This window comes from Oncorhynchus masou, chromosome 11 (assembly GCF_036934945.1).
Source record: "Oncorhynchus masou masou isolate Uvic2021 chromosome 11, UVic_Omas_1.1, whole genome shotgun sequence".
NCBI lineage: Eukaryota > Metazoa > Chordata > Actinopteri > Salmoniformes > Salmonidae > Oncorhynchus > Oncorhynchus masou.
Window position 1 is genome coordinate 56,589,767 of NC_088222.1, and position 576,716 is coordinate 57,166,482.

At 42.2% G+C, this 576,716-nt stretch overlaps 1 protein-coding gene across 1 annotated transcript; it reads left to right on the forward strand.

Annotated features, from left to right (window-relative positions):
• Window positions 1-43,135: 43,135 nt before the first annotated feature.
• LOC135548868 (transmembrane protein 132E-like) lies at window positions 43,136-403,546 on the forward strand. The gene is made up of 9 exons (XM_064978919.1): window positions 43,136-44,455; window positions 301,443-302,370; window positions 346,962-347,102; window positions 361,514-361,706; window positions 366,305-366,448; window positions 373,394-373,599; window positions 375,954-376,233; window positions 385,891-386,085; window positions 399,295-403,546. Exons 1-9 carry the CDS (start codon window positions 44,395-44,397, stop codon window positions 400,360-400,362), a joined length of 3,216 nt encoding a protein of 1,071 aa, XP_064834991.1. The 5' UTR covers window positions 43,136-44,394; the 3' UTR covers window positions 400,363-403,546.
• The last annotated feature ends 173,170 nt before the right edge of the window (window positions 403,547-576,716 follow it).

Genomic DNA, 576,716 nt, shown 5'->3' on the forward strand with positions numbered 1-576,716 from the left:
CCTTCAGACAGCAGAACTATATCACCATTTGAACGTGATCCATTAACCTGCCCCAAAACATTTGATTATTTTCACAGTTCCATGAATGTCCCTCAAAATCGTTCCCTTGTCCCTCATTTGGGCTTTTTATATGTGTTCACCCTAATTCCACCGATGGAGATATTGCTACTGCAACATGTTAACACCATCTTTTCATTTGTGAGGACATTAACATTATTTCAACCCCATATGTAATAGTGAGATTTTCACAGTTGGAGTTTTCTTACATGTCAAACTGCAAATTGGATTGTAACTTTCACATGTGGAATTGCAAGTTCAAATGTTAGAAACAATCACATGTAAAAAAAATCGAATTTGAAGTTATATAATTGAAACATGCTTTTCACATATGAAACTGCAAATGTGAATTTCACATGAATGTTTTCCACACATGAATATGCAATTACACATGTGAAAGTGAGATTTTCACATGTACAGTTTTTTTCACAACCTGCAAATTAGATTTAAACATGGTTGATTTTCACATGTGAACTTGCAATTACAGTGCCTTCGGAATGTATTCAGACCCTTTGACTTGTTTCACATTTTGTTAGGTTACAGCCTTTTCCTCATCAATCTACAGTACACACAATACCCCATAATGACAAAGCAAAAAATAACTGAAATATCACATTTACATAAGTATTCAGACCCTTTGGCAGCAATTACAGCTTAGAGTCGTATTGGGTATGACTCTACAAGCTTGGCACACCTGTACTTGGGGAGTTTCTCCCATTCTTCTCTGTGGATCCTTTCAAGCTGTCAGGTTGAATGGGGTGTGTTTCAGGTCTCAACAGAGACGTTTGATTGGGTTCAAGTCCGGGCTCTGGGTGGGCCACTCAAGGATATTCAGAGACTGGTCCCAAAGACACTCCTGCATTGTCTTCACTGTGTGCTTAGGGCCATTGTCCTTATGGAAGGTGAACCTTTGCCCCAGTCTCAGGTTCTGAGTGCTCTGGGGCAGGTTTTCATCAAGGATTCTTTCTGTACTTTTCTCCATTCATCTTTGCCTCGATCATGACTAGTCTCCCAGTCCCTGTCGCTGAAAAGCACCCCCACAGCATGATGCTGCCACCACCATGCTTCACCGTAGGGATGGTGGCAGGTTTCCTCCAGACGTGACGCTTGGCATTCAGGCCAAAGAGTTTAATCGTTGGTTTCATCAGACCAGAGATTGTTGTTTCTCTTGACGCTACAAACTTAGGTGCATTTTGACAAACTCCAAGTGGACTGTCATGTGCCTTTTACTGAGGAGTGGCTTCCGTCTGGCCTCCCTACCATAAAGGCCTGATTGGTGGAGTGCTGCAGAGATGGGTGTCCTTCTGGAAGGTCTCCACAGAGGAAATCTAGAACTCTGTTAGTGACCACCAGGTTCTTGGTCACCTCCCTGACCAAGGCCCTTCTTCCCCGATTGCTCAGTTTGGCTGGGCGGCCAGCTCTATGAATAGTCTTGGTGAATCCAAACTTCTTCCATTTAAGAATGATGGAGTCCACTGTGTTCTTGGGACCCTTCGATACTGCAGACATTCTTTGGTACCCTTCCCCAGATCTGTGTCTTGACACTATCCTGTCTCGGAGCTCTCCGGACAGTTTCTTCAACCTCATGGCTTTGTTTTTGTTCTGAAATGCACTGTAAACTGTGGGACCTTATATAGACTGGTGTGTGCCTTTCCAAATCATGTCCAATCAATTGAATTCACCACAGGTGGACTCCAATCAAGTTGTAGAAACATCTCAAGGATGATGAATGGAAACAGGATGCACCTGAGTACAATTTTGAGTCTTATAGCAAAGGGTCTGAATTCTTATGAAAAAAGGTATTTATGTTTTTTTTTTTTTTATGAATTTGCAAACATTTCTAAAAGGATGTTTCGCTTTGTTATTATGAGGAATTGTGTGTAGATTGCTGAGGATTTTTTTAAAATGTAATCCATTTTAGAATAAGGCTGTAACGTAACAAAATGTGTAAAAAGTCAATGGGTCTGAATACTTTCCGAAGGCATTGTATACATATGAAAGTGAGATTCTCACATGTGAATGTTTTTCACATGTGAAACTGCATATCCGATTTTCACATGTAAAAGTTAACAAGTGAATCAGTAAATTTCACATGTGAAACTGACATTCACATGTGAGATGAAAACATGTTATTCTCCTCACATGTGAAATGATGTAGTTGACATGTGAACTCTGATTTGATACATGTGAAAATACAGGTTTCATGTGTGAACCTTAAGCTTATCATGTGAAAATACAAATTGTACATTTTTTAATCCTCACGATTAAAGAGAAGTGCTGCTCTCATCGGCAGTCATGCATATTGGTTATTGACAGCTCTGTCGGACATCACAGCCCGATCCAATGGAATGATTACAGTCCAAACGAATTATCTCATCCATGAGAAGAACAAGGGTCCAGTTCAAATACTAATTCAGATTTCCTCTTTAGAGCGAGTAAGAGGTGCGTCCATAATGGCATACTATTCCCTAACATATTGCATTACTTTTCACCAGAGCCCAATGTGTCATGGTCAGAAGTAAGGCACTATATAGGGAATAGGGTGACATTTGGGAAGCAATCTGAGAAGCTGGGGCTCCTCTCAGCAGTGAGAGGTAACAAATGGCTCAAATGACATTGCCAAGGTCACAGCTAGTGCCAGCCAGCCAGGTTATTTAATCATGAAACCATGCATCTTCTGGCTCATGGCCATACCTCAGCTCACCTTCTCTCATCAACTCTCCCAAGATCTTTGTGTCAGGCGATCAAAGATTTTGGCAACTGCCATTGGGATAAATCCACCAATTTCATTATAAAGACACTTTTTCATACAAGATTGATAATGCCCCATCACCTTGTGAACATTTCAGTGTTATTGTAGCTGTGTAGAGAGAACTTCTTGCCTCTGTAGTGTGTACATGTTTTGTTTTCCCCAAGGCCTGCAAGCGATCTCACCTCACCTTTCACTGTAAAGTTACACTCCTCCAACCCACTCTCATATCCTCCACATGGCTTGTTTAAGAAACACATCATGTCCAGGGGCGATTCGTCCTTTTCTGAAGTCTGCAGTTGTTCACAACATCCTATTTCAGATATTCAAAGTAATGAAAGACTATTCAGGCAGAATATCAAAAATAATGATAAAAAAAAACAATTGGGATAAAAGATATATATTTAACACTAATAGTGTGTGATGGAGAGGTTTGTGAAATGTTTATGAAATAGGTTCCAAGCATCGAATACATTCTGGCTTGCGCAGGTCCTTCAGCAGTAGATATCATGGCAATAGATGGCGTGCGTTTGAACAGTGTGCGATAAAGAAAAGGATGGTTGTGCTGGTTGCTGTCCATATCCCAGATGTTTTTCACTGTGTTCATTTTGAATCACCGTGTGAAGTGAGAGGGCCTTTTGTGTGCAGTGTGGCTTTCCAACACCAAATACATCACATTGCCCTAAACATACCACAAGCTTCACTGTCCCAGCAATCTATATTCATAATTTAGATGTTACCTTCTTGGTTACAATTTGCACACACCACCCAGGGACAGTTAACTGACAGTGACGATGATAGAGCAACCTGAGGCGAGTTGAGTCGCATTTTTTGTCAGGCCAGGAGTCCGAGCCGTCACCTCCTAATTATATCATTTAAATAATGACTCCACCTTGAGGGTAGGACTTTGGGATGTATCAGGGCTCATTCTTCATTTCAACCTCTATGTCAGATATGGGGATTTTTGGAAGCGCACACTCATCAGTTTTACAGCTACTCACAATTGAGTCATAATGAGCAAGAGCATCAAGGGAGTAAGCGAGTTCATTTGGTTCAGAATCAGCACGCCTCATAAATGATTTGTTTTAAGCAGCGCAATCAAGATTTGTGTAATTATCCTCCCTTTAATGGAAGGTAATGTTTCGACTTTTTCTATGAAAAATAATTGTTTGACATTGATACGTTTATATGTTTATAAAGGGCAGTACATTCATTATAAACTCTTCATTGAATTATTATAAGAGATTGTGCCCTAGAAAATCAACAAATGAATTCAAACTGTTTGTAATTAAATTATTCAGTCACCCCTGTTCTAGTTTAACAAAGCAAACATATTCCAGTTTAGTCACAAGCATTTGACAAAAGTAGAAACTACTGTGCGGTATACAAATCTCTAATTTTATGAGAAAGTGAGTTTGGGACTGGAAGCACAATCAAACGTTAGATCGATGCAATGTGAGATTGCTGACCATGACCAACTGTGTACAGTAAGGGATAAAATAGTAAATCCAGTCACCTAAATCACACCTGGTAATGTGATAATATATCACTGTATCTGGAGTTGAATTGTGTGGCAGTACAGGCTTATAGCTTTAGCACTAAGAGATTATATGGTCCCTATAGTCTTTAGACATATTGGAGCCTTTAGTATCTTATTTGTTATGTCCAAACCACCTGCATTTAATTCATTATCAATGCATATACAGTACCATTCAAATGTTTGGACACACCTACTCATTCCAGGTTTTTTTTTATTTTTATTTTTTACAAATTTCTAAATTGTAGAACAATAGTGAAGTCATCAAAACTATGAAATAACACAAATATTACCCCAAAAACTGTTAACCAAATCAAAGTTTTATATTTTAGGTTCTTCAAAGTATCCACCATTTGCCGTGATGACAGCTTTGCACACTCTTGGCATTCTCTCTTCCAGCTTCATGAGGTAGTCACTTGGAATGAATTTCAATTAATTAAAACTTCTTATGGCTTAGATCCCGCTACCGAGATCGATATGACAACAGCCAGTGAAAGTGCAGGGCGCCAAATTCAAACAACAGAAATCTCATAATTAAAATTCCTCAAACATTCAAGTATTTTACACCATTTCAAAGATAAACTTGTTGTTAATCCCACAACTTGTTGTTAATATTCACAAATCCAAATTCATGAGGCGTGATCACTAGGTCCAGACGAAAAGTCAAAAAGTTCCGTTAAAGTCCGTAGAAACATGTCAAACGATGTATAGAATCAATCTTTAGGATGCTTTTAACATAAATCTTCAATAATGTTCCAACCGGAGAATTCCTTTGTCTTTAGAAATGAAAAGGAACGCAGCTACCTACACGGGAGCGTGCATGATCAGCTTATGGCAGACACCTGATTGAAAGAGCTCTCATTCCCTCCTCCTACACTGTAGAAGCCTGAAACAAGGTTCTAAAGACTGTTGACATCTAGTGGAAGCCTTAGGAATATGAGTTCATATGAGTTCTGTTATACTCACAGACATCATTCAAACAGTTTTAGAAACGTCAGAGTGTTTTCTATCCAAATCTACTAATAATATGCATATCTTAGCTTCTGGGCCTGAGTAGCAGGCAGTTTACTCTGGGCACCGTATTCATCCAAGCTACTCAATACTGCCCCCCAGCCATAAGGAGTTTTAACAGGTGTGCCTTGTTAAAAGTTAAGTTGTATCATTTCTTTCCTTCTTAATGCGTTTGAGCCAAACAGTTGTGTTTTGACAAGGTAGAGGTGGTATACAGAAGATAGAACTATTTGATAAAAGACCAAGTCCATATTATGACAAGAACAGCTCAAATAAGCAACGAGAATTGACAGTCCATCATAACTTTAAGACATGAAGGTCAGTCAATAGGGAAAATTTCAAAAGCTTTTCAAAATTTCAAAAACAAATGTATAGTCTCAAAAACCAACAAGCACCTCAGATTGCAGCCCAAATAAATTCTTCACAGAGTTCAAGTAAGAGACACAACTCATCAGCTGTTCAGAGGAGACTGCGTGAATCAGGCCTTCATGGTTGAATTGCTGCAACGACACCACTACTAAAGGACACCAATAAAAATGATAGACTTGCTTGGTCCAAGAAACACGAGCAATGGTCTAACGAGTCCAAATTTGAGATTTTTGGCTCCAATCGGCATGTCTTTGTGAGACGCAGAGTTGGTGAACGGACGATCTCCACATGTGTTGTTCCCACCATGAAGCATGGAGGAGATGGTGTGGGTATAATTTTCTGGTGATATTCAATGTTCTTTATTCTTCCCACTCAACTCAACAGCCAGAGGTTGTCATCTCTCTTGATGCTGAAAAGGCTTTCAACCTGGTTGAGTGGGAATATCTATTTACAGTACTAGAGAGATTTGGATTTGGCACTTCTTTCCTTTCTTGGATTTTCTACTCATCCCCAGAGGCTTCTGTTCGCACCAACAATGTTACCTTCCTCTTCACAGGGGGGCCAGGCAGGGTTGCTGTTTATCCATTATCCTATTTCCTATATGATATGGCTATTGATTCTCTTGCTATCGCTCTGTGGGCAGAGGATAGGATTAAGGGAATACTAAGAGGCGACATAACTCACAAGGTGTCCTTATTTTCAAACAATCTTCCTTTATACATCTCCAACCATGTGTCTATACTCTATCTCTTGGACATGCTACAAGGTTTTGGGACATTCTCTGGTTATAAGTTAAACCTCACAAAATGTCTGCTCCTCCCCATTAGTCAGTTAGCAGAAGGTATTGGGAATGCCAACTTCCCATTTAAGGTGGAGCATCAGGTCTTTACTTATTTGGAGATAAGCTCATTATAGGCTCTGTTTAAACATAACTCGAAACACTCCTGGATCGCAGTAAGCAGGATTTCATAAGGTGGTCATCTCTTCCCATTTCATTAGCAGGTTGCATTAAATCTGTTAAGAATTACCTAGGTTTTTGTACTTATTCCAAATGATTCCCATTCTTCTGCCAAAGACGATGTTCAAACAACTGGACAGCTACATTTCCAACTTCATTTGGAATTGGGACCAGATTTTAAGGGAGTTCATGACAATGGGATTCAAAACATGGGTGCCAAGGTTCATGGGCAGTGGGGAGCACAGGAGTGAGACAGGAGAAGTTGGAAGGCTTGACTGTAGCTTCATGATGTCCAAAGTTGGGCCATCCATTTTTCCATTGTTTTTGTTTATATTGCTGCAGTTCTGTTTGTTTCTGTCCTATTTAATGTACTTTATTAGTATATCATTGCATGGTGCCTTGGTTGATGAGTGGGTGTTTTGGAGGGAGGAGGGAGGGAGGGAGGGAGGGGGGAGGGAGGGAGGGAGGGAGGGAGGGAGGGAGGGAGGGAGGGAGGGAGGGAGGGAGGGAGGGAGGGAGGGAGGGAGGGAGGGAGGGAGGGAGGGAGGGAGGGAGGGAGGGAGGGAGGGGTTTGGGTTGTACTGTTTTTGTTCTCATATTTGAAAATCTATAAATAAAGTTGAAACAATAATAATAAAAAGAAAAGGTCCCTCAAGACAGTCGAAAGCCTTTTTGGCATCAACAGCCATTATTGATACATCTACATCTTGTTTTATATTACACTGAAACAAGTTTTTGTATTTGTTTGTAAATGTCTATTTTTAATAATATTTATACTATGTTGGCATATGGAACAAACGAAATGATCGTGGACTTCAGGAAAGAGCAGGATTCGTTTTTCCCACAGCTTTTCCTTTATGGGGTTTAATTCCCTGCATTTCAGGTAGAGGTCTCTGCTCATGTCGGCATTGATGAAGATCTGATTACCCTGATTTGATTATAGATCTGATTATATAAAAGGTCCGACTCCTGACTATTTGGCTAGGATGGCCAGTCGTAGAAACTTTATCTTTGTCCCTATTGTTAACATTTTGGGATGATGCCCCTTGGTTTGATCCCGTGTAATCTTTCAGTAAGTCCCATAATTCTGTATTTTTATTCATCCATGGCTTTCTGGAGCTTTTCTGGTGTGATTTTCAACAGGGTAACCCAGTTTCGGCGTCCTCCATGCATTTGCCCAGTTCTTGTAGTCAAACAGAAACTATAAGTGCTGTGGATGGTTAAACTGACGACTACAGTAAGCATATACATTCCTACTTTAGTCCCTAGTAACGCTAATCATAAAATCAGAGGTCCAGAATATCAACCTCATTTTCTATCACAAGGATCAGATGCAAACCACATACAGTACGTGCTTGGTATGCAGTAAAAACTAAACTGTCATTTAACTCTATTTCGCACGTTGGGATTAGCAAAGCAAATAAGTGCGCTGTCGGAGGCCGACCGGGCTTCTGTAATAAGGTCTTGACTAACAGATGAGCAGGGGACTTGGTTTTATGACAGCCACTAATGAAGAACAATAGAAGTTTACTTATTCTAAGTGATGTTAATACATCACGTGTGACGTCACACATTTTAGAAGTTGTCTAAATTGGATGGGGGGAAATCATGATAACTGCACAACGTTGAAAAAGCAGAGTAAGTGAGATAATACATGGGCCAATAGTGTGCCAACTCAAGTTAGTGATACTGAAAGTTGGAGAGAAATCAAAAAAAAATCATAGAGTGTTTTAGTTCATAGATGGCCCCAACGCCTTTGTGTTTTCTGGCTCTTGAACAAATTCTGCATTGAAACCTCCCATGTGTATAGAAACAGTAATACAATAAATGGGAGGAAAATGGAAATGTAACTTACATCTCCACCTCTAATTTTCCTCCTCTCTGCTTATAGCTCTGGGTCGAAAAGGATTATTCATCTCGGTTATTATTTCTCTAAGCTTTTGTCTTACAACGTGGAAGTACAGTATGTGGATTGGAATAGAACTGGTATCGAACAGTACCTCACAAAAAAGATTGTGGCAAATTCAAGTAAAATCACATTTCCCCTCATAGAGTGAAGGATGTCATATATTTTGGTGTCAGTGTGATCGATTTGACTGTCTTGCTCAAGTAGCCCAAATAATCAATTACCCAGTCACATTCAGGGCTCCAGTAAAGTACCTCTCAGGTTGAGGTGGGTGTTTTTATAACTACATTACTCTATGTTAGTGCCGAAAGTGCTAGCACCCACATAGTTTATAGATTCTTCTCTCTGTGTTTCCCTCAAATTAGCTTTGAAGATCTAATCCCTCCATTGCATATATGTGACCTTTCTCCTTATATTCCCATCACATTCAGAAATGTACTGTCTGTCTTCATCAGATTAGGCCTTGACTGGCACCTGTTACGTTCGCCAGCAAGAAAGTCAAATAATGTTGCTCAAACAGAAGGGGGAAGTAACAAAGAAAGAGCCACTTATCACAACCAAACTAAATGGGTGGAGTTGTAGTAGGGGTCTGAAAGACTCTGACTAGCAACAACAACTGGAACCTAAAAGACACCTACCATGAGCACCCACTAAATTTGCCCAAGAAGAGGCAAACAAAATTATAACCCACACCAAACTTAGACAGGAAAGGAACCAAAAACTGGAGCAAAATGAAAACAGAGAAGATCAAATAAAGGATTGTTTTTCTAGAAATCAAATAGGGAGAGCCAACTAAAGGTGTTAACCCTGCACATCTCTCAAGACAACTGGAGTACTGGGCCAGCCACTCTTAAAAATCACCTGGGCCAGCACAGGTAAAACACCTAATGACTAATGAGATGGACAAGCCAGCACAGGTGTAACACATACTTAACGAGGCGACACCAATCGGTGCGCCCCACATGCTAACGTGGTAAAGTCCAACCTGAAAATATAATTGGAAACACCAAAACCTGCAACACACCCAACTCTACTGTTCTCTCTCTCTCCTGCTCTATCTCATTCCCCCCACAACATGATTCTGGTTATAAACTCAGCAAAAAAAGAAACATCCTCACTGTCAAGTGCGTTTCTTTTCAGCAAACTTAACATGTGTAAATATTTGTATGAACATAACAAGATTCAACAACTGAGACATAAACTGAAAAGGTTCCACAGACATGTGACTAACAGAAATGGAATAATGTGTTCCTGAACAAAGGGGGGGTCAAAATCAAAAGTAACAGTCAGTATCTGGTGTGGCCACCAGCTGCATTAAGTACTGCAGTGCATCTCCTCCTCATGGACTGCACCAGATTTGCCAGTTCTTGCTGTGAGATGTTACCCTACTCATCCACCAAGGTACCTGCAAGATCCCGGACATTTTTGTGGAGAATGGCCCTAACCCTCACCCTCCGATCCAACAGGTCCCAGACATGCTCAATGGGATTGAGATCTGGGCTCTTCACGGGCCATGGTGGAACTCTGACATTCCTGTCTTGCTGGAAATCATGTACAGAACGAGCAGTATGGCTGGTGGCATTGTCATGCTGGAGGGTCATGTCAGGATGAGCCTACAGGAAGGGTATCACATGAGGGAGGAGGATTTCTTCCTTGTAACGCACAGCGTTGAGATTTTTATTTTTTTATTTTACCTTTATTTAACCAGGCAAGTCAGTTAAGAACAAATTCTTATTTTCAATGTTGCCATCCTGTACCTGTCCCTCAGGTATGATGTTCGAATGTACTGATTCTGTACGGGTGTTGTTACACGTGGTCTGCCACAGCAAGGGCGATCGGATGTCTGTCCTGTCTCCCTGTAGCGCTGTCTTAGGCGTCTCACAGTACGGACGCTGCAATTTATTGCCCTGGCCACATCTGCAGTCCTCATGCCTCCTTGCAGCATGCTCAAGGCACGTTCAGGCAGATGAGCAGGGACCCTGGGCATCTTTCTTTTTGTGTTTTTCAGAGTCAGTAGAAAGGCCTCTTTAGTGTCCTAAGTTTTCATAACTGTGACCTTAATTTCCTACCATCTGTAAGCTGTTAGTGTCTTAACGACCGTTCCACAGGTGCATGTTCATTAATTGTTTATGGTTCATTGAACAAGCATGAGAAACAATGATTTAACCCTTTACAATGAAGATCTGTGAAGTTATTTGGATTTTTACAAATTATCTTAGAAAGACGATCCTGAAAAATGGACGTTTCTTTTTTTGCTGAGTTTGTATCCGGGGCCGTATTGTCCCAACATACTGCAACAACACCAATGTACTTCCTGTGACCTTTGAGTGGTAACAAGTCAGCCTCCCACTGTGGTGAGCTGGAGATACATTTTTCAAAGTGCTTCATGTGTTATTAAAAGCAAAAGGGAATGCACAAAATATTAAGTACGGATATTGGCGGTAGTGTATTAGACATTAAGAATACATTCTGTTAAATGTTTTAGTGATCAAATTAATGGAACATGGAGTGGTTGGTTGTCAACGATGCTAAAAGAGCATGGGATTTTGACTTGTACCGCAATCTGCCTCACACAGGCAGTCCTTACATACAGATTTAACTCTTGGAGATGGCTTCTGGTTCTACCCTAGCTATAGGACTGGACTGGTCTCTTTATTTATTTATCATAAGAATGAAGTGGCTCTGATGAAAATTTTATCCGTTGACTGTCATTTGACTTGGCTGTCCCAGCAGAATTCAAAATGCTCCAACTGCATGTGTTAGTTAGAAACTATCCGTACAAGACAAGTAACCAGCTATATCGAGTTGGCCAGGCACCACAGGCTGAAATTAAAAGGCTGCATCTACCATTCTTTGGTATTTATGTCAATTAGTATGAGTGCTTTCCAACAGTAAATATAAAAATGTCAAAAACATTATGTAAATGTATATTTTCTTTAGTTTTCCATACTACTGTCACCAAGATTTAATTTATTGTAACCCTTTTTAAATGGACATACATACATACATACATCATTTCAAAGCTCACTACATTGAATTGCACATCATTTAAAAGCCCATTTCATAGAGAATGTTATACATTGGACTAAATATAGTAAATACTTTGAAGAGTTGGTGATTGGGTCTAAATAGACGTTTGGCGATTGGTTGGCTAAATTCTGTGTATTTGTCTTTAATGTCAATTTTCTGAAAGTCAGACTCTTCCCACAAGCCAACTGATTCTTCTCAGCTTCAGAAGCAACATTCACCAAAGTGTGTGTGGTTATCCTTAGATATAGGCTCCAGACTTTTACAAAGGTTTTTGATATTGTCATTTTTTTATTCGATAAAAAAAAAAAATTGGTAAAATGTGCCAAAAATGCTTTTTACATACATGTCTTTAGTATTTTAGAGAGAGAAATATTTTTTACATATTTATCCATAATCTGCTCACAAAAGAAGAAGAATTGTTGTCAGAGAATATATTTCATGTGATCTAGAATGCTCTAAATATATTCATGTGATCTAGAATAAGAAAGCTCTAAACCCACCTACTGCGCCTATTCTTGCATGATCAGAATATTTGTATTTTAAACATAGAGGCCACCAGCACTTTGCCCATGGCCAAGAATAGCATGTCAACATAATGTCCCGATCTCAAAGCTTTTATTTTTATGGATGTCACTGCATGTATGCACTTTAAAACCATCACAGATGCATCTACCTAAATAGTACTCTCCATGCTAAAAGACTGCTTCCCATGGATATACAGTATTTATAGATTATTCAAAAATCAGACACTACACTATTTGTATGGACAAGTTACTCATAGAATAATTGACTTCATATACTGTGCTCTTCCAATTAACGATGCTCTACCCTTTAAACTTAATCAATGTCAAAGGTAAGAGTTACACATTGATACACAAATCAACATGGGGAAAGGGTAAGGAAAAGTAATGCATTACATACAGATTAGGGTGTCATTTGGGACGCACCCAGAGTCCCATCTCAAGTCAGTGTTCTCCTTATTGATGATAAACAAATCAACATGGGGAAAGGGTAAGGAAAAGTAATGCCTTACATACAGATTAGGGTGTCATTTGGGATGCAGCCAGAGTCCCATCTCAAGTCAGTGTTCTCCTTATTGATGTCCCTGGCTGTTTACAGCTGAGTGTGTACTGTAAGTCATAGATCAATGAGGGAAAGGAAAGGCAGCCCTCCTGTAGAAAGAGAGGAAGATAAATGTTCTGTTCCTTTTCCCTTGTCCACCTTTTTCGCAAATATTGAGTGTAGTTTCTGCCAATCCCATATACTTTACTATTTTAAACATTGCTGGAAATGGTGGTGGCTTGGTGGTCGCAGCCTCATGCTGTGGGGAGGTATTTCAGCGGCAGGGACTGGGAGAGTTTTTTAAAATTCGTAATATATTTGCAACACAATGTGGAAAACGTTATGGGGTCTGAATACTTTCCGATTGCACTGTATATCCCATGTGCCTTTACGCTGCATGTACAAAACATTGGGAACACTTTCCTAATATTGAGTTGCAGCCCTTTTACTCTCAGAACAGCCTCAGTTTGTCAGGGCATTGGACTCTACAAGGTGTTAAAAGCATTCCACAGGGATGCTGGCCCAATGCTTCTCACAGTTGTGTCAAGTTGGCTGGATGTCCTTTAGGTGGTGGGCCATTCTTGATACACATAGGAAACTGTTGAGCATGAAAAACCCTGCAGCATTACAGTTCTTGACACAAACTGGTGTGCCTGGCATCTACTACCATACCCAATTCACTTAAATCTTATGTCTTGCCCATTCACCCTCTAAACATTAAACAATACATTAAGTGCACTATACCGGTGACAAACTATGCCCACAAACGGTTAGGGCCTACATAAAGATGTCCGAGATTTCTTTTCCGCACCATGGAGTGAATCCATACCACTGCTACACCTGGCTATCAGCAGAGCCTTGTTTGGCAGGCCTGCTTTTTTTAAACATACCTGATATGGCTGACTTGCTTAATAAACAAATGTGGTTTGTACTGACAATTGAGATGTACAAACTATGGCATAAGGGCACGATGAGCAGATATGAGGCAATCTGTAATTTCGATTAAGACATTAATGAGTGAACTAAGACGTACTTAATCAATATAACTATTTGCTGGATTTTTTTTTCTAATTTTGTCTGTAATAGTTGAAGTGTACCTATGATGAAAATTATAGGCCTCTCTCATCTTTTTAAGTTGGAGAACTTGCACAATTGGTGGCTGACAATACTTTTTTGCACCACTGTATCTCCTTGACATATTGCATAATTTATGTAGTAGCATACAATACATTTTTGGACTCATCCTGTTGTGCTGTGCTCACTTGAACAGGAAGGTGGCTCAGAAGTCCTTTGTCATCAAAGTCTAGCAATCTCTGGATTTATGGTGCTTTCAAGGCAACTTGGAACTCTGAAGAAAACAAGGTAGAATCATGACATCCGTGATCTAAAGGGTCGAAGCTCTAGAAAGAGGCCCCAGTTCCCAACTAGCAGTTAGCCACTGATTCCTTCCGAACCAGTCGTTGGTGAATTTGCAATTTCCAACTTGTTGTGTAATGTTTATGTCAATACACGAGGAGCCCTGATACGTTTTATCTATTTCTCTAAATAATTTCTGTGCATATGACAACGATTAAAAAGGATTTGCCACTAGATTGTCGACTTGATTTATGATGCCTTAAAGTATCATGTTGACATGATCAGTCCAATCAAAGCTACGGTAGATATGACGTGATTTGACATCATTGTATCTGTGGCCAATGCCCTTGAGCCTTCTTGGATGGGCACTTCTAATGTAACTCTATGGCAGAACCCAAGGGGCTTGAATTGTGTAGCTCTACCCATAACGTTTGTGGTGACTTAGTGTCCCCAAGAGTGACAGAACACTGAGCCAATCACGACGCAGCTTGAGAACATTACCAACCCCTACGCTCTATATTTTCCTCTGGCAGACCCACCACCACAGAAAGCACTGCGCTAGGTTGCAAACGGATACAGTATGTGACACGTATTAATACAAAAATAAAAAACAAAACATGTTTATTTGTGTTATTTTTTAGCTAAACATTTTGGACTCAAAAGCCTGAATGACGGTCTCCACTGTAGGCTGCCAAACTGCAGTACGATTAAAAACGAATCTTCAGTTGACTGTCATTTCAGTTACAAGTCAAATTTCCACAACCATCAATTGCATGAGGAGAGTCATAAATCGACATGTGACGTGAGGGAGCAAAATTGTGTCAAAATTGTGTTACAAATAGGAAAATCTAAATTGAGAGTGATACCAAAATGACTGAATGTCTGTACAACTGAAAAGGAGGAGATGAAAATTATGATTTATTGCACGTATAGATGACTGGACACAACCCTCTGACATGGGGTGCTGAGAGCTCAAATAGATCACACTGGACCCACTCCATAATCATTTGTGTCATCTCCGAGTTTCATCTCCGTGTTCTTTGATAAATATTAATGTTGCCGGCACTCTAATTGGCTCCCTGCTTATGTTAAAACAAGACCTCTTTCAATGCAACTGATGTGATAATCATGATGTGGTTACAAAATATTAGGAACACCTTCAATGCTTCCCATAGTTGAGTTAACTTGGCTGGATGTCATTTGGGTGGTGGACCATTCTTGATGCACAAGGGAAACTGTTGAGCATGAAAAACCCAGCAGCGTTGCAGTTCTTGACACACTCCAACTGGTGCGCCTGGCACCTATTACCATACCATTCAAAGGCACTTCAGTCTTGTCTTGCTCATTCACCCTCTGAATGGTACACAATCCATGTCTCAAGGCTTTAACAAATCCATCTGTCTCCTCCACTTCATCTACACTGACTGAAGTGGAATGAATAAGGGATCATAGCTTTCCCCTTGATTCAACTGGTCAGTCTAGGTAATGATAGAGCAGTGTTTAGTACCCTCAGTGAATATCCATTGTTTAGCTTGAATGGAATGATCGTATCCTGCATATTTGACTGTGATATGTGGTTGTCTCTCATCTAGCAATATTACAATTATATTTAACCTTTATTTTGACATGGAGTCAATGCTAAGACCAAGGTCTCCATATGAGCCCTGTATAGTACGACGATACACATCAAAATACAATAAACATATTAAACTACACATTCATATACACAATAAAATACACGTTATTATACACAACACACAAAAAAGCAAAAAACAGACACATTATTTAATAAAATGTTCCCTTAACAACCATCTGAAATTCTCTAGAGGCACCAGTTCCTCTCATTTTAAGGAAGGAAATTAAAAGATGGTCTCTCTAGGCACCAAAGGAGTTCACAGAGTTAATCAATCCTGTGAACGGGTTTGATATCTTGTCATTTTAAATCTTAACAGTGATGTTAGGTCGGAAGATTGTGGAGCTAGGCTTTGTAAACAAAAAGAGCTTAATGATGTGATCTAAGTGACTTCAAAGAGGTCCAGCCAACCTTTTGGTAAAGAATACAATGAGTAATTAATAACGTCCTCTGTGATAAAACAAAGGGTGCTATGAAAAACAGCATCCAAGGGTTTAAAGAGAAGAGGCCCAAGTCTATGGATTTCACATAACTGGAAATACAGATATGCATCTGTTGGTCACCAATAATTTAGGGCGTGGATTGGAAATCCAGTCAGTATCTGGCGTGACCAGCATTTTCCGTCATGCAACCCGACACATATATTTTGCATAGACTTGATCAGGATGTTGATTGTGGCCTGTGGAATGTTGTCCCACTCCGCTTCAATGGCTGTGAGAAGTTAATGGATATTTGCGGGAACTGGAACACACTGTCGTACACGTCGATAAAGAGCATCCCAAGAATGCTCAATGGGTGACATGTCTGGTGAGTATGCAGGCCATGGAAGAACTGGGACATTTTCAGCTTACAGGAATTGTGTGCAGATCCTTGCGACATGTGGCCGTGTATTATCATGCTGATGTCGATTTCCATATTTGGAATATTTCCTGATAAATGTTTTTAAAAGTGGGTTATTGAGCCAACAATGAATGTGCACTTACTGTAAGTTGCTCTGGATAAGAGCATCTGCAAAATGACTAATGTGTTAAGTAGGTATCTCATTACTGTATATGATTTGTTATGTTTTTATACTGATTTCACAAATGTATAATTTGTAAATTTCTTTATAAAAAGGTAGTTATTTGTTACATTTGATAGTGTAAAACCTAGTAGAACTGCTTAGTTCTGAGAATAAGGCGGATATATAGCATTTATCAAAAAATATATAATTGTCTCTGAAATGAAAACATCAACTGATAGATTTTAAACAAATACATGTCTGTCATTGAACAACCCTATGCCATGATTACATAGTGAAAAAACACACCAATCTCATAATTTCTTTAAAGGAAAAAAGCAAATTTTATCAAGGCAAGACCCAGACACAGGAGGCAGATGGTTGGAGTCTTACAATGTTTATTAATCCAAAGGGGTAGGCAAGAGAATGGTCGTGGACAGGCAAACAAGATCAGAGTCCAGGAGGTACAGAGAGGCAGATAGGCTCGTGGTCAAGGCAGGCAGACTGGTCAGTCAGGCGGGTACAAAGTACAGAAACAGGCAAGGGTCAAAACCGGGAGGACTAGAAAAAGGAGAATGCAAAAAAGCAGGAGAACGGGGAAAACGCTGGTTGACTAGATCACATAAAATATATTCTCCGACAACAATTCTTCTTCTTTTGTGAGCAGATTATGGAAACATACAAGACTAACTGGCCCAGAGAGACAGGAAACACAGGGATAAATTCACTGTGGAAAACAAGCGACACCTAGAGGGGGTGGAGACAATAACGACGACAGCTGAAACTGATCAGGGCGTGACAGTACCACCCCTAGGGATGCCACCAGGCGTCCTACCTGGGCACATACCTGGTTGACCGGGGTATTGGCGGTGGAAGTCCGTGATGAGGGCTGGATCCAGGAGGTCTCTAGCGGAAACCCTGCCCCGTGGTCGAATACCCATGAGACGTTTTACTGTGTAGGTCGGATGACCATCAATGACACGGAAGGGCTAGGGACAAAGAATAGTGAGACATGGGCTTAATCTTAGACACATGAAAGCTAAGGTGAATACGAAGGGTTCAGGGTAACACAAGACAGACAGCAGTGGAACTCTGAACTCTGGAGATAGGAAAAGGACCAATGAAACAAGGGGACAGTTTGCGGGACTCTACCCGAAGGGGCAGGTCCCGTGTGGACAGTCATACCTTCTGCCCAATGCGGTAGCGAGGAGCTGGGTTCCGGCGATGGTTCGCTTGTCGATGATACCTGGATTTGGTCTTGACAATAATAGCTGCCTTGGCTCTTCTCCAGGTACGTCGACAGTGGCGGACAAACTTCTGGGCCGAGGGTACGCTGACCTCCTGCTCTTGTTCAGGGAAGAGTGGAGGATGATACCCCATGGAGCACTCGAAAGGGTAGAGTCCCGTGGCAGAACTGGGAAGAGTGTTCCGGGCATACTCCACCCAGACCAGTTGACGGCTCCAGGTAGTGGGGTTGGTTGAGACCAGGCACCTTAAGGTGGTCTCCAGGTCTTGGTTGGTTCGCTCCGACTGACCGTTAGCTTAGGGATGGAATCCAGATGACAGGCTGTCCAATGACCCAATAAGGGTGCAGAATGCCTTCCAGAACTGAGACGAGAACCCCGATGGGAGACCATGTCTACTGTGAGTCCATGGATCTGGAAGACATGCTGCACCATAAGCTGGGCCATCTCCTTGGCAGAAGGTAGTTTGGGGAGAGGGATGAAATGGGCGGCCTTGGAGAACAGGTCGACTACCGTCAGAATGACAGTGTTGCTATCAGATGGATGGAGCCCAGTGAGAATGTCTAGAGATATGAGACCAGGGACGATTAGGAACCGGTAGTGGCTGCAGGAGGCAAGAAGGAGCTTGCCGTGGAGTCTTGTTTTGAGCACACACAGTGCATGCGGTGACGAAGACAGAGACGTCAGGAACTATTGTGGGCCACCAGAAACGCTGTTGAAGGAAGGCTAGTGTACGACGGGACCCTGGATGAAAAGTCAGCCTGGAGGAATGTAAGTAAGTAAGTATGCATACTGTATACAGGGAATATTTAAGAAGTCAGATCCACTACCATATTTACATATGCAGGGATACTGGAGTGATGGAGATAGATATGTATAGGGGTAAGGACTAAGCAACAGGATATCAGATAAATAGAGTAGCAGCAGTTGGCATGTGAGTGGATGTGCGGGTGTGTAGTCAGTATAAATGTATCTGCATATTATATGTGAGTGATCAAATTATGAAGTGAGTGTTTGTGTGTTGGAGTGTTTGTGTGTGGTTGTGTAGGGCACTGTAAGTGTGCATAGAGACAGAGGAAATATTGAAATAAAAGTTCAATAAAAATACAAGGTAAACTCTGTCCATGTAGTTATTTTCTTAGCTATTTATCATTCGTAATGCTTGAGGATGGAAGCTGTTCAAGAGCCTGTTGGTGTCATACTTGATGCACCGGTACCTCTTGCCGTGCGGAAGCAGTAAAATAGTCCATGACTTTGGTGGTTGGGGTCTTTTACGATTTTTCAGGCCTTCTTTTCACACCACCTGATATAGTCCTGGATGGCAGGGAGCTCAGCCCCAGTGATGTACTGGGCTGTCCGCAGAACCCTCTGTAGCGCCATGCAATCGATAGTGGTGCTGTTGTCATACCAAGCACAGATTCAACCACAAAGACCAGGGAGGGTTTTCAATGCCTCACAAAGAAGGGCACCGATTGGTAGGTGTGTAAAAATGTAAAATAAGACGCTGAATATCCCTTTGAGCATGGTGATGTTATTAATTACACTTAGGTGGTGTATCAATAAACCCAGTCACTACAAAGATACAGACTTCCTTCCTAACTCAGTTACCAGAGAGGAAGGAAACTGCTCAGGGATTTCGCCATTAGGACAAACAGTGATTTTAAAACCATTACAGGATTTAATGGTTGGATATAAGAAAACTGAGGAGTTTTGTAGTTACTCCACAATACTAACTTAAATGAGGAATCCTGTACAGAATACAAATACCAAAAAAAAGCATGCTGTTTGCAAAAAGGCACTTAAGTACTAATGCAAAATATGTGGCAAAGAAATTAACTTTTTATCCTGAATACAATCCAACACAACACATCACTGAGTACCACTCTTCATATTTTCAAGCATGGTGGTGACTGCATCATTAGGGTATGCTTGTCGGAAAGGACTATAGAGTTTTTTTAGGATAAAAAGAAACAGAATACAGCCATAATCCCAGAGGAATTCTGAAGGAAAACCTGGTTCAGTCTGCTTTCCTACAGACACTGGGAGACGAATTCACCTTGCAGCAGGTAAATAACATAAAACCCAAGGCCAAATATACACTGGAGTTGCTTAACAAGACAACATTGAATGTTCTTGAGTGGCCTCGTTACAGTTTTGACTTAAATGGGCTTAAAATGGATGTCTAGCAATGATCAACAATCAACTTGACAGAGCTTGAAGAACTTTGAAAAGAATAATGGACAAATATTGTACAATCCAGGTGTCAAAAGCTCTTAGAGACTTACCCAAAAAGACTGCCACCAAAGGTCCTTCTTTAAAGTGTTGACACAAGGGTGTGAAAACTTATGTAAATTAAATATTTCTGCAACATTTCACTTCGTCATTATCTGGTAATGTGTGTAGATTAGTGAGAGAAACAATCAATTTAATCAATTTTGAATTCAGGCTATAACACAACAAAATGTGGAATAATTCAAGGAGTATGAATACTTTCTGAAGGTTCTGTACACTGTCTACCAGTGTGAGAGCTAGCTACACTGCATGACCAGAAGTATGTGGACACCTGCTCGTCGAACATCTCATTCTGAAATGATGGGCATTAATATGGAGCTGGTCCCCCCTTTCCTGCTAGAACAACCTCCACTCCTCTGGGAAGGCTTTACACTAGATGTTGGAACATTGCTGTTCGATGAGGTTGAGGTCAGGGCTCTGTGCAGGCCAGTCAAGTTCTTCCACACTGATCTTGACAAAACCATTTCTGTATCGACCTCGCTTTGTGCTTGGGGGCATTGTCTTGCTGGAACAGGAAAAGGCCTTTGATAAGGGAATTTATATGTTTAAAGTAATAATAAGAGAATCTGAATGACATTAAGAGTAATGACTAAATTATTTCACCCTAATAGTTACAGAAGCTTAGATAATGTATTTAGACATAATACTAGAATATTGTGAGACAGTGGGAACATTGTGTTTGTGTGTGATAAAGAGGAGCTGACAACAGACATGTTTTGGTACTATGAGACCAAGGACAGGAGATAAAGTTCCTCCATCCAGGGAGGAACAGATGCGCTTGTAGACTTGTAGGCGCTTGTAGGAGTTATATAAAATATTTTGCGTATTATATGATTTTTAGAGCTCTCATGAATAAACTACAACAAACCTTTTGCAGAATCTGAGTCTTTGCCTAATTCTTATTAAGCCTAGCTTTACAACCTAGGGGGAATTGGTCAAAGCTATAGTGATTGTTATCATCATTGGGATCGAAAATTCTCGTGACAGCCTTCCCCAAAATGTTGCAACAAAGTTGGAAGCACATAATTATCTAGAATGTCATTGTATGCTGTAGTGTTAAGATTTCCCTTCACTGGAACTAAAGGGCCGAGCCTGAACCATGAAAAACAGCCCCAGACCATTATTCCTCCTCCCCCAAACGTTAGATTTGGCACTATGCATTCAGGCAGGTAGCATTCTCCTGACAAATTCATCCATTAGACTGCCAGATGGTGAAGTATGATTTTTAATTTATTTGACCTTTATTTAACTAGGCAAGTCAGTTAAGAACAAATTGAATCTTGCAACCTTCCAGTTTCTAGTCCAACGCTCTAATCACTAGGCTACCTGCCGCCCCAAAGTTGGAAACATCCCTCCAGAGAACCCATTTCCACTGCTCCATTATTAAATGGCGTCAAGCTTTACACCACTCCAGATCTTAGGCTTATATGCGGCTGCTCGGCCATGGAAACCCATTTCATGAAGCTCCCAACGAACAGTTTGTGTGTTGACGCTGCTTCCAGAGGCAGTTTGGAACTCTGTAGTGAGTGTTGCATCCAAGGAAAGATGACTTTTACGCACTACGTGCTTCAGCACTCCCATTCTGTGAGCTTGTGTGGTCTACCATTTGCGGCTGAGCCATTGTTGCTCCTAGACATTTCCACTTCACAATAACAGCATTTACAGTTGACTGGGGCAGCTCTAGCAGGACAGATGTTTGACCAACTGACTTGTTGGAAAGGTGAAAAGTTGGAAAGATGACAGGTTGAACTTCACTGTGCTCTTCAGTAAGGACATTCTATTGCCAATGTTTGGCTATGGAGATGGCATGGTTGTGTGCTCGATTTTATACACTTGTCAGCAACCTGTTTGAAGGGTATCTACATACTTTTGGATATATAGCGTACCAAAATCACAAACTATACACTAATGATGCACTAATTATCCTGAGAACATGCTCAGAACATCATTAAAAGGGCAACAAGAGGACAACCCAGAACCTTCAACCATCAATCAATTAAACTATTCAAAACTAATCGTATACTATAATATGATATTGTCAGTGGAAAAAAAGTACTCAATTGTCATACTTGAGTAAAAGTAAAGATACGTTAATAGAAAATGCCTCAAGTAAAAGTCACCCATTAAAACACTGAAAGTATTTGGTTTTAAATATACTTAAGTATCAAAAGGAAATGGAATTGCTCAAATTTAAATTCCTTATATTATTAAGCAAATCAGAAGGCACAATATGCTATTTTTTTATTTATGAATAGCCAGGGGCACACTCCAACACTCAGACCTAATTTACAAATGAAGCATTTGTGTTTAGTGAGTCCTTCAGATCAGAGGCAGTAGGGATGAGCAGGGATGTTCTCTTGATAAGTGTGTGAATTGGACCATTTTCCTGTCAAAATGTAACAAGTACATTTGGGTGTCAGGGAAAATTTATGTAAGTAAAAACTATATTCTTTTCTTTAGGAATGTAGTGAAGTAAAAGTAAAAGTTGGCAAAAATATAAATAGTAAAGTAATATATGGATAAGTAGTACTTTAATGTATTTTTACTTTACACCACTGGATATTATAGTATTAATATATTATTCCCGCAGCGATCACATAACAGCGTACGCACTTACTGTACCGCAAGTCACTTTGGATAAAAGTGCCTGCACACCTTGAACATTTTCAATGCAAAAGGGTAGAGTTGAAACTGTATCCTATATCTCTTCATAAATCCATGTTCATACAATATTTAAATATATTTTGATGACAATATAACCTAAGTAAATATGTTAACACTCTCATCCTCTTCATAATGCATTATGAGTTCATTTATAACACCTTATTGGCTATGCATAATTCAGACATAGGCCTAATGCTAGAACATTGTATGTGTTCATCAAGGAATATATTATTCTCATTCCTCTGATGCACATAACTCTTTGTCTTGCAAACCATCTACAATTTCCCAGCATTTCCTAAAAAGGCATAATGCTGCCTATTCATGATTTATTAATTTAGTTATAAGTAACTATGTTGTGCATTATAATGCATGCTATCGTAACAAAAATAGTCACATTTGCATTTTTTATTATAATAGTTGATAGCATTAGTAACTAATATCAATCCCATATTTCCACATATTGTTGCTATTGCGGTTGCTAACCTTTCATGTTTGGCAGTTGTTGGTGTCCAAGATGCTCAGTACTTTCATGGCTCGGTAACTGAGGAAAAATAAATAATGGTAATTAGTCAGTCACTGTCACAAACCCTCACATTAGCGCTGATTAAGGGGGATGGCCGAATCTGTATTCATTTGAGTTTTCTCCTGCCAATGTTAATTAACCTCTACTAAACAAAGGCAAGTTTAAAAACACACTTTTAATTGTGAGTACAAGTGAGGCATTGTGTGTTAAATTATTTACATCCAATACTACTGTTTACTTGCTCCTCCCGCCTAATGGAGACAATGGTTGTGTTACGGTTTTCTTACATCGAAGGAGAGGCGGACCAAAATGCAGCGTGGTTATTTTGATACATGTTTAATAAAAGATAAACACGAACAATACAAAACAATAACGTGAAAACCTAAACAGCCATATCTTTTTTTATTTTTTATAAAAAATAATTTATTACCTTCAATACCATTCATTCTTTACAACTCATAATTTTCATACATACTCCAATAATGGTATTTTAATTTTAACAAAACAAAAACCCCAAACAAAACCTCAGGGGAGCATCTTCCCTCCCCGTCACCCTACAAAATACCTTTCCCTATCTCCACGTCCCTAATCCATCCCCTTACAAATCTAAATGACACCCAGCCCTAAACCCCCCTTCCACCTCTCCCGAGCAGCATGCTGCCCCCACTTCCTCTCCTCCCTCTTCATCCTGCCCCTCAAATCTCCTTCCACCCTCCTCACTATCCCTTCCACCCCCCAATCTCTCCCTGTCTTCATCATGTTCTGCCTGGCTTCCCACAGCCCCCATTTAAAGAGACTCATGAGAAGCCAGAGCAGAAACCTGTCCCTATCCGTCCCTCTCGCTCTCCCTACACCTCTCTCTAACCTGGCCCATGTCAATACAAAATCCCCCCTTACCAAACCTAACAACACCCGTGCCTTAGCCCATACTACTCCGGCAAAGGCACAGTCTCCTCCCTGCCACAAGAGGATCTTGGACAGGTGGGGGATTGCACCAAACTATACCGGTACATGATGGAACATACCGGCAAACACTTATGGAGGCTCAACCAATTCAGGTCCTTGAGCCTGTTGTCCAGACCCCGCGCCTGCACTCCCTCCCTGACCACACCCGAGATGCCCACTACAGGCGCCGGACTCCCTGCCTTTCTGACCTCCTCGTACAGGTGCCTGTGATCTAAACCTACTCGGGCAACTTCAACCTCAGGGTGCGCACGCAGCCACTTGGCCGCATGACCAAAGTGCCACGGCAGCTGTTCCGCCCGAGGACCCGTGTTAGACCACACCATTACGCTTCTCGCCTGATACGAGAAGAACACCCGCAGGAGGTAACTGGACGGGTGTATCACTGGATGAGCAAGCTCCGTTAACTTCTTGATACTCCCCATCCCGGATCCGGGATCGTGAATAAAGCCTCAGGCTCATTAGCATAACGCAACGTTAACTTAATTTAACGTTAACGTTAAATCCTTTCTACCGCGCCATCTTCCGAAAAACTTGACAGAAGACTTTGCATGGTTCAGAACCGCTCCCGACGCTCGGGTGAAATCCCCAAAGATGGCAAGGGACCTTGTCAGGCACGAGTCCTTGCACAGCAGCAAGGAAGTGTCGTCGGCGTACTGCGTCATCTTAACATGCAGCCCACCACTTCCAGGGATCAACAAGCCTTCCACCCCTGTGTCTGCCCTAATGGCAGCCCCCAGAGGCTCCATGTACAGAACGAAGAGGAGAGCCGAGAGTGGGCACCCCTGCCTGACCCCAGACGAGAGGTCAAAAACATCACCCAAGTGACTATTTACACGAACTCGGCACCCCGCTCCGACATATAATGTACGAATCCATCCTATGAACTTCTCCCCAAATCCTAATCGACCTAACACTCTGAATAAAAAGGATCTATTCACGCGATCAAAGGCTTTCGCCTGATCTAGCGCTGCTACCATTAAAGGCAGTCCTCTATCTTCAACCCAAGCGATGGAGTCCCTGATTAACTGTAGGTTCCATCTAATAGAGCGGCCCTCTACCCCGCATGTCTGATCCTCATGGACGACGTAGGGAAGGGCTGTGCGCAACCGGTCTGCTAAAACCTTTGCAAGTAGCTTGTAATCTACACACAGCATGGTCAACGGCCGCCAGTTTCCAAGGTCTGTTACTTCCCCCTTCTTATATAAAAGTGACAGCACACCAACAGCCATTGATCCCCCCGGGACCCCCGTCTCAAGGATGGCCTTCAAGACTTCGAGGACCACCGGTCCAAGTATACCCCAAAACTTGAGATAAAACTCAGCTGGCAGCCCATCCATCCCAGGCACCTTCCCTTTTCCCATCCTCCTAAGAGCGCTCTCAACCTCTTCTAGTGAAATCTGAGCCTCCATCACTTCCCTAATGTCCTCCGGCAACCGCCTGGACAAGTGTTCTAAAAACACATTTCCCTGCTCTACATCTATTTCCCTTTCCTTAAATAAACCTTGGAAATGATCAGTTGTCACCCTGACCATATCCTCTGGTTCTCTAACTATACTACCATTTTCTTCCCTAACGCCATGCATTACCTTCCTACTCTGTCTGGCCCTAACCAACTTAAAGAACATAGCAGAACAAGTCTCATTATGTTCTAAAAAGCCACTATGCGCACGCTCCAGGAAAGCTCAACTCCCCAGTCAAACGACCCGCCGAGGTTGCCTGCCTCGTATTCAAGTTCAATTAACCTTTGGATACGATCCACCTCCCTCCTCTACTCCCTTTTTTTCCTCTTGCAATATCCTATTATAAAAGCCCTAATCCTCACCTTAACTAATTCCCACCACTCTAACACCCCCTCGCACATGGACCGGAGGCCTTCAAGCCTCCAAAAGAAACCATAAAACCCGTCAACAAAAGCCTGCTCCTCCAACACATCCCAATCTAACTTCCAGTACCCCCTACCAAAGAGGCAGACTGGCGACCCCACCTGCAGGAGCACCCCGTCGTGATCCGAAAAGAAAACAGGCAACAGCCGCCCAGACAACTTACCCAAAGACCTGGGTACAAAAATATAGTCGAGCCTCCGCTCAACCCCCCTGGAGTTGCGCCATGTAGGACCAGCCATTTTCGGAGTAGTGTGCAGACCACTAATCTAAATTTACAATACCTTATCGTGACATCCACCCCTATAACCCTCCCCTGCATTACCACAAAAGAATCCTCCACTTTTACCTCCCTGTGCCCACACAAAATCCTTACCCCCTATGAGTGCACCCCCCCAATACCCCAAACCGACTCCCCCTTGTCCCACTCCCTCTTAAACCTACTAACATCCCCTCCATCCCTCAGGTGAACCTCCTGTAAAAAAACTAAAATCAAACCCCACACCCTCCAAATAACTAAAAACCGCCCTCCTCTTAACAAAATCCCTTAAACCTCTTACATTTAAACTAACAAAAGTAAAATTAGACCCTATGAAAGAATAAAATAAAAACATGTAATACACTCAAATTCTAAACCCAGAGAGAAAAAACAAAAACAGGAGACTTACCCGATGCTCCCCTGCTCCATCTCTACCGGTGAGAACACCATCCGTCCTCCCGACATATCCCCCTCTTCCTCCATCTCACCAACCCAGGATGCAGGAATAGTGTTTGGCTCCGGGGTGCCCTGCATCCTGGGTCTACCCCCACAATCCTCCCCCTCCCCAGTACTGCAGCTGGATTGGAAAAAAAAAAATTCGGGAGGCTGAGTCCCCAAACAAAAAACTCCCCACCTCCTCCTGTACCCAGTCCTGAGACTTGTTAGGTGTGTCCCCACCCAACAGAAGTTGAGGGCCTGGGGAAACCAACAGCAACCCAGAGGTTTCTCCCACCCCCATCACTCTCTTGGCCATCCCCTCCCTCTCACTGTCGGCCAATCGCACCCTCCTCTTCATTCTCTTCTTTGGTGATAGCGGCAGTGGAGAGATACCACCCTCCCCCCCACCAGCTCCTCCACCATACCCCTCATCTCTTCCACCAATGCACTTTCCCCCCAGTCCACTTGCTCTTCCACCGTCTCCTTCTCCAACACTCCTCCCTCGCTTTCTTCTCTCTCATGCTCCTCCACTCGGTTGCCTTCTTCCGCCACTTTTCCTATTTCTCCTACTCCCGTGCCTTCCGTTTCCTTCTCTCTTCCATCCGCCGCTTCTTGCTCTTCCTCCTTCCTTGCGGCCTTCCCCTCTGGACCTGTACTCTGGTCATGAGGCGTGCTTCCTTCCCTTCCTCTTCTTCCCCCATCCCCCGCTCCTGCTCCCCCCCCCAGCCGCAGCCACATATGACCTCCAACGAGCCGGGCACCCCCGCCACAGGTGTGCTGACGAGCCACACCCGTGGCACGCCTTAGGCTTGTCACAATCCCTCGCCTCGTGTTCCTCAGATCCACAAAATCTGCATTTTCTCATGCTACACGAGGCGAAAATGTGGCCGTAGGCCATACAGCGCCTGCAAAATGGGGGCTGACGTGCATAAAACAACGTCCCCCTGTCAGCCCCTAGGGAGAACATAGCAGGAGGATGGAGGTAGCCACCATGTCCCTTTGGGTCCTCCCTGAGGAGGGCCTAGGAGCCTCTCCTCGGATTCCAAAACCCAAGGGAGTCTTTGAGTTGCCTTGCTGAGGAGACGTTATCCATATATCTCCCCAGAAAGGCCCTCACCTCTTCGTCCTTAACGTATGGGTTGTAAATGTTGACAGTTACAACCCTAAAGTTGTTCTTCGCCAGGCTTGTTATTTCATAGTGGCTCATCGGCCTCTCACCTCCCACTGCTCTTGCCCTTCTCAGGATATCATCGTGTTTCTCCTCTGTATATAGTGCCACGTCGTATGGTCCCTCCAACGAGTTGCCTTGGAAACAAAACACGTCCTTCACCGTCAGCTTTTGAATCCCCATCAATATTATCCTTCCAAAAGTTTCCCGTCCTAAAGGCTCCAACTCCTTTTCCTTCCAAGCAAACCGAATCGTGTTGGCCAGCCCAATCCCAGGGATCGACCGTGTTGATGAATTTTGCACCATCTCCGCAAGGAGAATGGTGCACCCGTCTCACGTTCTCTTCTCTTCTCTTCCAAAACAAGGAAAAATAAAATCCAAAGTGACTGAGCCTATACTGGTGCAACGTAACACAGAGACAGGAACAATCATCCACAAAACACTCAAAGAATATGGCTGCCTAAATATGGTTCCCAATCAGAGACAACGATAAACACCTGCCTCTGATTGAGAACCACTCCAGGCAACCATAGACTTTTCTAGACAACCCCACTATACCACAATCCCAATACCTACAAAAACCCCAAGACAAAACACACCACATAATTAACCCATGTCACACCCTGGCCTGACCAAAATAATAAAGAAAACACAGAATACTAAGACCAGGGCGTGACAGGTTGTTCTTATACGGACATCAACGTGCATGTAAGTAAATGTTGAACTTAATTATATTCATGTCTTCTATGTCTCCCTTATTCAGTTAATGTAATGGCTAATCTGTCACTGGTGATGTACGGGGTTCCTCTGATATACATCGTCCAACGAAATGCTTACATGCAGGTTCCTTTTCGACAATGCATCAACAATAATAAATAATAAAATATAAGAATTTGAACATCATGTAAATGGCAGTAGAATAGAATAAACATTTTAGTACAAGTATAATACAGGTCCAAAATTTGCCCCTGCATTGAGGAAGGGAGGATGGGGGGGGCAAGGGTATAAATTGAGCAGCATAATAAGAGTCTGGTAGCAGCATTTATGATTTTGTGTGTGTGTGTGTGTGTGTGTGTGTGTGTGTGTGTGTGTGTGTGTGTGTGTGTGTGTGTGTGTGTGTGTGTGTGTGTGTGTGTGTGTGTGTGTGTGTCTGTGTGTGTGCACGTGTGCTAAGGTGTGGGGAATAAGAGCAGGCGGTCAGTCCAGTTCAAGCGTTACGCAGTCTGATGGCGTGTAGATAGGAACTGTTTCTAAGCCTGTTGGTATTAGACCAATATGTTCCGATACTGTCTGGCCAACGCTAAGGGAGAGAACAGCTCGTGGCTGGGGTGTGTGGGGTCCTTGATGAAGCTGTGTACCTTCCTCAGGCATCGTTTCGAGTAAATTTCCTGGATGGGTGGGAGCACTGACTCAGTGATGTACTGGGCCATCTTCATCACCCGCTGAAGGGCCTTGTGGTTGTGGATGGGGCAATTCCTGTACCAAGCTCTGACGCAACCGATCAGGACGCTCTTGATGGTGCAGCGATAGACCGTCTGATATGCAAATGTAGTTTTAAGTTGTATTTATTTGCACACAAAAAAGACAATTGAAAGACAAACCGTGCAGATTAAACAAGGTAAAAAGTTGGTCAGGTGAGTTTGGAAATGCAAGAGGGCGTGAAATCCACACCAAATAAAATAACAATATATACAGATGTGGTATTTTAATTGCTGCCAGTTTGCTACTGCAGGAAAATAATCCTGCAGCAAGAGAAAATGTGAATTATTATGTGGATTATAATTAATGGTCATTTTGGTAGGGATTTATACATTTTTCATAAAGGAAAATCAAGTTTCAAAGTGGAAATTGCAAACTTCAGAAGCCTTTATAAACCTAACAAAACAAGTTTTAAATGGCCTGCATTGCAAGAAAGTTTTCCTGCAACAGAGTGATCAAATTAAGATCCTACATATGTACAGTCGTGGCCAAAAGTTTTGAGAATGACATACAGTGCCTTGCGAAAGTATTCGGCCCCCTTGAACTTTGCGACCTTTTGCCACATTTCAGGCTTCAAACATAAAGATATAAAACTGTATTTTTTTGTGAAGAATCAACAACAAGTGGGACACAATCATGAAGTGGAACGACATTTATTGGATATTTCAAACTTTTTTAACAAATCAAAAACTGAAAAATTGGGCGTGCAAAATTATTCAGCCCCTTTACTTTCAGTGCAGCAAACTCTCTCCAGAAGTTCAGTGAGGATCTCTGAATGATCCAATGTTGACATAAATGACTAATGATGATAAATACAATCCACCTGTGTGTAATCAAGTCTCCGTATAAATGCACCTGCATTGTGATAGTCTCAGAGGTCCGTTAAAAATAAAGATTAATTTTCACAAAGTCTGCTACCTCAGTTTGTATGATGGCAATATGCATATACTCCAGAATGTTATGAAGAGTGATCAGGGGGAATTGCAATTAATTGCAAAGTCCATCTTTGCTATGCAAATGAACTGAATCCCCCAAAAACATTTCCACTGCATTTCAGCCCTGCCACAAAAGGACCAGCTGACATCATGTCAGTGATTCTCTTGTTAACACAGGTGTGAATGTTGACGAGGACAAGGCTGGAGATCTCTCTGTGATCTGAGGGTGGTGCTGGTAATCATTGTTCTTCCTCTGTCAACCATGGTTACCTGCAAGGAAACACGTGCCGTCATCATTGCTTTGCACAAAAAGGGCTTCACAGGCAAGGATATTGCTGCCAGTAAGATTGCACCTAAATCAACCATTTATCGGGTAATCAAGAATTTCAAGGAGAGTAGTTCAATTGTTGTGAAGAAGGCTTCAGGGTGCCCAAGAAAGTCCAGCAAGAGTCAAGACTGTCTCCTAAAGTTGATTCTGCTGCGGGATCGGGGCACTACCAGTACAGAGCTTGCTCAGGAATAGCAGCAGGCTGGTGTGAGTTCATCTGCACGCACAGTGAGGCAAAGAATTTTGGAGGATGGCCTGGTGTCAAGAAGGGCAGCAAAGAAGCCACTTCTCTCCAGGAAAAACATCAGGGACAGACTGATATTCTGCAAAAGGTACAGAGATTGGACTGCTGAGGACTGGGGTAAAGTAATTGTCTCTGATGAATCCCCTTTCCGATTGTTTGGGGCATCCGGAGAAAAGCTTGCCCGGAGAAGACAAGGTGAGCGCTATCATCAGTCCTGTGTCATGCCAATAGTAAAGGATCCTGAGACCATTCGTGTGTGGGGTAGCTTCTCAGCCAAGGGAGTGGGCTCACTCACAATTTTGCCTAAGAACACAACACATCCTCCGAGAGCAACTTCTCCCGGACCATCCTGGAACAGTTTGGTGATGAACAATGCCTTTTCCAGCATGATGGAGTACCTTGCCATAAGGCAAAGGTGATACCTAAGTGGCTTGGGGAACAAAACATTGATATTTTGGGTCCATGGCCAGGAAACTCCCCAGACCTTAATCCCATTGAGAACTTGCGGTCAATCCTCAAGAGGCGGGTGGGCAAACTAGAAAACCAACAAATTCTGACAAACTCCAAGCATTGATTATGCAAGAATGGGCTGCCATCAGTCAGGATGTGGCCCAGAAGTTATTTGACAGCATACCAGGGCGGATTGCAGAGGTCTTGAACAAGAAGGGTCAACACTGCAAATATTGCCTCTTTTCATCAACTACATGTAATTATCAATAAAAGCCTTTGAAACCTGTTGAGGAGAGGCGTACCCCGAGGGAACACCACTCCCCCGCTAAGCAGAAAAGGTGGCGCAGGGAATGCAAAAATATTCTTTAGAAATATTTAACTTTCACACATTAACAAGTCCAATACCTCAAATGAAAGATAAACACCTTGTTCATCTACCCATCGTGTCAGATTTTAAAAATGTTTTACAGCGAAAACACAACATATATTTATGTTAGACCACCACCAAAGCAAAGAAAAAAGGTAGCCATTTTTTCCAGCCAAAGATAAAATCACAAAAGCAGGATTAAAAATAAAATCAATCACTCACCTCTTGAAAATCTTCATCAGATGACAGTCATATGACATGTTACACAGTACATTTATGTTTTGTTCGATAATATGCATTTTATATCCATAAATCTCAGTTTACATTGACGCCATGTTCAGAAATTCCTCCAAAATATCCGGAGGAATTATAGAAAGCTACGCCAGATAGCAGAAATACTCATCATAAACTTTGACTAAACATACATGTTCTACATATAATTAAAGATACACTGGTTCTTTTTTTAAACGTTACGGAAAAAGCCTAACATTGCAATAATCTGAGACGGCGCTCAGACGTAACAATATTTCTCCGCCATGTTGGAGTCAACAGAAATACAAAATTACAACATAAATATTCCCTTACCTTTGATGATCTTTCATCAGAATGTAGTGCAAGGAGTCCTAGTTCCACAATAAATCGTTTTGTTCCATAATGTCCATTACTAGTGTCCAAGTAGCAGCATTTAATATCACTTTCAGCTCACATGCCCAAAACCTGACTTCTGGTCCAGGATAACTTGCATGAAAACTTCCAAAAGACATATTCCAGGTTGAAAAAACTAGTCAAACTAAGTGCAGAATCAATCTTCAGGATGTTATAATCATATATATCCAACAACATTCCAACTGGATAATTCGTTTTCATCTGGGGCTGATTGGAACAGCCGTAGCACTCACAGAGAAATGTGCCACAACAAAATGGTATTCTCTTGCGACACCTACCATTTTCCCTCCCATTAGGTCAAAGTTCACAGCAAATGCTCCATCACTTTCTACTGAATGAGGACATCTAGTGGAAGACATAGGAAGTGTTTCCAGATCCATAACTTGTTGGGAAGGGAGGGGCCGATGACGTCAAAGTTGCCCCAACTTTCAGGATTTCAAAACTTGTTTGGAAGATTGCCTGCCCTGTGAGTTCTGTTATACTCACAGACATAATTCAAACGGTTTTAGAAAATTCAGAGTGTTTTGTATCCAATAGTAATAATAATATGCATATATTAGCAATTTAGGACAGATTTTGATGCAGTTCACTATGGGCACGCAATTCATCCAAAGTGAAAATACTGCCCCCTATCCCCAACAGGTTTAGTAATGCTTGTAATTATACTTCAGTATTCCATAGTAACATCTGACAAAAATATCTAAAGACACTAAAGCAGAAAACTTTGTTGAAATTAATATTTGTCATTCTCAAACTTTTGACCACGACTGTATGTACAAAAAAAATCAATCAATTTAACAAAGCATACTAATCCAAATTGAGCATGATGAACTCAGTGCTCAGTGCTCAAAAAAACATGTTTGTATGTGAGTGTGTGTGAGTGTGTGTGAGTGAGAGAGTGAGAGAGTGAGTGAGTGAGAGAGTGAGTGAGTGAGTGAGTGAGTGAGTGAGTGAGTGAGTGAGTGAGTAAGTGAGTGAGTGAGTGAGTGAGTGAGTGTGTTTAAATGTTAGGCTACATGGAGGCGAGTAATGGGTAGTTTGGTTCATCAGGCTGACTACATTTGAAATTATTAAGGGATGTTGATATTTTCGCAATGTGAAGATAAGAATTACAAAGTGCATGTCACGGACGTCATCAGGATGGAAATGCCCGGACCAAGGTGCAGCGTGGTGTGCGTACATTATCCTTTATTAAGATTGTCGCCAACAAAAACAGGACCAACAAAAACTAACGTGAAGCTGACGAGGGCTATACAGGCGACTAACACAGACAACTACCCAGCCAAAACAGGCTGCCTCAGGATGATTCCCAATCAGAGACAACGATAGACATTTGTCCCTGATTGAGAACCATACCCGGACAAAACACAGAAACAGAAATCATAGAAATAAAGAAACTAGAATGCTCACCCTAGTCACACCCTGGCCTAACCAAAATAGAGAATTAAAGCCTCTCTATGGCCAGGGCGTGACAGTACCGCCCCCCAAAGTTGCGGACTGCGGCCGCAAAAACTTTTTTTTTACATTTATTTAACCAGGCAAGTCAGTTAAGAACAAATTCTTATTTTCAATGACGGCCTAGGAACAGTGGGTTAACTGCCTGTTCAGGGGCAGAATGACAGATTTGTACCTTGTCAGCTCAGGGATTTGAATTCGCAACCTTCCGCAAACTTCCGGTTGCTAGTCCAACGCTCTAACCACTAGGCTACCCTGCCGCCCCAAACCTGACTCTATAGGGGAGGGTCCGAGTGGGCATCTACTTCGGTTGCGGCTCCGGTGCGGGACGCAGATCCCGCTCCACCTCTGGCTCCCCACATTTTGGTGGCACCTCTGGACTGGGGACCCTCGCTGCAGGCCCCGGACTGGGGACCCTTGTTGCAGGTCCCGGACTGGGGGCCCTCGCTGCAGGCCCCGGAATGGGGACCCTTGTTGCAGGTCCCGTACTGGGGGCCCTCGCTGCAGGCCCCGGACTGGGGACCCTTGTTGCAGGTCCCGGACTGGGGACCCTCGCTGCAAGCCCCGGACTGGGGTCCCTCGCTGCAGGCCCCGGACTGGGGACCCTCGCTGCAGGTCCCGGACTGGAGACCCTCGCTGCGGGCCCCGGACTGGGGACCCTCGCTGCAGGCACCGGACTGGGGACCCTTGTTGCAGGCCCCGGACTGGGGACCCTCGCTGCAGGCCCCGGACTGGGGACCCTCGCTGCAGGCCCCGGACTGGGGACCCTCGCTGCAGGCACCGGACTGGGGACCCTCGCTGCAGGCACCGGACTGGGGACCGTCGCTGTAGGCCCCTGACTGGTGACCCTCGCTGGCGGCTTCTTACCATGGATCATCACCGGAGGCTTCGTGCCATGGATCATCACTGGAGGCTTCGTGCCATGGATCACCACTGGATGCTTCGTGCCATGGATCATCACTGGAGGCTTCGTGCCATGGATCATCACTGGAGGCTTCGTGCCATGGATCATCACTGGAGGCATCGTGCCATGGATCATCACTGGAGGCTTTGTGCCACGGATCATCACTGGAGGCTTCGTGCCATGGATCATCAATGGAGACTTTGTGCCATGGATCATCACTGGAGTGAGGAGACGTATAGGCAGCCTGGTGCGTGGAGCTGTCACAGGGCTTACCAGGCTGGGGAGACATACAGGAGGCCTGGTTCTGGGAACAGGCACAGGACTCACCAGGCTGGGGAGACATACTGGAGGCCTGGTTCTGGGAACAGGCACAGGACTCACCAGGCTGGGGAGACATACTGGAGGCCTGGTTCTGGGAACAGGCACAGGACTCACCAGGCTGGGGAGACATACTGGAGGCTTGGTTCTTGGAGTAGGCACCGGATACACTGGGTCATGGAGGCGCACTGGAGGTCTCGAGTGTAGAGCCTGCACAACCCGTCCTGGCTGGATGGTTACCTTCACAAGGCAAATGCGGAGAGCTGGCACAGGACGCACTGGGTTGTGCAGATTCACCGGAGACACAGTGCGCAAAGCCAGCGCAGGTTATCCTGGGCCGAAGAGACGCACTGGAGGCCAGGCGCACTGATCCGGCACCATCAGTCCTGGCTGGATGCCCACTCTAGCTCGTCCAATGCAGGGAGCTGGAATGTAGAGGACCAGGCTGTGAACAAGCACTGGAGACACCTTGCGCTCCACCGCATCACACGGTGCCTGACCAGTACCACGCTCCTTACGGTAAGCACGAGGAGTTGGCTCAGGTCTGAGTCCTGACTCTGCCACACTCCTCATGTGCCCCCTCCAATTTTTTGGAGGGGAGTGGCCTCCCAGTCTTTCGTGCCAGCCGTGACCCTGTCTAATCCTGGGCCCCTTTTCTCGCTGCCTCTGCCTTCCTCGCCGCTTCCACCTGCTCCCACAGCAGGCGATCCTTTCCCTCCAGGATCTCCTCCCACGTCCAGGATCCTTTCCCATTCAGGATGTCCTCCCATGTCCATTCCTCCAGAAAACGCTGCTCCTCCCAGCCACGCCGCTTTCTCCGTTTGTGGTGGGTTGTTCTGTCACAGATCTCATCGTAATGAGGATCGGACCAAAATGCAGGGTGGTAAGTGTTCATGATTCTTTATTAACCAAAAACACAAAATAACAAAGTGGAAAAACCGAAACAGTTCTGTAAGGTGCATAAACAATACAGAAAACAGAAAATAACTTCCCACCTGTGTGGGTACTTCTGTATCTGGTATTGACTGGGTAAGTGTAAGTGTACACATGAGCAAGTGCACAGAATGACTGTCTTTCTGTTCCTTTAAGAAAGGTGGTTACATTGAGGATATTTTGCTAGACCAATTTGCTAGACCTTTTGTTTGCTATCTTAAAGCTACTGTATCTATCGTTGGTCCATTTTAAAAGTAACTAGGGTTCAGATGTCATCACTCTCACTTACTGCCCTGGACAACAGCTAAAGAATATCAGACATCAGTCATGGATAATGATTGGGGATGAACTTACACCAGCTGCTGAAAGAGAGATAGGAGGTGTTGTGTCATGACTATCATTAATGTGATTGCTATTTATCGAATAATTGACTTACTAGATTTAATTATTACTTGATTAACTTAACCATGTAACAATTAACTGATTAGGAATTTGGGGCACTGTGGGAAAAGTTTGTTTAATAGGTTACCATCTCCCAAATTAACTCAAGAATATATAGATATCATACCAGTCACTAAATAATAATTTCCTCATATCAGTCTCATTCTGAATGTCGTTGACTCCTTTAATCTGCACAAACCCTGGTCTCACTGTACCACACAAATTGACTTGATTATTTATTTACTAACAAGCTACGTGATAACATAAGATACACACACAAGGTATAGGTTATTGATTAGAAACTTAATACGATGACAACAAGTCCTAATCGGACTAACACAATATGACACTTGTTACACAAGATGGAGAGTTAAAGAGAGAGAGTAAACGAGAAAGAGAGAGAAGCAACACTTGAATACATTTTGGAACTACACTCGCAATAACCCCAATACCTTTCCCCGAACTGCCGCTCTTATGGGTCTTCGTCGGGTATCCCTGTTGGGCCAAGGCCTTCGTGGGCCGGGTTCCTCTTGGTGAGGAGGGTTCGATTGAGCCTTCTTATTTCCGATGGCCTTCTCCTTCGTTCTCTGGTATAAGTCTCTGATTGTCCACAGGATGTCACACTGTCCTTCTTAGTTGTCTGTTTACTTGCACTCATTCTGGAAGAGTGGTCTCCTGAGAATGGCTAATCATCCGTGTCGATGATCCCAGAGTGGTGATATAAGCAGAGTGTAGGACACAATGATTTGAAGAGAATAACCGGATGGTCCTACTTAAATTCACCTTCTTAGAACAGCTAATCATCCATAGCAATGATTGTTAAAAGGTTCTTTTGTCTCCTTCAACGTCGTGTTGCGTTTCGGGATAGTGACTAACCATAGACCTTAGCTGCAGCTTGTGGTCATTCTAGTCTGATATGTTAATTCATACTCAAACGCTCAGGTAGAAAAGGGCGTTTACATCATGCTGACACGCTCCCTTGGGCGTGGCTAGTTACGAGGCAAGGTATCACAATTTACTATGATCTCGTTAGACAACTAAAATCACAATATTATCGTCACAAAAACATTATCTTTATTCTGGATATTTTATATACAATGTAAAGTATGTAAACCTGATATACCCAGTGTAAAAGCTATTGCGGTTGCCAGCAGCCTATAACTCTGTCCTACTGCTGGCTTGCTTCTAAAGCTATGGCAGGGTTGGTCATGGTCACTCCCTGGATGGGAGACCAGATGCTGCTGGAAGTAGCATTAAAGGGCCAGTAGGAGGCACTCTTTCCTCTGGTCTAAAAAAATATCCCAAAGCAGTGATTGGGGACACTGCCCTGTGTAGGGTGTGGTCTTTTGGGTGGCATGTTAAACGGGTGTCCTGACTGTCTGTGGTCACTAAAGATCCCATGGCACTTATTGTAAGAGTAGGGGTGTTAACCCCGGTGTCCTGGCTAAACTCCCAATCTGGCCTTCATGCCATCATGGCCACCTAATCATCCCCAGCTTACAATTGGCTCCATTCCCCTGTAACTATTCCCCAGGTTGTTGCTGTAAATGAGAATGTGTTCTCAGTCAACTTACCTGGTAAAATAAGGGTTACAAAAAAATTGAAAGATGTTATAACAAAAACATTGTATAACAATTTTAATGACATCACAAATAGACATTACTTTTCCATATTCCATCTTTCATCATTCCCAACATTCGGATGTTGAAATATATTGTCCCAGTGGCCATTGTTTGATGTTGTAGTTTTTGGGCAACAAACTCTTCATAAGGCACACAGATATTCCAATCACCCAAACTAGACCCCAAAAGGAATGGTCTGCTGCCTATTGTTTACGATCGACATGAGGTGTCAAAAAACATCTGTCAGAAGAATCCTGTCAAAACATAGTCGGTTCATTCTATTGTAGTTGTTTGAAACCATGCAGTAAGTCCATTTAGATGAATACAATAGGCAATAAAGTGGTGGATTCACCTTGTGTGAATAGTGTTCACTGACCCTCCTAGGTCTGTAATTATGTCTTTAAAGTGGCAATCAACAGTTGAAACAATAAAGCGTAAACCCCACCCCTGTTTCGGTAAAAAGCTGAGGGATGGGGCTGGAGAAATGTAACCACTGTCATATTCATAGACACAGCTATGGGTGCAAGGACGAACCAAAAATGTACAGAGTATGGCAACTGCAGATTGCTCCTTTAAGTGAACCACATCATTTGGGGTGAATGCCCTGTGGGTTTTGGCAAAAGTAAAACGTTGGTGTTACACAGAAAGTATGCCCTGTACCAAAGATGTCATTGTAATTGTGATAATCTTGGGATACAGTACAAACACACTTGTATGTCATTAAAAGGCCACGTGACTCCTTTCAAACAAAAGTAATGCTAGATAATAGAGGCAAACCATTCACCCACAAGCAGAGAAATTGTGCAAGTGTGTGTGTGAGTAAAAGAGAATAATCTGTGAATCATCAAAGGGTGTTTTTCAACATTAAAAACTGTGTTGTGAAGCCACCTGTGGAAGTCCTTTGGTCCCTATATACTGTGGCAAAGAAGGGGGTTGAGTGATAATTAGCAGAACTAATAAACGGGCTCTGCCCGATCACTAAAATGGCCACCCCTGTCAGAACTACAGATCACAAAATGGTTGACCGCCAAAACTACAAGTCCCAGAAGCAAGGGGAACCCTCAGATGGTGGAGCCGACCCACAGATAAAGGGTCAAGAAAAACCAGGAAGAGAGGGCTGGAAGGATCTATGAACAATAGAGAAAGAGACAATAGAGATTGGCTGGATTTACTGTGTATGAGCTGGATTGTTTTGGATTTACCTGTTGGCGTTTGGACCTGGACCTACCGAGAACCCGATTCGTGTACCGGACCCTACTATCCTTGACCTCGCCTACGGCCTGGGTGGACCAGGACGGAGAAACAAACACACAGGTACTGTCCTGTTCGAAAGAACTCTCATTCTTGGGTGATTTGGTGACAGTTTTCCACTTAATTTGTGACAAACACTCCAAACCTTGAAGAGGTTTGCCACAATACATTTCAGTTTTGCCATTGGCATTCTTATCGTGATTACACACGCTAGCTACCATTGTACTTGATTTAGTTTCATAATTGATTTTTGGTGTGGGAATTCTGTTGAAATATGCAGGACATGCCATCACTTTGCATTTGACATCTTATATAACACGACATCGGGCAGGCAATATCAGATAGAAATCAGTATGATTCAACAGTGTATCCTCAATTTGGAGGAAATTATGATATTGCAATATGATCAATATTGTCCATGTTGTGTTAAAATGCCAAACTGCGTAAGGGTTTTTTCTGAGATGTCATTTGAGGTAAGTTTCTGTGTCTAAAGTGGTCTGCGTTAACCCACTCTTCTCAAGAAGGAAAACACTTTTTTATACCATCATTTGCTTGGTAAAATATTAGTTGTTTAGAAATAATATAATTTCTTATGAAGTAAATATACATCCTACTCATTAGTGGAGCGGAATTTCAACAAGCCCTTAGAAAAACAAGAACTCCGTCCTATTGTTGAAGTCAGTAGTTTGTTCTTCTGTTGGACAGAATAGTCAAAATGATGAACTAAACATGTATGACAGCAGCACAAAGCAAATCAAATTATGAATGTACTTCTGCCTCCAGATCAAAGGAAACAGGCTATATGGACACAATGACGCTGACTTCTGGACACAAGTGACTAACACAACAGTTCATACACTACATATACAAAAGTATGTGGACATACCCTCAAATTAATGTAATCGGCTATTTCAGCCACACCCATTGCTGACAGGTGTCTAAAATCGAGTACACAGCCATGCAATCTCCATAGACAAACAATGGCAGTAGAAAAGCCTTACTAAAGAGCTCAGTGACTTTCAACGTGGCACCCTCATAGGATGTCAGATTTCAAACTAGCCAGTGTGTCAAATTTCTGCCCTGGTAGGGCTGCCCCGGTCAACTGTAAATGCTGTTAATGTGAAGTGAAAACGTCTAGGAGCAACCACGGCTCAGCCACGAAGTGGTAGGTCTCACAGAACGAGACCACTGAGTGCTGAAGAGCGTAGTATGTATAAAATGTCTGTCCTCGGTTGCAACACTCACTACCAGGTTCCACATAGCCTCTGGAAGCAACGTCAGCACAAGAACAGATCACCATGAGCAATGCCAAGCGTCAACTGGAGTGGTGAAAAGCTCGCCGCCATTGGACTCTGGAGCAGTGGAAACGCGTTCTCTGGAGTGATGAATCACGCTTCACCATCTGGTAGTCTGATGGACAAATCTGGGTTTGACAGATGTCAGGAGAATGCTAACTGCCCGAATGCATATTGTCAACTGTAAGGTTTGGTGGAGGATGTATAATGATCTGGGGCTGCTTTTGATGGTTTTGATGGTTTTGGCTATGCCCCTTAGTTCCAGTGAAGGGAACATTAATGCTACAGCCTACAATGACATTCTAGATGATTCTGAGCTTCCAACTTTGTGGCAACAGTTTGCAAAAGGCCTTATCCTCTTTCAGCATGACAATGCCCCCGTGCACAAAGCGAGGTCCATACAGAAATGGTTTGTCAAGATTGGTGTGGAAGAACTTGACTGGCCTGTACAGAGCCCTGAACTCAATCCCATCGACCACCTTTGAAACCTTTGACTGCGAGCCAGGCCTAAGTGCCCAACATCAATGCCCTATCTGAACGGAAGCAAGTCCAAGCAGCAATGTTCCAACATCTAGTGGAAAGCCTTCTCATAAGAGTGGAGGCTGTTATAGCAGCAAAGGGGGGACCAACTCCATATTAATGCCCATGGTTTTGGAATTAGATGTTCGACAAGCAGGTTTCCACATACTTTTGGTCATGTAGTGTATATAGAAGTATCTTGCTCTGGTAGAGACTAGATAAATGACTGTAAAAGGGAGAGACTTTGCTTACTTCATAAAATTAAGGCACCCAAATCTACATGAGCGTTAAGCCTATTGTTGTTTTACAGTATATTTAGCTGTTGTTTCAGCACTGATGCACAATGCAGTTTGGAATATTCACTACATTTGGATAATATCCCATGCCCCAAAGTATGTACTTTGAGACTGACAACATTGGTGGCCTAAAATGGAGTGCAGGCATGTCAGTGTGTCAATCCAAAAGGGTACCAAACCCTTATACTATGCTGCATGATAATATGCCCCTTCATTCTCTCATGCTGGAAGACCAAAGCGGCTTCACCTAACATTATAGAACAAGACAGGCCGAAGAGATGCAATATTTTAGGACAAGGCATTCATATTCCCAGCAGACCTTTGTGAGCTGACAATAACGAATGTTGTTCAATGCTACCACAAGTGAGATATGTGGTGTAGGCTTCTACATTTGGAGGTGAAAGATACTCTGTGATTATCAGTGGCAATATTATTGTGGGCCTGGGGACCGTGTGAAGCACATCACTCAAAGATTTGGAAGCCTATGACCTGAGGATGACACAGCTTTCCCCAGAAGGGGAATGGGTCACTGCTATCTGCAATCCTAATAATGTAAAGTGTACTGTATAAAGATGGTTCATTGCTGTGATATAATTATTTGAACCCTTATGATAGCGATCATTACCTCTGGCCTATGGGTGAATTGTTGGAGCCTAGACAAATCTTAGAATGGAGCCAAATGATATGCATGAAGTGGCATGTTCAATGAGAAAACAAATTGGAGTCCCCATTTGCACATCGAAACTTTCTCTCCACTTGGAAGTGAATGGAGCAGCTGTGCTGTGAGGACATCTGCTTAGCCAACTGTGGCCAATAGTGGTTGTTTATATGCTATGGTGTTTTGAATTATGCTATTTTTAGGCTGCATAAGATTTCTTTCCTGTAATGTTACATTAAATATCTTATTAACAAACAGAAAACAATTGGAACCAGATAGCCTAACCTTTTCAGTAAATCTCTTTGCAACTGGAGTAAGGCTCATTCATGTTTAAGTGATGTTTAGCATATCAGAGCTCACTAGATAATACTGTACCAGATAAGAGACAGTGTTGAAACAGAAATTACAATAATATACTTATGAAATAGTGTATTATCTAACATTAAACATCATGTTTGGACCCCAAGATGAGTAATTGCAGCAGCTAATGGGGATCCTAATAAATACTAAACATTACGATGGAAATTATTGCATTTAGCTCTGATCATAAAGTTGATCCCTAACGGTTATGAACCACCGAACTAGTAATGGTCATTCAAAATAAATAAAACTACCTCTTCGTATCATCGGCATCTTATGATCGTTTTGATAAATGTTTATTTATTGAAATTAAGACCTTTACATATTGCTCACCTTGAATTTCGGATTTAAAAGCAATTTCATTCGTTATAGAACAACGAATTCATAGGCTTCATGCAACATGTTGTACAAATTGTACACACGCACACTGTCCACCTCATTGGATAAAGTATGCATCGCACGCGCGTCAGGCCGGAGGGTACCACGTGATTAAGATTTGGTTGATTGATGCGGCGTTCAGCATTTTGTTGAATTCTGAGAGTGAGGGAGAAGGATCTTGGTAGCAACTGTCTTTGAGAAAGTAGCTTTATGGGACACAACACATACGAGAACGAATGAGCATTTTTTATTTATTTCTTTCATTAGAGGAGTGCCAAAGAATGGTCAACACAAAGCAGACTATTGCGAAACAGTCCGTGAGTTTGGAACCACAGCTAGGGGATGGATCTGGACTACTAACGTTACTGCGGATTGAGTGAAAATCGTCAACATTGTGACTCGGGACTTCTAGAATATAAAGGCGATGAGAATTAAGGGAGCCTAACATCGAAATGTGGTAGGCATATTATGTGGACTGCCGTTTTCAATCTGGGAACTAGATGAACTATCAAATCACCGCATGAAACGCATTCAGTGACTTGGGTTGGGAATCGCGGAATTACCCGAGATTAGTCGAGTGTTTCTTTCGTATACATTGTTACGTGTGGAATAGCCTTTTTTTGCTTACTGGAGGTTCCTCTCGCTTGTGCACGGGAACTTTAATAAAGGCATGAGACACCCGGCAAAAGGCACGCGTTGTTGAACCCGAGCCCGTGTTCCCTACCGCGCAGTAAAAACCGACGGATGGTCTCCATTGTCAGTTGGCTACATTGTTGCATCGGGGCTTGGTTAAATGTTCTGTTTAATTGGCTCCGTATCATGGAAAACTACACCCACTGTCCAGTTGTAGGTTTCAGGACCTTTTGGATAACACGTATATCAATTTTAGGCGCTGCAGTTTATAGCCTACCAGCATCAAATACCTCCGCATTTAGCGTAGTCAACTGAACGGCGAGGAATTCCACATCAATAGTTATTTTTATTGCAATGTGTGAGTACAATTGCGCATGTGTTGAATTATTTAACCCGTGGACTTGGCTACATATTTGGAACATGCATGGAGGACTATTTAATTGAGGGCACAATTGGAAACAGACGCGTGGGAGTCTCGAGCCACTTGATCCTGATACCTGTAACTTTCTGATCCGGCTTGGAGCCCCTTTTATAAAAATACGTTCGTTCATCGTGCCTTACATTTTGTTTTCATTAAGCCAGTCAGACATTTGTAGGACTTGACACCGACCTATTCAGCAGCCTAGTCTACAGCCCCACATCTTGTAAACAATTCAACGTTAGACTCTTGAAGAACCTGTCGTAGACCTAACACCGGTCGGAAGCTATATTTGAAGACTCCTGTATTCAAGACTGCTTACTGGATTTACTGAGCTCTACGATGTCAATTTCACCATACCGCAGAGGAACTCTTCTGCTCTGTGTGGCGCTCATTTCTAATGGTAAGTGCCTAACCAAGTGACACACAGTATACTTCAGAATGATGATTAGCTGGGTGTCTGAACTCCATGATGTGTAGGCCTACATCTCGGTGAAGTTGGGTTGCGACGACTGTGGGCGGCGCCTGTTTGATTGTTATAGGTAGGCAATTTCAAGTGAGATGCGATTTTGAGATTTCAGAGTAGAAAACACTGTTGCAGTGTCGCTTAAGCGCAACTGCCCCTACGAACCAACTTCTCATTTAGAAAACGGCTTATATGGCATCGATATGAGTCAAACATTTGATTATACAGTCAAAATTGACTACAGAGTGTAAATTGGATGACACTATAGTTTTGTAGGCAACCTGAGTATATCACTACATAAATCGGGGATTGGCAACTCCAGTCCTCGGGGCCTGATTGCTGTCAGTTTTTCCCCCAGCCCCAACTAACACATCTGACTCCAATAATCAACTAATCATGATCTTCAGTTTAGAATGTGAGGGGGCTCATTTCATCCTGCCCTCAGCTGGCAGCACACATGTAGTAATCAGTTCTGAGCCGCATGCAACCTGATAGTAATGCCCATGGTAAATGTGGTTTGACTCCGGATGTCCATATGGGACTAGTTAGAGACCATCTGTAAATTGCACAATGGACATGGGACAATGTTAAAAATCCAATACCTCCGAATGTCAGTGACGCAAACCAACTATACATTAAAATAGAAAAATGTAAGGCATTTGAGAACTAAAATGTGTGCAACATCAAAATATTGTCTCATTTACGTTGTGTAATTTATTGATGGCCCTAACTAGCCCCAGAGAGACTATCCAAAGTCAAACCATATTTGCCACAGTCGCACACCAGCCGGCTGAAGAGAGAATATTTGTCTTAGTCTTCCCACCTGCGAACACACACACACACACACACACGACACTCACATCAAACCACACCCAGAATCCAACTCTCATTTGAATTCGGTAATGGCCGCTAGCATTTCTTTTAATGAATCAAATCCAAAATGAGGCCAAAGCAGGAAGTTCAGCTTCTCTTTAAATTTGGATTTGTTATTCTGCACACACAAAGTGTAATATAGGAGCTAATAGATGCAGGTAAGGATTAAGTTATTAATGCAAGTGAGGTATACAACCAGTTGAATGCTTTCATTTGCAATGAATGGTCCTGGGAAAGTACAATTGAGGGTCCACAAACAGCATCTCTCCACAAGGTGGGAGCAGGGCTGTGTAGCTTGCCACACTTTAATAGCAGGTTTTTGTAGCCCATGTTTTTAGGAGCTCTCAATTTCACTAGTCTGTATTTTCTGAACCGATTAGGGGATTTTTAAATACCGTATAAATATTTCTGGTGTGCTCTCCCATTCAGGTTTAGGATGCCCCGTTTGCAGTAATGCACTACAACACACTGAAATAAGGCTTTTATTGGTCTGCAACGTCACTAGTTTGCAATCTATTCCTTACATGAGGGACCCCCCCAAAGACAGTGGTCAGTATTGCATCACATCGCTAAGGACATTTTTGGACTCACATTGTTGTGCTGTGCTCACTTGAACAGGAAGATGACGCGGTGGTCCTCCCAAGTTAAATTGTTTTGAACGAGGCACAAATCCTCCATTGACAGCATGGCCAATGTTGAATGTTTATCATTTTAAACCTGGAAAATAACCCCTTAATCCCAGATTTGGGACAACACAGCCACTGTCACTGGTCCAAACCACTCGTTGTTGAATTTGTGATTTCTAACTTGTGTAATGTTTATGGCTGAGCACCGATACATTTTAACTATACTTCTCCATTATTTCTCTCCATATGTAGGTTTGCACATTTTGGGGAATATTCAGAGGTGGAAACGTTCCGTGGGAATTAATGGAAATGCATGAAAATTAATACTATTTTAATGTAATGTTTTTTGCATTAGATACATTTATCATATGGAGACAATACCCTTGTTTTGGTCAGCCTGTTGTGTGCTTTGGTGTGTGTGAGAATTGCGTCAATTCGAATCTGGTATCAGGATAAATAGGACACTGAGTCACCGATTGTATACTATGTATTTTTTATTAGCTAAGCAATAAGTGGTAAATGCAATTTTCGTTTATACGGGCTCTCTGTCCCACCTCACAGGGCAAAAAACAGAGAACTGACTTGTTCCTGACAAAGATATTATAATATACCCTGATGACAGTAGTAGTTCCGGCTTCTGAGCCGGCCTGTCAGAGTAGAGACTGGGCGTGGTTTAAACTTGCTCAGCCTATTGCAGGCGCTCAGGCGGGTCCCCGCCTCTTGGCACTTCTGTTGATAGATGTAACTGTTGCTGTGAAGAACATCCATGCGCTGGATACTGTTCTCTCGCACCTGGCTCCTGTTACCTAACAAAAGACCGATTGTTCTGCAACCCCACGCTCTGAATGTGCCCCCCCAACTCATTGCACAGTGCCTGTCTTCTGTATTTTTCCATCATGAGAAAGGCCCATGGCCTTAACTTTTAACAATGTTTCAAGTCAGCTATGTTGCATAACACATACATACATCCACACAAGCCAACAGCAGATAATATTCAATCATATATATGGTAATGGCTATAATGTAAAACACAGAATCCAACAATCCCCCCTTTTCACACCAAGGTTGTGAACAAAAATTCAGCAATGAATCATATAACAGTTACAAAGTTTAAAATACCTTCATGTCCTCCATTCGATCCCACTATGTACTAGATTGGCTACCAGCCACTTAGGAACTTAAAACCCTCATATCAAAAGAGAACAGCTCATTTAAAAACAGAAAAGAAAATGGTGTGAAATTTAAGTTCCCCTTTTGACACCCACTAGGGTGTCACTCATTATCCTTTATTTCAGCAGTCCCAACATAGTAATATGTTAATAGCATTTCATGAAAATAATAAAACGTTTATTAAAACATTATTTTTACATGTATTTTTTTTACAGAAAAACAGAAAAAAATCAACCAAGAAAAATAGAAAAAAAAAATTGACAAGTGATATATGCTTTTGACACCCATAAGGGTGTCACTTAGCAAGAACAGGATAAAACTTAATTGTTTATTGACATGTAAGATATAGGATAACTTTGGTCATGGAAAACAGAGTAAAGCAAAGCATTATTATAAACCATCTGGTCCTCTCAGCTACTCCTATCCTGCACCAGGTGGGCTCCTTGCCACCCAGGGACTCTGAACCTTCACATAAGAGAGGACAAGTTATATCGTACACGTTATGTATTTAAGAAGTTATCATTCCAAAACCTCACCCACAGCAAACCAGGGGTCATCCTCAGTCAGCCCCATCCTCCCCTGAAAGCTTGATTCAGCATCTCCAACTGGAGCATCAAGCAAAGGCATCATACCTGAAGCCTTCACCACATCTGTAACAGACTTCTTAAAACACGTGCTGCTTGCATCATACCAACACATCAATAACAAAAATACAAGAATTAGGGTCAGAAATCCAGTAACCACCATACCAGTGTACTTACCAAACCAGGCTCCCAACCAAGAGAACAGTTCAGACTCCTCCACCCCCACCATGGTCCTCATCTCAGCAGATAGTGCATCAAGCCCATTAAGGGCCTTAGATATACTACCATCTGGACTGGTGTTATTAGGAATATACATGCAACATTGTTCACCGAACATCTTGCAGACACCCCCTGACTGGCAAGAAGCATATCCAAAGCAAGTCTATTCTGGAAACCCTAGATGTGGCCTCAAGCTGTTCAGAAATACCAGTGAGTGCATCACGGGAGTAATTCACAAAATGCTGTTGATTTATAGTAGATATAATTAATCCATGCAGTCTGTCTTGCATCCACTATGGCTGGACCTATAATAGGTAGTAAGTGCCAGAGTCAGTCATTCCTACCCAATGCCTGAAATTCATGAGGAACCCCAACAGGCACCCCCAACAGATTAGTGTGTATGTCAACTACATCCTCTGTCCATGGAGCTCTATGTCTCCCATGGGATGGAATGTTTTCAGGTCCCCTGGATACAGAACCCAACAGCTGCTCAGCAGTAACATCAACAATGGTCAGTGGAATTATCAAACTGGTCAGAGCACAAGTACCTTGCCAGTCTCCTCTAAGAATGGGTCTCAGCACTCTTTTGGGTCCACAGATCCAACACACATCAGCCAGACCCACTATTTTGGTTTAGGCCTGTAACTGGCCAAGTGGAATTAATGGTTATGTTACTACTGCAAGCAGCTTCAGGCAATCTCCCATAATCAATGCCATTACCTGTACCCGTGATGCAACTGTAATTGTCCCCATATGCCTTAACACCCCAAGGGGCCCGATGAGGAGGTACTGTAGGAAACACAAGGCTCAAAGAGGAACAGAGAGTTGAATTGGGCTGAACCTGGTAAAAAACTCTCAGAATACACAACCACCCCTCCTTCTCCTATAGCAAATGGGTGTGTAGCCAGAACAGGTCTAGCATGACCACATAATGCAGTCCTTTCTTTTCAGGGTCTTTGCTGTATATCTCATATAAGACAGCCACAAATTGTCCCTACCATCAAAACCAGTCTGTGCCTCATTGATCAATAGCTGAATAGTCTCTAACGTTAGTTACCTGAATGGGATTTGACACAGGGGTGGCAGGCTCGGTCCAGGGGTGGTAGAGGAGTGTGTCTGGCTCTGGTTCGTCTGGGACCTCTGTGGTTTTGGCAGCACCTTAATAGAAAACACACCCATCGTGTCTGTCCTGTTCCTTTGTAGTTCGAGGGTGTAAGTGCCTGCATCAGAGAGCTTAATATTTTTGATGGTTAGTAGGATTTCATCGCCTTTACAGAGTTCAACAGTGCTCCCAGGTTTCCCCCATATCATGGAAAATCTATCCACCTTTGTGGGATTCCCTATGCTATAAGGATACCCTCTTCTCCAATCCCAGAACTGTCCCAAGTTGGTTATCATGTAATCCCCATACGGACACCCTCCCCCATTTGATACCTGGCTCTGAACAGTGTTCACAAACAAGGACCAGTTGCGGTCTGAGGAGGCTGATGTTGGTGGGATTTGGAGGATGATGGAGGCAACAGGGGAAAGAGCCTCTGATCCACAAAGTCCCTTCCACCGGGAGGCTGATGAGATGCAGTGGGGCAAAAAAGTATTTAGTCAGCCACCAATTGTGCAAGTTCTCTCACTTAAAAAGAAAAATCCTACAAATGTGATTTTCTGGATTTTAAATGAATTTATTTGGAAATTATGGTGGAAAATAAGTATTTGGTCAATAACCAGTTTATCTCAATACTTTGTTATATACCCTTTGTTGGCAATGACAGAGGTTAAATGTTTTCTGTAAGTCTTCACAAGGTTTTCACACACTTGCTGGTATTTTGGCCCATTCCTCCATGCAGATCTCCTCTAGAGCAGTGATGTTTTGGGGCTGTTGCTGGGCAACATGGACTTTCAACTCCCTCCAAAGATTTTTCTATGGGGTTGAGATCTGGATACTGGTTGGGCCACTCCAGGACCTTGAAATGCTTCTTACGAAGCCACTCCTTCGTTGCCAGGGCAGTGAGTTTGGGATCATTGTCATGCTGAAAGACCCAGCCACGTTTCATCTTCAATGCCCTTGCTGATGGAAGGAGATTTTCACTCAATCTCACAATACATGGCCCCATTCATTCTTTCCTTTACACGGATCACTCGTCCTGGTCCCTTTGCAGAAAAACAGCCCCAAAGCATGATGTTTCCACCCCCATGCTTCACAGTAGGGATGGTGTTCTTTGGATGCAACTCAGCATTCTTTGTCCTCCAAACACGATGAGATGAGTTTTTACCAAAAAGTTCTATTTTGGTTTCATCTGACCATATGACATTCTCCCAGTCTTCTTCTGGATCATCCAAATACTCTCTAGCAAACTTCAGACGGGCCTGGACATGTATTGGCTTAAGCAGGGGGACACGTCTGGCACTGCAGGATTTCAGTCCCTGGCGGCGTAGTGTTACTGATGGTAGGCTTTGTTACTTTGGTCCCAGCTCTCTGCAGGTCATTCACTAGGTCCCCCCCAGAAATACCTTCTGTGGTCCATTGATGACTGCCTTCAGCTCATCTGCAATGTAGGGACCCGTGTCTCTCTCGTCTGTGCTTTTGTAGAATACTGGTTGAGGGGTGGAGATTAAGTTAATTATTCATTGCCCACAAACATTCGACCACCCATCAGAGATGCTTCAATACAGTCTGCTTTCTCTATGATTGGCTTGACTTTCACTTGAACTCTGTTGAACTCTGCATCCAGCAAATTAGTAGATAAAGCATGTCTGGTTGGAGGGGTGTATGTTGGGCAAAGAACATTCAGAAATCCCTTCCAATACACATTGGCCAGATGATTCTGGATCTTCACATGATTTGGCACAGTATTTACAAATGCACACAGCTTTTCCTTCGACATTCGCTGCAGTGAAAGGTTTCCACACATTAGAGTGCCCGTGGCATTTTCCTGTAAAGATTAGGGGAAAAAATGAGTAAAAAAAACACACTACAATTCCATGTACAGCTAAAGTTAGATTAAACATTTCCTTTGTAAGATAAATGTTTTAAAATGAATTATGTATGGAAACAGGTGAATTAACACTCAGTTAGCAGGTTCAAGCAAACTAAAACCCACATGGTAGCAAAAACGAACTAGCCGAAATTAACGAGTTTTAAATAATTTAAACACTTTGCTGTAGGCTACTGTTTACAAGTTAACAAAAAAATTGTATGTCATGAAATATATTCATCCCACCCAGTATTGTAATCAAAACTTACCAGAAAGCATGTAGTCCTTGGCTCAGACAGTGTAGTAGAGCTCAATAGCATCTTATTAGTGTGCAAGATCTTGAGAATCAGCTGTACATTTGAAGAGTGGACTGCACATGTGATGGAAGAATGCACTGTGCATGCAAGGGTTGCAATTCCATTGATCTGGGGATAGTTTAACCAAACTATGCTTGAAGACCTATAATTGCCTTGTCCATCACACAAAGGTTCACTGTTATAAGCTAGCTTAATTTTCTTTTTGTTTTTAATGAATTTAAGCAAAATTCCCAGGCTTATCTTCCCAAAGAGATTTTCCTGTAAAGTTTGAACCTTTGCAACCCTATTCATATAACAAGGATTAAAAAGGATTTTCCAGTAGATTGTCAACTTGATTAATGATTGCTAGCTAAGATTTTGAAAGTAAGATGTTGACATGACTAGGCCAATCAAAGCTACATATGTGATTTGACTTCATTTTATCTGTGGCCAATGACCTTGAGCCTTCTTGGATGGGCACTTCTATGGCAGCAGCCGAAGGGCTAGAATTTTCATGTCTCCTCTTACACTTGTCAGTGAGGAAGTCCCCATGAGTGACAGAACACTGAGCCAATCATGGCGTAACACTCTGTATTGTCTGCTGGCTTGCCCCACCACGACAGGAAACAGTGCTAGGCCTGATCAACGACGAGACGGCCTATAGTGAGGAAGCCAGACAACTGGCCGGGTGGTGCCAGAATAACAACCTATCCCTCAGTGTAACCAAGACTAAGGAGATGATTGTGGACTACAGAAAAAGGAGAACCGAGCACGCCCCCATTTTTTGTGTGTGTATGGAACAGTTCTGGGACCTTTTATTTCAGCTTATGAGCGTTTTATTTTTGTTCAGTATATTTACCCACTTTGTTTTCCTGTCTGGTGTGGTTTGTAAACAACTTGTACACAAATGTCTCTGAAGAACTCCAGTGAATTTGAGGGATTTCATTTTGCTACAGTAAATCCTTTGTCAGTAAAATAAAATGTGATCTTGTGGTGTATAAGATACGCCCAAAATAGATGTGGCATGTTTAAAATAGTTTATTCTTTATTTTCATGCTGCACCTCAGTGTAAGAACATACCTATGACGCAGGCAATGAGTATTAAATCAATTGGATTGGTCTATCAGTTTTATTTATCACAATATATTGATATTCTAATGCAGGCTTATTTAGGTAGGGGTGATTCAAAAGAACGATAGTCACCCTTTTCTCTCTGTCATAGTACGTTTTTAAAATGAGTCTAATCAACTTTGCATTTTTTGAATACACATTGTCTTGGATGGGATCAGGCTACCTGTTTTGTCGGACAACTATTCATTGTGACGGTGGAAGTGTGGCATTTTCCAACAGCAAGTTTTCTTTTTTTTTATTGTGCCGAAATGTGTCAGTACACATCCAAAGAACACCAGTATAAAAGCCATGTTATGACAGATGCCAGGTTGTCTCCCTAAATCCTCAGGACGGCCCTCATCTGTCAGTGGCTGAAAGTAATGTTAGGAGACATTAAAAGGAAGTCTCCGGAACATGCATGCACTGCCATCAGTTTGTTAAAATAATGGTGGGCAGCAACCGGAAGATCATGACAATGGATATTTGGTTAACACTGAATCTAAAGTGTATAGTGCCGTCCTGGAACCTATTAACACCATCCCATAGGTTGGCCATACTTTCTGGCTCATCTTCAACTGTTTTAACTGCCCATTTTACTCCATAGTTCCCACACAAACACCCCTATCCAGTCAACCAATGGTGTTGTCTACTTAGCCACAAGGTATGACTTATTGTTATTTGCTATTCAATTGATTGGTGTAGTATTATTAAAATAAATTGCACACTGCATTTCCATAATTTGCTGTAATGTATGCATTCACATGAAACGTCCAATGTGTCAAAGTAATCTGCTTGCCACTTCACAGAAATATGATTATACAGTAAGGCCTAGTCGTTAATGCTTGAAGACTGTTCTACTGTTTTCTGAATGCCGTAAAGCATGTCTTAAAAAAAGCATCAGTTAGGCATGAATGTGTAGCACTTACCATGTTTACTGGTGTTGTGTATCTGAGTTGTCCTTTCCCTGTGGATCGATTTGTCTGAGACCTCTTTCACTCTGTGCTGCATAACATGCCTGAGGTGAAAGTGTTAGCAAAGTCATGTTTGGTTGGCATACCTCCCGCCACAAGCCCATTTACACACAGCATACAGACACTGGATATGGACAATAGCTACTACACTGCAGTCTCAGTCCAGGGGCCTAATTTTATAACTGTACGTGTGCAGAAGACTCCCCAAAATATTGATTTAGAATCTTGGCGCACGCCTTGCATGCACATGTTTCCCGTTTATAAATTAGACCTTTTGTAAAACTGCGTGCGTGAACAAACACCTTCACCCCTAGCCTCGAGCAATCCCGTATCCGGGAGCGTAATCATAGCCTCAAGCTCATTAGAATAACGCAACGTTAACTATTCATGAAAATCGCAAATGAAATAAATATATTGGCTCACAAGCTTAGCCTTTTGTTAACAACACTGTCATCTCAGATTTTCAAAATATGCTTTTCAACCATAGCTACACAAGCATTTGTGTAAGAGTATTGATAGCTAGCATAGCATTAAGCCTAGCATTCAGCAGGCAACATTTTCACAAAAACAAGAAAATCATTCAAATAAAATAATTTACCTTTGAAGAACTTTGGATGTTTTCAATGAGGAGACTCTCAGATAGCAAATGTTCAGTTTTTCCAAAAAGATTATTTGTGTAGGAGAAATCGCTCCGTTTTGTTCATCACGTTTGGCTAAGAAAACCCCCCGAAAATTCAGTCATTACAACGCCTAACTTTTTTCCAAATTAACTCCATAATATCGACAAACATGGCAAACGTTGTTTAGAATCAATCCTCAAGGTGTTTTTCACATCTATTCGATAATAAAATCATTCGTGGCAGTTGCCTTTCTCCTCTGAACCAAATGGAAAAGTGCACGCAGCTGGAGAAACGACAGTGTAGGCTCATTCCTGGCGCATTCACAGCCATATAAGGAGACATTGGAACACAGCGCATTTAAAATCTGGGGCATTTCCTGTATGAAATTTCATCTTGGTTTCGCCTGTAGCATTAGTTCTGGGGCACCCACAGACAATATCTTTGCAGTTTTGGAAACGTCAGTGTTTTCTTTCCAAAGCTGTCAATTATATGCATAGTCGAGCATCTTTTCGTGACAAAATAGCTCTTTTAAAACGGGAACGTTTTTTATCCAAAAATTAAGTGCCCCCTACATCGAAGTTAAAAGGAACCATAAGCTTTCATATGTTTTGAGCAAAGAACTTTAGATTTTTTACATGGCACATATTGATTGCACTTTTACTTTCTTCTCCAACACTGTTTGTGCATTATTTAAACCAAATTGAATTTTTTTTTAGACTAAATTGATTTTATTGATGTATTATATTAAGTTAAAATAAGTGTTCTTTCAGTATTGTTGTAATTGTCATTAATTTTTACATGTTTTTTTTTAAATCTGCCGATTTAATCGGTATCCACTTTTTTTTTGGTCCTCCGGTTTAAAATCATAATCGGTCGACCTCTAAGTTCTATGGTGACAATAACGCCCTTATTTTCTGTAGGTCTTATACTTCGGTAGTATTGGAATTAGGCCATCTAAAGGAAGTAATATATTAATGGTGAACTTGATCAAATGTTAACCCCAACCAAAAAACTAATCTTGGTCATCTGGGAATTTAAAAAAATATATATTTTTCCATTTATAGACACAATTGTCATTTAAAAAATAAATAAAATCAACTATATACATTCAGCTTCGCTGATGCTTTAAATGCTCTGTTTGATTAAATAAGACTCAAATGACTCGGGAGCCAGAGGGGAGAGAAACTGACCTGACCCCCCCCTCCTGCTGGCTTTTGCAGATCCTCCCATTACGCTCTGAAATTTGCTGGTAATAGGCAACACGAGAATTCGGCAACCTTTCATGTGGAATGCCAATTTCTTACCATGTCTACAGATCTGCGTGCCAGTTATGGTTTTCGTATACACATTTTCATGGAACAGTTTTATAATACCATATCTCAATCATTGTAATGTGATTAATCAAACTTCTATCCAAATTAAACAAACCTAACAAGTAACTTTTGCCATTGCCAACTATGTAGGAATAGTCTACATTAAGTCAACAAACTTTTTTAAAATATCTTATGAATCACATGGCCTGTAACTTGAAACATTGTACAACTATCAACTGATGTTTTTGGCCTGAAACTTGCAACATTGTATAAAATATTCTGGGCCCTCAATTTCCTGTTCCAGTGAGCTCGGGACAGACACAGTAAGGGATAGAGATCGACAGATTTATGATTGTCCAACGCCGATACCGATTTTTGGAGGACATAAAAAAATATATAAAAAATACGTATTTGTAATAATGGCAGTTACAGCAATACTGAATGAACACTTATTTTAACTTAATATAATACATCAATAAAATCAATTTAGCCTCAAATAAATAATGAAATACGTTCAATTTGGTTTAAATAATGCAAAAAAAGTGTTGGAGAAGAAAGTAAAAGTGCAATATGTGCTAACGTTTCAGTTCCTTGCTCAGAACATGAGAACATATGAGCGCTGGTGGTTCCTTTTAACATGAGTCTTCAATATTACCAGGTAAGAAGTTTTAGGTTGTAGTTATTATAGGAATAATAGGACTATTTCTCTCTCTACCATTTGTATTTCATATACCTTTGACTATTGGATGTTCTTATAGGCACTTTAGTATTGCCAGGTTAACAGTATAGCTTTCGTACCTCTCCTCGTTCCCACCTGGGCTCGAACCAGGAACACAACGACAACAGCCACCCTCGAAGCAGCGTTACCCATGCAGAGCAAGGGGAACAACTCCTCTAAGTCTCAGAGCGAGTGACGTTTGAAACGCTATAAGCGCGCACCCCGCTAACTAGCTAGCCATTTCACATCACATCGTTACACCAGCCTAATCTCGGGTGTTGATAGGCTTGAAGTCATAAACAGCAGAGCTGCTGGCAAAACGCACACAAGTGCTGTTTGAATGAATGCTTATGAGCCTGCTGTTGCCTACCATCGCTCAGACTGCTCTATCAAATCATAGACTTAATTATAACATAACACACAGAAATGAGAGCCTTAGGTCATTGATATGGTCGAATACGGAAACTATCATCTCGAAAACAAGACGTTTATTCTTTCAGTGAAATACAGAACCATTTCGTATTTTATCTAACGGGTTGCATCCATCAGTCTAAATATCGCTGTTAGATTACACAACCTTCAATGTTATGTCATAATTACGTAAAATTCTGGCAAATTAGTTCGCAATGAGCCAGGCGGCCCAAACTGTTGCATATACCCTGACTTTGCGTGCAATGAACGCAAGAGAAGTGACAATTTCACCTGGTTAATATTGCCTGCTAACCTGGATTTCTTTTAGCTAAATATGGAGGTTTAAAAATATATACTTGTGTATCGATTTTAAGAAAGGCATTGGTGTTTATGGTTAGGTTTATGTTGGAGCAACGACGGTCCTTTTTCACGAATGCACACTGCATCGATTATATGCAATGCAGGACACGCTAGGTAAACTAGTAATATCATCAACCATGTGTAGTTATAACTAGTGATTATGATTGATTAAGTTTAATGTTTCACGGAAACATAGCTGTCTCGGGATATGGCTGTCCCCCAGCACAGCCACTGCAATTCTTTGTGTATATTGCCGACAGGAACACAACATCTCTCTGTGAAGAAGGCCGGGGGTGTATGTTTCATGATGAACAACTGATGGTGTAATTGTAACATACAGGAACTCAAGTCCTTTTGTTCAATCGACCTAGAATTCCTCACAATCAAATGCTGACCGTATTATCTTTAGGGAATTCTCCTCGGTTTTTGTCACAGCCGTGTATATCCCCCACAACGGCCCTCAAGGAACTTCACTGGACTTTATGCAAACTAGAAACCATATATCCTGAGGCTGCATTTATTGTAGCTGGGGATTTTAACAAAGCAAATTTGAGAACAAGGCTACCTAAATTCTATCAGCAAATTTACTGTAGCACTGGTAAAACACTAGATCACTGCTACTCTAACTTCCGCATTGCATACAAGGCCCTCCCCCGCCCTCCCTTCGGCAAACCCGACCACAACTCCATTTTGCTATTACCATCCTATAGGCAGAAACTCAAACAGGATGTACCCGTGCTAAGGACTATTCAACGCTGGTCTGACTAATCGGAATCCACGCTTCAAGATTGTTTTGATCATGTGGACTGAAACATGTTCCGGGTAGCCTCAAAGAATACATTTCACGTATATGCTGAGTCGATGAGTGAGTTAAGGAAATGTATAGGAGATGTTTTAACTACTGTGACAAATCTACCCTAACGAGAAACTGTAGTTTGATGGCGGTATTCGCTCAACTGAAAGTGCAAACCACCACATTTTAACCATGGAAAGGTGACTGGGAATATGGCGTAATACAATGTATTCACTGCTTATTAGTTATTGTAGTTATTCTCCAAGGCAATCAAACAAGCAAATGTCAGTATAGAGAGAAATTGGAGTCTCCAACACGTGATGTATGTGGCAGGGTCTACAGACAATCACACACGACAAAAAGAGAATCAAACCACGTCGCGGATACCGTCTAAACACCTTCTTTGCCCGCTTTGAGGATAATATAGTGCCACCAACGCGGTCCGCGTGAGGTGTAGCTGCGTTCCTAAAGACATTGCATTTCTAAAGTCAAAGGAATTCTCCGGTTGGAACATTATTGAAGATTTGTTAACATCCTAAAGATTGATTCTATACATTGTTTGATATGTTTCTACAAACTGTAATATAACTTTTTTGACATTTCGTCTGAAAAAGTGATCGCTCATTATGCATTTGGATTACTGGGCTAAACGTGCGAACTAAAAGGAGGTATTTGGACACAAATTATGGACTTTATCGAAACAAAACTAACATTTATTGTGGAACTGGGAGTGCATTCCGAACAAGATCATCAAAGGTAAGTGAATATTTATAACGCTATTTCTGACTTTTCTGACACCTCTCCTTCTTTGGAAAATGGCTGGATGTTTTTCTGTGACTAGCTCTGACCTAACATAATTGCAAGGTGTGCTTTTGCCGTAAGGCCAGTTTGAAATCTGACATGGTGTTTGCATTAAGGAGAGGTTTATCTATATTGCCATGCATCACACTTGTATCTTTTATCAATGTTTATTATGAGTATTTCTGTAATTTGATGTGGCTCTACACTTTCACCAGATGTTTATTTGAGACAATGCATTTCTGATCATAACACCAATTTCAAATGAGGTTTTTGGACATAAATATTTTTATCGAACAATACACACATTTATTGTGTAACATGAAGTCCTGTGAGTGCCATCTGATGAACATCATCAAAGGTTGGTGATGAATTTAATTGCTATTTCTGATTTTAGTGAGCCCTCTCATTGGCTGAAATATGGCTATTGTTTTCTGTAACTAGGTGCTGACCTAACATAATCGCAAGGTGTGCTTTTGCCGTAAAGCATATTTGAAATCGGACACTGGCTGGATTTACAAGAAGTTTATCTTTAAAATGGTGTAAAATACTTGTATGTTTGATTAATTGTAATTATGGGTTTTCTGTTTTGAATTTGGCGCCCTGCAGTTTCACTGGCTGTTGGCGAGGTGGGACGCTACCATCCCGCATATCCCAGAGAAGTTAACTCTCGCAAGGTGGCCGCCCAGACTGCATCCCTAGCCACATACTCAGAGCATGCGTAGACCAGCTTGCTGGTATGTTTACGGACATGTTCAATCTCTCCCTATACCAGTCTGCTGTCTCCACATGCTTCAAGATGGCCACCATTGTCCCTGAACCCAAGAGGGCAAAGGTAACTGAACTAAATGACTATCGCCCTGTAGCACTCAGTTCTGTCATCATTAAGTGATTTGAGAGGCTACTCAAGGATCATATCGCACCCCATAGACTGTCTGATGTGCTACAGGCCTACATATATCCACAGACATCATTAAAAGGGCTTGGGAACAAGAACTTGGTTCAGAAATCTCAGATGAGGACTGGGTAGAAGCTCTCAGGAATATAAACCACATTTCAGTGAATACCAGACACAACCTTGTACAGTTTAAGGTGATACACAGGTTACATTACTCAAAAGTAAAACTGCATAAAATATTCCCGGACACCTCACCACTGTGTGAGAGGTGCAAGCAGGACGAGGGGACGTTGACCCACTTATTCTGGACATGTCCTAAGTTACATTTTTACTGGGCTCTCATTTTTGATTACTTATCTAGAGCCTTTGATAGAGTTCTAGCCCCAGACCCATTGATCGCTCTGTTTGGTACAGTTGATGGGAATAACCAGGAAGGGTAAGCTGTCCCTCTTTGTACTCTATTAGCCAAAAGGCTCATTTTGGAGACTGTACCTACCTTTGAAATGCGGTTACGGGATTTAGTGAAAAGAGTCGATACAATACTTCCAATAGAAGTCCAATGTTTTACTAAATATGTCAGCCGATACTGGATAAATGGTCTAGTCCCGCTTCATAACTGGGTTGATGATCTGCTGCTACTCTGTGCTGTACTCCACTCAATATTTATTTTTGCCTTAACTACACTGCTTGTCAAATCAAATCAAATCAAATGTATTTATATAGCCCTTCGTACATCAGCTGATATCTCAAAGTGCTGTACAGAAACCCAGCCTAAAACCCCAAACAGCAAGCAATGCAGGTGTAGAAGCACGGTGGCTAGGAAAAACTCCCTAGAAAAGCCAAAACCTAGGAAGAAACCTAGAGAGGAACCAGGCTATGTGGGGTGGCCAGTCCTCTTCTGGCTGTGCCGGGTAGAGATTATAACAGAACATGGCCAAGATGTTCAAATGTTCATAAATGACCAGCATGGTCGAATAATAATAAGGCAGAACAGTTGAAACTGGAGCAGCAGCACGGCCAGGTGGACTGGGGACAGCAAGGAGTCATCATGTCAAGTAGTCCTGGGGCATGGTCCTAGGGCCGCGGTTCAGTTGAAACTGGAGCAGCAGCACGGCCAGGTGGACTGGGGACAGCAAGGAGTCATCATGTCAGGTAGTCCTGGGGCATGGTCCTAGGGCTCAGGTCCTCCGAGAGAGAGAAGGAGAGAATTAGAGAACGCACACTTAGATTCACACAGGACACCGAATTGGACAGGAGAAGTACTCCAGATATAACAAACTGACCCCAGCCCCCCGACACATAAACTACTGCAGCATAAATACTGAAGGCTGAGACAGGAGGGGTCAGGAGACACTGTGGCCCCACCCGAGGACACCCCCGGACAGGGCCAAACAGTAATGACTGTCTTCTTATACATGTACCACCTAATAGGATTTTGTTCTATTTTGTGTATGTGTGAGTTAAGTTTTGTTTTGTCCTCTAAATTGGCCATCCCATTCAACAGTACAATGAATGTCATTGTTAGTATTGCGGTCTTTTTTTATTTGATTTCTTATTATAAAATAATAAACATATTATTTAAAAAAAACTATGAGACCGCCTACAGGGAGGAGGTGAGGACTCTGAGTATGGTGTCAGGAAAATAACCTCACTCAACGTCGACAAAACAAAGGAGATGATCTTCAGGAAACAGCAGAGGGAGCACCCCCCCTATCCACATCAACAGGACCACAGGAGAAGGTGGAAAGCTTCAAATTCCTCGGCGTACACATCAATGGCAAACTGAAATGGTCCACCCACACACAGTGTGGTGAAGGCTCAACAGTGCCTCTTCAACCACAGGACGCTGAAGAAATTTGGCTTGTCACCTAAAACACTCCAACTTTTAGAGATGAACAATTGATAGCATCCTGTCGGGCTGTATCACCACCTGGTACGGCAACTGCACACCCCCACAACCAACGGGTTCTCCAGAGGGTGGTGAGGTCTGCGCAACGCATCACTGGTTGGCAGACTACCTGTCCTCCACGACACTACAGCACCCGATGTCACAGGAAGGACAAAAAGATCAAGGACAACAACCACCCGAGCCACTGCCTGTTCACCCTGCTACCATCCAGAAGGCGAGGTCAGCACAGGTGCATCAAAGCTGGGACCGAGAGACTGAAAAACAGCTTCTATCTCAAGGCCATCAGACTGTTAAACAGCCATCACTAGCACAGAGGCTGCTGCCTACATAGACTTGAAATAATTGGCCACTTAAATAAATGGATCACTAGTCACTTTAATGCCATTTTAATAATGCTTTCATATCTTGCATTACTCTCCTCGTGTGTATATGTATTTTATACCATCTATTGCATCTTGCTTATGCCTCTCTGTCATTGCTCATCCATATATTTATATGTATAAGTTCTTATTCTATTCCTTTACTGAGATTTGTGTGTATTAGGTAGTTGTTGTGGAATTGTTAGATGTTGCTCCACTGTCGGAACTAGAAGCACAAGCATTTCGCTACACTCGCAATAACATCTGTGTGCATGTGATGTGATTTGAAGCGTGCTACATGGCAGATCAGCACATCCATTATCTCAGCCAATCATGGCTAGTGGGAAAGTTTTTGTATTTTTCTGTAGTTAAACCAACTAATTTAAAGTGTTTATTCCTATTTAGATGGCATACAAGTTTAAGGCACATGCAAACTCACATGTTCCACAAGATATTTCTGCCTTAAAAAAGTTTTTTCTTTAACTTTGTTCTTATTGTAGGAACACAAAGTCACAAAAAAAAGATCTGGCAGTTACAGTGCACTTCCTACCTTAATCATGTCAATGTAACTAATATGATTGTCTTTGAATTAGTCCTTTTCCAACTACGAAACCCATTTTTCCCAGTGTTCTTGATCTCTCACCTGTTGAGTTCTTAAAGCAAAGGTCATACGCTCCGTGTGGTGTATTTCTTCTAAAATGTCTATCCATTGTCACTGTGGGAGGGTCTTTTTGTAGCCATTTCCTAGTGATAGCCTTTTTACTGGCTGCCAGTAGGACCTTCAAGAGGTACTTTTCTCTATTGTGTAAGTCATCAGGTCACCCATGTACAAAGAAATCAATGTTCGTTCTATGTCAAATCCCATTATTTTTCCAATGTTAGATCTTATTTCTCCCCAGCAAGTTTCAATTGCAGGGCAAGTCCAAAGGATATGAGTGGTCCGCCCTCAATTGACCACATTCTATCCAACAAGGGTGTAGTGAGCCCGTCTGTTTTTGATTTCAGTTTAGGTGTTATGAAGAAACATATTACATTCTTCCAACAGAATTCTCTCCATGACCTTGAGTTGGTGGAGCTTTGAGTCTCTATGTTCAGCCATGTTTCATCAGTTATTACAATGTTAAGTTCCTCCTCCCATGTTTCTTTGAGGATTGAATACCCAAGTAGAGATTTGAAATAGTTTTTTTTGTTACTCCCCAAGTTGTATGTGTTAGTGAATACTTGGATTAATTTTGGAGGTGCTCGGGGGTCAGTCACTTATCTCCCTTTAAGAAATAGTGTCGAACTTGTAGGCATCTGTAAAAATCTTGTTTATCCAAGCCATGTTTTTTACTTAGGTCCTGGAAGTTCTCTAGGTTCCCATTCCTTATAATTGTACTGAATGATGTGATGCCTTTCTGCGTCCATTGTTTAAACCTGCTGTCCTGAGTTGCAGGGATGAAGCTGGGGTTGTATGTGGGCCAACTCAGCAGTTTGATCACCCTGTCTAAATTATTTTGCTTAACTACCCTAAACCATGTCTTCAGAGAGAAATCCACTGATTTTTGTCTATTGTATATTTATTTTACCATCTCCTTATTTCCCAGTACTGACTGTATGGGTATCTCTGTCAGTAGTCTCGATGTCTTTCCATTTGGTTTCGTATTATGAATTGCACCAACACACCAGGGGTCTCAATTGGGCTGACACATAATCATCTTTTAGGTTTGGTAAGGCCATACCCCCACAGTTGTTTGGTAAGTGTAATGTTGTATATCTAGTTCTTGGTCTCTTACTGTTCCAGATGAACCTTTATCTGTTAATCCCATTCCCTAAACTGTTTAGGTGGGATTTCTATGGGCAGTGATTGGAACAAATACAGTAACCTTAGCAGGATGTTCATTTTGATTGTTTCAATTATACTACAAAGATCTAAGGGAAGTGAATTCCACCTGTCTAGGTCATCTTATATTTTCTTGTTAATGTGATCATAATTCATGCAATGAAGTTTGGGTAGATCTTTTGGTAAATTTACTCCCAGATATTTAATGGATGAAGAGGTCCAGGTGAAGTTATACCTACGTTAACAGGTTTTTTTCCAGGTTACATGTGAGACTTTCTCTTTGACTGAGAATTTTAGGAACCGTACTACTATGGATCTTGGTGGGGTGCTGCTGGGGGGTTTTGAGGCCAGAGCTCGGTGTGTACTCTCGATGGTCAGTGTCGTCTTCAAGTATGCCCTTGAATAGACCCTCCACGAAGTTGGCCATAGTCTTTTTCTGCGTCCTCTACTACGTTATAAAGTCTGTTTCGACGTGAGAAACCTTAGAGTTCTGTCACTTTTGTCTGTAGTGCATGTTGGCTTTTCAGTGACTGTTCAAGTATTTCTTTGACTACGGAGATCCATGTGTCTGTTTCCCCAATGCGCTGTTCTGCGTCTCCCATTCTTGTAGATATGCTGTGAATTTCTAATTTGTTTTCTTCCAGTTTCTGGTTAATGTCCTTCTTGAACTCATTTAGGTATTGTCTTACATCTTCTCGAAGTTCCTCTTGTAAGCCTGTGAGCGCCTTGTGCAATTCCTCCTTCATCACCTCACGAAATGAGGGTTCTTTTGCTGATGTTATCTTATTTGCGTTAATATTAGCCATTTCGGGTTCATCGACTATTACGGGCTGTTGTTGTAGCACATTTTCCCCTTTTCCATTTTGCACAAGTTATTATAATGCTCAGAGTAAATACTTGAATTGAGGGGGGGAAATACCCAACCGATGTGCAGTACGAAAAACATTTTCCTAAGTTGCGTCACAGGAAGCCAAAAAAGCATTTTGATTTCTTTGTACATTCGAATTATTCTCGAAGTAGTGATGCGCGACTTACACATGGTTTCCTGAAACGGTCAAGTTTTTCCCTTTAATGCAGAGTGGTTATCAAAAGAGGGCTGGAAAGATTATGTACATTGAACTACTGTCATTCTCAATAGATGTAAAAACAGACTTTGTTTGCTTGCTGTTTTGAGGTGAAAGCATTACTTTGAGAAGCTCAACAGCTTATTGGTGGTGGTGCGTTAAGCCAATCAGAAATACTATCAGCTCCCCAAATGGGCACATTGATATGACTATATTTGCCCGCAGGCCAGGTAGCCTACAGGCCTACTTCCATGTGTAATCAGGTGTGCTTCTTACTCAACATTGACAGGAGCGCTCCAAACAAAGAAAAAATGACTAAACTGACAACTTGTAAATATAATGAAATAAACCGAAACTTGTGAGGAACAAGTGTAGCACAGGTTGTGTGCTCTGCAAAAAAGTGTCCACTCTGACAATGAGAACTGTAAGAGACTGAAACAATACTATATTGAATGATTTAACGAAACCAGTCATTGTAGATTAGGAATTATTGGTAAATGTACTACTGGGGAACTGATAGACACTAACAATCAAAATGCAAACAATTCACACATTGACCAGATGAAATAATGAATGTGCACAAATTGGCGTGAGTGTATACTGGAGAGAGACGTGCATCTTAGCCACACTCCCCTTCTTGGACTGTGCCCTCCCCGTGGCTCCTGCAATGAATTAGATGGGTGCGAATCAGTGTCTTGAGTGCAATAAAATGTATACATTACCAGTCAAAAGTTTGGACACTTACTCATTCAAGAGTTTTTCTTTTTACTATTTTCTACGTTGTAGAATACTAGTTAAATAAAATCTATGAAATTACACATGGCGTCATGTAGTAACCAAAAAACAAATCAATATATTTTATAATTGAGATTATTTAAAGTAGCCACCCTTTGCCTTGACAGCTTTGCACCTTGTACCGGGGACAATAAATTGGCACTCAATGTGCAGTTTTGTCACAACACAATGCCACAGATGTTTTGAGGGAGCGTTCAATTGGCATGTTAATTTCTCTACCATAAGATGCCTCCAATGTCATTTTAGAGAATTTGGCAGTATGCCTAACTGCAGAACTGTACTCAGTTCTTTTGAAATTGTTGCTTATTGAGTTTATTTTTATTCAGTATAATTTACACTGCTGTTTGCCAGTGGGAGATTTTCAGTATTTTAGACCCTAGTTTCTTTCCCTGACAAACAATTTCACAGTTCTAATTTTAAGCCTTTTAAAGTGGAAATCGGCAGTTTAAACAATAACAAAGCGTTGTTTTGCTAATAGACTAATCTATGGAAGGAAGAACTGACCATCTGAAATGATGGTTGAAACTATGTTTTAATGCTGGCTGTACTGAATTTACTTTGTTTACAAACATTGGATTAAAACAAGCTTATTTTGGGTTCTGATGGGGTGTGACAGTTGAACTAAGCTTGAGGTATTCTTTACGATTCAATGTGTATATTAAATTAAAAGTTGAATGCAGATACCGCAACTTGCCCCTTTTTCTAAATTTGATAGGTCAGTGACGGTCTGTGCTTCTAATTTGGTCAGATTTGTTACTTTATCAGCACCATTATTACTCTTTTCCAGATGGGTTTAAATTCGGTTTGATCCGAAATTGTCTGAAATCTCAAATGCTAATGGTTCCAACAGACTAAACCTGAGGTTTTATTGTGAAAACGTCCTCCTTTGAAAGCCTGCCAATGACATGCGTTAAAGGCACATTACAGATATTTTCATGTCAAGGTGGATAGTTGCGAGCCACCCGCTGACATGCCAGCACTTTGAAATTGCTAAGTAGTATTGTGACAGCATTAGGGGCTAGTCATTGGAATTCTCAGGAGTACTGTTGCCTTCATATGTGGTGTGACACTGGACCCCCAACCATGAACTTGAGGGCTTAATGGCCTTTTTTCCTGAAAGAAGCACACGGTGGTTTACATGCATTGCACATTACCCGTTGCATGATAGACCTCTAGCAATCATTTTAATCTACAAGTGTCCCAAGAATGAATGCATTTTCTGACGTGTTCTTTTATGCCAGCTGAGGTGGTCCTCATGGCAATCCACAGGGGCCTTCCTCCATATTGAAAACGTCTTTCTGCTTTAAGTCGTATTTTATATAATGCAAAAGAACACCGTGCAAATGTTGAGTTGCACCCCCCCAGTCCACAGGGACTCCAATGTATCCCGCAGTTGTCAAGTTGGCAGCAGGTCCAATGGGTGGTGGACCCTTCTTGATACACATGGTAAACTGTTGAGCGTAAAGGGAAAAACCCAGCAGCGTTGCAGTTCTTTACTCAAGTGCGCTTGTCACCTACTACCATACCCATTTCAAAGGCACTTAAATCTTGTCTTCCACATTCAGCTTCTGAACGGCACGCACACACACAATCCATGTCTCAATGCTTAAAAGTCCTTCTTTAACATGTCTCCTTTTCTTCATCTACACTGATTCGAAGTGGATTTAAGCAACATCAGAAAGGCATCCGAGCTTTCAGCTGAATTCACCAGGTCAGTCTGTCATGGAAAGAGCAGATGTCCTTTAATATTATTTACACTCAGTGGAAAATAATCCTCCGCCAGGCAAGATGTCTTGGCTGTCTGTTTAACCAGCATAGAAAACAAAGTTGACATGGTCTACTTTCTTAAGCTTTTACCTGCAGCGAGCTGTTCACTATTTGGCCATGAGCCTAACTGTAAGATCATGTAACTACTTTCTAGGATTTGCAGATGTAATCAAGTATCATGCTGCATTTGCATAACATGGAGCAGTAGTCCTATTTCGATAATTGGGCACACAGACATGAGAGCTGCTGGCAGATGATTTTGTGGGCAATACAAGAAATTAACATTCTGTTAGAATACAGTAGAAGAATGGATGTCTGACTTCTAAGACTGTAACCTTCATTCACTGCACCAGTTTAGCTCAACCACTCTGACATCCAGATCATTGGGATTTTCATCTTGACAAGAGATGCTTATTTTGGGGAAAATAAGATAAATAATTGGGCTTTTGCTGCAGCAAAATGATAAGCGAATATGAAATGGCTGTTTGTGAAAGGCTGTGAAATGGCAGTAAGGGCAATAATTAAGACTACTGGAGTGGAACACAGATTAATGTGGAAAACTGTATAACCTCCCGTTAGTGTAGACCTTTTATCCAATGACTTAAAAGGAGCAATTGGTTGAGTGTTTCCATTAAACTGCACCATTTGACTATTTATCTTGTAGGGAACTGGATCTTCCCTCTCCCAGTACATCACAACAAAACCACATACAATCTAGGGATATTTTATCTGCTGCACTGCAGTGGGCCTTGCTGGTTTGTGCAGAGTTCACCAACCTAAGACTTCTTCTCATTTAACTTGGTAGATTGGAAAGGCTTGCAGTATGAGAATTGGGCTAGACCAGCTCTGCAGAATAAGAGTGGGTAGATGAGACCACTCTTTGGTGGTCTGCTTGGTTACCATCCTCCTAATCTCTTTATGACTAAGCGTGACGGCGACCTGGGCTTAGTGCGCCAGTGTAGTCTCAGCATGATTCACAATCCTAAAAGCCTTACTCCAAGGCTGGTGCTGCTGCCTGAGAAATCCGCTGCGCTGGGTCTTGGTTGACACCACTAAATGCATAACTTTTATTTAAATGTGAGACCTTGTCTACGATAATGACATTGTATTTCAATAATAGGTGGAAGGTATTTAGTTCACTGTAGATGTTACATGCTGTCATTTCATCTTTTATCCTCTCTTTTCCCCCCCCCCCCCACTGAATTACGTTAGTTCTTGTACTGCCTAATGATGGACTCATCACATATACAGTAAGTCACACCCCAGGCATAATGCTTTGGGGAATATATTCCAGAAAGATGAACTGCACTTCCATATAGTTGAATATCAACTTAAATGTTGCCAAAGCGCTTTAAATCATGCAAAACTTACATCGCAACCCTTTAGTGAAATCTATGAGACTGAAATAATGAGGTGAGCGTTTTAAATTTAATTTAATCTCTTTCTGCTGAGATACCACTAATGGGATCGATATGACAACAGCCAGTGAAAGTGTAGGGCGCCAAATTCAAAACAGAAATCCCATAATTAAAATTCCTCAAACATAGAAGTATTTTACACCATTTTAAAGATACACTTCTTGTTAATCCCGCCACAGTGTCCGATTTCAAAAGGCTTTACGACAAAAGCAAACCAAATGATTATGTTAGGTGAGTGCCTAGTCACAGAAAAACAGACATGTTTCCAGCCAAAGATAGGAGTCACAAAATGCATGAAATGGAGAGATTCATCACTAACCTTTGATCTTCATCAGATGACACTCATAGGACTTCATGTTACACAATACATGTATTTTTGTTCGATAAAGTTCATATTTATATCAATCTCAGTATACATTGGCGCATTACTTTCAGTAGTTCCAAAACATCCAGTGATTTTTCAGAGAGCCACATCAATTTACAGTAATACTCATAATAAACATTAAGTCAGATTTCAAAAAAGTTTTACAGAAAAAACACACCATGCTATAATCTGAGTACAGCTCTGAGACCAAAACAACCCAAACAGATATCCGCCATGTTGTGTAGTCAACAGAAGTCAGACATGGCATTATAAATATTCACTTAACTTTGCTCTTCTTCAGAATGCACTCCCAGGAATCCCATTTTCACAAATGTCTTTTTTTCTTTCGATAATGTCCATTTATGTCCAAATACCTCCTTTTTGTTTGCGTTTTTGGCCCAATAATTCGAGGCGCGATTACTAGATGCAGTCAAAGTTCAGTTAGTCTGTAGAAACATGTCAAACGATGTATAGAATCAATATTTAGGATGTTTTTAACAAATCTTCAGTGTTGCAACTGGAGAATTCCTTAGTCTGTAGAAATGCAATGGAACTCAAGGTAACTCTCACGTGAACGCGCGTGGCCAGCTCGTGGCTCTCTGGCAGACTTCTGACATTTAGTGGAAGCCTTAGGAAGTGCAATTTGACCCCATAGACACTGCATTCGTTAGGGAATGAGTTGAAAAAGTACAAACCTCAGATTTCCCACTTCCTGGTTGTTGTTTTTTCTCAGGTTTTTGCCTGCCATATATGAGTTCTGTTGTTATACTCAGACATCATTCAAACAGTTTTAGAAACGTCAGTGTTTTCTATCCAGATCTACTAATAATATGCATATAGTAGCTACTGGGCCTGAGTAGCAGATAGTTTACTCTGGGCACCTTATTCATCTAAGCTACTCAATACTGCCCCCAGCCATAAATTAAAGGAAAGATTTACAGATTCTTGATATACATCTACTGTGGTTCAAGTTCACACTGAAAAGTAGCAGTTACTGGCTTTTTACTTTCCCAAAGGTTATAGACACTTACTTTGTGGTGTGCGGCTGGGTCTACTTTTGTTTGAAGTAGTTTGATCAGTCTGTGTACTCTTTATACTGCATAGTTTATATGTGCATATTCAGACAGCACAAATGTGCATGTGTTGTCAAAGCAAAGCACGGATTACAGGGGATACTGTTCTTTAGGTAAAGCTGGGTGACATAGTTATCACTAATCTGAATCATAACAATACATGCATTGTGTTTAGCTTTGCGCTAGTGTTGAAGTCTTGAAATCAGTGAAACCTCTTTCAATGAGTTTCATTGGTAGGTGTCTTTATGGCTTTCACATTTGCATAATGTTTTCTGTGCCTTTCTGAGAAGTTAGTCTGCCAGAAATGGGGATAACGGTTGTAGACTGAACAGTATAGATCAGAAGAAACATTTGAGACCCTGAGTTTGGGTCCTTCGAACATCCTGTCTTAGCATGTGTTCAGTCCACAGCAATAAAAATGACACATCAAAGCAAATAATCAAATTAGTTTGTGCTTTCTTTGTATCTGACCATCTGTGTGCGAACGTGGATGCAAATATGGCAGGTTGGCTGAGGACTGCCAATAATACAGTGTAAGTGTTTTTTGTGCCTGTCTTCAAATTGTTTTTAATTTGGTTGATGGCAATTAAATTCCCCAACTCCAGTACCCGGTAGACGCTTGTGGCACTGTAAATTTAAGTAGCTGCATGGTAGCGTGAGCAAGAGATGCTCTTCTTGGAAACAGGAAGCTTAATTTGTTCATAAATTAATACCCCCCCCCCCTCACCGGACTGGCATTCTCCTTAGTTTCATGCAGTCTTTCTAAAGATTTCTCTTAAATGTTAAAGCTACCTTTTTTATCCCCAACCCCACAGTTGTCTTAAGAGTTGATTTTCTTTTAGAGATTATTTTCCCACATTGCTCTATGTAGGCCTATAGTCAGACTTACGAAGGTTTTCCATCTTGCCTCTTGTTCTCTATTGTTCCTCAAGCAAGGAGTGAGGCTGTTGACATCAGATTCCCATCAGACCAACTTCTTCTTGAATGCCCTACTACTTGAAGTTTGCTGTTTGTCAAAATGTTAAAAAAAAAATGTTTGCCTTTATTGTACTGTACATACTTGATATCGCTTTTCAACAGTTAAAGTTAAAAAGAATCGCTGGAGGATGTCTGACATCTTTCTCAGTGTACCATATTGATGGCACTTGAAAAAGCAGTCAGATCTGGCATGGGTGTCTAGGGAACTAACTTCCCTTATTTTAGAGATGCAATTTAATCGTCCTCTCCCTAGGAAGCATGTTCAGCTTGAAATGTGGGGTTGCCGCAAAAGTGATGGGTGGCATTCCGAAAATTCCTTCTGGTTTGGATGTCTTTAATCGACAAAGATTGTTCTCAATGAATACCCACCAGGTGTCCCATATTAAAGACGCATCTCCCTCTGAGCTTGTTGTTTGTTTATTTAATGTTGAGGTGTCGGTCTGCCTTCTGCTCCACAACATGCTCCAAAGAAAAACTGCAGGGGAGGCTGGCAAATGTCTGTCTGTGATGTGTGGACTTCTGTCAGAAGGCAAATTGTTCCCTGTACCAAAATAACTGCATTTTGGCCATGTGCTGAATACAGTCTCAATGACTCCAAATCCACAATACCACATAAGAACAATCGTCCAAACTCCTAATGTATATCTTACCCCCCTCAAGTGTGCTTTGGGAGTTGTTGATGTCTGCAGAGAGAATGACTGACTTGTACTGCTATAGCCTGCAGTTCCCTGGCCAGCTGGGAGCAAGATGGGACTACCTGACCGAAAAATAGATTTCTGGGAAGGACAGGCCACATTATGAGCCATTTTTATAGTTGAGTAGAGATTTGGCAGTGTTGAGATTCTGACACTTCCCCGGTAGAAACAAATTGACCCGAGAAAAGCGTGTTTCCAAATGAAAGATGAGCACTCCATTCCTGAAATAAGCACTTTCACCCCTGGGAAATCAATCTCTGAGGCAACTAGGAGGGCAACATGCGTCGGACTCCAAATTACAGTAGATCACACATCCCATACTCTGGAAGGACTCATTTTTCATGAACCCCTTCCCTCGTGCATGCACGTGTGCGCACACGTGCCTACGCATGCATAAACACACACTAGGTCAACGCTTCCCAAACTCAGGCATCAGGTCCCCAAGGGGTGCACTTTTGGCTTTTGTCGTAGCTCTACATAGCTGATTCAAATAATCAACTCATGAAGCTTTGATTATTTGAATCGGCTCCTGTAGTGCTAGGACAAAAAACAAAATGTGCACCTTTTGAGATCCCCAGGACTGAGTTTGGGAAACGCTGCACTAAGTGGTGCTGTAGAGTAAATTTTTCGTCCCAGAATCTACGGTTATCACAGCCATGAAAGAGTATTAAAACAAATCCAAGATGCTTTTGGTTCTACAGTTGCCATTTCCTTCTTAGCCTGAGGGCATGTAGTTGTGCTTTTTAATTTGGTAATTAGTGGGTTTTTAGATAAGACTGGACAGCAATGTTCAAATGCTGTTTCATGCAACAAATGTGCATTGACTTGTTTTCTTCCATTTGTCATTTGCTAGAGGAAATCTGATGGTGAAACATCGAGCCAAATATTCTGCTCATTTGTGCATGGTCTGACCTTTTTCTTGGGATGGCTTTAAAATAAACGATGTAAGCACTTAACGTTTGATTACAACACATACAATCTCGGCATTAACCGGCCTAAGCTCCAAGTCCTTAGAATCTTAATATATCTTGATGTGCAGAAATGCATCTGACTTTCTCTGAAGTTATTGAACCAATCTGGCAACCTCGGTTAATTCACTTTTAATATATGCATGGGCCTTGGTGCAATAGCATTGAATCGGCGTACTCACATCTTGCTCAGCACGGGAGAGCGATTGTCTTCCTATGTGCTCTGACCTTTTTGGTTTATATATTCATGAACATTTCTAAAGACTTTGGCTCACCTACCCTGTTCAGAGCCGCAAACTGAAGTTGATCTCACTTGTGTACAACAACGCAACCTGCTTAAAAGGCTAGTCAAATATATTTTTCTGATGTTATACCCTTCGTCCATTGACAAGATCCATTCAGCTCCAGGAATGTGTAGGTCACATTTTAATATAGACCTTTCCAATGAATTGGGAAAGGCCCTTCAGTAACTAGATTTATTGAGAGCAGTTTCCCCCAATAAACTCAACTGGATCAACTCGACTCAAACCTTGCTGGTTATTTCTCGATATCCAGACAATTTCAACTCAGTCTGGAAAAGGAATCCAAAACATCTGCTACCTGCTAATCTGGAGAGTATGTTTCGGAAGTTAGGAGTCTCAATGCTAGCCAGCACATCTAACCCACTTGCTTACATCTGCACTAGGGTCAGACATCATTCATGTGTAGATTAAGACACTGCGGAGCTCGGCGTGGTATGGCTTGGTAAACGCACTTCAATCCAGGGGTGAGGGATGCAGTGTACTCAGTTGTCTCGTTACACCGATAAGATTAAATGACTGCTACTTACCAAGAAGATTCAACGACTGCTAGTTGTTACATTTGGGATCAGGGGACAATTCAGAGTACAACACATTTTTCATCCCTGAATTTGAGGTACTTTTTCCAAGCCAAGTTTCGCGGTGTCTTAATATACACAGGAATGTTGTTCGACCCTAGTGCAGCTGTAAGCAAGCGGGTCGGATCTACTGGCTATCTCGAGGCCTTCCTATTGTCAAGGTGGCTGTTCCAACTTTCATTTGATGTGTGGCTTTGTCAACCGCAGAGGATGGGTTTGCTGCTTGCATGTGGGGCTTTGCTCTCACACCACTGCCAAGCGCCATCACTGATGATTGGACTCCATCGACACAAGGTTCTGTTGGCCATGTAAAAATTAAGTGGTTGTGAATTTGTAACGAAGCCTTGGTCAAGAGGAAGCCAAGGCAGGAGGAGCCACTTTTTAAAATGTTGCAGTGTTTTCAAAATATGTTCAGATATTTTCATTAGTCCTCATGTCAAGGAGTAATAACAAGTTGGTAGCTAATTTATGATTTTTGTCTACGGTCATACCGAAATGATGTAGGTGATGTAAATCTACAAAACCGCCGTTTCAGTCCGAGGAAAACACCTTGACCAAACCGGCTCCACATGCATCTGCCAACATGGCATGTTGATTTTTTTTTGTCTATCACCATCCAACACGTTCATGACATGCAGGTTAAAATACCAAAACAAACTATATTAATTTGGGGACAGGTCACAAGATTCATGGACATTTAGCTAGCTTGCTGTTGCTAGATAATTTGTCAGTGAGAAAGTGGGTTGTTTTACCTGAAATTGCATATGGTCTTTTTTTTCTTGCTGGATCTTTTAGAATTTTGACTAATTTTGAGTCAAAGAAAATTGTATGTTCTCTACTCTAACAATTAATCCACAGATAAAAGTGGAAACCTAGTTATTTTTCTTGGATGAATGAGGAGAGGAGTCATTCTTCTGGTTGTTGAAAGAGGTGTTGGTCCCATGTTTCCTGAGCTGAAATAAAAGATCCCAGAAATGTTCCATACACACGTTTTTCTCTCATTTGGTGCACACATTTCACATTTGCCAAGACAATCCATCCACCTGACAGGTATGGCATATCAAGAAGCTGATTAAACAGCATGATCATTACACAGGTGCACCTGCTTGGGACAAAAGGCCACTCAAAAAATGTGCAGTTTTGTCAACACAGTTACCCGCAAAACACTAGTCTCAACAGTAAAGAGGTGACTCTGGGATGCTGGCCTTCTCGGCAGCGTTCCTCTCCTCTGTCCAGTGTCTGTTCTTTTGCCCAACTTAATCTTTTCTTTTTATTGGCCAGTCTGAGAGATGGCTTTTCTTTGCAACTCTGCCTAGAAGGCCAGCAGCCCAGAGTCACTTCTTCACTGTTGACGTTGAGAATGGTGTTTGCAGGTACTATTTAACGAAGCTGACATTTTAAGGACTTGTGAGGTGTGTTTCTCAAACTAGACACTCAAATGTGCTTATCCTCTTGCTCAGTTGTACACCAGTTCCCACTCTTTATATTCTGGTTAGGGCCAGTTCTGTGTAGGGAGTAGTACACAGCGTTGTACGAGATCTTCAGTTTCTTGGCAATTTCTCACATAGAATGGCCTTCGTTTCTCAGAACAAGAATAGACTGATGAATTTCAGAGTAAAGGTCTGTTTCTGGCCATTTTGAGCCTGTAATCGAACCCACAAATGCTGATGCTCCAGATACTCAACTAGTCTAAAGAATATTATTTTATCAGGACAACAGTTTTCAGCTGTGCTAATATATTTTCAAAAGGGGTTTCTAATGATCAATTAGCCTTTTAAAATGATAAACTTGGATTAGCTAACACAACGTGCCATTGGAACACAGAAGCGATGGTTGCTGATAATGATCAGCCGTTTCCAGCTACAATTGTCATTTACAACATTAACAATGTTTACACTTTCTGATCAATTGGATATTTTAATGGACAAAAAATGGGCTTTTCTTTCAAAGACAAGGACATTTCTAAGTGACCCCCCCAAACTTTAACAGTAGTGTACCTCTGCTGTAGAGGATATGTTCATTAGGGTAGCCAGCCTCAGAAATTGCAGCCCAAATGAATGCTTCAGAGCTCAAGTAACAGACACATCTTAACATTAACTGTTCAGAGGAGACTGTGTGAATCCGGCCTTCATGGTTGAATTGTTGCAAAGAAACCACTACCAAAGGACACCAATAAGAATAATAGACTTGCTTGGGCCAAGAAATACGAGCAATGGACACTGACCTGTGGAAGGCCGTCCTTTTGGGTCAGTGATTGCTTTGAAATCTAAATAAATCAACTAAATAACACTTAACCAGCATTGCTTTCACGGCATTCTGCAGCGATACGCCATCCCATCTGGTTTGCGCACATTTGTTTTCCCAACAAGACAATGACCCAACACACCTTCAGGCTGTGTTAGGGCTATTTGACCAAGAAGGAGAGTGATGGAGTGCTTCATCAGATCTGGGCTCCACAACCACCTGACCTTAACCCAATTGAGATAGTTTGGGACGAGTTGGACAAGCAGCCAAGTGCTCAGCATATGTGGGGAACTACTTCAAGACTGTTGGAAAAGCATTCCAGGTGAAGCTCTTTGAGAGAATGCCAAGAGTGTGCAAAGCTGTCATCAAGGCAAAGGGTGGCTACTTTCAAGAATCTCAAATATACTTTTTTTTTGGTTATGAAATGATTACATATGTGATTTTGCATAGTTTTCATATCTTCACTATTATTTTACAATGTGGAAAAGTTGAGTTTTTACCAAAAAGTTATATTTTGGTTTCATCTGACCATATGACATTCTCCCAGTCTTCTTCTGGATCATCCAAATGCTCTCTAGCAAACTTCAGACAGGCCTGGACATGTACTGGCTTAAGCAGGGGGACACGTCTGGCATTGCAGGATTTGAGTCCCTGGCGGCGTAGTGTGTTACTGATGATAGGCTTTGTTACTTTGATCCCAGCTCTCTGCAGGTCATTCACTAGGTCCCACCGTGTGGTTCTGGGATTTTTGCTCACCGTTCTTGTGATCATTTTGACCCCACGGGGTGAGATCTTGCGTGGAGCCCCAGATGGAGGGAGATTATCAGTGGTCTTGTATTCTTCCATTTCCCAATAATTGCTCCCACAGTTGATTTCTTCAAACCAAGCTGCTTACCTATTGCAGATTCAGTCTTCCCAGCCTGGTGCAGGTCTACAATTTTGTTTCTGGTGTCCTTTGGCAGCTCTTTGGTCTTGGCCATAATGGAGTTTGGAGTGTGACTGTTTGAGGTTGTGGACAGGTGTCTTTTTATACTGATAAGAAGTTCACAGGTGCCATTAATACAGGTAACGAGTGGAGGACAGAGGAGCCTCTTAAAGAAGTTACAGGTCTGTGAGAGCCAGAAATCTTGCTTGTTTGTAGGTGATCAAATACTTATTTTTCCACCATAATTTGCAAATCAATTCATTAAAAATACTATGATTTTCTGAATTGTTTATCTCTCACTTTGTCTGTCATAGTTGAAGTGTACCTATGATAAATTATAGGCCTCATCTTTTTAAGTGGGAGAACTTGTACAATTGGGGGATGACTAAATACTTTTTTGCCTCACTGTAAACTTAGGTTGGAGTCAATCGTTTTTCAACCACTCCACAAATTTCTTGTTTTCAAACTATAGTTTTGGTAAGTATGTTAGGATATCTACTTTGTGCATTACACAAGTAGTTTTTCCAACAATTGATTACAGACAGATTATTTAACTTAACTCACTATCACAATTCCAGTGGGTCAGAAGTTTACATGCTCTAAGGTGACTATGCCTTTAAACAACTTGGACAATTCCAGATAAAGCTTCTGATAGGCTAATTGACATCATTTGAGTCAATTGGAGGTGTATATGTCGATGTATTTCAATGACACTCAGTGCCTCTTTGCTTGACATCATGGGAAAATCAAAAGAAATCAGCCAAGACTGCAGAAAAACAATTGTAGACCTCCACAAGTCTGGTTCATCCTTGGGAGCAATTTTCAAATGCTTGAAGGTACCATGTTCATCTAAACAAACAATGGTACGCAAGTATAAACACCATGGGACCACGCAGCTGTCATACCGATCATGAAGGAGATGTGTTCTGTCTCCTAGAGATGAATGTACTTTGGTGTGAAAAGTGCAACTCAATCCCAGAACAACAGCAAAGGACCTTGTGGAGATGCTGGAGGAGACGGGTACAAAAGTATCCACAGTAAAAATGAGTCCTATGTCGACAACCTGAACGGCCGCTCAGCAAGGAAGAATCCACTGCTCCAAAACCGGCAATAAAAAAGCCGGACTATGGTTTGCAACTGCACATGGGGATGAATATTGTACTTTTTGGACAAATGTCCTCGCTTTGTGGATAAAGGGGAGGCTTGTAAGCGGAGGATCCCAACTGTGAAGAACGGGAGTGGCATCATGTTGTGGGGGTGCTTTGCTGCAAGAGGGACTGGTCCACTTCACAAAATAGATGGCATCATGAAGATGGAAAATTATGTGGATATATTGAAGCAACCTCAAATCAGTCAGCTTGGTCGCAAATGGCTCTTCCAAATGGACAATGACCCCAAGTAGACTTCCAAAGTTGTGGCAAAATGGCTAAAGGCACACGAAGTCAAGGTATTGGAGGGCCATCACAAAGTCCCGACCTCAATCGTATAGAGGATTTGTAGGCAGAACCAAAAAAGTGTGTGCGAGCAAAGAGGCCTACCAACCTGACTCTGTTACACCAGCTCTGTCAGCTCTGTCAGGAGAAAGTTGCCAAATTTCACCCAATTTATTGTGGGAAGCTTGTGGAAGGCTACCTGAAACGTTTGCACCAAGTTGAACAATTTTAAAAGCAATGCTACCAAATAATAATTGAGTGTAGAGGTCAACTGATTAATTGGCATGGCTGATTTAATTAGGGCCGATTTTAAGTTTTCATAACAATCGGTAATCTGTATTTTTGGATGCCGATTATGGCAGATTACATTGCATTCCACGAGGAACCTGCGTGACAGGCTTGACCACCTGTTACGCGAGTGCAGCAAGGAGCCAAGGTAAGTTGCTAGCTAGCAGTTAAACAGATTTTTTTTTTATAAGAAATCTTCACACAATTACTCGTTAACCTAGTAATATCATCAACAATGTATAGTTAACTAGCTTGTCCTGCGTTGCATATAATCAATGCGGTTCCTGTGATTTTTATTTTTTTTATTTTTTTTATCGAATCACTGCCTGTTTTGCCAAACGGGGGATGATTGAACAAAAGTGCATTCGTGAAAAAAGCACAATCATTGCAAGAATGTACCTAACCATTAATATCAATGCCTTTCTTAAAATCAATACACAAGTGTTTTTTAAGTTAACCTGCATTTTTAGTTAACTGCATGCTAACATGAATTTCTTTTAACTATGGAAATTGTCACTTCTCTTGCGTTCATTGTACGCAGAGTCAGGGTATATGCAACATTTTGGGCTGCCTGGCTCATTGAACTAAATTGACATTATGACAACGTTGAAGGTTTTGTAATGTAATATTTAGACTTAGGGTTGCCACCCATTTGATAAAGTAGAGAATTGTTCCGTATTTCACTGAAAAATAAACGTTTTGTTTTTGAAATGATAGTTTCTGGATTTAACCAATGGCAATACTGGCAATACTAAAGTGCATATAAGAACATCCAATAGTCAAAGGTATATGAAATACAAATGGTATAGAGTGAAATAGTCAACGGGTCATAATTCCTATAATAACTTTAACCTAAAACTTCTTAACTTCCCCCAGTGATGCGTTGTGAAGACCTCACTTCCCTCTGAAGAGCCTTACGGTTGTGGGTGGAGCAGTTGTCATACCAGGCGGTGATGCAGCCCGACAGGATGCTCTCGTTGTTGGTAATCAAGCCTACCACTGTAGTGTCGTCTGCAAACTTGATGATTGAGTTGGAGGCGTGCATGGCCACGCAGTCGTGGGTGAACAGGGAGTACACCATCTACACACAATTCCCCATTATGAAAAGTGAAAAGAAATGTAGACACTTGCAAAATATCTAATTAACGTATGTATTGACACCTCTTTGAAGCTCCAAATTCAACTCCGGTGCATCAAATTTCCTTTCATCATCCTTGATATCACAATTTCTAATGGAGTCCTGGTTGCCAATTCAATTGTTTTGACATGGTCTAGAAAGAAAAACATCTGTCTATATAAGGTCCCACAGTTTAAAAGTGCATGTCAGAGCAGAACCTATATCATGAAGCTAAAGGAACGGTCTTTAGCTCTGAGACTTGTGATGAATCATATATCTGGGGCAAGGTATAAAACATTTCTAGTTTAACATTTTTCTGTCTTTGGGAAATTGAGAAAAAAATTTGGAACTATCCAGACTCTACCTTGACTTGACCATCTGACCAAACTGGGCACGAATCTGACAGAATATCCAGTTCTGTCAGATTGGTCATTGTGTTCCTGGTCACCTCCCTGACCAAGGTCCCTTCTTGCCCAGTTGCTCAGTTTGGTCGGATGGCCAAGTCAAGGTAGAGTCTGGATAGTTCCATATTTTATTTTTTCCTTTTCTCAAAGATGGAAAAATTCCTTGGCTGTGATGTGAAAACCTGTCTGAAGGACAATGGTCTCTACAGCACTTCACAAATCTGGGCTCTAAGGGAGAGGTGGAAACCACTCCTGAGGAAAATGGCACTTGACCGCACACCTGGAGTTAGCAGAAAGGTCGAAGATTGTGGTCTGATGAGTCTCAAATTGTGCTCTTTGGCCTGAATGCAAAGCTCTGTCTGGAGAGAACCAGGCACAGCTAATCACCTGTCGATCACCATCCCAACCGTGAAGCATTGTGGTGGCAGCATGCTATGTGGATGCTTTTCAGCGGCAGGGACTGGAAGACAGGTAGAGGGAGCAATGAATGAAGCCAAATACAGGGATATCCTTGAACCTGCAAACAACATAAGACTGGCTTGAAGATTTACGTTCCAACAGGACAAAGACCCCAACTATACAGCCAAAGTAGTGCTGGAATGGCTTCCTTGAGTGACCCAGCCAAAGCCAAGACTTGAATCCCGTTGTAAGTCTTTGGTAAGACTCAAAGATTGCTGATCACCTCCGCTCCCTATTGAACTTCATCGAGCTTAAGAAAATAGGTGAATGGGAGAAAATCCAGATGTGCAAAGCTGATTCAGACATACCCAAGATGACTCTAAACTGTAATCACTGCCAAAGCTATTTCTACAAAGTATTAACTCAGGGTTTGTATACTTATCTAAAAGAGATGTGTATTTCATTTTCAATAAATTATGTATAAAAATCTTAGCAAATGTAACTGTCATTGTGGAGTATTCTTTGTAGATGAGTGATATTTATTTTATTTAATCCATTTTGAAATCTGGCTGTAACACAAAAAAATGCGGAATAAATCCAGGGGTATTTGTATTTCTGGTGCCTACAGAATCTATTCACACCTAGACTTTTCCACTTTTTTTTTACAACCTGCATTTTAAATGGATTCTATGTAGAGTTTGTATCACTGGCCTACACACATTACCTCAAAGTGGAATTACGTTTTACATTTTGACAGTGAAAAGCTGAAATGTTGAGTAAGTATTCATCACCTTTGTTATGAAAAGCCTAAATAAACAAGTTTAGTAGTAAAAATATGCTTAAGTCACAAGTTGCATGTATTCTGTGTGCAATAATAGTGTTTAACATTTTTTTAATGACTACCTGGTCTTTACCCCAACACACACAATTATCTGTAAGGTCCCTCAGTTGAGCAGTGAATTGAATTTCAACCACAGACCAGGGAGGTTTTCCAATGCCTTGAAAAAAAGGGCACCTATTGGTAGATGGGTTAACATGGAAAAAGCAGACATTGAATAGCATGGTGAAGTTATTAATTACACTTTGGATGGTGTATCAATACACCCAGTCACTACAAAGATGCAGGTGTCCTTCCTAATTTGGTTGTCAGAGAGGATGGGAACTGCTCAGGGATTTCACCATGCAACGACATTGTAGTTACTCCACAATACTAACCTAAATGACAGAGTGAAAGGGAAGCTTGTACAGAATACTTTTTTTACAACATGCATCCTGTGTGCATTAAGGGACTAAAGTAAAACTGCAAAGAAATGAACTTAATGTGCTCAATACAAAATGTGTATTTGTATTTATTATGGATCCCCATTATCTGCTGCCAAGGCATCAGCTACTCTTCCTGGGGTCCAGCAAAATTAAGACTGTTATGCTTTTTTTTAAACATTACAATACATCCACAACACATTGTGTGCTCTCAGGCCCCTATTCTACTACCACAAACCTACAACACAAAATACATGTTTACGTGTGTGTATAGTGCATATGTTATTGTGTGTTTTTGTATGTATGTTTGTTGCGTCACAGACTCCTCTGTTCCATAAGGTGTATTTTTATCTGTTTATTAAATCTAATTTTACTGCTTGAAGAGTTACTTGATGTGGAATAGAGTTCCATGGCTCTATGTAGTACTGTGTGCCTCCCATAGTCTGTTCTGGACTTGGACTGTGAAGAGACCTCTGGTGGCATGTCTTGCGTGGATGTCTGCGTTGTATGCCAGTTGTTCAAACACACAGCTCGGCACATTCAAAATCAGGGAGGCACTGGTACCATTTTAAGAATCTTTAGTAGAAGATATTTTGCCTGTAAAACTGATACAGAAAGGAGAAAATGTATTAGAAAAATCAATATACATTCACACAAATGAATACAAATAAGGAACTGCATTTGAATTAGCAAAAGCTTTTCCGGATAACTCAAAAGTACTTTGACTTATCTTTAACCAAGGCCCAGTAAGATGGAAAAGTACAGCTTGTTTGTCTGTTCCTCGGATTGTCCTGACAGGAAATAGCTCTGCACCGAGAGTTAGCAAATTAAAAGCTATAATTCCCAAATTCGCCACTAGATGACAATATAATACTTTGTTCTGTACAATGTCAATACCTCTCACAAATACAAGTAGTGATGAAGTTAATCTCTCCTCCACTTTGAGCCAGGAGAGTTTGACATGCATATTATTGTTGGCTCTGTGTACATCCAAGGGCCAGCTGTGCTTCCCTTTTCTGAGCCAATTCCAATTTTTTCTATCCCTCTTTTTGGCACCTGACCACACGACTGAACTGTAGTCCAGGTGGTACGACAACTAGGGCCTGTAGGACCTGCCTTGTTGGTAGTGCTGTTAAGAAGGCAGAGCAGAGCTTTATTATGGACCTACTTCTCCCCATCTTAGCTGCAGTTGTATCAACATGTTTTGACCATGACAGTTCAAAATTCAGGGTTACTCCAAACAGTTCAGTCACCTCAACTTGCTCATTTCCCACATTATTTATTACAAGATTAGTTCTGGTTTATGGTTTAGTTAGTGATTTGTCCCAAATAAAAGCTTTAAGGTTTTTAATTATTTAGGAGTAATTGATTCCTTGCTACCCACTCTGAAACTAACTGCAACTCTTAAGTGTTGCAGACATTTCAGTCGCTGTAGTAGCTTACATGTATAGTGTTGAGTCATCCGCTTTACTCAAAGCCAGTGGCGTGTCATTAGTAAATATTGAAAAAAGTATGGGGCCTTTACAGCTGCCCTGGGGAATTCCTGATTCGTGTTGGAGAGGCTTCCATTGAAGAAAACCCTCGGTCTTCTGTTAGACAGGTAACAATCTAGCAGGGGGTGTAAAACAATAACACAACACAAGTTCTTCCAGCAACAGACTATGATCAATAAAGTCAAGAGCCACACTGAAGTCTAACAAAAGAGCCTCCATAAGCTTTTCATCAATTTCTCAATTATCAATAATTTGTGTAAATGCTGTGCTTGTTGAATGACCTTCCCTATAAGCGTGCTGAAAGTCTGTCAATTTATTTACTGTAAAATAGTGTTGAATCTGGAAAACGCCATTTTTCCAAATGTTTACTAAGGGTTGCTAACAGGGTGATTTGGTTGGCTGTTTGAGCCAGTAAAGAGGGCTTTACTATTCTTAGGTAGCGGAATTACTTTTGCTTTCCCTCCATGTTGGAAGGCGCACATTTTTTTTGTAGGCTTAAGCTAAAGAAATATCAAATGGGAGTGTCAATATCGTCTGCTATTATCCTCAGTAATTTTCCATCCAAGTTGTCAGACCCTGGTGGCGTGTTACTTACTTACTTTTGTCACACTCACTTTACGGAATTCGAACTAACAATGCTGGTCTTTTAATAATTTGAGCAGATATACTTGGATGTGTTGTGTCAGCGTGTGTTGCTGGCACGTCATGCTTAAGTTTGCTAATCTTGCCAATGTAAAATCATTAAGTAGTTTGCAATATTAGTGGGTTTTGAGATGAATGAGCCATCTGCTTCAATGAATGATGGAGCAGAGTTCGCTTTTTTGCCCACAATTTCATTTAAGATGCTCCAAAGCTTTTTACTATCATTCTGTCATTTTATTTTTGTTTCACAGGGATTTATGTTTGAGGTAAATCCAATACCACACATTACTAAGTACCAATCTTCATATTTCCAAGCATGGTGGCGGCTGCATCATGTTATAGATATGCTCGTCATCAGTAATGACTACGGAGTTTTTTAGGATCCAAATAAATGGAATAGAGCTCAGGCAAAATTCTAGTGGACAAAGTGGTTTACTCTGCTTTCTTGGAGGCAAATTAAATGCACGCCTGTTTAGGTGAGGCGTTGGCTAGCGGAGTAGAACACTTGAAAAAAAAAAAGGAAAGCTGCACGCTCTAGGAGCTCAGATGTAATAATTTAATAACCAATATTTCGACAGGCAAGCTGTCTTCATCAGGGAACAAGTCCGTTTTCCAACAGACACTGGGAGACACATTCAATAAACTTAAAACACAAAGCCAAATATACACTGGAGTTGCTGAACAACATTGAATGTTCCTGGGTGGCCTAGTTACAGTTTTGACTTAAATTGTCTAGAAAATCTTTGGTAAGATTTGAATGTCTGTCCAGCAATAATCAACAACCAACATGATAAACCAGATTTTTTTTTTAGTGTGCAAATATTGTACAATCCATGTGTGCAAAGCTCTTAGACTTACCCAGAAAGACTCAGTTAGGGCTGATCCCATTTAGTCGACTGGCCAATTGTTTGTTTGATTGACTGTTGGTTGACCAAGATTTCTTTAGTCGAGCAGTGCACAAGACACCTGTCTGATTCATGCCTGTCTTAGTGGACTAATCCATTGTGGAGGCTACAGGGATGGCACAGTCCATCACTCTAAGATGTAATACTGAAATTGTATATATTTAAATTATGTAAAAATAATGGTGTAACACTATTAAATCAAATATTTTATAACATTTGCTTTCTCCCTCGTTGGATATAGTCGCTGTCCGCGGTTCTGAAACAATCTTCAGTGCGCAGTAGAATTGGGAAAGTGGGATACCTAGTCAGTTGTACAACTAAAATGTCTTCCGCATTTAATCCAACCCTTCTGAATCAGAAAGGATTGGTGCCTTTCCCTATGTTGCTATGTGCATAATAGAAAAATGATCCAGCAATATTGGGATTGAGAACAATATGGTGGAGGCAGTAGTGATGAGGAAAGAGCCCTTGCCTTAAGCCATATTCAGATGGGATTTGTTTTACTGGGGGTGGTCGGATAATGTAATTATGTGTTGTGCACATCTGTACTTTTAGTATCATCCGAATCTGCATGTCAGTCATTTATTTGTACATGGCAGGAGAGTAACAATTCCAGCCAGAATAACCTATTTTTTTGGCTAACAATTGCGAGAGCAAACCCCAACTTTAATCTTTTTCACATGTGAGTTCCAAATATCTCTAACGGTCGCCCCAGGGTGAGTAGTTTTATGCACGTGATGTCAGAATGCACTGTTCCAAAATACGATTTCTTATGCAATAAGACAGTTAGCCTGCTAATTATCTATAGCCTATGTTTCAACTTCAATTTAAAATGATTTTCTAACAGTTTGAATTGAGGTGTGTTGCGCCTCATTAATTCGCATACCTAGCCCATTTCAGTGTTGCAGAGAACTTATTTTAGGCTTTACTGAGCCGGACAAACTTCCCTCTTCCCGGAGAGCCCTTCCCCATTATTTCCGCACATCAACAATGCAGACATTTGCAGTCTTTCACAAACTGGCATATTTTCTGCCTCTCACATTTTTGCATTTTTGTTTTCCTTACAAATAGTAACTTTGGACATTCCTATCAAAGTAAGTGCCTTTCTGTAACTTGTTTTGTCGTTTCTACTGTAGCTACAGTTCCATGAAAGCCTTTGACAACTCTAGAGTTTCAGTGTTTATTTTTCTGTACTTTTTTTTCATCAAGCAAATTCACCTCACCTAATTTTTTTTCGTTTGATTAATTGATAAACGACATTCGAAGTGCAGTGACTTTCCATTGCGAACGGTGTATTTTATGTGTTGCACTGATTTCAAAGCTGTCATTAGCTTCATGCTAAATTTCGCCTTTGCGTTATGGTAACTTGGAAACTGCACCATATGCAATGGCCTATGTGTTTGGGAATATTCAGGCAATAGATAGATGTTGAGAAGGGCCATTGCATATTTATGAGTGTACTCTGTTTCATATTCCCACTTCTCATGTTAGTCAAGTTTTACAAGCATGAACAGTGCCTTGACAAATTAGAGCATTGGCATGCTTTGGGGTATTAGGCATTGACAGTTGTTTCTGCCTCCAAAAACAATTGTTTTCAAACCCTTAGTGACTTATTGAACAATGTAGGCCTAGAGCAAGTCAGGGCATTTGTCATTATAAATATTGACATTCAAAACTATGTCAATGGGCTTTGCAAAGTGCCAGTTTCTCAATTTGTCCTTGAGCACTAAAGTGCACAGGCTTTCAAAGTAAACACATCTAACAGCAGTCTATGGGGGAATGTGGTAGACTTGCTTTGGAACTCTGTACCTGAGCTGAAAAATATAACGGTTTAAGCTCTTGGCAGATGTAACTTGCACCAGTAATGATTAAACCAGGATGGTGCCTGATAGCCTTGTCATTGTTCCGGCATAAGGCCTGAAATTATTATTTAAAAAAAATGTATCTGCTTTTCGCTCCACTAAGCATGGCTGATTATAAAAACAGATATCCATTGGCTCATGACATCGTTGTTTTCTCCTCCTTTATTGGAAAGCTGTTCATTAGTGTCGATTTGATGTCCAGGGTTGGCGTGAGCTCCGCTCGGATGAAAAGCCTCCTTCGTTTCCCAGCAGCCCATCAAACGGCAGGTGTTCCATGTGTGCCGCCACCACCTCATCCCACCAACCACGAGGCACACACCCGTGTTAGGCTCTCTCGTGGGGGCTCATATCATTGGTTTAAGCACAATTTACCACAGACTAGCAGCACCAGATCTAGAACTACTTTGGAGAAACTAGAGGTGACTTCCACCAATCAGTCTACAATACAAGGACCAAGAAAGAGAGTGACACCATTACAACGATATAACCCAGAGACAATCTGAGAAGATATTGACACACGGGGTAGAGACAAAAAAGTAGGCTATGCTTCCACATTATTTTATAGTCTTACTTGCCTCTGGCAATCCTACATTTGTTCACCGTCATGCAGTTCTTTGATTAGCATTATTAGCCAGCAGCTTTCCAAGAGCAGCTGTTTTCATCTTTTTTATTAAATGGAAAATCTACATAAATTGGTTAATCAGCAACCATCACTCCCGTGTTCTAATGCCACGTTGTGTTAACTAATACAAGTTTATCAAGGGCAGCAGCCCGTAGTTACCTCTTCACTGTTGACGTTGAGACTGGTGTTTTGCGGGTACTATTTAATGAAGCTGCCAGTTGAGGATTTGTGAGGTGTTTGTTTTTCAAACTAGACACTCTAATGTATTTGTCCTCTTGCTCAGTTGTGCACCTGGAACTCCCACTCTTTCTCTTCTGGTTAGTGCCAGTTTGCACTGTTCTATGAAGGGAGTAGTACACAGCATTGAATGAGATCTTCAGTTTCTGGCAATTGCTCACAAAGGTCTTTGTTTCTGACCATTTTGAGACTTTAATCGAACCCAGAAATGCTGATGCTCCAGATACTCAACTAGTCTAAAGAAGGCCAGTTTTATTCCTTCAATGTGAACCATAGTTTTCAGCTGTGCTAACGTAATTGCAAAAGGGTTTTCTAAATAATCAATTAGCCTTTTAAAATTATAAACTTGGATTAGCTAACACAATGTGCTGTTTGAACAGAGGAGTGATGGTTGTTGATAATGCACCTCTGTACTCCTATGTAGATATTTTGTGAGAAATCTGCTGTTTCCAGCAACAATAGTCATTTACAACATTAACAATGTCTACAAAGTTTATCAGCGCGAGTACTACAGTGAATGTGTTGATAGAACCTTGGCAGTGGCTGTTCCACTGGATGTCAGAAGGTGAATTCACCAATTTGTAAGTCGCTCTGGATAAGAGCGTCTGCTAAATGACTTAAATGTAAATGTAAATGTAAACCTTGTTTTCCTCAAATTTGCTTTAAAATCCCCAGCTACAATAAATGCAGCCTCAGGATATGTAGTTTGTGTAAAGTCCAGTGAAGTTTCTTGAAAGCCGTGGTGGTATCCCCTTGAGGGGGAATATACACGGCTGTAACTAGCCGAAGAGAATTCTCTTGGGCGGTAATACGGACGACATTTGTGAGGTATTCTTGATCGGGTGAACAAAAGGACTTGAGTATCTGTATGTTATCTCAATCACACCATGAATAGTTAATCACAAAACATATCCCCCCCTGCCTTCTTCCTGGAGAGTTCTTTATTCCTGTTTTGGATCAGTCTCTGGAATTCGTTAAAGTGACCTGGGGGGTATGAACAAAGGATCCGATTTGGGAAAGTCGTATTCCTGGTCGTAATGCTGGGAGTTGCCGCCACTCTGATATCCAAAAGTCATTCCCGGCTATATGTAATAACACAAAACAAATCTGGGCTGATAATGTAAGAAATTAAACAAACTAAATACTGCAAAGTTGCCGAGGAGCTAGAAGCACGGCTCCCCCTATCTATTGGCACCATTTTCTAGTACTTTATGAACACACCCGTAGTATAAACCAGCCTTTAGTCTTAATCTTTGGTCGTTTAGTACATAGCCTCACCTGTGAATCCTTAAGCTTTAGCCCTACGCAGCTCTTTAAGAGTGTGTGAATGACGCTGAATGGGTGTAGACAAAGAGCTCTCCAGTTGGTGTACCAAAACATTCTCAAGGGCTATTATCTCAAAAGTGAGGTTACAAGTTTATCTACTTTTAAAGCAGAATGACTTTCCCCTTGTTCCTCAACTATAGTGTGTGATTGACCATTTTCTAGCTCGGAGTCTACTTTTATCCAATGTAGCAAAATTGGATATTGCGTTTTTTTACAAGACTGAATCGAGCCAGTTGGTCACAGGTAGTGCACTACTTTTGACCAGGGCGCTATCGGCTCTGTTCAAAAGTAATGCACTATATAGGGAATAGGGTGCTATTTGGGATGAAGGTATACACCGACCTACTTCCGGCACCGACAGAGATACGTGTTATTTCTTACATTGGTACCCCAGGTAATCTTAGGTTTCATTACATACAGTCGGGAGGAACTACTGGATATAAGAGCAACGTCAACTCACCATCAGTACGACCAGGAATATGACTTTCCCGATGCGGATCCTGTGTTCTGCCTTTCACCCAGGACAACGGAATAGATCCCAGCCTGTGACTCAAAACAAAGACATTGTAAAATAGGGAAACGAAGTGGTCTTCTGGTCAGGCTCCGGAGACGGGCACATCGCGCACCACTCCCTAGCATAATCCTCACCAATGTCCAGTCTCGTGACAACAAGGTTGAGGAAATCCGAGCAAGGGTAGCATTCCAGAGGGACATCAGAGACTGTAACGATCTTTGCTTCACGGAAACATGGTTCACTCGAGAGACGCTAACGGAATCGGTGCGGCCAGCTGGTTTCTTCACGCATCGCGCCGACAGAAACAAACATCTTTCTGGTAAGAAGAGGGGCGGGGGCGTATGCCTTATGGTTATCGAGACGTGGTGTGGTCACAACAACATACAAGAGCTCAAGTCCTTCACCTGATTTAGAATTCCTCACAATCAAATGTCGACTGCACTATCTACCAAGGGAATTCTCTTCAATTATAATCACAGCCGTATATATCCCCCCCCCGAAGCAGACATATCGATGGCTCTGAACGAACTTTATTTGAATCTATGTAACCAAATATCCTGAGGCTGCATTCACTGTAGCTGGGGATATTAACAAGGCTAATCTGAAAACAAGACTCCCTAAATTGTATCAGCATATCGATTGCGCTACCAGGGCTGGTAACCCTGGATCATTGCTATTCTAACTTCCGCGACGCATATAAAGCCCTCCCACACCCTCCTTTCGGAAAAGCTGACCACTGCTCCATTTTGTTGCTCCCTGCCTACAGACAGACAGCTAAAACCAGAAGCTCCCGCGCTCAGGTCTGTTCAACGCTGGTCCGACCAATCTGATTCCACGCTCCAAGACTGCTTCCATCACGTGGACTGGGATATGTTCCACACTGCGTCCAACAACAACATTGACGAATACGCTGATTCAGTGAGCGAGTTCATTAGAAAGTGCATTGAAGATGTCGTTCCCATAGCAACAATTTAAAACATTCCCAAACCAGAAACTGTGGATTGATGGCAGCATTCGTGTGAAACTGAAAGTGCGAACCACTGTTTTTAACCAGGGCAAGGTGATTGGAAACATGACCGAATACAAACAGTGTAGCTATTCCCTCCGCAAGGCAATCAAAGAAGCTAAGCGTCAGTAAAGAGACAAAGTAGAGTCACAATTCAACGGCTCAGACATGAGGTATGTGGCAGGGTCTACAGTCAATCACGGATTACAAAAAGAAAACTAGCCCCGTCACGGACCAGGATGTCTTGCTCCCAGGCAGACTAAATAACTTTTTTTGCCCACTTTGAGGACAATACAGTGCCACTGACATGGCCCAAAACATGTGGACTCTCCTTCACTGCAGCCGACGTGAGTAAAACATTTAAACTAGTTAACTCTCGCAAGGCTGCAGGCCCAGACAGCATCCCCAGCCGCATCCTCAGAGCATGCGCAGACCAGCTGGCTGGTGTGTTTACGGACATATTCAATCAATCCTTATCCCAGTCTGCTGTTCCCACATGCTTCAAGAGGGCCACCATCGTTCCTGTTCCCAAGAAAGCTAAGGTAACTGAGCTAAACGACTACCGCCCCGTAGCACTCACTTCCGTCATCATGAAGTGCTTTGAGAGACTAGTCAAGGACCATATCACCTCCACCATACCTGACACCCTAGACCCACTCCAATTTGCCGCCCAAATAGGTCCACAGACGATGCAATCTCAACCACACTGCCCTAACCCATCTGGACAAGAGGAATACCTATGTGAGAATGCTGTTCATCGACTACAGCTCAGCATTTAACACCATAGTACCCTCCAAACTTGTCATCAAGCTCGAGACCCTGGGTCTCGACCCCACCCTGTGCAACTGGGTACTGGACTTCCTGACGGGCCGCCCCCAGGTGGTGAGGGTAGGTAACAACATCTCCACCCCGCTGATCCTTAACACTGGGGCCCCACAAGGGTGCGTTCTGAGCCCTCTCCTGTACTCCCTGTTCACCCACGACTGTGTGGCCATGCACGCCTCCAACTCAATCATCAAGTTTACAGACAATACTACAGTGGTAGGCTTGATTACCAACACTAACGAGACGGCCTACAGGGAGGAGGTGAGGGCCCTCGGAGTGATGTGTCAGGAAAATAACCTCACACTCAACGTCAACAAAACTAAGGAGATTGTGGACTTCAGGAAACAGCAGAGGGAGCACCCCCTATCCTCATCGATGGGACAGTAGTGGAGAGGGTAGTAAGTTTTAAGTTCCTCGGCGTACACATCACAGACAAACTGAATTGGTCCACCCACACAGACAGCATCGTGAAGAAGGCACAGCAGCGCCTCTTCAACCTCAGGAGGCTGAAGAAATTTGGCTTGTCACCAAAAACACTCACAAACTTCTACAGATGCACAATCAAGAGCATCCTGTCGGGCTGTATCACCGCCTGGTACAGCAACTGCTCCGCCCACAACCGTAAGGCTCTCCAGAGGGTAGTGAGGTCTGCACAACACATCACCGGGGCAAACTACCTGCCCTCCAGGACACCTACACCACCCGATGTTACAGGAAGGCCATAAAGATCATCAAGGACAACAACCACCCGAGCCACTGCCTGTTCACCCTGCTATCATCCAGAAGGCGAGGTCAGTACAGGTGCATCAAAGCAGGGACTGAGAGACTGAAAAACAGCTTATATCTCAAGGCCATCAGACTGTTAAACAGCCACCACTAACATTGAGTGGCTGCTGCCAACACACTGACTCAACTCCAGCCCCTTTAATAATGGGAATTGATGGAAATTAATGTAAAATATAGCACTAGCCACTTTAAACAATGCCACTTAATATAATGTTTACATACTCTACATTACTCATCTCATATGTATATACTGTACTCTATCATCTACTGCATCTTTATGTAATACATGTATCACTAGCCACTTTAACTATGCCACTTTGTTTACATACTCATCTCATATGTATATACTGTACTCAATATCATCTACTGCATCTTGCCTATGCCGTTCTGTACCATCACTCATTCATACATCTTTATGTACATATTTTGTTTATCCCTTTACACTTGTGTTTATAAGGTAGTAGTTTTGGAATTGTTAGTTAGATTACTCGTTGGTTATTACGGCATTGTCAGAACTAGAAGCACAAGCATTTCGCTACACTCATTAACATCTGCTAACCATGTGTATGTGACAAATAGATTTGATTTGATTTGTGCTGTGGTGATAAGGGTTCCTGATGAGAGGGAGGGAGAGCTGGCTGTGTTTAGCCCTCTGGGCTTGACATGCTGATGCTGGGTTTATGATTAAGAGCTAGCTCAGCAGCCCTGGCCCACTCTCTCTACCACACAGCCCTCTGTGTCCCCCCTGGGCTCTTTGTGTGTGTGGGGGGGAGGCGGCTCCGTGTCCGCCGAATGTCGGTGTGTCCCTCTAAGCTGGCTTTGGTCATGCGACACATCAGTGGGGAGACTTTGGGGTCAGTTGCTGTTTGATGTGCCAGCAGGGCTGTACAGCAAGATTGCATAACCTTTCAATTCTGTACATGCCACTGCTATGGACCCCCAGCCAAGAACTTTACTATTATTGAGACTTACTGAAAGAATTTGAGTTTGAAAATAGCATGGAACAGAGCAATGTTTGTCAGAATTTTTTTATTTTCTTGAGCAGAGGGCCTAAGTGGATCAAGACACTGTCAGGGCTATGTCCCAAATGACACCCAATAACCTACAAGTGCATTACTGTTGACCAGAGCGCTATGGGTATACAGCATCTCCCTCATATTGATTTTCAAGGACACCTTTCTCCAATGGCACCAGTTGTAGGCTAGGTGATGGCTGTTTCTTTTTTGTGAAAACCAGAGCCATACCTGACTCCAATTTCCAGGTAATTCAACATACTCTATATAGCCATTGAATTAGGCTATACATTATATATCTCTGGAAAGGGGAGTATAGATAGATATGATTAATAGGATGTTATATGTGTTTAGACCACTGAAATTGTTAAATGTGCCACTGTAAACCACAGAAGATGAGAATTACAAATCTGGCAGTGAAAATTACTGCATACAGCAGTAGAGATGGTTTGGTGCCTCTTACTAAGCAACACAATTTCACTCAGTAAGGTCTCCTTTTTGCAACTCGTATTTCCAGTTATCAATTTAAATGATCACTTCCTCTTATCTGATTACTCACTGGACACTTTTTGTCCAACCCCCAATCAGCGACGCTCAGTGTTTATTGGACTGGCCATTTCCTCTCATTGGACATAGCCTGGGGGCTGTTCCAAGGTGCAGTGGTGACTGGATAAGTGGCAAACCTCCACACTTGGTGTGGCACACAATGAACACTTCATTTTATTTTCATTATTTTAATTACACAGTGAAAGTGCAGGTCCCTGCCCCCTGTTTACTTCCTAGAGTGTCGCACACACCATTTTCATCATGTGAGTGCTGTGGGTCCTGGCCATTTTGAAACGATTCCGAGGTTGTCAAGAGAAAAAAATGAAATGATGACACCATTTCATATGGGCCGGAGTACTCAATACTTTTTTTCCCTCTTATGCTACACACGCGCACACACACACACACACACGCGCACAAAAATATACCCCACCTTTCACGCCCACAGACGTTAGCTAGATGTAACGTTAAGTGCTTAACTGTAAGTGTTTGCCAATCGTTTCTATTCTGTCGGTAAGATTAAAGTGATTGACCTTAATTAGAGCTAAAATGTATAAAAACATGGAAAGCAGTCCCAACCATGTCACAATTTTCTCTTCCTCTTCAAATTCTGTTTCTGTTGGAAACTGCATACAGTCCACATATTTGTTCTGGTTCCAACCTCTACTGACAGTAAACGTGGCATGTTACATGATACATTGGCATGCATTGCACCCAACTAGGATTTTAATGTTCCTTCTCTGTAGTTCATCATCCTTTTGAGTTGTACATTTTAACATGGTACAGTGCCTTAAGTATTCATACTCCCCCTGACCGATTCCACATTTTGTTAAAGCCTGAATTCAAAAGGGATTATATTTTTTTTCACCCATCTACACAAAATACCCCTAATGAAAAAGTGAACTAAATGTTTTTTAGAAATGTTTGCAAATTGATAGAAAAATGAAATGCAGAAATATTTAATTTACATAACTATTCAGTCAACACACGTTAGAAGCACCTTTTGGCAGTGATTACAGCTGTGGGTCTTACTGGGTAAGTTCCTAAGAGCTTTGCACAACTGGATTGTACAATACTTGCACATTCTTAAAATAATTCTTCAAGCTTGTTGAAGTTGGTTGTTGACCATTGCTAGACAGCCATATTCAAGTCTTGCTATAGATTTTCCAAGCTGATTTAAGTCACAACTAACTAATCCACAGTGTATGTGTGGGGTACAGTGATGAGGTAGTCATTCAAAAACCATGTTAAAGTCCATGCAATTGTGACTTGTTAAGCAAATTTTTACTCCTGAATTTATTTAGGCTTGCCATAACAAAGGGGTTGAATACTTATTGACTCAAGACATTTCAGATTTTCAAAAACATAATTCCACTTTGACATTATGCGATATTGTGTGTGTGTGTGTGTGTGTGTGTGTGTGTGTAGGCCAGTGACTCAATTTAATGAATTTTATATTCAAGCTGTAACAACAAAATTTGGAACAAATGTAGAGGTGGGAATACTTTCTGAAGGCATTGTGTATCTAGCTATTCTGAAAGAGGACAAACTAGTCTTGTAAAAGACCAAACAACCCATTCTCCCTTCTGCCTGAGTGCTTGGGACCCTCTTAATATGTCCATCTCCAAAAGCTCTGAAATCAGAGATGCTAAACTACACTGGAGAGGAGTAGATCTGGGCTAACTGCGTGCCTCCTAAGTGCACTAAAAGAAAACAAATCTGATGTCAATAGTTTTTTGGCATCACTCATCATAAAATCTTTTATTCCGAGGTTCCCCAGGCTACAGTAAAAGCCTTTTCATTCAATGCCTCTTTCTCAGCAAGCCCAAGATTAGAAAGGACTACCCTACCCTATTGCTTTTCTCTGTAACCCCCCCTCCCCTTTCCCTACTTCACATAATGTATTGTCAAGAGGACATTGTTGGTAGTTTTTGTAATTTTTATACAACCCTTTTGAGTTAGATTTGTCTTTAATTTTCTCTCGTCTGAAGAGAACAAGTGGAGCGAACTGTGAATCCAGAAGGCTCGCTTTTCCCATGTTCATTGAAGGTCTAGAGTGTGTCCCAAATGGTACCCTATTTCTTACATAGTGAACAACTTTTGACCAGGGCTGGGTCAATAGAGCTCTGGTCAAAAGTAGTGTAGGGAATAGGGTTAAATTTGGGATGCAGACCTAGTCCACCAGAAACACATTGGAGTACAGCTAATGCCTGCTGTAACAAAAACTTATGGGATGTGGTGCAGCACGCACTTAGGGTTTTCTGGTTGACAATGTTTGCATCCCAAATGGCACCCTATTTCCTACATAGTACACTACTTTTGACCAGATCCAAGATCCCTGCTATGTGGGCAAAGGCCAGGCCGTGGGTATCATTTTCAAGAATGACAAAATTGATCACTAACATTTTGAAGTTGAGCCATTTTGCTTTGCTCTGCTTTGCAGGTTCTCTGTAGTCTTACTGCAATTATAACACAGTCGTGTCAGAAGTTCCTCAACCAAATATTACTAGAACATTAACCGTCGACAGAGATTTCTCTGAAAATAATGCTCTGAGTTTAGAGAGCTACTTTGTCAATCTAACAGTTCTCACGTCTAGTCATTGAGCAGTCCCACACAGAGTGCATGGAATGGGGTCAGCGAAGGGAGCATGGGGGCAGATAGGGTGCACTGGCTGTATCTTTGACACCCCTGCTGTAGAGGGACCTCCAAGGGTTATTATTTTGTGAAGGTGTTTAACCTCCAGGGTATGTGGGACGCGTGGGCGTCCCACCTGGCCAACATCCAGTCAGATTGCAGAGCGCCAAATTCAAATACAGAAATACTCATTATAAAAATTCAGAAAAGATACAATTATTTTACATAGGTTTAAATATTAACTTCTTGTGAATCCAACCACGGTGTCAGATTTAAAAAATGCTTTACGGCGAAAGCATACCTTACAATTAAGGTATGCCCAGCAGTCAAATCATTACAAACAATTACCAGCCAAGTAGAGAGTTAGACAAGTCAGAAATAGAGAAAATGAATCACTTATCTTTGACCTTCATATGGTTGCATTCAGAAGACATTCATTTATTCAATAAATGTTCCTTTTGTTTGATAGTCTCTCTTTATATTCGAAAACCTCTTTGTTCGCATTTTATTCAGTAATCCACAGGCTCAAACGCAGTCACAACAGGCAGACAAAATCCAAATTGTATCCGTAAAGTTCATAGAAACATGTCAAACAATGTTTATATTATATCCTCAGGTTGTTTTTAGCCGAAATATATAATATTTAAACCGGACAATAACGTTGTCAATATAAAAGGTAAACAAGAAAGGCACTCTCTCGGTCGCGCGCATGAAAAAGCTCTGACATGTCAGGGTCCACTCATTCAGACTGCTCTTACTCCCTCATTTTTCAGAATACAAGACTGCAACCATTTCTAAACACTTGCCATCTAGTGGAAGGCATAGGAACTGCACTTTGAGTCCTAAGTCAATGGATACTGTAATGGCTCTGAATAGAAAACTACAAAAAAAGGATAGTCCTACTTCCTGAATGGATTTTTCTCAGGTTTTCGCCTGCCAAATAAGTTCTGTTATACTCGGACACTATTTTAACAGTTTTTGGAAACTTTGCTGCCACCTACTCTAGAGAAGTTAACAATGATTTGGAGACCTGATTTTGTATTTTTGGCTCTGAGCACAAAAATACACGTGGTCATCTCGACAATTAGCAGTTAGTTAGTTTGCTGTAGGCATATATTTATACAATAGAGGAAGTTCAAATACAGTATACAGTCGGGTGGAACATTTGCCCTGTTGAATTACATTTGGCTTAGATGATATACTGAACAAAAATATAAACACAACATTTTTAATGAGTTGCAGTTCATATAAGGAAATCAGTCAATTGAAATAAATGAATTAGTCCCTAATATATAGATTTCACATGACTGAGCATAGGCCCACCCACTTAGGAGGCAGGCCCAGCCGATCATAAGAGTTTCCCCCCCACAAATATCTAAATTACAAACAAATATGCCTCCGTTTCATCAGCTGTCCGGTTGACTGGTCGTAGACGAAGCCGGATGTGCAGGTCTTAGGCTGGCATGGTTACATGTGCGGTTGTGAGGCTGTTTTTACAAACTGCCAAATTCTCAAAAATATTGGCAATAGCCCGCGGTGGAAAAAGTACCCAATTGTCATACTTGAGTCATTTCCTATTAAGGTATCCTTACTTTTACTCAAGTAAAAATCCCCCAGTAAAATAGTGCTTGAGGTTTAAAATATATTTAAGTATCAAAAGTAAAAGTATAAATAATTTAAAATTTCTTATTAAGCAAACTGGACAGCACAATCTTGTTTGTTTAAATGTACGGCTAGCCAGGGCACACTCCAACATAATTTACAAACAAAGCATTTGTATTTAGTTAGTCCTCCAGTTCAGATGCAGTAGAGATGACCAGGGATTCTATTTAAGTGCCTAAATTAGACAATTTTCCTGTCCTGCTAATCGTTCAAAATGTAGTACTTTTGCAAGTCAGGGGAAATATATGGAGTAGCAAGTACATAATTTCCTTAAGGAATGTGGTGGAGTAAGAGTAAATTGTTAAATATAAATAGTAAAGTACAGATCCCCCCCCCCAAAAAAGTACTTTTTAGTACTTTCAAGTTTTTTTATGTAAGTACTTTACACCCCGGGCACAGCTCTGGTGGACAAAATCTCTAAATTCTTTGGCAACAGCTCTGGTGGACATTGCTGAAGTTAGCTTGCCAATTGCATTACTCCCTTTCCTTAAAGTCATATTGTTTTCCATTATCTTCTGTGTGAGTGCTTTGTTCATGCATGTGAATGTGTGTGTGATCTTGATTGTGCTCCTCTGAAGTTTTGTGAGTTGGGTAAATGTACAGCAGTGGTCACCAACCTTTTCTGGGTCAGGATGACTTTGAGTCAAAATGCAAGCTGAGATCTATCGCTCAGTTCTCTAGCAATGAGGTTTGTGCAGTATGCTATAGGCCCAATACATTATCACTGCATATTGGCTACGCTTGAATTGCCCTGCCGTGTTGTTCTTTTCAGACCAGTGTTGAAATATAATTTCAAAATGATCACACTGGTAATAGATCATTTGTTGTATTACTTGAAAGGCACAGCTGAGTGATCATAATAATTAGCTTTTTGTTATTACTGGAGGGATGGACTGCATCTGATGGTCAGTCTGAGGGGAGGGAGCAGTGGTGAGGCTGCCTCTCGCCCGACTCACCATCCCTCTCTCCTTCCCTTCGCTGAGTAAACGGGACAGTTTTCCTTCTGATGGCAACTTTAGTCGCACTGTATTATTTCTGCCTCATGCACCAATTCATGTTACTCCTATGACAAGCAACAATTAATTATGCAAGGTTATTAAAACACTTTGCTATACTCATTCATTGCAGTTGCAGTGCTGGTTGTAGCGTGAGTGGAAGTAGAGATGAAGTTTTGATAGTGCTGAATAACAATTTAAACATGAACTTACTCAAAAACAGCAGCTATTTGCTATATTTGTAGAGTCATGGTTTTAAGTTTTTACATCTCCCACTAACTTTGCTTTGCGTTCGAGGCTTCTCTATACAGTCTATGGTTCTAGGAAACTGTGCAGACACAGTGATCTGAACTATCTGATTGGCCAGCAGAAGGCCTATAGGTGCACTTGACTTGTTCCCTGGGCCGGCCGGGTAGGCGGATATCTATCTTCAGACACATGAAATGGTTAAAAATGACAACACATTGCCTTCCTGACGCAAGGGCTGCTGAATCAAGTGCACCTACTGCCAAACAGAGCGAAAACATTCTTTTTTTTTGACCGGTCGGTGACCATTGATGTTCAGTATTAATTTTGGTTTTGTGTGTGTACTATTCTGTGAAGCTTTATCTTTAGTGTGTGTGCACTCGTGCGCATGCACCCTTGCATACGTCTCATCTGTCAAGTCGCTTGCCCCATCCCAAGACTTAAATTACTGTCCATTCTCTTCAAGTGTGTCCCGGCACCTCTGAAACCTGCTCTCTTTGCCTCTGCGTATCCTCCTCCGAAGCCTGCAAAGGAACCCAGCTAAGTTACATGCTGCCCACAGAATTTATCATTGCAATGTTTGGCTTTAAAGCCCTGTGTTGCTCTCCCCTTGGAACAGATCTGGTGGTGGACTTTGTAAGGTAGCAAGGCTATCACTTCTCAGCTCTTTTGTGTAAATACTTCAACCGGAGCTCTATATTGTTAGGAAATTACGTTTCATACTACATAGGTTATGTTTTTCTGTCTTCTCAGTAAGAAGGCATTACTCAGGCAGATATTATGTTAATTCTCAAAGGTCTCTCACACCCACACACAATGGAACTCAGTCACTGTGTTTCTGGGAGACATCTAAACCACAATTCTTCATTTGTGGCAAGGGTACATATTCTACTCACAAAAACAATGTTTACAGTGTGACATAACAAGAAACCCAACCACATAAACTAAAACATGCACTCTTTCATTGTTGAGAGGAATGCTCTTTTTATGATTACTGCTTTCGGTTCCATTGGACCCTCTGTGTCCAGGAATTTCTTAAATTAATTTGTCTCAATGCACCAACAAAATGGAGACTGCGTCGAGCAAACCAACCAAACCCTAGCGAGCAAGAGCGGAATTTCAGCTGTGCAAAGCTAGTCTACCTTCTCTGTCAAGGTGGTCCTGACTTTGGGTCCGTAGACAGGCTTCTCTTCAATCATGCTCTTCAGGCTGTCGTACCCAGTTGGTGTGAAGAGCTTGGTTCTTCTCTCTGCACAAGGGTAAGCACCCTGAACAGATGCTCTGTTAATTGGGCAGTCTGTCTTCAGTGTGCATCCCAAATGGCATCCTAATCTCTACATAGTGCACTCCTTTTGACGAGGGCCCATGGGTACCATTTGGGACGCATCCATAGTGTTTAATGGCTCAGTGTTAAGTTACTGTATGTTTATATACCTGCAAGCCTGTTCTCTCCATATCTGATAATCGTTACTGCTGCCTTTGTTTTTAGTTTAAATTATATGCGTGTGTGTGTGTTGTATGTATTAATGCGCCCATGTGCTCTTACACAGGGTTGGGATATCAGGCAGATTATATGTTTTGCGTTAATTAACAGTGACCGTTAGGCTTGGGCGGTATTCCCTGTATCCTGGGGTATTTGAAAAAAGCCACTGGATAATAACATCAGCTAGGGAGCCAGCCAGCTAATGTTAGCTAGCTAGCTAACAGTACACTTTAGCTTGAAATGAAACTACTTTCTGTAAAAAAAAAAAATGTATCTGAATGTACCTAGCTATCTTACCTGTATACATCATCATGCATGATGGACGCATCTCCCTTTCAGGAATGCCATGCCACGGTTGCCCTTAGTTTGAAGATGTAATCTGGAGACGGGTGTTTCCTCCATCTCTTTAGCTATCCTACTCTAATTCCACTGATTTTCAAAACTTGATCCTCCAGAAAGTGGAGAGCAACACTTATGCTGCTCCACTACACAATACATTTAAAAAAAGCCGCGTTCGACAGGACTACCAACCGACTGACGAGTTTAAATAGACAGCAGCCTTCAATATGGCTGGACAATCCAAACTCCTCTCTCGGCATGTCCAGCCAACTCATTATCTCAGCCAATAATTGCTAGTGGGAAGGTTTGTGCCCTTTTTCTGTGGCTTAACCAACCAGGCTCCTAATTTAAAAAAAGTACTCGTATTTACAGATGGTTTGTTATTAAGGCACATGAAAGTTTACATGTTAAAGTAATTTCTGCCAAAAAAACGCATTGATTAAAAAATAATAATTTAACTGTTCTCCTGTGAAGTCGTGACTAGCGTCATACGCCTCGTTTCCTGAATAAGAATTTTCATTCATAAATCAACCAAAATAAGTTAGCCATTTTGTATATGAAAAAATGTATATGGCTACAGTGGCTATGTTGAGTGTAAAAGTGATCATTTGAAACGGGTCCTTTATGCTAGATTTAGTTATTTGGCAACTAGTTGTGGATTTTATATGAATGTCTTAAATCAAAACATACACTGAATGGACAAAACCTTAAGAACACATCCTATTATTTAGTTGCACACTTAGAACAGCCTGAATTTGACGGGCATGGACTCTATAAGATGTTGAAAGCGTTCCACAGGGATGCTGGCCTATGTTGGCTCCAATGCTTCCCACAGTTGTCAAGTTGACTGGATATCGTTTGGGTGTTGGGCCATTCTTGATACACACCTGTTGCAGTTATTGACACAAACCGATGCATATGGCAACTACTACCATACACTGTTTAAAAGCACATCTTTTCTTGCCCATTCCCCCTCTGAATGGCACACATACACATTCCATATCTCTATTGTCTCTACAAATTATAATTTTTAACCTGGATTAAACAAGTGACATCATTAAGGGATCCTAGCTTTCACCTGGTCAGTCTGTCATTGAAAGAGCAGGTGTTCATAATGTTTGGTGCACTCGGTGTATATGGGCTGCATGATACTACTATAGGCTATGGATGATTTGAGAAAGTCGCAAAGAAGCATGCACTTAGTTCCTTGCCTCAGGCTTCACACGCTATCTCTCATCAAGTGATCATATTTTCACGCATTAGCCTATTCTCAATTTAATCTCGTCTTTACTAATATGTAAACATTTGTTTCGATTTAGAATGGCCCATTTTTATAAAATGGGCAGAAACAGGGCAGGGGGAAAAACACTTCGGTATGCACTCGAAATGCGAATGTTTCATGCTGTTTGTTTTTCAATCATGCCGTGTAGGCTTCTCAGGTTTTAAAGTGGATAATAATTAATATATGCAGCTGAGAAACAAATATAGTTGTGATCCTCTTTTTAGTGGCAACCATCAAAACTCTGCTTTCAAACAGGATTGCATATAGAAATGGCTGTGCTTATAAGAAATCTTATTTCGGTCCATGCATCAACTGAGGAGCATGCAGCCTCTCTGAATGGCAGGTGCTATTCCACCCAAACGCTGTATGTCATAGGCTCTCCAAAGCTATTCCTGCATACACCCAGTGCTTCATTTGGGAAACCAATTGAAATCTGTTGAACATCAATAGTAACATGTTTTCAAAACAAAGCATATTTAAACTGACAGCCCCTCTGTGTGCTCGAGAAAGGATTGAAGGCGGGAGGAGATGGAAACACGCAGTGGTGAGAGAATCTGTAACTAAAGGTAATGTCAGCCCATTAATTATGAAAATATAAAAAATGCCTTCTTACTGGGCTATTTAAAATCAAATACGTATTCACTATAATTGTAGGCTAACTGTGTAAGCTGCCCAGCACAATCAATGAACCGACGGCATCGATTAGGCCTAATACAGTGCATTCAGAAGGTATTCAGATCCCTTGACCTTTTCTACATTTTGTATTGTCACAGCCTTATTTGAAAATTCAGGGAACATTTTTATTTAATCAATCGACACACACTACACCCATAATAACTAAATGAAAACTGGTTTTCAGAAATGTTAGCAAATGTATAAAACAATCAAGTACCTTATTTTACATATGTATTCAGACCCTTTGCTATGAGACTTGAAATTGAGCTCAGGTGCATCCTGTCTCCATTGATCTTCCTTGATGTTTCTACAACTTGGAGTCCACCTGTGGTAAATTCAATTGATTGGACATGATTTGGAAAGGCACACACCTGTCTTGTAGTGTTATACCCAAGAAGACTCGAGGCTGCTAAATGTGCTTCAACATGTTCTGCGTAAATGGTTTGAATACTTATGTCAATGTGATATTTCATTTTTTTTTTTTTTACACATACCAACAAATGGGTGTGATCATTCTACAGTGGTCCCTGCAGCATACGCTCAAACCGGTGTGATTAGAATGCTAATTTAGAAAATTCAGTTTGATTGCTTGATCAGTCAGCATTTGAGATGGCCACACTCCTTTTTTTTTACCCCCAAACATTTTGCACAAACAGTCCTTACAAAGTTACGTCCTGAATGTGACCAGTTTATTTTTGGATGCAATGTTCAGACATTCACAGAGTAGCTACAGCATAACACAATCATCCAAACCGGGAAATGTAGGCTACATTTGTCCTAGAGCTAACTGCGGAAAGATTGATGTTACGCAAGCGGTCATATTTCGATTACACCCAGCTGACAAATTCTAACTTTTTATAAAATTATGAATTAGCTAAATCAAACTTTATTTGTCACGTGCCGAATACAACAAGTGTAGACTTTACCTTGAAATGCTTACTTACAAGCCCTTAACCCAACAGTGCAGTTGAAGAAGTTCCAAAAACTATTTACGAAGTCGACAAAAATAAAAAGTAACACAATAACAATAATGAGGCTATTTACAGGAGGTACCAAGTCAGTGTGCGGGGATACAGGTTAGAGGTCATTTGTACATGTAGGTGGGGGTGAAGGGACTATGCATAGATAATTAACAGTGAGTGGCAGCAGTGTACAAAAGGGAGGGGTGGTCAATGCAAATTGTCCGGTGGTGATTTTATTAATTGTTCAGCAGTCTTACGGCTTGGGGGTAGAAGCTGTTGAGGAGACGTTTGGTCCTAGACTTGGCGCTCTAGTACAGCTTGCCGTGCGGTAGCAGAGAAAACGGTCTATAACTTGTGTGACTGGAGTCGCTGACAATTTTATGGTCTTTCCTCTGACAACTGCCTATTGTATTAAGGTCCTGGATGGCAGGAAGCTTGGCCCCAGTGATGTACTGGGCCGTTCACACTGCCCTCTGTAGCGCCTTACGGTCAGATGCCATACCAGGCGGTGATGCAATCGGTCAGGATGCTCTCGATGGTGCAGCTGTATAACTTTTTGAGGATCTGGGGACCCATGTCAAATCTTTTCAGTCTCCTGAGGTGGAAAAGGTTTTATTGTGCCCTCTTCACGACTGTCTTGTTCGGACCATGATAGTTCATTAGTGATGTGGACACCAAGGAAATTGAAATTCTCGACCCGCTCCACTACAGCCCTGTCGATGTTTTCCTTTAGTCCACAATCAGCATCTTTGTATTTCTCACATTGAGAGGTTGTTGTCCTGGCACCACACTGCCAGTTCTCTGACCTCCTCCCTATAGGCTGTCTTGTCCATGATCAGGCCTACCACTGTTGTGTCGTCAGCAAACCTAATGATGGTGTTTGGCCAAGCAGTCGTGTGGTGAACAGGGAATACAGGAGGGGACTAAGTACACACTCCTGAAGGGCCCCAGTGATGAAGATCCGTATGGCAGACGTGTTGCCTACTCTTACCACTTAGGGGAGTGGCCCGTCAGGAAGTCCAGGATCCAGTTGCAGAGGGAGGTGTTCTGTCCTGGAGGCCTAAGCTTAGTGATGCGTTCCGTGGGCACTATGGTGAAAATGTCAGTGAAGAAACTTTAGTTGGTCCGCGCATGCTTTGAGTACACGTCCTGGTAATCCGTCTGGCCCAGCGGCTTTGTGAATGTTGACCTGTGTATAGGTTTTGTTCACATCAGCTACTGAAAGTGTTATCACAGTCATCCAGAACAGCTGGTGCTCTCGTGCATGCTTCAGTGTTGCTTAACTCGAAGCATGCATAAAAGGGATTTAGCTTGTCTGGTAGGCTCGCGTCACTGGGCAGCTCACGCCTGGGTTTCCCTTTGTATTCTGTAATAACATCCGACGAGTGTCAGAGCTGGGGGTAGTAGGATTCCATCTTAATCCTGTATTGAAGCTTTGCTTGTTTGATGGTTCGTCTGAGGGCATAGCGTGATTTCTTATAAGCATCCGGATTAATCTCCCGCTCCTTGAAAGCATCAGCTCTATTCTTGTGCTCGATGCGGATGTTTCCTGTAATCTATGACTTTTGGTTGCAATATGTATGTATAGTCACTGTGGGGATGATGGCATCGATGCACTTATTTATGAAGCTGATGACTGAGGTGGTATACTCCTCAATGCCATTGGATGAATCCCGGAACATATTCCAGTCTGTGCTAGCATAACAGTCCTGTAGCATCTGTGTAATCTGACCACTTCTGTATTGAGTGAGTCACTGGTACTTCCTGCTTTAGTTTTTGCTTGTAATCGGGAGGATAGAATTATGGTCAGAATTGCCAAATGGAGGGTGGGGGAGAGCTTTGTATTCATATCTGTGTGGAGTAAAGGTGGTCTATGATTTATTCTTCTCTGGTTGCACATGTGACATGCTGGTAAAAATTTGGTAAAACAGATATACGTTTGCCTGCATTAAAGTCCCCGGCCACTAGGAGCACTGCTTCTGGGTGAGCATTTTCTTCTTTGCTTATGGCCTTACAGTTGGTTAAGAGCGGTCTTTGTGCCAGCTTTGTTCTGTGGTGGTAAATAGACAGACACATATAATATAAACTCGTATATAATATAAAAAGTGTCCCCTTTTCAGGACCCTGTCTTTCAAAGATAATTCGTAAAAATCCAAATAACTTCACAGATCTTCATTGTAAAGGGTTTAATCACTGTTTCCCATGCTTGTTCAATGAACAATTAATGAACATGCACCTGTGGAACTCATTAAGACACTAACAGCGTGCAGATGGTAGACAATTAAGGTCACAGTTATGAAAACTACTGACTCACACCAAAATAAATATGCCCAGGGTCCTTGCTCATCTGCGTGAACGTGCCTTAGGCATGCTGCAAATGTGGCCAGGGCAATAAATTGCAATGTCTGTACTGTGAGACGCCTAAGACGGCACTACAGGGAGACAGAACGGACATCTGATCATCCTCGCAGTGGCAGACCACGTGTAACAACACCTGCACAGGATCGGTACATCACACCTGTGGGACAGATACAGGATGGCAACAACTGCCCGAGTTACACCAGGAGCGCACAATCCCTCCATCAGTGCTCAGACTGTCTGCAATAGGCTGAGAAAGGCTGGACAGAGAGCTTGTAGGCCTGTTTTAAGGCAGGTCCTCACCAGACATCACCGGCAACAACGTTGCCTATGGTCACAAACCCATCGTCGCTGGACCAGAGAGGACTGGCAAAAAGCGCTCTTCGCAGACGAGTCGCGGTTTTGGCTCACCAGGGGTGATGGTCGGATTCATGCTTACCGTCGAAGAAATGAGCTTTACACAGAGGCCTGTACTCCGGAGCAGGATCGATTTGGAGGTGGAGGGTCCGTCATGGTCTTGGGTCATGTCACAGCATCATCGGACTGAGCTTGTTGTCATTGCAGGCAATCTCAACGCTGTGCGTTACAGGGAAGACATCCTCCCTCACGTGCTGCTCATCCTGACATGACCCTCCAGCACGACAATGCCACCAGCCTTACTGCTCGTCCTGCAAGACCAGAATGTCAGTGTTCTGCCATGGCCAGTGACGAGCACGTCTGGGACCTGTTGGATGGCTAGGGCCATTCCCCCCCAGATAGGTCTGAGAACTTGCAGGTGCCTTTGGAAGAGTTGAGACCTTGAGACTTATTTAATATTAGACATTGCGCCAGCTGTTATTGACAAATAGACACACACCCCTCATCTTTCCAGGGTCAGCGTCTCTGTTCTGCCGATGCATGGAGAATCCCGCTAGCTCTATATTGTCCGTATCGTTGTTCAGCCGAATCTCATAAGATGTTTCGGTTTTTGATGTCCCGTTGGTAGGATAATTTTAATTGTAGGTCATCAATTGTCTTATCCAATGATTTCACATTAGCGAGAATAACGGATGGCAGTGGGAGATTACTTGCTTGCCTACAGATTCTCTTTTTACTAGGTTTATTTTCCAATAAAAAGACAGCGATACAAACATTGACATTCATTGTACTGTTGAATGGGATGGCCAATTTAGAAGACAAAACCTAACTCAAACATACACTAAATTCTATTAGGTGGTATAAGTATAAGAAGACAGTATACAGCATATATTACAAGCAGTGTAGATAAATAAATATTGAGTGGAGTACAGCCCAGAGTAGCAGCAGATCATCAATCCAGTTATGAAGCGGGACTAGACCATTTATCCAGTATTGGCTGACATATTTAGTAAAACATTGGACTTCTATTGGAAGTATTGTATCGACTCTTTTCCCTAAATCCCGTAACCGCATTTCAAAGGTAGGTACAGTCTCCAATATGAGCATTTATCCAGTATCGGCTGACATATTTAGTAAAACATTGGACTTCTATTGGAGTTATTGTATCAAATCTTTTCCATATGTATTCATACATATTACATAAATCCCGTAACCACATTTCAATGGTAGGTACTAGAGGTCGACTGATTATGATTTTTCAACACCGATACTGATTATTGGAGTACCATAAAAGCCGATACCGATTTAATCAGACAATTTTTATTTATTTATTTGTAATAATGACAATTACAACAATACTGAAAGAACACTTATTTTAACTTAATATAATAAAATAAATTTAGTCTCAAGTAAATAATGAAATATGTTCAATTTGGTTTAAATAATGCAAACACAAAGTGTTGGAGAAGAAAGTAAAAGTGCAATATGTGCCATGTAAGAAAGCTAACGCTTCAGTTCCTTGCTCAGAACATGAGAACATATGAAAACTGGTGGTTCCTTTTAACATGAGTCTTCAATACTCCCAGGTAAGAAGTTTTAGTTTGTTGTTATTATAGGACTATTTCCCTCTATACCATTTGTATTTCATTAACCTTTGACTATTGGATATTCTTATAGGCACTTTAGTATTGCCAGTGTAACAGTATAGCTTCCGTCCCTCTCCTCACTCCTCCCTTGGCTCGAACCAGCAACACAACGACAACAGCCACCATCGAAGCAACATTACCCATGCAGAGCATGGGGAACAACTACTAGAAGGCTCAGAGCAAGTGACGTTTGAAATGCTATTAGCGCGCACTAATTTGCTAGCCATTTCACTTCGGTTACACCAGCCTCATCTCGGGAGTTGATAGGCTTGAAGTCATAAACAGCGCAATGCTTGATGCACAACAAAGAGCTGCTGGCAAAACGCACGAAAGTGCTGTTTGAATTAATGTTTACGCGCCTGCTTCTGCCTACCACCACTCAGATACTTAGATATGCTTGTATGCTCAGTCAGATTATATGCAACGCAGGACACGCTAGATAATATCTAGTAATATCATCAACCATGTGTTGTTAACTAGTGATTGTGATTGTTTTTCATAAGATAAGTTTAATGCTAGCTGGCAACTTACCTTGGCTTACTGCATTCGTGTGGAGTGCACTGAGAGAGAGGCAGGTTGTTCTTTCGTTGGATTAGTTTACTGGAAGGTTGCAAGATTGGATCCCCCGAGCTGACAATGTGAAAATCTGTCGTTCTGCCCCTGAACGAGGCAGTTAGCCCACTGTTCCTAGGCCATCATTGAAAATAAGAATGTGTTCTAAACTGACTTGCCTAGTTAAATAAAGCTATTTTTTTTTCTTTTTAATCGGCGCCCAACAATTCCGATTGTCATGAACTTTAAATCGGCCCTAATTAATCGGCCATTCTGATTTAATCGGTCAACCTCTTGTAGGTACAGTCTCCAATTTCCAAAATTGCAATATGAGCCTTTTGGCTAATTGAGTACAAAGGTAGACCACCTTCCCCTCCTGGTTTTTCCCATCGACTCTACCAAACAGAGCGATCAATAGGTCTGGGGCTATAACTCTATCGAAGGCTTTAGATAAGCAATCAAAAATGAGAGCCCAGTAAGCATGTAACTTAGGACATGTCCAAAATAAGTGGGTCAATGTTCCTTCATCCTGCTTGCACTTCTCACACAGTGATGAGGTGTCCGCCTACAGATTCTCAGAAGGCTGCCTGGTCTGCAGCCTCTTTTCCTGCGTCTTTACTTCACGCAGAAGTTGTGGATCTGGGCCTGTTCCAGTGAAAACAGGATATCCTTCTCATCGGACTCGTTATAGGAAAACGTTTCTTTCAGTCAGCGGTAATTGCTGTTCTGATATCCGGTAGTTATTTTCAGTCATGAGACGGTACATTTAAAAAAGTTACACAACGCAAAAAAACGAACAAGATGGCACAATTGGTTGGGAGAAATGTAAAACGTTGATACAAGTGGCGTGTGCTGGCAGTCAATCGCGTAACCGCTGACTCCTACGCTGGGCCATTCAGTGTTGTTAATGTATATAGGTAGTAGGCCAAGCTGTAGCATTAGCAATGTCTTTCAAGAGGAGACAACTCACAAATATGGAAATTCTAGAGATTTTATAAATTCTGTCTGAGTATGACAATATAATCAGATTGTGACAGTGAGGAGCTGCCCCCCATCCTTGTAGACATTGAGAACCCTGAATCTGAGGACTCCTTGTCCACTGACGAAGTTCCAGGTCCCTTTTGAAGATTCTGGTGGTAATGGAGGCCGACTGACAATGGATTAAGTACAGGAGGTCTGTGGTAGCTGGTAGGCTGCCAGCCATTTCACCCCTCCTGGCCCTGCTGTTTGCTTTGATGCGTCCCAGTCTGGAATGCAAAGCCCCTTGCCTTTTCGCTCTGAGGCAGAGCACTTTAAGGTGTTTTTGACAGAGGAGCTAGTGGGAGACATAGTACTGGAGAACAATCGCTATGCCTTGGCATTATAGGAGAAGAGCGGGCCAGGAGTGTGGGGGAATCTTGTGAAATGTATTCCTTCCTGGTGACAGTCCTTCTCATGGGAATAGTAAAGAATAACTCCCTAAGAAAATACTGGAGCACAGATCCTATGTTTGCAACTCTCTTCTTTGACACACTCTTTTCCCAAGACCGCTTTCTAGTTCTGCTGTGATGCCTGCATTTCATCAACAATGTTACTGCCATCCTAAATATGAATGTTCCTAAGTTTGACATCGGCATTTGTTCGGGTCTTTGTGCCACACAAGGACCGAGGCATTGAGACCCTGATGTTATGGAAGGCTAGGCTGGTGTTCCATCAATATATTCCCTCTAAAAGGCACAGGTTTGGTGTCAAGTTCCTTTGTGTGTGACATGAAGACAGGATTTGTCCAGGACATTATAGTCTACACAGGGTCCACCACTGACATCCAACATTGAAGGGCTCGGGGTGTCCTGGTTCACGGTGAAGACAATGCTGGCTCCTCATCTCAGCAAGGGACGCTCTTCCAGTGTCTGTTCTCCAACAGCACAGGGGCCTGCGGCACAGCTTGCTCGAACAGGAAGGGGATTCCGTCATTCGGATGCAGAGGGGAGGTGGAGTTCAAGGAGAATGGTCAACAGCTGGCAGTAAAGTGGCATGACAAACGAGACGTCCATGTCCTCTCCACTGTCCATACAGCAACCATGTTGGCCACAGGGAAGGTGGACCACCTGACGGGAGAGAGAAAGATCAAACCAGACTTTGTGCTCGACTTTAGTGTCAAAATGGGGGCAGTGGATAAGAAGGACATGATAAACAGCTTTGTGGGAATGCGCTCAGTAAACTACCAAGTGGCATTATATTTTTCCATCTGCTCGACACTGCTGCCCTCAATGGACACACATTTCACTGCCAACTACCAGGTGAGATGATTACTGAACAAGGTATTTTTTGTAATTGGAGGTATAGTTCCATTATGCAATTATAGTGACTCTCTCACCCACCTACCCACTGCGTCATCCTCTCCCTTCCCTCAACCTCCCCATTCGCTCTCCCCCATAGGTAAAGTAACTACCTACCAAAAGAACAGAGAACCTAATGAGAGCTGCTGGGGGAGCACCACACCCTTTGGCGCTGGGGGCTGTCCTGCTGCAGACAATCCTACGCCTCCCTGCGAAGTCCCTTAAAGTACTGCTCATGGTAGTCGCACATGGAGGCACTGCAAAGTCTGCCTGTCTGGAACCAGGAGAAGGAAGCAGAGGTTGACAGAGCACATGTTTTTAGCTTGTGACACCTCTGCTTCACCATGCTTTGGAGAGTACTATATGCTTAAGCACTATTGAGCACATCTACAGGTGATCTGCCATGATACTATGCCTTTGGAGGTGGGGGGTGGAAATGCAGTAGTTCAGTCTGCATGAAATATGGGTTATGCATATTCAAGTTTTCCTCTAATAAAACAAGCTTTTGTTGTTGTTCAACCTCCACCAATACATCAATAAAATAGGCCTATATGTAATTTGTCGTCTGTATTTTCTTGCTGTGTTTTCATCCAGTAAAACATAAAGAATGTACGCTAGCATACAAAAGCTGGCCTCAATCTTCAGCTTGAAAGATGCCCCGTTCCAGTTATGATGTTCAATATTGTTTGTGTGTTTGGGTTTCTGAAAGTACAGGTTAAAGATTAATTATTATTTATTAGAATGCAATATCTGGATATAACAACAATATTAAAAAGTAACACTGATATAAAAATAATGAATTGCGTTGACAATCACAAATGAGTTATTTAACAGTAAGAAAAAGGAACTGTTGAGCTCTACAAGGTGGCAGGGCAGAACAGAGCTATGCTAAACAGGCCAAAGGAAAACCAACCATGGTCATAAGGCTTCAATGTAGCTTCAAAATACAACACAAGCTAATACTTCTCAACACAATTAGCATTGTTTTACAAGGATAATAGAATGTAGCTCGGTACATAAGCACGATAAAGGTTATGAAATGAGTAACGTTAGCTCGCATGGCCACGGTTATAAGGAATACACACATCTACTATGTTCCATACATAGTGAGCTACAGTAGAAACGACAACACGACATACAGTAACTGTTATAATGGAAGAAGGCACACATGTCCAAAGTTATCATATAGTAATGAAAAACAACAATGAAGGCGAAGCGGGCACCAGCAGTTTCTGCTGCTCCTGCTCTGACTGGAGATGCGCAAATGTCTATATACTTGATCTGCGGAAACAATGGGGAGGTGCTTGGAAGTTTGTCCGGAACAGTTATGCCTTGAAAATGTCTGCACAAGTGACATGGCCTACTTTTATGCGAATTAATGAGGTGGAACACACCTCAATTCAAACTGTAGAAAATAAAACTTGTTAAATCATTTGAAATTAACAAATTCAAACAGCCTAATAATAAAAGCAGGCAGTGTGCCTTAGTTTGGGGGCAGTGTGGATGAACTGTCCTGTTGGAACAGTGAGCACATTCTGACATCACATGTGGATGAACTGTCCTGTTGCATAACAATCACATTTTGGAACAGTGAGCACATTCTGACATCACGTGCATAAACTCACGCTGGCGCGACTGTTAGAGATATTTGGAACTCACGTGAAAAGTTAAATACATTTGCAAACATTTATGAAAATAGTTTTTGCTTTGTCATTATGGGGTATAGTGTGTAGATTTGAGGGGAAAAAACAATTGAATCCATTTTAGATTAAGGATGTTACCTAACAAAATGTGGAAAAAGCAAAGGGGTCTGATTGCTTTCTGAATGCGCCATGTTCTCCCCCAGACTCATGGATAGAAAGTTTGGAGTGTAGCATAATGTAACCAGTCCATCCAGTGTGCATAATAATACAGTCCACACGGTTTAATTTCAGAGTATATGATATCCACCAAAGACATCTTAAATCCAGTTTTTTCCATTGTTTTTCTGCATAATATGCAGTAGGCTATTAGGTAGTGTAGTGTTTAATGACAATGATTATTTTAATTGTTTTTTAGTGGAGCTTGGGCTCATATAGGCCTATGCATAAGCGGTAATATATATATGGTGGTTTTGAATGAATCATAACTTTAAAAAACGCTGTCCATTTCGTTGTTTGGCCACATTTCCAGTGTGTTTAACAACTTGCCTGCTGTCTCAATGGCAGACCTGGGTTCAAATGGTATTTGCTTTCTGGGTGATTTCTTATGAAACCAGTTTTCACCATGGCAGTAGCAAATTGAATTAGAAAACCATGATGCATCTGCAAAAATCAGCTATCATTCTGAAGACTAAGATGCCTTGCTTATGGCACAGTATGTTATTTTAAATTTATTTTCATCCAAAGTTCTCATTACCGAAATGCATCCTGATGTTTAAATTCTCAGGTCATTTTATAACATTTTGCTTTAGAAAACCTTTAGAAAAACTTATTTGAATAAAACAAAATATGTAGCTGTAGGTTGTCCATAGATCATACAAATGGTATGCTAGTTGACGTTTACATTAAACTATAATATTTATTACGTAAAAACAGTGTCTGTGGATATCCTCATTACTGTAACACTTTAAGTTTCTTTAAAAATTGCAATCATTTTTTCAATAGTGTTCGTCACCTATGATGCATTATCTAGATGAGTAGTCCTAAAATGAGCACAAGTTCATTTAATTTCTTTACGTACAATTTCATTCAGAATTTTACATATACCTTAGCCAAATACATTTAAACTAAATATTTCACAATTCCTGATATTTAATCCTAGTAAAAATTCCCTGTTTTAGGTCAGTTAGGATCACCACTTTGTTTTAACAATGTGAAATGTCAGAATAATAGTAGAGAGAATGATTTATTTAAAAAATGATATATTTCATCACATTCCCAGTGGGTCAGAAGTTTACATACACTCAATTATTATTTGGTAGCATTGCCTTTACATTGTTTAACTTGGGTCAAATGTTTTGGGTAGCCTTCCACAAGCTTCCCACATTAAGTTGGGTGAATTTTGGCCTATTCCTCCTGACAGAGCTGGTGTAACTGAGTCAGGTTTGCTCGCACACACTTTTTACAGTTCTGCCCACAAATATTCCCACAAATATTCTATAGGATTGAGGTCAGGGCTTTGTGGTCAGGGCTTTGTGATGGCCACTCCAATATCTTGACTTTGTTGTCCTTAAGCCATCAGACTGTTAAACAGCCACCACTAACATTGAGTGGCTGCTGCCAACATACTGGCTCAACTCCAGCCACTTTAATAATGGAAATTGATGTAAAAAATGTATCACTAGCCACTTTAAACAATGCCACTTAATATAATGTTTACATACCCTACATTACTCATCTCATATGTATATGTCTATACTGTACTCTATATCATCTACTGCATCTTTATGTAATACATGTATCACTAGCCACTTTAAACTGCCACTTTGTTTACATACCCTACATTACTCATCTCATATGTATATACTGTACTCGATACCATCTACTGCATCTTGCCTATGCCGTTCTGTACCATCACTCATTCATATATCTTTATTTACATGTTCTTTATCCCTTTACACTTGTGTGTATAAGATAGTAGTTGTGGAATTGTTAGGTCAGATTACTCGTTGGTTATTACTGCATTGTCGGAACTAGAAGCACAAGCATTTCGCTACACTCGCATTAACATCTGCTAACCATGTGTATGTGACATAAGATTTGATTTGATTTTGCCATAATTTGCTTGGGGTCCACTTGGGGTCCATTTGGGAGACCCATCTGCGACCAAGCTTTAACTTCCTGACTGATGTCTTGAGATGTTGCTTCAATATATCCACATAATATTCCATCTATTTTGTGAAGTGCACCAGTCCCTCCTGCAGCAAATCATCCCCACAACATGATCCTGCCACCCCCGTGCTTCATGGTTGGGATGGTGTTCTTTGGCTTGCAAGCCTCCCCATTTTTCCTCCAAGCATAACGATTGGCCATTATGGCCAAACAGTTCATTTTTTGTTTCAGTTGAAGTCTACACACACTTAGGTTGGAGTCATTACCTTGTTTTTCAACCACACCACAAATGTCTTTTTAACAAACTATAGTATTGGCAAGTTGGTTAGGACATCTACTTTGTGCATGACACAAGTAATTGTTCCAACAATTGTTTACAGACAGATTATTTCACTTATCATTCACTGTATCACAATTCCAGTGGGTCAGAAGTTTACATACACTAAGTTGGCTGTGCCTGTTAACAGCTTGGAAAATTCCAGAAAATGATATCATGGCTCTAGAAGCTTCTGATAGGCTAATTGACATAATTTGAGTCAATTGGAGGTGTACCTGTGGATGTATTTCAAGGCCTACCTTCAAACTTAGTGCCTCCTTTGCTTGACTTCATGGGAAAATCGAAAGAAATCAGCCGAGACCCCAGAAAAGAAATTGTAGACCTCCAAGTCTGGTTCATCCTTGAGAGCAATTTCCAAACTCCTCAAGGTACCACATTCATCTGTACAAACAATAGTACGCTAGTATAAACATCATGGGACCACGCAGCCGTCATACCGCTCAGGAAGGAGGCGCTTTCTGTCTCCTTGAGATGAACGTACTTTGGTGCGGAAATGCCAAACATTCCCAGAACAGCAAAAGTCCTTGTGATGCCGGAGGAAACCGGTACCAAAGTATCTGTAGCCACAGTAAAACAAGTTCAATATTGACATAACCTGAAAGGCCTATCAGAAAGGAAGAAGCCACTGCCCCCAAACCACCATAAAAATGCCAGACTACAGTTAGCAACTGCGCCGTACAGATTGTACTTTTTGGAGGCATGTCCTCTGGTCTGATAACAAAAATAGAAATGTTTGGCCATAATGACCATTGTGATGTTTTGGAGGAAAAGCGGGAGGCTTGCAAGCCAAATGACACCATCTCAACCGTGAAGCACGGGGGTGGCAGCATCATGTTGTGGGGGTGCTTTGCTGCAGGAGGGACTGGTGCACTTCACAAAATCTGTTATCTGTGGAAAAATCGTACTATACAATATATCGGTAAAAACACAATATTGTCTGATAATATCGGTGAATCGGTCGGGCTCTATCCAATAGATCATAAAACTCTAACCAGTTCCTGTCAGTTGCTTTGTGCTACCAAAAAAAGATGCGAGGCCAACAAATCTTATGTGCAGAATCTCTCGCGGCTTCCAAAGTTCTTACACCAATATCTGATGTAAACTGGACACAAGGGTGTTTAAGTTTATGGCCTCTGTCTACTGTCAGTTTGGTGCCTATTTTGTTTGTCTCGTCTCGAGAATCTGGTAGTGCTTGGCCTCTCTTTTTCATCAGCACTCACTAGTGGAACCTTGAAGCTCAAGCCCTGACCAATCTATTTGATCAGAGAGAATACGACGTCAATACCAGATAACGGATGGGACCAGACAGCCCCTCCCTCTAGCTCTCTCACACTCCTCTTCCCTCCATTCCCTGCTAGCACCTCTCTCTAATTTTCTGTGGTTTTTGTCTGTGTCCCCACATGTGCATGTGCTTTTGTGATCATACACATGCACAAAGCCTGTGTGAAGAGGGTGAGTTGTTGTGTAAGTGGGGGTGTGTGTGGCTCACACTGGCTAGTGCTGATATACTAAACAGCGAGCTATGACTAAGGTGATGCAAGTTTCTGTAAAGCACGTGCCTCAGTCTTATCTGATCCCCATCTATGTTTAATTCCTTAAGCGCATTGGGGGAATGTTAATCACAGTGTAAGGTGTATTGGCAGCCACATAGTGGACTTTTCCTTTTTCCACTAACCATGGTAGTGCCCCTATTCATTATATAGTGTACTACTTTTGACCAGGAACCATAGGGCTATGGTCAAAAGTAGTGCACTATATAGGGAATAAGGTATAATTTGGGACATAGACCATATCACTGATCACTTTAGTCTGCCTTGCAATCTGTATCGGCGTCTGCTGAAAAGGTCAGGGTTCGTAGACCTTGATTTTATGTAATTTCTCTCAACAGGGAATTGATCTGGCTGCTGATGGCTATGATAAAGGCCCGGCTCCTGGTGCGTTTGGTCTGTAAATGTATTGCTAGCTTATTTAATTTTCTTATTTCAATGGGTTTTAAGTCAACCTGATAAGCATGGGGGCTTACATTATCCCCTGGTAAGAGTCGGTGGCCTTGCCATAGCCACAATACAGTATACAGTGTTTACTTTTGGCTAATGCAATCAAATCAATTAAAATTTAAGTAGTCACATACACATATTTAGTTGATGTTATTGTGAAAGTGTTCCTAGCTCCAACAGTGCAGTAGTATCTAACAATTCACAACACACAAATCTAAAAGTAAAAGAATGGAATTAAGAAATATATAAATATTAGTACGAGCAATGTCAGAATGGCATTGACTAAATTACAATAGAATAGAATACAGTATATACGTATGAAATGAGGAATGCAGTATGTAAATATTATTAACCTTTCTAGTGCAGGGTTTCCGCTAGCGGAACACCTCGACAACATTCCGCTGAAAAGGTAGCAACTTTCACAAATTATCAAATCCAATACATCAAATGAAAGAGAAACTTCTTGTTAATCTACCCATCGTGTCCGATTTCAAAAATGCTTTTCAGCTAGAGCACAACATATGATTATGTTAGAGCACCGCCCAAGTCGAAAAAACACAGCCATTTTTCCAGCCAATGATAGGAGTCCCAAAAGCATAAATATAGATAAAATTAATCACTAACCTTTGATCTTCATCAGATGACACTCATCGGACATCATGTTACACAATAAATGTATGTTTTGTTTGATAATGTGCATATTTATATCCAAAAATCTCAGTTTACATTGGCGCGTTACGTGCAGTAATATTTTGATTCCAAAACATCCGGTGATTTTGCAGAAATACTAATAATAAACATTGATACTAGTGTTTTTCACAGAATTAAAGATAGACTAATCCTTAATGCAACCGCTGTGTCAGCTTTCAAAAAACTTTACGGAAAAAGCATCATCTGAGAAAGGTGCTCAGAACCCAAAACAGCCAGAGGAATAGCCGCCATTTTGGAATCAACAAAGTTAGAAACAACACCATAAATATTCACTTACCTTTGATGATCTTCATCAGAAGGCACTCCCAGGAATCCCAGTTCGACAATGAATCACTGATTTCTTCCATAAAGTTCTATCTTTTATTTCCAAATAGCCACTTGTTGTTAGCGTGTTCAGCCCAGTAATCCATCTTCATGAGGCGGGAACATTTCATCCAGACAAAAACTCAAAGTTCCGTTACAGTCCTTTAGAAACATGTGAAACGATGTATGAAATCAATCGTTAGGATGTTTTTAACTTCTTGCATCGAGCAATCCGGGATCCTATTTATAGCCTCAAGCTCATTAGCATAACGCAACGTTAACTATTCATGAAAATCGCAAATGAAATGAAATAAATATATTTGCTTTCAAGCTTACTTTTGTTAACAACACTGTCATCTCAGATTTTCAAAATATGCTTTTCAACCATAGCTAAACAAGCATTTGTGTAAGAGTATTGATAGCTAGCATAGCTATAAACCTAGAATTCAGCCAGCAACATTTTCACAAAAACAAGAAAATCATTCAAATAAAATCATTTACCTTTGAAGAACTTGATGTTTTCAATGAGGAAGACTCTCAGATAGCAAATGTTCAGTTTTTCAAAAAATATTATTTGTGTAGGACAAATCGCTCCGTTTTTTTCACGTTTGGCTACGAAAAAAACCTGTATCCAGTTATAGCCTCAAGCTCATTAGCGTAACGTAACGTTAACTATTTATGAAAATCGCAAATGAAATGAAATAAATGTGCTAGCTCTCAAGCTTAGCCTTTTCTTAACAACACTGTCATCTCAGATTTTCAAAATATGCTTTTGAACCATAGCAAATCAAGCATTTGTGTAAGAGTATTGATAGCTAGCGTAGCATTTAGCGGGCAACATTTTCACAAAAACCAGAAAAGCATTCAAATAAAACCATTTACCTTTGAAGAACTTCGGATGTTTTCAATGAGGAGACTCTGTTACATAGCAAATGTTCAGTTTTTCCTGAAAGATTCTTTGTGTAGGAGAAATCGCTCTGTTTTGTACATCACTTTTGGCTACCAAAACAAACCGAAAATTCAGTCACCAAAACGCCAAACTTTTTTCCAAATTAACTCCATAATATCGACTGAAACATGGCAAATGTTGTTTAGAACCAATCCTCAAGGTGTTTTTCACATATCTCTTCATTGATATATCGTTCGTGGAAGCCTGCTTTCTTCTCTGAATTCCATGGAAAAATACTTGCAGCTGAGGTTTGCGCACCAATTTTGACGCAGGACACCGGGCGGACACCTGGTAAATGTGGTCTCTTATGGTCAATCTTCCAATGATATGCCTACAAATACGTCACAATGCTGCAGACACCTTGGGGAAACGATAGATAGGACAGGCTCATTCCTTGCGCATTCACAGCCATATAAGGAGACAATGAAAAACAGAGCCTCAAAAATCCTGCTCATTTCCTGTTTGAAGTTTCATCTTGGTTTCGCCTGTTGCATCAGTTCTGGGGCACTCACAGATAATATCTTTGCAGTTTTGGAAATGTCAGTGTTTTCTTTCCAAAGCTGTCAATTATATGCATAGTTGAGCATCTTTTTGTGACAAAATATCGCGCTTAAAACGGGCACGTTTTTTTATCCAATAATGAAATAGCGCCCCCATAGCTTCAAGAGGTTAACAGGCTGATGGCCTTGAGATAGAAGCTGTTTTTCAGTCTCTCTTTACCAGTTTTGATGCACCTGTACTAGAGGTCGACCGATTATGGTTTTTCAACGCCGATACCAATTATTGGAGAACCAAAAAAAGTTGACACTGATTAGTCGGCCAATTTTTATTTATGTATTTGTAATAATGACTATTACAACAATAATGAATGATCACTTATTTTAATATAATATAATACATCAATACAATCAATTGTCGCCTCAAATAAATAATCAAACATGTTCAATTTGGTTTAAATAATGCAAAAACAAAGTGTTGGAGAAGAAAGTAAAAATACAATATGTGCCATGTTAAAAAGCTAACGTTTAAGTTCCTTGCTCGGAACATTAGAACATATGAAAGCTGGTGGTTCCTTTTAACATGAGTCTTCAATATTCCCAGGTAAGAAGTTTTAGGTTGTAGTTATTATAGGAATTGTAGGACTATTTCTCTTTATACCATTTGTATTCCATATACCTTTGACTATTGGAACTTCTTATAGGCACTTTAGTATTGCCAGTGTAACAGTATAGCGTCCGTCCCTCTCCTCGTCCCTCCTTGGCTCGATCCAGGAACACATCGACAACTGCTACCCTCGAAGCATCATTACCCATCGCTCCACAAAAGCCGCAGCCCTTGCAGAGCAAGGGGAACAACTACTTCAAGGTCTCAGAGCGAGTGACGCCACCAATTGAAACGCTATTAACGCGCACCCCGCTAACTAACTCGGGAGTTTATAGGCTTGAAGTCATAAACAGCTCAATGCTTGAAGCACAGCGAAGAGCTGCTGGCAAATGCACAAAAGTGCTGTTTGAATGAATGCTTACGAGCCTGCTGCTGCCCACCACCGCTCAGACTGCTCCATCAAATATAAAATCAAATACTTAATTATAACATAACACGCAGAAATACGAGCCTTATTTTCCGGATTTTAACATATTAACCTCTTGGAACTCTAGGGGCGCAATTTCATTTTTGGATGAAAAACGTTCCCGTTTTAAACAAGATATTTTGTCACAAAAAGATGCTCGACTATGCATATAATTGACAGCTTTGGAAAGAAAACACTGACATTTCCAAAACTGCAAAGATATTATCTGTGAGTGCCCCAGAACTGATGCAACAGGCGAAACCAAGATGAAACTTCAAAAAAGAAAGAAAACACTCTGACGTGTCCAGAAATACAAAGATCTTCTCTGTGCGTGCCCTTTAACGTGAGCTTCAGGCAAAACCAAGATGAGATGGCATCCAGGAAATGACAAGGATTTTTGAGGCTCTGTTTGTCATGATCTCCTTATATGGCTGTGAACGCAAGAGGAATGAGTCTGCCCTTTCTGTCGTTTCCCCAAGGTGTCTGCAGCATTGTGACGTATTTGTAGGCAGATCATTGGAAGATTGACCATAAGAGACCACATTTACCACGTGTCCGCCCGGTGTCCTGCGCCAAATTGGTGCGCAAAGTCACCTGCCAGTATTTTTCCAAACAATACAGAGAGTAAAGCAAGCTTCCACGAACTGCATGTCAATGAAGAGATATGTGAAAAAACACCTTGAGGACTGATTCCAAACAACGTTTGCCATGTTTCGGTCGATATTATGTAGTTAATCCGGAAAAAGTTTTACGTTGTAGGTGACTGCATTTTCGGTTCGTTTCAGTAGCCAGGCGCAATGTAGAAAATGATTTCTCCTACACACAGACGCTTTCAGGAAACACTGCGCATTTGGTGTGTAACTGAGAGTCTCCTCATTGAAAACATCAGAAGCTCTTCAAAGGTAAATGATTTTATTTATTTGGTTATCTGGTTTTTGTGAAAATGTTGCGTGCTACATGTTATTCAAAATGCATTGCTAGCTTTGCATACTCTTACACAAATTAGTCAATTTCTATGGTTCAAAAGCATATTTTGAAAATCTGAGATGACAGTGTTGTTAAGAAAAGGCTAAGCTTGAGAGCAGATGCATTATTTTCATTTTATTTGCGATTTTCAGAAATCGTTAACGTTACATTATGCTAATGAGCTTCAGGCTATAACTGTATACAGGGTTTTTTCATAGCCAAACGTGAACAAAACGGAGCGATTTGTCCTACACAAATAATATTTTTTTGAAAAACTGCACATTTGCTATGTAACTGAGAGTCTCCTCATTGAAAACATCCGAAGCTCTTCAAAGTTAATGATTTTATTTATTTGGTTATCTGGCTTTTGTGAAAATGTTGCGTGCTACATGCTACACAAAATGCTATGCTAGCTTTGCATACTCTTACACAAATTAGTCAATTTCTATGGTTCAAAAGCATATTTTGAAAATCTGAAATGACAGTGTTGTTAAGAAAAGGCTAAGCTTGAGAGCAAACGCATTATTTTAATTTTATTTGCGATTTTCAGAAATCGTTAACGTTGCGTTATGCTAATGAGCCTGAGGCTTTAGTCACGATCCCGGATCCGGGATGGGGAGTTTCAAGAGGTTAATGACCTATCATTTCGAAAACAAAATGTTTATTCTTTTAGTGAAATACGGAACCGTTCCTTATTTTATCTAACGGGTTGCATCCATAAGTCTAAATATTCCTGTTACATTGAAGGTTTTGCAATGTTATGTCATAATTACGTAAAATTCTGGCAAATTAGTTCAACGAGGCAGGCGGCCCAAACTGCTGCATTCACCCTGACTCTGTTGCACAGAACGCAAGAGAAGTGACAATTTCCCTTGTTAAAATAAATTCATGTTAGCAAGCAATATTAACCAAATATGCAGATTTAAAAATATATACTTGTGTATTGATTTTAAGAAAGGCATTGATGTTTATGGTTAGAATAACATTTGTGCAACGACAGTGCTTTTTTCGCGAATGTGCTTGTTAAATTACCCGTTTGGCGAAGTAGGCTATGATTCAATGATAAATGAACAGGCACCGCATTGATTATATGCAATGCAGGACAAGCTAGATAAACAAGTAATATCATCAACCATGTGTTAACTAGTGATTGTTAAGATTAATTGTTTTTTATAAGATATGTTTAATGCTAGCTAGCAGCTTACCTTGGCTCCTTGCTGCATGCGCATAACAGGTAGTCAGCCTGCCACGCAGTCTCCTCGTGGAGTGCAATGTAATCAGCCATAATCAAAAGTATTTGGCCGTGATCGGTGTCCAACAATGCCAATTACCAATTGTTATGACAACTTGAAATTAGCCCTAATTAATCAGTCAACCTCTAACCTGTACTGACCTCGCCTTCTGGATGATAGCGGGATGAGCAGACGGTGGGATGGGTGGTTTTGATGTCCTTCATGATTTTTTTGAGCTTTCCTGTGGGTGGGGGGGATTCCAGAAAGCCCTTGTTAGTCATCCAGAGTTTAGCAGACTCCACAGACACGTGGGCTTCTGTCCCAAATGGCACTCTATTCCCTATATAGTGCCCTACTTTTGACCAGAGCCCTATGAGCCCATAAAAATAGATGAACTCGGTCCATTTTTCTGTCTCCTCATTAAAAAGTGGTTCTACTTTAACTAGCACCTCCGGTGTCCCAAAGCTGGGCTGTGTAGGCTGCTCTGCAGGGTTTTTTTTTGTTTCCCAGAGCCCATTGCATCGACGATGCCAAGCTGATTGGCGTCCACAGCGCCGGTAATTAAGGGGTTGGATCGGCTTTGCAGAGATTTTGCCCTTAGGCCATAGTCACAGACACTCTATAAATTCAGTCTAACCACCCACCCCTCGCCTCCCCTTACTTTCCCTACCTCCTTAACAGGCAGCCAACATGGTCATTTACTTTGATTGTATCCCTTTGTGCACTCCGCTAAAAGACAAACACCACTTAAATTGAGTGATTGCCCTCTTCAGACAAGGCAACACATTTTACTTTGTCTTGGTGATGGCATTTTCTTCCGCTGGCCCTCTCCAGTAATAGTCATCGCCTTTGAAGTGTTGTCTCTCTGCCATTCTGTGTCATGATGGAATGACTGTCGCATCTTAACGACTTGTTTTCCCCAGGTTATTTTACACAGATATATTTGAAATGATAACGATAGTCTTCGATATGTTCGTTAACTGGATACGGTTGCTCTATGTATTTGGCTAATATAAGGCATAGGTTTGTCGATAAAACTCTGACCTGTCAATGATACATTGTCTTAAAGGACCTTGCTAAATGCACTGTGTGGATTATGAACCACACAACATATTCCTCAATCAATACATTGCAACTCGCAATGTGGCCAAGTCAAAAGGTGAGATATGGGCACATACAATGATATTCTTTACCGAAAGAAGCATCACTATTTTTATGCAGCTCCTCTCCTGCCACATAACATTTGTCATTGCATATCATGTTTGGCATGAAAAATTCCTTCCGAGAGCGTTCTGTAAATGAAAATTTCCACCTAAGCACTATAGATGGCCATATTTGGACATTATCCAAAGACAAAGTGCTGGAACATTAAATGGTTACCCGGGAGTATATTTTCCTTTCTCTTAGCCTCTGATTGATCAATGCCCCGGCCAATGTGCTTGTGCCGTTTAGCAGGGCCACACGTTCATGTCCTGAATGTTAAAAACCTGGCACAGTCCTACCACTTAAGCCCCTTCCACTCTCTCCAGAGGGGGGTGTGATGCCAGGCGGCGGCTGATGTCATCGCTGTATGTTCCAAATCCTCCCCATTCTTTTCCCCCTTCCTGTCCCCCATGGCCACCTCCCTGAGGCAGAGTCTGATTTCAGAGATTCACCTAGAGTACATCCCTTTTCATTTTTAAAGTCAAATCTGACTGTAGGCAAACACTTTAATGCATGAATGCGCCAGATATTGTGCATACTTAAAAATAAGCCCCAAAACATGTTAAAACTAAGGGTGTAGAAGTTATTTCTTCTGTTTTCCTCACCACAATTGATCTATTTAGGTTGTAGCCTTAGTACAAATGCTGTCAATTCTTTGATTGTACACATTAGCTTGTTATAGTGGACTGTAAATGTATTTCAATTTCCTGATTGATGGCTCCTCTTTTTATAAGAGATTTGTAATGCACACGGCAGGCTATGTAAATGAGCTGGCACGTGTGTTTGTTGGGCAGGTATGACCTTTTTCACTGATCGTTGGTTACCTTGACCTTTCCCAATAAGGGGTGTAGCGATTCCCACACCAGGTGTTGCTGAACTTTGTACTGGCCCACTCCAACACCGTGGAGAGCCTGCCATTTCATCTGGTAGCTGTTGACCTTTTAATGATAATTTGCTGTACAGATATAAATGGAGATATTTTATGGCAAGGGGTGTGTGACACCCTTTGTCTACCAATTTAGCCTGCCCACTTGATTAGTAAAGTAGACTCTACATTTATCTTCCCCCATATGCCAAAGTGTATGGTTTATCTCCAGATTTACTGAGGCCTGACGAGCTCATATCCTGTAAGTTGTAATGTCCCGCAATGACAATGATGAGAATACAGACTCTGTTTTCTGTAATGCTTAATAACGCAGTAAACATTTGGAATTTTGGTTGACATTGTGATAATTTTAATGCAAATATATTAATTAATTAAACTCTTTATAGACCCCAATAGAATTATAGAATGCTTCTGAGAATTTAAGATGAAGCTAATTTTCTCACAGATTTCAAACAGACGTAGCTCAAAAACAAATGACAATTACAAGTTAACTTAGTTTTAAAGAGTGCAACCTCATCTTTAATGACACCACATTCATGTCAATAGGAAGAACACTGATTTTGTCTTCCATTGTGTAAAGACCCACTATACTCAACACAATAAAAAAACATAGATTATTTAAAAAGCAAAAAATCTGAAGTCATTTATTTTGATTTTCTCATGATGTCAAGCAAAGAGGCACTGACTAAAGTCATGACATAATTTTCTGGAATTTTCCAAGCTCTTTAAAAGGCACAGTCAACTTAGTGTATGTGAACTTCTGACCTACTGGAATTGTGATACAGTGAATTATAAGTGAAATAATCTGTTGGTAAACAATTGTTGAAAAAATTACTTGTCATACACAAACCGACTTGCCAAAACTATAGTTTGTTAACAAGAAATTTGTGGTGTTTTCATGACTCAAACCTAAGTGTATGTAAACTTCCGACTTCAACTGTATGTAAAGACTAGATTAAATCAAGTATAGTCTGATGGGTGACAATATCACTTGTGAATTATATATTATCACTTGTGAATGATGCCCAGCATAAGGCAAGAAACAATGCATACTTTTTATTCCCCAAACTTTTTCAAATCATAGTCCCACACCTCATGTAGCCTAGCTCATAGGCCTATTTGTTTTGATAAGATTTGTATCACAACTAATGTGGCCGAATAATGGCTTAAAATTAAGCACATTAATCCGCTTTACAATCAGTGTAAAGTTTCAATTTTGGGGAAGCAAATTTTCACCATTAAAAAATGCACCTTTATAATAAAAGCATTGAACATTCACACTTATAGTCTACTGCCATGTGCGCATTGCTGAGCTTATAATGTGAAGAAATACTCTAATAGTTTACCAACATTTTAAGCTAAACGTTCTGATCTGTTGCATCAGCATCATTGCTTAAAAATTGTTTTCTGATGCTAATGGTTGTATTGTTTTGGGGATCTATCGCATCCCACAAATGTCCCAGACTATTTATCGCACAGAATAGGTAAACTTTTGTACTATGGGGGACAGCAGATTGACATAGGCTAGTGTTTTTGCTGTTTGTTAGGCCTTCTCATCTTGTTGACTGATGAAAAGTAAATGTGCACAGTTCCAATATCTTCAATAAGCACCTTGGAATTGGAAAAGGACATGGGAAGTTGCGTCCCAGATGGGTCTTCACTTGTAGCCTGTGAGAGACTTGTGAGAGGTGCTTCAGATGACGCAGGGAGAAGGGAATGAAAATTATTATGTTCAGCCCAAGGGCACAATGGCCACTGGCCGCAAAAGGCTTATTTTAGGGGGCATTACGGCTACACAAATGGGATGCCGCCGGGAAATTCGAGGCGTTATCAAGTGCTTGTCAAATTGTAAATGAGAGACTGACGAAGTGTGTACAGCTACCATAGAAAGTAAAAAAAGTACATTTGATTAAATAACTGACTCAGAATATACCAAGTTTAATATATTATACTTAAAAATATTATTTACATATAAATAAAGAACATTATCTTAAATGTGACCGGAGGACAATATTCAGAGTATTTCAAACCCCACACAAAGTAGGCTATTTGATTGACAACGATTCTTACAATGTAAAAAAAGCAAACAACTATTCAGAGACAATGAAAATGTAGGTGACCTCTCTCAATAAGATTTAGTGCAGACTAGGCCTGACACAAAATAGAAATAGTATCCTACTTTGACAACAATTCAGTGAATGCAACAAGTGTTAGAGACAGATTAAGAGAGAAGATACAAAATGCAACTTTAAAGAGAATAGATTTGAAGGTCAAATTCATTTTTTCACGCTGTCACTTTAGTGTTTGCATTTAGCCTATAACATGTCATGGAACTTCTGTAAGCACAGCAACATCCTATTTCCATGAGAGAGCAATCATTCGCTCTCCGCCACTGATGTGCTCACCTGTATCAATCAAGTTATCATGACACAACCAGCTAATCTGTGAGCTATTCCCCAAGTTTCACAGCATCAAGCATTAACAACACCAAACATATATTTGCTGTTTTACTAATTTCACTCACCTCGACAACATCGCTTTGTGCAAGGAGGTGTGCGAATCCGTATCACCATCCAACATAGAGCCTCTTTCACAGTGAAAAGTTGTCTGCTTCGCCGCCTTAATTTTGAGTAATAAAGTTGAAAAAACTTTGAAAAGTCAAATGACATCATTCCCTGTTTCTGGTTGACAACAGCCATGCAAATATCACAACAGGTTGTTAGCAACTTAATTCATGTTAGAAAAACACATCTGTTCGCGGCCGCTATAGTAATTCAAAGAAAGTCTGTCGACAGCCGCTATTGGGTTTAAAGGGTTTTAAGATGAATGTGTTTCTGCTCTAAAAGTCTTACAAACACACAAAAGCTGTTGTTAGCGATTCTTTGTTTAAGGTCAGACCAATTTTAACAAATATACTGCAACATTAAGCAAACAAATGCATATATTATGTTTTGTTTTCAGCTAAACAGTGACTGATGAGACATTCAGAAATATGGGAGTGAGATGATTAGGCTATAGTGGTTGTTTGCTTGCCGATTGTACTTAAAATTATATAAATTGTTCAACCTCTTGTCAACAATGCTTTTTTTCTCTCTCTCCTTTCTTTTACATGACCTTCCTTTGTTGTCACTGCTATGCCAACTGAATAGGTGAGTCATTTATGTTTTTTTTGGAAGACATGACATTTTCAAATGACACAAGGTTGAACATCATTTAAGAAACACCAACAATGTGGTTTTCAACACAAAATTTGCCTTGGAGCCAAGTTGCATCGTCATGGTAGGGACTCGATTTGATAAGAGAAAACAAATTAGCCTTTTGAACTGTTGGTAGCCTTGTGCCAGATATAGGCTAAGGTTGAAATTAAGCCAGCCATTTGTTATGTAAAATACACATTGGTGTGCCAATTGGTGAATTTATGTTTTAAGCGTTATTGTTGCCATGTTAGAATTTGATCTTAGCACAGCATGCCTGGACTTACATTTTTTTAGCAGGTAAACTTGTTTTGTGGAGTCCAAGGTGGTTGAGCATCTTATTCTTGGTATATTACATCCCAGAGAGTCAGTCTTTTTTGAGAAGCTTACAGTAAGACTGTCTCTCGAGTTCACTCTGGTAGTAATGATGCAAATTTAATTATTTTGTAATGGAAGTCAAACGAGTGTTGCTTAAGTCTTTTAGCTAGTGTTCCATGTTGATTCATCATTTTCTTGCCAATGGGCCTGAGGATTATAGTCCATCTCCTTTTAACAGGAAAGAATCTAATGTAGTTGAATGTATAGACACATTAGGCTGATAGTGTTAAAAATAAAGTATCTCAAAATATACCATCTGGTTCAAGGCCTTTGCCGGCATGTGTTTTGTGTACATAACTAGCTTCTACAGCATATGTTGGCTTGTTCAAACCATATAATAAAGGAGCTGTTGTGCTTTCTTACAATTCGATTTAAAAAACACATCCATAATATTTTATAATACTTGAATGCAATAAGAGAATACTCCCTCAAACCAAAACGTCAAGGTTACAGCAGCCATAACATTTGGAGCTTACTGCGGGCTTATGTGCATTTTACAAATTGCTTGTTTTCAGGCTCTCGGGGCCAATGGGAATTAGGGGTAAATGGTCTGATCTTCAAACATGGCAGATGAGATTCTCCCTTAGGTGCCTGGTAGCTTTGCAGAAACAAATTCAAAATGGAGCGTGTTTTACGTTGAAGGTTTCAGTTAGTCATTGGTAAAACTTCTCTAGGAACATTCTCACTTGGTTGTGACATTAGTCTCGTGTCATGTACCAGTGATCTGTTTGACCCCACCTTCGGAGTCAGCCTGCCTCAAAGGAGCACCATGTTGATACTTGACAGTTTCATTCAGCCCTCTGTTGTGAAGCGACACACTGATGTTTGACATCTGATCTAGCAGCTCTGTGTCTCCTCCTTGTCTGACACAGCTCCCTGGAACTGCTACTGCCTCAGGTTGGGATTCAGGGGAAGGGAGGGGGATAAAAATAGTCTAAATCATAAGATTAAGCTCCCGCAACAGGGCCTGGGCCCAAATGTGCAGATGTGAGCAGAAAGCCCCAAAAGTAATTTCACAGATTGGTAGATGTAGCTGCTCTGCTCTGCACCTTAGCCCTAGTGTTCCCTGTACTGGGACAGAAATCAAAACCTGCCCTCAGCTCCTTCGTCTTCACGGACCAACCTGATCTTGATATTAATACTTTCTAAATGAATTTGCACCCCTGTAGATATCTCTGCGACATCCCTTTATCTCTCTTACATTGGCATCTTCATATAATCTCTTGTAATTATGAACATGTTGTTAAGAATATACAAGGCAGTGACCAGGCTCATTTTCTCAAGCCAATTCAGACGTAATATGACTGACTGTGGTTTCCCGCTTGAAAGTGGATTGCACGGCTATGGCACGGAGACGTCTTTGATGTGCTAATGACTTGGAGTCTCTTGCTAGGCAGACGGTTTGAGAATCTGAAGATGTCTACTTTAGCGCAATTAATGCTGCTTTAATAACTGCAGACAGAGGAAATGGAGAAAGATAACGAGAGAAGTTATGTTTCATGTTTTTTGTTAGTGCGAAAGAGTCCAATTACCTTTTTGTTTAAGTAATCTTCAGGAAACCGTTGGATAGAGGCCTAATCATATAGTAGAGAAGGCGACGAGAAGAACATAGCCCTAGCTACTTGACCAGATGACATTTAGTAAGGAAAACCTTTTATCTCCAAATTGAATGTGATTATCTCCTTTTACTAACCCTGTTTTCTGACCTGTGGGACTTAGTTTCTTCACAATGATTTGCACTGCCATTTCTCTTTAGGAGCAATTACTCAGGACTTAGGGTGGCAACATCCCTTTTCCCTTTTTAATTAACCGCAACGGCATCCAATGGGAGCGGATCAGACGGATTGTGGGACGCGAGTGCTCTTCAATGGCTTTTTGGAAGTCCTCTAAGCCTGCTGGCAGATGATCGCCTTGGCGTCGAGGCAAGCTAAAATAAACATCCTGCTTGGGTTTTCCTCTGTAAATCTCCACCATATTCTACGCCGAAGACCAAGGGCTCACATAGTAGAACAGAGGACCTCCATCAGCGCTGAGTCGATGCCTTTTGTCTGCTCCCCTTCCAACTTAAATGGAATCGTGGAGAACTGAGGCGATGGCGGGAGGCTTCTTTCACAGTTAGCAACGGGACTCAAACACAGGCACCCCCCACACCGTAAAAAACACATTTTAATCCTTAACGGGTGTGGAATGGTCATAGATTGAAATTTTAAGGTTACGGCATTAAACAGCACCTTTTTGTTTGTTTTTACCCAAATTGGGGAAGTATAAATGGATTGGACATGACTGGCTAAAAAGTATGAATCGCCATGAGAAATGCAAAGGTTAGAGGTTGAACTTTGATTGGATTATCTAGCAATTTTGTTGGATCTCTAGACTAGATCATTTGCCGGTCCACTTTACAGTTGGTTATAATAAGGATGTTTGGATTTGGTCCAAGCTTGTGCTTTTATAGCAACAGTTCCAATCCAATTTTCCTCTGATAAGCATTCCAACATTAGTGTCTGCATTGACAGGATCATGGTGAGTGGATTTCAGCATCTATGTTAAAGTATGTTATTAGCTATACCTGTCATCCACTTTTGCTTTCTCAATCATTGATAATGGCTGCTCAGTTTTTATGGCCCTTCTGGGTTAAATGGCCGATTATATCTACATTTTAATATAGTATGTTAAAGGAGTAGCTAGATGTTTTCATACCTTAGATGTAGTTCAAAAGTCAAGCTGCATCCATATTCCATGCCATATGTTGTCGATCCTGCTGTATGCTTTATGAGATGTCTGGCCCTTAATCCTTTATTAATGACATAGATTGCCAACCTCTAATTCCATCTTTATTGAAACGGTTTTCAATATAGTGCAATATACACAACAGACATCTAAATCCATGTAGATCAATTTGAGATATGAAAACATCCCTCACATTTTGATTTATGCCTTTAAAACTTCTTAGGGCTGCAATCCCGTTAACTGGATCGATATGACTTCAGCCAGTGAAAGTGCAGGGTGCCAAATTCAAAACAACAGAAATCTCATAATTAAAATTCCTCAAACATACATGTATTTTATACTGTTTTAAATGTAATCTTGTTGTTAATCCTACCACAGTGTCCGATTTCAAATAGGCTTTACAGCGAAAACACCACAAACGATTATGAAAAATTCAGCCATTTTTCCAGCCAAAGAGAGGAGTCACAAAAAGCACAAATAGAGATAAAATTAATCACTAACTTTTGATGATCTTCATCAGATGACACTCATAGGACTTCATGTTACACAATACATGTATGTTTTGTTTGAGAAAGTTAATATTTATATCAAAGAAATCTCAGTATACATCACTAGTTCCAAAAACATCCAGTGATATTGCAGAGCCACATCATTTTACAGAAATAATCATTATGAATGTCGATAAATACAATTGTTAGACATGGAAATATATACCTGTCCTTAATGCAACCACTGTCAGATTTAAAAAAAACTTTACAGAAAAAGCAAACCATGCAATAATCTGAGACGGTGCTCAGATTTTTTTACATTTTTAATCCGCCATGTTGGAGTCAACAGAAATCAGAAATAACATTATAAATATTCTCTTACCTTTGATTATCTTCATCAGAATGCACTCCCAGAAATCCTAGTTCCACAATAAATGTTTGTTTTGTTCGATAAGGTCCATTATTTATGTCCAAGTAGCTACTAATGTTAGCGCGTTTAGTACACAAATCCAAACGCTCATGCAGGTCCAGCCGAAAGTCGAACGAAAAGGTTCAAAAGGTTATATTACAGGTCGAAGAAACTTGTCAAACTAAGTATAGAATCAATCTTTAGGACGTTGTTATCATAAATCTTCAATAACGTTCCAATCGGAGAATTCCATTGTCTGTAGAAAAGCCATGGAACGCAGGTCGCTATCATGTAAAATGCACATGACCAGGACCTGGCTCTCTGCCAGACCACTGACTCAAACAGCTCCCATCCGGCTCCACATCACAGTAGAAGTCTCATTCAAGTTTCTAAAGACGGTTGACATCTAGTGGAAGCCTTAAAGTGCAACAAACTCAGATTTCCCACTTCCTGTTTGGATTTCTTCTCAGGTTTTTGCCCGCCATATGAGTTCTGTTATGCTCACAGACATCATTCAAACAGTTTTAGAAACTTCAGTGTTTTCTATCCAATAATAATAATAATAATAATATGTATATATTAGCAACTGGGACTGAGGAGCAGGCTGTTTACTCTGGGCACCTTTCATCCAAGCTACTCAATACTGCCCCTGCTCTGGACAAGAGCGTCTGCTAAATGACTAAATGTAAATATAAGAAGTAACGATGCCTTTCATTGCTACAGTTCCGTGAGGCCATATAAGGTCCTATAAAACCACATGATTATTTGGACATAGGTTAGATTTCTTGGGTTACTGTTAGGTAGATTCCTAAACTAGATTAAAATGTTGTGGTCTGAGGATTGGGTACGGAGAGGCCTGTAGTGCTCTCCATCCATTGTCATCTTCTCTCAGTCCTCCATTTTCCCCTCTTCCCAAATCCCCTGCAATGAATCAAATGGCCTAGCAAGAGCGCTCACTCCCCGAAAATCCTCTCATGATGTGTACTCAGATGATGAGCGCACCACTCCACACCGTGTACTTCTTAGGCGCCTTCTTGCCTCTCATCCCAGAGTCAATTTTATTTTATTCTGCATGAGACTTACCCAATAGGGAGGAGGGATCTTCAAAAGCAACCGATATTCAAAAGACCTTTCAAAAAACATTTATTTTTCAAAGCGCTCCTTGAAAGCATGTTTCATATGGGCTAATAAGATCAGATACCGGGATTATTGCTAAGTAACTTTCACTTTATGTATCTTCGTCACCGTGACTAGTGCTTTTCTTGATTTGTCAAATCATTCACTTCAGAATTGCTCTCTAAATGTACCCTTGGATTTACCACTCAACACTGGAAATTCAGATTTGAAATTCAGATTCGAAACTCTTCTGTTCTTTGTTGCCAGTGTGGTTAACACTGTGCAGTGGTATATATTGCTGCTATGTTTTACATACAAAAAGGAGCAACAATTGTAATTCTTTAACAGCCCAAATCTTAAATCTAATAGTAAGTTTTATTTCAATTACCCAACGCCAGTGGTGTAAAGTACTTAAGTAAAAATACGTTAAAGTACTACTTAAGTTGTTTTTTTGTGGTATCTGTACTTTTATATTTTTGCCAACGTTTACTTTTACTTCACTACATTCCTAAAGAAAATAATGTACTTTTTACTCCATAAATTTTTACTGACACCCAAAAGAACTCATTACGTTTAGACAGGAAAATGGTCCATTTCACACACTTATCAAGAGAACATCCCTGGTCATCCCTACTGCCTCTGATCTGGCGAACTCAGTAAACACACATGCTTTGTTTGTAAATTATGTCTGACTGTTGGAGTGTGCCCCTGTATATCCGGCAATAAATTTAAAAAATACAATTGTGCTGTCTGGTTTGCTTAATTTTAGGAATCTGCAATGGTTTATACTTTTACTTTTGATACTTCAGTACATTTTAGCTATTTCATTTATTATTTATTAATGTATCTTTACTTTTACTCAAGTATGACAATTGAGTACTTTTTCCATCACTGCTCATCGTCGACTTTAACCTGAATGCCTGCAATGTTCTGCCACATCAATATAGTTTTCCCCGCAACAGTTAAAATGACCAAAAGCATTGTGCTTTCTTTTCAAGCCATTGGTCCTTGCCAAAATGAAACCATTACTCTTCCGTTGATTTTCATTTCTTTCTTTACGGTTTCCATTTCTACGGTCTCTTTTAATTAAGTGATGCACCTTTATGACCATCATCCCACAGACCTTGTACTCTGGAGAGAACAGTTGTTTGTTTGTCTCACGTTGTCTTCTGCCGTTTCCTATAATATTAATGTTTCCAAGTGATACTGATTCATATGGGCCCGTTTTTATGTTTATTTTCACAATTTAAACTATGTGAAAAGCAAAGAATATAAATTATTCAGCCATAGATGCCATTATTTTCCAACTATACGGAAAGGGTAAACTGGTTAAGGATGTTGCAAGTGGCCATTTGTGGTTGTGCTCCGGACTCCTCCGTAGACTTAATTGGATCTTGCAGGCGCATTTTGTTTGATTGGCAGCAATTAATGACTTATTTTAGGTGTGAACTTCATATCTACTGATCAGTTTGTACTGCAGCACTCATTTGTAGCTAGGTGCACTGCTCATGACCCAGACCTCTGCCTCACCTTCTGTAGCATCACTGCTGCTAACAAACTCAAGGCTTTCCACAGAGTAGCTTTAGCACAGAACATGAAGAACATAATTACCTAATCTTTTCTGCTGCAAAGAGGTGCAGTTTAACTAAACATCGAAGTTGTAAACACTAACTTCACTGTCTTTTCCTGATTTTAATGCACTACACATACAATGTGTGTTTGTGTTTTAGGATTGATGTCTGCCGGTGCATTTGTGGACATATCTGCATGCGTGTGTCTTTGAGAAGATGGAATTACTAGTGCAGCTCCCATAAACGTGTGATGGTAGAATATAGCATGAACGCCCCTTGCATTCATTCCTCCCAGAAACACTCTCTTTAAAGAGCACAGCAAAGTCCCTTGCTGCTTGTTGATTCTAGGTGTTTTTTCCCCCGTTCTTTCCCTGCTACTTTGACTTTGATTGCATTGTTTTGCAAATGTTTCTCTAGGAGAGAAAATCTGCTACATAACAAAGTCTGTAGCGGGGCACTTCTAAGGCGGATTGTTGGCCATTCAGAATTCATTAGCGTTTGAGGGAGTGGAAACGGGAGTGGACATCTTACAGGTTCGGACTGTTTTGACAGCGATGTGAACAGCCACTTTGAATTAAACGTGCACAAGTGCACCGGGGCAGTTCACTGGTGGAACACAGCCATCAGTGATACCGTTGTGTTCACCTCACACAGGTTTCCACACTGAACCAGTTGAAGTTGATAATACTGAAATCAAATAATTATTAGGTTAAGGGTCCCATCATTTTTGTCCATGCCATTTTCTAGTTTTATTATTTACAATGTTAAATGTTGAATAAAAAAATCAAAAGCAAAGTCTGATATCAATTAAATATGGAATAAACAATGGTGGATGCCAATTACTTTTGTCAGTTTGATGTTATTTCAGAGAAAATTGTGCATTCTTCATTTTTTGTGGAGGGGTACCAACAAATTTGAGCATGTCTGTATAAGGTCCCACAGGTGACAGTGAATGTCAGAGCAAAAACCAAGCCATAAGGTCGAAGGAATTGTCCATAACGCCCTGAGACAGGATTGTGTCGAGGAACAGGTCCAGGGAAGGGTACCAAAACATTTCTGCAGCATTGAAAGTCCCCAGGAACACAGTGGCTTCCATCATTGTTAAATGGAAGAAATGTGGGGATTTGCGATATATTATGAGAACTGGATTAGTAAAAAAAAAAAAAGAAGCCTGGTTAAAGGTTTGTGTATGTACTGTGCGTGACAGTGACTGTGGCATAACACAGGTGGCTGGAGAGCTTGCCAGCAGTCCTGGCATCAGTCAACACAGCAAGCACCTGGATTTCTCTGTTTACAGAAATCCAATAAAGTGCAGACCATATCATGTTCTTGCAAAAAACCCATCTGTCACGGCCATCTCAATATTTCCTCCTTTCTTCTTCGCAAACAGAGACCGGAGCTTCTTATTAATGGCTCTATTTTCTCTCTGAACAGCGTGTAAAGACTATCCTAGACAGTGATACCGCTCAGACGAGAACAGTACTCCATCATGATTTATACAAGGACCTGACAGCAACACTGTCTGCTGTAACCCAAAGGTAAACAAGACTCCGTATGAATCAGACAGTTGCCAACTGAAACGTTTCAAACTCTTCGGTCCTGAAATTGAAGTGTCGCTCGAGAAACGAAGGATCTCATGCACTTTTATCTGACCTAGGCTGGTTTCATTACTCACAGAATCGAGCTTTGGGTTTTTTTCCCCAGTGGTTGGTAGTTCAGTTCCTGGTTGAAGTGAAGTATAAATCTATACAAGGCAATACTGACAGTTCAGTTGGTCTGAAAAAATATATATACTTATTAACAGTGATATTACTCAGATGGCTAGGTTTCTAGCAAGCACAAATCTACAGAGAACACACACCTCTTTATAATTAAGACATATTTTGGTTTCTCTTTCTTATTTTTCAAAGGATGTCAGGTAACACATTTAAACAAATCCTATTGAGTCTCACTGAACCTGATACCAAATAACAATTGATATACAACCTCGCAATTACTTAAACTTAAAGGGCACACAAAGTAATACAAAACTAAAAGCAGCATCAATTTATTAATTTGAACTGGTAGGCAATCAGGCTAATACAATAGATGTAGTCGGGCAATAAACCCAGAAAGGTAAATCATACTGTCACAACATTATAGGATATCAATGTAACTGCTGCATTAGAATCAGTTTTCCTTGTCCCTGTCTGGTTTCAACTGCATATCCACAACACACAATTGTGGAGTAGAGAAGATAAGAGACCGAGAGACAGAGAGAAGAAAGAAATATATAGAGAGAAAGAGAGATGGAAAACAAAGTTGGAGGAGGTGTTAAATGGGAACCATTGACCCATTGCCGTTGCCAGGGATGCTTTGAACCCTTTCTCCAAACCGTAATTGAGTCAGGATGCACTTTCAATTTGCTGGGAGGGGGAGTGGGTGTCGAGAGTGCTGACACGCCCAAAACAAAAAAACTTTTAGGGGAGGGTTCCCATGGTTATGTTGTAACACCTAACCCCTCACTACAGGTGATTAGTTTCACTTTTCATTGGATGATTTCCAATCTTTCGAAATGTTGCGCAAACTGTACTCACTGCCCATTGGGCACTGTGTGAGTTTCAAAACTAATCTGAACCCAGACAGTACATTGATGATTTGATGGATGGTAATGGAGTCGACCATATTGGATCAAAACTACATAAATCATGAGCTTTCAACATTATTCGTGGCACTTTCCCTCGAATACAGTCCTAGGTTAATTTAACTAGATAGAGTGTGTTGTGCCAAGCTATGGATATTTCAATTGATGTTTATTAGAATATGATTTGGGGCTGTCGCCGACAAAAGAAAATCTTGATCGACCGAGAGTTGTCCGTTCTTTCAACCAGTGATTTTTTTTAAACTTGTATTTATCCATATATAAACACCCTATAGATTATTTTCAATTTGGAGTGCCAATTTATTTTACCATTTCTACCAATCTGCGTCACAGTTATGATTTCAAAACGCACATTTTCGTGGAAGAGTCATTTATTTTATAATAAAGTCTTCATATCTCAATCTCAGCCCTACCGTATCTCAGCCCTACTGTGATTAACCATGTCAGCCAAATGTTCTTAAATAATGTAACGTCATGGAATAATCTCGGTTTTGGCAGTTGAGCCACTCATAGACTTAATATTGTCAACATTTGCTCATTTACAGCAGGTAGCTACTCCAACTCAATCACAGTTACAGCCAAAGCATTAAGGGTTTCCAAGCAAATAGTCTAAAAGTTTTGAAACATGCCTGAATATCTGCTTGCCGGCAATCTCTCTCATTTAAAATCTGTCGGCTTCTCTTGACTGCCAGACGTGTAATTTAGTCGTGATGCGCAGCAGTGATTCTTAGTACCCGTCTGCAGCTCAAAGGAGCAGGAATCTAACACTTGGCATGTGATATGTTTCCCCACTAGCTTACCTTTGTCACGCCTCCAGATCTCCAGAATTCTTAGGGATATCATGCTTCCATTTAAGCTATTTATAGATTCTTACCCTCCAAGAAAGCACTGCTGAGGGGCTACTGTTGGTGGCGTTGTCCGAGGTCATCTACTTTATACATGTTGTCATTGTAGGGGCCAGACTCGGTAGTGTGCCTCTGCATCGCAGGTAAAACATTTATGCAGTTAAGGCCTCTAGCTCCTTTGCAAAAGGCTAATGTCTTCACAGCCTACTCACCGTGCCTTTCACAATCGTTCTGAGGGGGAGAGTTTTCTATAAGTCATTTTATGTCTTTGAACCAGGTAAAGGACTTTGTCAGAAACTATTGTACAACAAAAACGTAACTCGTGACAGGCCTGTAGTGTTCATTAAGAGGGCCATTATGTGACCGTGCCAAAGAGGATTGAGGACAAAAACCCTAAATTATTCCCACATTTTTTTTCAATATCAAAAAACTATAGAAGTTGATATTCTTAATTATGAACAAATGTCATATAGAAATCAGAAAATACTTTCAATGTGACCCAGAAGGACGTACTGTCAAAAGCCATTGAACATTAGGATAGGGGGACAGTCGCGTCTCACTTGGCCAAAAGCCAGGGAAAATGCCAGCGGCAAATTCAAATAAATTTATATAAAAATCAAACTTTCATTAAATCACACATGTAAGATACTAAATTAAAGCTACACTCGTTGTGAATCCAGCCAACGTCAGATTTTAAAAAGGCTTTTGGCGAAAGCATAAGATGCTACTATCTGATGATAGCACAACAGTAAACAAAGAGTAGCATATTTCAACCATGCAGGTGCTACACAAAACGCAGAAATAAAATATAAATCATGCCTTACCTTTGACAAGCTTCTTTTGTTGGCACTCCAATATGTCCCATAAACATCACAAATGGTCCTTTTGTTCGATTAATTCCGTCCATATATATCCAAAATATCCATTTATTTGGTGCGTTTGATCCAGAAAAAAACAGCTTCCAATGTGTGCAAAGTCACTACAAAATATCTCAAAAGTTACCTGTAAACTTTGCCAAAACATTTCAAAATACTTTTGTAATACAACTTTAGGTTTTTAAATGTTAATAATCGATCAAATTGAAGACTGGTCTATCTGTTCAATAGAGGACGACAGGAAACTTACGCTACTTTTTCAAATCTTGGCCAACTCTCAACAGTGTTACCCTTTTCCAAGATGGCCATACTTCTTCATTGCACAAAGGAATAACCTCAACCAAATTCCAAAGACTGGTGACATCTAGTGGAAGCGGTAGGAACTGCAAACAAGTGCCTAAGAAATATAATTTCCCCATGAGAACCCAATTAACAGACAGTGACCTCAAAAATAAATAATTCTGAATGGTTATTCCTCTGGGTTTTGCCTTCTACATAAGTTGTGTTATACTCACAGACATGATTAAAACAGTTTTAGAAACTTCAGAGTGTTTTCCATCCGAATCTACTAATAATATGCATATTATATTCTTGGCATGAGTAGCAGGAAGTTGAAATTGGGCACGCTATTTATCCAAAAGTGAAAATGCTTCCCCCTATACCACATATGTCAGAGTCAAGGCCCGCGGGCCACATCCGGCCCGCGAGAAGGTTTTTTACGGCCCCTGGGATGATCTTGATTTATTATTAGAACCGGCCCGCAGACCGCAGCAAGCCGGCAGCCCGCAGATCTTTTACACGCACCAATACTACATTTCCCAAAATGCAACGGTGACGCACCGAGCAGTAGGCTGCTTCATTTCAATATTTATTGGCACAGCAGTCGTCAGCATCACAGTAAAATTAACTTTCAGATACCCATCAAAAATGGCAAAACGGAAGGTGGACACTGAGAACCGGGGTTTCAAACAAGGTGGGAGTCGGAGTATATGTTCACGGAGGTAGCTGGAAAACCTGTGTGTCTTCTGTGTGGAGAAAGTGTGGCGGTACTGAAAGAGTATAATCTGAGACGACATTATGAAACGAAACACGCGGACAAAAACAAGAATATGGACATGGAACAAAGGCTACAAAAGGCAGAGGAATTAAAACGAGGCCTCAAATCTCGACAGGCTCTGTTCAAAAAAGCCAAATCACAAGGCCAGGCTGCTGTCAAGGCCAGTTTTATTTTGGCAGAAGAGATCGCTAAATCAGCCCGGCCATTTACGGAGGGGGATTTCATCAAAAACTGCATGATTAAAGTTTGTGACGAAGTTTGCCCAGAAAAAAGGCAACTCTTTTTAAATGTGAGTCTGAGCAAATTTTTCAATGAACATTCGAACAGTCCGGCCCTCGGCTTGTAGCTAAATTTTTTATTTGGCCCTCCGTCCATTTGACTTTGACACCCCTGCCCTATACCAAAGAGGTAACAGGTAGTTTGGCCTACTCTTCCTGATTGATGGGTTACTTCTCCAGACTGCAAGTTTCCGCTCTTTCCATAGATGTTCGATAGGATTCAGATCAGGACTCATAGAAGGACACTTCTGTATAGTCCAATGTTTTGTTCTTATCCATTCTTGGGTGCTTTTAGCTGTGTGTTTTGTGTCATTATCCTGTTTGAGAACATGACTGTTCCTGCGACTGAGACAGAGCTTTCTAGTACGTTTCGCTCCAGAATTTCTTGATAGTCTTGAGATTTTCATTGTGCCCTGCACAGATTCAAGGCACCTTGTGCCAGGTGCAGCAAAGCAGCCCCAAAACATAACCAAGCCTCCTCCATGTTTCACTGTAGGTATGGTGTTCTTTTCTTTGACAGCTTAATTTTTTCGTCTGTGAACATTGAGCTGATGTGACTTGCCAAAAAGCTCCAGTTTTGACTCATCTGTCCAAAAGGCATTCTGCCAGAAGGATTGTGGCTTGTCAATATGCATTTTAGCAAATTCCAGTCTGGCTTTTTTTATGTTTTCTTTTAAAAGTGGAGTCCTCCTGAGCCTTCTACCATGGAGCCCACTTTCACTCAAAAAGTGACGGATGGTCCGATCAGAAACTGACATACCTTCACCTTGTAGTTCAGCTTGTATCTCTTTGGCAGTTATCCTTGGTTCTTTCTGTTCAATCTGGGGTCAATCTTCCGCTCCCAGGGAAGTTGGCTACAGTTCCATGGACCTTAAACTTCTTAATGATATTTGCAACTGCTGTCACAGGAACATGAAGCTGCTTGGATATGGTCTTGTAGGCTTTACCATGCTTTATTCTGATCTCCTCAGACAAATTTCTCCTTTGCATTCTCTGGTCCATGTTCAGTGTGGCACACACAATGATACCAAACAGCACAGTGACTACTCTTCTCCATTTAAATAGACTGAATGACTGATTACAAGATTAGAGATGTGTGATACTAATTAAAGAAACTAATTAGTTTGAAATATCACTATAATACAATTATTTCTTATCTTTTCTAAGGGATACCAAAAACTGTGTCCAGGCCAATTTTGAATATCTTTGTAGAAAAAGCAATAATTCATCTCTTTCCACAGCTTTGTTGCTTTATTCTATGACATACCAAAGGCATGCAAGTATACATGATAAAATAGCTTTTAATTTGATCACTTTTCAGGAGGAATTAAGCATTATTTCAATGGGCTGTAAGGGTACCAACAATTTTTTTAGCACGTCTGTATAGACAGGTGTGTGTTCCTTTCCAAATCATGTCCAATGAATTGAATTTACCACAGATGGACTCCAAGTTGTAGAAACATCTCAAGGATGATCAATGGAGTTCAATTTTGAGTCTCATAGCAAAAGGTCTGAATACTTATGTATATGTGATATCTCAGTGTTTTATTTTTAATGCATTGGCAAAAATGTCAAAAAATCTGCTTTCATTTTGTGGTATTGTGTGTCGATTGATGAGGGGGAAAAAATACAATTTAATCAAAGGCTTTAACGTAACAAAATGTGAAAGAAGCCAAGGGGTCTGAATACTTTCCGAAAGCACTCAGATTCACATTGCAACATGCACCATACATGTGTATTTATTAGGATCCGCATTAGCTCCTGCCAAGGCAGCTGCTCTTCCTGGGGTACAAACAGGAGTAAAGCAATTGCATCAAAACAAAACAGCCTACATCATAAATAAAACAGTACATCATACAAGACATTATTACATTATTACTCTGTTATTATAAATGTACAAAATAAAGTCCACTAACACAATACCATGATACTAAAGCATTACAATGCGTGTTTCTCTTCACGGTCCACGTTGTGCCGTAAGGTGTTGTTTTAAAAAATCTGAAAACAGAGTAGCGCTTTATCACAGACAGACCTCTCCCCATTTCAACTACCGTTGCATCAATATGTTTTGATTATGTCAGTTTACACTTAATTTTACTTGCTCTGGTAACTGACAACTTCCTAATATTTAGTTGCAGCTACCTTTTAGGTATGCCAAACTCTGTGATTTACGTTAGAGGGTTCTTTTAAAGAACACCCTCTGTGTTCTGTTAGATAGGTAGCTCTTGATCCATAATCTGGCATAGGAAGTAATGCAATAACACAAGTTTTTTCCATCAGCAGACTTTTATCGAAAATGTCAAAAGCTGCACTGAACAAGACAGCTCCCACAATCTTATCAATTTCTTTCAGCCAATCATCTGTCATTTGTGTTAGTGCCGTACATGTTGAGTGCCCTTCCCTATAAGTGTGCTGAGAGTCAGTTGTTAGTTTGTTTACAAATGTAAGAAATAGAAAATGATCTAATGAACAACAAAATCTGACACAGGTGAATAGAACTTGATCTGGTCAATTAGGAGGCTGAAAAGATTTGGCTTGGGCCCCTCAGATCCCCAAAACATTTTTACAACTGCACCATTGGAAGAATTTTGACTGGTAGCATCACCGCTTCGTGTAGCAACTGCTTGGCATCCGACCACAAGGCGCTACAGACTGTAGTGCGCACGGCCCAGTACATCACTGAGGCCGAGCTCCCTAAAATCTAGGACCTCTATACCAGGCGTCAGGTGTCAGAGAATGGCCCTAAAAATGTTCTGGCTCCAACCACCCAAGTAATAGACTGTTCTCTCTGCTACCGCACTGCAGCGGTCCCGATGCACCAAGCACATCGACTGGTACCCTGTGTAAATAGTCAAGTTACTTATTGCGTATTGATTACTTTTATTATTACGTGTTTTACTTTTCTATTCTTTATTTTCTTTCACTCTGCATTGTTGGGAAGGGCCCGTAAGTAAGCATTTCACTGTTAGTCTACACCTGTTGTTAATGAAGCATCTGACAAATACAATTTGATTTCACCTACTCTATTTCATGAAAGGCGATGTTCCAATTTCTAATGAAGAGCAATTAAAAATGCTTTCCCTTGTAGTGAATGGAGCCCGTAAGGGTGGCATCTCAATAAAGTTATCATATTCCTGGCAGAGGTCTGCCTTAGGGCTTTTTCCTCATACCACTGCTAATAAACGTTGCATAAAATAATCAAAGACATCCCATTCATTACAGACAATTACACTCCGTTTATATAAACAGAATGTGATGGGGGTTGAGTCAACGGTAATTACCGGGACATATAATTATGCCCACAAACAGTAGTTCAAGTTCAAACGTACAGAGCTCAAAACTTGCGTCTGACAGGTAAGCAAGCCAATGGTCATAATGGTACACAGAGGGATAATTATTGCGTGTACTATTTAATTAAGCTGCCAGTTGAGGACGTCTGTTTCTCAAACTAGAGACACTAATGTACCTGTCCTCTAGCTCAGTTGTGCACCGGGGCCTCTCACTCTTTCTATTCTGGTTAGAGCCAGTTTGCGCTGTTCTGTGAAGGGAGTCGTACACAGCGTTGTACGAGATCTTCAGTTTCTTGGCAATTTCTTGCATGGAATGGCCTTCATTTCTCAGAACAAGAATAGACTGACGAGTTTCAGATGACAAGTATTTGTTTCTAGACATGTTGATCCTGTAATCGAACCCACAAATGCTGATGCTCCAGATACGCAATGAGTCTAAAGAAGGCCAGTTGTATTGCTTCTTTAATCTGGACAACAGTTTTCAGCTGTGCTAATATAATTGCAAAAGGGTTTTCTAATGATCAATTAGCCTTTTAAAATGATAAACTTGGATTAGCTAACACAATGTGCCATTGGAACACAGGAGTGATGGTTGCTGATAATGGGCCTCTGTACGGCTATGTAGATATTCCATTTAAAAAAATCAGCCATTTACAGCTACAATAGACATTTACAACATGAACAATGTCTACACTGTATTTCTGATCAATTTGATGTCAATTTAACGGACAAAATGTGCTTTTCTTTCAAAAACAAGGCCATTTTGCCACTAATGCTCAAAATACATACTGTATGGTTTGTAATATTTTCAAGTTATAATAGTTATTATACTGTAATAATCAGCAACATAAACACATTTTAAAGTAGGCATGAAAGATTGTCACGTAGAGTAGGCCAGAAGGCTAAACTGGATAACCTAACCTCTATCAAAATAAAAAGATGGCGGAACCGCAAAAGTTCTTCTGTGCAAAGGTGTTTATTTACAAGTGATTCCGGAACAAAAAACAACAGTACTGCCATCAACGTCTACCTTATGGGACAGCTTAAAAACAATGCTGCCTCATCCACAGCTCAATCCAAACTGCCTCTCCATGACTGAAAGAGAGGCTCCTTTTGTAGGGCTAGCCCCTCCCCTCAGAACAATTAACCCTAATTAATGAATCAATTAACAATACAAACCTACATTTCCCATGAACTAAACATACTAAAGGATATACATTGCAACACGATTTTAAACAATATCCCAAGATAACATTTAATACATTACATCACTACTGACAATATCTTTCAATATGCCCATATGCATTTATGAGCCATTTGGGACAGGCACTATAAAGCCAACCCAATTCCCTTAGCTCGGGTCCTTTTCCAGCATACCCGGAAGCTACAGAGATGGAGAGAGAGGAACAGAACAAACAAACAAAGCGCTCATCCACAACATTGATAAGTATAATAATTATTGTATCTCTCAAATATGAGCATTGACAAGTGTGAAATGCATGCACCAAGACAGAAGTTAATTTGTGTGTCGACCCACATTGTTAACTTATCTTATAATGGTGCAGGGAGGAGTGATGAATATGTGTGTGCGTTAAAGAACCAAATGCTGCCCGCGGCCAGTGACGGACTTCTACGTCACATTACCTTCCTCCTCTCCTGAAGCGACCATGTTCGGGAGCCTTGATAGGTAGTCCGCAGTAACGTTCTCTTTTCCTGCTTTGTGACGGACACAGAACCTGAAGGGCTGGAGCTCCAGATACCACCTGGTCACACGAGAATTCCGGTCCTTCATGGTCTGGATCCAGGTCAGTGCTCTGTGGTCCGTGTGCAGGTCAAATTCCCTCCCAAGAAGGTAGTAACGGAGGCTATCTAGGGCCCACTTTATAGCCAGGCACTCCTTTTCGATTGTAGAATACCTGGTTTCCCTGGGCAACAGCTTCCGACTCAGGTACAGCACAGGAAGCTCTTCTCCTGGCTCCCCTTGGGCCAGTACAGCTCCAATTCCTACAGCCGAAGCGTCCACCTGCACGAGAAATCTCTTCTGAAAATCAGGGGTCTGGAGAACAGGGAATGAGCACAGTCGTTTTTTCAGTGTCATGAAGGCTTCCTCACACTCCTCAGTCCACTTCACGGGGTTGCTGGCCCCCTTCGAAGTGAGGTTGGTCAGAGGGACAGCGATGGTCGAAAACTGTGGAATGAATCTCCGGTACCACCCTGCCAGACCTAGGAAGGACTTCACCTGTGTCTTGGTTCTGGGTCGAGGGCTATTCCTGATGGACTCCACTTTCTCCACCTGAGGCCGAACTTCACCCTTACCCAGCTGGTAACCCAGGTACTTTGTCTCCTGTTTCGCCCACTCACACTTCAGGAGGTTAAGCGTGAGGCCTGCTTCATGGATCTTCCCCAGTACTCTGCTAAGATGCTGTATGTGCTCCTCCCAGGAGTGGCTGTAGATCACCACGTCGTCCAAGTAAGCAGCACAGTAATCGTCACAGTCCTGGAGGACCTTGTCCATCAGCCTCTGGAAAGTCGCAGGGGCCCCATGAAGGCCAAACGGCATGACCTTGAACTGGAACAGGCCCATTGGCGTCCGGAATGCCGTGTAGGCCTTGGATTGTTCATCCAGGGGCACCTGCCAGTACCCTTTGCAGAGATCCAATGTGGTGATGTAATGAGCTCTACCTATTCTCTCCAGTAAGTCGTCAATGCGGGGCATGGGATAGGCATCAAACTGGGAGATGGCATTCACCTTACGGAAGTCCATGCAGACGCGCAAAGAGCCATCCTTCTTTGGGACAATGACAATAGGGCTGCTCCATTCACTTGAAGATGGCTCGACAACATCCATCTCCATCATGGTGTGGACCTCTTCCTTGAGGGCTACCACCAGCCTCTCAGGCACACGGTAAGGATGCTGGCGGACAGGGTTCTGGCCAGGTTTCAAACGAATGACGTGTTCTAGGACTTTGGTTCTTCCTGGTCTCTGACTGAAGAGGGCCGGATACTTGCCAAACAGCTGCTTCAGCTCATCTTGCTTGTCTTCTTCCAGGTGAGCCAGTATGACTTCTGCTCGTTCTTTCCATGCCTCTGTGACCCCATCCGACTCATCCTCTTCTACTCTGCGGACCAGAAAGGACTTTCCTTTGGAGAGTTCCTCTTTCTCCTCCCAGGCCTTGAGAAGGTTCACATGGTAGGTTTGCTTCTTCTTACCCTTGTCCGGGTGCAGCACCTCGTAGGTCACTGGGCCCATCTTCCTCCCGATTAGGTACGGTCCTTGCCATTGCGCAAGGAGCTTGCTGGTAGACGAGGGAAGGAGGAGCAGGACTTTCTGTCCTGGCTCAAACTCTCTGTGGCGAGCGTGCTGGTCATAGCCTCTCTTCTGTGCCTTCTGGGCTTGCTGAAGGTTTGCTCTAGCTTCCTCTCGGTACCGTTCCAACCTGTCTCGCATCTGGAGGACATACTGGACAATCCCCTGTCCTGAGGTAGCTACTGGGGAACCTTCCCAGCACTTCTTCAGCAGGTCCAGTGGTCCTTGCACTGGCCATCCATAGAGGAGTTCGAATGGCGAGAAACCTGTCGATGCCTGAGGCACCTCCCTGTAAGCAAAAAGCAGAAAGGGTAACCACTTATCCCAGTCTTTACCAGTGTCAGCCACAAACTTCCTCAGCATGTTCTTGAGCGTTTGATTGAATCTCTCTACGAGCCCATCCATTTGGGGATGGTAGGGAGTAGTCCTCAAGCCTTTAATGCCCAGCTGTCGGTGGAGTTGAACCATCAATCGCGAGTTGAAGTTTGTCCCTTGGTCCGTCAGGATTTCATCTGGGATTCCTACACGAGAGAAGAGCTGAACAAGAGCACTGATTATTTTTGGAGTGGTTATGGAACGGAGTGGGAAGGCTTCTGGGAACCGGGTGGCATAGTCACAGATCACCAATATATACTTGTAACCCGCACTACTCTTCTCCAAGGGTCCAACAATGTCCATTGCAATTCTCTTGAATGGGGTAGAGATAACTGGCAGTGAACATAGAGGAGCCCGTTCAGACCTACGGACAGCACTGGTTTTCTGGCACGTGGGGCATGATTTGCAGTATTTTTGTACATCAGTATACATGGAGGGCCAAAAGAAACGGGAGCCTAGCCTAAGATAGGTCTTATGTTGTCCTAGATGGCCTGCCCATGGAACTGTATGTGCAAGGTTGAGAACAAGTGGTCTACAGGTAGATGGCACCACCAACTTCCTGCTATCTGCCTCTGACCCAAGGTAGAGTATGTGGTTGTCTACTGTGTAAATCCCCCCACATGAAGATTGACTGTCCCCAGCTAAGGCCTTGTCAAACAAACATTTCAAGGTTGCGTCAGACTTCTGCAGTGTAGCAAAATTTTGTGGAACATCCCATTGCACCTCTAACCCAGACACATCAGCAACAGGTACAGGGGTTCCCACATACTTCTCAAGACGCCGCTGGCGGCGTGACTTTCTGGGCCCTTTGGTTCCCCCTCGCACAGACTATCACACAAGTCAGGCAGAGGTTGTAAACCAGCTTTGGCCTGGGCACGAGTGACAACTGAACATGCCATCTGAACATCAGACTGGCAAACTGACTGCCCATATAGCTGACCCCCCACACTTCCCAACAGATCAGAGAGTACAGGCACATCCCTCCCCAGAATCATCTCAAAGGGTAGCTTCTCCATTACCCCAACTTTGAGGAGGTATTTCTGACCCTGAATCTCAACTGTGAGTTCAGCTGTGGGCTGCTGTGACTGGTCACCATGGACACATTGGATCAGTGTCTGATGACCATAATCAATGTCATTAACAGGTACATTACCTTTTCTGATCAATGACAGGGAACTGCCGGTGTCAATCATTGCAGTAAGACTTTTACCATTCACTTTTACAGGTACCAAGCATGACCCTTCCCGAGTCTGTCTATTCTGAACACCATCCCCTCTCTGGGTACATAACAGTAACCTGAGAGCTTGGATTTACGTAGCGGACACATTGAAGCTTTGTGCCCCTGCTGCCGGCAGTAAAAACAGGTCAGACCCCTCCCATCAGAGCAAACTGCATGATCCCTTACCTCCCTCCCAGACACATAACCCCCAGAGTTACCTCCACCATCTCTGGCGTTTCTGATGTCCCTTGTGTCTCTGAGACTCCTTGGAGCGGGTGCTGCAGGTTGTGGTGGGCCCCCTTTACGTGCATTAAGATACTGCAGTGCAAGCTTGGCCGCCATAAGCCCGTCCTTGGGCTCGTGCTCTCGGACCCAGGTTCGAATGTCGTGTGGTAGAACCTGTAGAAGTTGCTCGAGGATGATGACCTCCCCGATTTCGTCCTGTGTCTTCTCCCCCGGTCGAACCCATCGTCGGTAGAGACCCTTGAGGCGGTGGTACGTCTCTGTCGGCGACTCACCCGATGGCGTTGATGCAGCCCTGAAGCGTTGACGGTAGGTTTCCGGTGAGATGTCAAACTTCACCAGCAGCGCTTCCTTCAAGCCCTTGTAGACATTGGACAGCCCCTCATCCATTGCTGTGTAAGCCTCTAAGGCCTTGCCCGTGAGCAATGGGACAAGCCTGCAGGCCCACTCTACCTCAGGACACTGCCACGTCTTAGCCATGCGCTCAAACCTCAGCAGGTAGTTTTCAATGTCCTCCCCCTGCTGGTATGAGGGCATCTCTGGCTCCTTCCTCAGGAATGCTGGAAGATGGACGTTAACACTGCTGGACTGGTCTCCTGGTGCTGGCCTCATTACTGCTTGGGGTGCCTGCTGTGGAGTTGAAGTCCCTGCTGCATCGAGCCTTTGTCGTCCTGGTGTTGGAAGACCCAATCTTGGGCTCTCACTGACGAGTTCCGCCTGGTGGGGAGCTGTGAGGATAGATTGGCGTAGGCCACGTAACTCCTGCTTGAGGTCTTCATCCCTCCTCTCAAGGCAGGTGAAAAGTTGCTGAAAAAGGGTTACCATGGTTGGGTGTGGTTCTGGTCCCCCAACTGCTCCTTCAGTCAGCAGCTCACCCAGTTCTGGTTGTCTTTGGCCCCGCGGTCGGGCTCCTAGTTTCTCATACTTGACCTCTTCTTCACCAGACGATTCCATGGTATTCCACCCCGGTTCAACTTCAGGTACCTTTTCTGACAGTTGATGCTGTTGCTGAGAACGCAATCCTGTACGCATTCCTTTACCTCTCTTGTTGGAATTCACTGATTTGCGGTACGCCATCCCACCGCTGCCACCATATGTCACGTAGAGTAGGCCAGAAGGCTAAACTGGATAACCTAACCTCTATCAAAATAAAAAGATGGCGGAACCGCAAAAGTTCTTCTGTGCAAAGGTGTTTATTTACAAGTGATTCCGGAACAAAAAACAACAGTACTGCCATCAACGTCTACCTTATGGGACAGCTTAAAAACAATGCTGCCTCATCCACAGCTCAATCCAAACTGCCTCTCCATGACTGAAAGAGAGGCTCCTTTTGTAGGGCTAGCCCCTCCCCTCAGAACAATTAACCCTAATTAATGAATCAATTAACAATACAAACCTACATTTCCCATGAACTAAACATACTAAAGGATATACATTGCAACACGATTTTAAACAATATCCCAAGATAACATTTAATACATTACATCACTACTGACAATATCTTTCAATATGCCCATATGCATTTATGAGCCATTTGGGACAGGCACTATAAAGCCAACCCAATTCCCTTAGCTCGGGTCCTTTTCCAGCATACCCGGAAGCTACAGAGATGGAGAGAGAGGAACAGAACAAACAAACAAAGCGCTCATCCACAACATTGATAAGTATAATAATTATTGTATCTCTCAAATATGAGCATTGACAAGTGTGAAATGCATGCACCAAGACAGAAGTTAATTTGTGTGTCGACCCACATTGTTAACTTATCTTATAATGGTGCAGGGAGGAGTGATGAATATGTGTGTGCGTTAAAGAACCAAATGCTGCCCGCGGCCAGTGACGGACTTCTACGTCACAAAGATCAAACTGAAATTAATCAATCTCCACTACACAATTATCCAAAATAAAATCTAATCGTGGCTGCCTCTCTCCTGCATTAAGTTAACACATGCAATACACCCTATAGACTTAAGCTGCTATCATTTCATCAGTGATCATATAAGATAATTCAGATTCACACTGACAGATCATCAGGTTATGAACTCTATGGGCTTGGAGAGGCACTTGTCACTCTTACCTGTTGGTTTGTCTGTTCATGGCTGTCAGTCCCCTGCTATGATCATGATCGCGCCAAGCAAAGTCTTAACACATGGATCACACCTTCATGAGCCATAATCACTGTGATGAAGTTAGACATCTAAGTTGAATGCACTCAAATTTGCCAGCTAGTTTGCTAGCGGTGGTGTGCCAAGAACCTTACTTACAGTCCTTTGTCCTTTGTTCTCTTCTTGACTGGTGGCACATCCATTGCTAACTTGCTGACCCTATGTTAAATAAAGGTTAAAACAAAATGGCAAAGACAGTGATTGTGCACACGAGCAAGTATTATTTGCTTCAAAACATTCACTATCAGTTTCACAGCCATAACTACCCAGCGTTTGCTACAGTAGTTATATAAAACCTGACACAGGAAGAAATGACTGAACTGTAAACGCTAACTAGCTACGAGCAAGGAGAAAGCTTAATGCTGCTCATGTTTGTTCTAACATACACTTTTTACTCAAACTTACTTTGTTCTTACCAGTAATAATTACTTTACCCAGTGCAGTGAGTAATGATGGTGATGGAGGCATTTTCAAAACAAAAGTCCAACGAATCTGGCGACTCATTTTTCTAAATAAAAGTCTCCAATTTTTATACTGTCCCCCCCAGCTCCTATGCCTTGTGACCACTTTCTGGGTCTGAAAACATCTGACAAACTTTGCTTTTGGAGTGTAATGTTGCTTTTCTAGTTGACCTTCTGCCTTAGCTCAAATAAAATAAAATGTTTTGCATGGATCATGAAGGTCAACAGACTCTTCAGTCACAAACAGAGCTTTGAGATGCCTCGCATGCCAAGGCAGAGTTCTGTATTGATCGTACACTGAGCTTATTAGCGGCATAAAGCCACCATGTTGTTTGTGAAGGTCTGAGGAGAGATTGCATCCCAAATGGCTTCCTATTCCCTATATAGTGCACTACTTTTGACCAGAACCCATTGGGTAGTGCACTATATAGGGTACCATTTGGGATGTTACCATAATCTATGAGCTATCGAACGACAGAAAATAATGAAATATGAATGGCAAGGCCTTTGTAAAGAGGACAAGCGGCTGCAGAGGTAATTCTTATGGGAATGCTTTGCTAGTCACACAGCGCTTATTAAATCGTGACGTGTGTTTCATTCAAATATGGGGACGGTCAAAGATGTGGGTGAGGTGGGGAGTAGACTAATATACTAAATGGGAGGTCATGTTTGTTTTAATTTGGTGCATGGCCCTGAGTTGTCATTGTCTTTGTCGACTCTTGTCTGGAAAATAGGTATCTAAGCAAAGCTACAGTATGTACTCAAGACCAGGCTGCATTGACCTCGTCATGCACACATTGGATGTAGTTCGGGCAAATATGAACTAGAGATTCCTTTTGGAAATCGTCAAGATGTTCCACACAAACATCCTGTTGTGGGTGAACTGCTGCATCTGAGAATGACTCGCCCCCGGATGGATACTGACCATACAGATGCATTGGCACTTTCATGGTCTTATTGGGGTTACTCTACAGCTAAAACACATACACCAAACTGACTTGTGACATTTACTGTATTAACTGGCTTCACATGCAGTATTATATACTTTGAATTAGTTTAGAAAGGGAATTGAATCGGCCTGTTGAATATGTAATGCTAAAGTGTAATTATTTCGCCACTATGGCCTATTTATTGCCTTACCTCCATCTTCCTACATTTGCACACACTGTACGTAGGTTTTTCTATTGTGTTATTGACTGTACGTTTGTTTATCACATATGTAACTCTGTTGTTTTTGTCGCACTGCTTTGCTTTATCTTGGCCAGGTCGCAGATATAAATGAGAACTTATTCTCAACTGGCCTACCTGGATAAATAAAGGTGATATAAATATTCTCAGGCTCTATTTTTAAAGGTATATAATGGGCACATACTGTATTGTGCAATGGGATACATCTGCAGGGGTAAGGGCACATACAGTAGGATATAGAGCTACATCAGATGTGTAGCTGTGATAGGTCCCCAAATAGCCTAGGTTCCCAAATGAGAATAGTTGAAGATGTAGAGCAGATGGCATGGGAAATCTCTAACTAAATCTGACATCTATTACGAGGGTCAAAGTGTAGCTGATCCCTAAGAAGTTGAGTGAACATGCACTGCAATGTTGCCAATTGATGTCGTTTTTTTTGGCTGTCTTTACTCAATGATTTGTGCATGATCACTGGAGCATATCATGCCAACTACAGTAGATGGCTGGTTGGTAATGGCTTGCTACGATAGTAGCCTTAGAGAATACATTTTTTAAATAGATGATCAATGAAATAGTTAATCAAATTTCTCATGTTTATACTGTGACTTTCTCTTATTTCCCAATACTCCTTTGTGGATATACTACAGGTTTATTTGAAATACATTATGCAACAACAAAGATGTATGACTTAAGTCGCTTTGTATATAAGCATCTGCTAAATGGCATATATTATTGTGAAATTTGCCCCAGCTACGCATGTACTTTGGCTATGCCAAACGGTATATTCTATATGTAGAACTTAGTTTTAACTGAAGTAAAAGATATCCAAGGATGACAGCACTTTGTGTTTTTCTTTCTCTAACAGAGGGACTGCTATGAGCAAAATGTCTAGCATATGGTAAACAAATCACTTAAGCAAAGTGAGTCTCTTCGGCATCAGTCTTGCAATGTATTTAGTTGCTCTGGGCTACATGCTACTACAGATTAGTCTTCTGTCATGTCAATATTTAATTTGATTACAGCTACCCACAATTACCTGTTAAGGTTAGGATACATACTTGGGTGTAAAAAAATGGATAGAAGGAAAGGGAACACTGTTATTGATCTCCATTCTCCAGCAAATATCCATCATCTCCACCAAAGTTTATTTGAACATGGATCGCTTCTTGTAACTCGTCTTTCAATTTCAGTGATCATTTAATCTGGAAATACAATGACACTGAATGTCTTACTGAAGTTAACGACATATGTTCAATTAAGAACAGAGGCGAAAATACTTCATCAAACATCACACCAATTGAAACGGTAGCGATAATGCCGAAGTCAACTGCCAATTTATATTCATAAAGTTTAAAATCGATAAACTTTTGTCAAATAACTAATGGCATGATAGTAATACACATAAGTACCTCGTTTGAGAGGTAGATACATTTCTCTTTCACCAGTTCAGTATAAAGCTATGTGGATGGGAAAGAGATGCATCACTTCATTTCCACTTATTTTGAAAGCTAAGATATTACAATGGAGTACTGGAGAATATTCAATGACAGTTTACAGAATTGTCAATCCCAGCACTCTACTATAGTTAATTTGTTGGTAGTTGATTGATATGACAAACACACAACAGTACTAGCAGGGGAACAAAGTGAAAATGGTAGGGCATTTGTTTAATTTGTTACTGATAGTTTTGTAGGGGACCAAAACAACTCTGTATGGCATTGTCAGCCAGTATTTACTTATAAGTACATAGGAAACAGCGAGCCGAACACAATGTCCCATGGGGATAAATCGTAATTAAATGAATATATACACCACCAAAGCCATCTTAGCTTCATCTTTGCCATGACTCATGGAGAATTTCAAGATTGATCACAATCAACAGAAGTGCCTAGCTTTTGAGGGAAGGAATAATTCACACAGGGACATTTTGTCCCTAAACACAGAATGATTAACCAGAGACAAATGTATTCTCCTCTGCGCTCTGGCTGCTAAACTTTGTGGAATAATCCAATTAACAAGTAGAAGAAATACATTATGCACTGCAATAAGTGGAATTGCTAACTTGATGAGTCTGAGGAAAATCTTGCCTTGCGTCTCAAGCCCCTGAGGACCAACATTTCTTAGAACTGTAACCAAGCTGCTAATGATCGCAGCAATAGAACAAATGCTTTCCGATACCCATAAACCATTGTTCAGGGTCTGGTTCATCATCATTTTCATATCCCTATTTCACAATGGAATATTTCCAGACCAGACCGTTTTTTAAATTCAAAATGGCACCCCTCACCAGGATTTGACTGAATTTTATTTAAATGAACAATTATCAAATCGAATTAAATATAATCTGCAAATAGCTCCAAGGGACTCCATTAACATGCTGACAGCACTGTCTCTATTTTAGTGTTGGTGTATAGATGTTTTTATTGTTAGTGCATTAAGTGAAAACAGGACAAAAACATACATCTGCTTTCAGAAATGTGGCACAAAAAAACTGTTGAAGTGTAATTGAAGTTTGAAAAAGAATACATGTTTGATCAATAGAGGACTGCTTTTTACTTTCATTGACTGTCATCATCACTGAAGTAACCTTGGGGGAAATCAATCCTGTACACTGGCTCTGACTCATGTTGGATTGACAAAAGTGTCTTCACCAGACAAACAAAGTACCGTTTGTCAATGCATCTTTGCTCCCTCTCACTCTCTTGCCATTCTCTACTGTTCCAAATCCTCAGCTTGGTGTTTCTCCCCCCCTTGCTGTGCTGTCAGGGCCTGTGTGGCATTGAGAGGAGAGGCCTCTCTTTCGAACAGACTCCCCAGTGCATGGGGAATTATTGCTTTGCCCTCGCCGCTGTAGGTCAGACATGCAGCTCGGGAGAGCAGGCTGGGGGAATGACAGAGATGAGGAGACCATACAATCCAATGGGCCTCTGCCGCCTGAGCCTCTTCTTGGAGAGGCTCAGGATTGACGGAGGTTGTGCTCCCTGGTCCAGTCATCAGTGATTTCTTTTTTTTTAAAGAAGCTTCACGGGCGTCCCTTCGGAGAAACAAACACTGCAGTGTCATAAGGTGAAATGAAGACTGACAGATGGGGGTTTTGGTTTCTGTCTGGCTTCTGTCTGCTGGTGTCTGAAGAGAACCGGGCCAGTGCCTCCATTATCCATCCGGTTCAGCTAAGGTGAATGAGATGCCAGTGACAATGTCCACTAAGCCCTCACAGGCAAGGGATCACTACAATATCACAACTTTAACCAACGCAGACTCCACTTCGTCTTCCTAGTCATCAAAGTAGACTCACTTTTTGAGTGTAACCATCGTTCTCTTGCAGTCGCACTGATTTTAAAAATAAAGGTTATTGCCTCCATATTTTATTTTCCTCTGCTATCCTTTCCATTTATAGATGTCTATGAAAGTGTGCTATTCTGTTGCTGGCAGCTGGTTGGAGTGTATGCTTCACTATTTTAATCAATCACAAAAGTAAAGGACCAGGTTAATGACATCAATGTTGCCCCTCCCCTATTGTACCTTGCCCAAGGCCAGAGTGGATATCCAGTGAGGGGTGAAAAGCAGGAACACTAGGGTCAGTTTTATTTATCCTTAAATAACGTCATAACGACCCAACATATAACAGTGAAGTGTAAAGTAGGAAACAACTGATTCCCACATCAACTTGATTCCTTAATGGGGCTGAGCTATTAAAACTGGTGGTGGTTAAATAGACCAATACGAATCATTTTGTTTAAAAAATGTCGCCCGTGCTATGTGGTTTTGGGAGGCAACCATTGCATACGGATGTGCTACAGTAACATGATGATGCTTGTGATTAGACTTTAGATTTAGTCTGTGATGCAGATCCAGGATTTGGGAGGGATAAGGGGTTTTCTTTTTGGAAAGGGCCAATTTTGGTTGGAGCCCACTGGGCGCACAAACGTCATTGCATCTTGGAAATGTAGGTAATATTTGGTTAAGATGTTGATCAAGGAGATTAACCTTTATGTGTTATCAATATGCTTTCAACCATCTAAAAGCACAACCAAATTCCAATGGAAAAACAATGTCTGATGTTTGTTTAGTTGTCATCGAAATGCATTATCACTGTGCTTTCAGCCATTTAAAACCACAACTAAGCCATTTAAAATACAACTTCAAATATTTTGCATTTATACAACATTTTAATGCGTTATAACTGTGCTTCATCTAATAGCACAACCAATTGACCTGTATTGCAGTTGAGATTATTTTAAAAGTAAATAGTGACGGAGATCAATGCTTTTCAAGATTCTGCACAGATTATTACAGCAAATGAAATGTTATACACATGGGTAGCAGATGTTATTGCAGGTGTAGCGAAATGCTTGTGTTCCCAGCCTTCCTCCGTTGCCCAGCCTTCATAGTTTTCCAGGAATCTCCAGGCGAATGATTTTACCAAAATTGTATCTCCGCCGGGCTGGGCAACCTGAGCTTTTGCTATCTTAGTAGGATCTAAGAATTCACAACAATACACATATCTAAAAGTAAAATAATGGAATTAAGAAAAATATACAGTGCCTTCGGAAAGTATTCAGACCCCTTGAATTTTGTCCATATGTGACAAATATGTAAATAACAACAAAAAATTGACTCATGGAACTGTGAGGTCGTCCCATTGTTTCCTATAGGGGAAATATAGGCATGTCTGTCTATTTTGCCAAATATCTCGCAATGTGTATATTTCAATGTTTTTCAAGTCAGACACAGTTTTAATTAGGAGAATCTCATTTTTGTAATCATGTCTTGGCAGCGAGCTCGGTTGTTGTCAAATGCTAGCCCCAAAATACTTTTTGCCCTTTGAACGCTGAGCTCCTTCCATTGTTTTCCTATGATGTACTGGGGCCAAGCTTCCTGTCAACCAGGACCTCTATACTAGGTGGTGTCAGAGGAAGGCCCAAAAAATTGTTAGTCACACCATATTATAGACTGTTCTCTCTGCTATCTCAAGTCAAGTTTTACCGGAGTGCCAAGTCTAGGTCCTAAAGGCTCCTTTACAGCTTCTACACTGCTGCTACTCTGTTTATTTTCTATGCGTATTCACTTTACCCCTTCCTACATGTACATATTACCTCGACTAACCTGTACCCCTTCACATGTAATGGACATACACAAAATAGTCAAAATTGGGGAAGTGAAATGGAAAAAATAACTTGTTTAAAATATTTTAAACAACGGAAATGTGGTGTGTTCATATGTATTCACCCCCTTTGCTATGAAGCCCCTAAATAAGATCTGGTGCAACCAATTACCTTCAGAAGTCACATAATTAGTTAGATTGCACACAGGTGAACTTTATTTCACTGTCACATGATCTGGCACATGATCTCAGTAGATGTACACCTGTTCTGAATTGTCCCAGAGTTTGCAACACCACTAAGCAAGGGACATTACCAAGCAAGCGGCACCATGAAGACCAAGGAGCTCTCCAAACAGGTCAGGGACAAAGTTGTGGAGAACTACAGATTCGGGTTGGGTTATAACAAAAAAAATCAAACTTTGAACATCCGACGGAGCACCATTAAATCCATTATTAAATAATGGAAAGAATATGGCACCACAACAAACCTGCCAAGAGAGGGCCGCCAACCAAAACTCACGTACCAGGCAAGGAGGGCATTAATCAGAGTGGCAACAAAGAGAGCAAAGAGAACCCTGAAGGAGCTGCGAAGCTCCACAGCGGAGATTGGAGTATCTGTCCATAGGACCACTTTAAAGTTGTACACTCCACAGAGTTTGGTTTTACTGATGAGTGGCAAGAAAAAAAGCCATTGCTTAAGAAAAAAATTAGCAAACATGTTTGGTGTTTAACCTGTTGAAACTCCCCATCCCGGATCCGGGATCGTGACTAAAGCCTCAGGCTCATTAGCATAACGCAACGTTAACGATTTCTGAAAATCGCAAATAAAATTAAAATAATGCGTTTGCTCTCAAGCTTAGCCTTTTCTTAACAACACTGTCATCTCAGATTTTCAAAATATGCTTTTGAACCATAGAAACTGACTAATTTGTGTAAGAGTATGCAAAGCTAGCATAGCATTTTGTGTAGCATGTAGCACGCAACATTTTCACAAAAGCCAGATAACCAAATAAATAAAATCATTAACTTTGAAGAGCTTCGGATGTTTTCAATGAGGAGACTCTCAGTTACATAGCAAATGTGCAGTTTTTCAAAAAATATTATTTGTGTAGGACAAATCGCTCCGTTTTGTTCACGTTTGGCTATGAAAACCCTGTATACAGTTATAGCCTGAAGCTCATTAGCATAATGTAACGTTAACGATTTCTGAAAATCGCAAATCAAATGAAAATAATGCATCTGCTCTCAAGCTTAGCCTTTTCTTAACAACACTGTCATCTCAGATTTTCAAAATATGCTTTTGAACCATAGAAATTGACTAATTTGTGTAAGAGTATGCAAAGCTAGCAATGCATTTTGAATAACATGTAGCACGCAACATTTTCACAAAAACCAGATAACCAAATAAATAAAATCATTTACCTTTGAAGAGCTTCTGATGTTTTCAATGAGGAGACTCTCAGTTACACACCAAATGCGCAGTGTTTCCTGAAAGCGTCTGTGTGTAGGAGAAATCGTTCCGTTTTCTACATTGCGCCTGGCTACTGAAACGAACCGAAAATGCAGTCACCTACAACGTAAAACTTTTCCGGATTAACTACATAATATCGACCGAAACATGGCAAACGTTGTTTGGAATCAGTCCTCAAGGTGTTTTTTCACATATCTCTTCATTGACATGCAGTTCGTGGAAGCTTGCTTTCCTCTCTGTATTCCTTGGAAAAATACTGGCAGGTGACTTTTGCGCACCAATTTGGCGCAGGACACCGGGCGGACACGTGGTAAATGTGGTCTCTTATGGTCAATCTTCCAATGATCTGCCTACAAATACGTCACAATGCTGCAGACACCTTGGGGAAACGACAGAAAGGGCAGACTCATTCCTCTTGCGTTCACAGCCATATAAGGAGATCATGACAAACAGAGCCTCAAAAATCCTTGTCATTTCCTGGATGCCATCTCATCTTGGTTTTTGAAGCTCACGTTAAAGGGCACGCACAGAGAATATCTTTGTATTTCTGGACACGTCAGAGTGTTTTCTTTCGAACAGTAGCAATTATATGCATAGTCGAGCATCTTTTTGTGACAAAATATCTTGTTTAAAACGGGAACGTTTTTCATCCAAAAATGAAATTGCGCCCCTAGAGTTTCAACAGGTTAACAAAGGGAATGTGGGAGACTCCCCAAACATATGGAAGAAGGTACTTAGATGAGACTAAAATTGAGACTTTTGGCAATCAAGGAAAACGCTATGTCTGGCGCAAACACAACACATCTCATCACCCCGAGAACAACAACATGCTGTTTGGATATTTTTCATCGGCAGGGACTGGGAAACTGGTCAATATTGAAGGAATGATGGATGGCGCTAAATACAGGGAAAGTCTTGAGGGAAACCTGTTTCAGTCTTCAGGAGATTTGAGACTGGGATAGAGGTTCACCTTCCAGCAGGACAATGACCCTAAGCATACTGCTAAAGAAACACTTGAGTGGTTTAATGGGAAATATTTAAATGTCTTGGAATGGCCTAGTCAAAGCCCAGACCTCAATCCAATTGAGAATCTGTGGTATGACTTAAAGATTGCTGTACACCAGCGGAACCCATCCAACTTGAAGGAGCTGGAGCAGTTTTGCCTTGAAGAATGGGCAAAAATCCTAGTGACTAGATGTGCCAAGCTTATAGAGACATACCCCAAGAGACTTGCAGCTGTAATTGCTGCAAAAGTGGCTTTGGGGGGTGAATAGTTATGCACGCTAAAGTTTTCAGTTTTTAATCTTATTTCTTGTTTGTTTCACAAGAAAACATATGTTGCATCTTCAGTAGGCATATTGTGTAAATCAGATGGTACAAACCCCCCAAAATCCATGTTAATTCCAAGTTGTAAGGCAACAAAATAGGAAAAATGGGGGTGAATACTTTTGTTATTTTATTGTCCCTTTTTTTAAACTTTAGTTTATTTAGTAAATATTTTAATAAATATATTATTTTAACTGCATTGTTGATTAAGGGCTTGTAAGTAAACAATTCCAAGTAAACAATTCCATGGTGAGGTCTACACCTGTTTTCGGCACATGTGAAAATACAATTTGATTTGAATTTAACAACATAGTGCTAAATCTAAGCTCTGGCGTCAGCGCTATATGTTTGGGGGTGTCAGAAATTAAATAACAAGACTAAATCAAACTTTAAATAAACTTAAATTTTTGGTTGAGCTGGAGATGTGAATCCAGCATGTCAGTTATTAATTTGTGGACAAACTGGAATTAAAGCCAGACTGGATTCACTCCATCTCAACCAAAACCTAAAGTTAAAGAATGTCTTTAAATGCATTTTATACTTTAAAGTAAAAATGTTTTACCTCAATTTTTGGTTTGATGGTGTCACGATCCAACTTATTAATGATTAACTTGTAGATTAAATTTTAGATCTAATCAAACTTTAAATGCTTTAAAGAAATGTTTTACCTCAATTTTTGGTTTAGATGCCTTCATCAACTTATTAATATTGTTTATTTTTTGTCAACCAAAGCTGAACCCTTCATGTATTGTTGAGTTTTAAACAATAGCTGTAGATTAATTTACAAATGCTATACAATGCATTCAGAAAGTATTCAGACCCCTTGATTTTTTTCCCACATTTTGTTACATTACAGCCGTATTCTAAAAATGATTAAATTGTCATTCTACACACAATACCCCATAATGACAAAGCAAAAACCGGTTTTTAGAAATATTTGCAAATGTATAAAAACAACAAAAATATCACACAAATAGTATTCAGACCCTTTACTCAGGACTTTGTTGAAGCACCTTTGGCAACGATTATTGCCTCGAGTCTTCTTGGGTATGACACTATAAGCTTGGCACACCTGTATTTGGTTTGTTTCTCCCATTATTCTCTGAAGATCCTCTTAAGCTCTGTCATGTTGGATAGGGAGCGTTGCTGCACAGCTATTTTCAGGTCTCTCCAAAGATGTTCGATCGGGTTCATGTCTTGGCTCTGGCTGGGCCACTCAAGGACATCCCGAGACTTGTCCCGAAGCCACTCCTACGTTGTCTTGGCTGTGTGCTTAGGGTATTTTTCATTTTGGAAGGTGAACCTTCGCCCCAGTCTGAGGTCCTGAGCGCTCTGGAGCAGGTTTTCGTCAAGGATACCTCTGTACTTTGCTCCATAAATGTTTCCCTCGATCCTGACTAGTCTCCCAGTCCCTGCCACTGAAAAACATCCCCACAGTATTATGCTGCCACCACCATGCTTCACCGTAGGGCTGGTGTCAGGTTTCGGCAGATGTGACGCTTGACATTCAGGCCAAAGAGTTCAATCTTGGTTTCATCAGATCAGAGAATCTTGTTTCTCGTGTCTTTTACCAAACCAAGCGGGCTGTCGTGCCTTTTTTACTGAGAAGTGGCTTCTGTCTGGGCACTCTACCATAAAACTCTATTTGGTGGAGTTAAGTTAAAGTGTTAAAGTGTGGTTACAGTTCATATATCATAAGTATGGTTAAAGTGTGGTTACAGTTCATTTGTGCTTTTAAACCTACCCGTTCAAATGACTGATAGCAACAGTGAATATATTTTGTCTCATCATTTTCGAAGATGGCACATTGGTAGTCGTCAGGGACAAATGTAAAAGATCAATAAAGCTTGTTTAAAACCCTAGATGAGAGATCAAACAAGTAGCTGTAGATCAACTCTCCAGAAGGAGTTGCTGCTCGGCTATTGTTGATTTGTTGTTGTTGTAGTAGATATAATGTTGAACATCTGACATTGTTTCAAAGGTACAAATTCCACATATTTTGAATTTGTCCATGTTGTAAATTAGTTACGATGATGACATAATCCTGTGGTTGAAGTTTCACCCTCCAATTTTTTTTGCGCAATGTGTTTTTTATTTAGATTCAACAATACGTTGACAAATTACATTGGAACAATGTATATTCAACCAGTTTGTGGCCAGTGGGAGGTCTTTCAATTGAATGGATTACAAGTTGGCAAAAACCCTATTGGATCTCACAGCTCTACTGTATAGTGCCCTGAGTAGAGTGAGCAAGCAATACAGCCAATTTGGAAGAAGAAAGTAGACCAATAAGGCGCTAGAACGACACGAGACCAATTGATCTCACAGCCCCATGACTCCATGCTGGCTGTTAGGTAAAATGTTCCGCAGACATGGAGGCCTTAATTTCTTAGTTTGCTCTAACAGCCAGTAAATGCTTCCTTGACACAGGAGGCAGCTGAGGGAAGAACAGTTCATAATTATGGCCAGGAAATGGAATGGCATCAAACACCTGGAAACCATGTGTTTGATGTGTTTAATGCAATTCCACTCATTCTGCTCCAGTCATTACCACGAGCCCATTCTCCTCAATTAAGGTGCTACCAACCTCCTGTGTTCCTGGTAGATTAGAGATATACAGCGACCAAGTTCATCCTTCCCCTTTCTGTTTGCTTCTTTCTCTCTCCATATATATATATGATTGGGTCATTTATATTCATCAAGTGGTGTTGTCACATCTGCTGAGTTGCAATCACAACTGTAATGAATTGCATTTGATGATCCCAATTACTGACTGCGGATGCAATAATTCTTCTTTTGGGCACATGTTTCTAAACTTGATGACATGCAGTCTGCGTTTGTAAGGAGATACGACAATGTTTATGATTTATATTGCTTTTCCAAAAATCCATTTTTCTTGTCAAATTGATTCATATTGTTTCCCCTAAAAAAAGCTAACTTCAAATACAGACATTTAGTATGCAGTTTGAACCTTTCTAACACCCAGTTATCTGTCAACAATCAGTTGTCATAAACATGCATTAGTAATATCTTGGTAGGAAGTTTTCAAAGAATTGTCACATCTCACTGTTGGGGGTACATGCCACCCAACCCTGAGGACAATGACAGGATGCATAGATATCAAGTGAGTGTTCAAAAGTGCAGCTGTGTTGACAGAGTACAAGGCAATATAGGCTCAAACAGGATTATTCATGATGGGATTAGTTTATTGGAGTTTGTTGGAGGAAGAAATGAAAATGCCAGCAGAACTAATCTAAGAAATCAACCGGCTTAGTTGGAGCAAACACAATTATGGAGTCAATTACCAGACAGAATGGACAGTGCATTTCCCATTACCTGTTGCAGCGTTTGTCATGTCAATTATATCTTAAAGGTAACACTTTGTTTATAACATGTACCGACACGTTAACGTCTGAGAAATGTGTAATGTCTGTAGCATGTTTAAAGTTGGCGTTTGTTTGGGAAAGTATCAATGATGTTGAAATTAGCCACTTCATCTGTGGTTTACTGTAAGGTCTTGACTGCAAACTTTGAGATGTGGAGAGGTACATAAAATGCACCAGGCCAGGCTATTGCGGAACACCAAGACTAGGCAAATTATTTTTGCCAACTGTTGCATGACCTTGTAGTCAACTGTGAAGGCGGAGATCATTTCTTTATTGTGATACAGTGATATGACTGCTCTGATTGTTGCTTGCTGCACTAGGTGCCTGGAGCGATAGGTGTAGTGATTTAGAAATCGATTATGTATGTTCTTGCACCTTGAGGAGTCAATTTGGTGACATAAAGATGACTTCGGAAGTTAGGGTTGACATTAACACCTTATACTCATGGAAATTGGCCTATATGGATGGATAGGGCTGAATTGAAATGCTTCTTACAGAAGAAATATGGAAAGCATATGCATAACCGTTGTAGCAATTAAAAGGGAACAGTTGGAGATTATGGGAACATGATTATACTAAAGGTGAGGTCACAACAGTTCACAAGACTGAATACAAATATTGATGTTGATTTTATGTGTGTTTTACTTTACTTTTCACCGCAAATCTGAAAATACTCTGGATACATTCAGTAACATGATAATAGTATTTTGGAAATTTTGGGGTAGGTGCAACATAAAAATAATTCTTAGGGTATGATTGAGGGGACGAACTGGTGTCTCCAAGTGGTCATACACCTCCATAGTGTGCACCAAGTGATTTCCTAAGTAATTTCAATGCACTTTTCTGACTCAAAGAAGCGTACGGTGCTATAAGGTGCTTTTTTTTGCTCTCCTTGCAGTGCCGTTGAGGAACTAGAGCAAGCACACTTGTGTTGTTTGGAACAAAGCCCTGCACCCCCTCCTTTAAACAATTACTGTTGTTCTTATTGCAATCCAAAAACGGTCCATTTATAAATCGCAATCTGCGTCAGGTGGGCATCATTTGGAAGCTTCTTCTATTGACAACATGACTAGCCAAATGGTAAAATACGATCTTACAGTGTTAGGCCAATTTTGGTACGCATAGAATGGAGTCATGGGTGCATTTAGATGAGTGGTCCGTGGCAAATTTTCTTCGTAATACAACAAACAGGCTCATTTTGTTCAAGACAACCCAGGGAATAACTCCATGTACATCAAATATAGTGATCATACACATTGACATTAGATTACATGAGTTTGATGATATTGAAATGTGAATTACACATTGCGTTTGTTTGGCCACCAAATATGTATTTTTATGGAAGTTGAGTGAATGAGGTTCAATATACTCTTATTATTTTGGCGTACAGCAAATAATATATACCCTTGTTGGAGCTTTCTCAGAACTCATCTTACCTTCCCTTTGAAGAAAATAAATCACACAGTTGTTTCCTGGCTATGACTTTTTGTTGTGGAGTGATGGTTAGTATTGGTAGGTTCCCCAACTCCTAGTGCTGTAGGCATGCACAGTCACTCAATGTCAAAGCCCCAGGGTTATATTTATCAATTGTGCATTACCCAGAAATCTCCTACCCACAGCTGGCATGTACAGAGCTGCTGCTAGCTACCACTGCTATTGGGAGTGGAAATGCTCAACTGGATTGGCGGAAAGCAGAGAGGTGGAAAGCCCCAGACAGCCTTTTCTCCTAACAGAAACTACATGGAAACCTTTGAATTGCTTGATATTAATTTAGAGTGGCAACCTATTTTCCCGTGGGAATGGGGTACAAGCATATTTGCATACATTTCCCATGGGGCCACATCCCAGGCCACTACCAATTCAGGCAGTGCATAAGCAGGGGACCACCCTGTCGGAAATGATTAAATTGGCCACAAACACAGATGTCTGCCATTGTTAACCCTTTCATGTGCAAATACAGTGAGGCACCTTGCAAAATGAATATGATGAATCATACTTTCACAACCAGCACTGGTAGTGGCACATGGTGACACTCCAGGCAACACAATCCAAAAAGTAAGGTTATAGAATTACAATGCCCAAATATTTAATTAAATTAATGCTGATCTTTTTCTTTGCATTCGGCTGTATTAATGCATCTTATCTATATCAACTGCCTATTTCTCAGGGCCATCATGGTTAAACGAGAGGGTGGAATGTGGGTCAGTCATGTCAGACAGAGTTATAGTCCAGTGAGAAACCCAGCTCAGGCACCACAGAATAACACAGCGCTTGGGATATTGGTTGCCCATATATGGATTCCTAATAAATCTGGATGATCTCTCTTTGCTTAATGGCAAAGACGCATTACATTTGGTTGGGGTAAATACTTCTCATTGACATTGGGTTAACGTGTATCCCAAATAAATCAAATGTAAATATATCCATTGTAAGACCCCCACATTCACTGAATAAGCTTTAAAATACCATATTCCCATTTTATTGGTTCTTGAAGTCATACACATGGTGATATACACTGCTCAAAAAAATAAAGGGAACACTAAAATAACAAATCCTAGATCTGAATGAATGAAATATTCTTATTAAATACTTTTTTCTTTACATAGTTGAATGTGCTGACAACAAAATCACACAAAAATGATCAATAGAAATCAAATTTATCGACCCATGGAGGTCTAGATTTGGAGTCACACTCAAAATTAAAGTGGAAAACCACACTACAGGCTGATCCAACTTTTATGTAATGTCCTTCAAACAAGTCAAAATGAGGCTCAGTAGTGTGTGGCCTCCACGTGCCTGTATGACCTCCCTACAACGCCTGGGCATGCTCCTGATGAGGTGGTGGATGGTCTCCTGAGGGATCTTCTCCCAGACCTGGACGAAAGCATCCACCAACTCCTGGACAGTCTGTGGTGCAACGTGGCGTTGGTGGATGGAGAGAGACATTATGTCCCAGATGTGCTCAATTGGATTCAGGTCTGGGGAACGGGCGTGCCAGTCCATAGCATCAATGCCTTCCTCTTGCAGGAACTGCTGACACTCCAGCCACATGAGGTCTAGCATTGTCTTGCATTAGGAGGAACCCAGGGCCAACCGCACCAGCATATGGTCTCACAAGGGGTCTGAGGATCTCATCTCGGTACCTAATGGCAGTCAGGCTACCTCTGGCGAGCACATGGAGGCCCCCCAAAGAAATGCCACCCCACACCATGACTGACTCACCGCCAAACCGGTCATGCTGGAGGATGTTGCAGGCAGCAGAACATTCTCCATGGCGTCTCCAGACTCAGTGTGAACCTGCTTTCATCTGTGAAGAGCACAGGTCGCCAGTGGCGAATTTGACAATCTTGGTGTTCTCTGGCAAATGTCAAACGTCCTGCACGGTGTTGGGCTGTAAGCACAGCCCCCACCTGTGGACATCGGGCCCTCATACCACCCTCATGGAGTCTGTTTCTGACCGTTTGAGCAGACACATGCACATTTGTGGCCTGCTGGAGGTCATTTTGCAGGGCTCTGGCAGTGCTCCTCCTTGCACAAAGGCGGAGGTAGCCGTCCTGCTGCTAGGTTGTTGCCCTCCTACGGCCTCCTCCACATCTCCTGATGTACTGGCCTGTCTCCTGGTAGCACCTCCATGCTCTGGACACTACGCTGACAGACACATCAAACCTTCTTGCCGCAGCTCGCATTGATGTGTCATCCTGGATGAGCTGAACTACCTGAGCCACTTGTGTGGGTTGTAGACTCCGTCTCATGCTACCACTAGAGTGAAAGCACCGCCAGCATTCAAAAGTGACCAAAACATCAGCCAGGAAGCATAGGAACTGAGAAGTGGTCTGTGGTCACCACCTGCAGAACCACTCCTTTATTGGGGGTGTCTTGCTAATTGCCTATAATTTCCACCTGTTGTCTGTTCCATTCGCACAACAGCATGTGACATTTATTGTCAATTAGTGTTGCTTCCTAAGTGGACAGTTTGATTTCACAGAAGTGTGATTGACTTGGAGTTACATTGTGTTGTTTAAGTGTTCCCTTTATTTTTTTGAGCAGTGTATGATGAGACTTGTGTTTTGCTCTAGGCAATGTGACATGCCATCATGATCTGGTTCACAGTTCACAGGGTTAATCCTACTGCTATGTCAATACACAATGTACATTACATATCACCTGGATTATGAGTCCAAAAATATTGAGACATTATTATACTGTAATAGACGAGAACTTAACCTTTCTAATGATACCCTGTTTATGTTTCAACTCCACAAATTGTGGATAAAAAGACTAATTCATATAAAGAACTGGTAACTCATTCTGAGAAATTGCATCTCCTTATCTACGTAGGCCACTTGATTTCAACATGTAAACATGAGGTTCAAACAGTTGGATCCAGACATTACGGTGTGTTCATAACAATTAAACTGTTCTACTTGAAATATAAAATAGCTGGTTACTCACTAGCGCGTGGGCTTGTGTTTATGCGATTGTTTATGAGACCTGTGTTTAGTGGATGTGCATGGTTCTGTTTAAATGTATAACAAAAAGGGCATTTTTATAGACTTTGAAAACCAGATCAGTGATTATTGCAATATCATTATTAATGGGCCTTATGGTTGTGGAAGGCTTTTATGTAGCCTAGGTAGAATTTTACAATAGCTTAATTCATTAGATTATTGCTGACTGTTTGAAATTCAGTGTATTGAAATGTTTTATTGTGCAACAAATCTTCAGAGAATACATAAAAAAATGTACTGGATGTACAGTTGAAGTTGTAAGTTTACATACACCTTAGTTAAATCCTTAGCTAATCCTAGTAATAATTCCCTGTCTTAGGTCAGTTATTATCACCACTTTATTTTAAGAATGGGAAATGTCAGAATAATAATGGAGTATGATTTATTTCAGCTTGTATTTCTTTCATCACATTCCCTGTGGGTCAGAAGTATACATACACTCAATTAGTATTTGGTAGCATTGCCTTTAAATTGTTTAACAACTCAAACGTTGCGGGTACACAATAAGTTGGGTGATTTTTGGCCCATTTCTCCTGACAGAGCTGGTGTAACTGAGTCAGGTTTGTAGGCCTCCTTGCTCTCACACACTTTTTCAGTTCTGCCCACAAATTTTCTACAGGATTGAGGTCGGGGCTTTGTGATGGCCACTCCAATACCTTGACTTTGTTGTCCTTAAGCCATTTTGCCACAACTTTGGAAGTATGCTTGGGGTCATTGTCCACTTGGAAGACCCATTTGTGACCAAGCTTTAACTTCCAGACTGATGTCTTGAGGTGATGCTTCAATGTCCACATAATTTTCCATCTCATGATGCCATCTATTTTGTGAAGTGCACCAGTCCCTCCTGCAGCAAAGCACCCCCACAACATGATGCTGCCACCCCTGTGCTTCACGTTTGGGATGGTGTTCTTCGGCTTGCTAGCCTCCCCTTTTTCCTCCAAACATAACAATGGTCATTATGGCCAAACAGTTCTATTTCTGTGTCATCAAACCAGAGGACATTTCTCAAAAAAGTATGATCTTTGTCCCCATGTGCATTTGGAAAGCGTAGTCTGGCTCTTTTATGGCGGTTTTGGAGCAGTGGCTTCTTCCTTGCTGAGCGGCCTTTCAGGTTATGTTGATATAGGACTTGTTTTACTGTGGATATAGATACTTTTGTACCTGTTTCCTCCAGCATCTTCACAAGGTCCTTTGCTTTTGTTCTGGGATTGGTTTGCACTTTTTGCATCAAAGTATGTTCATCTCTAGGAGACAGAAAGCGTCTCCTTCCTGAGCGGTATGACGGCAGCATGGTCCCATTGTGTTTATACTTGGGTACTATTGTTTGTACAAATGAACATGGTTCCTTTAGGCATTTGGAAATTGCTCCTAAGGATGAGCCAGACTTGTGGAGGTCTTGGCTGATTTTCTTTTGATTTTCCCATGATGTCAAGCAAAGAGGCACTGAGTTTGAAGGTACGCCTTGAAATACAGCCACGTGTACACCTCCGATTGACTCAAATAATGTCAATTAGCCTAACAGAAGCTTCTGAAGGGATAGGCGTCCCGCTTGCGGGACACAAGTTGACAACTCCTGGTGAAATTGGAGGGCGCGCATCGATATCCAAAAACGTATGTTTAGTTGGCGCCATCGATTTCAGTAATCCACTCGTTCAACATGCAGACAAATGTGTCCAAAAAGCTACCGCTAAACTTCATCCAAACAAGTCAAACGACGTTTCTAATCAATCCTCAGGTACTCTAAAATGTAAATAAACAATAATATTTCATACAGAAAGTAGTACGTTCAATAGGAAAATGAGTAAGTGCGCGCCCTCTCCCTCACGCGCCGAAAGACTGATATTGTTCCGGTGCTCTTCTCACAAAAACTCCAAATACTTTTTCATTTTTCAAAAAACAAGCATGAAACCTTGAATAAAGACTGTTGACATCTAGTGGAAGCCCTATGAATTGCAATATGGGAGACGGATTTACAAAGAAACAATAAGTTCCCATTAGAGCCTGGGAGCTCAAAAAAAAAATCTGGTTGGATTTTCTTCTGATTTTTGCCTACCATATCTATTCTGTTATAGTCTCAGACATTATTTTAACAGTTTTAAAAACGTCAAAGTGTTTCCTATCCAGTGTTACCAATTATTTGCATATCCTGGCTTCTGGGCCTGAGCAACAACAGTTTACTTAGGGCACATACGTCAGGCGAAGATTCTTGAAACTGGACCCTATCCCAAAGAAGATTGTATGTACATTTCTGACCCACTGGAATTTAGATACAGTGAATTATAAGTGAAATAATCTGTCAGTAAACAATTGTTGGAAAGATTACTTGTGTCATGTACAAAGTAGACGTCCCAATCGACTTGCCAAAACTATAGTTGGTTAACAAGACATTTGTGGAGTGGTTGAAAAACACATTTTAATGACTCCAACCTAAATGTATGTAAACTTCAACTGTGTATCATAAATCGCCCATACATTTGAAGAACATATTGCCCAGCCATTCCAGTTATAAGTACTTGACAAGGAAACAAGTTTTTACTTGACAAGGAAGCTACAGACAATGTGATATCCTGTTTTCATAGAGAAAGTAGGATACTTATCCTATGATAAGCATGCGATGGAGGAAATTCCATAGTAATGGAATTATGCTGAGACTCCAATTTTTTACTTTCAAATGTATACCAAACAAAAAACATTGATTTCGAAGTTGAACAGACCATAGAACTATATGCTCCATATGAGTTGTATGGTTTGTGTTTGGCATACATTTTGAAGAGGAACTGAACGTAATAAGATATTTCTCCTTTTGAAAATGGCCTATGTGGTATCGATATGAGTCAAACATTTATTATAGTGTCAAAATTGACTACAAAGAGTAAATAGGGTAATTTGTCAAAGTCAGTCTTGTCCAAAATTGAGATTTGTCAGATAATTGTGAGAAAAAATATGCATGTCACCGAATAAAGGGTACCGTTATAGTGTTCCTTGGGTTGGGTTTGTTTCATGCCTGTGCACATGCCCACAGCTGGCAGCACCCAAGTAATCATCACTTCGAAGCACAGCTGCTTGATCCGATCGTAATGCCCATGGTCAATTTGGTTTGACATTTGATATCCCTATGGGGCTAGTAAGGGACCATCAGTAAATGACACAATGAACTTGGGGAAATATTTTAAAATGTCAATAGCTCCAAACGTCAATGAATTAAAAACCTCAAACCAACTATAAATGGCAGAAATGTATATACAAATATTGAAAACATTTAATGAGACAAGTAAAAGTTGTCCTATTTACATTGCGTAATTTATTGACATCCCTAATGAGCCCCACATCTAGACTATCCAAAGTCAAATCCATTTTGCCACTGTCGCACACCGGCCGACAGAAGCTAATTGGTGAAAGAAGTTGGTTTGTTGCTAGCTGGTCTTGGCTACTTCCAGACACATTGAATCGAAGCAAGCCCTCGGTTAGACTGATCTGGTTAGACTGTTTCAAGTTAACTAGAAGGGCGAGGGACTGTAACTGTGTATTGTTTTGGCAGAGTGAAAGTATAACTGCTTCCCACGTTCGAACACACACACACACACACACACACACACACACACACACACACACACACACACACACACACACACACACATCAAAGCACACCTCCAAAACCCAAATCTCTTTCTCAGTCGCATCTCCTAATTGAAATCAAAACTAAATTGGGAAGTTCATCCCCCCCCTTTACAGTAAAAAATCGGGAGTCTCGGCGTAACTCCGTTACTGTGGAATTGCCCATATGATAAAACAGAGACGCTGGACTGATGTTTGTTGAACACAGTCACAAGTAATTTAGGGTTTTCAGTTTGATAAGGGCAATGCAGTTTTAAATCTTTACACACAACTTCCTATCTGCTCATGCAATCTGTTATTGGGCCTTTCCTCTTTTGTTCTCTATTGTTCCTCAAGCAAGGGGGAGGGCGATTACATCACAAATTTCCATCAGACCAACTCCGTTCACCCATCCCTTACAGAAATGTACCATGGTAATACAATTAAAAATATACCATGTTTTTTTTGGTCACTACCATGGCAGGAAAATACCATGGTATTTTCCTGCAATGGTGGTGACCAAAAACACATGATAGTACCATGCTAGTACAATGAAAAAGTACCATGGTTTTGTAGAGAAACATGATAGCATGGTGGTAGTTTACAATGTATTATGATGGTCCCACTGTTTTTCAGATAAAGTGACCAAAAATATGGTAATTTCTAGTACTCACATAATGTAACATTGACTACTCGCACTGCAATGGGCAAAGCATAGGCCTATTATTATCTTAAACCCCTTTAGCTCAAAGTGAAAAACCATAACACACATGGTCTAATAGTGTAGTGTACACTCTTAAACCTTCGGAAACTGGATAGGGTATGGTGAGAAGAACCGTGAAGTTTTCAAATAGTTAGTTTGTCTGGTGTGTCTCTTTTCAATACAGTTTTCAGTTGGCTCTCTCTCATTCAACTGACTTGGCTACTCTTATACAATTCTAGATATCCAACATACCTTTTTACAAATTGTTTTTAATTAGTATTACTTATCATCATATGTCATAGAAACATGTATCATGTAATTCTCAACATATTACTAAAAACAACAAGTGACAATGTTTCCATTTGTTTACAATCTGTGTGAACATTCCTTGGTCCTGTCGCCATGACTATGACAGGCTAACTTGACAGGAGCTGTTTTTAGCTAGATGCAAGCAATCATTAATAAATTAAACTATCAAAACATAATCAACAAATATATAATTATATCATTGCACTCCGCTTATCTTGGTGTTTCATATCCTGTAGTTTATAACTCTCTTTGTAACTCTAGGCTACAATGTGCAATACATTTACAAAGGTATGTGGACAACCCTTCAAATTAGTGTATTCGGTTATTTCAGCCACACCCATTGCTGACAGGTGTATAACATTGAGCACATAGCCATGTAATCTCCATAGACAAACATTGGAGGAAGAGTGGCCTTACTGATGAGCTCAGTGACTTTCAACGTGGCACCGTCATAGGATGCCACCTTTCCATCAAGTCAGTTTGTTAAATGTTTTCCCTGCTAGAGCTGTCCTGATCAACTGTAAGTGCTGTTATTGTGAACTGGAAATGTCTAGAAGCAACAACAGCTCATCCGCTAAGTGGTAGACCACACAAGCTCACAGAACGGGACCGCTGAAGTGCGTAGTGCGTAAAAATCGTCTGTCCTCAGTAACACTTACTCCCGAGCTCCAAAATGGCTCTGGAAGCAACGTCAGCACAAGAACTGTTCGTCGGGTTTCCATGGCCGACCAGTCACAAAAAAGCCTAAGATCACCATGAGCAATGCCAAGTGTCAGCTGGAGGGGTGTAAAGCTCCCCGCCATTGGACTCTGGAGCAGTGGAAACACGTTCTCTGGAGTGATGAATCACACTTAACCATCTGGCAGTCCGACGGACAAATCTGGGATTGGCGGATGCCAGGAGAACGTTACTTGCCTAAATGCGTAGTGCCAACTGGCTGATTTTCATGGTTTGGGCTAGCCCCTTAGTTCCAGTGGAGGGAAATCTTAATGCTACAGCATGCAATGACATTGTAGACAATTCTGTGCTTCCAACTTTGTGGCAACAGTTTGGAGAAAGCCCTTTCCTGTTTCAGCATGACAATGCCCCCGTGCCCAAAGCGAGGTACTTACATAAATTATTTGTTGAGATTGTTGTGGAACTTGACTGGCCTGCACAAAGCCCTGACCTCAAGCCCATTGAACACTTTTTGGATGAATTGGAACACCAACTGCGAGCCATGCCAAATCACCCAACCTCACAAATGCTCTTGTGGCTGAATGGAAGTAAGTCCCCACAGCAATGTTCCAACTTTTAGTGGAAAGCCTTCCCAGAAGAGTGGAGGCTGTCATAGCTGCGAAGGGGAGCACCAACTCCATATTAATGCTCATGATTTTGGAATGAGATGTTCGACGAGCAGGTGTCCACTTACTTTTTGTCATGTAGTGTACCTCACATTCTCCCACATTTCAGGTTTGCAACACAGGGTACCCAAACATGAGCTAAAATTGGTACTAGTTATACCGAAAGTATTACCCATTTTTCATATCAGCTTTCCCTTTTTGTTTGATGTAACAGAGAAACTAGTACCTACAATAGTAGCCTGCCTCTGGTTTTTCAGAAATCTGCCCAAACTGGTATATCAATTCCTCAATATAATACCAACCAACCTCTTTTGACCCTGGGGAGTTTATTTATTGAATGCATTATACTGCATTATACTGCCACTGTGCTAGGGTAACGCACAATTAATAATGATGGTACCATATGATCATTTTTGTTACCGTTTATCATTGTGCGTTATCCTTGTAGAATGGTATTTCCATGACCCACATCTATACCATGGTAAAAATGGGGCAATGCCATGGTATTATTTAGGTCTATGGCAGATCCATCATACTTCAAAGCTAAAAACATGGTACATTTCCATGATTGATGTATACCATGGTATAAATGATGCCATACCATGGTAATATTCAGGTACAATGGCAGTACCATGGTAGTAGCATCATACATCAACGCTAAAAACATGGTATATTTCCATGATTGATGTATACCATGGTATAAATGATGCCATACCATGGTAATATTCAGGTACAATGGCAGTACCATGGTAGTAGTATCATACATCAAGGCTAAAAACATGGTACATTTCCATGATTGATGTATACCATGGTATAAATGATGCCATACCATGGTAATATTCAGGTACAATGGCAGTACCATGGTAGTAGCATCATACATCAAGGCTAAAAACATGGTACATTTCCATGATTGATGTATACCATGGTTTAAATTATGCCATACCATGGTAATATTCAGGTACAATGGCAGTACCATGGTAGTAGCATCATACATCAATGCTAAAACATGGTACATTTCCATGATTGATGTATACCATGGTATAAATTATGCCATACCATGGTAATATTCAGGTACAATGGCAGTACCATGGTAGTAGCATCATACATCAAGGCTAAACCATGGTACATTTCCATTATTCAGACTATACCATGGTATAAGTGAGTACAATAGTAAGTACAATAGTAGTACCATGGTATAAATTAATGTATATGGTACATTTGTGTTAGGGTTTAGTGTGTGTACTTTACTGTGTTTAAACTTGGGATATTGCTTTTCAGTAGTAAAGGCTAACGTGCTCAACTCGAGTCTTGTTGTTGTGATTTCAGCTTGTTTGCTGAGAAATGCTGTGCTGTTGTCAAAACGAAATCTCGTCCTAGTTTACTTAAAATCGATTTTTGTTTATTAAAATACCAAAACAATACGGAAAATAGTAAGTAAAAGAAGCACCAATATTACCTTAGAGGACTGAAGTTTCTGACTGTTTATTCTGTTTGTGTTACCATTGTACTCAACCATTTTAAGAAAACCAACAAATATTTATGGTTCAAATGTACTTACTTCACAGTCAGGATGACCTCTGATTTCAAAGCAGATCAAAGAGTGTTTGTGTTGGCCTCCCGAGTGGCGCAGCGGTCTAATACTGTGCTTGAGGCGTCACTACAGACCCGGGTTCGTTCCATGTGGCGGCGCACAATTGGCCCAGCGTCGTCCGGGTTAGGGGAGGGTTTGGCCGGCAGGGATGTCCTTGTCCCATCAGGCTCTGGCGGCTCCTTGTGGCGGGGCATATAGCCCTGCACACCAGCTTTGCACTCTTATTGGTCAGTCTAATCTTGCTGGCTTAGCCATCTGGTTGCAGCCTCACGACACACCCAAAAAGAGAGGAGGACGTAAAGAGGGAAAGTAAGTGGGAGGAATACAGAGGAAAGGGGAGAAGCTTTTATTTTACCTTTCGACAGGGTGATTCAGTTAGTTTACAGTAATTGTATGGGTGGGTGGGAGAGAGGAGGAGGAGGAGGAGGAGGGTGTTGGTGGAAATGGTCCTAAAATCGAATTGCGGTCTTCAGATGATACTGTAAATGTTATACTTATTGTAGAAATAACCTTTACTCTTTGCAAGCCGAGAGTGAATGAATTTGAATCTGCTCCCTGCCGTTGTCAGAGCTAATGTGACTGCCTCAATGGAGAAGGCTAATAACACATAATTACCCAACATTATGAGCTTCCTGTCAGTTTGCCTGCCATGTTTAATATGTGCATCTCATATGGTTATTGTGAACACTCAGTCAGAGTAAACTCACTTTCCTGGCCACCCTTTTGGCTTAAAATTACCATCTGCCCTATTGGATTCTCCGTGGCGTTCCCATTGTATAGCAAGTTCTTGGTTTTTATGTGTAATCTTATAAGTGGTGGTTTTAGAGGATGCAATTGTTACATTCTCCCTTTCAATGTTTTTATGGAAATCTACATTTAAAAATGTTTGTCTACCTTGGTAGAATTGAGTTGCTGCCTTTATCAAATGCTGCCTTTATCAAGTTTTTATTGGATAACACCTAAGACTGATGACCAGGGAATAATGTTGGCATCCAAATCATCTGTGACTTGACAACTGTGTTGATAGTACCGTATTAGTGTCAGCCAAATTAATTCCTTATTTTATTGGCTAATTCCAACCATAATCCAACAGTGCTTATTCTAAACCATCGCAAACTTAGGTCAAATATAGTTCAACAATCAGCATCCAATTGATTTGGAATTCAGCTCTCTCTTTTGAAAGTATACTGTGTGTACAATTAAAACTGAAAGTGTCATTCGTTGCTTTTTTTTTGTCCTGCAATCATCTAGAGGCTATAACCTGCTATTTGAATTCAGGACATGTATTCACTTAGCTGTAAATTGCAAGTTAGACCAAACAATAACCTATAAGCAACAACTTTCATACGTTTTTTATATTGTGGATATTAATTGCTGGTAATTTTGGGTAAGAAGGCCAATAAGTGCCTCTTTGGCACTAAAGCAACCCAACCTTGAAAGGCCTGGGTTTTGTCATCTGGACCCGAGCTGAGGATCCACATTGAAATGGCCCTGAAAGAACTTCATTGGACTCTATGTAAACTGGAAACCACATATCCTGAAGCTGCTTTTATTGTATCTGGGGATTTTAACAAAGCTAATCTGAAAACAAGACTCCCTAAATTTTATCAGAATATTGAATGCAGTACCTGGGCTAGCAGCATTCTGGATCATTGCTACTCTAACTTCCGCGACGCATACAAAGCCCTCCCTCGCCCTCCTTTCAGCATATCTGACCACGACTCCATTTTGTTGCTCCCAGCCTATAGACAGAAACTAAAACAGGAAACGACCGTGCTCAGGTCTGTTCAACGCTGGTCCGACCAATCAGATTCCACGCTTCAAGATTGCTTCGATCACATGGACTGGGATATGTTCCGAATAGCCTCAGACAACAACATTGATGTATACACTGATTCGGTGAGCGAGTTTATTAGCAAGTGCATCGGTGATGTTGTACCCACGGTGACCATTAAAACCTTCACCAACCAGAAACCGTGGATTGATGGCAGCATTCGCGCAAAACTGAAAGTGCGAACCATTTCTTTTAATCATGGCAAGGCGACTGGAAACATGACCGAACACAAAACAGTGTAGCTATTCCCTCCGCAAGGCAATCAAACAAGCTAAGCGTCAGTATAGAGACAAAGTAGAGTCGCAATTCAATGGCTCAGACATGAGACGTATGTGGTAGGGTCTACAGTCAATCACAAAAATAAAATACCGTCACGGACACCGACGTATTTGCTCGTTTTAAGGACAATACAGTGCCACTGACACGGCCCGCTACCAAAACCTGCGGGCTATCCTTCACCGCAGCCAACGTGAGTAAAACATTTGAACGTGTTAACCCTCGCAAGGCTGCCGGCCCAGACGACATCCCTAGCCGCATCTTCAGAGTATGCGCAAACCAGCTATTCATTCCATACCTATCCCACATGCTTCAATTGTTCATTGTTCCTGTTCCCAAGAAGGCTAAGGTAGCTGAGTTAAATGACTATTGCCCCGTAGCACTCACTTCCGTCATCATGAAGTGCTTTGAGAGACTGGTCAAGGATCATATCACCTCCACCCTACCTGACCCTACCTGACACTCTTGACCCATTCCAATTTGCTTACCGCCCCCAATAGGTCCGCAGACGATGCAATCACACTGCACACTGGCCTAACCCATCTGGACAAGAGGAATACCTTTGTGAGAATGTTGTTCATTGATTACAGCTCAGCATTTAACACCATAGTACCCTCCAAACTCGTCGCTAAGCTTGAGACCCTGGGTCTCAACCCCACCCTGTGCAACTGGGTCCTGGACTTTGACGGGCCGCCCCCAGGTGATGAGGGTAGGAAACATCTCCACCCCGCTGATCCTCAACACTGGGACCCCACAAGGGTGCGTTCTCAGCCCTCTCCTATACTCCGTGTTCACCCATGACTGCGTGGCCATGCACACCTCCAACTCAATCATCAAGTTTGCAGAGGACACGACAGTGGTAGGCTTGATTACCAACAACGACGAGACGGCCTACAGGGAGGAGGTGAGGACCCTTGGAGTGTGGTGTCAGGAAAATAACCTCACACTCAACGTCAACAAAACAAAGGAGATGATTGTGGACTTCAGGAAACAGCAGAGGGAGCACCCCCATATCCACATCGACGGGACAGTAGTGGAGAAGGTGGAAAGTTTTAAGTTCCTCGGCGTACACATCACGGACTAACCGAAATGGTCCACCCACAAAGACAGCGTGGTGAAGAAGGCGCAACAGCGCCTCTTCAACCTCAGGGGGCTGAAGAAATTTGGCTCGTCACCGAAACACTCACAAACTTTTACAATCGAGAGCATCCTGTCGGGCTGTATCATTGCCTGGTACGGCAACTCCTCTGCCCACAACCGTCAGGCTCTCCAGAGGGTAGTGAGGTCTGCATAGCACATCACCGTGGGCAAACTACCTGCCCTCCAGGACACCAACACCCCCTGATGTCACCCCCCGAACATCATCAAGGACAACAACCAACCGAGCCGCTGCCTGTTCACCCTGCTATCATCCAGAAGGCGAGGTCAGTGCAGGTGCATCAAAGCTGGGACCGAGAGACTGAAAAACAGCTTCTATCTCAAGGCCATCAGACTGTTAAACAGCCATCACTAACATTGAGTGACTGCTGCCAACATACTGACTCAAATCTCTAGCCACTTTAATAATAAACAATTGGATGTAATAAATGTATCATTAGCCACTTTAAACAATGCCACTTTATATAATCTTTACATACCCTACATTACTAATCTCATATGTACATACTGTACTCTATACCATCTACTGCATCTTGCGTATGCCGCACGGCCATCGCTCACCCATATATTTATATGTACATATTCATTCCTTTACACTCGTGTGTATAAGGTGGTTGTTGTGAAATTGTTAGATTACTTGTTAGATATTACTGCACGGTCGGAACTAGAAGCACAAGCATGTCGCTACACGCGCATTAACATCTGCCAACCATGTGTATGTGACCAATAAAAATAGATTTGATTTGTTTAAAGACGTAAGATTTCTATTATGGCTGGCATAGAGCAAATCCTTGGCATGCAATATACTGAGAGAGCCTGGGCTTTCTGGCTTTAGAACATCAAGAAAATGAGGCTTGGTTGCAGATTATAGACGGGCACAAAGAGAATATTCTGTCTGGTAGAGATATGAAGCTCCTATCTGAAGAACAGTTGGCCAATGCAATTAGGCCCATTCTACCGGAAGAGTTGGGCGTGCACAGAGAAATGAAGATTTGGAGAACAGGGAGGGGATCAGTGGGTCAAAGAGGACAAGATGGGGGTCAGGAAATCAAGCCCAGTGGTGTTGTTTAACTCCCTAAATCAGCTTTTCTTTTGGCTGAAACCAATTCAATATTGCTTCAAATCAACACAGTGTTCTAACACGATAAGGATAAACATAGAGGGAAAATGTCCCAACGAGTCAATTGACCAACGATTGCATCGAAAAACTAAAATGCATATATTTACAGTTCGGAAACAACAGCTGTTCCAGAGATTGATTGTAGTGCTGATAAATCCCAGTAGGGTGGTCCCCAGCTGTGGAAGCGATTAAGTGACTGTGGTGGTGACACCGGCAGCCTGCAGACACACACACAGCTGGTGACATGGATGGATTACAACAGTAGAAAAATGTGATACATCCTACCATAATTAAAAAAGAGACTACTATAACACACTGTACCGTTTGTTCACAGATGTGTATTGGACTTTGTGGCTTTACAGGCTGTGGCTACTGCTTTGACTTGTTCGGTTTACAGAGTAGGCTCAAGTCATTAAGGAAGACTTTTTGGCATGTTCTTTAATACAATATTTATTCAGTCACAGTGATGAATGGAGTTCTTAAAGATTTGGCAACAGATGTTTAAATCAAGCAGACAAAAATCTGTGACATGCTGCCTCAAGGTCAAGTTGAATCTGGGCCTGTTTTAGTAGATTTTCCTCTTTTTCATTAGGTTTGACCTTTTGTGCCACTCTGTGTTTAGCGACAAAATACTGTGCCTTCAGAAAGTATTCAGACCCCTTGACTTTTTTCAGCCTTATTCTAAAATGTATTAAATACAAGAAAATCCTCAGCAATCTACACACAATACCCCATAATGACAAAGTGAAAACAGGATTTTAGATTTATTTTTGTAAATGTATACAATTCTGAAACTGAAATGCCTTATTAACTTAAGTATTTCCATTGATCATCATTGATGTTAATACAACTTGAATGGAGTCCACCTGTGGTAAATTCATTTGATTGGACATGATTTGGAAAGGCACACACCTGTCACCTTTATATAAAGTCCCACAGTTGACAGTGCATGTCAGAGCCAAAACCAAGCCATGAGGTTGAAGGAATTGTCCGTAGACATCCTGAGACAGGATTGTGTTGAGGCACAGATCTAGAGAAGGGTAACAAAACATTTCTGCAGCATTTAAGGTCCCCAAGAACACAGTGGCCTCCATCATTCTTAAATTGAACAGGTTTGGAACCACCAAGAACCTGATGGTTACTCTAACAGAGCTCTAAAGTTCCTCTGTGGACATGGGAGAAACTTCCAGAAGGACAACCATCTCTGCAGCACTCCACCATTCAGGCCTTTATGGTAGAGTGGCAAGACGGAAGCCACTCCTCAGTAAAAAGCACATGACAGCCCGTTTTGAGTTTGCCTAAAGGCACCTAAATACTCTCAGACTATGAGAAACAAGATTCTCTGGTCTGATGAAACCAAGATTGAACTCTTTGGCCTGAATGACAATTGCCACTTCTGGATGAAACCTGGCACCATGCCTACAGTGAAGCATGGTGGTGGCAGCATCATGCTGTGTTTTTCTTTCAGCAGCAGAGACTTGGAGACTAGTCAGGATCGATTGAAAGATGAACGGAGCAAAGTACAGAGAGATCCTTGATCAAAACTTTCTCCAGAGCCCTCAGGACCTCAGACTGGGGTGAAGGTTCACCATCCAACAGGACGGTGTCTCTGAATGTCCTTGAGTGGCCCAGCCAGAGCCCGGTCTTGAACCCGATCTAATATCTCTGGAGAGACCTGAAAATAGCTGTGCAGCATCACTCCCCATTCAACCTGACAGAACTTTAGGGAATCTGCAGAGAACAATGGGAGAAACTCCCCAAATACAGGTGTGCCAAGCTTGTAGTGTAATTCCCAATAAGACTCAAAGCTGTAATCGCTGCGAAAGGTGCTTCAACAAGATACTGAGTAAAGGGTCTGAATAGTTATGTAAATGTTATATATATATATATATATTTTTTTTTTCATTTTTATAAATGAGCAAACATTTCTAAAAACCTGTTATTGCTTTGTCATTATGCGGTCTTGACTAGTTTTAAAAATAAAATAAAAATTATTATCAATCAATTTTATAATAATGCTGAAATGTAGCATTGGCAGTAATTTACAATGGCAGTTCACGATAGACTAAGTTAGTTCACCTGTTAGAATTGCCTTTTTAATCTGTATTTTGACTGTATTTTACCGACTATCTACAAATACTTTCTTGTTTTTTCTCAGTGGACAATATTGCCTGTCACAATGTCATCACATCAAAGTACTTATATTGGCACTCGTGCCAAGACAGCAAGACAAATAAATGTCACATACCACTCTGGCTGCTGTACCCAGGTAGCTCTTATCCATTTACCTGTCTTTTAACACGATATAACTTAACATGCTAAGAAAATATAAACTAGCTGTTTGTAAATATAAGAAACACAAACTAATTTTGTAATTATAGAACCCTTGTGGATTTATATTAAGATCAAAGTGGAAACAACATCATTGTCATCAACATTGCTGCATGTGCTGCATTGACCATGCAGACTGAACGAAAGTGTCTCATGGTCAAGCAACAACAAATGCACTCCTTGAGTGACGGGGTGGGACTAGGTCTGTGGGGAAAGCGGCTTGGAGACAGAGAGGGCGGAGAGGGATGACTCAAGTAGCGAAGTAAACTATACAAATGGATGTTACACACGGCGTATCACATTTAACAAACCAAACATTCAAATACTGTAATAGAAGGTCAAGGAAAATCCCAATCCGGTCCGTGCATAAGTGCCAGTATATAGTAAAATACGGTATACTGCCCATCCCTAGTTGGGACTTGCATTAAAAACAAAGGGTGAGAGGTTGTGTACCCATGCAGTTCACGTCTTCATGGTGAAGAGAGACCTGGATTGACCTTGAAGAGAGACCTTGATACTTTATTTCGAATGGATCAGACATTTAACCAACTTCACAGGAATATGACGTTGTGGTCCATTGACTGTGGAGAGGCTGTTGTATAAACTTTAATTTCACAACACAAGTAACTATTCTAACAGCTGGAGGTTATAGTTTGAAAGTCAGGTGATATCTGCAATCACGTATATTGGACCCTTGAAAGCTGTAACCTAAATCCTGCAACCTGAATTCGACCATAGTATTTGCCAGCAAAAACATATTTTTTCTCATCCCCCAACTAATAAGCTTCTTACACATCTGGCAACAACAACACAATTAGTTGTAGAATCAATTAGTTGGCCGGGGGAAGTTGTTAAGCAGGAGTCCATGAATAGGAGGAGGTCAAAGGTCACAGTTGAAACTGACAAGGGGTGTTGCTATGGTGATGCGAAATAGCCATGCGAGCTCTGACACGGTCGATCAGCAAAGGCATCTGCAGCGGTGCTCATTAACGTGACCTTTCATTGTCTCTGCTCTCAAATCCACCGGGAAGCCAGTTTCGCTGCAGACCAAACACATTTGATTGCCAGGGCCACGCTAGCACAGCTAATCTACAGGGGCCAGCAAAGTGCCTCACATTGCACCTTGACCTCATCAAGCACATATCCCCAGTGTTACGCTGCACCCTCATCTGCATCACCCCTGCAGATGAGACTCAAGAAAAATGTTGAAAGACGTAATCTTTTCTGATTAATACATCTATAAATGGCTTGCGATATACAGTCATTGGATATATTTCATCATTTTTGTTCTATGTTATAGGCCCTGAGATTAATTTGTTGAGTGGACATTCTTGCATTACAATTGTTTCTTTAATCTGTTTGTAATGAATGAATGCAACGGGGCATCACATCATTAGTGTCATTTTAGGGATTTCACTTTCTCTGCGCTGTCTCTGAATAAAATCCTTGCTAATAAAACCATAGATTAGATTATATAATTATCATGTGAGCAGATAGACCTAAGTGTTGTAATCCTACTATTGTGCCCAAGCTGTTAAGTGTGTAATTTGCATTTTAAAGCTTCTCCTTGTTCATTCACACATTACCCTACCATGACTTTAGTTCCTAACACCTGACTGATCCAGCCAATAGCCTTGGGCAGTATAACGTATATACCATATATCGGGGTATTTGGAATAAACACGGGATGGTTTATCAATTCCGTCAACTATTTCTTTGAAGTTTTTTAATACATTTAATATTTGTAGCTACTTTTTAAGTAAATACCTGCAGTCAACTTGTGCAATATGTTAGGAGATAAAGAACGTTGCGTTCTTTATTTCACCTGTCACATTATGTCGTTTAGGGTAGTGGTGTTTGTTTACAAGCACACAACAATGAGAGACCAGAGCCTTATAAGTCACTCACTGTTGTGCAGCATGATGATGGTGATCTAATTACAGTATGGAATTCACAACTAAATGTTTGCCAGCCAGATAACATATTACTATTAAGTGAATTGACTAAATGCTAAATCCTCTGCAGTTGTGCATTTGGTTTGCTAATTTAGTAGCTAGTTAGCTAGCTAGCTAAGTGGCTAGCTTCTATCAAAATTAAACATTCTCTTGTAACAGCAGATAATCCCCTCCTGGGTCAAGAGCCTTGCTGGCTAATAACCGTATTGTGTGTGCAGCAAACTGTGAGTAGAATATTTGAGTTACTTGTTTAGTTTAGGTCAGAAACTGTATAAAATGTTTGCATTTTATTAGCGTTCTGGTAAGTGATGTTTTTTGGGCTTTGATTATTAGTACTTTTTAAATAAATACCTGCAGTCAACTTGTGCACTAGGTAATAGATAAAGCAGATCGCGTTCATCATTTCGCCCGTTAGATAGTTTTTCATTATGAAACTTAACCGGCACGAGATTCACAAAACAGCTGTTTGAGCCAATCGTGTGTTTGTTTACAAAGAACCATAAACAAAATGGTAGCTTCGTGAGGAGATCATGTTACACTTGTACGAATTTCACTACTACTGCCAGCTTTATATCTTATAACTATTAAATTAACATCTAAGATGTGCAAAATAAATTCTCTCGAGCTGGGTTTTGCGAACTTGCTAACGTTTGGTGAAAGAAACAGCTCCCCTTGGGTGCACTATACTGTAATACTGTATATCCCGGGATGGCACAGCCACGGTATGGAAGTCTGGATACCGCCCAAGTCTACAAGATCATTTAACCCCCACCCATCTCACATGTTCCCATTATTTCAAAATGTCTGATATTTGTAGAAATGGTCAAAAGTGTAAAAACACCCCACACAAAGGCAGTGCATCGCTCTCCTGTCTATCAGGACTTGGAAACCGCTTTAACACTCCAAAGCCCTAGTGATATAGTGGTTGTGTGAAGATGAAGAATGGATAAGAGCAGGCTTAGCCCAGTATGACCTCAAAACAGTGGCAGTTTCCCAGATGGCACACTATTCCCTATGCACGGCACTTCTTTTGACCAATGCCAGTCACTGCTCAAATACCACCTGCATGGGTGGTATTTTATAGGCTATTATTCATTGGTTTATGAGCACAGATATAACTCATTTTGATGCTGGACAAATCCATGAGATTTGGCTAAACTAATTCAATTAAATTAAACCATGAACTACTTAGACCTGTTTACAATACCTTCATATAAAGTGCTATGTGAGCAATATTTGATCAGCACGGAAAACACATGATTCTGCCCAAAACAGATGTTATATGGTTCAATATTATGCGAGCATGATCTGCCACAATACAGATAAACGAATTCAATAAATTAAACCATGAACTACTTAGACCTTTTTACAATGCCTTCATATATATTCAGCTAAATCTAGGGTTTGGCAAAAAAATATTAAATATTAAAGGTAATTGACTTCATTTTCTACATAATTTAAAAATGCAAATGCATTTTGGAAAAGAACAAAAACAAGCTAAATTGACTCCAGCCATTATCACCTTGTTGCTGTAGCTTCATTCACCCCAGTCAATAGTCAGTCAATCAAGAATTAGCTGCCTGTTATGCACTAGCTCAGCACCAGGATTACAACTCTAGTTTAGTTTCATGTCAAGTCAAACAGCAGTTACCTATCCAAAGCCATCTACTACAGCCATCTACTACAGCCATCTTATGCAAAGTGTTGATACAAAGTCCCGCTGTTCCATCGGTGGCGAGGAGAGAGGTTTGGCTCTTGTCAAAGCTGTCCTAAATTAGCCCAATGATGTTTCTATTGGCTTATTTTGGACCTAAGCTTGTCGTCTGCCTTCCGCACTTTGGAACAACAACTGCTTTTGTTAGGGCGGAGACATGAGCATGTTGTTGTTATTATATATAGATCTCTGCTCTCCATGAAGTCAGCCGGACAGCCTTCCCTCCCACTCCCAGGCGTCTGGATAGCCTTAAAGTCACCCGCTTACTATTAAACTGCGTTTGCCTTTTAATAGGGATTGGAATGCTTTTAGTAGCCTATTTTAAATTGTTGGTGTTGAGCTAGGGTATGCGAACTGCCATAACCTGCCATACCAAATAGATGTTGAACAGCATGTCCATTTCCAAACACCTACATGCCTTGCCCATGTGCTGTGCCCCCTAACATGTAGTGAAACTGCCATTCCTATGAGAGCCATAGGTACAGAACGTATTTTATGTGATTTTGTTTTTGCAGCAAGAGAAGTACAGAGGAAGAGGTGGATCCTGTTTATTTGTATTGAGGCCAAGTAGAACAGTGAACAGAACACGACTGGCTGTCAGATGTACTCCCGCAGGCTTGCTAGGAGAGGAAGGCATGGCCAGACTTCTGGGTGTACTACTGTATGTTTTAGTTTCTGTCCCAAAAATGGGTTGTGTTGGCAACAGAAGGCAATGTTGCACACTTTGATTCTGTGAAGGATCAAGATTATGTGGTCTCCTCAACAGAAACACACACAAACATGATTGTAGACACGCACGTGAACATACAGATACACACACACACTGTTCTTGTCCTGTCTCGACTCTCACATTGTTCCCCTTCCAAGAACTCGAAGGTAACCTGCCAAAATGACTATCGCACTCACATCTGTAATGATAGTGCTTTGAAAAGCTGGTCATGGCACACAACACCGTCATCCCAGACCCCCTGGACCCAGTCCAATTTGCATACCACCCCAACAAATCCACAGATGACGCAATCAAACTACTCTCTCTCACCTTGTCAAGAGGAATCCCTGTGTGAGAATGCTGTTCAATGACTATGGCTCAGCGTTCGTCATAGTCCCCTACAAGCTCAGCACCCTGAGACTGAACACCTCCCTCTGCGACTGGATCCTGGACTTCCTGTCGGGCCGACCCCAGGTGGGGAGGGTAGGCAACAGTACCTTCGCCTCGCTGAATGTATGGCTCCGCCGCTGTATTCAACACCATAGTCCCCTACAAGCTCAGCACCCTGAGACTGAACACCTCCCTCTGCGACTGGATCCTGGACTTTCTGACGGGCCACCCCCAGGTGGGGAGGGTAGGCAACAGTACCTTCGCCTCGCTGACCCGCAACACGGGGGCCTCGCAGAGGTGTGTGCTTGTCCACCTCCTGTAAGCCTTGTCCACCCACAACTGCGTGGCCACGCGTGACTCCAACACAATCATTAAGTTTGCTGAAGACATGACGGTGGTAGGCTTGATAACCGACAGCGATGAGACAGCCTACAGGAAGGAGTTCAGAGACAGGACACCATCCACAGCATGCTCCCATCCACATTGACAGGGCTGTAGGGGAGCGGGTCAATCACTTCAAGTTCCTCTGTCTACGTCACTTTAGGGTTCACATGGTCCACACACACCAGCGAAGTCGTGAAGGGCGCAAAACAGCGCCTCTTCTCCTTCAGGATACTGAAGAGATTTGGCATGGGCCATCAGATCCTCAAGAAGTTCTACAGCTGCATCATTGAGAGCTTCTTGACCGGCTGCATCACCGCCTGGTATGGCAACTGTACAACCCTCGACCGCAAATCTCTACAGAGGGTGGTGCGGACAGACCAGTGCATCATAACATTGTAAGTGATCATTTCACTGTAAGGTTGTTCACGGTAACCTGTTGTATTCGGCGCATGTGACAAATAACATTAGATTTGACAGAGACAGAGAGACAGGCAGAAAGACACTCAAAGCCTTGCTCCAACATCCCGGTTAATCCTTGTGAACGCGTAACGTTGGACCTAGCTTTGTCGTCTCCACTCTAAGATACACTGTAAAAACAAATCTGAGGTGAATTGGAAAAAAAAATACTACTGTATACTTATATAATAAAAATGTATAATAAAGAGTTCAAGTCGTTTCAATGATTTGTTAATTTCATTGTACTACACTACCTGTAGGTAGACTTTTATACACTAGTTAGAACTGGGCGGACCACCCACTGTATTTTTGGTTAGTTAGCTGTTGTTAAAGTAGGCTAGTCTAGCTTAGGGGTGTTTTTTCATTGTACCCCAAAAAAGAAAACATATTTGAGGGTAACGAAAGAGAGAATTTAATGATTTTGATTATCTTTTTTATTTTGTAAAAATTTAGATTTTTTTTATACATTTTGTACATTTGAAAAAATGAAAGTATATTTTTATTTTAGTATTAAAAGGCTTGTTGCGCCATGAGGTGTAATGGATCATGATGAACGGATATCAAAACTGTCAGGCAAATTTGCGTTCAATGATCCAACCACCCACTCCCACCATCACCATTCTTAATGACAGAGGCAAATTCAGCATCATGCAATGCTTGTAGTTCTACCTCCAGGTAGGCTACTGCTGGTAGATTGAGCACTGTGTGCAAGAAAGCCTGCCAATGTGGGTTAAAATGGCAAATTATAAAATGCATTAAACAATGTTAAACATTAAGAACTTTTGAAACACCAATGTTGGGTTTACTAAATATTTGTGACATCACTTCTATTTAATCATATTATTAGTAAATCAAAACCAATGTTTATGGTTATTATTAGTTCCCTTGACTTTATTTGTGTTTTATTTACTAAAAAACAAAATTGCATCTAAAAATAATAAGTGTCTTGTTGTTGCCTTAAAGTAGATTCAACACTTCCATTTTTTACATAATGAATGAATGAATTAATGAAACCATCTGTAGATTTATTTGCATTCAGCTTCGGTTTCTCAACATTCTCTATTGCTTTACCCCGGGCTTCCCTGACATTGCCACATTGCTCTCCCATTTCAGTTCATTTTCAGTTAACCTTTTTGTTTTACACCTTTGCTCTTTGATGACTGGAGCGTGGTGGCCATCTAGCCCCAATCACCTTCACCATACCTTCTCCACTCCCAATGTAAAAAAAAGCCCCTCTAAAATGTCATTCTCTTCGCATTGCTGCCGGACCTCCATAGTTACAGTGCTGTTACAGTGCTGGACAGATTGTGAATATGACAAACATCTATTATGACGACATTGGAATAGAAATGGGGAGGGGTTATCCGCATCTGTGTCAAGCTTTGTGTGCTGTGCTAAAACCCATCAGAGGGGACAGTGTGGTATGAATATAAATGGATTAGTGGTAGATTACTCCCAAGGCCAGTGAGACCTTAGCTCACATGTTGTCTTTCTTGTTGGTCACATATACAATAAGCCCATACAGCAGAGGGATATCAAGAGGTGAACTGATCTTTTATTTATATAAAGAAATACACAATTTACAGATGCATCATTTTACACCCTATACTTATTGAACCACCTCCCTCCCTCCCTTTAACAACAAAAGCAGCATACATACAAAAATAAAATACATTTACAATTGGAAATAATATATAAATATGCACACAAGTACACATACACACAAATAAAAATATCACAACATACCCTCCCTTCCTTCCCACACCCTCCCGTATCCCCTTGGCCAAAATTCTTACTCCTGATCAATAGAAGGCAACTGTTCCAAAAAAAATATTTTTTTTCTAAGTGTAGAAAATACATTAGATCTTTCAACCAGGATGATGCAGTGGGAGGTTTGTAGGATTTCCAGTTAAACAAGATCTGCCGGTGGGCTATAAGGGAGGCAAACGCTACAACGTCCACTTTACTTTTAGTGAAACTATGCAACAAAGATGGACCTCCAAATATAGCTATTAGAGGACAAGGTTAATATCTAGAACGTTAGAGAGAGTATTAAAAATGGATGACCAATACTCAGACAGCTGAGAACACGAATAAGAATTGACTCCTCCCACCAGTCATAATAAAACATATGAGAGTGGTCTGCCGGAATGAATGAACATCTATCACGTGTCATTCATGTCTGGGAGGAATTTACTACATTTTTCTTTGGTATAGTGAATTCTGTGCAAGACTTTGAACTGAATTAAGCTTAACCTCCACACGAGGATGTGGAGTTAACCCTAAGAATTGACTCCTCCCACCAGTCATCTTCAAGGTCAAGTTCACTACCCCAGTCTGTTTTGATTTTGTTTATTGGAGAGGGTTCAGAGGACAGTATAATGTCATATAATCTAGAAATCAGACCTGGCTGATTCCACGGGAGAGACAAAATCTCCTCTAGCAACCTCTTGGGAGGTCGAGGAGAGTTGGGAAAATGAGGGAGGAAAAAAGTTGCAGGCTTAAAAGTAGCAAAAAAGATTCGAATGAGCCAGATTAGACTTAGCTACGAGATCATTAAAACTGACAAACTTCCCATCTAAAAATAAATATTTGAAACAAACCAAACCTCTCTCATGCCACAAAACAAAAGCCTGGTCAAGTTTGGAGGTTACAAATAGGTGGTTGTTACAGATAGGGCTTAGAAGAGAAAGGGCAGAAAGTCTAAAATGTTGACCAAATTGTCTCCAGATCTTCAAAGTAGAGCACACAATGGAGTTTCCAGTATACTTTGAAGGACACAAGGACAGTGGGGCACAAGCAACAGCAAAAAGGGTGGATGATTGGCAGGAGTGAGCCTCTAATGAGCACCAGTTGTTACCTGGAGCATTACACCAGACTGTAATCTTTTGAATATAGGCTGCCCAATAGTAAAGCAGTACATTTGGAAGTGCTAATCCTCCATCTTGTCTCCTTCTTTGAAGTATTGCTCTACATATCCTAGGTGATTTGCCTGCCCAGATAAAATGACTGATGAACCTATCCAATGTAAAAAATGATTAAGGAAAAAAAGGTACAGAAACCTAGGTAAAATATTAATTGTAACAGATTGGATTCTGCCAGATAATGAGAGAGGCAGACTATACCAGCATTGTAAGTCTTGTAAGAAATGCAGGGCTCTAAGGGGAATTTGCTTGGCAGCAGGGTTGATCGGGAACTTTTAACTTTTCTCAATGTTCAATTCTTAACCTGAAAATGATCCAAACGTGTTTACAACATGCATTGTTATCGACAGAGTTCACAGGTTTAGTGATATATAATATTAGATAATCTGCTTACACTGACACTTTGTGCTCTTCACCAGCTCTGTGGATTCCACTGAATGATGGTGATCATTTTAAGGCCAAGGAAAGCTGTTCTATCTCAAGAGCAAAACGGAGCTGGGACATAGGGCACCCTTGACGGGTCCCTCTGGAGAGGGGGAAGTATTTTGAATGTTAGTGTGTACGCTAGCTGTAGGAGCAGAATATAGCAGACGTATCCATGAGATGAAATTGGACCCAAAACCACATTTTCCCAAAATCGTAAATGAATAATCCCACTCCACCCGGTCGAAAGCCTTCTCAGCATCAAGGGAAACAACAATTTTGGGTCTGGAGAGATAGGAGAGAGTATAATGTTCAAAAGCCGTCGTACATTGAAAAAACAGTTGTCGCCCTTTGATGAAACCCATTACATTATCAGATATCCTGAAGGCAGGGTTCCGAATGGCATGCTAGAACCTTAGGTAATAATTTAACATCAGCGTTCAAAAGTGAAATGGGCCGATATCCACCACATTCCGCCAAATCTTTATCTTAAGTATAAGTGAGATGGAGGCTTGGGTTAGCGTCGGGGGGGCCCTGTGATAACGAGTCGGTGAATATATTTAATAGTAATGGGACGAGTCGATCTGAGAATTTTTTGTAAAAATCGACAGGGAAGCCATCAGGGCTTGGGGCCTTGCCACTTTGCATTGACTTTAGACCTTTGTTATCTCATCAAGATGCAGAGGGTTGTCCAGAACTTTACTCATGCCCATATGAATGGATGGGATATCCAAGTGATCTAAAAAGTTGTCCAAGGCCGTATTATCTGATGGGTGTTCGGCTTTGTAGAGGTTAGAATAAAATGCCACAGGTTGAATTAATATTAGAGTGATCACTTGTAAGATTACGGGAGGAGTGATATACCTGAGAGATGAGATGCTGTCCGGCATTTAAGTTTGTGTGCCCTTCAAATTTGTAGTACGTCCCCTTTGTTCGTTGCAACAGAAACTCTGCTATGTCAGTGGAAAGCAGATTTAAATTGTGTTTTGAAGTTTCAGCCTCTCTGCATATAATTCAGGGGATGAATATTGCCGGTCTATTGCCAGGATTGAGTCCACCAGTTCCGGATGATTCAGTTTTCTTTGTATGACAAAATGAGCATCTTTCCCCATAGTACAGCTTTCAGGAGAGAGACTTAAAGAGATGTCATAAATCTAGTGTCATCACAGTTAGGGGACGTAAACATTTGCAAGTACTACAGAGGTTTGGAAGAGGGTGCCACTAACTATTGTATAACATCCATGATCTGAAATTGTGTGAGGGTGAAAACTGTACTCGTTTGTGAATCACTATTGCTGTTCCCCTGTCTTTGCTATTAAAATTAGAATGAAAAAGCTGTCCAACCCATGCTTTACACAATCTAGTATGGTTGTTAACACGTTGGTGTGTTTCTTGAAGAAATGCAATATCAGTATTCAAGCTCTTCAGATGTGAAAATACTATGGAGCGCTTAATTTGCCAACCACAACCGTGAATGTTCCATGTCACCAGTCTTACTGGGAGCCCTAAAGTACCATTCTAAAGCCAAATGAAAATGAAAGAGGAAACGAGAGATTGAGAGAGAAACAGCATGAGCAAAACATCTAAATAAAACATAAATAAAATCTTATTCTTCTAAGAAAAGAAAAGCAGAGCACAATCTTTTGATAATGCCAACGTAACCCCCCACCCCCCACCACCACCAACCCCAACATTCCCGGCATACACAAAAATAAAAATGATAGTACAACGACCTTCAAAGGAAAGATACAAATGAAATGATAGTACAACGACCTTCAAAGGAAACATACAAATGAAATGATAGTACAACACCCTTCAAAGGAAAGATACAAATGAAATGATAGTACATCGACCTTCAAAGGAAAGATACAAATGAAATGATAGTACAACACCCTTCAAAGGAAAAATACAAATGAAATGATAGTACAACGACCTTCAAAGGAAAGATACAAATGAAATGATAGTACAACGACCTTCAAAGGAAAGATACAAATAAAAATGATAGTACAACACCCTTCAAAGGAAAGATACAAGTAAAAATGGTCGTACAACACCCTTCAAAGGAAACATACAAATGAAATGATAGTACATCGACCTTCAAAGGAAAGATACAAATGAAATGATAGTACAACACCCTTCAAAGGAAAAATACAAATGAAATGATAGTACAACGACCTTCAAAGGAAAGATACAAATGAAATGATAGTACAACGACCTTCAAAGGAAAGATACAAATGAAATGATAGTACAACACCCTTCAAAGGAAAGATACAAATGAAATGATAGTACAACGACCTTCAAAGGAAAGATACAAATGAAATGATAGTACAACGACCTTCAAAGGAAAAATACAAATCCTAAGCAGGAATTCTCTCTTACTCAGCATTCGTTGATTACCCTACATGTGCAGTGAGGCCAAACCAACCTAGGAAAGAAGTTGCATACGCCCTTGAGATTTAAAAAAATGTAATATATCAATATGCAAGTGTACATTTTGGGTGCCGGTCACACTAAACTACGAGTTTAACCTTCAGCTTCAGTTATTGAAAAATGTTAATAGCGATTGGTGGCATTTCAATGGCCATAAAATGAATGTAGTCCACTAGGTGTCGCCACAGGGCTGAGTAATGAGATGGTGTAATGAAATGGTTTGAAATTAACCAGTAGGCTATGAAAAGGGTCAACCCCTGTATTGGTAAATTGTTAAACGTCGTTAAGAGGGAACAATTCAAGAAAAGTATACAAACAGACAATTAGCATTTTGGATATGTACAATTAAGCAAACTAACCGTGGGTCTAAACTCCACCTAGTGCAACAATTAAACAAGAGTACAATAGGAAGAGAGGAGTGACAGTATTAGACTCCAATGTCTTAGTGGAGTCCAAGATGAAATGAATGTAACTGAGGACCATCAGTGACCTAACTCATCAATCATGGCCAACGTAAACCAGAGGTAGTTGAATGTCCATAAAAATAAAGAGTAAAAAATGCAATTAAAAAAATGTTATCTATCAAGCAGACCTCAATTAAAAATGTATATACACAAATATTGGTGGACAGGATCGGTGTCTAACTAGCTACTGTAGGCTATAGATTGCCATTAGTGGAGCAGCAAGTTCAAAGCCTTAGTAAAATGAAAGAAATCTCATTGCTACGCTTTTACCTAACAATTTTTTAAAAGAAACTTAAGATCAAATGGAAGTTTAAAAAAATTGTGAGACAGTACAGTATGTCATTGTCAACAACAGAAACAAGTTACGTGCTGCTTCAGACATACCTACTGTAGCCAGCAAGCTTTAGCATAGGATTGTTTCACGAGAAACTAATCGATAGATGGCCATAGATGTATGTGGTAGAGGTCGACCGATTAATCGGAATAGCCGATTTAATTAGGGCCGGTTTCAAGTTTTCATAGCAATCGGTATTCTGTATTTTAGGACACCGATTATGGCCGATTACATTGCACTCCACGGGGAGACTGCGTGGCAGGCTGACTACCTGTTATGCGAGGGCAGCAAGGAGCCAAGGTAAAGTGCTAGCTAGCATTTAACTTACCTTGTAAAAAACTGTCAACCTTAACACTAGTTAACTACACATGGTTGATGACATTACTAGTTTATCTAGCTTGTCCTGCGTTGCATATAATCGATGCGGTGCCTGTTAATTTATCAAGCAGAGTCCGAGTATATGAGGCCGTTTGGGCCGCCTGGCTCGTTGCGAACTGTTTAAAGACCAGTTACGTATTTCATTGAAAGAATAAACGTTTTGTTTTCGAAATGATAGTTTCCGGATTTGACCATGTTAATGACCTAAGGCTCGTATTTCTGTGTGTTATTATATTATAATTAAGTCTATGTTTTGATAGAGCAGTCTGACTGAGCGGCGGTAGGCAGCAGCACGCTCGTAAGCATTCATTCAAACAGCACTTTCCTGCATTTGTCAGCAGCTCTTCGCTGTGCTTCAAGCATTGTGCTGTTCATGACTTCAAGCCTATCAACTCCCGAGATTAGGCTAGCAATACTAGAGTACCTATTAGAACATCCAATAGTCCTATAATAACTACAACCTAAAACTTCCTAAAACCACCAGCTTTCAAATGTTCTCACCAAGGAACTTAAACATTTGTTTTTTTACATGGCACATATTGCACTTTTAATTTCTTCTCCAACACTTTGTTTTTGCATTATTTAAACCAAATTGAACATGTTTCATTATTTATTTGAAACTAAATTGATTTTATTGATGTATTATATTAAGTTAAAGTAAGTGTTCATTCAGTATTGTTGTAATTGTCATTATTACATATATATATATATATATATATAAAAATCAGCCGATTAATTGGTATCGGCTTTTTTTGGTCATCCAATAATTTGTATCGGCATTGAAAAATCATAATCGGTCGACCTCTAGTATGTAGCCTAGTGTCACTAGAATTAACGTTACTCACATAATACAGGCAGGTGAGAAATCATCCCAATTCAGCCATTCAATGTGTTTCAGGAATTCAATGTATGCGCTGTCGGTATAAGGACTCAGCTTCTTCAGGATTTTCGAAAAATGTAACCGTTAAAGGTGACATGGAATCGGGCAGGATAAATCAGCCCAAAGCGGATTCCCTTCTTGTACAGAGTGGACTTGATGTAGTTGAATGCGGCCCGTTTCTTCACCAGGCTAGAACTGAAATCCTGGTAGAACTTGATCTCGTGGCCTGGAAAAGGATGTCTCCATGTTCCCTTGCCCACCGAAGTACGAGCTTCTTTTCTTGTATCGATGTAACCGCACTATGACGGGACGTGGTCGGCCGCCTGGGCTTCGGTGCATGGCTTCGGTGCATGGCTTCGGTGCATGGCTGCGATGCATGGCTTCGGTGCATGGCTTCGGTGCATGGCTGCGGTGAGCTCTATCAAGTTCAGGGAGATTGAGAAAAGCCTCATCGCCCAAAACTTCCTTGAACAGCTCCGCAATGTCCTGGGTTGGATAACCTGTCTCAGAATCCTGGCAGTTCAATCACGTGGATATTCTGGTGTTTTGAACATGAAATAAAATCTTCCACTTGTAGCTGTAGAGACTTGTTGGCGGTGACCACATTGTCAAGCCTGGTTTCCAGTGTAGTGAGTTTGTCGCTGTGGCCGGAGAGCCCAGCCTCAACTTCAGCCAACTTCAGCCAGTGTGGTAGTGTGAGATGCCACAGAACCCCGGATGGTTTCCATGGTTGCCTGACTTAGAGCCAGTGCAGCCGCCAGTGAATTATTCAGCAATTCGGTGAGTGCTGCTGCCATGTCAATAGCCATGTCATCCGGAGTGGCTATTGAAGCCTTCAATGAAGGTGGGGTGGTAGCCATTTTAGCTGAAGTTTGATTTGGTGGAATGTGTTTTTTCCATCGATTTTCCAAAGCGTGTGATTGGTTCGGTCATGCTAATTTAGGTACACTCCATTACTGACTTTTTAGGTCATGAGAAGTATGGATTTAGGCAAAATGTAGGATTATTTACAAAAGTTATCATAAAAGAGACCTCGTGTGACTTCTTTCGACATTGCTCAACCGGAAGCCCCCCGGGTGAACTGATCTTATGGGGAAATTGGCCCGAATAGGAATCAATATTAAAGCCCACTCATTGGCTTGTGATGTGTCAAGGATTTCATTAACATTATTGTGTATTATACATATGCTCATCTGTGACCTTCCCACTGAGTTTTTGGATGATGTGTTTGGAATTAGCTGCATGTGTTAGATATGTATGTTGGCTCTGCATAGTTTCTGTGCTATTCTGGCCTAATTATGAGTCTTATGTTAGTGTATGCATCCATCTTCTTCCCCTATAAGGTTCATTCTTTGTATTAACCAAGCGTGTGGAAAATATATGATAATATCTGGATGAACAATTATCAAGTGAAAACTGCAGTTTTCACTACATTAATCATCACAATGATACTGTTCACAGTTAGAGAACATCCTCTAAGAATAGTGGAATAATCATGCTATATTTAGTCATAACTCTAACACCTTTGCTTTTCTTACACTTAGTCATACTGTACAAAGCAGGATGCATGTTTGTGACGGCAATCTCCATTTCACAACATTTGAGCAACATATAGCCTGCTGAATCTAAACTGCAAAAGGAGAACACTGCCAATAGTATTATAGCAGGTTCAACCATGTAATGCCCTGCTGTGCCTACTTTCGTCCTCCACCTCAGGACAAATATTAAAGCCAATAAAATACTATAGGACTTTAGCTGAGAAGGACATGAAGGGACAACTGAAGCATTCAGTAGAGTGATTAAATGACCCAGCAATCGGCTGTAATAGCATTATTAGCAATACCATTTAGGCAGCTGGAACATTAAATAAAGGTCAATCTCGCACCAGCCCCATTACCAACTGCATAGGTAGAGAATTGCCAACAGCGTGAATATAGCACCACCAAAATACCTGCTTTTTGGATGTGATCTAAAATGTATGCTCTGTGTTAGTTTAATTCACTCTGGACAGTGGACACCAACGTGAATGCTGACTGATACTGTGCATAGTGATATTCTGATACTTCTATACAAAGAGCACACTTCTTGTAGCTCTGATTATCTCTAACATTTTGTCGAGTCCCTAAATTTAGAATGGTTCAGGTTCATTTGGTTTATATCATTAATGCAGTTTTCAATATTATGAAAACAATTGTATTTAGTCCATTGAAAAATACCTTGTGAGAAAATGTATCTGAGATTCAATGGGCATACAATATGATCAACTGTTATATCAACATGAGAGATCCCACTGTTGCCAAGATCTTGCTAAAACCACACTCAATCCTCAAGCCTCCTATTGCTTTGGGACTAAGTACCTGTTCTTTGCTTCTCCTATTTCACATCTCCCATGTGTTTACTGCATTCAAAATGATATAAAAAGCACAAATCAAATTTGATTTGAGTTTCTTCTTCTCTGTGCTGCTTGTTGTTATTTGTTGCCGTCATTGTCAGCCCCCATACCTCGTTCTAAGTCTAATTGACTGTTTATTTGTGTCCCCTTCTGGGACTTTCAATCAGGATATGATTGTGTTTTAATTGTGAAGTGTTCTGGGGTTCTATTTCTCCAAAGCAAATATGTCACTGTTGGCAGGTGATGCTGAAATTAATTCTGATTGTACACTGTTTCCAGTCCTTTTAAATCTGCATGCCGATTAGACACAGGTGATTCATTAATTTGCCTTCTAACACGTGCTCCTCATTCGCTCCACTGATGTCACCTACTCATTCTCTAAGTGAAACAAGGGCCACATTTCATTACGCCTTCATTACAATATACTGTACGGGAACATTTTTAGTTTAATAGATTTTTATCCCCATATCTATTCATGTAATTGGAATATTTCACATCTCCGTCTCCTTCGTGCCTGAAAGGATACCATGTGGATGCTAAGCATCTTGTCAGCGTGGTTGCTGGTGCCAAAGCAAGTAGATGTGGCCAGATTAATTTGGGGGGAACTAAATTAGGATAATTTACTCAAAGTGTCTTTCACTTTAACTGATTGTATTTATTGTATTTTGTATTTTGTCTGAATCAAGTTATTGCTTGTAGAGATTATTCAGGGGGACATTTATCCATTTATTTGTATATACTCCCTTGTGGGGTATAACATTGTATTTTCCATTTTCAGGACACCATTTTGATGGGAAAACTAAGCAAAATGCAGTGAGATTCCGTCATAAATTGTAAATGTGCTCATAACTCAATGACCTTTTCTTATTTTCTCAATCTAAAGCCCCATAGCCTCATTCACCATCCCATTTATTTCTGCTCTGTTTATGCCCAGGCAGTACTGTTGTGGCACTAGGTGTTGAATAAAATTGTTTGCTTACTCTCCCTGAGGTGACCGATGCAAAACACACAGCTCGGGGGAGGCCAACACACACTCAGACACTCACACTATTGCCTACGTGCTATAAAGCTGCACATCTCCACTTCGAGGCCCTCTGGCACGGTGCCTTCCCCTTGGATCTCAATCCCCTTCACACTGCTTAGGTTTGAATGGCAGCTACTGACGTGGCCCCATACTCCAGTGTTGGATACATGGGCACATAACTGGTCCAGAATAATCCACCAAAATTAGATTCCTCACAGCCACACTCAACAGGAGTTGCAGACAAAAACAACGGTTTCCGTGTAATCAAATTGTCAGCCAAAATGTGTGACTAGCACACACACATACTGTCAGAAATGTTTTCACAACTTTCGAGAGATAATTTTGTATTTGTTTCAATGTGGTATATTTTCTCACAGTGAAACGAGAGTTAGGAATAGTGCTTGGATTATGTTGGGCACGGTCTACAGCCCACACATCTGAATTTTATTTTTCAAACACTTTTACAGTCTGAAAATCAGTCTAAGACTGAAAATTATACTCCTGTCCCTTATGGGAAAAAGCCGCCATTTTATTCAGGTACTGTATTCTACCAACATTTGTTTGTTTGTTGGATGTTTTGTTTGAACCGGTGAATCACCAATTGCTCACTTGGTACTTGACTGTGTCTGTATAGTGTGATAATAGGTTTGATTACTTTTGCCAATTCTTTCTCTTCCTGCTATTACCAAAGTGGTAACAGATGCTAGCTTTGTTTTTATTATCTTGAGTGTGGCTTCCTGATTTAAAATATATGTCTGCCTTTTAATAGGCATAATCACATAGCTGCTCAAGTGGTGACTCTCCAAAACAAGTCAGCACGGGATCCTTCCTGTTTTTGCAAGTCATTGCTGAGGGTAGAGTGATAGGTACATGCTGCTTCTGAAATGGCACCCTATACCCTATATAGTGCACCACTTTTACTATATAGTGAGTAAGATAACATTTCAGATGCAGCCCCAGTATTTTCAACTGATGTAACCACTCTGTTCAAAGTGGCGATACCTGTATTTAGTTTGTCCTATTTCCTTATTTTGTGCAACATTACACTATAAAGGCTCCCTGGCACCAGGAACAGCAAGTCCTAATCAGGCATACACTTGATGTTCTCAAGGAAGAAAACACTAGATCAGCTCTCCTAGATAAACTGTCATTGTAGCGATCTGTTGCGTCAGTCTTCACAATTTATACTAGTGAAGAGAACACGGGGGACAAAGAGAATGGGCCGAAAACTTGACAGTTTCTCTATTATCAAATTGTCAGCCAAAATGTGTCATGGTGATTTTTGGCAGCACATACAGTGGGCGTGACAGGGATTTTTGGCCAAACATAAACCTGGTCCCTATCCTGGCCTTGCACCACAGCCTGTAATGCTTGACTAGACCCCTCGTGCACAAGCAGCCATTTTGCCTTTCACAGTATTACTGATATCTATATCGGCCGTGGATGCAATGACAAAATACTGTGTGCATGCGTGCTGACTTTGTAAAATAGGCATACATCTTATTCAGGTCTGTTCTTTGTGTTCATGAAAATACAGTTGTATAAGGGCGAAATGTAGATGGCAAGAAGTGCAAACTCATTATCAAGATGGCAACTGTAATTGCAGGCTGCCATGCAACTGAATGTATCCTCAGCTATGAATTGTCTGTGTCAGAATATATCAAGGTTAAGATAAGAAAGGCTCTCCTTTGCATAAAGGGTAACACTTTACAAAGTTGCCCTAAGTTCTATGTAACTACACAGTAATAACTGTAGTACCAGTAGTTACTCAGGTAACAAATGTAAATACATGCTAATAAGGTTGTAGCACTATCAGTTATTACACAACTGGAAGAAGGTGTAATTACACATCAACTTGCTGAAGGTACTTCAAGTGTAATTACTGATGTTATTTCAAATTTTCTTGTTCCGCTATGTAACAGTAAATGCACGTTTAAATGACTAAAATTTAATAATTCAAACAAAAAATCTGACCTTGTTACATGTAACTACAAGGTGCCACTACCATCAAATCCACATGTCATACCAGGGTTGATAAATAAGCTAGCACAGGGCTCACCAGCCCGGTTCCTGGAGAGCTACCGTCCTGTAGGTTTTCAATCCATCCCCAGTTGTAACTAATCTGATTCAGCTTATCAACCATCTAATTATTAGAATCAGATGCGCTAGATGAGGGTTGGAGCGAGAACCTACAGGACGGTAGCTCTCCAGGAACAGGGTTGGAGTCCCCCTGGGCTAGGACCTGGTAAAAACAATTGTAAAAAGGTACACCCTGTCATTAACTACCAGTTTTATTAGTTTCTTTCTCTGTTATGACTTGGCTCAAAGGCTGCACTTAATCAAGTGTGATTTAAGGACAATATAGTATACTTAAGCAATAAGGCACTAGGGGGTGTGGTATATCATCAGCAGCATACCACCCTGCATACCACTGCTGGCTTGCTTCTGAAGCTAAGCAGGGTTGGTCCTGGTCAGTCCCTGGATGGGAGACTACATGCTGCTGGAAGTGGTGTTGGAGGGCCAGTCGGAGGCACCCTTTCCTCTGGTCTAAAAAAATATCCCAATGCCCCAAGGCAGTGATTGGGGACATAGCCCTGTGTAGGGTGCGCTCTTTCGGATGGGATGTTAAACAGGTGTCCTGACTCTCTGTGGTAGCTAAATATCCCATGGCACTTATCGATTACCAACAACGACGAGACGGCCGACAGGGAGGAGGTAAGGGCCCTCGGAGTGTGTTGTCAGGAAAATAACCTCACACTCAACGTCAACAAAACAAAGGAGATGATCATAGACTTCAGGAAACAGCAGAGGGAGCACCCCCTTGTCCACATTGACGGGACAGTAGTGGAGAGGGTAGTAAGTTTTAAGTTCTTCGGCATACACATCACGGACAAACTGAATTGGTCCACTCACACAGACAGCGTGGTGAAGAAGGCGCAGCAGCGCCTATTCAACCTCAGGAGGCTGAAGAAATTCAGCTTGTCAACAAAAGCACTCACAAACTTTTACAGATGCACAATCGAGAGCATCCTGTCGGGCTGTCTCACCGCCTGGTACAGCAACTGCTCCGCCCACAAACCTAAAGGCTCTATGGAGGGTAGTGAGGTCGGCACAACGCATCACCAGTGGAAAACTACCTGCCCTCCATGACACTTACACCACCCGATGTCACAGGAAGGCCACAAAGATCATCAAGGACAACCACCTGAGCCACTGCCTGTTCACCCCACTATCATCCAGAAGGCGAGGTCAGTACAGGTGCATCAAAGCAGGGACCGAGAAACTGACAAACAGCTTTTATCTCAGGACTGTTAAATAGCCATCACTAACATTGAGTGGCTGCTACCAACATACTGACTCAAATCTCTAGCCCCTTTATTAATGAAAAAATGTATGTAAAAAATGTATCACTTGCTTCTTTAAACAATGCCACTTGACATACCCTACAATACTCATCTCATATGTGTATACTGTACTCTATACCATCTGCTGCATCTTGCCATCTTTATGTAATACATGTATCATTAGCCACTTTAAACAATGCCACTTTTATATGTTTACATAACTCATCTCATATGTATATACTGTACTCGATACCATCTACTGCATCTTGCCTATGCCGTTCTGTACCATCACTCATTCATATATGTTTATGTACATATTCTTCATCCCTTTACACTTGTGTGTATAAGGTAGTTGTTATGAAATTTTTATTTTAGATTACTCGTTGGTTATTACTGCATTGTCGGAACTAGAAGCACAAGCATTTCGCTACACTCGCAATAACATCTGCAAACCATGTGTATGTGACAAATACGATTTGATTTGAAGAGTAGGGGTGTTAAACCCGGTGTCCTGGCTAAATTCCCCATCTGATCTTCATACTGTACCATCTTGGCCACCTAATCCCCAGTTTACAATTGGCTCATTCATCCCCCCTCCTCTCCCATGTAACTATTCCCTAGGTCATTACTGTAAATGAGAATGTGTTCTCAGTCAACTTACACTGTAAAATAAAAATATGACCAATATACCATGACTAATGGCTGTTCTTATGCACAAAGCAAAGCAGAGTGCCTGGATACAGCCCTTAGCTGTGGTATATTGGCCATATACCACAAACCTCAGAGGTGCCTTATTGCTATTATAAACTGGCAGTGGTGGAAAAAGTACTCAATCGTCATACTTGAGTAAAAGTAAAGATACCTTATTAGAACAAAGACAAAGATGAAAGTCACCAGCAAAATACTACTTGAGTAAAAGTCTGAAAGTATTTGTTTTTAAATATACTTAAGTTTCAAAAGTAAATATAATTTAAAAAAAATACTTAAGTAACAAAAGTAAAAGTATTAATCATTTCTCAATCCTTATATTAAGTCAAGCAGACGACACAATATATATATTTTTTACATTTATGTATAGCCAAGGGCATACTCCCAATACTCAGACATCATTTACAAATAAAGCATTTGTCTTTCATGAGTCAGATCAGAGACGGTGGGGATGACCAGGGATGTTTTCTTGATAAGTCTGTGAATTGGAACATTCCCTGTACTGCTAAGCATTCAAAATGTAACGAGTACTTTTGTGTGTCAGGGAAAATGTATGGAGTAAAAAATACATAATTTTCTTTGGGAATGTAGTGAAGTAAAGGTTGTCAAAAATATAAATACTAAATTACAAATACTTCAACAAATTTAGTAGTACATTAAAGTATTTTTACTTAAGTACTTTATACCACTGTAAACTGGTTACCAATGTAATTAGAGCATTACAAATATATATTTTCTCATACCCGTGGTATACGGTGTGATATACCATGGCTGTCAGCCCATCAGCATTCAGGGCTCGAACCACCCAAGACTTTCATTGCCCTATTAAAAACCTTTAAAAACACAACAAATTAAGAGACATAAATAGCATGTAGCGTCCATTTTGGCAGCAAATGAGTGTGAGAGGTCAGTGTGATGTCACTTCCTGATGACAGCCCAGTTTTTTTTCTGACTTCTTATTGGTATTTTGAATGTGCAAACATACAATGTCAATCACTAAATAGTCATTTGTTTTTTAAACGTTTTTGCAGAAGTGAGAGTCACCAGAAAGTGATATCACACTGGCCTCTCACACTCTCCTTTGCAGCCAAAATGGAAGCCATATGCTATTTCTGTCTCTTAATTTGTCATGATTTTATAAAGTTTTGTCATGTGTAAAAGTGCAATGTATGTCCGGAAATACTGAAATAACATTGTTCACTAAATGTTTAATAAGTTTGATGATGATTTTGGAACGTTTATTGACCGAGTTAGAAAACGTGATGACATTGTGCCAGTGCTTAGCTAGCTAGTTAGCTACATTAGTGAATAGTAGCAAAATGCTAGCTAGCTAAAATACTTATTGCTTTGAGTCTGAAATGGGGAATTACATTTGAATGGTTTGAATATGAATCTTTGTCAAATACATTGAAGAGAAATGCAACTGAAAAATGTTTTCCTGTGTCCTTAATTCTCCTGGTTATAGCCTATTGTCTGCGAAGGTTGTTACAATGTAACTATAAAGTAATTAAACATGTCACTTCACTTGGCTTCCTCCTGTGTAAGTACATTGTAAATACATGAACTCTACATGACCAAAAGTATGCTCGTCAAACATCTCACTCCAGTGGGCCTTTTGAGTGGCAGCAGTGCTAGCTGTGCAACTAGAGCTCCTGGTTCGAGTCCGGGCTCTGTCGCAGCCGGCCGTGACCGGGGAACCATGGGGTGGCGCACAATTGACCCAGCGTCGTCCGGGTTAGGGGAGGGTTTGGCTGGCAGGGATGTTCTTGTCCCATCGCGCACTAGCGACTCCTGTGGTGGATCGGGCGCAGTGTTCCCTCCGACACATTGTTGCGCCTTGCTTCCGGGTTCAGCAGGCATTGTGTCAAGAAGCAGTCAGTCTTGGCTGGGTAGTGTTTCGGAGGACACGTGGCTCTCGACCTTCGCCTCTCCCGAGTCCGTACGGTAGTTGCAATGATGGGACAAGACTGTAACTACCAATTGGGTACCACTAAAAGGTGTAGAAAGAAGTTGGGATCCAGGGCTTTCTCCTTTGGCTTTATTGAGCCACAGGTCGGCTTAAGACAGTCAGAGAGTAATCATAATGAATCTCTCCAGTTAGTTTGGGTGCATCCTCTTTTCCTCCTGAATGCACTTTGTGAATGTTAACCGTGGAGCTAGACATGCCACTTGGGAGCCTCAGTAAACACGTGGCGGTGTCATGTGGACTTCTCACCGTGTTTCATTAGGTGAACCTGAAGCAGTGGTTTTCCTTGCCTCCCATATCATTTGAGGTCCTGGAAAAGCCACAAAGATCTCTTGTTCTTCCATCAGTAGTTTTCCTGTAAACAAGCCAAGTGTGTTTTTTCCCATTGTAAGTCTGTCATGGTGGTGTTGCTCAACTGACCATGTTATTAGGGCAATGGATAGGCCTGTATATAGCTAGCTTCTTGAAGTCCCACTGAGTCTGCACAATGATTGAACATTGTTTACCTATTGTTGTTTTTCTTTTTGAGTTTTTTTCTCCATTGTCTTGATAATCAATGAGGACTGTTCCTGATGCCAGCTTTCTGAAAAGTAAATGCCAAATTTCAAGCCGCCAAGTTGCATGTGAAAACCGACTCGATGCCCAAACATGAACCTCACCCTTATCCTTCTGTAAGGGTAAAGGACTCTTGTAGACCCCAGGCATCGAAACATTGTGGTAATGATGACCGGAGCCACAAGCACAGGGTATTTATTTAGATTTCATGGCCTGAAACAGGCCAGTGGGGTTAACCACATCACACGATGGGAGTCATTACACCGTCTAATCTTCTCAGCCACTGATTGCTCACAGCATTTAGAAATGGAGTCCCCCATTATCTGCTCCAAGTGCCCATATCAATCAGCCCTGGGGTGATGGAACCATGGCAATAACAACCTGCTGTACTCTGGGCTCCGTTGGGGCTGGAATGTGCTAATTAATGGAATGCACTAATTAATGGTTAGTTCATATTTCACTTGTGCGTTAAGTTTCCCTCCATTTGATCACCATGACTGTTTCAAACACGCGTGTCATGTGCGGTGTTTCCAAAAGGGATGGCTCCAGGCATAAGTGACATAAGCGGCCGTTCAGGGCCCCAGGGTGCTAGCCCCCCCCCCCTCCAAAAAAAACAACATAGAATAGTAGAATACATAAGGTGTAAGTTCAAAATTTGGTTGTGCATCAGCTATTTTTTTATCTTGAGTCGCTCAATTACCCATGTCAGATAAAAATGTTTGATTGGTAAGTTAGTCTAGCCAGCTTTCTAAACTTGTAGTAATCATGGCCGAATACCGACCAGGCACTCAGGGTCCCAATTTGATTTTGTTAGTAACTCTCACTCCGATATCATTAACATGGCATAAGTCATGGCAAAATTAGTAAATTTGCAGGAAATTCACTTCACAAAAAATATATAAATAATTGCCCCTTTTTCTTCCCAATTTCATGATGTTCAATTGTGATCCAAATGCGATCTTGTCTCATCGCTGCAACTTCCCAACGGCCTTGGGAGAGACGAAGGTCAAGTCAAGTGTCCTCCAAAACATGACCCGCCAAACCACACCTGCTTAACCCAGAAGCCAGCTGCACCAATGTGTCAGAGGAAACACCGTTCAACTGCAGGCCGCAAGGAGCCAGTAGAGTGCGATGAGCCAAGTAAAGCCCCCTCGGACAAACACTCCCCTAACCCGGACAACACTGGGCCAGTTGTGCGCCACCCTATGGGACTCCCATTTGCGGCCGGCTGTGGCACAGCCTGGGATCGAACCCGGGTCTGTAGTGATGCCTCAAGCACTGCAATGTACTACCTTAGACCACTGTGCCACTCCGGAGGCAGAAAATATACTTTAAAACCTATATTTTCTCTCCGCCTTCAAGAGTGCGGGCCACTCAAATATTTTTCCTGCGAAGTGGTGGGGGGCCCCCAACCTAATCTCACTTAGGGCTCCCAAAAGGCTATAGCCGGCCCAGTCCCCTATAGCAGAATGTCAAGACTGCGATTTGACTGTATGAGCCACCAATGCACCATATGTGAAAAGGAGATTTATTATTGGTACCGAGCAGTGGAGGTTGGAGATAGTATCATTTTTCTGTCGATGTTTGTTTGTCCTTAATGTAGAAGCAGATGAAGGCCCTTGAGTGACCTCCCATCAGGTGTACAAAGCCTGTAGTTCCTCTGAAAACAGTCGTGGGATGACCCATCTGTGCTCTCTCTTTCCACTAAGGCTTTGAGGTCATTAAAATGGTCATTTGACCTCCACGCCACAATGTTTTTGTGATGGCCCTGATCGTTTTACTCGACTTGTAAGAGCTAATGACTCAAAGGAAATAATTTGTTTCTTCTACGTTTTATTTTACATCAGTTTAATATATTTAAGTGTGATATATATTCTCTCTGTGACCTCACAGGAAGAAGACATTTGAATTAACACTGCTTTATTCAATTTGTGTCATCTGCATTAATATTCCCTCGGCTTAGCCAGTGAGCTTATCTGGTTAATAATGTGTCCATGTGTGATCACTAACTCTGTACTGTAAAGCTTTGGGTCTTGGCCATCTCTGCTCTTGCTCAATGAACCTTTCTGTAGTTACACACCCAATTAGTGCATGGGCACCATAGTGCTCTGCTTCTCTTTGTGTAGTATCATACATGGGAAAGACTGTTCTATGTGGGCAAACTTGTCTTTATTGTGTGTACCCTCTCATTTCCGTAATTCCCTGAGCTGCATATACACACTTATAAAAAAAACAACATAATATCTAAAACCTAAAAGGGTCCTTTGGCTGGCCCAATAAGAGAACCCTCTGAAGAACCTTTGTTGGTTCTAAGTAGAACCCTTTTGGTTTCCATGAAGAGCCCTTTCCACAGAGGGTTCTTTGTGGAACCAAAGAGGGCTCTCCTATGGAGACAGCCGAAGAACCTTTTAACCAATCAGGTGCGTTATAATGTACACAGTTGCTAAGCCGATTAGGGCTTCGGGTATTAAGAAGGGTGAACTGTGATATGTGTACATGGTTAAGGGCATGCTTTGGACATGGCAGAAAGCAAACAATGAAATGTACTTGCCTGAAAATGAACAGACTCATATTGGCAGATGTTAATACCAGTGAGATATAGAAATGGCTAAATGTAGTAATGTAGGAGTACAAATAAGGTTAGAAGTTTTATTAATTGATACTTTATGTAACGTTCTCATTATATGAATTATGATGACACCATACAAGCATCAGTTTACTAGCAGACAGGCGTGCACTAGCAGTGTGTGTGTGTGTGTGTGTGTGTGTGTGTGGTGTGTGTGTGTGTGTGTGGAGGTGGGGTCCAGTTCCAGACAAAGGGCCCCCTTGGGAAGACTCAAACTGGAGACCCCCAGAAACTCGACCCACAATAATGAGCAGTAAAATGTGTCTTAGGCTTTTGGAAATCACTTAGGAGGATTCCTCCCTCTTCCTAAGGTACATCCCCAGACTGGCCACAATAAAACATTTAAAACAAATTCACCTCGCTATGAATAATTTACAGTGGCAAAAACTGTTAATGTGGTCACAGTCTGACATTTGAAGAGGCTTGCCTTGGTGTGAGTGTTTTGCGTGAATGTGAGTGTCTCAACCCAGCAGAATCTGACTGGCATGCTGGGGGCCCCTGCTCAGGAGGGAGCGTTTGAGTGGGTATCAGGTGCATTGTGGGACACAAAAGAGTCGTTTTTTTCTTTATTTTTTTCCCTGTGACATGCAGATTTTGTTGTTGTTTATGGACCGCCTTTGTTTTCTCCCCTGCCAGGGAGCTGTACTCATGCATATGATATTTCACAAAACATAGTGCGCTTTAAATGCCATCAGCATGTTTCTCACACATGTTAGATTTAATGCATACACAGTTTGTGGGATTGTAGGGGCTGACATTTTGCACAGTCCCATATGACTTGCACTCGGTAAAAGACTATCCTTTCTGAACAGAGCTGACATAAATTCAGCAAAAAATAATCGTCCTCACTGTCAACTGTGTTTATTTTCAGCAAATTTAACATGTGTAGATATCTGTATGAACATAACAAGATTCAACAACTGAGAGATAAACTGAACAAGTTCCACAGACGTGACTAACAGCAATGGAATAATGTGTCCCTGAACAAAGGAGGGGTCAAAATCAAAAGTAACAGTCAGTATCTGGTGTGGCCACCAGCTGCATTAAGTACTGCAGTGCATCTCCTCCTCATGGACTGCACCATATTTGCCAGTTCTTGCTGTGAGATGTTACCCCACTCTTCCACCAAGGCAAGTTCCCGGACATTTCTGGGGGGAATGGCCCTGCCCATATCTGTAGTCCTCATGCCTCCTTGCAGCATTCCAGGAAGCACGTTCACACAGATGAGCAGGGACCCTGGGCATATTTATTTTGGTGTTTTTCAGAGTCAGTAGAAAGACCTCTTTAGTGTCCTAAGTTTTCATAACTGTGACCTTAGTTGCTTACCGTCTGTAAGCTGTTAGTGTCTTAAAGACCGTTCCACAGGTGCATGTTCATTAATTGTTTATGATTCATTGAACAAGCATGGGAAACAGCGTTTCAACTCTTTACAATGAAGATCTGTGGAGTTATTTAGATTTTTTACAGATTATCTTTTAAAGACAGGGTCCTGAAAAAGGGACGTTTATTTTTTTGCTGAGTTTATAATAATGAGTCTATAAAAAGCATCTTGTACCATACTGACATCCGTTTCAGACCAGGAGATAATGTCAGTAAAGAAGATAATATGCTAAGAGGCCATTTCTGCATTTGCTTATACATTCTTCAACTTTAGTTCTGAATGACATACTTGTAAATCAATTGTGTTTTTCTAGCTCTACTGGCGAATACCTGTACATTTCTTGTCAAGGAATGCCTTCAAGATGAAGTCAATCCTAAACAACTGCAGTTATGCAGCATAAATACCAAAGTCTACAGCTATTATGCATTCTTTAAACATAATGCGGAAAGTATACAGACCCCTTCACTTTTTGCACATTTTGTCAGGTTACAGCCTTATTCTAAAATGTATTAAATTAAATAAAAATGTAAAAATTAAATAAAAATACTCATCAATCTACATACAATACCCCATAATGACAAAGCAAAAACAGGTTTAGATTTATTTGTATAAAAAACAGAAATACCTTATTGACTTAAGACCCTTTGCTTTGAGACTCGAAATTGAGCTCTGGTGCATCCTGTTTCCCATGATTATCCTTGAGATGTTGCTACAACTTAATTGGAGTCCACCTGTGGTAAATTCAGTTTATTGGACATGTTTTGTAAAGGCACACACCTGTCTATATAAGTCCCACAGTTGACAGTGCATGTCAGAGCAAAAACCAAGCCATGACCTGTGGTAAATTCGATTGATTGGACAGGCACACACCACAGTTGACAATGCCTGTCAGAGCAACCAAGTCCAAGTCAAAAGGTCGAAGGAATTGTCCGTACAGCTCCGAGACTGTATTGTGTTGAGGCACATCACTGGGGATTGGTGCCAAAATACTTCTGCATCATTGAAGGTCCCCAAGAACACAGTGGCCTCCATCATTCTTAAATGTAAGAAGGTTGGAACCACCAAGACTCTTCCTAGAGCTGCCCGGCCAAACTGAGCAATTTGGGGAGAAAGGCCTTAGTCAGGGAGGTGACCAAGAACCTGATGGTCACACTGACATAGCTTCAGAATTCCTCTGTGGAGATGGGAGAACCTTCCAGAAGGACAACCATCTCTGCAGTACTCCACCAATCAGGCCTTTATGGTTAAAAGGCACATGACAGCCCGCTTGGAGTTTGCCAAAAGGCACCTAAAGGACAAGCTGTGCAGCAATGCTCCCCATCCCAACCTGACAGAGCTTGAGATGATCTACAGAGAAGAATGGGAGAAACTCCCCAAATACAGTTGTGCCAAGCTTCTAGTGTCATACCTAAGAAGACTCAAGGCTTTAATCTCTGCCAAAGGTGCTTCAACAAAGTACTGAGTAAAGGGTCTAAATCCTTGTGTAAATTAGTGGCTGTTCCACTGGATGTCAGAAGGTGAATTCACCAATTTGTAAGTCGCTCTGGATAAGAGCGTCTGCTAAATGACTTAAATGTAAATGTAAATTACATATTTCCATTTTTTTATATGTATATAATCTAAAAACCTGTTTTTGCATTATCATTATGGGTTATTGTGTATAGATTGATGAGGGTGGTAATTTAATCAATTTTAGAATAAGGCTGTAATGTAACAAAATGTGGGGGAAAAAGTACACTGACATATTGACTAACCACTTAGCAGCCCATTTGTATACTGAGTCGAGCTGGGGGGTATATGGGAGCAACTCTTTCAGGGCAGACGTAATTCAGCTGTGTTTACACTAATGGGTTCAATCATCAGTGAAATGACCAGGCAAAGAACACAGGCTAGCTATCTCCCGCTACTGCTGGGTTTCGGGGCTCACCTCCCCATGACTCACGAGCGTCAAATCTGGTCGGATGTACGTAAGATATTGTAGATTATTGCCCTAACTCTCTCAGATAACATATGAAAACTAAAACGGGCCATATGATTGTCTGATGGGGTCACTTCAAATACGAGTGTGAATTCACTGTAGAATAACTTTGCAACATCTTTGACCAGATGATTGATTAGTCCAGATCTTGAACATGCTCAACATTGAGGGTTTAGACCTTTTGAATTGGCAACATATTGCAACCAGTTTGTGTTCCAGGTACTGCAGTATTATCTTTGTTTCTGTGGGCCCCTTGGGACCACCGTAAGTCATCACCTGACAGCAGACCATGTTGCCCCTCTAGGCCTCCAGACTAATCCTTTGTTGACCACTGCTCCCAGCTGTCAGAAAGGAGAAGGTCAGAGACTCCGACTCATCCCCCTGAGGAATCTGGTTTACTCATAATAAATTAAAGTGGATTAAGGGGGCCTGTTGCTGTAGAGCTACTTGAACTTGGCTCTAATCCGATCAGATTTGTCAGGTGTGCCAGCAGCAGCTGCCATACGCCTTTCCTGGGATGCACCACGGTGACCCCTGAAGAGAAGCGCAGTTAAACAGCAGGACGACCAGGCAGACTGGATGTGTGCTGTTAAATAGTTCATTAAGGCTGTTTTTTTAACCTCTTTGTTCTCTTTAGAGACATCTACATTAACCTTCCAGGTTTTTGGAGAACACTAAAAGCACAGGGCACAGTTTGTTACAATCCAGCTGTTTTCTTCTTTCTATTTCCCTCCTCCAGGTCTTATTTCCTGTGCTTTGGACCCTATTTCTTCCCCATAGGAATGGAGGTGGGAGCGCTGTCTTACCACCACTATAGTGTCTCTGTCATGCATAGCCATGCTTTACACTCCAGCAAATGTGCCAATTTTCTCTTTGTAAGGACTGAGTGCTGCTGTTGCGTTTCGTAATTAAGATCCAATTTAGATTGCAGGGACTTTCCCCCACTGCAAAGTGTTTTTAAGAATAGGATTAGTAACCCATACAGAGGAGACTAGCGCGCTATTAGCTTCAATGTAGAGGCAGGTTCAGCAACTTGTTCTCAGCCACCTTTGAAGCAGTGTTGGCGGGAACTCATGTGCCCTTGGTGATTGTGGTTTCAAGCCATGTAACTACTAACTGAATGCTCCTGCAGAGTCTTTCTGCCCATTGTCTTTATTGTTTCTATATCACACTGGACTGAATATTATAGGAATGTAATTGGCTGACCCTGTTTGTCTTCACTCTTCAAGCCGAGAATGTCGCCTGTGGTTTCCTCACAGAAGTTAACTCAGACAAGGAAATGGCAAAAAAACTTGATTGAATCCTACACAGAATAAATGCTCATTTTCTGTTGTGGTGATAAATGTTAAAAATGTCAACATAACTATATGTCAATCAAACAGCTTCAAACATGTAGACTACTATATCATATTATTTATGCCTGCACCTTATGTCCTTTGTCCAGGTGGTATGGGGCTCATATTGGTAGCATTTATGAGTATTGCTTCAGGAGACTACAGCACATGAGTAGTCTATACTATTCCAAGATTATTTCACCCTACAGTCACATGCACTCAGTCTGTATGATAGAAATCCTGATTGACAGACTTAGAAGTAGAGAAAGAGCGAAAGGAGGATTGACTTTGATTACAGCATGAATAAAGATTTTTTTTTTAAAGGGACAGAATATGAAATTGCCTCCCTGGCGACCCTTGCTACCTTCCAATATACTCCACTTTCTGAATTACCCTAAGGGTGAAACATTCAGGGGCCGTGCGTGTGCGTGTGTGTCTGTGTGTGTTTATTCATGTGTGTGTGTGTGTGTGTGTGTGTGTGTGTGTGTGTGTGTGAATGCCTGTGTGTGTGTGAATGCCTGTGTGTGTGTGAATGCCTGTGTGTGTGTGAATGCCTGTGTGTGTGTGAATGCCAGTGTGTGTGTGAATGCCAGTGTGTGTGTGTATGTGTGAATGCCTGTGTGTGTGAATGCCTGTGTGTGTGTGTGTGTGTGTGTGTGTGTGTGTGTGTGTGTGTGTGTGAATGCCTGTGTGTGTGTGTGTGTGTGAATGCCAGTGTGTGTGTGTGTGTGTGTGTGTGTGTGTGTGTGTGTGTGTGTGTGTGTGTGTGTGTGTGTGTGTGTGAATGCCTGTGTGTGTGTGTGTGTGTGTGAATGCCTGTGTGTGTGTGTGAATGCCAGTGTGTGTGTGAATGCCAGTGTGTGTGTGTGTCCATGCCTGTGTGTGTGTGAATGCCAGTGTGTGTGTGTGTCCATGCCTGTGTGTGTGTCCATGCCTGTGTGTGTGTCCATGCCTGTGTGTGTGTCCATGCCTGTGTGTGTGTGAATGCCTGTGTGTGTGTGTGAATGCCTGTGTGTGTGTGTGTGTATGTGTGTGTGTGAATGTCTGTGTGTTTATTTGTGTGTTTGTGTGTCCGTGTGTGTATGTGTCCCTCTCTCTGTGAGAGAAAGCCAGAGAGCCTCTGTATGTGTGTCTTTCTGTGTGTGTCTCTCTTTCTGTGTGTGTGCCTCCGTCTGTGCAGGCTTGAAGTCCCTCTGCATCCTAAATGAAGATAATACAGCAACTGATGCAGGCTGGACCAGGCTCATCTGCTGGGCTGGGCTGGACTGTTCCCTTTAGCTCAGCCATGTGTTAATGAGCCCATGTGGGCTCCAGGGCAGTACTCCAAGAGAGGGAGAGAGAAAAGACAGATGTTTTCAGTCCATTACTGTATATGCCATTTAGCAGACACTTTTATCCAAAGTGACTTAGTCATGCCTGCATAAATATTTTTTATTTTACTTATGGGTTGTCCCGGAAATCGAACCTACTATCCTTGCGTTGCTTGCCCCAAAGCTGGGGAACAATACTATAAGGGGGAGAAGAAAAAAGGAAGCATTTTGTGTTCTTCATAATGAAATAGTTTATTATAAAGCATGTATTTTATGATAAGCTGAAAAACAATAAAATTATATATTTTTTTGTATTTTAGAAGGAAGAGTGGAGCCGAAGGTCCCCCAGAAATTCCACAAATAAACTTAACAAGGCACACCTGTTAATGAAAATGCATTCCAGGTGACTATCTCATGAAGCTGTTTGAGAGAATGCCAAGTGTGCAAAGCTGTCATCAAGGAAAATGGTGGCTACTTTGAAGAATCTCAAATATAAAATATATTTAGAATTGTTTAACACTTTTTTGGTTACTACATGATTCCATGTGTTATTTCATAGTTTTTGAAGTCTTCACTATTATAGTAAATAGTAAAAATAAAGAGAAATCCTTGAATGAGTAGGTGTGTCCCACACTTTTGACTGGTACTGTATGTTCTGATACCACGGCTGTCAGACAATCAGCTCGAACCACCGATTTATGTATATCACATACTTTGAGAGTCACATACACTACATTACCAAATGTACAATACTCAATCGCATCTTCTCTTCATGCTTTGAGTCCACAGCACACGGCTTCGGGCTTTGTGTGAACAAGCCCCACAAATAAATCATTGCACTGCACACAGTTTTCATTGGCCTTGTTTTGTATGCACTTGCCAACTTGACACTTTTCCCGAGTGCGAGCTGTGGTGCTTGAGGGAGAGGATTACCTGCTGCCTTTACGGCCTGCTTGCCGGCTGTAGCTTCTTTCTTGGCGTTCATGTGGTTCCCACGAAGCTCACATGCCAGATCCAGTGGGATGCGTGGTGCTGAGGATGCAAACACTCTTATTTTACATCTGTACACTGTGAGTGTTGCTTTACCACACTCCGTCACTGATGTGGAGTACAGCTCCGCTGATATGTTTTGCACGGAGGGGGGGAGCTTCCTCCTTTGTTTGTAATACGGTTCTGAGCAGGCTAATCTTCTTTGCAATCAATTTGTCTTCCAGGGAAATTGATGTGAAGAAGTTGTGTATGGTCATATTTCTGCCAGAAGTCTCAAAACCCCAGTCTCAGACAGTTGCTCATCTTTCCCCTGAAAGCCATTTAGCAAGTACTTTGTTTCGATATCGGCGGCTAATCAAAACTTAGTCACATTCACCATTATCAGTTTCTATCGCGCATTCATCCATTGACGACATATCATATGGTAATTTAACTTGTATTATGTTACTCGTTTTTGCTGGGTAGCAAGAGCAAAGCTGCCGCATGAGTGCTTGCGTGCGTAAGACACATGAATTGGAGAAAAAAAGCTGCACCTCTTGAATTTTGTGTTATTTGACAAATGTGTCAAACTGCAGAATATGCTATTTCAGATGCTATTTTGAAATCACAATGCATGTGACTCTAAAGGATGGTTTGATTAAGTAATCTTTCTCTGCATCTGTCAATTATAAAATGCACCCATCTCTTCATGTATAATTTGACAACTGATAAGCCTAATATTATCACTCATCAGATTATTGATTTTTTTGTTGGGGGGGTTTACCCCTTTTTTTTTTTCTTTTTTTTTCTCCCCTTTTTTCTCCCCAATTTCGTGGTGTCCAATTGTTAGTAGCTACTCTCTTGTCTTGTCTCATTGCTACAACTCCTGTACGGGCTCGGGAGAGACGAAGGTTGAAAGTCATGCGTCCTCCGATACACAACCCAACCAAGCCGCATTGCTTCTTAACACAGCGCCACCCAACCCGGAAGCCAGCCGCACCAATGTGTCGGAGGAAACACCGTGCAACTTGCAACCTTGGTTAGCGCGCACTGTGCCCGGCCCGCCACAGGAGTCGCTGGTGCGCGATGAAACAAGGATTTCGCTACCGGCCAAACCTTCCCTAACCCGGACGACACTAGGCCAATTGTGCGTCGCCCCATGGACCTCCCTGTCGCGGCCGGTCACGACAGAGCCAGAGTCTCTGGTGGTACAGTTGGCGCTGCAGTACAGTGCCCTTAACCACTGCGCCATCCGGGAGGCTAGATTATTGATCTTGTCTATAGGCTAACTCTTATTATGTGTGAAATTAGTTTTGGTATAGTTTAGCTGTAGTTTCGACGGGCCGGCCGTGCAGGCTGACTGACATTGTTTGTTTCCTGCTCAAAAACTTACGATAGAGTCAAGGATACAGTGCACTCTGAAAGTTTTCAGACCCTTTTACATTTTACTCTTTATTTTTTATTTTTTTCTTTACTTTACTTTATTCTAAAATATATACATTTTTAAATATAAATCTACACACAATAACTCATCATGGCAAAGCAAAAACAGTTTTTTTTATTTTTTATATTTGCAAGTTTTATAATTTTCTTTTACTGAAATATCACATTTACGTAAGTATTCAGACCCATTACTCAGTACTTTGTTGAAGCAGCTTTGGCAGTGATTGAGCCTTGAGTCTTCATGGGTATGAAGCTACAAACTTGGCACACCTATATTTGGGGTTTCTCCTATTCTTCTCTGCAAATCCTCTCAAGTTCTGTCAGGTTGGATGGGGAGCATCGCTGCACAGCTATTTTCAGGTCTTTCCAGAGATGTTCAAGTCCGGGCTCTGGCTGAGCCACTCAAGGACATTCAGAGACTTGTCCCGAAGCCACTCCTGCGTTCTCTTGGCTGTTTGCTTAGGGTCGTTGTCCTGTTGGAAGGGGAACCTTCACCCAGTCTGAGGTCCTGAGTGTTTTGGAGCAGGTTTTTATCAAGGATCTCTCTCTACTTTGCTCTGTTCACCTTTCCCTTGATCCTGACTAGTATCCCAGTCCCTGCTGCTGAAAACATGCCCACAGCATGATGCTGCCATCACCCTGCTTCACATTAGGGATGGTGCCAGGTTTTGTCCAGACGTGACACTTGACATTCAGGCCAAAGCATTCAATCAGACAACAAAATATTGTTTCTCATGGTCTGAGGGTCGTTTAGGTGCCTTTTTACTGAGGAGTGGTTTCTGTATGGCCACTCTGCCGTAAAGGCCTGATTGGTGGAGTGTTTTAGAGATGGTTATCCTTCTGAAAGGTTCTCCCATCTCCACCGAGGAACTCTGGAGCGCTGTCAGAGTGACCATCGGGTTCTTGGTCACCTCCCTGACCAAGGCCCTTCTCCCCCAATTGCTCAGTTTAGCCAGGCGGCCAGCTCTAGGAAGAGTCTTGATTGTTCCAAACTTCTTCCATTTAAGAATGATGGGGCCACCATGTTCTTGGGGACCTTCAATGCTGCAGAAATGTTTTGGTACGCTTCCCCTGATCTGTGCCTGAACACAATTCTGTCTCGGAGCTGTACAGACAAGTTAATCAACTTCATGGCTTATATAGACAGGTGTGTAACTTTTCAAATAATGTCCAATCAATTGAATTTACCACAGGTGGACTCCAATCAAGTTGTAGAAACATCTCAAGGATGATCAAATAAAACAGGATGCACCTGTGCTCAATTTTGAGTTTCATAGCAAAGGGTCTGAATACTTATGTAAATAAGTTATTTCGGTTTTTATTTTTATTTCATCCATTTTAGAATAAGCCTGTAACGTAAGAGGTCTGAATACTTTCCGAATGCAATGCATGTTTTGCATTGTTTTAAAGGCCTACCGCAATACATAGCATGTTTTTGTTTCCCTTACATTTGATTAGTAATAAGAGTTATAGTACATAAAACAGTCCTGAAACAGCTTCTTTTTACAAAGTAAAGATAATAGTATCAACCTGCAAGCCATGCAGTCAAATGATTAACATGAGTGCCAACACTGATAAATAGGTATAACAAAACTCATCATTACACTATTGTTGTTCTAAATTAAATCGACCTCTTCACCCTCATCATTCAGTTAGGCCTAATTTTACATTTGATTGTTTAGTTACTTGCACAATTATCAATTAGAGTTGTCCACGGACCTGCATTGGACAATTCTCCATCCCTAACAAAAAATAGGGTATGTTTTCTAAATGAACACAAAAGTTCAAATGTCATAGGCCTATGCATGTTTTTCCATGATCTTGTCATAATAGGCCTCCATCCTAATACAGTCAGCTTACAGAAATATGTAGTGTTATTTGGAAATTAGTCAGTATTTAAGTAAGTAGGCTAATCAAGCTTCCTGGCACATAGGTGAACAGGCTATGTCAGCTACTGTAGGCTATATTATGGACTGACTTATTTAATAATGCATAAACAAATACACGTGTATGTAGGTAACGTTAGCTATGACATGTTTTTCCATGATCTTGTCATAATGAAAGTTATCTTACCTTGTAGTATGAAATCTGATAGTCCAGGAGAAGTCCAGGAGAAGGTTGGCTAGAAGGTTGATAGTCCAGGAGAAGGTTGGCTAGAAGGTTGATAGTCCAGGAGAAGGTTGGCTGGCTAGCTAGCTAGCTAGCTACAGTTCTCTTGGTCTGTGCTATTGCGATGTCCTTACCCCATTTTAAGTTTACTTTGAAATTTGTTACGGTAAGGGTTATGGTACTTAAGGTTTAGATTAGGGATGTCCCAAGGATCCCGGATGGTTGGCTGAGTCAACCAATAGCGCCACACCTCTCTATCTTTCAAAAGATTGTGGGGTGCAACGCTATTGGATCTCTCCTTCTTTCAAAGAAGGATAAGCTATACATGATGGCTTATGAAACATGGACAACTGGATGGTTATTGGACATGGTTGACAGCCTTACATGAGTAAAATAGCGCCATGCTTTCCCCAACTAAGCTACAGTGGACCACCATTAATGTCCACAGCCAAATGTGACGCTAGGAATAGTAAATTAGGAAAACATCTGGAGTCTACAATGCGAGCGCCCCCTCATGCGAGGATTCCCAGGCCTCATTGGAGGTGGAATTGTGGAATACAGGAAAAGGAGGGACGAGCTCACCCCCATTCTCATCAAAGGGGCAGACGTGGAGCAGGTTGAGGGCTTCAAGTTCCAACAAACTATCATGGTCCAAACACACCCAGACAGTCGTGAAGAGGGCACAGTGCTTATTCCTACTCAGGAGACTGAAAAGATTTAGCATGGGTCCTCAGATCCTCAAAAAGTTCTGCATTTGCACCATTGAGAGCATCCTGACTGGTTGCATCACCGCCTGGTATGGCAACTGCTCGGCCACAAGGCGCTACAGAGGGTAGTTCATAAGGCCCAGTACATCACTGGGGCCAAGCTTCCTGCTATCTAGCACCTCTATACCAGGCGGTGTCAGAGGCAGGCCTTAATAATTGCCAAAGACTCCAGCCACCCTAGTCATCTAGTCATAGACTGTTCTCTCTGCTAACGCAGGGCAAGCGGTACCGGAGTGCCAGGTCTAGGTCCATAAGGTTCCTTAACAGCTTCTGCCTCCAAGCCATAAGACTGCTGAACAGCTAATCAAATGGCAACCCAAACAAATGTTTCATGCTGCTGGTACTCTCTGTTTTTTATTTATGCATAGTTACTTTACGCCTACCTACATTTGACATATTACCTCAATTACCTTGACTAACAAGGTACCCCCGCACAGTTTCTTGGTAATGCTACCCCGTGTATATATAGCCTCGTTATTATTAGTTTATTGTTACTTAATTTTATTTAAACTTGAGTTTATTTAGTAAATCATTTTCTTAACAGCATTGTTGGTTAAGGGCTTGTGTTTAATCATTTCACTGTAAGGTCTACACCTGTTTTTATTCGACGCATGTGACAGATAAGATTTTATTTTGATTTGATATTGAGAACACAATGCAAATATGTGGATTAGGAGCATAAAGTGTGCTTTATTGTGGAAGTAGACACTGTATTGTAGGTAGAACAAAGCTAGATGAATATGTTTTCTCATTAGTCCTACCGAGTGTCATAACATGCCTAACCGGGAATGCACTTCTTCCCATGAAATTAGTTGCCATTAGCCTTAGCAACAGCAGGATTTGAAGAGTCATTATGCTCGTTGTCATGACACTTGTATACCATGTGGGTGAAAGGAATAAACACTGTAAATAAATACATCTATCTGACTGGTGGGAGATACACTTCACAGTTGCACTCCACAACAGCAAATATAGTCTTTGGCACTGCCTAGTACATAAGTAGCATAATTGAGATACTTCTTTGCTTTTGTTCCACTCTACCCCTTGTACAAGATGCAAGTAACCTGCAAATGGAATCGTTCAAGTGGCAAGTACCACTGGAGCCATTGAGGAAAGTCACTTTTTTTGAGCGTTGCTAGCTTCCCTTTCCCTCTCAATTAGCCATAGACACTAGCTCGCCTCCAGCCCAGGGAGACATGGGGATGATTAAACCAAAAGCACATGAGCCACGTTATTGTTTGTTGGACAATCAATGAATTTCTGATCATGTAGGATGCATTTTTCCCCCGTCATTACCATGTTTGTGGCCCGATGGGGAGTCTTTGGTGAGTCAATTATGTACCCCGATGTTGATTTAGTTTATCATCCCATTTTATTGTCAATTCAAAATGCCACAAATCATTAGCTGAATTTGTGGCACATTGTGAAATATAATCCAAGTCTGCCACTACTGTCACTTTGAATCCTTGTGACTGGGTTCACTGTTCACTGTCGTGGGTGTGCTTCTCTCGGGACCTGGATGTAAAGTTGCAACTCGCTGGGATGTCTCTCAAGGCATGTCATTATTTGTTAAAACCCTACTGTAGATACAACATGTTGTGTGTGCCATTTGCTATGCACTTGGAATGGCAAAGTGAACGCTCTAGTCTTTCCATCCTCTTCTCCTTATGGTAGTCATAGGCAGTAAGCAATGCGTACATGAGCGCGCACACACACACACACACACACACACACACACACACACACACACACACACACACACACACACAAATGAGCACCTTCACTCACTGAATGCAGGCTGTGATTGATAGGTTGTTGCAATATGGTAATAGCTAAACAGATTGCTGCAGCTGGGTACACATGGCCTTTGGGAAACTCTTGGTCTTGTGTGCTAGCCCTGCAAATCCCCCCCCCCCCCGCTCTGCTTACAAGAAGAAACACATACAACCAAGAAATGCACTATAAGCATCTGAAGACTTTGAATGCAAATGTTTGTTTTTTTCTTCTTCTACCCGCCCTGCACTAATCAATTAATGTGAGTTATTTCAGGGTAATTCAGTTTGGTTCGCCTCAAACTGTGTGCCAAAGAAAGGGCGCTCTGTTTTCCAAGCATAAGTCAATGCCTTCCCAGTATCTTTTATAATATTCCTTCACTCTGGCGTATCATGCAACGTTAACCTTTTGGCAGGGAAGACTCTGGGCCACTTTTAACAGTCCCAATATTCTTCTGTCTTCTGAGAATGGCTGCCAGAATCATTATCCTTGTCTTGACAGTAGAGTCTAGTATTCTTACCCTGTGTGGCTCAGTTGGTAGAGCATGGCGCTAGGGTTGTGGTTTTGATTCCCACAGGGGACCAGTACAAAAATGCATGCACTCACTACTGTAAATCGCTCTGGATTAGAGCCTCTGCTGAATGACTAAAATGTAAATATACACTTACAGTTGAAGTCGGAAGATTACATGCACCTTAGCCAAATACATTTAAACTCAGTTTTTCACAATTCCTGACATTTGATCCAAGTAAAAATTCCCTGTGTTATAAACGGAACATGTAAAGTGTTGGTCCCATGTTTCATGAGCTGAAATAAAAGATCCAAGAAATGTTCCATTCACACAAAAAGGTTATTTCTCTCAGATTTTGTGCACACCTTTTTTACATCACTGTTATTTAGCGTTTTTGCTTTGCCAAGATAATCCATCCACATGACAGGTGTGGCATATCAAGAAGCTGATTAAACAGTACAATCATTACACAGGTGCACCTTGTGCTGGGGACAATAAAAGGCTACTAAAATGTTTTGTTTTGTTACACAACACAATGCAACAGACTTCTCAAGTTTTGAGGGAGCTTGCAATTCGCATGCTGACTGCAGGAATGTCCACCAGAGCTTTTGCCAGAGAATTTAATGTTCATTTCGCTTATGCGGCCTCCAACGTCATTTTAGAGAATTTGTCAGTACATCCAAATGGCCTCACAACCGCAGACCATGTGTAACCATGCCGGCTCAGGACCGCCACTTCCGTCGTCTTCACCTGCGTGATCATCTGAGTCCAGCCACTCCGACAGCTGATGAAACTGTGGGTTTGCACAACCAAATAATTTATGCACAAACTGTCAGAAACCGTCTCATGGAGGCTTGATCAACTCTCTACGATGCAGATGTGTCGCACTGCGTGAGGCAAATGGTGATCACGTCAGATACTGACTGGTTTTCTGATCCATGTCCCTACCTTTTTTAAGGTACACTAGAAATACAAAAGTATGTTGACAATCCTTCAAATGAGTGGATTCGGCTAGTTCAGCCACACCTGTTGCAGACAGGTGTATAAAATCAATATCCATATCCATAGACAAACATTGGCATTAGAATGGCCTGACTGAAGAGCTCAGTGACCTACAACGTGGCACCGTTATAGCATGCCATCTTTCCAACAACAAATTTCTGCCCTGCTAAAGCTGTCCCGGTGAACTGTAAGTGCTGTTATTGTGAAGGGGATACGTCTAGGAGCAACAACGGCTGAGGCAAAGTGGTAGGCCACACAAGCTCACAGAAGGGGACCGCATAGCATGTAAAAATTGTCTGCTCTCGGTTGCAACACTCACAACCAAGTTCCAAACTGCCTCTGGAAGCAACGTTTGTCGGGAGCTTCATGAAATGGATTTCCATTCCCGAGCAGCCGCACACAAGCCTAAGATCACTGTGCTCAATTCCGAGCGTCGGCTCGAGTGATTTAAAACTCACCGCCATTGGACTCTGGCTGTTTACTGTTTCAGCATGACAATGCCCCTGTGCACAAAGCGAGGTCCATGCAGAAATTTAACTTCTATCTTGTTTTTTCTCAAAATAAACATGTTAACTTTCATGTACCTTAATAAGAAATGCGTATGCCATCTGTAAATACGAATACAATTGTTAAATTAGGAGCCTAGTTGGTTTAGCCAAGGAAAAAGACAGCAACCATAATGCTAGCCATGACTGGCTGTGATGATGAGTGGGCTGGACATGCCAGCAGATGAGTTCGGATTGGTCTGCCATGCAGAATGCTTCTGTCTGTAAGATGAGTGGGTCAGTATGTGTAGGCAATCCTTTCTAACGCATCTTTTTTGAAAGATAACACGTAGTAGAACTGCATAATTGTTGCTCTCCACTTTCTGGAGGACCGAGTTTTAAAATCAGTGGAATTAGAGTATGATAGCTAAGGAGATTCTTGCATTTAATTGCAATTATGCAAACAGTTGAAAAGAGAACACACACAAGGCTGTTGTATAAAACACCTGTCTCCGAATTAAATCTTCAAACTAAGGGGAACAATGGCATCCGTGACAGAGAGGGAGAAGCATCCATCCATGTATAAGATACGGGTAAGATATTCTAGCTAGCTACATTTTCAGATATAACACATTTCTAATTTTGTCAAGTTGTTTTCATTTCAATTTAATGTGTACTGTTAGCTAACATTAGCTGGCTGGCTCGCTTGCTAGCATTACATGTATGATCTGTGTAGTAATATTATTCATATCTCAGAGCCATTTGCTTTGTTATTTAATGCCTAGCTGGCTAACATTGAACCTGGTTGGTTCTCTAACTGCAGATTTATGCAGGGTAGTAACATCATGAGTTGGGATTATGGTTCATTGTTCAGTTAGTTACATGTCTAAACAGAAGACTCCACTATACAAGTAACTATTTCAATAGAATGTTCACAAATGTCGATAGAAGTAGCTGGTAAATTCGCTATTCTGATTTCAGAACACTCTCGTCTGTGTGCCAGAGTGCAGAATAACCGACACATTTAGGAACTCTCAACACCCATTGAGTATGGCCGGTGTCAGTAAACATTGGCAAAAAACGTAATTAAATTGTTGCCAGCAGCACAGTTGAGGTCACTGACGCTCTGGATATCATGAAAACAGCCTAACCAGCTCTCCTAGTGTGAGTAAATTGGTCAGAGTGAGCGGTTCTCTAATTTGTGTCTGGAAGTAGCTAGCCAGTTAACTTGGGTGCTTCACTGCTGTTGTTAGGTCAGAACTCTCGGAACAACCCTCCTCCTCGGACAGAGTGTCCAGTGTGCGCTCTGAACTCTCCGAGAGCGAAACGCTCTGAATTTCAAATGTTGCTACATAAGACTGAATCGAGTCAGTCGGTCACAAATGGTTTTTCGAGATCTGTGTGGAAAGAACTTGACTGGCCTGCACAGAGCCCTGACCTAAACCCCATCTTACACCGATGAGATGAATTGGAACACCAACTATGAGCCAGGCCTAATCACCCAACATCATTACCCAACCTCACTAATGCTCTTGTGGCTGAATGGAAGCAAGTCCCCACATCAATGTTCCAACATCTAGTGGAAACCCTTCTTAGAAGAGTGGAGGTTGTTATAGCAGCAAAGAGGGGACCAATTCCATATTAATGCCCATGATTTTGAAATTAGATGTTCAACGAGCAGGTGTCCCCATACTTTTTGTCATGTAGTGTATATGTGATCAGCAGATGCATATATGTATCCCCTGTCATATGAAATCCATAGATTAGGGCATATTGAATTTATTTCAATTGATTTATTTCCGTGTATGGACTGTAACTCAGTAAAATCTTTGAACTTGTTTTATGTTGCGTTTATACATAAATGAAGATGCTGTATTGAAATGGATTTGATGGGGGGACTCTCTCAAAATTATACAGCTGCACCATTGGGAGATGGCTCCATCACCGCATGGTATGGCCCAGTACATCACTGGGGCTGAGCTCCTTGCCAACCCAGGACCTCTATACCAGGCGGCATCAGAGAAAGGTCGAAAACACTGTCATACTCTAGCCACCCAAGCCATAGACTGTTCTCTCTGCTACCACACGGCAAGCGGTACCAGTGAAGTCTGGAAGCAAAAGGACCCTGAACAGCTTCTACCCCCAGGCCATAAGACTACTAAACAAGGCTGCGAAATAGCCAATCAAATGGCTACCCAGACTACTTGCATTGACCCTTCATTTTTTACTAACTCTCCTGCACTGCCTCTGCACAAACAGTGGACTGGACTAACATACTTACACACACACTTTCACACACACTTTCACACTCGCCACATACACTGTTGCTACTGCTCCACATATGCTGCGTCTACAGTTCAGTCTATCTATTCTGTTGCCTAGTCACTTTACCCCAACCTATATAAACTCAGCAAAAAAATAAACGTGCATTTATTTTCAGCAAACTTAACATGTGTAATATTTTTATTTTATAACAAGATACAACAACTGAGACATGAACTGAACAAGTTCCACAGATGTGGCTAACATAAATAGAAGAATGTGTCCCTGAACAAAGGAGGGGGTCAAAATCAAAAGTAACAGTCAGTATCTGGTGTGGCCACCAGCTGCATTAAGTACTGCAGTGCGTCTCCTCCTCATGGACTGCACCAGATATGCCAGTCCTTGCTGTGAGATGTTTCCCCACTCTTCCACCAAGGCACCTGCAAGTTCCCGGACATTTCTGGGGGTAATGGCCCTAGCCCTCTCCCTGCGATCCAACCAAGAAGTGCTCAATGGGATTGAGATCTGGGCTCTTCGCTGGCCATGGCAGAACACTGACATTCCTGTCTTGCAGGAAATCACGCACAGAACGAGCAGTATGGCTGGTGGCATTGTCATGCTGGAGGGGCATGTCAGAATAAGCCTGCAAGAAGGGTACCACATGAGGGAGGAGGGTGTCTTCCCTGTAATGCACAGCATTGAGATTGCCTGCAATGACAACAAGCTCAGTCCGATGATGCTGTGACACACCACCCCAGACCATGACGGACCCTCCACCTCCAAATCGATCCTGCTCCAGAGTACAGGCCTCGGTGTAACGCTCATTCCTTTGACGATAAACGCAGATCCAACGATCACCTCTGGTGAGACAAAACCAAGACTTGTCAGTGAATAGCACTATTTGCCTGTCCTGTCTTGTCCAGCGATGGTGGGTTTGTGCCCATAGACGACATCGTTGTTGGTGATGTCTGGTGAGAACCTTACAACAGGCCTACAAGCCCTCAGTCTATAGCGGACAGTCTGAGCACTGATGGAGGGATTGTGTGTTCCTGGTGTAACCCTGGCAGTTGTTGTTGCCATCCTGTACCTGTCCTGCAGGTGTGACGTTCGGATGTACTGATACTGTGCAGATGTTGTTACACGTGGTCTGCCACTGCGAGGACGATCAGCTGTCCGTCCTGTCTGCCTGTAGCGCTGTCTTAGGCGTCTCACAGTAGGGACATGAAAATGTATTTCCCTGGCCACATCTACAGTCCACATGCCTTCTTGCAGCATGCCTAAGGCACGTTCACGAAAATAAGCAGGGACCCTGGGCATCTTTCTTTTGGTGCTTTTCGGAGTCAGTTGAAAGGCCTCTTTAGTGTCCTACGTTTTGATAACACTGGTCTTAATTGCCTACCTTCTGTAAGCTGTTAGTGTCTTTACAACTGTTCCACAGGTGCAAGTTCATTCATCGTTTATGGTTCATTGAACAAGCATGGGAAACAGTGTTTAAACCCTTTGCAATGGAGATCTGTGAAGTTATTTGGATTTTTACGAATTGTCTTTGAAAGACAGGGTCCTGAAAAAGGGATGTTTATTTTTTTGCTGATTTTAAAAATCCTAAATGTGATTTTCTTTTTCTTTTTTTCTCATTTTGTCTGTCTTATTTGAAGTGTACCTATGATGAAAATTACAGGCCTCTCTCATCTTTTTAAGTGGGAGAACTTGCACAATTGGTGGCTGACTAAATACTTTTTTGCCCCACTGAATATATGCTTCATACTGTAGCTACCTCAATTACCTCACACCCTTGCATATTGACTCAGTACTGGTACTCCCTGTATATAGCTATGTTCATTTTTACTAGTTATTGTTCAGTTATTGTTTTTATTTTATATTTTTTGTCTCTATCTTTAACTCTGCATTGCTATAAAATGACACATAAGTAATCATTTCACTGTTAGTCTACATCTGTTGTTTATGAAGCACTTGACATATAACATTTGATTTGATTAAGAAACCCCAGGTCTGAGTAACAAGGGTCAAGAGGTTGCACTCTGAGTTCCCCAGACATCGGCTCTCATTTTATACTTCATCAGACGCAGCAGCGCACTCTTTGATTCATCATCTCTGCATTATGTTCCGAGGGTAAAAATAACCTGCAGTGCACCGAAGGCCTGCAGTGCACTGAATGTTATTATGAAAATGGAGGAGTGATTGTCACAGTATGAAATGTCATGTCGACGTCATCCGTGTTCATATCTGTGAAGTGAAGCAATGTTCCTCCCATCTTAGAAACATTTGTAGATTACAGACCAGAGCCTAGTTTCCTGTATGGAGTGTGGTTTTCACCTATTTTGCCCCGTAAGGTTAAGGATATCCAAATATGTGTCCCCTTTCAAGAAGCTAGGCATATATCACACTTCACTACTTCACAGGAGAGGCATTTGAATGTCATTTTTTCAGTTGAATGTAATTTGAATGTCATGCATTTGATCCACCTCTGCAAAACAAGGCTTTGATAACATAGGTGGAGATGCTGCATTGTCCTTTGCAATGGTTAGAATATTCTTGCTTTGTAGTATAATATGTGACCCGATTCAGGAATCTAGGCATATGTCGCAAGTCACAACTTCACAGGAGAGCAGTTTGAAAGTAAACGTTTTCTGAATCTGAATGTGCCTTAATAACAAATATGTATGCATCTGTAAATACACTGCTCAAAAAATAAAGGGAACACTTAAACAACACAATGTAACTCCAAGTCAATCACACTTCTGTGAAATCAAACTGTCCACTTAGGAAGCAACACTGATTGACAATAAATTTCACATGCTGTTGTGCAAATGGAATAGACAACAGGTGGAAATTATAGGCAATTAGCAAGACACCCCCAATAAAGGAGTGGTTCTGCAGGTGGGGACCACAGACCACTTCTCAGTTCCTATGCTTCCTGGCTGATGTTTTGGTCACTTTTGAATGCTGGCGGTGCTTTCACTCTAGTGGTAGCATGAGACGAAGTCTACAACCCACACAAGTGGCTCAGGTAGTGCAGCTCATCCAGGATGGCACATCAATGCGAGCTGTGGCAAGAAGGTTTGCTGTGTCTGTCAGCGTAGTGTCCAGAGCATGGAGGCGCTACCAGGAGACTGGCCAGTACATCAGGAGACGTGGAGGAGGCCGTAGGAGGACAACAACCCAGCAGCAGGACCGCTACCTCCGCCTTTGTGCAAGGAGGAGCACTGCCAGAGCCCTGCAAAATGACCTCCAGCAGGCCACAAATGTGCATGTGTCTGCTCAAACGGTCAGAAACAGACTCCATGGGGGTGGTATGAGGGCCCGATGTCCACAGGTGGGGGTTGTGCTTACAGCCCAACATCGTGCAGGACGTTTGGCATTTGCCAGAGAACACCAAGATTGGCAAATTCGCCACTGGCGCCCTGTGCTCTTCACACAGATGAAAGCTGGTTCACCTTGAGCACATGTGACAGACGTGACAGAGTTTGGAGACGCCGGGGAGAACGTTCTGCTGCCTGCAACATCCTCCAGCATGACCGGTTTTGACGGTGGGTCAGTCATGGTGTGGGGTGGCATTTATTTTGGGGGCCGCACAGCCCTCCATGTGCTCGCCAGAGGTCGCCTGACTGTTTTAGGTACCGAGATGAGATCCTCAGACCCCTTGTGAGACCATATGCTGGTGCGGTTGGCCCTGGTTTCCTCCTAATGCAAGACAATGCTAGACCTCATGTGGTTGGAGAGTGTCAGCAGTTCCTGCAAGAGGAAGGCATTGATGCTATGGACTGGCCCGCACGTTCCCCAGACCTGAAACCAATTGAGCACACATCTGGGACATCATGTCTCGCTCCATCCACCAACGCCACATTGCACCACAGACTGTCCAGGAGTTGGCGGATGCTTTAGTCCAGGTCTGGGAGGAGATCCCTCAGGAGACCATCCGCCACCTCATCAGGAGCATGCCCAGGCATTGTAGGGAGGTCATACAGGCACGTGGAGGCCACACACACTACTGAGCCTCATTTTGACTTGTTTTAAGGACATTATATCAAAGTTGGACCAGCCTGTAGTGTGGTTTCCACTTTAATTTTGAGTGTGACTCCAAATCCAGACCTCCATGGGTTGATAAATTTGATTTCCATTGATCATTTTTGTGTGATTTTGTTGTCAGCACATTCAACTATGTAAAGGAAAAAGTATTTAATTCAAATATTCAGATCTAGGATGTGTTATATTAGTGTTCCCTTTCTTTTTTTGAGCAGTGTACAAATACAATTGTTACATTACAATCCTGGTTGGTTTATCAATGAAAAAAAGTAGGAATCTTCCCGTTAGCCATGATTGACTGAGATAATGGATGAGCTGGACATTTTATTTAACCAGGTAGACTATTTGAGAACAAGTTCTCATTTGCAACTGCGACCTGGCCAAGATAAATCAAAGCGATTTGACACATACAACAACACAGAGTTACACATGGAATAAACAAACATACAGTCAATAATACAGTTTAAATCTATATACAGTATGTGCAAATGAGATAGGATAGGGGAGGTAAGGAAATAAATTGGCCGTGGTGGCGAAGAAATTACAATATAGCAATAAACACTGAAATGGTAGATGTGCAGAAGATGAATGTGCAGGTTGAGATACTGGGGTGTAAAGGAGCAAGATAAATAAATAAATACAGTATGGGGATGAGGTAGTTGGATGGGCTATTTACAGATGGGCTATGTACAGGTGCAGTGATCTGTGAGCTGCTCTGACAGCTGGTGCTTAAAGCTGGTGAGGGAGGTAAGAGTCTCCAGCTTCAGAGATTTTTGCAGTTTGTTCCAGTCATTGGCAGCAGAGAATTGGAAGGAGAGGCGGCCAAAGGAAGAATTGGCTTTGGGGGTGACCAGTGAGATATACCTGCTGGAGCGTGTGCTACAGGTGGGTGCTGCTATGGTGACCAATGAGCTGAGATAAGACAGGGCTTTACCTAGCAGAGACTTGTAGATGACCTGGGGCCAGTGGGTTTGGCGACGAGTATGAAGCGAGGGCCAGCCAACGAGAGCGTACAGGTCGCAGTGGTGGGTAGTATATGGGGCTTTGGTGACAAAACAGATGACACTGTGATAGACTGCATCCAATTTGTTGAGTAGGGTGTTGGAGGCTATTTTGTAAATGACATCGCCGAAGTTGAGGATCGGTAGGTTGGTCAGTTTTGCTAGGGTATGTTTGGCAGCATCGGCGAAGGATGCTTTGTTGCGAAATAGGAAGCCAATTCTAGATTTAGTTTTGGATTGGAGCTGCTTAATGTGAGTCTGGAAGGAGGGTTTACAGTTTAATCAGACACCTAGGTATTTGTAGTTGTCCACATATTCTAGGTCAGAATCATCCAGAGTAGTGATGCTGGACGTGAGGGCAGCGATCGGTTGAAGAGCATGCATTTAGTTTTACTTTCATTTAAGAGCAGTTGGAGGCCACGGCAGGAGAGTTGTATGGCATTGAAGCTCGTCGGGAGGTTAGTTAGCACAGTGTCCAAAGAAGGGGCAGAAGTATACAGAATGGTGTCGTCTGCATAGAGGTGGATCAGAGAATCACCAGCAGCAAGAGCGACATCATTGATGTATACAGAGAAGAGAGTCGACCCGAGAATGGAACCATGTGGCACCCCCATAGAGACTGCCAGAGGTCTGGACAACAGACACTCCGATTTGACACACTGAACTCTATCAGAGAAGTAGTTGCCGAACCAGGCGAGGCAATCATTTGAGAAACCAAGGCTGTTGAGTCTGCCGATAAGAATGTTGTGATTGACGGAGTCGGAATCCTTGGCCAGGTCAATAAATACTGCTGCACAGTAATGTCTCTTATCGATGGCGGTTATGATATAGTTTAGGACCTTGAGCGTGGCTGAGGTGCACCCATGAACAGCTCTGAAACCAGACTGCATAGCGGAGAAGGAATGGTGGGATTCGAAATGGTCAGCGATCTGTTTGTTAGCTTGGCTTTCGAATAACTTAGAAAGGCAGGGTAGGATAGATATAGGTCTGTAGCAGTTTGGGTCTAGACTGTCTCCCCCTTTTGAAGAGGGGGATGAACGCAACAGCTTTCCAATGTTTGAGAATCTCAGACGATACGAAAGAGAGGTTGAACAGGCTATTTTAATAGGGGTTGCAACAATTTTGGCAGATCATTTTATAAAGAGAGGGTACAGATTCTCTAGCCCGGCTGATTTGTAGGGGTCCAGATTGTGCAGCTCTTTGAGACCATCAGGAGAAATGGGGGAGGCTTGGGCGAGTTGCTGTGGGTGGTGGATGGCTGTTGATCGGGGTAGGGCTATGGGTAGCCAGGTGGAAAGCATGGCCAGCCGTAGAAAAATGCTTATTGAAATTAACAATTATAGTTGATTTCTAGGTGGTGACAGTGTTTCCTAGTCTCAGTGCAGTGGGGAGGAGGTGCTCTTATACTGCTTTACAGTGTCCCATAAAATTGAGTTTGTGCTACAGGATGCAAATTTCTGCTTGAAAAAGCTAGCCTTAGCTTTCCTAACTGCCTATGTATATTGGTTCCTACCTTCCCTGAAAAGTTGCATATCATGGGGCCTATTCGATGCTAATGCAGAACGCTGTAGGATGTTTTTGTGCTGGTCAAGGGCAGTCAGGTCTGGAGAGAACCAAGGACTATATCTGTTCCTGATTCTAACTTTTTTGAATGGGGCATGCTTATTTAAGATGGTGTGGAAGGCACTTCTAAAGAACAACCAGGCATCCTCTATGGACGGGATGAGGTCAATATCCTTCCAGGACACCCGGGCCAGGTCGATTAGAAAGGCCTGCTCGCTGAAGTGTTTTATGGAGCTTTTGACAGTGATGAGGGGTGGTTGTTTGACCACAGACCCATTACGGATGCAGGCAATGAGGCAGTGATCGCTGAGATCTTGGTTGAAAACAGCAGAGGTGTATTTGAAGGGCAAGTAGTTTAGGATGATATCTATGAGGGTGCCCGTGTTTACGGATTTGGGGTTCTATCTGGTGGGTTAATTGATAATTTGTGTGAGATTGAGGGCATCTAGCTTAGATTGTAGGGTGGCCGGGGTGTTAAGCATGTCCCAGTTTAGGTCACCTAGCAGCACGAGCTCAGAAGATAGATGGGGTGCAATCAATTCACATATGGTGTCCAGGGCACAGCTGGGGGCAGAGGGTGGTCTATAGCAAGTGGCAACGGTGAGAGACTTGTTTCTGGAAAGGTGGATTTTTAAAAGTGGAAGCTCGAATTGTTTGGGTACAGACCTGGATAGTAAGACAGAACTCTGCGAGCTACCTCTGCAGTCGATTGCAATACCGCCCCCTTTCGCAGTTTTATCTTGTCGTAAAATGTTACAGTTAGGGATGGAAATTTCAGAGTTTTTGGTGTTCTTCCTAAGCCAGGATTCAGACATGGCTCGAACATCCGGGTTGGCAGAGTGTGCTAAAGCAGTGAATAAAACAAACTTAGAGAGGAGGCTTTTAATGTTGGCATGCATGAAACCAAGGCTTCTATGTTTCCAGAAGTCAACAAATGAGAGCACATGCATAGTACGAGTGGAGCTAGGCACTGCAGGGCCTAACTAGAGAAACAGAGGAGGAGTAGGATAAGGGTACGGCTAAAGGCTATCAGAACGGGTCATCTAGTACTTTAGGAACAGAGAGTAAAGGGAGCAGGTTTCTGGGCGCAATAGAATAGATTCAAGGCATAATGTACAGTCTGGTAGTATGTGAGTACATTGGAGGTAAACCTAGCCATTGAGTAATGATGAGAGAGATATTGTCTCTAGAGATGTTTAAACCAGGTGATGTCAAAGCATATGTGGGAGGTGGAACTAAATGGTTGGTTAAGGCATATTGAGCAGGGCTAGAGGCTCTACAGTGAAATAAGACATGGGTCTATTCAGCTAACAGTCCAATATGCTCTCGACAGCTAGCGGGCTGCGGCTAGCAGATAGCGGGCTGCAGCTAGCAGGCTAGCAGATGGGCATTCGGGGGACTTCGCGATGTAGCACAGGGTTCGTCAACTAGGTTTGGCTTAGTTAATAGTTAATAGTTGGCGGGCCAGAACAAATTAGTACAATAAATAGGCCTACACATTGATTGGTGGGGAAAAACAGGCCAACATAGCCTACTGTAGTCTACACTACTTTTTTAATGTCAACATTTGTTCAGAACAATTAGCTTGATGGCAAGAGAACATGTTGCTCTCAAAATGTATCAGGGAAGAATGGACAGAGAGATGCATTCATCTGACCATCTTTCTCCAATGACAAGCCAGTGTGTCCTATTTGCAATTAAAATGTCGCTGTTTGCAAATATTTCAATCTCAGATGGCATTATTAATCTAAGCATGGTACTTTCAAAGTGGCCTTCCTGCCACAGACAAGCTACAAACACGGTAGCAGAATCCTCCTTCGTGGCTTGACCCAATAACAGAAGGTCACAAGTGCCTCCCTTAAAGCGATTTTGTTTCTACCCAAACACAACATGCCCTTCAAAGACGCAGAGGTATGTAAAAAATGCATGTTGACAGTTTTGGAGGGATTGGCTACCGACAAGTCTATGGATAGCATAATTGCGTCTGTCAAACCGGTGCCTATGTCTGTGTCAACAGCCGGACGCCGTGTCCATGTACTGGCGAATGATGTGCATAGGATTGTTCTGGAGGGGCTCAGTCAGACTGAGCATTTTTCCCTGGCTATTGATGAGAGTACTGACAACACCAATGTAGCACAGTTGTGTGTATATGTCCGTTATGTTCATGGAAATGACTTTAAAGAAGAGCTACTGGCACTGATTCCCTTCGAAGGACACACCACCGGGGACATTCAATTCACAAAGCTGGAAGAATGGATTTGTGGTCACCGATGGGGCTCCTGCTATGGTGGGCAGACACAGGGGCCTGGTCAGCAGGTTGAAGGAAATCGCCCCACAAATGAATGGCTTGCATTGTCTCATCCATCAGACTGTGCTGTGTGTCAGACTAAACGGTGAGCTAAAAGATGTGATGGATAAAGTAATGCGCATAATCAAACTTTGTCAGGGGGACATCAAGCACACAACACTGTCTTTTCCACAAGCTTGTGACAAAATTAGAGGAGGCCATCCACAATGATCTCCTGCTTCACAACAACGTGCCCTGGCTGAGTAAAGGAAAGGCTCTAGAGTGATTCCGTGAGCTGCATGACCAGGTTGTGGATTTTGTCAGAAAAAGCTAAATGATGGCAGCAGCTGATCACCTTTGTATTCTGGAAATTCCTCTCTAATGTATATTTTTTGGGCTGACATATTCTGGCACTTAAACGGGTTAAGTCTGCAGTTACAAGGAAGAGGGAAAACAGTCGTGGACATTGTGGAAAAACTTGAGGCCTTTACTAGGAAGCTTGATTTGTTCGATTTGGACTTTTCCTCTGGAAGGCTACTGCACTTCGGCACACTAAAGAAACAACAGGCATAGGTACCAGGCCGCAGCATTGTCAGATGTGATGGAAGATTTCATCAAGCAGCTGAGAGACAACTGCTCCACCATATTTGAAGACTACAGCAAGCCCAATAATACAATTGCGTTTGTACGTGATCCTTTCACAGTCCGCCCAGGTGGGGAATTCTCCTTCGCTAAGAAAACGATACCCTCGCTGGTTGAGGCCGCAAATCAAACTGAGCTGATTAAATTCCAAACATCAGGCCAAATCAGGGATGCGCTCAGGAGTGCTGAGTCCTTGTGTGCGTTTTGGGTGGCATGCTCAGAGGAATATATCACATTAAAGAAACTTGCCTTTTATGTGCTAACAATGTTTGGAACGACTTACACCTGCGAGTCCTCCTTTTCCTCTATGATCAAGATTAAGATCAACCAATCAAGACTCACGACAGGAACCGGCTTTCACTTAAGTCAATCGAGGACTGCCTGCGCATCAAAATCACATCTCTCTCTCCCGACATCCACAAGATTGTGTTCGAGGGGAAATGCAACTTTTCCCATTAAGTAACTTAGTAAATGAAGTGTTTAAGAAAAAGTATTTAATATTATTATTAGTGCTTATCCATGGCTATTTTAGGTCTCATGCGGACAGTATTTTGTGTTAGTTTTGTCATTACAGGAGCAGGTTATCCTGAGACTTCCGATACAGGGATGCAGACATTCAGACACAACAATCCTGTTTTTCTTTAATTGACTGTTTCATGTAGCTACCTTTTTAGCCAGTTGTAATTTTAAGTAGGCCTAGTAAATAAATACAAATCCCACTTCTATTAGGCCATTTTTATTTTCTTGTGAAATATGCTGTTAAGCCACATAGCCTACCTCAGCCAGCTAAGTTATTTTATATGGGTCTTTGCTCGGAAGAAATAGACTCCAATTAAGCCCTCTTGTTTGTAAAGTCAAATTAAAATGAAGATTATTGTTGAAATTAGTTACTCGACTGGTGTAGTTTTTCTCCATCTGTTGCTTGGTGCCACTTGCATAACTAGTTAGCTATATTGTTTGGGGATTGCACTGTAGTGGCAGCTTTACATTTCAGCACCTTAAAAACATGTCCGCTGCCTACTTTATTAGTTGACTGTCTCCGTGATTCTCTCCCCTCATGAATTAAGTTAAAATGTAACTTTTGTATTATTTAGGTAGGGTCACTTCCTTCTTGGGACATTGCATTTGAGACTTTTTGCATCTCAGGTCCAAGATAAAACATATTCATAATTAATTTGGGGGGCTTTGGGGTGGCAAATAATATTGCTGGCGGACCGCCAGTTGGGAAACCCGGGTCTAGTACTGTTAGCTTGCTAGGAAACATTAGCTTGTTGGCTTGCTAGCTAACATTACTTGTATGATCCGTGTAGTTATATTATTTGTATCTCAGAAATCCATTTGCATTGCTAGTTATAGCCTAATGTTCGCTAGCTAGTCTACATTAAACCTAGTTGGTTAGCTTTAGCAACCTGCAGATTCATAACATGCATGTTGGTTAGCTATGACAATCCGTTTGTACTGTATGGGTTGGGATTATGGTAAATTGTTTAGCTAGCTAGCGAGCTACATGTCTAAACAAAGTACTCCGCTTTCCCTTTTGTGATAGCAATTTAATCCCCCCTCATAATCAGAACACATCTCGTGGGAGATATAAATATCATACAAGGAGATGTACTATGACTTTGGCAGTGCATGATTGGACGAAGCAAGTCTCAGATCCTCGGAAGCATCTTGGCATCTGAGATAATTGTTTTCAATCTAATTTCCTGCAATTCTACACTTTTATTCATGGCACAGAGCTACTTTTTGTTGTTGCAGCTTTAAAGCTAATATCCTGAAATTCTATACACTTTGCCATGAAGCAGGGAAAACGTAGCAGTTGTAAGCTTAAATTACAGTGCATTTATAGAAAATATTGAGTTGAACTGTTGTTGGATGCTAATATCCCTGTGAGCCTTCCAACCTCATATTGTTTAAGAACATAAATTGAAGATTAATAAAATTACACTCTACTTTTTGTATTACACCCTCTAAACTTATTCCACGGATCCCTTGGCTAATATTTGTTATTTGTTATTGTGTTGATATTTTGAAATCTTGCCACGGACCTTACTTTGACATCCCTGAGCAACAGGTTTCAGGATATGTGACTCAACACCTGGTTTCAGTCTTATGTAGCAACTTTTTTAAACTTTTTTTTTTACATTGGATGAAAGTAGAGACTCAGAGCTACACAATGGTATATCATACACTGCATTTGAGGAACAATGGGAAAGTTGATCAAATTGTAAACTCACTTTTGAGAAAATGGTCTTTGAATGATTTGGTATCTAGTGAAGAGCTCTTCTTTGTCTACATCCATTCAGCATCATTCACATCCTCTTAAGCTTTAGCCCCACCCATTTCGTTTCGCTCTCAGAGCGCACACTTGACGCTCTGGCCGATGATTTGTTTACCTCTGGATAACATGAAAACAGCCCAGCTGGTAATAATTTCATTACGCTTTTTTATAGACATTTACTGACACCGGCCATATTCAATGGGTGTTGTACACACGTCACATAACGTTAGCTAACAGGCCAGCCAGCTAAGGTAAGCTAGTTAAACAACAAGGAACAGTGTCAACAAATGCCACAGTGCTGGGAGGTAACCGACCAGGTTCAATGCTAGCTAGCTAACATTAGGCTCTAACTAGAAAAGCAAACGGCTCTGGGAAATGAATAAGGTCAGCTAGCTAACAGTACACTTTAGCTTAAGACATATACAATTGAAGTCGTAAGTTTACATACACTTAGGTTGGAGTCATTAAAACTCATTTTTCAACCACTCCACAAATTTCTTGTTAACAATCTATAGTTTTGGCAAGTCGGTTAGGACATCTACTTTGTGCATGTCACAAGTAATTTTTCCAACAATTGTTTACAGACAGATTATTTTACTTATAATTCACTGTATCACAATTCCAGTGGGTCAGAAGTTTACATACACTAAGTTGACTGTGCCTTTAAACAGCTTGGGAAATTATGGAATGGTTTTAGAATCTTCTGATAGGCTAATTGATCAAAAGAAATCAGCCAAGACGTCAAAAAAAAGTGTAGACCTCCAAGTCTGGTTCAGGCGTTTGGAAATTGCTCCCAAGGATGAAGGTACCACTTGCATTTGGTGCGGAAAGTGCAAATCAATCCCAGAACAACAGCAAATGACTTAGTGAAAATGCAGGTGGAAACAGGTACAAAAGTATCTATATCCACAGTAAAACAAGTCTTATATCGACATAACCTGAAAGGCTGCTCACCAAGTAGAATCCACTGCTCCAGAACTGCCAGAAAAAAGCCAGACTATAGTTTGCAACTGCACATGGGAACAAAGATAGTACTTTTTGGAGAAATGTCCTCTCGTCTGATGAAACAGAAATAGGACTGTTTGGCCATAATCAACATTGTTATGTATGGGGGGAAAAGGGGGATGCTTGCAAGCCGAAAAAAAACATCCCAACCGTGAAGCACGGGGGTGGCAGCATCATGTTGTGTGTGTGCTTTGCTCCAGGAGGGACTGGGGCACTTCACAAATAGATGGCATTATCAGGATGGAAGATTATGTAGATATATTGAAGCAACATCTCAAGACATCAGTCAGGAAGTTAAAGCTTGGTCGCAAATGTGTCTTCCAAATGGACAATGATCCCCCAAGCGAACTTCCAAAGTTGTGGCAAAATGGCTTAAGGACAGCAAAGTCAAGGTGTTGGAGTGGCCATCACAAAGCCCTGACCTCAATTCTATAGGAAATGTGTGGACAGAACTGAAAAAGTGTGTGCGAGCAAGCAAGGAGGCCTACAAACCTGACTCAGTTACACCAGCTCTGTCAGGAGGAATGAGCCACAATTCTCCGAACTTATGGTGAGAAGCTTGTGGATGACTACCTGAAATGTTTGACCAAGTTTAACATTTTAAAGGCAATGCTACCAAATACTAATTGAGTGTATATAAACTTCTGTAAATGTGATGAAAGAAATGCAAGCTGAAATAAATTATTCTCTCTACTATTTTTCTGACATTTCACATTCTTAAAATAAAGTGGTGATCCTAACTGCCCTAAAATGGGGAATTTCTATGAGGATTAAATATCATGAATTGTGAAAAACTGAGTTTAAATGTATTTGGCTAAGGTGTATGTAAACATTTGACTTCAACTGTAGCTAGCTAGCTTGGTAAACAATGTACCGAGCTAGGTAAACAATGTTTTAAGATCATACACATCACGTAACGTTAGCTAACGAGCCAACCAGCTAACATTAGCTAGTTAAACAACAAAGTGCCAACAATGCCACAGTGCTGGGAGCTAATCAACCATGTTCAGTGTTAGCTAGCTAACATTAGACTCTAACTAGAAAAGCAAATTGCTCTGGGAAATGAATAATAACGTCAGTTTGGGAGGCAGTCAGCTAATGCTAGCTAGCTAGGTAACATTACACTTTAGCTTGAAATGTAACCTCTTTCTGTGTAATATCTGAAAATGTAGCTAGCTCACCTTAGACTATCTTACCTGTATACATCATCATGCATGATGGACGCATCTCCCTATCAGGAATGAGATACCACGGTTGCCCTTAGTTTGAAGATGTAATCCAGAGACAGGTGATTTCTCCATCTCTTTAGCTGTCATACTCTAATTGTAATTGTAATTGTAATTTAACAATTGTATTCGTATTTACAGATGGCATACACGTGTGTTATTAAGGCACATAAAAATGCACATGTTCAAGAAGGTATTTTTATTAATGTTTACGTTCAAACTGCTCTCCTGTGAAGTCATGACTTGTGACATACGCCTAGTTTCCTGAATCGGGTCACATATTATACTACAAAGCAAGAATATTCTAACCATTGCAAAGGACAATGCAGCATCTCCACCTACGTTTTCAAAGCCTTGTTTTGCAGAGATGGATCAAATGCATGATGCAAGCAGATGAAAAGCAGGGCTTTGAAGGTGGATGTGGGCTGCCACAGACCTTTCAGGCCTCTAATTCCAGTTTAAGAAAATAAGAGAAGGCTCTGAAACCTTTTGATGCCACGTGGCCAAAGGGGTTCAGGCCTGGTGGAATGATCAAAAGAGCTTGCTGTCAGAGCGTTCATAAACTAATTTGTCTCACACAGGTCACGCCAGCAGGCCTACATCTTATTTATTGGATTGTTAGACCTCACAGGCAAGCACTCACAGGCTCATTTTGACCGGGGAGCCAAAGTCGAGGCTCTTGTTTTAACGAATCTCAGGAGAAGTCTAGGAGAAGCTAGACCAAACCTTTTCACTAGTGTTGCAGAGAGACAGAAGCCGTCGGCTAAATTTGTCAAAAGCATCAGCATGGTTCTCTCCACTTATCCTTGGTCCAGGAAGTACTTTGTTGACAGATCGACTTCCCCTTTCTATTACCTACCATTATTTAATATTTCATGTCATCAATTCACATCAATTGTTCGAGACCAGTCATTGTTTTGATTGTCCAGTCATCTGCTACACGTCATTCAGGCTCAATGAACCAAGTCGCAGTGGGTTTTATGATTGTCAAATGAACCCCCAAAATGAAAGTGTTCCCTAAGGCTATGGTTTATTGCTTTTGTGTGGAGGACTGTCATTCATTTTCTATCAACCATTATTTTTCAAGGCAGTTCTAGACATATTAGCTCCTGGTGTTCATGAAGATTGAATCCAAATAATGAGCTTGGTAAGGAGTCTCCTTCCAATAGATAAATTGGAGGGGGGGGGGACTAAGAAGTCTGTCCACTTATGTCTGTCCTACTCATATTGAGAATACAGTGTCCACTGTTTAAAATTCTAATAAAATGTACTGAGAGAACAAGAAGACTCCATAGAACCACGTAGATCATGTTTAGTGTCATGGCAAATTCTGTATGCAAATGCAGAACCAATGACTTTTTAGAGCTGATAGTCCTTATATTAAAACAAACCAAAACAACCGTGCTTACTTTATAACACGAGTTGTAACACGAGTTGTAATTTTTCTAGTAATTTATCAATTCAATTCACTGTGGATAGTGTCTACGCTACAGGCCAAACCAGATGTTAACTCATCAACCGAATTCCTCCTCATCTCCAAAGTACTATTACCTTAAAATTACGAGCTGAATCGTGTGCCGATGTTTGGTGTTTTTGTCTCCTCAACAGAATGAAATAAAAGGGGGAACTCATTAGAAAGTTGAACCTGTGGTGCCAATTAGGGGCTAAGCCATATGTACTGTAATTACCAGATGCTCGCACGCTTCCCTACGGGTAACTTTCTGGGGAAAGAAATGGGCCATCAGTACATCTCCAGAGTATGTGCCTTGAAATTTTAAACAGTGCATGTGCTCTTGGACTCCCTCCAGCACATGCCCAGGCCGTTATGCAAACCGAAGCGACGTGAGCAGGTAGTTTACCTAGATAATCATTTTCTATTACTATCAGTGTAGATCAAAAGAATAGGTAGTATGTAGGCTTACTTCACGCGAATGTAGCTCAGCCTCAGTGGGTTCTGTCCATTCATCGAGTCTTGTGGACAGTACAGGGTATCCAATGCAGATGCATATCCAGTATATTAAAAGAAGGCATATTTTGGGATCAAAACACTTAATAATCGGCTACATTTGACATTTTTCACACAGTGAAGTAGTTGATAGAGCCACTAGTGACAGACGCTACAATACATTTTACTGATGGGGATTGCAGTAAATGGATCCAGGCCTACACAATGTACATATTGTCTGTATTAATGGGTTGTGGCGATAGATACATTATTTACAATTGATTAGTGTTATCCATTTGTTTTGCATTAGACGTAAGCCAAGACGTAGGGACTGTGAAGAGACACAGAAATGTTTATGCATTTTTGGATTGTATTTTGCATAGCATTATGTATGCTATTCAGACTCCTTGACTTTTTCCATTTTCTTGTGTTACAGGATTATTCTAAAATGTATTAAATATTTGTTTTTCCTTCTCAACGACAAAGCAAAAACTGTTTTTAGACATTTATATATATTCACTGCTCAAAAAATAAAGGGAATACTTAAACAACACAATGTAACTCCAAGTCAATCACACTTCTGTGAAATCAAACTCTCCACTTAGGAAGCAACACTGATTGACAATACATTTCACATGCTGTTGTGCAAATATATATATATATATATATATATGTATGTATATATATATATATATATATATATATATATATGTGTGTGTGTGTGTGTGTGTGTGTGTGTGTGTGTGTGTGTGTGTGTGTGTGTGTGTGTGTGTGTGTGTGTGTGTGTGTGTGTGTGTGTGTGTGTGTGTGTATATATGTATATATATGTATATATATATATGTGTATATGTATATATATATATATATATATATATATGTATATATATATGTATGTATATATATATGTATATATATATATATGTATGTATATATAGTGGGGCAAAAAAATATTTAGTCAGCCACCAATTGTGCAAGTTCTCCAACTTGAAAAGATGAGAGAGGCCTGTAAGTTTCATCATACACTTCAACTATGACAAACAAAATGTGGGAAAAAAAAACAGAAAATCACATTGTTGTAACGCTCAATGAGTGAATGGGTGTGGAGTCAGGCGCAGAGAGCAAAGGATGCGGAAAAAAACACGCTTTAATGTCCAAAATGAAAAGAACAAATAGTATTTATCCAACACAGGCATAACTATTAAAACAAATAGTACCCTTAGGTAAAATACCAGGACCGTGAGAAAACCCAACAAAACACTCTCACAAATACAGAAGAACACGGAACAAAGGATCGGTGGCAGCTAGTAGACCGGCGACGATGACCGTCGAGCGCCACCTGAACAAAAAGGGGAGCCACCTTCGGTAATATTTGTGACAATTGTAGGATTTTTAATGAATTTATTTGCAAATTATGGTGGAAAATAAGTATTTGGTCACCTACAGACAAGCAAGATATCTGGCTCTCACAGACCTGTAACTTCTTCTTTAAGAGACTCCTCTGTCCTCCACTCGTTACCTGTATTAATGGCACCGTTTGAACTTGTTTTCAGTATAATTGACACCTGTCCACAACCTCAAACAGTCACACTCCAAACTCCACTATGGCCAAGACCAAAGAGCTGTCAAAGGACACCAGAAACACAATTGTAGACCTGCACCAGGCTGGGAAGACTCAATCTGCAGTAGGTAAGCAGCTTGGTTTGAAGAAATCAACTGTGGGAGCAATTATTAGGAAATGGAAGACATACAAGACCACTGATAATCTCCCTCGATCTGGGGCTCCACGCAAGATCTCATCCCGTGGGGTCAAAATTATCACAAGAACGGTGAGCAAAAATCACAGAACCACACGGGGGACCTAGTGAATGACCTGCAGAGAGGAAGACCCATTTGGGACCAAGCTTTAACTTCCTGACTGATGTCTTGAGATGTTGCTTCAATATATCCACATCATTTTCCATCCCCATGATGCCATATATTTTGTGAAGTGCACCAGTCCCTCCTGCAGCAAAGCACCTCCACAACATGATGCTGCCACCCCCGTGCTTCACGGTTGGGATGGTGTTCTTCATCTTGCAAGCCACACCCTTTTTCCTCCAAACATAACGATGGTCATTATGGCCAAACAGTTCTATTTCTGTTTCAGCAGACCAGAGGACATTTCTCCGAAAAGTACGATCTTTGTCCCCATGTGCAGTTGCAAACCGTAGTCTGGCTTTTTTATGGCGGTTTTGGAGCAGTGGCTTCTTCCTTACTGAGCTGCCTTTCAGGTTATGTCGATGTAGGACTCGATTTACTGTGGATATAGATACTTTGTATCTGTTTCCGCCTGCAATTTCACAAAGTCATTTGCTGTTGTTCTGGGATTGATTTGCACTTTTCGCACCAAAGGACGTTAATCTCTAGGAGACAGAGCGCGTCTCCTCCCTGAGTGGTATGATGGCTGCATGGTCCCATGGTGTTTATACTTGCATACTATTGCTTGTACAGATGAACATGGTACCTTCAGGCGTTTGGATATTGCTCCCAAGGATGAACCAGAGGTCTACACTTTTTTTCTGAGGTCATGGCTGATTTCTTTTGATTTTCTCATGATGTCATGTAAAGAGGCACTGAGTTTGAAGGTAGGCCTTGAAATACATCCACCTACAATTGACTCTAATGACACAAATTATGTCAATTAGCCTATCAGAAGCTTCTAAAGCCATGACATCATTTTATGGAATGTTCTAAGCTGTTTAAAGGCACAGTCAACTTAGTGTATGTAAACGTCTGACCCACTGGAATTGTGATACAGTGAATTATAAGTGAAATAATCTGTCTGTAGAAAATTGTTGGAAAAATTACTTGTGTCATGCACAAAGTAGATCTCCTAACCGACTTGCCAAAACTATAGTTTGTTAACAAGAAATTTGTGGAGTGGTTGAAAAAATAGTAGTGACTCCAACTGAAGTTTATGTAAACTTCCGACTTCAACTGTATGGACACACCTACTCATTCAAGTGTTTTCACTATTTTTACTAAATAAAGTAAAGAGTAACGAATACTTTGCTATATACACGGGTTAACGGTATCTAGGCGATGTGCAGGGGTGCAAGGTAATTGAGGTACAGTACCAGTCAAATTTTTGGACACACCTACTCATTCAAGTTTTTTTTTTTTTTTTTTTTTTACTATTTTCTACATTGTAGAATATTGAAGACACCAAAACTATGAAATAACACATATGGAATCATGTAGTAACCAAAAAAGTGTTAAACAAATCAAAACATATTTTATATTTGAAATTCTTCAAAGTAGCCACCCTTTGCCTTGATGACAGATTTGCACACTTGGCAAAGGAAGAGCCACCTTCAACATCAAACACGTTGGAATCTTTCTTGTCTTTTTGGCAAATTGTTCTCGTCTTGCAAAGATAATTCGGAGAGAGCCATTGGACAGTAAAATCGGTCTGTTCTCCACAGCTTGACATTAAATTGTATGTTAACTTCAGTTTTGCACCTCATGCCTCTGTTTTGACACAGATGCCACCAAGTATTTTGATGATTTATTTTTCATTACTTTGATTCATACATTTCCAACATTGAATGACAGGTATTTGATGTTGGGCACTGGGAGGCCAGGAGAGATTTAAAAGCAGAAACAAGACGATTATCTTTCTTAGTGCTGACAGTATTTGATTGACAGTAGACTTAGTGCTGACAGTAGACTGGATGATGTCACTGCCTCTGCAGCCACGGTTAAACGATCATCTTTACTTTACATGTTTCCAGGACTTTTTGGAGGGAGGGAAGTTCCATCGGAATAGTGTTTCTAAATCAATAAATACATGCAATGATAAGAGGATATCATCAATATTGCATGCAAGCTTCCCAGCAGTGTCAACATTGATCCTATTGAGATTCAACAGCCTTTGATTTCATTCATTAACCAGTCTTTATGGTCTCCCCTAATGCTCTCCGGACATCTCAAGGGAGCAGACAATGGCATCTGGATGGGTAATTTAATATGACACATGCTGCTCCATTCTCTGAAAGTATGGGGACAAGATGAGAAATATAACATACATGCATAGAAGGTTAATTCAGATAGGCATAAGTGTTTTCCCCCCAAGAATCATTTTGGATTACAGGCTCCGTGGACTATGACAGGAGGACCAGCGTGAAGCACATCAGAGCCTCTGTGTGCTCTGTCTGCCCATACACCCTGTCATCTCCACCTCAACGCATAGCTACCCGGAGAGAGACAAGTGAATTCTATAGCCAGGCACTATGTAGGGCAGCAATCCATTTCGACAATTGGACTAATTACAAAGAAACGACGAGTGAATGCAAGCAATTACTGAAAGTTATTTTTATCACCTGTGTTAAAAAAAATGTTTTATCCCGACTGGGTAATCAGCACATTAGCCTGTAATTGAATAGGCACTAAAATGCATATTTCCTGCATAACTTTATTATATCTCATCTTGGAACGCAATGTGATACTCTGCTCAAGCCTAAATATAATAGAAATACCATAATGGATGCTTGAGATAAGTAATCTGTGCATTTACCAGATGTAATTTCAAGTGTATGTCTTTTTTTTTAAAGTGCTTTGCAATCAGGTATAGAGCAGTTAGTCTATGTCCCTTGTGTATTTCTTATCATTTTCTGCTTTCCTTTGACAGCAATTAGATCAGTCTCATCATTATTCAATATAGAGTCTACTGTTCAATGGGTCTCTCCTGGGTTGTTTTCTTTCTTATGACCCTATATCCTTATTACCCTGGTGCAGTATTCTCCCATCTCACTGTTAAATGTTTGAGAAGAAAGTAGAACAGAGAAACCACCCACATTGTTAATGTTGGACAATTGTCATTTTGTGACAGTCCCTTCAGTATGAATTCTGTCCTTTTTCCATACGTCCTCCCCATTACTGTCCCTTTGTGCGTGTTCTGACCTTTCTCAATACATTATCCCCTTCTTGTGTCCGAGGTGCAATGTCCAACAGTTAGGTTGAATACTTATTTTGTAATGGCTGCTGATCTCAAGTGTATATCAACCTACCACTTTCAAAATGACATGAACATTTTGATTTTGACATTCATAGCATTTTTTAAGCCATATTTTGGACATCACCTTTCTTTCTTAAAGCTCCAGGACATTCAATAACAAGGGTTGGTTCAATGGTGGGTATTCCAAGATGAGAATGCAAGGTCTTGGCCAACTGTGTTGTCTATGCTGAAATATCTGTGGCTGCAACTTTGAAGTCTTAAAATGTCTTATAAACCATTTGAAGGCTTCTAAATAATTTACAGCCACTGTCAATGTTGTTCTCCTTGTTCTCTTTGTACAAGTTCATCACCGCGGCAAAGAAACAATGATTCTCATTCAAAGGGGTGGTGAATCTTATTGCATCACCTGTTTCATTCGTCTCTACTCTCCCCGGGTTGAACCCTGCAGTCTCTTGAATCAAACGAGACCTCAATTATAGACCGTAGATCAGGGCTACCCAACCCTCTTCCTGAAAATCCATATTGCGATAAATGTACACATTTTTGGTGATAATGATAAATCATCTATATATTACGATAAAACATTTTTTGGGGGCGAAGTGCTGGCCAATATGGATAAAATGTAACATACATGTAACACATTTTGCTATTTTATAATAACAATAAATACAACAATAAAAAATAAAAAAATATTTTTTAACACTAGAACCTTTAAAGCAGCTCATGAATGTATTTATTTTATTACCTTGACTTTCCTAAATAATTATATATAACACACTGCCGTTGTTAGAATCTCAATATCACAAACAGAACTGGAGTTATAACCAGTTTTAGTAGGACATGTCATTTTCTTTATGGTTTTGCCTAATTTCCCCTCATCCTGATAGTAGGGCCTGCTCTGCTCCTCCTGACATGAAGGGGCCGTGCCCAGTTGATAATCACCCTGATAATTGCCTCAACTGAACCCCAACTATACTGAAATACATTTCACACAAGATTATATAAATTAACTAAAGTATGATGGGGGAGAATGGGTGAGTTGATGAGCGAGAGGAAGCGAACTATGCATAATTATGTAATCACCAATTGTGAATAAAGAACAGTGCAGGCTATTGTATTGATCTATTCTAATTTATAATCTCAAAATGGTATGGACCCTATTTCAGTCCACCAAATCCAATCAGTTTTATCAGTCTACTATGGCCAACTTGGAGTACACAGTGAGAGCGTGTGCGTAATTTACGATGGCAAGAAGACCAAGACGAATGGATGCACGTGCTGTGTTAGCATTGCCACAAAATCTGAATGAAAACGACTCAGATGGTGGGGGAAGAAATAATCATGACATTTCTGATGATTATTCTTCTGTTTCTGAGCCTCTGTATGCACTGAGCGGGTGCCTGTGCCACCACCAAACTGCAGTGAAATGAAACGGGGAGAGAGAAAGGGACTGTACCGTACCATTTGGATAGAACAAGCCGGTGACCATGCTAAGAGATGATTATCAGCACAAAATGTAATCTGAGAGAGCAGGCCCTACATCTCAAGCAAAAATCATCAGCAACGCACTCACCAGCTTTTGTTGTTTTTGTGACATGAGAAATGCTCCAGCCATTGCTGGAAGAAGCACAACATGACAATAATTGACTACTGTCATATCGACACTTATAATGCTAGTATTGCTTTTGTGCTAATTTTCACTATCAAGCACACTTCACTCTTATGCTTAGGCTACTTTTATTTATCCGTTATTTTACCAGGTAAGTTGACTGAGAACACGTTCTCATTTGCAGCAACAACCTGGGGAATAGTTACAGGGGAGAGGAGGGGGATTAGACAACGACCTGGGGAATAGTTACAGGGGAGAGGAGGGGGATGAATGAGCCAATTGTAAACTGGGGATTATTAGGTGACCGTGATGGTTTCAGGGCCAGATTGGGTATTTAGCCAGGACACCGGGGTTAACACCCCTACTCTTACGATAAGTGCCATGGGATCTTTTAATGACCTCAGAGAGTCAGGACACCCGTTTAGTATCCCATCCGAAAGACGTCACCTACACAGGGCAGTGTCCCCAATCACTGCCTTGGGGCATTGGGATATTTTTTTAGACCAGAGGAAAGAGTGCCTCTTACTGGCCCTCCAACACCACATCCAGCAGTATCTGGTGTCCCATCCAGGAACTGACCAGGACCAACTCTGCTTAGCTTCAGAAGCAAGCCAGCAGTGGTATGCAGGGTGATATGTTGCTGGTCAACATCTACTGATGTTTGTGTTTAGGGTACTAATGTTTTCATCATTTGACCACGTGTCTTGCTGATCGTGCGTCTTGTTGGTTGGGGTATTTTTTGAAATGTTATAAAAATAAGCTGTTACCACGTTCCAACGCATACAGCTCTGTTTCATAGTTGTTGCAAAGGCACTCCATGAATAAAATGTATTGAACACTTTAAATATATATATATATATAGTCTGCAGTAACAAATGTATGTATTACACTATTATAATGTTGCAGTCGGGATGACTGCACATTAGCTTGAAGGGGGGTCCCCCGAGGCCCAGTGGTGTTAATGGATAGTTAACTTTACATTAGTAGCAGGATACCATTCTTTACCCAGGTAAGACAACTGAGATTGTATTTTGATGTGCAACTGGCAAAATAGGATCCAGAATTATCATGTTTCTTTATGGCTCATCAGGGATTTTGCCGACATCTTTGTGACTCTCTATAATTAGAACAACCGTACTTGCTTTGAAAACTGTCTTTTTCCCTCAATTGCATTTTCAGCAACGATCATAATATGCTTCTCAAAACGCATTTCTCCCTCCTCCGTGAACACAGTGGGGAGAGGGAGTGAGAGTGGCTCGCTCACACAGCAGCCGACAGCCAAACAGGGACAGGCAGATACTTTCATTGCAGGAATCAACATAATGCATAGAGGCTATTACTGTTAACCAAATAATGGTTCTAGAACAATCTACAGGAACGTTAGGTAGCAAAATTACCGAAGTACTCATTGTTGGGAATTTTTGGTTTATTGTCCCAGCTCTAGTAGACCTACAGCTGATGCAACATCCAAGCATTAGTCTTCAGTCATATATTAAGGGGCTTGTTAACAGAGGTCATTGGTTCCAGCTGTTACCTTTGGCTTCTTTTGTCTGTGATAGTTTCCTCATGAGGGTGGCAAATGGCCCCCTGTCGAATTAGATTAGAAAGGGTAATCAGATCTCCTCATTGCAAAACTGTCTGATGTCCAACAAACTAGAACCATTATGTCAAAAATGTATATTGGTTTGTGACCTGTGTACGGCTTAGACTATGTATTGGAAGAGGGATATTGCTCGTGTGACTAAAAAGCTATTTCCCAAGGGATGCATGTGTGTATTTTCATTTTCAGTCAGTGTGCTTTTGGGATTTGAGGTTTGTGGATGCCTTGTGGTGGCAGGAAGGGTAGAGTGTTGGGCCAGTAACCGAAAGGTTGCTGGATCGAATCCCCAAGCTGACAAGGTAAAAATACCCAAGCTGACAAGGTATCTTTCTTCCCCTGAACAAGGCAGTTTAACCCACTGTTCCCTGCTATGCCATCACAGTAAATAAGAATTTGTTCTTAAACTGACTTGCCTAGTTATATAAAGGTTAAATAATAATAATAAATTGGTGGATCATGGGATGATTTTGTGTTACATGATTGGCTCAATGAGAGCAACATTTGAGATGAAGAACTCTTGAGCACTTCACTCAATCTCATTGAGGCCTTATTTGCTTCACGGTCACCAAGTGGATTGATTTGAGAGAATGTTGTGTGCCTTCTTTCCTTTAATTGTGTATTAGATGTTTTGGAATCTGAATTCCAATATTGCTGAGTGCAAGTCTCACCTCATTCATTTGTGGCGAGAAGGATAGCCCAAGACAGCATGATTTGTATTTTTGCTGGCGACATGTGACTTTGTGCAGAATGTCATGTTGTTCTGACTGGGAGTTCTGTACTGAGCTATAGTTATTTGTTTAGCTGTTTGTGTTCAGGTACAAGGACAATAGAAAAACCAAACATGGAACCAACTTATTAAAATGTTATTGGTTCTTGAGGGTGAGCACGAGTTTCTTCATGCCAAATAAGAGCTTTGGCGAAGAAGAGATTGCATGTAAGTCACTTAAGGTAAATCAAAACAACATTTGTTCTGTTATTAATTTCCATTTTCTATAAATGTAGGGTTAAACCCGTATTGCTACAAGTTGCACAAGACATGTAAGAAAATGACCAGCCAACACAAAAACATGGCTTTCGCAGTTAAAACATGTTCTTAAAAGTCATTTTTCGACTTAGCGCAACAACCTACAGCACAATACCCCATCACGTGATGCAGCAATATCCGTTAAGTGGATGAGCCTCACCTGCCTTTTCCTCATTGAGCGAAATGCATGGGTTTGATATAGGCACCAAATCGCCTGGCCAGGTGGTTCTGAAATGTAATTTAAATAGAGTAGCACCCCTTCTCAATGTTTTCTCTCGACTCCAAGTTGTCATGTTCCATCAGGTAGCTGCAAATTCATCATTAACATGACACCTTTATTGCCGCAATCTCTGCCATTACTCTCTCTGCCAATGTTTCTGCTGAAAAGGAATGATATTAAAGCCCTTCAATCCCTGTGATGCCCTTACCTGCAAAGTGTTTACGCTGGAGCCCAAGTGCTCCTGGCGGCTTCTCCCCCCCTTTAAATACTGCATGGGGGCCATCGATACACAATGGGGAAAAGCTCCATTAGGACAGACCAGGAACACGGAGGTCCAATCTCATATTGATTCCCAGGGCAGACTTGATAGCCGGCCCCACTATACTCTGAAACTCAATACACTGGCTCCAGCTATTAAGGCCTCTTTATTTTTCTACTGTCTGATGGCCCACAGTCATGGCCTGCTTTCTATGCATAATTTGGCACGTGGCCCCCAATGGCTTCCAGGCCAGCTCATTTACTTGTATGTGTTTCCATTTTTATTTAGTAATTTATCTGTAAGGGGACTCTTGATGTCTTTGTGTCTGCGTGTCTGAGTCTCTCGGTTTCTCCTCGCACCCTGTTGAGCGTCTCACTCGACAGCCACAACGCACAAATGCGATATGTGGATCCAGTTTACTGTGTGTGGCGATGGACAGACCGTTGGTGCTATTCAACAGACTACAGTTGGCACAATTCACACATCAAACATGCCAAAGCCTCTTGTGACAAATTCTCTCTGATCTATCATAGTGATGGCCAGCTGTCAAGCTCCTTTACACACACACACACACACACACACACACACACACACACACACACACACACACACACACACACACACACACACACACACACACACACACACACACACACACACACACAAACATGGGGGGGGTCAAATGGTGTGTTAACAAAAAACGATCCCTCACAACAGCACCTGACCCCAGCCGCCAGTGCATGTGAGTAATCGGTCTGTGAATTACAGCCAGAGATTTTTTCCAGAATATTCCCAGTTAGACACCAGGATTCAGGTGCATCAGCATTAGAACTGCCAGAGGTGCTCGTCAAGCCCCTTTCTTGGGAGAGGCCCCCCGGACGGGAAACCGATGACAGATTGGAATTTCCAAGTAAAATTACATTTGCAATTGAGGATGCAGATGACACTAATATTACACTTTGCTTGGCAACGCTTAAGCACTCGTGAGGAGAGAAGAGTGTTGGGTGAGAGACGCAGCCAATCACATCGCTCTCTCCAGACCCGAACACAGCAAAGGAACCGTGCGGTAGCGCTCTGATTGGTTGACTGTCTTGACAGGGAAGACATATGATCAGCGACGAGGTGCTGCTCGGAATAGATGGGCCGTTATAGATGTTTGTTTTGGTTTTGTCGCTCATTTTCTTTCCCCTACATCTGTTTGATGTGCAAATGCACATCTTGATGCCTCTGGATTTTTTGTAGAAAACACAAAGCAGATTCTTTTTAACCCCCTATAGTCTTTGTTTTTGTATTCCAAATAGTTGTCAATGCCCCAGATTTTCTCATTGTTTCATCGCTTATTTATGAACGTATTGATGATTATTCATGTTTCGGCGTAATAAGATGTGTGTTTTGTCGGCAAATGTCACAATTCTTTGCATGATATACTCGTGACGACCAAAGTGGTAAATCATATTAGCTGGCAGCAGTGGTTCAAGTGAATTCCTGTGACGTCTTGTTATGTTTCTGTAATCTTTACTTTTTGATTTATTTATTTCACCTTTATTTAACCAGGTAGGCAAGTTGAGAACAAGTTCTCATTTACAATTGCGACCTGGCCAAGATAAAGCAAAGCAGTTAGACACATACAACGACACGGAGTTACACGTCAAAATCATGATAATCAAGATGCCTTAAAGCGATAGTATAGACAGTTGTGGTTGCAATTGAGGGATTCTGTATTACTTGTTGGCTATAAGGGACCATTTCCCTAATACACTTAACCATATGACCTAATATTTGGCCGATAAACGCACACCTACAGTAGATCAAAGTTTAGTGTTTCAACAATATATATATATATATGTATAAACTCAGCAAAAAAAAAAGAAATGTCCCTTTTTCAGGACCCTGTCTTTCAAAGATAATTAGTAAAAATCCAAATAACTTTACAGATCTTCATTGTAAAGGGTTTAAACACTGTTTCACATGCTTGTTCAATGAACCATAAACAATTAATGAACATGCACCTGTGGAACGGTCGTGAAGACACTAACAGCTTACAGAAGGAAGGCAATTAAGGTCACTGTTATGAAAACATGATACTAAAGAGGCCTTTCTACTGAAAACACCAAAAGAAAGATGTCCAGGGTCCCTACTCATCTGTGTGAATGTGCCTTAGGCATGCTGCAAGGAGGCATGAGGACTGAAAATGTGGCCAGGGCAATAAATTGCAATGTCTGTACTGTGAGACGCCTAAGACAGCGCTACAGGGAGACAGGACGGACAGCTGATCATCCTTGCAGTGGCAAACCACATGTAACAACACCTGCACAGGATCGGTACATCCGAACATCACACCTGTGGGACGGGTACAGGATGGCAACAACAACTGCCCGAGTTACACCAGGAACGCACAATCCCTCCATCAGTGCTCAGACTGTCCACAATAGGCTGAGACAGGCTGGACTGAGGGCTTGTAGGCCTGTTGTCTGGTGAGGACCTGCCTTACATCACCGACAACAACGTCGTGTCTATAGGCAACCCACCATTGCTGGACAAGACAGGCAAAAAGTGCTTTTCACTGACAAGTTGCGGATTCGCGTTTATCGTCGGAGGAATTTCATTAGTCACATGTCCGTGGAACTTGTTCAGTTTGTCTCAGTTGTTTATTCTTATGTTCATACAAATATTTACACATGTTAAGTTTGCCGAAAATAAAAACAGTTGACTGTGAGAGGACGTTTCCTTTTATGCTGAGTTTATAAAATATATTTTTACTCCCAATGCACCATCAATGTATTCCCTCATATGATGCCTTTCCAGGGGTTTCATTGAAAACCCCAATGATGTAAGTACTATTTTACAATGACACTGCATACTTTAACTCCTTAAAGGAATAGCTCGATCACACCACTTATTTCCGCTCATTTTATGGATTACACGGATTAGATTGCCCTGAGTGTGTGTGAAATACGGGAAAGAATGTGTGATTGGCGCCATCTTTGGTGGGAATACTAGTCACCCACCTGCCCCCCGCCCACTATACCCCAGAGCTTACAGGGTTTCCAAAAGCACCGGCCAACAAAGCATCTCCACAGATCCCGGATCTGCTCGAGTCAGCTCGTCTGAAATTGGACGCACATGAGGGACCAGCAAATGGAGCCTTCCAAGGCTTTAGTCAAGGCTGCTGAATTAAACATGAAAGCGGCCACTGCTCCTCAAAAACGTTGTTTTTTTTGTGGGTGTAAGAATATGAAATCTGACTTTGTGTCTTCTTTGTCTTTTTGGGGAAATTTGTTTGAATGGCATTATGCTTCTACATTATTTGGAATAAAGTATTCCAGCTTTTGTAATCATATATGTCCTGGATTGAATTGCAAATGTCAAGAGGTTTGAATACATCGATTACATGAATATGTTGAATAAATCTTATGCTGCACCTACCAAACCATGAAAGATGGGATTTGAACACGATGTGATCAAAAAACAATACTACCTAGAGGTTAATGATCACCCTGATGTGACAGCTGGTGACGGTACAAGTCCCCACTTGTCACTGATCCTAACCCTAACCCCTAACCCCTACCCCTAACCCCTAACCCTAAGAGGTTGATGATCACCCTGATGTGACAGCTGGTGACGGTACAAGTCCCCACTTGTCACTGATCCTAACCCCTAACCCCTAACCTAACCCCTAAACCCTAACCCTAAGAGGTTGATGATCACCCTGATGTGACAGCTGGTGACGGTACAAGTCCCCACTTGTCACTGATTCTCATGAAGTGTTCCTCTTCTATCCCTCCCCTTCCACCTCTGAAAAAACATACTTTTCTGCAAAGTCATCTATTTTTCCTACATCTCCGAATAAAGTGCTTCAATGGAGCATCTCTTCTCCATTGATCACCATGCGAGTGAGCTGCAGAGAAGTCGAGCCTGTCTGCCTGTCAGTCTGTCTTTCTGGGGCTCAGACAGATATCACAGTTCTCAGATCAGATTATGGGGGTTCAGTTTAGGATTTAGAAGTGTCGTCGTTGCGATGAGTGGAGGTGGAAGTGTGCACTCAGGTTTGCGGAGTGAGTGCCTGATCACAAATTATACCAGCATGCACAAGGGTTGGCTCGTTAAGTGTCGAGAGGGAAAAGATAAGAGACCGAGAGCACAGAGAGAGATGCCTGCTCCAAAGTAACCGTCAGCCTCTTGAACGCAGCTTTACTGAAAGATTGATGCAGATCCACGTGGAAAGGGCTGTAGACAAAGGGTTTCGGGAACCCTTAAACTTCTTTTGAAGGGTCTTTGCTGAAGGTGAGATGTGAATACATGAAGGTAATAGAGCTAGAGACCGACTTTTGATAGAACTAGGAGCTAGTGCATTTGTTGTACCCTGAATATGGCATTCTTTTGTCAGATTGTTTTGATGTTGTGTTGAGCAGACTGCTGTTTCCATTTTCTCCTGGCCGTGCACACATAATCAGATGTTTGGCGAGATGTCTGCTCCCTGCGACCGCTTGTCCTACAGAGGGGGGCGCAAGGCAGGTGCTATGGCCTGACACTTAAATGTCCAGTCACCCCTTCTGCTCTAATCCGCCTTTTGTGAGCGACTAGCAATATCCTGGTAACTCCACTTCAGGGATGCTGGCCAAAGAGGGAGGCTGGGAGGGGTCAGGCATGAGCAAGGACAATGCCCCGACACTAACTACGCTGTCTAATTTCATTACCCTCGCCTTGCTAGCAGCAGCAGTGGTGTCTGTGGGGTGGGGTACTGGAAGAGAGGGAGGGGGAGAGTCGATTTTCAGGGAGATAGAGGGGACCGACAGGTGCAGCGGGATACAGTAATGTGCAATAAAAAGAGGGAGCAGGGTCGCTCCTCGCCCAAAATAACGCGATTAGGCGAGGGGGTTCAATTAGATATTAAGCGAGCAGCATAATGTTACCCACTCTTTCTGGAGGTTGATATGGAGGCTGTGTGCTTGTAAACAATTGTGTGATCCCGGGTTGGCCCGCATCTCCTCTGCTCAGTCGATATCGCAGCTGACAATATGAGACTCTTAAATCCACCCTCAGCACTCTACTAGAGACAGAAAGAGAGGTGGAGGGATGGAGAGAGAGGTAGTAAAGAGGAGTTTTTATTATTTTAACTCCAGCCGTCTCGTCCCTTGTGGTCTTATCACGCCGGCCTACGATTCTGATGTAATAAGCTTCACCAGGACACATTTTAAACCCTGCTCTGAAAGCCGTTTGTTTGGGTGGTGGCAGCCCTCTCTATCTGAAATGCGCTATTAGATGCTCCTCCATTTTGGCTAGAATGTTTCTGGGAGGCTGGCTGAAGGCCCATGCCCTTGGCTTTGTTGTCAGCTGGTCTGCTATATTGTTTCCCCTCTCTGAATATCAAATGGGTAGTTCTAGGCTAATGTTGTTAGCTCATGCATTATTCATGCACAGGAGCCATACAGCATATTCATACTTTCTTTAAATAATTGTGGTCTCCCTTTGATTAAATATTAATTGTTTTTTTTTCTGTGTTTCTCCTCTCTTCCGGTTCTGCCTCTCCCTCCTGCTGTGCACACTACCTGGCACAGGTAAGACCCCATTCTTCGGACAAAACGATAAGAGTGGACGCAAACTTAACTTGGCCCTTTTTAATGCATTGTATTTGTTTTATCTCTGTCCTAGTTTTAAACCTATCGATTATTTGATGGTCCATTGTCTCAGTGGTTCGAACATAAGTTAGCCTTATCTATTCATTGTGTGTGTGTGTGTGTGTGTGTGTGTGTGTGTGTGTGTGTGTGTGTGCGTGTGTGTGTGGCTGAGTTATCTATTTATGCTCTGTGATTGTATGGTTTGTGCTATGTGTTCCTGTGTGTGTGTGTCCCCTCTCCTCAGAACGTTGATTGATTTGTGCCTTTGCATAATGCGATTATGATTGATTAGCATTACATGCTGACCACACCGCAAAATAAATGTAAGCATACAGAGCGTACTTTTAAAGGGAGTGCTCCTAATTTCAGCTTGTTTCCTGTATAAAAGACACCTGTCCACAGAATCAATCAATCAGATTCCAAACTCCCCACCACGGCCAAGACCAAAGAGCTCTCCGAGGATGTCAGGGACAAGATTGTAGACCTACACAAGGCTGAAATGACCTACAAGACCATCGCCAAGCAGCTTGGTGAGAAGGTGACAACAGTTGGTGCGATTATTCCCAAATGGAAGAAACAAAATAACTTTCAATCTCCTTCTGCCTGGGGCTCCATGCAAGATCTCACCTCATGGAGTTGCAACGATCATGAGAACGGTGAGGAATCAGCTCAGAACTACAGGGGAGGATCTTGTCAATGATCTCAAGGCAGCTGGGACCATAGTCACCAAGAAAACAATTGGTAAGACACTACGCCGCGAAGGACTGAAATCCTGCAGCGCCCGCAAGGTCCCCTCTGCTCAAGAAAGCACATATACAGTGGGGAGAGTATTTGATACACTGCCCATTTTGCAGGTTTTCCTACTTACAAAGCATGTAGAGGTCTGTCAATTTTATCATAGGTGCACTTCAAATGTGAGAGACGGAATCTCAAACAAAAATCCAGAAAATCACATTGTATGATTTTTAAGTAATTAATTTGCATTTTATTGCATGACATAACTATTTGATCACCTACCAACCAGTAAGAATTCCGGCTCTCACAGACCTGTTCGTTTTTCTTTAAGAAGCCCTCGTGTTCTCCACTCATTACCTGTATTAACTGCACCTGTTTGAACTCGTTACCTGTATAAAAGACACATGTCCACACACTCAATCAAACAGACTCCCGCGATGGACGGGGCCACGTACCGTCAAATCTTGGGTGAGAACCTCCTTCCCTCAGCCAGGGCATTGAAAATGGGTCGTGGATGGGTATTCCAGCATGACAATGACCCAAAACTCACGGCCAAGGCAAGAAAGGAGTGGCTCAAGAAGAAGCACATTAAGGTCCTGGAGTGGCCTAGCCAGTCTCCAGACTTTAATCCCGTAGAAAATCTGTGGAGGGAGCTGAAGGTTCGAGTTGCCAAACGTCAGCCTCGAAACCTTAATGACTTGGAGAAGATCTGCAAAGAGGAGTGGGACAGAATCCCTCCTGAGATGTGTGCAAACCTGGTGGCCAACTACCAGAAACGCCTGACCTCTGATTGCTAACAAGGGTTTTGCCACCAAGTGCTAAGTCATGTTTTGCAGAGGGGTCAAATACTTTTTTACCTCATTAAAATGCAAATCAATTTATAACATTTTTGACATGCGTTTTTATGGATTTTTTTGTTGCTACCATTAGAATTATAGACTGATCATTTCTTTGTCAGTGGGCAAACGTACAAAATCAGCAGGGGATCAAATACTTTTTTCTCTCACTCTACATGTATTCAATTACTGCACTCACACTGCTAGCGCGTGCTAAGGAGCCTCTGCGTTGCCAAGGGCTAAAATAGAAGTCAGTACTATTTGTGACGCTGAACGCGGTGCAAGTCCCAAATAAATTGGGAATTGATGGGAAATGATGTAAATATATCACTAGCCACTTTAAACAATGCTACCTTATAAAATGTTACTTACCCTACATTATTCATCTCATATGCATATGTATATACTGTACTCTATATCATCGACTGCATCCTTATGTAATACATGTATCACTAGCCACTTTAACTATGCCACTTTGTTTACATACTCATCTCACATGTATATACTGTACTCGATACAGTAGATGGTATCTTGCCTATGCTGCTCTGTACCATCACTCATTCATATATCCTTATGTACATATTCTTTATCCCCTTACACTGTGTATAAGACAGTAGATTAGGAATTGTTAGTTAGATTACTTGTTGGTTATTACTGCATTGTCGGAACTAGAAGCACAAGCATTTCGCTACACTCGCATTAACATCTGCTAACCATGTGTATGTGACAAATAAAATTTGATTGATTGATTGGTCCTGCCTCTATAATCTCCTCATTGGTTTATAGAAGCAGATACCCACGTGCCATCTCTTCATTGGTAATACCCACGTGGGTGATTGAAAGATGAACTGAGTTCGGTCGGTCGTCGTGGTAACTATGAGATGCCAATCGCCATATAAAGTCCAAAGAAGAAAAAGCCTGGAAGGAGGGGAGATGACTAGAAACGATTCGGTTGATCGTTTTATGTGTAGATTAATTGTCGGATTAGAGGACCTTGTTCATTTCAGGTAAAATAACAACTCAACGTTTATATCCCAGGACAAATTAGCTAGCAACTGCAAGATAGCTATCTAAATTGCCATACATGTTTAATGCTTTTTGACCTGTCCCGAAATTAATATAATTGGTTCAGAGTTTGTTTTGACATTTTAGCCTGCGTGTCATGATCGCGTTTGGTTTGGGGGGACAAAATCAATTTGCGCACGATAGTGCACATGCGCAGCCGTTTTGGGTATGGTTTTAGGCTGTAGCAGGTGTCAACCGGGGTTTGATTGAGGCATGTTGGTCGCCCTGATCACATTTATTTATGCGCTCTGTTGTGCAATTAGCACTTTTAATGGTCTGTCAATTAACAGACTTGTTTCCCACAACATGATCACAGCAACGACGCCACCCATACCACCAACTCACTTATATTCTGACGCAAATTGCTTTCCGTTAACCGTGTCAAAATCTGAAAATCGGGAGGCCTTAAAATGTAACCCCAGAACAATCCAACATGCAATTTCTGTCTGCAATTTTCACCTGTTCTTTACTGCCTAAACGAGAGCGAGGAAGAGGTAAAAGTCTCACCCAGTCAGGGAATGGTGAAAGAGAGAGAGGCATGGAAGAATGGAAGAAAATAGATGTAGTGTGAGAGAGGGGGTGGTGTAGATTCCGTGATGCGCAGTCGGGGATCTAGCCTCTGACCACGGGTCGGACAGATGGACCAAGGTCCTCCGAGCCTTTCCTAAGCGTGTTTGCTTTGCTGATGTGTTTTGCTGGCGATGGAGGCCACGAAGGAAATGGAAGCACGAAAGTGGCTGGGGCCACGGTGGGGGAGACAGGTGGCCTCCCTCCGCCTGCATGCGTTCTGTGTTTGTGGCCGATCGGTTTCCCGCCGTGTGATGAAAGGCAACGCCTCCAAGTCTTATTGGATTTGCACGCTGCCCCCCTCCCCCCTATTTCTTATCTAGTGTGTTTTATTTGATTTGACCAGTCACTGTCTGAAAAATACTATTCCCCTTAAACGTGTAGGAAGTCATGATATACACAATGTGTATAAGTTGAGACGACTGCCTTATTATACCTGAAGATGATAAAGACATAACTCGACAGGTAATAACCACACATCCACAATCTTCAGTTAAAATAGTGACATGAACAGGAGGAGGATAATTTATCAGTGATATGAGATTTTTGTGATGCTATGCAGACAGTGCTGGCCTATATTACAGTAGGAATGCCCCCCCTATCTGGGCCCCATTTTCCACTGCATAGATCATCAGGCCTTCATTACTGGCCTGCCACTTTGTGGGGACGTTACCTCGGGACCAACCCCCTTATCCCCTCCATCTTCTCTCCTCTGTTTCTCTGTCGCTCTATCTCTCCCTCCTTCTCTTTCGCCCTACACCCTCCTCTTCCCTCCATCCTCTCCACTCCTCCGTCAAAACCATGTTAATGTGAAATTCTTGGGCTTTTTCAGCCATGTATCAGTTGAAGAGTTACACGTTCATTACAATCTTGACAGTGAGGACCAAGGTGTGGGGAGCGATGGCACACACGCTGCACTTCAATCAGCCTGCCGCATCCTTGGGAGAGATGGAGGAGAAGAGATATGGAGAAAGAGAAAGGGGGTAGAGATGCAGGAGCAGTGAGAGGGAGGAATGGAGAGTGGAGAGAGAGAGGAGAGTGATGACGGGAGAGAGAAAGTGAGAGGGCAAGAAGGAGGACGAATGAGAGTGAGTGGAGTGAGATGGAGAGAGAGACAGAGAAGAGTGAGACAGGGTGGAAGAGAGAAATGGAGAGAGGGAGGAAGGGGAGGGCACAGTTTTATACAGTGTGAGTGTACAGTTCTTCTACAGTAAAAAAACTCATCAATAATATGTGATTGTATAACCTTAACATTGTCCGATCTTTAAATTGCACCTCATAAGCATGTATAGACTACTCCACATCTGCATGCAGATTGTCCATGTTCATTTTAGTGGATCCCATTTGAATGGAATAATCCCTGTTAGAAATGTTAATACCACAAACACATCCATTTAGCAATGTAGAGATCCTATATTCTATAAAAGTATAGAATATCGCATGTTGAATTTATTCCACCCATCCTGTTTTCACCTGCTAAAACAAAGGATGCGATTGGAGAGTGTATTTCTGAATGTGATGCGTCCGTATAGACAGAGATCAGGCCTATGATCCTAGATCAGCACTCTTATACTTTCCCCCAAAGAGAGCTCTTCACTCCCACACCATGATGTCACTACACTGACATACACTAAATGGCCAAAAGTATGTGTACACCCCTTCAGATTAGTAGATTCTGCTATTTCAGCCACACCCGTTGCTGACAGGTGTATAAAATCGAGCACACAGCCATGCAATCTCCATAGACAAACATTGACAGTAGAGTGACCCATACTGAAGAGCTCAGTGATTTTCAATGTGGTACCGTCATAGGATGCCACCTTAACAAGTCAGTTCATCAAATTTCTTCCCTGCTAGAGCTGCCCCGGTCAACTGTAAGCGCTGTTATTGTGAAGTGGAAACGTCTAGGAGCAACAACGGCTCAGCTGCGAAATGATGGGCCACACAAGCTCACAAAACGGGACTGCCAAGTGCTGAAGCCTGTAGCACATAAAAATCACCTGTCCTCGGTTGCACTACTCACTGCCGAGTTCCAAACTGCCCCTGGAAGCAAGGTCAGCACAATAACTGCTCATCAGGAGTTTCATGAAATAGATTTCCATGGCCAAGCAGCTGCACACAAGCCTAAGAATCACCATGTGCAATGCCAAGCATTGGCTGCAGTGGTGTACAATGTGCCTCCATTCGACTCTGGAGCAGTGGAAACACTGTCCCTAGAGTGATACATCTGGGTTTGGCAGATGCCAGGAGAATGCTACCTGCCTGATTGCATAGTGCCAACTTCAAAGTTTGGTGGAGGAGAATTATTATTATTATGAGCCCTCCTCAATTCAGCAGTCTCCTGTGACATTGTAGATGATTCTGTGCTTCCAACTTTCTGGCAACAGTTCGAGAAGGCCGTTTCCTGTTTCAGCATGACAATGCCCCCGAGGTCCATACTGAAGTGGTTTGCCGAGATAGGTGTTGAAGAACTTGACTGGCCTGCACAGAGCTCTGACCTCAACCTCACCGAACAGCTTTGAGATGAATTGTAACACCAACTACGAGCCAGGCCTAATCGCCCAACACCAGGGACTGTTCTCACTAATGCTCTTGTGGCTGATTGGAAGCAAGAGGCCCATGGGGCGGGGCACAATTGGCCCAGCGTCGTCCGGGTTAGGGAGGGTTTGGCCGGGAAAGGGTACATCCTTGACTCACTGCACACAAGCGACTCCTGTGACGGGCCGGGCGCAGTGCACGCTGACCAGGTCGTCAGGTGTACAGTGTTTCCTCCAACACATTGGTGCGGCTGACTTCTGGGTTGGATGTGCATTGTGTCAAGGAGCAGTGCGGCTTGAGTTTCAGAGGACGTATGGCTCTCGACCTTTGCCTCTCCCTAGTCCGTACGGGAGTTGCAGCGATGAGACAAGACTGTAACTACTACCAATTGGATACCACGAAATTGGGGAGAAAAAAGGGGGTAAAACAAATAAATAACAAATAACAATGTTCCAACATCTAGTGGAAAGCCTTCCCAAATTAGTGGAGGCTGTTATAACAGCAAATAGGTAGAGATATTTAAAAAAATATTCACACCCCTTGACATTTCAACATTTGTTGTTACAGCCTGAATTTAAAATGTATTACGTTTAGATTGTTTGTCACTGGCCTACATTTGGAAAGTATTCAGACCCCTTGACTTTTTCCACATATTGTTATGTTAGTCTTATTCTAAAATGGATTCAATATTTTTTCCCCTCATTAATCTACACACAAAACCCCATAATGACAAAGAAAAAACTTTTCGAAATGTTTGCAAAAGTTTTTAATTAAAAAATAATTCAAACCCTTTACTGAGTACTTTGTTGAAGCATCTTTGGCAGCGATTACAGCCTCATTTCTTCCAGATTTGACGCTTGGCATTCAGGCCAAAGAGTTCAATCTTGTTTTCATCAGACCAGAGAATCTTGTTTCTCATGGTCTGAGTCCATTAAGTGCCTTTTGGCAAACTCCAAGCGGGCTTTCATGTGCCTTTTTACTGAGGAGTGGCTTCCAGCTAGCCACTCTACCATAAAGGCCTGAGTGGTGGAATGCTGCAGAGATGGTTGTCCTTCTGGAAGCTTCTCCCATCTCCACAGAGGAACTCTGGAGCTCTGTCAGAGTGACCATCGGGTTCTTGGTCACCTCCCAGACCAAGACCCTTCTCCCCCGATTGCTAACTATGGTTGAACGATCAGCTCTAAGAAGTGTCTTGGTGGTTCCAAACTTCTTCCATTTAAGAATGATGGAGGCCACTGTGTTCTTGGGGACATTCAATACTGCAGACTTTTTTTGGTACCCTCCCCCAGACCTGTGCCTCAACACAATCCTGTCTCTTCCTTCAACCTCATGGCTTGGTTTTTGCTCATATATGGGCTCCTGAGTGGCACATTTATCTAAGGCACTGCATCTCTGTGCAAGAGGTGTCACTATAGTACCTGGTTTGAATCCAGGCTGTGTCACATCCGGCCGTGATTGGGAGTCCCATAGGGCGGTGCACAATTGGCCCAGCTTCGTCCGGGTTTGGCTGGAGTAGGCAGTCATTGTAAATAAGAATTTGTTCTTAACTGACTTGCCTAGTTAAATAAATGTTAAATAAAATAAAAAATATAGGCAGGCTTGTGCCTTTCCTTATCATGTCCATTCAATTTGAATTTACCACAGGTGAACTCCAATCAAGTTTTAGAAACATCTCAAGGATGATTAATGGAAACAGGATGCACCTGAGCTCAATTTCTAGTCCCATAGCAAAGGGTCTGAATACCTAAACCTGTTTTAATTTCGTCATTATGGGGTATTGTGTGTAGATTGATGAGGGGAAAAAAATATTTAATCAATTTTATAATTAGGCTGTTACAGTGGGGAGAACAAGTATTTGATACACTGTCGATTTTGCAGGTTTTCCTACTTACAAAGCATGTAGAGGTCTGTCATTTTTTTAATCATAGGTACACTTCAACTGTGAGAGACGGAATCTAAAACAAAAATCCAGAAAATCACATTATATGATTTATAAGTAATTAATTTGCATTTTATTGCATGACATAAATATTTGATCACCTACCAACCATTAAGAATTCCGGCTCTCACAGACCTGTTAATTTTTCTTTGAGAAGCCCTCCTGTTCCTCACTCATTACCTGTATTAACTGCACCTGTTTGAACTTGTTACCTGTATAAAAGACACATGTCCACACACTCAATCAAACAGACTCCAACCTCTCCACAATGGCCAAAACCAGAGAGCTGTGTAAGGACATCAGGGCTAAAATTGTAGACTTGCACAAGGCTGGGATGGGCTACTGGACAATAAGCAAGCAACATGGTGAGAAGGCAACAACAGTTGGCGCAATTATTAGAAAATGGAAGAAGTTCAAGATGACGGTCAATCACCCTCGGTCTGGGGCTCCATGCAAGATCTCAACTCATGGGGCGTCAATGATCATGAGGAAGGTGAGGGATCAGCCCAGAACTACACTGCAGGACCTGGTCAATGACCTGAAGAGAGCTGGGACCACAGTCTCAAAGAAAACCATTAATAACACACTATGCCGTCATGGATTAAATTCCTGCAGCGCACGCAAGGTCCCCCTGCTCAAGCCAGCGCATGTCCAGGCCCGTTTGAAGTTTGCCAATGACCATCTGGATGATCCAGAGGAGGAATGGGAGAAGATCATGTGGTCTGATGAGACAAAAATAGAGCTTTTTGGTCTAAACTCCACTCTCCATGTTTGGAGGAAGAAGAAGGATGAGTACAACCTCAAGAACACCATCCCAACCGTGAAGCATGGAGGTGGAAACATCATTCTTTGGGGATGCTTTTCTGCAAAGGGGACAGGACGACTGCACCGTATTGAGGGGAGGATGGATGGGGCCATGTATCGCGAGGTCTTCCACCGTGACAACGACCCGAAACACACAGCCAGGGCAAGGTCCTGGAGTGGCCTAGCCAGTCTCCAGACCTGAACCCGAATGAAAATCTTTGGAGGGAGCTGAAAGTCCGTATTGCCCAGCGACAGCCCCGAAACCTGAAGGATCTGGAGAAGGTCTGTATGGAGGAGTGGGCCAAAATCCCTGCTGCAGTGTGTGCAAACCTGGTCAAGAACTACAGGGAAAACTCAAGGGGTCTGAATAATTTCCGAATGCACTGTACAATAACCCATCTTTTTAAAGTGGAATTATGTTTTTCAAAATGTTTTCAAATTCATAACTGAAAGCTGACATTTCTTGAGTTAATAAGTATTCAACCTCTTTGTTGTGGCAACCATAAAGTTAAGGAGTACATTTTTGTTTTACAAATCCCATATTACATTTCATGTGTGCAGTGATAGTGTTTAACATGATTTTTTATAACTACCTCATCTCTTTACCCCACACATATGTATCGTCTCTCAGTCGAACAGTGAATTTCAAGCACAGATTGAACCAAAGAGACCAGGGAGGTTTTGCAATGCTTTGCAAAGAAGGGCACCTATTGGTAGATGGGTAAACATTTTCTAAAGCAGCCATTTAGTATCCCTTTGAGCATGGTGAAGTTATTAATTGCACTTTGGATGGTGTACCAATACACCCAATCACTACAAAGATACCGGCGTCCTTCCTAACTCAGTTGTCGGAGAGGAAGAAAAACGCACCGTGAGGCCAATGGTGACTTTACAACAGTTACAGAGTTTAATGGCTGTGATAGGAGATTACTGAGGATGGATCAACAACATTGTAGTTACTCCACATTACTTACCAAATTGACATAGTGAAAAGAAGGAAGTCTGTACAAAATAAAAATATCCTAAAACATGCATCCTGTTTGCAACAAGGCACTGTAGTAATACTACAAATGTGGCAAAGCAGTTACATTTTTGACCTGAATAGAAAGGTGCTTCTATAAAGTATTCACACAGGGGTTTGAATAAGTCAAGGGGTAATGAAAACTTTCATTTGAAATTGTCAACAGATGTATTTGCTCCATTGATTACGTTTTTGTTGGCGGTTCGCTCTGATTCTTTGCACATTTAAAATGAAATACATTATCCTATGGCTCACCCCTGGCATAGCAATGGTCCATTTGGTAACAACTCACTTTAAAGGGGAACTGTCTATAAATATATATAACATTATGTTGTGCTAAACGTCCCCATTAAGACACCCTTCATAACTCACATGAAGGAGACACGTCATGAGGGCTCACGACAACCCACCTTCCCATATTACAGATGACATAACTCTGTCACTTTATGGACACCTGTGTCATGAGGGGTCATGACCACCAACCTTCCTCTTATGGAGATGACACAACCCTGCCACCAAGCTAAAATGATAAAACCCTGAGATGTCATGCCTCATTGAATTGATAGCAGTTTCATGCTTCATGTGTAATTGATACCAGGAATGACAGGTGTGTGCTTGGTTGTTATGACAGAGATTGTGTCACAGCCATCTCAGTGTTTTGTGTGTGTAATGAATATGTATGTGTGGGCTTAAGTATACACATAACCTCAGCAAAAAAGGAAACATCCTCTCACTGTCAACTGCGTTTATTTTCAGCAAACTTGACATGTGTAAATATTTGTATGAACATAAGATTCAACAACTGAGACATAAACTGAACAAGTTCCACAGACATGTGACTAACAGAAATGTAATAATGTGTCCCTGAACAAAGGGGGGGAGGGTCAAAATCAAAAGTAACAGTCAGTTTCTGCAGTGCATCTCCTCCTCATGGACTGCACCTTATTTGCCAGTTCTTGCTGTGAGATGTTACCCCACTCTTCCACCAAGGCACCTGCAAGGTCCCGGACATTTCTGGGGGGAATGGCCCTAGCCCTCATCCTCCGATCCAACAGGTCCCAGACATATCTGGGGGGAATGGCCCGAGCCCTCACCCTCTGATCCAACAGGTCCTAGACGTGCTCAATGTGATTGAGATCCGGGAACTTCGCTGGCCATGGCAGAACATTGACATTCCTGTCTTGCAGGAAATCATGCACAGAACGAGCAGTATGGCTGGTGGCATTGTCATGCTGGAGGGTCATGTCAGGATGAGCCTGCAAGAAGGGTACTACATCAGAGAGGAGGATGTCTTCCCTGTAACGCACAGCGTTGAGATTGCCTGCAATGACAACAAGCTTAGCCCGATGATGCTGTGACACACCTCCCCAGACCATGATGGACCATCCACCTCCAAATCGATCCACTCCAGAGTACAGGCCTCGGTGTAACGCTCATTCCTTCAACGATAAATGAGAATCCGACCATCACCCCTGGTGAGACAAAACCGCGACTCGTCAGTGAAGAGCACTTTTTACTAGTCCTGACTGGTCCAGTGACGGTGGGTTTGTGCCCGTAGGCGACATTGTTGCCGGTGATGTCTGGTGAAGATCTGCCTTACAACAGGCCCACAAGCCCTCAGTCCAGCCTCTCTCAGCCTATTGCGGACAGTCTGAGCACTGATGGAGGGATTGTGCGTTCCTGGTGTAACTCGGGCAGTTGTTGTTGCAATCCTGTACCTGTCCCGCAGGTGTGATGTTTGGATGTACCGATCCTGTGCAGGTGTTGTTACATGTGGTCTGCCATTGTGAGGATGATCAGCTGTCCGTTCTGTCTCCCTGTAGCGCTGCCTTAGGCGTCTCACAGTGCGAACATTGCAATTTATTGACCTGGCAACATCTGCAGTCCTCATGCCTCCTTGCATCATGCCTAAGGCACATTCATGCAGATGAGCAGGGACCCTGGCTATCTTTCTTTTGGTGTTTTTCAGGGTCAGTTGAAAGGCCTCTTTTAGTGTCCTAAGTTTTCATAACTGTGACCTTAAATACCTACCGTCTGTAAGCTGTTCGTGTCTTAACGACCGTTCGACTTTTGCATGTTCATTAATTGTTTATGGTTCATTGAACAAGCATGGGAAACAGAGTTTAAACCCAATGAAGATCTGTATTTTTACTCATTATCTTCGAAAGACAGGGTCTTGAAAAGGGGAGTTTATTTGTGTCCCACTGTGTGCATACTCTTTCCCGCAAGCGAGTCCTGAGAGCTTCTTTGCCTGCCTGCAAGGCATGCTTCCTCGTGTGCGGTGTAGTGTCTAGCGGGAACAGTGTGGGCGACTTGGAGGCTCAATGACGGCCCCCGGTGACCTGACAAACAGCAGCTGTGACAGGGTCGTTGACAAGGCTGTCACTATTCCTGACTGACAGACATGCAGGCCCTTCCTGTCAGACATCATTTGGGAGGGGGGGGGCAGTCACGGAGAGTGGGAGCATACAGAGAAGGAGAGGTAATAGGCACGTGCACTGATTTTCATTGTCGTTGCATTGTGAAGCAGTGAGTAAATTACTGGCATTTGACACACACACACAGGTATTTGAGCTGTTTGAGCATTGCAAGGATGTTTTCTTAGTTGGCCTCATCTCATTATAGCTCTTGCTTTGAAAAGCAGAAATGAATGTGATGTGACATCGCTCTGAGTCTTTTTGGCTGTTCAGGTGACTCAGCATCTACATTGTGTTTGTGACACAAGGCTGCGTGTCTGTGGGTAACCTGTTCAAGAGCTCTGATTGCAATGACGCTCAATGATCAGAGAAATTGTTTTACAGATTGAAGGTTTTCCAGACTGATACAGAACTTTCTTTTGGCCACAAAGCTTTTGTTGTTCTCTTTTGTGCTAGGGTACTTGGGTTTTGGCCCTCAAAAAGAAAGTGGACTTTTATTCACTTTATACAAGATTCATTCACTTATTTATTTTTCTAAAGGTTGTTGTTGTAATTGCTGGTTTGGGATGAAAGCATGTGTGGTTGGAGACGTACAGACATACAAGCATTTGTGGTAAGAGATACTCGAGTTGTCTGTTATGTATTTGGTTGCTCAACCCGGCCTGATCAAAAAGAGCTGCCTGTGTGTCCGTGTCATATCTTTAGAATTAGTAGGCTTCATTTTTTACATTTGTTGAAATAAGTTAAGCTTTGAAGATAAAAAAGGGTATTGAAGGAATTGGGAGACCAAGGTAATGACATTGTAATTTCAGCAAAGCAATTGACCTGATTTATCAGATTTATCACTATCAAACAAACCATTTAATGTGTAAAAGCAATATATAGCGTGTATAATAGCGATACTAGTGGTAGTGTAGTAGCAACATAATAGTAGTGCAGCAGCAGTTATAGCGTGTATAATAGCGATACTAGTGGTATAATAGCGATACTAGTGGTAGTGTAGTAGCAACATAATAGTAGTGCAGCAGCAGTTATAGCGTGTATAATAGCGATACTAGTGGTAGTGTAGTAGCAACATAATAGTAGTGCAGCAGCAGTTATAGCGTGTATAATAGCGATACTAGTGGTAGTGTAATAGCAACATAATAGTAGTGCAGCAGCAGTTATAGCGTGTATAATAGCGATACTAGTGGTAGTGTAGTAGCAACATAATAGTAGTGCAGCAGCAGTAATAGCGTGTATAATAGCGATACGTCTCAAGCCCATTTAACACACATTTTACCCTCTCTAATGGATGAAGGTCATCATTTTAGCATGTTGTGTTCTGCTCTGAGAGCATTTCCCCTTTCCTCTCTTCCTTTCTTCTTCTCTTTCTCTCCTCCTCCTACCATGTGTTTTGTATGGCGGGCACATCCCTGGGAGACCCAACTCTCGCAGTAGCTTTTATTAGCAGTGGAGTAATCAAAAATGCATCTTTCCTAGGCGCCATGCAGCCTCGGCGCTTGAACAACGCTACAGCCCTCGCTAACGTGCATCTTTTGGGGCCTGGCTCTCCTCCCCCACAAGTGTTCCTCCAAAAAGAGAGTACAAGCTGCGAGCAGCAATAACAAACGCAGGCTAAAAGAGGACTGTGAGGACCCAATCTCATTTGGATCCAGGAGGGGTCAATTTGGTTCAACATGCTGCTGTATGCTGGCACTAAAACAATGGGCCTCGTTATGGAAGACTGTGGTCTTGATGTATAGAGATGCACAACTTTAGACATGTTTTTGAGCCTGTAAGTAATGAATAATGATATGGATTTATACTGGCTGGTGCTTTTTTGTAAACTCAAAGTTTTTTGCATTGTATGAAGGCATCTCAACCAATGGTGTTATTTGGAAAGGGAAGTGGGCCTACTACAAGCATCGGTTTGTATTATAGCCCATTCAACCTAATCCAGTGTAAAATCTAGCATTATTACACTGCCTTCAGAAAGTGTTCATACCCCTTGACTTATTCCACATTTTGTTTGTTACAGCTTGATTCAAAGTGGATTTGGTTTCTCAACCATCTACACACAATACCCCATAATGACAAAGTGATTCTTTTTTTTTATACAGAAATATCTAATTTAAATAAGTGTTCACACCCCAGAGTCAATACATGTTCGAAGCACCTTTGGCAACGATTACTGCTGTGAGTCTTTCTGGGTAAGTCTAAGAGCTTTCCACACCCGGACGCCTGTATCTGGGGCGGCAGGATAGCCTAGTGGTTAGAGCGTTGGACTAGTAATCGAAAGGTTGCAAGTTTGAATCCCCGAGCTGACAAGGTACAAATCTGTCGTTCTGCCCCTGAACAGGCAGTTAACCCACTGTTCCTAGGCCGTCATTGAAAATACGAATTTGTTCTTAACTGACTTGCCTAGTAAAATAAAGTTAAAAAAAAAAAATATTTGCAGTGACCGGGTGTATTAATACAACATCCCAAGTGCAATGAGCAACTTCACCATCAAAGGGATATTCTGCTTTTTTACCCACCTACCAATAAGGTGCCCCTCTTTGTGAGGCATTGGAAAACCTCCCTGGTCTTTGGGGTTGAATCTGTTTAAGAGTCACTGCTCGAATGAGGGACCTTACAGATAATTGTATGTGTATAGATGAGGTAGTCATTAAAAAAGCATTTTAAACACTATTATTGCACATAGTGAGTCCATGCAATGTATTATGTGACTTGTTAAGCATATTCTTACTCCTGAACTTATTTAGGCTCCTTGCCATAACAAAGAGGTTGAATACGTTCACTAGTGACATTTCAGCTTTAAATTTCAGTCAATGTAAATAGTCCGGGTGGCCATCTGATTAATTGTTCAGCAGTCTTATGGCTTGGGGGTAGAAGCTGTTAAGGAGCCTTTTGGACCTAGAATTGGCGCTCCGGTACCGCTTGCCGTGCTGGAGCAGAGAGAACAGTCTATGACTTGGATGGCTGGATTCTTTGACAATTTTATGCAAATACTGTTGATCAGTATAATTAACTAAGCCCCATGAAATCAACCAAAACAGGCTCATAAATTCAAGGCATGCACACACCCGTATTGAATATGCATTCACCTCTGTTGTGAATAGGCCTATGCTACATCTTTATTTACCAAGTTTATCAATAGAGATTTACCATTCAAATAAATTATTACCATTATGTTGTTGCATAGTTAGATTGGTAAAAACATTTACTAAAATCGATTGTATGATTGTATAATTGATTCATCAATGCACCCTTAAAAACATCTAAGCTTTAAAATCGAATGATATTGAACTCAAAAGATCTGTCTGGTATTGAGTATCGTGATAGACTACATGACCAAAAGTATGTGGACACCTGCTCGTCGAACATCTCATTCCAAAATCATGGGTATTAATATAGAGTTGGTCCCCCCTTTGCTGCTATAACAGCCCCCTCTTCTTTGAAGGCTTTCCACTGGATGTTGTAACATTGCTGCGGAGACTTGCTTCCATTCAGCCGCAAGAGCATTAGTGAGGTTAGGCGATTAGGCCTGGCTCGCAGTCAGCATTCCAGTTCATCCCAAAGGTGTTCGATGGGGTACATTTCAGGGCTCTGTGCAGGCCAGTCAAGTGTTTACACACCGATCTCAACAAACCATTTCTGTATAGACCTCGCTTTGTGCACGGGGGCATTGTCATGCTGAAACAGGAAAGGGCCTTCCCCAAACTGTTGCTACAAAGTTGGAAGCACCGAATTGTCTAGTATGTCATTGTATGCTGTAGCGTTATGTTTTCTCTTCACTGGTACTAAGGGGCCCCAGATCATTGTTCCTCATCCACCAAACTTTACACTTGGCACTATGCAATATGCAGGGCAGAAATTTGATGAACTTACTTGTTGGAAAGGTGGCTTCCTATGACGGTGCCACGTTGAAAGTTACTGAGCTCTTCAGTAAAGCCATTCTACTGTCAATGTTTGTCTATGGAGATTGTATGGCTGTGTACTCAATTTTATACACCTGGCAGCAACGGGTGTGGCTGAAATAGCCGAATCCACACATTTTAAGGAGTTTTCACATAGTTTTGGATATATAGTGTTCTAAACCTGGTTTTGAAGTCAGAATTTCTGGTATCATGACAACACTAGCAAAGACTAGCTGCCTGTTCTCGGGACACAAGTGAAATTGGTCAAAGGGAAGGACTGAAGTTTGTCTGTAGATTGAAAGGCAACACTGTCGCTAATAAATTAGCTGGGAACACTGTCTGTTAATGATTTAGTTGAACACAGAGCAGCACCATGGGAGAGAGTGAGAGAGACAGGGATGGAGACCGAGTCAGAGAGAGAGAGAGAGAGCAAGGATGTGGGCAGCTGTCAGTAATTTTAATGATGAGAGAGAGTTATGCGAAAGATCCAACCAGCAGCATGGCTTCGCTGTTTTCACCAGTGCCCTATGATAATAAGACCCAGTGGTGTGTGTTTACTGGTCTATGTGCTTCGTAGAAACATTGAGACAAAGGGAGTGCGTCTGTAGAGAGTAAGAGTGTTTGTGGCATCTTAATAGTCGCACCCTGGTTCATCACTTATCGGCTCCCACTACCCCATTTCTGGTAAGCTCCTTAGGGAACATCTGAGCTCCACGTACTGAAGTGAATGACACTTTTATAGACAGTTGACACATCCAGCCTGAGCATTCACCACAATGTAAATAGAATCTCTCACCAGTCTGACTTGTGGTTATAATAATGTTCTTGGCTGCCGTGCAGTAACCGCAAGCCTTTATCTAGGCAATTTTGGCAATACTATTGTTGAATAGTGTTCATAATACACTTGTGTTCATAATGTGAGTATCGGCTAGGCTATGCTATGTTTTGCAGCTTAATTGCTAGAAAGAGATGTTCTGCAGACTACCTGGATGGGGTTAGCGATTGGAGAGATATTTAAGCTTTTGTGATGTAAAGCCAGTTACAACAATATGTTTGATATTACAATGCCATGATGAATAATGAATTCCTTGCCTCTCAGGTACACCTTCTCCTGAGTAGATTGTTTCCCAAAGATATGTGGAGAAGAAAGGCTGTGCATACATTACAAACGTTCTCCAAACACGTTACTGAGAAGGCAGGCCAAGCTGATTCCTCCCCAATCTCTCACAACACACACATTATATCTCGTACACAGACACGAACGCACACACACACACACACACATGCTCTGCCCCCTCCAAAAAAATCACCTCTGAGCTCATTTGATGCTGTGGCCATGAATAATTGACACCCCCCTTCCTGGGTCTGCCCAAGTTGCACCGTGGGACCTCATCAGAGGAACATTCCCGTAATTACAACAAGCAGAAATCTTTTTGTTCCCCGGGTGTTTGCGGACGCATTATAAGCGAGGACCATTGCACAACGTTGCACAGTCGTCTTGTCATTGTGGGGACAATGTGGCTCAGTTTACATCCTGAGTACAGTCATGCCAGAGGATTTATTCAGAGTTGACCACCTAACTGAAATCCTTTTCAGCGGAGATTGGGTATTTTTTTTGTCAACATGGCAACAATATAGTGGGGATGGTTTTAGCTGCCGACTAATTCGAAATCTTGACTTGACAGAGTCATTTCAGCACTTACAGTGGATGAGTGAGGGGCTGTGCTTGATTTACTGATGTAATAAGAGCTAGGGTTTGAAATCTTGTTGAGGTAATAGTTTTATTTAAAACTTACAATGTTTTTCTATCCCTCATTCATTAGGTGTTATGGAATTTCTTATTTTGCCATGTTCTTGCTTACCGTCAATGATTTGATGCCCCTGTAAGTACCCAAGGACACTTCAGACAAACCTGTACTGACAGCTGCGATGCAACAATTATCATATCAAGTTCTCGCTAATAGCATGCTTGTTTACATGGTAATTGCTCAATTAGACGTCTGAAAACAGGATTGGAAAATGTGAGGACCTTCTGACAGATCACTAGCTATTTAGCAGCAACTAAAATGACATGTATAGTTATTTTTTCCCAACTTGGTAAGCCCTCCAAATACAAATACTGTATTTAGCGAGAATGTTATGATCGTGTCCTACCCAGTAGTCACTCCAGGGAGATTTGAGGCCGGTTGACAACTAAGAGCTTTTGAAGAAGGCCAAGGAACGGTGAAGCCGTCAGAGCTCGCTCCGCTAATCTCTCTTACACACCTTTTATCACCATGACAGAGCGGGAGACTGCTCCACAACAGGCCAGGAAAGCCATCTGTCAAAATCGTAAGCAGTGTTTTTACAAAGGTCTGGCTTCTATAGTGCAAGGAGGACACTGCTTAACGGGACTAGAGCACTCGCTGCACAATGAAAGACCTTCCCTGTGGCTAGCAAGGAGCTTTTAAGTGAATGGTTTCTTCCAAACCAGAAATATAATGTAGCTATGCCCTGCTCTGGGATATTTGTGGCTTTTGACAAAAGCAGTCAGGGTTGGCTTTGGGCATTGGTGTAGGATGTCCATCTTGAAGAGGAGAAATTTGTGGAATGAACTCAATTTCGCCTCACTCTACAAACATGCATTTCAGTAGTTTGCACATTTTTTTCAAGAACTACTATGTGCTCCACTTCTGTTTTTAGTTCTTCAGAAGATGAACAATATATGATTAGAGTGCTCCAAAACATCTGATGGTGATCATCTCCCCATCTGCGGTGGTTCTCCAATGAGAATGAGCTTTGTTTGTGTTTGGATATGAAGTCTCAAGCCATCTTTCCTCAACAGTAGCCATTAGCATCGTTATGGTCTCCTGTGTAGGTGCTCAGGAAAGCTTATCCACATGTAATGGACCGAAAACAAGTGTGCAACCCTCTTCCCTACTGTGGCCCATTAGAGAACAAAGCTCAATCCAGCATATGACATCCACTTTGTAAGGCATCCATGTTAGTCAGATCCTTAGCATCCTCTATTCCCTGGTCTCAGCCATTTGATTAAAAAAACAGTGCTGCCTCTGCAATTTCCCCTCTCCTATCCATTTTTCAAACCTGTGGTTTTAATATCTCCCATGATGGCGTATTGTAAGTGAATGCTAACCTAGACGTGTCTTAAAGTGGAGGGCTCATTGCGCTCCATTAGCCCTCAGTGCAAACTGTTCACCCAAACCTTTATAAAGTAGCAAGAAAATGTCTCGGGAGAGAGGTCTCCCTGGCTTTTGTATACCTCCACATCGCAATGGGCTCTACATAAAAGTTCTATTCACTTAGAGTGCTCTTAAAAGTTAAAACCCTGGACTATTGTTCTTTGGTCTCAATCAATAAAACATATGCTCCTCTTGTAGGCATTTCATGAATATTTAATCTCCCTGCTTGTTTCCTTTTATCTGCCAGTCTCTAAAGAAAGATCAAGAAATGTTCCCCCAACCATTGACTTTAAATGATTTGCTTTTATCTATCTCATTTCAAGTGAGGAAAAGTAAAGCCCCGGGGAGCTAGGTTAATATATTGGCATGTATTGTCCCAACCCCCGGATCTTATACAGTTTACAGCACTGCTTTTTGTTGTTGTTGAATCACGAGACATTCCCGTATCATCAAATGAATTCCCTCTACCATATATCAGAGCCTTTGAATGAAGGTTTCCTGTATACATAAGGGAATGTTTAAACCAGATGGAAACAATTGATAAGAAATCTTCTGTTATTTAACATTACCACTTAGCAGCCTTTGCCTGGAAGGGGACAATTTCAATCCCTTCCAGTCCGTTTAATTTCACCCCATACAGTCTAATGCAGCACAATGGAGAATTTGGTAATTGTGTAAACCACAATATGCTGTTTACCTAAAACAGTAGTAAGACGTAGCAAGATGAATGACCTCATTTGTAGAAAGACAATAGGCCCCAGAAGAAAACTAGGTTTACTATGCTGCTGAAGAGTGAACACAACAATCTCATGTAAATCAGATCTACATTTCAAGAGGTAGTAAGTAGTTGGTGTTCCACACTAAAACATTGTTGAAGGTTCTCATACATGTCTATTTGTCTCACCCTCAAATCTTGGACTAATGGGTAATACATATATTAGAGCTTGTTGTGGGGTCTTGGATTGATCACAAAGAATTAGTGTACATAGGCTTCATTTCCTATCATGAGTAAATCTGTAGTTTCCCCTTGACTTGACTTTCACCTTCCACCATCTCTCACCGAATGATGACGTGGTAATCCATTTACAAAAAGCACGTTTCAGAGGAGATCCCTTTAGGGCATAGGTCAACCAGTATCTGTGCGAAGTCAACAGGGGTCAGTAGTTACCCTTGTTAGAGGTCGTTATAATCCATGATAGTCCACTGGCCTCACTGCTTTTAGCGGAAATTAAAAAATGATCACCATATGTCAAAAATGGAAGAGTCTTGAAGGTACAGTTTCTGTATTTGTCACAAAGCGTACATTCGTTCATTCAATGTAGAGAAGAAGAGGGTACATGTACTGGTTCGTTGTACCGAACCACATGACCTTTGTATTGGAGGTGTTCAGAACAAGGTTAAGGGCAGATAAAGCTTGTTGGACACTAAGAAAGCATTTAACACAACATTTGGGGATGGGCCAGCTGAGTATTAGACTGTATCATCGAAATATAAATAGTTGAGAGAGCTTCCTACTGCCTGAGCTATGTTGTTAATGTAAATTGAGAAGAGCGTTGTGTCTAGGATCGAGCCTTGGCGTACTCCCTTGGTGACAGGCGGTGGCTGAGACAGCACATGTTCTGACTTTACACACTGCACTCTTTGAGAAAACTAGTTAGCAAACGAGCCCAAAGACCCTTCAGAGACACCATTACTCCTTAGCCGACCCACAAGAATGGAATGGTCTTCTGTATCAAAAGCTTTGGCCAAGCCAAAAATAGCAGCACAGCATTGCTTAAAATCAAGGGCAATGGTGACATCATTGAGGACCTTTAAGGTTGCAGTGACACATCCAAAACCTGAGCGGAAACAAGATTGCATACCAGAGAGAATACTATAGACATCAAGAAAGCCAATCAGTTGATTATTGACAAGGTTTTCTAGCACGTCTGATGAACAGGACAAGATATGAATTGGCCAATGAGAGTTGAACAGCTTGATATTTCCTTTTAAATAAAGGATGCACAGTGGCTGCCTTCCAAGCACTGGGAACCTCCCCAGAGAGGAGAGATGGGTAAAAAAGGTGAGCGATAGACAATGATAGGGTCTGCAGCCTTATAGAAGAAAGGGTTGCATAAAATAGGCTCAATATTTTTTACTGTGGCATTTGGCAATATTCAATTCATGTGCACAAAACATGTAAACAAAAGCCTTCACTGTGAAAGTTGAGAAGCTATATGTGAATGGCCTACATGTAGCCTATGCGCAGCACTTAGTTACATTTTTCAAATCAGTTATTGTTTTCTTACACAAACCGCAAGCAACGCAGGTCAAACTCGGGCATTTCTTTCAAAGCACATGCATGTCGTTTTGCACAGGACTAGTATTATCCGAGGACATTGGAGTTCGCCCAAAAACAGTAGATTATTATTCTGTCTCAAATTGTTACACTCCTGCCATGAATAGATTACTGACATGGCAGATTCGTACATGAACAAAATTACAGATGTGTTTTGTTTTTACAGTTGAAGTTGGAAGTTCACATACACCTTAGCCAAATATATTTAAACTAAGTTTTTCACAATTCCTGACATTTAATCCTCGTAAAATTAGTTAGGATCACCACTTTATTTTAAGAATGTGAAATGTCAGAATAATAGTAGTGAGAATTATTCATTTCAGCTTTTATTTCTTTCATCACATTCCCAGTGGGTCAGAAGTTTACATACACTCAATTAGTATTTGGTAGCATTGCCTTTAAATTGTTTAACTTGGGTCAAACATTTTGGGTAGCCTTACACAAGTTACACAATAAATTGGTTGAATTTTGACCCATTCCTCCTGACAGATCTGGTGTAACTGAGTCAGGTTTGTAGGCCTCCTTCCTCGCACAGGCTTTTTCAGTTCTGCCCAGAAATGTTCTATAGGATTGAGGTCAGGGCTTTGTGATGGCCACTCCAATACCTTGACTGATGTATTGCGATGTTGCTTCAATATATCCACATAATTTTCCATCCTCGTGATGCAATCTATTTTGTGAAGGTCACCAGTCCCTGTGCAGCAAAGCACCATCACAACATGATGCTTCCACCCCCGTGCTTCACGGTTGCGATGGTGTTCTTTGGCTTGCAAGCTCCCCCTTTTTCCTCCAAACATAACAATGGTCATTATGGCCAAACAGTTACAGCAGGGCAAAAAAGAATTTAGTCAGCCACCAATTGTGCAAGTTCTCCCACTTAAAAAAGATGAGAGAGTCCTGTAATTTTCATCATAGGTACACTTCAACTATGACAGACAAAATCACATTGTAGGATTTTTTATGAATTTATTTGTATATTATGGTGGAAAATAAGTATTTGGACAAAAACAAAAGTTTATTTCAATACTTTGTTATATACCCTTTGTTGGCAATGACAGAGGTCAAACGTTTTCTGTAAGCCTTCATAAGGTTTTCACACACTGTTGCTGGTATTTTGGCCCATTCCTCCATGCAGATCTCCTCTAGAGCAGTGATGTTTTGGGGCTGTTGCTGGGCAACACGGGCTTTCAACTCCCTCCAAAGATTTTCTATGGGGTTGAGACCTGGAGACTGGCTAGGCCACTCCATGACCTTGAAATGCTTCTTACGAAGCCACTCCTTCGTTGCCCGGGCGGTGTGTTTGGGATCATTGTCATGCTGAAAGACCCAGCCACGTTTCATCTTCAATGCCCTTGCTGATGGAAGGAGGTTTTCACTCAAAATCTCACGATACATGGCCCCATTCATTCTTTCCTTTACACGGATCAGTCGTCCTGGTCCCTTTGCAGAAAAACAGTTGCAAACCGTAGTCTAGCTTTTTTTAAAGTGGTTTTGGAACAGTGGCTTCTTCCTTACTGAGCGGCCTTTATGGTTATGTCGATATATGACTCGTTTTACTGTGGCTATAGATACTTTTGTACCTGTTTCCTCCAGCATCTTTACAAGGTCCTTTGTTGTTGTTCTGGGATTGATTTACACTTTTCACACCAAAGTATGTTCATCTCTAGGAGACAGAATGCGTAGAATGCGTGGTCCCATGGTGTTTATACTTGCGTACTATTGTTTGTACAGATGAACATGGTACCTTCAGGTGTTTGGAAATTGCTCCCAAGGATGAACCAGACTTGTGGTCTACAATATTTTCTGAGGTCTTGGCTGATTTCTTTTGATTTTCCAATGATTTCAAGCAAAGAGGCATTGAGTTTGAAGGAACATCTTGAAACGCATGCACAGGTACACCTCCAATTGACTCAAATGATGTCAATTAGCCTATCAGAAGCTTCTAGAGCCATGACATCATTTTCTGGAATCTTCCAAGTTGTTTAAAGGCACAGTTAACTTAGTTTATGTAAACTTCTGACCCACCGGAATTATGATACATTGAATTTTAAGTGAAATAATCTGTCTGTCAACAATTGTTGGAAACATTACGTGTGTCATGCACAAAGTAGATGTCCTTTACCGCCAAAACAAAATTTGTGGCGTGGTTGAAAAACGAGTTAATGACTCCAACCTAAGTGTATGTAAACTTCTGACTTCAACTGTATATCTTAGTACTACTGATACTTTAATTGATTATTTATTGTTCCTCCCAGAGACTGTCAACCACTGTAGTATGGAACCCCATTTACATTGTCAGATATTCAAGTTCGCTTACTGTTTTGTTGGCACTTTTGAATGGACCCTCAAGGCTGGACCGAGGCATTTCTGAGCCCTTTTTCCAAAAAAGCACTTCAGCTAGATTTTTTAAAATCGTATGTTTGTGGGGTTGATAGCAGACAGTGTGAAAGCAATGCTTTTCTGGTGTAATCTTTCATCAACCTCAGCAGACACCCTTTCAGTCAATGGACTCATTAGTGTTCCCAGATGACTAGCTCTATCCATATTGCTTTCTCTTTCCTTGCTCATTAAGCAGTCTTCAAAGTGAAATCAATCCTCCTTTGTGTGGCCAGGGTGTGTCTTATTGTGTGGGTGTGCATGAGTGACGAGTGTGTTTCTTCAGAGCGGAGACCAGGGTTGCACCTCCTGAGTCAATTAAAGCTTGAATCTACAGTTGGACCTATAAATTAATTACGTATACTCATTGATTGTTGAATAATATAACTTATAAATGCCTCATGAACTGTCGTACCCCATCAGAACCCAAAATATAAGCGTGTTCTACTTCAATGTTTGTCAACAACCTGTTATACTAACTCGAGCATCTCATCATGGAATCCTAATTGGCAGATGTTTGCTCAAACCAATGAAATTATATTTGTCCTTCCTATAGCATCTTACTAGCAACTTCTGTCCCACAGTTGTTTGTTGTGAGATGACTATGTATTGTTAACACCCACCCATTGGTCAACTGTTCATCAAATAGTAATAAAGTCAAGGACGAAGTTCTGAGAGGAAAAGGGTATCCAATCAACAGATCAAAGTGTGCACTATGTTTTCTGTACATTTTAATGTCAATTAATGCAAATGTCTTTATTTTTATAAATCAACACTTGGAGTCAAAGTTTTCAATACAGTATTGTACAAAAATCAACTATATTGGTTTTATTCACCTCCCCAACACTATTGCAAAATATATAATTGATGTATCTTTTAGCAGTGTCTATTAGTGCTGATAGAAACAGTAGAAAATAAGAAAGCGTCTCAGAGGCCCAAAAACATAACGTTTCCCTCTCCTCTGCTTCTATTGTGCGCATACTGTAGGTATTTGATATGCATCGGTCCGGTAGAAACGATCTCTATTTCTTTTGGTGCATGCAGGAGACAGACAGGCATTTCACTGTTACTGGCCAAGATGCGGCAAGTCATCTGCCCGCGTTAAAGCCTCACTATTTTCCCAGTTTCTGTACTTAACCAGCTCTGTTCTGGTTCTATTATGTATTTTTGAGACTGTGAATGTCTACAGGTCTGCCCTGAACGTGCCCAACTGGTGAATGTGAAAAGCATTTGGTGTCAGCGTTGGGGTTTAAAAAGTAAATCTCATTCTATTGGTATTATATTTCTGTTTTCCTCTCTGACTGATGGCGATTAGGGATACATTAATCAGTGCCTCTCAAGCAGTAATCTTCCTTCTTTGGGGCGGCAGGTTGCCTAGTGGTTAGAGCGTAAGGCCAGTAACCGGAAGGTTGCTGGATTGAATCCCTGAGCTGGCATGGTAAAATCTGTCGTTTTGCCCCTGAACAAGGAAGTTAACCCACTGTTCCCCGGTAGGCCGTCATTGTAAGTAAGAATTAGTTCTTAACTGACTGACCTGTTTAAATAAAGATGAAATTAAAAAAATATATAGAGATTATAATAATAGAAATTATAATAATAATAATTTTAAACGTACAAAATGAGTTTAAAATGTGTTTGAATTAAGTGTTCGACATCCCAGATAAAAACTGTATGTCATTTTGAATAACGAAAGAGATGAGGAGGCAATAACAAGTTTTGTTTAGATGTTAGCTAGCTAGCTAAAATTCAAACAAACATGTAAGACAACACATATTTTTATTCTTAAAACATGAATATGTCACAGTGCCATTTTACATCTTACTTTTAAGTCTTGTAAATTGACTGGCATGTTATGTTTTGGCTGTCAGACATAATGAAGTGAATGAAAACTGAATGAAAACGTACACAGTACATTTCTGGAGTCAATTAAAATAGACAATACTCAGGGATGGGGAAAAATAGGTATGTTGGCTTTCAATAAGAATTTAACCTACACTTATTATTGTGTTAAACATTAATCAAAATGATAATGCAGATTGTTTTAGAGGATTACTTTTTATAGCTGCCTATTTACGTAGAAATTTTGGATGAAAATGTGAAACTTTTTATGACACATATTCAACAACTGCCCAAATTGCAGTATCATTATCTCCGTGAAATGTGAGTTTGAAAATATCTTTAGACCATTAGAATCTTGAGCGGCAAGCACAGACTACTAATATTTGCTTTGTTCGGTTACTTTGACATCAGCCGTTTTTATTTGAAGTTGTAAATTGTTTCTGTAGTGATTGACTGAGGTCTATGAAATGTTTGGAGCGTTTTTTCAACCTTAATACCTTATAAGATCGATATTTTTTTAAAGCAGCCTAAGATATTTAGGATAGATGGGAATGCTCCGAGGACTGAGATATTAGTATCTTGGCGAGAAAGCTGTTGTTCACTTTAAATGTTCAAGCAACCTTTCCCTCCCCTGTCCTTGAAGAGGCATTTACTCACTTCTCTGCCATGCCCGTAAAATTAATTTCTCTGAATATTTTAACCTGCGTCGCTCTGCTCATTTCACTGACTTTGGCAGGCTGCTTTATATGTGACACTGTAGCCTTTTCATGGCATCAGGAAACCTGTGCTGTTACTTAAAAACAGAATAAAACAACTCTGTTGTTGTTGTACATATTTGTAACACCATTAATTATTAAGCAAGAATATGCTTATGTAGCATGTTCCCTGTTCAGTGTTGGCCTATTTCACAAAAACTGTGATTTGCACATTTCAAAGGTGCATACTGTAATGGCTTTCGTCTGGTGGAAGAGAAGCGGACCAAAATGCAGCGTGGTATTTTTGAGACATGTTTAATGACGATGAAAACAAACAATACAAAAACAACAAACGGAACGTGAAAACCTATACAGCCTATCTGGTGACAACAAACACAGAGACAGGAACAATCACCCACGAAATACTCAAAGAATATGGCTGCCTAAATATGGTTCCCAATCAGAGACAACGATAAACACCTGCCTCTGATTGAGAACCAATCCAGACAGCCATAGACCTTGCGAGATAACCCCACTAAGCCACACACCCAACACCCCACAAAACCCCAAGACAAAACACACCACAATAAACCCATGTCACACCCTGGCCTGACCAAATAAATGAAGACAAACACAATATATTACGACCAGGGCGTGACACATACTGTGTAGTAATCCAAGTATTTTCACTGGTGTGTGTGATTTCCTAGCTAGGCTCTAAACCATTCAACGCCTTATTGATGCTCCCTTCCAGGGGATTGTGTGGAAGGGAGCATCAATGTTCAATGTTCATTTTCACAAGGCTTTGGGGAGCTTGGAAGGCGAGGCAAAAAGAGCATTAGAAATGTGGTTGTTTGGATCCTGGATGCTGATTTGCTTGACAAGCAGCATGGCACACTATGCCTGCTAACAGTTCCATAATCTGAAAATTATCACTGTTCATGTTGCTGTCAAAATAATAATCTCTTGTATTTATCTCAACTCGCACACTATTTTGCCTTGGTTCCATCCTAGCATTTAGTTTGGTACAGTTTGAGGAGAATGCACAACAAAAATTAACTTTTATCACGGCAACTGGTTTGATACATTCACCTCTGAAGGTAAATATTGTAAATATTTACCTTCAGTAAATATGTTATCAAGAAAATGCATATCCTTGCTTCAGCTACTGAGCTACAGGTAGTTAGATTTAGGTTTGTTATTTTAGGCGAAAATTGAAAATAAAGGTTCAGGTTTTTAAGCAATAATGCACAAGAGGCATTGCTGTATGATGAATACAGATACAGGTAAATGGCATTGTTTGGGAGGGCCAGTCAACCCATTTGCCTGTGACTGTATGCATGATACATCACTACATCGCCTTATTTCTCTTATAAAACAGTTACCAACATATTAAAATAACATTAAATAACATATTTTTATTATAATCTTAATTTGATAAGCAAATTCATATAATGTTATTCTTCCAGCAGAATATTCTGGACAAAAAGCTGGTTGTTCGTTCTTTTGGCCATGTTGCTACAGATGCGACACAGTCATTAAATATTTAAGTGATAATGCCCGAGAAGCCCTTCAAGGGCATTATCACTTTTATATAAAGGCCCATTGACCCATTCACCGGACGTGCTACCTTGTCCTGGACTTGCAGTTTTCAGGCTCCCTCTCTACCGCACCTCCTGTTCAGTCTACAATACATACTGTAGTAAACATGTGAAAGTGCCTAATTCCTTACATAAGAAAGAGCAGGCCACGTCTGTACTACAGAATGCGGGGCGGGAGACCGGTGTTATTTCATAGTTGTGATGTCTTCACTATTATTCTACAATGTAGAAAATAGTAAAAATAAAGAAAAATCCTGTAATGAGTAGGCGTGTCCAAACGTTTGACTGGTACTTGCTTAACTAATTTGATTCAAATTAGTTACACTGTAAAGTTTCCAAAACTGTCAAAATTGTGTCTGAGTTAAACAGAACTGATACTGCAGGCTAAAACCTGAGGAAAATCCAATCAGGAAGTGCCCCTGTTTTGAACGACCACATTGCGTAAGTGGATAAGTGGGGGCTCTCAGAGTGAATTGTGGGCAAAAGAGAAAGGCGGCCATTGTTAATGCCGGTCCTAGTGAAAAGCCAACTGTCCCGGTTGATATATTAGCGAATAGATATTTGAAAAATACCCTGAGGATTTAACCATGTGTAGGTAGAAGTGGAAAGATAGATACAAATGATTTGTTGCAAGTTGGGGGGATCACACCAAGCTCGGCAATTCGACAATTCTTGAGTAAAGGTTGAATAGTCTATTGTTCAGTTAATAGCCCATCCTGCTACGCTTGTGAAAAACTAATAAACTTTTTCCCCTTTCCACATGTTAAAGATTTCAATTGATAAAGTGTTTTTAGACTTATTAATCGTCCCCAACCCAAATTAATACATTTGGGCACAGTCGATAGCGTGCTGGACTTCGGGCTAGAAGGTTTAGGGTTTGAAACCTGCTCCCTGCTTGTTTCATTACATTATTATGCCGGTCTCAAAGCAAATAGCCTGGATTGTTACTCCCATCTCATTCCTCGCTCTCGTCGGCGTGCAGGCAGATTGTACTGTTTTTCATTCTGTATATATGAATTACAAATCAACCTTTAGTGAAATAATGTTTATTGTATATTGCATAGTTACAATGTGTAATCATTGATGTCCCAGGAGCAGGAGTGGTAAACACTGTTGAAGTGTATAATTGTAATACATACATGCAGACACAGCATCATTCAAATAACGGAGTTTGATACACCTTTTCGTAATTTAACTTTATGACAAAAGAAATGCACAATCATTAACTAACATATTCCTCTCAATTGTAAATTTTTTGCTTGACTCGTTATGACATTTTAAATAATGACTCAAAGCCAGTCTGTGACTGCATCCCAAATGGAACCCTTTTCCCTACATTGTGCACCTTTTTTGGCCCTGGTCAAAAGTAGTGCACTATGTAGGGAATATGGTGCCATTTGGGTCACTTATTGTGAAAGGAAGTAGCGTAAACAAGGGAACTGGTAATAAAGTGCCACCAAATAACAGCTGTACAGTGACATGTGACCAGTTTCAGGATACTAGACTTATGTCGCAGGTCACTACTTCACAGAAGAGCCGTTTAAACGTAAACCTTTTTGGCAGAAATGCCTTCTCGAACATGTGAACTTTCATGTGACTTAATAACAAACTTCTATGCCATCTGAAAATACGAATAAAATTGTTAAATTACGAGCCTACTTGGTTAAGCCACAGAAAAAGCTAGCAACCTCTCCGCTAGCCATGATTGGATGAGATGAATGAGCTGGACATACCAAGAGATGAGTTTGGATTGGTCTGCCAAATATCACGCTTCTGTCTATTTGAGCTGGTCAGTAAGTGTAGGAAATCTTGTCAAATGCAACTTTTTTAACTGATTTGAATTCAGTTGAATTTGAATATGATAGCTAAGGAGATGGAGAAAACACCTGTCTCAGGATTCAAACTAAGGGCAACCATAACATCCGTGACAGGAGACGTGTCCATCGATGATGTACTAATCAAAAGTTTGGACACACCTACTCATTCAAGATTTTCTTCATTTGAACTGTTTTCTAAATTGTAGAATAATGGTGAAGACATCAATACTATTAAATAACATACATGGAATCATGTGGTAACCAAGAAAGTGTTAAACAAATCAAAATATATTTTAGATTTAGATTCTTCAAAGTAGCCACCCTTTGCCTCTGACAGCTATGCACACTCTTGTTATTCTCTCAACCAGCTTCACCTGGAATGCTTTTCCAACAGTTGAAGGAGTTCCCACATATGCTGAGCACCTGGCCGCTTTTCCTTCACTCTGCGGTCCAACTCATCCCAAACCATCTCAATTGGGTTGTGGTAGGGTGATTGTGGAGGCCAGGTCATCTGAAAAACAAATGATAGTCCCATGAAGCACAAACCAGATGGGATGGTGTATTGCTGCAGATTGCTGTGGTAGCCATGCTAGTTAAGTGTGAACTGTTTTGCTTTCAACACCAACACACCTCTTCCGTGCTTCATGGTGGGAACTCGACATGCAGAGATCATCCGTTCACCCACTCTGCATCTCACAAAGACATGGCGGTTGGAACCAAAAATCTCCTTTGCTCATATTTCTTGCCCCAAGCAAATCTCTTCTCATTGGTGTCCTTTTGTAGTGGTTTCTTTGCAGCAATTTGACCACAAAGGCCTGTGTCACACTCGTCGTAGTGAGGAGACCAAAGCGCAGTGTGATGTGAATACATATTTTAATGAAAAGACGGAAAAACACGAAGTACACTAAACAAACAAACAAAATATAAAACGAACGTGACCGCTATAAATACAATGCAAACATGCAATATCACATAGACAATAACCCACCAACCACAATACAAAACAGGCTACCTAAATATGGTTCCCAATCAGAGACATCGACAAACACCTGCCATATCAGGCCAAAATACATAGAAACAGACTAACAAGACACGCAACATAGTGCAAATAATGGTCAGAGGGTGACAGTACCCCCACCCGCACACCCCCACCCATAAGGTGCGGACTCTGGCCGCAATACCTAAACCTATAGGGGAGGGTCTGGGTGGGCATCTGGCCGCGGTGGCAGCGCGGGACGTGGATCCCACTCCACCAGAGTCATTACCCTCTTCAAGGGCCTCTTTAGAGTGACGACCCTCACCTCCGACCTTGGGCCGAAGACGCTAATTAAAGGCCCCACTGGACTGATGAGCGCCTCTGGACTGAGGGGCAGCTCCGGACTGAGAGGCAGCTCCGGACTGGCTGACGGCTCTGGCAGCTCCTGGCTGGCTGACAGCTCTGGCAGCTCCTGGCTGGCTGACGGCTCTGGCAGCTCCTGGTTGGCTGACGGCTCTGGCAGCTCCTGGCTGGCTGATGGCTCTGGCAGGTCCTGGCTGACTGGCGGCTCCTGGCTGACTGGCGGCTCCTGGATGACTGGCGGCTCCTGGCTGACTGACTGCTCTGGCAGGTCCTGGCTGACAGACGGCTCAGGACAGACTGGCGGCTCTGACGGCTCAGGACAGACTGGCGGCTTTGACGGCTCAGGACAGACTGGCAGCTCTGGGGGCTCAGGACAGACGGGAGACTCTGGCGGCTCAGGACAGACGGGAGACTGGCGGCTCAGGACAGACGGGAGACTCTGGCGGCTCAGGACAGACGGGAGACTCTGGCGGCTCAGGACAGACGGGAGACTCTGGCGGCTCAGGACAGACGGGAGACTCTGGCGGCTCAGGACAGACGGGAGACTCTGGCGGCTCAGGACAGACGGGAGACTCTGGCTGCTCAGGACAGACGGGAGACTCTGGCGGCTCAGGACAGACGGGAGACTCTGGCGGCTCAGTACAGACGGGAGACTCTGGCGGCTCAGGACAGACGGGAGACTCTGGCGGCTCAGGACATCCTGGCCCTAGGAGACACACTGGCTGTCTGGAGAGCAGGGCTGGCACCATCTGCCCTGGCTGGATCCTTACCCAGCAGATGCGGGGAGCTGTGATGTAGCGCTCCGGGCTAAGCACGCGCACTGGGGACACAGTGCGCTCCACCGCATAACACGGTGCCTGACCAGTACGACGCCCGCCACGGTAAGCACAAGGAGTTGGCTCAGGTCTCCTACTTGACTTAGCCAAACTCCTCGTGTGCCTCCCCCAATTTTTTTTTATTGGGGCTGCCTCTCGGGCTTCCGTGCGAGCCTTGTACCCAGATATCGTCGCCGTTCCTCCTGTGCTCTCTCCACCTGCTTCCATGGCAGGGTCTTGTCCCCTGCCATTACCTCCTCCCAGGTCCAGGATGTTTTACCGTCCAGTATTTCGTCCTGAGTCCTCGATTCCACAAAGCGGCCCCTTTGAACTTTGCGACCTTTTGCCACATTTCAGGCTTCAAACATAAAGATATAAAACTGTATTTTTTTGTGAAGAATAAACAACAAGTGGGACACAATCATGAAGTGGAATGACATTTATTGGATATTTCTAACTTTTTTAACAAAGCAAAAACTGAAAAATTGGGCGTGCAAAATTATTCAGCCCCTTTACTTTCAGTGCAGCAAACTCTCTCCAGAAGTTCAGTGAGGATCTCTGAATGATCCAATGTTGACCTAAATGACTAATGATGATAAATACAATCCACCTGTGTGTAATCAAGTCTCCGTATAAATGCACCTGCACTGTGATAGTCTCAGAGATCCGTTAAAAGCGCAGAGAGCATCATGAAGAACAAGGAACACACCAGGCAGGTCCGAGATACTGTTGTGAAGAAGTTTAAAGCCGGATTTGGATACAAAAAGATTTCCCAAGCTTTAAACATCCCAAGGAGCACTGTGCAGGTGATAATATTGAAATGGAAGGAGTATCAGACCACTGCAAATCTACCAAGACCTGGCCGTCCCTCTAAACTTTCAGCTCATACAAGGAGAAGACTGATCAGAGATGCAGCCAAGAGGCCCATGATCACTCTGGATGAACTGCAGAGATCTACAGCTGAGGTGGGAGACTCTGTCCATAGGACAACAATCAGTTGTATATTGCACAAATATGGCCTTTATGGAAGAGTGGCAAGAAGAAAGCCATTTCTTAAAGATATCCATAAAAAGTGTTTAATGTTTGCCACAAGCCACCTGGGAGACACACCAAACATGTGGAAGAAGGTGCTCTGGTCAGATGAAACCAAAATTGAACTTTTTGGCAACAATGCAAAACGCTATGTTTGGCGTAAAAGCAACACAACTCATCACCCTGAACACACCATACCCACTGTCAAACATGGTGGTGGCAGCATCTTGGTTTGGGCCTGCTTTTCTTCAGTAGGGACAGGGAAGATGGTTAAAATTGATGGGAAGATGGATGGAGACAAATACAGGACCATTCTGGAAGAAAACCTGATGGAGTCTGCAAAAGACCTGAGACTGGGATGCAGATTTATCTTCCAACAAGACAAATGATCCAAAACATAAAGCAAAATCTACAATGGAATGGTTCAAAAATAAACATATCCAGGTGTTAGAATGGCCAAGTCAAAGTCCAGACCTGAATCCAATCGAGAATCTGTGGAAAGAACTGAAAACTGCTGTTCACAAATGCTCTCCATCCAACCTCACTGAGTTCGAGCTGTTTTGCAAGGAGGAATGGGAAAATATTTCAGTCTCTCGATGTGCAAAACTGATAGAGACATACCCCAAGCGACAGGTGGCGCTACAAAGTATTAACTTAAGGGGGCTGAATAATTTTGCACGTCCAATTTTTCAGTTTTTGATTTGTTAAAAAAGTTTGAAATATCCAATAAATGTCGTTCCACTTCATGATTGTGTCCCACTTGTTGTTGATTCTTCACAAAAAAATAAAATTTTATATCTTTATGTTTGAAGCCTGAAATGTGGCAAAAGGTCGCAAAATTCAAGGGGGCCGAATACTTTCGAAAGGCACTGTATAAACACCTAGATGATAAACAACCCCATAAACCTACAAAACCCGTAGACAGTACAAAAACACATACATCACCCATGTCACACTCTGACCTAACCAAAACAATAAAGAAAACAAAGAATACTCAGGTCTGGGCGTGACAGCCTGATTCACCCAGTCTACTCTAAACAGTTGATGTTGAGATGTGTCTGTTACTTTAACTCTGTGAAACATTTATTTGGGCTGCAATCTGAGTTAACTCTAATAAACGTATCCTCTGCAGCAGAGGTAACTCTGGGTTTTCCTTTCCTGTGGTGGTTCTCATGAGAGCCAGTTTCATCATAGCACTTGATGGTTTTTGCAACTGCGCTTGAAGAAACTTTCAAAGTTCTTCAAATGTTCCATATTGACTTAACTTAATGTCTTAAAGTAATGATGGATTGTCGTTTGTATTTGCTTACTTGAGGTGTTCTTGCCATTATATGGACTTGGTTCTTTATCAAATAGGGCTATCATCTGTATACCACCCCTACCTTGTCACATCACAACTGATTTTCTCAAATGCATTGAGGAAAGAAATTTCACAAATTAACTTTCAACAAGGCACATATTATTCTACAAATTGCAAAATATAAAGGAAAAACACTTGAATGAGAAGCTGTGTCTGAACTTTTGGCTGTTTCTGAATATGGGTAAGATTGTCTAGCTTAATACATTTTCAGATATTACACATTTCTAATTTTGATAGAGAGTGGTTTTATTTCAAGTTAGTGTACTGTTAGCTAGCTAACGTTAGCTGGTTGGCTCGCTAGATAACGTTACATGTATGATCTTATTGTTCGTATCTCAGAGCCATTTGCTTGCCTAGTTATAGCCTAATGTTAGCTAGCTAACATTGGACCTGGTTGATTAGCTACCCGCAGATTCATGCAGGGTAGTAACTTCATGAGTTGGGATGATGGTTAATTACTTAGCTACAGTTGAAGTCTGAAGTTTACATCCACTTAGGATGGAGTCATTAAAACTCATGTTTCAACCACTCCACAAATATCTTGTTAGCAAACTATAGTTTTGGCAAGTTGGGTAGGACATCTTCTTTGTGCATGACACAAGTAATTTTTCCAACAATTGTTTACAGACAGAATATTTCAATTATAATTCACTGTATCACAATTCCAGTGGGTTAGAAGTTTACATACACTAAGTTGAATGTGCCTTTTAACAGCTTGGAAAATTCCAGAAAATGATGTCATGGCTTTAGAAGCTTCAGTAGGCTAATTGACATAATTTGAGTCAATTGGAGGTGTACCTGTGGATGTGTTTCAAGGCCTACCTTCAAACTCAGTGCCTCTTTGCTTGTTGACATCATGAGGAAATCGAAATAAATCAGCCAAGACCTCAAAAGAAAATTGTAGACCTCCACAAGTCTGGTTCATCCTTGGGAGCAATTTCCAAATGCCTGAAGGTTCCACGTTCATCTGTACAAACAATAGTACGCAAGTATAAACACCATGGGACCATGCAGCCGTAATACCGTTCAGGAAGGAAATGCGTTCTGTCTTCTAGAGATGAACGTACTTTGCGAAAAGTGCAAATAAATCCCAGAACAACAGCAAAGGACCTTGTGAAGATGCTGGAGGACACAGATCCAAAAGTATTTATATCCACAGTTAAACGAGTCCTATATCGACACCTGAAAGGCCGCTCAGCAAGGAAGAAGCCACTGCTCCAAAACAACCATAAAAAAGCAAGACTACGGTTTGCAACTGCACATGGGAACAAAGATCATAATTTTAGGAGAAATGTCCTCTGGTCTGATGAAACAAAAATAGAACTGTTTGGCCATAATGACCATTGTTATGTTTGGAGGAAAAAGAGGGAGGCTTACAAGCCGAAGAACCCCATCCCAACCGTGAAGAATGGGGGAGGGGGGCAGCATCATGTTGTGGGGGTGCTTTGCTGCAGGGGGGACTGGTGCATTTCACAAAATAGATGGCATCATGATGTTGGAAAATTATGTGGATATATTGAAGCAACATCTCAAGACATCAGTCAGGAATTTAAAGCTTGGTTGCAAATGGTTATTCCAAATCTACAACGACCCCAAGCATTCTTCCAAAGTTGTGGCAAAATGGCTTAAGGACATCAAAGTCAAGGTATTGGAGTGGCTATCACAACGTCCTGACCTCAATCCTATAGAAAATTAGTGGGCATAACTGAAAAAGTATGTGCGAGCAAGGAGGCCTACAAACTTGACTCAGTTACACCAGCTCTGTCAGGAGGAATGGGCCAAAATTCATCCAACTTCTTGTGGGAAGCTTGTGGAAGGCTACCCGAAACGTTTGACCCAAGTTAAACAATTTGAAGGCAATGCTACCAAATGCTAATTGAGTGTATGTTAACATATTACCCACTGGGAATGTAATGACAGAAATAAAAGCTGAAATAAAGCATTATCTTTACTATTATTCTGACATTTCACATTCACATTTGGATCAACATTGGATCATTCAGAGATCCTCACTGAACTTCTGGAGAGAGTTTGCTGCACTGAAAGTAAAGGGGCTGAGTAATTTTGCACGTCCAATTTTTCAGTTTTTGATTTGTTAAAAAAGTTTGAAATATCCAATAATTGTCATTCCACTTCATGATTGTGTCCCACTTGTTGTTGATTCTTCACAAAGAAATACAGTTTTATATCTTTATGTTTGAAGCCTGAAATTTAGCAAAAGGTCGCAAAGTTCAAAGGGGCCGAATACTTTCGCAAGGCACTGTATATGTAAACTTCCGACTTCAACTGTAGGTATTATTCTTGTCCAGATGGGATAGGGCAGTGTGCAGTGCGATTGCATCATCATACATTGGCGTGGTATGTGAATTGTCTAGGGTGTCGGGTAAGGTGGAGGTGATATGATCCTTAACTAGCCACTCAAAGCACTTTTTGATGAAATAAGTGAATGCCACGGGGCGATAGTAATTTGTTCAGTTACAATTGCTTTCTTGGTTACAGGACCAATGGTGGACATCTTGAAGCAAGTGCGGGAAGCAGACTGGGATAGGAATATGTCTGTAAACACTCCAGCCAGCTGCATGCTCTGAGGACGCGGTTGGGGATGCCGTCTGTTTGATTGTCTTATGGAGGGCAGAACTGGACTGTTTGTATTCAATAATATTCCCAGTCACTTTGCTGTTGTTAAATGTTTTGGGTTTGCGCTTTCAGCTTTGCGCTAATGCTGCCATCTATCCACAGTTTTTGGTAGGTTTTAATCGTTACAGTGAGAACAACATCCCCTATACATTTCCTAATGAACTCAGTCACCATGTTAGTGTATACGTCAATGTTATTCAGAGGGAACCCGGAACATGTCCCAGTCCGCAAGATCAAAACACTCTTGAAGCATGGACTCTGATTGGTCAAACCAGAACTGATGAACTCAGTCACCATGTTAGTGTATACGTCAATGTTATTCAGAGGGAACCCGGAACATGTCCCAGTCCGCAAGATCAAAACACTCTTGAAGCATGGATTCTGATTGGTCAAACCAGAACTGATGAACTCAGTCACCGTGTTAGTGTATACGTCAATGTTATTCAGAGGGAACCCGGAACATGTCCCAGTCCGCAAGATCAAAACACTCTTGAAGCATGGATTCTGATTGGTCAAACCAGAACTGATGAACTCAGTCACCATGTTAGTGTATACGTCAATGTTATTCAGAGGGAACCCGGAACATGTCCCAGTCCGCAAGATCAAAACACTCTTGAAGCATGGATTCTGATTGGTCAAACCAGAACTGATGAACTCAGTCACCATGTTAGTGTATACGTCAATGTTATTCAGAGGGAACCCGGAACATGTCCCAGTCCGCAAGATCAAAACACTCTCGAAGCATGGATTCTGATTGGTCAAACCAGAACTGATGAACTCAGTCACCATGTTAGTGTATACGTCAATGTTATTCAGAGGGGACCCGGAACATGTCCCAGTCCGCAAGATCAAAACACTCTTGAAGCATGGATTCTGATTGGTCAAACCAGAACTGATGAACTCAGTCACCGTGTTAGTGTATACGTCAATGTTATTCAGAGGGAACCCGGAACATGTCCCAGTCCGCAAGATCAAAACACTCTTGAAGCATGGATTCTGATTGGTCAAACCAGAACTGATGAACTCAGTCACCATGTTAGTGTATACGTCAATGTTATTCAGAGGGAACCCGGAACATGTCCCAGTCCGCAAGATCAAAACACTCTTGAAGCATGGATTCTGATTGGTCAAACCAGAACTGATGAACTCAGTCACCGTGTTAGTGTATACGTCAATGTTATTCAGAGGGAACCCGGAACATGTCCCAGTCCGCAAGATCAAAACACTCTTGATGCATGGATTCTGATTGGTCAAACCAGAACTGATGAACTCAGTCACCATGTTAGTGTATACGTCAATGTTATTCAGAGGGGACCCGGAACATGTCCCAGTCCGCAAGATCAAAACACTCTTGATGCATGGATTCTGATTGGTCAAACCAGAACTGATGAACTCAGTCACCATGTTAGTGTATACGTCAATGTTATTCAGAGGGGACCCAGAACATGTCCCAGTCCGCAAGATCAAAACACTCTTGAAGCATGGATTCTGATTGGTCAAACCAGAACTGATGAACTCAGTCACCATGTTAGTGTATACGTCAATGTTATTCAGAGGGAACCCGGAACATGTCCCAGTCCGTAAGATCAAAACACTCTTGATGCATGGATTCTGATTGGTCAAACCAGAACTGATGAACTCAGTCACCATGTTAGTGTATACGTCAATGTTATTCAGAGGGGACCCGGAACATGTCCCAGTCCGCAAGATCAAAACACTCTTGATGCATGGATTCTGATTGGTCAAACCAGAACTGATGAACTCAGTCACCATGTTAGTGTATACGTCAATGTTATTCAGAGGGAACCCGGAACATGTCCCAGTCCGCAAGATCAAAACACTCTTGAAGCATGGACTCTGATTGGTCAAACCAGAACTGATGAACTCAGTCACCATGTTAGTGTATACGTCAATGTTATTCAGAGGGAACCCGGAACATGTCCCAGTCCGCAAGATCAAAACACTCTTGATGCATGGATTCTGATTGGTCAAACCAGAACTGATGAACTCAGTCACCATGTTAGTGTATACGTCAATGTTATTCAGAGGGAACCCGGAACATGTCCCAGTCCGCAAGATCAAAACACTCTTGATGCATGGATTCTGATTGGTCAAACCAGAACTGATGAACTCAGTCACCATGTTAGTGTATACGTCAATGTTATTCAGAGGGGACCCGGAACATGTCCCAGTCCGCAAGATCAAAACACTCTTGATGCATGGATTCTGATTGGTCAAACCAGAACTGATGAACTCAGTCACCATGTTAGTGTATACGTCAATGTTATTCAGAGGAACCCGGAACATGTCCCAGTCCGCAAGATCAAAACACTCTTGAAGCATGGACTCTGATTGGTCAAACCAGAACTGATGAACTCAGTCACCATGTTAGTGTATACGTCAATGTTATTCAGAGGGAACCCGGAACATGTCCCAGTCCGCAAGATCAAAACACTCTTGATGCATGGATTCTGATTGGTCAAACCAGAACTGATGAACTCAGTCACCATGTTAGTGTATACGTCAATGTTATTCAGAGGGGACCCGGAACATGTCCCAGTCCGCAAGATCAAAACACTCTTGAAGCATGGATTCTGATTGGTCAAACCAGAACTGATGAACTCAGTCATCATGTTAGTGTATACGTCAATGTTATTCAGAGGGAACCCGGAACATGTCCCAGTCCGCAAGATCAAAACACTCTTGATGCATGGATTCTGATTGGTCAAACCAGAACTGATGAACTCAGTCACCATGTTAGTGTATACGTCAATGTTATTCAGAGGGGACCCGGAACATGTCCCAGTCCGCAAGATCAAAACACTCTTGATGCATGGATTCTGATTGGTCAAACCAGAACTGATGAACTCAGTCACCATGTTAGTGTATACGTCAATGTTATTCAGAGGGAACCCGGAACATGTCCCAGTCCGCAAGATCAAAACACTCTTGAAGCATGGACTCTGATTGGTCAAACCAGAACTGATGAACTCAGTCACCATGTTAGTCAGTCACCATGTTAGTGTATACGTCAATGTTATTCAGAGGGAACCCGGAACATGTCCCAGTCCGCAAGATCAAAACACTCTTGAAGCATGGACTCTGATTGGTCAAACCAGAACTGATGAACTCAGTCACCATGTTAGTGTATACGTCAATGTTATTCAGAGGGAACCCGGAACATGTCCCAGTCCGCAAGATCAAAACACTCTTGAAGCATGGATTCTGATTGGTCAAACCAGAACTGATGAACTCAGTCACCATGTTAGTGTATACGTCAATGTTATTCAGAGGGAACCCGGAACATGTCCCAGTCCGCAAGATCAAAACACTCTTGAAGCATGGATTCTGATTGGTCAAACCAGAACTGATGAACTCAGTCACCATGTTAGTGTATACGTCAATGTTATTCAGAGGGAACCCGGAACATGTCCCAGTCCGCAAGATCAAAACACTCTTGAAGCATGGATTCTGATTGGTCAAACCAGAACTGATGAACTCAGTCACCATGTTAGTGTATACGTCAATGTTATTCAGAGGGAACCCGGAACATGTCCCAGTCCGCAAGATCAAAACACTCTTGATGCATGGATTCTGATTGGTCAAACCAGAATTGAATAGACCTCAGCACGGGTACTTCCTGTTGGAGTTTCTGCCTATAGGAAGAGAAGAGCAAAATGCAGTTGGGATCTGATTTCCGAAGGGAGGTTGGGGAAGGGCCTTGTATCCACCCCGGAAGGGAGAGAACTACAGACGATGTGTTGATAAACCTTTGGTAGAGTTTTCCTCAGATTTGCTTTATTAACGTCCCCAGCTACAATTAATGCGGCCTCAGGATATGCGGTTTCCAGTTTGTAGTTCCTTGAGAGCTGTCGTGGTATGCGCTTGAGTGGGACTATACATGGCTGTGACGATAACCGAAGAAAATTATCTCGTTAGGTAATGCGGTCGGCATTTGATTGTGAGGTTTTCTAGGTTGGGTGAACGAAAGGACTAGAGTTCCTACAATCACACCATGAAACATACACTCCACCGGCAGTGTCTATCCTATGGGAAAAGTTAAATTGCCTTGAAAGGTACGAAGTAAGGGTCCAATTCAGGAAAGTTATAATACTGGTGAGTTACCACTGATATCCAAAGTTAGTTCTGCCTGTTTGTAATAATGCACAGAACATTCTGGGCTAATAATGTGAGAAATAACACACAAATGTAATATTGCAAAGTTACTTAGGAGCCTGAAACAAGGTGGGCTATCTTCCACATCGGTAAATAACAAGCGTTTTCAAGTGAAACTTTAGTAACAATGGTTTTGGCATACAGCTCGGCGATTTAACTCTTTTGGGAAACCCGAGCCCATCACTTTAGTTTTCACAAATGTATAGCAATACTTGTGCTTACTTTTTATAGCAGTTTAAAGTGATTGATGTAGAGTTCATTATTTTTGTGAAATGACTTTGTGCCAAAAAAGAAAGGAGCAAACGCTATTTTTCTGGTTCCATTTTTACCAAGCGAGTTTGTGGTAAAATACAGCCTCATTATCTACACAACACTGCCCCCTCCGTCGTGCAAGGAATAATATGCTCCATAAAAAAAATGCAGAGGAAATTGAATTGCATTGTGCCGTAGGCAGGCCTGCGTACTACAAGGAACCACCCATTTTGTGATGAAAAATGACATTCACGTACTGCGTTGCGCTCCTCATCGTCGTGTTTCGTAAAATGCGGATTGTCTCTAAATGGTAAAGAAATAGCCCCAACCTCAACATTCAATTGTGGTCAGACATTTTCATTAATCCCCATTAGGGAAAGCAAGTTGATAGATGGAAAGAGCCCTGAGGTGTTGCTAGCTACTCATTGATATCCCCCACCCAACAGATGGGTATCATGTAACGGAGCATGCAACAGGAAGAGAAGCCAATCAATTTGGCCCTTATGTCTAATAGGAAGCCAAATAGGGGGGGGGTATCAGGTTTTCTGTTGTAAGCCCCATCTGCGCCCCCATCCACCCCGACCCCACTTTGATACAGCAGCAAAGGAAAAGTGAGTGGAGGAGCACCCCCAGTGCATTTGGGCCCGTATATCATGCCCCCTCAATCAGCCCGTACATCGGGCTGGAGTACACAGAAGGGGGGATGGGGAACTAAACAAGAGCAATCCGTTGTGTGCATTATGCGTGTTTAGAAAGGGATGAAGAGACACTCAAGTAGCTAATGTGGTCTCGTAATGGAACTGCGCTGCTCTGCAGAGCTGAGAGTATCATGTCAGACCCCTTAAGAGGTACTTCATTGCCTGGCCCTCAGACTGCCAGAGTCTAACCACACTGCAGGAGCACACCATATGGTTCAGACCACTCGGCAGAAAAGTACTCATGTTCCTCAAGCAGTAAACTAATGTAGCAAATGCCTGAAATTAGACCCTCTATATAATGTTATCGACGAGAAGAAGAAAAAAACTGTAGTTTGAATACTGTTCAACCACTCCAATAAATGTGGAGGAAGAGTTCAAATGTAGTGTCGCCTAGTTTACGTCCATAAGCGGAAGTCGAGTCATGGGCTCTCTTTCCATTTCCCCTTAATATCAGAACATTGGTTGTTGGGAACTCGGCAGAGGCTCAGAATCAGCCCTTGTGGGAAATCGGTTTCATGACTGACAAGATAAAAAGTGTTCATGAACATAGATCCCATTACAAGATGAGAATTGTTCTGTTTATGTTCTTGATGTGGAATAAGTGAAACGGTTCCTGGCGGTATGAACAACAGGCCCCTTCATCTTTTCGACCCCCTGTTGAGCGTGATGCTGAGCATAGGCTTGGACCACACACACGTCCAAGAATTCCTTTCTATTTTATTGTAGGGATTCCAGGCACTTGGGGGGCAGAAGTAGTCAATCCCCCACCCCCAACCCTCCCCAGGCATCCTCATTATCTTTCTCGGGGGGCCGTGGCAGAAGAAAATAGGGACAGGCAGAGCTAATTCATCTATGATCTTTACCTAATCCCCCCCCCCTCTCTCTCTTTCTCCCGCTCACTCTCTTTGCCTGAATGCATTGAAGTCGTGCATCCCTCCCCCATTCCCACCCCTCCCGTCCAACACACACAGACACTCATTCTCTCACACACTCTGCCTCACACTAACACGAAAGCCTCTTCCTGAACATGTCCAGTGGGATAAATCGAGCTGAACAGTATTTTTTTTTTTACGAGTGTGTGTGTGGTGCAATAGTCCTTTGAGGCCTGTGTGTCTTAACGCTGTCTGGGAGCTCAAATGTTGATTATAGACTGAGGCTAGGTGTGGCGAGACAGGGCGGTGTCAAGGCTTTGTCTACAGTATTAAACCCGGGCTTGCGAAGAGGGGTTTGGTCTATCAGGGACAGCTGCCAGATTGGAGCTACATGTGTGGACTGGATTCAAAGCGCTTCTGTGGGTCTATGCTGTGGACCACGACTGCACCAAAGGGAATGTAAGCACAAGTTCAAGAACTTCTGTTGATCCCCCACAGCTGTGTGCCGCAGCGTAAGCAAGGGAACCACCAGGAATCTGTTCTAGTACTGCGAATATCTGAGGAGATTTATGAGAGAAACGTGGAGTTTTTTTTTGCGCAATCTGTTAACTTGGTGACTGCAAACTCTCTACTGATGATTGGATATACTCTTTTGAAGGGCTATTTGAGGACATATACTTTCAATGCCAGGCGAATTGGAATATGGGACTTTTAATCTCTGATTTGGTCTGTCTGGAAAGGCTTTGGCACATTTATTTCATGTTCTTGGTACTACTGATAAGTATGTTACATCAATGCTGTTTCTTTATGACTGTCCTATGTCTGAGCAGATTGAATTTTATAGCTCGAGGGTACATGTTTTTTATTTGTTCTCTTTTCCCAGAGTTTGTCATTAGATAAGACGTTTGAGTGTTTGTTCCCACTTTATTTTGTTCTAAAGTATCTCCCTATTTCTCTTTTACATTTTGTCAAATATCTTGTTATTTTGAAAGCTTGTGTGATTTGTCCATTCGTTAGCTTCTCTGTCAATTTTAAAACGGACTATTGGTGTGTTATTGAACTCGAGGAACAACCGATTGAGTGTGTGGTGTTGAGCTGTTTATCTTGTGAACAGCAGGTACGATGAAATCAGTGTCATGCAGCTTGTTTACTTATACAACCCGTTTCATTGGACACAATGGGCAATCTGCCTGCAGGCCACTTGACACATACGGTTTCTTTATCAGATAATTGTTGTTATCTGTGGCAGTTTCATGTGAAGAGCAGGTGAAATTTGCAAAATGGTGAAATACATGTTGCATTGTAAAGATTCTAACCTTTTACTCTCTCTCTTTCTATCTCCCTGTGTTCAGCATTTGCAGGTAAAGTATCCCCGACTAGCTCAGATGCTCTCCTGAGCTCTTCGGCAGTCACCCCCACCCCTCCGGACATCTACCTGCCCGCCAACTTCAAGCTTTCCAACGCCCAGCTGGCCTTCTTCCTGCGAGAGACCACGTCCTCTGGCCAAAGCAGCGGTAGCCCCGCCAACAAACACCCTCTCCAGCGTTCCGAGAGCTTTGTGGTCTTCCAGACCAAGGAGTTTCCCTCCGTTAACATAACCTTTGGCCCGTTCACCCAGGACCAGAGCCTATCCAAGGACCTCCTCCAGCCATCCAGCCCTCTGGACATCCTCGGGCGGCTAACGGTCAACTGGAAGGTCCGGGCCTTCATCGTTCAGTCGAGGGTGTTATCTAGCAACCCCGTGGTCCAGGTGCTCTTCTACATCGCTGGTCGCGACTGGGATGACTTCAAAGTCCAGGACAAGCTGCCCTGCGTCAGGCTCCACGGCTTCCGGGATGTGCGCGAGATCAAGACGTCGTGCCGCCTCCGGGGGAACCTTGCCCAGTGCTTGGCCCAGCTGGAGTTGCCCCCCACCTGGTTCAACACCAATGTGGCCCCCCTGGGACGCAGGAAAAGCTCCAGCGACAGCCTGGAGCTGAGCGGGGAGTCCCTCCAGGCCGAGCTGTACTACACCCTCCATGACCCGGACAGCGGAGGGGATTGCGGCGAGAACTCGGGCCGCAGAGGAGGATCACGGGGCGAGCCTCCCTCTCAACATCCCCTCCTCCGCATTGGCAGCATCAGCCTGTACCATTCCAGCCAGAAGCAGCTGGTTGTGGACAAGCAGCTGGATAAGAACATGTTCCTGAGGTTGCCTGAGAAGTCGCTGAAGCCAGGAGAGACCCTCAACATCTTCCTCTACCTGGTGCCCAATTCCACAGTGGAGCTGTTCACCCTCAAGTAAGTGTCTCTTTCTCAATTAATCTTTCCTGGATGCATCACATCTTCTTTCCTAGCCTTCTTCTCAAAATTATTTAGAGGAGAAGGTCAGAGGAAAGGGACCTTGGACCTTCTCCTCCAAAACAGTTGAGGACACAATGAATTGGAGTGTGTGCTTTCAGAAGGGAATATTGTCAACAGGGCTGGGATTTGCCAGGAACTTCACGATATGCTATTATCACGATACCTAGGTACGATATGTATGCGATTGTCACAATTCTATATGTATTAATACTGTGATTTGCGATTCAGTGTTCCAAACATATTGCTCACCATATGTCTGCTGCAGAGTGACAAGAGTCAGTCATGAGAAAACAATTTTTGATCAGTAATGGAAATAAAAGAACTGAAAACAGATTGGCTCCCTAAAAGAAGAAGATGGAGAACAAGGTTTAAGGATTAAACCTGTAGTTTGTACAGGTACAGCCAACTAGTGCAAAACTAATGTTGTAATATTGTAAAAACTATATGATATATCATCAAAAGTAACTGGGTATCTCTAATGGCCAATGCGTTACTTACTGCCTTACCTTGGTAATTGCCACAATAACATGTATGTAGTGATATATATATATATATATATATATATATATACACATACATACATACATACATACATACATACATACATACATACATACATACATACATACATACATACATACATACATACATACATACATACATACATACATACATACATACAGTGGGGCAAAAAAGTATTTAGTCAGCCACCAATTGTGCAAGTTCTCCCACTTAAAAAATATGAGAGGCCTGTAATTTTCATCATAGGTTCACTTCAACTATGACAGACAAAATGAGAAAAAAAATCCAGAAAATCACATTGTAGGATTTTTAATGAATTTATTTGCAAATTATGGTGGAAAATATGTATTTGGGCACCTACAAACAAGCAAGATTTCTGGCTCTCACAGACCTGTAACTTCTTCTTTAAGAGGCTCCTCTGTCCTCCACTAGCTTCCTGTATTAATGGCACCTGTTTGAACTTGTTATCAGTACAAAAGACACCTGTCCACAACCTCAAACAGTCACACTCCAAACTCCACTATGGCCAAGACCAAAGAGCTGTCAAAGAACTCCAGAAACAAAATTGTAGACCTGCACCAGGCTGGGAAGACTGAATCTGCAATAGGTAAGCAGCTTGGTTTGAAGAAATCAACTGTGGGAGCAATTATTAGGAAATGAAAGACTTACAAGACCACTAATAATCTCCCTCGATCTGGGGCTCCATGCAAGATCTCACCCTGTGGGGTCAAAATGATCACAAGAACGGTGAGCAAAAATCCCGGAACCACACGGGGGGACCTAGTGAATGACCTGCAGAGAGCTGGGACCAAAGTAACAAAGCCGACCATCAGTAACACACTACGCCGCCAGGGACTCAAATCCTGCAGTGCCAGACGTGTCCCCCTGCTTAACTTCTTGCGTCGAGCAATCCCGGACCCGGGATCCTATTTATAGCCTCAAGCTCATTAGCATAACGCAACGTTAACTATTCATGAAAATCGCAAATGAAATGAAATAAATATATTTGATCTCAAGCTTAGACTTTTGTTAACAACACTGTCATCTCAGATTTTCAAAATATGCTTTTCAACCATAGCTAAACAAGCATTTGTGTAAGAGTATTGATAGCTAGCATAGCTATAAGCCTAGAATTCAGCCAGCAACATTTTCACAAAAACAAGAAAATCATTCAAATAAAATCATTTACCTTTGAAGAACTTCAGATGTTTTCAATGAGGAGACTCTCAGTTAGATAGCAAATGTTCAGTTTTTCAAAAAATATTGTGTAGGACAAATCGCTCCGTTTTGTTCACGTTTGGCTATGAAAAAAACCTGTATCCAGTTATAGCCTCAAGCTCATTAGCATAATGTAACGTTAACTATTTATGAAAATCGCAAGTGAAATGAAATTAATGTGCTAGCTCTCAAGCTTAGCCTTTTCTTAACAACACTGTCATCTCAGATTTTCAAAATATGCTTTTGAACCATAGCAAAACAAGCATTTGTGTAAGAGTATTGATAGCTAGCGTAGCATTTAGCGTAGCATTTAGCGGGCAACATTTGCACAAAAACCAGAAAAGGATTCAAATAAAATAATTTACCTTTGAAGAACTTCAGATGTTTTCAATGAGGAGACTCTCAGTTACTTAGCAAATGTTCAGTTTTTCCTGAAAGATTCTTCGCTCCGTTTTGTACATCACGTTTGAGTACCAAAAAAAAAAACGAAAATTCAGTCATCAAAACGGCAAACTGTTTTCCAAATTAACTCCATAATATCGACTGAAACACGGCAAACGCTGTTTAGAATCAATCCTCAAGGTGTTTTTCACATATCTCTTCATTGATATATCGTTCGTAGATGTCTACTTTCTCCTCTGAATCGCTTGGAAAAGGACGTGCAGTTGAAGATGACGCACCAATTTCGACGGAGGACACCGGGCGGACACCTGGCAAATGTAGTCTCTTATGGTCAATCTTCCAATGATATGCCTACAAATACGTCACAATGCTGCAGACACCTTGGGGAAACGATAGATCGGGCAGGCTCATTCCTTGCGCATTCACAGCCATATAAGGAGACAATGAAAAACAGAGCCTCAAAAATCCTGCTCATTTCCTGTTTGAAGTTTCATCTTGGTTTCGCCTGTAGCATCAGTTCTGGGGCACTCACAGACAATATCTTTGCAGTTTTGGGAACGTCAGAGTGTTCTCTTTCCAAAGCTGTCAATTATATGCAAAGTAGAGCATCTTTTTGTGACAAAATATTGCGCTTAAAACGGGCACGTTTTTTAATCCAATAATGAAATAGCGCCCCCATAGATGTAAGAGGTTTTAAGCCAGTACATGTCCAGGCCCGTCTGAAGTTTGCTAGAGAGCATTTGGATGATCCAGAGGAAGATTGGGAGAATGTCAGATGAAACCAAAATAACTCATCGTGTTTGGAGGACAAAGAATGCTGAGTTGCATCCAAAGAACACCATACCTACTGTGCTCTAGAGGAGATCTGCATGGAGGAATGGACCAGCAATAGTGTGTGAAAACCTTGTGAAGACTTAATTAAATTAAACTAAATTCATAAAAAATCCTACAATGTGATTTTATGGATTTTCTTTCTCATTTTGTCTGTCATATTTGAAGTGTACCTATGATGAAAATTACAGGTCTCTCTCATCTTTTTAAGTGGGAGAACTTGCACAATTGGTGGCTGATGAAATACTTTTTTGCCCCACTCTATATACATACATGCAGTGCCAGTCAAAAGTTTGGACACACCTACTCATTCAATGGTTTTTCTTTATTTTTTACTATGTTCTACATTGTAGAATAATAGTGAACACATCAAAACTACGAAATAACACATGGAATTATGTAGTAACAAAAAATGTGTTAAGCAAATCAAAATATATTTTAGATTCTTCAAAGTTGCCACCCTTTGCCTTGATGACAGCTTTGCATACTCTTGGCATTCTCTCAACCAGCTTCACCTGGAATGCTTTTCCAACAGTCTTGAAGGAGTTTCCACATATGCTGAGCACTTGTTTGCTGCTTTTCCTTCACTCTGCGGTCCAATTCATCCCAAAGCATCTCAATTGGGTTGAGGTCGGGTGATTGTGTAGGCCAGGTCATCTGATGCAGAATTCCATCACACTCCTTCTTGGTCAAATAGACCTTACACAGCCTGGAGATGTGTTGGATCATTGTCCTGTTGAAAAACAAATGATAGTCCCACTAAGCGCAAACCAGATGGATGGCGTATCGCTGCAGAATGCTGTGGTAGCTGTGCTGGTTAATTGTGCCTTGAATTCGAAATAAATCACGACAGTGTCACCAGAAAAGCAACGTCACACCACCTCCTCCATGCTTCACGGTGGAAACTACACATGTGGAGATCATCCTTTCACCTACATTGCGTCTCACAAAGACAGCGGTTGGAACCAAAAATCTCAAATTTGGACTCATCAGACCAAAGGATAGATTTCCACCAGTCCAATGTCCTGGGCCCAAGCAGGTCGCTTTTTCTTATTGGTGTCCTTTAGTAGTGGTTTCTTTTCAGCAATTTAACCTTGAAGGCCCAATTCATGTAGTCTCCTCTGAACAGTTGAGATGTGTCTGTTACTTGAACTCCATGAAGCATTTATTTGGACTGCATTTTCTGAGGTGCAGTTAACTCTGATGAACTTATCCTCTGCAGCAGAGGTAACTCTGGGTCCTTCTTTTCCTGTGGCGGTCCTCATGAGAGCCAGTTTATTCATTGTGGTTGATTGTTTTTGCGACTGCTCTTGAAGAAACTTTCAACGTTCTTGACATTTTCCCTATTGACTCACCTTCATGTCTTAAAGCAATGATCAACTGTCATTTCTCTTTGCTTATTTGAGCTGTTCTTGCCATAATATATTTGGTAAAATACCATCTTCTGTATACCACCCCTACCTTGTCACAACACAACTGATTATCTCAGGAGGAAAGAAATTCCGCACATTAACTTTTAACAGGGCACACCTGTTAATTGAAATGCATTCCAGGTGACTACATCCTTAAGCTGGTTGAGAGAATGCTAAGAGTGTGCAAAGCTGTCATCAAGGCAAAGGGTGGCTACTTTGAAGAATCTGAAATATAACATTTATTTAGATTTGTTCAACCTTTTCACATGTGAGTTCCAAATATCTCTAATGGTCGCCCCAGCGTGAGTTGTTATGTTTGACGCTTTACTGAGCCGGAGAAACGTCTCTCTTCGAGGAGAGCCCCCCGCACATCACTCATGTTTGCGCAGATCAAGTATGCATATATTTGTGCAGTCTTACAAGAATTGGAACATTTTCTTGCTGGCGCTTCTTTGCCTTCCTTCTTGTTTTCCTTACCAATAATAACTTTGGACATGTGTGCGTTCCTATCAAAGTAAGTTCATTATTTTCTGTATATCGTGTTGTCGTTTCTACTGTAGGCACATGCTGTATGTATGTATGTAGTATACTGTATTTACAGTTTTATTCGTAAGTACAGGTGACAAATAATGCATTCCGATTATTGCATATATTCTAATGGACACCTATGATAAGCGTTCTAATCAAGGGTTCTAATCACACCGGTTTGATCATATCCGTTTGTTGGTACGTGTGACACCTTTTTGGTTACTACATGATTCCATATGTGTTATTTCATAGTGTTGATGTCTTTGCTATTATTCTACAATGTAGAAAATAGTAAAAAATAATGAAAAACTATTGAATGAGTAGGTGTGTCCAAAATGTTGACTGGTTCTGCATATTTAAAGAACTTAGTCAACTTTATTCATCTCAGTCCTTTGAAGTGGTGCCCGAATGTATTGAACATCATATTTTTCTTACATAATTGCCCGGGAGCTTACGCAATTAAAAGAGAACTGGGAGATGTTCTGTAGAATACTGAACGTCAAGACATTTTGAAGTGTCTGTTTTTCAACATTCTTTAAGGGAATAAAGCACATCTCTCTATTGAACTGGCCTAGATTTTGAGAACCGGAACACTCCTTTTACCCTGTAACAGAGAGGCCTCGCTACCTCATTTCCTAGCGCTATCAATTCAACCAGCACAGTGGAGAAATGAGGACTATATCATGTAAAATCTTTTTGACTCTCTCATGTAAGACTCGGCTCTGAGAACATGAGATGAAGATCAGTCATCAGCCTCCTGAAAGAGCATAATGGGTATTAATTAACTTCTGTTCAAATTAAATTCCTCATGAGCTGACCCACTTCTTGTCGAATTAGAGCTTAGGGGATACAAGGCATGTCTCCTCTCCCTCATCCCTGTGTTTCTCAGTGTTATTCCTCTCCGTCAACATAATGAGAGGGTTAGAGTTCCCAGACAAAATAAAATGATTATTTAAATCCATGATAGCCTCAAGAAAATTAGCTTTCTTTTTCTACTCTCCTGGAGATGAGGAGAGATGGAGGGGGAGGGGCCCGATATTAAGCGATATCTGAGGCATGACGGCGAAACTCTTCTGAAACACGGCGCTCCCTAATCCTAATGGAAACACTGACTTCAATTTAGGAATTCACCGTGAATTAATTATGCTTCAATAGCTCATTAAGGCGAACAGGAACGGGCAGTGCAAGGATTCACAGTTAGCAGGCAGGAATAGTGCATTAGTGTTATCTCCCCAGTTCAATATTAGACTACCCCTACTGTGTGTGCATGTGTATAGTTTGAGACCTGACCATTTCTCATAAAACCCAGACTCTGAGGAGCAAAGCCCCAAGCATTTCACTTCTGACCATCACAGCGATTCTAAGAAGATGCTCCGTCCCCAGAGAGATCTATAACCTATATGTGGATTACTTTGTTCCAAAATGTGTCCCTCTAATCCCTCTCCCTTATGCTGTTGTTACCGATAGATCAAGAATTTACTAATAACTTGACCTCATCTGTGGCCCTCCCATTCATAACATGTAGGTTTTATAATTATATCCCCTTTAGTGATGAATATGCCAAGAGCATTTTATTTTTTTCCTTTCACAGTCATAATGTGTACATTTCGGTTCATCGTTAAAACCTGGAGGAACAAAATGGACGACCAGATTCAAGTTTCAAAGGTTTTCATAATACCTTTCATAATATTCCATATTACCTTGTCTAATATTTCAACCATCATCACGTTACTGTGCAACTTGCAACCTCTGAACTGATTTCTAACCACCATTGTCTTCATGAAATGCAAACTAGGTTTCCTTAGAAACATAACTTTCAAATGTCACCTCTCATTTAATAGTTGACCCTCCTCTTTTCAATTTCAGTGATTATCTAAGAATTATACTTCATATTTCTTTTGTATCCAGGACACAGTGTTGCATTTCTGTCTCTCTGGTGGATAGAGTGTAGAAGAAAAAAGATAGGTGATAGAAAATCCAGAGAGACCCTGAGCCAGGTGACTAAATGGGGCGTGAATGAAACAGGAAGCCATTTGTTGAGGTGTCTCCACCTAGAGCCCTGCATTACCGCGGGACTCCCGAGTCGGACCCGACAGCGAAGTGTGCTGCGCAGCCTGAATGGTTCATGCTCGTGGTGAAAATATTATTTTAGGCCCGCAAAATATTTCATAATGGTCGTGTTGCTGTTTTAAATGCACTGTGAATTGTTATAAAATCACTTTTATATCACATAAATCTTGTGTCCCTCTCCTCTCCCCACCTCTAACTGGGGTGCATGTTACACAAATGGCTCGCGCGATGGCTTCAAACAGTAGTGGTGGAAAATACAAGTATCTGATGTGATTTAGTCTGTGGCCACTTGTGATGAATTATAAACCAATTGTCAGCTTGCAGTTCTCACTGGAAAGTAGACTATGTTGTTAATCATTTTCTAAAGGCAATGAAATAATGGCTCATGATTGGGCACTTGTCAGTCTAGCCCATGGCTGACCCTGTAAAACAGCACATTTCACTGCACCCATCTGGTGTATATGACAATAAAACACATTTTTTTTTTTTTTTTTATGCCCTACAACGTTTTTGTTGCCGCTATCTAGGAAAATGGCTACTTCCTGACCCGGGATTCTGTTTTCTGCTGCCCAGTGGCCCTATGCTCTGCCATGTGTCCTCGTCCCAGTCCCTCTAGTTCCCATGTCGTTGATGGGTAATGTCAGGCCTGCTCGGTACGGAGTGCGCTGAGCACTGATTGGATGACTCAGGATGAGTGACTTCCTGCCACTAGTGGCTTGTCAGCCCACATCAGATGACATTGAGCCCCGGCGCTTATCAGCGGTCATCTCTGATAGAGGCCAGGAGAGACATGTTTTCCTGTAGCCTCTCAAATCCTCTTCTGCCTTTACTCAGACTGTGTTTGATTGACCCTCTCTAGATTAGGGTTTCCTGTTTATTATCCTCTGTCCTCTCCCCCCGTTTTTTATTCTTTATCTGCTCAATGAGAGAGCTACCTGTAAAGTAGCCACACACTCTCACTCATTCAGTTATTTATGTTCCCTCAAGGAAAAAAAAAAGTGTCAAGAATGCCATTCACCATTGCACAATGTGAGTGGATATCTAATCGTATGGGCCTTGGACACACAAAACTTAAAAACAAGATGTACGTGACAGATGTTAAATTAAATGGCCTCCGCTTTGAACTTGGTGTTTTAGTGTGGAGGACAGAAGCACGTAACTGTTTACATACTACAGCTTTATTTTAGTTTTTTAGTTTATTTTATTTTACCTTTATTTAACCAGGTAGGCGGGTTGAGAACAAGTTCTCATTTACAACTGCGACCTGGCCAAGATAAAGCATAGCAGTGTGAACAGACAACAACAGAGTAACACATGGAGTAAACAATAAACAAGTCAATAACACAGTAGGGGAAAAAACAGTCTATATACATTGTGTGCAAAAGGCATGAGGAGGTAGGCGAATAATTACTATTTAGTAGATTAACACTGGAGTGATAAATGATCAGATGGTCATGTGCAGGTAGAGATACTGGTGTGCCAAATAGCAACTCAGTGAAATGTGAGTTGCTTTGCCCATGTGACCGCTATTTATGCAAGTCAACCTGAGAGTAGACTAATCCCAAACTAAGGTTTTAAGCCTGAGGCAGTTTCTTCCTTGAATTATTTTTTGCATTTGGTAGGAGACCATCGTGTCTTCTCCTTGGAGAAAAGCATTTTATTCCCTGTTTTTATCTACAGTGGGCCAAAAAAGTATTTAGTCAGCCACCAATTGTGCAAGTTCTCCCACTTAAGATGAGAGAGGCCTGTAATTTTCATCATAGGTACACTTCAGAGGAGGACAGAAGAGCCTCTTAAAGAAGAAGTTACAGGTCTGTGAGAGCCAGAAATCTTGCTTGTTTGTAGGTGACCAAATACTTATTTTCCACCATAATTTGCAAATGAATTCATAAAAAATCCTACAATGTGATTTTCTGGATTTGCTTTCTCATTTTGTCTGTCATAGTTGAAGAGAACTTGCACAATTGGTGGCTGACTAAATACTTTTTTGCCCCACTGTATATCAGTCCTACCGACCACTCACCTTTCTAGATGTCAATGTCAACGTTTTCACTGACTTAAAGTTTCCATTCTTTTGTTGTACACAAGTGATGTAAGGCAATAGATGCTGAATTTGACCGTTAACCCCTCCCCCCTTGGCATTACTTCAGATCTGAAAAGATTGGACATGTTTGAAGTAATTTGATTATTACTTCACCTTACCTTCTGATAGGCTTGTTGGAATTGTTACCACATTGCTCAAACCTTTTTGTCCCATTTAAGTCTGAAGGAATGCCTAGGGATTAGGGGCTGGGTGTAAATTTTGGCATTTAACAAACGAGTAAAACCTAGCACAGGCTTTCCATCCTTGGATGATTTGGCTCTCTTGTGGAGCAAAGAATAGTCATTGGTTGACCTCACATGCATATTGTAGGGTTATGGGGGCCACATCTCTACAATCACTGGGTTGAATTATATTCAAATGACCAAGGTCACATTAGTGCTTAACTGACATTTTTATTTTCCCCTTCACCTTGCTCTTTCAATGTATTTCTTTATAGGGTGATCACCATAGGTTATTGTCAAGCTCTGGTAATTGAGGGAATGAGATGACATGATTTACAATTGAGTGTGTGTACTTGTGTGTGTGCGTGCCTGTACGTGCATGAGGGAGCATGACTTATGATATCATGGGTAACTTAAGCACAGCCAGAACAATGCAATATATTTAGGCAGTCTATTCGCTCTGAACAGACAGACGTCTATCTCTCTGAGTGGTTTTGCATAACAGAAAATGAGTATTACTCAGTCAATGTACTATATGTCCCATTCTATTACATCTGTTCTATTAGATCTGCAGCAGCGAGTTCCCCCTGGTTGTCCAAGGCGCTTCACAGGTTTAGACAAGGCACAGATAAGAGTTTTTTTTTCTACTGCAGGCCCTCTCTATTTACCTGTCCTCCCTTTCATCTTGTCACAAAACAGGCAGAAATTGGTCAGGTTTTTTGACACCTCACATTTGACAGGCGGAGCCTCCCAAGGCAGGCGTCTTCCTGTAATAATGTACACAGCGCAGCCCCAGGGAGTGATTTGGATATCTGAGATGTTTTCAAAGGGAGTGTTGGAGAAGTTGGACTTTTTCCCACCACTATGTTTGATTGTAATGATGTATGAACTCTGGAGGTGTCTCTTTGACACGGGTAGGTTTGCAAAATGAGGGTATATTACTGGAAACATTTGAAACTACTAGAATGTTGGTATCTTTCAAGCATTTTATGTAATCTATCACAAGACATCGAGTGGCCCTTTTGGGTACTTCAGATTATCACAGGTGTCTGTAATTATCTCTGGCCCTCTGTGTGGCCTTGTCAAAAATATAAACACCACATGTAAAGTGTTGGTCCTATGTTGAAGGAGCTGAAATAAAATATCCCAGATATTTTCCATACACACAAAAAGCTTATTTCTCTAAATGTTGTGCCCACGTTTGTTTACATTCTCGTTAGTGAGCATTTATCATTTGCCAAGATAATCCATCCACCTGATAGGTGTGCAGAGATTCAAATGAGTCACCTTTCAGTGGAATTTGCCGTTTTGAATCCAAAATAGGTGACCTACTGTCACACCCTGGCCATAGACAGGCATTTATTCTCTATTTTGGTTAGACCAGGGTGTGACTAGGGTGGGCATTCTAGTTTCTTTATTTCTATGTTTTCTATTTCTTTGTTTTTGGCCCGAGTGTCGTTCCCAATCAGAGGCAGCTATCTATCGTAGTCTCTGATTGGGGATCATACTTAGGCAGCCTTTTTCCCACCTGTGTTTTGTGGGTAGTTAGTTTCTGTTTAGTGTCAGCAGTTGACAGAACTGGGGTTTTTTTCACTTTGTTATTTTGTTCGAGTATTTTTTGAGTAATAAAATATTATGAACACTTACCACGCTGCACTTTGGTCCGATCCTCATTCCGACGAGAGCCGTGACACCTACGTGATTCGTGTAGATCCGATGAAAGAAATGTGGGGCTTTAGATCAGTACTGGCTGTGTGCGAACTAGTGGTGCGTGTTTGGAGCAATACTGACTGTATCTAAGGGTCAGTTAATCGTTCACATAACAACAGAATGCAGCACGTGACTGAAGAGAGAAGACACAACCAAAGTGCTAGTTATAGCATCAGTGCGCGCTCTGGAAAGAGCATCAGTATACCGGCTATAGCAGCTCGCCGCCTGAACGATAACAAAGAGGTGGGTGAGAAGGTGATGAAGCGTACTTCATGAGCTGTAACCAAAAAACAACTGGCATTTGGAAAGTTTGAGGTGAGGGAAAAAGTGTTGTGGGACAAGTATTGATAGCATTGTTAACTTTGGGAAAGCAGGACACCTCAACAATTTCAGAGCACGAAATTCATACTACAGAATTCTAAATATTTAATATTTAACTGTCATCTCAACTTCTTGTTAATCCAGCCGCTTTGTCATATTTCAAAAAGGCTTTACGGCGAAAGCACACCATGCAATTATCTGAGGACAGCGCCCCGCATACAAAACCATGAAAAACACATTTCAACCAGGCAGGTGCGAAATAGCGATATAATAAATGCCTTACCTTTGATGATCTTCTTCTGTTGGCACTCCAAGGTCCCAGATACATCACAAATGGTCCCTTTGTTCGATAATGTCCTTCTTTATATCCATAGAGACTTAGTTTAGCTGGCGTGCTTCAGTCAATAATCCACCCAGTTTCCCTCCATCAAAATGTATACAAAATTAATCCCAAACGTTACTAATAAACCTTTCCAAACAAGTCAAAGAACATTTATAATCAAACCTTAGGTACCCTAATACATAAATAAACCATAAAATGTAAGACGGAGAATCGTTATTGTCTTTATCGGAAAAAAATACCAAAGAACGCGCTCTCATTTACTCGTTTGGAAACACTACAGCCACAATGGGAGCCACCTAGAAAAACTACCATTTCTGGGTAATTTTTCCAAAAACCAGCATGAAACTCTTTCTAAAGACTATTGACATCTAGTGGAAGCCCTAGGAACTGCAATCTGGGAGGACTTCGCTTTATAATAAAAGTGACAGCCATTGAAAACAGTAGTAGGCTGAATTTTGGGGGGAGGTGGGATGGTTTGTCCTCAGGGTTTCACCTGCCATATCAGTTCTCTTATACTCACAGACATTATTTTAGAGTGTTGTCTATCCAAATCTACCAATTATATGCATACCCTAGCTTCTGGGCCTGAGTAACAGGCAGTTTACTTTGGGCAGGCTTTTCATCTGGACGTCAAAATACTGCCCCCCCCATCCCAAACAAGTTAATTTGTTTGCTACAGTACTGGATCGAAAGTATCTGTTAGCTAGCCAGAGAAATGTTGGGCCAATTTAACTGATTAAATAATTGAGTTTATGGTGTGACAATTAGCTGGCTAAAAATCAAATCAAATTTATTTGTCACATACACATGGTTAGCAGATGTTAATGCGAGTGTAGCGAAATGCTTGTGCTTCTAGTTCCGACAATGCAGTAATAACCAACGAGTAATCTAACCTAACAATTCCAAAACTACTACCTTATACACACAAGTGTAAAGGGATAAAGAATATGTACATAAATATATATGAATGAGGGATGGTACAGAACGGCATAGGCAAGATGCAGTAGATGGTATCGAGTACAGTATATACATATGAGATGAATAATGTAGGGTATGTAAACATTATATTAAGTAGCATTGTTTAAAGTGGCTAGTGATATATTTTACATCAATTTCCATCAATTCCCATTATTAAAGTGGCTGGAGTTGAGAGTGTGTTGGCAGCAGCCACTCGATGTTAGTGGTGGCTGTTTTTCAGTCTCTTGGTCCCAGCTTTGATGCACCTGTACTGACCTCGCCTTCTGGATGATAGCGGGGTGAACAGGCAGTGGCTCGGGTGGTTGTTGTCCATGATGATCTTTATGGCCTTCCTGTGACATCGGGTGGTGTAGGTGTCCTGGAGGGCAGGTAGTTTGCCCCCGGTGATGCGTTGAGCAGACCTCACTACCCTCTGGAGAGCCTTACGGTTGTGGGCGGAGCAGTTGCCATACCAGGCGGTGATACAGCCCGCCAGGATGCTCTCGATTGTGCATCTGTAGAAGTTTGTGAGTGTTTTTGGTGACAAGCCGAATTTCTTCAGACTCCTGAGGTTGAAGAGGCGCTGATGCGCCTTCTTCACGACGCTGTCTGTGTGGTTGGACCAATTCAGTTTGTTTGATGTGTACGCCGAGGAACATAAAACTTACTACCCTCTCCACTACTGTCCCATTGATGTGGATAGGGGGGGGGTTCTCCCTCTGCTGTTTCCTGAAGTCCACAATCATCTCCTTTGTTTTGTTGACGTTGAGTGTGAGGTTATTTTCCTGACACCACACTCCGAGGGCCCTCACCTCCTCCCTGTAGGCCGTCTTGTCGTTGTTGGTAATCAAGCCTACCACTCTAGTGTCGTCCGCAAACTTGATGATTGAGTTGGAGGCGTGTGTGTCCACGCAGTCGTGGGTGAACAGGGAGTACAGGAGAGGGCTCAGAACGCACCCTTGTGGGGCCCCAGTGTTGAGGATCAGCGGGGTGGAGATGTTGTTACCTACCCTCACCACCTGGCGGCGGCCCGTCAGGAAGTCCAGTACCCAGTTGCACAGGGCGGGGTTGAGACCCAGGGCCTCGAGCTTGATGACAAGTTTGGAGGGTACTATGGTGGTAAATGCTGAGCTGTAGTCGATGAACAGCATTCTCACATTCCTCTTGTCTAGATGGGTTAGGGCAGTGGGCAGTGTGGTTGAGATTGCAACGTCTGTGGACCTATTTGGTAAGCAAATTGGAGTGGGTCTAGGGTGTCAGGTATGGTGGAGATGATATGGTCCTTGACTAGTCTCTCAAAGCACTTCATGATGACGGAAGTGAGTGCTACGGGGCGGTAGTCGTTTAGCTCAGTTACCTTAGCTTTCTTGGGAACAGGAACAATGGTGGCCCTCTTGAAGCATGTGGGAACAGCAGACTGGGATAAGGATTGATTGAATATGTCCGTAAACACACCAGCCAGCTGGTCTGCGCATGCTCTGAGGGCGCGGCTGGGGATGCCGTCTGGGCCTGCAGCCTTGCGAGGGTTAACACGTTGAAATATTTTACTCACGTCGGCTGCAGTGAAGGAGAGTCCGCATTTTGGTTGCGGGCCGTGTCAGTGGCACTGTATTGTCTTCAAAGCGGGCAAAAAAGTTATTTAGTCTGCCTGGGAGCAAGGGAAACTGCTAATAAGGTCAGACAGTTAATGTTAGCTAGTTAACACTACAACATCAGGTTAGCTAACTTCAGTAACTTAACCATTCTCTATAGTATTAACTTCAGTAACTTAACCATTCTCTATACATTCTCTATAATAAGGTCAGACAGTTAATGTTAGCTAGCTAACACTACAACATCAGGTTAGCTAACTTCAGTAACTTCACCATTCTCTATAGTATTAACTGGTAACGTATACGGCTCCTTGTCGTTCATCAAGTTATAACGCGTTAGTTGCTTACTGGACTCTGGCAATCTGTGTGAAATGTTAATGAACTAACTAACTACTATCTGTGAACTAATGTTTTCCCTCAACAGTATGTGGTTAATTTTCAGAATTAGGAGAAAATGAGGTGTGACTTGTTAAACAAGTGGATTCAGGGATCAAGTGTAGCTGGAGCTGGGCCTGGCTTTCTCACTTTTTCAATACAGTGGATAAAAAGGGGTATGCCAGGTGTACTCTCTGCCTGAAAGAGATCAATTATGCCAACAAAGGGTATCATGCTCTGTTGGCACAATGTAGAATAGATGTCCACAGGCAGACAGTGTACAATGTAATGTGCAGTGTAGCCCAAATATATTGTTTTTGTTGTGTTGAACTTGACAGTAACACGTGAGTGAGGGTGGATTATACAATTTTTTACTCATGAATGTTATTTTTGCACACATGTAGCCATGATCGACGTCTACTCTAGTGGCCAAAATAAAAGAGTAAAAATAGAATGCCTGTTTGTTTCATTCTATTTCTACTTTTTCACAAGTGCAATATGTAGATGTGTGTGTTCACAAGCGTTCTATTATAAAGGCTGTCATGGATAACTGCAATATTAGTCTGTTGTTTTTTCTCAAGACTTGAGTGTCATTTGCAGTAAAGTCTCGGCAACAAATAACATTGGATTGCTTTCTTAAAATAGTTGTAGCTGTGAGTTAGTTTCACATAACCACCTTGTATTTTACACACAGAGACTGATCATGTAGATCATATTCTTTGTTGTTTAATAAGTTAAAACCTGCATTTCCCCCAAGCAGGGATTTTTTGCATGTTTCAGTGCAAAAGAAAGTGTCACCTTTTTGGTCCCTCACCAGTTTCCCATGGTGTGGCATATCAAGACATAGGGGCACCTTGTGCTGGGCACAATAAAAGGCCACTCTAAAATGGGCAGTTTTTCACACAACACAATGCCACAGATGTCTCCCTGACAAGATCCTGAGGCACATTGACGTGACATTCATCCTCTGCCATCACCTCATGTTTCAGGATGATAAATCACGGCCCCATATTGCAATAATAATAATAAGCATAATTTCAGTTTGTGACAAAACAAGCAAAGCAGTGTAGAAAATTGTTCTACCATCAAAACCGCTGTGAACTATCTTTTCAGCTGTTTGAAGCTGGTGTACAAAACCAAAAGGGAAATAAGCAAAAACAAAATGTAAGGAGGGGAAACATAGAAATAGCGCACATAGAACATATCTACTACCACTTAGACTTGCTTTCAATGAGAATGACAGAGCTATAACTCATGTTTCTATGTGAATTTGGTCGGGTCGCCCAATAAATTACATATTGCAGCTTTGTTCTTCAAGATATTAATCTGGCCTCAATGGCTGTGTACTCTTATAATCTCCACCCGGCACAGACAGAAGAGGACTGGCCACCCCTCAGAGCCTGTTTTCTCTCAAGGTTTCTTCCTAGGTTCTGGCCTTTCTAGAGAGTTTTTCCTAGCCACCATGCTTCTACATCTATATTGCTTGCTGTTTGGGATTTGGGATTTTAGACTGGGTTTCTGTATAGCACTTTGTGACATCTGCTAATGTAAAAAGGGCTTTATAAATACTTTTGATTGATTCATTGATTAAAATTAGGGTTTCATCATAAAATATACTTTTTTTTATACACACAATAGTATTTATTTGACTTTTCGTTGTCTTTTTTGTCAATGTGTTGGCGTCAAACTGGTGGCAGTTGTGAAAAAAGTCAATTGTTGGAAGAGTTGCAGAGTTTATTGAAAATGTAATTGTTGATTCGATGCTTTTTGTTTGTTAATTAGGCTATTTTCTCTTCAACCATATGGTATATCTACTAGAAACTCATGGACAATATGGACACAAATATAAAATATTTATACTATGTATGAATACATTTTTAAGGATAAATTAGTTAACATATTGTCATATCTTTTTTTTAAATTCTATATATTTTTTAAGACTCTGGTAAGCCTATTCCTGGACTAAAAAACATGCTCAAAGGAAATTCTCAATGTTTTTTTAGTTCAGGACTAGACTTAATATGGGTATGGGAAACTGGCCCCTTAATGTCAGCGATGTTGATATGTTTGGCAATACTAACCCATCCCAGTGTCCCCATGACTTGCCAACATCTGTCCTGCTGGGAATTCACTGTTCACGCCTCACAGAATTTCGCCCGTTTTGTGTTGATGTAAATCCTAGCATGAAATCATATGGGCAGAGGGAGTGCATACTGCGTAGGCTGGTGGTGTTAAAGCTGGTTTGAGGACTCCACTCAGTCTGTGCTGTGCCATGCCGTTCCGTGCCAGGGATAATTGCATATTGGCTGTGTTTCCGCGCCATTATGAGGCATGAAGGGAAATGAGTACATAAATAAATGATCTAACACACGGAAATGGTAATGGAAGAAAGTTGGCCAATCAAAAGGGAAAGAAATACGGAAAAGAGTATTGTGTGCTGGTACATATCTATAACAGATGGCTGAGCGGAGGGTTTTCAGGGAAGTTAATGCTTGTAAATGTTGTATTTTCATCTTGTTGCGGTGGCATGATCTGCGGCCCAGTTGCTGAATCTGTCACATGTTTTTTGGATTGCTGCATGGCGTTTTTAGAGACTCCGGTTTAAATTCCGACTCCCTTGTGGCGATGTGGTTTTTGCTAGCCTGCTTTTTTTGGGATCACTGGGCGAGCGGTCCACTTTCTTTGGTGGTGATAGACATTGAATCCACAGTCCATCGTGTCCATAAAGCCCAAGTCAAGTGTCATATGATAGAATAGAATGGCACTTATATGCAGTTTTATAATCCTGTGGACTTCCTATACAGTGCCTTCAAAAAGTATTCATATTGGCGTATTTCAGATTTTGTTGTTACAGCCTGAATATAAAAATGTCTTAAATTGAGATGTCTTGTCACTGGCCTACACAAAATAACCATAATGTCAAAGTCAAATTATGTTTTTCAAAATGTTTACAAATTAATAAAAACTGAAAAGCTGAAATGTCTTGAGTCAATAAGTATTCAACCCCTTTGTTATGACAAGTTTAAAAAAGTTCCAGACTAAACATTTGCTTAACAAGTCACATAATAAGTTGCATGGACTAATAACAATAGTCATTCAAAAATTATATTTAACACGGTCTCATCTCTGTACCCCACACATACAATTATCTGTACGGTCCCTCAGTCGAGCAGTAAAAAAAAAGCAGACCTTGATTATCCCTTTGAGCATGGTGAAGTTATTACGTACACTTTGGATGGTGTATCAATACACCCAGTTACTACAAAGATTTAGGGGTCTGGCAACTCAATTGCCAGAGAGTAAGGAAACTACTCAGGGATTTCACCATGAGGCCAATGGTGACTTTGAAAAGGTTATAGAGTTTTTAATGGCTGTGATGCAGGATGCATCAAAAACATTGTAGTCACTCCACAATGCTAACCTAATTCACAGAGTGAAAAGAAGGAAGCCTAGACAAAATAAAATGTTCTAAAACATGCATCCTGTTTGCAACAAGGCACTAAAGTAATATTGCAAATGTGGCAAAGCAATTCACTTTTTGTCCTGAATACAAAGTGTTGTATTGGATTTGCCCCAAACATAACACATTACTGAGTACTAGGGTTGGGTGGTACCAAGATTTCCATACCTTCATACCGTGCCTGTTCAATCTCGGGATATACGGTGTTACTGGTAGTGCACACAAGGGGCGGTATTACATTTTTTTCAAATGTAAAAAAAAAAAAAGCCCAAAGATTACACAGCAGAGTGCTAACAAAATGCGAACAAATACTAAGGAATTCTCATAGAGGAAGCTAGATAAATGTTAACGAGCGCATGCAACCAAGCTCAATGTTATGCAAGTATATGAAAACGCCGTTTGCAGCATGCACAAAAAAAATATTAGGATCTTAATCCAGTAGGGGATTGTCAGTCTGGTGGCAGCTAGCCTGGTGGGTAGGAGTGTTGGGCCAGTAACCGAAAGGTTGCTAGATTGAATCCCCGAGCTGACAAGGTAAAAATTTGTCGTTCTGACCCTGAGCAGGGCAGTTATCCCACTGTTCTCCAGGCGCCGATGACGTGGATGTCGATTAAAGCAGCCCCCCACACCTCTCTGATTCAGAGGGGTTGGGTTAAATGCGGAAGACACATTTCAGTTGAATGCATGAATCCTCATTGAGAATGCTAACTAAATGCTATCGAGCGCATTGCAAACATTTTGTACAGTTTCTGCCCAAACTATTCAAGTATACAAGTTACTCAAAAATGTTACTCACAGTTTGCTGTACACACAAAATGGAAATTAGCCAGCAAGGCTGTTGATCCTGGAGGGGTTCTGCTGTTTAACTGTTAATTAACAAGTGAATGCTTGATTTTGGAAGAAGCTTAACCACTTAGCTAGATGGCTAACTAGCTACAAAATTAGCAAGCCAAAAGAAAAACTGCCCAACATTTAGCACATTTTAGACAGATAACTTAATAGTTGTAAGATATCTAGCTGGCAAACATTTAGTTGTGAATTCCATACTGTAATTAGATCACCTGGTACATGCTGCACAACAGTGAGTGACTCACAAGGCTTCAGTCGCTCATCGTTGTGTGTTTATAAACAAACACAACGTGACACATGACTGGGGACTACCGTAAGCTACATAATGTGAAGGGTGAAATGACGTTTTGCACAAGTTGACTGCAGATATTTACTTAAGGTAGCTACAAATATTATGCTTGTAATCGTTAAGGACTGGGAAGTTAGTATAAAAAATAAAAACAAATGGTGGAGCACAGGCAAAAACCTGGTTCAGTCTGCTTTCCATCAGACACTGTGAGATGAATTCACCTTTCAACAGCACACAAACCTTACACAAGGCCAAATCCACACTGGAATTGCGTACCAAGAAACAGTGAATGGTCCTGAGAGGCCGAGTTAGTTTTGACTGAAATTGACTTGGCAAGACTTGAAAATGGTGGTCTAGCAATGATAAACAACCAAGAGCTTGATGTCACACCCTGACCATAGTTTGCTTTGTATGTTTATATGTTTTGTTTGGTCAGGGTGTGATCTGAGTGGGCATTCTATGTTGTGTGTCTAGTTTGTCTGTTTCAGTGTTTGGCCTGATATGGTTCTCAATCAGAGGCAGGTGTTAGTCATTGTCTCTGATTGGGAACCATATTTAGGTAGCCTGTTTGGTGTTGGGTTTTGTGGGTGATTGTTCCTGTTCCTGTGTTTATTTCTGTTGTGTGTTAGTTTACACCAGTATTAGGCTGTTTCGGTTTTCATGTTACGTTTGTTGTTTTGTATTTGATTCGTGTTTACTTCTGTTTCATTAAACATGGATCGTAATAGCCACGCCGCATTTTGGTCTGACTCTCTTTCACCTATAGAAAACCGTGACACTTGAAGAATTTTGAAAAGAGTAATGGGTAGATATTGTACAATCCAGGCGTGCAAAGATCTCAGAGCTTGAATCACGCCAAAGGTGAATCTAACATGTATTCAATTAGGGGTGTGAATGCTTATGTAAATTAAATAAACTCGGCAAAAAAAGAAACATCACTTTTTCAGGACCCTGTCTTTCAAAGATAATTTGGAAAAATCCGAATAACTTCACACATCTTCATTGTAAAGAGTTTAAACACTGTTTCCCATGCTTGTTCAATGAACCATAAACCATTAGTGAACAAGTACCTGTGGAACGGTCGTTAAGACACTAACAGCTTAAAGACGGAAGGCAATTAAGATCACAGTTATGAAAATTTTGGATGCTAAAGAGGCCTTTCAACTGACTCTGGAAAAACACCAAAAGAAAGATGCCCAGGGTCCCTGCTCATCTGTGTGAACGTGCCTTCGGCAAGCTGCAAGGATGCATGAGGACTGCAGATGTGGCCAGGGCAATAAATTGCAATGTCCGTACTGTGAGACGCCTAAGACAGCGCTACAGGGAGACAGGACGGACAGCTGTTGGACCTCGCAGTAGCAGACCACGTGTAACAACACCTGCACAGGATCGGTACATCACACCTGCGGGACAGGTACAGGATGGCAACAACAACTGCTCGAGTTACACCAGGAATGCACAATCCCTCCATCAGTGCTCAGACTGTTCGCAATAGGCTGAGAGAGGCTGGACTGAGGGCTTTTAGGCCTGTTGTAAGGCAGGTCCTCACCAGACATCACAGGCAACAACGTCGCTTATGGGCACAAACCCATAGTCACTGAACCAGACAGGACTGGCAAAAAGTGCTCTTCACTGACGAGTCAAGGTTTTGTCTCACCAGGGGTGTTGGTCGTTTTGCGTTTATAGTCGAAGGAATGACCGTTACACCGAGGCCTGTACTTGGGAGCAGGATCAATTTGTGGGTGGAGGGTCTGTCATGGTCTGGGGCGGTGTGTCACAGCATCATTGGACTTAGCTTGTTGTCATTGCAGGCAATCTCAACCCTCCAGCATGACAATGCCACCAGCCGTACTACTCGTTCTGCGCGTGATTTCCTGAAAGACAGGAATGTCAGTGTTCTGCCCGTGTTCTGCCCGTATCTCAATCCATGAGTCCATGAGGAGAAGATGCACTGCAGTGCTTAATGCAGCTGGTGGCCACCCAGATATTGACCGTTACTGTTGATTCTGCCCCCCCCCTCCCCCTTTGTTCAGGGAAACATTATTCCATTACTGTTAGACACATGTCTGTAGAACTTGTTCAGTTTATGTCTCAGTTGTTGAATCTTGTGTTCATACAAATATTTACACATGTTAAGTTTGATGAAAATAAACGCAGTGCTCAGTGAGAGGACGTTTCTTTTTTTGCTGAGTTTATTACATGTTTTCACTTTGTCATTGTGGTGTATAGTGTGTAGAAGTGTAATCAATTTTGAATTTAGGCTGTAAAAGAACAAAATGTGGAATAAGTAGAGTATGAATACTTTCTGAAGGCACTGTGTACACAAGGTATGCTTGGTAGAGCATCCGGTCCTTATGTCTTCCAATTTGTGATTTTCAACAGAGAGTAAAAGAACAGCTTGTCTCAGCTCGCCTTATGACGCAGCGGAGAGAATTGCTTTGCCTTGGTGGCTTCATGGAAGGGCTTTTGTCATTGAAGTGTGTTTTGCACAGAAATTTGGACCGCCAGCTAGGGGAAAAGCATTTTGAACCTCAGTGGTTCTGAACAGAGAACTTTAAATGATTCAAACGAGGGGCATGGGGGTGCAAGGTAATTGGAGTACATTACTGTGCTTACCTTGACACAGACACAATGTCCTGCAGTCCAGCTCCTAGGGGCTTTGCCTGGCCAATGCTCTCCTGGTCTCCTTCCACTAACACGCCTCACACTTCCCAGGGGGCTGTGCCTGAGGCTCAGAGATAAGGGTAGGCCCATTTACATGCGCGCCAGCGTAAGTAAGTATCTCTCCAGAACAGGCGGGTGAGACAGGCTGCTGGGTGCATATGTCGTGTCGCTCGCTGACACCATCACCCAGGCAGAGACGCACACACACACTATAAAGACACTTACACACAGACAGATTCCAAGCACAAAGAGACTGCCACACACATACTACAAAGAGCCTCACTTACACACACAGATCATTTCAATCATACAGAGACTGCACACACAGTCACAGAAGCACAAGGAGAGATGAGCGTGCAAGCACAGACTACAAGTGCACAGAGACTACGCACAGACACTCTGCAAGGCACAAGCATGCCCCGTGCGATAGTCTTGAAGGAGACAGGGTGGCAAATGGATGTAGGATCAGAGAGGCCATGGCGTGATGCCAGCCTCCCCTGTAGCTCCCAGCCTCCCTCTGTCTTTCTTGGACTCAGGGAGTTGGCAAAAGTGCGTCCCTAATAGCACCCATTTTCCTATATAGTGCACTACATTGGGAATAGGGTGCCATTTGGGACACAGACATGATGTACAGTTTGTGTTGCATTTCCCCCCTCCCCTGGTTGTTGCTCAATGTTAGATGCGGCACATGGAGCCTATCCAGTGGAAGCCTACATTAAAGGGAATGAGTAACGGTGAACGAGGGGCAGCTCATGCTGATGTCCATTGGAACACCAATGGATTCAGAGGAATGAACGTGTGGGAATATATTATACCGATTCCAAGGGAGGTCACTGGTACATGGGACCAAAAGTCCATTGCTGACCGGTCTGATTTGATGTAATTTTCAACATTCCAATTAAATGCTGTATGGTGTATGTATTCTAACACATTATAAGACTATCAAGCCAAACTCTGTGAAATCCACTGAGTCAGTAATTGTTACTACCACAGATATAGTGCATTTGGGAAATGTATGAAATTATTATTTTTCCTTATCAATCTATACACAATGCTCCACAAAGCAAAAACAGTTTATTTGACATTATTGCAAAAAACGAAACAACAAAACACTGTTTAAAAAAATAGAATACAGAATTGTCCGTAGGGCTCAGAGACAGGATTGTGTCGAGGCTCAGATCTGGGGAAGGATACCAAAATATTTCTGCAGCATTAGAGTTCCCCAAGAACATAGTGGCCTCCATCATTCTTAAACGGAAGAAGTTTAGAACCACCAAGACTCTTCTTAGAGCTGGCCGCCTGCCAAACTGAGCAATTGGTGAGAAGGGCCTTGGTCTGGGAGGTGACCAAGAACCCGATGGTCATTCTGGCAGAGCTCTAGCGTTCCTCTGTGGAGATGTGAGAACCTTACAGAAGGGCAACCATCTCTGCAGCGCTCCACCAATCAGGCCTTTATGGTAATGAATGAGGCCTTTATGACTCATTAGTAAAAGGCACAAGACAGCCTGCCTGGAATTTGCCAAAAGGCACTTTAAGACCTCTCAGATCATGAAAAACAATATTCTCTAGTCTGATGAAACCAAGCTTAAATTATTTAGCCTGAATGCCAAGAGTCATGTCTAGAGGAAACCTAGCACCATCCCTACGGTGAAGCATGCTGGTGGCAGAATCATGCTGTGGGGATGTTCTTCAGCGGCAGGGACTGGGAGACTAGTCAGGATCGAGGGAAAGATGAAATGAACAAACCACAGAGAGATCCTTGATCAAACTCCTGCTCCAAAGCGCTCAGGACCTCAGTCTGGGGTAAAGGTTCACCTTCCAACAGGACAATGACCCTAAGCACACAACCAAGACAACACAGTGCTTTGTTTTGTTGACATTGGATGAGAGGTTATTGTCCTGACACCACACTCCCAGGTCCCTCACCTCTTCCCTCGTCGTTGTTGGTAATCAGACCTTCTACTGTTGTGTTGTCTGCAAACTTGATGACTGAGTTGGAGGTGTGCATAACCACGCAGTCATGAGTAAACAGGGAGAACATGAGGGGGCTGAGCACGCATCCTTGTGGGGCCCCTATGTTGAGGATCAGCGAAGTGGTGTTGTTCCCTACCTTCACCACCTGGTGGCGGCCCGTCAGGAAGTCCAGGACCCAGTTGCACAGGGTTGGGTTTAGAGCCAGGGCCCCAAGCTTAATGATGAGTTCGGAGGGTACTCTGGTGTTGAATGCTGAGTTATAGTCAATGAACAGCATTCTTACATACAGTTGAAGTCGGAAGTTTACACACACCTTAGCCAGATACATTTAAACTCAGTTTTTCACAATTCTTGACATTTAATCCTCATACATATTCCCTGTTTTAGGCTAGTTAGGATCATCACTTTATTTTAAGAATTTGAAATGTCAGAATAGTAGCAGAGAATGATTTATTTCAGTTTTTGTTTCTTTCATCACATTCCCAGTGGGTCAGAAGTTTACATACACTCAATTAGTATTTGGTAGCTTTGCCTTTAAATAGTTTTGGATAGCCTTCCACAAGCTTCCCACAATAATTTGGGTGAATTTTGGCCTATTCCTCCTGACAGAGCTGGTGTAACTGAGTCAGGTTTGTAGGCCTCCTTGCTCCCACACGCTCTTTCAGTTCTGCCCATAAATTTTCAATAGGATTGAGGTTAGGGCTTTGTGATGACCACTCCAATACCTTGACTTTGATGTCCTTAAGCCATTGTCCATTTGGAAGACCCATATTTGCGACCAAGCTTTAACTTCCTGACTGATGTCTTGAGATGTTGCTTCAATATATCCGCATAATTTTCCAACCTCATGATGTCATCTATTTTGTGAAGTACACCAGTCCCTCCAGCAGCAAAGCACCCCCACAACATGATGCTGCCACCCCCATGCTTCACGGTTGGGATGGTGTTCTTCGGCTAGCAAGCCTCCCCCTGTTTCCTCCAAACATAACGATGGTCATTATGGTCAAACAGTTCTATTTTTTGTTTCATCAGACCAGAGGACATTTCTTCAAAAGGTACGATCTTTGTTCCCATGTGCAGTTGCAAACCGTAGTCTGGCTTTTTTTATGGAGGTTTTAGAGCAGTGGCTTCTTCCTTGCTGAGAGGCCTTTCAGGTTATGTCAATATAGGACTTGTTTTACTGTGGATATAGATACTTTTGTACCTGTTTCCTCCAGCATCTGCAGAAGGGCCTTTGCTGCTGTTCTGGGATTGATTTGCACTTTTTGCACCAAAGTACATTCATCTCTAGGAGACAGAACTCGTCTCCTTCCTGAGTGTTATCACGGCTGCGTGGTCGCATGGTGTTTATACTTGCGTACTGTTGTTTGTACAGATGAATGTGGTACCTTCAGGCATTTGGAAATTGCTCCCATGGATGAACCAGACTTGTGAAGGTCTACAATTTATTTTCTGAGGTCTTGGCTGATTTCTTTGGATTTTCCCATGATATCAAGCAAAGAGGCACTGAGTTTGAAGGTAGACCTTGAAATACATTGTAACGCACTGGGCGTAATGGGTGTGGAGTCAGGCGCAGGAGCCAGAAGGTAAAGAATGGCGCTTTATTACGCACAGGAAAAATAGTACTCGCCAAGATACTGGGCGCACATACACAAATGCCCAAAACCAGGACCTAACCAGTCCGGAGGGAACACCCAAAAACAACACGCACTACCACACAATAACACAATGGGAAATAAATAAGTCTGCACAAAGAGCAGGCAGGCCTACCGGCTTAAATAGCCCAACTAAAACCTAAACAAGAAACAGGTGTTACTAATCAGACAAAAACAACAGAAAAGGGAAAAGGGATCGGTGGCAGCTAGTAGGCCGGTAGACGACGACCGCCACCCAAACAGGAAGAGGAGCCATCTTCGGTAGGAGTCGTGACAGTACCCCTCCCCCTCCCCGCACTGACACCGGCCTCGAAGGGTGACCCGGAGGGCGAGGCGCAGGGCGATCCGGATGGAGGCGATGGAAATCCCTCAACAGTGACGGATCCAAGATGTCCCCCACCGGTACTCAGCACCTCTCCTCCGGGCCGTACCCCTCCCAGTTCACGAGGTACTGCAGGCCCCTCACTCGGCGTCTCAAGTCCAGACCAGCACGTACTGTGTACGTCTGGGAGCCCTCGATGTCCAGAGGGGGAGGAGGGACTTCCGGCACCTCACCTCCTTGAGGGGGGCCAACTACCACCGGCATGAGGAGAGACGCATGAAACCAGGGGTTAATACGATAATAGGAAGGGAGTTGTAATCTATAACACACCTTGTTTATCGTCCTCAGGACTTTGAAGGGCTCCACACACTGCGGCCCCAGCTTCCGGCAGGGCAAGCGGAAGGGTAGGTTTCGGGTCGAGAGCCAGACCCTGTCCCCCGGTAGCGCTCCTCTTCTGCCAGCCACCGGCTTGCTTAAGGGATTCCTGGACGGCCCTCCAGGTCTCCTTGGAGCGCTGCACCCACTCCTCCACCGCAGGAGCCTCGGTCTGACTCTGATGCCACGGTGCCAGGACCGGCAGGTAGCCCAAGACGCACTGAAATGGTGACATGTTCGTGGAGGAGTGACGGAGTGAGTTCTGGGCCAACTCCGTCCATGGGACGTACCTTGACCACTCCCCTGGCCGGTCCTGGCAATACGACCGCAGAAACCTACCCACCTCTTGGTTCACTTTCTCCACCTGCCCATTACTCTCGGGGTGATAACCAGAGGTCAAACTGACCGAGACCCCCAGACCCTCCAGAAACGCCCTCCACACTTGGGACGTGAACTGGGGACCCCGATCAGAGACAATGTCCTCCGGCACCCCTTAGTGCCGGAAGACATGGGTAAATAGAGCCTTCGCAGTCTGTAGGGCCATAGGGAGACCGGGCAAAGGGAGGAGATGGCAGGACTTAGAAAACCGATCCACAACAACCAGGACCGTGGTGTTTCCGTGAGATGGGGGACGATCGGTAAGGAAGTCCACTGACAGGTGAGACCACGGCCATTGTTGAACGGGGAGAGGCTGTAACTTCCCTCTAGGAAGATGCCTAGGAGCCTTACTCTGGGGCACACCGAACAGGAAGAGACATAGAACCTCACGTCCCTAGCCAAGGTGGACCACCAGTACTTCCTCCTAAGACTCCGCACTGTCCTCGCCACACCAGGATGACCCGAAGAGGGAAGTGTGTGAGCCCACCGAATCAATTGATCACAAACACCAAGCTGCACATACTTGCGACCTGTAGGACATTGTGGAGGCGCAGGTTCCACCCGTAACGCCTGCTCAATATCCGTGTCCAACTCCCATACCACCGGTGCCACCAGCCTCGAGGCAGGAAGGATGGGAGTAAGATCAATGGGCCGATCCTCCGTGTCATAGAGACGGGACAGTGCGTCGGCCTTCGTGTTCTGGAAACCTGGTCTATACGAGATGGTGAACCTAAATCGGGTGAAGAACATGGCCCATATTGCCTGACGCGGATTCAAGTCTCCTAGCTGCCCGGATATACTTCAGATTCCGGTGCTCAGTCAAGATGAGAAAAGGGTGCTTAACCCCCTCAAGCCAGTGTCTCCACACCTTCAGGGACTTTACCACAGCTAACAACTCCCGGTTCCCCACATCATAGTTACGCTCCGCCGGACCGAGCTTCTTCGAAAAGAAAGTGCAGGGGCGAAGTTTCAGTGGCTTACCCGAGCGCTGTGATAGCACGGCACCCACCCTAGCCTCGGACGCGTCCATCTTCACTATGAACGCTAAAGAGGGGTCCGGGTGCACCAACACAGGCGCATCAGTGAACAGCGCCTTCAACCAATTGAAGGCTCTGTCAGCCTCTGCTGACCACCGTAAAAGCACCAGCCCCCCATTCAGCAGTGAGGTAATGGGGGCCCCTACCTGGCCAAAACCCCAGAAAAACGTCCGGTAGTTATTGGCAAACCCTAATAACCGCTGTACCTCCTTCACCGTGTTTGGAGTCGGCCTTAACGCGGTCACACTCCATCACCACCCCAGGTGGAAATTCGATAACCCAGGAAGGAGACGGCTCATTTGAAGAGCACACACTTCTCAGCATTGACGTATAGGTCATGCTCCAGCAGTCTACCACCCCTGGAGAACCCCCTGTCTCCACGACATCCTGGGAATGCAGGTGAATCGATAAGGAAGAGACTAATCTGCTCCCTATGATCCCCCTGCGTTACCATGTCCAGTGAAACCTTGGCCTCCCTGACCAACCCTGACCCTAATGGCCGGCTATCTAAGGAGTGCACGGGGAAAGAAATCAAGGAAAAATAATAATACAAACATGTGACCAACTGGGGGCTCTGGGTTTGTTTGATGCTGACTCACCTGGTGTGACCGAGAAGTGTTCTGCCTGCCCTCTCGACTCCCAGACGGGCTCCTCCAGCACCGGTCAGACGTGTGTCCTCTCCGACAACAGCTGGTGCAGGAGGAGCCTCCTCCTCCGGTACCCCTCGAAGCAGCCCCCCTAACTCCATAGGAATGGGAGCGGGAGCGCTAGGAGGTGGAACTGACAGGACCCTTTCTGAACGCCCGCGGGCAGCTAGCAGATTGTCCAGCCGGATTGACATGTCTATAAGTTCATCGAGGGCCCCAGCGGCCAAGGTCCGGAACTCCAACGCGTCTCCTGCCTAAGGTGGAATAGTCGCTCACCTGCCGCTCGGCCCTCCGGAGGGTGGTCGAATACGGCTCGGAAACGGCGAGTGTACTCCAGATAGTGCTCCCTCGCCGAGTCTGGGCCATTCCAGACAGCGTTGGCCCACTCCAGAGCTCGACCCGTCAGGCAGGGGATGAGGACGCTCACACTCTCCTCCCTCGAGGGAGTCGGCCTCACGGTAGCCAGGTACAACTCGGGGGCGCAAGACGAAGTGCGCTGGAGCCGGACGCCAGGGGAGGAGTAGGTGGACTCGTCGCAGGAGCTGGAGGTGAAGTGGGGAGACCACTCCTCTCCCATTCTCTCCATCATCTGGTCCATCGCAGACCCAATCCTATGGAGGATGGTGGTATGATGGAGGACGCGTTCCTCCATCGATGGAAGGGGGTGGCCGCTGCTCCTGCTGACTCCATTTGAAGGTGCGGGTTTCTGTAACGCACTGGGCGTAGTGGGTGCGGAGTCAGGCACAGGAGGCAGAGGGTATTGAATAGCGCTTTATTACGCACAGGAAAAATAGTACTTTCAGTCTTGCGGAAATGCTGCCATTTATCCACTGTTTCTGGTTTGGGTAGATTTTAATATTCACAGTGGGTGCAACATACCCGGAACCTATCGTCTATATTATTGTTAGAGTCTACCCGGAACATATCCCAGTCCGCCTGATCAAAACAATCTTGAAGTATATATTCCGATTGGTCAGACCAGCGCTCAATTGTCCGTAACACGATTACTTTGTGTTTTAGTTTCTGCCTATAGGAAGTAAGGATCAAAATGGAGTTGTCATCAGTTTTTCTGAAGAGAGGGCTGGGGAGGGCCTTGTAGTTACTTCCTGTGCTACAGCCAATGTGTTAGTCGAGCTTCGGTAGTGTTTTCCTCTGATTAGCTTTGTTAAAATACCCTGCTACAATAAATGCGGCCTCAGGATATGTGGTTTCCAGTTTGCATAAAGTTTGTTGAGGGCCATCGTGGTATCGGCTTGAGGGGGTATATACACGGCGGTGACTATAACCGAAGAGAATTCTCTTGGCTTTAAGCACCAGCTGTCAGAGCAGCTCACAGATTACTGCACCTGTACATAGCCCACCTATAATTTAGCCCAAACAACTACCTCTTTCCCTACTGTATTTTTTTATTTATTTATTTTGCTCCTTTGCACCCCATTATTTCTACTTTGCACATTCTTCCACTGCAAATCTACCATTCCAGTGTTTTACTTGCTATATTGTATTTACTTTGCCACCATGCCCTTTTTTTTGCCTTTACCTCCCTTATCTCACCTCATTTGCTCACATCGTATTTTGACTTGTTTCTACTGTATTATTGACTGTGTTTGACTATGTTTGTTTTACTCCATTTTTTTTACTCTGTGCCGTTGTATGTGTCGAACTGCTTTGCTTTATCTTGGCCAGGTTGCAATTGTAAATGAGAACTTGTTCTCAACTTGCCTACCTGGTTAAATAAAGGTGAAATAAAAAAATAAAAATTGGGAGGTAATACGGACATCATTTGATTGTGAGGTATTCTTGGTCGGGTGAACAAAAGGACTTTAGTTTCTGCATGTTTTCTCAATCACACCATGAGTAGTTAATCATGCAACATACACCCCTGCTCTCCTTCATCCCGGAGATATATTTATTCATGTCAGCGCGATGAACTGAGAACCCAACTGGCTGTACGGACAAAGATAGTATATCCAGAGAGAGCCATGTTTCCATGAAACAGAGTATGTTACAGTCTCTGGAAGTAAAACCTCGCCCTGAGCTCGTCAACTTTATTATCCAGAGACTGAACATTAGCGAGTAATATACTCTGGATGCGGTGGGTGTACGCTTCTCCGCCGGTGTTTTGGATCCGCCTCTGGGTTCAGTTCAATTGGGGTATGAACAAAGGATCCTATTCGGGAAGTCGTAATGCTGGTGAGTTCCCGCCTCTCTCATGTTCAAACGTTCTTTCCGGTTGTATGTAATAACACAAATAATTTTCTGGGTTAATAGTGTACGAAATAACACATAAAGAAATGAAATACTTCCTAGGGGCTAGAAGCGCGGCTGCCCTATCTTTCGGCGCCATCTTTTCAAATAAGATTATCCGAATGCACTGTATGAGTGCTGCAATACTGATGCTTGATTAACCTGACTTTTCCCATATTGATGTCTGTCCTTGGGTTGAGTATTAGCTGAGCGGTTGCTGCCTTCAATGGTCGCCGGCAAGATGAATGTTGCCTTTAAACAGATTTTGTGACCAGAATTACTCAATAGAATTACTCAATGGTCTCTGATGCAATCAATAATTTGCATCAGAGACTTACTACTCTATAGCATAATCAATTAATCAACCGGCGATTGTCCCGCTACTGGCTGATGCAAAAAATGGCGCTCAACCTCGCCACAAGTAGCGGTGAAGATGGCCAAATATGGCCACTTTTCGAATAGAAGCGTAATGTAGATTTGGTGTAGTGATTAGCTGGATGTGACCCATTGTATGTGTATTTCCTAAGTGGTGACAGGTTTTGAAACATTTTAATTACCTTCTATTGAGGGGTGATAAGGGTAGCTAGCAAACTTAGCAGGGCAAATGCTAAGTGTGTATCATGAAAATGTGAGCAGTTTGAACATTGTTTATATAAAGGAAATAGATTATTGATAAGGTGAAATAAAGATTTGCTCGTCACACCTTTGATAAGAGAAACTAGAAACACGTTTCTGTATTGCAGTTGCATACAGTTGCGTATTCAGCTAAATGTCAGGGTATTTCCACTGTTCCTGAAAATGTTGGTTTTAAGCAATTCATCACCTCTCGTTGGTGAAATGCCTCTCTCTATTCCTCGAGCATCTCAACCTATGTTGGCCTTTCCATCCTCTATCTCTGTTGATATTTTCCTCCGCCTGTATTCTGATGCAACTGCACTCCAACCCCATAACAGGCTAGGGTAAAGCCCCCATGACAGCTCTGACCAAACACGTTTCTCTATTTTTTTCCGAAGGACCCTCAGTGACGTTCCCTTGAACTGAGGTCATTATGTGAGGCTGATTTAATTGAGAATACATTTGAGAAGCTGGAGCCCCTTATTATTGATGCCTGCCAGCTCACTGGGGCAGATTTGTTATAGATATGTCCTATGCCCTCCCATGCTCTCTAATGGCTATTTAGTCTCGCAGCCTCTCAGCTCTGTGAGAGAGCCATGACCCCCTTACCGTTTTATTGAAGTTATTAAAGCCCAATAGACAATCAAGCCCCTGTTTGGGCTGTGTGTTGTCGAAGTAGGGGAGCCCTGTGTACGGCAGACAGCCGATTGGAACAGACAGCCATGTTCCAGCAGAAGTCCCCAGACCTCGGGCTCGGCATGCCATTATTGTGCCAAGGAGTCCCTCAGGGCATGATATGTGGTGTTTAGGATCAGGACAATGGAGCCAGGTGTTCTGGGAGTTGGTGGTGGTATGTGGGAGTGCCACTCTTTTCATTGGTGGCTAATGCTGAGGCTAGCTACTGCTACTAAATCAAATCAAATCACATTTATTTATATAGCCCTTATTACATTAGCTGATATCTCAAAGTTCTGTACAGAAACCCAGCCCAAAACCCCAAACAGCAAGCAATGCAGGTGTAGAAGCACGGTGGCTAGGAAAAACTCCCTAGAAAGGCCAAAACCTAGGAAGAAACCTAGAGAGGAACCAGGCTATAAGGGGTGGCTATGGTACTATTACTGGCCTACATACTGATATGAGAGTATGTCATATGGCCATATTAGTTGAAGTATTGACATTAAACAAGATATTGTATAATCGAGCTGTATAATTTGGGAATTAAATTAAACTTACCAGCCACCATACTATATTTGCGTATATTAAAGGTGATTTTATGTGACACTCAACCATATGTACTAAACAGCATTAGTTTTTCACCCCTTTAGGTTAATAAAGTTTAATCTCGTATTTAAAGGGAACAAGTTTGGCATCCAAAGTCATTACACCAACATTAATGTCAATGCTTTTAAATTCTAACACTCAACTGAAAGCAATCCTGTTATCCAATGACATGAGTTTCGATACACAGCTCAGCTGTGATGCCAGATACTATGGGGATCGCAAAAAATCCAAAAGTATGCTGTGAATGCATGTGTGGGGTTTTGCAGCAGTAGGCTAAGACAAGACTTCCGTGACCCAAGCCCTTCTCCGTCTAACATTTGGACACTTCAATCTTTAATACCAAAGCAGATGCATTTAACTGCCTTTTCATATGCAAAACACAAGAGAGAAAGAAGTCTTCATTTATTTTCAGCACACAACTCTTACAGCGGTTCAAATAGTTGGGGGAGAATGTTGCTTAATTCTCTTTCTGTCTTTTTTCTATAGGAAATTAAGTCTCTCAAATATTTTGCCAAGAGACACAGAACTCATTTCCCTACAAATTGGTACACATTATTTAATAATTTGCCTGGTTCACTGCATCATTTGTTCCCATGGAAACTGATTGGTGGGCCTGTTCCCTTCCATTAGATTTGAATGATTTTACATTGATTTGTTATAATGGAGATTTGATAGAACAGCCCCCGTCACTGGTTAAATTTGAACTTTTTTTCTTACCCTCGTTTTCTTGAAAACCCCAAATATGAAGCTCACTTGGAAGTGGAGCTGGTTGTACTGTAGGTACAGTGCCTTTGGAATGTATTCAGACCCCTTGACTTTTTCCACATGTTATTAGTCTAACGTGTTTTTCCTCATCAATCTACATGCAATACCCCATAATGACAAAGCCAACACAGGGTTTTAGAAATATTTGCTAATTTATAAAACATTAAAAAATGAAAATATTACATTTACGTAAGTTTTCAGACCCTATTCAGTTCTTTGTTGAAGCACCTTCCGCAGCAATTTTAGCATTGATTCCTCTTGGGTATGAAGCTACAAGCTTGGTGCACCTGTTTTTGGGGAGTTTTTCCCATTATTCTCTGCAGATCCTCTCAAGCTCTGTCAGGTTGGATGGGGAGCGTTGTTGCACAACTATTTTGAGGTCACTCCAGAGATGTTCGACTAGGTCTAAGTCCGGGCTCTGGCTTTGCCACTCAAGGACATTCAGAGACTTGTCCTGAAGCCACTCCTGCATTGTCTTGGCTGTGTGCTTAGGTTTGTCCTGTTGGAAGGTGAACCTTCGCCCCAGTCTGAGGTCCTGATCTCTCTGGAGCAGGTTTTAATCAAGGATTTATTTGCACTTTGCCCTGTTCATCTTTCCCTCAATCCTGTCTATTCTCCCAGTCCCTGCCGCTGAAAAACATCCCTTCAGCATGATGCTGCCACCACCATGCTTCACCGTAGGGGATGGTGCCAGGTTTCCTCCAGACGTGATGCTTGGCATTCAGGCCCAAGAGTTCAACTCTGTTTTCATCAGACCAGATAATCTTGTTTCTCATGGCCTGATAGTCTTTAGGTGCCTTTTGGCAAACTCCAAGCAGCTGTCATGTGCCTTTTCCTGAGGAATGGCTTCCGTCTGGCCACTCTACCATAAAGGCCTGATTGGTGGAGTGCTGCAGAGATGGTTGTCCTGCTGGAAGGTTCTCCAACTCTAGAGCTCAGTCAGAGTGATTATTGGGTTCTTGGTCAGCTCCCCGACCAAGCCCCTTCTCCCCAATTGCTCAGTTTTGCCGGGCGGCCAGCTCTAGGAGTCTTGGTGATTCCAAACTTCTTCCATTTAAGAATGATTGAGGCCACTGTGTGTTTTGGGACCTTCAATGCTGCAAAAATGTTTTGGTACCCTTCCCCAGATCTGTGCCTCAACACAATCCTGTCTCTGAGCTCTATGGATAATTCCTTCGACCTCATGGCTTGTTTTTGCTCTGACATCCAATGTCAGTTGTGGGACCTTATATAGACAGGTGTGTGCCTTTCCAAACAATGTCCAATCAATTGGATTTACCACAGGTGGACTTCAATCAAGTTGTAGAAACATCTCAAGGATGATCAATGGAAACAGGATGCACCTGAGCTCCATTTGGAGTCTCATAGCAAAAGGTCTGAATACTTATGTCAATAAGGTATATTTGTTTGTTTTTTATTTTTGAAGTGGTATTGTGTGTAGATTACTAAGGATTTTCATTTATTTAATCAATTTTAGAATTATGCTGCAATGTAACAAAATGTGGAAGAAGTCAAAGGGTCTGAATACTTTCTGAATGCACTGTAATTCCATCAGACTAGCCTGTCTTATTTGTCGGGATTTCATGTCAATGGTTTATTTTCATGTCAATTGCTTTGAAATGCTATTGTTGGCTTCAGTTGCCTTAGAAAGATGATGTGTCAATGCCTTGGGCATTGTGTCACATTACCTCTCTGACAAATAAAACCCCACCGATAATTGTCCAGAGGGTGAAAATACCAAATGTGCTTGGCCTGTTTGGCACAGTCAGCAGGCTCAGCTCAGGGTTAGGTTTTGTCTGCACTGTCTCGTGTAGGAGGGAGAGAAAGAGGAGAGTGAGATCGAGAGAGTTTTATGCTGCTTTTATAAAAGCCTGGTTGCACAAAATAATGCTTTCTTCCATTTCAGCAAACTTGCTGTAAAAACCACATGGCCCTGAGCATGTGAAAAGTACATGTTCCCTCATCAGCCATGATGCCTCGTGATCAGGCCTGAGCCCTTGATGTAACATGGATTGCAAATTGTCACGCCAACGACGACGGGTTAAGGCACTCTTCCAGCTCAGCGGTCTAGGTATTTCACGGCTTTCTTTTTTGAAAGAGGGAGTGGTGTCATTGTCACCCCTGTCAATGTTTTTTTTTCTCAGAGGTGTCATGCCCATAGGGGGCACAGGGGCACGTTCCCCTCAGATTTGTCCTGTTTCAAAAATATCATTGTTTGTTGTTTCTCTGTAATACTACGAGCCACCTAGCAATTGTATAAAATTGGCTTTAGCTAGCCCAGATAGGTTTCCAATCTCCCAACTTCATAATAGCTAGCCCAGATAGGTTTCCAATCTCCCAACTTCATAATTGCCTACCAAGAAGCCATTTCAGTCTATCAATCAAGTTAGAGTAGCTTGTCTAACTATCTTAGCTGGCATGCCTGCTGGCAAGGTTGCTAGACTTTACAAAAGCAAGCAATTACTAAATGTACTGAATAATACTCACATTCCTTTCAATATTTTACCCAGATCTCAGCAGAGATGCAGAGAAGTATTTTTGTTTCTTAAAAAAAAACTGTCAGGAAGATACAGACAGCTCAAGAGGTATGCTTAGATATGCAGAAAAATAAACATATTTTACACATAGATTTAAGTATAATGATTATGGTATACTCTGTGCCCCCTTAGGATTTTGGGGTGGAACCCTGACTCGTGTGTGTGTGTGTGTCTGTGTTTGTTCTTTTGGAGTGGAATAACCTCTTGAAATGCAATCCACGTCATTCCGCAGCCCTCACCTAATGCACCAGGCCTTGAATGATTTTGCTGAGTTTTACTATCCCGCATTGTTTTTATTAGCTATTGCACACGCTTGAAGTTTTACAGTTTGATGGCCAGTGATCGTTATCATTATCAGGGTCAGTTACAATACCGATCAACTGCTCTGCCTCCACGTTACGCTTCACTTAGCCGCTCCAACTTTACAAACCATCCTCCATTGTTTTCAAATATGAAGTTATATGGAAGGTGTGATAGATCCAATATTGACATTTGAAAACCAGAGCCCAGCGCATTTTGCTTTGTTTGTCGATGGAGACCTCATTTGAGGCGGTCTGGATGTGTTAATTTAGATTTTTTTTAAAGTCCATCCTGGGCAACAACTGTCCAAATTCACTATGGGCGTGTAATCGCTGGCCAGGGGAACCAACCAACCAATATGCAGACAGATATATCTCCCTACGCCGTTGCTCTCCTCCTCCAACTCCAAGAGTGGTGAACCGGATAGCGCTGCCTCCTAATCAGCGTTCAACTCAAGGCACAGTTATTTGGATCAGTAAGGGAGGGTTAAGAGAGGGGGGGAGGGTAAGAAAGGGAGCAGATGGATGGTGCTGAAGCAGAGCGATTTAACAGCAGCCCGGGGAAATAGATTAAGGCGAGGTTGCAGTGAGGACAGGTCGGAGTATATTAAACAGTGGCACATTTCCACCTGGAGTTAAGGCAGAGGTCACAGGGAGTAATGGTAACATGCCATTTGGAAGCACGCTGCAGTGTGACTGGTTAGCTTTATTTCCTTTCAACTTTTTTTCTATCTTTGTTTTTTGTGGAGAGATGCTTAATGACTTAGGTGATGTTGATTTTTTTTTTACACATTTATCGAGACATTGCTCAAAATGAGTATCATTTGTTGATAAATCACATGGCTATGTGGGTCTGAAGCACCTGTCTGAAGTCTAGAAATGGGAAAAAGATTAACACAGTCCAGATAGGGTATATGGCAAACTAGCAATTGTCCTTTTGAATCCAGATCGAAATCGCAGCATATCTTATCATGTGAGGATCACATTTTACATTTATTAACACCAAAACCCCACCCAATATAACTTTAACACCTTCCCCAGCCAGTATCACTCTCATAGCCCCACTTCTGCAACCCCCTTTCTCCCAGTGAGCAGAGGGCCACCTGCTGGCTCCTTCATGGTATTGCACTTCCACAACACCCATATAGTAGAACTATGAGTCTGAGAGTCTGTGTTGCAGGGCAGTAAAAGAGGAGGTTGCGCCAGTGAGTAGCTGTCATCTCCATTTACTGTCTATAAAGAAGACGGCTCTCCATTTCGCTGGGGAGATATGAAAATGCAATTATCTTTAAAGGCGCTGGTCAATACAGACCATGACTGCTACATGATGGTTTATCAGGGCATCCGGCGTAGTAGGTTAGTGAGACGAATTACCTATATCTACAGGGCTCCTGATTAGACAGACAAGCCCCCAGCAATATCTAGTCAAATTTTAATTGAACAGCTATGTGTTGGAAGTGATTTATTGAAGAGGACAGACAGTGAGTGAGGAAGGGGAGAGGGGGTGAAGGAGGAAGGGAATCATGGATGGGAGTAGAAAGGGGAGGTATGGTTGACAGAACAGTGTGAACATAATGAGAGTTGGTGCGTGAGAGAAGAGGATGAAAAGAGTTTTCCTTTGGAGAACAGAACTGGCCCACTCACAGTTGCAACAACAGCATGAGGCATCACTGTTTAGAAACTCTAGGTTTGCGTTGGGAAGCCGTGTGCTCGCCTATCCCCACTGTTATCATTGTGTATAATCGTTCAATCAATTGGTGGGATTTGTTTTTCTCTTTTAGTTTTAATTTTTGTACCGGATGCTTTAAGATGTATGTGGGGCCTTCCAAAACCAAGCTGACCCAAATCGAGGGATTGTCCCTTTAGTCCTCTTGTTTCCTTACTCTGTCAGTCCATACCAGGTCTCCTGTATTTCCTCTGACATTCAATGAGCACTGGATATAATCTGATATTTCGTTGATCTTTAGAAGTGCTCAAAATGACATTTATCTCGACATCAAATTAATATGGCGCTAATGTTTATTTTCTGTTGGCAAGAGGGGTGGAGAGATGAGACACCGCATCAATACGGATGGAGAAGCTCTCTAAACCACATAACAATAATAGAGTTCTCCCCAGCACTTAATCTCACACTGCTTCCAGTGTCAAAGCTCCCCCACCCTGACAATCATTTTACCTTGTCAAGTGTATCGGTATTCAGATTCCACACAGAGAGTAACCGAGTATCCAATCACAATGTGACAACTTGCTTTTGTTCTGGCAGCATTCATATGTGCAAACGTCTCTCTCTCTCTCCCTCTCTCTGATGTGAACTCTGAAAATGTCAGCAACTTGGTTTCAGAGAAGCCCTGATTTTCTTGTTCTCTTCGGCTGTTGGCAGCGCTCAGTTCCACTCGCCTTATCAAATAAATTGGAGAGCGGCTTTTCCCCGATTGCCTCCACAGAAAGGTTCTGGCTCACCCGAGGGTCTTCTGCTCATGGCTTTGGCTGATGGGAAAACTACTTAGAATAATTGTTTTCCAGGAGGACGGATTCCCAGCCACCGTTGTCCCTACCACCGTCATGCAGTGCCTGTGTGTGTGTATCTGTGGTTTGTGTGTGTGCATAAGTGTTTGTGTGTGCAGATAGCTGCATGCATCAGTGCCATCAGGATGTGTGTTTGTGTGCCTGAGTGTGTACACCTGCATGTCTGTGGTTTGTGTGTGTGTGCGTGCGTATGTGTGTGTGCAGATGGCTGCATTTGCATCAGTGCCATCAGGGCACAGATAATGGAGTCTCCACTTGAGGGAAACACATCAGCCCACCTCACTACTTAAAGATAAGACAGGAGCCATAACCTGCTCTCTCAACCCCTCCTCCCTCCCAGGCAGCCTCTGTTTTGGGTACTGTAATTGCAGTTCATTGTAAGTAGTCAGGAGCCATATTTGAAACAGCTGTTGAAACTCTTGTAGAGCTGCCTCATTACAATCACAACATCTTCTCTGTTTTGGTTTTCTACACTTTTTTCACATTGCCTATTTGGTCTGCGGAAACTACTTAACCCTGCCATGACCGCGAGATGAGTCAAAACAACGAGCCAGGTGTAAAGCTGATCAAATTAAGTGCAAACTTTTATCAGCTCAAATAATCAGGATAACTTAAGTTATTTTGCATTTTGAGACTTGTAGTTGGATAGTTACGAATACAAACATGATCGTCATTATGCAGTTACCCTTTGCTGCTTTGGTCAAAACTGTTTTTCTCAGATTAATACGCTTTACGCTCATGTCAGATCGACAGTTATGCGCTCCTATACTCTGCATCTTCGAAAGAGCCCCAAGAAAGCTATTATACGTGCCTTTGGTCCTTTTCTCCTCAGATGATTTGTCAGATTAGTGTAAATCCTGACTGTCGGGTCATCCCTCGCTGTCCACGTCCCATATCGTCTTTTGTTTTAGCGAGAGATTACTGAAGATGCTGATGATTCCCGACCCATGGCGGCTGCCCCGTCACATGGCCTAGGCTGGCCACTCGGTTTACCATCAGACGCGCATCAGCAGTGTGACAAGTGCATCCAATCTTTTTGGGGTGCCAGGCATCTCTTTGCAAAGCGAACATCTGTCCTGATGGCTGCCCGCTGCCAATTATGGCAGAATGTCCACATGGCTAGAGAGGGAGGTTGACACATCCTCGTATTGATGTTCCTCTCATATTCCCACAATAATGAGCAGGAGGCATGTGCTGCTCCCCCGAGGCGATGCAAAACTAAGGTCTCTCTCTCGCTCTCTCTATCTCTTTAGTTAACTTTGGGCCTGACGAGACTTTACTTTTGATATAATATACAGGTATGCGGGATATCAGAAAGGACTATGGTCAACATTGTATTTTAATGCCGAACAGTGAGTCTCAAGGTCTGGCATACACAATATCTGAGATCACAATTCAATAAATAACTACTTATGAACTGCTTGTGGACCTTCAATGAACCCCTGTTGAATGGTACCTTTGTGGTTAAAAGTTTATTCAATAGTCTCCTGTGCTATTTTCTACAGCAGTCACTTGCAGCGCACCTTGTAAACATAATCCATGGTTGTTGTGGCAGTTTTGAAATAATAGCTCTGTCAGTGCAATTCATGGCTTAAGTGGAGTGGTACCGGAATATGTTTAAGCCTCACATTACATCAAACTCGGACTCCCGAGTGGCGCAGCAGTCGAAGGCACTGCATCTCAGTGCAAGAGGCATCACTACAGTCCCTGGTTCGAATTCAGGCTGTATCAAAACCGGCCGTGATTGGGAGTCCCATTGGGCGGCGCACAATTGGCCCCAGCATCGTCCGGGTTTGGCTGGGGAAGGCCGTCATTGTAAATAAGAATTTGTTCATAATACTTGCCTAGTTAGGTAACATTTTTTTTTTAAAGCTGCCAATTCAAAGGTGCAAAATCCTGGAAACATATAATAAGGTTTCGCAAGCTTCCTTAAACATATCATGCCGAGCTGTTATGTCACGGATTGAATCACATCACATGAAACGGACACTGCATCAAGCACAGGGCCAAGGACAAACATTCATTGATAGCCAAATAATATATTGTCATGGAATGGGAATTTGTTTTGACTGCAGAACTCTAACGTGGCCTATCAGAGAAACGAATGGAGCTTCAGTCGACAGATGAGTGGAAAAAGGCTTTGTTGACCAAATTTAGTTGTTGAAGAGGCCCTGTTTTTGCAGTAGAGCAAAAGGGAGTGCAGATCATGCCTTTGTGAAATAGTCTGACATTTTAGTTCCTATTTATTTAACTTTTTCCCTGCATTTGCTTATTGAGGTCTGCCAAGGGTACCGACGTGAAAGCCCAACGTTGGCCTCCCAAAGTTGGCAAATCACTTTATCTGTGAGCTGTTGTCACCGCCAACATGGTCAAATGTTTGTTTTTGTCACTCCTCACCGCAACATGCTACCTCTAACAACTGCCAAAAAACTGATGTGCAATCTGTGAGTGGTCTCTAAACAAAGGATTTGTTGTGGATGCTGGATAATTTCACACACAGGAGAGTTGTGTCGGGGAGAGCCTGAAAACGGGGAAGGAGAGTGAAGGAAGAGGCGGATATGGCTGGATTGGGCGCTAGACTTGAACCTAAAGAACAATCAACAGTGTTTCTATTAATATTTTTGTTTCCAGTTAAAACCTTCTCTTTGCTGTAATTTGACTGGTGTAAATGTGAAGAATAAACAGCCCGTTACACTACCTGGATTAATACTGCCTATAAGCCATTGATTCAGATGGCTTGAAACCACATTAACAACCAAGTCTTGGTGTTGACTCCTTGCCAACTTTGAACAGTTAGAGTCCCACTGTGTTCTGGCTTGTTTACCGGGAAGTGGTCTGCTAATCGTAGCTTGGTACTGAAGGTGACACTTGGAGCTGGGCTAGATCTTTAGATCTGAACCAAACCAATCCAACTCTGTTTGTGTGTTTACTGTTTGGAAAGGGCTCCAGGTGTGCACCGTTCTTCCACACAGATTCACTCCCTAGGGAAAGATGCGTACAGAGATTCAAATCTTGCCTTGCACCTTCAGAGATTTACCATTTGAAAATGAAGGTGTTTTTTCAGAGGGCGGGCAGCAGCGCAGAACGGGAGATAAGAGTAAACCTAGGCCTCATTGAAAAACAGGGAGCTGCAGCCTCTCTTGGTCATGGTCCAGTCATCAGGTGAGTGCAGAGGGAGCAGGCAGTTTAAAGGCAAAGGGAGGGAGTGCAGAGGGAGCAGGCAGTTCACAGGGAGGGAGTGCAGAGGGAGCAGGCAGTTCACAGGGAGGGAGTGCAGAGGGAGCAGGCAGTTCACAGGGAGGGAGTGCAGAGGGAGCAGGCAGTTCACAGGGAGGGAGTGCAGAGGGAGAAGGCAGTTCACAGGCAAGGCAGAGGGAGGGAGTGCGGAGGGAGCAGGCAGTTTAAAGGCAAAGGGAGGGAGTGCAGAGGGAGCAGGCAGTTCACAGGGAGGGAGTGCAGAGGGAGAAGGCAGTTCACAGGGAGGGAGCGTTTGAAACCAGTTGAGGGTTAAGCCGGCAGAAAGATTCACCCCCTCAATTAATTTGCTGTCACCCTTTTTAAGTGTTTGGTCAGCCTTGGGGTGGCAGGTAGCCTTAGAGCATTGGGCCAGTAACTGAAAGGTTGCTAGATTGAATCCCCGAGCTGACAAGGAGACAATCTGTCGTTCTGCACCTGAACAAGGGGCAGTCATTGTAAATAATAATTTATTCTTAACTGACTTGCCTAGTTATAAAATCAAATTGATATATGATTACAAGAGCCTGAATAAATATGATCAGAATTCTGATGTATAGGTCGCAGAACAACCTGCCAGGCATACTGCTGACTCTCATCCCTCCAAAGTTGCACAATGGGAAGGATTTTGCTGTTTTGACAAGCCTTAACTGTGCGCATCATCATATTATGTTAATTAGTTACCATCAAACCTCTGCAAAACACATAATTTGGTTCACAGCTGTGTCTGCCACCGCACTGTAACAAAGATATGAGTCAATTCTGTATCAGATGTGAACATTGCCAGTTGCAGGTTTTTGATTTGCGATCCCCTCTGATATCTCCTTGGCTTGAACATTCTAATTTTCCCAGCATGCCCCTCTTAAGAACATATCCCTGCCAGCCAGGTTTTCTTCCTTCTCTTTTCCTCCGGCTCTTCAGCTGCAAGGCTCTGTACTGACTGTCAAACCTCAAAGCTGTTTACTTGGAGTGATGAACAAGATAGATATTGGAGTGCTCGAGATGATTGTTGAGATTGCTGTTCATGATCCAGAGGCAAGGAGCGCCTGTCACTCAATATAGTTGCTTTCCGTTGCATAGAGCCATCACTGGATTGTTGTGTTTGAAGGTGTTAACCACACTCTTTGACAATCTGAGAAATGTATTCAAGACTAGATGGATGAAGAGCTGTGCACCAATCCAGGTTAGCTATATGTGCTAAACTAGATGATTCTCCATAAGTTACATACAAGGTTACATACAACAGTTAATTAAAACACATTGTGGGTTAAAGAGAAGTCATTTCTTAAATGCTCTTTCAGAGCATGTGTTTGCACTCAAAACATTTTCGCTATATGGCCTTGAAGGATTAGGAGCATTTAGAGCTAACCGCTCTTGTTTAGCAGTCATCCACTTCAGCACAGTGCTTAATAGAAGTTGCCATGGCAGACGGCATCTGTGTGGAATTAATAAATAATGTCTTAGCTGAAGTAGTTCACACAGGCTCCTCCATTTTCCTCTATCAGAGCTACAAAGCTGGCGAGAGTATTACAGAATCAGTGCTTATTACTAGTCACAGCTGAACCTTTCTGATTTGCTACACTCACTCATTACTCGGCTTTTTGCGAGTGCTAGGGCAAGCTCAATTCACATTCCTCATACCCTCTCATTTATATGGGAGAATTAATCAGAGTCACTGAAATGGATCATAGTCTTAAAAACCCTTGTGCAGTACAATATTCAAACTCTCTCAAAGATTATGGAACCAAAGAATATGGAGTGGATTTTTATAATTTTCCTGATGCTTAATATACAGTTGGCTGGATGAGAAATACTCTTGAGTGCAATAGCCTTTGTCTTTAGATAAGCTGTATCACCACATTGTCCATATACATCAGCGATCACCAACCTTTTCGGAGTCGAGGTCACTTTCGGAATCAAAATGCAAGCGGAGATCTACCGCTCAGATTATTGTTTTTAACAGGACTTAAAAAATGTAAGCCTATGCAACATTAACCTAATAAAAATAGTTCTTTAGGAATTATGTTTGTGCAGTAAGCCTAACCTGATGGTGAAACTTGAGTCGCACCAGGTTTTCTATGCCTAATGCACAAATTCATGTTGTTCCTATGACCAGAGAAGGTGAAATATTCCTCAATATAAAAATAGACACGACAAGCTGCTATTAATGAAAATTCATGCCTACTGAAACATTCATTGTAGCTGCAGTGCTGGTTGTAGCGCGAGTGGAAGTAGGAGAAGCACGTCTTATGTTTTGCAAAAGTCTTGAATAAAAACAGTGTTGACAGTGCTGAATAAAAACATGAACTCGCTCTTTGCTGTATTCTTTGACAATCTCTCTATGGTTGTGGTTTTAAAAGTTATGAAATTTCATGTAGGCTATTATCAAATTTTGCTGTGGGTTTGTGGAAGCTGTAGGCTCAGTGATTTAAGCTATCCGATTAGCCAGTGCAGTAGGCACACTTGATTTAGCTTGATTCAGCTCCCTTCAGGCAAATGAAATGGTTCAAAATGAGAACACTTTGCCTACCCGGTATGCTTCTGAATCAAGTGCATCTACCTCCAACAGCACAAGGAGCGCAAGGCTTTATCGTTAACTATTCTACAGAAATGTTTAATGATTGACTAGGAACCGCAATCGACCGGTTGGTGACCACTGATCTACATTAACTTTCAATGATTGATCTTTTGAAATTGCATTTGCCCCAATGTAATACAGTGCACATGATGGAACTATAGTATAAAAACAAACCGACAACCTCTGACCTCGCAGATAAATCATGAACTGTTCATAAAGTTGATTTATTCCTTTTATCTGTCGATTACAGGGTCAAGGCAAAGAAAGGGGTGAATCTTCTGCAAACCAAGTCAAAGAATGCCCAGTGGACTGTGGACTGGGAGGTGCAGTCCGGGGCAAAGCATTCCATCACCACCATCAACGTGAACAAGAACAAAGGAGTACAAGCCGGGTAAGTCAACAGCCTTGGGACTAAACACAAACCATCTAACTTAAACACCACAGAGTGAGTGAGGTGGTCGTGCCCAGTACACTGGTAAAAACTTTAAGATGGTTTGTTTTTGAAAGACGATACGAGACATCTTCAATGCGTCCTATTTACAATAGACCTATTTGCAATATACTGTAGATATGGATCCAGTTTAGGGTAGTTGTCCAAACAATCTTTGGATATGTTTTGTTAAATAAATTGCTTAAATGCAAAGCCATGAAAAAAATATATTTAGATAAGGTATGATACGCATAAAAGATATGCTTACACCAATGATTTCAACATTTTTCCCTGCTTGGCAGAAAGCTGATTGGGGGACCACTACATTAAACTGTAGTTTTCAAATGCATCCTTTTTACAGCTTGATTATCAACTTCAGTGATGGATCCATTTTATGTGTAGACAAAACCAATAGAAAAATGTCAAAATCATATGTACAGTTTAACTTGTATATGTTGCTGCATTACAGTGCCATGGAGATGGGATTCTGTCATTGCCAAATATGGCAGCAATATATTTGCCCATCACTGGGCAAAGATACCCATGATTATATCAAATGTTATTTGTCACATGCGCCGAATACAACATGTGTAGACCTTACTGTGAAATGCTTACTTGCAAGCCCTTAACCAGCAATGCAGTTTTAAGAAAATAGAGTTAAGAAAATATTTACTAAATAATCCAAAGAAAAAAAGGATATAGGGGGTACCGGTATCGAGTCAATGTGCGGGGGTACAGGTTAGTCGAGGTACTTTGTACATGTAGCTAAGTGTAAAGTGACTATGCAAAGATAATAAACAGCGAGTAGCAGCAGTGTAAAAACAACGGGGGGGGGGGGGGGTCAATGCAAATAGTCTGGGTGGCCATTTGATTAATTTTTCAGCAGCCTTATGGCTTGGGGTAGAAGCTGTTACTGAGCCTTTTGGAGCTAGACTCGGTGCTCCGTTACCGCTTGCCGTGCAGTGGCAGATGGAATCGTTTATGACTTGGGTGACTGGAGTCTGACAATTTTTTGGGCCTTCCTATGGCACTGCCTAGCATATAGGTCCTGGATGGCAGGAAGCTTAGCCCCAGTGATGAACTACCCTCTGTAGCACCTTACAGTCTGATGCCGAGCAGTTGCCATACCAGGCGGTGATGCAAACGGTCACAATGCTTTTGATGGTGCAGAACTTTTTCAGGATCTTGGTAACCATGCCAAATCTTTCAGTCCCCTGAGATGGAAAAGTCATTGTTTTGCCCTCTTTGCAACTTTCTTGGTGTGTTTGGACAATGATATTGTTGTGTTTGGACTATCATTAAATGTGATGACTGTTATTTTATCAAATCTATTCTCTATGTGTAATTATTATTACCTGATTAAACTAATCATGTACACTTTAATTAACCAGGAAATACGGGGCACCACGGGAAAATGTTTATGGAGTCGCTATTTCCTGAATCGACTCTTCAGAAATTGTCATATCTTATCGATTAGTCTTCTATTAATGTATCGTTATTACCTCATCAGTTCTCAAACCCTTATATATCTGCACGAACCCTAGCCTAAATGATGAATCGACAATATACAAATTGGCTTAATTATTTATTTACTAACTAAATAATCACAAAAATACATAAAACAAACAGTTTTCAATGCATTGTGGTTACTAACACAATGCATTGAAAAGTCCCTAGTGGGCTAAACCGGTATGACTGCTTGCGAGACAATTGAAAGGGGTGGAGCCAGAAAAGAGCGAGACAATTGAAAGGGGTGGAGCCAGAAAAGAGTGGGAGAGTTGATAATTACAGTTGACGTCGGAAGTTTAGATACACTTAGGTTGGAGTCATTAAAACTCGTTTTCAACCACTCCACAAATTTCTTGTTAACAAATTATAGTTTTGGCAAGTCGGTTAGGACATCTACTTTCTGCATGACACAAGTCATTTTTATAACAATTGTTTACAGACAGATTATTTCACTTATAATTCACTGTATCACAATTCCTGTGCGGCAGAAGTTTACATACACTAAGTTGACTGTGCCTTTAAACAGCTTGGAATTATGTAAATTACGTCAAATTATGTCATGGCTTTAGAAGCTTCTGATAGGTTAATTGATGTAATTCGAGTCAATTGGCGATGTACCTTCGGATGTTTTTCAAGGTCTACCTTCAAGGTCTACCTGCCTTTTTGCTTGACATCATGGGAAAATCAAAAGAAATCAGCCAAGACCTCAGAAAAAAATTGTAGACCTCCACAAGTCTGGTTCATCCTTGGGAGCAATTTCCAAACAGCTGAAGGTACCACATTCATCTGTACAAACAATAGTAGGCAAGTATAAACACCATGGGACCACGCAGCTGTCATACTGCTCAGGAAGGAGACACATTCTGTCTCCTAGAGACGAACGTACTTTGGTGCGAAAAGTGCAAATCAATCCCAGAACAACAGCAAAGGACCTTGTGAAGATGCTGGAGGAAACAGGTACAAAGTATCTATATCCACAGTAAAACGAGTCCTATATCAACGTAACCTGAAAGGCCGCTCAGCAAGGAAGAAGCCACTGCTCAAAAACCGCCATAAAAAAGCCAGACTACGGTTTGCAACTGCACATGGGGACAAAGATCGTGCTTTTTGGAGAAATGTCCTCTGGTCTGATGAAACGAAAATATAACTGTTTGGCCATAATCACCATCGTTATGTTTAGAGGAAAAAAGGGAAAGCTTGCAACCTGAAGAACACCATTCCAACCGTGAAGTACAGGGGTGGCAGCATCATATGGTGGGGGTGCTTTGCTGCAGGAGGGACTGATGTACTTCACAAAATAGGGAAATTATGTGGATATATTGAAGCATCACCTCAAGACATCAGTCTGGAAGTTAAAGCTTGGTCGCAAATGGGTCTTTAAATGGACAATGACCCTAAGCATACTTCCATAGTTATGTTTTAAGGAGAACAAAGTCAAGATATTGGAGGGCCATCACAAAGCCCTGACCTCAATCCCATAGAAAATGTGGGGGCATAACTGAAAAACATGTGCGAGCAAGGAGGCCTACAGACTTGAGTCAGTTCCACCAGCTCTGTCAGGGCGAATGGGCCAACTTCACCCAACTTATTGTGGGAATGCTACCCGAAACGTTTGACCCAAGTTAAACAATTTAAAGGCAATGCTACCAAATACTAATTGAGTGTCTGCTATTATCATTTACCTTTGAAGAACTTTGGATGTTTTCAATGACGAGACTCTCAGTTAGATAGCAAATGTTCATTTTTTTCCAAAAAGATTATTTGTGTAGACGAAATAGCTCCGTTTTGTTCATCAGGTTTGGATAAGAAAAAGACTGGAAAATGCAGTCACTTACAACACCAAACTTTTTTCCAAATTAGCTCCATAATATCGACAGGGAAAACGTAAGCTGACTCCTAGCTCCTTCACAGCCATATAAGGAGTCATTGGCATGAGGTGGTTTCAAAAAATGCGGCACTTCCTGATTGGATTTTTATCTGGGTTTTTTCTAAAACATCAGTTCAGTGGCACTCACAGACAATATCTTTGCAGTTTTGGAAACGTCAGAGTGTTTTCGTTCCAAAGCTGTCAATTATATGCATAGTCGAGCATCTTTTCGTGACAAAATATCTTGTTTAAAACGGGAACGTTTTTCATCCAAAAATTAAAATGGCGCCCCCTATTTCCAAGAAGTTCATTTTTCAAACTTTTGATGTCCAAGTGTCTCTGTGTTCCACAGTTTACATTACAGAGCATAGGAGCAGTGCATTTTATGACCGACCATAAAACAACCGACTTCCCGCTCTCCTCCAAGAGAGAGAGAGAGAGCACCCTGTAGAGCAGACCCACTATAACCTGATCCTTCAGATCATCACAGGAGAGTTATGACAATAGTTTGTTGTTGATGTGGACACAAAGGACCTTGAAACTCTCTACCCACTCCACTACAGCCCTGTCGATGTGAATGGGGGCGTGTTCGGCACTCCTTTGCCTGTAGTCCATGATCATCTCCTTTGTCTTGCTCACGTTGAGGGAGAGGTTGTCGTCCTGGCACCACACTGCCAGGTCTCTGACCTCCTCCCTATCGGCTGTCTCTTCGTTGTCGGTCAGGCCTACCACCATTGTGTCATCAGCAAACTTAATGATTGTGTTGGAGTTGTGCGTAGCCACACAGTCGTGGGTGAACAGGGAGTACAGGAGGGGACTAATCACACACCCCTGCGGGTCCCCCGTGTTGAGAATCAACGTGGAAGATGTGGTGTTGCTACCCTTACCACCTGGGGATGACCCGTCAGGATGTCCAGGATCCAGTTGCAGAGGGAGGTGATTAGTCCTTAGCTTAGTGATGAGCTTTGTGGGCACTATGGTGTTGAACGCTGAGCTGTAATCAGTTAACAGCATTCTCACATGGGTGTTCCCTTTGGTCAAGGTGTGCAATGGCAATGTGGAGTGTGATTGAGATTGCGTCATCTGTGTCATCTATTGGGGCGGTATGTGAATTGGAGTGTGTCTAGGGTTTCTGGGATAATGGTGTTGATGTGAGCCATGACCAGCCTTTCAAAGCATTTAATTTGTCACTAATGTGTTTTGCCTACATTTTAGAGCCAGGTAGCAGTCTCTGAGGATGAATAGAAGGCAATTTCCTATTTTCATTTGATTTGGCCTTCTAGCTGTTAAAAGTAAATAAAAACGATAGAATCAGGCCCACTTTATCAAGCTAAGTGCAATAACATTAATGCTGGGACCTGTTGGAAAGCACATATAACTGTGATATAGTTCTGTCTTTTTGTGCCGACAATGGTATATATTTAAGATAATGGACCATCCTGGGCTGCTTTATATATTTGCCCACAAAAGTAGTATGAGTAGATCCGTGCAAAAGATGGTCCCAGTTATATTACCGCATTAAGGCTAATAGGTTTAAAGCCTGCATTCGACATGGTTTGGCATAACATCTAGGCCAATAATAATTCATCTTCAATCACAAAGCGTGATCAATCTTCTGGGCGAAGGCGGCGCTTCGGAGCATTTAGCATTTCCTGATAGAGGAAAAGATTACTTTCTTCCATAGCCTGGTTACATGTTCGTTATACAAGGAACTAAGAATAGTGACTGCTTTTAATGTCGACCATGTGATGCTCTGTGTTAAGGATGCCGTTGTTGTATGACAGCATACAGTCATTATGTGTTCATCATAAGTGTAATGAAAACAATATGTACCATGTTAATGTAAATAAACGTGAGGTCCTGGTGGTTAATTCTTTAAACATAACATACAGTATTTAACCCCTTTTTTTGGTGTTTTCATACTTCCCCACTTTTTAATTTATTTATCCGTTACCGGTTACCTTCGGACGAGTGACATTTGTGAGGGTCGTAGAGCAAAATGGAGAACTCCATCGAGTTCGTGAGAATCTCACCATTCCATATTGGGTTCCTATTAGTTTGTAGCCTAAATAGTTTGGATGACAGACCAGACAGAAGTCGGCACATCGACGGTACCGACGTTAGACGAGTCTCCTGACACTTGTGGCTTTCTTTCTTTGCCACGTTTCATCGCAGATGCAGAAGTACTGAGACGGATCCAAGGCAAAATATCTCTAGCTTAAACTGACAGATTTTGATGGGGATTTTTTGTTATGTAACTAAGATTGACGCACAAATGTGTCAATCGACTCTATGGGGTTAACACCACATTCATAAACATGTACTTCATGGACTTCTGATAGGTGCACACACTCGGGGAATCGAACCAGGGTCTGTAGTGACGCCTCTAGCACTGAGATGCAATGCCTGGTTTGATTCCAGGCTGTATCACAACCGGCCGTGATTGGGAGTCCCATTGGGCGGCCACATTTGGCCCAGCGTTGTCTGGGTTAGGGTTTGACTGGGGTAGGCTGTCAATGTAAGTAAGAATTTGTTCTTAACTGACTTCCCTAGTTAAATAAGAATAAATAAATACCAGTATCTCACTTGTCTTTTTTTCAAAGACCATTACGCATCCTACCACTTGTGTTTCAACACTTGTGTTCGGTTGATCTGCAAGTCATCACAAAATAGTCTGAAGGGGACAAGGTTGGCTCTTTTGAATGTGGTGACACAATTGATCCAATTAACAATCTTTGTTGTTTGGCCTTATTTTGCCCCCCAAAGTTTCTTTGGATTGCTGCTTAATCATCCCTGAAGTTATTCTAAGCACAGGCACATTTACACTTAGCCCCAGCACACCACTGCTTAATGCTTTCTTGTTGTCTGGATCCTCCCTCACCTCTTGTTATGCATTGTACTAGGCTATCGATTTTTGCAAATGGCTTCCTAATTATGGCAGTATTCATTTTGTAAATGCAGTGTCCTACCATATCCCCGTGGGGACGAAAGGAAAATCAGATTTGATGGAAATTGATTCTCGGTTAACACGTTGAATAATTCAATTTTAAACAAAGGGTAAAGCAATCAACAGGGTCGAGTTGGCATGCTCTCACGGATGTTGCTCTTGACTTATAATTGTCACTATTGATTCAAAGGAACAATTTTGGAGAGGCACTCTCTGACTAATCAAACTCAAATCAAATCAAATGTTATTTGTCACATGTGCCGATTACAACAGGTGTAGACCTTACAGTGAAATGCTTACTTTGAAGCCCTTAAAACCTCTAGGATAGGGGACGCTCGCGTCCCACTTGGCCAAAAACCAGGGAAAATGCAGTGCGGCAAATTCAAATCAATTGATGTAAAAATCTAACTTTTATTATATCACACATGCAAAATAGCAAATTAAAGCTACACTTGTTGTGAATCCAGCCAACATGTCAGATTTCAAAAAGGCTTTTCGGCAAAAGCAAACAATGCTATTTTCTGAGGATAGCACCTCCGTAAACAAAGAGAGAAAAGCATATTTCAACCCTGCAGGCGTGACACAAAACGCAGAAATAAAATGTAATTCATGACTTACCTTTGACAAGCTTCTTTTGTTGGCACTCCAATATGTCCCATAAACATCACAATTGGTCATTTTGTTCGATTAATTCCGTCCATATATATCCAATATGGATATATGGGGCGGCAGGGTAGCCTAGTGGTTAGAGCGTTGGACTAGTAACCGGAAGGTTGCGTGTTCAAACCCCCGAGCTGACAAGGTACGAATCTGTCGTTCTGCCCCTGAACAGGCAGTTAACCCACTGTTCCCAGGCCGTCATTGAAAATAAGAATGTGTTCTTAACTGACTTGCTTGGTTAAATAAAGGTCAAATTAAAATTAAATTAAAAATATGTCCATTTATTTGACGCGCCACGCGGTCAGGTCTCTGACCTCCTCCCTATAGGTTGTCTCATCGTTATTGGTGATCAGGCCTACCACTGTTGTGTCATCGGCAAACTTAATGATAGTGTTGGAGTCATGCCTGGCCATGCAGTCATGAGTGAACAAGGAGAACAGTAGGAGACTGAGCATGCACCCCTGAGGGGCCCCCGTGTCGAGGATCAGCTTTGCAGATGTGTTGTTACCTACCCTTACCACCTGGGGGCGGCCCATCAGGAAGTCCAGGATCCAGTTGCAGAGGGAGGTGTTTTGTCCCAGGGTCGTTAGCTTAGTGATGAGCTTTGCAGGCACTATGGTATTCTATGCTGAGCTGTAGTCAATGAATAGCATTCTCACATAGGTGTTTGTTTTGTCCAGGTGTGAAAGAGCAGTGTGGAGTGCAATAGAGATTGCATCATCTCTGGATCTGTTGGGTTAGTATTCAAATTGGAGTGGGTCTAGAGTTTCTGAGATAATTGTGTTGATGTGAGCCATGTCCAACCTTTCAAAGCATTTCATGGCTACAGTTGTGAGTGCTGCTGGTCGGTAGTCATTTAGGCAGGTTACCATAGTGTTCTTGGGTACAGGTACTATGGCGGTCTGCTTGAAACATTTTGGTATTACAGACTCAGACAGGGAGAGGTTGAAAATTTCAGTGAAGACACTTGCTTGTTGGGCAGCGCATGCTCGGAGTACATGTCCTGGTAATCCGTCTGGCCCTGTGGCCTTGTGAATGTTGACTTGTTTAAAGGTCTTACTCACACAGTCGTCCGGAACAGCTGATGCTCTCATGTATGTTCCAGTGTTCTTGCCTCGAAGCAAGCATATAAGTTATTCAGCTCATCTGGTAGGCTTGTGTCACTGGGCAGCTCTCGGCTGTGCTTCCCTTTGTAGTCTTTAATAGTTTGCAAGCCCTGCCACATAAGACGATCATCAGAGCCGGTGTAGTACGGTTTGGTCTTTGTCCTGTATTGACACTTTGCCTGTTTGATGGTTTGTCGGAGGGCATTGCGGGATTTCTTATACACTTCCGGGTTAGAGTCCCACTCCTTGATAGCAGCAGCTCTACCCTTTAGTTGAGCGTGAAAGTTGCCTGTAATCCATGGATTCTGATTGGAATATGTACGTACAGTCACTTGGTGACGAAGTCATCGATGCACTTATTGATGAAGCCAGTGACTGATGTGGTGTACTCCTCAATGCCATCGGGAAGAATTCCAGAACATATTCCAGTCTGTGCTAGCAAAGCATTCCTGTAGTTTAGCATCTGCTTCATCTGACCACTTTTTTTATAGACCGAGTCACCTGTGCTTCCTGCTTTAATTTCTGCTTGTAAGCAGGAATCAGGCGGATAGAATTATGGTCAGATTTGCCATAATGTACATAATAAGTTACAAATATTGTGAAAAAACAAACAAAATAGCACAGTTGGTTAAGAGCCAATAAAACGGCATCCATCGTCTCCGGCGCCATCTTGAATAGATCTTTTGACTGGCACATTTGGCTTTCCCTAGTCTATAGGGTTATGCAGTAGCGATTTTAGCATGTAAATGTTGGAGGGGCAAATCCACTACACAACACATCACTAAACAATACATTCATCGCACTATAACGGTGACCAACAGGTCCCACACGCGGTTAGATCCTACATAAAGCTATCCCAACAGCAGAGTCCCAACAACAGCAGTCCCATCACCTTACCACTGCTACACCTGGCTATCAGCGGAGCCTTGTCTGGCAGCGAAACAGTTAATTCATCCTCATTTACAGCCTTTTAAAAAAACATAGCTGATATGGCTAACTTGCTTAAACAAATGTGGTTTCTACTGACAATTTAGATGTGCAAACTACGGCATAAGGGGACGATGAGTGGATAAGAGGCACTCTGTCATTTCGATTAGGACATTAATGAGCAAGATAGGACGGACATAGTCAATATAACTATTTGTTCAGCACTTTTGAAATGTACAGAGACAGAATTTATAACATGGGCCGTTCTTACAGTATTCTCCCTGTACACCAAGTCAGAACCGTAGGATAAATAAACAGGGCTTATAAGCAGACAATGCAAGCTTTTACAATATTCAATGATTATATTTCTCTAAAACAAGCTTTTGGCTACATGTGCACCACCATGTCAGAACAGTAGGTGAAATTAGGGTGAGGCACATGGGCTCTAACAGCTTATTACACAACATACACTTAGTATTACTTTCTTAGCTACAGTATACATATCTCCCAGGCATATTACGTAATTTATGCAGCAGTATACAATACATTTTTGGACTCATCTTGTTGTGCTGTATTCACTTGAACAGGAAGGTGGCGTGGCGGTCCTATGTGGGCAATTTTTTAGCCATTCTTTGTCATCAAAGTCAGGCATTCTCTGGATTTATGGTGCATTCAAGACAGCTGGGAACTCGGGGGGGAAAAACAAAGTTGAATCATGATGACGTCAGTGATCTTCAGGTCGGAGCTCTAGAAAAACCCAGGCCCTGCATGTCCCCAGGCACCCTCATTTGTTGACTTCTGTGATCGAAAAAGCCTTGGTTTCATGCATGTCAACATCAGGAGCCTCCTCCCTAAGTTTGTTTTACTCACTGCTTTAGCACACTCTGCTAATTCTGATGTCCTTGCCGTGTCTGGATCCTGGCTTAGGAAGTCCACCAAAAATTCGGAGAATTCCATACCCAACTATAACATTTTCCGTCAAGATAGAACTGGCAAAGGGGGAGGAGTTGCAGTCTACTGCAGAGATAGCCTGCAAAGTAATGTCATACATTCCAGGTCCAAACTCAAACAGTTAGAACTACTAATTTTAAAAATGACTCTCTCCAGAAATAAGTCTCTCACTGTTGCCGCCTGCTACCGACCCCCTCAGCTCCCAGCTGTGCCCTGGACACCATTTGTGAATTGATCGCCCCCTTCAGAGTTTGTTCTGTTAGGTGACCTAAACTGGGATATGCTTAATATCCGGCAGTCCTACAATCTAAGCTAGATGCCCTCAATCTCACACAAATCATCAAGGAACCCACCAGGTACAACCCTAAATCTGTAAACAAGGGCACACTCATAGACGTCATCCTGACCAACTTGCCCTCCAAATACACCTCCGTAACTTCCTCACCATTTCACATAAGCATGCTCCATTCAAAAAATGCAGAACTAATAACTGATATAGCCCTTGGTTCACTCCAGACCTGACTGCCCTCGACCAGCACAAAAACATCCTGTGACGGACTGCAATAGCATCAAATAGTCCCCGCGATATGCAACTGTTCAGGGAAGTCAGGAACCAATACACGCAGTCAGTCAGGAAAGCAAAGGCCAGCTTCTTCAGGCAGAAATGTGCATCCTGTAGCTCTAACTCCAAAAAGTTCTGGGACACTGTAAAGTCCATGGAGAACAAGAGCACCTCCTCCCAGCTGCCCACTGCACTGAGGCTAGGTAACACGGTCACCACCGATAAATCCATGATTATCGAAAACTTCAACAAGCATTTCTCAACGGCTGGCCATGCCTTCCTCCTGGCTACTCCAACCTCAGCCAACAGCTCCCCCCGCAGCTACTCGCCCAAGCCTCTCCAGCTTCTCCTTTACCCAAATCCAGATAGCAGATGTTGTGAAAGAGCTGCAAAACCTGGACCCGTACAAATCAGCTGAACTTGACAATCTGGACCCTCTATTTCTGAATCTATCCACCGCCATTGTCGCAACCCCTATTACCAGCCTGTTCACCCTCTCTTTCATATCGTCTGAGATCCCCAAGGATTGGAAAGCTGCCGCAGTCATCCCCTTCTTCAAAGGGGGAGACACACTGGACCCAAACTGTTACAGACCTATATCCATCCTGCCCTGCCTATCTAAGGTCTTCAAAAGCCAAGTCAACAAACAGGTCACTGACCATCTCGAATCCCACCGTACCTTCTACGCTGTGCAATCTGGTTTCCGAGCTGGTCACGGGTGCACCTCAGCCACGCTCAAGGTACTAAACGATATCATAACCACCATCGATAAAAGACAGTACTGTGCAGCCGTATTCATCGACCTGGCCAAGACTTTCGACTCTGTCAATCACCATATTCTTATCGGCAGACTCAGTAGCCTCGGTTTTTCTAATGACTGCCTTGCCTGGTTCACCAACTACTTTGCAGACAGAGTTCAGTGTGTCACCATGGCCGATGTTGAATGTTTATCCTTTTAAGCTTGGAAAAGAGATCTGTAAACCCAGACTTGGGACCACACACCCACTCTACTGAATAGCAGGGTAGTGATTGCTTTGCAGTGCTTGCAGTTAGCCACTGATTCCTTCCAAACCACTCATTGTTGGATTTGTTGACTTGATTCATGATGATGACTGCTAGCAAAGATTTTGAAAGTAGGATGTTGACATGATCAGTCCAATAAAAGCTGCAGTATATATAACATGATTTGACTTAATTGTATCTGTGGCCAATTACCTTTTAGCCTTATTGGATGGGCACTTCTAATGTAACTATTTGGCAGCACTAAAGGGCTTGAAATGTTCAAGCTCTACCCTTAGATTTTCCGGTGACATAGTGTCCCCATGAGTGACAGAACACTGAGCCAATCACTAGAGAATATTACTAATCCCTTCGCTCTGTATATTCCACTGGCTGCCCCACCTGCATTTTGGAGCTGCCTTAGTCAAGAAAACAAAAAAGAGACCATGTTTTATTTGTATTTTTTTACATTGTTTGCAACCTGATATGTAACACTTATTAATGCTAAAATAAAATGCCAAACAGGCATCCTCCCCAAGCTAGAAAGGTGGGGCTCAAAATTGGTGGGGCTATGTAATATCTGTACAAACTCTTAGAAGAAGAAAGAGAGAGCCTCAACTGTAGGCTAGTTGAAGGATTTTAACCCAGGTCTGGGAGCTGAATATTCCCGGAGCATGGGGTGAAGTGTTGAAGTGATAACTCCAGCCATGTGAATCACTGTCGCAGCCCTTTAGCAATCCTCTGCTACGGAGCTGTGCTGTGATAGCTACAGTAGCAAGGCATATCTCTCCCCTTGGCATGCTCAAGAAAATAAGACACAACCACAGTTTCTTGCAATTCAGTGGACACATCCAACAGGGCTGATTTTAATTTACTCTAACCGAGAACCATGTGAGATACGGAACTCGAAAATGATCTTGGTGTAGCCTAGAGGTCATTCAGGTTGATTAATACTGATGGCCCACAATAACGCAGCTAATAAAGCTAACCAGGATGCACGGAAAGGGCGTTGTTAACAAGGCCTTCCATTTGAAGAAGACATGTCACCCACACAACATATCCCTAAAGCGCATTTACTCAATTTCCACCCGTGTAACTCTCATTCCCTACATGAACGATTCGGGTGTCTGGTTTTCTCAGTTCTAGTTGTCAAGCGTCGTTTCGCCAAGCTACCTGTTTCGCAAGGAGTGTCACGGATAAAGGAGTAGAATATTCTGTGTGTGATGTTGAGACAAACAGGCAGAACTTATTAAGGCTGTCAGCTCTCATCATGCTGTTTCCAGTAAGGCCCTTTATGAGGAGTGCTGTACTGCAGATAGGGACTTGGCTCCCCAATTTCATTACAATGCTGCCATTTTCCCTTTGAATAACAGACTTACCTTCTCTCTGCGGAGGAATGGTTCATTTCAGATCCAGGTCAAGGTTGGCTGTAATGGTCTTGTAAACCGGGAACCTACTGTAGGGCCTATACTGCTGTTCGGTGCAGAATGTGTTGGTTTCGCAAAGTGGAGCAATAGTAAAGGTGGTATATTAAACATATATAGTATGTTGGTCTGCTGGTATAGTCATTCCACAGTTGATTCAATAGTTTTATATCATCTTACAAGATAAAAAAAGCAGAATTTAATTGAATGTTTTAGTACATATTAAATGTATGGAATGAAACCTTGTGAAAAGATAAATGGTAATCTTTGCCCAGGCGAAACTAACGCTTGTTCAAGTACACAGTTTGTTTACTGTTCATGTGGTTAGTGTAATGGATGTTTGAAATGGAAGGAGGTGTTTCATTCGTCATCTTCCTCTGATGAGGAGTAAGAGAGGTCGGACCAATTTGCGGCCATTTTAATTCCATTCCATTTTAATAAGACAAATTGAACGCTACAAAAATACAAATAACAAAGTGAAACAAATGAACCGGTCCCATGTGGAAACTAACACGGAAGATAATCACCCACGAAACACAATAGAAAACAACTACCTAAATATGGTTCTCAATCAGGGACAACGATTGACAGCTGCCTCTGATTGAGAACCATACCAGGCCAAACACAGAAATAGCAAATCATAGAAAAACTAACATAGACAACCCACCCAACTCATGCCCTGTCATGTCATGTAAAGGTTATGATGTTCATAGAAATGTCATGAACAGATTTCGCTTCATCGACACCCAATGAGACAGTTGTAATGTCTTGTCATGGGGCTCTTTTATAAAAGAACTGTCACATTTCGACCGTATAGTCTTTATCAAAGCTTAGCTTATTAAAGGCTCATCGATCACCTTGAAAGAAATTCAACTCACTTCTGGAGTTTCCAGAGTTCAGTCACATTCACATGATGACTCACCTGAGGCTTACATTGTGAAGGCCTTCATGCCTCCTTCATTTGACAGTTTTTAGAACCATGTTGACGCACTGCTGTTAATGTTCATATCTTTTGATAAACACCCTCAAACATAAAAAACTCTGACGCACATGCTCACGCATGTGCATGGAGATCTCGTGCATGGTCGGGTAGCTCCTAAAAGTCGATAGGAATGCCACATTTCTGGACCTCATCGGTTATTCCAAAACAACAGATGGGCACAAGCAGCAGCCTAATTGTTTAATTTTCTGATTGTTTCGATAAATAATGCCTTGTACTTGACAGAACATCTGTTTACGCTGATAGCCTACTCATTAGCGTATTTAATGTTCAAATGCAGCCCTGAACCCCATTAAGCCCCTTGTAAATGAATTAAATGGCTGGATTTGGTGCTGGCTCCTGCTGTGTTTTTGGTAACATGTTGCTGTAATTGACGTATTACGCTATAATCGCTCAATTATTCCATTCCCCGCCCCACAGGGATGCGCTTGCCAATATCGAGGTGATGCAACTGGACTTTGAGATGGAGAACTTCACCAGCCAATCAGTCACCAGGAGGATCAACTGGAACATCGACTACCGGGGACAGAACCCGCCTCCGGACTCAGAGAAGGTGGTGACTGAGTTGACCGTGGTGCAGAAGGACATTCAGGCTATCATCCCACTCTCCATGGTGAGTAACCTGTGACATCACATACAGTATGCTATAATAATTTTCATATCAGTTGAATCTGTCTATTGTAACATTTGCCACTGTTCAATTCAGATCTCTCATGCAAGAAAATAAGTTAGCCACTCTCATTAAAGGACCTTCGATCCCCATTGGTAAGCATGCTTATCAACACTTGAGGTTCTCTTTCACTAGCTCAATGCTCATTTCACCTGCTAAGAGAAGGCCGCCAAGGCCACCAGGTAATGGCACACCATGCGAAGAGTCCGTCTGGCGCCTCCACTCCTATCTCATGAAAAGGGGCAATTAGTAAGCCGTAAACACCGCTTGTGGAAATGAGGGACATTAATCAAGTAATAGGAAGGCAGAGGTCCTGAAAGGTCAAGTCGCCTCCTGTGTGGTTTCACCTCCCTTTATTTGGTGAAGGGAGCCTGTGAAAAGTCTCAGGGAGAGAGACTTCATTATTAGGCTATTCAAATTCAGCTGCTTGGGCAAATGTTAAAGCGATACTTAGCTCTCTCAGCCCCGCATATATTTATATAGGTTTAAAATGCCACAAGTTGCAGAGAAGTATGTGCCCAGGTGCTGAAGACACTTTTTTTACACACTCGACTACAGAGGTTATTAAGCGAGGAGGAAGAAAACCTCTCTCTATTCACGAAACATGACGGTGTGCTTCAAGGGCTTTATTAGAGAGGTCAGGCAGAGTGATGAAGAAAGAAGTTCAGCTGAAAGGAGCCAGAGTCACGGAAGGCCAACGCATAAGGAATCGCAAAAAATAGCAAAAGCTGAGGCAACCTGCTTGCCTGGCTACCCAGACTGCTTGCTCCGGCCAAACGTTTCGCCACGCGCACGGATGTTAGTTTATTCTCCGCAATGAGTCTGGATCTGAGTACCTCCCTGATCATTCACGGAATGCGAACACATTCAGGGCCATCTGATTGGTCCAGAAATCAGTGGGTTGGGCCAGAGCCATTACAAACGTGGTAAAGCGGCAGGTTGAAAATTCGTCATTGGCTTTGGTACTGGTTAGAGACGATCCAATCGCTGATGAATTTGTTTTGTACAATGCCCCTCGTCACCACAAACGACTTCAATGATTGCAGTCTAAGACTAAAGAATGTAGTGAATGACAGAGCAGCGGAAGAATTTAGTGTGAGTCGTCAGGCTAGAAACCTGTGCCATTTCATGCAATTTCAGTTGCTGTGTTTCACTGTTTCTCATTCATATAGAGGAAAGACCAAGTGTGTGTCCCAAATAGCACCCTATTCCCATAGGGCTCTGGTCAAAGGTATTGCACTACATGGAATAGCATGCCATTTGGGACTCAGGCAGAATCCAATGCCACATAATCCCAGGTCTCTTTGTGTGAAATGATTGTAACAGTAATAGTAGCGACAAGAGGCTCTGCCCGTTGTGTTTACCACTGCACACATCCTCTGCTAGCTTGTTAGAAACCAGAATGCTCACATTAATATTTTTTTCTGCATGTATTTGGGAGACAGCAGAATGAGGCAATCCGGAAAAACACACAAGATGCATTTTGTATCTTGAGTAACAAAAACAAATGCAGGCTCCTGACTGAGAAGAACATGGCACGCCAAGCGCGCAAAATTAATATCCTCTCTGATTTAGCTCTAGCATGAACGAGAGAGGGAGAGGTGGAGAAAAATAACTAGAGGAGAAAAAAAGAAGTTTTTTTTCCAGGAAGTAAAAGCTTTGCTAAGCAGAGTCAATGCCAGGCAGAGCTGAGCCACTATTACTGGGGAGGAGGGGAGTGGAGAGACAGTAGCTGGGGAGGGAGGAGGAGGAGGGAAGGAAGCGGGTGAATTTACAGTGCAGAGTGCATCTTCCAGGATAATGTGGTTAAATCAGGCCGGGCTCCATCACTTTTGTCCTGTCAGGGCCCCAGCCAGGTCCCCCTGGCTGCCACATTCTCGGCGCAATTAGCACCCCGCGCCAAAGAGCCCTCTCAGGGGCTTCTCATAAACGGGGATGGGGAGGTGGAGAGAGCAGGAGAGGGGGATGAGGGCGCAAAGGAGAGGAGGGAGGGGAATAGCGGGGGTACTGTGTTGTTGGCTCCACCACTGCGCCATGCTGCCGCAGTAGCGAACAGATGATAAATAAAACATGACAGCGTCTTTGCCGAGGCCCCTATGGCAAAACGTCGCATGACACACACACACACACACACACACACACACACACACACACACACACACACACACACACACACACACACACGAACACCACATATCTGGCACATCTGACGTTGCATTTTGATCATTTACATGAGGAGTAGGAGCTAGGGCTCAGTAAGCAGCAGAGGCTTTGATGAGTTTCGCTTGCTAATCGGCTTCGTCAAAACTCAACGACTGAGGGCCGCCAACCTTAATTCGCTCTCTCATTGCTTGTCATTCGGTTTCAAATGGACCCTGCTTCTTTAATTGAATAAATATGAAACAACAATGGTCACATGAACAAAGCTAAACTAGTAGTCGATACTAGTCAATGTTACAGTAGCAGTATAATGCATTTTTCATTTCCTCCGTGTATTGAACTGATAGAGTTCAGTTGAACTGATCAGTCCCGTGTATTTGATATGGAGTAGTCATGTCTTGTGTGTACACTAGCTGACACTTTTCTTCATGTGTCTAAATGCGTTAACCTTGGTGTTTCGCGGGCTATAAAATGTTTCATGACTTTGAAATGGCCTCCTGCATGTTATTGATAGCTCTCCCCTTACTGTGTTCATGATAAACTCATCACACCGGACACTTCAGCTACCGCTACCCGCCACCGCAAATACTCAGGCCCCTATTTACATGTTTTACATGCAGCAGAATACCATGTGACACATGAAAATGAGAAACATGATGGAGGACGGGGCGTCTTGTTACTATAAGGTTGCGGTTTGTTGTGAGGAAAAATAGTTATCTATTTTCTCCATCCCTTCATTTGTCTACGTCTGAGTGGCTGTTCTTTAGCAAGAAACTGGGAGGCTACTCATTCTCCTCACTGAATAATTGTCTGGCAAACATTGTGTTATGAATAAATGTGTCAGCAGGTAGAATGGCATCAATGTTCAAATACTGCACCAGCTAATTTGATTTGGGCAGGACCTGACCGTGCAACATAACTAGCATTTTATATGCTGCCATTTTTTTTATTACACCAACGTTAAGTAATACTGTTTTGCCTCTGAGGCATGATACAAAACAGATATTTAAATATAGTGTTTTGATTGAAATCAAAGGCACATTTACATGATTTGTGTTTTCTCTAGAGGGTCACGAGGGACACAAATTAGAGCCTAACTCATTACCCCCGCACAGCTCACATTCATTCCGCCAAAATAATGAATTCAAAGTCATCCAATTGAAGACTCAGTGTGCATTTTAATTGGCTGTTTCTATATCACTGGAGTCATAAAATAAGTGTACATCTGCTGATGGTCTTGGCTCTGTTTATAATCAGTTCTCAAGTCAGTTTACACTGAATATACTAAACATTATGGACACCTTCCTAATATTGAGTTCCCCTTCCCAGAACAGCCTCAATTCAGCAGAGCATGGACACTACAAGGTGTCGAAAGCGTTCCACAGGGATGCTGGCCCATATTGACTCCAATGTTTTCCACAGTTGTGTTAAGTTGGCTGGATGTCTTTTAGGTGCTGGACCATTCTTGACACAAACCGGTGCGCCTGGCACCTACTACCATTCCCCGTTCAAAGGCACTTACATTTTTTGTCTTGCCCATTTACCCTCTGAATGGCACATATACACAATCCATGTCTCAAATGTCTCAAGGTTTACATTCCTTCTTTAACCTGTCTCGTCCCCTTCATCTACACTGATTGAAGTGGATTTAACAAGTGACTTCAATAAGGATCCACCTGGTCAGTCTATGTCATGGAAAGAGTAGGTGTTCTTAATATTTTGTGTACTCAGTGTATATTCCCCAGCATTGTGATTTCAGGCATCTATTAGTGACCCTCGACTGTTTGCTGCCTTAGTGCAAATAAGATGATAACGCAGATTCTCTAACTGTAACCAAGATTATGAGGACAGACAGGTTTTGACGACAACATAATGTTTTGCAGGGCTATGAAAAGATCATTTCCTTTGGCATTTCACTTCTCTTTCATATTTCCATCCGCTTGATGAAGAATGAATGTTTCACTTCGCAACTCAAATGACTTTGCATACATTGCCAATGCGAATGTCTTGCCTTTTTTCCCTAACGTACAGTTGCAGCGTGAAGGGGAAAACATAAAACTGTGTCCTTCACAGTGATTGATGTTCATTATTCTCTAAAAATGTTTTATCTTGTCTCACTTCATTTTCTTTTCAAAGTGTTCATTGGAACATTTGAGGACACCTCTACAGTGTATCTTTTGAAGATACATACCTCGTGTGATGAAATGTATCAAAAAGGGGTGTCCCATTTCAAATCAAACCAAGCCGACCGCTGAGAATGGCTTCCAGCAGAACTCGTTGGACTTCCTTTTTGAAAAGTTAATATTCAGTGAAATAAATGTGCGATAAACACTATCTAACACTGTTTCGTGTTTGTTCCCTCTCTCCTTTCAACTCTACAGGACACTGAAATCATTAACACTGCGATACTGACTGGCCGAACTGTGGCCATTCCTGTGAAAGTGGTCTCCATTGAAATGAGTGGAGTCGTGACTGATGTATCATCCTTCGTAGAGTGCAAGTCCTCTAACGAAGACATTGTCAAGGTAAGGTACAGTAGTTCCCTCTTAGGTTGCACAATTCCAGTAACTTTCCCAACTGTGATTTTGGAATACCTTGGACTTTTGGGAATGTTAGCGGCATTTCTCAACCCTATCCCTTGAAGAATGATATTGTCTTGGTAATGCATCTGCTACCAAATGGAATCCCATCATACCCTAATGGGCCTGCAGCACACTTTGATATACCATCATGCGAACATCAAAACCTCTGTCCATAATTATGTGCTCTTGACTCAGTTGCTTTTGAACCCCCCACAGATGAATCAATGGATGTTCATAGTCTTACTGGTACACCAAAATCAATAGGCTACAAAGCACAGTAATAGCTCTGAAGGATGCCTAGTCTGGTTGCCACCGTTTCTCCAGACCTTAGTTTACTCTAGCTGCATTATCTGGTGCCAGGCCTACCATCCATTTCCAGGCTGTGTCCCAAATGGATCTGTATGCCCTATATAGTGCACAACTTTTGACCAGAGCCCTATGGGCCCTGAAGTAGTGCACTAAATAGGGAATAGGGTGCCATTTGGGACCTGACCTTAGCCAAGTAGGATACCTGGAGGTGAGGAGACGTTGCTAGTGTTGTTGTTGCTATTTGTTGATTCTCTCTGAGCGCGTTTGATGACAGCACTACGACACCTTACAGGACATGTGAGAAAATTATACATGTGATGTAGAGAAAAATTATAGGCAATTGTTTTTTTGTGGATTTATGCATTTTTGTTCATTTGAGATGATCATGTGGGATTATTTAAAGGGGAGTGCATAATTATAATGCAAATTCGTTTGGAATAAATAGAGGAAAAAGCATCAGCTGTAAAACACAGACAGAATACAGACAGCCCCTGATCTTATTCTGACACTCATATGTGTGATAATACTAGGATCTATATGCCAGAGCATGAATAAAAAGCATGACTTTTTGCCATTAATCTGTATGTGATAAGGTTTAGAATGGTTTCAAGGCGAGCTGCATTAGCGCAGTGTTATTGAGTGGACTATGGTTCACTGCCCCTGCCATTGAACTTTAGAAGCTAATGCAAGATGAGCCCTTCACGCCGAGATGTACATGAGTTCTGACAGTTCTATACAACACTCCACAGAATACGAATGAAAGGTTCACAAAGACAACCCACTTAGTTTCTGTGGTTGTGTGCTCTTCGCCTTGCATTTCGTGATGCCACATTATTCCCATTATTCATACACCGCACTCTTAATGCAGATCTATTCTAATCAGATGACTCTATTCTCGTATATTTTATTATTGTGTTTGTGTAGCCTTGGTGAGTCTGTGGAACACTCAAAACAATAGGCTCTGCGTGGTCTATAAGTAAAGCGTATATAGAACGTCTTGTTAAATAAACCAAGCCGCACCATGTGCACATAGGTTGTGAATTGCATATGTGTAGACGTCAGATCCATTTATCAGATTTTCTTCTGAACAAAGCGGGTGTTTTTTTTAAAGCTTTGGATATTCGCCAACCTGCCTGTATTCTGTTTTTGTACCCGACTTTTGGAAAACGTTACGCGGTGCTCATTTCTCTTTGCTGAGGCGTTTATTTCTTTGTTTGTTTGTTTCTTCCCCCTTTGAAATAAATAGGCCACGATATATGTCAGCGCTGGCAGATAACCCAATCCCATTTGAATGTACAGTGGATGGTGTTTGTGTGCGAGAGAGAGAGAGCACAGTAAGATTGTTATTAAACCATACATCTGTGCTCTGCTCAGACTGGGGTTTGTTGTGGTGTTTTATGTTGTGTTGTTTGGGGTGGGAGGAGTGCACGAGTAAGGGAGGCAGTATGGGGAGAAGGCAGGAAGGGGAGGATGGGCGAGTGGAGGCGAGGGCTGGGGATTTGTCAGCAAGCGGGAGACGACATGACTCCCCCAGCTGATCCTTTCTCCCAGGGCTGTGTGTGTGTGTGCGCGCGTGGCGGCAGAGCACCCTCTTCCACGCCAGTGGTCATCCAACCCTTGCCCAGCCAAGTCCTCAGTTTCCTCCATTCTGCACTCTCACACCATTGTGACACATTCACCTTCAGCCAGTGACCAGGCTTATATAAGCAAGGCTTTGTGAGACAATGAGATAAGTACACCTGAGTGGTATACTGTCTTCAGTATTGTCTCCTTGCTGTCTGCTGTGGTATTGTATATGAGAGGTCCTGAAGAAGTTGTCTTATTATTGTTGATAGCTTCACAATGAGGTCAATTGGAGCTTGCAGGCCCAGAAATCATGTATGAATAGATAAAGCAATGAAACGGGATGTGGTTCGCAAAGTGCTCCTCTGTCGATTAAAGAGAATTGATCATTGATTATCTTACTGTACCTTCAAGTATGTTTTCATAATGGTAAATACAGGGCAACGGTAACACAACTGGGGTGTGTTCATTAGGCCCCAAACAAAAATAACCAAACTGAAACAGAGAAGGACTACTTGAACTCGTCGAATACCACCACCAGGAAACACTTTTTTTGTTTTAATTTTGCAAAACATTCTAAAGCATTTTTATTTTGTGTCCTAATGAACACTGCCCAGGTTATGTTTTATTTTGCCATATACTGTAGCTCCAGGAACTAAACAGGTGGTATTGATAGGCCTACAGTCTGCATGAGTTATTGTTATACATTGAAACAGCTCATGCAATCAAACGGAACTCATTACAGGCCTAAATCCTGTTTGGAGGCACATGTTGAAGTTAACAGTGTGAGCAGAGGCTGGCCAGCATGGGATGTGCATCACTAAATGGTGATCATTGTTTCTCATTAGATCCATACGCATTAGTCAGTAGAATAAGCAGGTCACCCCACCAACCTTCTGTTTTCCTCAACGAAGTGGATGTACTGTGCTGCAGGCGGGTGGTGATCCTTTTTGATCCTGCATCTCTGCTTGTGGGTTTAAACTGGATGCCACCATCGTGGGCAGTGCCCGCCCTGTCTTTCTTTGCCCTGAACCCACCCAGGCAATCTGCTGGCACCATGGAAGGTGTCACGGAATATTAGAGGGCTGTGTAGCGACAGCAGCTCGCAGCTCCGTGCATTAGAGCACTTTCACGGACCCCCGCTGGCCTTCTGACGCCTGTAGTCGTTAACAGCTTTTGACTCACAATTAGCCAGACAAGTTTATTAGCTGCCTGCAGGAGCTGGGATAGTTTGGGTTAGTGCAGTTAGCGAGGGTGTATCAGCAAAGTGAGTGATAGGGAGGCTGGTGTTAGCATTATAGCGAGGTGGAGGCCTAGAGTGGTAGGTCACAGGTGTGGAGGGTGCACTGTGTTGGTTTTGGTACAGAGGATGACTGTACCTTATCTGTCTGTGGGTGGGGGTGCAGGTATGTCCTTTGCTCTGTACAGTGCAGACACATGCCCCTTTGCCCTCCCAGTCTCCAAAGTGTCCTTTTGGGTGGTGGTATAATTTTCCCCTAAAAACTTTTTTGTATAAAGGTTTCTCATTGTTGTTCGGAACCCACCCCCCCACCCCATCCGTTGGTTGCACCTGTTGTTCTGCCCTGTACAGAACCCAGTTGCGCCTTTTTCCAAGTCTGCCCTGTATGACGATTGCGCTTACCCGGTATCCAAAAAGGCATATAGCTTGAGAGATGTGATCATCGGTCGAGTGTGTACTGCCACAGCATCATAACATTTGATTAACACTTGATAACGCTTGATTTAACCTACATCATCATCAATATTCAGTCTGGTTGGTTGACATAGAGAGTAGCGACTGCATCAATGACCCTCCGATCCAACTCCATTTTGTTGTACATGTGTGTCAGGGCAGCAGCAACACAGGTCGTCTACACTCCAGCTAACCACCATACTAAAATATCTACACAAGCCACGAGCCAGCCAGCCGTATATCATGAGTTAGACAATTATTATGTTTTTCATTGTTGTTGTAATTTTACCCCCTTTTTCTCCCCAATTCGTGATATCCAATTGCAATCCAAACTTGTCTCATCGCTGCAACTCCAACGGGCTCAGGAGAGGTGAAAATAGAGTAATGCGTCTTTCGAAATATGACCCGCAAACCTGCGCTGCTTCGTAACACCCGCTCGGTTGAACCCGGAAGCCAGCCACACCGATGTGTCGGAGGAAACACAATTCAACTGACGACTGTTTGTCAACTTGCCCGCCACAAGGAGTCGCTGGAGCGCGATGAGCCAAGGAAAGCCCCCCGACCAAACCCTGACGCTGGGCCAATTGTGCACCGCCCTATGGGACTCCAGGTCACGGCTGGCTGTGACACAGACTGGGATCGAACCCCAGACTGTAGTGACGCTTCAACACTCCGATGCAGTGCCTTTGACCGCTGGGCCACTTGGGAGGCCCGAGTTAGACAATTATGAAGTTATTATTTGATACAAGCGTTGAAGATTAATCACAATCAGTAAAAGAAATCGAGCAAGCTACAGATGTCGTATCTTATTTTGATCACTCTTACTGAGAATTCTAGTGCAGAGCAGGAAATGCAAACTCTGTGTAGTGTTTTCAAGGTTTAAAAAGGCTTCTTAAGTTTGTAATTTCCCACTTTAAAATGTCAGAGTTGATTTGCCCTAACAAAAATGTATTATTTTAGCAAACTGGCTCCAATTAAGATCCTACACCTGTAACTAGCATATTTGCATCAATCATCAACATCAATGATCAGCTGATAGCCCACACTCTTTTTCTGATGTCAATCAGGAAAAAGAGTGAAGCACTGTGTACTAACTTGCTTAAAATGTGTGTGTGGCAGAGCACCTGCCCCTGAAAGGTCTGTGCTTGGCCCTTCTGGCAAGCAATAACCTAATTGTCATAATTCAGTATGCCAAAAGTCTATTACGCTGATTCCAATCATCATCCTAGATCTCCGGCAGACAAATATAATCTTAAGATGGCAAAGTCTCATAGTAGATCTGAATACGCCAATGATCAGAAAAAGGGAAAGAAAGATAAATACTTTACTCTCGCTGAAGGCTTCCGACCCGGCCTGTATGGATTGCAGAGTGGAGAGGCCTGTCTGGATGAACTGGGTATTTTATTACCCAGTCCCCCCAATATGATGAATCCCCAGAACTGAGAAGACTGGCGATCCCAACCTCCATTTGTAAGAGATTAGCTCCTTTGATTAGTGTCAGCTGCCTCCGACTGCCAGATAAATCATTGATGGTATCCCAAAAGCAAAAGCAAACCTTGCTATTTATTACAGTAAATATTTTAGTATTTAAGGGATGGGTATTTATGAGAAATTCTGGGCAAAATGACTGCTGGATAAAAAATAAATAAACAGAATTTTGTGGTTGCCTGGTGTATTAAGCTTTCATATTCTATGAATTATCTGTTTTGCCTGAAAGCTTGTGTTAGTATATTATGCAGTGTGTCTCCACATAATTGTGTGTAGATCATAACACAGAAAATAGTGGTGGGTGGAATGAGTGGGGTTGGGGGGAGGGCATGCACCCCATGAATGATTTTTAAAGGCTTTGAGTAGGTTGTACTTAAGAGCCAATTCTTCCACTCAACAAGAGACGCAAATTAGATTGGAGAAAACCCTCAAGTAGTGTTGTTTATACTGTGTTCGCAGATATTTCTAATTACAAAAATACAGCCCCTCGTGGCAAAATATTGGAACGTTCACAAGGGAGGATTACTGCGACCTAAAAATAGTACACATTGCACATACTCTGTAAGCGGAAAAAATGAATATGTGTACTCCCTATTTCCTTCAGCTGGTTTTTAGAATTTTTTACAAATGTATTAAAAATAAAAAACAGATCACATTTACATAAGTATTCAGACCCTTTACTCAGTACTTTGTTGAAGCACCTTTGGCAGCAATTACAGCCTCCAGTCTTTTGGGTATGACGTTGCAAGCTTGGCACAGCTGTATTTGGGGAGTTTCTCCCATTCTTCTTTGCAGATCCTCTCAAGCTTTGTCAGGTTGGATGGGGAGCGTTGCTGCACAGTTGTTTTTAGGTCTCTCCAGAGATGTTTGATTGGGTTGAAGTTCTGGCTAGGCCACTCAAGGACATTCAGAGACTTGTCCCGAAGCCACTTGTGCATTGTCTTGGCTGTGAGCTGAGGGTTGTTGTTGTCTGTTAGAAGGTGAACCTTCACCCCAGTCTGAGGTCCGTTTGGCCACTCTATCATAAAGGCCTGAGTGCTGCAGAGATGGTTGTCCTTCTAGAAGGTTCTCCCATCTCCACAGAGGAACTCTGGAGCTCTGTCAGAGTGACCATCGGGTTCTTGGTCACCTCCCTGTCCAAGGCCCTTCTCCCCCGTATGCTCAGTTTGGCCGGGCGGCCAGCTCTAGGAAGAGTCTTGATTGTTCCAAAACCATTTAAGAATGATGGAGGCCACAGTGTTCTTGGGGATGTTCAATGCTGCAGACATTTTTTTTGCCCTTCTCCAGATCTTTGCCTCAACTCAATCGTGTCCCAGAGCTTTACGGACAATTCCTTCGACCTCATGGTTTGGTTTTTGCTCTGACATGCCCTGTCAACTGTGGGACTTTGTAGACACAGATGGTGCCTTTCCAAATCATGTCCAATCAATTGAATTTATCACAGGTGGACTCCAATAAAGTTGTAGAAACATCTCAAGGATTATCAATATAAAAAGGATGCACCTGCTCAATTTCAAGTCTCATAGCAAAGGGTCTGAATACTTATGTAAATAAGGTATTTCAGTTTTTATTAGTAATACATTTGCAAACATTATGAAAAACCTGTTTTCGCTTTGTCATTATATGGTATTGTGTGTAGAGTGATGAGGAAAAAATATATAATTTAGCAATTTTAGAATAAGGCTGTAACGTTACAAAATGTCGAAAAGGTCTGAATACTTTCCGAATGCACTGTAGGTGGTTGACGCCACTCCTGTATCCATACTGTACTATATAACCCATATCAATGGCAGATACATTATCATATGACTATTGACTCATTACCTCTTTCGCAGGTGTCCATGAATTGTGACTATGTGTTTGTGAACGGGAAAGAGACACGGGGCTCCATGAATGCCCGGGTCATCTTCAGCTATGAGCACCTCAGTGCCCCCCTGGAGCTGACCGTGTGGGTGCCCAAACTCCCCCTCCAAGTGGAACTGTCCGACAGCAACCTGAGCTTCATCAAGGGCTGGAGGGTACCCATTCTTCCTGACCGCAGGTAGGAAGGACTCGCCCACACACTAAACATGGAGTGCACTGCTGTTTTCGAGCTGATGTTTCTTTTACTGACTTTGAATTACATTTGAGATTACCACACTCTTGTTTTGATCGTCTGTCATGTATCGTATATGGTAAGTCACATGTGACATGTTGCGGTGGCGGAATTTGAAGGGTGAGCTGTTATAACTTCTCAAGGTTTATGGGATGAACTGCATTTCATAGACTCCTGTTATGTCTGCACCCTAACACAAGGCCATTGTGTCCTGGGACTGTTGCTTGTATAAAGAAACCGGTGTGTATCCAATATGATTGTATTATCAATCAATTGTTTTATCCTTCTATATTTATTATTTTATTTTTATTGAACCTTTATTTAACTAGGCAAGTCAGTTAAGAACAAATTCTTATTTACAGTGACGGCCTCGGAACAGTGGGTTAGGGGCAGAACGACAGATTTTTACCTTGTCAGCTCGAGGATCTAGCAACCTTTCGGTTACTGACCCAATGCTCTAACCACTAGGCTACCTGCCGCCCTATATGAGGGACATGCAACCGAGTTCTTCCCAGACTGATCAGAGAAAGATCTCCTTTGCAGCTGCTTGTTTAAAGATGTACTACTACACTGTAAATAGTCACTGCCTAGATCTTTGGATTGAGTTTTCCACAACAATGTCGTTCAAGGGACGGGATTAAGTGTGATTATTTGAAACCATGGGCTGGCTTCAACTCTAATAAAACATGTGTGCACAGGCAGTAGCTGTGCTAAGATGCCTAAACATTGCTTAGGCATCTTAGCACAGCTACTGCCTGTGCACACATGTTTTATTAGAGTTGAAGCCAGCCCATGGTTTCAAATAATCACACTTATCCCTCTTAAATAATTGAATTAAACTATGAAGTTTGACTGAGAACAGGACTTTAAGCCAATTTTACATCTGACTGACACTAAATTCACTGCATGTTCTTAGGGCCGGTTTCCTAGACACTGATGAAATCTAGCTGAAAAACCTATTTCAATAGAGATTTTCGATCGAGAATGGTTCTTAATCCTAGTCTTAATCAGTGTGCGGGAAATAGGCCGCTAGGGTTTCACATTTTCTAAACCATGAACTACATTAACTGCTATGCATTCATACTGTAGGGAATAGGAAAAAACCATAACTGCAGAAGGCTTTTTATGGTTATTTTTGAATGTGGACAGAATTGTATCACCAAATGTCATTACACCAAATGTAATTTTTTTGCAGTTGTTTTACAATATTAATTTGCAATAATTGAATGGTCTCTCTCTCTCTCTCTTTCTTTCTTTCTTTCTTTCTTTCGTTCCCCCCCCCCCACATTGCTGACTGGCTTTGTTATCCAGTAATGGGTCACGAAAGAGGAAAAAATTGTATTTCCATGTACAGCCTCAACCTGGCAAACTCTCTCTGACCTAGCTGTGTCATGATACTCAATGAAGAGAGTCATGCTTTCTCTCGTGTTTACCTAGTCTTAACTGAACGCTTGTCTGTCTCTCCACTGCCATTGCGGCTTTGTTGTACAAGATGAGGAACACAGGCGAACAGCACATTTTAGCCTTAAAATGTCTAGCGTCAGCCTGCCAGGGGACGTGATACATGTTCGAGTATTGACAGGCCTTTTAGTGAACATAGGACAGGCCTGCTTGATATTCAGGCGGACTCCGGGAATCAATGGATGGTAAATGCTTTGTCAGTCACTGACTGCTCGCTGTCGCTCCTGCTTCTCAAGTTATCTGAAAGGATAAGTCAGAGCAAAGATGAATTACCCTTGGAAACAGAGGAGAGCTTTTTTTAGCATTTAGGGAATGACGGCAGCATGTCAGACTGCTGAGGAAAGAATAGAAGGCACACGTCCAAATCTTGTTTGATTGGTGGTTTTTGGAGTTTTTTCCAGGTTGTAGGATATTTCCCTCACGAAGGGCACATTGGAACAGACATTGTAATAAATGTCCCCCATATGGATTAGCGTTGGGTCTCTCATCACATCAAGTGCTATGATGTTAATTATATAATGATAAGAAGCAATTAATAACAATCTCCTGAAACAGGACGCAGGATTTAACTACACTACCGCATCTTCCACAAACATATTAAGTAAACATGCATCATTAAAGGTTATGATAAACTGCTGAAACTGTTTAGTAAATAGTAAAACAAATACATTTTTACGTGGTTCACATTTGTCGTTGTAAACTTTGACACTGGATACGGTTTTGACATGGGTAATGGTATTGACACTGGTAATGGAACTGATACCGGCAATGATATTAACCATGGTTACGGTATTGATACTAACATCATTGACCATTTGTCACCCCCCTCGCTCAATCAGGAGCGCCAGAGACAGTGACGTGGATGACGACGAGGACGACCGGCGAGTGAGTCGGGGCTGCACCCTGCAGTACCAGCGCACCCTGGTCAAGGTCCTGACCCAGTTCCACACCACCTCCACCGAGGGCACCGACCAGGTCATCACCATGCTGGGGCCCGACTGGCAGGTGGATGTGACCGACCTGGTGCAAGACTCGCTGAAAGTGGTCGACCCCAGGATAGCTGAGCTGGTGGACCGCACTGTGCTGGTGGGCCTGGAGCTGGGGTCCACTGTACTGAAGGTATTGAACCTTGGCTAGTTCTCCAAAGTTTGAAAAGTGAAGTAGCTTCTTTCAATTGTATTCACTGTGCTGAAGCTATAGAACATTGGCTAGGTCTCCAAAGTCTGAGAAATTAAATAGCCTTTTTCAATGGTCTCTTTTCCTTAATTGATGTTCTTGCACTCAAAAGCATTATAGGCTAGAGCCCTAGAGGCTAATAGTAACTTGACACTGATGTAGAGTGCTTGGATCACACTTGACCAAAGTGCAGATGTAATATGCAGAAGCGCTTGGAGAGTGTGAAACAAGATATGTTCTGCTTCATGCACACTGACCTAGACAAACTGGACATGTGAAAGCGAGAAAAGTATAACTCTCCCTCAATACTTAAACCCATTTCGTATTTGTAATGGAATGCTCTACGAGGATTAAATGATGAATGAGATCTGTCTGTAGTCGTCCTTCCTTTTAAAGATGAATGTCCTCTATATGGTCATCCGCCTAGTCTCCCACTGTGCAGTTACCAGCTTTACCAACCTGAGTGATCAATGGCTTAGAAGGCTGGGAGAAATCAAAAGATCTCAAGTTTATAGCATATTTAAGGGTGCACAAGGACTGCTGGACCTGTCTGTCCTAGAAAATTAAGAGTAGCCTAGAACAAACGTGAATTGTTAATATTGCCCTACAAAGGCAAAACAAAGTAACTAAAACATGTGATCTGTTGTAATGGCCAGGTATATTATCTGATTAATGTGGTATTTATTTTCCTGACACAAGATCAAGCCAGTTGATCAGAATATATCATGGAGAATCATAAATTGCTGTCTGTCTAGACAGAAAAATACTTTGTTTAAAAGAAAATGCTATTGCAACCTCTTTGCAATAACGAATTGAGACCAAAAGCTCAAGAGAAGTTTCAAGTGTTTAATTCCAAGGATACAGTCAGCTGAGTGCATCCATTTAGAAAGTTCACAACCCATTTCATACTCTCCCCTTGTAGTTGTCAACTCACCAGCTATACATGTTATGACCCCAATGAGTTTCCCTCTGGCTCCCCTGTGGAATGGCCATGCTCCTCTCTTTGTTTAGCCAGATCCCACTTCGTCCATCTTCTGTTCTGGGCCTGACCCTGCTCTCTGATCCCATACAATTTCTTCTCTGATTAGGTCATGGTTTCTAAATTAGCATACACACAGTTTCATAGCCTAAACTAATCATTCACTACACAGGATACAAACAAATGACAGTTTAACTTGAAACATGTTACATTTTAATAGAATCCATTAACCTTTAAGTCAGATTTTCCCAGAAGAAGTAAAAATACGTAGTTGCTACGTTTTGCCTTTGTTGGGCAGAATAGTTTTTCTTTTTGTAAGATGTCAATGCCAAACTTAACATGGTTAATCATGGTAATGTCCTTGATGACCCTAAAACGTTTCAAGTTGATAGGCCATTGTGGAGTGGATTTACAAAGGGTTTAAATGGATACATAAAAGCCATCAGCCATCTTTTAACCAACTAAGAGATGTACCATGGGCCTGCATACCAAATGTAGTCTTCTTTGGACATATGAGGAAAGACACCTACATACAAAGTTCCACGTCTTTAGGTCACATGGGGTGTCAGATATGAGGGTTTGAGTAATTTGATATCTATGAATAACAATAGGTTTCACAAGTTTGCTGTGAACCCCGAATTAAAGGTCGGAACAGCACTTTTGTGAAATGTATGCTTTGGCCTTCCCCACCATTCTTCCTTCTCTCTTTTTTGGAAAGCTAATTATTTATTTGGCTAAAAGTACGGCACTACAAAGGGTGTAAGAGTCCAATTTTGTATTGTTTACACAGTTGTGAGAGACATTACTTAATCACACAATTAGTCGATATACACTATATATACACAAGTATGTGGACAACCCTTCAAATGAGTGGATTGGCTATTTCAGCAACACCCATTGCTGAAGGGTATAAAATTGAGCACACTGCCATGCAATCTCCATAGACAAACATTGCCAGTAGAATTGTCTTACTGAAAATCTAAGTGACTTTCAACAGGACACCGTCATCGGATGCCACCTTTCCAACAAGTCAGTTCGTCAAATTTCTGCCCTGCAAGAGCTGCCCCAGTCAATTGTAAGTGTGGTTACTGGGAAGTGGAAATGTCTAGGAGCAACAACGGCTCAGTCGCGACGTGGTAGGCCACACAAGCTCACAGAACAGGACCGCCAAGTACTGAAGTGCGTAGCGCGTAAAAATGGTCTATCCTCGGTTGAAACACTCACTCCTGAGTTCCAAACTGCCTCTGGAAGTATAACATTCTATTAGTTGCAAGAATTTTGTATAGTAATTTAAATTGAAAAATTTGAAGTTTTGCATCCGGGGTTGTTTTGAGTGTCAATTCATAAACCATGTGCCATATGGAATGGGTACATCGAAAATCTCTTCCCAACTATTTTGCAATTTATATGGCACAGCTGTCAGTTTTTTGGTCCTTAAATTAAATTGGTATATGTTTTTATTTATCACACTTTTCTTTAACCATTTCTTTAACCATATCTTTAATACAGGGCCGATATACAAGTTCCTTACTTTTTCCCCTTCTACTTGCCTCTTCCATTTTTTTGGTAATGCTGCAATTAATTGGTTGCAATTTTGAGTAGAGCAGACATTTCTATGTCTGTATTAGCTGCATGTGTGACATAACTCCACCAGTCCTATTTATGACATCATTCACAAAAATTATACATTTTTTAAACATTTCTTAGAAAAATAGTTTTTTTTAATCAATTAGTATATTTGAATTTAACATCAATATTTGTTGTATTATTTGTTTTGTCTTTTCAGGTGGATTAAACTGAAATTGCAACCAACTTTCTAAGGCTTGTTTAAAAAATAAAGATATTTTGGAGATTATTTAAGTGGGCCGGTGTAATCTAAATAAAGGGAAATGGTGTGCCCTTCTTGAACATAGGATGAGACAGTCGTACCAATTTACTCGAGAAGCAGTTTGGATTTAAGTATACCTTTTGTATGACTGATGCCTTTAGTGAGAGGTCTAATGCTTTAATATTTAATAATTTCTGCCCTCCGAATTCATATTCGTTATATAAATAATGATTTAATTTTATCTGGCTTGCCTTTCCAAATAAAAATGAATATTTTATGTTCATATAATTTAAAAAGCAGGTCACCAGATGTAGGCAAAACCATAGGCAAATAGGTAAACTGTGATATGACTAAGGAGTTAATCAGGGTGATTTTCCCACAAATAGACAGGTATTTTCCTTTCCATGGTCGCAAGATCTTATCTATTTTTGCAAATTTGTTACATTTCTATAAAAATGTATTGGAGTGAGATCATTTTCTTTCTTTTGGGATTTGTATACCGAGCATGTCCACATCTCCGTCAGACCAGTTTATTGGTAAACTACATGGTAATGTAAAATTAGCATATTTTAGTGATCCAATACGTAATATAGTACACTTATCATAATTTGGTTTTAATCCAGAGAGAAGAGCAAAAGTATCTAGATCCTCTATGAGGCTGTGGGGAGACTCTAATTGTGGTTTTAAAAGAAAACATGAATCATCAGCGTACAATGACACCTTTGTTTTTAAGCCACAGATTTCTAATCCCTTAATATTATTGTTTGATCTAATCTTAACAGCTAACATTTCGATGGCAATAATAAATAGATATGCCAATAGTGGACAACCTTGTTTTACTCCTATAGAGAGTTTAAAACATTTCTGAGATGTAGCCATTATTTACTATTTTACACCGAGGGTTACTATACATAAATTTAACCCATTTTATAAGAGATTCCCCAAAATTGAAATATTCTATGCATTTATATATAAACTCCAATCTTACTTTATCAAAAGCCTTTTCAAAATCAGCTATTAAAACCAGGCCCCGATATTTCTTAGTATTCTATTGTTTTCAGTACTAGTATTATCTCCAATTAATTATCTCCAGTTCATGTAAAAAACCTGTCTGATTAGGATGAATAATATCTGACGATATTTTGTTAATTCTATGCGCCAAGCATTTTGCTAGGATTTTTGCATCACAACACTGAAGTGTAAGAGGTCTCCAATTTTTTTAATGGACTGGATCTTTATTTTTACCACTTGGGACATGTTTCAGTAAAAATGATATCAGACCTTCTTGTTGCGTGTCTGATAATCTACCATTTATATATTCTTAAAGTACTTTACTTTCTCTTTCAAAATATAATTTAGTGAATCATGCGTGACTCCATCATTTGTAATAAGTTTAATACATTTTTTTGGTAGCATTTCAAGATTGAAAAATAATTTGGTGCATTTTTCCCCATATTCCATCCAGTTCGCTTTATTTTTATAATCTATAACACTGGATCTTTCTTGAATAAGTTCCTCCATTTCTTTTTTCCCCCTCTAACTTATTCTGTGCCTCTATGGTACCGTCTTTATTGCTATCTAACTGTACTGTTAGTCCTTCAATTTCCTTTGTTAATATGGACTCTTTTGATCTAAATTGCTTTTGTTTTATAGATGAGTACTGAATTGCATGGCCTCTAAAGGCACACTTAAACGTGTCCCATACAATAAGGGGATCTGCTGTACCTATGTTATGTCTGAAAAGGTCTGTTATAAATTCTTCTGTCCTAGATCTAAACAATTTATCATCTAGTAGGCTTTGATTAAATTTCTAATATCCTCGCCCACGTGGAAATTCCGTAAGAGTAATATATATGCCAATTATGTGATGAGCCGACCGCATTCTGTCCCCTATCAACACTTTTTAAACTTTTGGTACCAGAGAGAATGACAAAAGAAAGTAATGAAGAAGATTAAGCCTCCGCCATGTATCTCTCACTAGGTCAGGGTATTTACGTTTCCATATATCCACTAATTCCAATATATCCATGACATTCATGATTTCCTTAGGTGCTTGAGGGTGATCGTTTGTAGTGTGATTTCCTTTCCGGTCCATAGAGGTATTTAAGACCGTATTAAAATCTCCCACCATAATAATAGAGCCTAGTGTTGCTTGTAGAGTTGATAAATTCTTATATATAATTTCAAAGAAGCTTGGATCATTATTATTCGAACCGTACAGGTTAATAAGCCATATCTGTTTATTGTCCAATAACATATTTAAAATAATCCATCTACCTTGATAATCTGTTTGGACAATTTCCACATTTGGTTCAAAATTACTGTTTATTAAAACCATCACCCCTTTTGAATTTCTTTGCCCATGGGAGAAATATATTTCTCTCCCCCAGTTCTTTTTCCACAAAACTCAATCTGAAATTGTTGAATGGGTTTCCTGTAAACAATAGATATTATATTCCTTCTCTTTTAGCCATGTAAATACTGATAGTCTTTTCTTATTATCTGCGAGGCCATTACAAATGTAACTGTCTATACTTATTTCACCACTTACCATAACGAGACACAACTTTCAATTCTATTTATCAAAATATATGTTTGTAAACGTACCATTAAAAAGTAACATGATGATTGAGTGTCTATATAGCTGTACCATGATATTTGCATTGCTACTAAGTAAACCTCCAATTGTCCCCACCATTCCACCTGCTGAAAGCCCTCCTCATCCCGAGCTGGGCTGTCATCCCAATGCCCTGAACACCACCTCCGACCCACCGCATCCCATAGCCCTGAACAGACTGGGATCCATCCTTCGAAAGAGCACACTGCCATTTACCGAATTGAAGTAGATCAACTGCCAAATGCATTTCCATCGCCCTCACCTCGATTTGTATTATATATAGCTGTGGATCATCCTCTATTGTACCTAACATCTTTTACTCCTTCGCAACAGTTGTGGGATACACACATACACCCACACACACTCGACCCTTTCCCCCCACACAACAATAAACTCCCATTCTCAACAGTTGCACCATCCCAGAGCCCAACTCAAGAAAGGTCCTGTTTTACAAATGCACTTACTGTTGCAGCTGCATGAGAGCGCAAAAAAATGGGCAAAAATTGAGAGATTTTATTAACCATTGTCACATCCTAGATGATGGAGGTCAAATGTACACCTTTTCCTGAAACACCCACAATACGGTCACCCGTATTGACCATATTCCCAAGCAGTCAGACTTTTGATTTTGTGCCACCAGAGTCACAATAATATACCCCCTCTCTGAATGTCCGAGTGTGACCCCCTCCCCATGGGTTACTGCAGCTAGTGTTGCCAGCACTGCCACTGCCTGGGTGGGGGCACCCCACTGGAATCCCCACCGGCTAGGTACATGGTTGTCAAGGTTCTTTTTAGCAGCTTTGAGAATTTCCTTGTATAGTATGCTCTCCCTTTAGGGTTTGTCGAGAGCGATGGGTTTGTCGAGTGCGATGGGGAAGAACTTGACTGGCTTGCACAGAGCTCTGACCTCAACCCCATTGGACACCTTTGGGACGCCAAATGCGAGTCAGTCCTAATCGCCCAACATCAGTGCCGACCTCACTAATGCTCTTGTGGCTGAATGGAAGCAAGTCTCCACAGCAATGTTCCAAGCATAATTATATATATTTTTAATTGAACCTTTATTGAACGAGGCAAGTCAGAAAAATCGCGGACGACGCTGGGACAATTGTGCGCCGCCCTATGGGTCTCCCAATCACGGCCGGTTGTGATACAGCCTGGATTCGAACCAGAATGTCTGTCGTGACCCCTCAAGCACTGAGATGCAGTGCCTTAGACAGCTGCGCCAGTCGGGGGCCCTAGTGGAAACCCTTCACAAAAGGGTGGAGGCTGTTAAAGCAACAAAGAGGGGACCAACTCCATATTTAATGTCAATGATTTTGGAATGAGATCTTTGCCGAGTCGGTGTCCACATAGTTTTGATCATGTAGTGTATACTGTATACAGTGCCTTCAGAAAGTGTTCATACCCCTTGACTTATTCCACATTTTGTTGTGTTATAGCCTGTATTCAAAATGAACACACAATACTCAACATTTTTGCAAATGTATTGAAAATGAAATGCAGAAATATCTCATTTATTTAAGTATTCAAAGCCCTGAGTCAATACATGTTAGAATCACCTGACAGCAATTATAGCTGTGAGTATTTCTGGGTAAGTCTCTAAGTGCTTTGAAAACCTGGATTGTACAATATTTAAAAAGCTCTGTCAAGATGGTTGTTGATTATTGCTAGACAGCCATTTTCAAGTCTTGCCATAGATTTAAGAAACTGTAACTAGGCCACTCAGGAACCTTCAACTCCAGTATATATTTGGCTTTTTAGGTTATTGTCCTGCTGGAAGGTGAATTTGTCTCTCAGTGTCTGTTGGAAAGCAGACTGAACCAGGTTTTCCTGTAGGATTTTGTCTGTCCTTATCTGTGTTCCATTTATTTTTGTCCTTAAAAACTACCTAATCCTAGTGGTACTCAGTGATACGTTGTGTTGGATTTGCCCCAAACTTTGTATTGCAAACAGGAAACATGTTTTAGTTTTTTTTTAAACTAAAGGCTTCCTTCTTTTCACTCTGTCATTTAGGTTAATATTGTTAAGTAACTTCAATGTTGTTGTTTTAAAGTCCCCATTGGCCTCATGGTTAAATCCCTGAGCACTTTCGTTCCTCTCCGGCAACTAAGTTAAGAAGGACGCCTGTATCTTTGTAGTGACTGGGTGTATTGATACACCATCCAAAGTGTCATTATTAACTTCACCATGATCAAAGAGATATCCAATGTCTGCTTTTTTTCAATTTTTACCCATCTACCAATAGGTGCTCTTCTTTACGATTCATTGTAAAACATCTCTGGTCTTTGTGGTTGAATCTGTGTTTGAAATTCACTGCTCGACTGAGGGACCTTGTATGTGTGGGGTACAGAGATAAGTAGGTCATTCAAAAATCTTGTTAACACTATTATTGCACACAGAGTGAGTCCATGCAACTAATCATGTGACTTGTTTAACACATAACAAAGAGGTTGAATACTTTTTGACTCAAGACATTTCAGTTATTCATTTTTAATTAATTTGTAAAAATTGCTAAAACATAATTACACTTTGACATTATGGGGTATTGTGTGTAGGCCGGTGACACAAAATCTCAATTTCAGGCTGTAAAAAACTAAATGTGGGAAAAGTCAATGGGTGTGAATACTTTCTGAAGGCACTGTAGACATGTTTTATCGTTCTCCTTGTCGAAGATAAAAGCTTTCTGTGGCCTAGAGGAGACAGGAGCCATGGTTTGTGTTCCAAATGGTACCCTATTCCCTATTTAGTGCAATCCTTTTGACTAGGGCCCATAAAACAAAAAACAATGCACTTTATAGGGAATAGGGTGCCATTTGGGACACAACCAAAGACATTGTTACGGTGCACTTATAACACCCATTTCTATCAACTTCACACTTGTGACGGAGTGAGGGAACACTTGATAATGGTTGTTAGTACAGGAGAAGTGCATCCTAACCTATGACCTATGTACTGCATGAACCTACTGTATGTGTGGTATGAGTCACATTTTGTGTTGCATTAGCTTTGACCTAGATGCAATATGTACAGTCCATACTTTTAAAAGGCTGGCCTTAAAATGTACTTTATTTAAAACAAAATGTAAATGAATGTTTTGCTGAAACTCTTAGTGTTATCCTAGCCATCAGAAACCATAGCAGTGGTCCATTTGTCTGCCTAGGATTATGTCTACCTTATTAATTTGTTTTCTGTTTGTAATTACACATTTCATTGTGAATAGGTTATCCACATTCATTTTGGCCAAACAAAAACAGAGCTCAGTTATTCACCCTGATAATTTTCTGCTGCCGCATCGGCAACTCAAATGAGAGTGAGATAACACAGGCACATAACACAAGAAAATAAACTGTACTGCTCAGAGTGCATCATCATTCAACCGAATTCCCCTCCTTTCGTGAAACTGTAGAAGTCATCTATCCATTTGGCTCCGGAGTGGCGCAGCGGTCTAAAGCACTTGTAGATCGATGCATTGCACTCTTTTTGTTTATAAAGCCCTCTTGCACAACTTCTGCCGTACCTTACTCCATTGTTAACATACGGACGTACGAGCTACCAGACGTGGTCTCAGAGATGACTAACTCTGGAGATCCCTTCAATCTCCACTGAGTTAGGTAAATCTGCTTTTAGTTTTTTTGCACCTTACTTATGGAATAATCTCCCAAACTCTCAAAAATGTGATGATTTGTGCCTCTAGGGCAATTCAGATGGCTGATTGAGGACCTTTTTTCTGAAGAATGTGTTTGTTTGCTCATCTGCAAAAGAGACCTTGATTAAATAAAAAATGTAATGAACAAAAGGTGAATAAGCTATTTGGATAATGAGAAAAGCCAATTGCCAGTTTTCCCCAAAAGGCTCCAGGATTAGCTCGAGATGGGTGGGGTTTTTATTTTGTATTTTGTGCCCTGAGGCCATCCGATGAATTCAAACGTTTTTTGCTAACCAGCCATTGGAGAGAAGTCAAGTGTGGATTATTTTCGAGCCCTGGGAGCCTGTTAATGGCAGCATGGTCATCATCCGGTCTCCTGTGTGTATGTTTTGGCTCAAGTGACTTATATATCACACACACACATACACAAGACGGACAGAAAGACAGAAGCATAGATGCATGCATTTCCATCTGTCATGACACAAAATGATTGGTGTGACAGTCAAATGGTCTCTTGTTGTTTGCAGGTGGAGTCTCCACTCGCCGTGGAGGCCATGTTGGGAGAGACGCTGTTTTCCGTCACCGACGAGAAAGTCTCCATCTTGGAACTTCGCGTCCACGCTATCTCCGGACTTGCTCTGTCAATACAGCCCAGCCCTGGCAACAGTCACACTATGGTTGCCAAGGCAACTGGCCTGCAGACACTTACTGCACCAAAGCAGGTACTATACTAATATATTAATAGATAAGATGATACGTGTGGATGTCATTAAGTTTATGTGTGGATGTCAGTAAGTATATGTTTATATACATTAGCCACCTGTCATCATATTGTTTGGTACTCAGGTGAGTATAGGTGAGTTTATTTTCACCAAGGTACATATTCAGCTTCACGTCTTTTGATGGTGATAATAGAACACCACAGCAACTGCCTGACTCATAGAACCAAAAGCTCTTATTCAATGTACAGACCCACTTTTTTTTGGCCTTCAAAGATACTCAATGACAGAAGACATTGTCAGGTCAAAATGCTAAACATTGTCAAATTAGCTGCCTGAAATTACAGAAGGCATTGCCATGGTAAGTGTCTGACTGTGCCAGGACATGACTTCGCACAACTTTGGAGGAAGGTCACTCCAGCGAACATAACATTGTACTGTAGCAATTTCTCTCTATATATAGTACCTCTTTACATTGAAAGCCATTTAAACCATATTTTAACGAATTGGTGTCAAGAGGACATTATTTTCATTCCTATTTATTTTCTCAAAGTATTTCAGCTTGAGCACCGCCATTATTTGGAGTGGGTTGTACAGCGGGTCTTTATTAATGTTCCTTTGTGAACGACTATATTATATATCATATATGCAAATCATACATTGTACATGCGTGTCGGGATAGTAAGTTTGTCAACCACAGTTATAGCCTTGACTTTCGCCTTATGCCGTTCTACGTCCTGATGAAGACCATTGTATAGATAAATTCAAGGAAAACAACTAAAGGATGTTCAGTTTATTAAACTAAACATACAGTACTGAGTACAGTACATAATGTAATTTGCCTATTTAAAGCAAAGGAAATGTATATGCAAGCCGTTACATACAGATATCAAATCAAATGTTATTTGTCACATGCTTCGTAAACAACAAGTGTAGACTAACAGTGAAATGCTGACTTAAGGGCAACAACAATCCAGAGAGAAAAATAGAAAAATAATAGCAAGATAATAACATGAGGAACACATACACAATGAGTAATGATAACTTGGCTACACACGGGTTACCAGTACCTAGTCGATGTGCAGGGGTAAAAGGTAATTGAGGTACAGTACCAGTCAAAAGTTTGGAAACACCTACTCATTAAAGGGTTTTTCTTTATTTTTACTATTTTCTACATTGTAGAATATTAGTGAAGGCATCAAAACTATGAAATAACACATAGAATCATGTAGTAACCAAAAAAGTTTTGAACAAATCAAAATATAATTTATATTTGAGATTCTTCAAATAGCCAACCTTTGCCTTGATGACAGCTTTGCACACGCTTGTTATTCTCTCAACCAGCTTCAACTGGAATGCTTTTCCAACAGTCTTGAAGTAGTTCCCACATATGCTGAGCACTTGTTGGCTGCTTTTCCTTCACTCTGCAGTCAAACTCATCCTGAACCATCTCAATTGGGTTGAGGTCAGGTGATTGTGGAGGCCAGGTCATCTGATGCAGCACTCTATCACTCTCCTTCTTGGTAAAATAGCCTGTACACAGCCTGGAGCTGCAGACGGCTGTGGTAGCTTTGCTGGTTAAGTTTACCTTGAATTCTAAATAAATCACAGACAGTGTCACCAGCAAAGCACCACCACACCATCAAACCTCCTCCTCCATGCTTCACGGTGGTAACCACACATGTGGAGATCATCCGTTCACCTACTCTGTGTCTCACGAAGACACAGCGGTTTGAACCAAAAATCTCAAATTTGGACTCATCAGACCAAAAGGACAGATTTCCACCGGTCTAATGTCGGTTGCTGGTGTTTCTTGGCCCAAGCCAAGTCTCTTTTTCTTATTAGTGTCCTTTTAGTAGTGGTTTCTTTGCAGCAATTCGACCATGACTCCTTCAAACAGTTGATGTTGAGATATGTCTGTTACTTGAACTCTGTGAAGCATTCATTTGGGCTGGTAACTCTAGTGAACTTATCCTCTGCAGCAGAGGTAACTCTGGGTCTTCCTTTCCTGTGGCGGTCATCATGAGAGCCAATTTCATTGTTGGCACTTGATGGTTTTTGTGACTGCACTTGATGAAACTATCAGAGTTCTTCAAATGTTCCATATTGACTAACCTTCATGTCTTAAAGTAATAATGGACTGTTATTTGTCTTTGCTTATTTGACCTGTTCTTGCCATAATATGGGCTTGGTATTTTACAAAATAGGGCTATCTTCTGTATACCACCCCTACCTTGTCACAACACAACTGATTGGCTCAAACGCATTAACCTGTCTAGGACTGCGGAACCCCCACGCAACAGCCAGTTAATTAACTGTGATAGTTTGCTAGCTCTGCCACATCCGACGAACATCAGAGCCGGCGTATTCGATCTTAGTCCTGTGTTGATGCTTTGCCTGTTTGATGTTCGTCAGAGGTTGTAGCGGAATTTCTTATAAGCGTCTGGATTAGTGTCCCGTTCCTTGAAAGCGGCAAAAGCGTAAGACAAAAGCAGTTGCTTATGGAGACTGACATCTTAACTGACACGTTATTCAATCTAAGTTGTTTTGATACCTTGATTTAACGCTTTGGTGTCTTTCTTAAGAGTGTCTATTGCTGGCAAAGCAACTCCTGTTGAAGTGTCTTTCTTACCTGCATAACACATTGATTTCCATAGGGAAACGTTCTCTCTAATTGGTCTTACTGTTTATAACACTGCATCCAGTCCGCTTATATTATACTGGAATTGATTTTAAAAAAGTTACAAGGAAAAACTGTGGGGAAGCAGCACACATCCACAAGACGGACTGTTGACGCTCGCACTGCTCATTAACCTATTTGCCTTAAGTCTGTGCTGAGCCCAAACAACCCCCCTAGATACGGGAGTGGGGGGAAAAAAAATCGGATTTATTACAAAAATCTCCCAGGGAACGTCACATCATACAAGCAAAAATAAATGTTGTTTAATAAGAGGCAGAGGAATGCGGTCTTATTTCCGTCGTGTTTGAGCCTGGCAACGATGGCAACTGGGGACTTTGGTTTCTCTAATCCTCACAAAGAAATAATTGGCCACAAGTCCACCTTATCCTGAGAAGCTGGATCACACTGTGTTTTCTGCACTTAGGCCGTGTTCATTCATATTCCCCATGACGAGAGAACACAGCCAGGTTTCAATGGCTAGGCAATTGGGGGACAATGGCTATTGTTTCTCTACCAACTCTCTCTTTGCTCTGACCAAAAAACCTCTACCATCAGGCCCTGGCATTAAATTACAATTTATCTCACCTTTTGCTGCTTGGCACCTTAAAATGTAATTAGGGTAAAGTATTGTCCTAAATTGCTATCTGGGCCTGGGCCATAAAAGGCAGTCAGTGGAACTCTCAGAGGGGTTCTCAGTTTCACATCATTTGATTCTGTTTCACAGGAAAATCCTCCACCACCGTGTCTGCTAAACATCCCCTCTTTTACTCTATAAATGAATGAGCCATAAACTAAACTCAGCAAAAAAAGAAACGCCCCTTTTTCAGGACCCTGTCTTTCAAAGATAATTTGTAAAAATCCAAATAACTTCACAGATCTTCATTGTAAGCGTTTAAACACTGTTTCCCATGCTTGTTCAATGAACCATAAATAATTCATGAACATGCAAAAGTAGAACGGTCGTTAAGACACGAACAGCTTACGGAAGGCAATTAAGGTCACAGTTCTGAAAACTTAGGACACTAAAGAGGCCTTTCTACTGACTGAAAAACACCAAAAGAAAGATGCCCAGGGTCCCTGCTCATCTGCGTGAATGTGCCTTAGGCATCCTGCAATGAGGCATGAGGACTGCAGATGTGGCCAGGGCAATAAATTGCAATGTCCGTACTGTGAGACCACTAAGACAGCGCTACAGGGAGACAGATCAGACAGCTGATCGTCCTCGCAGTGGCAGACCATGTGTAACAACACCTGCACAGGATCGATACATCCGAACATCACACCAACGGGACAGATACAGGATGGCAACAACAACTGCTCGAGTTACACCAGGAAAGAACAATCCCTCCATCAGTGCTCAGACTGTCCGCAATAGGCTGAGAGAGGCTGGACTGAGGGCTTGTAGGCCTGTTGTAAGGCAGGTCCTCACCAGACATCACTGGCAACAACGTTGCCTATGGGCACAAACCCACCGTTGCTGGACCAGACAGGACTGGCAAAAAGTGCTCTTCACTGACGAGTCGCGGTTTTGTCTCACTAGCGGTGATAGTCGGATTGGCATTTATCGTCAAACGAATGAGCGTTACACCTGTTGGATCGGAGGGTGAGGGCTAAGGCCATTCCCCCAGAAATGTCTGAGAACTTGCAGGTGCCTTGGTGGAAGAGTGGGGTAACATCTCAAGAATTGGCAAATTTGGTGCGGTCCATGAGGAGGAGATTAAACAACACAATGTAACTCCAAGTCAATCACACTTCTGTGAAATCAAACTGTCCACTTAGGAAGCAACACTGATTGAAAATACATTTCACATGCTGTTGTGCAAATGGAGTAGAAAACAGGTGGAAATTATAGGCAATTAGCAAGACACCCCCAATAAAGGAGTGGTTCTGCAGGTGGTGACCACAGACCACTTCTCAGTTCCTATACTTCCTGGCTGATGTTTTGGTCACTTTTGAATGCTGGCGGTGCTTTCACTCTAGTGGTAGCATGAGACGGAGTCTACAACCCACACAAGTGGCTCAGGTAGTGCAGCTCATCCAGGATGGCACATCAATGCGAGCTGTGGCAAGAAGGTTTGCTGTGTCTGTCAGCGTAGTGTCCAGAGCATGGAGGCGCTACCAGGAGACAGGCCAGTACATCAGGAGACGTGGAGGAGGCCGTAGGAAGGCAACAACCCAGCAGCAGGACCGCTACCTCCGCCTTTGTGCAAGGAGGAGCAGGAGGAGCACTGCCAGAGCCCTGCAAAATGACCTCCAGCAGGCCACAAATCTGCATGTGTCTGCTCAAACGGTCAGAAACAGACTCCATGAGGGTGGTATGAGGGCCTGACATCCACAGGTGGGGGTTGTGCTTACAGTCCAACACTGTGTAGGACGTTTGGCATTTGCCAGAGAACACCAAGATTGGCAAATTCGCCACTGGCGCCCTGTGCTCTTCACAGGTGAAAGCAGGTTCACACTGAGCACATGTGACAGAGTCTGGAAACGCCGTGGAGAACGTTCTGCTGCCTGCAACATCCTCCAGCATGACCGGTTTGGCGGTGGGTCAGTCATGGTGTGGGGTGGCATTTCTTTGGGGGGCCACACAGCCCTCCATGTGCTCGCCAGAGGTAGCCTGACTGCCATTAGGTACCGAGATGAGATCCTCAGACCCCTTGTTAGACCATATGCTGGTGCGGTTGGCCCTGGGTTCCTCCTAATTCAAGACAATGCTCATGTGGCTGGAGTTCCTGCAAGAGGAAGGCATTGATGCTATGGACTGGCCCGCCCGTTCCCTAGACCTGAATCCAATTGAGCACATCTGGGACATCATGTCTCGCTCCATCCACCAACGCCACGTTGCACCACAGACTGTCCAGGAGTTGGCGGATGCTTTAGTCCAGGTCTGGGAGGAGATCCCTCAGGAGACCATCTGCCACCTCATCAGGAGCATGCCCAGGCGTTGTAGGGAGGTCATACAGGCACGTGGAGGCCACACACACCACTGAGCCTCATTTTGACTTGTTGTAAGGACATTACATCAAAGTTGGATCAGACTGTAGTGTGGTTTTCCACTTTAATTATGAGTGTGACTCCAAATCCAGACCTTTGAGCAGTGTGTAAATCATGCCTTACCTTTGACGAGCTTCTTCTGTTGGCTCTCCAATATGTCCCATAAACATCACAAATGGTCCTTTTGTTCGATTAATTCCGTCGATATATATCCAAAATGTCTATTTATTTGGCGCGTTTGATCCAGAAAAACACCCTTTCCATCTTGCGCAATGTGACTACAAAATATCTCAAAAGATACCTGTAAACTTTGCCAAAACATTTCAAACTACTATTGTAATACAACTTTAGGTAGTTTTTAAAGTAAATAATCGATAAAATTGAAGATGGGATGATCTGTGTTCAATACAGGAAGAAAACAAACCTTTCTAGTCACGCGCCTCTAACAAACAGTACACTTGAAATGACCCTCATTTTGAACAGGGCTACTTTTTCATTACACAAAGGAAAAACCTCAACCAATTTCTAAAGACTGATGACATCCACTTGAAGTGCTAGGAACTGTAAGAAGGTCCCTTAGAAATCTCGATTCCCAAATGAAACCCATTGAAAAGAGAGTGACCTCAAAAAAAAACATCTGAATGGTTTTTCCTCTGGGTTTCGCCTTCTACATAAGTTCTGTTATACTCACAGACATGATTCAAACAGTTTTAGATGACATGATTCAAACATTTCTATCCAAATCTACTAATAATATGTAAATCTTATCTTCTGGGGATGAGTAGCAGGCAGTTGAATTTGGGCATGCATTTCATCCTGACGTGAAAATACCAAGAAGTTAATGCAGCTGGTGGCCACACCAGATACTGACTGTTACTTTTGATTTTGACCCCCCCTCCCCCACTCCTTTGTTCAGGGACACATTATTCCATTTCTGTTAGTCACATGTCTGTGGCACTTGTTCAGTTTGTCTCAGTTGTTGAATCTTGTTATATTCATACAAATATTTACACATGTTAAGTTTGCTGAAAATTAACACAGTTGACAGTGAGAGGACATTTCTTTTTTTGCTGAGTTTACACCTGAGGGAAGTGGACAGGGTCTCACCCCTTTTTATGATGCTACATCTGCATTTGATTAACATTTGTTAAGTTCAACCATCTTGAGCATGAACTGTGATCTTGATTTTCAGGGCAGCTGTAGTCATTGAGCATATGTGACACTTTACCTGTAAGGACAGAGTTGATGCACACATCCTCTCCTATGAGTCAGCAACGCTTTAGCTGTCGTAAGTCACAGAGATCATATTAAAATCTAATTCTATGGTCGAAGGGAATACTGTTGATCTGTTTACCAAAGTTAATCCGAGCTCTACAAAGAAGACTTAACAAATGGGTAACGATGCACCCTTCTGATGGATACATTTTCATATCGATGGAATATAATCAGAACATTACAGTGCTTTCCCACTGGGCACACTAAATCATTTCAACCATGGATAATATTTGGTTGAGATGTTGATCCAAACGGGTATGGCTGCCTCGCTTCGCGTTCCGAGGAAACTTTGCAGTATTTAGTTTTTTTATGTATTATTTCTTACATTGTTACCCAAGGAAATCTTAAGTTTTATTACATACAGCCGGGAGGAACTACTGGATATAAGAGCAACGTCAACTTACCAACATTATGACCAGGAATACGACTTTCCCCAAGTGGATCTTCTGTTTGGTGCATCACCCAGGTCAATGGATCGGTTCCCAGCCGGCAACCCAAAACAACGGCGCAGCAGGAGAGGCAGACAGAGAGGTCTTCTGGTCAGGCTCCGTAGACGGGCAAATCGCGCACCGCTCCCAAGTATACTACTCGTCAATGTCCAGTCTCTTGACAACAAGGTAGATGAAATCTTAGCAAGGGTTGCCTTCCAGAGAGACATCAGAGATTGTAACGTTCTTTGTTTCACGGAAACATGGCTCACTCTGGATACGTTATCAGAAACAAACATCTCTCTGGTAAGAAGAGGGGCGGGGGTGGATGCCTTATGATTAACAAGACGTGGTGTGATCATAACATCATACAGGAACTCAATTCTTTTTGTTCATGTCAGGTTGTGTGCTACTGGTAAGAAGTCAGGTGCAGGACAGCAGAGTGATCAGGCGCACACTTTAATTGGCAGAAGTAACAACAGAAGGACGTAACTGCATCAAAAACCTCCAGCCAAATGGCAAAAGTGCAAAGCGCGACAACAGTCACAATATTGCATAAGTTAAACAATTAAACACACTCGGGTTCAACGCAGTACCCGGGGAAAAACCCGCCTTGCGCGTAACATGAAACATGTAACAAAACAATTCCAAACAAAGACATGGGGGAAACAGAGGGAATAAATATGTAGTGTGATTAGTGTGATTAAGGAATGTAAACCAGGTGTGCAGGGAAACAAGACAAAACAAATGGAACCATGACAAGTGGAGCGGCGATGGCTAGAAGACCGGTGACGTCGACCGCCGAACGCCGCCCGAACAAGGAGAGGAGCCGAACGCATTATCTACCAAGAGAATTCTCTTTGATTATAATCACAGTCGTGTATATCCGCCCCCCAAGCAGACATATCGACGGCCCTGAAATAACTTCATTGGACTCAATGTAAACTGGAAACCACATATCCTGAGGCTGTATTTATTGTAGCTGGGGATTTTAACAAGGCTCCCTACATTTTATTAGCATATCAAATGCGCGACCCGGGCTGGCAAAACCCTAGATCCTTGTTACTCTAATTTCAGCGAAGCATACAAAGCCCTCCCCCACCCTCCTTTCGGGAAAATCTGACCACGACTCTGACCACCATTTTTTTTCCCCCAGCCTATAGACTGAAAGACAGAAACTAACACAGGAAACGCTCATGCTCAGGTCTGTTCAACGCTGGTCCGACCAATCAGATTCCACGCAAGATTGCTTCGATCACATGGACTGCGATATGTTCCGCATAGCTTCGGACAATAACATTCATGAATACACTGAGTCGGTGAGCGAGTTGCTTAGCAAGTGCATCGGGGATGTTTTATCCACAGCGACTATTAAAACCTGTTTTAGTTTCTGTCTTTTCTTCCTCAACCAGAAACCGTGAATGGATGGCAGCATTCACGCCAACTGAAAGCGCGAACTGCTTTTTACTGCTTTTAATTAGGGCAAGGCGACCGGAAACCCTACCAAATACAAACAGTGTAGCTATTTCCTCCGCAATCAAACAAGCTAAGCGTCAGTATAGAGACGAAGTAGACTCGCAATTCAACGGCTCAGACACGAGAGGTATGTGGCAGGGTCTACAGTCAATCATGGACTACAAAAAGAAAACCAGCCCCGTTGCGGACCACGAAGTCTTGCTCCCAGACAAACTAAACAACTTATTTGCTCGCTTTGAGGACAATGCAGTGCCACTGACACAGCCCGCTACCCAAACCTGCGGGCTCTCCTTCACTGCAGCCAATGTGAGTAAAACATTTAAACGTGTTAACCCTTGCAAGGCTTCCCGGCCCAGATGACATCGCTAGCCGCATCCTCAGAGCATGTGCAGACCAAGGACCATATGCCTCCATCCTACCTGACACTGTACAGTGCCACTGACACGGTCCGCAACCAAAACATGCGGACTCTCTGCAGCCGGTGTGAGGAAAACATTTAAACGTGTCAACCCTCGTAAGGTTGCAGGCCCAGACGGCATCCCCAGTTGCGCCCTCAGAGCATGCGCAGACCAGCTGGCTGGTGTGTTTACGGACATATTCAATCAATCCCTATCCCAGTCTGTTGTTCCCACATGCTTCAAGAGGGCCACCATTGTTCCTGTTCCCAAGAAAGCTAAGGTAACTGAGCTAAACGACTACCTCCCCGTAGCACTCACTTCGGTCATCATGAAGTGCTTTGAGAGACTAGTCAAGGACCATATCACCTCCACCTTACCTGACACCCCAGACCCACTCCAATTTGCTTACCACCCCAATAGGTCCACAGACAACGCAATCGCAATCACACTGCCCTAACCCATCTGGACAAGAGGAATACCTAGGTAAGAATACTGTTCATCGACTACAGTTCAGCATTTAACACCATAGTACACTCCAAACTCATCATTAAACTCAAGACCCTGGGTCTCGACCCTGCCCTGTGCAACAGGGTCCTGGACTTCCTGACGGGCCGCCCCCTGGTGGTGAGGGTAGAAAACAACATCTCCACCCCACTGATCCTCAACACTGGGGCCCCACAAGGGTGTGTTCTCAGCCCTCTCCTGTACTCACTGTACACCCATGACTGCGTGGCCATGCATGCCTCCAACTCAATCATCAAGTTTGCAGACGACTACAGTGGTAGGCTTGAATACCAACAACGACGAGACAGCCTACAGGGAGGACGTGAGGGCCCTCGGAGTGTGGTGTCAGAGAAATAACCTCACACTCAATGTCAAGAAAACAAAGGATCGTGGACTTCAGGAAACAGCAGAGGGAACAGCCCCCTATCCTCATCAACGGGACAGTAGTGGATTAGGTGGTAAGTTAAGTTCCTCTGCGTACACATCACGGACAAACTGAAATGGTCCACCCACACAGACAGCGTTGTGAAGAAGGCGCAGCAGAGCCTCTTCACCCTCAGGAGGCTGAAGAAATTCGGCTTGTCACCAAAAACACTCAGATGCACAATCGAGAGCATCCTGTTGGGCTGTATCACTGCCTGGTACGGCAACTGCCCCACCCACAACTGCAAGGCTCTCCAGAGGGTAGTGAGGTCTGCACAGCACCTCACCGGGTGCAAACTACCTGCCCTCCAAGATACCTACACCACCCAATGTCACAGGAAGGCCAAAAAGATCATCAAGGACAACAACCACCCAAGCCATTGCCTGAAGTTTACAAACTATAATTTCAAGTTTGTCAAAGTTTCATATATTCAACTTCTCCGATGCATTCAGATTCAGTTTTCAAATTCAGTTACCTACATTCAGATTCAAAACCAGAGACAACATCCTGGTACTTTGACTGCCAAGAAAAGTAGACAACAGAGAGAAATGCTCACTGAGAAATGCTCACTGTTAACAGAAGCTTCTGGCAGTTTCTGAAGCCAATGTGGCATGTTTAATTTATTTTCATCCTATAAATTTGACTCTAGCGTTCAAACTGTTTTTGCTATGAACTATTATAACACCATTTCTGAAAGCTAAGACTCTGGAATATGGATGTGCCTTCTATTCCCCTCTATGATGATCACAGGACACATTAGAAGGGAGTATCACAAAAACTATTTGGCCCCCATAAGAATACAGGCCTGTCATAGCCCTTCTAAGGATAGCCTTTTTGCTTTTTTCCTATTTAATCTTGTGACTGACTGGGTTCGAACCAGGTCTCCTCCATGTCACACTACTGTTAGCCCACTTAGCTGAAGCCCATATGGAAGTCTTCAAGTCTCCAGCAAGGTTACTCATCGAACCAGATCAGTTACATTTCACCCCCCGACCTCATTCTCCGATCACGGCATCAATATAACTGGGTTCAGAATCAGGCCTACTGCACAACAACACTTTCTTTGGCAAACAGAAGCAGAATGATCTGTGCACCTCATTTACTGAGTGCAACAGAGGTGGTTTAGTGATCCATGCATGTGATGAGCAACCTTGCCTGAGGAGACGAAAACATCAGACAATCTAATGTTTTAAATGTACAAATTCAATATGTTTTATACAAGGGTTTTCTATGTTGAAATTTGATTACCATGATTTTTTATTTAACCTTTATTTAACTAGGCAAGTCAGTTAAGAACAAATTCTTATTTTACAATGACGGCCTACCCCGTCCAAATCCTCCCCTAAGCCTAGCGACGCTGGGCCAAATGTGCACCGCCCTATGGGACTCCCGATCACAGCCGGTTGTGATACAGCCCGGGATCGAACCAGGGTCTGTAGTGACCAGGGTCTGTAGTGACACCTCTAGCACTCAAGATGCAGTGCCACTTGGGAGCCAAATCCTGAGGTTTAAATTTCAACCTCAAAACAACAGTTTACGTGAATTACTATTTTCACATCCAATGTATTTTCCACGTATATTCCACATCACAATACGTTGACAAATTATTTTGAAACAACGTTGATTTAACCAGTTTGTGCCCAGTGGGTTGTTTGCTTTGTGTCTAACCTTTTTCATGTGTCAGTGTACTAGTGGGTCATCAGGACAGGGTGACATACTCAATGTATTATTGAAATCATGTGTTTCAAAGGCCCCTTAAATCTGACAAGTGGAGATGAGGCCCGTGCTCGAGCGGGAATGTCATAGCAACCTTGAAGTTCAGTGTCCACCTGAATCAAATAAAAATAAGTCTCAGCTCTCCAACAGGGCATTCCAATCCAGAAAGAATTTAGATAAATGTCTCGTTTGAAAGTGAAAAGACGTCTCAGTTTGGATCTAAAAGCGCTCTGTCAGTAAAGCTATTTTCTTTTGTCAGCCCTACAATGCAGGTGCACGGAGAGGTATGGTTTTAGCGGGATCCAAATGAAGGCCTCTGTAAAATAAATACCTTGTTACCTGGAGACATGGCCACCGAACATTGCCATTGTACTCATAAAGCCATACTCGAGCTGTCAGGGAAACTGCTGTGCAGTCAAGCAGCTCTGTCTGTTTGCCTGCAGGACAACAGTTGCCCAACACCCACTCACCCCTCCTTTCTCAGAGTGAACCGTGTTTTCGCTGGCGTACACTTCTGAGACAGACCGCCTGTGTGTGTCTCGCTCTGTGCCAAGGTAGGGGTTCCGATGTTTAGACATGCTTAGAAGATTTAGGGATCAGAGCGAGTCAAGAGACATCAAAGGCAGGAATTGGTCACATATACAGAATCAGTCAAAAGTTTGGACACCTACTCATTCCAGGGTTTTTGTTTATTTTTGCTATTTACTACATTGTAGAATAATAGTGACGACATCAAAACTATAAAATAACACATATGGAATCATGTAGTAACCAAAAAAGTGTTAAATAAACCAAATGTATTTTATATTTGAGATTCTTCAAAGTAGCCACCCTTTGCCTTGATGACAGCTTTGAACACTCTTGGCATTCTTTTTTTTGCTTACTACATGATTCCATTTGTGTTATTTCATAGTTTTGATGTCTTCACTATTTTTCTTCAATGTAGAAAATAGTACAAATAAAGAAAAACCCTTGAATGAGGAGTGTACAAACTTTTGACTGGTACTGTATATTCATATCATACAGAGTTGTGAAAGAACATTGGTTTCATCAAACCAACTAACGAAATGCTCAATTTTCAAAGAAAAAACCCCAGATCCACCAATATTTGTAGTGTTTGTCCTGAAAGGATTTCAGCATATTTCTATCTGGTAAATGTTTTTGTTTCTTCAAAATACATTAAAAAAGTGTCCCTCCTTAGCCCCCAGGAGAGTTTGTCCATAGATTGTCCATTATGTATAATTCCTCAGTGAAATGCTGAGGCATTGTAACGGTAGAAAAAACACTAATAAGTACCTTTTCCTCTGCTTGTTATCACAGGAGGCCAGCTTGTCCATCTGGCTTTACTACAGCGACAGCACCGCGTCGCCTCTGACCTTCTTCGACCCCAAGGACTACAATCTCAATGCTTCCACGCTGAACGACAAGGTGGTGTATGTATCCCAGGAGCCTCAGCAGCGCTGGCCGGTGGTGGTGGCAGAGGGCGAGGGCTCCGGGGAGATTGTGCGCATGGAGATGACCATCTGTGAGGCCTGTCAGAAGACCAAGCGCAAAAGCATCATCGCTTCGGCCCCTGTGTACGTGAAAGTCCGCTTCGGACCGGAGGAAGACTCAGAGGAGGAAATGGAGATTGAAATCGAGCCAGCCCGTGTCACCAGGCAGCCAGTGGTGGACTCCAACATCGGTGGTGGAGGCTTCGAGCCATCCAACGAGCAGCCGGCGAGCGTTCCTATCGACTACACCAACTTTCCGACCATCAGCAACCAAGAGAGGCCCACTGAGGGAGAGGAAGAGGAGGAAGACGATGACTTCATCCACGCACCCCGCAGCATGACCGACCTGGAGATCGGCATGTACGCCCTACTGGGCGTCTTCTGCCTTGCCATCCTGGTCTTCCTCATCAACTGCATCGTGTTCGTCCTCAAGTACCGCCACAAGAGAATCCCCCCCGAGGGCCAAGCCAACATGGACCATTCCCACCACTGGGTTTTTTTAGGGAACGGACAGCCCTTGAGGGCCCAGAGTGACCTTTCACCCCAGACGGTGGAGAACCCCATCAACCCCATGGAGGGGTTACAGACATGTTGCCACGGGGACCACCACAGCAGCGGCAGCTCCCAGACCAGCGTTCAAAGCCAGGTTCATGGGAGGGGCGACGGCAGCTCCGGGGGCTCCACCAAGGAGCACGGCGAGGAGGCCAGCTCGCCCACATCCAAGCGCAAGCGCGTCAAGTTCACCACCTTCACCACGCTCCCCACAGAAGACATGCCCTACAACTCTATCCCCATCGCAGATGAAGAGGACATTCAGTGGGTCTGCCAGGACATGGGCTTTCAGGACCCAGAGGAATTGCATGACTACATGCGCAGGATAAAGGAAATAGCCTGAAGGGGTGGCTGTTAAGAAGCCTTGGAGCTTTCTAAAAAATACTTTCCTTTCTATTTTTCTCTTTTTCACTTTAGTGACAACTTTTCACAAACAAAAACCATGGCCAACTACTCTTCTGTTTTTGTTTGGGGTCTTTTTTTGTTCTTTGCACAGTGCTGTTTCCCGTACACACTCACTTTTTTTTGGAAGTCGTAAAAACAATTGGAAAGTCAAAGACTGGACTAAAGGATTTTAAACGCTTGTGAAATGGCTTGGTGTGGATGTCCTTTCTACAGAGGTAGGGGAGTACACTCTCAAATGGATTTAGAAGCTTCAGTCATGAGCACTGCTTTGGAGGATGGATTTGAAGTTCTCTGTTACTGAGGGTTAGTTAGCAGACAGGAGTGTTTTTAGCGGGACGGGTTGGGTCTTGGCTCTGTGTTTGTCGGTTTATCCAAACTCCAAGTACCTTTTCCAACAAAGAGGCCTTTGATGTGCAGATTACATTTCAAAGAAACCCTTTTTGGGACGCATGGTTTTAGGCCAACATGGGACAACATGATGGACAACTAATTGTCAAAGACGCTCATTAAAAACCATGTTACGGATTTATTTTTATCTTACCAAAGTAGGGAAGCATTCGTCAATGGCAAAACCTTCTTCTTTGTTCTTGGTACAGCACATACTATGGTTTCATTCAATGTCATTACCATACATTTTACTACATTTCATACATAGTCCAAGTCAGTGCCCCACTACTATCCTGATTAAGTCTAATGCCTTAGAATGGGTTAGAGAATGGGCTTCACTGATCACTTCTGATTTCAATGCTGACACCCTATTTGCACACTTTGGGTTAAGGGGCAGCGCGGGGGGCAATTATCCAAAACGCTACAACTGGTCAAAGGTTTAGTTATATTGGAAAAGACAAGAGCTTGTACGTATATCATGAAGTAAACTTTCTCCAAAATTATTTGCATGAAAGGAGATACTGAGGCACAATCAGCAATTTTCCAAATTTATAGATGTTTAAATTTGTAAATTATTATCTAATCATTCCTAGACAATACTAAAGGACATATGTTATCATGCATTACATGCATGCCGTGCCAGACCTGCCTACTACATCCCTTCCTTCAATGTACATACCATGGCCAGCTGAGGTCCTCTTCAGCAACAACATTACATTGAACTAGTTATCAGGCAGAAAAGGGGGGGAGTGATGTGTGCTGGGAACATGTTGGCCCATCACTGTAACCATAGTGTTTCCTCTGCAGTTTTTACTATGATTTCCCACTGTACACCGAGGCCCTAACAATTACAATGAAAAAACTCTCATCCCGACAAAAGATTTTGCAGCAGAAATCATTCCCTTTCCTTTCTTTTCTTCTTCTTTTTAAATTATCGTCAACTCGTGTAATCATGCTCCCATAGAAATTAAGTTAATTCTTTAAATGTTTTGGATTTGTGTGTATGGTTTTGTATTGTTCGGTATTACTGCACTGTTGGAGCTAGAAACATAAGCATTTCGCTGCACCTGCGATAACATCTGCAAAATATGTGTATGCGACCAATAAAATTTGATTTGATTTGATTTGACACCAACTCATTTGTACGGAGTCAGAATATTTGCGTTGCCAATTTCCAATGAACCTAAACACATAATGAGAAGTACTATGTTTGGTCCAAAATATGTCAGTAATAAAGCTGCATACGAGCTGGTCATGATTGTCACCAAACGCGCCGGTACTGACACATTGTGCCATTGTTATGGGGGTGGCACCTAATAAGTTTCTCAGAATTGACTTGGTTTGATGAAATCTTGATTTTGATGTTAGGAGTTTTGGTTAGTGTACCTAAACACATTAGAATGACTGTAAATTATGAATGCAATCAGATGCCATTTGTAGGTTTGGTTGCGTAGAGGCATTGGCTAGAGTGTGACGAATTTTAAAGCGCTGAGTGGGATTCTTTTAAGGTAAGTAATGTTCTTTCGTGCTGATGATTTGCCTAGTTCTTTTCAGGAGTAATAAAAAATAAACTAAATGAAAAATGTTTCAATTTTAATTTGTAAGTCGCTCTGGATAAGAGCGTCTGCTAAATGACTTAAATGTAATGTAAATGTAATTTCTGTTAATTTATATGCTCTAAGTAGGGCTTGGATTTGCTGTGTTTTTTAAAAAATCACATGATGACCACAATGGAAGAGAAAAGGTCACCCAACCACTCAGTTATGAGTTATAAATCAATTCCAATCAGTTAATTTCTACAACAAAACATCAACCTAGATTGCTGCATTTTGTGGCTATCCTACATGCTTTTTAGTTATTTTAGAATTTTTAAGAATTTATAGGATGCCATGTGATGCATTCCAAGTGGTTTCATTGAATAATTCCACAATGTGATTAAATCTCAATTAAATCCTGTTAACATCTAAAGGTTAATGGTCTTGAAAATCAAAGACATGACTATTCAAGCTTCTGCTTCTAACCCACACAATTGCAGAGAAACGGGTTGAGGAAATGAACAGTTGGTGACAGCAGGCCTTTCTTTTTTTACCCATAGTTTTAACCCCCATTCTAACAATGGTATCTCAGGATGAATGTATTGCTATTCTACTGTACTTTGATCATCAGATGGATATGTTGTCTCTTGTATTACTGTGGTCAACCCAAATCAGTACCACTGCTTAACAACAGCGGGTTAAGTTTCTAATAGCTTTTTAACATTCTTCTTTTCTTTTATAGTTCCTGACTTTCCAAGTTGATTTTCTGCTTTCAGAGATCACTCATAGCAAATGTCTTTATTAAAAACATTTTATAGCTTCTAATAATTTGTATACGTTTCCTTCATCCATGTATATATATATATATATGCAAAATCACTTTTGTAATGTGACTTTAATGACGGTGTACATAGTTCTGTGTTCATTCTATTTCTTCTCTGAGCTGCTGCTACTTCTCACATGTGATTGAATACTTTTGAAAATGTACCCCACGTGGAGACGTGCAAACCTCACGGTTCTGGTGACTGTTGCACCACCACACTGACGATACTATGTTCATGTAAAGAACACTGTTCAATTGCCTGTGTTCCCCTGAAAAACAAAACCCTTGTATTTCCCCCATATGTCAAGGACTAAAGAAAATACAATACATAAACAATGTGTCCTTTCTACTCATCGTAACTGTCATAAAAAACTGTCGTTGGGTCACATACTGTGTATGCATTCTCATTTTCCAAACTCTAAACTGTCTTCATGTTACAAGGTAGATGCAATTATTTTAACCATACTTTAGTTATTTTTCAGGCCCTAGGAATGGCAGGATGCAGTTCCTTATCATACTCTTTATCAGAAGTAAGAAAGCCAGACCCACATACACAAACCATTTTCATTCTACCACCATTTAATTATTGTCTGGCTACCCAGACTCCTTGCTCCGGCCGAATGCTATACCTCACGGACACTTGTTTCTTTTCCTCAGTCTGGATCTGAGAACCTCCCCAACCCTTTACCGAATGAGAACACATTCTAACCGTTCTGATTGGTCCCAAAAACCGATGGGTTGGGCCAGAGCCAGAGCCAGAACACAAGTGGGTAAAAAGCAGTGTTTTGAAAATGCATAATTGGCTGTGATACCTTCATTGGTTAGAGATTATCCATTTGCTGATGCCTTTGTTTTGTACAACACCCCTCATTTTGACATCACCACGTAATTTACTTGGATAGGTGAGGTGCGATTTCGCCTGGCATAGAAAATGTGCTCACTCGTCAGGACACTGTTGTTAAGAGGAGCTAGAAAAGACTGCAAACTAGCTGCACTTCATTTTGTTTTTACCTTTTTTCAATTGACCTTTCTTTGTATATATCCATAAAAAATTATGCCAGCTGATTCATTATTTCCACTGGCTGAGAATAACTGCCTGCATGTCTGTCTCATCCCGAATCCGGACACGTTCATTACTGTGGGACAGCTGGATGTCGAATTTGAATATGGAAACAAGGTCGCAGAATTTCAGAGAGACAGACAGCAAGGTTTATATAAATCTCAGCTGTTGAAAAAAATTAGTGAGATGATGTCTTATTTTGCTTTTTATAGTGGAGATCAAGTTTAAAAATTGCCTGGCTGGGCTGATGATGCAGTGGATTGCGCATTCAGATGAAACAGAGTAAATAGGTATTTTAACGTCATTGATTTAGCTGGTGGTAACTTGGAATAGACACCGGCTAGAATCAGCATTCATGATTAGATCCACCCGTTGTATAAGATAATTTACATAATCGTAACAAAACTTTTAGATTTTTCAAACTTCACATAATTTGTAGTAATAAAATGATCTGGAATCTAAATTAAGATCATGTGTAATTGGAATTCCCACAGCTTTTCAAAACTTAACGATTAAATCTCGATTATGTGCCCAATTATTCTCACTACACAATTATCACATTAACATATATAATGTATCAAAGTTGACCATCCATTCTGAATTAGTGGCCATTCAATGCATTGGCCCATATGATTATAGGAGCTCGAGACTAATTATAGTTAGAGAAGTTAAATTTGAGATTTAGTGAGATACCGCAGACGGGCTTCTCCACATTGTCCTCTGTTCATCTGCATAAATGGGCGTGTCCTCTCATGCCTGCCTAACGGTCACCATAGAACTACATGGGTACAAAGTAGTTTTCCCCTTAGTAAATTGAAGAGGGGGAGGCTTGAACTGCTCAGAACTCTTTCAACTTGTCCAGAAAATCTATCAAATGCAGTTCTGGTCTACTGATTGTTGCCTCATCCCCACAAATCTGACAGGAACTAGACAATGTGTGGTTGGTTTCGGTTTCCTCTATTGTCTCTGGTTAAATGGGTAAGTACAGTAGGTGGTACTCCTCTCTCCATTTACGGTACCAAGAGAGCCAAGGGCGGACCAGTCCGGGTACAGAGGTAAAACAGGAGCCTGTCTGCCTCTGTTCCTGGTCTCCTACTGTGTGAGAGATACTATATCTTGAGAATGGGTAATTTGACCATCTGTCATTTAATGCACAAAGATGTCTATCAGTCACGCAACTGTTTCTGTTTGCCTCAGGGGGTAGGTTACCCATAAGTCTTTCCAGGTAGAACTGCCTGATTTATCTCTTCCAGTGTAACCAAAGACAGAGGGCAATCATTGGTTTCCAACAAGGTCTTCATGCTATGAATCATTAGCTAAAGTAACATTGACTTGATGTGTATTAAATGTGCCCATGTGGATGCTGCTATATTGGTAGTACTAAGTGGATAGGGTGTGGTGGCCCAAACTACAAAGTTGATTTTGAAAATGTGCTATATAAATGTGATCTAGATGTCATGAATACACCGCTGTCACTCAAGGGAAGCAATCTCAGACATTTAATTCATAACAGTTTATCTTGGATAAACATGGTATCCGCGACATCTGTAGGATAAGTCAGAGATGGAATTAACACAGGAATATGAAAGGGATGGCCATACAATCAAACACCAAATATCCATACCATCAGTGTATGCTGTATCAAACTGGCAAGCACTGCACAAAACATACTGCACATATTGTCGTGACATTGACGAACAACAATGTTATTTTTAGGCTAATTCATACTCGGTGGAGGATAAGCAGACAATATGAGAGGATAAGTAATGAGCATTAACAATTGAAATATTAGAGGAAAATGGAAGCTTAACTGTGACTGCATCTGTAGAAAGTTTGAAAACTGTCAGCAAACAGAATCAATTAATATAATTCCTAAAATGTGACAATGAATGGAAAGAATAATTGGTTGCGATTTTGTGGCATGGTGGTTTATTCACTGTGACTCAATAGTGTCACATGGCGCATTGCCTCACAGTCCTTAATTTTCATCATCACTGATAGTAACACAGTAAGAATCATTTTGATAACATGGAAATGCAATCATATAGTTATGTAGCTTTGTGAACAATATGTTATGTGATCATTGGGCTTTGATTAAATAAATGAAGTTACGGTAATGATTACATATGTCTGGCGATACACTCAGCTTAAGTTTGACACTATTTTGGACAGTTTTACTGGCCACAGATTAAGCCAATCCTGGACTAATGAGACATTTCAATTAAGATTATCCATTGACCATGCTTTTCAGTGCTGGAGCAGGCTTGATCTGTGTCAAGGAAACTGGCCCACATTTAATAAAAAGGACAATACTTTCCCCTTCATTGAATTAAAGGTCAGCTGCCCTTGAAAACTGACTTCTCCTTTTGAAAACCGCATATGTGAAATCGATAAGAGTCAGAAACATGTATTCTAGTGTCAAAATTGACTACAAAGGGTAAATGGGATAATTTGGTCATAAAGTCATGCTTCATGACTTACTTGAGGGTTTGGTTAGGATTACAAATATGCCAACAATTCATGCCTTCTGTAGCCTCCGGGGGGCCGGAGACCTTTCCTTAGGAGGACCAAAATAATGGTAGAACATGAGCCCACCCGAAGTATCAAGTCACGCAAAATTAACTTGCCCACTTGCCCTCTTATCGAAATGGATGGCGTACGTTGCTCAGTGTAGAGAAGAATGGATTTGTTTCAGACAGTCATCCTGATAAACCCTTCCCAGTTAATTTACGCTGGCTAGCTGGCAACAGCAGCTGCATGGCACTAGTTAAAACTTGTAAATGAAAGTGATGTTTAGTTCCTCCAGACTCGACTCTCCTGCGCGACAAACATCCATTTATAGCCTTTCCTACATGCGGATAGTACTTGCCCTTGCTCGGGAAATAGCTACTCTAGTGAAAATGGGCTTTTAGAAAGTTGTTCAACAATCTGATGGCCAGGATATGGATTACCTCCGAATAGCTTCTACTTGGGCTGTCAACCGTCAAACCCAAGACTGCTGTGTTGTTGGCAAGTAGCTACATTTTGCCATGCCGGCATATGTCCCTCGTAAATTAGCTGTGAATCAGAATCTCTGATTGGCTAAATTCAACAGTGTATTTAATGTTGGATTCCATGACTGTATGGTGACAGACTTTCTCTCTCCCACCCTCTCTTTCTCTGTGATAAGAGCTGGGTCAGATCTGTAAGTCTGTGACGAGAGAACTCACAAGTGTTTAGTAATATCAGATTCACCTTTGGTGATTAAATACATTTGCATGTACAAGAATTTGACTCATTGAAATATCGGACACCATGCAGGAAGGTATGATGACTGACATGTTTGGCAAGGTAGCCCCAGCACAACCAGAGAAAATGTAGATAGGGACAGCATCTGTATTGGCTGTGAATGACAATAAAAAGTCAGCCAGCAGTGCTAGCCATAACCCTGTATAGGCCACCAAAGCACTGCCCCACTTTATTTACTGATTTATCTGAACTGTTGTCTATTGTCCTTGAGAGTTATGATAAAATCCTTGTGTTTGGCGATTTAATATTCATGATTTAATATTAATTTAATATTCATGTTGACTAAGAGACTGACTCCAAGGCCGTTGCATTTATGAATCTTTTGAGCTTCTTATGGACTTTATCCAACATGTTACTGGGCCCACCTACGGTATAACCATGGCCATACTCTGGACCTGGTTATTACCAAGGAGCTTTCTATTGACATGTCCTCTATTATTGATGTTGCTTTATCTGATCACCACTGTGAAATTTGTACTACCTTGTTGCCCATAGCACAGGGTAATACTGAATACATTATTAACACATTATTAATAAACGCTATCTTACCTCTGAAGTTGCTACAGATTTTGTAGAGTGTATTAACAATACTCCACCACATATTCCGCCTTCCTCTCATGATGATTTAGTTAATAACTTCAAAAGCAAATTAAGGGCAACCATTGATGCCATACAGTGGCTCCAATAAAGTTGGGAAAAAAACACATCCAAAAGGAGATGGATGCGCCCCTTGGATGCGTAAGGAAACTAATCACTTAAAGAGAAATTGCAGAGTGCAGAAAGTCAAAGTTGCAGGTCCATGATATTCTGAGAGAGCAACTCTGCATATACAGTACATTCGGAAAGTATTCAGACGGCTTGACTTTTTCCACATTTTGTTATTTTACAGCCTTATTCTGAAATGGATTAAATCGTTTTTTCTCTCATCAATCTACACACAATACCCCATAATGACAAAGCAGAAATAGGTTTTTAGAATTTTTGCCAATGTAAAAAAAAATACTAACTGAAATATCACATTTACATAAGTATTCAGACCCTTTACCCAATACTTTGTTGAAGCACCTTTGGCAGCGATTGCTGCCTCGAGCCATCTTGGGTATGACGCTACAAGCGTGGCACACCTTGCACACATCTCCTCTGCAGATCATCTCAGACTCTGTCAGGTTGGACGCTGCACGGCTATTTTCAGGTCTCTCCAGAGATGATCGATCAAGTTCAAGTCCGGGCTCTGGCTGGGCTACTCAAAGACATTCAGAGTCTTGTCCCAAAGCCCCTCCTGCGTTGTCTTGGCTGTGTGCTTAAGGTCAGTTTCCTGTTTGGAATGTGAACCTTCGCCCCAGTCTGAGGTCCTGAGCGCTCTGAAGCAGGTTTTCATCATGGATTGCTCTGTACTTTGCACCGTTCATCCCTCAATCCTGCCAGTACCTGCCACTAAAAAAACATCTCCACAGCATGATGCTGCCACCACCATGCTTCACTGTAGGGATGGTGCCACGTTTCCTCCTGACATGACACTTGGCATGCAGGCCAAAGAGTTCAATCTTGGTTTCATCAGACCAGAGAATCTATTTTCTTTAGGTGCTTTTTGGCAAACTTCAAGCAGGCTGTCATGTGCCTTTTACTGAGGAGTAGCTTCCGTCTGGCCACTCTACCATAAAGGCCTGATTGGTGGAGCGCTGCAGAGATGGTTGTCCTTCTAGAAGGTTCTCCTATCGCCACAGAAGAACTCTGGAGATCTGTCAGAGTGACCATTGGGTTCTTGGTCACCTCCCCGACCAAGGTCCTTCTCCCCTGATTTCTCAAATTGGCTGGGTGACCAGCTCTAAGAAGAGTCTTGGTGGTTCCAAACTTCTTCCATTTAAGAATGGTGGAGTCCACTGTGTTCTTTGGGACCTTCAATGCTGCAGAAATGTTTTGGTACCCTTCCTCAGATCTGTTTATCAATGCAATCCTGTCTCAGAGCTTTATGGACAATTCCTTCGACCTAATGTCTTGGTTTTTGCTCTGACATGCACTGTCAACCATCATTTCCTGCTGGACAGACTGGAGAGGTGAGTTGGCCTCTCCAGTCCAGTTCTAAATTGGTCTAGGACCTATTTAACCAGTCAAGAGTTTTTTTGTCACCCTTGGTGAACACAACTCAGAGAAAATGCATATCATGTGGCGTTCCACAAGGTTTGATTTTGGGGCCGGTACTGTTCAGTTTATATACAGTTGAAGTTGGAAGTTTACATACACTTAGGCTGGAGTCATTAAATCTCGTTTTTCAACTACTCCACAAATGTCTTGTTAACAAACAATAGTTTTGGCAAGTCGGTTAGGACATCTACTTTGTGCAGGTCAGAGACAAGTAATTTTTCCAACAATATTTCACATACAGATTATTTCAGTGAGTCAAAGTTTACATACACTAAGTTGACTGTGCCTTGAAACAGCTTGGAAAATTCCAGAAAATGACGTCATTGCTTTAGAAGCTTCTGATAGGCTAATTGACATTATTTGAGTCAATTGGAGGTGTACCTGTGGATGTATTTCAAGGTCTACCTTCAAACTCAGCGCCTCTTTGCTTGACATCATGGGAAAATCAAAAGAAATCAGACAAGACCTCAGAAAAAAATGTAGACCTCCACAAGTCTGGTTCACCCTTGGGAGCAATTTCCAAAAGCCTGAAGGTACCACGTTCATCGGTACAAACAATAGTACGCAAGTATAAACACCATGGGACCACGCAGCCGTCATACCGCTCAGGAAGGAGACGCGTTTTGTCTCCTTGAGATGAATGTACTTTGTTGCGAAAAGTGCAAATAAATCCCAGAGTGTATGTAAACTTCTGACCCTGTGCTGAAAGAAATAAAAGCTGAAATAAATCTTTCTCTCTACTATTATTCTGACATTTCACAATCTTAAAATAAAGTGGTGATCCGAACTGACCTAAAACAAGGAATTTTTAATAGGATTGAATGTCAGGAATTGTGATAAACTGAGTTTAAATGTATTTGACTAAGGTGTATGTAAACTTCCGACTTCAACTGTGTTACCCCTTGGCAGCGTTATCAGAAGGCACAGCATTGATATTCCCTGCTACGCAGACAAAACACAACTTTACATTTCTGTGTCTCCGGGGGATTTTAGCTCCACATATTAGTGATTCTATTAGTGATTTCAATACTTTGATAACTCACATCTTCCTCCAGCTTAATCCAGACAAGACCGAGGTACTTATTGTTGGAGCCAAAGCACAGAGAGAGAATGTGGAAATAAAGGTGTTATTTTAGATTCTGAACTAAATTCCTAATCACACATTAGTAGGTTTTTAACCACCTGAGGCACATTGCCAAATGCGTCCGTTTCGCTCTCAGGCTGAAACTAATCCATGCTTTTATTACAAGCAGGCTTGACTACTGTAATTTTCTCCTGCCTGGTCTACCCAAGAAAGCCATTGGTCAACTGCAAAATATAGAGAATGCTGCAGCACGGGTATTCTTCAAGACCAGACGGCTCATTTTCTGTGAAGAACATGTAAAATAACACATTTTCATTAAGTGCACACTGTACACCACTCTACACATTTATACTATACTGGTGTTCGGGTCCACTGGTAAAAGTGTGCCAAAGTGTGTGTGTGTGTGTGTGTGTGTGTGTGTGTGTGTGTGTGTGTGTGTGTGTGTGTGTGTGTGTGTAGGTGAAAACAAGTAAAAAATTAAACAAAGAGGTTTGCTCTGTACCTTCACAGTATTTTTTGCAGAGAGAGAAGCTAGTGTTGAAGGAGCGTCCTCCACTTTGGAAGACGAAGAATTTTCAGAATATGAGGATCATGTCTTGGAGTCTGACAGCGAGTTGGAGAAGACGAAGAGATTGACCCCTCAGCCAGGACCAGCTCATCGGCATGATTCTGGACTGCACTAATTTGGAAGGAAGGTGTGTTTTTGGAGACAGATGGAAGGAGATGGACCAAACTCATTTACATACTTTGGGGTTCTTATCCTTGCTGGTGTTTTCATATCCAATGGGGAATCCATAGAATCCCCATTGGATCTGATGCAGAAACTGGCAGATCATTTTTCCTTGAAACGATGTCTCTGGAAAACATTATTTCATATTATTTCCAGGATTATCCGATGTGATAACCAAGACACCAGACCAGCTCAGCAACAGAGAGACAAGCTAGATGCAATCAGGTCAGTGTGGGATAAGTGGGTGGACTGTTTTACCTGTTTTACAACCCTGGGCCCAACGTTACTGTTGATGAACAGCATTTAGGTGCCGCTGCCCCTTCAGGCAGTACATACCGTCTAAACCCGCAAAATATGGAATCAAGATCTGGGCTGCCTGTGATGCTGCTTCATCATATGTGTGAAAATTGCAAGTGTAAACTGGGAAGCCAGATGGAGGAGCCCCTGAGAAGAACCAAGGGATGTGGGTTGTCCTGGATGTGACACAGGGACTCCGTGGCCACAGCATCACATGCAATAAAGTTTTTTACTTTCGCACAAGCTGGGACAGGAGCTCCTCAAGAGGAAGCTGACGATGGTAGGAACAGTATATAAAATATGCCAGAACTTCCACCTCAGATGTTGAATCAACAGGCCTATCAATTCCTCTAAGTTTGTTCACGGCCGACACATCCCTAGTGTCCTACATGCCAAATAAAGGCACAAATGTGGTACTCATGAGTACGCTGCATAGGGATGGGAGAATTTGTGGTCAGGAACATTAAAGAACAGAAATCATAATGCTTTACAATGCCACAAAAGAAGGGGTGGACAATTTAGACAAACTGGTGATGGCTACAGCTGCAATAGAAGAACCCTAAGCTGGCCACTTCTGATATTTTTCAAAATGTTGGACATCTCGGCATACAACGCGTCTGTCATCTGGATGGAGTTGAACCCAGATTGGAACAGAGGGAAGCTCCAGAGGAGACGGCTCTTTCTCGAGGAGCTGGACAAGGTTTTGTTAAGACCTCAAATCTAGAGAAGGCAACATAGAACCTGATGAGGGGCTGAAACTGTGGATATTAAAAGAGATCTTAAAACACATATTTTTATCTTAGCTTTTCCTTAGGGTGCTTTTTAGTTGTTCAGTTTGTGTCATTCTTTTGTTTTTTTATCTTGTGTTTTGTTGTGTAGTAAATATTTCAGCATTTATTTCCATTGTTTTTTATTTGTGTTTTCTTGTAAAGCACATTGCATTGCATTCCATGTCTGAAATGTGCTGTATAAATAACTAGATTTGATCTACATTCAAGCTGGGATATGTTGACTACATGTAGCCCACAACGGTGAGGATATTCATTCTGGGATTTGTCTCCCAGGAAAGAACTAGGCCAAACGGCGGACATAAGGAGAGATGAGTCAAGACAAAACTAGCCAGTTATAGAATATTGTGTTGTGGGACAGCTGAGCTGACAGTAATTGATATCGTTTCCACGATAACATGTACTTTGACAAGATGGCACAGACAGACACTGTCGCCCTGTTTCTAGCTCTGTTCCAACTTTGCAGTATATTTTTGTTATTTCTTACATTTGCTCAAAAAATGTATTGTATTATTACCTAATAATAATTATTTTCCAAGAGAATAAGCTCCTTGCAAGGTTTTGTATATCTTCCCTATCATACAACCATCATTTTCTGACTCAAATAAGATTCCCTCAAGATTGCTCTTATGTCCAAAAGATTTCAAATCGAAATGTTGTGATATGTAACTTTTAAGCATGTATTTGAAACTGCCTACATTTATCAGTCCAAAATTACATTTTTATTCTGTCATGGAAATACACTACATGGCCAAGAGTAGATGGCCAAGGCTATTCAGCTATTTCAGTCACACTCATTGCTGACAGGTATACGAAATCGAGCACACAGCCATGTAATCTCCATAGACAAACATTGTCAGTACACCTTTACAAGTCAGTTCATCACATTTCTGCCCTGCTAAAGCTGCCCCAGTCAACTGTAAGTGCTGATGTTGTGAAGTGGAAACGTCTAAGAGCAACAGGGGGACACAAGCTCACAGAACGGAACCACCGAGTGCTAAAGCGCGTTGCGGGTAAAAAAGTGTCTGTCCTCATTTGCAAAAGCCCTTTTGTGGGGAAAAACATGTACATATTACCTCAATTACCTGTGCACCCGCACATTGACTCTGTACCGGTACCCCCTGTATATAGCCTCGCTACTGTTATTTTATTGTTGCTCTTTAATTATTATTATTATTTTTTGTAATTTTATTTAAACTTCAGTTTATTTTAGTACATACGTTCTTAACCAACAATGCAGTTTTAAGACAAATAAGTGTTAAGGGCTTGTAAGTAAGCATCTCCCTGTAAGCTCTACCTGTGCATGTGACAAATACAATCTTGATTTGATTTAAGATGAGGAGAAGTCCTGTCCATAAAAAAGTGTTGATCTACTAGAACAACAAGATCTACCTTCTTAATAGAACAACAAGGCAGGTCCTACAAGCTCTAGTTACTGTTCAGTCGTGTGGTCAGGTGCCACAAAGCGGGACTTCTGGACAGCACGACTGGTCCTTGGATGTACAAGCAAACATTAATAATATGCATGTCAATCTCTCCTGGCTCAAAGTAGAGGAGAGATTGACTTCATCACTACTTTTATTTGTGAGAGGTATTGACATGTTGAAAACACTGAGCTGTTTGTTCAAACGACTAGCACACAGCTCAGACACCCATGCATACTCCACAAGCCATCCCACCATAGGTCTCTTCACAGTCCCCAAGTCCAGAACAGACTATGGGAGGCACACAGTACTACATAGAGCCATGGAACTCTATTCCACACCAGGTAACTGATGCAAGCAGTAAAATCTGATTTTAAAAAACTGATAAAAATACACCTAATGGAACAGTGGGGACTGTGAAGCAACACAAGCATAGGCACAGACACATGCATACACACACATGATAAAATACGCACTATACACACTCATACAGATGGCGTTTGTGTTGTAAATATGTGGCAGTGAAGTATGGGCACACAGTGTGTAGTGAATTCTGTATTAAATGTATTGTAATGTTTTTTAAAGTGTATAACTACCCAGGAAGAGTAGCTGCTGTCAATGTGGATCCGTAATAAATACAAATAAGTGCTACGTACCCAACAACAAATCAATTTACTGCAGGTTAGTAGTGAAAAAGTGAACAGGGGGTTGTGCTGGACAGTGATGAAGAGCTTGAAAGATATGTGTGCATATTTCCTAATAATTTAACCATGTAGGCCAAATGTGATGGATGAGTCAGTTTGTCTTCCTCTGATTTGCAAATAGAGAATTGCTTCAAAATGATTGAGGGTCATTTGTAAAGCTGGCTGTCCTCCTCAATGGTAGCAGTAGCCTGTGTATGGCTTTTCTCGGTTGTGACTTAAGTCTTTTTAAAGGGATTACAGTTGGACTATTACATCAACCCAACCCCTCAGGCAGCCAATATACAAGATCTCCAAATTATATTTAGGGTGCATCCTGTGTCACATATTTTTGACATTTATTTAACTAGGCAAGTGAGTTAAGAACAAATTCTTATTTACAATGACGGCCTACCCAGAACGATGCTGGGCCTATTGTGCGCCGCCTTATGGGACTCCCAATCACGTCCGGATGTGATACAGCCTGGATTTGCCTCAAGCACTGAGATACTGTGCCTTAGACCGCTACGCCACTCGGGAGCCCAAATGTACGTGGGTCCTTCCATCGTATTGGCTTGGGGAGACTAGCTCTAATTTATATTATCCATTTTGCCACATCTAGCTGTTATAACATTATTTAAGACCTTGTTTTATATTACTGTGGGAATGCTGATTTTGAATCAGGTTCCCCCTTTCTATGTAATGTTATTAATGTGATCTAAAAGGTAAAAACTGTCCCTAAAACAGTACTCCTACTCTGCTAAGCTTGATACATATATCCCCTGAACTGTAGCTCAAGTCATTTCCAATGACTACACCATCTAGGAGATGTAGTGTTGGTTATTTGCTTCCAATATGCAATAGACAATGTGACTCTCGAGTCGAGAAGTTGATAGAGTAGCCTGGTTTCCATCTGGGTGGCCTGGAAACGGAACCGGCGAAAAGAAGCACACAAGCGAGTTGTGTGTCTAGTGAAAGAGCGGCTGTCAAATCAACCATCAAATATGGGACTGGAGAAATGTAACCGCTATCAAATTCATAGCAGAGCTTTGGATGCAAGAACTGACCATCTATGACATCAAAATTAAAGTTTTAACCATGTTCTGAGGCTATATGGTGTTTAAGTTGAATTTGTCCATAAATATTAACATAAAACAAGCTTATAATTTGGGTTCTGATGGGGTAAGGCAGTTGAACTAAGCTCAAGAGGCATTAATAAGTTTTATTCTTCAAGAATCAATAGGAACATATCATACATTTATAAGTCCAACAATGGATGTAGAAACCGCAGAGTGCCCCTGTTAAGTAAAGGTTTTACCCTAATATCCATGTTTACAACGCTGGTTGAAAAGAGATGAAAACAGTCACTGGGCCCAGTTTCCTAAAAGCATCTTAAGGCTAAGTTCATCGTTAGAACCTTTGTAGGAGCATCGTTAAATCTCCGAGCTGTTTTCAAAACCGTTGTTATTAATGTTCCACTTGAAAACGTTCGTAATCTAATGCCTACCTCAGACCACTCGTAGAACAGCATCGTTAGATCGGAAATGTGGAATTGTGTACAGATCCTTGCAGTGGATTATCATGCTGAAACATGAGGTGATGGCGGTGGATAAATGGCAAGACAATGGGCCTCAGGATCTCGTCACGTTATCTCTGTGCATTCAAATTGCTATCGATAAAATGCAATTGTTTTCGTTGTCCATAGCTTATGCTTGCCCATACAGTAACCCCACCGCCACCATGGGGCAAACCGCTCGCCCACACAACGCCAAACACGCTGTCTGCCATCTGCCAGGTACAGTTGAAACCGGGATTTATCCGTGAAGAGAACACTAATCCAGTGTGCCAGTGGCCATCGAAGTTGAGCATTTGCACAATGAAGTCAGTTACGATGCCGAACTTCATTCAGGTCGGTGTGCACGCAGATATGCTTCCCTTGAGACAGTTTATGACAGCTTTTGCAGAAATCTTACGGTTGCGCAAACCAACAGTTTCATCAACTCTCCTGGTCTCAGACAATTCCTCAGATGAAGAAGCCAGATGTCGAGATCCTGGGCTGGCATGGTTACATGTGGTCTGTGTTGTCTCCCTGTTGATGGTCCTGGCCTGAGTGCAATGGCAACCATGTATTGTGGAAATATGGTTTAGTAAACATTGTTAAACTGGAACCTAGTAATTGTTTAATTTCAGGTTAACATTGGTAGCAGAGGATGGCTAATAACTACAATGTGCCACCTCGATCCGACGTGAAGAGGTCATATGAAAGTTGGAAAAATGAACTGGGAATCTGGGCAAGAAAAAGCAAGCACTTGCAGTGGTATTATCGCTCAAAGGAAGAGTGAGAGATACAGCACTGGAAATATCCATTGAGGATTTGAACAAGAATGACGGTATGGGAACTTTGATGAGAGCACTGGATTCTATGTCTCTTAAAGAAGAGAAAGACGGACCTCCGGCAATGGCGAAGCTCTAAAAGATGCGTCTGCCTAGCGTGCTCGAACTTTCGAAAAATGTTCAGGCAATTGGACATGGTTTACCTGTTCGTTAATAGTGAGTTGGAAGTTAAAACATCTATTGTATCGCCAAAACAAAAGATGTCCAATATGTCAAAGCCTCGGACGAGGCATGAAAAAATTCTCCCCTCCCACTTCTGCGTCAGGCTGGCTTGGCATACGGCCTGCGCAACCAGCAACTTTGTGGATCGAAACCAAACATTTGACTCTGTGAAGATGGCTGAAACATACATGAGGAAAGAACTCCCTGACTTGTTCACGTCTACGACATCATGAGGAACTGTCTTTTGAACTTGGATACAGTGGATAGTGAACTGTTAGCACATGGGGAAACAACTAAATTACTCATATGCTCAACTGGCTGGCTAGATGGCTGGCTGGCTAGAGGGCTGGCGCGATAATGACTGGCGAGGTAAAGTTGGATCATAGCTAATGTTGGCTGTGCTATTTAGCCAGGTCACTATGATTACAAAGGTGTAACTATAGCTGCATCCACACTATGCCAGGTAGTTACATTTTTGCTGTATACTTTTATTTTACGCAGAGAGGTCCAGTCGGGTTTGGTTAAATAGTTGTGGCTTCTGACTGGGTTTCAAGCCTAACTATGTTGTTTATATTACTTCAGGGAATTTTAGCTACTATTACATTTGCTGGCTTGTTTATTTTTGAGATGTATACTAGCGTTAGTGATACCAAGACAGGTCAGCTACTCACTGTCTGGCCGCCTAATTGCCAGCTAGCTGATAGCTTTACACTTGTGTATGTGCGTACATGTACTTATATATAATATTTTGGGGGAAGGGTGAACTCAGGAGGATGGTGATTGTGTCATGTCTTGTTATGTCTGTTCCTGTCCTTTCTCTTCACTCTCTCTCTCTGCTGGTCTTTTTAGGTTACCTTCTCTGTCTCTCATTCTTCAGCTGTTCTACTTCTCCTCTAACTAGCTCATTCACTCTTTCACACCTGTTCTCTCTTCCCCCTCTGATTAGGTCTCTATTTCTTTCTCTGTTCCTGCTACTTTCAGGGTCTGATTCTTGTTTGTGTTTTTTGATGCCAGAAGCAAGCTGTCGTCTCGTTTGCTTCCACCTTGTCCTGTCCTGTCGGAGTCTGCCTGGCAGGTGCATCCTGCACTATACTAACGTTCTTTTTGTTCCGCTGACAACGTTGGAAGAGGATTTATGCCATTCCTGTTTTTCATTAAAGAACTCTGTTTTCTGTTAAAACCGCTTTTGGGTCTTCACTCAAGTTCATAACAGAAGAATCAGACCAAGAATGGACCCAGCGGCTCCGGACCCTTTTCACTCCGCCGTCGAGATCCAGGGAGCGATGCTAGGCAGACACGAGGAGGAATTGTCTGCTGCTCGACATGCCGTTGAGACCCTGGCCGTCCAAGTCTCCGACCTCACAAGACAGGTTCACCAACTCCACCTCGATCCACCGCCCACTTCCAGGGTTTCCGAGTCTCCGGAGCCCAGGATCAACAACCCGCCGTGTTACTCTGGGGAGCCCACTGAGTGCCGCTCATTCCTCACTCAGTGTGATGTGGTGTTCTCTCTCCAGCCCAACACTTACTCCAGGAGCGCAGCCCGCATCGCCTACGTCATTTCTCTCCTTACCGGACGGGCGCGTGAGTGGGGCACGGCAGTCTGGGAAGCGAGGGCTGAGTGTATTAACCAGTATCAAGACTTTAAGGAGGAGATGATACGGGTTTTTGACCGTTCTGTTTTTGGGGAGGAGGCTTCCAGGGCCCTGTCTTCCCTATGTCAGGGGAATCGATCCATAACGGATTATTCTATTGAGTTTCGCACTCTCGCTGCCTCAAGTGACTGGAACGAGCCGGCTTTGCTCGCTCGTTTTCTGGAGGGTCTCCTCGTCGAGGTTAAGGACGAGATCCTCTCCCGGGAGGTTCCTTCCAGTCTGGACTCCTTAATAGCTCTCGCTATTCGCATAGAGCGACGGTTTGATCTTCGTCGCCGAGCTCGTGGAAAGGAGCTCGCGTTCTCCGCTGCTCCCCTCTCCACATCACTGCCACCTGCCGCATCACTGCCACCCTCCTCCGCCGGCTCGGATGCTGAGCCTATGCAGCTGGGGGTATCCGCATCTCGGCCAAGGAGAAGGAACGGAGAATCACCAATCGCCTCTGTCTCTACTGCGGCTCCGCTGGTCATTTTGTCACCTCATGTCCAGTAAAAGCCAGAGCTCATCAGTAAGAGGAGGGCTACTGGTGAGCGCAACTACTCAGGCCTCTCCTTCTGGATCACGCACTACTTTTCCGGTCCATCTCCGCTGGCCCGGTTCATCTGCTTCCTGCAGTGCCTTGATAGACTCTGGGGCGGAGGGCTGTTTTATGGACGAGACCTGGGCTCGGGAACATGACATTCCTCTCAGACAGTTAGGGGAGCCCACGGCCTTGTTCGCTTTAGATGGTAGTTCTCTCCCCAAGATTCAGCGTGAGACGCTGCCTTTAACCCTCACTGTCTCTGGTAATCATAGCGAAACCATTTTTTTCTAATTTTTCGTTCACCTTTTACACCTGTTGTTTTGGGTCATCCCTGGCTAGTGCGCCATAACCCTTCTATTAATTGGTCTAGTAATACTATCCTATCCTGGAATGTTTCTTGTCATGTAACCTGTTTAATGTCTGCTATCCCTCCTGTTTCCTCTGTCTCTACTTCACAGGAGGAGCCTGGCGATTTGACAGGGGTGCCGGAGGAGTATCACGATCTGCGCACGGTGTTCAGTCGTTCCAAGGCCACTTCTCTCCCTCCACACCGGTCGTATGACTGTAGTATTGATCTCCTTCCGGGAACTACTCCCCCGGGGTAGATTATACTCTCTGTCGGCTCCCGAACGTAAGGCTCTCGAGGATTATTTGTCGGTTTCGCTCAACGCCGGTACCATTGTCTCCTCCTCCTCTCCCCGCCGGAGCGGGGTTTTTTTTTGTTCAGAAGAAGGACGGGTCCCTGCGCCCATGCGTGGATTATCGAGGGCTGAATGACATAACAGTTAAGAATCGTTATCCGCTTCCTCTTATGTCTTCAGCCTTCGAGATCCTGCAGGGAGCCAGGTTTTTCACCAAATTGGACCTTCGTAACGCCTACCATCTCGTGCGCATCAGGGAGGGGGACGAGTGGAAGACGGCGTTTAACACTCCGTTAGGGCACTTTGAATACCGGGTTCTTCCTTTCGGCCTCGTTAACCCTCCAGCTGTCTTTCAGGCACTAGTTAACGACGTCCTGAGAGACATGCTGAACATTTTTGTTTTCGTTTACATGGACGATATCCTGATTTTTTCTCCGTCTCTCTCGATTCATGTTCAGCACGTGCGACGCGTCCTCCAGCGCCTTTTGGAGAACTGTCTTTATGTGAAGGCTGAGAAGTGCATTTTTCATGCCGCCTCTGTCCCTTTTCTCGGTTCCGTTATTTCCGCTGAGGGCATTAAGATGGATCCCGCTAAGGTTCAGGCTGTCATTGATTGGCCCGTCCTAAGTCACGCGTCGAGCTGCAGCGCTTTCTGGGCTTCGCTAATTTCTATCGTCGTTTCATCCGTAATTTCGGTCAGGTGGCAGCTCCCCTCACAGCCCTTACTTCTGTTAAGACGTGCTTTAAGTGGTCCGTTTCCGCCCAGGGAGCTTTTGATCTTCTTAAGAATCGTTTACATCCGCTCCTATTCTTGTTACACCTGACATCTCTAGTCAGTTTGTTGTTGAGGTTGACGCGTCAGAGGTGGGCGTGGGAGCCATTCTTTCTCAGCGCTCTCTCTCTGACGGCAAGGTCCATCCTTGCGCGTTTTTCTCTCATCGCTTATCGCCGTCAGAACGTAACTATGATGTTGGTAATCGCGAACTGCTCGCCATCCGCTTAGCCCTAGGCGAATGGCAACAGTGGTTGGAGGGGGCGACCGTTCCTTTTGTCGTTTGGACTGACCATAGGAACCTTGAGTACATCCGTTCAGCCAAACGACTTAATGCGCGTCAGGCTCGTTGGGCTCTGTTTTTCGCTCGTTTCGAGTTTGTTATTTCTTATCGTCCGGGCTCAAAAACACCAAGCCTGATGCTTTATCTCGTCTCTTCAGTTCTTCTGAGGTCTCCACCGACCCCGAGGGGATTCTTTCCTGACGGGCGTGTTGTCGGGTTGACTGTCTGGGGAATTGAGAGGCAGGTAAAGCAAGCACTCGTCACACTCCGTCGCCGCGAGCTTGTCCTAGGAACCTTCTGTTCGTTCCCGTTCCTACTCGTCCGGCCGTTCTTCAGTGGGCCCACTCTGCCAAGTTAGCCGGCCACCCCGGCGTTCGGGGTACGCTCGCTTCCATTCGCCAGCGTTTCTGGTGGCCCACTCGGGAACGTGACGCGCGTCGATTTGTCGCCGCTTGTTCGGTCTGCGCGCAGACTAAATCTGGGAACTCTCCTCCTGCCGGCCGTCTCAGACCGCTTCCCATTCCCTCTCGACCGTGGTCTCACATCGCTTTAGATTTTATCACCGGACTGCCTTCATCAGCGGGGAAGACAGTTATTCTTACGGTTGTCGATAGATTCTCTAAGGCGGCTCATTTCATTCCTCTCGATAAGCTCCCTTCTGCTAAGGAGATGGCTCAGATCATTATCGAGAATGTTTTCCGAATTCATGGCCTTCCGTCTGACGTCGTTTCCGACAGAGGCCCGCAGTTCACGTCTCAATTTTGGAGGGAGTTTTGCCGTTTGATTGGGGCTTCCGTCAGTCTCTCGTCCGGCTTTCATCCCCAGTCTAACGGTCAAGCCGAACGGGCCAATCAGACTGTTGGTCGCATTTTACGCAGTCTTTCTTTTCGTAACCCTGCGTCTTGGTCAGAACAGCTCCCCTGGGCAGAGTACGCCCACAACTCGCTTCCCTCGTCTGCTACCGGTCTATCCCCTTTTCAGTGTAGCCTCGGGTACCAGCCTCCGCTGTTCTCATCTCAGCTCGCCGAGTCCTGCGTCCCCTCCGCTCAGGCTTTTGTCCAGCGTTGCGAGCGCACCTGGAAGGGGGTCAGGTCGGCACTTTGCCGTAATAGGGCGCAGACTGTGAGGGCCGCTAACAAGCGTAGGACCAAGAGTCCTAGATATTGTTGCGGTCAGAGAGTATGGCTCTCCACTCAGAACCTTCCCCTTAAGACAGCTTCTCGCAAGTTGGCCCCGCGGTTCATTGGTCCGTTCCGTATTTCCCAGGTCATTAATCCTGTCGCAGTGCGACTTCTTCTCCCGCGCTATCTTCGTCGCGTTCACCCGGTCTTCCATGTCTCCTGTGTTAAGCCCGTTCTTCGCGCCCCGCCGTCCCTCCCCCCCATCCTTGTCGAGGGCGCACCCATCTACAGGGTTCGTAAGATTTTGGACATGCGCCTCGGGGCCGTGGTCATCAGTACCTAGTGGATTGGGAGGGGTACGGTCCTGAGGAGAGGAGTTGGGTTCCCTCTCGGGACGTGCTGGACCGTTCGCTGATCGATGATTTCCTCCGTTGCCGCCAGGTTTCCTCCTCGAGTGCGCCAGGAGGCGCTCGGTGAGTGGGGGGGGGGTACTGTCATGTCTTGTTATGTCTGTTCCTGTCCTTTCTCTTCACTCTCTCTCTCTGCTGGTCTTTTTAGGTTACCTTCTCTGTCTCTCATTCTTCAGCTGTTCTACATCTCCTCTAACTAGCTCATTCACTCTTTCACACCTGTTCTCTCTTCCCCCTCTGATTAGGTCTCTATTTCTGTCTCTGTTCCTGCTACTTTCAGGGTCTGATTCTTGTTTGTGTTTTTTGATGCCAGAAGCAAGCTGTCGTCTCGTTTGCTTCCACCTTGTCCTGTCCTGTCGGAGTCTGCCTGGCAGGTGCATCCTGCACTATACTAACGTTCTTTTTGTTCCGCTGACAACGTTGGAAGAGGATTTATGCCATTCCTGTTTTTCATTAAAGAACTCTGTTTTCTGTTAAAACCGCTTTTGGGTCTTCACTCAAGTTCATAACAGATTGTTTAACTATGTGTCCCTAGTTTATATTTGAGGGATGATAGTTATCGTCTGGTAAAGGTTTTCATTTATTCATTTATTCATAGCTTGATGTCTTTTTTCCTGTGTAGCTTGGGTGTGTTTGTGGACATCGTTTTTGTGCTGCACAGGTTTCAGGGCGCATTGGGGAATGCTGATTGGTTGACATTTGGATGTGAAAAAAAAGTCTGGTCATTATTGTTGCCGACGTTTGTCGCTTTGATTCAAATTGTATGTTGTTACTCGACGAACAGTATTTTCATGTTACAAGGAACAGTCAATGCACTTCTAATGCCGTATACATATATTTCCAATTAACCTAATTGGAGTGCTGCTATGCATATCATGTACATCTAGCTTAAAGATTGAAGACTAGCGTCTAAGGGTATGGATTATTTAACTCAACCCAGTTGGGGGGGTGGGGGGGGGGTTTGTGGTAGGGTCAGGGTATTAGCTCACGAGATGTTTACTCTTTTATACTATCATCATAATTTAATTTTGTACAAGTTGTATACACAACGCAATTTTGACATTTACTCCTGAGGTGCTGACTTGCTGCACCTTCGACAACTACTGTGATTATTATTATTTGACCATGCTGGTCTTTTACGAACATTTAAACATCTTGGCCATGTTCTGTTAAAATCTCCACCCAGCACAGCCAGAAGAGGACTGGCCACCCTTCATAGCCTGGTTCCTCTCTTGGTTTCTTCCTAGGTTTTGGCCTTTCTAGGGAGTTTTTCCTAGCCACCGTGCTTCTACACCTGCATTGCTTGCTTTTTAAGGTTTTTGGCTGGGTTTCTGTACTGCACTTTGACATATCAGCTGATGTACGAAGGGCTATATACAGTGGGGAGAACAAGTATTTGATACACTGCGGATTTTGCAGGTTTTCCTACTTACAAAGCATGTAGAGGTCTGCAGAAAAGCATCCCCAAAGAATGAAGTTTCCACCTCCATGCTTCACAGTTGGGATGGTGTACTTGGGGTTGTACTCATCCTTCTTCTTCCTCCAAACACGGCGAGTGGAGTTTAGACCAAAAAGCTCGATTTTTGTCACATCAGACCACATGACATGGCCTGGACATGCGCTGGCTTGAGCAGGGGGACCTTGCGTGCGCTGCAGGATTTTAATCCATGACGGCGTAGTGTGCTACTAATGGTTTTCTTTGAGACTGTGGTCCCAGCTCTTTTCAGGTCATTGACCAGGTCCTGCCGTGTAGTTCTGGGCTGATCCCTCACCTTCCTCATGATCATTGATGCCCCACGAGGTGAGATCTTGCATGGAGCCCCAGACCGAGGGTGATTGACCGTCATGTTGAACTTTTTCCATTTTCTAATAATTGCGCCAACAGTTGTTGCCTTCTCACCAAGCTGCTTGCCTGTTGTCCTGTAGCCCATCCCAGCCTTGTGCAGGTCTACAATTTTATTCCTGATGTCCTTACACAACTCTCTGGTCTTGGCCATTGTGGAGAGGTTGGAGTCTGTTGATTGAGTGTGTGGACAGGTGTCTTTTATACAGGAAACGAGTTCAAACAGGTGCAGTTAATACAGGTAATGAGTGGAGAACAGGAGGGCTTCTTAAAGAAAAAGGTCTGTGAAAGCCGGAATTCTTACTGGTTGGTAGGTGATCAAATAGTTATGCCATGCAATAAAATGCAAATTATTTACTTAAAAATCATACAATGTGATTTTCTGGATTTTTGTTTTAGAAGTGTATCTATGATAAAAAATTACAGACCTCTACATGCTTTGTAAGTAGGAAAACCTGCCAAATCGGCAGTGTATCAAATACTTGTTCTCCCCACTGTAAATACATTTGATTTGATTCGATTTGATTCCCTATTGAATTCTATCGATCCTTTTTAACCAAACTAACTGAGCCTCTTTGCAATATGTTTAATTATCCAATAGAGACAGAAAAGCTCCCAGACACACTTGAACAGGCACTGGTCGCAGTTTTGTTAAAACCTGGGAAAGATCCTCTGCTTTGTGGGTCGTATAGACCAATATCTTTATTGAACACTTCATGTAAGATTCTTGCAAAACTCATAAGTTGATATGGACCAAACAGGCTTTATAAGAAACCGCTCATCTCCTAATAATATCAGAAGATGATTTAATATTATGCATTATGTAGAGAATGATCAAGAACCTGTAGTGGCGGCTTCATCAGATGCGGAAAAAGCTTTTGACCGCATAGAATGGAACTACCTGTTTGAAGTTTTACAGAGGATGAATATTGGATCTAAGTATGTAGGTCTGATTAGATTACTGTCCGGTAGCTCAGATCCTGACTAATGGAAATGTTTCCTCACAGTTCTCCCTCTTCCTATCACGTGACACAAGACAGGGTTGTACCGCTAGTCCTCTCCTTTTTTTCTTTGGCTGTAGAGCCACTGACAAAAGCTTAAAGATCTCATCCATCCATCCATGGTGTCCGTATAGGTGGGCGTGAAAATCTGGTCTTGCTATATGCTGAAGACATTTTGCTTTACCTCATTAAACCAGAACTTTCACTCTGAAATTTAGTTGACGTCCTGAAAGAATATGGGACCTTTTCAGGATATAAAATAAACCCATCGAAGAGTATAATTATGCCTTTTATCAGGGCAGCAGAACCTGATCTTAGACCAGTCATTTTTTGGAAACCTCAGAAAATGACATATCTTGGATTGCAAATTCCTTCTAAAATGATTAAGACATATAAAATGAACTATACTCCACTTCTCAAAAAGGATGGGGAAGAATTGGATAGATGGTGGGATTTACCAATTTATCTTATTTGGGCGGGTCAATTGTGTAAAGATGAATAAATTACCGAAGTTCTTGTACCTTTTTCAAAACTTGCCCTTTCATAGTTTTTTTTCAAACAACTTAATAGGAATGTTTCTTAATTTCTGTGGAAAGGGAAACCCCCAAGAGTGAAACTCACAACTTTATGCAAACCATACTCAGAAGGAGGACTTACTCTACCTGACCAGTTGTATTACTGGACATCTCAGTTAAAGCCTGTATGGGTATGGTAAAATACAACAAGTTCACACTCTTCAGATAGAGGAAGAGTGTCTGACCCCTGCTACATTGGCATCTATACCTTATATTAGCCTGCGTAAAGCTTTGCTAGGTCTCATTAAAAACACTTTAAAAAATATGGATTGAAGTCTGTAAAACAAACAGAAGGGCTTAAATCTACAGTTGGAGTCGGAAGTTTACATACACTTAGGTTGGAGTCATTAAAACGTGTTTTTCAACGACTCCACAAATTTCTTGGCAACTCGGTTAGCACATCTACATTGAGCAGGGCACAAATAATTTTTCCAACAATGTTTACAGGCAGATTATTTCACTTAGAATTCACTGTATCACAATTCCAGTGGGTCAGAAGTTTACATACACAAAGTTGACTGTGCCTTTAAACAGCTTGGAAAATTCCAGAAAATGATGTCATGGCTTTAGAAGCTATAGGCTAATTGACACAATCTGATTGAATCAATTGGATGTGTACCTGTGAATGTATATCAAGGCCTACCTTCAAACTCAGTGCCTCTTTGCTTGACATCATGGGAAAATCAAAAGAAATCAGCCAAGACCTCAGAAAAAAATTGTAGACCTCCACAAGTCTGGTTCATCCTTGGGAGCAATTTCCAAATGCCTGAAGGTACCACGTTCATCTGTACAAACAATAGTAGGCAAGTATAAATGCCATGGGACCACGCAGCTGTCATATCGCTCAGGAAGGAGACGCGTTCTGTCTCCTAGAGAAGAACATACTTTGGTGCGAAAAGTGCAAAACAATAGCAAATGACCCTGTGAAGATACTGGGGGAAACAGGTACAAAAGTATCTATATACACAGTAAAACGAGTACTACATCGACATAACTTGAAAGGCTGCTCAGCAAGGAAGAAGGCACTGCTCCAAAATCGCATTAAAAAAAGCAAGACTACGGTTTGCAACTGCACATGGGGACAAAGATCGTACTTTTTGGAGAAATGTCCTCTGGTCTGATGAAACTAAAATAGAACTGTTTGGCCATAATGACCATTGTTATGTTTGGAGATAAAAGGGGAGGCCGAAAACGCCAAATACCATCCCAACCGTGAAGCACGGGGGTGGCAGCATCATGTTGTGGGGTTGATTTGCTGCAGGAGGGACTGGTGCACTGGTGCACTTCACAAAATAGAATGCATCATGAGGATGGAAAATTATGTGGATATATTGATAAAACATCTCAAGACATCAGTCAAGAAGTTAAAGCTTGGTCACAAATGGGCCTTCCAAATGGACAATGACCCCAAGCATACTTCCAAAGTTGTGGCTAAATGGTTTAAGGACAACAAAGTCAAGGTATTGGAGTGGCCATCACAAAGCCCTGACCTCAACCCTATTGAACATTTGTGGGCAGAACTGAAAAAGCGTGTGCGAGCAAGGAGGCCTACAAACCTGACTCAGTTACACCAGCTTTGTAAGGAGGAATGGGGCAAAATTCACCCAACTTATTGTGGGAAGCTTGTGGAAGGCTACCCGAAACATTTGACCCAAGTTAAACAATTTAAAGGCAATGCTACCAAATACTAATTGAGTCTATGTAAACTTCTGACCCTCTGGGAATTTGACGAAAGAAATAAAGGCTGAAATCAATCATTCTCTCTACTATCTGCCCAGCAGCTAGCTAAGCAGCTAGCTAACATCCACTGTCCACTAGCACTGTAGAAACTATTACACTCAACTGAACGACTCGATTAGCGTAGTGTCAGCTAGCTACATAGTTGTCTTCGCTGTCTTCGTATCCAAGATAATTGTGCAGTTTAGAGTGTGTAGACTTAGAGTGATTATCTTAATTTACCGAGGTTAGCTAGCCAGCTATTTGTCGTCCTTAACGTAGGAAATGCTGCTAGCTAGCTAGCCAACAGCTAGCCAACCTCTACCGAATTGAACTCCAACTACCCGGTCAACATTCCGCGTCGCTCCACAGGTAGTATCACATTTTCATTTCACTTCATTACAGTACAACGGTTTGATTTGTTTGATCGTAGCTAGCCAGCTACATAGCCGTCTTTGTATCTAAGACAATTGTGTAGTCTAGAGCGATTTTCCAGGTTAGCTGGCCAGCTATTGTCGTTCTTCTAACGTAGCTAGCCAGCTAGCCCCCGAATAGCAGCACTGTAGTAACTATTACAGTACAACGGTTTGTTTTGTTTGATCGTAGCTAGCTAGCTACATAGCCGTCTTTGTATCTAAGACAATTGTGTAGCCTAGAGCGATTTTCTAGGTTAGCTGGCCAGCTATTGTCGTTCTTTTAACGTAGCTAGCCAGCTAGCCCCCGAATAGCAGCACTGTAGTAACTATTACAGTACAACGGTTTGTTTTGTTTGATCGTAGCTAGCTAGCTACATAGCCGTCTTTGTATCTAAGACAATTGTGTAGCCTAGAGCGATTTTCTAGGTTAGCTAGCCAGCTATTGTCGTTCTTTTAAAGTAACGTAACGCAATCAACCTGCTAGCTAGCCAGCTAGCCCCCGAGTAGCAGCACTGTAGAAACTATTACACTCGACGGAACGACTTGATTAGTGTAGTGTCAACATCGCAGCCACTACCAGCTAGCCTACTCCAGCAGTACTGTATCATTTCAATCATTTTAGTCAATAAGATTCTTGCTACGTAAGCTTAACTTTCTGAACATTCGAGACGTGTAGTCCACTTGTCATTCCAATCTCCTTTGCATTAGCGTAGCCTCTTCTGTACCCTGTTAACTATGTGTCTATCTATCCCTGTTCTCTCCTCTCTGCACAGACCATACAAACGCTCCACACCGCGTGGCCGCGGCCACCCTAATCTGGTGGTCCCACACGACCCACGTGGAGTTCCTGGTCTCCGGTAGCCTCTGGAACTGCCGATCTGCGGCCAACAAGGCAGAGTTCATCTCAGCCTATGCCTCCCTCCAGTCCCTCGACTTCCTGGCACTGACGGAAACATGGATCACCACAGATAACACTGCTACTCCTACTGCTCTCTCTTCGTCCGCCCACGTGTTCTCGCACACCCCGAGAGCTTCTGGTCAGCGGGGTGGTGGCACCGGGATCCTCATCTCTCCCAAGTGGTCATTCTCTCTCTCTCCCCTCACCCATCTATCTATCGCCTCCTTTGAATTCCATGCTGTCACAGTTACCAGCCCTTTCAAGCTTAACATCCTTATCATTTATCGCCCTCCAGGTTCCCTCGGAGAGTTCATCAATGAGCTTGATGCCTGGATAAGCTCCTTTCCTGAGGACGGCTCACCTCTCACAGTCCTGGGCGACTTTAACCTCCCCACGTCTACCTTTGACTCATTCCTCTCTGCCTCCTTCTTTCCACTCCTCTCCTCTTTTGACCTCACCCTCTCACCTTCCCCCTACTCACAAGGCAGGCAATACGCCGACCTCATCTTTACTAGATGCTGTTCTTCCACTAACCTCACTGCAACTCCCCTCCAAGTCTCCGACCACTACCTTGTATCCTTTTCCCTCTCGCTCTCATCCAACACTTCCCACACTGCCCCTACTCGGATGGTATCGCGCCGTCCCAACCTTCGCTCTCTCTCCCCGCTACTCTTTCCTCTTCCATCCTATCATCTCTTCCCTCTGCTCATACCTTCTCCAACCTTTCTCCTGATTCTGCCTCCTCAACCCTCCCTCTTCCCTTTCTGCATCCTTTGACTCTCTATGTCCCCTATCCTCCAGGCCGGCTCGGTCCTCCTCCCGCTCCGTGGCTCGATGACTCATTGCGAGCTCACAGAACAGAGCTCCGGGCAGCCGAGCGGAAATGGAGGAAAACTCGCCTCCCTGCGGACCTGGCATCCTTTCACTCCCTCCTCTCTACATTTTCCTCCTCTGTCTCTGCTGCTAAAGCCACTTTCTACCACTCTAAATTCCAAGCATCTGCCTCTAACCCTAGGAAGCTCTTTGCCACCTTCTCCTCCCTCCTGAATCCTCCTCCCCCCTCCTCCCTCTCTGCAGATGACTTCGTCAACCATTTTGAAAAGAAGGTCGACGACATCCGATCCTCGTTTGCTAAGTCAAACGACACCGCTGGTTCTGCTCACACTGCCCTACCCTGTGCTCTGACCTCTTTCTCCCCTCTCTCTCCAGATGAAATCTCGCTTCTTGTGACGGCCGGCCGCCCAACAACCTGCCCGCTCGACCCTATCCCCTCCTCTCTTCTCCAGACCATTTCCGGGGACCTTCTCCCTTACCTCACCTCGCTCATCAACTCATCCCTGACCGCTGGCTACGTCCCTTCCGTCTTCAAGAGAGCGAGAGTTGCACCCCTTCTGAAAAAACCTACACTCGATCCCTCCGATGTCAACAACTACAGACCAGTATCCCTTCTTTCTTTTCTCTCCAAAACTCTTGAACGTGCCGTCCTTGGCCAGCTCCCCCGCTATCTCTCTCAGAATTACCTTCTTGATCCAAATCAGTCAGGTTTCAAGACTAGTCATTCAACTGAGACTGCTCTTCTCTGCATCACGGAGGCGCTCCGCACTGCTAAAGCTAACTCTCTCTCCTCTGCTCTCATCCTTCTAGACCTATCGGCTGCCTTCGATACTGTGAACCATCAGATCCTCCTCTCCACCTTCTCCGAGTTGGGCATCTCCGGCGCGGCCCACGCTTGGATTGCGTCCTACCTGACAGGTCGCTCCTACCAGGTGGCGTGGCGAGAATCTGTCTCCTCGCCACGCGCTCTCACCACTGGTGTCCCCCAGGGCTCTGTTCTAGGCTCTCTCCTATTCTCGCTATACACCAAGTCACTTGGCTCTGTCATAACCTCACATGGTCTCTCCTATCATTGCTATGCAGACGACACACAATTAATCTTCTCCTTTCCCCCTTCTGATGACCAGGTGGCGAATCGCATCTCTGCATGTCTGGCAGACATATCAGTGTGGATGACGGATCACCACCTCAAGCTGAACCTCGGCAAGACGGAGCTGCTCTTCCTCCCGGGGAAGGACTGCCCGTTCCATGATCTCGCCATCACGGTTGACAACTCCATTGTGTCCTCCTCCCAGAGCGCTAAGAACCTTGGCGTGATCCTGGACAACACCCTGTCGTTCTCAACCAACATCATGGCGGTGGCCCGTTCCTGTAGGTTCATGCTCTACAACATCCGCAGAGTACGACCCTGCCTCACACAGGAAGCGGCACAGGTCCTAATCCAGGCACTTGTCATCTCCCGTCTGGATTACTGCAACTCGCTGTTGGCTGGGCTCCCTGCCTGTGCCATTAAACCCCTACAACTCATCCAGAACGCCGCAGCCCGTCTGGTGTTCAACCTTCCCAAGTTCTCTCACGTCACCCCGCTCCTCCGCTCTCTCCACTGGCTTCCAGTTGAAGCTCGCATCCGCTACAAGACCATGGTGCTTGCCTACGGAGCTGTGAGGGGAACGGCACCGCAGTACCTCCAGGCTCTGATCAGGCCCTACACCCAAGCAAGGGCACTGCGTTCATCCACCTCTGGCCTGCTCGCCTCCCTACCATTGAGGAAGTACAGTTCCCGCTCAGCCCAGTCAAAACTGTTCGCTGCTCTGGCCCCCAATGGTGGAACAAACTCCCTCACGACGCCAGGACAGCGGAGTCAATCACCACCTTCCGGAGACACCTGAAACCCCACCTCTTCAAGGAATACCTAGGATAGGATAAGTAATCCTTCTCACCACCCCCCCCCTTAATGATTTAGATGCACTATTGTAAAGTGGCTGTTCCACTGGATGTCAGAAGGTGAATTCACCAATTTGTAAGTCGCTCTGGATAAGAGCGTCTGCTAAATGACTTAAATGTAATGTAAATGTATTATTCTGACATTTCACATTCTTAAAATCAGGTGGTGATCCTAACTAACCTAAAACAGGGAACTTTTTACTTGGATTAAATGTCAGGAATGATGAAAAGCTGAGTTTAAATGTATTTGGTTGGCTAAGGCGTATGTAAACTTCCAACTTCAACTGTCTATATGAACCTTTATATAATAACCCCATCTTACCCAAAGCTCTGAGAGATGTATTACATTTTCTTGGTTCAACAAAGGACTTAAAACATTTGGTAATCTCTATAGAGAAGGTAAACTACTATCCTTTCAACAACTGGCATCTCATTTTCAGCTACCTCAAACTCATTTCTTCAAGTACCTACAGGTTAGGTATTATATTGCAACTTAGTTGGGAGGTAGGATTCAGCCCATGAGTAAACCTATAACTGATAAACTGTGGCTGGAAAGGAAAGGGGTGAAAGGTTTAATTTCTTGCATGTAATCTAGGCTTCAAGCTCTGTTGGGGAACGATGAACCTCTGAATGCTTGCATGAAGTGGCATGATGACCTTGGTCTCATTTTTGAGGTTGAGAAATGGGGAAAGTTCTTTTTAGATGCTCAGCGTCTTTCATTTAACACAAGGCACAAGTTGATGCAATTCAATAATTTACATAGGCTCTACTTTACATCAGAGAGACTGTATAAGATTAATTCTAAATATTCACCATTTTGCCCAAGGTGTAAAATGGGGGTGGGAACACTTATGCAGATGTTTTTGTCCTGCACAGAACTAAGCAATTATTGGAAAGATATTATTCAGATCTTATCACAAGTCACTAATATGACAGTACCACTAGATCATTCCCTTATTCTTCTTGGAGATGACTAGGCTAGGGGGGCGCTATTTTCACGTCTGGATAAAAGTGTGCCTGAAAGTAAACTGCCTGCTACTCAGGCCCAGAAGCTAGGATATGCATATAATTGGTGGATTCGCATAGAAAACACTCTAAAGGTTCTAAAACCATTTTTGTTATGTCTGTGAGTAAACAGAACTTATTTGGCAGGCGAAATCCCGAGGAAAACCACCCAGGATTTGTTTTTTTTAGGTCACTCTCTTTTCAATGGGTTTCTATGTGGATCTAGATTTCTAAGGCATTTGCTTGCAGTTCATATTGCTTCAACTAGATGTCAATAGTCTTTAGATATTGTTTGATGTTTTTCCTTTGAGAAATGAAGAAGTAGGGCTGTTCAGAACAAGGGTCGAGTCTAGTATACTGTTGTGGTTGGGGTGCGCGACCTGAAAATGCGCTCCACTTTGTTTTCGTTCTGTATTGAACACAGTTTATTCCGTCTTAAATTTGATTGATTATTTACGTTTAAAAATACCTAAAGTTGGATTAGGAAAGTTGTTTGAAATGTTTGGATCAAGTTTACAGGTAAATTATTAGATACTTTGTAGTCATGTTGCGCAATTTGGAACCGGTGTACTTTCTGAATGAAACACGCCAAACAAATGGACATTTTTGGAGATATAACAACGGACTTTATCGAACAAAAGGACCATTTGTGATGTTTAATAGACATATTGGAGTGCCAACAGAAGAAGATCTTCAAAGGTAAGGCATGAATTATATCGTTATTTCTGACTTTTGTGTCACGCCATGTGTTTGTTTGATGGGGTGCTGTCCTCAGATAATAGCATGGTTTGGCTTTCGCCGTAAAGTCGTTTTGAAATCTGACACTGTGGCTGGATTAATTAAGTATTCCCAAACTGATTTGACTGGTAAAGATACGCAGGTATCATTGCTCAAACTAACACTACTTTCTATCCTTTTTCTTTTTTCTATCCTTTTTCTTTTCCCCCAAAATAGCGTATCAGTCAGACGTGTGTGTTGGTCTTTGTCTTATCCCATTTAAATAGCCAGTTTCTTCGTATATATCTTATTCTCATTTTCTATCTACGAACTAAATATACTTTCCTGCAACCCGCTTAACGCAATGTTGTACGGATCTGCTATTTTATTCCTTATAACTGTAACCTCCATCAGGATCCAGCCAGCTAACTAGATACTAGTCTTTGTTAGCCACGGCTAGCGGTCTTCACCTTTAGCTCGGTCACCAGTCAGCCTTAGCTCGGACAATACCTGCCAGTCTGCATAGCGCGATATCAACCCTGAGCATATCGGACTGATCATTACCACGGGACATCGCAGCTAGCTACCTGCAAACGAGTGGCTGCTGTTAGCTCTATTCCGAAGCAAGCATCAGTTAGCCTTAAGCTTGCCTTGAGCTAGGCCCATATACCAGCTAATTCTAGGGCTACAAAACCTCTTTTGCCAATTGGCCTGGACCCTTTATTGTCGACACGGAGCTCCGCCGATCCATCACGACTGGACTGCCGACGTGATCGCCCGATGTGGTCTCAACAGGCTATTCTGTTACTATGTCACCGAAGAACCATCTGCTAGCCTGGCCCGCTAGCTTTGAACGCTGTGTCTCCTGCTCGCCTAGCGTAGTAGTGACTACCAAATGGCACCCTGACTCACCTATTGCATGCTGTTTTGACCCTATGATCACTCAGCTACACAGCTGATGCCCCCTGGACTGTTTCAATAACACGGTACCTCATTTTGTTTACCTGTTAGCCCCAGCCTCAAACTCAAGTCATGTATGTACCTAACTGACCCGCTCTGCCCATTCATCGGCATTTACCCATTGTTGTCTTCGCTCTCCTGATCAACACCTGTGATTGCTTTATGCCTCTCGCTAAATTCAATATGCCTTGTCTACTGCGGTCTTGGCTAGTTCTTATTGTTTTATTTCACTGTAGAGCCCTCGGTCCCACTCAATATTCCTTTTGTCCTGACCCACACACATGTGGAGACCTCACCTGGCTTAACTCGTGCCTCCAGAATCGAAAAGCTCTCTCTGTCACTCAATGCTTAGGTTTACCTCCACTGTACTCACATCCTACCATACCCTTGTCTGTACATATGCCCTGAATCTATTCTACCATGCCCAGAAATCTGCTCCTTTTATTTTCTGTTCCCAATGCACAAGACAACCAGTTCTTATATCCTTTGGCCGTACCCTTATCATACTCCTCCTCTGTTCCTCTGGTGATGTAGAGGTTAACCCAGGCCCTGTAGCCCCCAGTTCCACTCCTATTTCCCAGGCACTCTCAATTGTTGACTTCTGCAAGTGTAAAAGCCTTGGTTTCAAACATGCTAACATTAGAAGCCTCCTCCCTAAATTTGTTTTATTCACTGCTTTAGCACACTCCGCCAACCCTGATGTCCAAGCCGTGTCTAAATCCTGGCTTAGGAAGGCCTCCAAAAATTCCGAAATTTCCATCCCCAATTATAAAATGTTCTGCCAAGATAGAACTGCCAAAGGGGGTGGAGTTGCAATCTACTGCAGAGATATTCTGCAGAGTTCTGTCATGATATCCAGGTCTGTGCCCAAACAGTTCGAACTTCTACTTTTAAAAATCCACCTTTCCAGAAATAGGTCTCTCACTGTTGGCACTTGTTATAGACCCCCCTCAGCCCCAGCTGTGCCCTGGACACCATATGTGAATTTATTGCACCCCATTCATCTTCATAGTTTGTACTGTTAGGGGACCTAAACTGGGATATGCTTAACACCCCGGCCGTCCTACAATCTATGCTAGATGCCCTCAATCTCACTCAAATGATCAAGGAACCTACCAGGCACAACCCTAAATCTGTAAACACGGACACCCTCATAGATATCATCCTGACCAACCCTCTAAATACACCTCTGCTGTGTTTAACCAGGATCTCAGTGAACATTGCCTCATTGCCTGCATCCTTAATGAGTCTGCGGTCAAACGACCACCCCTCATCACCGTCAAACACTCCCTAAAACACTTCAGCGAGCAGGCCTTTCTAATCGACCTGGCCCGGGTATCCCGGAAGGATATTGACCTCATTCCGTCAGTAGAGGATGCCTGGTTATTCTTTAAAAGTGCTTTCCTCACCTTCTGAAATAAGCATGCCCCATTCAAAAAATGTAGAACTAAGAACAGATATAGCCCTTGGTTCACTCCAGACTTGACTGCCCTTGAACAGCACAGTAAAAACATCCTGTGGAGTGCTGCATTAGCATCGAATCGCCCACGCAATATGTAACTTTTCAGGGAAGTTAGGAACCAATATACACAGGCAGTTAGGAAAGCAAAGGCTAGATTTTTCAAACAGAAATTTACATCCTGAAGCACAAACTCCAAAAAGGCTAGGATAAATCGATGATAATCGAGAATTTCAAGAAGCGTTTTTCTACAGCTGACCATGCTTTCCATCTGGCTACCTCTACCCTGGCCAACAGCTCTGCATCCCCTACAGCAACTTTCCCAAGCCTCCCCCACTTGTCCTTCACCCAAATCCAGATAGCTGATGTTCTGAAAGAACTGCAAAATCTGGACCCCTACAAATTAGACAATCAGGACCCTTTCTTTCTAGAATTATCCGCCACAATTGTTACAACCCTGATTACTAGCCTGTTCAACCTCTCTTTTGTATCGTCTGAGATCCCTAAAGATTGGAAAGCTGCCGCGGTCCCACTTTGAAGAGGGGGAGACACTCTAGACCAAAACTGCTACAGACCTATATCTATACTACTCTGCCTTTCTAAGGTCTTCGAAAGCCAAGTTAACAAACAGATCACCGACCATTTCGAATTCCACCGTACCTTCTCCGCTATAAAATAGGTTTCCGAGATGTTCATCGGTGCAACTCAGCCACGCTCAAGGTCCTAAATGATATCATAAACGCCAATGATCTGTGCAGCCGTCTTCATCAACCTGGCCAAGGCTTTCGAATCTGTCAATCACAGCATTCTTATCGGCAGACTCAACAGCCTTGGTTTCTCAAATGACTGCCCCGACTGGTTCACCAACTACTTCTCGGACAGAGCTCAGTGTATTAAATCGGAGGGCCTGTTGTCCAGACCTTTGACAGTCTCTATGGTGGTGCCACAGGGTTCAATTCTCAGGCAGACTCTTTTCTCTGTATATATCAATGATGTCGCTCTTGCTGCTGGTGACTTATATCTCCCTCACTAACTTTAAGCATCCGCTGTCAGAGCATCTTACCGATCATTGCACATGTACACAGCCCATCTGTAAATTGCCCAACCAACTGCCTCATCCCCATATTGTTGCATGTTTATTTTTTTCTCCTTTGCACCCCAGTATCTCTACTTGCACACCTATCACCCCAGTGTTAATGCTAAATTGTAATTATTTCGCCACGATGGCCTATTTATTGCCTTACCTCCCTAATCCTACTACATTTGCACATACTGTATATAGATTTTCTATTGTGTTATTGACTGTACGTTTGTTTATCCCATGTGTAATTCTGTGTTGTTTGTGTCGCACTGCTTTGCTTTATCTTGCCAGGTCGCAAATGTAAGTGAGAACTTGTTCTCAACTAGCCTACCTGGTTAAAAAAAAGGTGAAATTACAAAAAGGTTTCACTACCTGCAATGGTGACCACTGGTCACACCAGGCGATCCATTATTCATCACTGATGTAGGCAAACCAATGACGTTTGTCCTCTGATTCCTAAGAACATGATATTAGATTAAATATCAAGGAGAGTTCATCGGCGAGTTCCATGCCTTATATAGATCACTATGTCTGAGTACAGCCCTCAGTCAAATCATATACAAAATAAATACATCTAATCAAATCAAATTGTATTTGTCACATGCGCCAAATACAACAGGTGTTGTGAAATGCTTATTTGCCCTTAAACCAACAATGCAGTTTTACGAAAAACAAGTGTTGAAGTATTTACTAAAATAAACTGAGGTCAAAAAAATGTCATTAAAATAAAATAAAAAATATAAATAAGAAAACAGAAAAAAAAAAAATTAAAGAGCAACAATAAAATAATAGTAGCGAGGCTATATACAAGGGGGGGAGTCAATGTGCGGGGACACAGGTTAGTTGAGGTAATTATGTACATGTAGGTAAAGGAAAAGTGAATATCCATAGGTCATGAACAGAGAGTAGCAGTAGCGTAAAAAGTGAGGTGGGGGGGGTAGTGCAAATAGTCTGGGTAGCCATTTGATTAACTGTTCAGGAGACTTATGGCTTGGGGGTTGGACCTAGACTTGGAGCTCTGGTACAGCTTGAAACTCTCAACCTGCTCCACTACAGCCCCGTTGATGGGAATGGGGGCAGGCTTTGTCCTCCTTTTTTTGGAGGCCACAATCATCTCCTTTGTCTTGATCACATTGAGGGTAAGGTTGTTATTCTGGCACCACACTGCCAGGTCTCTGACCTTATCCCTACAGGCTGTCTCATCGATGTCGGTGATCAGGTCTACAACAACACTGTTGTGTCGGTGGAAAACCTCATGATGGTGTTAGAGTCGTGCTTGGCCATGCAAGGGTGAACAGGAAGTAGTGGAGGGGACTGAGCACGCACCTCTGAGGGGCCCCCGTGTTGAAGATCAGCGTGGGAGATGTGTTGTTTCCTATCCTTGCCACCTGGGGGCGGCCCATCAGGAAGTCCAGGATCCAGGTGCTGCGGGAGGTGTTTAGTCCCAGGGCCCTTAGCTTAGTGATGAGCTCTGAGGGCACTATGGTGTTGAACTCTGAGCTGTAGTCAATGAATAGCATTCTCACGTAGGTGTTCCTTCTGTCCAGGTGGGATAGAGTGTGGAGTGCAATAGATATTGCATCATCTGCGGATCTGTTGAGAGGAGGAATGCAAATTGGAGTGGGCCTAGGGTTTCTGGGATAATGGTATTGATGTGAGCCATGACCAGCCTTTCAAAGCATTTAATGGCTACAGACTATGAGTGCTATGGGTCGGTAGTCATTTATGCAGGTTACCTTAGTGTTGTTGGGCACAGGGACTATGGTGATCTGCTTGATACATTTTGGGTATACAGACTCGGTCAAGGACAGGTTGAACATGTCAGTGAAGACACTTGCCAGTTGGTCAGCGCATGCTCAGAGTACACATCCTGGTAATCCATCTGGCCCTGTGGCCCTGTGGCCTTGTGAATGTTGACCTGTTTAAAGGTCTTACTCACATCGGCTGCAGAGAGCGTGATCACACAATCGTCTGGAACAGCTGATGCTCTCGTACATACTTCAGTGTTGCTTGCCTCGAAGCGAGCATAGAAGTTATTTAGATCATCTAGTAGGATTTTGTCACTGGGCAGCTCGTGGCTATGCTTCCCTTTGTAGTCTGTGATAGTTTGCAAGCCCTGCCACATCAGTCGAGCGTCAGAGCCGGTGTAGTAAGATTCAATCTGTGTCCTATATTACCTGTTTGATGGTTCGTCAGAGGGCATAGTGGGGATTTCTTATAAGTGTCCGGGTTAGAGTAACACTCCTTGAAAGCGGCAGCTCTACCCTCTAGCTGAGGTGCGAATATTGCCTTTCATCCATGACTTCTGGTTGGGGTATGTACGTACAGTCACTCTGGGGATGACATCCTCAATGCACTTATTGATAAAGCCAGTGACTGATGTGGTGTACTCCTCCATGCCATCAGAAGAATCCCTGAACATGTTCCAGTCTGTGCTAGTGAAGCTTAGGATCTGCGTCATCAGTTCCGTATTAAGCGAATCACTGGTACTTCCTGCTTTAGTTTTTGCTTGTAAGCAGGAATCAGGAGGATAGAATTATGGTCAGATTTGCCAAATGGAGGGCGATGGAGAGCTTTGTATGCGTCTCTGTGTGTGGAGTAAAGGTGGTTATCTCAGCTGCTTTGGTGGTTATTGTAAAATCTTCAGTGCATATTAGCACTGGTGGTTGGCTAGGTGCATATTGCTTAAGTTGCATGTTCGATGGTAGATATTTCATGTTGACCTATATATGATCAGGCGGCTCATTAAGTTCAATGAGAGCACCCGGCGGTGTGTCTCTAAGGAGGCTGGATTCACACAGCTACATTGGCAATTTAGGCAGATAGTTCACACTTGTTCAGGGGCAGAACGACAGATTTGTACCTTGTCAGCGCGGGGGTTTGAACTCGCACCCTTCCGGTTACTAGCCCAACGCTCTAACCACTAGGCTATCCTGCCTCCCCAGGGTAGCCTGCTTTTTGTTGGCAGTTAGCTACCCTGAAGGAGCAGAGCCTATATGCCAAGGCATGCATTATTTATTGCTTAACATATTTCTACGTGTTTTTTTATTACTGAAATTAAGCAAAGCCAGTTCAGAAGTGAAACCCGAGTGCCCCACTTCAAGCTGATGCATCAGCTGAGATGGCACCAAATAGAGGTTAGTAACAATCACACCTACCTTATTGGCAGTAAGTTTAAGCTGGCCAGATCTGCTCACTCATCTTTCTGCTACTGCTACTATGCCCTGGCTTCTTGCTCCCACCACCACCCCAGCCTGTTGGATTCTGTGTTCCTGCATGGGGGATTGGTATAGTTTACTGTGCTCACTGCCTGTACGCTATCTTATATTGATGCTTTGTTTGGGCAGTGAGCTACCCTGAAGGATAAGAGCTTATATGCCAAGACCTGCATTATTCATTGAACTGAGAAATCGATCGGAAAATGCTACCACTACAACGCCAAACTTTTTTCCAAATTAGCTCCATAATATCGACAGAAACACGGCAAACGTTGTTTAGGATCAATCCTCAAGGTGTTTTTAACATATATATTCGATAATATATCCATCGAGGCAATTGGTTTCTCATAGGAAGCGATTGGAAAAATGGCTACTTCAGTATTTTACACAAGATTTTCTGCGGGAGACACCATGTGACCACTTGCTAAATATGGTTCTTACGGCTATTCTTCAACGGAAATGCGCAAAAAGACGTCACAATGCTGTAGACACCTTGGGGAATACGTAGAAAACGTAAGCTCATTCGTAGCTCATTCACAGCAATGTAAGGAGTCATTGGCATGAGGCGTTTTCAAATAATGCGGCACTTCCTGGTTGGATTTTTATCTGGGTTTCGCCTGTAACATCAGTTCTGTTGCACTCACAGACAATATCTTTGCCGTTTTGGAAACGTCAGAGTGTTTTCTATCCAAAGCTGCCCATTATATGCATAGTCGAGCATCTTTTCGTGACAAAATATCTTGTTTAAAACGGGAACGTTTTTCATCCAAAAATTAAAATTGCGCCCCCTAACACCAAGAGGTTTTAAAATACTGCAAATACTGTAGTTAAACATATATATAAGTGCGATTTTCTTTCTGAAATCACATTACTAATGGAAAGGCCACTCAAAGGTTTCAAGCTATCAAAATGTCAGTATAGAGACAAAGTGGAGTCGCAATTCAATGGCTCAAACACGAGATGTATGTGGCAGGGTCTAACCCAATCACGGATTCCAAAAAGAAAACCAGCCACGTCGACGTCTTGATTTCAGACAAATTAAACAACTTCTTTGCACGCTTTGAGGACAATACAGTGTCCGCGACAAAAGAATGTGGGCTCTCCTTCTCCGTGGCCAACGTGAGTAGAACATTTAAACATGTTAACCCTCACAAGGCTGCATCCTTAGCCCCACATGCTTAAAAGATGGCCATCATTGTTCTTGTTCCCAAGAAAGCTGTCATCAATTTCTGTCATCATGAAGTGCTTTGAGAGACTAGTCAAGGATCATATCACCTCCACCCTACCTGTCACCCAAGACCCACTTCAATTTGCTTTCTGCCCCAATAGGTCCACAGACGATGCAATCGCCATCGCCATCACACTGCACACTGCCCTATCCCATCTGGACAAGAGGAATACCTATGTAAGAATGCTGTTGACAGTTGAATGCATTGACTACCGCTCAGAATTCAACACCATAGTACCCTCCAAACTCATCATTAAGCTTGAGTCTATGTGTCTTGACCCCGCCCTGTGCAACTGTGTCCTGGACTTCCTGACAGGCCACCCCCAGGTGGTGAAGGTAGGAAACAACATCTCCACCCCGCTGATCCTCAACACTGGGGCCCCACAAGGGTGCGTTCTCAGTCCCCTCCTGTACTCCCTGTTAACCCACGACTGCGTGGCCATGCATGCCTCCAACTCAATCATCAAGTTTGAAGGACGACACAACAGTGGCAGGCTTGATTACCAACAACAACGAGACAGCCTACAGGGAGGAGGTGAGGGCCCTCGGAGTGAGATGTCAGGAAAATAACCTCTCAGTCAATGTCAGCAAAACAAAAGAGATGATCGTGGATTTCAGGAAACAGCAGAGGGAGAACCCCCCCTTCCAAATCGACAGGACAGCAGTCGTGAAGGTGGAGAGTTTTAAATTCCTCGGAGTACATATCACAGACAACCTGAAATGGTCCACAAACAGGGTACGGCAACTGCACCGCCCACAACTGCAGGGCTCTCCAGAGGGTGGTGCGGTCTGCACAACGCATCACCGGGGGCAAACCTGCCCTCCAGTACACCTACAACACCTGATGTTACAGGTGTTTTTATGTGTATGTGAATAACTCACGTTGGAGAGTTTGGTAAAGTTCAAGTATAATCCTTTACTCGGGTATAACATGTTACAGGTCACAACATCCTAATCGGACACTCATAATGCACCTGTTTATATATCCTAGATAGGTGCCCCACTAGCGCCATCACTGGGTTGGCATTATACACATTATCTTAATCTTGGAACTCCCCATCCCGGATCCGGGATCGTGACTAAAGCCTCAGGCTCATTAGCATAACGCAACGTTAACGATTTCTGAAAATCGCAAATAAAATGAAAATAATGCGTCTGCTCTCAAGCTTAGCCTTTTCTTAACAACACTGTCATCTCAGATTTTCAAACTATGCTTTTGAACCATAGAAATTGACTAATTTGTGTAAGAGTATGCAAAGCTAGCATAGCATTTTGAGTAGCATTTAGCACGCAACATTTTCACAAAAACCAGATAACCAAATAAATAAAATCATTTACCTTTGAAGAGCTTCTGATGTTTTCAATGAGGAGACTCTCAGTTACATACCAAATGCGCAGTTTTTCCTGAAAGCGTCTGTGTGTAGGAGAAATCGTTCCGTTTTCTACATTGCGTCTGGCTACTGAAACGAACCGAAAATTCAGTCACCTACAACGTAAAACTTTTTCCGGATTAACTACATAATACCGACCGAAACATGGCAAACGTTGTTTGGAATCAATCCTCAAAGTGTTTTTTCACATATCTCTTCATTGATATGCAGTTCGTGGAAGCTTGCTTTCCTCTCTGTATCCCATGGAAAAATACTGGCAGCTGTCTTTTGCGCACCAATTTCGGCGCAGGACACCGGGCGGACACCTGGTAAATGTGGTCTCTTATGGTCAATCTTCCAATCATCTGCCTACAAATACGTCACAATGCTGCAGACACCTTGGGGAAACGACAGAAAGGGCAGGCTCATTCCTCTCGCATTCACAGCCATATAAGGAGACAATGGAAAACAGAGCCTCAAAAATCCTGCTCATTTCCTGGATGCCGTCTCATCTTGGTTTTGCCTGAAGCTCACGTTCTAGGGCACGCACAGAAAATATCTTGGTAGTTCTGGACACGTCAGAGTGTTTTCTTTTGAAAGCTATCAATTATATGCATAGTCGAGCATCTTTTTGTGACAAAATATCTTGTTTAAAACGGGAACGTTTTTCATCCAAAAATGAAATAGCGCCCCCAGAGCATCAACAGGTTAACAACAGGAAGGCAAAAAAGATCATCAAGGACAATAACCACCCGAGCCACTGCCTGTTCACCCCTCTTCCATCCAGAAGGCGAGGTCAGTACAGGTGCATCAAAGCTGGGACAGAGAGATTGAAAAAGAGCTTCTATCTCAAGGCGATCAGATTGTTAAACAGCCATCACTAGCACAGAGAGGTGGCTGCCTACCTATAGACTTGATATCATTGTCCATTAATACCAGTCACTTTAAGAACGTTTTCATATCTCGCATTACTTATCTCATGTATATACGGTATCCAACACTATCTATGAGAGGTCGACCGATTATGATTTTTTAACGCCAATACCGATACCGATTATTGGAGGACCAAACAAAGACGATACCGATTAATCGGCCAATTTTTATATATATATATATATATATTTGTAATAATGACAATTACAACAATACTGTAATGACTCTCGTTTGTTGAAAGAAGAGTGGACCAAGACGCAGCGTGGAAAGTGTTCATGAATTTAATATTCAAATTAACAAAAGGGTTATAATAACAAAAAGGGAAAAACAAAAGCGCACAGTTCTGTCAGGCAAAAAACACTAAACAGAAAACAAGATCCCATCTCACCCCGGTGGAAAACAGGCTGCCTAAGTATGATTCACAATCAGAGACAACGATAGACAGCTGCCTCTGATTGGGAACCACACTCAACCAAAAACAAAGAAATAGAAAACATAGACTTTCCCACCCGAGTCACAACCTGACCTAACCAAACATAGAGAATAATAAGGAACTCTAGGGTCAGGGCGTGACAAATACTGAATGAACACTTATTTTAACTTAATATAATACATCTATAAAATCTATTTAGTCTCAAATAAATAATGAAACGTTCAATTTGGTTTAAATAATGAAAAAACAAAGTGTTGGAGAAGGAAGTAAAAGTGCAATATGTGCCATGTAAAAAAAGCTAACGTTTAAGTTCCTTGCTCAGAAAATATGAAAGCTGATGGATCCTTTTAACATGAGTCTTCAACATTCCCAGGTAAGAAGTTTTAAGTTGTAGTTAGTATAGGAATTATAGGACTATTTCTCTCTATACAATTTCTATTTCATATACCTTTGACTATTGGATGTTCTAATAGGTACTTTAGTATTGCCAGCCTAATCTCGGGAGTTGATAGGCTTGAAGTCATGAACAGGGGCTGCTGGCAAATGCAGGAAAGTGCTGTTTGAATGAACACTTACGAGCCTGCTGCTGCCTACCACCGCTCAGTCAGACTGCTCTATCAAATCATAGACTTAATTATAATATAATAACACACAAATACGAGCCTTCGGTCATTAATATGGTCAAATCCGGAAACTATCATTTAAAAAACAAAACCCCATGCTTCACGGTTCACGGCTTTTCCTCCAAACATAATGATGGTGATTATGGCCAAACAGTTCTATTTTTGTTTCATCAGACCAGAGGACATTTCAAACTGTAGTCTGGCTTTTTTATGGCAGTTTGGAGCAGTGAATTCTTCCTTGCTGAGCGGACTTTCAGGTTATGTCAATATAGGACTCGTTTTACCGTGGATATATATTTTTTTGTACCGGTTTCCTCCAGCATCTTCAAAAGGTCTTTTGCTGTTGTTCTGGCATTGATTTGCACTTATCGCAGTAAAGTACATTAATCTCTAGGAGACAGAACGCATCTCCTTCCTGTGTGGTATGATGGCTGCGTGGTCCCATGATGTTTATACTTTCATACTATTGTTTGTACAGATGAACGTGGTACCTTCAGGCGTTTGGAAATTTCTCCCAAGGATGAAACAGACTTGTGGAGGTCTACACATTTTTTTCTGAGGTCTTTGCTGATTTCTTTTTATTTTCTCAAAGAGGCACTGAATTTGAAGGTAGGCCTTGAAATACATCCACGGGTACACATCCAATTGACTCAAATTATGTCAATTAGCCTATCAGAAGCTTCTAAAGCCATGACATCATTTTCTGGTATTTTCCAAGCTGTTTAAAGGCACAGTCAACTTAGTGTATTTTATCTTCTGACCCACTGGAATTGTGATACAGTGAATTATAAGTGAAATAATCTGTCTGTAAACAATTGTTGAAAAAATGACTTGTGTCATGCACGAAGTAGATGTTCTAACCGACTTGCCAAAATTAGTTTGTTAACAAGAAATGTGTGGAGTGGTTGAAAAAACAGTTTTAATGACTCCACCCTAAGTACATGTAAACTTTCGACTTCAATGGTATACATCTTAGCAGCTATATAATAATTTTACATCAGAGGCATTATTACATTGTGGATAATTCCCTTTAATACATGATCTTATCCACAGGCGTAATGCACACATTATTTTAAAGGGGCATGAAGTATGTGAGGATGGATAGGGATGTGGGCCGGGTGGAAGTTGGAGAATTTTTCAAGCTCCTGCAATAGCTTTTTCCTGCAATCTAGAGCCATAATCAAAAGTACAATGTTTTATTTATTTTACTGTATAGGTTCTCTAAGCATACCTCTATACCTGTTTTAATTTTAATGAGGGTGTCATTCTGATTGTTGTAAATCACACATCTCAATGTACTGCACTAACATGCCTCGGATATTGCATTAACATTACAACACAGTACATTTGATCATAACACACATCATCAATATAGGTACATATCATGGCATTAATTAATTTTACACAAATATCATTACCAAGTATCTAAGCATGCCTGTTGAGCTGTCTGTATCCTCCTGACTGGTGTTTCTTTCTTTTTAATAATGAAAGATGCTTCTCTGCATGTCTGCTAAAATCTGGGTAAAAGATTTAAAGGAATGTAAGTCTTATTCAGTACATTTAGTAATTGCTTGTTTTTCTAAAGTCTAGCAACCTTGCAAGCAGGCATGCCAGCAAAGGTATTTAGACAAGCTACTGTAACTTGATTGATAGCCTAAAATGCCTTGGTAGCTAGCTATGAGGTTGAGAGATTGGGACCCTATCTAGCTGACTAGCGAAAGCCAACTTCATAAAATTGCTAGCTGGCTAGTTTTACAGAGATACCACAAAACATGTTTGTTTTATTTGATTATCAAGAAGGAATCAATACATAGCTTGATCAAATTAATTTACAAACATACCTCCTTCAAGTCCTGCCTATATCCGTTGTCTTAAATCAGATTAAAAAGCTCTCTCTCTGCCTTGACTGTCTGCACGTACTAGTCTTTGCTCCGTGGTGTACCTTGGAAGGAACCACTTACAAGGGAGAATGGCGGAATACTGTTTGCCCTGTTCCAATCAGTGTTCCCCCTCCGCAAAATACAGCTAACAGATCTTTTTTTTTTTTAAACAAATAATTATGAAAAAATGTGGGCTTAAAAATCAAGCTTAGTACTACATTGAACGTCCAAAAGAATTGGACGAATCTGAGGGGGCATGTGCTCTTGTACCCACTATGGGCATGACACCTCTGGTCTTAGGCATTCTACCCCACTGTGTGCATCAACTGAAACAGAAAGCAGAGAGCACTCAGGGAGCATTAGTGAAACTTAATAAAGCCTTCACAGAATTTAAAATCACTTTTAATGAGTTCATGAAGAAGATATTTATAAGCGTTCAGAAAATATTGCCATCAACTCGTGACAGCTGTTATGAAGTGATTCATCATGTGACACATAACATCCATTCCCCATAGGGCAGTACTTAACTCATAAATCATCTCATGTCAGCTGCCACGAAGCATGACACTTTTAATGAACATTTCATAAATCACTCATGTTTCGCACATAAAGTGAAGGTGTATAGTTTACTTGGCTTTATGGAGTTACCAGTGCACTAAAGCCGCATAGACATGAATAGTACAACATGTATCCATTTCAATCCATTGTGTTGTTATGGAAAGCATTTAGGTTGTTCTCTTTGATGCAATCCTAAATGGCTTTGCATCCAGCACAACCTCTTATGGCTTGCTAGCGTCAAGACACATATTTGTGTTACAACATACAGTATGGAGACATACTTCAACATTCACCTACTTCAGTGCCACATTATGTGAACATGATGCAAGTGTCACTTTCACCTGTGAGGTGATGTGGAAACCTCTCCACTCTGTGCCTTGACAGTTCGAACTGGATTACATTCTGTGGACTCCCTAAAGCATAGCTTCTTCTAGCACTCTGACTAACCTCGCTCTTACCATTGATGCTTACAGTTTATAGAGTAGTGATGATGTATGCTTGACTGGCTATGCTCTTTTCAACCATTCTTTGTGGTTGTTTACAGTTGCCAATCAAGATTATCTCTATCTGTTCATGGCTCAGCAATTCTGAATTGACTCCAAATTCCAGATTCTTGACTAACATGAACCTTCATTGCACGTCAGAAACAGCCCAAGACAAATGTTTTAGTATGGGCTGCTGTCTTCATTTCAGTTTAAATTGTGACTCGACTAGAAGGAAATTGAGTTCTGTTGAAGTATACGGAGAGATGAATCTTAGGGGCAAACAAGAGGAGATTTCATTTTAAAGATAAGTCTGATTACTAAGTGCGAAGAAGTCTTGGAAAAACACAGATGGTTAAGCACGCACGACCCTTACAAAAATGTACCATGGTACTATCATTTTTTGGGGTCAATACCATGGCAAGGAAATAACATGGTACTGGTGCAACTACTTGGTTGAAGTCCTATTCAAGGTGTTGCTTTCTAACATCGACCATGCAGTTCCACTCACACAGTAACTTGGCCATGCTCAAACATTCCTTATCAGTAGCTACATGCACTATAATTACCACTGACAACAAATGCAGCATGTGGATATTCAATAAAAAAAGTAGCCATACTGTACTGTATTGTGCAAAAGAGCAGACTATTAAATCAGGCTTTATTAAGATGTCCAGAGAGAAAAACCATGCTTCTTTTATGTATTCTGTAGGCTCTTTAAAATGAGTCCAAATAACTTCTTTGTCACCAAATATAATGAAAATATACTTGACGTCCGAAATACTGAAATTCCATAAAAGGGATGCATTGGACGTTTACATTTGGTAGGTGCAGTCTGATATTACAATCAGAACAATGGAAATAAGATGTGAAACACAACATAGGACCATTGCATAGAACATAAAAGTTGTTTTGCTGGTGTACTAAGCTTACTAGCATTACTGAAATTCTGTGTGTGTTTCTCTCTGTGAATAAACTTCTCTCTGTGTTTCTCTCTGTGAATAAACTTCTGATCATGTTTCTAAAAGGACAAAAGATCTTTATAAAACCAGTATAAAGTCACCATATGCTACCACAATGACATCATTACTATCAGTTTTGCCCCGCTAAGTATAGGCTGTAATATGGGATAATATTTTAAGTGTGATAATAAGTGTGAATACACTGTCTGGCCTGGATATCAACTGAAATGGAGTCTGATAATGCTGGAACAAGACCATGTTTTGGTTGAAAGTCAATGGTTCGGCCTGAATTATTTATGCTTTAACATGGAGGAATGTTGGCTGTGGATAAGTTATTTATTTGCACAGGGATTATTTTCACATCATGTTGAGGCATTAAATTCCCTTTGTTTCATCCTTTTATACTCGTTTCCATGTTTAAAATAAAGTTAACAGCTGAATGAGCTGCTGGTGGAATACACATACGAGAGTTTAAACAAACATCGAACCAAAAGCATCAAAACAACAAATAATATATGACAGGTAAAAATGAGAGGATGACTCAAGAAAGTAGTAGATAAGGTGCACAACGTCTTTTCACTGAGCTCATTTGGCTGGAGGGAGGAATTTAAATGGCCCATTGATAAATATGTGTTATCAATGTGGGCAACGTGACATTATCACGTGTCGATTATCCTTTTCCTTTCCCATAGAAGCACAATGAATAATGTTAATTAATTGGCTGAATGAACGTTGAAGAAACGTGGCTTATTTTTTAGTTTTCAGTCATATCAAACTCCATTATTTGAATGATGCTGTGTCTGCATGTATGTATTACAATTATACACTTAAACAGTGTTTACAACTTCTGTATCTGGGACATCAATGATTACGCATTGTAACTATGCAATAGACTAGAAACATGATTGATTTGTAATTCATATATATAGAAAAACAACTATGCGTATCTAACTCCCTTCATCTGCATTAATCTGAGGACACAGGATAGTATATCAATAAGATACTTATTCTCAACCAGTACAGAATGTGAAACACTTTATTGAAAGAAGTTCATTATCCAAGTGTTATAAATAAATAATAAATGCATTGTAATTATGATAATTGTAATGTTATAAATACAAGTTTAATCTGTACTTCAATGCCCATACGAGGTGCATTATACAATGAGGAAGAAAGACAAAGTGGGGAGAGAGGGTGTAGAAGACAGAAAGGGAAAGAGGTAAGAACAGCGGCAGCGGTAGGTTTAGGTTTTGATTATTAGGTCACTTACTGTGCACACTATGTATGCTGCAGATGCATCAGCTACTGCTGAGCAATTTCAGTAGGACATTAGGCTATTTAGACAAAGTGGGTACTTAGCTCACGTTTAGTTTTGGTTTTGGGGGTTTGATAGTAATACTGTATGCTTTTGCTATGTGCTGGTATGTCATGGCTGAGCTCTGCCGCTCTGCAGCAGTCTACTGTATGGTCTTCTCTCTGTACAATGTCTTCTGTTATATAACAGTGTATGCCTTTTCTATTCCAAATTCAGTCAGGCATATCAAAGAGTATCTCTCCTCTCTGTAGCACAACTTTGAGTACACGTTAAAGGCAACGTGTTGGGTTCACAGTACACTTTACCAGAGGTGGTTTGTATGATGACTTTCAGAGTTCTTCAGTCCCTAAATGTTCCTTCATTTTGCATGATCTCTTAATTTCTGTTTGCATTATGGAACATTGTCGTCAATACCAGAAATAATACTGCTTTGTCCTCTCTTTCATGTTATGCTGCCTGCATGCTGAGAACGGGCAGCACCTGGCGAACCTCTGTTCAACATTGAAGCTGGCAACCAATGACAAGATACTGGACCTCATCACAGCTGTGGTTCCTTCATCAGTGCTGAGGGCTAGCTCGGAGCTATTGGTGCCCAATTCTGCATCGGTTTTGCTACTGCTTCTCAATTGATACTGGTTTCACTCTGATCCTCTGCTACTATGATGTTAAAATGTCTTTATTCTGAGATTGTGAAACCTACCTGAGTTCTTGAAGTATTGCTATATGTTCATGATTCTGTCAGCCCATGGTCCATTAGCTATGTTGCATCTGCCTCATGAGCTTCAAAAGATTAATCTTCATGCAATGAAGGTAGGCTAGTTGAGACCAAGTTCTCATTTGCAACTGCGACGTGGCCAAGATAAAGCATAGCAATTCGACACATACAACAAAATCGAGTTACACATGGAATAAACAAAACATACAGTCAATAATACAGTAGAAAAAAAAGTCTATATACAGTGAGTGCAAATGAGGTAAGTTAAAGAAATAAATAGGCCATGATGGCGAAGTAATTACAATATAGCAATTAAACACTGGAATGGTAGATCGGCAGAAGATGAATGTGCAGGTAGATACTGGGGTGCAAAGGAGCAAAATAAATAAATAAATACCAGTATGGGGATGAGGTAGGTAGATGGGTTTTTTACAGATAGGCTAAGTACAGGTGCAGTGATCTGTAAACTGCTCTGACAGCTGGTGCTTAAAGCTAGGGAGGGAGATGTGAGTCTCCAGCTTCAGAGATTTTTGCAATTTGTTCCAGTCATGGGCAGCAGAGAACTGGAAGGAAAGATGACCAAAGGAAGAATTGGCTTTGGGGGTGACCAGTGAGATATACCTGCAGGAGTGCGTGCTATGAAGGGATGCTGCTATGGTGACAAGTGAGCTGAGATAAGGCGGGGCTTTACCTAGCAGAGACTTGTAGATAACCTGTAGCCAGTGGGTATGAAGCGAGGGCCAACCAACGAGAGCGTACAGGTCGCAATGGTGGGTATTGTATGGGGCTTTGGTGACAAAACGAATGGCACTGTGATAGACTGCATCCAGTTTGTTGAGTAGAGTGTTGGAGGCTATTTTATAGATGAAATCACCGAAGTCGAGGATCGGTAGAATGGTCAGTTTTATGAGGGTATGTTTGGCAGCATGAGTGAAGGATGCTTTGTTGCGATATAGGAAGCCAATTCTAAATTTAATTTTGGATTGGAGATGCTTAATGTGAGTCTGGAAGGAGAGTTTACAGTCTAACCAGACACCCAGGTATTTGTAGTTGTCCACGTATTCTAAGTCAGAGCCGCCCAGAGTAGTTTACCTATCACCTTCACTCTATAAAAAACTGGATTAACGTTAAAAAAATGCGGCACTTCCTGGTTGGATTTTTATCTGGGTTTCGCGTGTAACATCGGTTCTGTGGCACTCACAGACAATATCTTTGCAGTTTTGGAAACGTCAGAGTGTTTTCTTTCCAAAGCTGTCAATTATATGCATAGTCGAGCATCTTTTCGTGACAAAATATCTTGTTTAAAGCGGGAACGTTTTTCTTCCAAAATGTTTAATAGCGCCACCTAGTGAAAGTTACATATATATAAAAAAATGAATTTCTCGCACTGCCTTTTCAGCAGAATGTTGTTGGGGGTTCCGCTAGCGGAACGCCTGCCCTAGAAATGAATAAGCATTTAATACACAATAAACCTACCATTGTCAAGATGCTAAGCTTTCTCTCTATGAGTATAGTGTTATGTCGCTATTTTACTGAACTTGAAGATTTTTTTCATTGATAAACTCAGTGTAATTTCTCTAGCCATTATGCTACCTGTCAAGTTCGTTATAAGGATCGGACCAAGGCGCAGCGTGGTCTGCGTACATTCTTATTTATTTAAAGAATGAAACACTGAACAAACTAACAAAATAACAAAAAGAACCCTAGACAATACAAAAAACTAGCGTACCCATCCTAGTCACACCCTGACCTAACCAAAATATAAAGAAAACAGAGATATCTCAGGTCAGGGCGTGACACAACCTGATAGAAAGGAAACACAAAGTGGTTCCTTGAAGCTTAAAATGGAAACCGAAACAACTTGGACACCGCAGATACATGTAGTAATATGTATTGGATTCATTCAAATCTCTATGTATTACTTATTTTTTTGCATTGGAATAGAAATGGTTATCTAAGGTTTGTCTTTTATCAGGCATTGGGATAAGAAATTGTGTGGGGCCTGATTACATATGACACCAATGTTTTCTTTCATTTGTACACCTCTTGTTGAGTACACAGAAAATACTGTCCCCACGAATTATGTACATCTAATTTTCTCTTCCAATAAGGGATCTCACTACCTTCATGTTGTTTTCCGTTTTACAACCTCCAAATTGATAGAGACCAAGTCTACGACAGTGCCTTGATTCACACCCATTGAATGTGTTTAGAATTAAAGCTGCATTGTTAATGCGCTTAGTAACTACTTTAACACAAACAAACGTGTAATCTATTGGAAGATGTAATTATATTGTTTTCCACATTAACGGACATTTATAATGGAAAGACGAACAGTGGCTTAGCATGTAACAGATTGGGATGGCAGGCAACCATTTTGTGGCAGTGCTGAATATTAAGTATGTGATCACCAACCTAATGTTATTTAGACATTTAATCGATGTATTTGTTGTTTTGCTATTGGTATATCATGGTACCCAACCATAATAGCTACCAAAATCATATCATCATGGGCTGTACAATATTAGCACATCAGGGAGATTCTCTCATTTGATACAGTGGATATGATTCGTCAGGGGCTTTAATTTCAATGTCACTCTATGGCTCCTTTGAGCGAAGCATGCAAATCAGGATATTGAGCCAATCAGATTATTATCAGTTTACATCCAAAGAAAATGTACAGGAGGCATTTTGGGATAATGGCTGATATATCTTTGATCATCTGGCGAGGACGGTTTGATTTGAAAGTGCTCTGAAATACAATTAGCCCCATTTGCTGATTCCTCAGAAGTTCTAACACAGTCTCTGTCAATGGATATGCTAATAACCTGTGTTCGTTTCCTCAGGGAAGACAGAAAAAAAAGAAATAGTGACTGTGGATGCCTCTCCGCTACCGCACCAGAGAATCAGGCTCAGTAAATAATTTTCAGAGTGGCGTTGTTACGTGACGATCACACTCATTGAGCCACAATGCACCCTGGGTATTTTTCAGCGGCGCTGTTCCACAGCTGATGAACCTCAGACGGGGACATGTAACAAACAACGTCAAAAGGTCAGAACCTTCATAAGAATGGGCCATGGGTGTAATCAACATATACCGATCCAATGAACAGTTTATGGTCATTGTGACAACCACCCCGTCATTCACTCACTCATAGCCCATGCCCAGCTGCCAGAAGCCACTGTGTGTGTGTGTGTGTGTGCATATCTCAATTATTGAGTGCATTTTTTAGATGAATAAAAAATAAATGCCCAACCTGGTCTGACAGATTTTAGCTTTTCATTTTAAACCCATAAATTATGGAGTCCTGTCTGCAAACCAGCATTTTCAATATTTCATAGGGGACAGAAAATGTTCTCCAAAAACCAAGTAAATTAACTAAGCCAAGAAGATCGGCCTATCTGCTGCAGCCAGAGGGGAGAGGAAGGGTGTGGAGTGAGGTCAAGTTGAGTCGGAGTGGGTTTAATTGTCCTGATTGTTCAATAATGCTCCCGAGTGACGCAGCGGTCTAAGGCAACACCATTTTGTGTCTCCTGACATTTTTAGGACTTCCTTCAGATTTTCCATTTCATTTGAAGCTATTTGATTACACACAACTACGTCTTACTTGTTTTTCCCAAGTCTACAGACAAGGGCTGACTTGATGGTGAATGAGGCAATATGCTGGCAACTATTGAAAAAGAAGAGGCAAGAGATGAGTCCCACTGTGGCTGGATCAGCTATCTCCTGTTGATCATTATTCATTATTTTACACAGCCAAACAGAGAGCGACATTTTACTCTTCTTAACACGCAGGCCTGGAATGTGACCTTTTATGTATGTTTTTTTTATTGATCTATAACTTAAAAGGGGCCAGCAGCAGTTGCTACATCCATTTTTTGACTAATGATGTGTACCCATTGATCCTTGAAGAATATAACTTATAAATGCTTCAAGAGTTTAGTTCAACTGCCGTACCCCAGAATCGAAAATATAAGATTGTTTTACTCCAATGTTTGTAAACAACATAAATGTAAACAAACACTATTTAGCTTAAAAACATGATTAAAACTATAATTTTTGATATAATGAATGTCACTCCTTGCCTGGCAACTCAAACTCCTTGCTCCGGCTAAACGCTACAACATGCCCACGGATTGTCACGCCCTGGTCGAAATATATTGTGTTTGTTTTTATTTATTTGGTCAGTCCAGGGTGTGACATGGGTTTATTGTGGTGTGTTTTGTCTTGGGGTTTTGTTAGGTATTGGGTGTGTGGTTTAGTGGGGCTATCTAGCATAGTCTATGGCTGTCTGGAGTGGTTCTCAATCAGAGGCAGGTGTTTATCGTTGTCTCTGATTGGGAACCATATTTAGGCAGCCATATTCTTTGAGTATTTCATGGGTGATTGGAAGCCTGAGAGTCAGCCCCAAAAATGTCTTGGCGGGGGGGCTCACAGGGAGTATGGCGACGCTAGGTAGGAGACCTACGCCAAATTCCTGTGGTTACCGGGGGGCTAGAGAGACCGGGCAGGCACCGTGTTATGCTGTGGTGCACACGGTGTCTCCAGTGCGGGTGCATAGCCCGGTGCAGTATATTCCAGCTCTGCGTTTCGGCCGGGCTAGATTGAGCGTCGAGCCAAATGCCATGAAGCCGGCTCTACGCATCTGGTCCCCAGTGCGTCTCCTTGGGCCGGCTTACATGGCACCAGCCTTGCGCACGGTGTCCCTGGTTCGCTTGCATAGCCCAGTGCGTGCTATTCCACCTCGCCGCACTGGTAGAGCGACCGGGAGTATTCAACCGGGTAAGGTTGTGCAGGCTCGGTGCTCAAGAGCTCCAGTGCGCCTGCACGGTCCGATCTACCCAGTACCACCTCCACGCACCAGCCCTCCGGTGGCAGCTCCCCGCACCAGGCTTCCTGTGCGTGTCCTAGGCCCAGTACCACCAGTGCCAGCACCACGCATCAGGCCTACAGTGCGCCTCGCCTCTCCAGCGCTGCCGGAGCTTTCCTCCTCTCCTGCGCTGTCGGAGTCTCCCGCCTGTTCAGCACTGCCGGAGCCTTTCTCCTCTCCTGCGCTGCCGGAGTCTCCCGCCTGTTGAGCGCAGCCAGAGCCTTCCTCCTCTACAGCGCTGCCAGAGTCTCCCGCCTGTTCAGCGCAGCCAGAGCCTTCCTCCTCTCCTGCGCTGCTGGAGTCTCCCGCCTGTTTAGCGCTGCCAGAGCCTTCTGCCTCTACAGCGCTGCCGGAGTCTCCTGCCTGTTTAGCGCAGCCAGAGCTGCCAGCCTGCATGGAGCAGCCAGTCTGCATGGAGCAGCCAGAGCTGTCAGTCTGCTTGGAGCAGCCAGAGCTGTCAGTCTTCATGGAACAGCCAGAGCTGCCAGTCTGCATGGAGCAGCCAGAGCTGCCAGTCTGCATGGAGCAGCCAGAGCTGCCAGTCTGCAAGGAGCTGCCAGTCTGCAAGGAGCTGCCAGTCTGCAAGGAGCTGCCAGAGCTGCCAGTCTGCAAGAAGCCGCCAGAGCTGCCAGTCTGCAAGAAGCCGCCAGAGCTGCCAGTCTGCATGGAGCAGCCAGAGCCGGCAGTCAGCATGGATCAGCCAAAGCCGCCAGTCAGCATGGAGCAGCCAGAGCCGCCAGTCAGCATGGAGCAGCCAGAGCTGCCAGTCAGCATGGAGCAGCCAGAGCCGTCAGTCTGCCAGGATCCGCCAGTCAGCCAGACTCTTCCAAATCCGCCAGTCAGCCAGACTCTTCCAGATCCGCCAGTCAGCCAGACGCTTCCAGATCCGCCAGTCAGCCAGACTCTTCCAGATCCGCCAGTCAGCCAGACTCTTCCAGATCCGCCAGTCAGCCAGACTCTTCCAGATCCACCAGTCAGCCAGGATCTGCCAGAACCGCCAGCCAGCCAGGATCTGCCGGATCCAACTACCTGCCTGAGCTTCCTCTCAGTGCTGAGCTTCCCATCAGTGCTGAGCTTCCCCTCAGTGCTGAAATACCCCTCAGTCCCAAGCTTCCCCTCTGTCCCGAGCTTCCCCTCAGTCCCGAGCTGCCCCTCAGTCCCGAGCTGCCCCTCAGTCCAGTGGGGTTCTGGGTGAGGACTACTAGGCCATGGTCGGCGGCGAGGGTGGACTATCCAAGGACGCGAGGAGGAGGGACTAAGACATTGATAGAGTGGGGTCCACGTCCTGCGCCGGAGCCGCCACCATGGACAGACGCCCACCCGGACCCTCCCCTATTGTTTTGATGTGCGTACGGGAGTCCTCACCTTAGGGGGGGGGTTCTGTCAGACCCTGGTCGAAATATATTGTGTTTGTCTTTATTTATTTGGTCAGGCCAGGGTGTGACATGGGTTTATTGTGGTGTGTTTTGTCTTGGGGTTTTGTTAGGTATTGTGTGTGTGGTTTAGTGGGGGTATCTAGCATAGTCTATGGCTGTCTGGAGTGGTTCTCAATCAGAGGCAGGTGTTTATCGTTGTCTCTGATTGGGAAACATATTTAGGCAGCCATATTCTTTGAGTATTTCGTGCGTGATTGTTCCTGTCTCTGTGTTTGTTGTCACCAGATAGGCTGTATAGGTTTTCACGTTCCGTTTGTTGTTTTGTATTGTTAGTTATTTCATGTCGAGTTCCTTTTTATTAACGAACATGAATAACCACCACGCTGCATTTTGGTCCGCATCTCCTTCGACAGACGAGAACCGTTACACTGATGTTAGTTTCTTCTCCGCAATGAGGCTGGATCTGAGTACCTCCCTGACCAATTTTTTTAATGCAAACACATTCTAATGGTTCTGATTGGTCACATAAACTGATGGGTTGGGCAAGAGCCAGAACGCACGTGGGTGTGTAAAGCGGGTGGGTAAAGCGGCGTTTTGAAAATGTATCATTGGCTTTGATACTCTGATTGGTTAGAGATGATCCAATCGACAATGTTTTGTACAACACCCCTAATTTTGATGTCACATATTACTGAAAGTATGTCGCAAACAGAGCAGCCGAAGAATTCAGTTTGAGTCGTCAGACAAGGTCAGTCCTTGCATGCATAGCTCTGTCTATGAATTTGAGAGTAGTTACATTTCTCCAGCCCCATCCCCCTGCTTTTTACCAAAACAAAGGCAGGGATGTGGCTTTGTTTCATCTGCTGATTGCTGCTTTAATTAAGTCAAGTCAGTTTTGAACAAATTCTTATTTACAATGACAGCCTACCCCGGCCAAACCCTCCCCTAACCCGGACAATGCTGGGCTAATTGTGCGTCGCCCAGTAAGACTCGGTTGTGATACTACCCAGGATCTAACCAGGGTCGGTAGTGATGCCTCTAGGACTGCGATGTAGTTCCTAAGACCGCTGCGCCACTCGGGAGCCCTAAAAGGGGAAATGTGGGATTCAAACAACAAAACGACTGCCCAACACTTTTTGGGGGTGAATAGGGATGGGACTGGAGGCAAGTCGAATCAGCTTTTTTTTAAAGATAAAATGTTATCTTTGGAACAGCGGGGATTGTGAAGAGACACACACACACAGACAGACACATGATACACATGATAAGACATGCACTCTACACACATGTACACATGGATGTTGTATTGTAAATATGTGATAGTGGATTTGTGGCCTGATTGAACACACTGAATGTACTGGGTAAAGTGTTATGAAATGTAATGTAATGTTATGTAATATTTTAAACTGTATACAGTTTAACTGCCTTAATTATAACTGCCTTCATTTTGCCTTGGCAGCAGCTAATGGGGATCCTTAATACATACAAATACAAAACCACTCTCGAATTCATAGACGTTGTTATGGATGCAGGGACTGACCATCCTTCTTTTGATCAATCCTTTGTTTTGTTGTTGTTTGATTCTGCTTTAGGTTATCACTGCTTTATAAACGAAAATGCTTACATAAGTCTGCATCTTTTAATTGAGTGCTTTTAGTTTTTCACAATTTTTCACAAAGTCAAAGTCGTTGTTCCCGAACACTTGAAACCTTTAGTTTCTCTACTGTGGCAGAATATATGCTGCTGATGGGGCTTATTTTGGGGCCAGCATTCATCCTGATGAATTATAAATGGCAATAGTGAAGACCTTAACTGCAACAGATGGGCTTCAGACTGACCAGAGAATCTCCTCAGGGGATAGAGAGAATTATATGAGGGCCCAGGTTGCCAGTTTCAACTCACTGAGCATTGAATGGCATGATGGCAAGCAAACCCATTATTTAAAGGCCTTTGTGAACTCAATAATAGAGTAGCCACTTTGTTTGTACCTTCTACAAAAAGTTGACTGCAACACTGCTTTTTTTGTCTTCTCTCGTAGTGGGTCTGTGTTTGATGTTTTCTTTCTTTTCAGTAATTGGGAGAGGAACACAAACAGGCATTTCCAGTGTAGGCCAAGGTTTGTGGTTTTGTGGTGTGTGAACTTGTCATTATTTTGTGTCCTGAAATGACACTGGATGTCACGCCCTGGTCTTAGTATTTTTTATTTATTTATTATTTTGGTCAGGCCAGGGTGTGACATGGGTTTATTATGTGGTGTGTTTTGTCTTGGGGTTTTTGTAGGTATTGGGATTGTGGTATAGTGGGGTTGTCTAGAAAAGTCTATGGTTGCCTGAAGTGGTTCTCAATCAGAGGCAGGTGTTTAACGTTGTCTCTGATTGGGAACCATATTTAGGCAGCCATATTCTTTGAGTGTTTTGTGGGTGATTGTTCCTGTTCCTGTCTTGTGTTAGTTTGCACCAGTTTAGGCTGTTTCGGTTTTCACGGTACGTTTATTGTTTTTGTATTGATTCGTGTTTCCTTTGTTTTATTAAACATGAATCTCAATAGCCACGCCGCATTTTGGTCCGACTCTCTATGACATAAAGAAAGCCGTTACACTGGAAGCAAGCATGGGGGTTATGACATGATATGGCAGCTGCTATGACATGGTTATGGCAGTTATAAGCTGTTATGACACTATACTTCAAATAAAGTGTTACCAAATTGTGTACAGTGCAAAGATTACCATAAACATCACTATGATATGGCAACATGTTTGAATTTAAAACCATACTTCAACAATGTGCAATATAAAGAGGCATGTATCAGGTTACAAAAAAATCCACTCCTATTATTTAGTCATAACAATTGTCAGCAAACATAAATACATAAAAATAAAGTTACCTTACCCCCATCCTAATCCCACCCAAGGACCTAAGGCACGTGTCAAATACAAGGCCCATGATGCGCTGCGCTAGAAGTCAAACGTGCTGCTCCACAAACACACACCTCCTCCCAGACCCACACACACACCAGCACATGAGCCAGCAGGTGTGCTGTATAATATCATCACTAATGGCACTGAACAAATCTTCTACCTGGACTAAAAGTTTAAACATCTTGTAGGCTCAATGTCCTTCCCAAGTTCCTGGCTTAAGGTTTTTAAAGCTTGACAATGAATAAACAAAAACCAAAACCTGCAACAAAGCACCATGCAAAGGATAAACATGTAGGCCTACAGTATTACAGCAACATTTGAGCAATCGCCTAGGCTGGCTACCCAACTACAAGACATTTTGAGTGCACCATACAGCAATGCTGCATTCAACCGCACCAAGGATCCATGCAGTGCCACAAAATGTAAAAGTTTAAATGGTACAACAACCTAGCTATATTTTTGTTATTAAATACTTTTTGATTAGGATCGCAGCATATTATGCACATCTGCAAGCATAACAGCAAAGGCTGGACAAATATTATTTATCTCTTCTTTTGTTTTAAAATTATTATATAATAAAATGCTATATTCAGCATCCTATGTACATTTATTGGCATTATAAAAGAACATTTTTTTTTAAATATTTAACAATGGGCAGTTTGGGTTGCAGTTGTATGCCCCTTATTTTTGTAAAATCACATAATAGTCTATGTCTGGCCCACAAACCCTGACCTAATGGATGAAATTAAATGGTCGAAGAACAAGTATGAGCTGAGCTGTTGAAAATAGGGGAGCCCACATACCATTTACATGAGATAGTACATCATTTTTCTGTGGTGCACCAGGTAGTAACCAGCTGTGTTACAATGGGACCAAAGCATAGCTTACATTGTAAAGCCTGGTAAACTACCAAAATGATCAAAAATTGATAACAGATGAGGAATAACCAGCCTCCAGTATTTATGCTGCAGTAGTTTATGTGTCAGGGGGCTAGGGTCAGTTTGTTATATCTGGAGTACTTCACCTGTCCTATTCGGTGTCCTGTGTGAATTTAAGTGTGTTCTCTGTAATTGTCTCTTTCTCTTTCTTTCTCTCTCTCGGAGGACCTGAGCCCTAGGACCATGCCTCAGGACTACCTGACATGATGACTCCTTGCTGTCCCCAGTCCACCTTGCCGTGCTGCTGCTCCAGTTTCAACTGTTCTGCCTTATTATTATTTGACCATGCTGGTCATTTATGAACATTTGAACATCTTGGCCATGTTCTGTTATAATCTCCACCCGGCACAGCCAGAAGAGGACTGGCCACCCCACATAGCCTGGTTCCTCTCTAGGTTTCTTCCTAGGTTTTGGCCTTTTTCGGGAGTTTTTCCTAGCCACTGTACTTCTACACCTGCATTGTTTGTTTTTTGGGGTTTTAGCCTGGGTTTCTGTACAGAACTTTGAGATATCAGCTGATGTACGAAGGGCTATATAAATAAATTTGATTTGAATTGGATTTGAATAGACTTAGACGCAACCTAAAAAAACAGCAATACGCCATGGGCATATAGAGAGATATGATGATGAGTATTGTGAATTGTTATCAGCGAGACAAGGGTAGACTGACGTACAGTCTGAGCTAAAGGCTAAAGAAAGAGGGAGAAAAGCAGAGGCGACAGTGGGCATCACTGGCGACTTCCTCTAGAGACAGGAAATAGAGGAGAGCAATTCTTACCTGTCAAAACCATTGCTGTTGGATTAAAATATGTAGCAATCTCATAACATATTCAAAAGCCAAGCGATTCCAAAATAAAGCTAGTCTGATTGCAATGGACAAGACTAGGGCTCCGGAGGTGGTCATAATACTTTGTCAGCCGGTGATTGTCAAGCAAATGACTCCGGGTCTCACGGTAATTGACCGCCAATGAACAAAAACACATTTAGCATCTCCTGGCTTCCATGCATAGCCTACAAGCCACTGATGCAGACCTTCGGTACATCTACGTTAAATAAAATCAAATATATTCATGTAATATTGCCTACACCATCACAATAAATCCATTATTTATTTTAGATAGGTCTAAAGAAACATGATATGAAGAAAATGTAGTCTATTCAGAAGGAAAGAATAGCATACTGAGTTGTCCTGATGTGGCTATGCCAAATGGCTGTGGGCTACACTAGTTTATTTAGCAGACAAGATTTGATTATTTTATAGTATATTATATTATGAAGAATACAATCGAACATAGCTGAATAAAATAGAAAGGATATTGTCTCCAAACTATTTGAGGTGAGTGCGCACCTGCGCCTATTCTGTGTTGAGTGGTTAACAAAGAAACAGGTTTTCCTATATGCTTCATTTAGAGTTATTTATGTAACTTTAGTTGTGATACAAATGTTGGGCTATATGTTTAGATTTTTAATACATTTTAAGGCTGCATGATGAGACACTAATGATGCTTTTAAAAAAGTCATGAAATTCAACCTTTTGTGAAGGAATTGTGCAGGTGTCCTGCAGGAATCCTGTAGGGTTGACAAAATACTGCAGGAAAAGTCCCTGATGCTCCTGCAGGAGATTGACTTGTCCTGCAGAAATCCTGCAGGATTTTGATATTCCTGCAGGATATGGCAATTTCAAGTTAACTATAGGATTTGAGATACAGTATGATGCAGAGAAACATTTGAAATGTAGTGCAATATCAGACATTTAAACTCAGCAGATGAGAAACGTAAGAAATTGTTTCAGGAGCCCCACAGTTCAGTCAATGTAATGTCAGTGTAATAATGCATTTATATCATTTATATCATGCTGCCAGTTTAAGAATCACCTTCATTCATACATACTCTGAATACATAAACACAGTGTAAAAAAAGTTGTACACAGTAAAGTTAAGCGGTTCAAACCTTTCTCAGTCTACTTCCCATTTGATGGGCTGTAAACAGATGTAATTCCATTGTACACCTGGGATGTCTTTCAGGTGAACACAGGTGGTACGGATGTCTGTGCATTTGATTAACTGAACCTCGTTTGAAATGACAATCTCATTAAGAATCCCAGAGGCAGTGCCTCCTAGGTCTCTTATTGTGCATCTTGTTGTCATCAATGGGTCTATAAAAGCGTAGCCCACTTCACTGCCAATGTCAACAAAAAGAACTGACCAAATCAAATGTATTTACATAGCCCTTCTTACATCAGCTGATATATCTAAATGCTGTGCAGAAACCCAGCCTAAAACCACAAACAGCAAGCAATGCAAGTGTAGAAGCACTGACCATCCTCAGTGACCCAAGTTGCATGGTTTACTCGTTTCTATTTGCTGTAATGGAATGAATACGATTCCCAATAACGATCGTTCTATGGTGAAATTGACATGGTTATTTGTAAGTAACGTCTGACTCTCCAAGGAGAAAAGCCTCCCTTGATGTAGGGTTCCGTGCAACAGGATACCCTAGTAAAAATACACTCTTCTTTTTTTTCACATTTATTGGCGTGTTTGTAGCCCCTTGACATTTGAATCTGTGCTGAATGTAATAGTGAGTAGTCTCGGGATGTGTCGGTAGACGGTGAACATTTCCACAAGTCTCCCATTACTACTTTCAAAGATGAATGCACTTTGAGCCCACAAAGGTCCCTAGTTTCAGACAGATGTAGGTGCATGCAAACGTATGCTGACATGACATTTCCCATACAATTGTTCAAACCGAAACAACAAATCCTCGAAAGAACATCTCAGTCATATCAATGTTATGAGAGGTAACTGTGTCTTTCAGTAGACAATAGGTACCCTGCACCAGTAGCAATAAATGGTGTAAGTACTGCCTGGGTAAAATCCCATTCAAACAGGGGAGGCTTTAGAACAGCAGGAAGTGTTGGAACTCTGTGGCTTTCCAATATTTGAGTAAATTAATTGAGCGGTGGTCTTGTCACATTTACAGGTGGTTTTATGGGAAGCAATCTTTTGTTTATGCCCTCTGTTTTTATTCCCATGTGTCAGGACTCAGTGTGATATTCGGACTCAAACCACAGTGTTGTCATTTGCCAACAAAACCCAAGTAAGATGCATGTAATCAAAAGCAAACCCTGCAATCGTGTTGAAAACATGAAGGAACATTAAAGGAGATGGGCCCTTAACACCATGTATGACGTTCCCTGACTCTACCACCAAGGCAACCTTTATTCGGTGTTTAGTGTCTGTGCGTGGCACTGGCTCACTATCAAGCGGATACACTCCAGTGAACCCATGACCCTTTTTCTATCACTTCTCAGTTGCACCCATGTTCACCATGCAATTGTTTGATATTCTATACTTTGCAGCGAGCAGGAGAATCACAAATACATAGTAAACTGTACACACATACATTTGTGGGTGTCCTTCTCAACTGGAATGTCAAGCCTTCGCTCTCAAGTGACAGACACTCATCCACAAACAACTGAAGGAAATAATTGATTTATTTGACCCAAACCACAAACCCACAAGAATGATGTGCTTTGCTCTTAGGTTCGGGAGAAATTCATAAATTCATAAACTGTGACTTGTAGGGGCCAGATGTGAAAGGGAGAGGACTTGAATATTGGAACCCCATCCACATGTGAAATACAAATTAAATCAGTGTCCTTAGGGGCATCTATTGACTTATATAGTGTGCCATCATTAATGTCATCTATATTATCTGGGCTGCTCTTGGACCTAGAATACTTATATTCTAAAGCTTCGCAGAATTTGCAGTCTAATAACTTTTCCTCTAGTTGTTTTTTGATTGACAATTTCATGAACACTGATCCACTCTTGACAAGAGATGGCATATCCCCAGGATGTGCAATTATCTGGCACTTCACTGCCAAAGAAATACTGGCAGGTTGAACAAATATACTGCTTTTCAAAAGTGTCATTACAGTCAAAATACTTAATAAACTAGTAGTGACTGTTGGGAAACACCGTTTGTCAGTTCTGGACAATGGAGATGTACTGTATCATGTCCAAGCATAGCAGAGTATTGAGATCAGAGACTCATCTTCAGTCATTGTTGCATTTAGCCTTTTCTCCCCCTCCTTGATTCATGAAGTCCCCTCCTTGTACATCTGTGTTGTCTCCACCTGCGTTGTCTCCCTGTAAGTACAACCGATACCCAGGTCAGAAGGATGCGTATAGCCGTATTGTTATAACATGAAGGTAGGCAGATCACTATGAAAGACAGTGGAACAGAGAGTTGACAAATACAGGAGGTGAACATAACAAGATTCAACAACTGAGACATAAACTGAGCAAATTCCACAGACATGTGACTAACAAATGGAATAATGTGTCCCTGAACAAAGGGGGATCAAAATCAAAAGTAACAGTCAGTATCTGGTGTGGCTACCAGGTGCATTAAGTGCAGTGCATCTCCTCCTCGTGGACTGCACCAGATTTGCCAATTCTTGCTGTTAGATGTTACCCCACTCTTCCACCAAAGGCACCTGCAAGTTCCCTGACATTTCTGGGGGGAATTGCCCTAGCCCTCACCCTCCCCCTCCATGGCCGATGTAAGTAAGACATTTAAGCGTGTTAACCCTCACAGATGCCCAGATGGCATCCCTAGCCACAGACCAGCTATTTAGAGTGTTTACGGACATATTCGATCTCTCCCTATCCTAGTCTGCTGTCCCCACTTGCTTTTTTCCTGTAACCAAGAAAGCAAAGGTAACGGAACTCAACGACTATTGCCCCATAACACTCACTTCTGTAATCATTAAATGCTTTGAGAAGCTAGTTAAGGATCATATCACCTCTACCTGACAGCCTAGACCAACTTCAATTTGCTTACCGCCCCAATAGATTCACAGACGATGCAATCGCCATTGCACTGCACTGCACACTGCCCTATCCTATCTGGACAAGAGGAATATCTATGTAAGAATGCTGTTCATTAACTGTAGCTCAGCATTTAACACTATAGTACCCTCCAAGCTCATCATTAAGCTCGGGGGCCTGGGTATCAATCCCGCCCTGTGCAACTGTGTCCTGGACTTCTTGACGGGCCGCCTCCAGGTGGTCAAGGCAGGAAACAACACCTCCACTTTGCTGATCCTTAACACAGGGTGCATACTTCAAGGGTGCATCCTCAGCCCCCTCCTGTAATCACTGTTCATCCATGACCGCTTGGCCACGCACGCCTCCAACTCAATCATCAAGTTTGCAGATGACACAACAGTAGTAGGCCTGTTTAGCAACAATGGAGGTGAGGGCCATGGGAGTGTGGTGCCAGGAAAATAACCTCTCACTCAATGTCAACAAAACAAAGGAGCTGATCGTGGACTTCAGGAAACAGCAGAGGGAGCATGCCCCCATCCACATCGACGGGACAGCAGTGGAGCAGGTGGAAAGCTTCAAGTTCCTTGGCATACACATCACTGATGATCTGAAATGGTCCACCCACACACACAATGTGGTGAATAAGGCGCAACACGCCTCTTCAACCTCAGGAGGCTGAAGAAATGTGTCTTGGCACCTAAAACCCTCACCAACTTTTACAGATGCACAATTGAGAGCATCCTGTTGGGCTGTATCACCGCCTGGTACGGCAACTGCTCCGCCCTCAACCGTAAGGCTCTCCAGAGGGTAGTGAGGTCTGCCCAACGTATCACCGGGGGAAACTTCCCTCCAGGACACCTACACCACCCGATGTCACAGGAAGTCCAAAAAGATCATCAAGGACAACAACCACCCAAGCCACTGCCTGTTCACTCTGCTATCATCCGGAAGGCCAGTACAAGTGCATCAAAGCTGGGATCGAGAGACTGAAAACAGCTTATATCTCAAGGCCATCCGACTGTTAAATAGCCTTTGCTAGCCAGCTTCCACCCGGTTACTCATCCCTGCACATTGGAGGCTGCTGCTCTATATACATAGAAATGGAATCACTGGTCACTTTAATAATGGAACACTTGTCACTTTAATAATATTTACATACTGCTTTACTCATGTCATATGTATATAAAGTATTCTATTCTACTGTATTTTAATCAATGCCACTTCGACATTGCTTGTCAAATATTTATATATTTCTTAATCTTTTACTTTCAATTTTTGTGTATTGTTTTTAAATTGTTAGATACTACAGTGGTGGTCAAAAGTTTTGAGGATGACACAAATATTAATTTCCACAAAGTTTGCTGCTTCAGTGTCTTTAGATATTTTTGTCAGATGTACTATGGAATACTGAAGAGTAATTACAAGCATTTCATAAGTGTCAAAGGCTTTTGTTGACAATTACATGAAGTTGATGCAAATAGTCAATATTTGCAGTGTTGACCTTTCTTTTTTCCAAGACCTCGCAATCCGCACCGGCATGCTGTCAATTATCTTCTGGGCCACATCCTAACTGATGGCAGCCCATTCTTGCATAATAAATGCTTGGAGTTTGTCAGAATTTGTGGGGTTTTGTTTGTCCACCAGCCTCTTGAGGATTGACCACAAGTTATCAATGTGATTAAGGTCTGGGGAGTTTCCTGGCCATGGACCCAAAATATTGATTTTTTTCCCCGAGACACTTAGTTATCACTTTTGCCTTATGGCAAGGTGCTCCATCATGCTGGAAAAGGCACTGTTCGTCACCAAACTGTTCCTGGATGGTTGGGAGAAGTTGATCTCGGAGGATGTGTTGGTACCATTCTTTATTCATGGCTGTGTTCTTAGGCAAAATTGTGACTGAGCTCACTCCCTTGGCTAAGAAGCAACCCCACACATGAATGGTCTCAGGATGCTTTAGTGTTGGCATGACACATGACTGATGGTAGCGCTCACCTTGTCTTCTCCGGACAATCATTTTTCTGGCTAGACTAAACAATCGGAAAGGGGATTCATCAGAGAAAATTACTTTACCCCAGTCCTCAGCAGTCCAATTCCTGTTCCTTTTGCAGAATATCAATCTGTCCCTGATATTTTGGAGAGAGGTGGCTTCTTTGTTGCCCTTCTTGACACCAGGCCATCCTCCAAAAGTCTTTGCCTCACTGTGCGTGCAGATGCACTCACACATGTCTGCTGCCATTCCTGAGCAAGCTCTGCACTGGTGATTCCCCGATCCCGCAGCTGAATCAACTTTAGGAGACGGCCCTGGCGCTTGCTGGACTTTCTTGTGCGCCCTGAAGCCTTCTTCACAACAATTTAACCGCTCTCCTTGAAGTTCTTGTTGATCCGATAAATGGTTGATTCAGGTGCAATCTTACTGGCAGCAATATCCTTGCCTGTGAAGCCCTTTTGTGCAAAGCAATGATGATGGCACGTGTTTCCTTGCAGGTAACCATAGTCGACAGAGGAAGAACAATGATTCCAAGCAGCACCCTCATTTTGAGGCTTCTAGTCTGTTATTCAAACTCAATCAGCATGACAGAGTGATCTCCAGCCTTGAGCTCATCAACACTCACACCTGTGTTAACGAGAGAATCACTGACATGATGTCAGCTGGTCCTTTTGTGACAGGGCTGAAATGCAGTGGAAATGCTTTCTGGGGATTCAGTTAATTTGCATGGCAAATAGGGACTTTGCAATTAATTGTAATCCATCTGATCAATCTTCATAACATTCTGGAGTATATGCAAATTGCCATCATACAAACTGAGGCAGCAGACTTTGTGAAAATTAATATTTGTGTCATTCTCAAAACCTTTGGCCACGACTGTACTGCACTTTTGGAGCTAGGAACACAAGCATTTTGCCACACCCGCAATATGTATGTGACCAGTAACATTTTGGAGTAATGAGGGAGATTACTGTGTGTGTTTGGGAATAGTACTAAGTGAATGTGGATGTGAGGGTTGTTTGAGTGTGGAAAGGATGTGTTCAGCTGATGGAAATTTGGATAATAAAGGGCTAAATGTTGATAATATTTCTTTTACCATTATTTAAATAGGCAAGTATTTACAATGACGGCCTTCCCCAGCCAAACCCTAACGATGCTGGGCCAATTGTGCACCACCCTATGGGACTCCCAATCACGGCCGGTTGTGATGCAGCCCAGGATCGAACCAGGGTCTGTAGTAAAGCCTCTAGCACTGAGATGCAGTGCCTTAGACCGTTGCGTCACTTGGGTGTTAAAAGATTGAAAATTGGATTCTAAGTGGTAAGCTGAGTTCAACAAAGGATTTAAATTTGGGATAATAAAATTATTGAAATTTGGAAATTATGCTGATTGAATTTGGATAATAAGAGGAGTTTCGAGGTGCATATTGAAGATGTTGGAAGAACTGACCACATTTACATTTCATCAGTCAACAAGATGAGTAGGCCTAACGAACAGCAAAAGCACTAGCCTATGTCAATCTATTATCCCCCATAGAACAAAATGTACCTACTCTATTCTGTCCCAGAAATAAATATTCTAAACATAGTCTCAGACAGTTGTGGGATGCGAAAGATCCCGAATTAATACAACCACTAGCATTAAAAAAAAACAGTTTTAAGAAATGAGCCTGACACAGCAGATGAGAACGTTTAGCTTAAAATGTTGATAAACTGTTAGGCTATTTCTCCACATTATAAGAGCAGCAATGCGCACATGGCAGTAGGCTAATAACCTTGAATGTTCCATTAGCAGGATAACACCATTCTCAAACATGACCATTATCATGCACCTGTCTTTAAACAGGGGCAGTGGAAAAAAACCACGTCATCTAGAAATGTTACGCAACATGAGCTCATGGGCTCTCATTGGGTGTTTGATTTGATTTTCGATTACATTTGCATTGAGTGATCAGAGTGATTAGAGGGACAATAGAGTGCGGAGTACCAGGCTGTTAGCAAGTTTGGTAGGCTGTTAATGAGCAGCAGCATTAGAGCTTGAAGAAGCTTTATTACTGTGAATAAACGGTCACAGAATTTGACTGCCATGATGACTCGTGACTGCTGGTGTGGCGGTAATGGTGCCGCCAGCGACAGGCTGATCAATCCTACGCTTGCATCCCATTGCCAATTAGTCATAGGAGTTGCCTTGTTGTTGATAGCTAACATCCCATGGGACTATGCATGGCAGGGGTGTCCTCCTCCCTGAGTCAAGCATTGTTGACCGCATACCTCCTGGCCCTCTCACTTCGGGGCCCAGCTGGGGTCTTTCCTTTTCATCCAGAGCCACTGACTGCTGCCTTCTGCCGCCTCCGATACAGCTTTGATTGCCGAACCCTGGCTCTGGCCCTTAATTCCCAGGTCTCTAAGCAGTATGGTTGTAGATGTTGCCATAAAATCTCTGCAGCCCACCTCCACTGGTCGGACTTCTGTGTTTCAGCCATGGTGGCGTGCTTCGGCAGCTAGATCGGCATAGCGCAGATGTTTTCGCTCATAAGCCTCATCTACTGAGTCCTCCCAGGGTACTGTGAGCTCAATGATGAAGACCTTCGTCAGCGAACGGGACCAGAACCCATGTCAGGTCTTAGGGGGTGGTTGTGATCTCCGGGGAAACACAAGTTGCCGGCCAATGTCAGCTAGCATATTCCAGTCGCGGGCCAAGGTCTAATGGTGTAGTGGTGTAGAGCCGCTCTTCAGTGGTTTAGCCCCTTCGCGGACAAAGGTCGCCCGTAAGGGGTGTGATGCTGCTGGGGGTGGTAGGAAGTTGGTGGCAGCTCGCTTGGTTTTTAAGGATTTGGTTGTGACGCCAAGTGTAGCGTCCTTGGGTGAGGCTTGTTTTACACCCTGTGAGAATGTGCCTGAGGTTGGCTGGCATGGAACAGAGGGCACAGTCCGGATCTTCACCATACCATTGGTAAAGATTAACTGGTGTTGGAAGGACGTCATATGATGCTCTGATGGAAAAGCTCAACCGCCTTGCTTCCATGGTCCACAGATCCTTCCAGCTGATCTTCCTCTTCCCCACACTGTCCCATCGAGTCCACTGTCCCTGTTGAGCAAGAGAGACTGCCTTGGCCCACCTTGCAGCCTCCTCCTGATGGTGTACTTCCTGCACTACCATCTTCCGCCTCTCTGGTGCAGTGGCCTTACTCCAAGCAGCACGGCTAGTTAGCCCAAGGCCTCCTCTCCCTTGCTGAACATGACCCACAATGTCAGCATGTCTGAGGGCTGCTGTTGCCTCCTGGACTGATTTTCCTGGCCTCCATTTGCGCCCAGTTGCCAAGGTCGGCGCATTGTTGCTCACCACTGGGTCTCGAGATTCATTCAGTGTCATCTGGAGCCTGGTTTTTGCACACTTGAATTCCTCTGTTAGACTGGTGAGGGGCAGCTTGAGGACACCATCTCTATAGAGGTTTATGGTGGTAAGGCATCGTGGAACTCCGAGCCACTTCTTTAAGTAGCCTGTGACTCCTCTTTCCATCTTCTCCACTGTTGAGATTGGAACCTCATACACTGCTAGGGGCCACAACACCCGGGGTAGGAGACCAAACTGCAGACATCATGTCTTTAAATTTCCAGGTAGCTGGGTGTTGTCGATGGACTGTAGGCTACTACTGATGTCTTTGCACAGCTGTTGCACCTGGTCTTTGTCCTTCTGGCTTGCATCATACCACCTTCCAAGGCTTTTTACCATCTGCTCAGACACTGTTGGGATTTGGTCATCTCCGATGAAGAATTTCAGGTCAGAGAGTACTCCCTTCACAATCGAGATGCTGCGTGACTTGGATGGTTTAATATTCATACGGGCCCAGCTGATGTTCTCCTCAAGTTTTCTGAGCAGTCTCCTGGTGCATGGGACAGTGGTGGTCAATGTTGTAATGTTGTCCATGTAGTGGAGGGAGGTGGAAACCAGCAACCCATTTTGAGGATCTGATGATAACCTCCATTGCCATTGTGAATGCCAACGGAGAAATGGTACATCCCGCCATTATACCTACATTCAGGCACTGCCATGAGGTGGTGAACTCTGAGGTGGTGAAGCAGAACTGCAGATCCTGGAAGTACGACTTCACCAGGGTTGTGATGGTGTCCGGTATGTGGAAAAATCTGAAGGCAGACCACAGGAGTTCATGGGGCACAGAGCCAAATGCATTGGCAGGGTCGAGGAAGACTACATGGAGGTCCCTTTTCTCCATCTTGGCCATTTGGATCTGGTGCCAGATCATGCTGGAATATTCCAAGCAGCCAGAGAACCCTGATATTCCTGACTTCTGTACAGATGTATCGACGTACGCATTCCTTTGCAGGTACTCGGCCATCCTCTGGGCAATGACCCTAAAGAAGATTTTACCCTCGACATTCAGTAAGGAGATTGGGCGGAATTGGCTGATGTTCACTGCATCCTTCTCCTTAGGGATCAGGACCCCGCCTGCCCTACGCCACACTTTGGGTATTATCTTCTTTTGCCAAGCTGTTCTCATAAGCCTCCAGAGGAACCTCAGGACATCTGGTGCGTTCTTATACACTTTGTACGGGACTCCATTTAGCCCCGGGGCTGATGCTGTTCTTGCCCGTCGAACTGTGTTTTCCACCTCTTTCCATGTCGGAGGGCTGGTCTCAATATGATGTTCCGGGGGTTCAATGGGTGGGATATCTGATGGGATGGCCAGATGTTCATGTCGCTTTGAGTCAAAGTTTGTTGTTCTCAGGTGCTCCTTTAGGTTTTTCTTTGTTGTTTTTAGAGCTCCACTTTTTTCCTTCATGAAGAACTTGAAGGGATCTTTATAGACTCGAGTTCTAGTTTGTTCTTTCTTCCTTCTGCGTTTCCTTCTGCGTTTCCGTAGATTCTCTGCTCTACGGAGGGATGCCAACCAGGTTTTAATGTCAGCCTGAAGTGCCTCTATGCCCTCCTTTTACACTTCCAAGGCCGTCTTCCACTGTTTCTTAATCTGTCTCCTTTCTTGAACGAGGCGCTTGATTTCTTGTTGCCTCCTGGAAACTGGTGGGGTTGGAACCTTTCTCCGCCCTTTGCCTCTTGCACTCCAAAGCTTTCTGCCCCATACTCATAGATGATATCCCCCATCCTCTCCAACTTCTTCTCCACTGTGCCTCGAAGTTTCTCGAGGGTCAAATTAAGGTCAGTATTCACTGTTTCCCACAACTTCTTGTCACTGGCGCCAGGCCACTTCACATACGGTCTGTGCCCTGGTAGTCTCCTCTCGACTGCAGGTCTGGGAGGCTGGGTGAGTTCCACTCCTGTTGTTGGTTCCACCTCACTTGTTACTTCGGTGCTTGAGTTTACGTCCTCCAGGACAGTGGTACTGATGCACTGCAAACTATGGTTTGAGTCCAGTTGCTGTGCTTCATTCGACTGATTTGATCACTTTCGCAGAAAGTAATGTTTACCCAAACACCCCTTCTTCCCCTGGTGGATCCTCAACCCATGGTGTGATGTAACTTTCCTCCAACCACAGACACATACCTGCATCTGTTTGTGGCCCGCTTTTGCAGCGGAACTTGAGACAGTTGCTGTGGTGTTCTCTTGTGCTGTGCTCTCATTACTCGTAGTCATTTCCGGTCCAGTCGTTACCATGTTGTCAGCCGATGAGTCATCTTCCGCCCCCCTCTCGCAGACTCTGGGAAATTGCAGAAATGGGAAGCTACCCCATGACTGTCCCAGTGGGGTCTATTCCCTCATGTCAGCCGTCTCTCTGTGCTGCCACAAGGACTTTCTCAGCAGTCACTGGACAAGTCCAGATATTCAGATTCCAAGAACACAGGATGAGATGTTACTATCCTTTGTGCAAGCACTTCCAAGAGTTCATGAACAGTGAGCCTGGTGAAATTTGGAGAGTGCATTGTCAGTAAGACAGAAGGTGGCAGATTGGTGGTACTGCCATCAGACGAGTCCAGTGATGCTTGTGGGGGTCGAAGAGCAAAAAGTTCCGTTCAGATTTGGCATATGTGGTGGATTGAGATGCAGCCCATGCAAAACTGATATCTCTAGCTTAAATAGACAGATGTTGTATTAAGCTAATTAGATTTCCACGGTGCGCGGATATCAACTCTATGGGGTACGCACATTGTTGAAGAAAAGTTTCCAATTAAATCACATTGCAATATTATGAGGTTTATTTGCATTTTGCACAATTCTTTTGCACTATGAAAATGTTACCCATAATCTCTCTCTCTCTTGCTCTGTCTCACTCTGTCGCTCTAATTCTCTTTGTCACACACACAAAAAAATCCACTTAGTGTCACACGCTGATCTGTTTCACCTGTCCTTGTGCTTGTCTCTACCCCCCACCATGTGTCGCCCGTCTTCCCTATTATCCCCTGCATATTTATACCTGTGTCCTCTGTTTGTCTGTTGTCAGTTCGTCTTGTCAGATCTTACCATCGTTCTTTCTTGTCTTACTGTGTCTCAAGTTCTCTTTTATATTTTTTCCCGTTCTGACTGCCCCGACCCCAAGCCTGCCTGCTGTCCTGTACTTGCCTGACTCTGACTTGATCACACATCTCAACCTGCCCTCGACCTGCCCTTTGCCTGCACCGTGTTTATAATAAATAATCTGAGAACGGTACTATCCTCCTCCTGTGTCTGCATCTGGGTCATATCCTGAGTCTATACTTAGGTCTATTTTATCTCCATGTATACAAATTACAATTTATGAGTTAAAGTCAGTAAGATAATTTAATTGACAATAACTGCTCTCAGGAGATTAACCACAATGCACTTCTCCACACTTAATTGATTTGAATGCGAAGGATCAAATCCACTTGTTGTAAACATTTGATAAATTGAAACAAAATGCTAGCTGATGTCATGAAAGTTTACTTCCTGCCTTTGATTCGACTGCAATACAATTATGATAACTATCCTCTCTAGTATTTATTGTATAATAAATACTGAATACTGAATACCTTTTACTATAGACCTTACTTTGCCACTCTTTATATGGATACAAGTTCATTACAATCATATTTAATTACAATGGGAATCTCTGATCAGCTAGATCACCTGAAACAAACAAAATGTTTGAATGAACATTTGAATGAATGAACGCTGTTTGTTTGTTACCTATGCATAGTCACTTCACCCCCACCTACATGTACAGATTACCTCAACTAGCCTGTACCCCTGCACACTGACTCGGTACCGGGGACCCTGTATATAGCCTCATTATTGTTATTCTTCTTGTGTTACTTTTTATTATAACTTTTTATTTGAGCCTACTTGGCAAATATTTTATTCTTCTTGAACTGCACTGTTTGTTTAGGGCTTGTCAGTAAGCATTTCACGGTAAAGTCTACACTAGTTGTATTCGGCGCGTGTGGCAAATAAAGTTTGATTTGATTTGAAATGGCTGCCAATCAAGCATCTTTCTCGTCGCTGCCGCCATGTCTTATTGATGTATCCACCTCTTGGTTATGTCTGTCCTTTAATTAAAACTGTCTCCCTCCATAAGGCGTTGTGACTGCCAGCATCAACAAATAACACCCTCCAGCAGTGCCAGTTTTGGGAGTAATTACTGGGCAAGATGGGCCAAGCTGTTCTGTATGGCACACATCTGCCAACCTGTCACTACCAGCACTATGTCTATATTCTGCACTTTCTCTCAGTGTGAGGTGTAAAGGGGCTGTTGGGAGGAGGCAGAGCAGCCACAGAGCAGCTAGGTGAGCATGTGTGAATTTGTAGTTTTAAGGTCATGATGAAAATGGAGGGCTCACATTAATGAGGTTCACTGTTATGGCTGACCTGCCGTGCCGGGCCATCTGGCCAACATGTGGTTGGCCAGATTTGTGTTGCGGAGCCAGTGCCACGAGGGCCAAGAGATCACTAGCTCTGGCTAGAGAGGGGATGAAGATGCTCATTCAAACGGACGCCAGTGAGTATCATGAGATGTTCTTAATTAGTTGGAGAGCTAATTACAGTGTTGATAATGTAATACATTAATTATAGTGATATTGTGGTTGTTTTTGCAGATACATTTTCTTTATGCTGTAACATGTTCTTTCCTCTGTACACTGGGATCATGTTATTAATATTGTTCCGATATATTATATTATATTATATCTATATTGTGTGAGTATATGCTAGCTATTTGATGTAGCGGCTTCATGATGAATGTGATCCGGTGCATCCAGTCTGTGAATTCCTTTATTTCATGTGTCAAATGTACAAGTGTTAGATAACTAAAGCACAGAAGTCATGACCAACTCACTGCAGAGAATAATTATAGATATGCTAAGCTCTTTAAAACTATAAAGTAGGCTATGCCATATGAGTAGGGTGACTGCTTATGAAACGAATGTGAACACAAACACAACGATTCATAGTGAACTGACCTTCTGAATGACAATGTGTGCAAAAGGAGGTCTAATAATTTCCATTTCGATGTCAACAGAGTCAACAACATCACACACTGCCAGCACTCACAGCTAGCAAACATACAAGAGACAATGCATAACACATTGACAGTTCAGCATGGGCTTCACAAGCCACCTCAAGATCAACCCTCAAGAGTAAACAACTTCCAATGAGCAACAGCGAATGTCCTTTCTCCATACAACTTGTTCAAAGGTCATTGGGAGTAATTCAATGTTTTTGTCCCCTAGCTTGCTGACCAAAGTCATTGCATTGTATTAGTCTCTGTTTTCCTATTGGCGTCAATACAGTCACACACTGGGCCCAAACTCAGCTTATAATATTTACTGTGGGCACCCTAAGGTATTTCATCATTTGGCAGAGCTGCCTCTGTGCAAGTAATTACCTCCATCTGTAAACACAGCTCCCCTGAGCTTGTCCACCACTCCACTATTGAACTCCCTTGCAGCACATTAGAGTAAATACAGTCAAGCAGCAGGCTGTCTGGTCACTTCATTAGAAATGCCTTACCTCACAATCTGCCATGAGCTTAGACTAACCCTTGACGTCAGGGAATATAGAAATTATCATTAGAATAGGCTAATAGTGGTTGCTGGCAATGTTGTTTTTAAGGAGGTGGACTATGAGTTAAATGTGTAGAAGCGGGCTTCCACTGTTTTATTTTCTCCAATGTAGATGTGTTGTTTGTTTTTGTTTTTCAGAGGTAAACTACTATCTTGGCCATCTTTTAATCAACTTAGCCATGCTAGCCGAAGGGTTAAAGTTGAAAGAACGTTATTTTTGTGTGATCCCTTTGAGTTTGTTTGTGCCAAGCAATATCAGGAACATTTCTCCCTTATCCGAAATTCACAGATAAGCAATTCTCTTTTAGTATTGCCGCATTGGCTTAGCAGCATATTCCTCCTTACATAAAACCAAAAAAGCTTAGTGTTTGTATATATATCTATTGCATAACTGTGTGGCAATACTAAGTTGAGTTGCTTAAAAAGCCCTCAGTCTGTACATGTATGAGTTTAAATGGGAGAGAACAATGATTGATACGAAAGTAGAATTCTTTATTCACAACCTTATTTCATAAACTTTATTTAATCAGGGTCTTGCCATCCAAATCCTCTTCGATACTCCTCGATTAATATATGCACAACTGGTCCAAAACTAGGTCACCATCTAGCTTGCCTTTTCAGCGTATGAAGTGTTGCAACAGAGACAAACTATCAAGCCCCACTGTGCGCAGCTCTATGATCTTTAGTTCTGATGCAGTCAAGAGGGAATATGAGAGGATAGCGGTAATAATTATCAACAAAACACTCTGCTGCACCAATGACCTCTGACGCAGCTGGCTTAACATTTTGTCTTCTCCAATAAGTCTCTTGCTGAGCAAAGCTCTGGCACCTACTATATGCATCACCAGCATTGCCTGATCAATTGTTACTCCATTGAAATGGTCAATTAATCCATATTTTCAAGGAGAAGGAAGGCAGGAATCCAGATGAATGATGGGCTTCTTCCAAGTATTTTTAATTTTTTTTTAGGAGGTAGATCAGCTTTAATATTGCAGATAGATTGTTGCTTCAAATGTAATTGTCTGCATCATTTCGAATCCCCATATATATCTTTATATTATATTTAAAATATTGATATATACTATATAAGTACCTGTCAAAAGTTTGGTTACACATACTCATTCAAGGGTTCTTTATTTTTACTGTATTCTACATTGTACAATAATAGTTCAGTCACGACCCTTTGCCTTGATGACAGCTTTGCACACTTTTGGCATTCTCTCAACCAGCTTCACCTGGAATGCTTTTCCAACAGTCCTGAAGGAGTTCCCACATATGTTGAGCACTTGTTGGCTGCTTTTCCTTCACTCTGCAGTCCAACTCATCCCAAACCATCTCAATTGGGTTGAGATCATGTGATCATGGCGGCCAGGTCATCTGATGCAGCACTCCATCACTCTCCTTCTTAATAGCCCTTACACAGCGTGGAGGTGTGTTGGGTCATTGTCCTGTTGAAAAACCAATTATAGTCCCACTAAGCGCAAACCAGATGGGATAGCGTAGGGCTGCAGAATGCTGTGGTAGCCATGCTGGTAAAGTGTGCCTTGATTTCTAAATAAATCACAACAGTGTCATCAGCAAAGCACCCCCACACCATCACACCTCCTCCTCCATGTTTTACAGTGTGAACTACACATGCAGAGATCATCCGTTCACCTACTCTGCATCTCGTAAAGACACGGTGGTTGGAACCAAACATCTCACATTTGGACTCATCACACCAAAGGACAGATTTCCACCAGTCTAATGTCAATTGATCGTGTTTCTTGGTCCAAGCAAGTCTCTTATTATTATTTGTGTCCCTTAGTACTGGTTTCTTTGTTGCAATTCGACCATGAAAGCCTGATTCACACAGTCTCCTCTAAACAGTTGATGTAGAAATATCTGTTCAACTCTATGAAGCATTTATTTGGGCTTTAATTTCTGAGGCTGATAACTTGAATGAACTTATCCTCTGCAGCAGAGGTAACTCTGGGTCTTCCTTTCCTGTGGCTGTCCTCGTGAGAGCCAGTTTCTTCATAGAGGTTGATGGTTTTTGTGACTGCACTTGAAGAAACTTTCAAAGCACTTGAAATGGTCCGTATTGGCTTACCTTCATGTCTTAAAGTAATGATGGACTGTCATTTATCTTTGCTCATTTGAGCTGTTCTTTACATAATATGGACTTGGTCTTTTGCCAAATAGGGCTATCTTCTGTATACCACTCCTACCTTGTCAAAACACAACTGATTGGCTCAAACACATTAAGAAGGTAAGAAATTCCACAAATGAACTTTTAACAAGGCACACCTGTTAATTGAAATTCATCCCAGGTGACTACCACATGAAGCTGGTTGAGAGAATGCCAAGAGGGTGCAAAGCTGTCGTCAAGGCAAAGGGTGGCTACTTTGAACAATCTGAAATATAAATATATTTTGATTTGTTTAACACATTTTTGGTTACTACATGATCCAATGTGTTATTTCATAGTTTTGATGTCTTCGCTATTATCCTACAATGTAAAAAATAGTAAAAATAAAGAAAAACCCTTGAATGAGTAGGCGTGTCCAGATGTTTGAACGTTACTGTATGTATTTTTAATATATTATCCTTTATTATTTCCCCCTAACCACCCCTCCACTAATGGACCACTAATGGACAACAACACTTACTTCCAGGTTATGTATACTATATACATTTTATGGACACAGTATATTCTACATTAGTTATATTTTGTTTGTTTTTAGTCCCATCCTTCAGCTACACTCAACCCCTCCCATCCATCTCTGAAGACCATCCAGTTTTAATTTCTATGTGCCAAATATTTTATTAACTGTGGAAAAGTCTTACCTTGGGAACTATTTCCTTTAGGCTTAATGAATAGGGATGTCGATCAATGTTTCCTCACCTCTCTGAGAGCCTCTATCATGCCTCTGTTGATAGTTACAGAATGCAGTGTGACAGAATACTATGACAGAGTATCATGTTGATCATGTCACTATAATCAGATCTGTATAATTTAATCAAGCTTCTCAATAAATGTTTGCTACCTCATCTTTTGTTTGTCTTCATCTCTCAAAGCACACAATTACATTTTCAGGCAGAGTGAAAATCCATCAATCACAATAGCGCCTACAGGTAAATGACAAAATAATGGAATCACTTGAGTAAATGAGGGATTCAAAGTGTATTGAAAGCAGGTGCTTCCAAACAGGTGTGGTTCTTGAGTTAATTAATGCTTAGGGTCATGTATAAAAATTATTATTAGCCATTATTTTGGCCATTATTTTGTCTACCATTGAATGACAATGGCCCCATCAACAGGGTACAAGTGGTCACGTGTAGTTAATCTAGGATACACAATGTCATGATTTATGAGAGGTGTGTGTGTGTGTGTGTGTGTGTGTGTGTGTGTGTGTGTGTGTGTGTGTGTGTGTGTGTGTGTGTGTGTGTGTGTGTGTGTGTGTGTGTGTGTGTGTGTGTGTGTGTGTGTGTGTGTGTGTTGAGGTGCGGTTGTGGGAAATGGAGGTGAGTGTGTCTGTGGGTGTGTTGTGAGTGTTGGAAATGGCTGTGTGTGTTATTGAGGGTTCATTCAGGTGGTGTTTGGTTCATGTATGTGGTCACAATCATGTCAGACTGTTCTTACCATAAAGTCTTCTGGGGTCTTTGATCTAGTTTGGTGACTAAGATGTTTTATGGCACGTTGACTATTTAACTCATCCCAAAAAGAAGGCATTTCTATCAGACTTGTTTGAGTGGAATTAGTAATTCCCAGTCAAACAACTGCCATGGAGCTTGACTGACCTGTGAAATCTGGCAATATGTCCGATCTGGTTCTTCGATTTGGATCTGGCATTGCCAATAGGATCCAGCTGAATGTAGAAGACACAGCAAATTTGGGGGCACCTGATAAGCCAATGGAGAGTTTTCAGCATATCCTTCATCAATATGGCGAAACGTTGAAACAGTATGATGGCATTAGAAGAGAGCTTTTCCCGCTGGGTGTTAAAGACGAATTACAGTGTGACTGGTATGGTCCCGCCTCGACATCCCGGATCAAAAAGGGACATGGAACAATCGATAGACAAGCTAACGACATCGCTTTGAAGAGATTTCTCAAGAATATTCACAAACCGACCTCTAAGACCCGACACCTAGTGACTGGTGTTGTCAGACACCAGCGACTGGCTATCCTGAGTCATACTTATACCAATAACCCACAACTCTGGACTATTTTCGGCCAACTAAATACCACTGGCTCGATCAGTTTTCCTTGTTAATAGAGCCTCTGATTCTAACATATCTACAATGCCTGTGGAAAAGGATGATGAGCCAGACAGTTATCTCACAACCCCCACTATATCCAGGCAACTTTGGGTCTCATTCTGGAACGTATTTCGATCAAGCTAAAGAAATCATGCCTGGGTTGTGCAGTGAATCATCCTAGTCAAATGAGATACTCATTTGACCCAGACACTTATTACTTTGAGAGTTACTTTTTACACCAGGACTGAAACATGCATTGGCCAGGGCTCTGAAAGAATTTGGTTTTCAGACACAAGTAGCTGAAACAATTGTTAGAGATCTCAAGAATGTACCTACATTGTACAATTTTTAAAATTAATCCAGGAAAAGAGTGAGAAAGCTGTGAGGGCCACTGCGCAGAGTCTGAGAAATAATGATGGGGAACTACCAACTGTATGCAGTTTTGCCAACTATCTAATCAAAGCTCCTTTATCCCTTACATAACTAGACCAATCATATGCTTCAATGTGCCGTAATTCACAGTGATGTTGCAAGACAGGACAATGACAGGACAATGCTTTAGAGATGAAAGCATTGTTTCACAAAGCTATTAGTGTTAGAGTTGGTAATGCAGCATTTATTAAAGTTACCACCATATTAATGTAACATGTTTTGACAACCTGAAAAAACATATGGATTTTGTCAGTAGTACAGCTGTATTGCAGACCTGCCAACTCTCACGCATTGGCCGTGAGACATACACAATTGACACTATTCTCTCGCTCACATTCCACACATTGAAAAAGACTGCTTTCATTTGCTTTTTTAGTCCATTGTATAGTCAGTGAGTTGACTATTCAACTGTGCTCCAAATCGATTTGAAATCGTAGCATTTGCGCCTTCATTTTATCATCACGAGCAGAACCTTATCATTGTCCTGTCTTGCAACATCACTGTGAACTGCGGCACACTGAAGCATATGATTGGTCTAAGGGATCAAGGAGATTTGATGCAACTTTTAAAGAAATGCCCAACAAGATTAGAGTGGAGCAGAATGTAGAGGGAGCATTCTCTAAAACTGTAAAAATAGCAGCACGGTAGTGCTTTTTAACGTGCAATGTTGTCAACAATATTTTGACATCATGTACTAAAGTTGATTTAATGCACACTTGCATTTCATTTGGTGACACATTTTGTTAAACAGATTGGGAACCCAAAAGTGTAAGTTTGATTCTAGAGGGGGTCAATAAATAGAACAATTATTTGGTTAGGGTGTAGGGGTAGATTTATGTGCTCTTGTCTTCAGGAGATGTTATTATTTTATTGCAATTATGGTTGAATATCCTCTGTGAGGTGTCTCACAATGCAGTCTGATGGTTGACTGGGTGATACTGCTTCCCTCTGCAGTTTTCTGTGGGAATGAGCTTGTAGACACAACATATACTGAGTGTACAAAACATTAAGGACACCTGCTCTTTCCATAACATAGACTGTTTCTGTACAGCACTTTGTGACATCGGTAAAAAGGGCTTTATAAATACATTTGATTTGATCTATTTTGTCTGATCAGTTGAACAATGGAACAAATAGGGTAATTAGTGTGCTTGTCAGCAAGAATTCTACTGTTATTCCCAACACTTATTTTATTATTCCACTTCTTCCCAATTTTTCCACTGTATTCAATTATTTGAAAACGGATATGCCTACTTGTGTCTTTGAAAATTAATTATATTAAGATACGTATTTTTGCAGCCATCCATGGACAGTTTTGATGGTGGGGGGACTCAACTCAAACACATCATATTTTGTCTATATAGAGGAAGATGCCAAAGATCTTCAACTAGTCATAAACCACCTGAATATTGATATTCATTCGATTTTTCTTGAAAGTTTGGTGATTTTGAGAGATGTATTGGTGTAACAAGAACATTTTAAAACACCCAGCACTTGGGAAACATAGATCAGGGATGGACAACCCTATTGGAGAGCCAGCAGGATTTCATTCCAGCCCTATTTTAAAGAGATCACCCAAATTACAAAAGACAAAATGTTTGTATCCATATCTTGAAAGCAGTCTATGGACAAGGATACGGCAATCTATGATTTGGGTACCGACTGCAATCAACCATTAATATTAGTATTTCCTGTGCGGAGCCTTGGTGTAGTGGTAAAGCTCCCTGCTTCCAACCTTCCCACTGTTTCTACCCATCTTATTTTATTACTGTCTGAAGAAAGTTTTTGCATACTTAAAATGTGATCCTGAAAAATCTCAACGTAACAAGGGGGTAGGACCCCCAGACCCCCATTTAGGGTTTTGCCAGGTGTCACGCCCTGACCTGAGCATTCTTTGTTTTCTTTATATATTTTGGTTAGGTCAGGGTGTGACGAGGGTGGTATGTGTGTTTTTGTCTAATCTAGGTTTTTGTAGTGTCTAGGGGTTTTGTAGATTTATGGGGTTGTTTACCATCTAGGTGTTTATGTAGGTCTATGGTTACCTAGATTGGTTCTCAATTAGAGGCAGGTGTTTATCGTTGTCTCTGATTGGGAACCATATTTAGGCAGCCATCTTCTTTGGGTATTTCGTGGGTTATTATCTATGTCTAGTTGTCTGTACATTAGATTATATAGCGTCACGGTCGTTTGTTTTTTGTAAGTTTGTTTCAGTGTTCTTTATTCATTCAATATAGAACATGTATCCATATCACGCTGCACCTTGGTCTCCTCACTACGACGATCCTGACACCAGGAGGCAAATCTCACTCCAATGTTGGCAGCCCTGTGTATTGTATTTGTTTACCTATTTACATTTACATTTTTACATTTAAGCGACTTACAAATTGGTGAATTCACCTTCTGACATCCAGTGGAACAGCCACTTACAATAGTGCATCTAAATCATTTAAGGGGGGAGAAGGATTACTTATCCTATCCTAGGTATTCCTTGAAGAGGTGGGGTTTCAGGTGTCTCCGGAAGGTGGTGATTGACTCCGCTGTCCTGGCGTCGTGAGGGAGTTTGTTCCACCATTGGGGGGCCAGAGCAGCGAACAGTTTTGACTGGGCTGAGCGGGAACTGTACTTCCTCAGTGGTAGGGAGGCGAGCAGGCCAGAGGTGGATGAACGCAGTGCCCTTGTTTGGGTGTAGGGCCTGATCAGAGCCTGGAGGTGCTGCGGTGCCGTTCCCCTCACAGCTCCGTAGGCAAGCACCATGGTCTTGTAGCGGATGCGAGTGGAGAGAGCGGAGGAGCGGGGTGACGTGAGAGAACTTGGGAAGGTTGAACACCAGACGGGCTGCGGCGTTCTGGATGAGTTGTAGGGGTTTAATTTGCAGTAATCCAGACGGGAGATGACAAGTGCCTGGATTAGGATGCATTAGGACCTGTGTAACAGATCTTTGTGTGTTAAAAATCATCAAACCTATGGGGGCAAACGAAGACTCCAACCACATTTTTTGTGGAAATGGACAAGAAACTGAGTAATCGGGACGTCCCTACCCTAAACCATAAACCTTAGCCTAATCTTAACCCCTACCCTTACCTTAATCTTAGCCATAACCCTTACCTAACCTTAACCCGTACCTTAACCATTTTCAATGCCAACTTCAATGGGGTAGGGACGTCCCATGAATCAGCAGGGACATTTTAAAGAACTGTCAGTCAAGGCAAGCTCATATTAATACTTTTTTTATTTATCATTTTTTATCAGGGAGTCCTACTTAGACCAAGGTCTCTTTTACAGATGAGCTCTGTTCTCAACTTCTGTGGCTGGACGCCGATCGGGTCTGATGGATGTATCCCCGCTTTGACGTCTATCCACATCCGAATAGCTTGTGCTACCTGGAACTTGCCTGCCAAGAAAGTCTTCTCCATCTGCTTCTCCTCCACCATCTTGTATTGGAGTAGACAAAAAACAGCAAGAGGTTTGTTCCAATCAGTGCTGGTCCCATGTCACAAGACGTAGAAACCGAAGGCGGCGGCATGTTGCTGAATGGACTGGAGTGTCTGCAATGATTGCGGAGCAGATTGACATAAGAAATAGCTTCGCCGCACTGGTATCTGGTTTACCTCAGCCTTCATCGCTGGGATTCCCTGTGTTTGCGACGGCTGTGCTAATTCCAACTATGCTGACTTCAACAGTGGCTTCATCATTGAGTTTAGCTTCTTTCCCTCTGTCTGGATCTGACGGGGCACTGCCTGCTGAGGGAGGTCTGGACCTATTGCAGCAGGTGTATGCTATCCTGCTTCTCGTGGGCCTGTGAAAGGTTCAACGACTTGCCTGAGGGGTAGGAATGGGTGGATTTCTCCATGCCCTTCTCTGTCCGTTGTATTGGGCAGTTCAATGTGAGAAATGTTGCAGTCCCTAGAGCAAAAACGTTGTGCTCTCCAGGAGCATGAGTATAGGACATCAATAAGCTGCTCCCGAACATTTAAAATCTGCATCAGGAAATTGAGTCTATCATAGTACATTTGGGATTCAATGACATTATAAAAGGCAGCTCAGAACAGCTGAAGATGGATTTTAAAGAAATTATTGGGTCTCTGCTTGACACCAACAAACACCCCATCATAAAGTATGATGAGAATATTGCAGCTCTGTGGGTGTAACATTTATTGACAATTTTGATACCATCTGGAAACAAAGCTTGTTTTATAAGGAGGATGGAATCCACCCAAATCATTTGGTTTCCTGGATCCTTTCACAGCATTAAAAGGCTGCGTTGAGACAATGACGTATCAATGACCAAGTCCAGCTCAGTTAATCACTACCATTTTTTCGCTGAGTTGTCATAATTCTTCAGCAAATGTACATTATCCCAGGGACGTGGGAAGACACAATGTAAGTAACCTAATCTATTTCACCCTAACTGATCTGAATGCTGATCCTACAGCTATTGTATGTTGTAATCATGTGCCTATGAACCAGAGTTATACTGTTAGCACTGAGGTGGTGTGCCCTAGTAGGAAGTCCACTACGTGTAAAGCTCACCCTGCATAAATAACATAAGTATGACTACTTCTGCTAAGCTTCCCAGTAAAGCAATGAAAACAATCAAGCATCCCAGAAAGCTGCAAAAAATAGCCCAAGTTAAGTTACAGATGACATTCATATTCTGACAATCTCGGAAACGTAGATACCTTTTATGATACAGTGGTAACAATACATGGTTATAACATCTACAGAAAAGACAGAAATGCAAAAAGTGGAGGTCTCTGCCATTTATATTCAGAACCACATTCATGTAAAGCTTTTAAAGGATCTCCTGTTAAATAATGTTGAAGAAATATGGCTACAGGTTAATCTGTCTCACCTAAAGTCCATTCTGGTGGAAGCTGCTATAGACCACCCAGTGCAAATAGTCAGTATCGGAATAACGTGTGAAATGCTTGATAATGGATGTGATATCAACAGAGAGGTATATTTTCTGGGTGATTTAAATATTGACGGGCTTTCAACAACTGCCCACTCAAGAAAAAGCTTCAAACTGTAACAAGTTCAGGTTATCAGTCAAACTACCAGGGTAGTTACAAACTGCACAGGAATAAAATCATTAACATGTATTGATCACATGTTTACTAATGCTGCAGAAATGAGCTTTAATGCAGTATCCAAATCCATCTGGTGTAGTGATTACAATATAGTAGCCATATCTAGGAAAACCAAAGTTCCAAAGGCTGGGCCTAATATAGTGTATGAGGTCATACAATATGTTTTGTAGTAATTCCTATGTTGTTGATGTAAGTAATATTTGTTGGTCTGTGGTGTGAAATGAGGAGCAACTAGACACTGCACTTGACACATTTATGAAATAGCTTATTCCAGTTACTAACAAGCATGCACCCATTAAGAAAATGACTGTAAAAACTATTCAATCCCTGTGGATTGACGAGGAATTGAAAATGTGTATGGTTGAGAGGGATGAGACAAAAGGAATGGCAAATAAGTCTGGCACAACAGATAGGCGAACATACTGAAAATTGAGAAACCAAAACTAAACTGAATTAAAAGAAGAAGAAACTACAGTCCATTCAGACCCCTTGACTTTTCCCACATTTTGTTACATTACAGTCTTATTCTGAAATGTATTATGTTGTTTTCTCCTCTCATAAATCTACACACAATTCCCAATAAAGACAAAGCAAAAACAGGTTTTTAGAATTTTTAGCAAATTTTTAGCATATCACAATATTTAAATAAGTATTCAGACCCTTTACTCAGTACTATGTTGAAGCACCTTTGGCAACGATTACAGCCTTGAGGGTTAATGGGTATGATGCTACAAGCTTTGCACACCTGTATTTGGGGAGTTTCTCCCAATCTTCTCAGCAGATCCTCTCAAGCTCTGTCAGGTTGGATGTGGAGCGTCGCTGCGAAGCTATTTTTTCAGGTCTTTCCAGAGATGCTCGATCTGTTTCAAGTCAGGGCTCTGGCTGGGCCACTCAAGGACATTCACAGACTTGTCCCGAAGTCACTTTTGTGCTTAGGGTCGTTCTCCTGTTGGAAGGTGAACCTGCGCCCCATTCTGAGGTCCTGAGTGCTCTGGAACAGGTTTTCATCAAGGATCTCTCTGTAATATGCTCCGTTCGTCTTTCCCTCGATCCTGACTAGTCTTCCAGTCCCTGCTGCCATCACCATGCTTCACCGTAGGGATGGTAGCAGGTTTCCTCCAGACGTGACGCTTGGCATTCAGGCCAAAGAGATCAATCGTGGTTTCATCAGACCAGATAATCTTGTTTCTCATGGTATGAGAGTCCTTTCGGTGCCTTTTGGCAAACTCCAAGCGGGCTACCATGTGCCTTTTACTGAGGAGTGGCTTACATTTGGCCACTCTACGATAAAGGCCTTATTAGCGGAGCGCTGCAGAGATGATTGTCCTTCTGGATGGTTCTCTCATCCTAACAGAGGAATTCTGGAGCTCTGGCAGAGTGACCATCGGGTTCTTGGTCACCTCCCTGACCAAGGCCCTTCTCCCCTGATTGCTCAGTTTGGCTGGGTGGCCAGCTCTAGGAAGAGTCTTGGTGGTTCCAAACTTCTTCCATTTAAGAATTATGGAGGCCACTGCGTTCTTTGGGACCTTCAATGCTGCAGAAATGTTTTGGTACCCTTCCTCAGATCTGTGCCTCGACACAATCCTGTCTTGGATCTCTAGGGACCATTCCTTCGACCTTTTGACTTGGTTTTTGCTCTGACATGCATTGTCAACTGTGGTGTGTGCCTGTCCAATCAATTGAATTCACCACAGGTGGACTCCAATCAAGTTGTAGAAACTTTTCAAGGATGATGAACAGAAACAGGATGCGCCTGAGCTCAATTTTTAGTCTTATAGGTATTTCTGTGTTTTATTTTTTATAAATTCTGTTAAAGAAAATTAAAAAATGTTTTTGCTTTATGAATATGGGGTATTATGTGTAGATTGATGAAGATTCTTTTTTTTTACAGATTTTCTGAATTCACTGTATACTATGAAACAAAAATAAATGACAAATAATAATAATGAAAAGCTTTAGAGCACCTTAAATTACAATTTGGACATAAAGGAAAACCCAGGTCCATCATTCATTGAATCAGATGGCTCATTCATCACTAAACCCACTGATATTGGCAATTCAATTTAATTTATTATTTCTTCATTGTCAAGATTAGCAATCTTAGGCATGACATGCCAGCAACAAATGCTTGCACTACACGTCCAAGTATAACTGGTGAAATTATGAAAGACAAGCGTTGTAATTTTTTACTCTGTTATGCGAGTGTGAAATAAGTGAAAAATTATTGTTGTCTTTCAACAATGACAATCTACCCTAGGTCTGACAATTTGGATGGAAAATTACTGAGGATAATAGCGGACGATATTGCCACTCCTATTTGCCATATCTTTAATCCGCAACTCAAGTAAAGTAAAGCCCCTTTTACTGGCTCAAATAACCGACCAATCAACCTGTTACCAACCCTTAGTAAACGTTTGGCAAAAATTGTGTTTGACCTGGCACATTGCTATTTTACTCTAAACAAATTGGCAACACACTTTCAGCACGCTTATAGAGAAGGTCATTCAACAAGCACAGCACTAACACAAATGACTGATGATTGGCTGAGAGAAATTGATGATCAAAAGATTGTGGGAGCTGTTTTGTTAGACTTCAGTGTCGCTTTTGACCTTATCGATCATAGTCTGTTAATTTAAAAACTTGTGTGTTATGGCTTTACATCTCCTGCTATATTGTGGATAATGATTTACCTGTCTAACAGAACACAGAGGGTGTTCTTTCAGGGATGCCTCTCCAACATAATCCAGGTAGAATCAAGAATTCCCCAGGGCAGCTGTCTAGGCCCCTTACTTTTTCCCAATCTTTACTAATGACATGCCACTGACCTTGAGTAAAGCTTGTGTGTATTTGTATGCGGATGACTCAACACTACACACATCAGCTACTACAGCGAGTGAAATCACTGCATCACTTAACAAAGAGCTGCAGTTAGTTTCTGTAACGACTTTCTTCGTTTGTCGAAAGAGAGTCGGACCGAAATACAGCGTGTTGGTTACTCATGTTTATTAGTGAAACAAATAACGAAACTATACATGAAATAACTAATAAATACAAAACAACAAAACGGAACGTGAATCCTATTACAGCCTGACTGGTGAACACTAACACAGAGACAGGAACAATCACCCACGAAATACAAAGCGAAACCCAGGCTACCTAAATACGGTTCCCAATCAGAGACAACGAGAATCACCTGACTCTGATTGAGAACCGCCTCAGGCAGCCAAACCTATGAAACACACACCCCTAATCAGCTACAATCCCAATAACTAAAAAACCCCACTAAGAATACAACAAACAATAAACCCATGTCGCACCCTGGCCTGACCAACTAATTAACTAAAACACAAAATACTAAGACCAAGGCGTGACAGTTTCAGAATGGGTGTTAAGGAGTAAGTTAGTCCTAAATATTTAAAAACTAAAAGCATTTCATATGGGACAAATCATTCACTAAACCTCAACTAAATTTTCCTATAAATAATGTGGACATTGAGCAGGTTAAGGTGCCTAAACTGCTTGGAGTAACCCTGGATTTGAAACATTCATGGTCTAAACATTTTGTTACAACAGTAGTTAAAATGGGGAGAACTCTAGTTATGTCGCACCTGGACTACTGTTCAGTCGTATGATCAGGTGCACAAAGAGTGACCTCGGAAAATTACAATTGGCTCAGAACAGGGTAGTACAGCGGGCCTGTATATGTACAGTACTGTACACCTGGAAAGCTCAAATTAATAATATGTATGTAAATCTCTCATGGCTCAAAGTGGAGGAGAGATTGACTTCATCACTACTTGTTTTTGTTAGGAATGTTGACATGCTGAATGCACGAGGTGTCTGTTTAAACTACAAGCACACAGCTCGGACACCCATGCAAACCCTACAAGACATGTCACCAAAAGTCTATTCACAATCCCCAAGTCAAGAACAGACAATGGGAGGTGCACAGTACTAAATAGCGTCATGGAATCGGGTAACTGATTAAAAAAAAGAAGATAAAAATCCAACTTATGGAACAGCGGGGATTGTCAAGAGACACACACACATCGGCACAGACACAGACACATATACACATGATAAGACACTTACTCTACACACACGTACACATGGATGTTGTATTGTAAATATGTGATAGTGGAATAGTTGCCTGAGGGAACCCGCTAAATGTATTGGGTTAAAGTGTTATAAAATGTAATGTCATGTAATATTTTAAATTGTTTATAACTGAACACAGCAGCAGCTAATAGGGATCCAACTATAAATAAGCCTTCTGAATTGCTCTAGAGGCACCAAAACATTACATTTAAAAACATGACGTTTGAAGTTTGTTTCACAAATGAGGTGCAAGAAAAGCTGATTTACCTAACTCAGTAGAGACCAAAGGAATTAAGGAATTAACCAAAGCGTTAACCAGCCCTGAGACCGTGTGTGGCAACTCATATGTCTAAAGTTTACTAAAGATGTTAGGTACAGTGGGACATTTTGTAAAATAGCTTTATAAATGAAAACATAGCACTGTATAAACCTATAAACCTAAAACAAGCATACAGTCAATAATACAGTAGAAAAATAAGTCTATGTACAATATCAGCAAATGAGGTGAGATAATGGTGGTAAAGGCAAAAAAAAGGCCATGGTGGTGAAGTAAATATAATATAGCAAGTAAAACACTGGAATGGTAGATTTTCAGTGGAAGAATGTGAGATAGAAATAATGGGGTGCAAAGGAACAAAAGAAATAAATAAATACAATAGGGGGAGAGGTAGTTGTTTGGGCTAAAATATAGATAGGCTATGTACAGGTGTAGTAATCTGTGAGCTGCTCTGACAGCTGGTGCTTAAAGCTATTGAGGGAGATAAGTGTTTCCAGTTTCAGAGATTTTTGTAGTTCGTTTCAGTCATTGGCAGCAGAGAACTGGAAGGAGATGCGGCAAAAGGAAGAATTGGTTTTGGGGGTGACCAGAGAGATATACCTGCTGGAGCGTGTGCTACAGGTGGGTGCTGCTACGGTGACCAGCGAGCTGAGATAAGGGGGAACTTTACCTAGCAGGGTCTTGTAGATGACCTGGTGCCAGTGGGTTTGGCGACGAGTAAGAAGCGAGAGCGTACAGGTCAGTGGTGGGTAGTATATGGGGCTTTGGTGACAAAACGGGTGACACTGTGATAGACTGCATCCAATTTATTGAGTAGGGTATTGGAGGCTATTTTGTAAATTACATCGCCGAAGTCTAGGATTGGTAGGATGGTCAGTTTTACAAGGGTATGTTTGGCAACATGAGTGAAGGATGCGTTGCTGCGAAATAGGAAGCCAATTCTAGATTTAACTTTGGAGGTGGATCAGAGACTCACCAGCAGCAAGAGCGACATCATTAATGTATACAGAGAAGAGAGTCGATCCAAGAATTGAACCCTGTGGCACCCCCATAGAGACTGCCAGAGGCCTGGACAACAGGCCCTCCGATTTGACACGCTGAACTCTATCAGAGAAGTAGTTGGTGAACCAGGCGAATCAATCATTTGAGAAACCAAGGCTGTCGAGTCTGCCGATGAGGATGTGGTAATTGACAGAGTCGAAAGCCTTGGCCAGGTCAATGAATACGGCTGCACATTATTGTTTCTTATCGATGGCAGTTAAGATATCATTTAGAACCTTGAGCATGGCTGAGGTGCACCCATGACCAGCTCTAAAACCAGATTGCATAGTGGAGAAGGTTTGGTGGGATTCGAAATGGTCGGTAATCTGTTTGTTGACTTGTTTGTCTTGTTTTGTCTTGTTCTGTTCGTTGACTTGTTTGTTGACCTTAGAAAGGCAGGGTAGGATAGATATAGGTCTGTAGCAATTTGGGTCAAAAGTATCCCCCCCTTTGAAGAGGGGGATGACCGCAGCTGCTTCCCAATCTTTGGGAATCTCAGACGACACGAAAGAGGTTGAACAGGCTAGTAATAGGGGTTGCAGATAATTTTAGAAAGAGAGGGTCCAGATTGTCTAGCCCGGCTGATTTGTAGGAGTCCAGATTTTGCAGCTCTTTCAGAACATCAGCTGACTGGATTTGGGAGAAGGAGAAATGGGGAAGGCTTGGGCGAGTTGCTGTGAGGGGTGCAGTGCTGTTGACTGTGGTAGGGGTAGCCAGGTGGAAAGCATGGCCAGCCGTAGAAAAATGCTTATTGAAATGATCAATTATAGTAGATTTACCGGTGGTGATAGTGTTTCCTATCCTCAGTGCAGGGGGCAGCTGGGAGGAGGTGTTCCTTATTCTCCATGGACTTTACAGTGTCCCAGAACTTTTTTGAGTTTGTGTTGCAGGAAGCAAATTTCTGCTTGACAAAGCTAGCCTTGGCTTTTCTAATTGCCTGTGTATATTGGTTTCTAGCTTCCCTGAAAAGTTGCATATCACGGGGGCTGTTCGATGCCAATGCAAAACGCCATAGGATGATTTTGTGTTGATTAAGGGCAGTCAGGTCTGGAGAGAATCAAGGGCTATATCTGCTCAGGGTTCTACATTTCTTGAATGGGTCATGCTTATTTAAGATGGTGAGGAAGCCATTTAAAGAAAATAACCAGGCATATATGGGGGGCAATCAGTTCACATATGGTGTCCAGAGCAATAACTGGGGACAGACGGTGGTCTATAGCAGGCGGCAACGGTGAGAGACTTGTTTTTAGAGAGTTGGATTTTTAAAAGTAGAAGTTCAAATTGTTTGGGTACAGACCTGGATAGTAGACACGGCTAGAACATCCGGGTTGGCAGAGTGTGCTAAAGCAGTGAATAAAATAAACTTAGGGAGGAGGCTTCTAATGTTAACATGCATGAAAACAAAGCTATTACAGTTACAGAAGTCTTCAAAAGAGAGCGCCTGGGGAATAGGAGTGGAGCTAGGCACTGCAGGGCCTGGATTCACCTCTACATCACCAGAGGAACAGAGTAGGAGTAGGATAAGGGTATGGCTAAAAGATATGAGAATTGGTCGGAACAGAGAGTAAAAGGAGGTTTCTGGGGGCGATAAAATAGCTTCAAGGTATAAGGTATAAAGCTCAGCAAAGGCGGAGGTGTTGCTAATATTTACGATAGCAAATTTCAATTTACAAAAAAAAAAGACGTTTTCGTCTTTTGAGTTTCTGGTCATGAAATCCATGCAGCCTACTCAATCACTTTTTATAGCTACTGTTTACAGGCCTCCTGGGCCATATACAGCGTTCTTCATTGAGTTCCCTGAATTCCTATCGGACCTTGTAGTCATAGCAGATAATATTCTAAGTCCACAGACCCACTCCAAAAGGCTTTCGGAGTCATCATCGACATCATCTCTGGACCTACTCACTGTCACAGTCATAATCTGGACCTAGTTTTGTCCCATGGAATAAATTTTGTGGATCTTAATGTTAATCTTAATGTTTTAATCTTAATGTCTTAATGTTTTTCCTCATAATCCTCATAATCCTGGACTATCGGAACACAAAGATTTCCTTAATGTCCTTCCAGTCTCCCTCTGTCTACCCAAGGACACCAGAGGACAAAAATCAGTTAACCACCTAACTGAGGAACTCAATTTAACCTTGCGTAATACCCTAGATGCAGTTGCACTCCTAAAAACTAAAAACATTTCTCATAAGAAACTAGCTCCCTGGTACACAGAATATACCCGAGCTCTGAAGCAAGCTTCCAGAAAAATGGAAAGGAAATGGCGCCACACCAAACTGAAAGTCTTCCGACTAGCTTGGAAAGACCGTACCGTGCAGTATCAAATAGCCCTTACTGCTGCTCGATCATCCTATTTTTCCAACTTAATTGAGGAAAATAAGAAATTTCCGAAATTCCTTTTTGATGCTGTCGCAAAGCTAACTAAAAAGCAGCATTCCCCAAGAGAGGATGGCTTTCACTTCAACAGTAAGAAATTCATGAACTTCTTTGAGGAAAAGATCAGGATTATTAGAATGCAAATTACGGACTCCTCTTTAAATCTGCGTATTCCTTCAAAGCTCAGTTGTCCTGAGTCTGCACAACTCTGCCAGGACCTAGGATCAAGAGAGACACTCAAGTGTTTTAGTACTATATCGCTTGACACAATGATGAAAATAATCATGGCCACTAAACCTTGAAGCTGCATACTGGACCCTATTCCAACTAAACTTCTGAAAGAGCTGCTTCCTGTGCTTGGCTGTCCAATGTTGAACATAATAAACGGCTCTCTATCTACCCGATGTATACCAAACTCACTAAAAGTGGCAGTAATAAAGCCTCTCTTGAAAAAGCCAAACCTTGACCCAGAATTTTTTTTTTTTAAATCGACCTATATCGAATCTTCCATTCCTCTCAAAGTTTTTAGAAAAGGCTGTTGCGCAGCAACTTACTGCCTTCCTGAAGACAAACAATGTATATGAAATGCTTCAGTCTGGTTTTAGCCCCCGTCATAGCACTGAAACTGCATTTGTGAAGTTGGTAAATGACCTTTTAATGGCATCAGACCGAGGCTCTGCATCTGTCCTCGTGCTCCTAGACCTTAGTGCTGCTTTTCATACCATCGATCACCACATTATTTTGGAGAGATTGGAAACCCAAATTGGTCTACACGGACAAGTTCTGGCCCGGTTTAGATCTTATCTGTTGGAAAGATATCAGTTTGTCTCTGTGAATGGTTTGTCCTCTGAGAAATCAACTGTACATTTCGGTGTTCTTCAAGGTTCCGTTTTAGGACCACCAATATATTTTACCTCTTGGGGATGTCATTCGAAAACATAATGTTAACTTTCACTGCTATGTGGATGACACACAGCTGTACATTTCAATGAAACATGATGAAGCCCCAAATTTGCCCTCGCTAGAAGCATGTGTTTCAGACATAAGGAAGTGGATGGCTGCAAACGTTCTACTTTATACTCGGACAAAACAGAGATGCTTGATCTAGGTCCCAAGAAACAAAGAGATCTTCTGTTGAATATGACAATCAATCTTAATGGTTGTACAGTCGTCTCAAATAAAACTGTGAAGGACCTCGGCGTTACTCTGGACCCTGATCTCTCTTTTGAAGAACATATCAAGACTGTTTCAAGGACCGCTTTTTTCCATCTACGTTACATTACAAAAATCAGAAACTTTCTGTCCAAAAATTATGCAAAAAAATTAATCCATGCTTTTGTCACTTCTCGGTTAGACTACTGCAATGCTCTACTTTCCGGCTACCCGGATAAAGCACAAAATAAACTTCAGTTTGTGCTAAATACAGCTGCTAGAATCCTGACTAGAACCAAAAAATTTGATCATATTACTCCAGTGCTAGCATCCCTACAATGGCTTCCTGTCAAGGCAAGGGCTGATTTCAAGGTTTTACTGTAACCTACAAAGCATTACATGGGCTTGATCCAACCTATCTATCTGATTTGGTCCTGCTGTACATACCTACACGTACGCTACGGTCACAAGACGCAGGCCTCCTAATTGTCCCTAGAATTTCTAAGCAAACAGCTGGAGGCAGGACTTTCTCCTATAGAGCTCCATTTTTATGGAATGGTCTGCCTACCCATGTGAGAGACACAAACTCGGTCTCAACCTTTAAGTCTTTACTGAAGACTCATCTCTTCAGTGGGTCATATGATTGAGTGTCGTCTGGCCCAGGAGTGTGAAGGTGAACGGAAAGGCTCTGGAGCAACGAACCGCCCTTGCTGTCTCTGCCTGGCTGGTTTCCCTCTTTAAACTGGCATTCTCTGCCTCTAACCCTATTACAGGGAATGAGTCACTGGCTTACTATGGCTCTTTCATACCGTCCCTAGGAGGGGTGTGTCACTTGAGTGGGTTGAGTCACTGATGTGATCTTCCTGTCTGGGTTGGCGCCCCCCACCCCTTTGGTTGTGCCGTGGCGGAGATCTTTGTGGGCTATACTCAGCCTTGTCTCAGGATGGTAAGTTGGTGGTTGAAGATATCCCTCTATTGGTGTGGGGGCTGTGCTTTGGGAAAGTGGGTGGGGTTATATCCTTCCTGTTTGCCCCTCTCCGGGGGTGTCATCGGAAGGGGCCACAGTGTCTCCTGACCCCTCCTGTCTCAGCCTCCAGTATTTATGCTGCAGTAGTTTATGTTTCGGGGGGCTTGGGTCAGTTTGTTATATCTGGAGTACTTCTCCTGTCCTATCCGGTGTCCTGTGTGAATTTAAGTATGCTCTCTCTAATTCTCTCTTTCTCTCTTTATTTCTTTCTTTCTCTATCTCGGAGGACCTGAGCCCTAGGACCATGCCTCAGGACTACCTGACATGATGACTCCTTGCTGTCCCCAGTCCACCTGGCTGTGCTGCTGCTCCAGTTTCAACTGTTCTGCCTGTGATTATTATTATTTGACCATGCTGGTCATATATGAACATTTGAACATCTTGGCCACCAAGCACAGCCAGAAGAGGACTGGCCACCCCACATAGCCTGGTTCCTCTCTAGGTTTCTTCCTAGGTTTTGGCCTTTCTAGGGAGTTTTTCCTAGCCACCGTGCTTCTACACCTGCATTACTTGCTGTTTGGGGTTTTAGGCTAGGTTTCTGTACAGTACTTTGAGATATCAGTTGATGTACGAAGGGCTATATAAATACATTTGATTTGATTTGAGGTATGGTAGGATGTGAATATAGTGGAGGTAAACCTAGGTATTGAGTGATGATGAGAGAGATATTATCTCTAGAAACATCATTGAAACCAGTTGATATCATCGCATGAGTGGGTGGCGGAACTGAAAGGTTGGATAAGGTATAATGAGCACGGCTAGAGGCTCTACAGTGAAATAAGCCAATACACACTAACCAGAACAGCAATGGACAATGCATATTGACATTAAGGAGAGGCATGCTTAGTTGAGTGATCATAAGGGTCCAGGGGGCTTACAGTGGGTATCGGTACAGAGTCAATGTGCGGGGGCACAGGTTAGTCGAGGTAACTGAGGTAATATCTACATGTAGGTAGAGGTAGAGTGACTATGCATAGATATTAAACAGAGTAGCAGCAGCTTAAAAATGGGGGTGGGGGGGTCAGTGCAAATAGTCCAAATAGCCATTTGATTAGCTGTGCTGGAGACTTATGGCTTGGGGGTAGAAGCTGTTAAGAAGCCTTTTAGACCTAGGCTTGGCACTCCAGTCCCGCTTGCCGTGCGGTAGCAGAGAGAACAGTCTATGACTAGGGTGGCTGGAGTCTTTGCCAATTTTTTGGGCCTTCCTCTGACACCGCCTGGTATAGAGTCCCTGGGTGGCAGGAAGCTTGGTCCCAGTGAGGTACTGGGCCGTACACACTACCCTCAGCAGTGCCTTGCGGTCAGAGGCCGAGCAATTGCCATATCAGGCGGTGATGCAACCAGCAAGGATGCTCTCGATGTTGGAGCTGTAGAACTTATTGAGGATCTGAGGACCCATGCCAAATATTTTCAGTCTCCTGAGGGAGAATAGGCATTGCCATGCCTTGTTCACGACTGTCTTGGTGTGTTTGGACACCAACGAACTTGAAGCTCTCAACCTGCTCCACTACAGCACTGTCGATGAGAATGTGGGTTGCTTGGCCCACCTTTTCCTATAGACCAAGATCATCTCCTTTGTCTTGATCATGTTGAGGGAGAGGTTGTTATCCTGGCACCACACTGCCAGGTCTCTGACCTCCCTACATGCTGCCTCATTGTTGTCGGTGATCAGGCCTACCACTGTTGTGTCGTCTACAAACTTAATGATGGTGTTGGAGTCGTCATTAGCCATGCAGTCGTGGGGAAACAGGGAGTACAGGAGGTGAATGAGCACACACCATGAGGGGCCCATGTGTTGAGGATCAGGGTGGCAGATGTGTTGTTACCTACCCTTACAATCTGGGGAAGGCTCGTCAGGAAATTCAGGATTTAGTTGCAGAGTGAGGTGTTTTGTCTAAGGGTCCTTAGCTTAGTGATGAGCTTTGAGGGCACTATGGTGTTGAACACTGGGCTGTAGTCAATGAATAGCATTCTCACTTAAGTGTTCCTTTTGTCCAGGTGAGAAAGGTGTGGAGTGCAATAGAGATTGCGTCATTTGTGGATCTGTTGGGGAGGTATGCAAATTGGAGAGGGTCTCAGGTTTATGGGATAATGGTGTTGATGTGAGCAATGACCAGACTTTCAAAGCACTTCATGGCTACGGACACGAGTGCTACTGGTCGTTAGTCATTTAGGCAGGTTATGTTGGTGTCCTTGGGCACAGGGACTATGGTGGTCTGCTTGGAAGATGTTGGTATTACAGACTCAGACAGGGAGAGGTTGAAAATGTCAGTGAAGACACTTGCCAGTTGGTCAGTGCATGCTTTGAGTAAAAGTACTGGTAATCCGTCTGGCTCTGCAGCCTTGTGAATGTTGACCTGTTTAAAGGTCTTACATCGGCTACGGAGAGCGTAATCACACAGCCATCCGGAACAGCTGGTGCTCTCATGCATGCTTTAGTGTTGCTTGCCTCGAAGCGAACATAGAAGTAATTTAGCTCGTCTGGTAGGCTCATGTCACCGGGCAGCTCGCGGCTGTGTTTCGTTTTGTATTCTAATAGTTTGCAAGCCCTGCCACATCCGACGAGCATCAGAGCCGGTGTAGTAAGATTCAATCTGTGTCCTGTATTGATGCATTGCCTGTTTGATGGTTTGTTTTTTATTTTATTTTATTTATTTCACCTTTATTTAACCAGGTAGGCTAGTTGAGAACAAGTACTCATTTGCAACTGCGACCTGGTCAAGATAAAGCATAGCAGTGTAAACAGACAACACAGTTACACATGGAGTAAACAATTAACAAGTCAATAACACAGTAGAAAAAAGGGAGTCTATATACATTGTGTGCAAAATGCATGAGGAGGTAGGTGAATAATTACACTTTTGCAGATTAACACTGGAGTGATAAATGATCAGATGGTCATGTACAGGTAGAGATATTGGTGTGCAAAAGAGCAGAAAAGTAAATAAATAAAAACAGTATGGGGATGAGGTAGGTAAAAATGGGTGGGCTATTTACCGATAGACTATGTACAGCTGCAGCGATCGGTTAGCTGCTCAGATAGCAGATGTTTGAAGTTGGTGAGGGAGATAAAAGTCTCCAACTTCAGCGATTTTTGCAATTCGTTCCAGTCACAGGCAGCAGAGAACTGGAACGAAAGGCAGCCAAATGAGGTGTTGGCTTTAGGGATGATCAGTGAGATACACCTGCTGGAGCGCGTGCTATGGGTGGGTGTTGCCATCGTGACCAGTGAACTGAGATAAGGCGGAGCTTTACCTAGCATGGACTTGTAGATGACCTGGAACCAGTGGGACTGGCGACGAATATGTAGCGAGGGCCAGCCGACTAGAGCATACAGGTCGCAGTGGTGGGTGGTATAAGGTGCTTTAGTGACAAAACGGATGGCACTGTGATAAACTGCATCCAGTTTGCTGAGTAGAGTGTTGGAAGCAATTTTGTAGGTGACATCGCCGAAGTCGAGGATCGGTAGAATAGTCAGTTTTACTAAGGTAAGTTTGGCGGCGTCAGTGAAGGAGGCTTTGTTGCGGAATAGAAAGCAGACTCTAGATTTGATTTTCGATTGGAGATGTTTGATATGAGTCTGGAAGGAGAGTTTACAGCCAGACACCTAGGTACTTATAGATGTCCACATATTCAAGGTCGGAACCATCCAGGGTGGCATTGTTGGATGGCATTGCGGGATTTCTTGTAAGCTCCTTGGTTAGCAGCTCTACCCTTTAGCTCAGTGTGGATGTTGCCTGTAATCCATGTCTTCTGGTTGGGGTATGTACATACGGTCACTGTGGGGATGACGTCATTGATGCATTTATTGATAAAGCCAGTGACTGATGTGGTGTAATCCTCAATGCCATCATAAGAATCCCGAAACATATTCCAGTCTGTGCTAGCAAAACAGTCCTATAGCTTAGCATCTGCGTCATCTGACCACATCCGTATTGAGCGAGTCACTGGTACTTCCTGCTTTAGTTTTTGCTTGTAAGCAGGAATCAGGAGGATAGAGTTATGGTCAGATATGCCAAATGGAGGACGAATGAGAGCTTTGTATGCGTCTCTGTGTGTGGTGTAAAGGTGGTCTAGAGTTTTTTTTCATCTGGCTGAACATGTAACCTGCTGGTAGAAATTAGGCAAAACAGATTTAAGTTTGCCTGCATTAAAGTTCCCGGCCACTAGGAGCGCCGCTTCTGGATGAGTATTTTCTTGTTTGCTTATGGCCTTATACAGCTCATTGACTGCAGTGTTAGTGCCAGCATCGGTTTGTGGTGGTAAATAGACAGCTCCGAAAAATATTGACAAAAACTCTCTAGGTAAATAGTGTGGTCTACAGTTTATGATGAGATACTCTAGCTCAGGCCAGCAAAACATTGAGACTTCCTTAATATTAGATATTGTGCACCAGCTGTTATATACAAATAGACACAGACCGCCACCCCTTTTCTTACCGGGAGCAGCTGTTCTATCTTGCCGATGCACTGAAAAGCCAGCCAGCTGTATGTTATCCATGTCATGGTTCAGTTACGACTGTGAAAAATACGATTTCACAGTTTTGAATGTTCCATTGATGGGTTAGTCTTGACCAGAGCTCATCCATTTTATTTTCCAATGATTGCACGTTGGCTAATTGGACTGATGGCAGAGGCGGAATACCCAATTGCTCTCAGTTCCTTACAAGGCACCCCGAAACAACGTCCCCGACATCTCCGTCTCTTCTTCATTTGAATGACGGGGATTTGAGCCTTGCACAATGTCTGAAATAAATGTTTCCATCCGTCTCATTAAATAACAAATATTTGTCCAGTCTGAGGAGAGTAATTGCTGTCCTAATATCCAGAAGCTCTTTTCGGTCATAAGAAACAGTGGCAGACACATTAAAGTATATACAAAATAGATTACAAATGATGTGAAAACACACACAATTGCACAAATGGTTAGGAGCCCCCATAAAATTTCAGCCATGCAGTTGAAGCGGAGGTCAAGTGCAAGTGCTGGTTAATTGTATTTTTATTTTATTTGGGGGGGTTGAGTTGTGGGAGAGGATTATTTAAGATACTGTTTGAAGAGGTAGGATTTCAGATGTTTTCAGAAGATGGGTAGGGACTCCCTAACTGCAGGGGAAGCTACATTGGGGTGCCAAGACAGAGAACATATTGGACTGGGATGAGCGGGTGCTGCCCTCCTTTAGGGGTGGGAGGGCCATGAGACCTGTGGCAGAACAAAGTGTTCGGGTCGGGGTATAGGTTTTGAGCATAGCCTGAATGTAGGGAGGGGCAGTTCCTCTTGCTGTTCTGTAGGTAATGGTCTTGTAGTGGATAAGAGCTTTGACTAGAAGCCAGTGTAATGTGCGGAGGAGCGGGTGACAAAACTTGGGAAGGTTAAAAACCAGGTGGTCTGCAGCGTTCTGGATAAGATGCTGGGGTTTAATGGCACACAGAGGAAGAGACGGTAGAGAGGGGAGTGAAATTATGATAGTCCTCTGGAAGATTAGTTTTCCTCCATTTTCGCTCAGCTGCCCGCAGCCCTGTTCTGTAAGCTTGCAATAAGTCGCTCAGCCACAGAGCAGGAGCGGAAGGATGACCCGTCCCGGGAGGAAAGGGGCCAGTGCGAGTCATATGATGCGAAAAGGGAGGAGAGTAGGGTGGAAGAGGCAGAATCAGGAGACAGGAGGAAGAAAGATTTAGCAGAAGGGAGAGATGATAAGATAGAACAGGAGAGAGTCGTGGGAGAGAGAGAGCAAAGATTGCGACGGCGCATGACCATCTGGCTAGAGGTTGAGTGGTTAGGGTTGGAGGAAAGGGAGACAGAAAAGGAAACAAAGTAGTGATCAGAGACCTGGAGGGGATTGCAGTGAGATTAGTAGGCGAGCAGCCAAGCTCATTGAGAAACTCTCCAAGGGCACCTGGAGGGTGATAGATGACAATAATGTTAAGCCTGAATGGACAAGTGACAGTGACAGTGACAGCATGAAATTCAAATGAGGAGATGGAGAAATGAGTAGACCTATGCCACCTCCGCGATGACCAGATGCTCTCGGACTATGAGAGAAAAAATAGTCAGAGTAGCTGGAGTAGCAGTGTCCACTGGGGTGATCCATGTCTCCATCAGGGCCAAAAAGTCAAATGACTGAAGGGCAGCATAGGCTTAGATGAACTCTGCATTCTTGACTACAGATTGGCAGTTCCAAACATTGCCAGAGACCCGGAATTCCACATGAGTTGGGAGCACAGGGTACACTAAATTAGAAGATTTGCAGGAGTGAGAGCGTCTGTAATGTACTAAAATTGTTGCCCGTAATTAAGCGCAGTGAGCTATGATAAACTGCATCTAACAGCTTTAACTTCTTGGTGACAGGGGGCAGTATTTTCACGTCCGGATGAAATGCATGCCCAAAAACACTCTGAAGTTCTAAAACTGTTTGAATCATGTCTGTGAGTATAACAGAACTTATTTAGCCGGCAAAACCCAGAGGACAAACCATTCCTTCTTGCAGTTCCTATCGCTTCCACTGGATGTCAACAGTTTTTAGAAAATGGTTGAGGTTTTTACTTTGTGTAATGAAGAAGTATGGCCATCTTGAACGAGGATCGCTTGAAGTGTACTGTTAGATAGAGGCGCGTGACCAGAAAGCTAGCTACAGTTTGTTTTCCTCCTGAATTGAACACAGATCATGAAGTGCTTTGAGAGACTAGTCAAGGACCATATCACCTCCACCCTACCTGACACCCTAGACCCACTCCATTTTGCTTACCGCCCAAATAGGTCCACAGACGATGCAATCTCAACCACACTGCACACTGCCCTAACCCATCTGGACAAGAGGAATACCTATGTGAGAATGCTGTTCATCGACTACAGCTCGGCATTCAACACCATAGTACCCTCCAAGCTCGTCATCAAGCTCGAGACCCTGGGTCTCGACCCCGCCCTGTGCAACTGGGTACTGGACTTCCTGACGGGCCGCCCCCAGGTGGTGAGGGTAGGTAACAACATCTCCTCTCCGCTGATCCTCAACACTGGGGCCCCACAAGGGTGCGTTCTGAGCCCTCTCCTGTACTCCCTGTTCACCCACGACTGCGTGGCCACGCACGCCTCCAACTCAATCATCAAGTTTGCGGACGACACAACAGTGGTAGGCTTGATTACCAACAATGACGAGACGGCCTACAGGGAGGAGGTGAGGGCCCTCGGAGTGTGGTTTCAGGAAAATAACCTCACACTCAACGTCAACAAAACTAAGGAGATGATTGTGGACTTCAGGAAACAGCAGAGGGAACACCCCCCTATCCACATTGATGGAACAGTAGTGGAGAGGGTAGCAAGTTTTAAGTTCCTCGGCATACACATCACAGACAAACTGAATTGGTCCACTCACACAGACAGCATCGTGAAGAAGGCGCAGCAGCGCCTCTTCAACCTCAGGAGGCTGAAGAAATTCGGATTGTCACCAAAAGCACTCACAAACTTCTACAGATGCACAATCGAGAGCATCCTGGCGGGCTGTATCACCGCCTGGTACGGCAACTGCTCCGCCCTCAACCGTAAGGCTCTCCAGAGGGTAGTGAGGTCTGCACAACGCATCACCGGGGGAAAACTACCTGCCCTCCAGGACACCTACACCACCCGATGTTACAGGAAGGCCATAAAGATCATCAAGGACATCAACCACCCGAGCCACTGCCTGTTCACCGCGCTATCATCCAGAAGGCGAGGTCAGTACAGGTGCATCAAAGCTGGGACCGAGAGACTGAACAACAGCTTCTATCTCAAGGCCATCAGACTGTTAAACAGCCACCACTAACATTGAGTGGCTGCTGCCAACACACTGACACTGACTCAACTCCAGCCACTTTAATAATGGGAATTGATGGGAAATTATGTAAATATATCACTAGCCACTTTAAACAATGCTACCTTATATAATGTTACTTACCCTACATTATTCATCCCATATGCATACGTATATACTGTACTCTATATCATCGACTGCATCCTTATGTAATACATGTATCACTAGCCACTCATCTATGCCACTTTGTTTACATACTCATCTCATATGTAAATACTGTACTCGATACCATCTACTGTATCTTGCCTATGCTGCTCTGTACCATCACTCATTCATATATCCTTATGTACATATTCTTTATCCCCTTACACTGTGTATAAGACAGTAGTTTAGGAATTGTTAGTTAGATTACTTGTTGGTTATTACTGCATTGTCGGAACTAGAAGCACAAGCATTTCGATACACTCGCATTAACATCTGCTAACCATGTGTATGTGACAAATAAAATGTGATTTGATTTGATCATCCCATCTTCAATTTGATCGATTATTTACGTAAAAAAAATACCTGAAGTTGTATTCCAAAAGTAGTTTGAAATGTTTTGGCAAAGTTTACAGGTAACTTTTGAGATATGTTGTAGTCACGTTGCGAATGTTGGAACCGGTGGTTACCTGTATCAAATGAATAAATGGACATTTTGGATATATATCGACGGAATTAATCGAACAAAAGGACCATTTGTGATGTTTATGGGACATATTGGAGTGCCAACAAAAGAAGCTCGTCAAAGGTAAGTCATGAATTATATTTTATTTCTGCGTTTTGTGTCGTGCCTGCAGGGTTGAAATATGCTTTTCTCTCTTTGTTTACGGAGGTGCTATCCTCAGAAAATAGCATTGTTTGCTTTCGCCGAAAAGCCTTTTTGAAATCTTACATGTTGGCTGGATTCACAACAAGTGTAGCTTTAATTTGCTATCTTGCATGTGTGATATAATGAAAGTTAGATTTTTATAGTAATTTATTTGAATTTGGCGCTCTTCATTTTCCCTGGCTTTTGGCAAGGTGGGACGCTAGCGTCCCACATATCCCAGAGAGGATAATGAAGTGGCAGCTGCGTTCATATAGATGATGTTGCCATAGTCCATGACCGATGGGAACGTCGACTGAATAATCTGCTTTCTACTATTTTGCGAGAGGAAGAACCTATTTATATATAAAAAGCCCATTTTTATTCCCAGCTACTAAACTAACTCATCAATATCCTTTTTAAAATAGCTTTTCATCTATCCATCTATCCAGATAATTGTAAGCAGGGACACGATCAAAATGGACACTATCCAAAGTACATGCTAAATCATCAGTTATTTTTATGCACTCTGGAGAACAACCTATACTGTACTTGGTTTTATCTGCATTCAATATTAATTTCAGGTCAATAAAGTTTTCCTTTAACACAATGAAGGCAGACTGTAGTTCAACCGTGGGGGCAATAGCATACAAAACAGTAACATTGGCATACAAGTGCAGGTACATTTTCATTACAGACAAATCAATATCATTAATGTAAACAGTAAAAAGTACAGGACCCAGAATCAACCCCTGCGGGACACCTTTCGTAATATCCAGGACACTTGATTTAACACCACCATTAGATACACATTGAGTTCTATCTGTCAAGTAATTTTTAAACCAGTTGTATGCAGCCTGGTCTAGGCCAATTGAGGAAAGTCTCTGAATTAGCAGTAAGGGATGAACAGTATCGAACGCCTTTGACAGGTCAATGAAGAGGGTAACCTTTGATCCATACAGTTAAACACAATGTATAACTAGGGATGCAGCAGAGATAGTGCTATGATCTGGTCTAAAACCAGACTGATGTACATTTAGAATACATTTTAAAGATAAGACAGTTCTCAGCCAAGAATGTATCAAGGATTCTAACATTTTAGCTAGGCAAGAAAGTTTAGAAATGGGGTGATATTTATTTAGGTCACAAGGGTCACCACCTTTGTGAAGGGGGAGTACATGGGCCACCTTCCAAACCTTGGGGATAGAACCAGATATACTTGTCAGGTTAAAAATAGTGGTTAATAATATATAATATATACTCCCACCCACTCCGCCTGTTCTTTCAGGCTGCCTGATAGTTAGATACGAGAGAAAATATACAATTTCTTCAATTCTGAGCATTTTAATACCTCAAAAATATTATGGCTGATGTTTTGGTCATTCAAAGGCTATTTTTACTTGGGAAACTGTGTGGGACCTTTAAAATGAATAAAAACCTTATGATGTAATGTGTAGGTATCCTGAGCTGACAACCATTCTGTAACCTCCCAATTACTGAGTTTCTAGCCTGTTTCCTCTAAAAATGATTTTCTTTCTTTGCCCCCATAAGCACCAGGGTTTGAGCGATTGTAGTAAATAGCCTTCCATCTAAGAATTTCAGAAAAGATACACACACATTTACACCACACAACCCAGGCATAATTTCTTTAGCTTGATCAAAATGATATGTTCCAGAATAAGACACAAAGTTGCCTTGATAAATCTGTCTGGCTCATAATCCCCTTCCACAGGCTTTGGTAGGTATGTTAGATTCAGAGGCGCTATTTCCAAAGCAAACTGAACAAACCAGTGGTATTTAGTTGGTCGAAAACATCCCGGAGTCGCTTTTTAAACTGTTGATCTGGGATGTTGAGGCAGGGCCATACCATTCATGCCACACCCCCAAGTCCCACTGTAATTAGTCTTCATCATCAGGCAGGGAAAGCTCTCTTCAAATACCACTGTTTTAATATTTCTCCATGTTCATGAAGAATATGCGGAAAACTCTATTGTCTTCTCGGGTGCTTCTATGGCATAAGGGAACGATGAGCGGATTAGAGGCAATCTGTAAATTAAGACATTAAGACATTAATGAGCAAGCGAAGATGGACGTAGTCAATATAACTATTTGTACAGCACTTTTGAAATGTACAGCGTCAGGATTCAGAACATGGGCCGTTCTTACAGTATTCTCCCTGTACACCAAGTCAGAATAGTAGGATTTATAAAGGGGGCAAATAAGCAGGCAATGAATGTTCTTACAAAATTTGATGATGACATTTCTCTAAAACAGGCTATAGGCTAATGTGCACCACCAAGTCAGAACAGTAGGCTAGGTTATGAGTTGGGAAGGGACCAAATTGTTAGGGTGAGGCACATGGGCTACTAACACCTTACTACACAACATACACTTAGTATTACTTTCTTAGCTACAGTATACATATTTCCCTGGCATATTACATAATTTATGCAGCAGCATACAATACTTTTTTGGACTCACCTTGTTGTGCTGTGCTCAATTGAACAAGAAAGTGGCGCGGCGGTCCTTCTTGTGGGCAAATTTTGTCATCAAATTTTGTAATCAAAGTCTGGCATTCTCTGGATTTATGGTGCTTTCAAAACAACTGGAACTTGAAAAAAACTATGTTGAATCATGACATTAGTGATCTTCAGGTCGGAGCTCTAGAAAGAGACCCGAGTTGCCAAATGTATTTTCCCAGTCTGAGCAAATGTTTTTCTCCAAGATCCCAGTTGTCTTAAACTTATTGAAGTCTGAGATTTCCCAGTTCCGAGTTTACAGTTGTTTTGAATGTGGCAGAATGACAACATGGACAATGTATTCAACCTTTTCTGGTCCATGGTGTTGCATGTGAATGTTTATCCTTTAAAGCTTGGAAAAGAGACCCTTAAACCCAGACTTGGACCACACACCCTCTCCACCAAATAGCAGGCTAGTGATTGCTTTGCAGTGTTTGCAGTTAGCCACAGATTCCTTCCAAACCACTCACTGTTGAATTTGGAATTTCCAACTTCTTGTGTAATGTTTATGTCCAATGGCCGATGAGCACCGATATGTTTTATCTCTGAAACGGATTTAGAAGGAAAGATATTCCAAAATTAACTTTTATCAAGGCTCACCTGTTAATTGAAATTCATTCCAGGTGACTACCTTATGAAGCTGGTTGAGAGAATGCCAAGGGTGTGTAAAGCTGTCATCAAGGCAAAGGGTGGCTACTTTGAAGAATCTCAACTATAAAATATATTTTGATTTGTTTAACACTGTTATGTTTACTACATGATTCCGTATATGTTGTTTCATAGTTTCGATGTCTTCACTAATATTCTACAATGGAGAAAAAATAATACAAACCCTGGAATGAGTAGGTGTGTCTGAACTTTTGACTGGTACTGTATATATATTTTTAGCTAAACAGATGGGGCTCAAAACAGTTGGGGCTCTGCCCCACCTGCCCTGAATGACGGGTCGCCATTGATGAAAATGATGTAAACCATATGCTATGGTCGTCTCAGTTACCAGATCTCAACCCAAATGAACACTTATGGGAGACTCTGGAGCGATACCTGAGACAGCATTTCACCAAATGATGGAATTTCTTGTGTAAGAATGGTATCCCTCCATTAGAGTTTCAGATACTTGTAGAATCTAGGCCAAGGTGCATTGAAGCTGTTCTGGCTCATGGTGGCACAATGCTCTATTAAGACACTTTATGTTGGTGTGTGCTTTATATTGGCAGTTACCTGTATGTATTCGTGTTTATTATTTTATTATTTAACAGGAAGAGATCCATATGTTCCATATCCTACATGCAACCTCATCCAAAATCACTATCCAGCTGTAGTAAGCAAGACTTAGCCCCAGTTTGCCTGATTTCATATGTAGGCCAACTGGTAGGCCTTCTTCCTTGTAAAAGCAGAAAACAAATCTCCTACTACTCAGCCTGGGACAGAATAGGTGATCATTGAAGCATAGCCAAGTTTTACCTGGGACAATGAATCGATGGAGGCTGATAGGAGAAGACAGCTATTGATTCATTTAGTCCCTCTTGTGAAACACAATAAGTTAGAGAGGTAAGTGATAGAGGTGCTGATTGTTGGCTGGGTGCCCTCTCGCTCTCGTTCTCCTCTCTCCATTACGTCAACCAAGAAAATAGTGACAAAGCTGAGACCCAGCTAAGCGTATACGTTTTGGTAAACATATTTTTTTTAAATGTTTGCATTTGTGAAGTTCAGTCGATTCAAAATGATATCCTATTCAGTATCCCTTCTGCCTTCATTTAATTTAACAATCCAAAATGATCATTAAACACTTTACTATGCAATTACAATTATAAAATCTCTATGTAAAACAAGAAACATTTCTATGAAATAATGTTAATACATTAGTAAGTTGAGAAATTGCAGCATTAGAATAAAGAATAAAAGCAGATTAATGTAGTGTTACCAAAACGTAATATAACCAATATTTCCATGTCAAATATTCAGGGAAAAAAAAAAAAACAGTTATTGAGGTGGCCATTTTGAATGGAATGCAGATAGCCCATTATAATCCAGCTACTCAAGTGTGCTTTCATCTCTCAGCCGTGTGTGCTTCTTGACACTTCACTAGAGAGACTAGAGAGACCACATCCGCGTTAAAGTGATGGCTGGAAGCCTCTGGAGAGCAGGAGATGCAGTTCAAATGAGCGGGCTGGAGCTCACTGAGCCATTTATTACTGTGGTAAGATAACATCCTGTGGAGGTTTTAACCTCAGCGAAATTTCATCTGGAGCACTGAGCACCAGTTGTTGTTATTACCCCAGCACACAATAGCCAATTAGAGTCCAAGAAAACTCCCTCTCGCCAAGTGCAATGACAGTGACTGATAAATGACAAGACTATCACCTTGGTATGATGCCTTATTTGCTAGCACTATCAAGATCAATAAAACACCATCTGGTCTTTCAATTGCTTGTGTTGAATTTAATTGCATTTCATCTATTGAGGGCCAATTTAATTTCCTGTTAATTTTGCTTGCATGTTATTCAAAGGTATTTCATTTTCTGCATGGTGATGTACTCATAATAAAGGGGACATTTAATTGAAATGTTGTATACTAAAATGTAAATTGTTTGTGTGCCATGTGCAGATCTCCAAAAGTCTTTCAGAGCACCCAGACCACCATATGCCCCAGGAACAGCAACACTAGTCCTGTTGTTAAAATGTTATAATTCATGTTTTTTTTCTCATTGGTCTATCACCATTTGATGATGGTCAGTTGAAAGAGATTACCAATTGGGTTTGAACTATTGTCTCCTGCACACCTAAATAAATACTGTGTTAGCCTGCTGAGCTGACGCCAAGAGCGTATGTCTGGGAGACAATGCAAGTCTTCATGACTCACTTCATGGATCACCGAACTACCTCCATTACATTTTCACTCCCTCAAGACGCATCTGGGTCTTATGGTACGCCTAGGTAGTGTATTAGCGTGCTGAGCTAGGCATCAGCTCAGGTGTCAGCTCGGGGAATGGCCGCAAATGTACAAGTCTCAGGCATGGTTACTCACATACAGTAAGCATGGTTCGCCGAACCACCTTGGTTATAAAGGTATAGAGCACTGGTTCTCAATCCTGGTCCTGGGGCCCAAAGGGGTGCACTTTTTTGTTTTTTTGCCCCAGCACTACACAGCTGATTCAAATGATCAACTCATCAAATAGGCTTTGATGATTTGGATCAGGTGTTCAGGAATTTCATTGTCGAAATCCCATGCGTAGTGTCACACCCTGACCATAGTTTGCTTTGTATGTTTCTATGTTTTGTTTGGTCAGGGTGTGATATGAGTGGGCATTCTATGTTGGATGTCTTGTTTGTCTATTTCTGTGTTTGGCCTGATATGGTTCTCAATCAGAGGCAGGTGTTAGTCATTGTCTCTGATTGGGAACCATATTTAGGTAGCCTGTTTGGTGTTGGGTTTTGTGGGTGATTGTTCCTGTTCCTGTGTTAGTTTGAACCAGTTTAGGCTGTTTCGGTTATTGTTTTTGTATTGATCATGTTTCATCTTCATTAAAGATGTATCTAAATATCCACGCCGCATTTTGGTCCGATTCTCCTTCACACCAAGAAAACCGTTACACGTAGCTCATTTAAATTACATTTAAATAGAATTTAGCCCAACAGTCTATTGACAGTCAATTTTATAGGAACAGAATACAATACAAAAAATACAATGAAATGATTCATACTAATACGCAGAACACAATACATAAGTTTGTTTTACTCCAATGTTTGTAAACAAAGTAGACGTAAACATACACTTTAAAGACTCAAAACATGGTTAAAACTATAATGTTGATATCAAGAATGGCCAGTCCTTGCATCCACAGCTCTGTCTATGAATTTGAGAGGGGTTACATTTCTCCAGACACATCCCCTGAATCTGCTGATTGCTGCTTTAAGTTTCAGTTATGTATTTTAGATTTTATCACCAAAAGTCGACAAATAATTAAAGGCACAATATGTTATTGAGATGTTTGGTGAAAATATATTTTTAGGAAATGTAGGAGTTTTTGGATAATTTTTTTAGGGCAATGCAATTTTAATTGATATTTGAAGACTGACTGGCACAGGTGGAGTAACTTTGATGAGTTATTCTCTTAGAGTTGGCGTGATGCTTAATATGAAACAACACTCATACGCAGCTTTATATCAAAAACTCCAAAGTAAAAACCAATTTAGAGCTGTCCTTAGAAAGTTCACCTGGTGTAAGGGATAATACCACTGTGGCAATATAACCTCTAATATTCACTTCCTCAAGTATATTCAGTTGCCAATGAAACGTTAATGCCAGCTGGGCCTAGTAGTCAGGATATTGATTGAGGAGGCCTTTATTCCTGAGGCATTGAAATGAACTGACATGCTCAAAGTAATCAGAGAGCACCATGGCTGACCCATTTTCCAAAATGAGAAAGGTAGCATTATGGATTTAAATGTAACCGTGGCCACATTCTACATTTTTATCAGGAAAATTCATTACTGGAGTTGTTTAGAAGCCGGGTTAGTGGCCTCTCTCAAATGTTCTCAATTTCACTCTAAATTTCCAGGAGTATAAGTCTGACTTGGGGTTACACAACATCAACCTTTTTAAAGGTTGAAACTGTATTTGTTATGTCTATTTATAGCTGTAGTGGAGATTTACATTTGAAGAGTTAATTTAACCCTCTACTCCAGTCCCTCTACAGGGACCTCCATCACTTCTAATATGTCTGTTGTATAATGGATTTCTTTGCACAGATGCACATTTCACAAATTTAATATATACAGAAAAATATATATTTGTGCTCATGCCTCTGTCTTACAAAAGGCAGCACAGCAGAAATGACAGTTACCCTCTACTTTCATCCCTCTCACCATGTTTGATTTAAAACACAATATTTAGAATGTGGAGATGGTAGCCCGATGAATGCATGCCTGACTGCGACTTTCTGTCTGTAAGTGTTTGCCTTTGGCGCAGTCTTCATTCTATTATGGCTTCCTAATCAGGAGACAGAAGCAGTCAGAATAAGCATGCATCGATCTCATTCCAGCCCACAAAATATAACTTATGGAAGCAAACAGAGAGAATCCACCTCTGCAGCTTCATCTCACTCATCTATTTCCTGGGAGTATGTGTGCATATTTACTCATCGGCAAGTTTATTAAGTACATCACGAAAATGGATAGCTCCTACAGAGTGAATCACGTGGCTTGCTAAATAAAGCAGGCATAGAGGCATTCAGTTACTGTTCGATGGAATGTTAGAATAGACAAAAAGACCTAAACGACATTGAACGTGGTATGATCATCTCTGCCAAGCAAATCAGATATAGGATCTGAGAAACCATCCTGGGCTTTTCGCCCACGACAGAGAATGGTGCAATAAACTAAAAACATCCAGTCACTGCAGTCCTGGGGGCGAAAACAGCTTGATGATGAGAGATGTCGAAGGAGAATGGCAAGAATCGTGCAAGCTAGCAGGCGGGCCATAAACAGACAAATAACAGTGCAGAAGAACAGTGGTGTACAGAAGGGCATCTAGGAATGCACAACTCGTCAATCCTTATCAGGGATGTACTATTGCAACAGACCATCGCACCGGGTTCCACTCTTATCAGCTAGAAACAAGAAGAAGCGGCTCCAGCGATTACCAACACTGATTGAGGAGTGGAAAAACATTGCCTGGTCCGACGAATCACAGTTCCTGTTGCGTCATGCTAATAGCAGAATCGGGATTTGACGTAAGCAGGATGGGTCCTGGTGTCAACGGTACACCCTGGTGGTGGTGGTGTTGCGTGATGCCATCATGTCAGCATGGACCAACATCCTGTGGAATGTTTCTGATTTGTAGAATCCATGCACTGAAGAATTCAGGCTGTTCCTAAGGCAAAGGTGGGTCCGACCCTGTACCTAATAAATTGACCAGTGAGTGTGTGTGTGTGTGTGTGTGTGTGTGTGTGTGTGTGTGTGGTGTGTGTGTGTGTGTGTGTGTGTGTGCGTGCGTGCGTGCGTGCGTGCGTGTGTGTGTATGTATGTACAGTATATATATATATATATATGCATATTCACACACACACTCATACTACCGGTCAAAGAATTTAGAACACCTACTCATTCAAGGCTTTTTCTTTATTTTACTATTTTCAACATTGTAGAACAATAGTGAAGACGTCAAAACTATGAAATAACACATTTGGAATCATGTAGTCAGTAAAAAAGTTTTAAACAAATCAAAATATCTTCTATATTTGAGATTCTTCAAATAGCCACCATTTGCCTTGATGGCAACTTTGCACACTTGGCATTCTCTCAACCAGTCTCACCTGGAATGCTTTTCCAAAAGTCTTGAAGGAGTTCCCACATATGCTGAGCACTTGCTGGCTGCTTTTCCTTCACTCTGAGATCCGACTCATCCCAAACCATCTAAATTTGGTTGAGGTTGAGGGATTGTGGAGACCAGGAAATCTGATGCAACGCTCCATCACGCTCCTTCTTGGTACAATAGCTCTTAAACAGCCTGGAGGTCTATTGGGTCATTGTCCTGTTGAAAACAAATGATAATCCTATTAAGCGCAAACCAGATGGAGTGGTGTATCGCCGCAGAATATTGTGGTAGCCATGCTGGTTAACCTGTTACATCTATGGGGGCGCTATTTCATTTTTGGATAAAAAGACGTGCCCGTTTTAAGCGTAATATTTTGTCACAAAAAGATGCTCAACTATGCATGTAATTGATAGCTTTGGAAAGAAAACACTCTGACGTTTCCAGAACTGCAAAGATATTGTCTGTGAGTGCCCCAGAACAGATGTTACAGGCAAAACCAAGATGAAACTTCAACCAGGAAATGAGCAGGATTTTTGAGGCTCTGTTTTTCATTGTCTCCTTATATGGCTGTGAATGCGCAAGGAATGAGCCTGCCCGATCTATCGTTTCCCCAAGGTGTCTGCAGCATTGTGACGTATTTGTAGGCATATCATTGGAAGATTGACCATAAGAGACTACATTTTCCAGGTGTCCGCCCGGTGTCATCTTCAACTGCACGTCGTTTTCCAAGCGATTCACCGGAGAAAGGAGACTACCACGAACGATATATCAATGAAGAGATATGTGAAAAACACATTGAGGATTGATTCTAAACAGCGTTTGCCGTGTTTCAGTCGATATTATGGAGTTAATTTGGAAAACAGTTCGCCGTTTTGATGACTGAATCTTCGTTTTTTTTTGGTACCCAAACGTGATGAATCTTTCAGGAAAAACTGAACATTTGCTATGTAACTGAGAGTCTCCTCATTGAAAATATCCGAAGTTCTTCAAAGGTACATGATTTTATTTGAATCCTTTTCTGTTTTTTGTGCAAATGTTGCCCGCTAAATGCTACGCTAAATGCTACGCTAGCTATCAATACTCTTACATAAATGCTTGTTTTGCTATGGTTCAAAAGCATATTTTGAAAATCTGAGATAACAGTATTGTTAAGAAAAGGCTAAGCTTGAGAGCTTGCAGATTCATTTAATTTCATTTGCGATTTTCATAAATAGTTAACGTTACGTTATGCTAATGAGCTTGAGGCTATAACTGGATACAGGTTTTTTTCATTGCCAAACGTGAACAAAACGGAGCGATTTGTCCTACAAGAATAATATTTTTTTTTTAACTGAACATTTGCTATCTGAGAGTCTCCTCATTGAAAACATCTGAAGTTCTTCAAAGGTAAATGATTTTATTTGAATGATTTTCTTGTTTTTGTGAAAATGTTGCTGGCTGAATTCTAGGCTTATAGCTATGTTAGCTATCAATACTCTTACACAAATGCTTGTTTAGCTATGGTTGAAAAGCATATTTTGAAAATCTGAGATGACAGTGTTGTTAACAAAAGTCTAAGCTTGAGAGCAAATATATTTATTTCATTTCATTTGCGATTTTCATGAATAGTTAACGTTGCGTTATGCTAATGAGCTTGAGGCTATAAATAGAATCCCGGATCCGGGATTGCTCAACGGAAGAAGTTAAGTGTGCTTTGAATTCTAATAAATCACAGAGAGTGTCACCAGCAAAGCACCCCCACGCCATAACACCTCCTTCTCCATGCTTTACAGTGGGAACCACTCATGCTGAGATCATCTGTTCACCCACACTTTGTCTCACAAAGACACAGCGTTTGGCTACAAAAATCTCCAATTTGGACTCCAGACCAAAGGACAGATTTCCACCGGTCTAATGTACATTGCTCATGTTTCTTGGCCCAAGCACGTCTCTTCTTATTATTGGTGTCCTTTAGTAGTGGTTTCTTTGCAGCAATTCGACCATGAAGGCCTGATTCACACAGTCTCCTCTGAACAGTTGATGTTGCGATGTGTCTGTTACTTGAACTCTGTGAAGCATTTATTTGGGATGCAATTTCTGAGGCTGATAACTCTAATGAACTTATCCTCTGCAGCAGAGGTATTTCTGGGTCTTCGTTTCCTGTGGTGGTCCTCATGAGAGCCAGTTTAATCAAAGCGCCTGATAGTTATTGCGACTGCACTTGAAATTGTCAAATTACTGGAAATTTTCCGGATTGACTGACCCTCAGGTCTTAAAGTAAAGTAATGATGGCCTGTCGTTTCTCTTTGCTTATTTGATCTGTTCTTGCCATAATATGGACGTGGTCTTTTACCAAGTAGGGCTATCTTCTGTATACCCCCCCTGTACCTTGTCACAACACAACTGACAACGCATTAAGCTGGTTGAGAGAATGCCAAGAGTGTGCAAAGCTGTCATCAAGGCAAAGGGTGGCTATTTAAAGAATCTCAAATATAAAATACGTTTTGATTTGTTTAACAGTTTTTTGTTTCTACATGATTCCATACTTGTTATTTAATATTTTTGATGTCTTCACTAATATTCTAAAATGTACAAAATAGTGAAAATAAAGAAAAACCCTTGAATGAGTAGGGTGGTCCAAATTTTTGACTGTTATTGTTGAGTCAATTGGGGGTGTACCTGTGGATGTATTTTAAGGCCTATCTTCAAACTCAGTGCCTCTTTGCGTGACGTCATGGGAAAATAAAATAGTCCTCAGACCTCAGAAAACAATTGTAGACCTCCAGAAGTGTGGTTAATCCTTGGGAGCAATTTCCAAATGCCTAAAGGTACCACTTTCATCTGCACGCAAGTATAAACCATGGGACCACGCAGCTGTCATAACGCTCAGGAAGGAAACGCGTTTTGTCTCCTAGAGATGAACGTACTTTATCGACATAACCTGAAAGGCCACTCGGCAAGGAAGAAGCCACTGCTCCAAATCCGCCAATAAAAAAGCCAGACTACGGTTTGCAACTGCACATGGGGACAAAGATTGTACTTTTTGGAGAAATGTCCTCTGGTCTGTTTGGCCATAATGACCATCATTATGTTTGGAGGATAAAGGGGAATGATTGCAAGCCGAAGAACACCATCCCATCCGTGAAGCATTGATGAAGACATTAGTCAGGAAGTTAAAGCTTGGTCGCAAATGGGTCTTCCAAATGGACAATGACCCTAAGTAGACTTCCAAAGTTGTGGCAAAATGGCTTAAGGACAACAAAGTCAAAGTATTGGAGTGGCCATCTCAAAGCCCTGACCTCAATCCTATAGAAAATTTGTGGGCTGATTTGAAAAAGCGTGTGCGTACAAGGAGGCCTACAAACGAGATTCAGTTACACCAGTTCTGTCAGGCGGAATGGGCCAAAATTCACCCAACCTTTTCTGGGAAGCTTGTGGATGGCAACCCAAAACGTATGACCCAAGTTAATTAAAGGCAATGCTACCAAATACTAATTGAGTGTATGTAAACTTCTGACCCACTGGGACTGTGATGTAAGAAATAAAAGCTGAAATATATCATTCTCTCTACAATTATTACATGTTTTAAATAATTGGTGATCCTAACTGAGCTGAACTAACTTAACTGAGAATTGGTGATCCTAACTGAGCTGAACTAACCTAACTGAGAATTGGTGATCCTAACTGAGCTGAACTAACCTAACTGAGAATTGGTGATCCTAACTGAGCTAAACTAACCTAACTGAGAATTGGTGATCCTAACTGAGCTGAACTAACCTAACTGAGAATTGGTGATCCTAACTGAGCTAAACTAACCTAACTGAGAATTGGTGATCCTAACTGAGCTGAACTAACCTAACTGAGAATTGGTGATCCTAACTGAGCTGAACTAACCTAACTGAGAATTGGTGATCCTAACTGAGCTAAACTAACCTAACTGAGAATTGGTGATCCTAACTGAGCTGAACTAACCTAACTGAGAATTGGTGATCCTAACTGAGCTGAACTAACCTAACTGAGAATTGGTGATCCTAACTGAGCTAAACTAACCTAACTGAGAATTGGTGATCCTAACTGAGCTGAACTAACCTAACTGAGAATTGGTGATCCTAACTGAGCTGAACTAACCTAACTGAGAATTGGTGATCCTAACTGAGCTGAACTAACCTAACTGAGAATTGGTGATCCTAACTGAGCTGAACTAACCTAACTGAGAATTGGTGATCCTAACTGAGCTGAACTAACCTAACTGAGAATTGGTGATCCTAACTGAGCTGAACTAACCTAACTGAGAATTGGTGATCCTAACTGAGCTGAACTAACCTAACTGAGAATTGGTGATCCTAACTGAGCTGAACTAACCTAACTGAGAATTGGTGATCCTAACTGAGCTGAACTAACCTAACTGAGAATTGGTGATCCTAACTGAGCTAAGACATGGAATGTTTTACTTGGATTCAATGTCAGGAATTATGAATAACTGAGTTTAAATGCATTTGGTGTATGTTAACTTCCGACTTCAGCTGTAAATAGAGCGATTTAACATAGAGAGAGAGAGATTAGTGTTAGAGTTGAGTGTTTTATATATAATTGTATATAATGTAAATCCACCTATTCTGTAAAATGATGAACATCAAGTCAAATCCAGAAATCCATGTGAAAAATCATCAGATTTCCCTCTCAAGGCATGGGCGCCCTCATTCGCTCTTCCCCCTCCCAGCATAGAGTATATTGTGCTTTTTAATTTGCATAAATCTTTCATCTCAGAGATCCCTCTCAGAGCCTCGTCTCTCTCCCCAAGAGGGCAGTCATCACCATGGAGAATGACAAAGTCAGCAAGCTAATTCTCTCCCTGGCTTTTTAGAGCCATTGCCATTCTGCCATGGTAATTCATTTGTTGGACTTTCCGTCTGCCTCTGGCGCTGCTCTCTTGTTTTGACAGTTTATACCAACAGGGCTTAGGTAACGCCAGCGAGCGAAGAAGTCTAGTTCAGCTGGGCCAGGAGATTGAGATGACAGCAGGTGGCTGAATATGCATGAGGAAGGTGAGCGTAATGCCGACAGTCACTCAGACTCCCCGTGCACTCCATTCAAAGAAGGACATATTCCCTCTACATAACAAACAGCTGATTAGCACCTCCAGTGCCATGTTGCATCATGCATGATTTCTATGAGATGATACAGTAGCTGTAACCCTATTATAGAAAATTCACAAATGACCGTCCGGGTTTTGATGAATGCAAGACGATGAATGTTGGAGATGGTTTTATCAACTAAATCAAACTTTGATTGTCACCCATACCTCAAATTTGCAGAAATTGACAAATATTGGACTTACAGGCTGTTCAATCAGTGCCTGTGTACTTTGGGGTGGCGGGGTAGCCTAGTGGTTAGAGCGGTGGACTAGCAACCGGAAGGTTGAGCTGACTAGGTACAAATCTGTCGTTCTGCCCCTGAACAGGCATTTAACCCACTGTTCCTAGGCTGTCATTGAAAATAAGAGTTTGTTCTTGACTGACTTGCCTAGTAAATACAGGTAAAATAAAAATACTTGTCGTGACGCTCCAGGCTTCAGACACGTATACTGTTCCCCACCGGAGACCAGGGCTCAATCCCCATATCTACCCTTCCTACTGTTCTCCCACTTGCCTGTCTCCCCCTGTGCTCCCAATTATCTAAATAAAGTGTAAATTGTAAGACAATGGTCATGGTGTATTATATCTGTATGCATTTCATTGATAATTCGTCTTCATCACCAAGCAGGAAAGGCTCTCTTCAAATACCATCATACTGTTTCAATGTTTCTTCATGTTGATGACGAATACGTGGAAAATTGTTATCGGTGCCCGCAAAATATGGGTGCCCCCAAATTCGCTGTGTCTTCAACATTCATTGAATGTTGAACTAACTGCTTTATTTTATCAAAATAAAGTGTAAATTGTAAATATATAATAGTCATGGTTTATGCTCCCTTTATTATATCTCTGCCTTAGGCAGATTGGTTTACCTAAAGCAATTCAAGATTACTTCATTGTGCCTTATTTAATTTAAAGCTTGTAAAATATAACATTTAATCGGTTACATACACATATTTAGCAGATGTTATTGTGGGTGAAGCGAAATGCTTGTGTTCCTAGCTCCGACAGTGCAGTAACATCTAACAATTCCCAACAATACACACAAATCTAAAAGTAAAACAATGGAATTAAGAAATATATAAATAATAGTATGAGTAATGTCTGAGTGGCATTGACTAAAATACAGTAGAATAGAATTCAGTATATACATATGAAATGAGTAAAGCAGTATGTAAACATTATTAAAGCGACTAGTGATCCATTATTAAAGTGACCAGTGATTCCATGTGTATAGGGCAGCAGCCTCTAAGGTGCAGGGTTGAGTAACTGGGTGGTAGCCAAATAGTGATGGCTATTTAACAGTCGATGGCCTTGAGATGGATAAGCTGTTTTTCAGTCTCTTGGTCCCAGCTTTGATGCACCTGTACTGACCTCACCTTCTGGATGATAGAGGGGTGAACAGGCTGTGGCTCAGGTGGTTATGTCCTTGATGATATTTTTTGGCCTTCCTGTGACATCGGGTGCTGTAGGTGTCCTGGAGGGCAGGTAGTTTGCCCCCGGTGATGCGTTGGGCAGACCGTACCACCCTCTGGAGAGCCCTGCAGTTGCGGGCGGTGCAGTTGCTGTACCAGGCGGTGATACAGCCCGACAGGATGCTCTCAATTGTGCATCTGTAAAGGTTTGTGAGGGTCTTAGGGGCCAAGTGCTGTTGCACTTTCTTCACCACACTGTCTGTGTGGGTGGACCCTTTTAGATCGTCAGGAATGTGTGCGCCGAGGAACTTGAAGCTTTCCACCTTCTCCACTGCGGTCCCCTCAATGTGGTTAGGGGCGTGCTCCCTCTGCTTCCATAACAAAGATCATGCTGCAGTTACAATGATGCTCATTGACAAAAATGTAAAACATGCATCACACTGATGGTCAGTATAATGCTGTATGATCTTTGAGGAAAAAATTATTAGGAATTATGAAGCACCATGTTGCTGTACATTTAAAAAAAAATATTATGATTACACTTATAATACATTGAGTATTGGTATACAGAATTATGAGTCTATAGGCGTTTTCACATACCCTGGTTCGGTTTGCTGGCTGGCGCGTTTGAGAGAATATGTTTTGCTTTCACAAGACCTGAAAATAACCGTTTCAGGGTGCGATTAGCAAGACGCACATTCTACATGACCTTGGCGAGCTAGCTTGTTTACAATCCGCTACTCACGCAGGTTGAGGATGCATTTCAGCAAGGCTTTGTTTGCCTTTCACACACGCTTTATAGCGCAGATCAGGGTTCCAAACGCTCCAGGATCCGGATCATAAGGTTTTTGTGAAAGTGCCCTATACGAGTCTTTATGTGTGTCTATAAATATGCTTATATGGCATTATTACTCTATCATAGTGTATTATGAGTACATGTATAATGCTGTGTAATGCATTATGGATTATTCATATGGTCTTCATAGAAAGTGTTATCAAAACTTTTCCCCTAGACATTATTTATACAGTAGTGTGAGTATGTCGAGCTCCGTTATATGAATAAATAAATAAAATTAACTTCACACCATCAATCCTTCAGGTGCTTGCAATACAAAATAAGCCAATTAGAATGTAGTTCCACGTGGCTCTGTCCAACAGTTAATTAATCGTATCTGTCAGCGCAATTTGTGGTACATCTTTTATGTCAAAAGGTTGCATAATAAATGTGTAAAGGTGTCATTCCAGGAAAATCTACAATTTGCCATATATCTGAATATCTAAGATGATATGAAATGGGGCTCAAGCCATTAAGGACCTGAAACAATTTCAAGTGTCAAATCAGTTCAAATAGCACACTTAATAACAAAAAGTTACAAACGGATGTTATGGTGTCTTTCTGATAGCAATACAAAAACATACCCTGCTCCCAATGGTGATTATGCAGTCCAAGTGCAAGTTATTCCTGTTGAAAGAGGTTGCCTTGGTGAATCATTGGAAGAAAAACAAGTATCCTACGATCTCAAATTGTATTTTTTTATACTTTAATCTTCTTCACCAATAATTGTGAGCAAACACTGTGGAATTAATTGGTAATGACATGATTACAATGATTACACAACTCTTAGAATGTGAAATGCAGTGCTTATATTGGGCCGGAGCTGCCCGGAACATTGTACCAGCACAATTTTGGGGTAATTGCATTCCAGCTCCTCTATAAAAACAATGTAGCCTATCACTGGCCCAGATTCACACACTGAGACAAAAAAAGGTTGATTAAAGCGGAATGAAGGCGGGATCTTCATTGAAGATTCATTTCATTTCCTGATTCCGCTTTGTTCAAGTTTATTTGCAGCTAGTCTGTGAATCTGTGCGTGAGAGTTGGCTGTATGAGATTGCGCAGATTGAAAATGCGCCAGCCTGAATGACATGATGCGCTGTTCCAAGTTGTCAAATTAAGGTTTTTAAAGGTCATGAAAAGTCCTGGAAATTAGTTTCATAATTGTTGTTAAAGTATTTCATAAAAGCACACTTAAAAATATCAATTAAAAAAAATAGGGGAGACCGGGGATGGTTGTAACACAGGATAGTTCTGACACTTGCAATTCCTCCAATCAGGAGATAGAATCATATGATTCACTGTGCATACGCTCAGTTTAGTCCTGAACCCTCATGTGAAAAAGGAAGTCCCTGTGATAAACTCTACAAATTCTATTGACAAAAATCTGATTTTGAGGTAAGAAAGTAATTATTTTGACCAAATTAGTTTTTGGGATGGCATCAACTGCTTTGTAGTTCCATTCACCAAACGTATATCAGGTTTCTAACCCAACACGACTCAGGATATGACCCAGATGCACAGGAGACGGAAGGTTCAATACACAGAGTAGTTTATTAAACCACAGGAGGCAGGCAAAGGGCAGGTCGAGGACAGGCAGAGGTTCGTAACCAGGTCAAGAGTCCGACAGGTACAGTTCGGCAGGCAGGCTCAGGGTCAGGGCAGGCATAAAAGGTTGGAACTGGGAGAACTAGAGAACAGGAACTAGAGAAAAGGAGTACGGAAAAACACGCTGGTAGGCTTGACGAGACAAGACGAACTGGCAACAGACAAGCAGAAAACACAGGTATAAAAGCACAGGGGATAATGGGGAAAATGGGAGACACCTGGAGGGGGGTGGAGCCAAGCACAAGACAGGTGAAACAGATCAGGATGTGACAATAACCTCTATCTTTGTAGAGATATTTGATGCATGCCTAGATCATGGAAAAGAAAGACGGGAGTACCTCTCCACATAAAATTATGTGAGGGGAAGAGCAGGGGAAGTCAATTAGATTGGTTGCAAAGTTGTATGGCATATGTTATGTGACGGTGTACAGATTCTGGAAATAGAGAAAGAAGCTACTGGAGAAGGGGTCGATAGCCTACATGAGGAAGCTATATAGTAGTGGTAATAGAGTCTTCATGGATGAGCAGGAGCAGAAGTTGTCAGAGTATCTCTTGAGGGATTTGTATTATGGATTGTCTCGCTGTGAGGTAAGCACTTGATAGGAATTAGTGAGGAGTAAGTCAGGGCAGAGTTATCAGTTATCAGCTCTGCAGTTCTAAAAGCTCCTTTGTTAGGAGGAGTCTATGCACACTAGGTAAGACCTGGGCAGACCATCCCCTGTATTTTGGTTAGTGCACCAGTTGGTGCTAGTCAGGTAAGTTGTAAGGTAGGAGAGGGGGCTCTAACTTTTATTTTATTTTGTTCCATCAGCCCCTTTTCCCCAAATTGCAGTGTGAAGGAATAAATTCCCTGTACATCGTAATATATTCTGCCTCTGTCATCCTTACCAGCACCTACAGTCACATACCTCTTTCACTCAAAGGGGACTTGAGTGTAGCAGGGTGTTGCGTTTCCCCCTCCAAGAAGCGTGCGTAATAATGTAACAACAATTTGTGGTTGTGCATACAACGGGTGGGTCTAATCCTGAATGCTGATTGATTAAAACTGCATTCCAGACAGTTTCTATTCCACAAGTTACCACCAGCCAAATCTATGATGTTAAAACAAAGGTACTCAATAGTTCAGATGAGGAGACTGTTATGAAAGGGACTGAAATCACATGGAGCTGTTTTCCTAGGCATGGATTGAAATTTAGACTACAACTTTCATGTCATTGGGAGATTAACTATGGACACGGTACATTATAGACCCAATTCAATGAATTTCAGATTTAAAAAACACACTGCGGCTTCACTGACAATATTTACACTGTACCTTGAATTGCTGATAAAAAAAGACTGTGGCTTCACTGATAATGTTTACACCGTGGCATGAAAACAAAGTGAAAATGTAATTAAACATTGCCACTAAAATAAATTCAACTTTGAAAATAATTTGTTCAATTATGTAGTTGGAAAAGACTAGATAAATACACTAATGTGATTTTAATTGCCTATTTCAAATCAAATATTATTTGTCACATGCGCCGCATACAACAGGTGTAGTAGACTTTACAGTGAAATGCTTACTTACAAGCCCTTAAAGCAATAATTCAGTTAAGAAAATCCCTAAAACCATAAGAGAAGAATAACAAATAATTAAAGAGCAGCAGTAAATAACAATAGCAGAGCTATATACAGAAGGTACCGGTACAGTGTCAATGTGCGGGGGGGGGGGGCACCGGTGTCGAGGTAATTACGTACATGTAGGTAGTTGAAGTGACTATGCATAGATAATAACAGAGTATAAGCAGTGTGTGGGGGGGGGGGCAATGCAAATAGTCTGGGTAGCCATGTGATTATGGCTTGGGGGCAGAAGCTGTTAAGAAGCCTCTTGGATCTAGACTTTGCGCTCCGGATGGCAGGAAGCTTGGCCCCGGTGATGTATTGGGCCTTACGCACTACCCTCTGTAGTACCTTGCGGTTGGAGGATGAGCAGTTGCCATAACAGGCAGTGATGCAACCCGTCAGGACGCTCTCGATTGTGCAACTGTAAAACCTTACGAGGAACTGAGGACCCATGTCAAATCTTTTCAGTCTCCTGAGAGGGAATAGGTTTTGTCGTGCCCTCTTCACTACTGTCTTGGTGTGCTTGGACCATGTTAGTTTGAATGGGGGCGAACTCGGTCCTACTTTGCCTGTAGTCCACAATCATCTCCTTTCTCTTGATAACGTTGAGGGAGAGGTTGTTGTCCTTGCACCACACAGTCAGGTCTCTGACCTCCTCCCTATAGGTTGTCTCATCATTGTCGGTGATCAGGTCTGTGTTTCCATTGTTGTGTCATCAGCAAAATTAATGATGATGTTGGAGTCGTGCCTGGCCGTGCAGTCATGAGAGAACAGGGAGTACAGGAAGAGACTGAGCACGCACCCTTGAGGGACCCCCGTGCTGAGGATCAGCATGGCGGATGTGTTGTTACCCTTACCACCTGGGGGCGGCCCGTCAAGTTCAGGACCCAGTTTCAGAGGGAGGTGTTTTGTCCCAGGGTCCTAAGCTTAGTGATGAGCTTTGAGGGCACTCTGGTGTTGAACGCTGAGCTGTCGTCAATGCATAGCATTCTCACATAGGTGTTACTTTTGTCCAGGTGGGAAAGGGCATTGTGAAATGCAATAGAGATCAGTTGGTGCGGTATGCAAATTGGATTGGGTCTAGGGTTTCTGGGATAATGGTGTTGATGTGAGCCATGACCAGCCTTTCAAGGCTACAGACGTGAGTGCTACAGGTTGGTAGTCATTTAGGCAGGTTATCTTAGTGTTCTTGGGCACAGGGACTATGGTGGTCTGCTTGAAACATGTTGGTATTACAGAATTACACGTCCTGGTAATCCGTTTGACCCAGCGGCCCTGTGAATGTTGACCTGTTTAAAGGTCTTACTCACATCGACTGCGGAGAGCGTGATCACACAGTCATCCAGAACAGCTGAAGCTCTCATGCATGTTTCAGTGTTACTTGCCTCGAAGCGAGCATATAAGTTATTTAGCTTGTCTGGTAGGCTCATGTCACTGGACAGCTCTCAGCTGTGCTTCCCTTTGTAGTCTAATAGTAGTCTAATAGTTTGCAAGCCCTGTCACACCCTACGAGAGTCGGAGCCGATGTAGTATGATTCGATCTTAGTCCTGTATTGACGCTTTGCTTGATTGATGGGATGTAGTATGATTCGATCTTAGTCCTGTATTGACGCTTTGCTTGATTGATGGTTTGTCAGAGGGCATAGGTGGGATAAGCTTCCAGGTTAGAGTCCCGCTCCTTGAAAGCGTCAGCTCTGCCCTTTAGTTCAGTGTGAATGTTGCCTGTAATCCATGGCTTCTGGTTGGGGTATGTACGTACAGTCACTTTGGGGATGACGTCCTCAATGCATTTATTGATAAAGCCAATGACTGATGTGGTGTACTCCTCAATGCCATTGGAAGACTCCCAGAACATATTCCAGTCTGTGCAAGCAAAACAGTCCTGTAGATTACCATCTGCTTCATCTGACTTTTGACTTCTTCTGACTTTTAGCAGTAGGCCTTTGAGGCTGCAGGTATGGGTGTGGGTAGAGGCGTGTCCAACCTGCAGGTTCCATCTTGAATTCAGGCCCATAGTGTTTGCCATATTTTGTCCTACAAAACAGTAAAGAGCTTGCATTTTCTACCTCTGGTTTGATATATGCCGAACATTAGGTTTGAGGTTAAAGACATGCTCCGGTATTTCTAAGTACATACAGCTTTGGGCTGGATGTGTCAATGTTTACTTCATACATGCATAATCTCTGAGCAGAATGTATGGATGCTGTGTTGTGCCACTTTCCCTACATTTCCCCTCCAGTTGGCCAGCCCCCTAGTAATTTGAGTTCCAGCCAATGATATTCAGTCCCTCGCCATTTGAGTGGCAGGTAGCAAGAATCCCAAACAGCAGAGCGAGAGGAGGAATGACATGGTGCACATACTGTATAGTACCAGTCAAAAGTTTGGACAAACCTATTCTTAAGGTTGTTTTAAACATCTAAACTATGAAATAGCACATATGGACCCATATAGTAACCATAAAAGTGTTAAAACAACTCTGACCACGCAAACTAGTCTACAATACTCTAGTCTGCCAAAAAGCAAGTCAGCTTAGTTAGCTTTCTGCTTACCAGCTCAAACGGAAACGCAAGGATGATATATTGTTTTGTTCCAGGATGCAACCATATCTCTTCAGCGATTTTATCGGTTCCCGAACAATGTTGTCCAGAGGGGACTTTGGGTCCTTCTGATAAGGTCAACTAAGCCTGTTAGCCTGTTGAAACTCTAGGGGCGCTATATCATTTTTGGATAAAAAGACGTGCCCGTTTTAAGCGCAATATTTTGTCACAAAAAGATGCTCGACTATGCATATAATTGGTAGCTTTGGAAAGAAAACACTCTGACGTTTCCAGAACTGCAAAGATATTCTCTGTGCGTGCCCTAGAACGTGAGCTACAGGCAAAACCAAGATGAGACGGCATCCAGGAAATTAGCAGGATTTTTGAGGCTCCGTTTTCCATTGTCTCCTTATATGGCTGTGAATGCGAGAGGAGTGAGTCTGCCCTTTCTGTCGTTTCCCCAAGGTGTCTGCAGCATTGTGACATATTTGTAGGCATATCATTGGAAGATTGACCATAAGAGACCACATTTACCAGGTGTCCGCCCGGTGTCCTGCGCCGAAATTGGTGAGCAAAAGTCAGCTGCAAGTATTTTTCCATGGAATTCAGAGAAGAAAGCAGGCTTCCACGAACGATATATCAATGAAGAGATATGTGAAAAAACACCTTGAGGATTGATTCCAAACAACGTTTGCCATGTTTCGGTCGATATTATGGAGTTAATTCGGAAAAAGTTTTGACGTTGTAGGTGACTGAATTTTCGGTTCGTTTCGGTAGCCAAATGTGATGTACAAAACGGAGCGATTTCTCCTACACAAAGACGCTTTCAGGAAAAACTGCACATTTGCTATGCAACTGAGAGTCTCCTCATTGAAAATATCCGAAGCTCTTCAAAGGTAAATGATTTTATTTATTTGGTTATCTGGTTTTTGTGAAAATGTTGCGTGCTAAATGCTACTCAAAATGCTAAGCTAGCTTAGCATACTCTTACACAAATTAGTGAATTGCTATGGTTCAAAAGCATATTTTGAAAATATGAGATGACAGTGTTGTTAAGAAAAGGCTAAGCTTGAGAGTAGGCGCATTATTTTCATTTTATTTGCGATTTGCAGAAATCGTTAACGTTGCGTTATGCTAATGAGCCTGAGGCTTTAGTCACGATCCCGGATCTGGGATGGGGAGTTTCAAGAGGTTAGCTAGACTTCAAAGGCATGCGAGGTGTAGTTAAACATTTTTACATTAGCGTTTTACATTAGAATTTTACTTGTTTTGATTTCAAAAATGTTTCAAAATTCACAAAGTGAAGTTAGCTGATGAGAATTATCTCATAAAACAAAACTTCTTGTTTATCTCCTAAGCCTGTGTTTACCACAAACCTTATTTTCTGTGATTTATCCAAAAACCTTTAATATATATATATATATATATATATTCCCCATAGGCTTTGGCCAACGAGTCATGCATGGTGGAGTTAGTTCGTACAAAAATACACAATTACTATTGCTCTTTATTGTTTGGGGACAGCCTTGCATTGTTTGGGACTTCAGGCCTATTCCACACTTCTTTGGTGGAAAGGAGACATTTGTAACAGCTGTTTGAAGAAGTGGACCAAAGCGCAGCGTAGTAAGTGTTCATGATTTAATAATACAACTGAACACTGAATAACAAAGAGAACGAACTAAACAGTTCTATCTGGTGTAGACACAAAAACAGAAAACAACTACCCACAAAACACAGGTGGGAAAAGGCTACCTAAGTATGGTTCTCAATCAGAGACAACGATAGACAGCTGCCTCTGATTGAGAACAACACCCGGCCAAACACACAGAAATAGAAAACATAGAGCACAAAACATAGAATGCCCACCCCAACTCACGCCCTGACCAAACCAAACGAGAGACATAAAAAGGATCTCTAAGGTCAGGGCGTGACAACATTGAAAAGATCAGAACAACCTGTTTCCATTGGAACATATGGATTTCTGTTGAACAATTTAGTTTGTACCTGGGATTGCATTGGATTACATTGGATTATATTTTTTGCCTTATTTGAGTAATTTTCTTTTGATTATATATTTACCTAAATTTGGAATTGAAATTTGTTACATTCTTTGGGTTTTCTCTCCATTTCGAGGGTTAGCTGAGGTGTGCACTGATCAGAGTCACCTTATTAGTCAAGATGGTTAAACCATGCTGGCCCAGAGAGCATTTGTGGAAAACCCTTCTTGGGAGATACTAGAGATGAATGTACAACGGTTAATCTTATCATCATTGCAAGGCATTATGACCTTATTTTGGTGCCAATGGCGCCGACAGATATGGCAGCTCTGCTTCTAGCTCCTGAGTAACTTTGCAGTATTTTGTTTTTTTTGTGTGTGTAATTTCTTACATTATTAGCCCAGAGTTTTTTTGTGTTATTACACACAGCTGGAAATAACCTTTGGATATCAGAGAGACGGTAACTCAACAGCATTACGACCAGGAATATGACTTTTCCAAATTGGAACCTCTGTTCGTACCCCCCAGGGCGATTGAACTTCAAAACACCGCCTGCGGAGAAGAGGTATTCGAAGTGGACTTCTCGTCCTACTCAGGAGGCCTGCACACCATCCACCGCTTCCGATTATATTACTCGCTAATGTTCAGTTTCTGGATAATAAAGTAGACGAGCTCAGGGCGAGGATCTCCTTCCAGAGAGACATCAGGGTATGTAACATAGCCATTTTTCCATGAAACAGAGTGTCTCGGTATATACCTTCCCCTTCCATACAGCCATCTGGGTTCTCAGTACATACAGAAAGTCAAGTCTTTTTATTCACCCAAACTAGAATACCTTACAATCTTATCTTGGCCAGGTCGCAGTTGCAAATGAGAACTTGTTCTCAACTAGCCTACCTGGTTAAATAAAGGTGAAAAAAACAATCAAATACTGACCGTATTACCTCCCAAGAGAATTCTCTTCGGTTATAGTCACAGCCATGCATATTCCCCCTCAAGCCGATACCACGACGGCACTCAAAGAACTACACTGGACGTTATGCAAACTGGAAACCACATATTCTGAGGCCACATTTATTGTAGCTGGGGATGTTAACAAAGCAAATTTGAGGAAAACACTAATGAAGTTCCACCAACACATTGACTGCAGTACTCGTGCTGGTAATGTATTGGACCACTGCTACTCATTGGACCACTGCAGGGCCCTTCCCCGCCCTCCTTTTGGCAAATCTGATCATGACTCCATTTTTCTCCTCCCTTCCTAAAGGCAGATGCTCAAACAGGAAGTACCCATGCTAAGGTCTATTCAACATTGGTCTGACCAATCGGAATCCATGCGTCAGGATTTTTTTGGTCACACGGACAAGTATGTGTTCAATAAATTCAAATAAAATAAAAACGGAAAAGTGGTGCGTGCATATGTATTCACCCCCTTTGCTATGAAGCCCCTAATTAAGATCTGGTGCAACCAAATACCTTCAGAAGTCACATAATTAGTTAAATAAAGTCCACCTGTGTGCAATATAATATAAGTATCACATGATCTGTCACATGATCTCAGTATATATATACACCTGTTATGAAAGGTCCCAGAGTCTGCAACACCACTAAGCAAGGGGCACCATCAAGCAAACGGCACCATGAAGACCAATTAGCGTTCCAAACAGGTCAGGGACAAAGTTGTGGAGAAGTACATCCGGATGTACTTCTATCTGAAACTTTGAACATCCCACGGAGCACCATTAGATTCATTACTAAAAAATGAGAAGAATATGGCACCTCAACAAACATGCCAAGTGAGGGCCGCCCACCAAAACTCACAGACCAGGCAAGGAGGGCATTAATCAGAGAGGCAACAAAGAGACCAAAGATAACCCTGAAGGAGCTGCAAAGCTCCACAGCGGAAATTAGAGTATCTGTCCATCGGACCACTTTAAGCCGTACAATCCACAGAGATGGGCTTTACGGAAGAGTGGCCAGATAAAAAGCCATTGCTTTAAGAAAAAATAAGCAAACAGGTTTGCTGTTCACCAAAAGGCATGTGGGAGACACCCCAAACATCTGGTTAGATGAAAATAAAATGTAGCTTTTTGGCCATCAAGGAAAACGCTATGTCTGGCACAAACCCAACATCTCACTTCACCCGAGAACACCATCCCCACAGTGAAGCACGGTGATGGTAGCATCAGTCTGTGGAGATGTTTTTCATCGGCAGGGACTGGGAAACTGGTCAGAATTGAAGGAATGATGGATGGTGCTAAACAAGGAAATTCTTGAGGGAAACCTGTTTGTCTTCAAGAGATTTGAGACTGGGACGCTCACATTCCAGCAGGACAATGACCCTAAGCATACTGCTAAAGCAACACTCGAGTGGTTTAAAACCTCTCTGGGATATGTGGGAAGCTAGCATCCCACCTGGCCAAAAGCAAGTGAAAATGCAGAGCGCCAAATTCAAATAAATTACTATAAAAATCAAACTTTCATGAAATCACTCATGTAAGATACCCAATTAAAGCAACACTTGTGGTGAATCCAGCCAACATGTCAGATTTCAAAAAGGCTTTTCGGCAAAAGCAAACGATGCTATTATCTGAGGATAGCACCTCCGTAAACTTAAGAGAGAAAGCATATTTCAACCCTGCAGGCTTGACACAAAATGCAGAAATAAAAATATAAATCATGCCTTACCTTAGACAAGCTTCTTCTGTTGGCTCTCCAGTATGACCCATAAACATAACAAATGGTCCCTTTGTTCGATTAATTCCGTCGATATATATCCAAAATGTCCTTTTATTTGGAGCGTTTGATCCAGAAAAACACTGTTTCCAACTTGCGCAACATGACTACAAAATATCTCAAAAGTTACCTGTAAACTTTGCCAAAATATTTTGTAATACAACAAGGTATTTTTTAAAGTAAATAATCGATAGATTGAAGACGGGATAACCTGTGTTCAATACAGGAAGAAAACAAACTGACGCTACCTTTCTGGTCACGCGCCTCTATCTAACAGTACACTTGAAGTGACCCTCCTTTTGAACAGGGCTACTTCTTCATTCCACAAAGGAAAAACCTCAACCAATTTCTAAAGACTGTTGACATCCAGTGGAAGCGGTATGAACTGCCAGAAGGTCCCTTAGAAATATGGATTAACAATGAAACAATTCAATTAACAATTCATTGAAAAGAGAGTGACCTCAAACAAAAAAATCTGAATGGTTTGTCCTCGGGGTTGCCTGCTACATAAGTTCTGTTATACTCACAGACATGATTCAAACAGTTTCAGAAACTTCCGAGTGTTTTCTAATAATAATATGCATATCTTAATAATAATCTAATAAGAATATGCATATCTTATCTTCTGAGGATGAGTAGCAGGCAGTTGAATTTGGGCATGCATTTCATCCGGATGTCAAAATACTGCCCCCTGTCACCAAGAAGTTAAGGGGGAACATTTAAATATCTTGGAATGGCCTAGTCAAAGCCCAGACCTCAATCCAATTGAGAATATGTTGTATGACTTAAAGATTGTTGTACACCAACGGAACCCATCCAACTTGAAGGAGCTGGAGCAGTTTTGCCTTGAAGGACGGGCAAAAATCCCAGTGTCTAGATGTGCCAAGCTTATAGAGACATACCCCAAGAGACTTGCAGTTGTAATTGCTGCAAACGGTAGCACTACAAAGTATTGACTTTGGAGGGGGGGGTGAATAGTTACAGTGCCTTGCGAAAGTATTCGGCCCCCTTGAACTTTGCAACCTTTTTCCACATTTCAGGCTTCAAACATAAAGATATAAAACTGTATTTTTTTATGAAGAATCAACAACAAGTGGGACACAATCATGAAGTGGAACGACATTTATTGGATATTTCAAACTTTTTTAACAAATCAAAAACTGACAAATTGGGCGTGCAAAATTATTCAACCCCCTTAAGTTAATACTTTGTAGCGCCACCTTTTGCTGCGATTACAGCTGTAAGTCGCTTGGGGTATGTCTCTATCAGTTTTGCACATCGAGAGACTGAACATTTTTCCCATTCCTCCTTGCAAAACAGCTCGAGCTCAGTGAGGTTGGATGGAGAGCATTTGCGAACAGCAGTTTTCAGTTCTTTCCACAGATTCTCGATTGGATTCAGGTCTGGACTTTGACTTGGCCATTCTAACACCTGGATATGTTTATTTTTGAACCATTCCATTGTAGATTTTGCTTTATGTTTTGGATCATTGTCTTGTTGGAAGACAAATCTCCGTCCCAGTCTCAGGTCTTTTGCAGACTCCATCAGGTTTTCTTCCAGAATGGTCCTGTATTTGGCTCCATCCATCTTCCCATCAATTTTAACCATCTTCCCTGTCCCTGCTGAAGAAAAGCAGGCCCAAACCATGATGCTGCCACCACCATGTTTGACAGTGGGTATGGTGTGTTCATTGTGATGAGATGTGTTGCTTTTACGGCAAACATAACGTTTTGCATTGTTGCCAAAAAGTTCAATTTTGGTTTCATCTGACCAGAGCACCTTCTTCCACATGTTTGGTGTGTCTCCCAGGTGGCTTGTGGCAAACTTTAAACAACACTTTTTATGGATATCTTTAAGAAATGGCTTTCTTCTTGCCACTCTTCCATAAAGGCCAGATTTGTGCAATATACGACTGATTGTTGTCCTATGGACAGAGTCTCCCACCTCAGCTGTAGATCTCTGCAGTTCATCCAGAGTGATCATGGGCCTCTTGGCTGCATCTCTGATCAGTCTTCTCCTTGTATGAGCTGAAAGTTTAGAGGGACGGCCAGGTCTTGGTAGATTTGCAGTGGTCTGATACTCCTTCCATTTCAATATTATCGCTTGCACAGTGCTCCTTGCACAGTGGTTGTTTAAAGCTAGGGAAATCTTTTTGTATCCAAATCCGGCTTTAAACTTCTTCACAACAGTATCTCGGACCTGCCTGGTGTGTTCCTTGTTCTTCATGATGCTCTCTGCGCTTTTAACGGACCTCTGAGACTATCACAGTGCAGGTGCATTTATACGGAGACTTGATTACACACAGGTGGATTGTATTTATCATCATTAGTCATTTAGGTCAACATTGGATCATTCAGAGATCCTCACTGAACTTCTGGAGAGAGTTTGCTGCACTGAAAGTAAAGGGGCTGAATAATTTTGCACGCCCAATTTTTCAGATTTTGATTTGTTAAAAAAGTTTGAAATATCCAATAAATGTCGTTCCACTTCATGATTGTGTCCCACTTGTTGTTGATTCCTCACAAAAAATACAGTTTTATATCTTTGTTTGAAGCCTGAAATGTGGCAAAAGGTTGCAAAGTTCAAGGGGGCCGAATACTTTCGCAAGGCACTGTATGCACACCCAAGTTCAGTTTTTTTAATCTTATTTCTTGCTTATTACACAATAAAAAATATTTTGCATCTTCATTGTTGTGTTAGTCAAATTATACAAACCACCGAAAAAAAATCTATTTTAATTCCAGGTTGTAATGCAACGAAATAGGAAAAATGCCAAGAAGGGTGAATACTTGAGCAAGCTATTGTAAATGGCAGCTTTCATGCAAAACTGAAAGTGCGAACCACTGCATTTAACCATGGCAAGGTGACTGGGAATATGGCTGAATACAAACAGTGTAGTTATTTCCTCCGTATGGCAATCAAAAAGGCAAAATGTCAGTACAGAGACATATTGGAGTCGCAATTCAACGGCTCAGACATCTGCATAGTGGTGATGCTGTTAATCTTTTGTAACTAGGGGGCAGTATTTTCATCTTTGGATAAAAAACGTTCTCGTTTTAAACAGGATATTTTGTCACGACAAGATGCTCGACTATGCATATAATTCACAGCTTTGGATAGAAAACACTCTGACATTTCCAAAACTGCAAAGATATTGTCTGTGAGTGCAACAGAACTGATGTTACAGGCGAAACCCAGACAAAAATCCAATCAGGAAGTGCCCCATATTTTGAAAGCCCTGCATGCCAATGACTCCTTATATGGCTGTAAATGGGCTATGAATGAGCTTACGCTTTCTACATATTCCCCAAGGTGTCTACAGCATTGTGACGTCTTTTTACGCATTTATGTTGAAGAATAGCCGTAAGGGACCACATTGAGCAAGTGGTCACATGATGGCTCCCGTAGAAAATCTCGCGTAAAGTACTGAGGTAGTCATTATTCCAATCGCTTCTAATGAGAAACCAATTGTCCCGACAGAGATATTATCAAATAGATATGTGAAAAACACCTTGAGGATGGATTCTAAACAACGTTTGCCATGTTTCTGTCGATATTATGGAGCTAATTTGGAAAAAAGTTTGCCGTTGTAGTGACCGCATTTCCGGTTGATTTCTCAGCCAAACGTGAAGAACAAACGGGAGCTATTTCGCCTACAAAAATAATATTTTGGGAAAAAAGGAACATTTGCTATCTAACTGGGAGTCTCCGGAGTGAAAACATCCGAAGTTCTTCAAAGGTAAATTATTTAATTTGATTGCTTTTCTTATTTTCGTGAAATGTTGCCTTCTGCTAGCCTAGTGTTTATTTTAGCATGTCCATTTGGTGATAGCTCATCACTGTTTGCAATAAGTTAAACGGTCAGCCATAGTCAGCCATCAAGTCAACGCCCATCAGTCAATAAGATATCATTCTGACACCAAACTGATACATACTGACACCAAACCCACTTTGTCCAACTCGTTTAGAAGCCAACGATCACATATTTCCGAGCAGGCCCAAAAATCACAGCACCTTCTGTTTATACCACAATAAAAACTTAAAACATGTAGGTACGTTGTAGCTGCGGGTCCAGTTCTGACATTATGTGTAGGCCTAGCTGTGGTGACCCCGAAAACACCCTGTTTTCACTGTTAGGGATTAATTCCACACGGTCAAGGTCAGGCTTGCACAGATCGGGAGGACCTTAGGAACGTTCCTGTGGTTGAATTGTGCTTTTAACCTTAACGGTTCTGCCGCTGTCACCCAAATGCACCTCAAATGTAGGTCAGGCTTCATTTTGGGCTTACTTTTTTGCACGTTGCTGTGGTCAGACCAAGCGAGCTACGATCAAGTGGAGCATCTCTGCATGGCCTAGAGACTATGGTAATGCCATTTGTTTCCCTCTCTGTGATGATTTAAGCCTCCCCATTTGGGGATTTCAGCCCTATTTGATGGTAAAGTTCACATTTCCCCTTTAGGATATGAAGAGGACCATTCAATCTTTTCATGTTGATATCTGTAGAGGTACAGGTGACCCTGAACACGTGGCGAAATGAATTTTGAAAATGGCCTGCACAGAAGCAGAGTTGGAGCATAACCTGTAAACCCATGTTATCCTAAGGGAGAAACTCAGATGTCAGATGACATGAACCGGTGAACGCAGAAGGAATAAATCTGTGGCTTGTCCACCCCAACCTCACCCCGATGAGCCCATCGTAAGCGGTGTGTCTCTGTGTGACCCAGAGGCCGCAATATGTCCAAAGCATCATTAAATCATTACTAGTCAGGCTTCATTCCGGGGCTGCGCTTTGTATGGTCGCTGCGGTCAGACAGCGAACTACGGTCAAGTGGGGCATCTCGTTGAACTCGGCACGGTCTAGAGACTACGGTGATGCCATTTGCCAACACTTTTAGTGTTGCTTTCAGTCTGTCATTTTTGTGTTTGCTCATCACTGTTTAAACTTATTGCAAACGGACATAAGTCAGCCATCAAGTCAGCGTCCATCAGTCAATATGTTAAAGGAATTAAATTGCTCTATGTTTTAACACCCAATTAAAATGAAACACTCTGTCAATTCATAAGGATTTGTAAGACTCTTATTCTATAATAATGGACAGAGCCCAGTCTTAAAGTCAATCAGCAGAGTTTATTCACGAGAGTACTGAACACGATACAGGTTACCACAGGTTCTAAACTGAAAATGACGTCATTAGTTCCAGCACCAACTCGTCTCTTCTCCCACCCTGGTACAAAGGCAGTATTTCAAGCCTTCCCCCATCGTCTCTCTACCAATTTAATATAATTTATGAGTCAAGGACTTCTTGTGTAGATAAGCATTCTAGCCAGTCTGAAGATATTGTTAATTCATTTCTACCAAGGAACAGACAATCATTGTTCTAACTCTTGACCACATTCACACACATTATATTCAGTACTGGGATCAAGAAAGAAAACTCATACATATTCAGCAACATAATAGTATTCTGATTAGTACATATACAGTAACATAATAGTATTCTGATTAGTCAGTCCTGATTGAAATGTATACATAATTAGTCATCATTGATAAAAATTCCATTAACACAATAAGATATAATCCTGACACCAAACTGATACATACTGACACCAAACCCACTTTGTCCAACTCGTTTAGAAGCCAACTATCACATATTTCAGAGCAGGCCCAAATTTCACAGCGCATTAATTTTAAAACATGATTAAAAACTTAAAACACATAGTTACGTTCTAGCTGTGGGTCCAGTTCTGACATTATGTGTGGACTTAGCTGAGGCAGCGACCTTAATTAGTGCTGAAAATCACTTTTTCCGGGCGTTGCTACGGGGTCCCTGAATGAGCTGTCGGACAGAAATGTTATGGTCCGTCTCTATGGGCCGAGGCGGTTTCAATGCACCTAGTCTTGTGACTCTGGGACTTTTCGAAATGCCGTAATTGGTCGATGGTCAAAATAAATTGAAGTCATTGCAAATGTTTCTCGACCTGAGAACCGTCTAGAGCCACATAACTCACCGTGCACTATCGACTTAAGCTCTAGAACATGTATATAACGTTTCAGAGCTCTAGGTCTGACGGTTCTTTGATCGTTCGAACGCAGGTAACTATTGCAGGCTCTGTGTGTCTGTAAGCCTCACACTGTGTCACTCCCATGTGTGTGTGTGTGTGTGTGTGTGTGTGTGTGTGTGTGTGTGTGTGTGTGTGTGAGTTCAGAAAATCACAGAAATCACGTAGAGCTGTGAAACCCACCTTACCGGATTCGTCTGTACAAGCTGCAAATGGATCTTTTTTGAAAAATAAACACGTCTTTAACCATCACCAATTTTACATTATACGATTTCTCGTAAATTACGATAGATACAGTTGAGGTCGGAAGTTACAGAGGTTGGAGTCATTAAAACTCATTTTTCTTTGGCAAGTTGGTTAGGACATCTACTTTGTGCATGAGACATTAAATTATTGAAACAATTGTTTACAGACAGATTATTTAACTTATAATTCACTGTTTCACAATTCCAGTGGGTCAGAAGATTACATACACTAAGTTGACTGTGCCTTTAAACTGCTTGGAAAATGGCTTTAGATGCTTCTGATAGGCTAATTAACATCATTTGAGTCAATTGGAGGTATACCTGTGGATGTATTTCAAGGCCTACCTTCAAACTCAGTTGGAAAAAATACGAAAATCGAAAGAAATCAGCCAAATTGTAGACCTCCACAAGTTTGGTTCATCCTTAGGAGCAATTTCCAAATGCCTGAAGGTACCACGTTCATCTGTACAAGCAATAGCATGCAAGTACAAACACCATGGGACCACACAGCCGTCATAGCTATATCGACATAACCTAAAAGGCCGCTCATCAAGGAAGAAGCCACTGCTCCAGAAACATCATAAAAAAGCCAGACTATGGTTTGCAACTGCACATGGGGACAAAGATCATATTTTTACGAGAAATGTCCTCTGGTCTGATGAAAATAAAATATTACGTTTTGGTCAAAATTACCATCATTATGATTGAAGGAAAAATGGGGAAGCTTGCACACCAAAGAACACCATCCCAATAGTGAAGCATGGGGGTGGCAGCACCATGTTGTGGGGATGCTTTGCTGCAGGAGGGACTAATGCACTTCACAAAATAGATGGCATCATGAAGGGAGGGAAATTATGTGGATTTATTGAAGCAACATCTCAAGACATCAGTCAGGAAGTTAAAGCTTGGTTGCAAATTGGTCTTCCAAATGGACAATGAACCCAAGCATACTTCCAAAGTTGTGGCAAAATGGCTTAAGGACAACAAAGTCAAGGTATTGGAATGGCCATCACAAAGCACTGACCTCAATCCTATAGAAAATTTGTGGACAGAACTGAAAATTGTGTGCGAGCAAGGAGGCCTACCAACCTGACTCACCCAATTTATTATGGGAAGTTTGTGGAAGGCTACCCGAAACTTTTGACCCAAGTTAAACAATTTAAAGGCAATGCCACCAAATACTAATTGAGTTTGTTAACTTCTGACACACAAGGAATGTGATGAAAGAAATAAAAGCTGAAATAAATCAATCTCTCTACTATTATCCTGACATTTCACTTTCTTAAAATAAAGTGGTGATCCTAACTGACCTAAGACAGGGAAATTTTTACTAGCATTAAATGTCAGAAATTGTGAAAACTGAGTTTAAATGTATTGGGCTAAGGTGTATTTAAACTTCCGACTTCAACTGCAAATGGTTGGTTCTTTTTTCCTTACACCGTAGGTTCATGTACTTTGACGTGAAGTGGTCAAATCAGCGCTCTATTACCGTTTTTGACCTTTATTCCCAGAAAATGTGCCTTAACTCAAAATGCGTTGAGGCCTCGACGCCAACTTCTTTCTGGGCTAAAAGCTCATTTGGCCAGAACCGTGCTCACCAAGTTTTGTCTTTTGAAGTCTTTTCCCGTTTAAGAAAAATGGCCTGGCCACTTTGGTGATGTTTTGTCCATTTGCAATAAGCAGCCAGTCTCCATCTGGTGGAATTTTCCGATACAGGGGAAAAATTACAAATGAATAAATTAAATAAAACTGAAACAAAATGTCAGAGAGACATCATTTGATGACTCCCTGGAAGAGCCGTCCCTGGCGCACAACCCGCAGACGTTGGCCTATTTTAATAACACTCGTGGACGTCCAGTAAGGGGCCGTACATTTGCCATATGGAGATCCTCATCAATCATATGGGAAATAACAAATCATTCCCTTCATGTATGTAGTGGTATAAAAGTCTGATTTGTTAGGTAAGCTGGGAGGTAGCCAAATCTCAAATTGACATTCATTATTTTTCTCTTAAATTCAGAATTGTGAAATGCCATAATGTAGATAGCACGGAGCTTGCACAATATATTAACGGTGAATGGAGAACATTGACATACTGCTAGTTTTCAATGAAACTGCATTTCTTGTTAGCATGCTCGGCTAGATAATGCTAAACAGCTAATTGCATTCCATGAAAATCCGATGCCTAGCGATGGGGTGTGTAGATACCAAAATTCTCGTCAAATCCAATGGGTTGCTTTAGCATTAGCTAGCCTAGCATGCTGATGAAAAATGCAGTTTATTTAAAAACTAGCAGTATTTCAATCTTTTCAATTCACCATTCATAATTTTGGGATTAGGAGTAAAGCAACATTTTCCATCCCTGAATTGAGGTAACTTTTCCCAGCAATATCTCGCACCGGCTCCTCACTGTTCATATTATGGCAGAGAACCATTCCGACATGAGATATCTCGCACCGGCTCCTCACTGTTCATATTATGGCAGAGAACCATTCCGACATGAGATATCTCGCACCGGCTCCTCACTGTTCATATTATGGCAGAGAACCATTCCGACATGAGAGAAGTAAATAAGCATCAAGTCGGGTTCTGGCTAGCTGGGAGCAGGTGTGAAAGTAAGCCGGTACTGTCCAGAAATAGTGGGGGTATGTCGTACCGTTTGAACATGAGCCTATGACAATAATTAAAACAAAGATGCCTGTAGGACAACTGTAGGCCATTACACTATTATTTATCATTACAGTCAACTGCATGGCAATTGATCAATTCAGGTTACAAGTGTAGACCTAATGAATGACAAAAAAGGAATGTCAATTCATGACGTTTTTTGGTGTTTTGTTACAAATCTCATTCCATTCCTCAAATGGCGGGTGCACAGTGCATTATGAAACACATAATCGCTATGAAACACATCATCAAACAAACAGAGGAAGCAGTGCTGCTAGTGCCTGTAAATTGAAAAACATAGATTGATATGTAGCAAAGGCCCACCAAGCATTAGTGGCAGATACCCACCCATCCAAGGAAGGCCTCTACCCTCGCTCTAATTTTCATTCATTATTTTCTCCACCTAACATTAACCATTGCTTTGAGTACTTAAACAAGCACATCATGTACCTAATAGCATTGACATTTTCAGAGAGAAATGAGAGTGCGCTACAATGGTGAATCGCTGAGAGGGCCATTTGTCACCTAATGAGGCAAGGAGCCAATAGTAAAAGGGTGAGATGATGTACAGGGCTACGTGGCACTTGGAGTTCACGTTACACTTAGCCATCCTCACTCTTAGATCACACGAGTACGTCTCTCTCCACCTCAACAGCGGGGATATGAAATGTCATTTAGTTTTTGAGGTTGCCAACGATACCTGTAACTTTGTTGCCAGTAGGGTCTGCTTTGTGTAGTGATATGGAACGTTAGGCTAATAAGGTATTATCTTTTGCAACTACTTTTAATTAATAACTTCACCATGCTCAAAGGGATATCCCCAATGGCCTCATGAGTCTATGGAACACTGCACTTAACAGCCCCTGAGGAGTCTAACAAGGGATGTGTCTAAAATGGGACCCCATTCTCTATACAGTGAATTGCAGTCGAGAGCCATTTTTGGGGTTATTTCCATTTGTGTATAATTAAACCCCCGGTCGGTTACGCAGGCTGTTAAAACACATCCTATAAAAATGGTAGGTGGCCAAAAAAAGCAAGAAAATAAATCAATGGATTTTAATTTTGTGTACTCTTTCATTTCACCAGAACACAAATTAAAACAGCTAGTATCTATTTATGTTAACATTGTACATGTGTTTATAAAACAGTACCTATGTATGAACCTTTGATAGAAAAAGCTTGTGTGTGTTGGGAAGGGGCAACACTTCAGAAATATCTCTGCATCAATCCATTAAAAATAGATGAAGATGCCACAATGGACCATTGAATAGAAAATACAAAGGTGTTGCCGGTAGGACACTACATAAAATGCTTATGTTGATAACTTACAGTATATGGCAGTAAAAGTCTTATGGCCATATTATAAGGCTCAATTATTTATTTATTTATTATTTTATTTCAACTTTATTTAAACAGGTAGGCTAGTTGAGAACAAATTCTCATTTGCAACTGCGACCTGGCCAAGATAAAGCGTAGCAATTCGACACAAACAACAACACAGAGTTACAAATGGAATCAACAAACCATACAGTCAATAATACAGTAGAACAAAATAAAACAAAAAGTCTATATACAGTGAGTGCAAATGAGGTAAGTTAAGGAAATAATTAGGCCATGGTGGCGAAGTAATTACAATATAGCAATTAAACACTGGAATGGTAGATCGGCAGAAGATGAATGTGCAGGTAGAGATACTGGGGTGCAAAGGAGCAAAATAATAAAATAAATACCAGTATGGGGATGAGGTAGGTAGATGGGCTGTTTACAGGTGCAGTGATCTGTAAACTGCTCTGACAGCTGGTGCTTAAAGCTAGGGATGGAGATGTGAGTCTACAGCTTCAGAGATTTTTGCAATTCGTTCCAGTCATGGGCAGCAGAGAACTGGAAGGAAAGACAACCAAAGGAGGAATTGGCTTTGGGGGTGACCAGTGAGATATACCTGCTGGAGCGCGTGCTACGAGTGGGTGCTGCTATGTGTACCAAACTCACTAAAAGTGGCAGTAATAAAGCCTTTCTTGAAAAAGCCAAACCTTGACCCAGAAAATATAAAAAAACTATCGGCCTATATTGAATCTTCCATTCCTCTCAAACATTTTAGAAAAGGCTGTTGCGCAGAAACTCACAGCCTTCCTGAAGACAAACAATGTATACGAAATGCTTCAGTCTGGTTTTAGACCCCATCATAGCACTGAGATGGCACTTGTGAAGGTGGTAAATTACATTATAATGGCATCGGACCGAGGCTCTGCATCTGTCCTCGTGCTCCTAGACCTTAGTGCTGCTTTTGATACCATCGATCACCACATTCTTTTGGAGAGATTGGAAACCCAAATTGGTCTACACGGACAAGTTCTGGCCTGGTTTAGATCTTATCTGTCGGAAAGATATCAGTTTGTCTCTGTGATTGGTTTGTCCTCTCACAAATCAACTGTAAATTTCGGTGTTCCTCAAGGTTCTGTTTTAGGACCACTATTGTTTTCACTATATATTTTACCTCTTGGGGATGATATTCGAAAACATAATGTTAACTTTCACTGCTATGCGGATGACACACAGCTGTACATTTCAATGAAACATGGTGAAGCCCCAAAATTGCCCTTGCTAGAAGCATGTGTTTGAGACATAAGGAAGTGGATGGCTGCAAACTTTCTACTTTTAAACTCGGACAAAACAGAGATGCTTGTTCTAGGTCCCAAGAAACAAAGAGATCTTCTGTTGTATCTGACAATTAATCTTAATGGTTGTACAGTCATCTCAAATAAAACTGTGAAGGACCTCGGCGTTACTCTGGACACTCATCTCTCTTTTGAAGAACATATCAAGACCATTTCAAGGACAGCTTTTTTCCATCTACGTAACATTGCAAAATGTCCAAAAATGATGCAGAAAAATGAATCCATGCTTTTGTCACTTCAAGGTTAGACTACTGCAATGCTCTACTTTCCGGCTACCCGGATAAAGCACTAAATAAACTTCAGTTAGTGCTAAATACGGCTGCTAGAATCCTGACTAGAACCCCAAAATTTGATCATATTACTCCAGTGCTAGCCTCTCTACACTGGCTTCCTGTCAAAGCAAGGGCTGATTTCAAGGTTTTACTGCTAACCTACAAAGCATTACATGGGCTTGCTCCTACCTATCTCTCTGATCCTACCGATCTCTCTGGTCCTACACGTACGCTACGGTCACAAGACGCAGGCCTCCTAATTGTCCCTAGAATTTCTAAACAAACAGCTGGAGGCAGGGCTTTCTCCTATAGAGCTCCATTTTTATGGAACGGTCTGCCTACCCATGTCAGAGACGCAAAATCGGTCTCAACCTTTAAGTCTTTACTGAAGACTCATCTCTTCAGTGGGTCATATGATTGAGTGTAGTCTGGCCCAAGGTGAACGTAAAGTCTCTGGAGCAACGAACCGCCCTTGCTGTCTCTGGCTGGCCGGTTCCCCTCTTTCCACTGGGATTCTCTGCCTCTAACCCTAGGGGCTGAGTCACTGGCCTACTGGGGATCTCTCATGCCGTCCCTGGAAGGGGTGCATCACCTGAGTGGGTTGAGTCACTGATGTGGTCATCCTGTCTGGGTTGGCGCCCCCCCTTGGGTTGTGCCATGGCGGAGATCTTTGTGGCCTATACTCAGCCTTGTCTCAGGATGGTAAGTTGGTGGTTGAAGATATCCCTCTAGTGGTGTGGAGGCTGTGCTTTGGCAAAGTGGGTGTGGTTATATCCTTCCTGTTTGGCCCTGTCCGGGGGTGTCCTCGGATGGGGCCACAGTGTCTCCTGACCCCTCCTGTCTCAGCCTCCAGTATTTATGCTGCAGTAGTTTATGTGTCGGGGGGCTAGGGTCAGTTTGTTATATCTGGAGTACTTCTCCTGTCCTATTCGGTGTCCTGTGTCAATCTAAGTATGCGTTCTCTAATTCTCTCCTTCTCTCTTTCTTTCTCTCTCTCGGAGGACCTGAGCCCTAGGACCATGCCCCAGGACTACCTGACATGATGACTCCTTGCTGTCCCCAGTCCACCTGGCCGTGCTGCTGCTTCAGTTTCAACTGTTCTGCCTTATTATTATTCGACCATGCAGGTCATTTATGAACATTTGAACATCTTGGCCATGTTCTGTTATAATCTTCACCCGGCACAACCAGAAGAGGACTGGCCACCCCACATAGCCTGGTTCCTCTCAAGGTTTCTTCCTAGGTTTTGGCCTTTCTCTGGAGTTTTTCCTAGCCACCGTGCTTCTACACCTGCATTGCTTGCTGTTTGGGGTTTTAGGCTGGGTTTCTGTACAGCACTTTGAGATATCAGCTGATGTATGAAGGGCTATATCAATACATTTGATTTGATTTGCTATGGTGACCAGTGAGCTGAGACAAGGCAGGGCTTTACCTAGCAGAGACTTGTAGATAACCTGTAGCTGGTGGGTTTTCCTACAAGTATAATGTGAGGGCCAACCAACGAGAGCGTACAGGTTGCAATGGTGGGTAGTGTATGGGGCTTTGGTGACAAAACTAATGGCACTGTGATAGACTGCATCCATTTTGTTGAGTAGAGTGTTGGAGGCTATTTTATAGATGACATCACCAAAGTCGAGGATCGGTAGGATGGTCAGTTTTACGAGGGTATGTTTGGCAGCATGAGTGAAGGATGCTTTGTTGCGATATAGGATGCCGATTCTAGATTTAATTTTGGATTGGAGATGCTTAATGTGAGTCTGGAAGGAGAGCTTACAGTCTAACCAGACACCCAGGTATTTGTAGTTGTCCACATATTCTAAGTCAGAGCCGTCCAGAGTAGTGATGTTGGATGGGTGAGCAGGTGCAGGCAGCGACCAATTTGAAAATCATGCATTTAGTTTTACTTGCGTTTAAGAGCAGTTGGAGGCCACGGAAGGAGAGTTGTATGGCATTGAAGCTCGTCTGGAGGTTAGTTAACACAGTGTCCAAGGAGGGGCCAGAGGTATACAGAATGGTTTCGTCTGTGTAGAGGTGGATCAGAGAATCACCAGCAGCAAGAGCGACCTCATTGATGTATACAGAAAAGAGAGTCTGCCGAGAATTGAACCCTGTGGCACACTCATAGAGACTGTCAGAGGTCCAGACAACAGGCCCTCCGATTTGACACACTGAACTCTGTCTGAGAAGTAGTTGGTAAACCAGGTGAGGCAATCATTTGAGAAACCAAGGCTGTCCAGTCTGCCAATAAGAATGTTGTGATTGACAGAGTCAAAAGCCTTGGCCAGGTCGATGAATACGGCTGCACAGTAATGTCTCTTATTGATGGCAGTTATGATGTCGTTTGAACCTTGAGCATGCCTGAGCTGCACCCATGACCAGCTCTGAAACCAGATTGCATAGCGGAGAAGGTATGGTGGGATTCGAAATGGTCAGTAATCTGTTTGTTAACTTGGCTTTCGAAGACCTTAGAAAGACAGGGTAGGATAGATATAGGTCTGTAGCAGTTTGGGTCTAGAGTGTCTCCCGCTTTGAAGAGGGGGATGACCGCGGCAGCTTTCCAATTTTCAATATTGATCAAGAGACAGGACATGTCTCAAATGACACCCTATTCCCTTCATACTGCACCACTTTTGACCAGGGCCCATAGGGCTTTCTTCAAAAGTATTGCACTATATAGGGAATAGGGTACCATTTGGGACACACAGGTCAGGATTATCATGGGCCACTGCATTTACCCCCATGATTGTGTGTTTTCCATCACAGAGTGCTGTAGAAACACACTCTGCACTCAACCCACTAATGGGTTGGATAGGAACAAAGAGTAGCTAGATATAAGAAAAGCAACACTAGTCACATCCACAGAGGGTAATCAAACCAGTCTGTACCGAGAACCAATTTAACTTATTGAGTGGATGATTCTGAACCCAAGATCAGAACATTTTGAGAAAATTGTTTCTCTTAACGGGGGTTTGGGGTTGTCTTGGTGATGTTTAAAATAGTAAGGGGAGAAAAGTGCAACCTTGAGGGGTACCTGTTTGTTTTAAGATCCATCTCCGGAAGAGGCCACATCTCCTCTCCATCCAGCTGTGTGAGCCTAGCAGAACAGCACAGGCAGCTAACAGGGCTGGCACATGTATCTCTTTGTCTCATGCTGATACAGTAGGTACGAGGGAGACCAGCACTATCTACAGACTGTAGCCTGGGAAGATGATCAATCACCTAAATGCCACAGTTTGAGTCCTATTGTGAAGGGTCATGGCACTGCGTTTAGACAGGCAGCCCAATTCTGATACTTTTTCCACTAATTGGTCTTTTGACCAATCACATCAGATCTTTTCACATCCAATATTTTTCAGAGCAGATCTTATTGGTAAAAAATACAAAGAGACCACAAACTAATCAGACCACAAACTTTTGCCTTATGCGCTCAGTCTTTCACGTGCCTTTTTGCAAACTCCAGGCGTGCCGTCATGTGACTTTTCCCAGGAGTGGCTTCTGTCTGGCCACTCTCCCATGAAGCCCAAATTGGTGAAGTGCTTTAGAGACTTGTCCTTCTTGCAAGTTCTCACTTCTCAGCCAAGGAACTCTGTTGTTCTGTCAGAGTTGACATTGGGTTCTTGATCAGCTCCCTGTGTAATTGTTCATTGTTAACGGTGTATGTTCAAGCGCAATACTTTAATAGTTTATGTTCTGTGTTTTTTGGGCACTTATGTCATATTTTGTGCCTATGGTTGAACGGAATAAAAGTGTGCCTGTTTACTCTACACTACTCTCCTGCACCTGGCTTCGCCTCCCTTACACAGCCTTAACTTCTTTGGGGTAGGGGGCAGTATTGGGTAGCTTGGATGAAAAACTTGCCTAAATTAAGCTGCCTGCAACTTAGCTGTAAAAGCTAGAATATGCATATAATTAGTCAATTTGGATAGAAAACACTCTGAAGTTTCTAAAACTGTTTGAATGGTGTCTGTGAGTATAACAGAACTCATATGGCAGAAAACAAATCTGAGAAAAAATCCAACCATGAAGTGGGAAATCTGAGGTTTGTTGTTTTTCAACTCAGCCCCCATTGAAGATTCAGGGTGATATTAGTTATGTCTCCCTTCCCAAGGCTTCCACTAGATGTCAACAGTATTTAGAACCTGTTTTGAGGATTCTACTGTAAAGCAGGTTCTCATAAGGGCTCTTTGAGTGTGTGGTCTGTCAGAGTTCCACAGCCTCAGTCTGGCGCGCTCATGTGAAAGGTAGCTAGCTATGTTCCACTTCATTTGTACAGAGAAGGAATTGTCCGGTTCGAACATTACATACTTAGGTTGGCATGTTTCTACGGGCTGTAATGGAACTTTTCGTACGACGTTCGGCGCGACCTGAATGCGCTTTTGGATTTGTTTACCAAACGCCCTAACAAAAGAAGATATTTGGACATAACTGATGGACATTATCGAACAAATCAAACATTTATGGTGGAACTGGGATTCCTGGGAGTGCATTCTGAGGAAGATCATAAAAGGTAAGTGAATATTTAACATGCTATTTCTGAGTAATGTTGACTACCCAATATGGCGGGTATCGTTTTGCTTTGTTGTCTAAAAGCTGTACTCAGATTATTGCATGGTTTGCTTTCTCTGTAAAGGTTTCTTTTAAATCTGACACATCGGGTGCAATAAGGAGAAGTGTATCTAAAGTTCCATGTATAATATTCATGTCTTTATCAATGTTTATTATGAGTATTTCTGTAAATTGATGTGGCTCTTTGCAATATCATCGCATGTTTTAGAACTACTGAACGTAACGCGCCAATGTAAACTCAGATTCTTTTATATAAATATGGACCGTATCAAACAAAACATACATGTATTGTGTAACATGAAGTCCTATGAGTGTCATCTGATGAAGATCATCAAAGGTTAGTGATTCATTTTATCTCTATTTCTGCTTTTTGTGACTCCTCTCTTTGGCTGGAAAAAATGGCTGTGTTTTTCTGTGGCTTGATGGTGACCTAACATAATCATTTGTGGTGCTTTCACTGTAAAGCATTTTTGAAATCGGACATTGTGACTGGATTAAAGATAATTTTATCTTTAAAATGGTGTAAAATAATTGTATGCTTGAGGAATTGTAATTATGAGATTGTTGTTGTTTTGAATTTGGCACCCTGCACTTTCACTGGCTGTTGCGGGAGGGTTCCACTAGCAGAACGGGGTTCCCCAGTCCTCGACAGGTTAACAGAATTACTCACCAAACCATTTGAGTCAGCAGGAGCAGGTACCCCGGTTATAGGAGTCGAGGAGTGCGTCCAGGAACATTCAGCAATGTTAAATCGTCTTGTTGCCGTGATGGATAGCGTTGTCCAGACTATGGACTGCTGGGAGAGACAGGAGGTCTCCCCAGTGCCTCGACCAGCGCCACCGGGTTTCCCTCTACCCGTCCTGTCTAGAACCAGTCCCAGTGGGATACGCCTTTCCCTTCCCAGGGAGTATGATGGGATGGCAGCACAGTGCCAGGGATTCCTATTAAGACTGGACCTCTACCTGGCCACTGTGCACCCAGATCCCTCGGGAAGGGAGAGAGTTTCTGCCCTCATCTCATGCCTCTCAGGAAGTGCTCTGGAGTGGGCAGACGCCGTGTGGGGAGAAGGAAACATGGCGTTGGACCACTTCGAGGAAGTGCATGGGCAGGGCGTAGTGGTGTATATCGCTGACATTCTGATATACTCCGCTACACGTGCCAAGCATGTGTCAATGTATGCAGGGTACTTGGACGACTGTTGGAGTATGACCTGTATGTCAAGGCTGAGAAATGCCTGTTCTTTCAGCATGCTGTCTCCTTCCTAGGGTATTGCATTTCCACATCAGGGGTGGAGATGGAGAGCCACGGTAAAGGAGGTGCAGTGATTTTTAGGGTTTGCCAATTACTACCGGAGATTTATCCGTCTGGGGGTCTCGGTCAGCCTTACCTCGGGTTTTTACCCCGAGAGTAATGGGCAGGTAGAGAGAGTCAACCAGGATGTGGGCAGGTTTCTGCGGACTTATTGCCAGGACCGGCCAGGGGAGTGGGCGGCGTTAGTGCCCTGGGCCGAGATGGCACAGAACTCGCTTCGCCACTCCTCCACTAACCTCTCCCCCTTTCAGTGCGTATTGGGGTACAAGCTGGTTCTGGCGCGGTTTCATCAGGGTCAGACCGAGGGTCCTGCGGTGGACGTCTGGTTTAGGCACGCGGAGGAGACATGGGAGGCCACCCGTGTACACCTCCAACGAGCCGCCCTTCGTCAGAAAACCAGCGAGGACCGTCACTGCAGTGAGACCCCGGTGTTCGCACCGAGGGACCGGGTGAGGCTCTCGACCCAAAATCTGCCCCTGCGCCTGCCCTGCCGGAAGCTGGGTCCGCGGTTTGTGGGGCCCTTCAAAGTCCTGAGGAGGGTGAACGAGGTATGTTATAGATTACAGCGTCCCTCTGATTATCGTATTAACCCCTCATTCCATGTGTCTCTCCTCAGGCCGGTGGTGGCTGGTCCGCTCCAGGAATCTGAGGTGTGCGAGGTCCCTCCGCCTCCTGTGGACATTGAGGGGGCCCCGGCGTACATTGTTCGTTCCATCCTGGATTCGAGGCGTCGGGCGGGGGGCCTTCAGTACCTCGTGGAGTGGGTACAACAAGAAAGTTAAGGACCAGTCTCTTTCCATTGGCGACCAGGTTCTCGTGGATGACAAAGGATGTAAAGTAAAACGCAAGCTCGCAGACAAGTGGAAACCACATCTACAAGATCCAGTGTCATGCTGGAAATGAAAGGGTGGTGCACAGAAACCTTCTGCTCCAAGTCAACTTCCTCCCCTTGGATGAGAAACAGGATGTGTCTGACCCCAGCTTCCAAAGTGACAATACTATGGCAAATGACACCAATGTGACTGATAGGCATGAGACTGAAGCTTCTGGATTGGAGTTCAACAGTGCAGCAGAATCTTCCATTGAGTATGTTCTCTCCTGGCTAGATGGATGTGCTGAGGTTCACACTACTTCCTGGGTCCAAGAACAGTCTTCGGTTGAAGACGCTGATGAAGACACTGGCAGCCTCAACCCAAGTAACCCACAGATGAACATTCACTCAGATGAGTTTCTTATGGCTGGTGCTACTGGATGCCCCCCTGCAACCAGAACCTAGGCGGAGCCCCCATGCAGTCAAACACCAGTTGTGGGAGGGTTATCAAGCCAGTGTGTAGACTGATGGTCTATTGTATAACAAATTGTAGACACTAAAGGACTTTGTTAGGACAGAGTCCTCCATTATTGATAAGGGAATCAACTTAGATGTTGAGAAGTTTTAGTTCATGACAGTAGTAGAAGTTATGGTCTACGTCCGTGTGGTGTAAAAGGAACCTCATTTTTATATGGGGAACTCTGAGACCTGATCAATCTCTATTCTCTCTTAACCTTTTATTAGGTAACTATTTAGCTGATATATTCAAGTGTGTGGATTGGTAACACTTATGGTCGGTATAAGTATTTTTAAAACTGTTAATAGTCTCCAGATGTTTGTGTAATTCTTGGGGGATGAGTGTTGATAATTTACACAAAATCTGAATAGTTCCCTTGCCTGATATTACTGTACATTTCCTTTTGTTGTAAGTGCCCTTTTTAATGTCGCACACACTTCCTTCTCCTTCTGCATTCCCCCTTATAAACATCTCCTGCCCCCTTACCTCTTCCCTGTCTACTGTACCCGTATGGAAGAGGTAGGAAACTGATTTTTTCCCCCAGGAAAATCATAATGTATGTTAAAATGCAGATATTGAGCATATATTGTCACTGACATTGGAATATTAATATTATGGTCTTCGACCAGTATATTGTGATATTTATGCATTCATTAAGTTTTATCTGTTGCTTTGTGAATGCTGTACATGCTGTACAGGTAATTTGTACTTTACAGAGGAGTTGGTGCACAAGGGCAGTACAACATTTAATTTACGGATGTTTATTTCTTCATCAGGTATGTCATGTGTTTTTGTTTCATTCTATTTTGACAATATCTAACTATTCGTTTGCAAGTGTACGTCATGTACTGTACGCAACGCCTGGCTGTTATTGTGAAAGTTGGCTAGCCTAGGCCTATCGGCTATATTGTACATTTCTCTTAATGTGAATGGCTTTTGTATTACATTATATTATTCATGAGATTGTTATAGCCCTCTCTACTGTACCCATGTGGAAGAGAGGATTTGGTGCATAAGAAGAGCACACCACTACATTTTTGAATGTTTCTTTATCAGAGAATAAATGTTCAACACCAACCCTGATCCTTTGGTCATATGTAAGACAATCAAAGAACAACGCAGAGGCAATCTACACCGGCCACAGTAGCACAGATACAATAACAATACGGGATGAAATGCCACCACTGAATTCAGTGCGGCATATTCTACAGAATATGATAAATTACAGACAGATTTTGGATTACATTTCTACATAAAGTATGACATCAATCAATCTCAGGAGTAAACATTAACTTGATGTTCAAAACAGTACTATATGATTTTTGCTGTATGCCCATTGTTGTGAAATTTCCTGATAATTATTAATAAAAGCGTCCATTTTCCAGGACCCTGTCTTTCAAAGATAATCCGTAAATATCCAAATAACTTCACAGATCTTCATTGTAAAGGGTTTAAACACTGTTTCCCATGCTTCTTCAATGAACCATAGACAATTAATGAACATGCACCTGTGGAACGGTAGTTAAGACACTAACAGCGCTACAGGGAGACAGGACAGACAGCTCATTGTCCTCGCAGTAGCAGACCACGTGTAACAACACCTGCACAGGATCGGTACATCCGAACATCACACCTGCGGGACAGGTACAGGATGGCAACCACAACTGCCCGAGTTACACCAGGAAAGCACAATTCCTCCATCAGTGCTCAGACTGTCTGCAACAGGCTGAGAGAGGCTGGACTGAGGGTTTGACAGGACAGGAGCAGGCAGGACTGGCAAAAAATGCTCTTCACTGACGAGTCGTGGTTTGTCTCACCAGGGGTGATGGTTGGATTTGTGTATATCGTTGAAGGAATGAGCGTTACACCGAGGCCTGTACTCTGGAGTGGGATCGATTTGGAGGTAGAGGGTCCGTCATGGTCTGGGGCGGTGTGTCACAGCATCATCGGCTTGAGTTTGTTGTCATTGGGGCGGCAGGGTAGCCTAGTGGTTAGAGCATTGGACTAGTAACTGGAAGGTTGCAAGTTCAAACCCCCGAGCTGACAAGGTACAAATCTGTTGTTCTTCCCCTGAACAAGCAGTTAACCCACTGTTCCTAGGCCGTCATTGAAAATAAGAATTTGTTCTTAACTGACTTGCCTGGTTAAATAAAGGTTAAAAATAAAAACAATTGCAGGCAATTGGGGAAGACATCCTCCTCCCTTATGTGATACACTTCCTGCAGGCTTATCAGCCATACTGCTTGTTCTGTGCGTGATTTCCTGCAAAACAGGATTGCCAGTGTTCTGCCATGGAGAGCCCGGATCTTGATCCCATTGAGCACGTCTGGAACCTGTTGGATCGGAGGGTGAGGGCTAGGGCCATTCCCCCCAGAAATTTCCAGGAACTTGCAGGTGCCTTGGTAGCATCTCACTGCAAATCTGGTGGAGTCCATGAGGAGGAGATGCGTTGTTCTTGACCCCCCCTTTGTTCATGGACACATTATTCTATTTCTGTTAGTCTGTGGAACTTGTTCAGTTTGTCATTTGTTGAATCTTGTTATCTTCATAGAAATATTTACACGTGTTTGCTGAATGATGTGAAAATAAACGCAGTTGACAGTGAGAGGACGTTTTTTTTTTGCTGCTTTTATATCATAATCAAACTTGATATATTCCTTTAGAGTCAGCCAACCCAGCCTGCATGTACACAGCATACAAACTGACTGAGCATTTAGTGCTCTCTTGTGGCTTAAAAGGAAACTGAGCAAACTGCCAAGACCAGTAATCAAGACCAGGAGAAGGAGACCTCCCCAAGAAAAACTCTGGGACCCTATGGTCTAAGTTTGGTCATGTCCTGGTCATGTGATCAGGCCGAACTCCTGGCCCTAGTCATCCCTTAAAGATTTGTTCAGATCCCTATCTATTTTCATCATGTGAATTTGAATGTTGGCAAAGTTCAGAATTAATTGGAATGCAAAAAAGGTAAAGAGTTTAGGGATACCTCAGACAAAATGCTGAAATCTATTGACTCTGACAAAGTATTCCCCAACCAACAATGAATTTCACCAGGTGCCACTCAACTTCTCTCTCAGATCTTTCAAATCAATGAGTACGAATATGACAGCCAGATTAATATAATAGCTTGTTTTAAAGGTTTGCTTTGCAAGAAGAACGACTTCCCTGATAATCCTATTAACATGGATACATCTGAAATCAACCTCTTGAATAAATACAGAAAATCGTCAATCAAAATAAACATTCTACCACAGCGACAATGTTATTTTTGAGAAGCCTATTTGATTCTGACTTCAGACATGAAATTTGTATGTGAGATGCATAGGTTTTTCCGAATTCATTTCACTCACACGTAAGATGTAGGCTTGTGCTACCGGTACACCACTAGCTAGCCCCTGCCCAGTACTGCCCTAAACATTAGTCACTGTCACTAGAGGGCTACCACCCGGTTACTTTACCATGCACCTTAGAGGCTTCTGCCATATGTACATAGTCACGGAACACTGGTCATTTTAAATGATGTAAAACATACTGTTTTACCCACTTCATATGTATATACTGCATTCTAGTCAAGGCCTATCCTATTTAACTATTGCTGTACATATACTAATCTTCAGATACAGTGCCTTTGGAAAGTATTCAGACCCCTTGACTTTTTCCAAATTTGTATTTTACAGCCTTATTCTAAAATTGATTCTATACATTTTTTTCTCCTCATCAATCTACACACAATATGCCATAATGACAAAGCAAAAACAGTTAAAAAAAAAAAAGTTTTCTAATCTATTTTAAAAAAAATCTGATATCACATTCACATAGGTATTCAGACCCTTTACTCAATACTTTGTTGAAGCACCTTTGGCAGCGATTAAAGTATTGAGTCTTCTTGGGTATAATGTTACAAGCTTGACAAACCTGTATTTGTGGAGTTTCTCCCATTATTCTCTGAAGATACTCTCAAGCTCTGTCAGGTTGAAAGGCACCTATGCTGCACAGCTATATTCAGGTCTCTCCAGAGATGTTTGATCAGGTTCAAGTCCGGGCTCTGGCTAGGCCACTCAAGGACATTCAGAGCCTTGTCCCGAAGCCACTCTTGCATTGTCTTGGCTGGTCTTAGGATCGTTGTCCTGTTGGAAGGTGAATCTTCACCCCAGTCTGGAGGTCCTGAGGGCTCTGGAGCAGGTTTTCATCAAGGATTTCTCTGTACTTTGCTCTGTTAATCTTTCCCTTGATCCTGACTAGTCTCCCAGTTCATGCCACTGAAAAACATCCCGAAAGCATGATGCTGGCACCACCATACTTCACTGTAGGGATGGTGCCACGTTTCTTAAAGATGCGAGGCTTGGCATTCAGGCCAAATAGTTCAATCTTGGTTTCACCAGAACAGAGACTCAGAGTCTTTAGGTGCCTTTTGGCATTCTCCAAGCGGGTTGTCTTGTGCCTTTTACTAAGGAGTAGCTTCCGTCTGGCCACTCTACCATAAAGGCCTGATTGGTGGAGTGCTGCAGGGGACCTTCAATGCTGCAGAAATGTTTTGGTACCCTTTCCCAGATCTGATCTGTGTCTCGACACAATCCTGTCTCGGAGCTCTACGGACAATTCCTTCAAAATCATGGCTTGGTTTTTGCTCTGACATGCCTGTCAACTCTGGGACCTTATATAGACAGGTATGTGCCTTCCAAATCAACTTGGAACATTGCTATCCTAGAGACTGGTTTTTACACCAGAAGTTAATGGTTATCTGTAGGAGCCAGATGGCTTTGGAAGGTGGAAGGGAGGAAATCACAGGCTTGCTATAAGGGATACGGATGTGGATTAGGCAAATGAGGGGTTGAGGTCAGGTCAGATCACCTTAAGGGAGAAATTATGGTTTATTACCCTATTATTTCATCTTCCTGTCAAACAATAATAGATGTAAGGATTGGAGAGAAGCAGGTGTGCCTGAATTGGAGTATATATACTTGTGGTGGTGGAAACATGTTTTGTCTAATGCAGCTGTATTGAGCCTCTGGGCAAAATAAACTTGGTTAAGCTTTCATAGTGTCCATAGTTTTTTTGCTCTGAGAATTAGAACGTAACAAAATGTGGAAAACGTCAAGTGGTCTGAATAGTTTCCGAAGACACTGTATACTACATATATTACATATTCTATCCATTATACTCTCTATACTGTTTATACATCCCGTCATTGATTTATGTATTCATACTCCGGACTCCGACATTGCTCGTCCTAATATTTATATATTTCTTAATTCCATTCTATTACTTTTTAGATTTCTGTGTACTGTTGTGTATTGTTAGATATTACTGTACTTTTGGAGCTAGGAACACAAGCATTTCGCTATACTTGCAGTAACATGTGCTAAATATGTGTATGCAACCAATAATATTAGATTTGGATGATTTGGGAAGCTGATTAAGAAAATAAATCAAAAGAAAAACGTGTTTTATTCGGCATATGCTTACATCAATTTTGATTTTACACCGATTTATGATAAGCAGAGTAAAGTGTTTTACATGACTATTGCCATACTCAGCCTACTGCCATCATTTAAAAAAAAATATTATTTCACCTTTATTGAACCAGGGAGGCCAGTTGAGAACAAGTTCTAATTTACAACTGCGACATGGCCACGATAAAGCAAAGCAGTGCAACAAAAACAACAACAGAGTTACACGTAAACAAACGTACAGTCAATAACACAATAGAAACATCTATGTACTGTCACGCCCTGACCTTAGAGAGCCGTTTTATTTCTCTATTTGGTGAGGTCAGGGTGTGATGTGGGGTGGGCATTCTATGTTTTGTATTTCTTTGTGTTAGGCCGAGTGTGGTTCCCAATCAGAGGTAGCCGTCTATCGTTGTCTCTGATTGTGAATCATACAAAGATAGCCTTTTCCCCCACCTATGTTGTGGGATCTTGTTTTTGTACAGCTTTTGTAGCCTATGGAACGGTACGTTCATTTTGGTTTCGCTTTGTTATTTTGTTGCTGGTTCTCATTTAAATAAATATGATGACCACAAATTACGCTGCGCATTGGTCTCCTTCACACAACATACAGTGCCTTGCGAAAGTATTCGGCCCCCTTGAACTTTGCAACCTTTTGCCACATTTCAGGCTTCAAACATAAAGATATAAAACTGTATTTTTTTGTGAAGAATCAACAACAAGTGGGACACATTTCAGTCTCTCGATGTGCAAAACTGATAGAGACATACCCCAAGTGACTTACAGCTGTAATCGCAGCAAAAGGTGGCACTACAAAGTATTAACTTAAGGGGGCTGAACAATTTTTCAGTTTTTGATTTGTTAAAAAAGTTTGAAATATCCAATAAATGTCGTTCCACTTCATGATTGTGTCCCACTTGTTGTTGATTCTTCACAAAAAAATACAGTTTTATATCTTTATGTTTGAAGCCTGAAATGTGGCAAAAGGTCGCAAAGTTCAAGGGGGCCGAATACTTTCACAAGGCACTGTATGTTACAGAGTACAGTGTGTGCAAATGTAGAAGAGTAGGGAAGGCAATAAATAGGTCGCAGTGGTGGGTAGTATATGGGGCTTTGGTGACAAAACAGATGGCACTGTGATAGACTACATCCAATTTGCTGAGTAGAGTGTTGGAGTCTAATTTGTAAATTGGATAGGTAGGATAGTCAGTTTTAAAACCTGTTGGGGCAAGGAGTTCTCAGGGAACTCCACCCCCCCCACACCCCGCACCCCTGTTCAGCTGAAAAGGTGGCGCAGGGATTCAAAAATATTCTTTAGAAATATTTAACTTCCACACATTAACACGTCCAATACCTCAAATGAAAGATAAACATCTTGTTCATCTACCCTGTGTGTCAGATTTTTATATTTTTTACAGCGAAAACACAACATATATTTATGTTAGACCACCACCAAACCAAAGAAAAAACGCAGCCATTTTTTCCAGCCAAAGATAAAATCACAAAAGCAGGATTAGAAATAAAATGAATCACTAACCTCTTGAAATCTTCATCAGATGACAGTCATATTACACAGTACATTTATGTTTTGTTCGATAATATGCATTTTTATATCCACAAATCTCAGTTTACATTGATGCCATGTTCAGAAATTCCTCCAAAATATCCGGAGGAATTATAGAAAGCTACGCCAGATAACAGAGATACTCATCATAAACTTTGACTAAAGATACTTGTTCTACATATAATTAAAGATACACTGGTTCTTAATGCAACCGCTGTCAGATTTTTTTAAACATTACGGAAAAAGCCAACCATGCAATAATCTGAGACGACGCTCAGACATAACCACCATGTTGGAGTCAACAGAAATACGAAATTACAACATAAATATTCCCTTACCTTTGATGATCTTTCATCAGAATATAGTGCAAGGAGTCCTAGTTCCACAATAAATCGTTGTTTTGTTCCATAATGTCCAATACTAGTGTCCAAGTAGCTGCATTTGCTATCACTTTCAGCTCACGTGCCCAAAAACTGACTGCTGGTCCAAGATAACTTCCAAAAGATATATTCCAGGTCGAATAAACTGATCAAACTAAGTAGAGAATCAATCTTCAGGATGTTATTATCATATATATCCAATAATGTTCCAACTGGATCATACGTTTTCATCTGGAGCCAAATAGAATAGCGGTAGCACCCACAGAGAAATGCGCCACAGCAAAATGGCAATCAGTCGGGACACTGACTATTTTCCCTCCCATTTGGTCAAAGTTCACAGCAAATGCTCCATTATACTTTCTACTGAATGAGGACATCTAGTGGAAGGCGTAGGAAGTGCTTCCAGATCCATATCTTGTTGGGAAAGGAGAGGGCGATGACGTCAATGTTGCCCCAACTTTCAGAATTTCACTTCTTGTTTGGAAGATTGCCTGCCTTATGAGTTCTGTTATACTCACAGTCCTATTTCAAACAGTTTTAGAGCATGCACTTAGATTTACTAGTATTTCAAAGCAGTTAGAGGCCACAGAAGGACTGTTGTATGCCATTGAAGCTTGTTTGGAGGTTTGTTAGCAGTGTCCAAAGAAGGGCCAGATGTATACAGAATGGTGTCATCTGCATAGAGGTGGATCAGAATCACCAGCAGCAAGAGTGACATCATTGATATATACCGAGAAGAGAGTCAGCCCGAGAATTGAATTTGGCACACTGAACTCTATCTGAGAAGGAGTTGGGTAACCAGGTGAGGCAGTCCTTTGAGAAGCCAAGGCTATTGAGTCTGCTGATAAGAATGCAGTGATTGACAGAGTCGAAATGCTTGGCCAGGTTGATGTGAAGGCTGCACAGTACTGCCTTTTATCGATGGCGGTTATGATATCATTTAGGACCTTGAACGTGGCTGAGGTGCACCCATGAAGAGCTCGGAAACCAGATGGCATAGTGGAGAAGGTATGGTGGGATTCGAAATGGTCGGTGATCTGTTTGTTAACTTGGCTTTCGAAGATTTTAGAAAGGCAGGTCAGATTGGATATAGGTCTATAATGGTTTGGGTCTAGAGTGTCTCCACCTTTGTAGAGGGGGATGACCACGGCAGCTTTCCAATCTTTGGGGATCTCAGACGATACGAAAGAGAGGTTAAATAGGCTGGTGATAGTGTTACGTCGAAACGATCGAACCAAGGTGCAGCGTGGTAAGCGTATATTTTGTCTTTATTAAAAATGAACACCTATAAACAACAAAAAGAAACCAGGCTACACAGAGCTGAACAAAAACAACATCCCACAAAACTAAGGTGGCAAAACAGGCTGCCTAAGTATGATTCCCCATCAGAGACAACGATAGACAGCTGTCCCTGATTGAGAACTGTACCCGGCCAAAACATAGAAATAAAGAACATAGAGTTTCCCACCCGAGTCACACCCTGACCAACCAAACATAGAGAATAAAAAGATATCTACTGTCAGGGCGTGACAAATAGGGGTGGCAACAATTTCGGAGGATCATTTTAGAAAGAGAGGGTCTAGATTGTTTAGCCCAGCTGATTTGTAGGGTTCCAGAGTTTGCAGCTCTTTCAGAACATCAGTTGGATTTGGGTGGAGGGAGGGGCTTGAGCAAGTGGCTGCATGGGGTGCTAACCTTTGCTTTCCTAACTGACTTGAGTATATTGGTTCCTGACTTCCCTGAAAAATTGCATATTGCGTGGGCTATTCGATGCTAATACAGAACGCCACAGGATGTTTTGTTTTTGTGCTGGTCAATGGCAATCTACTGCAAAGATAGCCTGCAGAGTTCTGTCCTACTATCCAGGTCTGTACCCAAACAATTTGAACTTCTACTTTTAAAAATCCACCTCTCTAAAAACAAGTCTCTCACCGTTGACGCCTGCTATAGACCACCCTCTGCCCCCAGCTGTGCTCTGGATACCATATGTGAACTGATTGCCCCCCATCTATCTTCAGAGCTCGTGCAGCTAGGCGACCTGAACTGGAACATGCTTAACCTCTTGAAACTCTAGGGGCGCTATTTCATTTTTGGATGAAAAACGTTCCCGTTTTAAACAAGATATTTTGTCACAAAAAGATGCTCGATTATGCATATAATTGGTAGCTTTGGAAAGAAAACACTCTGACGTTTCCAGAACTGCAAAGATATTCTCTTTGCGTGCCCTAGAACGTGAGCTACAGGCAAAACCAAGATGAAACGGCATCCAGGAAATGAGCAGGATTTTTGAGGCTCCGTTTTCCATTGTCTCCTTATATGGCTGTGAATGCGAGAGGAATGAGCCTGCCCTTTCTGTCGTTTCCCCAAGGTGTCTGCAGCATTGTGACGTATTTGTAGGCATATCATTGGAAGATTGACCATAAGAGACCACATTTACCAGGTGTCCGCCCGGTGTCCTGCGCCGAAATTGGTGCGCAAACCTCAGCTGCAAGTATTTTTCCATGGAATTCAGAGAAGAAAGCAGGCTTCCACGAACGATATATCAATGAAGAGATATGTGACAAAACACCTTGAGGATTGATTCCAAACAACTTTTGCCATGTTTCGGTCGATATTATGGAATTAATTCGGAAAAAGTTTGACGTTGTTGGTGACTGAATTTTCGGTTCGTTTCGGTAGCCGAATGTGATGTACAAAACGGAGCGACTTCTCCTACACAAAGATTCTTTCAGGAAAAACTGAACATTTGCTATGTAACTGAGTCTCCTCATTGAAAACATCCGAAGCTCTTCAAAGGTAAATGATTTTATTTATTTGGTTATCTGGTTTTTGTGAAAATGTTGCGTGCTAAATGCTACTCAAAATGCTAAGCTAGCTTAGCATACTCTTACACAAATTAGTGAATAGCTATGGTTCAAAAGCATATTTTGAAAATCTGAGATGACAGTGTTGTTAAGAAAAGGCTAAGCTTTAGAGCAGGCGCATTATTTTCATTTTATTTGCGATTTTCAGAAATCGTTAACGTTGCGTTGTGCTAATGACCCTGAGGCTTTATTCACGATCCCGGATCCGGGATTACTAGCCTGTTCAACCTCTCTTTCGTGTTGTTTGAGATTCCCAAAGATTGGAAAGCAGCTGCAGTCATCCCCCTCTTCAAAGGGGGGGGACACTCTTGACCCAAACTGCTACAGACCTATATCTATCCTACCATGCCTTTCTAAGGTCTTCGAAAGCCAAGTCAACAAACAGATTACCGACCATTTCGAATCTCACCATACCTTCTCTGCTATGCAATCTGGTTTCAGAGCTGGTCATGGGTGCAGCTCAGCCACGCTCAAGGTCCTAAACGATATCTTAACCGCCATCGATAAGAAACATTACTGTGCAGCCGTGTTCATTGATCTGGCCAAGGCTTTCGACTCTGTCAATCACCACATCCTCATCGGCAGACTCGACAGCCTTGGTTTCTTAAATGAAACTACTTCTCTGATAGAGTTCAGTGTGTCAAATCGGAGGGTCTGCTGTCCGGACCTCTGGCAGTCTCTATGGGGGTGCCACAGGGTTCAATTCTTGGACCGTCTCTCTTCTCTGTATACATCAATGAGGTCGCTGTTGCTGCTGGTGAGTCTCTGATCCACCTCTACGCAGACGACACCATTCTGTATACTTCTGGCCCTTCTTTGGACACTGTGTTAACAACCCTCCAGGCAAGCTTCAATGCCATACAACTCTCCTTCCGTGGCCTCCAATTGCTCTTAAATAAAAGTAAAACTAAATGCATGTTCTTCAACCGATCGCTACCCGCACCTGCCCGCCTGTCCAACATCACTACTCTGGATGGCTCTGACTTAGAATACGTGGACAACTACAAATACTTAGGTGTCTGGTTAGACTGTAAACTCTCCTTCCAGACCCATATCAAACATCTCCAATCCAAAGTTAAATCTAGAATTGGCTTCCTATTTTGCAAAAAAGCATCCTTCACTCATGTTGCCAAACATACCCTTGTAAAACTGACCATCCTACCAATCCTCAACTTTGGCGATGTCATTTACAAAATAGCCTCCAATACCCTACTCAACAAATTGGGTGCAGTCTATCACAGTGCAATCCGTTTTGTCACCAAAGCCCCATATACTACCCACCATTGCGACCTGTACGCTCTCGTTGGCTGGCCCTCGCTTCATACTCGTCGCCAAACCCACTGGCTCCATGTCATCGACAAGACCCTGCTAGGTAAAGTCCCCCCTTATCTCAGCTCGCTGGTCACCATAGCATCTCCCACCTGTAGCACACGCTCCAGCAGGTATATCTCTCTAGTCACCCCCAAAACCAATTCTTTCTTTGGCCGCCTCTCCTTCCAGGTCTCTGCTGCCAATGACTGAAACGAACTACAAAAATCTCTGAAACTGGAAACACTTATCTCCCTCGCTAGATTACTGCACCTGTACATAGCCCACCTATATTTTAGCCCAAACAACTACCTCTTTCCCTACTGTTTTTAAATATATTTATTTATTTTGCTCCTTTGCACCCCATTATTTTTATTTCTACTTTGCATATTCTTCCATTGCAAATCTACCATTCCAGTGTTTTACTTGCTATATTGTATTTACTTTGCCACCATGGCCTTTTTTTGCCTTTACCTCCCTTATCTCACCTCATTTGCTCACATCGTATATAGACTTGTTGATACTGTATTATTGACTGTATGTTTGTTTTACTCCATGTGTAACTCTTTGTCGTTGCATGTGTCGAACTGCTTTGCTTTATCTTGGCCAGGTCGCAATTGTAAATGAGAACTTGTTCTCAACTTGCCTACCTGGTTAAATAAAAAATAAAAAATAAATAAAAAATGGCACTCAAGTCTCGGGTGAACCAAGGGCTATATCTGTTCTTAGTTTTACATTTTTTGAAAGGGGCATGCTTATTTAAGATGGTGAGGAAAGCTTTTTTACAGAGCAACCAGACATCATCTACTGACGGGATGAGGTCAATATCCTTCCAGCAAACCTGGGCCAGGTAGATTATAAAGGCCTGCTCGCTGAAGTGTTTTAAGGAGCGTTTGACAGTGATGAGGGGTAGTTGTTTGATCGCGGACCCATTACAAATGCAGGCAATGAGGCAGTGATCACTGAGATCCTGGTTGAAGACAGCAGAGGTGTATTTAAAGGTCTGGTTGGTCAGTATGATTTCTAAGAGGATGCACCATGGTTACAGATTTAGGGTGTACCTGGTAGGTTCCTTGATAATTTGTGTGAGATTGAGGGCATCAAGCATGTCCCAGTTTAGGTCACCTAAAGGTACGAACACTGAAGGTAGATGGGGGGCAATCAATTCAAATATGGTGTCCAGGGCACAGCTTGGGGCTGAAGAGGGTCTATAAGAAGCAGCAACGGTGAGAGACTTGTTTCTGGAGAGGTGTATTTTTAAAAGTAGAAGCTCGAAATGTTTGGGCACAGACCTGGATAGTATGAGAGAACTCTGCAGGTTATCTCTGCAGTAGATTGCAACTCCGCCGCCTTTGTCAGTTCTATCTTGTCGGAAAATGTTATAGTTAGGAATGGAAATGACAGGATTTTTGGTGGCCTTTCTAAGCCAGGATGCCGACAGGGCTAGGACATCCGGGTTGGCGGAGTGTGCAAAAGTAGTGAATAAAACAAACTTAGGGAGGAGGCTTCTAATGTTAGCATGTTTGAAACCAAGGCTTTTACACTTGCAGAAGTCAACAATTGAGAGTGCCTGGGGAATAGGAGTGGTGCTGGGGGCTGCAGGGACTGGGTTAACCTCTACATCACCAGAGGAACAGAGGAGTAGTCGGATAAGGGTATGGCTAAATGCTATACGAACAGGTTGTCTAGCACGTTCGGAACAGAGAGTAAAAGGAGTAGGTTTCTGGGTATGGTGGAATAGATTCAAGGCATAATGTACAGACAAGGGTATGGTAGGATGGGAAAACAGTGGAGGTAAACCTAGGCATTGAGTGACGATTAGAGGTTTTGTCTCTAGAGGCACCATTATTTATTTATTTATATAATCTAAACAATAATAAACTAGGTTACCTTTCAGTCAGTCAACTTCAGTTCAACATACTACGGGGAGACTCCATCTGTATTGCTCTAAATCGAAATGTTATTTTGCCTGTTTCTCTTTTCTGTCTGGATATCACATAGATGGTGGACAATCTATTCCTAGTATTTACAGAATGTCTGTGTCTTACCAACTGAAAACCGTTGTGAATAGAACTTGGCCGTTTTAAATTATGTATATTATAAAATAAAATACGCATGTTTTTTTCAATTACCTTGTCGATTGATGACCAACCAAGAACACTGTGCATGACTGCAACAGAAGAGCCATATCTCCACCTTAAAACAATCCTTGCTGCTTTATTCTGTGCATTCTGCAGCCTCCTAACTTCACTTGATGATGCATTTCCCCAGACCACCAAACAGTAGTTCACCTGACTCTCAATTAATGCAGAATTTTTCCTGGTAAATATTTAGCTATCCTTCTGATTATGCATGCTGTTTTAATACATTTCTTACATAGATTAGTTATTTCAGACGACCATGATAAGCAGTTGTCTAGCTGCACTCCCAATAGTTTGGTTTCTGCCACTTCTTCAATTTGTACTCCTGCCATACTTAATTGTATCCCATGCTGTTTTGGCCTTTTCCTAGTTGAACAGACCAACATAACTTTGGTTTTCTTGGTCAATGATCTACAATCCCACCTGACAAGGCCAGTGAAATCTGCGCCTCGCTGGAATTCCTGCCTTCCACAGGAGATAAGCGTGAGGCCCGGATTCATTTTTTCAATTCTTCCACTCTTTACCTCTTTGTGAACAGGAACGATTCACGCTACTAAAACAAACAATTGGAAAACAAGACTGTCTTACTGTCTACTGTCCTTAACTGTCCCATAATGATAGAGCGTGCTCTCCCCCTGGACATTGTGTGCTGAAGTAAATTGTTGTTCTCATAAAGCTTCCTAATCACAAACAATTAGTTACTCTTCAATTTGCTGAGTAATAATATAATATAATAATATATCCCATTTAGCAGACGCTTTTGTCCAAAGCGACTTACAAGTCGGTGGCCCTAGCGGGAATCGAACCCACGACGCTTGGCGTTGCAAGCGCCATGCTCTACCGACTGAGCCACACAGGACTCTAGAAGGATAAGAAAGTGACCGAGACAACGATGGCTAAGCTGGGGTCGGGTCACGATTATGCCCCCATGCGGGAGACTATTTCTCTAAAAGATACTAATTTCCTGAATGCTTGTACCTCTGCTGGGACTGAGGTGCAGGAAGATAGTGAGCTGGCTGGTTCAGTCTCTCATGGTGACGTACAGGGCCCAGGTTCAGATGACGACTTGGTGTCTCTGGATGGCTTAGCGGGTTTCTCGGGTGAAGAAGAGGACTTAGTTCCAGGATACCCACCTCCTCACGCCATGGGAGTAGAAGGGAAAACACTGATATCCAACACATCGTTCATCGAACTGTGAGTGGTATTAAAGAGCGTTATTAAATTGAAGAAATTAATCAGGACCTCAGACTTATCACTTGTGGAAGGTGGGGCTTCCAGCGAAGTGCAGATTTCATTGGCCTTGTTAGACGTGAACAACTGAAGTCGTGAGAATGCTACTATGTTGTACCTCGTTTCCCTCCTTCAGGAAACAGTAGTTGTAGTCATAGCGTTACGTTTTTTTGTCTATTCCATGGTCCCACTTTGAAGGCAATTTGTCTCCTGTCTGTCTCGTTCACAGATAAACATACATTCACTTGAGACTTCTCTCCCACCTCCTCCTCCCTAGCATCCACCCAATCTCTCCTATAATCTACTTTTTTTCACATTAACCACCTTTGTTTCTCCAAAGTGCTATCTCAGCTATCTCTCCTTACCTGCCTGTGCATCACGTCTCTTCTATCACAATATCTTCAAGGCTCTGTGTGCTTCTTTAGAGCCGTTGCCAGGCTTTTTCAGTTTCACCATCTGCAAACCTCCCTACTTAATCTAACATTATTAAGAACCCATCCCTACGCTTCCGTCTGTACATTCTTTTAGCACTCGCTCAGCTATTACCCTTCCCTTGTTGTTGTTTTTCTCCCACCTAGACCACGTTCCCCCTGAGCCTGCATTGTGTAAGTGCCTCACTACACAGCAGCAGAATCTTCTTACTTGTTCCTAGATAATATTCTGTGGTGTTCAGTGGTGTCATGGCTACTCTCTTTGATGTGTTTTATACAAACAGTTTAGATATGATTTTCACCAGAGGAAACCACACATTTTTCATTATGTATACTCCTTTTTATTACCAGCACAATGTTACAACACCATGTTAGTTTGTCACCTGCCTGTCAGTAGGATTAAAGATTACAAACCCAGATGTTATCCGTGTCTGTCTATCGACAATCCTTTATTCAAAAAACAATGCTGTGTTATTGCCTCTGTTCAAAAGTCCCTCGGTGCACCCGCAATCTTATAACAATGTTTTTTTTTAAAGCACCTGGGTCCCCTAGGGAAAGAAAAGAGGTTAGAAGATAGTACTTTGAAAGAGGATGTGTAAAGCAGGTGAGAATAAACAACAGTGATGGGCATTATTTTCGGTGGGCTGGCTCATTTGGCTCTGTTCACTTAAAAGAGCCGGCTCGTTTGGCACCCAAACGTCTCTTTGTTAAAAATACTTTAAAAATCTACCTAGAACCATGACAAAAAAATTGAGATCTCCAATTTAAAGCCCAAAAGGTAGGCTACCATTATGTAAGATTGATCCAATTTTCCGCACCGAATAAAATCCGTTTGGACCAGATTGACGGGCTCGCCACACTATTTATTGTTTCTGCTCTGAGGATTCACCCTCTTTAGAGAATTATGTCGTAATTTATCTGGAGAAAAACATTATTTTGAACTCAAAAAGCAGTAGTAGCAGTATGCAAATCAGGAAGCCTAATGAACAGCTCTTTCACCAATGCGATTTGGCTCCCATTTAGCCTCCATTCCCCTTTTCCTTATCTTGGCTCTCTGATAATATGGCGCCAAATGCAAGTTGTGAATGATTTCTGCAAGGACCAGAGGCAAAATTCTGATGGATGGCTGTTTAGCACAACTGAAAGGTCATATTTGGCCGTACAATGGAGTGATTCTTCACCATTTTGTCTGTCCTGATAATTACACATTATATTAATGTACACCTCAAGCTCAAGTGTGCAGATTGTTGACCTTTCAAATATCAGTCCAGTTCAAAACTGCCTCTTTGAAAAATAAAGATGGTCATCTGTATTTTAAAAAGAAGTGTCCCTTTTTCGTAGTGTTTTTTTTCTGCAGTTGAAAGTAATGTCATCCATCATAGAAAGTGTGCCTGACCAATGTCTAATTTGGTGTTGTATTGTGTTGACAAACTCATCCTTATTGGCTAAGCTGTAGGTTCAATGTATGAACAAACCTTGACATTTGAAGTATACATTGGGGAGTGCTCTCAATGTGGGAAAAACGTCCTTAAGAGTCTTAAGATCATTATTACACCCCACTATCAGTCTCCCCACTGGTTAGGTATATCGCTCATTTGGACTGAATTAAATAGCACATTTGAGCTACTAATCCACTCAACAGCTCAACACTTTTAAGAGTTTGGGATACATGTGACTCTGGCTTATACTGGCAAAGACTCCCCCATCCATTTGAATTAAGAATGTTTTAATTTGGGTAGACTTTCCTCAGTTACAGCATGTACAGTATGATTTGTCAATGTGATGATGTTTTGGCACGTGGCCAGATGAAATCATACGATTTAGTACAATGTGGAATGGAACACTTTCCCCATTGAAGTAATGTTATGTGATTTGAACATAGTAATGAACTCTTACTGTATGTGACCTAGTTTGCTAGTGTTACTAATGGAGGTTAGTTTAGTTTCACAGAAGGCTGCTGAGGGGAGAACGGCCCATAATGGCCGGAACAGAGCAAATGGAATGGCATCAAATACCTGGAGACCATGCTTTTGATACAATTATATTATTTCTGCTCCAGTCATTACCACGGGCCCGTTCATCCCAGTTAAGGTGCCGCCAACCTCCTGTGGGTGGTTGAGTTGGTGTTTAGGTGCGCAGGTAGTCACTATACTTTACACTTCCACACCCCATCACTAGGTGGTAGCAACAACCAGACCAGGTGCTGTGTCATGCTTGATAAGTGTTGAGTGCACATGTGTTTGTAATGGGCAATCAGTGAGAGAGGTGGACAGGAGCCTCTTGCTATGGCAGGGCCTTCCCTGAGTTTGTTTGGTTAATAGACCTTTAGTTTTGGCATGCCATATTTTTGTTTTTGTTACCAACACAATACTTTAACATTGCAAACTGCTTGGCCTGGCTGACCAAGGAGTCTCGCCTGAGCTAACCGTGGACTCGAAGCCTGTAATTACGACAGCTTTAGAGATTTAAGGCCGGGCTTCAATGCCGCTTTATGGTACTGCACACAATAACAACCGTTTAAAGATCAGTTATGATTGAGTCGACATGAGTGGGCAATCACTGTGAACGTTGGGGAAAAGGCTTTTAAAAGCTGCACTGTCAGCTACACAGTGACCTGTGCTATAGTGCACCATGGATCGATTTCCGGCCTAAGGAACCCCTGCGTGTTAAGTAATGCTTATGGAACATGGATTTAAACATACAATTCATTTAGCTGTACTATACCACCAACAAAGCACAGGTTCTTTAAATCAAGAAGGGGAGCATGGGAATGATCGCCAGACATCAGATACCAAAATACATTATTTTCTATAAATGTTAGACAATCATTGCCAACAACAAGCACATGGTTACATCATCGCAGTTGTATCGTCAGTACTCATCACGTCAAGGTATCACATAATATTTACATTCTGATCAACACTCAAATACATACCAATCAAGAAATACAGAGGAAGGTATAGATGGATAAGGGCCAAGACTTCACTACGACTGCTGTTCTCTGAATTTGAACTAAGCCATGGTCGCCGGTCCTCCCAAGACATGCCAGTCTGCACACAGTAAGCAGATCCTATGAATAAGAGAGGAAGACAACGATCTTTGGGAGTTTTAGGGAAAAGCTCAGGGCCTAATGTCCTCTTCCATCCCTGCTTCGTGCCCTCTATCAGTCGTAGTCCTCGAGCCTACAGCCCCTGGTAAGAGGAGACAGAAAATGGGGGTTATTAAGAGCATTGCTAAGACTATAGTACACCACATGCCTTGGGGGTAAGTAGTCCACCCACACAGACAGCGTGGTGAAGAAGGTGCAACACGGCTCTTCACCTCAGGAGGCTGAAGAAATTTCACCAAAACCCTTCAAACTTTTACAGATGCACAACCAAGAGCATCCTCACGGGCTGTATCACCGCCTGGTACGGCAACTGCTCCGCCCTCAACCGTAAGGCTCTCCAGAGGGTAGTGAGGTCTGCACAGCGCATCACTGGGGGCAAACTACCTGCCCTCCAGGACACCTACAGCACCCGATGTCACAAGAAAGCCAAAAAGATAATCAAGGACAACAACCACGTGAGCCACTGCCTGTTCACCCCGCTATCATCCAGAAGTTGAGGTCAGTACAGGTGCATTAAAGCAGGGACCGAGAGACTGAAAAACAGCTTCTATCTCAAGGCCATCAGACTGTTAAACAACCATCACTAACATAGAGTGGCTGCTGCCAACATATAGACTCAAATCACTGGACATTTAATACATGGATTTAATAAAAGGTATCACTAGTGACTTTAAATAATGCCACTTTAATAACATTTACATATCCTACATTACTCATCTCATATGTATATATTGTATTTTATACCATCTATTGCATCTTGCCTTTGCCGCACAGCCATCGCGGATCCATTTATTTATATGTACATATTCTTATTCCATCCCCTTACATTGTGTGTATAAGGTAGTCCTTGTGAATTTGTTAGATTACTTGTTAGATTACTTGTTAGATGTTACCGCACTGTCGGAACTAGAAGCACAAGAATTTCGCTACACTCGCATTTAACATCTGCTAACCATGTGACCAATAAAATGTTATTTTATTTGGGGTAGAGAATAATTGCTGCTGTGGACACTGGATAATCTTACTAACAAACCTGTTTGACCCTACTAATACTGTAGGCCTACTTATGTTACTTTAGATTCAATTCATTTAGCATTCAATGTCCTGCATTTGTGTTAACCATAGCAGCCAGCATTGCAAATAGAGATGTGGAGAAAGCAACATCTGTCTGTTGATCCTTAATGTATTTGTCAGCAAGGCACATCTTTCAAAGAAAACCATTCAATTCTATTTCAGCAACTTTTGTGTAATAAATCCATTCAGGTTAAAAATGCCACAGGCAGAAACATCTAAATGTTCTATCAAAGTGAGAATAATTAATTTCCCTGGCTGCTACTTAGAAATACTATAGCAGTTAATTCATAGATTACATTTGTTTCAAGGAAGGTTACAGATTCTAGAGTTGAGCAGGCAGAGTGAAGCAAACAGCAGAAGGAACATTTATTAAGACATGGTTTTCCATTTCAAAAAACATTCCAGTTACTCATTTTCATTCAATTGCTTTGTTTCGATAAATCTTATTTACTTCACTTTATACCATAAAACCATGCTAGTTAAAAAAACAAAAAGGGACACAGGAAGCAGAGCAGCCAGGGAGGCATCCATCTTCTCAATACTTTTATCGGAAGGGAAAGGTACCCAGTCATCTTAAACAACCTCTATTAGCCATGCACTCGCAAACCCTAGGCTCCAACATGCTTTCAGACTGCATTCACTTCCTGTGTGCAGCTGCCTAGGACACAAAATCAGGTGGCTTTAAATACACAGAATCCAAATCACATGACTCAATTATCCTAGAAAAGTCTTCAACAAGATTGCATGCAAATAGGTCACACCTGTGACACATTCATTGTTATAAACCTGTCTGCAATATAATTGCGTAGCTTACATAGACCCACCCTGGACCGTAGACAAATAAATCCCAGTGTGAAAAGGCAACCCCTGGTCTGTTTTGTCAACCAGCTCAATATATTATAAGTCAAATCAAATGTATTTGTCGCATGCGCCAAACACAACAGGTGTAGACTTTACCGTGAAATGGTTACTTACAAGTCCTTAACTCTATTTCTTTAAATGCATTGTTGATTAAGAAAATAACCTTGTTTACGTGTTGCTGTGCGTTTTGTTGCCAACCGACTTTGCTACCTGACAACTTTAAGTTTTTTACTTTTTAATTACCGATTATATTTTTGTTTTTTCCCTAAACTTTTTCACTCCGGACGCTTTATCTGGACATGGTTCTTCAGGACCTCCAACAGCCGAAGCTAAGTAGTAACATTAACATGATGCCTTCTAATTGCAGTCGCTGTACTCATAATATACAGGAGAACGATCGCCTTACGGTGAGGATAGCTGTGCTACAAGCCCAGCTTCAGATGCAATCGTTAGGCAAGGGTCATTTCAGTGTAGGAAAGGATGAAACAGCGTCTGTGCCACCAGTAAGTACAGATAGTAATGTTAGTATAAATCCCCTGGCACAGTCCCCGCAGCCGGACAACTTTCTCACGGTTTCTGGAAGGAAATGCTGTAGGAACGCTCAACCGGTGTCGCTCATTCAGCCGACAGAAACTTTCAACCAGTTTTCCCCATTAAGCAGCGAGGCGGAGTCAGAGGCCGAGTCTTCTCTTGTCTCTACTCCTCCCGTTACGGGGTCTGAGACGCCAAAGCTTCCCACCATTAGCTCTGACAAATTGAAAACTCTCGTCATTGGCGACTCCATTACCCGCAGTATTAGACTTAAAACGAATCATCCAGCGATCATACACTGTTTACCAGGGGGCAGGGCTACCGACGTTAAGGCTAATCTGAAGATGGTGCTGGCTAAAGCTAAAATTGGCGAGTGCAGAGAGTATAGAGATATTGTTATCCATGTCGGCACCAACGATGTTAGGATGAAACAGTCAGATATCACCAAGCGCAACATAGCTTCAGCGTGTAAATCAGCTAGAAAGATGTGTCGGCATCGAGTAATTGTCTCTGGCCCCCTCCCAGTTAGGGGGAGTGATGAGCTCTACAGCAGAGTCTCACAACTCAATCGCTGGTTGAAAACTGTTTTCTGCCCCTCCCAAAAGATAGAATTTGTAGATAATTGGCCCTCTTTCTGGGAAACTGGACCAAGCCTGACCTGCTGAGGAGTGACGGACTCCATCCTAGCTGGAGGGGTGCTCTCCTCTTGCCTACCAACATAGACAGGGCTCTAACTCCTCTAGCTCCACAATTAAATAGGGTGCAGGCCAGGCAGCAGGCTGTTAGCCAGCCTGCCAGCATAGTGGAGTCTGCCACTAGGACAGTCAGTGTAGTCAGCTCAGCTATCCCCATTGAGACCGTGTCTGTGCCTCGACCTAGGTTGGGCAAAACTAAACATGGCGGTGTTCGCCTTAGCAATCTCACTAGGATAAAGACCTCCTCCATTCCTGTCATTATTGAAAGAGATCATGATACCTCACATCTCAAAATAGGGCTACTTAATGTTAGATCCCTCACTTCAAAGGCAATTATAGTCAATGAACTAATCACTGATCATAATCTTGATGTGATTGGCCTGACTGAAACATGGCTTAAGCCTGATGAATTTACTGTGTTAAATGAGGCCTCACCTCCTGGCTACACTAGTGACCATATCTCCCGTGCATCCCACAAAGGCGGAGGTGTTGCTAACACTTATGATAGCAAATTTCAATTTACAAAAAAAAACATGTTTTCATCTTTTGAGCTTCTAGCCATGAAATCTATGCTAATCTATGCAGCCGACTCACTTTTTATAGCTACTGTTTACAGGCCTCCTGGGCCATATACAGCGTTCCTCATTGAGTTCCCTGAATTCCTATCAGACCTTGTAGTCATAGCAGATAATATTCTAATCTTCGGTGACTTCAATACTCACATGGAAAAGTCCACAGACCCACTCCAAAAGGCTTTCGGAGCCATCATCGACTCAGTGGGGTTTGTCCAACATGTCTCTGGACCCACTCACTGTCACAGTCATACTCTGGACCTAGTTTTGTCCCATGGAATAAATGTTGTGGATCTTAATGTTTTTCCTCATAATCCTGGACTATCGGACCACCATTCTATTACGTTTGCAATTACAACAAATAATCTGCTCAGACCCCAACCAACGAACATCAAAAGTCGTGCTATAAATTCACAGACAACACAAAGATTCCTTGATGTCCTTCCAGATTCCCTCTGTCTACCCAAGGACGCCAGAGGACAAAAATCAGTTAACCACCTAACTGAGGAACTCAATTTAACCTTGCGCAATTGATTCTAGGAGGCAGTTCCCCTTAAATTAAAACAAACTTTATTTGTTTTAAAAGATATAAAGACAATAATAGAAATAAGAGGGGTTAGGGTTAGGTACCGGCTACAAACCTGGTTTAGGGTAAGGGTTTGGGGGTAGGGCTGGGAATGGAATACAGACCCGGTTTAGGGGAGATGGGTTGAATTTGTGGCCCACAATTCAGGGCATTCCTATATGTAGCATTCCAGCATCTGCAGAAACCGCTCTTTATACTTCTATTGATCCATTTTTAAGCTAGGACTGGTACACAGGTCAGGAGGGGTCGTTCCAGTACTGTAGGTGGCACTAACTTACCGTAACATTGGATGCCAACCTACGATAAACCCCACAGAAAAAGAGGCGGGGGCGACAATGATAGCTAGGACAACGGTAGACAGCATCTGTCGCCCACTGCCTGTCGACTGCGAGGACTGGTGTTTGACACACTGTGTGTAGCTAGCTAGCTAGGTAGACTCCGGTACACGGGAGGCGGATGAATCACCGGTAGCTAGCTATCTAGGACACTGATAGACAGTGTCCTTCGCCACCAATAAACTCAGTTAATATTTTTATTTCCCTTTTGATCCACAATTGATTTGCATAGATATTCAGGAGAAATACAGAATATCAAAAATGTCACACAAGCATAAAGATGGCATGCTTGGGGGGGTGGGGGGGCGTCCATGCAGGAACCAATGGGATGCTCAAGGGGTGGGTGGGGGGCAGATGCAACAATGCACCAAATTGCTGGCCACAATCACACACTATTGGTTGAGGTTGAGGGGTTTGGGTTGGGAAAGAGGATTAACAACTTAATTAAAATAGAAAGAAAAGGTATGGACAACACTACTCCTCTAGATGCTTCATGGCTGTGAGTGAGTGGTTGGATGACTGGTTGTGGTTGTTGTTGTAATGAGCTTTATCTTAATTTGTCCAACAGGAGCGGGCAGAGAGGATTAAGTACAGAGGGGTATACTACAAAACAGGATCTGTAAGTTAGCCAACTAACCAGGGGTGTCAATATGGCAGTCGCCATACCCTAGCTCAGGGGTCTCCAACAGGTAAATCGATGGGATAATGTCAATGTGGTGTTGATTGGATAGTAGCCGGGAGCTTTATGTGAATGACAATTTGCAATGAAAAAATGCATATACTTTCAGAATTGATTGGCAAGCCTATCATAGGTGGGCTGCGAGCTACACGTAGCTCACCAATCAATACTGAAAGTACTTGCATTTTTCCATTGCAAACTGTCATACACATAAAGGTCCTGGCTACCATCCAATCAAAGCCATATTGACATTATCCCACCCCTGGTTAGCCACTATAGGCTTAGAAAGCCAAACGTAACACAATATCCCCCAATTAATATCCAGCAATACTGCCCCCGGTCTGTCTGTTTGGTGCTCGTGTTTGTCTGTCACTCCGTATGTAGCCAGTTCAGCGATGTGGATATACAAAGACTTTCCCCAAAAACCTTCTCAATTAAGTGTTAACTGCGAAGTAGACAGTACCTGACAGAACTATAAATCCTGATTATTTATATCAATTGGGTGGCCATTGTTTTGTAAACTCTGTCATGACGTGCTGCAGCAGTCGGCCTAACAGAAGAAACATCGCTAGACACATTCATCTCTTGCTAGATGCTCAATTGAAGGGGAATTATTTTTATTATTCAATTAATAATAGTAATATTGAGTCAAATCCAAAACCAGGAAAAATAAAACAGAAAATAAAATTTGGGAAAATACTAAATATAATTATAGGGCCTTTTATGTCAAAAACTGTTTATCAACCTTTATTTTAGCAGGTATATTGACAGACTGTATCACAATTCCAGTGGGTCAGAAGTTTACATACACTAAGTTGACTGTGACAGGCTAATTGCAATAATTTGAGTCAATTGGAGGTGTACCTGTGGATGTATTTCAAGGCCTACCTTGACACTCAGTGCCTCTTTGCTTGACATCATGGGAAAATCAAAAGAAATCAGCCAAGACCTCAGAAAAAAATTGTAGACCTCCACAAGTCTGGTTCATCCTTGGGAGCAATTTCCAAACACCTGAAGGTACCACGTTCATCTGTACAAACAACAGTACGCAAGTATAAACACCATGGTAGCACGCAGCCATCAAATACAGCTCAGGAAGGAGACCCATTCTGTCTCCTAGAGATGAACGTACTTTGGTGCGAAAAGTACAAATCAATCCCAGAACGACAGCAAATGACCTTATGAAGATGCTGGAGGAAACAGGTACAAAAGTATCTATACTGACATTACCTGAAAGGCTGCTCAGCAAGGAAGAAGCCACTGCTCCAAAACTTCCATAAAAAAAAGAGGGACTACGGTTTGCAATTGCACATGGGGACAATGATTGTACTTTTTGGAGAAATTTCCTCTGGTCTGATGAAACAAAAATAGAATTGTTTGGCCATTATGACCATCGTTATATTTGGAGTAATAAGGGGGAGGTTTGCAAGCCGACCGTGAAGCCCAACCGTGAAGCATGGAGGTGGCAGCATCATGTTGTGGGGGTGCTTTGCTGCAGGAGGGACTGGTGCAATTCACAAAATAGATGGCATCATGAGTTAGGAAAATTATGTGGATATATTGAAGCAAAATCTCAAGACATCAGTCAGGAAGTTAAAGCTTGGTCGCAAATGGGTTTTCCAAATGGACAATGACCCCAAGCAGACTGGCTTAAGACTGGCAAAATGGCTTAAGGACAACAAAGACAAGGTATTGGAGTGGCCATCACAAAGCCCTGACCTCAATCCTATAGACCATTTGTGGACAGAACTGAAAAAGTGTGTGTGAGCAAGGAGGCTTACAAACCTGACTCGGTTACACCAGGAATGGGCCAAAATACACCCAACTTTTTTCACTTTTATTTAACCAGGTTGGCTAGTTGAGAACAAGTTCTCATTTACAATTGCGACCTGGCCAAGATAAAGCAAAGCAGTGCGACAAACAACAACACAGAGTTACACATTATTGTGCTGGACAGTGGTGGGAACTGGAACATCCAGTCGCACTCATCGATCCAGAGCATCTCAAAAATGCTCAATG

Coding starts and splice junctions, on each gene's coding strand:
- LOC135548868 (XM_064978919.1), top strand. CDS start 44,395: ATGTCAATTTCACCATACCGCAGAGGAACTCTTCTGCTCTGTGTGGCG. Junction 302,371..346,961: donor GTGGAGCTGTTCACCCTCAA/GTAAGTGTCTCT, acceptor TGTCGATTACAG/GGTCAAGGCAAAGAAAGGGG. Junction 347,103..361,513: donor AACAAAGGAGTACAAGCCGG/GTAAGTCAACAG, acceptor CCCGCCCCACAG/GGATGCGCTTGCCAATATCG.